Source organism: Anomalospiza imberbis, chromosome 3 (assembly GCF_031753505.1).
Source record: "Anomalospiza imberbis isolate Cuckoo-Finch-1a 21T00152 chromosome 3, ASM3175350v1, whole genome shotgun sequence".
Taxonomy (NCBI): Eukaryota; Metazoa; Chordata; class Aves; order Passeriformes; family Viduidae; genus Anomalospiza; species Anomalospiza imberbis.
Genome location: NC_089683.1, coordinates 4002450 through 4577243, shown reverse-complemented (window position 1 = coordinate 4577243; position 574794 = coordinate 4002450). Strand labels below are relative to the sequence as shown.

The window sequence follows — 574794 nt, the reverse complement described above, 5'->3', positions numbered from 1 at the left end:
CCATTACGGGATGTCACAACAGCTAAAATATTCCTTGGATGTGCAAACCTCACAAATCATTATTTAAATACATCTCCCTGTATTCCTGAGCTATGCAACTCGAGGAGCCATCAAAATTAGAGATGGCAAAAGCCTCTGAGGTCAGTGCTCTCTCCACTCCTGACAACTCAGGATTGCTCTCCCTATGCACCGATGGGAATGTCCTCCAGTCCTCTGTCCACTCACATTTAACTGCATGTAGGATGCCACTGGATTTTCAATTACTCCTGCAGATCTCACTCTTGGAAAATCTCCATCATTATTCAATCCCCATTTTCTATTTTATCCTGCAACAGGTCTTGGTGAATTCTTGGACCGGTGGAAGCTGAACAAATTAGAGGAGGAGGAAGAGGTATGAGATCCAGGAATTGGCCTTTTCACTTTTTCCTAGATAGAGTAATTTTATTAAAGCAAAAATGTGTCTCTTGGTACATCCCACACTGTGATTAGCACGTAGTTACTGATTACTGCCCATTTATGTGGTTATATCCTGTTTATTTTACCAGAAATAAATATACATTTTGGCTTCTAGCTGTCAAAACACAACCCTCAGCATGATCATAGAGGTCTCAATAAACGTGGGTGGTTGGACATTTCTTATACAAATTATGATCTTAGTTTGTGGGGTGGAAGAGCTCCTGCATTTTGTGCCCAATGTACTGTCAAGTATCTCCAGAAAACTGAATCCCTAGAAACAATGGTGGAACTTTATTCTCACCATATTAGGAAAATGGCTCTGTACAAATGGGTCACATGATATCATGAGGACAATACAACTGTGATATCACAAATTTAATGTATAGCATGAAGGCAACCATAGAATATGTGAGTATTCAAGATTTCAGAGGGATTCAACATCATTCTCCCCCTTATGTCTTCAGAATTTTATAGACAATTTGACTGTACAGGCAAAGTACATTATTATATTTGAAAGGGGATATTACTTCTTATCTACCATAAACATCCAAGGTGAAAACACGGTATGAAGCCGCACTCACCATTACTTTGCCCTGAATTTTGAACAGGCTGTCCAGAGAAATGGTGGAGTCACTGTTCCTGGAAGTGCTCAAAAATGTGTAGATGTGGAGCTGAGGGACATGGTTTTGTGGTGGACCTGGAAATGCTGGCTTAATGGTTGGACTTAACCTTAAAAAGGCCTTACAGGTCTTTTCCAACCTTAATGATTTTGTGATTCTATGATTTTAGTTGCATTATTTTCTGTCTGTACTCTCAGGTGAGATAAGTGACACAAAAAAAGAAACGCATCCAGGTCTGCTTTCTTTGTACACCTAGCATTAATATTTAACTGCTCAACTTAAATGAAATAACAGTGTTTAAATACCACAAATAAATTTGAGCTGTGAGATGGGTTTTCCTGCAGAAAAGCAGAATTTTTTCTTTTGTTTTCTTCCAGGACAAATTCAGGTGGTCTAAAATTGGGCAAGAGAGGTGTTGGGATTAAAAAGGAGATGGAAACAGGTCAAAGATTTAGAGCTGCAGCTAAACAGTGAGAAAGATGGGGATTGTCTCCAGAAGATGTTTAAAGACTGTGGTGTTTCTGAGGTAGAGGTTGTGCTTAACAGCCCAGTAGCCTATTTAAAGTGGGAAATACTTGATTTGATTAAAAAGGAGAATATCAAGATAATAGGCTATATGAGGCAGAGAAAACTGGTTTTGTACTGAGGACAGTTTCTGCATAATTTGAGGTGAACTTTCATGTCCAGTGCTGTAAATAACTCTTTCATTAGGGTTGAGCAAATCACCAGAAATATGGTCACAGCACACAGAGTAGAACATCCAGAGGAATACTGAGAAGATACTAGAGTAGCCTGTTCCTAGTATCAGTGGCTGTGTGGACTTGGTACTTAAAAAAAGAGGATTTAGGTGTTGTATGCATTGAATTTTTTTTTTTCAGTCTATCATGGAGCTACACACTGGTGTGTGACTGCTGCATTTCTAGAGCCAAAGTTAAGAAACCTGCACAACTCACTGCTTCAGAGCAATGTGAATCTCTCCTCATTCCATATATACCTGTATCACAGCACCCTGATCCAGCCAAGCACACCTAAAAATAAAGTGATTTAGATGCTGTATGCATCAGACTTTTTTTTTTTTTTTTTTCATCTATCATGGGCATGTATTTTTTCCTGCCCTGGCACAGGTCGCCCATGGATCACAGTCCCCACAGAGCTGCACATCCTTTTTCACAGGGCACCTTCCTCCAGATGTGTTTCCAGTCATGTCATCTTCCACGTCTCCTTCCTTTCTCCCCATACTTCTCCAAAAACCTTTCCTCATCTATCTCTATCCATCTTCCCCACACCTCCTTTGAGGCTATGAGCAACCAGATCTAGTTGAAGATATCCCTGCATATTGCAGGGGGGTAGGCCAGATGACTTTTAATGGCCCCTTCCACAAAAAAGCATTCTATGATTCCATGATCTTATGATTATATGTAATAACTTTGTTCCTTCTTTCTGTTCATTTCTGGATTGTGATTTTTTTGGGGCAAAGGTTTTCTCTTACATCTCCAATGTAGAGATAACCAAGAGAGATGGTGTGAAGTCTGAACACTCCTTGGCCCTGCCTGCCTATTAACAGTTAAACCTTGTCATTGCATCCTCTTGTCCCAGTTGCAAAGATTTCAGGCTCAAATCCCTGCTTTCTACAAATTTATGTGTTTGGAATTCTTCTTCCAGTGGCTTCTTGTGAATTGATCTCTTGTGAACACTCTTCAGTCTCCCATAGCATCCTCATCACAAAGATTAGCAATGTAAACCTGAATGAAAAGATCTTTCCAATTTTATTCTACAATATAAAAGACAAAACTTAGGGGAAAAAAATCAGGGAAAATCAAATGTTGGTGATAAGGTAATATTAAAAGCTTGAGCTGAATTTAATGTCTGTTAGCTCTGCATGATGAAAATGTAGCTTCTCTGTACATCTCAACATTTTTGGCAGACTGTGAAGCCACATTTCATAGGGAAATCCCAGTATTGAAGTGCTATAAAACTACAAACACACAGAGCAGCGAAACACCTCAAGAAGTGATGCACAATGAGGGGGAAATAACATTTTCCTTTCACTGGGAATGTTAGCTTCCAGAAAATAAATAATTCTTTGGGCTTTTACTCAGTGATTTTTCAATTTCAGTGTATAATTTCTTTATTTACCATTACACTGATTATCCATACTTAGACTAATGATCAAATAGCTCTCAAGTCCAAGATATTTGGCTAGGGCAGCCTGCAGGATTTTTCTTTTCCTTTTTAGTTCTTTTTTTCCCCCTTTTATTCCAAATTTTTAGGGTGATTATAGGGTGTGTAAGATCATTAAAGGATTGGCAGCAAGCACAAAACTCAAATCTTTTATCCAGAGGCTAGAGGAAATGTGAGTTGCCAACATGCAATTCCTTCATTGTCCCACCAGTGTCCTGAATCAATGGAGGAACCATGCTCTCAATCCACTGAGGGAAGAATTCAGGATTCTCTGCTTCTTAGAGACTCACTTTAGGATGAGAACAATTCATCATATATTTAACTAAAAATATTTGATTAATATTTACCAACCTTAATGCTAGAAAAGCAAAAAAAGCTGCAGTAAGAAGCAGCTCTGGTAGGTTTTTTTAAATTATTCCTTATATCCAGGATTAACTTGAAAGAAAGTTACTACATAATTATCTGAGAAGCTGCTGAATTTTAAATCAAAAGACAAATCAGGATCCTACTTTCTGATACAGGGTATGTTGGGACAGAACCACCCAGATATTTAGGTTTTCTTATTCCTTTCCCCCTGAGACCATGTTCAAATTCAGAGTTCATGATAAAAAGGAGACAGAATGAGAGATATTAAATTTACTAACAGAGTTTAAATAACTACAGCTTGAGCAGCTGAAAAACAAGTTTCCTGGAGCAACCATGGGAGTGGATCCCACCTTCCCTGTCTGGAGACCAGGGAGTTATTTAGTCTCTGTATCTGCTGGCCATTAGCTGATAAATCCAGATTATTAATAGGTTTTATTTTTAACGTGGTCTTCACCTTTACAAGGTTACAGGTCATTTTTGTTTGTATTTTTTTTTACTTTCTTTAAATAAAATAAATAAGGAAAAAGCCAAAATTTAACTGAATGAGGACCACACACACAGCTTTGGTGTAACAGCAGAATTATTGCTCTCTCCTCACAACATTTTGAGGTCTTCCTTCTCTCATTAATACAACCAGAAATTACCCTGAACATTTGAAAAAAAAAAGCCACCTAAACTGGGGAAATCCTGGATTTGAGTTTTCATTCTTCTGTGGATTTTACCTGCTGTTTATAATGTTATTCCCAGTGCTTGGAAGATGATTGCCACCAGTTAAGCACTCCAGCCACCTGGACTTGTCCTTAACTGCTCTCCTGAAGCACTTGAAGTCATATTCCCAAAAAGAGAAGCCTGGATGTGTCTGTAAGCAGACACATTGTTTCTTACAACATGTAGAGTTTTGTATTTATGATTGAAGAATCTGAAATTTAAAACTTTAAAAACTGGGGAATGAAAGCTAGTCAGTATCTTTAAGGCAGGGGGAAAAAATCTTTGTTCTGTTGCCCAAAGGATAAACCAGGCAGTCTCATCTGAAATAATCTACATTTGAGAGCTGATTGTGGCCCAGTTCTGCACTTTTCCCTGGCAAAGATCCATGCAGGTGTCACAGGAAATCCCACCTGCAAAGAAAGCACAGGACATACCTGATATCCAGCCAGAGAAACCAGGCACAAGTTACCAAAGGCACTTTTGTCCACTTATCTTTTTTTAAAAAGTGGAACTTCCTTCTCTTTTATCTTTGAGTTTTTCTGGTTTGATCAATTAAGAATCTTTCAACTCACTAACTCACTCTTTTTTGCTCTTCACTGTACACTTGTTTTCCAGGATCATGAAGGCAGGGTCACACTGGTTGAGTGAGTGCTGAAAGAGAAGTTTGGACAAAAAAAAAGTGAAAAATTATGTTTTTGTTTTTGTTTTTTTTTTTGGTGAAGAGGTAAAGACGGACATTGAACTTCTCTAAAGAAATCTAAAGACTATATTAAACTCAGTGTTAAGAATTACCAGCAACAGTCAGTTCTGTAATATGTCCCCATAAAGAAATTTAAACTGATGGACTAAATTTTAAGTCTCTGTTTTTTGAGGATTTCAGGCCACACATCCTTTATGAAGTTCTTTTGAATTTTCACTAACTGCAGTACAAGGCACCAAATGGAGAAATTTTTTAATTGGAGAACCACAGGATAATTCATGTTAGAAAAGATTTCTGAGAACACCAATTCTAACCATCAACCCAGTACCACCATATTCACACTAAACAATTTTCCCAAGTGTTTTTTGAGCACTTCCATGGAGGGTGACTCCACCACTTCCCTGGCCAACATTTTTTTCTGCTGAAGCTCCCTCTGGAGAGGAAAGGGGTTTTGCAATGAAATGGGGAAAAAAAGAAAAAAGGTGGGGTTTTTGTTTGTTTTTAAAGCAAACAAAATATTCCAGGGTCTTCCCTACACTCCAGGCCCTCCTGCATCACCTGTCTCAGCAGAGCTGCTGGTCTTTTTTGCCTAAATGACTTAGGATGGCTCATGTGCTCCTTACTGTGTGTTGCCTGCAAACAACCCTTCCTTCAACCCAGCCCTGAGCAATTTGTCTCAGATGTCTATTCAAACACAGAAAAATCAGCTCCTCAGATCTCAGCTGATGCCTTGAACTGTCTAGGAATTGATGTCTCCTGCTCTGTCTCACACCAGCGTTGTTTTCCTTTTCAGTTATTAGATACATGTGGGGTTTTCAAAGCTTCCTGTGTTCTTTCTGGGACACTGTTCCAAAGCCAGCGGTTTTCCTGGCAGCCCCCAAGCCCTGTGCCTTCCTCCCCTAAACCATTTGGCCCCACTGGCCTTGTGTACCATGGTGTCAACTGGTGCATGGATGTGGAGAGAGGCAGGTGGTGCCAGCACTGACACAGGGGAGCACCTTCCTGGAGGGCTCCTGCTGCTTAAAATCCCAGCACTGTCTGAAACCCACCCCCTCCAGCAAGGGTCTGATTCCACTTGTGAGCAGGAACCATGCCATTCTAACAGATGGGCTCCAGTGCAAACAGCCAAGAAAACATGTATATTCATAAAAAAAAAAAAACTGAAAAAATTAGGAAAAAAAAAAAAAAGGGTACTGAGGGCATGAATGCCAGCCAAAAACATCAACATCTCTCCATGTCTTCTCTTGAGCGTACAAATCCATGGTTAAGGGGATGTGTGGGCGCTGAGCTGAATTCATTAAAAAAAATTAAAACAAAATGCCTGGCCACGTAGAAAGAGATTTCAGAGCATTAGGAAATGGGCACGGTGCCCTGAGAGAGAGGAAAACGGAAAGAGAAAAGCAATATTCAGGAATAAGCTGAGCCAGAAAAACACATGAGGTCTGTCTGGTAGTTCCCAGAGCCTGTGACTTGTCTGGGTGCTCAGTTCATGACTTTGGTTTGGGGACAGAGAGGAGGGGGAAGTACATCCCTGTCTCTTGGGCTTTATTTTTTTCCCATTTAATCTATTTCTCCTTTAATAGGCCAAAATTAAAGCAAGAAAACAAATAAAACACTCAAACACCAAGACTTTTAGGCTGATCAAATATTTAGGGCTCACAGAGTTCTGTCCTTCAGGTCATGGTGGATTTTGGTCAGGGAACTGTGAGGTCACAAGTGAGAAGATCAAGGAGAACAGATGAGATTGAATGGAGAACATTTAAAATGGGATTCTGAACACAGGTGAAGAACCCACCTTACCTGGAAGACCAGCTGGGAAGCTTTTCCTAACACCAAATAACCACAACAGGCCAGCATAAGCCAGGTCTAAGTATGAGAAAGCCAGGCAGGTGCTGAGCCTACCATCATGGAAAATATTTTACTTAAGGTGCACATGTTGAAAACCAGGTTCATTGAGGCTGCTGAGATGGAAAGAGGGTCTGGCCAAGCGGAAACATGAATTTCTCTTGCACATCCCATCCTTGCTGGCAGCAGAAGCAGCAAACCAACCTACTCTTCTCCTTTCCTTACCAGCAACACTCAGAATCTCAAAGTTTGGAAAAGACCTCTAACACCACAAAGAGGAGACTTTAAACTCATTTTTACTCAGCCCTTTATCCCCACAACAGGGTAAAACCTCTCAGAAGAGTGGTACACCCCTCATAACCAGCAGAGAGAGATTTAATGTCTGTTTTGGAGCTTGGAACTGCAACCCAGATTTTCTACTTCCTTGAAGATTTTGCTGTTCCTGAAACAATAGGATGGTGTGGGATAGGCCTGTGCTTTTGAAACTGTTCCAGCTCACATAAAACAGTTAAAGAAAGGCCTGCAAGCCAGCTCTCTCACTGGACTGTGCTAATGTAAGAGCTATGGCTTTATATTCCTTAAGTTAATTCATATTTCATTGCCTTATGAAAAGCTGAATTAATTCAGCTTTACTGTGAAATGTGAGGTAAGTCTTCATTAAAAGGCACCATGGGCCTATTCAGAAAGTAGTAGAACCTAAACCTTTTCCTACATCACTGTGTGGTTTTCAAAGGAAACAAGGAGTCAACAAGGAAGTTAGAGGAACATGAGGTGTTCTGGGCTCAGGAGAGTACTAAAGACAGAAATATTTGCTAAGATCTCAAATTCCTATAAACTTAAATAAAAGAGCATTAGAACCTATGTTCTCCTGAAAATGCTCCTGAAACACACCAAGATCTCTAAAAATCTCAGTCTGAACAACTTGCATGGTCCAGGAAAGAGTTGGAATGAGATGTTCTTTAAGATCCTTACAACCCAAAGTATTCCTTGATTCTGTGATGTTGTTCTAAAGCAATCCAGGAATTTTGGCACATGCCCTGCTGTTAGGTAAATTCCAAAACTTGGTGTCAGACAGTAAGGACCTGTGCACCTACAGCTGATCAGCCAGGAGATTCTTTGATGCAGGGAACAGTAGCAGATGAGGCAGATGGTGGAAAAAAGGCAGAAACTGGACTAGAAAATGTAGGGAAAAAAATGTAGATGTAGAAAAGTGAGAAGCAAAGGCTGCAGGGAGACCATCCATGACCTAGAGGGAGCTTTGGAGAGAGATGGAGAGGGACTTTCCACAAGGGTATGGAGTGATAGGACAAGGGGGAATGGCCTTAACCTGAAGAAGGCTACATTTAGATTAAATCTTAAGAAGAAATTGTTCCCTGTTAGGGTGCTGAGGCCCTGGCACAGGTTGCCCAGAGAAGCTGTGGCTGCCCCTGGATCCCTGGAAGTGTCCAAGGCCAGGCTGGATAGGGCTTGGAGGAACCTGGGATAGTGGAAGGTGTCCCTGCCTGTGGCAGGGAGTTGGATGTAGATGATTTTTAAGGTTCCTTCCAACACAAAATATTCTGTGGTTCTGTGACTCTTGGTAGTGGGATTTTCTCAGTGCTCTGCATAGGTTCTGAGCTTCCAAAGCTCCTCTCTGTTCATCAAAAATCTGTTGACTTCTCCAAATCTTTGATCTTTAACCTGTGCGCAGATACATCAGTGCAAATCTTTGTTCTTTTCGTTCAATGAGCTCAAAATCCACTATTGTTCATGGTGCCAGAAGTTAATGCTGCCTCCCTGCCGTGTAGCAGTTATTATTATCATTATTATAATCATTATTCCCACTGTTACCTCGCTTCTCCTAACAAATAGCAATAATTACAAAAATAATGATAATAAGAAAAAAAAAATCAAAATTTGGATTCTGCCCTTTCTAATTACAAATCACCACCTGTGGTAAAATTATTGAAAAACAGATGAGCATTTCATTGCAGCAATAGCCTTAAAACAAGCAGCAGTTCCAACTGCCAGTGTGATGCATAGACACGGCGCAGGGCAGATGAGGGATTAATTAGGTCTGTCCCTGCACATTGCCAGGGGAGCACTTCTGTAGAGGTGATTGAAAACTAGAAAGAGTGGCATTAGTCTTCATTGTTGGTTAAAGGCAACAAAAATAAAGATGCAATTGAGTTGACAAAGCTTCCAGGTATGTGGCTGAGTCATTTGGAGGTGTCAAAATGATCAAACCATAATTAATTAGCTAAAGTGCTATATTTAATTCCTCAAATTTAATGAAGATTTCTGCAACCAAAAACAAACAGCAGCACCATTTGTTTGTGAAGAGAAGGAAGGGAGTGCACAAAGTGGATGATGCCAAAATTTAACGGTGCCTTTATAATCAAGCCCATGTTCTTAATCTTATTGTCATTTTCTGTACAGACATAGAGACACAGTGCTGTTGTATGAATTCATATTAGAACTGCAATTAGGAGACCAGAAGTGACAGGGAAACCAAATATTTATTATTTCCAAGCAATAAAACAGAATACAGCCAAAAAATATCTTTTTCTTTTTTTTTATATTTGCCTCCAGGGTTGACACTGTAAAGACACACAGGACCTCAATGGCAGGTAGTCTAAGTCTGTATCTCAGGAATTTAATGCAGCTTGTTCCAAAGGAAAGAAACTTGAGATTTATGAGTAAAGAGAACTGCAAGAGAAAAATGTGAGTTTTACTCCCAGTTCTGCCACAACTGTGGACAGCCAAAACCTTGGATTTATGCTGAGGGAAGGTCTGCCTGAAACACTCAGGCAGCTCTCTCTGAGTATATACCTGTTCTGGACTGGGAAAGGTTTCTTTCTCTTTAGCTTTGTCACTTGCCACTGCAACCTCTAATTCACCCTGGTCCTATCAGGTACTTAGACCTGCAGAGACATCCCGAAATGTTCTATGTCATTCCTCCCATGCCACCACATGCAAGCAGACACCAAGAGCTCTGGAACGGACATTCTCCCATCCCATGCTCATTCAAACACACACAGGCTGACACATCTATGTGCTGTTCAAACTGAAAGCCCCTTTTCCAGGGTACTTGTTGCAGGATTTACGCAGGAATGGCTGTTCTCTGGTGACAAGAGGGCCAGAACACCTAGTCTATAGAGACAGGTTAAGAGTCTTCAGTCTGAAGCAGTGATGCCCCAGAGAGATCTTAGAGCCCCTTCCAGAACCTAAAGGGGTTCCAAGAGAGCTGGAGAGGGTCTTGGGATAAGAGTCTGGAGTGACAGAACTCCTCTGTGGCTGGGATAAACTGTGTGGCACAATCTGCACAATACTGTGGTGTTCAACAGCTTGTTCCCGCCGCTGGCATCCCCAGCCTGGTAGAAACCAGAAGGGTGGGAAGATTCCTTCTCCCACAAAGGAATTGCAGGATTAGCTGACAGTCAAGGCCTTAGCGTGAAGGTCGGTTAATGTATTGTTTCATCTACAACATAAAATGTAAGCAATGTTTCCCTCTTACCCAGCAGCTGTTACCTCTACCATAAGCTGTTAAAAATCTCTCATTATTCCATGCAGCCAGGCCAGGCCCATTTCCTGTGCAGTTGTCATCTCCTTAATATATTATGACATTACAGACTTTATTAGTATATTTGCAGTGCCTTTTTATTTTTTATTAGCTAATGGGCTGTTTGCTTACACCATATTTGCTTAGTCTTTCAGAGCTCAGCCAATAAAATGGCCAAACGTGATCCCATCTGGAAGCCATTAAAGATCAATAGAGATGGAATCTGAAGAAGAAAGAATGGTGTAGGGAAAAAAAATCTACTATCAAAACAATTGTGAATAAAAACCTGTCAGCTTCTGTTCTCAAATCCGGATGTGCTAAAGCTCATCACAATTCCAACGTGACAAAAAGCACCATGGTCTCATTAATAACAGGAACAACTAATCCAGTTTAAAGGAATCATAAATATGATTAAAGCTCATGGTTTCCTTGATTCTTTGGGAAAATGGAAACCTTTCTAGCACACGTTGCATTCTTCTGAAGTGCTGGGCTTTTTGTGGGGAAACAGCTCAGAGGACAAACTGCTTCTATGACAGAAATACGAGTTATGGTGACACATCTCTCTGCTACTTTCATGGTGATATCAAAACACCTGCAGGTGTTAACGTGACAAAGAGTGTGCCCAAAATGAGGAAATTTCATCGTGAAATGCACATCATGGCAGCCAGATATGTAAACTGGTGTCTGACTCCAAAGAATATTAACTCTGTATCTTTGGTATTTAAATATTTTGGTAAATACACAGGTCTAGAAAGGTTTTGAAGAGCTCCTGAAGTAGATGAGGTGCTTGGCTCCAATGAGTCAGTCACCCCATAGAAAGGAAGAGAGGATTTGAGGTTTTGCAGGAGCAAAGGAAACTGTGAACACCATTCTTCCATGGGCTCATCACTGACCCAGAGCAAAAATCAGCCCTGAGCATGGCACCCAGTGAGGGAGACGTGCTCAGGGCTGGCATTTGCCTATGGCATGGGCATTGAGTGTTTCAGCCATTCAAGAGGGATGTGCTTGTTCTGGCCATGTCTCACTCTCTGGTGCCTGGGGACTTGGAACAGCAAAATCGGCGGCGCCCACCCTCACCTGGGCTGCCTCCAGACGCCTACAGCAGATTCGTGTCTGCTTTAATCACTTTGCAGTCACAGAGAGGAGCAGACATTTCCAGGGCTTGACCCATCTGACCTGCTTTAGAGACGTGCCTGGGGATGAGACAAACTGCATCCCAGAAGGACCTTTTCCCCTCCTGCCTCTCTGGAGGTGGTTGGGATGATTCAGTCAGATGCAAATCTCTGCTCTGGTGACAGGCGTCACCCAGCCAGCACCCGTGTGGACAATGGCTACAGCTATACCAGAAAGTAAATACTGCCAGATCCTGAGCTAATGGTCACCACCCACCTCTCATCACATGATTTATAACCTCTAAACAAGTGTGGCTACTTCCAGAATATCTGCTAAGGTGTTCTTCAGCCAGAGAGCAGATGCCTCAATCTGTCCCTAGCTTGGAGATCTGTGAGCCTGTGTGGGAGAAATTTGCCCAGAGTTTAGGACTCACCCTGCTGCAGAAATGTTTGTTCCAGGGAGTTTTCTCTCACTGAGGACTGCAGAGAGGCTTGGAGTGATTCATTTCAGCCTTGAGAAGAGGAAGGTCTGGGAGAACTTTTTCTGGGAGAACTTTTTCTGTGTGTACAGCTGCATAATATGGGAGACTAAATTATAAAAATCATGGAATTGCAGAATGGTTTGGGTTGGAAGGCATCTCAAAGAAGAAACCTAAAATTTTATACCTAAAATTTGGTATTTAAAGGAAAAGGAAAAGATTTTCTGTTGGCTATTGCCTGTAAAAAAAAAAAAAAAAAAAAAAAAAAAAAAGGAAAGAGAGGTATAAATAACCACTCTGGGCAAGTCTGCAAGATTTTAGCCAGTAAAAGAAAACCCTCCTTTGCACTCGATACAGAAGCTGTCTCAACGTTAAGACATTTTGAAGTGAATTGGAGACAGAAAGTGTAGTGTGCATTGAAAATCATTGTATTCATAAAATTCAAAGGTTGGAGTTGATGATCTTCTTTGACTTCTCCCACCCTAATAGTTCTATGATTCTATTCTATGATCTGCCCAGGAAGACACAGGACTTAAAGGGTCATGACAGGGTAGGATTGCATTTATAAATAGGAAAAAAGTGCGGGAGATTAATGTGTCAGTGCTTAGGTACCTAAGCAATGGCCACTTTAGGCAGGAAAAGCAGAAAACCACTAGATTTCACAGGAAATTCTTTGGTAGCTGAGGCCACCAAATTCTCCAGATAAAAGGAAGCAGCTGGGATCATTTGGGATTTGGCAGTACCAGGAAAAGCAACATGCAGTTTAAAAATACTGCCCCTCAATGGGAGAAAACGTATTTCTATTAAGGGACCAGAATTGCTCTACGCCTGTTGGAATTTTTGCTTGTGCACAGGAATTTAGCTCCAGGTTCATGTCTGTCACTAAAATTGACAACTGCCTATGGCTCTCTACAATTGAAACGTAGATCTTAAATTTCACATCATTATCCAAATAAAATATATCTGCCAAGGGGGACTGGTATTACACAGTTAGAGAACTGTGATACCAGTTGTCTGATTAACATATTGAGAGGAATATAAGAATTTCTCACCTATTTTCCAGAGGGAGACTAACTGGGGAGCTTGTGGTAAAGAGACTAATTGAACATCCTCCCTCTGCTTACTATGGAGATGCCCAGAAATATGTGTGCTTTGTGTAAGCAGGTTTTCCCTCTGCATATTACATTTGCTTTTTGGACAGTAAGGAAAAAAATATTAATTTTTTTTAAATCTCTTTTACTAAAAAAAGTTAGCCAAATTTTCATGTTGAAAAGAGTATGACTTTCCACAGTAATGTTTCTCATGGCTGCATAAAAGAGCAAAGAGATTAAACAGAGAAGTTGCTTTCATAATGAAAAAGTTCTTTTTCAGGAGATATCAACAAAGCAGAGATCAGAGAAAACCTGTCCAAACTTCATTCAGATAATGATTTATTAATAGCTGAGACAGATGAGAATTTACACATTACAGGCAGAGTCCAGTTCAGACCTGGTTCCACATTTCGTGTGTGACTGAGGTCAGGATTTTGGATCAGTTCATCAAAGCAGCTGACCAGGAAGGGTGCCTCAAACCAAACCCGCCTCTGAAGTCCTTCCAGGGTTTGTGTCTGAGATGTTCGTGACATATCAGAGAGAGCCGCTTTCATCTCTTCTTTTTGCCAGGACTTAAGGAATAGAAAACTGGGTCTGAGGACTCAGAGGAGAGTGTTGCTGTGAGTCAGCTGAGCCACAGTAGGAGATTTTGTGCACATTCTTAGCCCATGACATATTTGAACTAATGAGAATCATGTTACCTTCTAGAGAAATAAGTTAAAGCTGGCACAAATTACCTGCAGAATTGCCACAGATGAAAAATATGCCCACAGACCATTGACACCCATAGGCTGATGTATCATCCCTTGTGTCTCACCTTGGAGCCAAATGGATCCATTCCAGGTTTATTCCACCTTGGACAGCAAATAGAATTTGATCCATACCAGGCCTGTGCAGGTATAGCTCTTCTACTTTCAGCCTTCTGAAAAATACAGGCTGCCACAAAAAGACTGCAGCCAGTAAGTCAAAAGAAGAGATTATTTCCCACTCTACCCCACTCTTTGGCTCTCATGAATAGTCTGAATATTCTGCATCCAGTCATCTGAATAGTCTGCCCAATTCTGTGCTTCTTTGTGGAAGAGAGAGATTGAAAACTGGAGAAAGTCCAAGAACTACTGCTAATACAGCTACAGAGCTGGAACATGCAGAGATGTATGAAAAGATGCGGAGGGAAATGTATTTATCTTGAGAACAGAAAGCTAAATGGGATTCTGCTTGTTGCTTTTGACTACCCAAGGTAGAGTTTTTTAGAAATTATTGTTGTTTTTTTTTTTTCCTTGGATGTGTTAGGATTCTCCCCCTTGCTGTTTTTGAAGATAGGAGTGACATTTGCTTTCTAATAGTACTCAGGAACCTTCCAGAACTGCTGCCACCTTTCAAAGAAAACGCAAAGTGTCCTTGCAATGACCTTGTCCAGATACCTCAGCACTCATGGTTCAGTCTGTTTAGATGTTCCCAAACCTGATTCTCCTCCACTGAAGGTGAGTCTTCCTTGCTTTGGAATTTGCCCTGCTCTTGGGGCCCCAAGATTCATGAAAGGCAGTCTGATTGGTAAATACAGATGGAGAAGGCATAGAGTACTTCATCTTTTTTAGTGTTCTTTGTCACCAGGTCCCCAGTCCCATTCAAAAGCAAACCAAAATTCCCTCTGGGCTTTCTTCTGATCTGTATGTGCTTGCAAAAGCTTTTCCTGCTGCACTTCACCTGTGAAATTCTGCTCCAGGTGGATTTTTGCTCTACTACCCTTGTCCCTGCACTTGGCCAGTGTCATTTGTCCTAGATCACCCCACCCTGCTTCCAGCTCTTGCATGCTTCCTTCTGGGGTTTTCTGAGCCTTCATTTTGAGTTTTTTGGGAGCTCCTTGTTCATCCATGCAGGCCTTCTGCCACCTTAGAGGTGAGATATTTTCGGTTGGAAGAAGCCTGTAATGATCATCTAGTTCACCTGGGGGTCAGGGATGATCAAAAGTTCAAACAGGTTGTTAAGGGCATTGTCCAAATACCGCTTCAACCCTGACTGACTGGAATATCAACAACTTCTGGGAACCTCTTCCATGTTTGATCATCCTTTAGGTAAAGAATTGCTTCCTAGTTCCCAGTCTAAAACTACCCTGGTGCAACTTTGAACCATTCCCAGGTGTCCCATCTCTGGATAGCCAGGAGAAGAGCTCACACAAAAGAAAAAGTAGCTGGATGAGAATATCTAAAACTGTGCTGAGACAGGTAGACTCAGTAATCCTTGGGCAAGAAACACAGGAATAAAGTGGACAATCAGCGAACAAGTCTTGCTTTTGTGTATGGCATTGCTCAGACTGATCTCAGTCCACCAGAGCTCATTTACAGTCTGTCTCTTAGAAGGATGCCCTAAATTGGATGTGGCTCAGAGAAAAGTCTAACAGTGGGATAATTAAGAGCCTCATTTTGTCTAACGGTCTGCAAAGAAGATTGCAGGAAGGTTTTAATTTAAAATCTGTGTCTTTTAAATAAAATATAAGGTTTTAAGTAAACCTTTATTGTAACAGAGAAATATACTAGAGAAGTCTGGTGGGAAAATGCTGAAGGTAGACAAGGAAAAAATAAGAAGAGAGTTCCAATGCTTATCATGGCCAAGACATGACATAAACATCAAAAGGGTGCCATGAATGCCTCCATTTTTGGTATTTTCATATAAAGAAAGACTGGCTCACCAAGGGATATGATTTAGCCAGAAATGGATAATTAGCTCAAAACAGATGTTAATAGGTAAAACTTTATCACCTGTTTTACACAGAAAATTAGATTCAACAATCAAATGTGGGTGCTTTTTTTTCACTGGCTATAAAAATATGTGATTGCTTCCAGAGTCAGAACATTGCTCATTTAAGGGGATTTCATGTAGTTTGCAGAGGAAAAACATTGGAGAATGAGTAGACATGGGAAAACCTGCCATTAGAGAAGCTCCAATAATGAGCTACTCATGTCCTGCAGGAGGCTGTAATTTTTCTGGGAAAAGGAATATCTCAATATGTATAAAACAGAACCTATCACCACGTTTTCTGAGACCTTGCAAATGAATACTGTTCCTGGTTTCTAGTGGTGCCATAAGCCCTAGAAAAGCCTTTGTGTTCTTCTGACTTGGTTGCCTTGCACAGAAAGGAACATCATCCACACTCACAAGAGGATGTGAACATTGTGCAGTTTTGTGAGAAAAGAAAAAGAGTTTAATAGTGTGGTCCATTCTGCACAGTAATGCTAGAAAATGCTGCTTTGTGGTTTCAGTTGGTCATTTGGGTCGTATTTTTAAGTCCTTATTAGAATAAGAAAAGAAGTACTGGAAAAGAAAAAGGCAAAGAGAGAAAATGTTCTGTTATGCTGAGCCCCTTTTTATGATAATTTAGTCTCAAAAAGAGTAATTTCCAGTCAGAGAGGCACAGCAAATCCTGAGTCACTATGAGAGCTTGATTCACTGCCATTTATCTTCTGCACCAGGAGTACACAACTGTGGTTTAACACTCACAGTGTCAAAATGCTTAAAAATTATTCTGATGTTTTCAATCTCTTCAACAGCTTCTTCGTCTTTCAACACTTCGTTCTGTAGGGAAGAATCAGGAATTTTTCCCATCTGTTGTGAAAGTGAAATTATTTCAACCTGCAAATTATTTCAGACTTGGTGGAAGAACAGAGACAGTGATTTGCTGTTAATGTGCCAGTATTTGATGTTCTATCCTTGTCCCAGGATAATTTATAGGGGATAACCATTATTATTATTATTATTTAAACTATGGAATGGAATCTTGAATATGCTTACAAATAGAAATAAAATTATATAGGTTTATGCATCAAAAAATTAATAGTGTTTAGCATGTAACAAACGTTTTTAGCAGTTGGGGTTGGAACTGGATGATCTTAAAGGTCCCTTCCAACCCAAACCATTCTGTGATTCTATGATACAGATGTCTATATCTTATAAAGAAAGAATAGACATCCTCAAAAATGTGAATTCTGTGCCACAAAATGCCAAGGGCAACAGCAGGCCAAAACCAAAATGTAAAGTTTGAGCTAAGTCTTATCTATTTTAAGGTATCTCTAATGAAGGTCTGAATCTTACACATATGAGTGAAACACCAGTGATTCTCACTGTACATAAAGGATTAGAACGGACTGCAACTCTACCTCATGGGAAAATAAAAAACTAAAATTTATTTGTTTGGGATTTAATTTCCAAAATCTTGGAACTTTGTGTGATAGAATCTTCTAGAGCATGTGCAGGAATGCAGTAGAATGCTAATAATAAATTAAATAACATATCTAAAATATGTATCTCCTGACAAATGAAAGAACATTACAGTATTCTGATCTGGGGCTAAAATGAAAACTCAAAATGACCAGACTCAGTCAGGATTTGTCAGTACAGGAAAAGGAAGCCCCTGGATGCTGCTATTATGGCTCATTCCAGGAAAATAGGCAGCACCTCACTGTCCTTTCCATTTTACTTGCAGATTTGATGTCATTAGGGCATGTACAGGTGGAAATTATCCATATTTTAAAGTCCCACCATTTTTAGCCTCAGTGATTATTTCTCTGAGAGGTTTTCAATCTGGTCTTGGAAAGATCAGTTAGGGTGGACAAAAACTCCTCAGGAATTACATGAGCAGTTGCATCCCAGAAATGATTCACAGGAAGAAATCTACTTGGCAAACATTGAATGTTTTATCTTTACACTCTGGGGTTTTTTCTGTTGTTTTTTTTTTGGATTTTTTTTTTTTTTTTTGGTGGGGGGGGGTTTGAGAAATCAGGAGCAGTGTGAATGACACTTTGCCCTATTTCCCTTCTGTAATCCAGTATTCTGGAAGTTGGCTCCCATTTAAATGCCAGGGGAAAAGCATCCTACAACTCAGGACACTGCACTATATTGCCTTGTACTTTAAAAAATAAAATTAATTGGTTGTTAGGAGCCAAACTGCTTATGCCAGCTAGAGGAAACTTTCTCTTAAAGTTTTTCCTCTAAGGCAGGTCCTCAGCTGGTATAAATCTGAGAAGTCTGTTCAAATTAATATAGTTACACAGATTTACATGATCCAACTGCTTGATTTCAGCTAAACTGCTCTTGTCAGAATGCAATTTTTGGTCTAAGGTTATAAATCCTTGACCCACACTGAGGCAAGTAAAGAATCAAAACCTATCATTCTTCTGTTTCTTTTTTTTTCACTTCAAGTTCAAGGAAGGAAAAGAAAAAAGAATCAAATGAGATCTACAATTAAATGTATATAGTCCACGAGGAGGTTTACAAAAAGAAATGAGTGAGATGGATAGAAAGAGAAACAGAGCACATATTGAAACTGTGTGCCCTATTTGCTGAATGTAGCCTTTGTGAAGCCTGATGGATCAGAAAAGAACTGGAAGCTGCAGTGCTCTGTTTATCCAAAAATAAAATATTGCATAGGTCAAGCAAGCACAATGCAATCCCTCCTCCCTTTCACTGGATCTCAGCCTTGACCTGAAAAGCCAACTCTCTAATGTGCTGAAAGCCTTTCAGGTTTCCACTGCAGGAAGGGACTGACAGCTTTCCTGAGCTATGCCAGGAATAAGATAGATGTAAAAAAATTAATCAAGATCCAATTTAGCAAGAGCTTGAGCACACATGTAACTCCCTTTACCCTCCAAACTAGGCACTCACTAATACAAATTACTAAATTAGTGTGAATTAGAAAAAAAAATCCCAAACTGAGAGAAATCTTGTGGGAAAAGATTCACAGTTACATTATGCAGAAATATACCTAAAATTAATTTGGATCAGTTTTATCCTCTCCTGTCCTTTTTAAACATCTATAAAAATTGGTAAAAATACTCCTTCAGCAGTGGAGGGGGGGAAATTAAAATGAAGTTTAAAGCCTCTGATAATCATCAGGGTCCTCACTTTTATCAAAAATGATGTATGTGTATATGTATATTTAGTGAAAGTTCAGCCAATACTGGAGCCAAAACAGGACATTTTTAACTCATAACAAATTTCCAAGTAATTTATAATCTTCTGATGGCAAAAAAAAAAAGGTCACAATTCTGAGGAAAACTTGCTGAGACCATCTCACTCTCTTCTCTTAGATATGTTTACAGTTATCTTGCCAGAACACATGGTTATTCATTCGTTCTTGTCTGATCAAGCACAGCTTCAATCTGACCTTCAGAATAACAGGCTGATACATCCCTTTCAAAGGGGACTGTGAAATCCCTGATCTCTCAGAAAACTGGCAAGCAGAGAGAATGCTACCAACAGGTGAATATCAAAAGTTTCATAATTTCCTTCAGGTAAATCTCCAAAAATCCCGGTTCATCTAAAAATTAGGTACAAACACTACCTGCAATGAGTTCAGTAGTGCCAACATATCTATCACTGTATGGACTAACTGTGGGAAGAGGGACACAGCTGACCCCATCCCAAATATCCAGGTGGTTCTCTTGGATTTGAGAATTGATCCACTGTGATACCTGTGAGCTGGAATCACCATCCCTGTAGGGATTTAAAGGATGTGGCAACTGGGGACCTGGTTTAGAGGTGGCCTTGGCTGAGCTGGCTAAACACTTGGACAAAATGTAAAACATTTTTTCTAACCTAAACAATTCTGTGAGTCTATAATTCCATAAAAAGCCCTGAGGTCCTTCCTAGTTTGTTGCACTTGTGTATCTGTTGATCTAATTTCAACAAGAAATGAACCTGAAATACATAAAGTAAGTAAAATTAACAAAGTCTTATTTGTTGCATTTTTTTGAAATGTATTTTATTTAGGAATATAGGAAAAAGAAAAGGTACTGTTGAAGTACTTTCTGTAATTCATTTGTTTTTCTTTAAAAAGGCCATACATTTGTTTCAGTTCTTTTTCCACTAGTCAAATCTTGGATATCCTCACACAGACTGCGAAAAAAAAAAAAAAAACAAAACCCTACAACTAAAATTTTAACTCAAGACAAAAAAAGGCTAAGAATGTATTGATATTTTAAATTTATTTTTCATGTGATTGTCCTTTTCTCTTTGGCAATATGGGTACAGTATCCAACACATTCTACAGCTCTGGGATGCATTTGCACCTTCTTAATCTGTTGCTGTTTTACAGCAGAACATTGCAGTGTAGAATCAGAGAGTCGTGGAATGGTTTGTGTTGGATGGGACATTCTGCCATGTGCAGGGATATCTTACACTAGAGCAGTGCCTGAATTCCTCACATTGATGTTCTGGGGAAGGATTTAGGAGTGGTGGACCCATCCGTAGTGGTCGGCCGCCCTTACCTGGCATTTACTCTTTAACAGGATGTGGGGACAGCAGCACTGGTGAGTAAAGAGGAGCAGCAGTTACAAAATCCAATGCTAGGTGTTTTTTATGTTTGCTTGGTTGTTTTTTTGTTTTGGTTTTTTTTTTTTTTTTCTGGGAAAATGTTCACACTATTCTGATTTTTCCTGTGATTCTACTAAAGTCAAGGTAATCTGTTTACAATAGAGAGAAAAGGCAACAAAAATAAAGAAATAGTGTTAAGAGCAAATCCTTGCCAGGCATAACTCCTCGCACAGTTACTGAAATCATACCTGTGTCCATCTTGTTAAATGCTGATCCCTAAATCCAGAGGCAGTCACTGAGACACAGAGCTCCTCCACTGGAAAGCAGACAGGGACAGACAATTAATGCAGGATGATGGTATCAGAGGGGCCACGTGTTTCCCAAGCCTTTTTCCATAAAATGCACCATGTTTGGGGCTGCAGTTAGAAACTTGCTCAGTGACTGGAAAGAGTGAAAGGCTTTGAGGGTGCTGGTGTTGGGCATGGGGACAGCTGGGCTCAGGATGCACAAACAACATTTCCAAAGCCTGTGTTGAGCAGTGAAGCCCCAAACACACACCAGGGATCAAACATCTTCCTGAGGTATGGATGGACCTTATGATCTTTAGAGATCTTTTCCAATAACAGTGATTCCGTGATTCCAAAGGACACATTTCTGTAATAAATACAAAAACAAAGACAAAATTAGAGAAACTTTCAAACTAAAGAACATAAACTCAGTTTATTTTCTTTCCAGAACTTCCCAGCTACAAATTTTCTATTTCTTTGGTCAGGATCGGTCTCATGCCCCTCATGTTGTTGTCTTTTAAAAACCATTAACAAATCCAGTGGCCAAACCACATATTTAAATGCTCACATTAATTACCCTAAAATATCAGATTAACATCTCTATGAGTGCCTGATCTTTAACAGATAAGATGTTTTCCTCCTTGAGCTCCTGAATATGAAACTTGCACCCTGCAGCCATGAAGAACAGCCTAGAGACAGCTCTGTAGTGGAGAAAATGCACCATCCTTTGTTCCACAAATACTTAAAATGGGAATAATGCACCTTTTAATTTTTTTCATTTTTGCAGTGTACATAGACAGAAATTGTAAAGCAAAAAGGTAAAGCAAACAAAACTCTGAACAGGAATAAAAAGGATGTTTAAGGGGGGGGAAAAGGGGTTAAAACTTCACAGGCACGAAATGATGAATTCTAAGATTTCTCTAACACCTTCAATCACCCCAGAAATCAAAACGCAGGGATGTGCATCCGTGCACAAAGGCTGGAAACTCTTTGGATCCGCTCCTGCTCCTGATCACAGGAGTTTCTCTCCTCTGACCGCTCATGATGGGGCCCTTTCATTATCTTTCAACCAGCCGATAATTAGCAAGTTTCGTAACAATCCTGTCAGATGAGCAGCCTGGGGAAGGGAAAGGAATCTATTATGTGGCCAGAGCCTTCTGTCTGCCCGATCTCTTAAGCAGATTGGAGCGGGGCGGCCGTGGCGCTCCAGCGCCCCAGGTGAAGGCGGCGCGGGGCTCCCGGGGGTTATCGAACCTGCCAGGGCTTGGGGCAGAGCAAAGCCTTCCGCCGGGAAAGGTCCTCCCAAGTGCTGCCACCGCATCTCCAGGATTATCCCCCCCTGCATCAACACATCATCTGGCTTTAAACTTCAACCCCTCTGGCGAAGCGCAGGCTCCGAGCGCCGCTCGCCCCCTCCCCGCTCCTCCCCGTCCCTCCTTATCCTTTAGTCCCGGCTTTTCCCCGCTCCCGAGCAGCCACGGGCTGCGGCCGGCACCGCTGCCAAGCACCGGGCTGGATTAGCTGGGAGCCAATAGCTGGGGGTCAGGATTAAGAGGCCAGCATGCACTTTAATACAAGCTGCCTATAATTAATGGCATTATTAATAGCTTGACTGAAAAATTCATTAAAAAATCCATTAAAAATAAATACCCTTTTACAAAAGGCATCGCCTTGGGTAAGAAAAACAGAAAAAAAGATAAAGGAAAATTGATTGGTGGTTTTCAGTTTGCAGAAAGACAGACCATAGTTCAAGCTGATTAAAATTGAACATTTTAGATTAAGCACCCTTGCCAAAATATTCTCTGTAGTTACCCAATATGAAAATATTATGAGATGTCACATTTTACATTTTTTATATGTGAAGGTTTTAACATGAGGCACATCTACCACGTGCATACGCACTCAGATGTGCCCATGCACATGTCTCTATGCTCATACTTAGAGGCAACTTCTTTCCTGAGATATTTTTTCTCCCTCAGGAGCATCAGAACTCCTCCTGCAACAGAGGGTAAACTGTAAGAGATAAACTCTGAGACTCTACTGCAGAAAGAGTTTTCAAATGCTGCAGAGCTTCCTGCCAGCACGTATCTTCACCTCTCCCTTCCCAGACCTAATTGTTGCAACTAAGAAAAAGAAAAAAGAAAAGGAAAAAATCAAATCTAAAATGTACATCCTTTTGTTGCAGGTGTGTGTTTGTCTTCAGATTTCACTTCTCAGTGCTCATCCTTTTGAGTATGCAGAACAAAGAGCTAAAAAAGCAGCTAAAACTGATTGTCATATATGCTAAGGCCTCCTAATGCCTCTCTAGTAGTGCAAAAGGCAAATAAGAGTGAGCAAAAGGATATTTTATGCAATTTTTTACTCCTTTTTACATTGTGTGAGGGGTGTAGAGCAGACTCACACTCAAGACTTTGAACTTTTGTGTCTAAATCTTTGTTCTCCAGAATGAATCTCACAAAGTTATGGGTGAGAATATAAAATAACAGGAATCCTGCACTATTTTTCTTAACTCCAGCACTAAAACTGGAAATTCTGTCAAGGCCGACACTGATTTATAACCCATAGGTGAAGATCATGCTTGGACATCAGCATGGCCCATTTCTAAAGCCCCAGTTTCTATCTTCTTATAACCTCCAGATATGTCACAGAATCACAGAATGCTTTGGGTTGGAAGGGGCCTTAAAGCTCATCCCTGCCATGGGCAGGGACACCTTCCACTATCCCAGGCTGCTCCAAGCCCCTTCCAACCTGGCCTTGAACACTTCAGAGGGATGGGACATTTACTGTGTTTTAAGAAGAAGGAAAATATTTGATGGATCATACCAGATTTAGTGTCTAAACAGTGATTGACAGCCACTAAAAGCAGATGCAGGAGTGAAAAGGGATCTCTGACAGAACAATCTCCTAATCCCCAAGAATCACAGCTTTGTTTAAAGCAGACAAATCATCATGATAAAGCAGGATCCCCTTTCCCTCCCCCTAAACAGGAGCTGGTTAAGGATGTAAAACCCAATCATTGCTTCATCTGCCAACTTGGTTGCTGCTTCCAGCATCCAAGCTCTGCAGTCGGCACAACCTCTGCCAGCCCATAACACAAAAAGTTCACTTTCCATCACTGTTACGCCACAGACAGGGAGGGTGACTCATGTGAGAGTGTCTCACTTGCTGTTACCATCCATTGGAAATCCAGCATGGAGTATCAGTGAACTCTCTCACACTTCATCCCAGGAAAGCAGAAATATCTCTCCTTGGCTCCGCGTTCCCTCTTGGCTCCTCCTGCTGCCAGCTGTTACGTTTAATGGCCATCAAACTGTTTGTGCCTCCAAATTAAAAGTCTCCTGGAGGCTATGGCAGATCCTGCCTTTCCTCCTGAGGAATGCAGTGATTCCCTGCTCCGATGGATGGCCCTTGTGCTGTCTAATGAATATGGTAAAGCTGGTTTTGAGGCTGCAGCAGTGGGGTTTTCCTGCCCTTAACAACGTGTAACAAGCAGTAAAAATTTCACTCCACGACTAGACTTTCCCAGAAGATATTCTAAGAGATAAACGCTGTAAGATCCCATAACTGGGCTGGCGTTTGTGGGTGAGTCACTCTGGTTCTTTGATCAATGCTGTAATTTTACAATGTTACAGAAGAGCATGCAGTTGGGACTGCCAAAAAATGTGCCTCCCCTCAATTATATTTTTAACATCAGGTGTTGAAACATTTGGTGAAACCTTTCAGAACTGGGTGTTCAGGAACTATGGGCACAGAACTCACCCCAAGAAAAATGTCACAAATCGGACTACATCCCATGTTTTTGTATCTGCATAATTTACAAGACTATTTCCAATATTATTTATTTAAAAAATGGTGATGAAATCGACTGAAATCTAAAAGTTTCACAGGAAGAAACCTATTTGACCTTTTTTTTCAAGCTAAAAAATATCCATAATTTTAAAAATGATCAACATTTAAGTTTTAATTTTCAATTTTCACTTCACACCTTCCAGTGAAATTAAATAGATCTTCTGTTAGTTTTTTTATCTAAATATTTGAAAATTATCTATAATTTAGAATTTTCATCCTTGTTTTAAGCACAAAAATCTTCAAACACCTATTCATCATCATATTCTATCCTATTTGGTTTCCTTTAACATGATGGCCATGGGTCATTTAGAATGTGAATTTAACCTGAGGACAAAATTTTCCTTTGCAATTAGTCAGCACAAATCCTGTTCATTCCCAGTAAAAGGTGATCAAGTTGATTTTGTTTTGATATCACAATTCAAGCAAATTATTTCTGCTTTCAGCGAGGTGCAACCACCTCTAGTGGCAGAAATTAGCCACCTGCTAAAAGGCTGTGGCAAAGCCACACAGTTTAAGGGGAAAAAAAAAAGAAATTATGGAAAAAAGGATATTAGGAAGGAAATTTTCCCTATGAGGGTGGAGAGGCCCTGGCACAGGTTGCCCAGAGAAATGTCCAAGGCCAGGCTGGATAGGGCTTGGACAGCCTGGGATAATGGAAGGGAGTTGTGGTTGGAACGAGATAATCTTTAAGGTTCCTTCCAACACAAATAATTTTGTGACTCTAAAAGAGTGATAATTTAAATCTAGTGCTCTATACTGATATCAGTTAAAATTTGGTAGTTTTTCTTCTATCATAAAAAGAGGTACTGGGCATTTTCAAAACTGAAAGGTTGCAGAGGTGAACGTCTGCTTCAAAACTACCCTTCAAAAATCATGAGCTTCTGGTCCATTACCAACATATGGAAAAGAGTGTTTCCACTGAGACTTGACTATACTGATCTGAGCTCCTCTGTCATCCCAGCACCTCCGTGCTTCCAGGATCCAGTCACATTTAGACAGGTATTTAGCTCAGGTATCTCTGCATGATGTTTCAGATCTTGGTTTTCCCTGTAATTCTTTCATTCATCCTGGTTATTTATTTTATCAAACATTAGGAGTGAGATTCATTTGACTGAAGGTAGATCATTACAGTTCAAATTTTTGTGCCAAGATCAGCCACAGCAAATCCTCTCCCCAGTCAAAATTGGAAAAAAAATACTCCAGGATTGTGTATTTTCTCATCCTGAAGTAGATATCTAAAACTTGAAGATAAATTACCTTTTGAAAGTAGTTGTTGCTATCCATTAAATATAGTAAGATTTCCTATGGATTAGCTCTGATCAGCTATAGGAAATATCACATCTCAAAGTGAAATGAAACTAATTGAACTTCATCTAAAAGAAATTTAAAAATCTGTATTATAAAAATTAAATTTCAGTGTGATTTATGGCAGACTGAATGGAGAAAAATATATTACATATGCTACTTTGATAGAAATTTTATAAACTGTAACAAATAACTGAAAGAAATTAAATGTCATTTAGATTTACCTTGTGTTTGCTTTGAATTTCAGGCTGTGTGATTTGATATTAGGAGGGTAACACAGGTGCCTAAATCTAGGCCAGTAATTCTGGTAGTGGTCCAGTAGAGTATCTGCAACATCCACACAGGAAGAGAAGATTTGATGAGAGAGACTTGAGCCTAAAAACCAGGTGCAACACCTTGGCACAAAGGTGTTGGTGCATCTAAATATCCTATTTCAGTTAGAAGTTGAATTTAAAAAAATTACTTTACCTCTCAGAAAGAAGTGAGATTCAGATGATGAGAATGAGTGGGCAGAACTCCAGGTGTGGGTAACAGTGGTATCCAGCCTATCCCAGGCTGTGGGTGTCTTAAAAGTGATCATCTCACAGAAGGTACTGCTAAAATTAACCTTTTTGGCAATGAGAGACATCACCTACACAACCTGAGGTGAAGCATTTGCTTGGTTGCTGTTAGAGCCCGAGGGCACAGTGAAATAAGGAGTGTGTACCCATGAAAAGCGTTAGGTACCGGAAGAGATTAGCACTGATAATATGGAAAAGAAATAAAATGCAAGTTTTAAGAAGGGATTTGAAGAGTTTTCAGGAGGCTTCACCTGTCATGGTTAATATCTACTGCAGCACTCTGATCATGAAGGCCAGGAAACTCTTCTCAGGTCTGTGTCCATAATCAGGTCTTGTAATAATGGCTCGAAATAAAATGGAGAAATGTAATCACTTTTGTTTATCACAAAGAAATTATTTGATAAGGATCTGTGAGATCATACCTAGGAAAATGGGCCACATTTCATCTGCACAAGGAAGAAAAGCAAAATAAAAATTATACCCGTGGAGATTCTTACCTACAAAGACTGCATGAAGTGGGGTTTAGCAAAGTGAAGCCAATGGGTGGAGCACCTGTTGGGCAGAATTTTGTTTCACATCTTTACATTTTTTTATCAGTTTACTCCTGGTCAGACCCTCTCCAAAATAGTTTCCTCCAAAAAAAGTGGTACTCATTTCTTTCTCTGATGCTCCAGAGGGGAAGCACAAGTGGCAGAAGGAATGGAGAAAAGGGACCTGGATGTCAGGGCAAGGTGTCAAGTTGTGGGGCTCATCTGCTCTTTCCAGCCCTAGAGCCACCCTTGACTCTTTCACAAAATATCTTCATCCCATGATGCTACAGACAGCACAGCCCAGAAAAAGTGGATGTTCCTTGGTCTTTATGCACCAGAAATCACTGAAAGAAATTCTCCAACCTGTATATAGGACAGGCTGGTGAAGGACCTGCCATGTGCCTTGTCTCTTCTAACATTTCATGAAATCCATTATTCCATCTCTTGTTCTCTCTGGTCAACATCTACTGCACATGAACTAAAATGAGGAGTTCTAGATTGAGTATTAGGAAAAATTTCTTCCCTGGAATGCTGGTCAGGCATTGCAACAGGCTGCCCAGAAAAGTGGTGATGTCACCATCTGTGGAAGTGTTCAAAAATGTATAGATGTGTTTAGGGACATGGGTTAGTAGTGGACCTGGCAGTACTGTGTTGATGGTTGGACACAAAGATCTTAGAAGTCTTTTCCAGCTGCCATGATTCTGTGATCCTAAAAATCACCACAAAAAAAAGCACCAGAATAGACTCTAGCCTGGCTGCACTTTGGGTGACTTTTCTCAAGACAAGGTATTATCCCCCAGATAAATTATTTCATTTTTTAAAGAAGAAACTAATCTTGTCCCTGACAAGAACATTTCATTCCAAGAATTTCTTCTTGTTAGCTAATGTTTGAAAACTAAAAATATTTTCTTTTCTTTTCTTTTCTTTTCTTTTCTTTTCTTTTCTTTTCTTTTCTTTTCTTTTCTTTTCTTTTCTTTTCTTTTCTTTTCTTTTCTTTTCTTTTCTTTTCTTTTCTTTTCTTTTCTTCTTTTTCCAAGTCTACATGAACTCCTTCTTCTGGAGGACTCCAAACCTGGAGATTTAATCAGTAGGGTGGGGACTCTTATGACGTTACCCACTGGCTAAATAAGCCACTTTCAGTTTGTGCACACAGATTTGATACTTTTCCAGCATCAGATTGCATCTCAAAAAGATTTCTTTTATCTTTATCCTTGTTCAAACAAGATGTCTGGGTGGTAATATTTCCGTTCTCTCTCAGCCTACAGAGTCCTAACAATAACACACTTCATATGGGTTAATCAAACTGAGATAATAGTGTCATAACTGAGCCAAAATTCTGGAAATCTCATATAGCAGCAAGAGAAACAACAATTCATCGAAATTTTCCTGTGCCAATGCAATGAATAAAACCGGAATTGTACTGTTGTGAGTATCTACACAACACTGTAGAGACTACAGGCAGGTTTTTCTTTCAGGGAAGTGGTTCTCAATTATTTTTAAGATAATCAGCTTTGTTTTCTCCAAATGACCTGCTATTCCCATTTACTAACAACATGGATAACTTGATTAACCTGAACTTTTAAATTCTGGAAGTTTAAAATTCCCTTGAATTAGGAATTATTGCCCATTATAGTTCCCCATTTAAATGCTATTTCACCCCTTCAGCTTCACTTGTTATCCCAATGCATCCCAAGAAAGTTTCCTTCAGCTCCTAAATAATCACTCTTCAAGCCTTGACAATTACACTCAGAATATTTGCATACTGTTATTAGGCTTCTGTTAACCATCTATGAGCAAAGCTTTATTTATTCTACCCTTGTACTTGTTCCTAATAATACCACCATTCCCAGCTTTGATCTCCTTGTTCTTGGAATAATTCTTGCATGTTGTCAGCACCTTTTTATTTTGATGATGTTGACAACAAAATCTTTTTCCAGGTGAATTTGCCGGGACTTACCTAGAGATCTTCCCTTCCTGAACTGGGATATAACATGCTCCTGTATGCAAACTCTTAGGTTACTTAGTTTCCCAGCCCCGTACCTCTCAGGATTGCCAAACAGAGATCATCTGTACTGGGTAATTTAAGTGAGACAAGGTGGCTCAGGGCTAGGACTAAATCCCTGATTCCTGAACCTCTCATCACTCAGCTGGTTTTCATACCTGTGTAGGTAGAGACTGTGAATTCTGAAAAAGTGAAGTTTTTTTCCTTTCAATTTTAGAGGGAGCTCAGAAAAAATATGAAGAAGGACTTCTGACAAGAGCATGGTGTGATAGGACAAGATGTAGTGGCATTAAACTAAAAAAAAAAAAAAATAAGGGAGATTTATATGAGATATTAGGAATTTTTTTTTCCTTGGGAGTGTGGTTAGGTCCTGGCACAAGTTGCCCAGAGAAACTGTGGCTGCCCCATCCCTGGAAGTGTCCAAGGCCAAGATGAATGGAGTTTGGAGCAACCTGGTATAGTGGAAGGTTGGCAGAAGGTTGGAACTGAAAGAGCTTTCAAGTCCCTTCCAACCCAAACTGGTCCATGGTTTAATGATTACACAAAAAGGAATGCAAAGATAAAGAAGGGAAAGGCTGCTTAGGAAGGAAACAATTAATTTATGCTGCTGGTGGCTGGAAATGCCCTTTGTGTTAAGATTTTAACTAAAATTAAGATAGGAAAGTCATATCAATGCCTTATTCTTCTACTCTATAACATTGGTCACCTTTTCACTTTACAGTCAGGTTTGGATAATTGAGGAAACCCATATGGCTACAGTACTTTCATGGCACACCTAATTAGAACAATAGAAATTGAACTAAAAGCAAATTATTTGCACAAGTAGCAGCATTTTTATTTTTAGATGCATATTCCTCTCAGCTGTCTGCCCAAGCACTTTGTAGTCTGCTCTGTTCAGGCCTCCATCAACAGCTGAAAGACATTAGTGTAGCTGCATGTGTGCTACTCTGTATGCAAAAGATATCAATGAGTATTAACTAAATTTGCAAGAGGAATTAGGATCAGTAATAAATGCTTTAGCAAAGAGGCTTTTGGGAATAAAAAATATATCTTCAGGCAAAATTCTCATAAACTAGACATCATCTTTGATTTGCAGTTTATAGTATTTTCTTCCCTGTGTCCAATATTCCCAGCTTCAGCGCTCCTGTTCTGTTTGGTGTGATTGACTGTGTAGGGTATGAGGGCAGTTCTGGAGGATAAAAAGTTAAGTTCTGGAGGATAAAAGTCAATGCAGTCATGAACCCAGGGAAATAAAGAACATAAATTTCAGTTTGTACTAACCAAGCCAGGCTGAAACCTGTTAGATTCACTCACTGGTCCTAATACACAAATACTGTGCCAATGGTAACCAATATAGTGGCAGAACACAGCCTTTTGGGTGAAAGAGCAAAATATGGCCATGCGTGCAGGGAGGAGGCAAAGATGAATGTTTCTGGGATGCTCCCTTCCCATTCCACATAACACCAGCTGTCAGACTCAGACCCACTGGGAGTTTCACCTCAGTAACAGTTTTGAGAGCTGGCCTTAAGTTGTTGTCCACCTCTGCTTCGGTAGATTCAGAGTGCATGAGGCCAGAAGGGGCCATTAGAATTCTCTTGCCTGATCTCCTGTGTAATAAGTGGATTATTATGATCTCCTCTGTCCTTTAAGTCTTTAGATCTTAGTCTTTAGACATTGTTGCATACCTTAGCTTTTGAAGAATTATCCCCAAAAGGATTTTTTCCTTTTTTTTCCCCTTTCAGTTTTAAATGACCCTATTAATGGAGCTTCTACCAGTGACAAGTTGTTTAAAAGTCACTTTAGGACTATTTTTCCCCCTTCTGGTAGTCGGCTTCTACATTCCTTTAATTAAATTAATTCCATTGCTCATGGCAATGTCCACACCCTAAATAATTCTTCACCTTTTTTGGCATTTAAACCTTTCAAATGACTGTAGGCAATTTTTCTAGTTCTTTTTAGTCATTTCCTAGCCAAGCTACATGGATATTAGTTTTTTCAGATTTGTCCTCATAAGACAGCCCTCCCCAGCCTCTTCAGTTATGTCTCAGCCTTGTTCTTCACTACCACACAGACAGAGCTCTGAGTTCTCTTCCTGCATTAACCCATCCAGCCCAAACAGGGTGTGGGAAAAATTCCCAACTTGAGGAGTCCATCAAAGCTGCCATTGACTTCATTCAGTGTTGGAGCAGGACTTAAAATTTGTGTGGTTCCTTTTGGTGAATGATACAAGGAAATTAGTTAGAAGCTCTGTAATGTTATCTCTGAAAAACATTTTCCTTTCTATGTCCTGACACAACCTCATGGCTATTTTTCAGATCACTTTTATTTCAAGTAATTTTGCCCTTTTTTTTTTTTCCTGGGTCTCACTTGTCACTCAATCTTTTTGCATGAATTTGTGAGGTTTTTTTCATTCAGGGTGTTTTACCTTGAGTTTTTCAGGCTGAATTTTATTTCACATCTCTTGCCAGTGTATTCCCTTTGTGCCCCTCTGTATTATTCCTCTTTCCCCTAAGGTGACTTCTCCATCCCTGGTATGCTCTCACTAAGATGAGGTTTTATTGTGCCCCTCAGTTTCTAACTGAGTGTCCTCATTTCAAAGAGGTATCAACTGATTATATTTTGCAAATGCAATTATAACCTGCTATTTACAATAACCTTCCTTCAAAGCAATAATGAGAACTTCCAACTTTTATTTTGCTGTGTGGTATAAGCAAGAGGATCTCACTAGGACAGCTGTACAATTCTCCACATTATTCAAAGGAATTCTAGTTTTCATTAATTTCTTGCTGAGGGTTTTCATTACATTTTCAGCCCATACAATAAACTTATTAGTCAAGCCAGTGCAAATTAATGTGCTGAATTAGATTTTGAGTCTAATACTTGGCAACTACCTATTATACAGTAATACATAAAATACTGTTAGGGTCATAACAGTATCTGTCTGTACCTTACCATCCATTCATAATATATACACTAATATATATTATATATATTAATATATTCAAATCAAATATATTATTTACATCTTAGGAAATATAAATATATGTGTGTGTAATGTGTTTTGGTACATACACACCTAGTAAGACACTATGCATGCCTTTAAAACACTCAGTAGCCAAGAGAAAGTGTCTGAAAAACTTCAATTTTGTCACTCAATGTGAAAAGAAGAGCAAAAACCAAGTTGGCAACATCAAAACCAGTGAGAAGGTGCATGATTAGATCATGGAATTTATCTCTAAGAGAACTTTGCAACATAAAGCCTCAACTAATTTAGAAAAGTGCAGGTAGTTACAGAATAGGATGCTGAGTATTAAAATGTAAAGTGTTGATTGTGAATAGAGTAGAAAATTACATCATTTGGAGCTTAAATACTATTTCTGTGAAAGTGAGGATACAGGAGGGACCCATGATTGCCATGACCATCTCATCATGGAGGATCCAATTTGACTGCCTACAAGTGTATAGACACTGTCATCCTCAATTCCCCGGAGCATCCAAGGCATTCTTATGGGACTGACAGATACAAGATCAATAGAAACCTTATATTCCTTCAGAGTAGCACAGCCCTGACACTGTAAGATTATATTTGATGTACAAGAATATGCACCCAGATGTAGCCTCAGTTTCTGCACCATCACAAAGGGCACTGGATGGCCCCAGATGGCTGCTCAGGCAATCTGTGGCTGCCCTGGAAGTGTTCAAGGCCAGGCTGGACAGGGTTTAGAGCAAGTTGGGATAGTGGAGGCATCCCTGTCCATGGCAGGGATTTGGAATGGGATCATCTTTAAGGTCCCTTCCACCCCAAGCCCTTCTGTGATTCTGTGATTCTAAGATATCCCCGCTTTGTTCCTTTAAATCAGTTTCATTAGACAGATTTCCTTAGGAAAAAAACTCCTCTACCAATGTGTGTTATAATTCAAACTTTATGTGGGTGCCTACCTGTCAGTCTGTGCATTTCCTAACCTGTAAGGAAATCCATAAAATCCATCTTGACAGTGGCTGCTCACTGCTTGTTTTTTGGTGATATGGAGGAGCTCTTGTACAGGATTAGCCAATTTGTCCAAAATCAGGGACGAAGCCTGTGCTAGAGCTTGGAACAGCTTATAGGTCAAAACTGATTTTCTCCCCCTGTGTGGACAGAGTGACATTAAGTTAGAGGGAAAAAAAACCCAAAAAAACTATTGCAAGGCAGTAATATTAAGCCAAAATCAAACTTTAACCCTTGATGTTTTTGAGTACAGATCACTGCCAAGGACCATTTGCCATGTCTGCATTTCTCTGTGTTTTAATGAACTTAGGCTGAGAGTTGAGAGTATTGCAGGATGCAAAGCAGTCCAACAGCCCAATACATTTATGAAAGCAAATAAAGCTTCCAAAATAATTTTGGTGCTGCCTATACTTTGGCACTCTGCAGACACTTGTCCAGTGCTGAGACCAGCTGTCATGGGAAATCCTGCACCAAACTCTTTAATCCTCTGAACCTCTGAAACCATGGATGACCATAACAAGAATTCTCATGGGAAGGATCCATGACCAGTTCCACCTCCTGATTCAGGCCCAGACATTCTGGGGGACAGTTCTAGATGGCCAGAGACACTCTAAAGACTAAACAGCAGACAAAACTGAGTTCTAGTGCCTGGCAATGTTATGAAGTGTTAAATTCACCTATGTAGCTACTGGGTCAGCTCAGCTATTTGCTTGGTTGTTCTCTCCTGAAGAACAATCTTATTGCTAACATGAATTTTGATTACATATTTTCTAAACTGAATAATAAGGGTTACAAATTCTCATTTTGCAATAAATAAAAAATAAATAACTAGAAAGAGAGAAAAAGAGAAAAAAAGAGAGAAAATAATGTTGAAATTGAAGTGTTAAAACACGCTATTTTAACATTATTGGATTAAAATATTTATTTCCCTGTATACAATTTTTCATGTTAAAGTGGTCTTTATTTTATGTAAAATGCAAATTTTGGATTTAAAAACTCCATCACACGCACACACACAAACACATGGCAAAACCAAACGCAAAAAATAGAACCCCATAACAAAACCAGATACCCATATATTACTTAAAGTGGTTGGGAAATCAAGTAGAAAGATGTGAAAGTAGGATTTTCAGAAGCACCTACATGATTTGGGAGCAGAAGTCTCATGTAAAGACGTGGTTTTATCTACCAAAGTGTCTTGCCCAAAGTTATCCCACAGACCAATGACATACCAGGAGGACCTTTGAAATGAGTGCATATTTAATTTCGTAATTTATTTATCATTTGTCTGACCTACTGTGTCCTAATGTTCCTCTCCACCAGCTTGGTCCTTATTCAGGGAAATTCCAGTTTATTTCATGTTTCTGCATAACCTGGTTGCTATCCACTGCAAACACATCACAGGCCACAGACTCAATACACCTGACCTGGCATTTAGTGCAGCCCACAGATTCTTAGTGCAATCCATAAAGGACATTTGGCATTGCTCTGCCTTGCCAAATCCACCTCAGGGTTAAGCTTCATATGTTCTCTTTTGCATCAGTTCCTTTAAAGATGGTGCTTTCTTTAATGAGCTGTCAGAGCTGAGCATTTCTCTGCAGTTAAATGGCACCACGCTTCCCCTGGATTTATTCATGCTCATAATTAGGGAGCACAGCACTGTCCCCATCTGCAAGCTGGGAGTCAGTGGCAGGTGAGGTGCAGGGGGAGCTGGGAGTGTCAGAGTCATCCTGACTGTGGCCATTTAATGCAGACACAGAAAAGTGAGGATTTGTCACACCAGGCTGAACTGATGACCCCTCAAGCACCTCTGGCAACATTCAGTTCCTGATTTTTAGGTAAAAGGAAAGGAAAAATACAAAGGTGTCCCACATGTTGAGTTCTCATATTAAGGTAATGTTTCTTTCATCTTGTCCCAGGATGGGGGGGAAAGAGAATTTTTCTTTTATTCTTCAATTTTTATTTTTATTGCCTCACTAAGGGTGAGACAGAATTTTCATAGAATCATCATAGAATCACAGAATGGTTTGGGTTGGAAGGGACCTTAAAGCTCATCCAGTTCCACCCCCTGCCATGGGCAGGGACACCTTACACCATCCCAGGCTGCTCCAAGCCCTGGCCAACCTGGCCTTGGATACTTCCAGGGATGAGGCATCCATAAAACAAGCTTTTAATTGTCCATTGGAATTTTTCTTTTCCAAAAAAAAAAAAGTACATAAAAAAAAAGAAACCCTGACAGTTGTTTTTCAATATGCAATAAAATTTTATAAAATATTCTGATAATACCTTCTGTGAGGATTTAAATAGGATTGCTCTGACAAGTCAGCATTTTAAGGAGAAGGTGGCTTTTGAGATCAAGGTTTGTTTATATTTCAGGAAAAAGAGAACCAGCTCTAATCACACTTTATCTGCTTCTCCTTTTTAAGCTGCTGTCTTTTGGGTAGAGAGATCATTTTTACAAAGAGTTTTTACAGCAGACCCACTAGGCATTATTAGAATCAAACTGATGATATTCCTCCTTAGGGCTAAAGAAATGGAGATAAGAGAAGTAAATACAATATTCAAGGTAATTTTTAATAAAACTCAAAAAGAAAAAAAGTCTGTGCTTTCTTCAAATTTAGATGATTCTCTTGATCCTGAGAATAAATGCAACAATTTGCCAACCAAACTAATTTTCCAAAGCAGTCAGGGTAGAACCAGTAATTTTATAATAGGATGAGTTTGCAGGTTTAACCACAAAGAAATAGCCATTTCCTTTTCCTGCAGAAGTTGATATGAAAAGAGGGTAGATAGCATTAATAATTATGATGGCTTGAAGAATATGTTTTGAAACTGCTTCAGAGTGAAGATTAGCTTTTTTGAGTAGATGGACATTTTCACTGTAAGTGTTCAGGGAAGGGGCTTGAATGACGCAAAGCATTTTTATTTTATTTTGTAATAGATTTTTTTTTCTTTTTGCCCAAAAGAGTGCTACATATATACAAAAGTATGCCCATGTACCTATCAAACTCAAAACCAGTAATAATTCAGTCTGCTCATTTGCTTTAATCTAAGGATATGATGAATGCCCTGATCTGTTAACAAAGATGCAGGCCAAATCTTCAGAGGGTTAAATAAAACCATAAGTCTTTGACCCCTCTGAAATTTACTAGGAGAAAATAGAAATTCTAATGTTTCCAAGAATAGGCATGGATTAGTGTGCTGAACTGTTTCATTTTAACAGATCTAAATTATTTTTTTCTTTTCAGTCTTTCCTTTTAATATAAATAGCTTTAAAAGTCAAAACTGAAAAATGTCTGTTGACCAAAAAAACCTCTTTTTAAAAATGTAGTAATGTCCAAGTGGGCTGGGTTGGTTTTGTACTTCTTGCCATCCTTACTGCCCTCTCATTCTTAGTATTAAACTAGCTAAATTTTTTCTTTCCTGAGAAAACCTGTGTATTCAACAAACAGCCAACCCCTTCCAAAGATTTTGTTGAAAATTTTCAACCCCTTTCTGTTTATTCACTGCCCTGCTATACTAATGCCTTGCTGCCCTGTAATCCTGAGACAGGGACAGTTTTTCCCAGGATAGACACAAAGCCCATGGGAATGTGCGCATGTTCGAGCTCCTGCAGCCTTTTAATCTGCAAGTGGCACCATTAACCCCGATAAAAGCGTTCACAGGCATGTGCCACAGTGCCCACTGCTCCTGCCCTTTGTTCCCTGTGCTCATCCTGCTAACAGAAAACTTGGCTAATAACCTGACTTAAATGGGAGCCAGCATCAAATGTGACCCGTTTCTCCCTCAAGTTTGGGATGTACACATCAGGTGAGGGGCCTGAGATCCCAGCTTCAATTCTAAAGCAGCTGTGACAGGGAGAGCTGCCTCCTGAGGGCACTGAACCTGCTCCCTTCTGTCCCTGTGTTCTCCATGGCTGTAGAGAACAACGTGGATCATGGAACCAAGGAATGGTTTGGGTTTGAAGAGACCCTACAGATCGTCTAGTTCTAACCCCCTGCCATGGGTGTGGGCACCTTCCACCATCCCAGGTTGTTCCCATCCAGTCTGGCCTTGGACACTTCCAGGAATGGGACAGCCACAGCTTCTCTGGGCAACCTGTGCCAGTGCCTCACCACCCTCACAGGGAACAATTTCTTCTTAATATCTAGAAATATTTGATATATTTAACTTTTGCCTAGCTAATGCTGGATTAATCCCACATTATTTCTTTATTCTGATTTGAATCTGAACTCAGGCTTGGAGTTCTTCCAGTGACACCCACAGGCTTTGCCTTGCATCTATCCACCACAGCCACAATTAAAACAAAAGATCAACACTTAAACTCTTTCTTTATTTCCCACTGTCACTTTAGATGCAGCTTTCCCCTCATAAGAAGAGGAAATGCCAAAAGTGTCACAGTAAATGCAATTACCAGCGTCTGCTTAATGTTTGGGGCTTGAGCCTTTTTGTTTGTTTGTGTTCTTCTTTCAGCTCTCACATTTACTTCTCCAGAGAAAGCTTGACGTATTTAAAAAGCCATGAGTGAGACAATCCCACAGAAAGAGCTGCTGCGACAATAAAGCAGAAGTTAAGTGACACCAAAGTCCCCTTGTCTGGCAGGCACATGCACACCCGGAGTCCCATCTGCTGGCTCCCGATAACTCATTTGCAGGGGGCACGACGAATGGCTCGGCTCGGAGCCGGCGGAATCAGCTGCAGCACACGTGCCTCTTGCTCTCTAATTCTTTATTGTTATTCCCTGAACTCCGGTGGCCCCAAGCAGCAGGAGACAGGGACACATGTAACAGCTCTCACCCTCTGGCCCAGATACCAACCCCTTTTTTTTTTTTTTTTTTTTTGGTGTGTGTGTTAGGCTACAAACACTTCCCAGGACTCTCATTCACCATGGCAGAGCCGTTCCGAGAATTCGGCTGACACTCACATGAAGCTCGTTTTCTGTTCCTTTCAGCAATGCCACTGCTCAGGACAGGGAAACACTCACAGCCCATCCAAGCTTTCAGTGAATAAACCTTTAGCAAAACTCCACCGGAAAAAAAAAAAAAAAAAAAAAAAAAAAAAAAAAAAAAAAAAAAAAAAGAAGAAGGGAAAAGTCCAGCAAATCCATTATTGTATCAGAGCAGCAGCAATCAGGAGCCAAGCAGAAATTTTTTCCCAAGTAACAAGGAGGTACTGCCCACACTTGGCTTATCTGGGCAGTGATTTACATATATAACTCTCCGTGAAGAAGAGGTATCCGCTCTCTTTGACCTCAGTAAATCAAAAGCAGACAGGTCACAACTTTAACTTATTTCTTTGGATACCAATCCTCCGACACACAGAACTGTATGAAGCACATGCATAATACATAACCCAGCTCTGGTGCCGACCATCTGACTTCTTTTAACCCCCCTGGTTTTTGTATTTTAATGGTGCTGAATTTAGACCTGTCATTTCAGGTTCTTTTCGTGTCTGTTGAATATATTTGGCCAGAGTTTGTTCTCTGCCTTTCCAATGAGGTCAGTAAGTAACTCAGTGTTTACACAGATGTTTCACAGAGTAGAATCCATTGTTAATATGTAAATTGCATACTTGTGTCTGCCACTGAGTGTGTATATTTATAGCTGGATAGTTGCAGGTATATAGAGATATATGGATCTGCATATATATAGATAGATAGATACAGATATAGATATATAATATGCATGTAAAGACACAGAAATGCACAGAATTATGCATAAGATTTGAAGTACTATATAGGTACTACATGTAAGATATTAGGAATTACACAGGTATATACCTACCCTATAGGTATACAGAGATATATATACATATATATCCAACATATCTACATATATTGGAAGACATCCTTATCACATGTGGTTGCTATTATTTACTGTCTATCATCACATGGTGATAAGATATTGCTTCTGTTCAAATAGGTGTAAATATCCTTCAGCAGCTCCAGGCTTCTGATTTAACAGGGAAGAGAGATGGTTCTGGTGTCAGCATAAGGAGTCTGCTTTCTTGTCTGCCTGAAGTCAAGTGCAGCCCTGCACCAAGCAAATTTTGTTGCTTCTTCAAATTATTTTTGAATAATAAGAAGCATTGTGGCTATTATTATTATATTTTTTTTTTCAGAATTGTTATTATCTTTTCTGCAACAGGAGTGCCTTGAAAATGAGGGAAGAGTGATGAGACTGACTACATCATGTCTTGCCTTTGCAGTTTGATGGTTTTTAAAAGCCTAAAAGAAAAAAAAATTCTTTAACACAAATCATTCAGGCTTTGCCCTTTTAAAGAATCATGAACTGGAAGAAACCCACATGGATGATTGAGTTCCACTCCTGGCCCTGCACAGGACAACCCCAACAATATTGTGTGGCTGAAAGCGTTGTGCAAATACTCCTGGAATCCTTGCAGCCTTGAGGCTGTGACAATTCCCTGGGGAGCCTGTTCAGTTTTGGGATGACCCTTGAATCTCCAGTCCCAAATTGCAGATATTTCAGAGAAGTTGTGTTCAAAGTATGAGAGAGGTAGAGTCACCACACATCCCTGTGAAATGTAATTACCCCTGAACTTAGTGGAGTAAGAGGTTAAAATTAAATAATTTATCCTCATTTTTTTTTTTTCACAGAAATGTTAATCATAGAATCAAAGAACAGTTGGAAGGGATGCTAAAGATCATCTGGGTTCCACCCCTGCTATGGGCAGGGGTGCTTTTGAACGGAGATACATCAGGGCTGTGTCTGTGCTTATAGGTAAGTGAGGATCTCATTTTACCTTTCATGTCCTCCTACAAGCTGCTTTTACTGCTTTCCCCTTCACTCTGCCTCACTCCTCTCCCCCAGAAGACCCCACATCTTGTCTATATAGCCCCCTCACCCTTTCAATCCCACAGTGATCTGTATCAAGAAAGTCCTTGAAGGTGCATCCCACCTCATACTCCCAAGAGAAGTTCACTGCTAACAAACCAGGCACAGTCGCCAATTAAATCTTCAGCCAATATCTCAGCTGGGTTTTTATAAAGATGTAATAAAGTGTTTCCTCCTTCAAACATCACAGAAAAGCTCTGTTCTTCTTTTTACCCTGCTAACTCAAAAGTGCAGAGGGAAGGAAAGTTTTGATACTGGGGATGACATTTTCAGCACAGAGGCCTTTGCTCCAGCCCTTGCTCCCAGCATTGTTTCTCTGTTATATGAAATAACCATTTAATGTAAAATAAAGAATCCTTTGAACAGGGGCAGGAGCCCACACCCACCTCATGTGATAAACTCATGAGTCACATTGCTTCTTGCTCTTGCCATCCCAGGGAACAGTTCACCCTTCCCTGCATGGAAGCAGTTTGAAATTCCCAGCCTCCATCACTACCACAAAGCTGTAACAAGCCCAGTGTGGGTGGATGATGCTGAATTGATTGCAGAGCTAAAACTGCTGCTTGCCTAGGTGCAGTGCACGTGGCCTCCTGACCTAATTCTGCCTGTGATTTGCAGGCAGGATGTGCTTCTCGCTCCTCACCCATACCCTGCCTGCCTGGAGGAAGACTGATTTCCCTAAGCTGAATCTAACCAGGAAAAAAAATCTGCGTGGGAGAGACAAATGTAACCTCTCCCAGAAAAGGATGGATCTTCTGACATCTCTGAATGTTGTTTATTATACAGGCCACGGAATTAAGCATCCTCAAAGCCACGAAATAAAGCTTGTTCAGGTGAAAATAGTAAATGAGGGTTTAAAGGCAAGGGGGGAGTATCTTTAATATTTAAAGACCAGACACGAGGTAGAGTAAATGAGAAAACCGTTTGCAAGGAGGGGGAACAAGCAGATGGGAAATAGCCCGTATCAATACACCACCAATGGGACTAAGGGCAATCATGATTATTCAAGCTTTTCAAGGGCAAAATAAATAACCCTTTTATTGATTTTTTATTAATGAAAAATTGGTAAAATGTGACTGCTACTTACATGTTTATATGAGACTTTCTAATGGGTTTTAAAGACAAAACTGTTTAATTAACCAAAGAAGGCATTTTAAATGGAATTAATCCATGGCATTTGGTATCACTTTCCACTTCTGTAGCAAAATACCTCTGCATATGTCGGGCTAACTTATGGATGACCTATCCCTGGATGTGTCCAAGACCAGGTTGGATGGGGCTTGGAGCAACCTGGTCTAGTGAAAGCTGTCCCTGCCCATGGAGTGAGATGAGCTTCAAGGTCCCTTCCAACCCAACGCATTCTGTAATTCTGTGTTTCAATGATAAACTTCATTCCCATAAACACTGCTTATGGTAAACTGCACTTGAAGCAATTCCACCAGTTCATAATCAGTTTCATCCACCATTCATTAGATTATTTGCATGAGTTCTTATTGTTTTCCTGGATTTCACAATTCATTTTTTATCTTTTTTTCTTTTTTCCCCCCTATGTACCCACAGTATTAAAACTGCACACATCTTTTTTGGCTTCAGCTTGCATGTTTTATTTTAAAAATGTCACTTATTTGTTGTTCAGGATGAAATAATGTTGTATGATGGTGTTCAAACCAGACTTTCTGTGGCATCTCCTCATTAAATGCCTTTACAAACAGGTTAGAAGATGAGCTCTGAGAAACAACACAGGTAGAGCTGATCCTACCCTGGGGCTGGGCCATGGAAGTGGTGACCACTTGAGGTCCCTTCCAGCCTTAGGAGTCTATGTTTCATTATTCTGATACAGCAAATTGCTGTGCCCCATTAAAATGACATAACACACATTGCTGGAGGTCCCGAGAGAGCTCATTAGAGTGAGGTGAGATTTTGGTTTAACCCTCTTTTTTTTTTTTCAGTCTAGAAACCAACCAAAAAAAAGCACGCAACCAACAATCCAGAAACACAGAGATAAACTAATATCCCATACCTGTTGTAGGAGATTCATCTTAAAATCATCCACTTTGCAATCTCATTCTGAAACATCTTACACTGACTCCAGTTAGAATCTGGTCACTGGAGAAGAAGATGATGATGATGATGATGCTAGAATGTCTCTAGCAAAGTATTTGGAGAGGTGATCTTTGAGAGTCCACAGAGAAGTGGGGAGAGATGGAGTTGCTATGGGGGTAGAAGATTAAGTAGAGGGAGTTTTGGAGTCCACCAGAAATGGTGCAGACTGGGGGAGCTGCCATTAGTGAAGTTCTACTATAATTGCACCCTTAGAAGGCAAAAATAGAACTGTTTTATTATATTCACTGAGTGATTTTAGTACTGGTCAGAGGTAGAAATGAGCCTTCATTGTAAGAGCTGACCGAGTTTAGTTTGGAGTTTAGAGATTATCATATTTTATTAACTTTATTTTTTTTTCCTAGACACTGATAAAAATTATGGAGAGCAGATCTCCAGCACTCCTCTGTACAGCTAGTAATAAGATAAAGGCACACAGATTAAAGAATTCACAAAAATAGAGAAAACAATCCAGACTGCCTAGACATGCACTGAGGCTCATTGCTGCAGGCACTCACTGCTAAGAGGTTATAGGGGACAAAATCTGAATTGATCATTCCTGAATTTGTCAGTTTGCAGCCAAATTCAAAGGGAAAGAGCAGTGACTCTGTGACTGGGAAAGTAAAAATGTTCATTAATACTTTGGGTGGGTTATGAAAAATTCAGGCACTGGAACAGGCTGCCCAAGGTAGAGTCACCATCTCTGAAAGTGTTCAAAAATGTGTGGATGTGGCATCTGGGGACATGGGTTAGAGGTCACTTCAGCAGTGCTGGGTGAGTGGTTGAACTCGATAATTTTAGAGACCCTTTCCAATTTTCCCTTAAAAATTCTGTGATTCTAAATATTCAAAAGCTTCTGCTTAATTTAAACCACCATACATATGTATACACACATGTAATATTTGTTTTATTTCTCAAATCAAGCTCAGCTTAACTTACTGTTACCAGGCATAGATGATGCTAAATTGAATCATTTTCCTGCAGCTAATGGGACTATTCATGATCCTAAACTTCTTACCAGCAGCCTCAGGCATGGCAAACCAGTAAAGAGATAGCTATTTCCCTCCCCCTTCTTTTATACATTTAAACCAATAAAAGTTTAAATTACAGAATCCAGAGTGGCTTTCCCCTTACCTCCAGACTTCAATCTTCCTTCCCCCCCCACCCTTTTTTTTTTTCTTTTCCATTGCTCTTTAATTTAAATGTGATATTATTGCTGGATTTGCATCTCTTCTGTTGGTGGTATCCTGCACCTTTGGGAATCAAGGACTCCTCACGGAAGAACTGTGGAGGTAAATCAGAGGATTTCACTTCCTTCTAGTAAGTTTACTTTCACTGAGCAAGGACTGCAAGTCCACTAGAGAAATTCCAGAAGCCCTCGAGAAGGTGCCAAACATTCCTAGAACTCTTCTGCCCATAACCTTTTCACATCATGGGATCCTTCTTGGATATGAAGCCTCAGCACACCCTGGCTTTCCGCCCCTTCCTGGGATTTTGGTTCTCTGCTCTGCAAAATCAGTCTCTTCTTTGTTCAGCAACAGATGGGACCCTGTACCCAGTTTCAATCCCTGTAGCAGATTAGATGACACGTAGAGATAAAAAGTGAAAAATTATTCAGGCTAAAGTGGCTAAAACTTGACATTTCCAGCTAAACTCCCAAATGACTCAGAAGAACCATGATCTCTTAGGCAAGATGGAGATCCCAGACCCAAGAACCAAAATTATTTATTTTTCTGGGACAGAGGAAAGACTCAGCTCATTTTCATTGTGCCTTCATTGCTGGTCCCACTGCTTGAGATATGGCTACAAACCCAAATCACAGCTGCCAGAGCCTCTGAGCAGCTTTGACTTCACCCTTTGATTAAAATATTAAAAAATATAAAATGTTGCTTCCCTTGTGAACAATGTACCTGGTACTTAATGGGAAGGAAAGGATGATATGTTGGGGAAAACTTGGATACAAGGTATTTGATAGATTATGAATTTCTCCATCACAAATATCTCTTATTATCTTCTACCAATTTTAATACACTGAAGAGGATAACTATAACTGAGAAACAATCACAAGTGATCCCAGAAGACCTGAAATCCTCAGATACATTAATAATCCTGCATGAAGCTCATTTCTTTCAGCAGTGACTGCAAGAACAGGCCCCAAATTAATGAAATTGTAAAGAGAAAAGGAGAAATGGAGGAGTTGAAGAACATAAGCCAGAACAGAAGGATATTACATTTAGGAGATATGCGAAATGAAATAAGACGGTATTTGAGAAGAAAAAGAAAGGTTCTATCACAAACAGAGAAAGTAAGGGAAGGAAAAAGTCAAAGTGAGGATAGGGAAAAACTAGACAGGGAAGAAACAGAAAGCTTTTCTTTGTTTCTATATCCACTTTATTTTATTTGGCAGAAGGACTTCTGTTTTCCATTGGTTTAAAGGTATGCAATGAAACCTGGGAGATTCATTCCACCTCATTACAAGCACAATTAGGCATCTCTCTCCTATTACTTCATATTTTATATAGTCATGGGCCATTCTTGGCAGAGTTTATGCCATTCAGACCATACAATTAGAAATATGTCATTTGAATAATGGAGAGTCAAACTTACCTTCTAAGCATCTCCCATCATTCTGGAATACGAATTTATGAGAATTCCAATTTCTCTTTGTAATATTATCCAGAACCTATTTTTGTTTTCTTATCAAAGCTATTTAAAATCATGAACTTCACTGTATGATAATTTACTTCATAACACTTCTATTTCTCCTTTAAGGTTTTTATTATTAATGAGAATGCATTTTTTATAGCACAGAATGCTGGTATCTTTACTTATAAAGACAGTAGGAAAGTGTCATTTGATCATCTAATGACCTCTGGTGGATGAATCTAATTGACTCACAAACACATAATGTTTCACACTGGCTTTAACTTGTATTGATTGCATTACTGCAGGGCTGTGTAGCTTCTCCAGGCTGCAGAAATATCCAGCCTTTAAAAATAATCCCATCCCAACCCAGGAAGAAATGTCACAAGTCTCAAGTGTCTCATGAGCTAAAACCATAAAAACCTCTACTATTACTCACTGAGTCTAACTTTGTCCAATTTTCTTCTTGTGATCATGTGAGGAATGGCCTTAAACTGAAAAATCAGGTTTAGATTAGATATGAGGAAGAAATTATTCCCTGTGAGGGTGATGAGGCCCTGGCCCAGGTTGCCCAGAGATGCTGTGGCTGCCCCATTCCTGGAAGTGTCCAAGGCCAGGCTGGATAGGGCTTGGAGCAACCTGGATGGTGGAAAGTGTCCCTGCCTATGGCAGGGGCTTGGAACTGGATGGGCTTAAACTCCCTTCAAACCCAAACCATTCCATGATTTTGGGATCCTAAAGGTTCCTCCATTTCTGCCTTTCACAGCAGACAAGGCAGATGCTCCTCTTTTCCTCCCAGCCTGTCTGGCAGTATTTTTACACCACCGCTGTGTATCTGATCACAAATACATCTATTGATGTGTACTAGTTGCACTATGGGATAATAAGGAAACCCAGGGAAGATATCCTTGCAAAATACACTATGGAATGCAATGTACCTATCACTACTGAGCAGGAGACAAAGCAATGAAAAAAAACCATAATGGAAGTAGAAATTTTTTCCAGTTACACTTTGTTTGCTAAACATTTGAGGAGGCTGTAGAAGCTTTTTGATCTCAGGTATTGCTAAGTATTCCTTAAAAGCAGAGATATATTAAAAAAAAAAAAAAAGAAAAAAACAAAAAACATCCAAGAAAAAACTGTGGACCTATTTTGCATTTATAGCAAGATTTCCTTATTTCATTCAGTCTGCCTGAGACTTCCTTTAAAAGGCTATAAAAATATATCACCTACTTTAATGTGGGTTTATTTTTAGCTGCTAAAACATATAGAGTGAGAGTATACCCAGCTCCTCCACTAGTTATGTTTTGTTAATCTTCGCTCACTTCTATGTTTCCATCAAGTAGGTGTTGTTACCTGAACATGAGTTGTGCTCACAGAGGGTGTTGTGAGGGTGCAGATCCTGGGTATGTTTGCTGCTGGTGGTGTGTCCTAGAGGGGTGACAGCACAGATGGGTATGAGCAGCTTCTATTACCTTCTAGAGAGGTTCATCACATACTGCAGAGACCTTTTTGTCAAGAATTCCATATCCAAACCCCCTGCAGATTAACCTGAAGGATGCCCATTCTCCCAGCTCTGCCATTAAAGGTCAGGGATGTGATTTCCACCTCTCTTGAATCCCCTGAGTAAAGCCTGAGTTGCCAGAATGAACAGTAAATTCACTCTCCCTGTGCTGCACTCTCCCCTTGTAGCCTGTGTCTGCTGTAGCCATTCTACAAAATGAGATTCACCCCAGCTCTATCTGTCTCCAAACAGATGGACATCCTGCATGGAGCAAATCCTGCACGGAGCAAATCCTTCCCTCATCTCAATTACTTCTCTCCCCCTTGCCTCTGTTCCTTGTTTTTATTCCCGCACGCAACCCTGGCACCAGCAAAAGACTCTCTTGGACAGAAAACAAAATCCTTTAGCAATTCCACCAAAGCAGAAGCCTCGCTGGGGAGGAAATGGGAAACCTCTTCCCCTTCACTCTTGCTACCAGCAGCAGAATCAATGGAGGTCATTATATTCCTTGCTCAAGATGTCAAGGGGTCAGGAAAGAGCAGCTTTGTTGAGGAGTTGCTCCAGCCCGATATTATGGATTTGAACAATGAAAACAGAGCTGGATTGTGAGAACCCATGTGAGATTATTTAAGGCAAGATAAAGTCATTTTGATCATTGCTATTGCAAGTAGGCTTTGGATCAAGAAGGGCACCCCTCTAGTTAGAGCTCTGGAGAGGATTAGGGCTGAGCAGGGCAGGAGGAGGGAGCAAGACACACACTAAGAGAAAGCTGCCACAGCTCTGGGAGATGAAAACTCACCTCCAGGCCTGGACATGGATCACCAGGTGATCCCGTTTGGATTCCTCAAACAGTGTTCTCATACAAAAGTTTGAGATTAATGGGACTGAGGGACTTAAAAGGAAGTTTTTACAAACCCCAGGAAACTTCTGACTTGTCCTGGGAAACCGTGATCCCTTAGGCCAGGGCAGTCACTGTCAGGGCATTAGGAGAGGAAGCTGTGGTTCCTCTTGTTCCTTTAACTCCCTGCCTTGGACTCCCAGGTTGAGGCATCAGCTAGTCCTGCAGCACAGGACCAGCTGCTCACAGAGGTTCACCTCTGTCCTGACACCACTCCTGGACAAATAAACAAATCACTTGGATTGAATTGTCCAGGATTGAGTTGTCAACACTGATTCAATTTTTCTCTCCTTCCTTCCTTCCTTCCTTCCTTCCTTCCTTCCTTCCTTCCTTCCTTCCTTCCTTCCTTCCTTCCTTCCTTCCTTCCTTCCTTCCTTCCTTCCTTCCTTCCTTCCTTCCTTCCTTCCTTCCTTCCTTCCTTCCTTCCTTCCTTCCTTCCTTCCTTCCTTCCTTCCTTCCTTCCTTCCTTCCTTCCTTCCTTCCTTCCTTCCTTCCTTCCTTCCTTCCTTCCTTCCTTCCTTCCTTCCTTCCTTCCTTCCTTCCTTCCCCTCCCCTGTCCCCTGCCTCCATCCCTTGTTTCTCATCTTCTTTTAATTCTATCTTTGGTTAAAGTTCAAACCAACTGAAATTCCAAGCCAGAAAAATGATTTCTTATAAAACAGAGATATTTTTCCACCCTCTTTCTTTTTAGAAGACTCAGAGCTGGACATTTAGTGCATATTTTGGGTCTTAAAAATGGCAGCTAGAAAGGTAAGTGTGTTGGAAACAATCTTCCCAAGACTCGCTCCAGTTTGAGTCATCAGCATTTTACAATAATAATAAAAATGAAAAACATTTCCTCAATAATTCCAAGATTCCCCTCATTTGCATTACTTTAACTTGCCTCCAAAGTTGGTGGGAAGTTACATGCTCTTCTGAAAATATATTTGGGCTTACCAGTGCTTGAGTTTTTGTCTTCATCTGGAAAACAGGTGAATTTGCTCTCATAACTCTGTTCTGTGGAGGATGCAGAGGAAGGCATGCCTGGATTCATTCTCTATTTTTTTTTCAGTACCAAACAGCAGCAAAACTTGTTGGTACCTCTTATCTCTTCATTTACCATCATCTGAGTTTTTAGGTTTCCCTGTTATGTGTCCCACTAAGATGCCCAAAACCTGGGGTTGATAACAACCAAACCCAGGACAGCAGGACGGCTGCACCGTCCTCCTTGGACATGGAGCAGCAGTTTGTCCCAAGCAGAATTTGGGAGTGTGATCACAACCCATGGCAGATGCCTGGCAAAGCATGGAGTGGTACTCTTGCTTTCAGTTCCTGCCATCTAGCTGAAAAATGCGAATTTATTTCACCATGGCATACCTGATCCTGTGTCAAACCCCTGTCTCAACATCAGCCTGAATAGTTTTAGGAGAACTGAGATGTTTTCTACATTGCTTAGAGAAAGTTGCTCTGATTTTATTAAAGTGGGGGAAAGCACTCATGGGGAAAGTAACAAATTATGATGATCTTTGCTTGATGGTTGATGGTATCTTTCCATTATTCAGTTTTCTAAAAGAGGGCTTGAACAGTGGTTACATGTACTTAAAATTCTTTGGGAGTGCTGGACAGGTTTATTCTTTTCCTCCAAGATATTCAAGCACCCAAACCCAAAAGTTAGGCACTGAGGTACTTCTGAAAATCCCATTAGAACTCTGGTGTTGTCCCTGGTGCCAATGAGAATTGGAGCTTTTGCATATCAGGCTCTGGTGCACAAAATGTGCAAAAGTTAAAGGGATTTTTACTGAAGGGATAAAACCCATAAAAGTCAAAAGATATCAGCTGTCAATTTAATCTCAAATCACAAAAAAAAAAAAAACCTAAACACAGTCACTGGTCTTCTGTTTCATTTTTTCACTTTCCAAAATTCCTATAGTTATATGCAAGTACCTCTTAGGGTAGAAATTGGTTCTCCTAGACAAAGAATTTGATTTTTTTTTCTCTTAACTGTACAAAATATGCAATTGAAAAAAAAAGTGAGCAGTTGGAGTGTGGAGAAAAATGAGGCTACATCTGTAGGATTTTGTTCTGCTTTTAGTATCAAATCACCAAACCCATTACATTATTTATCCTACAGGCTTGTGCTGCAAACACTGAATACAATTCATACCCTAGGAAAAGAAATGTGTGCTTTTTAAATGTCCCTGATTTGAACAACCATTAATTTCATTAGTCCCTCATTTTATTTTATTTTTTTATCTAAATATGGGAAATCAAACCAGTTTATTTTAAAGCACAGCTATGAACCACTTATTTTTTAAAATCCTAAAAACTGTGAATTGCACTATACATATGCCTATGCATATGCATATGCCTACCCACACATAAACCAAAACTGTATAATTTATATTAAAAAACGTGCATGTGCACACACAAACAGGAAAATATTTTCTTTCCTCTCACTGTAGAATCCAAACCTCAAAAAATAGGAGTTTGTATAAATCAAGGGCTTTCAAAAAATAAATCCTGGTGAAGTCATTCTTCTGTGTTTAAAATATCATGGGTTTGTCATAGGCTATATTTCAAACTACTGATTCATAAAATTTATCTTTTTCTTACAGTGATTTTTATTTGTTTTGGTCCTTTATTTCACCTACTGAGAAACTGAGTACACTGTAGGTGAAAGTATAATTTTCAGTGTACGCTTGTGGGATGTAGAGGGGAGACTTTTAAGCAGACCACACATTTAATTCACATTAACTCAAAGTTTACCACAAGCGAAAAAACCCCCCTTAGTATAATGGTATTATACCTTGTGGCATTTTCCAAATGCTTAAATCCGTATTTAGGAACAAACAGTCAAGCTAGGAATTAAATTATTTAATTTTTGGATAGGTCTGTGTGTTTTACTGGTGTGTAAATCTGCTCGGCTGCACTGTGGTTACATCTCCTTCGTGTAACCTACAAGTTAACTTTATTCTGCATATATTTTGGAAAAGGTACATGTATTCCCAGGCAGGGACACTGAAATCAACATCACTGGTGGTGACTGGGATTGATGACAACGAAATTATTTCATGGGTCTCAGCCACTTCAAGGTTTGATCCTGCACCAAGCACCTGGGTCCTTGCTGTCAGCAGTGTTTAATTTAAATGTTGAACCAAAATCTGATTATTTCAGCTTTTCCCTTGGTGTTGGACCACTCCAGAATTTCCCTTCTTAGCTGAAGATTCTCCTCCTTTGAGATCATCTGTAGCCAAAATATTAAATACCAGCAGTGCCTGTCAGAGCCAAACAATTCCTGCTGGGTTTGCAGCAAGTCAGAAAAAAAACCAGGTGGAGTATTTTGGATCCTTTAGCCTGATTTCATCTCACTCAGATAATCCGACCCTCTCAGGATGTTTAATTTATCTTCTCACAACAGTGCATTTGTCCAGGATTCTAGGTGACAAGGAAACTCTTCGAAGGGTAAAAATAGGTGGTGCAGAGATGTCAGCTTTGTCCTTTGTCCTTCCAAAGGGTTAAATCTGAGAAAAAAAAAATAGGGAAAAAAAAAAAAGAGGGAGAGGAAGAGAAAAAAATAAAAGGTTAGTGTTTTCTGTCCATTAAAGAGAGTATTCTGCTCTGAAACCGAATTGGTCATGCATTCTTCCCGCGTTTCCTGGCAGGGAGGAGAGTGACTGCAGCACCTGCCTCTGCTCCGCGCTCCATCCCTCGCCGCCCGCTGGATCTGTCACTTATTACCCCACTCGCCTGCAGGACCAAAGCAGCTTTGAGATGCCGATTTCTCTTAGTTAGCTCCATATGAAATTCCTCCTGGAGCATAGCTGGAAGTTGTTGGTCTTTTTTTCTTTTTTTTCTTTTTTTTTTTTTTCTTTTTTCCAGGACAAAACTGCTCGTGCTGAGCAGAGGGTCTGGATGCCAGACAACTTGGATGGGGGTGAACAGACAATGTTCTGTTTCATTTTCCCCCCTCACATCTTCCCTCCAGCAAATGCCATCAACATTTGTAAAAAGAAAATTTTGCTTTTGCTGAAGAGCTACTTTCACACTTAAAAAAAATCCATTAAAAGTTCTCCTCACTAATTTCTGTTTAATGTTTTGGATTAATCTGTTTTTCATGTTTCTTCCTCTTATTTACCTCCAGTCTCTATGCCCTACCTCAGTCTTTGCATCTGAGCTGAGAAATGCTGATAAAATGATCCAATTTCTCATGCTGGAAAAGAAAATTCCACTAAAACTGATATAGCTCTGATTTGGTCTCAAATTTAGTGTAGAAAATCAGATGGTTAATGCCAAAAAATTTCTGAAAAAAATTCCACTTTTCTCCAGCTAAATGACAAAAATATCTTTTAAAAAGCAAATTATCTTCTACAAAACAGATGTTCGAAGTTCTTCCTCCTCTAAATGAAAGTGCTTCTTTTCCTGTGCATTTCCTTACTGAAGTTTTGCGACCTAAGAAAGATTTTTTGAGAGGGCAGGTCCTAAAGGAATTTTTAAAAAGGGATCTTTTATTTGTAGTCCCTGAAGGTTGTTTTGCTTCCTTTCAGTGTGATATGGAATAACTTTCTTGGGACCAAAGAATATCCCCAGTGAATGGTCCAGGGCCTGGACTCTCCCAAGAGCAGAAAGATGATAGGATTTGGTTGGCAGTAGGGTCCCATTTTTCCCATGTCACGACTCATGCTAGGAGAGTTTTTGGGGAAGCAGGTGGTGAGATCTGCAGGTGACATGGATTAGGTGATGTGGCTGCAGTCTACCACAAGACTAGACTGGCCTGAATATTTCTCACTTCCTATTCCTGCTTAAGTCACTCTCATCCTTCCTCCACCCCAGACTATGCTCGTGGCAATAGGAGGAGATAAATCTATCTCCTGGCAGAGACAGGTGAGGTTATGAATTTTAAGGACCACTTGTGGAAAAGAAAAATACATGTCATTCCCTCTGAAGGATGACAACTCCATCAACCCACAGTCATATAAAACTAAAAGGAAGTAACACTCTTTATGTTAGTATTGATGACCCATTTTTATTTTGCTTTTTCTTAAAAAAAAAAAAAAAAAAAAAAAAAAAAAAAGAGAAATAAAGGACATTTTTTAAGTGTAGAAAAGACAACTAATTCCCTTAAGTATTTCAGAAATTAAGCTTGCTTTTTCTTCATGGCTGAAAGAAGTAGTTGTGGAAAGTGCTGTAAAATAAGACAAACTCAAGGGTAATAAATTTGTATTATAGAAAAAAGATATATGAAAAGACATATTTATCCCATTCTTATGATGTGTGTGACTCATCAGGGCAAAAAAAATTCTTTGGACACTATTGGCTGAAAAAGGCTGGGGGAATATTGTGTGATGTCTCACTAGAAGAGTACTGAAGGTTTTCAACTGGTTGTTTTCCAGAAGAAATGGGGGAGCAGAAAGCTGGCTGCAGGTGGGTCCTGTTAACCCTGTGATATCACATGTCAACAAGCAGTAATTCTGGGAATTTTAAAATATCTATCCGGTCTCAGCTGCATTTCTCCATCCTGCCTTGAATTTGTGTTCTGTGCTTTTATCTCCTGGACAGTGTAAGAAACTAAGGAGAGAGATTATCTCTATATCCAGGTGCCACATCCTCTTCCACCACAATATTCCCAAGACTTTTTCAGGTTCATATGGAGTGAACCAAAATTAAAAGGTTAAAACATTAATTTAAATTTTCCTCTTAACAGATAAGTCAAAAAGAACACATGATTGCATTGTCCTCTGGAATATCCATCTACAGGGATCACCTGTGGCCTTTTATCTGTATTTTCTTGGCTGTTTTTTTTTTCCCAATGACTGAGTGCACACACCCCACCAACCCCACCAATGCTATTGAATTTTTCTGTGCTTGAGGGGCACTTTCTCTGATGAGATCCAGTTGTGTCCATTTTGGTGCTGCCAAGCCCTTGGCAATCTGTTTAGATTAATGAAAGGTGCTCCTTGTAACCGAATCCCCTTTCCTGGGGGTAACCCATTCTCCACCTCCAGAGCCATCCCCAGGAACACACCAGGCTGAAAGATAGACAGTTCTTAAATAACTTCATCCTTGCTGCTCAGATTGATATCTATGAACAGATGTTAATTATAAGGAAAGCAATAGTTGAAATGCAGATGGTATAGAAAATGTCTGTGCATGTTCAATCTGTGTTGCTTTTTATAATACCAAACACTGTTGCCGTTTAAATGCTGGGACTGTAGGAAAACATTGCAAGGTTTTAAACAGAACACCCCTACCCCCTTGTGGCATAATGGCATTTCTGGAATGGAAATAAACCTGTATGAAAATTGCTTCCCTTGGTCCTCTAAAGCACCTTAATCAGGTGAAGGAGCAACTCTGGAGAGCTGTTCCCTTCCCTGCTTACACTGAGTTCTGCAGATCATTCAGTGTTCTACAGTGGGATCTTAAACTTTTGCTAAAGAAATCAAAATAGACCAAAGCTAAAGGCTGGTATTTTTTTTGGCTTACATCCCCTCATTTATTTTCCTTTCCATTGAGCTTTAAATGCCAGTCCCTGCTGCTGAACCAGCTCATCTTTTGCCCACTCTTTTGCAGGGTGTTATGGTGCATGTTTCCAAGGCATGGCATTTGGTGGAAGGTTGGTTCAGGATGAATTCAGATGGCTGATATTTTCCCACACAGCAAGGTCATAGTGAGCAGTAAAAGTCAACCCAAACAGATTTCAGCACAGATGCCCAAACTGGCCAGATTAGGCCACTCCTTCCTTATGCAGTGGCAGAGTTATTCTTTCTGCTTGGAAGGGAACCATCCCTATTATTCCATAATGGTTACATTAATAGGATAAACATTGTGGCATAGACATTCTATTTAACATGAAAATGAAGCTCAAAATCTGATGAGAAATTTTCTTTGTCTAGGCTATAGATATTGAATGCAGAAACTCATGGAGGGAATGCTTTTTTAGTTTAAAACCATTTAGACCCATTTTTATTTTGTCCACAACAAAGAGCTGAGCATGTCCATTGTCAAGGCAGAACTTTCAACAGTGACAACTAATTTAGGACACTTTCATGCCTTTTTTCTGAATTTAAAGAAGTCAATTTTGACTTTCTAAGCAGTGTAAAACCATATTTCTTCAGTTACAAGGGAACCCATGGATATGTCCTTTGAACTTTTGGACAAGATCACCCAAAACTTTCTAACTGTGAACATTCAAACACTTTTCTACATTTCCTTAACAAAGAATTTGTGGCATTTGTCTATAATGATTTTTCTTTTCTTCTTTTTAAAATTTTATTTAATCATCACCTGATATGCATGTGGTACTACTGAGGATCTAGGAGTAATCTCAGATGACAATTAGACATTGGTCTTAACAGATTTTGAGTTTGGTGTCTTCCAAAAGCTTCCTGTCCAAAGTACCAAGAGAGCTCAGACATATTTTATACAAGAACCAATTATTTGGCTTTTCTGCTTGCAAATAACAGATTTAGGGCATTATTTTTATGTGGGTTACACTAAAGGCTCAGAATCCAGAAGGCAACTAAAATGGACCTGGAACCTACTCTGCTATTAAGGATTGTGAAATCTGTTCTTCATTTAAGGATTTAAAATGACCTCATGCTTCTTGAGGCCTGACTCCTCAGAATGCATGAACTTCCAGATATTGCACTTTACTTGCCCTCCTGAAGGCCTTCTTTCAAGAAAGATGAGCTTTGATTTTGTATTAGTCATCTGGTGATTAGGCATATTTGTGATTTACTTCAGAAGGGAATTACTGAAAAACAAGAAAACTGTGTTTTTAACTTATGGTCACATCTCCAAGCTGTTTTCCCCACATTGTCTTACCAGCTCTGTGCTGGTTTATAGCACAACTCATTGCCCTCAAAAGGTGGAATCACCCTCACTTCTGTTGTGCCCGTGGAAAGATTTACTGAGTGGCTGCAGGTACACAAGTCCCTACCAAAAAATCCCTGTAAAGAGTACACATTAACCCACAAGTCCTGTTTGTTAAGATGCCTGGCCTTGCCCATCTGATTCCTGAGATTTTTCAGCTTATCACTCTTCTCAAAACATGTGTCACCCCATTCAGGTGACTTCCTCTGTCTGGTGTCCACTGCTCAGCACCTGAGCAGCCAAAAGAGGTGCGACAGCCATGTGCTTGGGGCTGAGATGGACAACCTCATTTCCTAAAAAAATAAGTGAATCGTTAAAGGGGACAACCTAGAGTCATGCTTTGCTATTATTTAAATCCTTATGAAGCAGCAGCATGACAGACAAAGCCAACCTTTTAATTAATTCTCAGAAAGAGAAAAGGGTTAATTTCATGCAGTAATTTATTTGGATCTGGTTAACATGTCCCTGTTTCAAGCATTGCTCTGCAGTATTACACAGCTGCTTCAGAGGTGACTGAATTGCACTGATGGATGACTTGATATTTTAACATATTGGGTTAAATAGCTTCCCATTTCCTTTTGCATGAAATATGAGAAGGCAAAGTGGCAGATTTTTCTCTGCTGCTTTATTCAGTAAACTGGTTCGGCAGCAAGGATGTAGGTAAATCAAATATTTCTAACATTGTTTAAGAACATGTCTCCCATTGATTTCAAAAACATCTCTAGGGACAGTTTCTTAAATTAAACTTAACAATAGCACGCATCAGTTAAGATCTATTAGATCCAGGAGATGATAACACTTATTAAAATGATGAGTTTCATGCTTGCACTGTTTATAAAGTTCAAACATAATTTTTCCAATTAACCTGCCCTCCTTCTTAGCAGCACTGAAGCATTTAATAATGAAGATAATGAATGAGAAGTTCCTTTGAAGTAGTCACAGGAATGTTCCTATTAGTTATTCTGACATGTAAATAGCAACTCTTGTTCTTCTTCACTCTCTGTGTGACCTGTAGCTGTGTCTGCTGTAGTGGTGAAAAAACCATGAGAAGAGATACAAAAAGATTTCAGACAGTGCTTCTGCCTCTTTGTTTGCTGGGAAGGCTCTAGCAAACAACAGGACAAGAGGAAATTGCCTCAAGCTGCACCAGAGGAGGTTTAAATTGGATATTAGGAATATTTTTGTTATTCACCAAATGGATGGTCAGATGTTGGAAAAGACTGCCTACGGCAGTGGCGGAGTCACTGTCCGTGTAGGGATTTAAAAGCCATGTGGACAGGATTTCATGGGGGCCATGGCAGGTTTGAGAGAACAGTTGGGCTGGATGATCTTAGGGGCTTTTCCAACCTAAATAACTCTATGATGACAGGGTGTGGAGGCAGGGACAGAGAGGTGGGACATGGTGAAGGCCTGATGCAGGTGTGGAGAAACCAGCAAGATCTATGGAAGAGGAATAGTTCATGAAAGACAAGGAAGAAGGAAGAAGAAACAATAGAGATAGCAGCAATGAAGTTGCCTTTGGGAAAGATGGCATTCTTCATGCTGGCTGACCACAGTTTCTTCTCTTTCCTTCTCTAAAAAGCCCTGTTTAGGCCACAGCTGGATAACAGGTACAGAGAAAGCAGACTTTATTATGGTTCAGTGTATCACAATTACCTCTTTGCAGAATCAGAGCTGTATCTTCAAGCAAGCAGTATCCAAAAAGTTACTGATCTAATTCAGACATGGTGCTAAGGGTGGCAATGAACAAAGATGAATCTCAAGGTGAACCAAGACAGCAGGACCTAAAATCAAGTCATTCTTCAGCTGGACTAGATGATCACTTCTCTTTTCTTCTTTCTCTTCTCTCGTCTCGTCTCGTCTCGTCTCCTCTCCTCTCCTCTCCTCTTCTCTCCTCTTCTCTTCTTACATTATTAATACTATTGTGTGTTTTTCTTTACAAATAAATACATGGGTACTTTCCTTTTTAAAATATATATCAGTAAAGGAAAAAAAATAGGCAGGATGGATGTGTCCAGAGAAGGCAAAGAAGGAGGGGCTGAGCAAAGCAGAGGAAAGAGAAGGAGCAGCAATAGAACCGCGTTGACAATAGGAAGAAAATTGAGGGTTTAGGAAGGTTGGGTTGTCCAGCAAGACATTTAACATGTTTTAAGAAGGACAAGGCTTTATTATTTGCCTGGACTCAGAAATGTGCCTCACACAGGTCATTCATATACACTCAAGTTAAAAGATTTCAGATTGGAAGAGATGGGAAAAAAGGACACTGTAGCTAACAAGGAGAAGGAAACTAACACATGGAAAGAGGCAAGAAGAGCAGGGCAGCATTAGTTTTGCAGAAAAGGTTTTGAAGGAGTAACATCACAGAAGAGAGAAGAGAATAAGATGGCAAAATGGGAGAAATGCTGTTTAAACAAATAGACAAAGCTGGCAAAGAAACAACTGCTTACAAACAAGCAAACAATCATTTTAGGCTGAAAATTAAGTTCCAAACCACCAAGAAAATTAAACTCTGGAACTACATTTCAGTAAGACCACTAGGACACAGCTAAAATCTGGCTGAAGATGGAACCTGATAAAGATATGAAGGCACCATATGATCTGCTTGCCTTTGTTACAGAGTGAGCAAGATTCTGATCCCAGCAACCCATTCCAGCTCTATGTTCCTTTTATTTATACTTCTTCTGTCCTGACAGACCAAACAGCAGCTTGTGAATACATATAATTTTATCAAAAGGAACCGAATGCATCAGTCAAAGGACCTAAATGCATGAGTCAAAACTGCCCTGAGGTGGTTTTAACTTGAGCAACTAAGTTTTGAAGGGCCCAGCTCTTCTCTTGTGGTTGTGGAATTCTTGCTGACATCCTTAGGAGGCCCATGTGTGGACAGAGTGCTGAATATGAAGTGGAAATTGGCAGAATGGATCAGAGAGGAGAATATAGCCCTCAGCGAATTGCTTTGCATCTTGCTGACCTTGGCAAATGTACAGCTATTTTTCCCAAGTAAGATAAGATGTTTTTTAACCATCTTCTCCAGCAAATAAGGCACAAAGATGGGAAGATGTCTTCAGAGACTTCCTAACTGCTCGTTGCTTGCACATATTTGTGGAACATTTTTATTTAAGACAAAACAGAAAGCAAAATAAAAATAGACTATATTCTTGACTCTGGGTGGCTTTGGGTATGATATTCAGTGATTAAAATTCTAGAAAGGAAAAGCAGGGCCAGTTCTCTGCTAGCCCTGCTGGTCATCAGCTGGGAAGAGCTGGTGGTAAACATGCCAGACATAAAAGTTGGGACAGCAGTGATTCAGTAAGGCTGCAGGATCTGGAAGAAGGCTGGGGAAGGTGCTCCCAGAGTCAGAACAGTGGGTTTCTGGTGAACAAACTATGTCAGTAAAAAGTGCTGTACAGACTCCTGCAAGCAGCCAGAGAAGAGGGAGCTGCTGTGGGGAGTTGCCATGCTTCTAAAAAAAATTCACCAAAGAACTCTGGAATAAATGTTCTGTGTGTGCAGGAAGAGCAAGAAATTCATCAGGACTGCCTGGCTAATCAAGGAACTTCTTGATGAGCTAAAGTGCTAGAAGGGAGCACAGAGAAAGCAAAAATAAGGAAGAGAAACAACGGAGGAGCATCAAAGCTTTGTTTGTGCTCTTAGGGATGAAAGGAAAAGACAAAGCCCAGCTGGCACTAAGACAGAGAAGAACAACAACAGAGAGGAGGGAATCCACAGGTGTGCTGGTGGCAGAAGGAAGTTCTGGAGAAATGAAAGTCGACTGCTGGATGCAGGGGAACTCCTGATTTATTATCAGCAGAGTGGAAAAAGCTGAAGTGCAAAAGGCCTTCTCAGGATCAGTTTTCAGAAGTCCAGATGGCTCCAGACCACTGGGTGTGTTGACGCAGCGTGGCAGGGAGAGGGGCAACCAGGAGTGAGGATGGAACAGACAAGGCACTACTCGGGGGAATTCAGTTAAATACATGGGATCAGGTAGAATGCACTTGAAGATACTAAAAGTGTCAGCTGATGTGTTGCTGACTGGAAAAGACTAATTCTTTTCCAATCCTCAAGAAAGATACTAAGGAGAAGCCAGAGAGCTATGAGCCAGTCAGTGCATTCTGGAGGTGAATATGAGCTCTTCTCCCTGGTATCCAGTGATGGGAGGTCTGGGAATGATTCATTGCTGCACCAGGGGAGGTTTAGACTGGACACTGGAAAACACATCTTTTCCAAGAGAGAGATCAAACACTGGAACAGGCTTCCTGAAGAGGTGGTTGATAACCGAAGCCTGTCAGCATTTGGACAAGGGCGTTAACAACGTTCTTTAATTTTGGTCAGCCCTGATATGGTCAGGATGGATTAGCTGGATGATTATTGCAAATTCTTTCCAACTTAAATATTCTACTCTATTCTATTCTATTCTATTCTCTTTCATTCATCTGCTGAAGTAACTTCTGGGACATCATGTCCTGTTTGGGGTTCCTGTTCCAGTTGTACACAGAGAAATTAAATTATAAAGGCTTTAGAGAAAATTACCAACAAGGAGACTTTGCAGAGGCAGCTCTTATTTAGAATGGTAAAAAGGAGTCTGAGAGCAATCTAATACAAACCCATGTTGACTTGACAAGTAGCTACAAACAAAAAAGACTAAAACACTTCTCCATTGTGTATAGATACAACAGTTGAGACCATGGATTGTAGCTTGGAAGGTTCAGACTGGATGTCAGGAAAAGGTTTTCATTATGAGGTTTTTCAGCACTGGAACTGGGGCCAGTAGACCTCATAGAAATTCTGTCCTCAGAAGATTTTAAGACTTGTAGGACAAAACTTCGGCTGGACGTGGTCTAGTGGTTGTGATAATTTGTTCAGGTGGACCTCCAGACAACCCTTCAAACTTCTTCTCTGTGATTCTGGAAACCCTCTGTCCCACAGTTTCCATGTCCCTAAAATGGTAATAAAGACTTTGACCTCATTTAGAAAACAGTTAAATAGATACTGAAAAAACAAGTGGAAGACCTTAATATTAAACTAAACAGCTACGTGTATCAATATAGCTAAATTCAATGCTACCTGTCAATTCAATGCATACCTTCTTAAGTTTTTTAAAATATAAACCATATTTTCAACGAGAATGTTTCAGGATGACTCAGACTTTGAGGATGCAGAATGTGGTATTTTTGCAATTTCAGCAATTTCAACCCCAGGAAATTTTAAATAGGAAATTTTTCCCAAATTTCAAAATGAGAGCAGTGTAAAGAGGTCAATCCTAGATTTCCTTTCCAGTCAGTAAGGAAAGAGATTCTACCAGAGTGTGATTCATCTGACCTATTTTAGGCACCTACTCTAAGCTGAGATGAATCACTTCTAGTGCCAATTGCTTTGCAATGACTATAAAAGGAGTCAAGGGTGACCAGCTCCTGTGGAGAAGCCTGCAGTTAAATGCACATATCTTGCCCAAATAGAAGCATTCTAAGTCAACAATAACATGTATTTTTTTTTTTTTTCAGTTAGGTTCATGCATTCAGCAAAGTAGTGCTGAGTTTTATTGGATATGATTCCTGATATTTGCATTGGAATCTCCTGAATTCTGGACATTGTGATGTTCAAAAAGTGTTAAAGCAGGAGACCACCAAGATTTGGAAATGTCTAAGGTAATCACCACTCGCACTGAATGCTACCGACTGAAGGAAAACAGGAATTTAGGACAGCCATTTTCACCTTACTTTAGCAAAGAATTGGTTTCCAAAGATCCTTTCCAATGTAGAGTATCCATTATTTTGTGATTATGTGATTAACCTTTCTGAATTTGGTCTGCTTGGTTTGGTTTTGCTTTTACTAGTCATTTAAGCCTCCACAATATCTCAATGCAATGACTCCTTCTATGTGATAAGGCTTTATGCAAAGCAAACAAAAACCTGAAAAGCAATTTTAAAAAAGAAGTAAAACATTCTCTTTCTTTAAAATCTTCTCTCTGATTAATTAATTGGACATTTTCTCTCTCTGCTCACTATCGCACTGTGTCAAAAATGAGGAGGGTTATACAGAATATATCAATATTGCTGGCACTGACTCTTACCAGGAAGGTTAATTGGAAATAGTTTTTTAACCAAAAAATATAATATGATTTTTTAAACTTTTATTGCATTGTATTCACCAAAAAATGGACAAAATCTCAAGAAACACAGGAAAAATAATAACAATAAAGTAAGAAAAAATAATTCCCCAAAACTGATTTGAATCAACCAGAAGTAGTTTATTTCAATGTCACAATTTTTACAGGATACACCATAGTTTTAATGGATATTTCCAAATGAAACATGGAACTTTGCTTTAAAGGCTTTTGAAATAGGAGGAGCTGGCAATAAGAAACAGAATCAACATTTTTTGGAAATGGAAACTTTGTCAAAAGAAAAATATTCTTATAGAAAGGAATTTGCACTGTATAATGAAGGAAAAAAGTGTCCAAAAATTGACAGTCAGCAGTAGCTGTTAAGTATAGAAAAACTAGCACGTCATTAATAACTTGCTCCCTACCAAAGCCTTTTTTCCATTTTAGATTAGTTCTGTTATGCAGAAAATATATTTTATAAAATATATTAAAAAAAAAAATTCTTTTGCAATCAGAAAAGGAGGAAACAAATCCCTAATGAATCTCTGATTACACCAAGCAGAGTCTCCAGGAGAAGCAGAGAGTGGCTGAGCAGGGAGCTGTGCCGCAGCCAGCTACCGAGAAACCAAATTAACGCTAATTATATCGGGGCTTGCTGTGGAGCGAGCAGTGTGACTTCACCCGGGGAAGGAGGCAGCGATTTCACTAGGTGGCACAGTTCTGACACATTTACACATCATTACCCAGCGCTAATGTCACCTCGCAGGGCGCGGGGCCGCGGGAGCGAGGGGGTCTCCGAGCATCACTCAGCGATGTGTGATCTGTGAGTGGAAACTGCTTCCCGGCTCCCGACGGGCACCAGATCCAAGCTGAGCTCTGTCAGTCGGCCTCGAAATTAACAGCAAGGAGTTGAGTGTTCTGCAGAAATGGGGCTTAAATCTCGGCGCAGCTGGGAGATACAGGGGGGAAAAGGGTGGAGGATTTGTAAAGCGCTTGCTGACTTTGTGCGTCCTTGATTGTCATCATAAAATCACGGGATTGTTTGTGTTGGAAGGGAGCTTAAAGATCATCTTGTTCCAACCCTCTCCCATAGGCAGGAACATCTACTACTAGAGCAGGCTGCTCCAAGCTTCATCCAGCCTGGCCTTGGACACTTCTAATGGTCAGCGTGGGTGAAGTGACTGTTAGAATCAAAGAATAATTAAGGTTGGAAAAGATCTTTAAGGTCAGTGAGGGCAGCCATCCCCCCACACTGCCAAACCCATCACCAGCTCATGTCCCCATGTGCCATATCTACACAGCTTTTAAATCCCTCCAGGAATATTGACTCCACCACTGAAGCCTCGTTCAATGCTTGACAATACTTCTAGTGGAGGAATTATTCCTAATGTTCAATCTTTCTTGGCACAACTTGAGACCATTTTTTCCTGTTCTGATGCTTGTCTTTTGGGAGAAGATTGCTGTGATACCCATGCTTGACAGGAGAAACATCAGTGGGTAAACCAGGAACATAAAGAACAGTTTGAGCCAAGTCAGGAAGTAAAACACAGTTCAGAATAGAACCATGGGAATATCATAGAATCATATCACAGAATCATAGAATCCCTGCATCTGTTGGACCATGAAAACTTAGAAACATCAGTTTCTTTAGGTAGAAATAACCAGCCAAAGGATGCACTTGTTCCATCCACCTCTGATTCTCAAACTCATTTGTCAAAGTCAACTTTTACACCTCAATCATCTCATTACAACTAGTGAGGTGTGAGCTCCTGCTACCAGCTCCATTTGACCTGATCTGTCAATCTGCTGGTCAGTCTTTATGTAGAGGGATGGTATTTTAACATTTTATCAAAGGCTGGTGAATGATTAATAGCAGGAATAAGTGTGCTTTGGATGTAGGGCTTCTGAATTATAAATGGTCATAAGTGCAGTAATAGAGGATATTAGAGAGGGTGGTGTGCCCAATATTTACCCACTGGGCATAGCAAAAATGGGCTAATCTTTATTAAAGACGACCTATTAATTAGCAATGACCCTTAACAAAAGATTTGTACCTTCAACATGAAGGTATTTCTATGTAAATTTGTAGAATTAGGTTCTTCTAGAAAGCTGTTACAAAACAAAGTTCTGACAGTTGTGGACAGCAATTTTTATTCCCAGCAGCGAGAAAACCATTGTAGAACTTTGGCTTTCAGTCAAGACTGCCAGCAACAACAGAAATGTTTTATTTTTTTTCCACGCTGTATTTTGTTAAATAACTTTTCATGAGATCACTGGTAGGTTTTAAGGGGCTGGTGCCTCCAAGCTGCCAACTTACATTTCCTCACTACCTAATGCTTTGCCCAGGGCTGTTATCCAATTAAAAGGAATTTATAGGGAAGGTTTGGTATGCAATGACTCTGCTCAAGGCCATTACGTGGTATCCTACGACCTCTAGACCGAAGGGTATGAATGGATAAAACTTTAGGTTTTGATTCCAAATGTATATCACCACGAGTGGCCAGGTCAGGGTTTTGTATTCCCCACACATGCAGTAGAGATGGTCAGATGCCTCCAAAAGGCAGTGCAGAAGGAACGTGTGCTGGTACCAGAGAAGTTAACAGCAGGTTAAGTCGTGTTCTTCTCTAAATGCCAGCTCAGGAATGTGTGTTAGAAATCACCAACCTTTGTATTCAATGTAGAGACAATAATGAGCAAAGCTTGGGTTGGGATTTTGGTAAGGAGAACCCTCTGGTCAGCTTCAGATTAACAATACTGCAGTCCCATCTCCTGTGAACGTGCTGCAATCTGCAAACCCTGGAATAATTTCTCTAGAGAATAAAATTCACTTACCCTATTGAAACTGGGCCAAAGTATGGCCAAAACACAGTGCATCATGGATGAAGTTCATCTGCCTACAGCTGAGGTTGTCACAGACAGAACTCTGCATAACATCTGTGGAGAGGCATAATATTTCTGGGGTGTGGTCATCTGCAGAAACAGGGGTCACCTGCAGAAGAAGGAGTCATCTGAAGATGAAAGACCTGAGAAGTAGCCATTTGTTTATAAACATAGCCTGGACAGTGAGCTCAAAAGCAGAAGTTTTCTCTAAAGGTAGATGGAATTATATTTATAGAGAAACAGAGAGATGTGATAATGCTTATTCATGTTCTCTTAGATAGTCCCAAGAAAGCAAATAATTGGTGGGGCAGAACTAAAAGATAGTCCCCACCAGCTGAATGCTTGAACTATGGCCTCATGTGTGGGTTGGGGCTGCCAGCCAAAATTCACTCAGGTTCCCCAATAACCTCCACAGGTTCTTATCTCCAGTGCTGCTAATTCAGAGCTGGACCCTGAACAGGGAATATCTGGGTGTTTTTTAGCTCTGGAAGATGCACTATCACTTGATCAAATCACAGCTCAGGAACTGAGCTTGGAAAGAGAAATCTCTAAATTAATCCTCATCCTAAATCTCAGAAAGATTTTTTAATGAGAATTCATTATTAAGATTTAAATGTGTGCTTTGTGTACATGACACTTGCCATTAACTACATGTGTATGTGTTTGCTCACATGTGTGCAGGTATGCATCTATGTATATTAAATGCTTAAAACAAGTTTATATATTTTTATATATATTTATATATATTTGAGGTCAGAACATCTTTTTGAGCAATGCTGATGCAGCTCCAAACACAACAGGGTTCCAGGTCATTAGTGCCTACATGTGATCACAGCAAAAACATTAAATACCAGCAGTGTCTGAGTTTTCAGAGAGCTGAACAGTGCTCAGATCAGAAGCTGCTTTTATTTAAACATTCAAAGTAATTTTTATTTTTATCTTTTATACCCACACAAGGATTTGTTTTAATTCAGCTCTCTCTTGTAGCTGCCTGCCTCTTCACATTTTTCCCTACCTGTTTTCAAGTTGTTGTGTTTTGGTTTTTTTTCTCCTCTCTTAATCAAAATTAGAAAGAGATTGTGTGTGCCTGTTAAAAAAAGAGGGGCTTGGCTAAAAATAGTTCCCCAAGACAGGATATATTACAGCAAACTGCTTTTGCCTCTGGATGTTAGTGGAGTTTCCTTTGTTGTCTTCTTTGATTGTTTCATTTATATGGCAGGTTAGACAACAGCAGACTCCTATTATTGCCTTTTCTCAGCGGTGAATTTTCTTTTATTTATTTATTTTTAAGGCTTGGAGCCCCTGAGGACAGTCACTCCCTAACCACAGCTGGTGACAGGAGGAGGGTTTTTCGTGTGTTCGATACTTAGAGCTGAGAGCTGACTGGTGAGCAGATTAACAGCAAGGCTATTAAGTGGGATACAGTCTCCATTTTTAAATTGCCTAGGCCTTTAATAAAAGAAGGAGAGAGAGGGAAAGGGAGACAGAGAGAAGTCTTAATAGTATAACATCTTCTGTATGCTCACAATCCATTTCGCCAGATGCTAAATTACTTTCTTTCCCTTCCCCCCTCCGCGCATCCACCCCACTTTCCCCGCGTCTGGTGTCTGATGCTGTGTCTCATTGCTGGGAAAGGAGTCCTGGAATCCAATTGCAGAGGTGTCTGGTAAAAGGGAAGATTACTGACCCAGGATTCTGCAGGAGGGTGTATACGTGACTCCAAATTTCTCAGTCCCTGGGCTGTTTATGATTTTTTTTTTTTTTTTTTCCAGGAAGCTTTGCACCATTACCTGCTTTCTGGCCTCCCAATACTCTTTTGGCTGATGCTGTCAGAGCAGGAAGTGAGGATGAGCAGGTCTCTAAGACAGAGGGATGAATTTGAGACCAAACCTTTTCAGGGCAGTCAAATGGATTACACAGGAATATATACAGAGGAAGCTGGGTCTCAGTACTGAAGTTAGAATAATTGTCAATTAACATTTATTTCCAATTAATCACAGAATACCAGAATTCTGGGAACATTTTTTCTTTCTTACCCCTCATCTTTTCTATGTGAATCCTTGTAAAAACAGAGCCTCCAGCTCCTTTGTAATGCCTATTAAATATAGGGACATGGTGAAGCCATCTTTCCTCAAGGCTGAACAAATCCAGCTCTCTCAGCCTTTCTTCATATGGAAGAATTCCCAGTTCTTTCTTTGTGTCACTTCCATGGACCCTCTCCAGCCTGAGCACATTGTTCTCCACAGTGGGAACCAGAACTAAACACAGTATTTTAGGTTTGGCCTGAAAAGCACTGAGAAGAGTGGGATAATGACTTCTTTATCTCTATTGGTGATGTCCTTGTTGATGCAGGCCAGCATCCTCTTGGCTTTCTGTGCTTCAGTAACACATTGCTCACCCCTTGGAGCTTGCTGTCCAGCAAGACTCCCAGGTCTCTTTCCATCAAAACTGCTCCTCAGATGAGTGGATCCCAGCCTGTGCTGTACTCCTGGATTATGTTTTCCCAGGTGCAAGAACTTACACTTGTTGAACTTCATAAGGCTCTTGTGAGCCTACACTCCCAGCCTATCCAGGTCTTCCTGCAGGGCAGCTCTTCCTTCCAAACTGCCCATTTCCCCAGTCAGTTTGGTACTATCAGGAAACCTCTGGGTAGCCTCAAGCTCATCATCCAGATTGTTTGTGGAGACATCAAACAGTGCAGGGAGCAATACTCTACCCTGGAGGACTCCACCTGTGACAGGCTGCCAGCTGAATGGGTTTAAGGTGCCTTCTCACCCAAGCCATTCTGGGATTCTATGATCTCCACAACTTCTCAAAGCTTATGGAAAGTGGCCTCCCAAGGATGTCAGCCAGCTCTCCAAACACCCTCAGGTGAATATTGTCAGGGCCCATTGATTTGTAAGGGTTTAGCTCCTCTAATAAGGGTTGACATAGTCACTGGTACCAATCCTGAGCATTTATTTAACCATCTACAGAGCAGAGACATCAAAAGAAATTTAGAAAACACTCCAAAATTGCAACTTGGCATATGCCTTCCCACAAAGTAAGGTCCCCTGCTCTGTCTCAAATTTCTTCCTTATCTTTTCTTACATGTTGTGTAAGATTTTCAGTGATGGATATTCCACAGCCTTCCCAGACACTCCTTTCCAATGTTTCATAGTCGTTACATTCAGAAAGGCTTTCAGTCTATTTTTGAGGGAAAAAAGAGGGGTCAGCTCTTAACCCAGCTCTTGCAAAAATTTAGAGCACAATTTCTTTCCAATGGGAAATGAATAAATCAAATTATTTTTTTAAATTACTGAGCTGTTAATTGTTTTACATAAAATCTCTGTTTTTGAAAGAAGCACATGGATTTTTCTCAGTGTTACTCCATTTCGGAATGTTTCCACACTGAAACTTTGAATGAAAGTTACATTTATTTTGCTTTCCTCATCTCTGTTGTTTCAATGAGTGTTGGGAAAGGGAAAAAGAGACTCCTATACTTATTTATGTACCAACATTTGCCCACAGAAAGATATCCTGATTGTACAGCCAGGATTTCTGAAGTGGAAATTTCAAAGGGGCGTGTTCCAACAGAAACCATTCCTCCTTTTCTGCTGGCTTTACTACAAACCAATGTGCAGTCACACCCTGACCCTGCAAGTACTGACACATACGCCTGGTTTCAGAAAGGATGGAGATCTTGTGTCTTGAAAGAGGTGACTCTCAGGCACACAATAAAGCACATTCAAAAGTCTGAACAGGATCAAAAACTCGAGCAAGTATATCCTGGCGTCCCTTAGGACCAAATTTGATCATCTTCACTTCCATTTAGTAAGTGCTTTTCTCAGCAAGAAATATTACAGGTATTCTAGTCAAGTCTAGTCTCATCACAGTGTATTTGAAAGCCTTCCAGTATTCTTTAGTGCATATGAATAACATCAATCAATTTTTGTTCTCTCGAAACTCCTCTGCTGGAAGAAGTGTGAGTTTAGGGTGTGTTTTGTTTTGTAATTCTTCAAAAATACTTGCACGTGCACATGCAGACACCTGCAGGTTTGTACTGCAGAACATAAAGCAGAACCCCACACTGCTGATTTCAGTGGAAAAAAAAGTGAGGTTTAGGGTGACCTTGGGTATCTTTGGGAGTTCAATCCAGATTTTGAGGACTGCACCTCTAAAACTCAGCTTCTACTGGATTAAATATACTTAGTAAAGGAAAAACAAGAAAACCTTTATGTAATAGCCACAGCTGTGATAACAGAAAAAAAAAATCTGTCTTTGGATTCACGACTGTATTGTGCCATTTTTATGCTGCTGGACCACCATCAATTTGCTCAAAGGAGAAAAAAATAAGGAGCCTCATGGAAGATTTTGTAAATCACCACCACAATATCCAAAATTTTCCTTTGACGTATTATCACAAATGGGCTGATTTAGGGGTACTTTTGTGATCTTAATTTCAATATTTCCTAGCTTGGGTGTCTCATTTTCCAGCCCATGTGATTTCTTGTGTCTCTTTGCTTTTTTTTTTTTTTTTTGTGTGAAGATGGGCTGGCATTCAGTGCTGATGCGACTGTGTCTATGAAAGAGAAGGGAAGAGAGCAAAACAGTATTTAATTTTTAAAAAGAAGCCTGTTGTCTCCTACATCTATTCCAACATTTTAAGCAGGAAGAATCAAAATGTCTCTATTCAGCTGCTCCTACTGGCAATAGTGACCAACATGAAGCATTCCTTCCCAATATCCCATCTATCCCTGCCCTCTGGCAGTGGGAAGCCATTCCCCCATTTCTTGTCCCTCCATCCCTTGTTCCAAGTCCCTCTCCTGCTCTCCTGGAGCCCCTTTAGGCACTGGAAGGGGCTCTGAGGTCTCCCTGGATTCTTCTTCAGGTGAGCACCCCAGTTCTCCCAGCCTGGTTCCAGAGCAGAGGGGCTCCAGCCTTTGGAGCATTTTCCAATAGCCTGGGACCTGTGGTCAATCTGCAACTGAGAAGAGGAAAAATCCCTGTGTGTCACAAGCTGCAGCAGAAAACAGCATGGCCACAGCAGCCCACTCCAACCTGGGACAGCCCTGGGAGAATGACTTAATGAAACAATGTGAAATATGAGAGGGGCAGGAGAAGCTTTTCTCCTTGTAGGTGCAAATTATATCTGACAGAGAAAGAAAGACTGACTCAGGCTTCTGAGGAAATTTCTAGGGTATGGTGGGATTTTTTCCAGTAGATGCTGGAATATCACTCCTCAGTATCACCCTTCATTCCTCAGTACCACCCTTTATTCCATGACTAAAGTTACAATCTGGACTAGAACAGCACTACAAGTTTACATCTTTAAAGCTCTGTGTACTGCTAGTGAAAATTCAATCTATACCACAGATCTGAAAAACAAAGAGAGGAAAAGGAGTGTCCTGACAAAGTCACTTCTCTGAGAGCTCAGTAGAAGCTGATGGAGCCCAGCCTGCTTTAAATGACAAAAGTTGGGGGAGCTATCAGCCAGAAACACACTCCTCGTACTGCCAGCCAGGTTCAAGACTCTTCCCCCTTCCTCATCACAGAGCCTTTGTCCTCTTGCCAGAAGCCTGCCCGCAGGCAACATTCAGCTTTCTAATAAAGCAGCTCCTTTGTCAATGACAGCAATGATTATCTCCTACAGCTGCCCGTGGTGTTGCATTTTGTAACACAATTTGGCCGCCTTTGGCCCGGGTTAGTTCTATTTAACGTACTGCAGGGGGTTCACTGTTTGATCTCTAATTGATATAATTGACTGGGAATAATCAGGGCAGCTTTATAGATTTTTATTGATAGCTAATTTTCCTTCATCCATTGTTTAATTTGATAAGACTATAACCTAATTTATTGCCACTCTGATAGGGATCCATTACCCTTTTGACAAATGCTTCTGGGGCCCACTTGTCAGCAACTGATTTGAAAGAGCTGTTAAGCCTACAGAGCCCATCATTAGTTAATGGCAGTTTAGAAAGCTAATGACATTATAAATTAAGATCAATAAGTACATGGAAATTACAGTTGTTCAGCAAGACACCACTGTATTATTAAACAAACATAATCCTGTACCTTTGGTTAACACACACACAGGGAGCTTCCAAGTGAGTTTCAGAGCCAAATAAAGCCAGGTGATTAGCAAAGGAAGAGCCCTTCTCTGGTGCTGGAATTGCCAGATTAATTCCTAAAGGATCTTTGCAAGAAAAGAAAGAAGCCAGCATCGCTTTATTTTGCTGTATAAGCAACCCGAGGCTTCAAAACACCCTTGCACAAAACAATACCCCTCTCACTTCCTTGGGTTTTGATCTGCTCCAACAACACTTTCAAATGCATAATACAAAATCAGCAAAGGAGAAGCTCCTGGATTTATCCCAGGGATAAAGAAAAGCAAACACAGCATCTCTTGATACTTTTACATAGCTTCCTCTTAATACCTCAGCAGGCTTGATTGGCATTGAGTGGTGTTTCATCACTTTGGGCCAAAGCAGGATGAGGATGTTGAGATATTTCCCAGCTAGGCACCATGATCTAATTAATACAGCAAAGAATGGGATGTCAAAAAAGCCTGGAGTCAGTTTTGGCTCCACCATTTGGTATGTACAGGATGTTGAACAAGTGACTTAATCTCCTATCCCATTTTGCAAGCTCACTCTCTCCCAGATGCCCAGATTGAGTATTTGGAATTGAGGAGCAAGATTGCTCTTTCTGGGTGCCCAAACTGAGTGTTTGGGATTTAGGACCAAGGCTTCTCCTTCTGGGCTCAGTACAGATAAACTTCAGCCTCAGCCATGTTTTTAGGCCTTGACATCACTTAATGCTCTCATGGACTCTGGCTACAGACAAGAAATGGAAAACTGAGGTTGTTACATGCTTAAACATCGCTCCTGCCATCTGAGAGAGCCTAATGTTTTCAGCACAGGGATACCTGATCCTGTCTTGGTGCAGATCCTCCCTGGAATCCCGTCCTAGGTGACTCTAATTATTATCACAGTGCACTCAGCTTACTTGGCACAAGCTTTGCTTTGCTTAATGTGAACAATGCAAGCTGTAGAAGGGCCTAAGAGAATCCAATGTCCATTCCTTAGGAATGGGAATTCTCTGTTAAATGGATGGGACAAAAAGCTGAGGGTGGCTTGCAGCTTCTGCCATCCACTTTTAATCTTCAGCTAAAGGTTTGGCAGGGCTCTCAGATACCTGAGGTTAGGTGGGATGAGTGTGATCACATCTGTGGCATGTCCATCAACTCAGCTAAAACATCTCCACATGGAGAATTGGGGATGGACCAGCAGCTATCCCAGCATTTGAGTCAGTGGGAGTCAAAGTTCTCCCAACAGATGAGGAAAGCATGTCAGTGCTACTCAGACCAGTCCAGGATTTACCTGGATTCCACTTTCAACCCAAGGCTAGTTTGGAGCCTGCTCTGCTGATTAGATGGCTGGTTAGATGTCCCTGACGCCAGCCAGTCTTTGATTCACCAACAGCAGATTGGTCTGGTGAACTCCTGTTTGAATTCATGTCCCACTTTGGTGCTAATTGGATGCTTGGGGTCTTCTATAAGCCTGAAATCTCTTTTAATGCTACTTCAATTCTTATGAACATCTGAAGGCCTGGCTGAAACAAGCCTCTAATTTGCTTCAGAGTAGGTGAGGACAGAATAATGTCCCTTACTACACCACAACTTTTGCCCTGATCACTGCCCCCACTTTTGTCATCCCAACCCCATTCAGCCTTGACAGGTAGGTAAATCTCAGTGATCTGGGTGAAAACTCCCAATATATTGAGGTCCTTCTGACTGTATGATTTCATTTTTTAAGGAGATTGAGATAAGACAAACTCCTAAACTTGTCAACAGCTCGTCCATATTGACAGCAAATTTGGCTGATTTAAAGATAGTCAGCTTATTGGGTAGAAAGACTATTGGGAATTTTTGTTGTTTCCTTAATGAAATAATGGCCTTTCAGCCAGAAGTTATTTACAATGGCTGCACTCCTCACAATAGGAATGAAATATGATGATTTTGTTTGTCCTGAGATTACTTTGCAAAAGTCAATATTCTGTTATGTCAAAGTGTTGACACAGAATTAAAATTTATTTCCTAAAGTGAGATTCAGCTGACATTACTCAGGAATCTCAAAATTCAGAGACAGCTTTAGACAACTTTTTGAGTCAGAAGGAAAACATGGGCAATGTCCCTGTTAGTTTATAGTCTGGGCACAAATGATTGGATTTGTAGATTGAATCAATTCAGGCTGCAGTCCTAACACTGAATGCTGTAGCCATTTCAAGGGTATTTCACTTTGGTCTGGTTTATTCCCATTCCTGTGTATAAGTAGAAAATATCAGGAACACTCCTAGAGATTAGCTTCTGGTTTGAAAATAACCTGTTTGTGCATGCAGAGGCTAAATGAACCAATGAATTATTGTGAACTGAAGAACATTAAGTGGAGATAACACAGTCACAACAAAAGGGCACTCCACCTTCCCGTGTATATATATATTCTGATACATATTATTATTTTATGCACTCCCAGATAGTAATCTGCTTCAAAACTTCTCTCTTAAAAATTTTTATTTCTTCCACTGGCTACAGGAAAAACTCAATTAACTATATCAGGCTTAAGCAATTATTTGACACCTGTATTACAGCAGATAAATATCTGTATTTATCTGGTAGAAATGGTGAAAACAAATCCTCTTCAGGGTTTTCTTTTCAGCCAAAGAACATTAAAACACATATAGTGAAATATAGATGTGCCCCTGATGCTATGCATGCAATGCAGAGATGGAATGGGTAAGAAAAGGAGAAAATTAAATAACTCCATCACTCAAAGTGAATGAAAACATAACAAATGTGGGACTTCAGAACTGGTAGCTGCTTTTGAAACACTCTCTTCTACCTTCAATGCTATAAATTGGTACATATATTATAAATAAATATAGAAAATATATAAATATAGAAAAATAAATAAACAAATTGTAATTTGTTACAGGTACGGGGAATCTAAAAAGTTTAAACGTGGTGATCTAGTCACTGGTTTTGTAAGTTGTTCAGTGTAAAACTGGAGTTTTGATAGGTGGATTTGCTCCAGGTGGATCTCATGAGCACCACCAGGTGAGTTTTCACTGCTGACTTTTAGAAATACAGAATTATTAATGCTGGAAAAGACCTCTAGAATTATCAAGTCCAACCATTAACCCAGCACTGCCAGGTCCACCACTAAACAATGACCCAAGTGCCACATCTACACGTGCAGCTAATGCAGAGCCATGACCTTACTGTGACCTTCCAGGAACTAACAGGGCTTTATAAGAAAGAGGAGGAGAAACTTTTAGCAGGGTATGTTGTACAAGGACAAGGAGTGATGGTTTTAAGCTAAAACAGAGTTGATTTAGTCTAGATATGAAGAAAAATACAATGAGGGTGCTGAAACATTGGCACAAGTTGCCCAGAGAGGTGGTGGATGCCCCATCCCTGGAAACATTAGTCAGGTTGGAAGGAGCTCTAGGTAACCTGGCCTAGTGGAAGGTGTCCCTGCTGATGCCAGGGTGTTGGACTAGATGACCCTTAAATGTCCCTTCCAACCCAAACCATTTAATGATTCTACAGTACTTGTTTCTCCCGATCAGTGTCACAGCAGTAAAATGCAATGCCAGGAAACCTCCATCCTCTGATGCTTCTCCTGGACCCAAGGCAATAAACTGGCCCCAAGACAGTAAAAATATGATTGTCAATTTATCCCCTAATGAAACAGTGCCAAGGCAAGAGCCACAGGGTGAAGTAGGGGATGGTGGTGGAGGGAGGAACTAAACTGTCTGCTCACTTGAAATAAAGGAGGCGAGATTATGAGACTCATGTACAATTCTCCATGGTCCCTAAAGTCTCTTGCAAAAAGGTAGAAATGAACTAATTTATTAGTAAAATCACATCAGGGGCAGTAATTTCATGTTAGTGAATTTACATGTAATAACATTAGATTTCCAGCCCTCCATATCAGCACACTGTGGCCCTCTTGGATGATGAATGAGCTGCCTAAAGAAAGATGATAGTTTGATTGTTTTCACAGTGAACGGATCAGCATTTTAATTTCTTGCCTCTGTGTTTATTGCTTATTTGGCCCCTTGCTCAGCTTGTAAAAACTTGGCTAAATGGAAATGAATAAATGTAATTACTGTGGGTGACAGTGGTAATCTGTGTGGGTTTTTCATATTGCCTTTGCCAACCTTAATCTAATCACTAGACAATATGTGTCACTGCACAAATACACTGACAGAAAGCAGAGTCCTCTATCAGTGCCAAGGGTATGGAGGCTAGAAGGAGTCCCTGCTGGTGGGGGTCTTGCTGGGACAAGGCTTTAATACTCTGACCTATAGATGATGCATATCATCACTTGTATATACCCTACATCCTGCTCAGGAGGAACAGCAGCAGTAGAAACCAGTTCTGAAACTGAAAGCAAGTTTTTCCCAAGTATTTTTGCTGTTTGGATCTCTCCAAGAGGCCTGACAATGTCTCTCTGTGTTATGGTTACATCCCAGATGATATTTGCCTCCTTCTGCTCTGCCTAGTAGCTCTGATGTGTATAAGTCTGTCTTATCCTAGGTGTGGATAGCATAGCCATGACTTAAGGATTGGGAGAGTATTTTTTTTCGCAATAAGAAGTAAAAAATGTGCATGAGAATAACAGTCATGTTGCTTAAGGCTTTGTTGGGCAGTAGCCTGAGGAAAAACATCTGTACCTGACAGAGTGCAAGGATGTGAATTTATGGGGATATCATCTTCATATTATTATTAGGCAACAAGAATTAATGGGGATTAATTTATTTTCCAGATATCGCACAAGAAGTGAGATTCAGCTATAGGTCCAAACATCTACTTTTAAATACATATACACCTGCAAAGCTGTATAGATTTGATCTGTGTGTTGAAGTTCCCATTCTAGTCAAAGGAAGTCACAATGGAATTCCATAAGTGGATTTCAATGGCCTTTGTAGTTACTTATATAACTGAAGAGCAGTGTTGACCCTGTTGAAGGTGCTGCTCAGCAGTAACTGAACCATCCCTGTAGTATCAGCACTGCTCAAGTCACAAATTCAAAACACAGCCCCATTCCAGATACTATGTGGATCATTTATGACTGGTCTTAGCACTGTGTGTGTCCAGCACAGTGGATTGAAGGATGTCAGCTTGCATGGGAAGCAGGAAAGCTCAAACCTGTTCATGGGTCTTTGCAGGATACCAACTAAAAGATTTATGGGGGTTGAACAGAAAATAAATAGTGTTAGTCGTGTGACTGCAACCTCAAAACATCAGGCAACATCAAGAAGTTTCATGCTATGTATAATTCATCTCTGTCCCATCATCATAAACACTGATGATGTCCTCAGAGTTGTCCAAAATTGTATGAAAACCAGGCTTTCACCCAGGGAAATTATAATCAGAATAGTCAAGAAAAGAAACAGAGAATGCTGGCACTTACAGCAATTGTAATTCCAAACCCAAGGGTGATTTGGTGAAGCAGTTCTGCAGCTTAATGATACATGATCTTAATAACTTTATCCCTTGCTTAACTCAAGTGAGATGGATAACATAATATAACATGACCCCCTGTAAAAATTTGTTCATAGGAACAAGATCTTTACTCAGTGTGAAAGAACAGAGAGCCAAAATTAGTGTAACAGTTCTTGGACATTCTAAATATCTACAACTGGCTCTTCCATGCCCTATTCCCCAAACTGCCACATGTACACAAAACACATGCAAGATAAGGCTCCACTTTAAATTTACAAGTCACAAAGCCACATCTGTACTAGTAAATAAAACTTTTCCAGGGCACTCTCTGCTCTGGAGCCATTTGGCATTGTCTGGATGGGACTCTGTGATTAAACACTCTTAGACCTCCAGAATAATGTGATCACACCCAGACTCCCCACTGGCAATCATTGTATCTCAGAATGGCTTGGGTTACTTAAAGACCATCTGGTCCCAGCCCATCTGCCATGGATAGGGAAATGGTCTATAGCTGATGCTAGCTCCTAAAATATATCCAGAAATTGACTAAGAAGGGCCCAGTTCCCTTGTCTAAGCTATGCCAGCAGTAGTTCCAGCCCCACCATGGTGGTGACCACTGCGGATGCACTAAGATGGTGTCTTTGCAAGCCCTCAGCCAGGTAATAACTAGCATTGACTCCATGCTTCTCAGAAGACTGATCAATCACTTTATTATACTATACTTATTAAGAAACCCATCACCCTTACAGACAGTCACGATACAGGTGGACACAATTGGTCCTTGAATCCAAACACCATCACCATTGGCCAATTAAGAAACCACCCTTTGGTAAACAAATCCCCATAACACATTCCACATGTGCACAACAACAGGTGCAGCAAGTGAAGATAAGGATTGTTTATCATTCCCTTCTCTGATCTTCTCACAGCCTTCCCCGGGACAATGTCTGGGAAAGTTGTGCATTGTTCTCTGTGGCCAGAGAGCTGCTGCCACAAGATAGGTGCATGAGATGATTTCTCTACTGCCTGATAAGAAGAATCAGCAGCAATTCTGGGATCTGAGCTTTGCCTGTCTAGGAATAATTTTAACCATGAGAGTACCACCTTGTGCCAAAGTTCAGTCAGGAATGACTCTTGCCTTTACCTCTTCTCTGTCACCTCCGGCATCTGCAACTGTGCATTGCTTAACCACCCTCCTTGAATACAGCCACTTAGTGGCTTTAAGCTGAAAGAAGGTAGAATTTCATTGGATATTCGGAGGAAATCCTTCCCCGTGAGGGTGGTGAGGCCCTGGCACAGGTTGTCCAGAGAAGCGGTTGACATCCAATCCTTGGAAATGTTCAAGGCCAGGTTGGATGTGGCTTGGAGCAACCTGGGATAATGGAAGGTGTCCCTGTCCATGGCAGGGGGTTGGAATAAGATGATCCTTAAGGTCCTTTTCAACCCAAACCATCCTGTGGTTCTATGATTTATGCACTTCTGTTGCTATCTTTTTTTTTTTTTTTTTTTTTTTTTTCTGTTGGTCAGCACTGCCTGGGTGAAGTTCCAGGTACATCAGAATCTTCAGTGCCACTTTGGATGTTTCTGGCATGTTCCTCAGGTTTCCCAGTTCATTTCTGCACCTCCCAGTGCTTTAAGGCTGACAGCCATTGCTGGCAGAGACAGACGTTCACATTTTTGTCAGATTTACAGCTCTGCTCAGAATCCCTCTATGCAACAACTAAAGGTTATGCTGCCTTATTTAATCTCTTTCTCAACTATTTCACTACACCTCTTATTCTCACTTGGGTTTGTTTGACTTACTTAGATCCTTTTGCACTTTCTTCTGGCTGTTCTATCCACAGTTTATGCATCAATTTAACTAAATCAGTTTAGAAACCAATTTAGTTAACTCAGTGCAAACCCCTTGGGTAGAACCAGATGGAGAATACCTTTAATTGATTTAATGTGAGTCAGGATTTTTTTAGTTGATTTGCCCTATTTTCTTGTTGACGTTTATCAGCAATACCTCACCATCAACATGAACGTGGTCTCTTACATGTATAAAGTGGGGAATTTGTCCATGAGAAAACAGATCTGTTTATATTCCCAAGGTATTTGAATATGAGAATAAGTTTTCTCTTTTGTGGCCTTCTCTGATTGAAATAGTCCATATTTTTAAAATATAATGATTCACATGAGGAGGTGAGAGGAGCAGGAGGCTCTGGAGAATTGTAATGGCATACAAAGCCAACACTGCAAATGCAGTGTATGCCACAAGTGACTTGGAAGCTGTAACTATTCTTCTAATGAAAAAAAGTTTGAAAATTTATTCCATTTCGCATTGTCACCACTCCCAAACCATTCCATTAACCTGTGAGTCTGTGAGGAGAGCTTAGGACTAAATACACAACGGGGCTGCAAGGTCCTTCCTTCAAGTTTCTCCTGAGCAGGGGCTGAGAGAAGCTGGAGTGGGAAAGGAATCTACCTCTCTGCCCATGTCCCATCTGTGGGCAGAGATCCTTGTATCCCATGTTCTATCCGTCGTGGACACTAAATAATTCTATATGAAGAGACAGTCAATAATTCCAAAATAATTGAATGTGGGAATTTAAATTGTGATCATCTGCAATCAATCTAAAGGAGCCTGAACTTTGTTGTTTCACCCAATGTTAAACTGAATGAAACAAAACTGAATTAAAGCCACTTTAATTCTGAATGAGAGTCCACACGGTGTTTTAATTTAGTTGAACTAATCCACTTCTAAAATTAATTCAGATTAATTTTCCTCAGTATCCCCGAGCAGATCTGCAAAGCTGCCTGAGGGAGTTGGGAGCAATTTCCCTGTACATGGAAATTGAACGGAATAGGCTTCAGTCCAATGGCAACTCCACAATAGTGCTTTGTTTCAGCACTGTTGTTCCAGAATTAAATAAAGAATCATTCCAGATTATCTGTTGTGCTCTACGCCCTCATCCTGCCTTCCCTCACAATAATTTCCCTAATCCCAACAACATGCAAATTGAACCATGAGGTATCTAAATCCCCCAAAATGGTATGAAGTATTCTTCTCCACAAAATTAAATGACAACATGGCAGAGCAGTTTAGGTTCTAGTCATTTTTATGGGAAAAATTCCTTCCAAAATACAAATAAACATGCCTTCACCCTAATCAGAAGGTCTTTGAATTTCAGTGGATCTGGGGCTAATTGGAACCCTGAAAACAGCCAAAGTGAAACTCCTCAGTGTAGCTTACACTGAGCTAAATGTAGTGAGACAAGTATGTGTTAAAAACAAAGAAACAAAAAGGAAATGAAACTGACTTTTAAGAGTTGTAGTAGTCTGGTTTTTATTAGTACAAGAGAGAGTTTGGATATATTCACCAAAGTAGTACATTGACAGGAACATTTTCTTTGTATATAAAATTGCAATTAAGTCCATGTTTTTATTTCAATTTAATTTCTTCCTGATTTCTTATGATTTCTTAAATATTTCTTCTTCTTTTTTTATGTTTTAGAAAAAACTAATAGGAAAATTGCATTTTGCATCTCATTTTTATAGCAAAATATTTCTTAGCTTTATTTTTCTCTGGAAAGTCTCTTTTTGAGGGAACAAAGCCATTTAAACTTTTGGGGATCAACTCAGATTACAGCCCATAAGAATCCTAAAGCATGTGAAAAACAATGTTCAGGACTTTGTACTAACACGGTGCTGCAACTTGTGAACTCTTGATAGAATTCTCAATTTGAGGCAGCCAGTTTTGGAAAAAAAATAATCAGGCAACAGGAGGACTTGCAGGCAAAAACAGAGTTTTTTTCAACACTGGGAAATAGATTTTACTGCTGAACTTCACTAAATGCAGTGACTTTAAGTCATAGTCATCAATTATTCAGGTGAAAGTATTTATCATGTTTTCTTCACTTCTCCTTTCTCTTAACATTGCTATTTTTCCTTGTTCATTGTATAAAATGGACATATTTAAAATAGGAAGGTTTCAGATGCCTCTTGCAATCTGGATGAGAAAAAGCTGCATGTTCCACTTGGATCGTCTGGAAGGACAGTTGTGAGAGAGACAGTACAGAAGGGAGCTTGTTACAGCAAATAAACTGATATTAGAATGTAAATTATTCTAATCTATTCATTATCTCTTTCTGAGATGGAGCTGTTAGAGCAGTGAGCGGAAAAATGTCTATTTTTGTTAAATGTCCTGTTGGTGGCAGCAGTTGCAGTGCATTTAATCCAGCAGCAAAAATAAGAACCTGTTCTGGCCAGGTAACATGAGAGTTTGCAGGCAGAAAGGTGATCTCAGGTGACAATCTCAAAAAACTGATGACTTTGTTCTGGCTTTAGCAGTTCAGTTTACACTAAAAAACCGGGAAAGGAGGGGCTGTCCCAGGAACACTGCAAGGCAAAATTTTGGGTGAGTAAGAGATGGCAAAGCTGGGCGAATAAAAGATAATTTGAGAGCTTGGTCTGGGGAAAGTGATGAACAGTGAAGATTCAGAGGGAGAAAGTGCAGGAGGCAGAAGTGGAAACATGCATCACTGAGTTTAGTGATTAAGGAGTAAATCCCATCCTTTTACCTACCTTTTAAGCAGAGAAAAAAAAAAAAAAAAGAACTACCAGATAATAAGTAAAAACCTTTCCTCTTTCCCATTTGTCTTGAGAGATCAGACTTTAGAAGCAGAGCTTTTCATACTTTGCTGCTGATTTCAGATGTTTCTGGGTTTGGACCCCCAATGGGCGTCACTTTCAAGAGTGGCTGCCTTTTTCAGGATTTCTTGTGGATACCCACGTTGGAATTGGAGCATCTTTAAATCAGATGGGCATGCAGTTATTGAAGCTTAATTATATCCTGAAAATGATGTAGAGATAGAGAGAAATAATTTGCAGTGTCTGTAGTGATAGGACAATGGACAGCAGTTTAAAACTGAAAACCAGTGGGTTTAGATTGGAGATAAAAAATAAATTGTATGATGAGGGTGAAGAGTCACTGGCACAGATTTCCTACAGCAGTTGTGGCAGCTCCATCCCTGGAAGTTCAAGGCCAGGTAGGATAAGACTTGGAGCAACTTGGGATGGTGGAAAGTGTCCCTGCCCATGGATCTACATGATCTTTAAAGTCCCTTCCAAACCAACCCATTCTGTTATTTTTATGGTCTATGATATCAGTCACTGCATGTCCTTCCTACTAATTTTGTGTCAGACTCCTCACCATTGATGGTGGTTTTGATTTACTGGCTTCATTCATTTAAAAAGGGGATAAGTAGTCCAATTACAATTTTTTCTTTTATCAGCATCTCCTTTCAGAGGCCTGGGATTTTCCTGTCCAAAGGGAAGACTTCATGGGTGTAAGGATAAAGAAGGAGTTTGGAGGAACAAAAAGATAATCTTGTATTAGAAGCACAATTATGAGGTAGTCTACACCACTTTATGGATTAGGAGCAGATCCTGGTGATTTATTGGACTGCTGACACAACTTCCTGTGGATTAGATTTCTAATGCCGGTTTCTGCCTTGTAGGGGAAGAGTTTGTGCATTGGGGACAGTACTGGGGCTCTGGAAGGGAGACTGGGAAGGTATTTTGTACCTTCAAGGTGCAAATCCTTTTGCACAGCCAACACTCAGCTATGTAATCTGACTTTTCTTATGCAAACATTCAGGAGTGCAAAGAGTTTTCAACATTTTCAGGGAGCCCCCAAGCTCCCCTTTTCCCAGCAAAGCTAGATTACCTCCCTTGCAGGCAGCAGCAAAGTTCCTTGGAAGAAAATGAGAGGAAAACAAAACAGACAAACCTCTAAGTCCCCAAGGGTATGAACAGAAATAAACACAGCCAATGTGGAAATCAGTGTTGATTCCTGCCATCAGATTCTCACTCTGTTTGACCTCAGGAGCAGCCCTGACATGTACCAGAGGGCAGGGAGTAGGAAAAAAATAGGTGGGACACGTGACGTCTGTAATGGGGCCATCTAATGTGTTTTAAAAAGCCCTGTGAAATTGTGGATGTAAACCACCTCCTAATAGTTATACTAAACTATTATTTAGATAAGCAATAGGAGTGGAATATCTTCCAGTGTGTAAGGCCTTTAGTAAACCAGGAGCTTAAGGGAGCATCCCTGTTTTTTCATTCAATGATTTAACTACCCACTATTAAATTTCCAGACATCTATGGCCCCAGATTACAGATCATTTTCCAGATTTGATAGAACTAACAATTTAAGGCTCAGATTAATATCACGTTTTATCTGCCTCAAACTCAGCCATCTGATCTCAGCTAATTCCCAAAGAGGACAGAGGTGTTTCCAATAGGCAAATTGTGTCATCTGTGACTCACATCTGTCCCGGGAGAGAAAAACTTGAGACCAGAAGGAACTGTAGTTGCCTTTATCTGGTGGCTACCTGGTTGCAGGGACTTATTCTTCCTCCTTCTCCTCAGCTAATTCAGTTTGTAAAGTCTCATTAATACTTTATATCATTCCTTACATAGTCCAGGTTACTCTCTCCTCCTTCTCTAACTCCATGCTGCATCTCCCAGATTTGCTGCAATGGAACTGTCATTTGCACTTTTTGCTTTTCCAGGAGAGGAGCTTGCAGTACATTCAGAGATGCAGATATCCCCTGTAACCACTGTTGAAAGAGAGGAAAGCCCATCTTAATTTTGAATGGTGTCATGTCTGTATTTGCAAAGCAAAATACTTCAGACTTGAAGTTTAGATTAAAAAAATTGGTGTTTCCAATGGTCAGAAAAAAATATCTGTCCATCTTGACCAAGATACATATGAAAGTTTCAAATGTCAAAGTGTGGGTCAAGGCACAGAGACATTCTTGTGTCTTAAACAAGCAGCTAAATGGATGAACTGAGAAGAGGAGCATCATCTGTCCCATTAGCCATCAGCTGCTGATCGCCCCAGGCCAAGGCAACATATTGGGGGACTTTGTTATATTTTCTTTTTCACTTGGCTAGTTCTGTTTGAGTCAGTGGTTCAGACTAATTACTAGAAAATAAATAATAAAATATGTAAGAGCCTCAGCAGGAGTGAATATCTCTGCATACAGAAAGAACCAGTTCAGGCCTCAACAAACTCACCACAGAGCCAGGAAATTTAGCAATAAAGTGAACAAGAACAATGAAAATGTACTTAACTTTGTTCTGTGTTTTATTCACTTGATCAATGTCTGGACAGAGTTACCACCTTCACTCATAAGAAAACAAGTGGTGTTTTTGTTGCCTTGGGCTCCATTCCTTGTTTTTCCACAAGTGGCAGAAGAGTTCAGTGATGGTAGAAGAACTAAAGATATTCAGACATAAATGAGTGATGGCATTAAACGTGGCTTACTTTAGTTTGTGCTAAAAATTAGGATGTCAGGCTAACTTTCTTCTCTGGCGCCTCTTTATCAATGGTCAATGGAAAGAAATAGACACTTTCTCAAAGCAATTTTTCTAACCCATTTTTGATACATATTTTAAAAAGGGATCAGTTGTCCTGTCAAAAAACTTTTACTTCTCATTATTGATTTAAGAAGATCTCTAGAAATGTGTATAGAACAAACTCAGAAAAATGCTGATGACTGAAGTTTCTAGGAAAGTTAGCAATTATGTAGAAAGTGTCAGAATTTGGGGAATTTTCACTGGGACATATTCATCTCTTGATATGTGGAAAATGAACCTATATATATATTTATAGGAGACAATGGAACTAATCTGGGCCAAAATAGAAATAAAAAGTTTGGTAAACAATGGATAAACTCATGCTACTTTCCTTTCACTTTATGATGATGGGTTACATTCACATCCTGTTAGAATTTTTGATTACCTTTTTTGATGGACATTCAATATTGCTTAAATAATGCAAATAACTCTTTGTTTGTGTCTGTGCTACAGCTCTCTTATCAGATTCTCCTGCCTTGCCCCACTTAAACTGATTTCTAAACATGGAATAGGCAACTTATATTGCCAGAGACTTCAGTTCTAGAGATTAAATTATAAATTGAGTAGTTGTGATGGCTGATGGCTCATTACTTGTCAGATACAAGACATAAATCCAATAAAGGCAAACCTATTTCCAAAGCTGTGGATCTCTCACAAACATAGGTGGAACCAGGGGTTTGTGTCTGCCATCATCAGCAGGACTAAGAATAGTTAAGAAGGTGTTGATTTGGGTATCTTGGCCAAGTGCCACCTGATTATGAGCCTCTGTTTCACACCAAGCTGCACACCAGCAAGCAGCTGATATCATTTTCATCAGGGAAAATTGAATGAAGGAAGGTTAGCAGACGTCTGAGGGAATTAATCAAATCACTGGAAATTTGGCATTAAATGGCATTGTATCATAACAATGAAAGTTTCCTTTCCAGAACGTGTTTGTGAGGACGTCAACATTTTTTAGTTTAATCACAGAATTGCAGAATCATTTAAGTTGGAAATGACCTCCAAGATCATTGAGTCCAGCCTGTGACCAATCCCCACCTTGTCACTGAGCCCAGAGCACTGAGTGCCACCTCCAGTCATTCCTTGGACAGGTCCAGGGATAATAACTCCACCACATCCATGGGCAGCCTTTTCCAACCCCTAACAACTCTTTCCATGAAAAAATTCTTCCTGATGTCCAACCTGAACGTCCCCTGGTGCAGACTGAGGCTGTTGCCTCTTCTCCTGTCTATTGTTCTCTGGAAGAAAAGTCCAACACTCACCTTGTTGCAACTTCCTTTCATGACTCTGTTTAGCATCCAGAAATTCCTGTGAATGAGGAAAATACTTCTATTTACTTCATTCATATTCAGAACAACATTTAGGAGACCAGTAGGCTAATTTATTTCTTTTCTCCATGGTGCTCATCCAATAAAAAGTATATTTTTTTAATTTTCTTTTTCCGGAACGACAGTTTAAGTGGAAAGTTTTTAAACACTCCTGCAGATCTCAACTAAGCTCAGCACATGGGGGCTAAAAAAAAAGCAAAGTGAGTTTCTAGTCTTGGCAAAAATATGCACATGACCTTATACAGTGTATATTTGTGGTCAAGAGAGCTGAAAAGACAGGCAAATGAGTCTCTCTAGGATGGACACCTTATTAATCACCCAAAACTACGAATGTTTAGTCAGTCTTATTTGAATAAGAATTGGATTCTTACTCAATAGTAATTGATAGAAAGAGTGACATTAACAGCTTCTAAAAATATCTATAGAAGTTTGATAATACTTCAACAAATGTATATTTTTCAGTTATCTTTTAAAGTAATTTTCATCTTGTTTTTTAGCCTTATTTGATTGTTCCCAAATAAAATTAGATCATATTTGGAGGACTAGAGACTAGCAAGTCTTGCTCTTAATGGAAGCTACCTGGTAACAGAGAGCAGAAGTTCATTATGTGATATTGTTATTAAAATAAATCTTTCTGTGAAAACTTAAAGTCTTCTTTAATCTGTGTACTTATTTTCTATTGGAATAAGGAAAGAGCACATGTAAAAATGGCCACTGTGGGTGAGAGATAGGTAGGCAGAGGCACAGAGAGATGAACTTCAACATTTAGATAATTTTTCAAAATGGGTGATGTCGTTTTTAACATCTTTTTAATCATCTCACTTGGGGTCTAGTTTTCAGCCAAATCCTTCAAATCTGGATTTATATACATGAGAATTCAATGCAATGAAGATAAATGTGATTGTAAAAGTTACAGGCCTTTGTAGTTGACCAGGATTTGATTAGCTAAAACCACAACTCATTAAAGACCTTTAAGATGATGGAGGGTAGATTTAAGTTAGATGTTTTTTTCCTGTGAGGGTGGTGAGGCCCTGGCACAGGTTGCCCAGAGAAGCTGTGGCTGCCCCAGGATCCCTGGAAGTGTCCAAGACCAGACTGGATGGGGCTTGGAGCAACCTGGGATGGTAAAAGTTGTCCCTGCCATGACAAAGGCTGGAATGAGATGATCTTTAAGGTCCCTTCCAACCCAAACAATTCTATGATTCCGTGAAAAAAAAAATGAACCAAAAGAAAACCAAAAATTATCAGATTTGCAAAGCTTTTGATTCATATTTTCATCCATATTTGATACCAGAGACTATCAAGTGGAGACAAAGAAGGAGCAAGACACAATGAGAGTTTTGACTGCGAAGGCTGTATTTCTACCAAAAAACAAAACTTGACTGGTATCCTACATTGTCACCCTCAATCCCAGTTACAGTCACTGTAAAGGGCTGTCAGGCAGCAATTTAGCCCAGGTCAGTGGTGCACCACTCTCTGGAGAAGCCTATCCCTTCCCATGGGTTATGGAGGGAGCCCACGATTACTCTGCAGCTAAACAGGAGCTGCAGTCAAACTCCATGAATGAGGACCATGATGTGCCAGCAAGCTGCAGCCTTTGAGGGCTTAGTCCTACCACTGTCATCAGAATCAATTATATTACTGAATAAATCAATTAAATGCTGTTTAACCCCGACAGAAAGAGAGAAAAAGGTCCTTTGTGAGATGGAGAGACTGGAATTAAGGTTTTTTCCATAGGAAAATCATGGCTGGACTCCAAGCTGTTTTATAAGTCTGATTTGTTTTTCCTCACATGTTCTTCTGGTACATTCATCTGCTTATTTGTTTAACGAATGTGGTGCTGGTGAGAGATGCTAGAATGATGCCTTGGGGAGAACAAAGTCCTTTATTTGTCCCCAGGCATGCTAGAGCAGTGCTCCACACCCACATGGCTTCCCTCTGACCTGAAAGGACCACCTTTAAGGGGCAAAAAGTAGTTTAGTTTTCTGGGCCTTTTGAAACTTGCCCTTTCCTCTGGATCTACCAGCAAGGGACGTCGGGTCATTGGCGCTTATTTTTACAGACAAGGGCACACTGTCAAGGGTTTCAGTTCACATCCAAAGCTTGCTTGTAAATTTTGTTGGCCTTGAAACCTCACAATAGCAGGATTTTAATTTTTTAAAGGGCAACTGCTGGCTATGCTGGCAGTACTTTTTTCTCAGGGTCTTCTCCGACCCTATTTCAATTCAGGAAATTATGAAGGTCATGAAAATAGTAATAGTAATAGTAATAGTAATAGTAATAGTAATAATAGTAATAGTAATAATAATAAAGAAATTATATCAAAAATGTAAAAACTCACTCCACAGTTGTCTAGATCCCATTTCCTCATACAAGTGACTACAAACCTCAAAAAAAAAAAAAAATTTTATGCCATGCTTTGCTCTTAGCCAGGCTCCTTCCCCCTCATCTTTAGGCACTCTTTATTGTCTTGAAGGTAGTTTGTGAAAGTTAGCACACACCTCTGGCTGTTTTCGTTCACTTGTGACATTGGAAACCTCATGTAATATTCCTGACCATCAACAAATCATTTTTCAGGCAAATACTTATATTTGACAACACCCCAATGCTCCCTACCAAGGTCTTGAAAAAGCTTCTGCAGGAGAGAGGGAGGAGAATGGAGAAAGAGAACAAAAGAAAGAGAGAAAGGAAGATAAACTTCCAAAACCGTCATTGACAAATTTTGGGAAAATATTATTTTTCAAAATTTTCTTTATCATTGGCTAGAGATTGTTGAAACATGGAAATCTGTCAGTCTGAAGTACCTATAGGTGAAATCTTTTCTGAACATGGGTTCCTGCTGTGTAATTTGGCTTAATAAAGGGGTTTTCTCCTGACATTTGGAGAGACTCCCCATTTCATCTGAAGGACAAACTCCCAACAGTGGGAAGCAGGAACAGGGTCCTAAACATTTTCTTTCTTGAGTGAAAACCACCTAAGTTCCACCAATGTAGATTACCCTCTTCTGGCATCTCTTCTTCAAAGGAGGGGAGGTTGCTTTGAAAGCAATATTCCGAATTTCCTGCTGGTTATGAGATAAACACACTCACTATGGGTCTGTCTCAGTACTTTGGGTTGCTGAGGAACTCCTGATTATAAGCATGTGCTGGTTCCTACTCTCTCTGTTTGAACAGGTCTGAGGGCTTGGAAATCCAGAGCTCCATGGATAAATCTGCTCCAAGTGGTATCTGCACAATCTCATTATAAAAGCTGCAAAATCAGAGCTGCTGTGCCTTCCCCTCTTAATGCACTTCTTTACTGAGTGTGTCAGGAAGCGTCTTCCATTTTAATATTTGATAAATAAAAAGAGATAGGAGTGCTGCAAAATACTTGATACCACTCGTTAACAAATCTAGGGCATCCTCCTCAAATTATCACTCTGTGCCCTCCCTTCATCTTTTCTCTTTCCACTTCACCCCCCCCAAAAAAAGCAGGAAATTTTCCACAGGAAATTGCTGTTATTTCTCTTATCATTATTGTTGTTTCTTCCCCTCCCTCCTTCCAATCAGGAGTGAAAAGCCAAAGGACAGCAAAGACTAATTTCCCTGGAAATCAAACATTTTGGGTGTTCTGCCATTGATGCTGCATTCTTAATACCTACCCATCCAAAAGTGTTATCATTAAAACTTCATGGCTACCGTTTTATTTATTTATTTATTAGCAGCACCACCACCCCTCTGCTCAGCAGAGCTTCCTGCCTTTCCGATTTCAGCAGCCTGACCCCATTTCAGTCAATTTTCCATATCCTGCCTGTCTCGTATCCGCCGAGGGAACACACTGATGCTGTGTTTATGTTAATTTTATGCTCTCTGAGTTGTGTCTGTTATTCAAAGCAGTTGAAGCAGTTATTGCCAGTAATCTTATTTCTGCGCGATCCCTGGGGGCAGAGCAAGCCTCGGAGCCGGTCCTGCAGACCGTGTCAGAGCCATCACAGCCTGCTGGTAAATGGCAGCTCTTTCCTGCAGAATCTGATATCAGTTACTTGGCAAACACAGTAATAAAATGAAACAAATCAGATTTTCAAGTAAATAAACCAGACTTCAATTGCAGCAACAATGGTCAGGACAACAGGATTTTAATAAGTGATGCTATACGGGGAAAAATATTGGAGTGCTGCAGCCCTTCTTCTTCCTGCAATCCCTCTGATCCAACCCAAAATTATCTGCCTGAACCTTTGCAGAATGAAAGCAAACAAAAAACAATACTACCAGTGTGGATTCTGCTTTTCCCATTGGTAAAAAGGGAACTCACTGATGGCATGTATGGAAATTCCTCTGCCAAGGTGCTCTGAGCTGTTGTTGGGCAACAGAAGCAGAACATGAATTTTTATTCCTGATTTTCTGCTCCACAATATCCATCTGTCATTGCATGAGACCAAGGGAAAGGTGCTGACCTTTTGTTTGGAAAAGCCAAGAGTAATTAATGGCTTTGCCACCATTTTATTGGGCATGAGTAGTTTAAGGATGGGTTTTGCAGGGTCCATCACATTTTCAATAAGGCTTTACAGCAAACAAACTCATCCCCTTCCTTGGTGCCTTCCTGTAGGACAGATAACTAGCAGATAGAAAGGGTGTTTTATTCTAAAACAGCAGTTAGACAAAAATTTGAAATTATGCATTTTCAGATATCCTTGCCTTGGAAAGTATTTAAAATTTTGTCAGAAAGCCAATACCTAGGGAAAAAAAATTGAATTCTGGCCAATATTCAGTTGCCAAAAATGGAAGCCATTTTTCTCAGAAGAACATTTTCTGTAGAAAACTCCAATTTAAGAAACATTTTTCAACAAAAAGACATTTCAAATGGAACATTCTTATGTTTTTCTACTGCCATCAACAGCACTCAGCTTTTATTGTGCAGCTTAAGGCCATGTTTGCAGCATACTGTGCTCTTTAGAAACTTGCCCAGTTGCATGGATTCCTCTATAGCAGCAAGAGCTCTCATATTATAAATTTATATATCTATATATACATAAATGAAACACAAAATTTGGGATTTAATGTCTCCATACTGTAATTTCTCATCTGTCAAAACTGATTAATAATGCTTATATTTCATTACTCAAATAATTTTTCAACTTTTCTGAAATTGTCTGTCTTCTCTATGTTACCTGAATAGCAGAAGTTTTAATCTGATATCACTTTCTCCTCATATTTTGTAGATCTGATGCAAGCATTTGAAACTTTACTTTTTTCTTTGAAATCACACAAAACAGAAGGAAACATTCAGATCACTCCCACCTTCATCCTGGAGTAATCTTGCTGATATGTCTGATGGCAAATTAAATATTCCCTGACTGATCACTGTCCCTAAAGTGAATTCATGATGTTTAGCCACATCCATTATAACAGTTCTTAGTTCCCTCGTTGTGGACCCTCACAAAATGCATGTTTGAAAATTTTCCTGGTCCAGGAACTGTGAGCTTTAAAAGTCAGGGAAATTTCCTCTAACTATGTAATTGTATAGCTCACACATATACTATGTTTTTTGGTCTTCCCCAGTCCATAATTTTTGAGGATAATCTTTCTGTTTTCAGCTATGTTTGGATCAATTTCTTATGGAGGTAATAGGTTTGCACGTCCAAAGAAGAACAATGGAGCTGGAGAAGGGGCTGGAGCAGCAGGTGGGGCTGAGGGAGCTGGGGAAGGGGCTCAGCCTGGAGAAAAGGAGGCTCAGGAGGGACCTTCTGGCTCTGCACAACTCCCTGACAGGAGGGGACAGCCAGGGGGGCTGGGCTCTGCTCCCAGGGAACCGGGACAGGACAAGAGGAAATGGCCTCAAGTTGTCTCAGGAGAGGTTTAGATTGGATTGGGGGAAAAAAAACAACACAGATACATGTGTGGTTTATATGTATGTATATATAAATCTGGAAAAAAATAATATCATAGTCTTCATCAATGATATATCTTCTAAAGTAAATAAAACTTATCATGACATTGATAAGAGTAGAATCGGGCCATTTAAACATTTTACATAAATCTTTGACATCATTCTCAACAAGCAAAACAAGCAAATACATCTATGGTCCTGCATCCCATATTACTTTTATATTTTGGCAATGCATATAATTCATAATGAAATTTAGAAAAAAATGCCTTCTGAATCTTCTTGCAGTTTTTTCATTAATAACATTTACATGTATAAACAAATACAAATACAGCTTGGGCATGTAAAGCTTTGTCAACATTTTCAAGTATCCATTGGCAGGAAGTTACTTTTTAATATTAATGGCAAATTGCTATATTTGTCACTAGAGGACACAAGGAAAAATGATGCACTACAGTTATGGTTATGATGAAGAGACTAATTTATTTTTTCTGATTTCAATTATTTATAGTTCTCAAAAGGTGCCAGTTGGATTGGAGGGTGAACGTGCCACCTCTCCAACAACACTGCACTAACTACTAGTACATCAAATTTTTCTGCCTCTATGAAAGAATGCAAAACAATAGGTTGTTTACAGAAAGTTGCGTGAGAAATTTCTCTACAAGAATGTAAACTCAGAAGGCTTTGGAAAATCCTAAGAAATCAGGGTGACAATATTTATGATCTCCAAAAAATCCTGAGCTTTCTCTTTCTTTACATATTTGTTTTGATTCTTTGGAAGCATTTTAGGCTAGGAAAATGTTCATTTATTGTGTGTCCTTCTTCTCACAATTCAAGTTAAGGGGTGCTGTTGTGCAGTATTGAGGATGGTGGTCTCTGCCCTCCTGACAGGCAGTGGGAGTTTGGACACTTGGCACCTAAACTAAGGGACAGGTCTTCAAAATTCAAAGAATCCTGGGTTGGTTCGTGTTGGAAGGGACCTTAAAGGTCATCGAGTTCCAACCGCCATGCCATGGGTAGAGTAATTTTCCATTAAATCGTTATAGAATGGAAAGTTGCTCCAAGAAGTGTGATAGAGGATCTCAATGAACTTAAGTGAGCTGAAGCCAACAGCTGTCAGGCGAGTCTTAAACAGCCAGGCTATTCAGGATTTACCTTTTCTTGTTGAGACAATGTTTAGCTTTTTAGACTAATAAAGCTGCACCAGAACAGAACCTTTTCAGGAGTAGAAAAGGAAGGGCAAATTTGTATATACAAGTTTGACATCCCTAAATTCCTTCTGTAGCTAAGGGAGAGAAACCAAGGTGCCACTTGATCTCTGTTGTAAAATATGTGTCGAAGCTTGGTGGAATAAGAAAACCCTTGGAGATGTCCTCTACAGCATCCTCATGCTTCAATCCCAACTTGGGATGTGAAAGAATGCAGTCACTCATGTGCCTGACACTGATACTAATCCAGATCTCCTTTTTCCTTCCAAGATAAATAGGCTAATTTTCCTACTACTTCTCAGTGACTTGTTGCATCAAAGATATCACCTTGTTTTAAACAGATGGTTTAAATTGAATATATTTTCCTTTTTTTTTTTTTTTTTCCCAGTTAACTCCTTTTACTGTATTATATATTTCCATGGCACAAAGGAAGTTTTTGAATAATAGAATCACAGAATATCCTGAGTTGGAAGGGACCCACAAGGGTTATTGAGTCCAACTCCTGGCCCTGCACAGACACCCCAACAATCCCACCCTGTCCCTGAGAGTGTTGTCCAAATGCTCCTGGAGCTCTGGCAGCCCTGGGGCCATGCCCATTCCCTGGGGATCTGCTCCAGTGGCCAACACCGTCTGGTTATCAGTTGTTTCACATTAGAGAGAATAATATGCTACACGACACTGTGACAGGCCAGCCAGCTTCACTATTTTCAAAAATTAGCCTCTTTAGAGCATTGTTTCCTTGTCCCAAAGATATTTAGGGCAGTTGTCTTCAAAGAACTTTCTCTTCCATCTGTTGTGGATGTTTCATTATAACTTAAGTTTTCACAATTGGAATAAATAGGTGAATTGTACCACCAATGTTAATATTGGTGCCACTAATGTTAACAATGTTAATTGTACCACCAATGGTAACAACCATTGTTACAGTCAAACAAAGGGGAAAAAAATCCCAAGCCTGAAATTTCAACTCATCCTTTCATAAGGAATCTGGATTAACATTCCTGGATTACTCCAAAGAGCCTTAGTTATTTCAATTGCATGGACATCAGCAAGTGTATTGTTTATTTCCTTATGAATGAAATCAGACCAGGGCTTGGAAGAACCTGGTCTGGTGGAAGATGTCCCTGCCCATGGCAGGGACCTGGAACTAGAAGATCTGTAAAGTCCCTTCCAACCCAAACCATTCTATGTTTGCATGATTCTAACATGGGAGCCTTAAAAATCAGCTGTTCACATTTAGATCCAAATAGCTGCATGTCCTTCTTAGCAACAAGAAAATGGAAAATGAAAAAGAAAAACCACCCTGCTTGTGGTAAGCACACTGCTAATGTTAAAAAATGATAATAACTTAAAAAGAGACAGAGATTTTATCTTTTATTGAATCCTATGAAAATACATAATTTTTCTCACTCTCTTCCTCTCCAAAGGGTTTGTTATACGACATGGACTGAACATTACTAGTCGGAGGATTATTAAATATTGTTTCCTTCATGTTTCCTCTTAATTTGGCCAGAGGTGCAATGATCCAAGTGAATTGGAGCATTAAATTCCTAAAAAGAAAGCACATCCCTTATTTCCTTCTGACGAGGGAGAGTACACACACGTGCACACACATATACACACATGCACATGTGCACACAGACACACTATTTTAAGTCCCAAATATTGTGCTGAAACCTTTCTCCCTCACATATAGGCTTGAGAAGAATTTAGTGCTAAATAAATGCTGCCTCAAACCAGGCAAGATAAAACATAAATCATTGCATTAAAAACCTCTAACAAGTCTATCTGCTTTTTGAAATGACTGGGAGATGAAAGAGAGGAGTCTCATTTAAGAAGGCCCAGCGGAACAGTTCTGCATTTATATAGCTGTTATCAAAAGCAATTCATTTGGAGATCAAATAGACTGACAGATAGGACAAGCAGGGGATCACTACTGCCTTCAGGCAGCCAAAAGCAAGGATGGTTTCCCAGTACCATCACTAATATTGGGTCTAGTCAATGCTCATGTCTATTATGGCTCGCAGTAACAGCCAGCTGAATGTTAATATTCACTCCTTACACTCCAGTTCGATCCCAGTTTGTAGCTGAGGGAGTAAATAGCCTACACCCCTTTCTCTGAGGTTTTTTTCCTTCCCTTTCTCTGGTAGGAGTAGCTCCTTTTGTAATCATTGTGTGTATGCTGCAGACTTAGTTCTTCCAAAGGCAAGGCTACTGAAGAAATAAAAACAAGATGATGGACCTTGCAGTGTCCCACTAACAGTGTGCTGTGCATGGACAGCAGCTCTCTTCCTTGTGTGCTGGAATCTTTCTGCTGCTTATTGGCAGAAAAATCCCAAGGCTGTTGTCTCCTTCCAAAATGAGAAGAAAAGCACTGCACCAGCCCAAGGATGGCTGCAGCTTCTCCAGTGCAGCAATTCAGCACATCATAAGGAAAATTTATTTTTTCCTCCCCAAAACACCATCCTTACTAGTGGGGTAAGCATGAAGACTTATGTTGATTTTAGCCTTCTAAAATATGTGCTAAATAAGTGAAGGTGAAGGAGTTTTAATTTTTTAAACCTGGTTTTTACCTTGTTTTACCTGATTTTTACCTTTTAAGTTCTTTACCTAGTTTTAAGCTCAGGTATCTCAGAAATGGCTTGTAATTACACAGCTTAGTATATATATATATATATATATATATATATATATATTTTTTTTTATTTTTTTTTTGTCTAGTGCAAGCTGTCTCCATCCATGGCAAGGGATGGAATCAGATGAGCTTTAAGGTCCCTTCCAACCCAAATCATCCTATGATTCTATGAAATCTCCTTGAAATGAAGCTGTCTCATCCACAGTGCATCACTGTTACAGCTTCTGAGGATCCCAAGAGATGCCTCCATGGCCCTAGAACATGAATATTATTTTCTGTTGGGTTTGTTGGTTTTTTTAAAGGGTGGTCTGCCTTATGGCCACAGTGATGTTTTTATCGCCTCACGCTGAGAATATGTGCTGCATGCCTTGGGGTGTAGTGGGAAGGGAATTTAGGATTCTGCAGAGTATAAATGGCTGAGGATACTGATAACAGATTCTTCCCAACAAAACATGGCCAATCATTATACCCCAGTCTTTTATGACAGAGCTGAACAAGGGATTTGGGAACTACACAGAGAGTAGGATGCAATTGCCTTGGAAAATGAGATTTCAACTTTCTGACTGAGCAAAATAACAAGCCAAAATCAGCACAAATGCAAAAAACCAAATGGAACGTGGCATGACAGTGAATAGAGCATGTGGGGATAATGCTTTCCAATTTCTTTGCTATACCTTATGAGTAATCTTTTATTATTATTCTCTCCTTTTCATTTATTTCACATTGTCAGATGCAGCCATCACGTATGGGAAGCACCAGAGACCCATCCAAGTTGTAATTCAATGTGTTCTACAGGAGGAAAGAAACAAACAGGCAAGCTGGATAATTTGTCCAGAACAAAAGAGAGCTGTGAGTTGTGGAAGGAGAAGGAGACTAATGAAACAAGAGCAAGAGAAAAAGGTGGGGAGGAAAATACACTAAATGGAGTGCAATAGGCAAGGTAGAAGATAATACACTAATTCAGGTTTTAGGGCTTAATATTAAACAATAAATACACATTCCTTACAGGCACTGAACCATTTTTAAAAATTGGCTTTTAAGTCCTCCATAATGTCCTGCTTCCAGGCCATAGTTCCCTACAATTTGAATAGACCAATGTATCCTGGAAAGGGATATACAGAGGGTGAAGAGGGAACACAGTAGAAGACCATTCACTCTCTTACAGTAAAAGGACTATGAAATAAAATAAATAGCTCAAGAGACAGCTTTGAAACATTCAAAAGGATTGTTTTATCAAAGGACACTTCAGCAAACTAATGCATTCTTTGCTGTATGATATCAAGAAGACACTAAAAACTTACATGGGTTATAAAAAACAGCAGGACAAATAAATGGCAAGAAATCCTCAAGGAATGTTAAATAGAAATGAGCTTTCTCTGAGCTGCAAGTCATAGGAGAGTAGGGAAATACACTGGGGACACACACCAGCCTTTGCTGCCCTGCTTGTTTTGTTATTCCCTTGGCACTCAGGACACTTTTAGTCACTAGGCTAAGTGGATTTTTGATGTGGACCAGCCAAGTTATGCTGTCCTCATCACAAGACATCTCTTTCCTATTCTCTGCTGGGTCTTGCTCTTTGTTCCACAGCCCAACTGCCCTGCAGAGAGTTTTCCTGCAGAGTTCTTGATCTGCTGACCTGAGAACTTATTCATGGGTTAGAAAAAAAAACAAAACCAACACCATCAACAAAACAAAGTCATGGTCCCTCTAGTGCAGCCAGCTCCATCGTAAGGAAATCCAGCACAGCACTTGGATGCCAAACAAGATGGGATGCAATACTAATTATGGTAAGACTTTACAAAAAAGGCTATCTGCCCCCGTGAGAGTCCAAGCCTCCAAGCTAGTCTCTCGTGGAACAAAAGTAAGTTGTCAGATTTGAATAATTTCCCTGCATGTAGATAAATCCTCATATTTCTACATCCCCCCCTTACCCCCCCCCCCCCGCCCCGCCTTCCTCTGCCCCCCTCTCTTCAGTTTTGCAAACAAGGAAAGAAACACTAGGAGCTATTTCACTGGATAACCATGCAAATGAAACAGGAGATTTAAATGTCTTAGCAAGGAGATCAGAGACACAGCTGGAAACAGCTGTGAGGGGCATTGGAATGATTATGAGGGAATAGGATGGGTGCATTGTTTGGCTTGGTGACTTCATTAGTGATATTTGGCATCAGATGCTTGGTTGGTGTGAATCTGAAGAGCTCCTCTGTGCCTGCTTAACCCCTCTGAGGATTCACTTATTTGTCCTGAATATGAATTTCTACTTTTTTTCTATTTTATATTTCTCCACTGCATTGGTCTCCAGGCAGCATTTTGAGAACAGGAATTCAAGCCATGAGAAGATATTTTGTGAAATGGAGCAAAACTCAGGGTTTATCTTGAAGAGATAAGTCTTTGAAGATTCTAAGGACTTATTAGAGACAAAACCTTGGGGTTTGTTTCAACTTGCCCATTAGTAAATGAAATGTGGGGATACAGCATCTTTACACAGACTAACCCCCTAAATCCCTGGTCTTTTCTCATTCAAATTTATAGCTAATAATGTATCAGGTGTGTATTTTTGACCTCACAACAACACCTGTGCAATATTCAATGGGAATTGTCACTTATAAATTTCATGGTCTCTTTTAAATATTTCCTGTAATAACATAAAGATACAGTAGGAGTTTTTCTTTGTTTTTACCTGTTTTTCCAAAGATATGGAAGTACTGCTCTGCTCCAGAAGCTCAAGACTTGTCTGTACATTTATTATTTTTCAGTTGGAAGAATCTACAGCAAAAAGTAGAAATATGATTCATTCTGAAAGAACACTCAGTGTTTTGTTTTTTTTTTTTTCCCTTTTGTAGAAGATTGGGAGAAATAAGCAATCATTTTGGACAGCTTGACAATATATCTCCAAAAATGCAACCATTTCTGCCCATGGAAATGTTAAAAAAACATTTATATGTGGTTGCTATTAACATGGTTTAATTTTGGGCTTGGCAGTGCTGGATTAACAGTTGGACTTGATTTCAGAGGGCATTCCCAGCCTGAGTGATTCTATGACCTACATGGAATGGGAAAGGAAGACAGACAAAACACTTCTTTTCATGCACCCAGTGGACATACAAAATTCAGATGAATAAATGAGAGCAATTACACCTGCACTCAGCAGGCACAATATGAGTGGAAATAATTCTGTCAGTAACAGCAAACTTCTCTTTCATAAAAGGATATTTCCACCTTTCCCAGTCAAACCAAGAGTGCCTGTCCCAGGCAGTGCATAGTCCCTGACTTCTACTGCCCTTGCATTCGAGTGGAAAGTTATCTAGAGCAAGGAAGAATTTTTGTCTGGAAAACAGACAATTTTGGTCAATGGTCTTTAAAAATTTGTCAGTATTCTGAGGATCATTAAAAGTTTAAGGCACTGCATTTTCCATAGAAAATTTTAAAACAAATGTGTTTGAGGAAGAAAACTTAAAATTTAGTTAAATATTTAATTTTCAATTAAAAAAAAAAAAAGAGGTCTAAATTTTTGTCATTCTTTAGGGATCATTTTATCATCATTTAGAGATCTAACATGGAATGTCAGTAACTTCTATAATAATTCTGGTTGTCAGGGAAAAGTCAGAAAGGAAAAATCTTACTTACGTCTCCAAGTGCCACATTTTCACAAATTTTAAATCCCTTCAGGGATGGGGACTCCACCAATGCCCTGGGCAGCTGTGCCTAGGCTGAACAAGTGTTTTGGTGAAGAAATTTTTCCTACATCCAATGCAAATCTCTCCTGGTGAAACTTGAGGCTGTTTCCTCTTGTTATGTCACTCAAAGTGATTGAACCCCACCTGCCTCCAACCTCTTTTCACAGTCTCCAGACCCTTCACCAGCTGTAGAGACAGATCTATCACACTCAAAGCCTGTTTCCTACAGAGAAATTTAAATAATTTGTGTGCTAAGCAGAAGTCTGAAATGCTGGTTAATGCTGTCACCCCACAACTGTGGGATTTTTGTGCCCTTTTTGTTTGTGCCTATGAGTAAATATATGCATTTTAGCTCTACTTGCATTGCTTACACCAAACCATGGGTGATTTCATTTATATCTGTAAGATAACGTGGATGTTCTGGTTTGGAAAGCACACTGAAGTTGCATTTTCAGTGCTGAAAGACTGGACAGGCCAGCATTAAAGGTATTTTGACCAGCAGAGCTTAGTCCAAGCAGGCAAGGTGTGAATGAGGCAAGTCCTGAAGCTTTCAAAGGTGCCAGGTCATGGAGATGCAAGCTCAGGACGCAGCACTGAGAGATCAGTATAATTATACACGAAATTGCATGGTCCCCAAATCAGCAGGAATAGGCAGAGTGTGTATAAAACATTCAGTGCTCATGGCCGTGGGTCTGCTGGAAGGTTCTTCTAGTGGCTGTGAGTCCAAAATAAACCCACCTTAACCATTGCAAGGTGCAGCAGAATTTTTCACAAGTTGTCAAGGAGCAGAATTTTATCTCTGTGAGTACCTTGATCAGTGACCTCACAAGAAGCAGCAGTGAGTCCTTGCAATGCACCACAGCCCATTGTGTGTAAAGAAAGAGTGCACATTTTCAGCCCTCAGTACTTTTGTTTCACAAAGCCCTGCTCACAAGACAACTGCAGGCTGGAGCCATGAATCCATTTTCCCTTATTTGCATGAATTTTCCAGAGTCCTTCAGAAGGTATCATACTCAGCACTTCCCAGAGGAAATCATGTGTATAAAATTCATGAGAAATCCCTCTTTCTCTAGAGTATTAGTAGACATCTCTCTATTATGCAACCCAGGAATATTATAAACCAATAAATAAATCTTGAGATGAAGGATATTTGCCTCACCAAAGCAAACATCCTGAGAGGTGGGAGGAGAGTATGTGCAGTGGTTTTAAAGGATAGTCTTGTTGTTTTGAGGGTGTTTTTTTTTATTTCTGAAATATCTATGGTGATTAAGATCAGAGCAGTACTGGCTTAGCCTCAGCAGCAATCTTAGCACAGGAATATGATTCTAATCTGTAATCATCCTTGTAACATGCCTATTTGATTAAGCAATATTAATGAGCTTATATGTGTCATCTCGTGGTAGAGCAGAAGAGAAATATGGTGGCTTAATGCAAATGATCCTTTCCAATTTTTGTCCATTTGCACATAGTAGAGCTGGAGATCATCTAAAAAGCAAGTTTACACCTGAACTCAAGGTTTTCAATCTGCCCATTAAAATAATCCATACAGAACGCACTGTCCTCACAAACTTTGCAAAAGTTAAAAGTTGCTTGAAGCAGAATTTTTGGAGTTACTAAACTGAACTCTATGATCTAATGATTCCATGGCTTTGAAAGAGGGTTTGTATGAATAGAAGTAGTAAATTAACCACATTTACCTTTTAGACTCTATGCGCCTACACAGGCATAGACCCCTACATGTCTGGAAAATGGACCTCATACACTTGGATGGACTTTGGGTGCTGCTGCACCCATTATTTTTTCACTGACAACTTGTCTCACATTGAGGGGAATGCTTTGAGGAGCAGATCCCGAGATTCATAAGAAAAACATGGCTTAGGTTCCTGACGATGGAGTCAGAGCTTTCAAAGATTATTTCTCCAAGGCTTTGCACCATGACACAATTAGGAAGGAAGGACTGAATTGTATGGGAATTTTCTTAATATTAGAGGGCTGAAACACCTCTGAATGAATAAAGAGGACTGGAGGTGTCAGAGGTGTTCCTCACTGCCCTGCTTCCTTTCCTGGTCTCCTGTCTTCCCCTTGCTGTCACAGGATGCGGCATCGCCACCCATAACAACTTTCCCAGGATGAGGAGTGAACTTATACACATCCTCTCTTTCTTCTTTCTAAGTCCCCCACCATTCATGTTTCGATTTTCAGCTGGTTTAAAATTCCTTCGTTTCCTGCCAAGCAAAGTGTTTTCCTCATCTGTGTTTCCTTTGTGAACCCTATACAAAATTCTAAACTACTTCTGCCACTGCAGTCTCCTAAACCAAAAACTGTGTTATTCCTAGAATAAAAGCAACCTCTTCTTATTTAAAATCTTTCTGTCTATGAAGCAAAATAACATTAGCTCCTTTTTAAGATCCTTATCCTGACAAAAAAAATAATTGTTAGTGATTATCTATAATGATGAGAAGCTGTTCTCAGTCACCAGCTGTCAGAACAGAAACTCTTCCTAGTAAATATCCTTAAGTATAATTTTTCTGTCCTAACAAAATGTACCTCATTTCATTGAATACTGGAATGGTTTGGGTTGGAAGGGACTTAAAAGATCTCATTCCAGCTCCCTGCCATGTGCAGGGACACCTTCCACCAGACCAGGTCGTTCCAAGCCCTGTCCAACCTGGTCTTGAACAATTCCAGGGATGGGGCATCCACACGTGGCTGATCCTCTGGTCACACAACATAAGGTATCTGTCCTCTTACATTACTTATCATCCTCGGAAAGATGGAGAATCAATCACCAATTGTAAGAATGGCAACTTTTAGTTAACCTTTTTTATTTATAGGTAACCTGATCCCTCTGTGACCAGACTACAAACAGACATGTTCAGCACTGGCTTCTATAAACACATTTGATGCTCTGAGCCTACTTTTAATCCACTTAATGGGCATCATGTTAATTCTGTGCATTTTTCCCCAGTTCTGTAATCAAGAGGTCATAGTATAGCAAGTCAAATTCCTCACAGATGCCTATTGCTTGAATACTGCTGTCTTTATCAATTGAACTTGTAATCTCATCAGAAAAAGAGCTCTCAATTTAGTTTGGCAGGACCTATTTTCCATAAGCCTGTGTTGACTGGCATTCCCTATATGTCCTTTCTTTATTTCTGAGGATAGGGGACTCCAGGGTATGAGGGAAGAGGCTTTACCACAGCACACGCATCTGCAGCTTCAAATTCAAGCACCAATTGTCAGCTTGTCTCCTGGAGACTCTGGCAGCCTGAAATGGCCCTGGAGTTCTTTTATGCTTTGCTCTCTCCAAATCAAGACTGTCCTGTCTGGAAATCCAGGGAGGCCTTTCTCAGTCTCTATATAAATAATTCTTTCATAGAGCCAACATTATTAGTCATACTGTGCAATGGGTTCTGTGTTAGAATAGTGAGGAAGCCCAGTGGCGGTGTGAAATGACTGATCTCCGGTGTGGATGGAGCTGCAGCCGAGGCCCAAAGCCGCCTCCCTGGAGGCAGGGAGAATTTAACTTGGTGAGGCGGAGGAGGGATTGGTGATATTAGGGAAGCTGGCAATTTGTGTGACGTGACAGCTCCTCTGCACGGACTGCATTTTTTCTTCCCTTTTTTCTTCCCTTTAACCCTCAACACCTTACAAATGAATCCAGTTTAGGTGGCCTTATTATTTCTATTTCTATGTCTACTTTTATTTCTATTATCACTTTTGCTTCTAAATCTATTTCTATTGCTATATCTATCCCTATTACTATCACTATTACCATCTTTCTCTGACACTATCACTACTATTATTTCTATTTCCATTATTATTTGTATTTCTTTCTATTTCTATTTCTATTTCTACTTCTATTTCTACTTTTTACTTCTATTTCTTTTTCTAAATCTATCTCTACATCTATCCCTATTACTACCACTATTGCTATAGTTTTCTCCAACATATCTCTATGATTATTTCTATTATTTCTATTTCTATTTCTATTTCTATTTCTCCTATTTCTACTTTTACTATTTGTATATCTAATTCTGTTCCTACCTCTCTTATTATCACTATTACTTCTATCACTCTTACCTTTTTGTTTCAAGGATGGTTTCAATGGCAACTGGGAAGCCAGGATGGAGCTGCACTTTTGGAAAATAATTAATTAGAAAGAGCCTCAGTGCAGCCTGAAGCCTGAGTGGGCAGAGTGGCTGAGGGAGGGAGCAAAGCTGCATTAGCATTCTCATTTTGCATGTGAGGAGCTGAGGGGCAGAGACATTAAATTAGTGGCCTAAGGTCATAGAGGGGAATTGGTGGCAGGATGCAGACTTGAACTGAGGACAGCTGATATCCAGCCTAATTCATAAGCTGCAAGTCTTGCCCTGCATTACTTTTTCAGTGTTGCTTGTCTTCATTTTCCTCTCTGAAACAGACTTAGATAACCAAAATGCTGTAGTGAATCTTTCTCAGGACAGATAGCCAAAGGAAATGGGTGTTTTTTTTCTGATTTCTTTTCTACTTCTAGTGCAAACTTTAGTGAGTTGCTTAACTCTTCCCTGCTTCACATCATTATCCCTGATTCATGGACAACAGAATAGCTTTCCCTCCTAAAAATGCTGGGAAAAGCATGAGTCTACTATCTCTCTTGGAGGGGAAAATTTGAATTTAAAATAGAATACCACAGATATCAAAATTTTAAAATAAAAATATTTAAAATAATAGTTTTTAAGTAATTCAGATTTATTTAGAATTTTTTCCTGGATTTTTGGTGACTATATATACCCTCAACCTCCTTGAAATGAGGTGCTGCAGGCATTTCTTGGAGGATCTGCAAGATGGGAACTCTGACTGACCTGTTTGGCTCCTGGGTCTATGAGAAGGCTGAAGCCCTGAATTCCTGTAAACTCTTAGGACTGCTTTAGGTGGGGAAACCAGGCAATTCCAGGACCCCCCACCTCCAAGATAAGCTGGTACCGGATGAGGTCCTGCTAAAAAGGGCAAGGGAAGAGCAGGCAACAAATTTCTGTGGGCAAAATTACCACTGGACCTCTACTTGTGCAGCACTTCTGCACTTTTTCCATCAGAAAATGACTCATGTTGAGTTCCAGACTGATCAGTGAAAGACTCCACTGGAACTAAAAGCTGAGCTGGGTTAAGATGAAAATGAGGGCTGGACAAAGTTGGAAGTCAACTATGTCATTTAAGTTATTCAGGTAACACCTGAAGAGAAACAGGCTCTTGCACAGGGTGATTCAGCCTATCCTGCAATAGCTGTGCATGAAAAATGAAAAGCAGCACCCTCCTGGATCCATATCTGATATTACCTACAATAAAGGGAGAGTCAAGTCAGTCTAGGCACATAACTTTTAATATTTAGGGGTAATGAGTGTAGATGAAATGTAGGTGGGTTGGTTAATCAGTAGCCTAAATAAAAATATTCATAGAATCATGGAATCATGGAATAGATTGGGTTGGAAGAAACCTTAAAGCTCATCTCATTCCATTCCCCTGTCATGGGCAGGAACATCTTCCACTAGACCAGGTTGTTCAGAACCCCGTGCAACTTGGCCTTGAACACTTCCAGGGATGGGGAGTCCACAATCTTTCTGGACATAGTCTCCAGTACCACCTCTTGGGAGTAAAGAAAAATTTGTGTTGTGTTCAGGGTTTACCTCCTGTATGTCAAACTCTACACATAAATAGCCATAAATATATTCCCCATTACCAAAGGAAACCAATTATTTTATGCTCTGCCTGTGAATACCAAGACCCAAATCAGCCATGATTTTGCTCAGCTGAAATTTCCTTTGGTAACAATTTTGCCTCTCACAGTGGAGCAAAAGCCTCATTTTCAAAGAAATAGAGGTACTGAGACCCACAGCAATGAACTTGTGATGCTGTTCACTTGGGAATAGCGTTTCAGTCATCAGGACATCATATAATCTACCATGCAATTGTACATTAAACAAGTGGATACTGAATCATCTCTGGACTAGTAAGCTTCTAAGCCTAGTGGTGGACATGAAGATAAAAAAGTCCCAATGGGCAAGTCTTAAAAAGGACTTGTAATTTTTGTTTCAGCTAATCACCATTTGCGTGTCTGAAAACACAAGAAAGCACAAGGCAGAACAGAACAAACGCAGCATCCCTCTCCCTGCAATGCACATCTTTTCTCTGGGATTAAAATAGGGTTTGCATTTTAAATTTTCATTTACTAAACAGAAAAATATTTTACCAGGATGGAATGGTATTAAGGAGAAATGATTCTTTGTGTGCCCTCAGGCCTGGTGAAGACAGGATTTGATTTGCTGTGTTAGGCTGGAATCTGGATTGATACACAGAGATGAGAAGGTGTTTAATAAAATTTACATTTCATTTTCTCACTTGACACCAGTCTCCTGTCACTCACCAAATGAAGGGAATACGACAAATAACTTTTGTCAGCACCTAGACACGGAGAGACAGTCTGGGAAGGGAGAGCAAGGGTGGGATATTTTTAACATCACTCCCTTTGACGGCTGCAAGACTTGGCACCAGCTTCATCTTTAATGTACTTTGGAACAGAGAGGTGCATCAGGAGAAAAAGCACAAATTAATTCAACCCACAGGTATGGAAAATGATCCATTAGGAAATGACCCTCACCCAAAGCAGCAGGGAATTTAGGCTGTGCCCTGTGCTCAGCTTGAGTGCAGCTCCTGTATCTGACAAATGCAAGCTGACCTGGCTTGAGTCCATCCTTCACAGAGCTGCTCCAGAGACTCTTTCTCACTTCACTGTCTTGGCTGTGTCACTGCTTTCTGTTCTTCTTCCTTCCCAAAATTAAAGTTCATGGGTTTATTATTAAGCCCTTTCATCCCTGTTTGCTTTTTTTCCACCTGACTCTGGGTTTCTAGTTGAGGACCAAAGGTCAAGATGCCAGTCAGCACCTACATGCCACAGGTTTAACTGCACAAATAAAGAGGTTTTTTTGCAGGAGGATTCAGTATTCTCCTTCTCTTCCTGTATTACCCTTTATCTGTTCAGCTGAATCTTAAATCAGGTGCCTGAATCCCACAGGACTCCCACAGGACTTGGAAAGTGATGAAGAATGTGTGGTACATCTGGAAAGCAAGGTGAATATGTATTACTCCCTATATGCTATGCAAAAAAAAAAAAAAAAAAAAAAAAAAACCCAAACAAAACAAAAAACAAACAACCAAACCAAAACAAAAAACAAAACAAAAAAAAAAAACCAAAAACAAAACAAAAAAAAAAAACCAAAAAAAAAACAAACAACTTCAAAATACCAGGCAGGACACTTAAAGTAAAAGCATAATTTGCTTTTTTAAATTTTCTTTCTTTTTTCTTCTTTTTTTTTCTGTTTTTTCCCCCTCCACATGGATATAGATAATTCAGTTTAACATTATATTAGTGCTACAATTCTAAAAAAAGTTCAAGGATAATAAGTCATTAGGAGCAACCAACAATCCCAGAAGTCTCTTCTTGCTAAAAATAAAATCCAGGAAGGGCTAATTTCATATTTTCCTTTTTCTTACATTCGTCCCCAAGTATCCAACACTGGTAGCCCTCAGGTCTAACACAATATGGAAACTGTTCAGAGGCTGACCTTGCTTATGTGGAGCCTTCTGTCATGGCCTTACTTCCAAACTACTTTTATTTTCCTCTTTGCTAGTTCTTCCCCATTGTTTTTCTCCTTTTTGTGAAAGAAAAGAGGAAAGAAAAGAAAAAGAAAGCAAAAGGAGAGCATAAATACCGCTCCTAATGACCCTCCTCCAACAGACATTTCAACTTCCATTAAAAAATAAAAATTTTTCTGTGTCTTTTTATTTTCCTTTTTGGAAAACTCACTAATAACAGAGTCATTGTAGTTCACTTTTTGTTCTATAAAAACTGAAAATTTTGAAATGCTTTGGTGAGAGAAGAGAAGGTTGTTGGCAGCTCCTTGGCAGTTCCAGCCCTGCACACAGAGGTTTGAGCCAGGGAAAAGAAGCTCTGGTACTTCTGAAATATTCTTCCAAGGTTGGCCTCAGACTTCCTGGAGCTTTAGTGTCCCTCACTGCAGCCCATCACGTCACCCAATATGGGAAGTTTTGTACCTCAGGTAGCACCTACCTCCTGTCCCCACTCCCCCAAAAACACAGTCCTTATTTACACCAGAGAAATCCCGCTTTGCTAGTGTGTTCCAGAATCTTGGAATCATCCTTTGGGATATCTGGCTTTTGCTCTTGCAAAATAATGCTGCCCGACAAATTATCACCCAGCATTTCCCACATTTCAGTGGGTAGAAAGCTGGAATTATTTCACATTCTGGCAAACGCATAATGACTGCAAAAAATTGTATCTAAAAACCTGTGAATCTGGATAAGCAGTAAGTGTCCATAATCACCCTTGGAGTGTTGAATCATGCAGCTTCCTTGATCCACTGAAGGTTTCCTCTCACAGTTCCTAGTCCAGAGAAGATATTTTTTGAGTGCAATTCACTGTTAATAAAGTTATTCTTTGCAGAGTCAAGAGCTCAGAGAAAAACCTTCTTACTGGACACTTGCCTCCTTTATTTGCCATTTATACCTCTCATGCTAGAGAAATAAATGTCATAATAAATAACATAATAAATAGGGACTGGAAGTTATACCATATAGAGATGATCAAAAGGTTTATAATCTCATTGATGTTATTTGGTTTTTCTTTCTTTTTTTTTTTTTTAATTTTGTCTTAGGCACACAATTCCTTCAACCCAGACTGTAATTAATTTTACTACATCACCAGTTATCTCTGCTCCCTAACCAGGCTTGTCATTTTAATTTTTCACAGGCTTTCTTTTTTCTATCCATGTGCCTGTTCCTGTATCTTCATGAAGTCTCATCAGCTCTGGCCCAAAGCCTTAGGCAAATTTGTCTGTAATGCACTCTTCTACTTCAGACATAAGAGGAAAAAATAACACCCCCACAAAAAAAAAGGAAAAAAAAAAAAAAGGAGGAAGAATAATTTTGACCATACATTGTCTAGCAATTCAGAAATCCTGGAGAGCTCGGTTAAAAGTAAGGCATCCTTTCAGTTATATTCTTATTTATATCAATAAAGGAACTCAGAGGTATTGTAGATGGGACTACAGAAAAAGGTTACCACGTGGAAATCCCAAATCCAGCAAACTTAATGAAATTTTTGCCATTGGCTTCAGTAGAGCCAAACTTGTCAAATTTCACTGACATTTAACATGACTGTCCAGAAAGAGTTTGGGCCTCAGAGGATGGAACTCCACAGGCAGATCCATAGATTTTTTATTAATTTTTCCTGTACTTTGAAGGCTTCCTTCATGTCCAGTGTGGGGAAGCTACACTTTGTTAATCCCAAATAGATTTGCTGGAAATATTTTGTGTCCCTCACAGAGCTGGTCTGAGTGTGGGCTGTGCTGGAGCTTGAACCTCTGCCACAAAATCCCCACGGACTCCTTCCAAAATCCAAGCTGAAATCCTGCTTGTTGTCTCTTTATGTCCTCACAGAAGATGGACTTTGACAGCAGCTGAATGCCCTGAGCTGAGCCAGAGGGCTTGGATAAATCCAAGTCTATAAAGGCACCACATCCCATGGCTAACCCACCCACACACCACACTGTAGATTCTTCCTCTGCCTTCTTCCACTGCATCCCTACCCTGGCCCCACCCTGGGTTTTGGAATACAGAATGTATTTTATCCATAAAATTAATCCATAAAACACCCATGCAAAGATGGAAACAACTGTTGTCCTAATTGTAGTGTAAGGATTAAGAACTCGAAGCAAAAGTTGAGCAGGATCACTAAAAATACTGACCACAACAGAGCAATGACAACAAGAGCCCCTCAGGACAAGCTGGCATTCAAAGTACTGGAAAATTAGGTTTTTGTCTGTGGATATGAGACATTTCTTCTCTTCTTTGCCTTGCCCAGGACATTCTGTAGCAGTTTGGGTGGGGCTGTTCACAGAACCACAGAATGGGTTGGGTTTGAAGGGACCTCAAAGATCACCCTGTTCCACCTCCTGCCATGGGTGGGGACACCTTCCTCTATCCCAGGGTGCTCCAAGCCCCATCCAGCCTGGGCTTGGACACATCCAGGGATGGAGCAGCCAAAACTTCCCATCTAATCACACAGTTCCTTTAAGAGTGAGCATTTTAACTCAGTCTCATGGAAAACATATATGGAAAACATTTCAAAATAAATCTGGATCTCCCTGTGCCACAAAGCAGAAGGAACCCATTTCATTAAATTGCTGTGGCAGTAAGTCTAAACCAAATTATTTTAGGAAAAAGATGTCATTTTATGTTTAGACATGAAATGGCTTCAACCTCTTCAACCACTGAGTCTCATTCACATCTTTCTTTCTGATCACTACAGCATTGTGGTTTTCTTTTCTTTTTTTTCTTTTTCTGATACAAAAGATCCCCTAAATGTGTTATTTATTCAGGATTTGTTGCATATTTGCACCCATTTTTCACCATGTTGTTTTCACTTTCTCCCCACTTCTTTCCCATGTGCCACTGCTCACTCAGTTGAAAATGCTGCAATTAAAGAATTTTAGCCCTGTTCATTCTATTAGAGGTCCAGCTATACAAGACATTACTTATTCTGCAAACAAAGTATGGATAAATTCAAGGATTATGCGCTAAAGGATTAATTTAAACCCTTAACTATTTCCAGTATATCTGACTTTTTCCCCAAAAATAATTCTTTTTTTTGTATAGTATTTTCATATAACTAATTTAATGATATTTTCTGGCATTCTGACACGTATAATTATATATTATTTTCTTTTATACTGGTTGGATGTGATGGAGTGACTTGCTGGAAGTAGAAACATTGAAGGGAAATAGAATTCATGGAATGGAGGAATTGTATTTCTGCAGAGGGAAGCCTCTACTGCCATGTGAAAGCATCTGAAACTGGGTATCAGCTGTGGAGAAAAGGAAGGGTTTCCCAATAATTTCACCAGAAATGGATGTCTTTAAAAGCTATAACTTTTTATTCAGACCCTGAATCGTGATCCTTAGGGATCTACCCAATAATAATATTTTGGTCTCTGCAGAAAATAATGTAATAAATGGCTTTCCCAAAACATGGAAGAGGTCAGAAATGCTGATCCATTGCACTTAATAAGATCTTCATCCACAGGCGTCTTAAACCAAAAAAACTCCTATTCACTCAACAAGAAGCCTAGCTCAGTGTGCAGTCAGTCTAATTTCACCCCCAAATTATGATTATAAAGACAGCAGAGTGCAGAAGCCAAAGATTGTGAATCTATTTTTGTGCCCAGGAAACTGAGCAGCTTGAACAGAATCTGCACCTTAACTCCTTCAGCTTGAAGAGAATTGGTTTGTGGTTTGAGTTTTCTCCAAATCAAGGTTTCTCACCTTCTCTTTCACTGCTGATCCAGACAGAAACCTCATCTTCCTGATCAAGTAGTTTTTTTCTGCAAAGGAGTATAAATTTATCTGGTGCCACCAGGACACCTTGCAACCAAGAATTTTATGGTACAGAGAAGGTATAATAAAGTTCCTCATCTTCCAGCTCAGTAAAGCAAATCACAGAGGAATTCCCTGAGCAACTGAAGAATATCAGCATTATTATTATTATTATCATCCATAAAGAGTAATGTTCATAACAAGACAGTGATTTAAAGGTGTCAAAAAACAATGCCATGGTGAAGATTTAGTCAGTAAAACACTTTAATCTAAAAAAAAAAAAAATTAAAAAAACCCCAAACCAAACCAAAACCAAAAAAACAAACAAAATCCCCAAAACAAAACAGGTTCAAGTAGAGAACTATGTAAGCACTTACTCAAGCCACAATGAAAGTTGAATAAATGTAAAAAAAAGGAAAATATTTGTGTACATACTAAGGTTCTTTGAATGAAACGAAAAGCATGGCTGGAAGAAATGGGAAATTTATATATATTTACATATATTGATAATCACCAGCAATGCTCGAGACACTAAGACTACATCCATGCTAGAACATTGCAGTGTCAGAAACCCTGTGGAGTTAGGCTGATCCCTTACTGCTTTTGATCCCATAAGCACTCCCCAAAACAACTCCTGAAGAGAGTTTTGGAGTAGTGAGGAGAACTGTTCTCAAAGAGCAGTTTGGATGCAGCCACCCCATTTTGGAAGCCAAGAAAGGTCAGCATCAAAGAGCCTCGAAGTTGGCTGCAGGACCATTTGCCCACGTGGCCATGTGGTCACCCATCCCATTGGGCACAAACCACAACAAACCCACAAACCTGTAGGGTTTTCTCTGAGCACAGAGGCAAAAGGCTCAGCCCCACAGTGACTGCAGTTGTTCACCCCCTCCCATCACTGCCTCACCCCTCTGCTGCCACCATGGCCACGCACTCTCTGACATCGTTCTGGGGTTGGGGCATCCTGTCGGGCTTCTCTCTTTCCTGGCTGTACCCAGCTGAAGGTTGGGGCATTTCCTCCTGGCTGGAGCATCCGGGGACTGCTGGCTGCTGAAGCTCCTCAGAGTCACCAGGAGATCTTTCTCCACGGGGCTGTTGGTGACTGTCACTTTTCCTGGCTGAGGGAAAGGTGTGTCTGTCACTTGTCTTGGGCTGGACAGTGCTTGGCTTTCTTGCTGAATTGGCTTCACAGGGCTGCAGGTTCAGCTCCTCTGCATGTCCTGTGGCAGCTCTCATTGCTCCACTTCCTTCCATATCTACGAAAACAAGACTTGTTTGTTTCTCACAATAATTATGAGACCCTCACCTTCATGGATACTATCCTTTTATACCTTTATTGTGTGTTAAAGACATCAATACATTTTTAATATTTTTTTCCCCGTTTTACATGGGCGGACAATGATAGGACAAGGGGAAAGAGTTTTAAACTGAACAGGAGAGATTTAGGTTAGAGATTAGGAAAAAAATTCTTCCCTGTGGGGGTGGTGAGGCCCTGGCACAGGTTGCCCAGGGAAGCTGTGGCTGCCCCAAGCCCAGCTGGTTTGTGCTTATTGACACACTAACAGCTGCTAGAGCATCTCCAGCATTAAGAAAATGTTTTAATAAATGTGTAATGATCAATTGTATAGAATATAGTTTCTTAGTAAGCTATGTATTGCTAAGACTAATAGTATTTTAACAATACACACCCATAAAATGCATCATCCGTTTCTGAAACAGGCTGTAACTTAGGGTAGAACTTTGTATTTCTGACATTTGAGTCCTACTCAAGGCAGAGCCTGTAACCTGCAATGCTGTTTTTTTAAAATGACAAAGGAAAGATGCAGGAAAAGGTAAATATACAGGATAATACATTTTTCATTTGGGAATGTTTGCATCCTTATCTATCAAATGGTTGTCAATAACAGAGGCAGGGTCTCTTGTAGTGACATAGCAGATAATTTTGGAGCTGACAGAGTGCCATGATTGGCAGCCTAATTTGTAGCTTCATGTGGATGCTAAAACATTTATAGTTTTCTTGTAATCCTCTTCCTTCCCCCATGAAAAAAAATGCCATCAGCCTACACCCAAACCTTTAATACTCATTTCAAATCCAGAACTAGTTCTGGTCAATGTGTCATGTGTTAGTGGACAAAATCTGATTTTTTTAGTCCATTTATCAGCACACATTATAGGTCTTTAGCACAAATAATGCCAGAAAATGTATCATTACCACTTCTGATGATTTAAGTTTGTCCTTTCAGTTTAACCCTTAACAGCCTGTGACATTCAGCCTCATAGCTGCTTGGATCTTTTGCTCAGATTCATTCTCTTCTGCATTTCCTGTAATTCATTAATTGGAACTATATTTGCTAAATCATGGAATATCTCAAATTGGAAGGGACCCATAAAGGGTCATTGATTACCCCCCCTGCTTCTCACAAAAACACCTAAAATTAAATCATGTTTCAGAAAGGTTGTGCAGACACTCCTTGACCAACGTGAACTCTGACATCTCTGGCAATGACTTCATGCTTGTGCTCATTTTTTCTGTTAAAGGCTGTTTTTTTCTACTCATAAATTTAAATTTCAGGGTTGTACCTTTTGGAAATCCACCAGAAAGTTGTTTCCAAAATTTCAGCAGTCAGACATTCTATTATGTTTAGCACTTTTCCTTCTTAAGCTGGCTTTAACTTTAGGTAGTTGGCTGATTTAAGGTACAAATTACATACATCATCAGGTTCAATTTTCATCTTTAGAAACATAAACAAGATAATAAGGCTATGATCTCCTATACCAAAGCTTCATGTTAGTTCTGGAGATTTATTGACTCTCTCATCTTCAAAGGTGCCATTATCAACGGTGGAAAAAAGGTTTTTCAAGCAAGTTTGAATCAATTGAAAAGGCTACAAGTTTTCTGGATAGAAGCAGTTTCAAGGATGAAGTACTGCCTTGAGAGTCCTGATTTTTAAACATTAAATACAAACTATTCAATATCATGAAAGCATATGATTAACTGGATTACATACCAGATAAAAGAGCTCAGGCAGAAATTATATATGGGAAATAATTCTCGGGGATGTGTGGCAGTACCAGACTCTACCACTGAAATGGAAGATATTCAGTGTTTCTACTGGTTATTTGGAATTTAAACTGAAATTGATTCTGATGAAATTTTCTAAAACAAAGCGATAATGGCAAACTGGTAGAAAGGAAGGAAGAGGAGTTGATCTGAGCAATCTAGGAGCCAGAAGGGGAGACCCAGTTCACAGACTGGGATAACATTTTCAGGAACACACAGCGATTTCTAGCTGAAGATGTCCAAGGAGTTCAGAATAAGAATCAGTCAGGTACCATTCTGAAAAGGTTCTGAGAAAGGACAGAAAATTGAAGCTGGAAATGTAAGGTGTAGGAGGATACAAGCTCTCTGTTGAACCACCAGACTAAACTGCAAAAAGAAAAAGGAACAATATGTTTCTGCACCTCCAGGTGTGTTCTGTTAACAGTGCCTTAGTCCATCAAAAGTTCTTCAATGCAAGAGAGAGATAATTTCAAGAAGCGAAGGAGATTTTTCTTGTTAGACCAAGGTTAGGCAAGGCAATGTCTTGATCCCTTCTCCCTGCTGTACTGCATAACTGTGCATATTGTTTTCTCCCACATCTTCATCCTCAGGTGCCCCTTTTGGTACAATATCCAGGGCCCTTGATCCACTGGACTTTGCACTCTAGAAGCACCCATCAATGAGAAAATCTCTGTTTTGCAAGTCTTACTGTGGTGAATGATAAATAAAGGCCCTGAACACTTAATTTTGTTAGAAAAGCGATATTTCTTATGAGTGGAAGAGCTACAAAGCAGAAGCTAAACAAAAAGAGTGATGCTTTGATTTCTTCTCTCTCTCTCTCTCCAAAACCAACAGCACTTTAAATAGAAGTGAATCAAACATTAGATGTTTCCAAGTCATATATATTAAATTCACTTAAGATATTGTTATCCTTGTTTAGATTTGAACATATTGGGGAATCTTTTTGTCTTGCAACTATTCCTAAAAGACTCTAAGTGGCTGGATTGCCTTTTCCTGACAAAAAAAATTCTTCCCATGAATTATTTACACGACGGCTCCAATCAACGCTGTACCTGTCAGCCTCCCAAGCCAAAATGAAAGTTCACTATGTAAAGGTGCCAAGGGAGAGTGGCAGCCTCCCACTGCGAGTTTATAGACAGAACTAAGTCAGCACGCATTATGTGTCAGAGCCGACATCAGACAGAATCAGATCCTTTGATCTCAGACCTCCACAGGAAGCTTAGATCTCAGACAAATTAGATAAAAAATGAATTTATAGCAGATATGTGTCCTAAGGCACACAGCTGAATGCTGTGTTTTGGAAGAGTATGGCAAATATCAAAACACATAAACTGCAGAATTTCCTCTCTCCTTCTCTCTATCCTTCTGCTTTTGTGATAGACACTAATTAAAAGGAGATAAAACTCCAGCTCGCCTTTTCCTGCCTCTTATGTAATCCACAGGCTTCAGTGAGGAGGAGGAAAAAGAAATTCCCAAAACAGAGTAAATGGGGGGTTCATCAGGGTTACCCGAATGCCCTTAGATCTGTGCTGTTGGCAGGTGAGATAAAAAAAAAGCCCTCAACTACTGTAAGAACATTTCACACTTGCAGAGAAGGAAGCCGGTGCTTTGTGCTGCCAGCCACATGCCCCCGGGGCTGTCTGCTTTTCCGTGACCTCAGAAGAAGTCGGGTTTGATCAGAAGATGATGAAAGGACAAGTCTGGAGAAAGTGTGCGGGGAAAGGGTTGTTTGTGGCTGGACCCTGGGGAGTAAAGTGGGACACAGGGTGGCGTGGGTGGGAGTGGAGCTGCTTTGGGCTGCTGGTTTGGACTCACAGGACCGTGCAAATGAGCCCTGGGTGGGTTTCTTACCTCCAGTGTAACTCACAGTCCTTCACAGCCTGCAAACCTGCCCAGAGCTTTTGAACCCCCTCCACCACCTGGAGATGTGGGCAGGGAGGAGCCCTGCTCCTCCAGGCATGTGGGGATGCCAGGAGTATTGGTCCCTGCCCTACTCCAAAAACACTGGGAGAAATCATGGGCTCATTGAATCATAGAATGTCCTGGATTGTGGGGAAGGAACCCAAATGGATCACTGAAATCCAGTCCCTGTCCCTGCACAGGACACCCCAGAATCACAGCATGAGCTGCCTTCACTGTAGCTGGGAATTCACCCCATCTGTATTAAAGGAGATGAAATGACAAAGGAAAAAGTCAGGGAGGAGAAGGAGAAGGCAATAAAGATATAGACATTTTGAGACTGTGCCACTGATCCTATACAAACCTATAGAATCACAGAATCACTGAAGTTGGAAAAACCTTTTAGACCATTGCATCCAACCACCAAGGCAGCACCACTGTATTCACCATTAAACCTCTCTCCAGCTGCCACACATTTTTTGAACACTTACAGTGATGGCGACTCCATCACTTCCCAGGGAACATCTGAACATGTTAAAAGACATTAACTGACTCTTTTGGTATCCAATAATTTATGAATTGCAGTCTCACCTCCTGCTACAGTCACTCCACTTTTATTTGGTCCTTGATTGTAGTGAGGCTTGGTGGGAGCTGCAGGAGGCTGTGCTTGCTCACTGGGTCTCTTGGTGCTGTTCTGTGGTAGATGAGGCCGTTCAGCCCTTGTTTCTGCAATGAAACACACTGTCACATCACCCTCAGCACATCCTCTGCTCAGCAGAAATTATTAATTCAAGCAAAAATTGAACATATTGTTGAATATATAGTAGCAAATTGCTTGAATATATATATGCCACCAAATGCTATGTCCACTCACCTTTAAACACTTCCAGGGATGGTGACTCCACCACTACCCTGGGGAGCCTGTTCCAGTGCTTAACAATCCTTTCCTAGAAGAAACTTTTTGTAATATCTGTCTGGACTCACACACCTTTTATAGGAATAACCTTGAACTATCATAGAATTATAGAATATTCTGAGTTGGAAAGTACCCACACTGACTATTGAAGCCCAACTGTTGTCTCTTCATAAACTACAAACTATATCCTAATTACTGAACATCCCAGAGCTTTTTCTGGGTTCTATTGTCTGAAACCCATTGTAGCCTCTCTGGGGATTTGTTAAACAAAATAAGGAGTCTGCAAGTATAAATTTTTGTGGATATTTCCAACTTACTGTGGCTTTTGCTCTTCCTGAACCAGCAGAATGAAAGAACAATGATGAATGCAGATGCTGCTGAACCCAGTATGACAACGAGAATCATGCTGGCCCTGGCTCTCATGAGCACAGGGAAGGTGGAAAATGGCTGGGAGAGCACAGTGAACTTTACCCCTGAGAATTTAAAGCAGACAGTTTATTACAAAAGCAAGGACAGCAATTTCACAGTTGAAACACCACCCTATAGCTTTTTAACAGGGATGCCACTGTTAAGGATGCATTCAGGGACAAACCACAAATCCATCTATCTCCAGACAGATCCAACATTAATGGACAATATTTATTTAGGACTGAGTACCAGGATAGCCCAAACGTGTAACAATATTTCTACGAGCTAAGTTTAAAGCTTTCAGTGCTACCTGGAGCATAAACAGCTTCTTTGCATTCAACAGTACTTAATATTTCTTCTATGAATTTGTCTAACTGACACAAACCCCAGAAAATACGTTCACAATACATCTGCTTCTGAGGCCAGACAGATCAGGCCCCTACAGAAAAAAATGCATATTTTCTGCAACAGAAACCAGTTCTAATAAGACAGAATAAGACAGTTCTTAATACTGATTTTTTTTACAGGCTATACCTGAATCATAATCAATAACAGTTAGGAGGAACCCAGAAATATTCACCAGCATGAAGATTAAATCCATGATCAGAAAACTCCCAGTTAACTTGTTAATATTTTCCACGTTGATAATGAACATTATAAATAAAAAATGTCAGTGTCTTTGCTGTTGCACTGTAAATATTTTGACTCTTGAAAGACAGAAGCTCTGGGTAATGCTCTGCACCCAGAGGATCTAAAATTTTCTCTAAATGGCAGAATCAAGCCAGGCACTGCTCATAGTCTCTGTGTTCAAGAGTTCATTGGGTCTCAGACCTGAGTTGCAAGGACTGGAAGAGGATTAGTACTGCCCTTTTGAAATAGAGAGAGGTTTTGATTCCCTAAATTATTTCCAAAACAAGTTCTGAATGCAGATGTGCTGGGCAGGCCAAGAGTTTAGGAAAACTGGCCCTGGTACTCTCTGTAGACCTCCTTGAAGGATGTGGATTAGCACATCAACTCATTATATGTCTTACTACCTGACTCATTATTGGTCCTAACCCCACAGTTCTAAACATTTTGATGGATGCATATTTCTTTTATTTGAGTTCCGCTTTTAATAAAAATCTAAAAGCCTTTTTTTTTCATCAATTCATTAAAAAAAATCAGAAATGCTGTCAGATGGAGGCTTGGAGACCAGGGTAAGTAGCTGTAAGTATTTTAAGCAGAAACTAATTAGATTTGTGTCAGTGTTGTCCACCTGAATGAAGCTGAGCTGCATCAGAACAAGGTGGGAAGCATTGCTCCAATTGGGAGAAATCTGCCTGCAGGTACAAACACATATGAACTTCAGCTGAGAGAAGAAATCTCTCAGGTATCAAGGACTCTACACAGACAGGTGTTTAAAGGTGTTTTGCTCTTCTCTAATAGTCCATGAGTAGGATGCTGTTGGTTTAAAGGGAAAGTGGATGTATCAAACCCATTGGGATCCATATCAGTGAAGGGAATATTACTGTAAAACAAGGAGCAGGATGATGCAGTAGTGCTATGAATAGTCTGCTCTCCCCAGGAACTACAGCTAAAACATTTGGGATTATTGCATTTGACATCAGCTGCACCTCCTGAGCTGTCTCCAAACAGTGAATTATGCCAGGCTAAGTGCATAGAGCAACTGGTTGATGAAGATGTATCACAAACATCTACTATTTGATTGTTTAATTTCTTAAAGTGAGTCTCTTTTGTAAGAATCTGGGAGTGTAAAAACCTTTATGCTGTCTCCAGCATGGTACCCAATTACAAGGAGCAAAAGGGATTGTGCCTTTGGTGTGTACTTTTGCAATGCACCTTTAAAGTGTGGAATAATCCGATTTACACAGGTGATACCTGCACAGGTGCTTCAGCTGCCGGTATACATTGGTACCTCTAAACATCCTCCATGTGGGGGAATGGTTTTAAGCTGAAAGAGGGCAGATTTAAATTAGATATTAAGCCCTGGCACAGGGTGCCCAGAGAAGCTGTGGCTGACTCATCCCTGGAAGTGTTGAAGGTCAGCCTGGATGGAGCTCTGAGCATCCTGGCCAACGGAAATGTGTCCCTTCCCAACAAAGGGGAGTTGAAACTCACGGATCTTGAAGATCTCTTCCAATCCAAACCATTCTGTGATTCTCTTATTAATCCTTAGTAACTCTCTCACTGGCTAAGTATTTCAGAAAAGGGATCTCTGTTTGACCTTTGTTCAGAAAAAAAGATTTTGGGATTTCCCTGAAACAGGTTTCTAAACACACTTCATTAAGCTGTGCTTCCAGCCTAAAGAATCAGATCTTGTGAGGTGCTGACTTTCCATCTGCTCTCACTGATGAGAAGGTAGTGGGAGCTGCATGTATGTGGCAGCTCAAAATACACAGAACTCCCTCCCTTGAAAGGCCCATTTCCAAGTGCTCCCCGCACCTCAATTCTCCCTTTGCCAAGCCATGGGAAGCACTGGATTTGGATGAGCTACTTGTGGTGGTAGTCTAAATTCTTGCAAACTTTTTTTTTTCCTTAGATTTTTTCATTACCCCCTTCCACTTGGCCACTTCACCAGTCAGATGTATTCGTTCCCTCTGTTTTTGTCTGGATGAGGCAAGACATGAGAGATAGATAGATAGATAGATAGATAGATAGATAATATATCTATATAATCTACAATGGTATTTGCCTGGAGAGACAGCCATGCATATATATCGATATATAAAGGAAGATGGATGGATGGATGGATGGATGGATGGATGGATGGATGGATACATGGATGAATACATGGATGGATGCAATACCATAAAAGAGACTTTACACATGGTCTTACATCTATATCTTAATATGTCCTTGGACTGCATGCCACACCTGTTCCTGCTTCTCTACAGACTTGCCTCATCAGTCATCCTGAGACAAGAAACCTACACTTTGACCTCTCTATGCCTTCAGAAACAGATTTAGAGATAATTTCAGGCCCCCAAACACTTGCAGACGTGCTTCTCTTGTGCAGACATCTTGAGGATTTTCCAAGGCAGACTTCACAGGGGGCCTTGTCCCCAGTGTCCCCCTCAGCTGGCATTTCAAGACGGCATAAGCACACCTGCCTCCTCTTTACTGAGCTGCTCAGGGGCCTCTGAAGGTGCAAACATCATCTCCACAAGCTCTCAGGAGAGCCCTGGCAGAGCCCAGTTCTGGAGTCACGTTCTGAATGTGCACAACCACCCATAAAGGTGACCAGGTGCAAGTCAGGAAAAGGCACTATGAAAATAGCCAGGAGCACAGATGGAAAATGTCTGAGTATAAACAGGGATTAAAAGAGGGAATGAGAGGTTGCAGTTTATAGGAAGAAGTTTTCTCTGGCAACTTAACTGATTTTAAGTATCTGATTGCTTGGGATACATACTAGGGAATCCAGGGAGAAAGAGGCACCTTTTTCTGACAATACTTCTCTGTACTTATTCATTAGATTTGAGAGATCTTGCATGAATAGCAGAGGAATCACCCAGCTCTCCTGCTGCCTGGGGAATGCCAACTTGGATGTGGAACAGAACTCAGACTAGTTAGAGGTTTGGCATCGCTACACCCATTCAAACAAAGTTTAACTCCTTTTTTATAAATTCAGGCCACCTGTAGGGCTTTGATTTTACCAAATCAAAGAATACACAGAACACAGGGTTTACCTGGAGGTGATGTGACTGTGAACACAAGTCTCCAGTTTGTTCCTGAGCTGGAGACAGCCAGATTGGAAAAGGTTGCACATCCCTCTAGGACCTGCACTTGGGTGAGCCCTGGACAGTCAGAAAAAATCATATTGCAATTAAAAGCAACCAAGTAAGTGCCACTTAAGGACCTCGGGGGGTCCTCATAACTTAAAGGGACTTCAGAAAGCCTAAATTCATTATCCATCTTAATCATAAACATTGTGTCTAACTCCAGAAAAATTTCACACAGAGATGCTCAGAAAACAAATTCCTGAGGGATTGGAGGGCTTCAGATTCTAAATATTTATTCTTTGAGCTCATTGTGAAATGGCATTTTCTGTGTGTTATGGAGGTGTAATGTGAGTAGAGCTGTTAAAGGGATCAAACAAGGGTAACAGGAGTTATAGAGATGCACCAGGAAGTTCCAAATGCCCATTTTTAAATTTAATTCATGACTAAGGTGACTAAGGTGACTAAGTCACCTTGGTGACTTCACCAAGGTTAGGAGAGTGATAATGTCCCAAGATGATGGTCTCAAGGAGTCAACCACTATAACTAAGGGACAAGCTGAATCTTCAATTCTTTTCTGATTTTTTTTACCTTATCTTTCAGGCAAATTCCCTCCTGTTGTATTGTTAAATCCCTTGGAATTTTTCTCCAGCTCTGTCAGATGCTTTGAAAGATATTTGGCCATGGAAAATGTCTGTGGTGACTACCCTGAGACAGTACAGGAGACACTGTCAGCTGGAAATCTGGCAGGGAAAAACTCCTTGGGGAGCATTAGAATGAAACCCAAAAACAGAATTCCTCCATCACGTTACCTCTTGTTGTGATCTATCAGGGAATCCATTCTGACTCAACATTTGCCCTTGCCATGATTGTTATTTCTGTAGGCTCTTTTAAAAAGTTATAATTTACATTGCAACTGGATACCCACTTTATTGTGTGTATCTTTGAGCACCAGCCAAGGCCTGGCCTTTGAGTGATCCTGGCCAGGTCTGGTCTGCATTCAGACTCTTGGGGTGGAAGGGGTGAAATCCTAAAGGCTGACAAATTTCCAAATGTTGGTTCAGGTGGGAGTGAGATGCCAGAACTTCCTCAGGATGCTGGACTGGCTCCAGTGATCACAAACATAGACTTTTGCCTGCTGAAAGACAACTTGTCATAACTATTTGCCTTATGAAGCAGGTGGCTTGGCATTTTATTGCAGTCAAGCAGCACAGATGAAGGTACATAAAGTTGAATGTGGGCAGGACATTTCTACTCTGCCATTCTCATGTTCAGGATATTGAACAATGTGGTGATTTAGCAAACGCTGAACTATGGCCAGAAATTGCCCAAGACAAGGTCTTAGGCAAAACCATGACACAAATTAATTATTTAGCAACATAATTGATAAACATTCTCCTCTCTAGGACTCTGGCATTATTTAATTTGTTAATATCCCAGTTAGTTTTGACTACATACATGGGTTTTTTTCTATTTCTGTACAGTATCTAGCACACCAAACCACCAATTTCATTACAAGTCTCCAGGATCAGCTGTGATAGATAAATAATCAGTGATTTATACTGTGAATAGATTTGATTGAGATGTGGGAATGTACATTTCTTTTATTGCTCCAGCCTAATCCTGGTTCATCCATCAACCACTCATATGATCCTCCTTATGACAGTGTCTGCACAGACTACCAAGATTTTCTTGGCTCTCATACTCACTGTAATACAGATTTTAACAGAGGGCCTTGTCAGCTGTGTTCAAATACTTTATAATTGCCATTTCTAGTGTGTGATGAAGCCTGGAGTACTGTACTGTTCATCTCAACAGAGACTAGCTCAGCTTTCAGGCACATATGCTTCAAAGCTCAGAATACTACAGATATATATGGGAGTCTTCCCACAGATCTCTCAGGCAAGCTGGTATTTAACGTAGAAGCACAGCTAATTTGGAGCTAAACTGCCTTCCACGAGGCACTTTGGCTGCTGTCAGATGAAGCAGCCTCAGTGTGCTAGACGGGACCCATTTCCATTAAATGCTGCTTTCATGTGCTTCAAAAGACGAGTGCAATAAGGATGTTTGTCAAAGGAAAAACTGCAGCAAACTATTACATGCAGAACATCTGTACTGTGCTGCTCTTCCTTTGCTGGAGTTTATTGACTATTAATTTGATGCATGTACCTTTTAGAGAATGTGAAGTGTCTTTCTCTTCAGTGACTTTCTTTTGCTTGCTTTCTTTTCTTTTCTTTTCTTTTCTTTTCTTTTCTTTTCTTTTCTTTTCTTTTCTTTCTTTCTCTTTCTTTCTTTCTTGCTTTCTTTCTTTTTCTTTCTTTCTTTCTCTCTTTCTTTTTCTTTTTCCTTCCTTCCTTCCTTCCTTCCTTCCTTCCTTCCTTCCTTCCTTCCTTCCTTCCTTCCTTCCTTCCTTCCTTCCTTCCTTCCTTCCTTCCTTCCTTCCTTCCTTCCTTCCTTCCTTCCTTCCTTCCTTCCTTCCTTCCTTCCTTCCTTCCTTCCTTCCTTCCTTCCTTCCTTCCTTCCTTCCTTCCTTCCTTCCTTCCTTCCTTCCTTCCTTCCTTCCTTCCTTCCTTCCTCCCTCCCTCCCTCCCTCCCTCCCTCCCTCCCTTCCTCCCTCCCTCCCTTCCTCCATCCCTCCCTCCCTCCCTCCCTCCCTCCCTTCCTTCCTCCCTCCATCCCTCCCGCCATCCCGCCATCCCTTCCTCCCTCCCACTCTCAGTCTGTACCTGATCCAATAATCTGTGGCTAGTCTAAACCTAAAGAGTTTTGGAACATGCCCTGAAAGGCATGAAAAGCAGCAGAAAACACCAAAGGATTTTTCTAACTTGCAATCCCAGAACTTTCTTGTGGTAGGAAGAATTTCTAATTAACAGAAACGGGGACTGAAAGGGTGAGCTGCTGTGATCTACAGTATTAATGCTACTTATCTTCTCTAAATGTGAATTTTTCAACTCAAAAATAACACAAAAATGGCTTTACTGTAAACAAAATACTTTCTCTGCAATAGGGAACATAACTTTTCATTCTGTGTGCTTCTTACTTATTTTAGCAATTAAACTAAGTTCATAATCATTATAATTTCCAACTTCTAATTTAGCAGCATATGACCATCCATAGGTGTTTGGTTCAGCGCTCTACTTAAAGAAGGTTCTATATCTAAGCATATTCACACAACCTTGAGGGAAATCCTCACATGTTTAGAATTTTTCATGAGTTTTCATGAGTCTTCCATGAGTTCATGTGTTTTGATAAATGAGGGCCAGAGGGGAAACATTTAGATCCCCTATGACAAAAAAAAAACCAAAAAACTTTCACATTATAATATGATAATGATATTCTATAGGCAGTTATTTCTGTCTGTACTTGGCCAAATCCTTTGCTAGGGTAAAAAGGTTGTTATGGACCCTAAAGAAATTACCCCAGTTAACATAAATTGAAAATCAAGTGTTAGGATTTCTAATTCTTCATTTTTTCCTTTTTTGTCCCCAGAAAACTATAGGATATGCTTCCTTTAAGCTAGCAGAGCACAAAAATACTTTTAAAAAGCTGTTTTTTTTTTTCCTTTAGCATATGACTGGGCAGTTCACCAAACACCTACTGCAACCTTCTGGTTTCAGCCCAAAGATTGGTTTTCAACTGCAGTATTTCTCATGGATAACTCCTAAAGTTATCACCATCATTTTGCATAGTTGCTTTGCCATAACCCTTGCTATAGGAAAACTCATCCAGACCTTTCAGCACAGCCTCAGAGGAGTCCTTGAGATGAGCTGATACAACCCAGGGTTCTGCAGGAGGCCCCAGTTTGTCAATTCTTTCACCCTGGCAGAAAGAAGAGAAGAGAAGAATTAAGATCTTGTCTCCTCAGCAAGAGCAAAGAAAGCTTTGATGATTTTAACAACTGTAATATTTTTCTATATATATGCCCTCTGTCTAAGGACAGTTTGCCTCTAGGTGTCACATGTTACAAATGTCACAGAGTTCACCATATCTTTTCAAGATGAGGCCACATCACAGAATGGGTCAGGTTGGAAGGGACCACAGTGGCTCATCTGATCCAACCTCCCTGCTCAAGCAGGGTCATCCCAGAGCACAGGGCACAGGATTGTGTCTGGACAGTTCTGGAATATTTCCAGTGAGGAAGGCTCCACTCCTCCTCTGGTCTCTGTTCAGTGCTTGGTCACTGCACAGGAAAGAAGTTTTGCCTCATGTCCAGGTGGAACTTGCTGGGATCAATCCAAGCCCGTTCCTCTGGTGCCATTGCTGGGCCCCATGGGGAAGAACCTGGCTCCATAACAAAAATCTCAAATGTCAAAACTCTCAAAATGTCAAAATAATACTGAATTAATAAAAATCTTCCTCCACAGGGAGGTAAATTCTACCTTTCTGTCCAGGAAAATGATTTTTGGCTGTACAGGAAGCTGCTTCTCGATTTGTCCATCCGAGGGCTGCACCTGAACAGACATGCTGTAGGGTCTCCTGTATAAGCATGTTTCTGAATGTCTGCTTCCATTTCTTTCACATGAAAAGGGATGGAAAATGAAAAAAAAAAAAAAAAAAGGAAAATCAGAAATAAAGTTCTAGATGTTATTTTCTGTTCCTATTTTCTACCTACTAATTTTCCATATCATAACACTTTGATTCCCTGGGTGAGAGCAGAATGCATGGAAATAGGAGAGAGTTCTCACTTCCAAGCAGAAAGGAGTACCAAAGTATGAAAAAATCCTTTTTTTTCAGCCCCCAGTTTACAGATAGTAAAGAAGAGACATTAAGAAGTGAGACATTAACAAAGTCATTTATGTTCCTGGTATCATGTTGGAAGTATGTGGCAGAGACGGGAAGTTTATGGATTCATTAACACAATGCCTTAGCCCCAAAGTCATCATTGAAATTCACTGAGAGCAGTGGAGCCTACAAATGCTCCCTGTCCAGCAGAAAGATTTTCACTGAAAGCCTTTGGGCTCCTCTAAGAACAAAGTCTTGGTTCTTCTACACAAGCACAGCACTTACAGGGCTTTACTGCATTTCCTTTTCCTGCCATCACCTTCCCAATCTGCAAAGTCTGCAGACTGAAATAAAGCAGTTACAGACACCCCCTTGAAAGACATTGGATTTTCCAAGCCTGAAATTTAAATTAGAACATCCCAGGAGAGCGTTTTTGCATTTGAATAAAGAATCAGCACTTCATTCTGAGCCTGGATCATTTCATTCCCCCTCCCAGTGCTTTGTGCCATTTATTATCTCATATATATATATATATATATATAATTTTTATTTATATAAAATGCTCTAATCTGCAATTGCAATGAAGTGGCTGGGGGTTTGGTATTGTCTTGAAATGAAAGAAGAAAAGCTGTTCATTGTTGTCTGTTGTTTGCTTAAAGGTGTTTACAAATACAAGATATATAGAGCTTAAGTTTCCTTTGCCTTTAACTCTTTTTTTCTAGTTTTGATGGTTGTGGGTGTTTTTTCAGAGTATTGCTCTGTATTACAAACGAGAAACTGTTCATACTGAGCTGATGGAAAATACTGGTCTGAACTACAGCTGCTGGAAAGATCAGCTAAGGTTTTAAGGATATGTGCAGACTCAAAAGGTAGCTCAAGGATTGAAGTTTTAGTTCCTATCTTGGTTCTTTATCTTGTATTTTTGTTGGTGGGTAACTCTCAAAGGTGGTGTTAGGTTTGAAATTCATGTCAGGGGGCATCAATAAGGTGCTGTTATCCACCTTCTTCCAAAAATGTGCATTCAACTTAGTGAGCAAACACCAAGTCATATACAATACACCAAGTCATTCCTGTTTTCAAGCTAAAGATCTGTAGTTTTCTGTGAGCTCCCTGGCTCCAGCTGATCACGGAGAGGTTTAGGTGAGTCTTGGCATGGTTTCTGTAAAGCCCAATTTTTTTTTTTTTTTCTCTTCCTCAGCTTCTTTAACAAATAAGAAAAATGCCCTGAATTCACACCTCAGTCTCTACATGCTAAAACTGTGCTTATCTAGTACGTAGAGGAAGACAGCTGCAAAATGTGGATCTAGGAAGTACTTCTTACTCCCTAGGGTGAGTAGAATCATAAAATCATAGAATCATAGAGTCATAGAGTCATAGAATCGTATAAAATTTGGATTAGAAGAGACCTTAAACATAATCCAGTTCCAACCCCTGCCATGGGCAGGGACACTTTCCACTATCCCAGGTTATTCCAAGCCCTGTCCAGTCTGACCTGAGACACTTCCAGGGATGTGGCAACCCCAGCTTCTCTGGGCAACCTGTTCAACTGTTACGGTAAAAAATTTCTTCTTAACATCTAATCTAAATCTCTCCTCTTTTAATTTAGAAGCATTCCCCCTTGTTCTTTCTCTCTCTGGTAAAATAACAGTGAAGAAAACAGAACGAAGCAAAACTAGACATTGATACTTAAAATGGAAGTGTAAAAATGAATGTCTGTTTGTGGGTAATTTGAACTTGGGTTAACACAGCATGGAATGTGGTGTTTATATCCCACACATTCCAACCTGACTCATGCTGTGAGGGAGCCCCTGCCTTAGGGCACAACCCAGCACACAGAAAGTTATATACCTTAAAATTATGTCAGTGTGGAGGAGGAGAAGGGAGCATCCTGCTGCTTCCCTGCTGATTCATTCTGGAAGGAAATAGGCCTTTCCTGGCACAGCTTTGCCCTAGGGAATTGGAGGTAGATGAGTGCTCATAGCCCAGCAAGGACCAGAGCAAGACCTGCCTTTGCCTTGATCCTGTAGCCATGAAGGATGTGCTGTTTGCCACTACCCTGGAGTCTCCTGCTGGGCAGGAGCAGGCTGGTTGGCAATTCCCTGCTGACAGGGAGCAACTCTGATGCTCAGTGCCCTGCAGCTCTTCTAGATGTGGACTCAGCAGGCTGGGGATGCCTCAGTCAGCCGGGACACCAGGCATCCCTGATCCTGTCACCATCAGAGCCTACACGTGTCTGCTGAATAGGATGAGGCTCCACAGGAGAGCAAGTGCCTGTCCTTTAGCAGCAGGGAAGTTTGAGGGCATAGAAACTGGAGGGTCTGCTGCAGGTATTACGGATTAATTGAGAAACTTGGTGGAGAGACTTAGGGCAGAGGAAATGAAGTATCCCTGAAATCAAGGAGAACTTGTCATTTTATTTACAATTGTAATAATAACTGTAATAATAAAATATAAAATCATAGAATGATTTGGGTTGAAAGGGACCTAGAGGATCATATTCTTCGAACCCCCTACCATGGTCAGGGGCACCTTCCATTATCCCAAGTTACTCCAAGCCCTGTCCAAAATGACCTTGAACACTTCCAGGGATGGGGCAGCCACAGCTTCTCTGGCCAATTTGTGCCAGGGCCTCACCACCCTCACAGGGAGGAATTTCTTCCTAATATTTAATCTAATATAATGTAGTAATATCATTACTAATACAGTTATATCATGTCATCATAATAATGTCTACAACAACAATAGTAGTGGGAAGAAGAAGAAGAAGAAGAAGAAGAAGAAGAAGAAGAAGAAGAAGAAGAAGAAGAAGAAGAAGAAGAAGAAGAAGAAGAAGAAGAAGAAGAAGAAGAAGAAGAAGAAGAAGAAGAAGAAGAAGAAGAAGAAGAAGAAGAAGAAGAAGTAGTACTATTATCAATTGACTTCAAGGGGAGGGAGCTCAGGATGAGAGCTTGGGTCAAGATTCCATTAAAGTCAACAAGTCTACTGGAAAACTAAATTATGCCAAAAACAAGCCTTGGCACTGACACCTGATCACCTCTAAAATTAAACTGTCAGTCTCTCTTAAGCTGTGGTTCAGGACCAATGGCAAAGTCCAGAACAACTCCCAAATGGTCTGGAAGATAATACAGTAAGAAAATATTTGCACTTGGAAGTTTGGGTGAGGCCATGCTGAAATATGTCAGCTGGCCTTGGTGCCAAAGTACAGCCCCTGGCATATTTAATTTCCTAATAGACATTGAAATTAATTGAACAGTTGCCTGGTATGTCTGCAATGTGCTGTAAAATCAATATATCCTTGGAAGGGGAAGGAAATTGGGAAGAATTTAGGGAATAATATGACTAAATGAATCATGATCCAGCTGAAGAGACATTTTTCTTTGTTGTTGAAAAGGTGGGGATTGCTGGTAACTGCAAGGGATTCAAGAAAGGGAGGTTCAGCAAGGACAGGGCATAGGCAGGCTAAGGACTTGTGGCAGGCAAAGTTGGTACAGATTCACTGGAAAGATTGTGAGGAACTCAAGAGTTTTTGGGTGCGAATGGGTTCTGATGTCATGGGATGATGAAATAAGCCAGACCTCTGCCCTCTCAGGGGCACTGCTGGAGCTTTATCACCCCCTGCAGATCTTGCCACTAATTAATACAGACGGGGAAGAGCGACATGAGCATCAGAAGACAATGAGGACTCTGAGGTCATTCCTATTTTAAGCAAAAAAAGGTATTTGAAGGATGACTTTTATTTCCCCCAATTCCCATATTTTCTCAGATTATAGAAAGAAACAAAAGAGATTTATGGAGCCCCACTCCTGGCTCAGCACAGGACAGACCCAACAATCCCATCCCGTGCCTGAGAGCATTGTCCAAGCACTTCTTGAACTCTGCCAGCTTTGATGCTGTGACAACTGTCCTGAGGAGCCTGTTCAGTGCCCAGACACCCTCTGGGTAAAGAAACTTTTCCTCACATCGAACCTAGACACCCCATGGCACATTTTCATGTCATCCCCTCAGGTCCTGTCACTGGTCACCATGGAGCAGAGATCAGTGCAGGCCCTCTTCTTCCCCTCATGAAGAAGTTGCAACTGCAGTGAGGTCTCCCCTCATCTCCTCTTCTCCAGGCTCAGCAAACTAAGTGACCTCAGCCTCTCCTCCTATGACTTCCCCTCTAGGCCCTTCTTTCATTAGAACAATGAATCGGATGAAGGGTTTAGATGTGGGATCACCAGAAGCCTTTAGAAGGAGAGGGACAGAGCACATGCATCAGATAGGAGAGAAACATCCTCCAGATTCATTAGTGACTTCCATTAATAGCTGTAGATCAGTGGAAATGCCCCTGCTTACAAAGCCAGTGGCGAGGAGCTAAGCCAGGCCTCCTCCATAACACAGTCCCCAAGTTTACTGTCAGAGAAATGTCTTTTATTAAATGTAAACAGCATCCCGCCGGAGGTCAGAGCTTTGCCGTGCTGTGTATCCCAAGGTAATACCACTTTAAGCTCCACATAAACTCTTAAACAGTTTCTATCCTAAAACCAGACCGTAGGTGGTACAGTTTTTTACGATATGTTATAATAGTGCAATAAATCTGTTAGCTTAAAATCGAATCTCCGTGGCCTTTTAGAGAAATCATCATTAAATGCAAGGCCCTGTTAATGATGCCATCCCAGTGAAATTGTTTAATCTGCTAGGGGGGTGGAAGGTCACCAAATGAATTTTTTATAATACATCAACTTGACACGCAATAGGGAAAACTGTAATAGATAAAAGCAAAGGAAAAGGGCACTGTCTTCTTCTGATAGGTCAATAGCAGCCAAGAGAGTCACTCATCCACTTTTCCTTCACTACCGTGCTCCTTTTCCATTTAATATGGACACCCAATTAATACCTCAGCACCATAGACAACCTCATTTTAGGTGAATTATAGCAATTTCTTCCCCCTTCTCCGAAATGAAAGTGATCACAATACATCATAGCATTGTGCGAATTAACGTTAATTGATTCGAGTTACCAAGCATTGATGGGCCACTTCTATAATCTGGTCCTTATTGGGAGCTGGAAGGGATGGAGGGAAGATTAGATTGCATACCCCGTTGCTTTGACGACGGCGGTCACCTGATGGCTTGTTAGACAGTTGTACGCTTCTATTGCCGGCCCCAGTGGGGTCGTCAGTAAACTGGAGTGATGTCCAAACATCATTACACGCTGCTCCGATATTAAAGCAAAGGGATTAGCACCTTATTGCAGGCAACCTGGATTTGTCATTGTGCTGTCGTTATCCAATTTCCAGATGATAATGTGACTGTGGCCTGCGGGCACGAGGTCCTACAGCCAAACCAAGGTGCCTGTGCATGTATACATATATATATATTTTTTTTTAATACATATATACACACACACACACTCATATACATATATACACATGCACACTACCTCACAAACACCCAGCACCCCAAGCCATTTAACCCTTTGCTCACCAGATTCCTGCTAACAAAGCATGTGGAAGAATTTTTCCCCCTTTCCCATCAGACTTGCAGCGGAGGCCAAGAGCGCGATGCAACAGCAGAGTGGGCTGGCCTGGGAGCCGACACGGCTGTCACTCACTCGAATGTCACAGCAGACAAGCTCTGCTGGTAGAGGTGACACCACTGACATGTTAAATAAGGTGGAGTGGGGACAGGATTGATCCCTTGGAGACGTGGCCAGCAGCTCCTCTCTGCTGGTGCCTGTGTTGTGTAAATCATCGCTTATGTCATGGGTCCCATTAGTTGTTAGGAGGGAAAATAAATTCATGTGTGACACAAGCACTGCAGGTTTTGTTTGACAGCACTGGGGTACCAGTGCTGGGATCTCTTTACAGTACTTGAGAAGCATGGCAGGGACAATGCTGGATCTCCTGCACTTATCCGAACAACATTAACTCCTGAGGGAACACTGGAATAGGAAATAACTTCCCTTGAGCGGATCCTCTTCATTTTTAACTGAGATGTATTAACACAAACCCTTCAGTCTCAAAGACCAAGACTGGTGTGGGGGATATGTGGCAATTTATTCCTCCTTGTTCCCGTAGATGCAAAGTCCTGTGCTCCTTTTCCCAAATCTCTCCTACCCTCTCCACCTTCCTCTTCCCTCTGCTTTCTCCTCCTCTTCTTTCACCTTTCCTGCAGAGGAGCCAGCTGAGTTTTGGAAGCCCACTGTCAGAGCAAGCAACCAGAGCTACATGGCAGGTAGGACTTCTAATTGCCTGAATCTTGTAATTCACAGCTGTCACCTTTGAGTGGGAATGACAAATATTTGGATACATTTACCATGTACACTAGATACTAACAGAAATTTCATTTAAAATTTAAGGCTTAGAGGTGAAATGTATCTTGGTGATAGACCCTCTAATCCCTACACTGTCAGAGAGGTTCCTGCCCAGGAAAGCAATGGTGAAAAAACATTATTATATTTATCTACTATTATTGGAGAGGCAATGTGAAGATCCATGGAAGGTAGTTTGGAGATTTGCTTGGAAACTTGCAAGGGAAATGCTGGCTTCACACAAGGCTCATATACGAAGGGCTGCTTTTGGTATTTTCCCCTCCAAAACCAATCTTATGGACAGATGTCATATTTTGTACTTGTTTGGAACAGTCTGGATGAAAAACATTTCTGCTTAAGCTACAATTTAATTACTCTATTGACCATGGACTCAGGTCAAAAGATGCTTTCCTTCCTTGATTTAAATATGAAGGAAAGAAAAGATAAAAAGCAGTAGATCTGGGACCTAATCTCTACATAATTAAAGGCTTTTTGTAGCATCATCATCCCTGGTATGATTGGGCCTTCCTTACATTGACAATTCAGTTTTGATGCCCAAATTCAATTCTACCAGAAGCAAAAAATTAATAACAGATTAAAATTTTTCTATTGATAAGACAGATAAATATTCTATTGACGCAGAATCCCTTCACATAAACTCTTTTTACATCCATTGTCACCACCTTCACTGTGAGAAGATGTGTCTGAGTCTCTAAGTTCCCAGTGACCACCCACCTCTTCTGGCCCATCCCACAGCTACTAAGCTTCCCACTAGGAAAAGAATTAGGAGTTGACAATAAAAATTTCATCCTGATTCCAAAACTACAACTTTTGATCAGGCAGTTTGATATGACATAACAATTTTTGTTCAAGTTTTAACCCCCACTTCATACCCATGATATTTCTTATCCCATCACTCCCATAAAGAACCCATTAAAGAACCAGAATTTCCTCTGATGGAAAACAGTCTAGGTGTTTCATGTGGACTTTCTCACCTTTTTACTAGACTGTAAAAGAGATGTTGGCCACCTCAACTATCCCCAAACTATTAAGTAAATAAATAAATAAAATTCATCATATCATTTTGGCCATGTGGGGGAAAAAATCAAGAAAATATTATTGAATGGAAATGTAAAATGTTCTCTTTCCAGTATTGCAAAGCTCTTCCAGTTTATTATCTGAGGAGGAACCCACTTCTGTTTTTAAATGCAAATTTACCTCTTGATGCCTTACATGCTTTTGTTCCTGTGCTGTCATTATCCATTACTATCGAGAGATTCCTCACTGGTATTTACTCTTGCAACATATTTTCACAGATAGAATGATATCTTCCAGATTTGCTTTGCCAAGTTAAACAAACTCTTTACTAAACAGTTTTATGATTCTCTTCCGTACTTCTTAAAATAAACTCAGTTTCCATGATCATCTTAAATGTCCTTCCTTTTAATTACTTGGACTGAATTTGTCCTTTTTTGTACATCAGCTGTGAGTGAGTGGCACATTCTACATAAGAATATGCCCTCTACACTGAATATCTAACCTGAATCTAACCCTGTGAATATCTAACCAAAAATTAAATAAGTTAAAATTAAAATTAAAATAAAATAAGTTTAAGCTTAGTTTAAGCTCCTGAGTATCATCACTTCCACACCTTCACTTGAGGACTGTAGCAGATAAAATTTTGAAATAACCTGAAGTGCTACAATATCAGCAGCTCTTGACATGGAGATTTTTAGCATCCTGCTTTTGCCTGCTCACTGGAGGAAAAACTTGTGTACTTATGCAGGAAAAAAGTTGTCATGTCTTTTTTTTTATAAAACCCTGTGCAATTCCACACAGCAGCCTGCCTGAAAACTGCACAAAAGTTACGAAATCCAAAAACTTTGGGGTTAGGAGGAGTCAGAATTCATCTAGTTTGAACTCCAGCCCTGCTGCCTGCATATGTGCTGTGTGACACAGAGAATTAGTAGTAATATCTCATTTAGTGCTCTGCGTGGGAATTGCTGTTGGAATGAGCCATTCTTTGATAATTTGCTTCCCTTTTATTCCTTGCTGTGAGCCTCAGATTTCCTGCACAAGCACAATTTTTCACATGCTACCTCAAACATAACTCTCAACAAAAAAATATTGGTACAAAAAGTTTGTATCCAGTTAAAGGTCGATCAAGAAGGAGCAAAGCATCCTGCAGTAGAGTGGGGATAGGGACTAAAGGATTCTGGACAACTGCCCAGAATTATATTCCTGATTTGGTATAAAGGCACCTGCACAAAGACACACGACGCATTCATCATTGTGCTTCTTGTTCTTTCATATTTATATTGATTCTAGGAAGATTTTGCAAAACAGGGATTTCTATCTGTAAATACATCACAGTATCTATTATACGCAGGCATTTTACTGGAAGATAAACTATGTGATAGACATCTCTGACTCTCCAGCTGTGCAAGACTATAGCAGTTACAGTAATCACCTCTGTCTTCTCTTTGCAAATTAATGAGCTGTGCTTGAAGTGACCCTAACAAAGGAGTTAAATTAAAATCATGTATAAAAGCACTTCAGATCATAACAGACAAGCCATATTTTTTAAAGGCTCGGTAGTGTGATATACAGACCTTCTGACTAATACCTTACCACAGCAGGATTCCCAAGGCTCCCCTTCCGCCTCACTGTCCTGGGCTGCAAATGAACATCCAGCCTGTCCCGATTAAAGATCTTTTTGCAGTTGTTGTTGTTGTGTTATAAAACCATAAAATCATTAAGGTTAGGAAATACCTTTAAGATTATTTAATCCAGCCATTAACCCAGCACTACTGTGCTCACCTCCAAACCATGTCCTCAAATGTCCCATTCATTCACCTCTTCAACACTTCCAGGAGTGGTGACTCCACCCCTGCCTGGGGCAGCCTGTCCCAATGCCTGACCACTGTTTCAGTGAAAGATTTTTTTTTTCCAAATATCCAACATAAACCTCCCCGGGTGCAACTTGAGGCTGTTTTCTCTTATCCTGTTGCTTGTTACCTGGGAGAAGAGACCTCCCCTGGCTCCAGCCTCGTTTCAGAGAGTCATTGAGAATGATAGTGATGAAGGACATTTCACTGGTCTGAAAGCCCAAGGAGATAGGCCTGGCAGGAGTGCAAGTTCTGTGTGTTTCTGGTGGTCCAACTGGGTTTTGCATGACTCAGGTGTGAAAATATTCCTCTTTTCCTTCCACAGAAAAATATACCGGAATATTTTGTCTGTACTTGTAATCCCAGCCCCATTATCTGTGACTGTGCCAGCATGTGCTGCTTAAATGGAGACGGATAGACAGTGGGGACAGTACATGTCCCAACAGGAAAACCCTGATTTCATTTCACAGGTTATCTGTGGCTTTATTGCATCGTGAATGTCAGCCATGAGTAATTCCAGAAAAGCTATGACTGATGGGGAGCAATAAATAACAGTGCAGAGGAGCCCGAGCAGCTGAGGGTGGGTGAGTTCTGAGCCAGTCCTATGATCTGGTGATGTGTGCTTTCTTCAATAAAGATCCCAGGTCTTCCATAATTGGGACAGTGAATCCAAGGTTTTAGGCTAGCACTGCTCTTGTGTCTGTTGTAAAACAGCCTCCATCCTAGAAAAAACTCCTGATCCTTGCTCCTTGGAATCTTTTCACAGAGTGTGCACAGACAGGAAGACAAAACGCAGCTGGGAGAGCAGTCCCAGTGTGGAGATGTCATTTCTGCCTGAAAAAGGCAGCCTCGATGTTTCCTTGCTGGCACACAGAAGATGGCGCTTCCCTCCTTTAAATGGTCTCTTGGGATCATGCCTCAGGATCATGTAAATCATGGAATGCTTTGAGCTGGAAGGGATCTTAAAGATCATCCAGTTCCACCTCCTGCCATAGGCAGGGACACCTTGCACTATCCTAGGTTGCTCAAAGCCCCATCCAGCCTGGCCTAGGACACTTCCAGGGATCCAGGGCAGCCACAGCTTCTCTGGGCAACCTGTGCCAGGGCGTCACCACCCACTGTAAAATTTCCCACATCATTTTTCTGCTGTCCTATTTGTCAGTGTCCTTCAGTGTAATACAAACAGCCCTGCTCACAACAGTGATGTGCTGATCCAAAATACAGTAATATCTTCAGAACTGGCCCTGATTTAAGATCTGATCTTGCACTTAAGAATTCCTCATTGGGCTTAATGCAACACCACAAAAGAAACCAACAAATCCCAAAACCAAAAGCACAAGAGCAAAGCAAAACAAGACAAAACAAAATAAAAAAAGCCCACCCAACCCAAAAGAAAACAACATTAAAATCCTCCCCCACACAAAAAAAAAAAAAAAAAAAAAAAAAAAAAACCAAACAAACAAACAAACATACGAAACACCTACAGCTGAAACCAACAAGCCAAAAAAAGAAAACAACAAAACAAAGATTCCTACAGTCACAGACCATTGTCCTCCTTCTGGATTCTTTTCCACCATGAACCACACAGTGTTTACTAGAAAAGTTAAGTGTGTGAACAGAATTTGTTTCACTGGCAGACATCAGGATGGTCCATGGGTCAGTAGTAAATGGGAGAGGATGTGGTATTAATTTCAGAGGGTAAGTCTTAGACAAATCCCATTTCTTTCATGCATAGATGGAATATATGGATTATACTTATACTTGGATAAGCCTCAGTAGTGCACAACATCAAAAAATAGCATTATGCAATATCAAGAGAGCACACAATAAGATTGCCAAACATCAAATCCTATGTCCCCTATTAAAAACAGATGGGATATTGCCTTTTTCATATTACCCATATGCTTTTAATACAGTTTCAGGATCTGATGCTGAAACACACTGCTGTCTGCTCCCATCCCAGCCCTGCTCTTCACAGCCTCCTCTGCAGATAAGGGCTGACATCTGGGATATGAAAATAGTGGCTGTAAGAGGCTGAAAAGAGAAAGACAGGGACAGAGGAAGGAGGGAGGGAAAGGGTTGTTTGTTGCTGTGGATGAGAGGGAAAAAAAAGACCTTCAAAAAGTGAGTCTTGGTATTGAATATCAATAAAATTTAGTATGTACAAAACAGACCAAGAACTCTGTAACTGGCAGCGCTCAGAAGGGAGCTCCAGTGGGAAATTATTGTAAAGCAAAGGAGTGCCCTGTGTTGTTCTGTCAAAATGAGATGCAGGTCTGCTGCTGTATCTGCATGGAGATACAAATATAAAGCCACTACTGATAAAATGCATGGAAGTTTTTGTGGGTTGATAAATTACCAACAGAAAAGTCAAAAATAGGGGCCTAGGTCATGTGGGATGTAGGATCTGGGCAAACAGAGGGAACTGGGTTCTGGAATGTCAGAACTGAAAAGGAATTAAGGAATATAGTGAGCAAACAGAAGACCATGAGATCTTCTGTTTCTGTGGGAGAATGGGCTAATGGAATAATTGAATTGTGCCAGTAGAAAATGGGATTTAATACCACTTTTTGCATTTGGCACCAATTCCATACAACCATAGAACACCAGGTTGGGAGGGACCTCAATGATTCTGTGGTCCAACCTTTCGTGAAAAAATCATGGTCTAATCAAAGTGGCCCAGCACCCTGTCCAGCTGAATCTTAAAAATGTCCAAAGATGGGGAATCCACCAAGAAGGAAACCTTGACTTTCAGTCATGCCCTCTTCCCAACAGATTCAGAAAACAGAGACAGAGAAAAAGAAAGAAAGAAAGAAAGAAAAGAAAGAAAGAAAGAAAGAAAGAAAGAAAGAAAGAAAGAAAGAAAGAAAGAAAGAAAGAAAGAAAGAAAGAAAGAAAGAAAGAAAGAAAGAAAGAAAGAAAGAAAGAAAGAAAGAAAGAAAGAAAGAAAGAAAGAAAGAAAGAAAGAAAGAAATTCTCACCAGAACTCAAACCTTTGGATTTTTTTTTCCGAAGCAGACAGGTGATTTGATTACTTTGAAGGTATCTGGAGGAGGAGGACAAAGAGTCAATGCCCAGAAAGCTACTGATGTAAAAGTGGAGGAAAGAAACCATTTGCTTTCATGGGAATCTGTAGATAGAGGGTGACAAGAGGAAATGGGCAAGTATTTGTGACAGAAAGAAAAGGAATTGGATCCAACATCTAGGCATGTGTTCAGGCAGTATTGGATGGGTCCAGCTCCTGTATCACCAAGACCACATGGATTTCTAGAATTTTAGGTAAAAAGAAAAGTCGACACTAAGGCATCAAGGTGAAGAGTAGTGGCTTGTATCCTGTAGGATATTGAAGTAAAAGATTAAACAGATTTTTGTGGCCTTAAATTTTACAAGTATATTAATAAATGCTTAGATCTTCAAGATAGTTAAGGTAACAACACATCTTCAATAACTCAACCCTGCTGCCACACCAATTTATAAACATTCATTGATTTAACTGTTTAGAATTTAAGAGCTACGATAGCCTGAATTAACTCAATTCTTTATCGTTTCAAGGCAGACTTCCAAGAACTCTGTTCCTCATTTAAGGCACCGCTGACATCTCTGCATTCCAGAGACTCGTGAACACCAACAGAAAAGCATGGTAATTGATACTTGGGAATCCAGCTAGTACTTGGGCATAGCTCTGACATCACAGAATGATGGAATGGTCTGGGTTGGAAGGGACCTTAGAGGTGATTGCATTCCACCCCCTGCCATGGGCAGGGATACCTTCCAAAAGACCAGGTTGCTCCAAGCCTTGTCCAACTTGGTCTTGGACACTTCCAGGGATGGGGCAGCCATAGCTTCTCTGGGCAAATCATGGAAATTTTATAACCTATTTCAGCATGGTTAGTCATATTTCAGTCAATAGAGAACTTAATAAGTACATCAAGTGGATAAAGTGCCTCACTACACTTAAATAAGTATCTGGTGATGATACATGTGCTACTTACCTACTGTTACCTTCTCCTGGGGACAGCAAAGCAGACTGAGTCACCATTAAGGTGTCAACTGGCAAGCCAAGGCCACTCTGAAGGTCTCCAGTCTGATGAGTGTTGATAATTGTTCTGGCCAAACTCTTTAGGCTGTCACTTGTCAGCTCATTTCTTGGATGACCTGGCAGATCACCAAGCTCAATGATCAGCACTCTTGATGGACCAGCCCCATCGGGTGGATGCAGAGCCCGGGTGCTCCCCGGTTGTGTCCCCTCTTCCTGTGGGCTGTATCTGCTCTGAAAGGCTGTGCAAAATGCCATGTTAGGGCAGTGATATCTCTTTTTGCTGGCATTGGCTGAGATTACCTGCAAAATGCTTTCACTTCCTAGCACATTATAGACCACTCTGACTTGGTCATGACCAATCTTCAAGAAATCAGCCAGTCGACGTATTACGGTTGCCTCACCTGCTTCCCCAGCAGCCTCAGTTACAGTGAAAGCCACAAGAAGGGAAAGGCCAGCAACTATTTCCACAGGTTCATTCTCATGGAGGAGAACATAGAGAAGGTTGTCCTCAAAGCTGAAGTAATTGGCTCCTGCCCCTGCATTCAGTGAAAAAGAAGATGGGGTTGGAGAGACATAATCCCCTTGGATGAACACACGAAGGCTGAGTGGTTCAGTAAAGAATATGGCGAGGGGCAGCCTGGTTGTGTTTTGGCCACTGAGAAGGTAGAGTCTGAAAGCCAGAGGTGCCAGGTCTGGGAAGCAAACCGTGGTGAGTTTGGTGGAGGTCAGAACAGAGAAGAAAGTAGAACAATGCTCTGCAGGGTAACACAAAGAATGTGAGGTCTCATCAGTGAATGTGTCCATAAAGCTGCCAGTCATTGTAACCACTGGGAACAGTCTCTGGCTGTCCACACTGGAATCCAAGTTTTCTAAGATGACAAGAGCGTGGTCTGTCTGTTTGCAGAAGTAGCCTTGTATGGAGGGCTTGAAGAGGCACTTACTGTCATCTCTGTAAATTCCTGGAATAGAATAAAGGGAGATGGGGAAAAAAATTAATTGTTTCAGACACCACCTCAATTTTTTTTAATAGCTTCTTGTTTTCCCATTCCAAATTTAAAGTCACTTTGCCAGTGTTAAAATTTTACATAGTTTTAAGAGAAGCCTGGACACAGAGGGATATTAAGAGGTAGAAACTGCATCTACCTCTAGATGTCCTGGGGTTGAAGATTGTTGAGGACTGAAAACAAATGACAGAGAAGCATCACATACACCTACCTTATTCTTTCTACATATCAAACTACAGTATCCATTGAAAGAGCATACATGAAAGACAGATCTGTCTGACCCAGAACTTTGTCTTTGTGCCTTCTACATTTTCCCTGGTCCCAAGCCTGTAGCATGGTGATTAATCAGGGCATGACTGCAAGTCTTTGCAAAGATAATTTAACCCTACAAAATGCTGTCTCATTCCACTCACAGAGACTGCACTTCAAACAGAAAACATTAGAAAGGACCAGAACATCCTTAATCTACTCCAGTGATGAACCACCTCATCAAGTGAGAAGCTGGAAGAAACCATCAGATTTAGATACCTACAAATATAGGAGACTCACACGTGTTCCAAATGTCCAAACTCCCACTGCAGTCAGCTGAGATCTGGAATTTCAACCATTTGCTCACAGACGGTGTCTAATTTGTTTGGGATGTCTTGAGGTACCTGAGACATGTGACACAGGGTCTATAGAAGACATATGCCCTGCAAGGACACCCCACAGCACCAGAAATTACACTAAACACACATTTGTGTAACTAAAACGCACCCAATTCCCCAGCCATCCATACAAAGCAGTTTAAAACCAATGAAATTCACCCTAAAGTACTTCTGTTTAGTCATCTGGATTACATTTTACAATCCTATAATTTTGTTTACCGGAGGTGGGATCCTGTGACTTAAACACAAATGCAGAGTGTCACCTGGACTTCTTTTGGTAGCTGCAACATCTGTAGGTGTAACACACAATGAATGGGAGTGCAAAAGCCACTTTAGATAACACTTTGTTCTTTCACTGAATGTAACAGAGGTGAAGATCCTTACACATATCTCAGGATTTCCCACTAAATCCCCTCCCTAATGCCTCTGCATACAAGTCAAGAGGATCCTTTTATGGAAGTCGCTAGAGAGAAGAGATGTAATCTACACAGTCTTCTGAGTTAGAATCATAGACCCACAGAATGGTTTGGGTTGTAAGGTTGGACCTTAATTATCATCTAGTTCCAACCCTCCTGCAAAGGACCACCTTCCACTAGACCAGGTTGCTCAGGCCCCCATCCTACCTGTCCCTGAACACTTCCAGGGATGGGGAATCCACAGCTTCTCTGGGCAACCAATGCCTCAACATCCTCACAATAAAGAATTTCTTTGCAATATCAAATTTACCCTACCCCTGTTAGTTTGATGCCATTCCCCCTTGTGCTGCCACTCCATACCTTTGTCAAAGTCCTGAAAGGTGCTATAAGTTTGCAGTGTGCTCCATCTGACTAAATACAGGTTTCTGCTTTAAGATGAGAGATATTGTGCCTCAGGCTCTAACAATGAGATCACCACTGATTATAAAGAGAGAATAAAAGTAAATGAGTTCAGATACAGACACCAAAAACATAAACATTTCTGCCTGGAGCATCTTAGAAAAAGGTGTATGTTTCTGTTTTTCCTTCCTCTCTTCAAAATAAAATCAAAGGAGGAATTTGCTGCTGTAGTCAGAATTCTCCTTCCCTCACCTAGCCTGTTCCTTCCTTAGTCAGCTGTGCTCACAAACGTGTTGGGCAAAGTATGGCCAATGTCCAAACTAACTCTGTGCCTCTCATTCAGCACTTGGGGACATGTATTCGGTTCACATAAAAAATAAGGAACAGCAACATCCTTGAGAGTCACAAACTTCTGGATGAATAAGAAGTCATTAGGGCAAAAGGACATCCCTTATCAAGGACACATTATGTGAAAATTTCTGCTAGATAAAAGTAGCAGACTCCTAAAACAGAAATGAACTATGAGAAGTGTTGGATGGGGCTCTGGGCAACGTGGTGCAGTGGAAGGTGTCCCTGACCATGGAAGGAGTGTTGGAACTGGATCATCTTTAAGGTTGCTTCCAACCCAAGCCATTCTATGATTCCATTAAATAATTCTGGGCTCTGCCTTTAGTTACATTCCAAAGTCTGGATCCTGCGGGTTCTTACCTACTATGCATTTCCAGGGGAATCATCAAGTGCAGCTGGTGGTCTGTGAACATTCCCCAGTATGAGCTGTCCCTCTGCACATCCCTCAGGGAAGCAATGGAATTACATAAATGTTGAGCTCTGCTCAGGGAGGATGTCCAAGTGAGATGGGATCTGTACAAAGCCCTCTATTTTTAGACACCAGCTGACAAATTTGCTTCCCTTCTCTTGCTTTTCCCTGGCTTTTTTGTTGCTTTTCAGTGTAAGTATTTTGCTGTAGTATTTTTCTGTCAATTTGTGCTGGAGGCAAAAAGAGAGTGAGGGACAACTCTGTTCAGAACAGAAGTGGAAATGCTGTGCTCAGAGACATTGGAATTGTCCCGGAGCTCTGGGAGGACGCGCTGTGCCGCCAGCAGCCTGCCACAAAGGCTGACACATCTCATCCACGGCTCTCCTGGAAACACCCCATCTCCCCCTGGTGACATTTCTCATGTCTACAAATGGGATTTGATGATATTTCATGATTTCTCAGAACTTTCCTTAGCCCTGCCTGCCTTGCAAAGGGGGCTGGCTTGGTTTCCTGCACACACTCAAACCCATGCACACACTCAAACCCATGCACACACACGCATCATTGCTTGTCTTCTTCCAAATGGCCTTATCTGCCAGTCACAATTTCTGCAGCCTGCAATTTCGATCACTTTTAAATGAAACCCATGCTGGCCTTAGTAATCATAATGTCATTTACAATTTACCGCAAAACACGTTTATTCGGTTAGTAGCACACTGGAGAAAGAGAACTCCATATGAACTCACCACTGAAGCCCTAATCTGATTATTTCCTCATGAAAATCCAAGCAGGGGTGCTTGTAAGAGGGGTCTGAGAGGAGAAGAAAAAAGTGAGTCCTGGCCACAGCTGACTCTGATAATCAATGAGAACAGATAAGTGACGCCGCGTGTCATGGCCAGCACCTAATGTGCCCCAGGGCTTTCCTCTAAAAAAGGCCAGAGTGGACAGGACTTAATAAATACTGAGTGACCACTGAACATTGAGCTGACATGTGCTATTTACATTGGTGATGAACAATAGCAGTGATAAATTCCAGAAGCATCCCCCTGCCATGGGTGAAATTGGATTACACAGGTTCTATTTGTATGTGTTTGCACACGCACATGTGCAAGAGAGGGAGAAAAAAACAGGGAAAAAAGAGTCAACCATAGTCCTTAGAAATGTGGGAAAGATGGAGAAGATAGTCATGTATTACTGAACTTCATGCTGGGATCTTGTGTACCCAGGCAGAGGAAGGGGACACGTGTGCTTTGGGCTCAAGAATTCACCTGTTTGTCCTGCTCCACGCAAGAAAAGAGAGAAATGATATGTGGGATGTGTGTGTGTTCACTCTCTGCAGATAATTCCTCCACCTCAGTGAGCAGACTTTGCTTTCTTCAGGTTCCACCCATGATCAAGGCAAATTTATTATTTATTTATGTACATAAACACACCAGCACATACATCTAGATGAGATTTTAGCACTCAGGTTGCTTCTAGGGCTCCTGACAAATATTAACTTTGTGTCAATATTTGTCCTTCCTGTCGTGAAATGAGGATTTTCCACCTCATTTCACATTTGAAAAGAATAATGTGCCGAGGGGGCCCTCTTTGCTTAGGAAAAAAACCTCCACCACTACCACCATCACCACATCATATCCTTTATTTAGAAAAATGGAGAGAGGTGGAAGGAGAGAAGAGCATTTTTTAAAATAGATGTTCTGACTTAAAGGCACATAAAGTCCTTTACAAGTCTCCTGCCTTTTCCCTTGTTCCCCAATGCCAAATAAATAAAATAAAATAAATTCTACATTTAAAATTGAATGAAATACATCAACATTAATGATTTTCCCCTTCAGGTTAACACTACCATTTGCTTCAATAATTTTTACCCATTTCGTGATAGATTCCACAATTCATGGTACAAAGAAAAATAGAGTCTCTTTCTGACAAAAACAAAAGGCAATGTCAGTTTTTTATCAAAATAAAATAAATCTCCCACAATTTTCTTTCCATCTGACTGCATTTGCCCGTCAGTTACTTCTAATTTAACTACAATTATAGCTACAAAAATATAAAAAAAGCAAGGAGGAGAGGAAGGGGGGAGGGGAGAGATAAATGGGACAATGTTTAGAAATTGCGATTCATTGGCCTTGGGCTGGCCAGCACATATCTTTGCTGAGAGGGAAATATTCATCAGCATTAACTGTTCCTTTTGACCTGCTGACATTCAAATGGGAAATAAAGGGTGGAAAAAAAAAAAGAGCCCAGGAATAGCACTTTGGAAATACAGAAAAGGTAAATTATTCTGAGTTCACTTGCAGAGGAAGGCACAGTGGTACTAATGTCACCCAGGTGTTTGTGTACAAATGTGCTGGTTTTGGTTCAGGCAGAGTTAATTTTCTTTGCAGTAGCTGTTTTGGGCTGTGTTTTAGATTTGTGCTGAAACTGGTGTTAACAGTACAGAGATGTTTTCATTATTGCTGAGGGGCTTGCACAGAGTCAAGGCCTTTTCTGCTCCTCACCCCACCGGTGGGTGGGCTGGGGGTGCACAAGGATTTGGGAGGGGACACAGTCAGGACAGCTGACCCCAGGTGACCCACAGGATATTCATGCTTAGCATATAAAGCTGGGGTAAGAAGAAGGAAGGGGAGGAAGACATTTGGAGTGAGGGCATTTGTCTTCCCAAGTCACTGTTACCTGTGATGGAGTCCCACTGGAGTGGCTGAACACTCCCTGCCCATGGGAAGTGGTGAATGAATTATTTGTTTTGCTTTGCTTGCTTACACAACTTTTACTTCCCCTGTTTAAAGGCCTTTATCTCAACCCCCAAGTTTTCTCCCTTTTACCCTTCCAGTTGTCTCTCCCATCCCACCAGGGCTGAGTGACCGAGGGGCTGTGTGAGGCTGAGCTGCCAGCTGGGGTTAAACCATGGGAACACACACACACACACACATAAATATGTACTCATAGCAGGGACCATGTAAATAAAAATAGAGTGACTGCTTTAGGCAGTTAATTCTTTCTTTTAAAGAAAATTATTTTGGAAGGAAATGAGTCTCATAACATCACTCTGTGTGGGGGTTTATACTCTCCTGTTTATCGTTCTTCTATAAAAAACTTTGACACCCCCCCCCAGCCAATTTTAGCAACATTTGTGGACTCAAAAATACTATGCTTCTTCCATGTTTGTAAAAGCAGGTGCTCAAGTAGAGAAAAGACAGTTATTGCTGCTTCCTTTGAACAAAGCTCAGCAGTAAAACTCTTACACATCCTGAGATCTGCATTCACCCTTCCCTTTCACATGCTAATCCAAAGAAAAACAGGTGTAGTACCTGAAATGTTTGCTCTTGGACTCATTGTGTGCATGCTTTGATATGGCCACACACATTCAAACTGCTTATTCTCTGTAAAATCAAGTGTTATTTGCCTCTTTCGTACAGTTATACATTTTTATGTTTGCATCAACCCTCCAGAGCTCCCCATGCCTGAGAGGGAAGGCACACATTACAGAATACAATATATCTGTCCCAGTCACGAACAAAAAATTACAGCTTTCAAGTTCCCAGAAACTATAATAATAACTCATTCTTGACCTCAAAGCATCAGTGCACAAGTAAAGTTTTAAAAAGAGAGACCAGCAACTCTCTGAGGTCAGAACGCTCTCCAACAGGGATCAAAAAGAGTATGGGAACAAAGCATTTGTATAGCAATGTTCATTCAAAATGCTCCTCAAGCTTTCATTGGTTTATAGGTCAGGAACCTCTTGAGTCAGAGAGATCATTGTTAGTCTTTGTAGTTGAGAGAAAACACCAAACCTGTCTCACAAACCCACGGAAAACTGGGGAGGAGAATAATAACCCAGCCAGGAGAAAATATCTTGAACCTTCTCAAAGGAGGTGGGTGAGTAAAATTGGAAGGGCCCTTTAGTGAGGTTGCCCAGACCAGGTTGGATAAAGGGATTTTCCTTATAATTCCATGAATCTTCTGGATTACAAGGTACCACACTTGGAAATACTTGTGTCCAGAAGAATCAGCAAGGGAAATACTTGTGTCCAGAAGAATCAGCAAGAACTGAGCTGCTAGAGTGTTTTATCCATCAAAACTTATGAAATAACCAGTGCAAAGTCAGTTCTAGTCCTTGAGGCCAGCTGACATAGCACTTCCATAATATTAAAGCCATGGACCCTCCAGAAGACAGTGATCACCTCCAAACTGCATTTTTGAACTGGCTCCTGACTCGTGATATTTTTTGGAAAGCACACAGGAGTTATTTTGGGCACTTCTGTGTTGGCTGGGACAAAAGTGGGTTTGGGGCTGTACTCTTCATGCAGTAGGAAGCTCCAGTGTCCATACTCCAGTGCTGCTGGACTGGGTAAAGACCCATTCCTGCTACTGTCAGCCCTGGCCCAGAGCAGCTTATAATAATGCTTATTTCAGGAACAAATCCAATGCAATGACAAAATTGTTACCAGGTATTTTATTGTGCATGGAGACAAAAATAGTTAAACAGCCCAGCTAGAGCTTTTAGATGATTTCATGAAGCAGGTAAGGCAAACAAGCTATTCTCACAAACCTCTTGAAGTCACTAACCACCATCCAAAAAGCCAGCTCTGAGTAAGATAGGTCCTGTCTCCCAGGACCCAAATAAAAATGCAAAGAAAAACATCTTTTTGTCCCTATTATTGCACCTTTGAAAAACACACCGTTCCACAAGTATCAGTTCTTTCCTTGTGTCGCTACCAAAGCTTTTCCCATTTTCTTCCCCTTGAAGATAATCCTGATTTCCTTTAGGTGTTTTTAAGAGGATTCTCTTCTCCTGACCAGCAACCTCACTGACTGAAGCTTTAGTCACACCAACATAAAGGTGAGGGGCAGCAAAGACCAGAGCTTTTGCTGACACAATTCCAGTCAGCATCTCTCTGGTCTAGGCATGATAAAAGTACCACCACCACCACCAACACCTGAAATCAGAACAGCAATTTTGTCAGATGTCAGACCTAAAAATGAATGTGGCTGTGCCACGCACTGCTCTGAACTGTGGATATAATGAGTTTTGAATGGGAAGTTCCGGACACAATAAATCTGTGCCATATGTGACCATTTCCTGTGTCAGTTCCTTTCTCATAACTAGTGGAGGCTTCACCCTCCCCCTCACTTTCCCTTTCATGACCCCACACCAGGGCTCTGAAATCTTTCAGGGTTGCTTTTGGGCCCCAGGCCTTTCCACAGCAGTTGCATAAATAAATGAGTTTGACAGCAAACATCATAATGGTTACGGTAATTTGTGCTCCACACAAGTGCTTGTGCTACTCGCAGGAGAAACGGGGGAGGAAAGAGCTTGTTTTGTTACCACAAACAAAAGTATGTTCTCTGACAAGTGGTGAAAGAATTAGTCAAATAAACTTGAACTCTATTCAGACCATCACTGTTATGGATGGGGAGGTTCTCAGATCCGCTTTCCCTCCTTGGCCTGCAGTCACTGCAAAGACAAATCATCCTTTTCTTCTGCAAAAATAAAGTTAGGGCATAAAATGAACTGCTTCAAAATAAAATTTTCAGGGAACTCCACTTTACTGCTATTATTATTATCATTACTTCCCAATGAGAACAGTTCTTTGGTCCTGGGAACAGACTCACAGAGACTGAGTGATTTTCCATTAGAAGCAGGCTAGAAGGAAAATGCCAAATACCTGCAGTTTCTGGAAATATTTGGGTTAGAAATAAGATTTAAAATGACAATAATTTCTGTAAGAAATAGGTTGAGAGGGCAGAACAGAAGCTTTCATTTGTGCTATTTTCTCCCTTTTTTCATTGACAAATAACACGTTTTGACTAAATACCAAACTTTTACTAAGTTTTTAACTTTCCTTGAGAAATTAAAAAATTTTTGGTCTGTGTACATTTTTTTTCCTGTAAACCCTATTACTAAAACCCAATTTTCCCCAGCAACGCCATTTAAAAAAACATATTTCATATATCCCAATTTCAGCCCAGAAAGACTGCAGACATTTCAGTTAGTATAGTGAAAGGCATAATTATTTTATAGAAGTTTTCTAACAATTGTTAGGAAGGAAGGTTGGTTTCCCATGTCCAATACAGAGAGAACAAAATAAAAGCATTAGTATTTTAACCAGGGAGGCTTAGGTTGGAAATTAGAAGATCATCTTTCCAGTAAAAAAATAAAATGTAAGCAGCAAGAGCTTGAAACCAATTCATTAGGAATCTGGGAGAACTAATACAAGTGAGGGATTTTTTTAACAGGTCACATTAATTTCTTTTGGGAACATTGTAATTACAGATATCACTTTGGAGTGCTTTTCCTTTCTTTTCTTTTCTTTTCTTTTCTTTTCTTTTCTTTTCTTTTCTTTTCTTTTCTTTTCTTTTCGTTCTTTTCTTTTCTTTTTTCTTTTTTCTTTTCTTTCTTTTCGTTCTTTCTTTCCCCTTCTAAATTATAAAAAACATGTTAAAATCTTAGTTGAACCTGCCTTGGCTGGAGGTTCAGTCCAAGACCCTGTGCTCATAACAGAAAGGTTCACAAGCACAAGAGTCCTTGTGACATTATTAGGGTGATTTTCAGCAATATTAGTCCTGTATGGGCTGTGGACTTGAATCTTAAAGCAGAAGGATTTCATTATGGGTACAGACAGCTATATTATGCCATGACATATTTATGACAATGAACAGTAATGGGAGGCAAGTATTTTAAGCCTTGGGAGTTGAAATTAATCTGAGAGCACGGTGCAGAATCTGAACACCTATGAAAACATATTGCAGAGCTAAAATTTGAGACACAAAGGCGACAGTCATTATCTGAGCACATAGAAGGGATTCATCACATTAATTCTAGCTGCCTAAATGTTAAGCATCTAGTCTAAGCTAATTGTCTGGTCTAAGCTGTTCATCTAGACAATAATCATTAGAAAGGCGGAGAGGAGAGACTTTTAGAGGGTCATTCATTCCTGCTTTTCTTTGGATGGATTGTATCACTTCTGGAGGTATCTGTCTCTGCTGACTATGTGTGGAATCTAGACACATATCTTGGACGGGAGACCTGTCTTTAGAATCAGAGAGTCACCAAATCATTAAATTTGGAAAAGATCTCCAAGATCATCAAGTACAACCTTTGGCCAATCACCACCTTGCCATTAAACCATAGCACTAAGTGCCAGTGCCATTGTGTAAAATGAGCCCAAGCACTAATGATGTTACTAATGAGGCTTGTGGAACAGCCGGGCCAATCCGTGTTCATGTTTTGAAATAAGAGGGAAATGACAGCTCTGTACACATTTTTAAGCAGCTATCTTCTTCGATTTTGAATGAGAGGAAAGAGAGAAAGGAGGGAGATGAAGTCACTACCATCAACCTAAAAATTAGAAAGAACCTCCCCTATCCCTAACAGATATAAACAAGCTACAAATACATTTTTGAGGAAGACCCTGAAAAAGACCAAACTCTGAATTTGGCTTTTGTAGCTCTGATGACCAAGCCATGGCATCCAGGTACTCCCACATGTGCAAGGTGCAGTCACCTTGAAAACCAAGGCTCTGTCTGCTCCTGAACAGTGCAGCTCACACAGGAAACAGAGGGGGCCCTCAGCAAAATACCTTGGAATGCCCAAAATTAGAGAACTTATCCAAAAAGAGTTGAGTAAATAGAACAAGACCCTAAAAAAGGTATTTCTAACCTCTGTAACCAACATGGATGCATGAACAGAAGCACACAGGTTTCAAACACCACTTCTGAAAAACTGAATGTATCTGTCAGCATAATCCTAAAATAACATGCCTACAATGTGTCTTGGGAGAAAAAAAAATAGGTCAGAAGAGATATCCAAATGTCATCTATTTCAAACTTCTACTCAGAGCAAGGCTAACTACAAAGTTACATCAGACTTCTGAGGGCTTTTTCACAAATCATAGCATATCTACATTTTCAGCTTTTAGATTTCATAGAACAAAACTCCCGGGTTAGAGTATTTCCAGAGGAGCTGCCAGGGTTGAAAATTACTTGGAGAAGATCTGTGACCCAATGACATGTTCATTCAAAACTTCAGATGCTTTCAAGATGGTTTGAAGATGCTTTGAGGGTTGATTTTGCAAATAAGTTTTTATACTCATGTGTGGTTATTTTAGGTAGTCCAGGTTCTGTTCCTTGTCCAATCCAAGCCTTCTGGACAGCTCCAACAGGAAAGGAGTGCATTTGGAGGTGGAACATCTCCTGTACTTTACCAGACAGTGCTCTTCATGTTCATATAAAGGTAAATGGACAGAGTCACACTGACCCTGGTTGTGTGGTGTGATGCCCATGTAGAAAAATAATAAATGTATTGGTGGAGCACTGAAATCACCCAGCAGTCCTGATTTCCCTGCTCTAAGTAGTAAGGATCACTTCCTTTATATTTTATTCCAGACTTACTAGCAAGCTGTTTGAAATTTCAGACAGCCCTTGGAGTTATTTTGGCCAGGGAGTATATTTAAAACTCATTGTGCTTAATGTTGTCTTTCTACAATTGAGAAGTAATCAGGGAAGACGTGAAAATAAATAGACAAGTGAGAGGCAAAATGAAATATGAAGTGGCTAGAAAGGAGTCTGCTCTCTAATGTATTTTTTCAGCTTATTATTGTAAAAGCCCAGAGCAAAAGAGTAGCTTTGAAGAGTCTTTTGTTAATAGTAGAAAGGTTGTCTTTATATTTTTCTTAACTTTTTATTTATTAACCATGCTGCACAGGGTACTTCCATAAGGGATGGCCAAGTTTCAGGTTTCAGGGACTTGTTTAGTCTGAAAACATCCCCGGCTGCAATGGGAAGCAGAAAAGAGAAGTAACAGCCCATTTCATGGTGTTATAAGGAAGTAAAACCGAAGCCCATTTGTTCTCTGCTTTTGCCTGTAATTTCTGGTGGTTGATCTTGCAGAGGTTTGGATGTCCCTGTTTGGATGGTTAAAATGCATTCCCAGCAGGGTACTTCCTCAGGTGGTCTAGCTGATGACAGCATGAGGCCAATGTAAAACAGCTGATGTCTTGACCCTATCTGACAATAAAATTACAGAGCCGCATTCCTACATGGGGCAATCCTCCAGATCATTGTGGAAAATAGAAAATAAATGTTATTGAGGGCATTTACCCTATGCTCAAGCCCTAAACGATGACAGTTGATAACATTTTTGAGACTCTTGATGTTGGGGCACTATGTGTTTATTTATCATTGCTGTCATTATGGGGCTAAGTATAAAAATATTCAATTTCTTCAAAACCTCATCAAAACTGTCAGGTGAGAAAATATTATATGTGCACAGGAGACCAGAGATATGCATTAGGCAGATTTGCTTCTTTGAGAGTTTTTAGTGGTTTAGCACCAGGAAAAAAAGAAAAAGAAGAAAAAAAAAAAAAAAAGAAAAAAGCACTGATAATGTGTTAGATAGACAGAACAGTTCAGGATTCTCCAAGGCTTCTTAGCTCAGGCATCCTGCTGGATTTAAAGGATGCCCTTCATGTATAATAGTTTACATTATCTAACTTTTACGAAGAGAATTGTCAGCATGGATAATTTTGGTCTGTTTTTTTTTTTTTTTTTTTTTTTTTGTTTTTTGGGGTTTTTTTGGGGTTTTTTTTTGTTTTTTTGTTTTTTTTTTTTGGTAAAACACCTGCATTGCCAGGCACACCCATCAGACAAGCCCAAGCATGATTTTTATGTGTTTATTCCATGGCATCGAAAATATCAGAACACATTTAATTTTCTGGACACACCAGTAGAAAAGCTCAGTTGAAAAGCTGTCAGCAGGAACCTCCACAAGAATTTCTGCTGGTTTGGGCCACCAGGGAGTGTCTTTCAGTGCCATGAAGAGTCAAGATGCTTTGGAGAGCCTTCAATGAGCCCATCTGGCAGGGTTTGTTCAGTTTTCACAAGTCTCATGTGGCAGTCACAGGGACAGCAGGCTGAAGATTTGTAGATTGTGTTTGCATCCCACTAGGATGGAAAGGCCCATTCCAGAGTCAGAGTACACAAAGTGCTCAGTGCTAAGCACCAAGGCTAATCCAGCAGGTAGAAAACTGGTGCAAGCCATTTCCAAACTTGTATTGCCTTATCAAGACAATCTGGTCTACAACCACTCTCCGTGAAAGCCACAGAAATTCTGTTTACATGTAGTTCGCCTTTCCAACCCAAATCCTTCCCAAAAACGTGGTACTTTATGTCAAGCACATGTTGTCAGTTATCAAAAATGGATTTACATTTTCTTGCATGTTGTGTTTCCCTGGGGTCCCAAAATGGTAAATAATGCTGGCAACACTACAGACAGTAACCTGAACATCCAGCCAGAAGGATGTGCTGTGGAAAGCATCCCTATGCTGCCAAGGACATTGAGGAGAGGAGGAATATAAGGGAATCTTGACTTTTTTTTTTCCTTTTGCTCTCCATGTCTCACAGGGAGCAGGAGCTCAGACAGAGAGGCCTCAGAAGTAGAGGTCTGAATTTAATAAAGCTGTCTGGGGGGAGGGAGCAGAGAAGAGAAGATCACAGAGATAAGAGAGGGAGAGAAAGGAAGACAGGAAAAGAAAGGACATTACAGCTGGCTGGTGATGGCTGTGCCCTTTCAGACTCAAGTGGGGTGAAGTGAAATATTTGTTTAAGAGGCAGGACACCAGGTCATTATGGAAAGAATGGGAAATTTTAAAAAAAAGAAAAAGAATATTTTGTGGTTTGGGCATTTATTTCCATGCCACTGTAATGAGGATAGGCCAAAGGCAAGGGAAGACAAGGATAATGGCAAGATGCTGCAAGGTAATTAATAGGGTTGCTGGATCTCATCACAGTTTTGGGGATTATTGAAATGACCCTTTAAATTCAGTGCAGCTACACTTACAGTATGCAAGAAGTTAGACCCCTCTTTAGGAAAATAACTTCTTTCAAATTAACAATTCCACAGATTAACAAAACCACAGGGTCTCTTTGCTTCCCCACTTCTACAACATTTTTCCTGTTTCACCTTGTAGAATAAAAATTAATTGAGGGGAGCAGGGAGGAGGAGGAAGCTCATGTCATCCCCACTGACACAGCCCTCTCCATCAAGATACCAAGCTGACTTCCTTATAGAAGAAATAACAAATGCACTACCAAAGCTCCCATCTAGGGATGTTTTTTTTTTTCTTTTCCACAAGGTTCTGTTTGTTAGAAAAACCAAAAAAGACACCAGAGGGAAAATAAATGCAGATACATTTTTAATGCATGCATTTAATTTTCAGAACATGGTGGGCACTTCATTGCTGGGTGCTGGAATTGCAAGGGAGAATTTATCTAATCAGTCCTCCGTGTCCCTGCTTCATTGACATAATGTGGTCCCGCCGATTAAAGCACTTGAATCTCTGCCTTTTCCTTCTCTTTCATACTAAAATTATTGATGTGCTTTGTACAATGTGTAATTGCCATTATTGTATATGTGCCTGGAGCATGTGCAGAGCCGAAATTGAAATAAATAAGCAAACAAAAATCATACGATAGTGAGTCTCTGATGGTATGGTGGGGGTTGGTGCCGTGGTATCACAAGCTGAAAATAGGATTTCATACTGCTGTGACTGGTTTTGATAAAGTGAGATTTGATAAAACTGGAAGAAAGGCTGCTGTGATCCTCCAGCCTGACCTCTTCTTTTCTTACAGCACAGACTCCCAGTAAACACCCAAATCAAAGAGCCATCCCAGGTCTGAGCCTCCCCATCCAGTGATTTCACCAGAGCCCCCCTGATTTGCATCACCTGAGGATCTTGCCCAGTATCACACATTCACTTTTGCTCCATCTCTTTCTCTCCCTCTCATGGAAATGCAGTAATTTGTTCTTTACATTTAATTTATGCAAGGAAGGCGCAGAATACATTTCAGTAATGCCAATTAGATATGCACTAATTTCTTCTCTGTGAAATAGCAGTAAGTAATTAATCAGAATTTTGATCACAACTCAGTTGGCAATTCTAATTGCACTTGTCATTTCCACAGCAAATACAGAATTATTATTTTTTTCACCAAGTCCTCTCTTCCTAATCATCCAGGGGTGCTAGAAGCAAAACATTTCCAAGAATTAGATATTGTCTCTATCAACCAGCAGCCCTAATACCTTTGGACTGAGGGTTAGTGGGTTCAGTCCACGGCTGTGTTTTATTTCAAGCTTCATCATAATTTTAAAGGGAATAGCTGGTGGCAGGCTGGCTGCTTGCCTGGGGGAGGGGGGATTCTGCCTCATGAAATTATGAGGAAGGATAAAAGCTAGCATCTCACTCCATTAAAAACCTTCTGGGAGAGCACTAAAGGCACCTGACCTTTGCAGGAGCATCCAGCAGGCATCCGAGGGACATGTGGATGTTGATCAGGTCTGTGCCATCACAGCCCACGCGACATCTCAGAAGCACCACATCCACATCTCACCTCCAGGCGCTTCCAGCCACGCCGGGAGCAAACAGGATGATCAGGGGAGATCAATACCCCGTGTTTCATGAAAGCAGGGCTTCCATGACTGTTTAGAGATTATCTTGATGGTTTGTGCAAACTGACAGTGCCAGTCTGGAGCAAGAACAGGTTAACATTATCTGCCTGGATGGTGCTGTGGCTGGGGGTCTGTGGAGGTAGGACTCCACGTTGCTATGCTCCAAAAAGCTGTCAGTGAGATCCTCCTCAGATATCTTAGAGAAAGGAAGAGAGCAGGAAGAGAAAGGGAGATTTATCTTTTAGAAGCTGAGCCCTACGGAGATCTACACCAGATCCAAACTCCAATTCCATCATGGCAATTCACCTCCTCCTCCTGCTGGAAATAAGGGTTTCCAAGGACCTGACAACTACAGTCCAGTTTAATAATCAGATTCTTCATATAATTCATGCCCAGGTAGTTAATTTTTCCTCAAGTAATAACAAATTTTATACAGTAACTTTGGGAACAACCACTAAACTGAGATCTCATTTCTGTCAATAACAAGTGAAAAAACATTTAAGAGAAGTATAAAGGCACTTTATGCAAGAAGTCTCTGCATGGAATATATTTTGAACCAGGATAGTTCTGGCTCTACCTTTAGAGCAAGAAGCACCAATGAAAATTGACAATTTTAAGGCTTCCCAAGCATCTCCTGTACTCTCCACATTTTTCTCCTCCCTGCTCTAAGCAGCAGAAATCACTGAAAGAACCAGAAGGCATCATCGTCCTTTGCTTCCTCAGGGTTTATTTTGCCAACGCTCTTGCTTTTATTCCATATCCGAGAGATCAATAAGAAGGATTTGAGGGGAACAGTAACCTGTCAGTTCTTCTACTCACAGAGACCAAACTTCTCTCCTATAAGGGGGAATAACTCTCGACATTAGTGACGCCACTGTGGACTAAAGAGAGTCAGAACACCTCAGAACTTAGCTATGAATATGGAAGCCAGGAACAATGTCTGAGATCTTGGTGGGCTGAATTTCTTTCATAACAGACAGAAAAAAACCCAGCATAAACATCTGAACTGCCACAGAGACTTTTCTTTGTCTAGGATTGGGGCAGGGATGGCATGTTAAACATGCCGTCCATGATGAAAAGTGTCAAAAGCTTGACTCATACATTTTCCACCTTCTGGGACACAGTGGGCCCCAGACATTTTTCATTAGTCTTTAAAAGAGGTACACTGAGGATATGTCCACACTTATGAAGGTTTATGCCTTAGACCTAGTACTCAATCACAAATATTTTACATTCTTAGAGGAATGTTTGGCATGTTTTTTTGTCTAGGTCATCTAGCACTGACCAAAACTGTGTCTAGGAACTGTCTGAGGCTTAATGTGATTTGTGACCATCCCAGTTTGAAGGCAACCAATTTGGTCTGGAGCAAAAGGGATTTTAATGATTAATAAATGGCTAAATTAAAAGCTGGCCATGGGCAGGAATACCTTCCACTAGACCAGGCTGTTCAAAACCCCATCCAGCCTGACCTTGAACACTTCCAGGTATGAGGATATGTTCAATTTCAAGCCACTCAGGGGCATGGGAGGCACTGATAGAGCTAAAAATTAGGTTGCAACCATCAGATTTTTCTTTACCAGCTCTCCATACTGAGTCAGCAGTGACTTTCCTGACTATCAAAATAGAGATGAGATACCCTAAAAAGGCAAAAAAGAACAAAAACTGTTCAAAAAACCTAACACATAAACTGCACAAGGATGACTTTTAATTCACTATAGTCAAAATTGCTTAATCACCTCAGAGTTAGAAAATGAAAAAGAAACAGCAGCTCTTGGAATCTGAGCATCTTTGAAGACTGAGTAAATCCACACAGCATGGATTTATGAAGACAGCAGATCACGTCCCAGATGAGTTATAGCAGCCAAAAGGGAAAAATAAGATCTTTAAAACCAGAGGCAGTGGGATACAGTCAGACTAGTGCAAAAAAAAAAATCAGCTTCAACACAGATATTTAAGTAATGGATGGTCCTGAAGAAACATTCTGGCTACATCTTCACCAGTAAATTAAATGTGCCCAGGAGCATTCCCAGACATTGAGGCCAACTAATATGATCTGGTTGCATTCATCTTCTAAACCAGCTCAACTTCAAAAACAGGATGGATTCACCCACGAGACCAGCTGGAAATGTTCCTTGGCACACACAAACTCCCAAACTGCACCCAAGAACACAAGAATTATTTGGGAGAGTATTACTTGACTAGGACTACAGCATGCGAGGGGCTGTGGTAAACATATTTGTAGGGCAGTGGATTGCACCTCTATGTCATTTTATTTATCTTAACATGGACATAACCTTGGTCCACCTGAACTTCTGCCCCTGGAGAGTGCTCCGGTGTCCACAATTTTACCTGCAAAATTCAACAGAGGGCAAAGACCACACCAGTCAGGTGTATCCCAGGTCAGGTATCCCAAGCCTAAGGAAATGGACAGAGAAACCTGCAGCCCAGATTATTTCTGGGACTGTTTGAGAGAAGAGTTCACACCCAGAGGAAAAGAACAAGCAGATGTTGTGTGAAATATCTGGCCTTCTTTTGGTGTTCTTAAAGGTTGCTGAACATCATCATGCTTTGAAAGTTCAGAGTCACACAATGGTTTGGGTTGAAGAGACCTTTAAATATTGTCTAGTTCCAGCCCCCTGCTATGGGCAGAGACACATTTCACTAGAACACTGACAGTTTCTTGTACTAGAAAAATATTCAAAAGGAAAAATCCCCAAACATTTATAGTTATTATTAAAATCACTATTAATGGGGCAGAAAACCAAGTTGTTGTTGTGTGCCTTCTGTTTATTGCAAGAGCAGGCTTTGAACTTGAGTGGAAGAGAAGGAAGGGACAACTTAGTCACCTCCTGGCTGTTATTTCCCTGCTGGAAATAGGCAATAGATTGACAACAGCTGAGGAGAAACCTACCTACCCACTGCAACCTTAATTAATACAAGGAGGATGGGCTTGGGAAGACTGGAGTCACCCCAGGAGCAAATGGGAATGATTTCCTATCTCTACTCAGCTTGTGTCTCTGTAGGTTGATGCAGCTGGACTGAATTCTGGTCTTCAATAGCCAGTCCTAGTCTATGAGTTCAGTGAGGTTTTGGCCACATTTAAGTGTGGGAAATAGTCTGATGTTTGGAGGTGCTGCCAAATCAGCTCACCACACATAGGTATCTCTCTAATCCAGATGCTCTGGCAAACAGTGGATGAAAAATGTGTCCCTAAAAAATGTGTCACAATCACAAAAAAGCTGTGTAAATCCTGTTACAGACACACTGAGCAAATGCAAGAGAAAGAGTGGGAATAGGTGAGGAGTGGCTACACCACCAGGACTCTACCACCAGTGTTTTTTGGAGCCAACTCTGTTGTGTGCCCTTGTCTTGGATGAGAACTGTGAATCTCAGTAAAACCTCTTGCTGTACATTTAACCATATGACACAGTGTGCAACGAAACTTTTGCTCTGAGCACAGGTTCAGAGACACACAGGGCTGACCCACAGCAGACTCCATCAGTGCCAGGAGGAGTCAGAAGCACAGGCAGGGGCTGTGTGTAAACGTACCCACACAGAGTAGGATAACAGGAATGTGAGGTCAGGCTCCTCAGGAGGAACCCAAGTAGGTCCAGTGTCATGGACACCACCTCAGCCAATAACACCTGTGCACAGCACACAGGGAAAAGGACACAAGCACATCACAGTGTTGTAGAATCATAGAATCATAGAACTGTTCAGGTTGGAAAAGACCTCCAAGATCATCAAGTCCAACCTTCAACCAAACACCACCATGGCCAGTAAACCATATCATGAACCACCTCCCAGTCAAGGTGGAGGCAAAGATGAGGAAAGAGGCAGACACTGCTGCTCAGTCAGAGACCTGCCCTCAGCAAGGACCAGCAATGTATTTTGCCTCTTTGTTTCAATCTCCCTTCCTATTTGGAGGTGATTCTTTTTCTTTTGTGATCAGGAATCCTTTGCACATTCACAACAGAGAAGGCTGAAATTATTGTGGCTTCTCATTTGAGACTTTCTTTGCATCTCCCGTCCACAGTGCTCATGCCAGTGTTTGGATTTTCAGTGGCAAGTCACCTAGATCAGGCTCATCATTACCCTTTGTCAGGTGACTTGGGAGCAATACACACACCTGAAAAGTGAGTGGAGTGTTGAGATGATGCCTTCTGGCCTGAAGATGTGGGGACATGCAGGGGCACAGCCAGCGCCAGGCTGGGTGACTCCAGAGCATGGTGCCATTACAAATAGTGCTTTGCCTGGAGGCCCATCCAGTTGAATTAGAAAAAAAAAGAACCATTAATTAACTTGACTTAAGAGAAGGCTGATGCAGGGCAATGTGACCTTTTCTCTATGTCACATGCCACACGGATTTTAGCTTCCCTCTGATGCTTTGTCATAGCAAGTCCTTGTTTTTTAGATCACTGGATTGCAGGCGGGTGACGGTGACCAAAAGGATTGTGGCAGCAGGAAGAAAGAAAGAGACAGCGCCACTATTCCATGATCTGTACACCAAAGGGAGCAGAATCCTGTTATGCATCTACTATCTATTATTATCTTGCAATCTAATGTATATATATATTTATGCACATTTTATTTCAGGTATTACAATCGCATAACATGCCATGTGTACATTCACTTAAAATGCACATTTAAGGTGTGTATTTAAGGTTAAGGTTAAAATATTTTTAATAGAAAAACTAAGAGTGGTATTGGTTTTACAAAAATGCAGAATATAATTGTTTAATATTGCTCAATTTTTCCATAAATGTGTTTGCAACAGAAGGAGCTTTATGCAGTTTCCACTAACCAGCTAAATGCATTGCTAAAATAGCCCAATCTACCTAAAATTTGGTACTGAATTAGCCCAGCGGTTGGGGGAGAAGTGATAACAGTAAAACCATGGAGTCACAGCCCAGTTTGGGTAGGGAGGGACCTTAAAGAAGATTTCGTTCCAGCCCCCTGCCATGGGCAGAGACACCTTCCACTATCCCATGTTGCTCCAAGCCCTGTTCAGCCTGGCCTTGAACACTTCCAGGGATCCAGGGGCAGCCACAGCTTCTCTAGGCAGCCTGTGCCATGCTGTCCCACCCTCTCAGAGAAGACTTTTGTCCTAATATCTAATCTAAACCTCCCCCCTTTCAGTCAAAAAGTAGTGAGTGTCTCTCTTCCAGATCTCACCAGAAAATCCAACCCTAATGCCTTGTGCCATGGTTTTGCAGTACTACATTTTCACCAACAAGATTATGATGGATTCTTACAAAACCAGTTCAGAGAACATCCCCATCTCCATGGGATACAGTCCCCATGCAATACTTTCTCCTAGGTCTGGCTTTTTATCTAGTTTATACATTTGTCTGTTTTAACATGAGTGTCTGAGCCTGAGCATGGCTCCTTCAGCTGGGAAAAATCAACACCTTGCACAGGAAATTTATGCATTTAAGACAACAATTTTAGGGAAGAGAGAGATTATTTAGTGTAGGCAAGATGAATCTTTTGAGTTTACCCTGAATGTCTCTTTGGAAAAGCAAGCTCTTGCAACCCCATGCATCATATTCAGAATACATCTACACCTTCTCCTTGGCACAGTGCAAGACCTGACCTACAGCCCACAGCAGTAATAAAACAGGAATTACAGGTCCTAGAAATAAGGCAAAACCAGTTTTCAGAGCACGTGATTCTCTGAGCCTCAGTTTTCTTGAAATCTTTGCGGACCATGAAGTACCCTGGACCTGTTGTCAGTGGGTGACCTCAGGTATTTCTACTCTGCCATCATCTACCTGTGTGTTCTCTGTGGAGTGAAAGAATAGACCTGGGAGATCACTGCATCCTGAGTTTCTCCACAGGACCTTCTTTGAGAGTTGTGTCAACACAGACATTAAGATCAGAGATGCAGGGTTTCGTCCCCTGATTTTGAGATTTTTTTGACTGCATTGAAAAAGAAAATACAAGGGAAAAAGACTTCTCAAATTCTGTTGGATAACACTGGCAAGGAAAGGCATGTCAGTGTTATACCCACATATAGTTCATGTAGAGCACAAAATCTCAGAATGGTTAAAAAAATGCTTTTCCATGTCCCATTAAATCACTGTGGCTTAAAGTATTGAAGGTTGGTTTTGAAACTCCTCTCGAAGAAATCTAAGCTTTTATGTCAGTGAAAACACTTCCATCTTACTAAACAAACATGATATGATCAGCAATGGACCTCAGAAAATCCTCTCACATCTCATTATCCCACAGTTTAGATTAGAGCTTTTATAGCTTGGCTTCCTAAGTCAACCACAGGATCAGCTCTGCTCCCCTCTGCCACAGTGCTGATATATTATTTCTGTAACATGAAGAGCAGGGCAAAGGAACAGAACATGTTCTCATGGCAACAAGTTAATTTTGGTTTAACCTCCAGTGCTTGCCATTGCAGCCATTAACATTCTGGTTGGTTAAATAGCAACACCAAGTAAACAAGAAATAAACATTTACTCAAGCCATAAGCTTCCTGAAGGTGCTGGCTGCATCATTTGCTGCAACACAAAGGGTTCTCTTGTCATTCTTGTTGGCAAGGTGCCACTTCCATGCAAAGATGGACTCTGTTGAACCTATTTACCAAGAAATACCTGTGAAAAGTTATCTGAAACTGAATTATGAGGACTTTCACCCTGAGAGCACAGGAAGATGGAGAGCAAAGCTCTGTGTTGGCTTGGAATTTTTCTCTTTTTATTCCTTTCCTCTCCAAACTCGAGCCTCAGCCTCTCAAAGAAAGACACCTGAAAAAGACACTTTGCTTTTGAAAAACCTTCAGCACATCTGAATCCCACTGCAGCAATATAATTTCCTTAAGCAGCTCCCAAACTGTGAACATAAAAGGATACAAATTCAACACCCTCAAAATAAGAAGAATAAGATAATAACCCTGGACAATGAGAAAATTGCACAAGTTCACTTTCCATGTCAGTATGCATTTCCCTTTAAGAATTTCCATTTCCCTTTAAGCAATTCTATTATTCACACATAGCATTTCTAATCATTCTTTCAAGTGTTTCTATGTAACTTATCAGGGTTTAATGAATGCCAGAATAAGCACTAGAGGGAAAATCCACATAACTGGACACTAACCCAAAGGTTTTAACAAGACCTCTACATTTTTCTCTTTTTAATATAATCTTTATTCAAGCACTTGCTGCTTTGATCAGAAATATGGCTTTTTTATTGGTATTATTATTGACTTTTTCCCACCCACCCTCTTGCCTAAATCACCATCCCATAACTTGTGAGCCTTCCAGGGTTGCAGTGAAGAGTTATTGGTTACAAAGGGCTTCTTTGAAAACAACATCTACATAAAATCAGTAAATGTTAACAAACAAACTTCTATACTAATTTCTACTGAACGGGGACCCACACTCACTTTACAGAGAACAGTAAAAAAAACCCAGAAAATATCCAAAACTGTAAAATGTTAAAGAACAAAAGTTACTTGTTCAGCCTGCAGTAATCCATGGAGGTACTTGCTATCAATCAGAATTCCTAAGGATCACCTCGTGTCCAGAAGTTGTCAGTCACACAAATTCTGGGACACTTTGCCACTGGAGGTTTGAATGGCTAAAAGATTGGGTGAGACAGGATACATAAACCAATAGTACAGGAATTTCTTTTACCTTCAGGTCAAACTATCCTGAATTAATGGCTGCTTTGGAAAACAGGGGGTATAAGAAAAGAAGTCAGTCTATAAATGCTGATTATTCTCCCCAAAGCAACCACTGCCTCCAACATTACACTAAAAACACAATAAAATTTGATTCTGATTTTTTAAGCCATTCCTGGAGTTCTGTAGGATTCCTGTCTGCAGGCAGGGATCTTCCTGCTGTTGTAGGCAGTCCTGTACTTGTATTTAATCTCTGACTGGTTTGGGGTTCTTTTCTTTGGAGTGCTCTTCAGGCATACATGGAGTCAGAGCTTTTTCCAGAGAGACTTAGCCTTTCCAAGAGCAAGGGATGGTTTTTGTTATGTGTAGTCACTGACTTCCATTGGGTTTCCTTCTTCCTTCAGACACAAATTTGAATGGCTGAGGAAGTTTGAACCCCTGGGGAGAAAACAGATTTCCCTCCATGCACAAGGATCCAAAGCAACCACTTGAAGTTGGTTGCACAGGCAGCTAGGCAGAATAGTTTCTCTAAAGCTGATTTGGATGTCTTACTCAGTGGTTTCAAAGAGTAAGGGGGACATCATATCATTCTCCTGCAATGAAAAAAATATTTCAACTTATTCTACTGACAGCTCTAATAACTTATAATAACATTCAGGGAAACCTAATAACAGCCTTCCAGTATCAAAAAGGGGATTAGGAGAAGTACTTTTTGCAAGGGCATAGAGAGATCAGACCTGGGGAAATGGCTCTAAGATGAAAAAGAGTAGATTTAGATTAGATATTAGGAAGAAATTATTTAGAGGCTGGTGAGACCCTGGCAAAGGCTGGCCAGAGAAGCTGTGGCTGCCCCATCCCTGGAAGTGTCCAAGGCCAGGTTGGACAGGGCTTGGAGCAACATGCAGTAGTGGAAGGTGTCCCTGCCCATGGCAGGGGGTGGAACTGGGCAATCTTTAAGGTCCCTTCTAATCTAGATCATTATTCCAAGAGCTGGGAAAGTCCTCAACAAGTGGCACAGCCTATTCCTCCACCCCACAGCAAGGACTGGTCAGCCTGGCTTCATTCCTAACACATCCTGCTGTGACTTTATCTCACAGCTCCCTCTCCAGAAAAGAAAGCAGTCGTGTCCATCTCCTAAGGCACAGAGACCAAGGACAGCCTAGCCCTGCTCCAATATGAGCTGTGCTTTAAATTGTGGTCAATCCTCAGAATGAGACATGGACAGAAAATTTAATTTATCACGAGTTGGATCAGGAGGTCCAAGAAGAACCAAGGACTCTCACAGCTATGGGAAATTTTTGCCAAGTATTCTCTCCAACTATTTATCCAATAGAGCTGTATCTCCTATTTCTTTCATATTTTTTTTTTTTGTGCAATCTTGAACCTACTTGGTGCTTTTGATCAGCTAATTATATAATCTGCCTGAGGAACAATTTCTTCACTGAAAAGGTGGCCAGGCATTGGAACAGGCCAGCCAGGGAGTGGTGGAATCACCATCCTTGAAAGTGTTCAGTGTTTGGGACATGGTTTAGTGGTGGACTTGTCAGTGCTGGTTGGACTTGGTGACCTCAGAGGACTTCTCCAACCTAAAGGATTCTGTGATTCTGTAAATACCACAGAGGAGAATAAAATATTGTTCTTGCAATATGGACCCTATAGGGATGTGACTTCATTTTCAGTCCAGTAACTGTTGCATCCTGGTGAGCATGGGAAGCAGACAATAAGAAAGGCTTACCCTGGTTTTGCAATGTGCTTATTAATTTCAGAAAAACCACCGCAGGAACAAAATTTATTAGTGAGTAGGAGGATGTTTCAGGAACAGAGCCCGACTGAAAAAAATCAGCTCCCTTTAATTAATTACATACAGTTTTATTGCATAACTGATGGTTTTAAAGCTTGGCCAATTAACTTGTCAAACACAGAAGTTAAATTCTATATTGGTCTCTTAAGAAAGATCTCTGCCAAAGTTTTAATTCAAGTTGCCTTATCCAAGAATGAGAAAACAGGGCCTTTTGAAACTAGAGTTATTGGGTAGTTACCCAGATTTGAAAAAAAAATAAGAATAGGAAAGACAAAGGCAAAATAAAAACAAGGACACAGAAGTCCAATATATTGCACAGGTCTATGATTTCCATTGTGGGACAAATTGAAGTGGCAAGGTTACCTTGTCTTGACATCTTATTTTCTAAGACAAGATGAGGTGCTGTTGTCAATTTAGTATGCCTAAAAGAAAGGGAAAAAAAGAAAAAAAAAACCCCACCTTTTCATTGAAAAGTTCTTCAAAAGCACCTTATGATGCTGTGGTAGCTCTCACTAGTTGTGTGTGTCTTATCCCAGCAACTGGAGAATGTGGAATGATTTTATATTCACATATATTCATAAATATATTTATATTTGTCATATTTATATATTCATATATTGAAATTAATATAAAATTTTACATGTTAAGTTAATAAACATGTTCTTGGCATGATCTAAAACTGAGTATTCAAAATATCTACTTCAGATGAAAATATTTGTTTTCCAGTTTCTTACACACAATGTCAGTTAATAACTTTTCTTTTTTCCAAAGCACTGAGCTGTTTCTCCAAAAATTCTAGGAAATGAATATGTTCTTGTTCTTTTCAACTAATTATTTTAATTAAGCATTATATTATACTCATGCTACATATCCTGAGAACCCCATGATGCATAGCGTCAACCACATGTGCTTTGAACTTTGGTAAAGTGATGACATCTATATCAAAGCTATGCTTTATAAATGAAGATTTTGCATGTTTTGTCTCAGTAATTATTTTGTGAAATGCAGCTTTTGCGTGTAACAACCTCTTGGCCTGAGCTTTCAACACTTTAAATTCATTAAGCTAAAATGTTCTATTAAGTCATTGTCCTGAGAGCACTATGGTTGAAACTGTGATGGTTGGTTGTGCACTTCCTGCTGATTTTTGATGTGCATGTCATAGAATCCTAGAACCCTGGAATGCTTGGGATTAGAAAGGACATTGAACATCATCTCATTCCACCCCCTGCCATGGGCAGGGATACCTTCCACTATCCCAGGTTGCTTCAATTCCCATCCAGCCTGGCCTTGGACAATTCCAGGGATACAGGGGCAGCCACAACTTGTCTGGGCAACCTGTGCCAGGGCCTCACCACCCCCATGGCTAAAGAACATTACCCAGATACCACCTACACCAGAGCCGTGTCCAACCTGGCCTTGAATGTTTCCAGGATTGAAGAAGCCACCACCTCTCTGGACAAACTGTTGCCAGTGTTTCACTACCCTCATTGTAAAAACTTCTCCCTTATATCTAATCTAAGTTGACCACCTTCTAATTTAAAACCATCAACCCATGTCCTTTTGCAGCAGCACCTGCTAAAATTATCTGCTCCTACTTTTCTTAAAAGCTCAATTTAAGTACCAAAAGGCCAAAATAAGGTCTCCCCACTGCCTTCTCTTTTATACAAACATGTGGTAGCGCACAGCCCTGAGCCATCTCCAGAGCAATTACATTTCGGGCCAAATGAGTCAAAATTGCTTGCTTCTTAGTGTGATCACGAAAGCCGTCAAACCAGACAAAGACAGTCAAAATTTAAAAGCACGAAGAGGAGAGCAAGGCAAGCTAAGGTCACAGAGGCAACATCTAAGTGCTTGCCTGATTTAGTAATGCCACACGAACACTAATAATTCACAGTTTGTAATTTTTCCCAGTGGTTCATAAGGGACTCAAACTAGTTTGGAATCACACCATAACAGATGCCACATAGACATTTCTGTAGTTCCTGATAGTGAAATGTCAAGAGTTATTACAAAGTAATGAGTGGAAGGAAAAATAAGAATTATCCTCATTTCACAGGATAAACAAGCGACTTCCTTACTGTGAGGGTGATGAGGCCCTGGGACAGGTTTCCCAGAGAAGCTGTGACTGCCCCATCCCTGGAAGTGTCCAAGGCCAGGTTGGACAGGGCTTGGAAAAGCCTGGGCTAGTGGAAGGTGTCCCTGCCCATGGCGGGGGGTGGAAAGAGCTGATCTTAAAAGTCCCTTCCAACCCAAACCATTCTATGGTTCCATTCACTATCTGAAACCTCTCCTCAAAATTCAGTTGCTCAGACACCTTCAGCAGTGCTGCTCTTTTGTGTGACAGTGACACAGCTCCTGGTTCAGAGATGCCTCCGGTCCTGCCAGCCTGGAACACGGATGGACAAGTGAGAGACTGCTTGGAAGAGGCCATGTCAACATTGCCAAGGTGTGATGGTCCCCACAAGAGCCTGTCTTTCAGTTATACTTTTACATCCCTGACATCAAAGAACAGGGTAATAATTCCGCCTGCTTTTCTCTCAGCTCTTTTATAGCACTGATCCGGCATGGAAAAGAAAAAGATGCTTTATCTGAAACATCCACGAAAGAAATCCTGTGTTTCTGATGAACCTGACTTCCTCAATTTCCTGTTTGCTGCACAGCTGTCTGCATTGGATGTCTCTCAGGGACATTTTTTTGGACATATTTGTGTACCTCAGTTGGAAGCCAGGTTCCTTGAACATAAGGGTCTATAATCTTTTTTAAAAAAATTAAAAATCGCAGTGAAAACAGAAAGAATGAAAAGAAAACAAACCAATAAAGAATCTATCCTGTCATAACATTTGAGGTTCTGGTATTTGCTGGCCTTGGAGTAGGTTCAAGATAAATGAAGGAAATGTGTATTTCATTAAATGCTAATATTTGGAAGATAAGAGGAAAAAATGATGAAATGCTCCCAAGAACAGTTGTGAGGGCAGTGCCTGTGTGTGTATAACACAAATGTTTGCATACACACAAACAGACCATCATGTTTTGCTCTGAATCAGAGCAGGGCTATGTAAGAAGAATTACAGTGAAAGGTAAAAAAAATACCTATTTTCCCAGGTCACTGCTCTTCATATTCATGACAAGGGATTTTGTACTTCGCATTCTCCATCTCTTTCAGAACTGCAATTAAAACCTTCCACAAAGTGTTTTTTGGGTTTTGTTTTGTTTGTTTGTTTGGTTTTGGTTTTGTTTTTGTTTTCTCCAAGTGAAACTTGATCTTATAAATAGTTATTGAGTCACACATAGGCACAAACAAAAAAAATCTCAATCCTGCACAAGCTAAACTGTGCTAGGTGCTTTAATAATACAGCTGGTGAACCAACACCCAGCCAGCTTTTTCCCAGTGGATGCCTTGTTGCTGGTTAAACTTTGAGGTCTCTTCTCCATTCCACCCAGAGGACTCTGTGTAATCCCTTGGCTCCTGCCCAACCCAGTCTGTAAAGTCAGGACACAACACGTGTTTGCCTCCTGGGGACACAGCCTTGGGCAGCAACAAGGGTCACCAAGTGCCCAGAATTCTTTTGTTAATTAGCAGATGCAATGCAAGGGAACTACAATGTGGGATTTGAGGCTCGAAATACTCAGAAGAGCATTTGATATCTGCGGTTCAAACAGTTTAGCTGAGCAGGAATTGAAATTTTCACAAAAGATAGACAAGGCTTAGATCTTTCAAAGAACATGAGAAAATAATGAGTCTAAGCAATTTTTTTTTCATAAATAGTTCTGGACACAGTTTTTCACTAGGACTGTGGATACAAAGTAATTCACTGACCACAGAGTTGTTTCCCTGATAACCCTCAACCTCTACTGCAAGGCCATAGGTTCTAAAGTTTAGAGATTTGTTTTTAACACAAACCAAAAGAAAGCTTCATTTTGTTCATTGCAGCTGAACCATTTCTGAACAAACTTTCAGACAAAATCTTTCCCCAGGCATAAATCTATCAGGGAAGAAGAAAGGCATCTAGTGTAGCAAGTAACATTAAAGTACAGAGTATAAAATGAAATATAAAAGTAGAAGCAAGTCAAAAAAAGATCAAGTAATATGAAGGAATGTTACAGTATCGGCTGTCAAACTGCGACTGCATGAAATCAGTGGTACTCTTGGATCAAAGCCATTGATCCATGGCAACCTCCTTGCAGGTGGACAACACCTGCCAAAGAACTGATTAAATGCCTTGGTCTAGGTTTCAGGTAAGGCCAAACAGCAGCAAGACAATTTGGTTACTGTTTGGGAAGTCTGTGGAGGTTTGGCTTTGGAAAAGACCTCTGAGATCAAGTGCAACTGTAAATGTAAATCCCTCTAAACCGTATCCCTCAGTGCCACATCAACACGTCTTTCAATGCCACAGCAGAGGAGAATCAGGAGGTAAAGAACAACTCCATGCCAGGTGAAGCCAGTGCTACACTACACAGCTGTGGCTGGATTCCCAGCCCTGAACCAGCATACAAAAGCTTTTTTCTTTAGCTGAAGTACAAAACTGGAGTTTCTCTCCAGAGAACATTTCTTGGTAGCCAAAGGACTCCAAACGGATAACCCCCTTTGGGGGACAGAGACGCTCACTCATAGAGTTTTTCTTCCAAGACCCAAACTTTTTTAAACCTGTAGGAATCTATTACCTTGAGGACTTATCACCCTATTACTTTTGTTTAAAGTTGAAAATGTGTTTAAAAGGACTGGGAGGGAAATAACATACATATATATCTGCATATACACTGCATGATTACATAAATCTCATGCTTGAAGAAACCCAACTTAAAAAAAAGAGATAGAAACATGGTATATAAATACCAATAAATTGACTGTTAGCCAGATTTCCTGATATGTTCTGCAAAACTCAGGAATGTGATCCACTGGGTGCCAATCCAGTAGATCTCTGCGGTGTTCATTCAAAAATGTGACCCCCACAGGCTGCCCAACACCCTCTAAAATGGGTGAGAAAGCTGCTTTTCCATCCACAGGCCTTGATCAGTCCCACAAAGAGGAAAAGAGGAAAAGAGAGAGCTATCCCTTGGTGTTTGTGCCTGCTTCTCTTTCAAATGGAATTAATGGTGGTTTAATGGGGTATGAAAGGATGTTTTACTGGAAACAATGAGGAACAATTGTCTAGCTCACGTTTCATTTCACAGGTCATTATTGCATTAAGAAGTAAATCGACCAAGTCCGGTAAATAACAGTCTGTGTTTTGCCCAAAGCTTCAAACCAACAATCTTAGCAGTCACCAACTAATATCTTTGTCATTTTTAACCCTTGCAGGGATCTGCTGGGGGCTAAACAATTATAGTCTTCAACCACCCCTAGCAGGTAAGCATTATTCATTTTATTTCTCATCCCTTCTTCCTGCAAACCCCACGAGGCTGGGGTTTTTTTTTGGTTTTTTTGGGTTTTTTTTTTTTTTGTTTTGTTTTGTTTTTTGTTTTTTTTTTTTTTGCATGGTTGTTTTGTTTATTAGCCAACCTAGCCAACTGTGTGTCTGGTGGCCTTGAAAAACAACACATATTTTAGTGACTGCCACAGGCATCTTTAAACAGGCTGCTTCCTCTGCAAAATTAATTGTTGCAAAATGCGGTGCTTCCCCTGTAAACCTCTGCAAACTCCCACTCAGCAGTTTGGTCGGATTATAGATATGTCTCTAAGATCTAAAGGAAATAATACAGTTATGCTTGCAGAATGAAATACACATTTCTTTTTTCTTTTTTTTTTTTTTTTTTTTTTTTTTTTTTAATTGCATAAGCACAACCATCTTGCCTCCTTAAAGGTAACAGCCAGCAAGTCTGGAGAGGGTGTTCCATGTAGATGCTGTCCTTGGTTCCATCGCCGCCTCACTGGAGCAGCTCACTTCTCCACTTCCTCTGTTTCTCCTGACACATTCTGGCTTGACTTTTACTATCAGCAGCTTCTGCAGCAGCTGCACCAAAGGCAGCATGGGCAGCAGATCAAGGGCAATGACTCTGCCCCTTTGGCCCGCTGAGGTGAGACCTCACCTGCAGAGTTGCTTCCAGCCCTGGATTTCCATTTTCTATGGGACTCATCTCTACACTTAAATATTGCACACCATTTCAGGCTCACTGGCATTCCACAAGAACAGGCAGATTAAATGACCAGGACCAAGCACATGGGTTGAGAGAGAATCCCTTTCCTCCCCAGTGGTCACTCTTTGTCTTCATCAGAAGCATTTAGAAAGTCCTAATTACCAAACCTTCCTCCAACAACATTCTGGCCTTTGGACCCATATATCGCTGTCAGACCTCGAAGATTCCTGCAGGCCATGAATATCCTTTCAGATTTTTTAAAAATATGTGTTGAAAGGGCCATTTGAAGTTATATGACCCATCCTCCACCTGCTCAGGACAAGATCGGCTCTATCTGATTATATAAGGATGTTACCACTGATGGGGACTCTGCAACACACTCAGGCAAGCTATGCCCATGTTTCTCTGTCTTTATTCCAACATTTCCTCCCAACACATAAAATTATCCTGATGATACTTCAGACTATTATTTCTGATTCCACAGAATCTGAGAGCAATTTATTTCTCTCCAATCCCCAGCAGTCTCATGTTTTTGAAGGCTGTTCCTAAACTTCTCTTCCTCTTTTTCTCAAGACCAAGCCACTCAGCTTTTCCAGCCATTTCTGATATCTCCTGTTTTCCACATGCCTAATAATTCTTTTGACTTTATCTGTCAGGTTCTTAAATAAATCCATGAGTGTTGGGTCCATCAATTATTCAGGTTTCATGAACCACCAATGTTTTATGAATCACAGTTTAAGAAACATTACACTGAAAGACAAGCCTCATCATGTCAATGATAAAGAAACTTTTGCTTGTGTTGCAGACAACATTTATATACAGAAAAGGAGAAAGATGGGCTTGAAATCCGTAACTAGAATCCTAAATGAAGGTGACATGGTGTTTTGGGGGTACTGAGCCCCCAGGAAGGTAAACAGGCTCTCTGAGATCTCACAAACTCTAAAAACAGTGACATTTTCTATAATAGCTCCTTAAATACAGGAGTTGAGTTTGGAAAACTAGAAACCTGCTTTTTTATCCTCAGGGATTAAGGCTAAAAGGAGAAGCCAAGAATTTCTGATAGCAAGAGAAGGCACAAACTATTTGTTGGCACATCTTCAAAAAGGATTGCTATCCTAAGGGGCAAGGTTATCTCCCATTGTCAGGGACCTGACTTCATAATCAGTTTTTCCAAAATTCATTTGGATAATCATTTCCAATAGATATGTACACATATTTTACATTTTATGCAGCTGAACACCAGTGCATGATTGTTTGAAAGAACCTGATGAATTTAGAAAAGAAGCAGAAAGGGTAGCACAAAAAGCTAAACTCCATTTACAGCAAAATGGTTGGGTTTCCCCAAGGTTTTTTTGGCTTCATCAGGAGAAAAGAATTTGATACCCTTGTTTAATGAGAACAAGGAAGTAGGGTTTGATAGGCTTATGCAATTTTACATATGCAGATATATAATCTGTGTGTGTATATACATCGGTCTATGCTGATCAAATGGAAAATGAACAATGCCATTCATCTCACATATCCTGGATTCAGAATTAAGGAAAAAGCAACCCTGAAAAAGGAAAATAGCTGTTTATTAGAGTCTGAAATGCAGGTGACTGTGAGGGAAAACAATTTGTAATATTTCAAAATGGACATGTGTCATGGCCACCTCAGCCCCAATGGTGACCTTGTTGCTACATCCCCAACTCTGCCCAGTTCCTCTCTGATTTACCAAAAGAAATCATGTAGAGGAGTGGTTTTCATTGGCAGAGCTGTCCCCTAACGAAGTCTCATGGTGGCACCCAGATCATAGAATCACAGACTGGCTTGTGCTAGAAGACACCAAGAAGTTCATCTTGTTCCCCCCACCTGCCATGGGTGGGGACACCTTCCACTACCCCAGGTTGCTCCAAGCCCTGCCCAAATTTGCCTTGGACAATTCCAGGGATGGGGAAGCCACAACCTCTCTGGGTAACTTGTGCCAGGGCCTCACTGCCTTCACAGAGATTTTCTTCCACACCTATAATCTAAACCTAACCTCTGTCAGTTTAAAGCCATTCTTTGCTCTATCTTCTTTCCCAACTAGTGGATTCCCCACCCACAGAATTGTCCCTCACTCTGCTGTACTGAAGTTGGCAGACCTGATTCTTTAATTCAGTCTGTTCCACCATCTCACATCTCACCCTGATGAGCCACCACATCAACATCAAAGATATAAAAATTACTTAATTTCCCTTTGGATTATTCTAAATTTTGTTCTCCCATGAGCATTACAAAAATCCTCCCAACTTTATTCTCTGCTTTGGTCTCAACTTAATTAAAGTCTGCTGAAATCTTTACCAGAGATGTGTTTTCAGGAAAATAAAGAATTACAAGCATTTTCTGATCATATTAGATTTGGTTTTTTATGAATGAATAGCTTGGTAAGAGCTCTTTTAATGTCCTCCATTGCTACTTCTAACCCATTTTGCATGGGCCATTTATTGCAGAAAAAGCAAATTTCTATATGTGAACGGCAACAACAGAAAAGCTCCAGAGGAAAACAATGCTGATATTGCATTGTTTCATTCCTTGCAGATCTACCAAACCTGCATTTTCTTCTCAGACCTCTTTAATTACTGACTACAACTATGCATAGCTAGTGTGGCTAATCATATTCCTGGGAATATTAAATATTTATGGTTCAACATTTTCACCCAGCTTTAGCCCTAACTTATACTGCCAGCCTGTGTCTCAAAATTCTACGCTTTCCCAACTATTACTTGAGATTTTTATTCAATAATTAAAATTACCAGAAGAAAGAAAATTGTACAAAAATCTTCGACCCATAGCCCGAGTTACTGAGGACTGTTTTTATCTACATCTGATATTTTATCATATTTCTGATGAACTTAGCAAACTTCTGCATATTCATTTATGACTTTTAACTTCAATGTTACAATTCAAAGAGTTTTTGACAATAGCTTTTTATAAAACTGAGTGTCGAATGTCTGCATAACTTGCTTCAGAACAGCATTTACATATTAAACTTTTTCTTCTTTATGATTTAGAAAATGTACTGATTACCTCTAGAGAGCAAGCAAGACTACCAAGCAATTTTACAGCTTTAGATTTGCCTAGATTGAAAATTACATAGGAAAATATAATCTCAATGATTTGCTGGTCAGATAAAAAGTTTAGTTGTTCACAACACACTGATCCTCTCACCAACAGATTAACACTAAAGTTCAGTCAATAAAAAGTGGGGGGTTTTTTTAAGAATAATTGAAAAAAAAAAACAAATAAAACCTCACAACTATAATTTTTGTTGGTTTGTTTCTAATTGTAGCCAGAATTTAAATGTTCAGTAATGTCCAAAATATAGTACAGGAATTTTTTTTAGTTAAAAGTTCTATGTAAAATGTACTTTGGGCTTATTCTAGTCAATGCAACCATAAAGTTCCACCTGCCCTAACAGGGTGGGGTGTTTTTAAATTCAGAGTCTGGTTGTCAAGGTTCTGGAAGAATAATTTTTAATTCATTGACTGACCTTGGGCCAGTCACAAATTCTCTCCTCTTCCTGGAAAACTAGTGTCAAAATAAATGTGCATCCCACAAAAGTATTACAGACCTAAATTTCACTGATTCTTCTACTGTATCGAAAGAACTTACAAGGAGTTGTCAGGTTATAAAATAGAAAAAAAATTCAATTATTCACACAAAATGCAAGGAGCACATGTTTATAACAGAAAGGAAAAGTGCATGAATATACATCAGATAGCCCAGGGCTTCATCATCCCCCAGTAAATCAGAATCAGAGAGGACTGAAGGAAGGACACAAAGTTGGTGAAAAGGATGGAGAACCTCTCCTATGGGAAAAGGCTGAAGGATTAGGCATGTTCTCACTGGAGGAGACAAGGTTCAGGAGAGAATCCTGTCACAATATTCCAGTACTTACAGGGAAGCTACAAGGAGGATGAGGTTCTTCCTTCTCAAGGAAACACATGGGGGAGACAGTGGGCTACAGGTACTGCTTGCACCAGGAAAGGTCTCATCTCAGTATAAGAAATAAGTTTGTTTCACAGTGATAGCAGTCACTGGGTGTTGTAGTGGTCCCATCCCTTCAAGTGTGCAAGGTCAGATCAGACAGGGCTTGCAGCAAGATGGGATGGTGGAAGGTGTCCATGCCCATGGCAGGGGGATGGAACAAGGTGATCTTGAAGGTCCCTTCCAAGACAAACCATTCTGTGATTCTATGATTTATTGGAACAGCCTCCCCAGGGACATGGTGGAGTCTTCATCACATCCTCATTCTGAGGTTTTCAAATGCAATTGGACAGGGTGTCAGATAATGTTCCTTTCCCACAGAAGGGTGGACCAGATGAGCTTTTGAGTCCACTTCCAACCTGAGCTGCTTTATGATTTTATGATTATTCAGTTCAAATCGCCTTAAATTATATCTAGAATGTATCTGTCAGCAGGAAGTAAACATAAGTCTGCAGGCTCAACAATAGTACTTGAAAGACTTGGTTTCATCTCTCCATTTCTGTGTATTACCCATGTAATGAGTTGAGCTCTCTTTTTCTCAGTGGAGGGGACATTAGTAAACTCTAGTGGAAGTTGTCCCTGCCCATGACACGAGATGGAATCAGATGACCTTTGAGGTCTTTTCCAACCCAAACCATTCCAAAATTTTGTGACGTTGCTGGAGACAACAGAAGTGGGGACAGCTGGATCTTCCACCAGTTTCAGGTCCTCAGCTACATTTCCACCAAGGGAAGACAGTGAACTTCAATGGCTCTGGGAGTCATACCAGATTACAGATGTGAAGAACTGTGATAACGGTCCTATGAACACTGCAAAAAGCCAGCAACTGGCTGATCCTTCTCAAGGATGGTTGTATCAGCTGTCCTTCGTGGAGTTGGGGTTTTAACCTGGACAGAGGAATCAGCTGAATACATAAACTACTCACTTATCATTAATTCCCCAGCAAGACACTCCTGTTTATAGCTAATTCTGCTGTACAGCTTATGATTCTGATATTTCCTGTATCATGGAACCATTTAGTGCTCCAGGCCTGGCCCCAAGCTCTTTTGCAAGAGGCTTGCTCTACACATGAGTTTTAGGAGAAAAACATTTTGTCATCCAAAAATGGCAGCTCAAAGAGATTTAAATAATTACAAATTCATGTTAAACTCATTAAATTGTTTTGGATAATTCAAAAAATGGTACTTTGAAAGTTCCTCATAAATTATTTAGGGAGGAGGGTGTTGGAAAACATTTAATTTTAAGCTTTTGCAACATTATATTTAAAAGACAAAAAAAAAAGACTGAAAAGGACTCTCATATTAAAAAGTAATTATGCATTGTTGGACTCAAATCCACTTTTGTTGTTACTCCTTTTTTCTTGCAGTATAAATAATACTAGCAACAAAAATCTTGGATCTGTTCCCTCCTGTTTTGTTTTTTTTTTTTCTGAATTTATGTGGTTTATCCAGAAAACTAAAACTTCATTTTGAAGTGAACAATTCTGCTTCTTCAGAGAGTCACAATAAAAAGCTTGGTCTATGAGCAAAGAGAAAACTCAGTGGGTAAAAGCTCAGGAAAACAAATTGGGGGAAAAGGGGGTATAGAAATAATAAATTTCATAAATTCTATATCAATTACATCTGTAATAAAAGTCATTATGTGAATCCAGGAACATCAGTATAATTCTGAATGATCCCTTGTGCCCCAGTTATGGCTCTCACAACCTCTTCCCAGTGATATTCCTTATTCTGATAAAACATCTCCATGGCCTCTTTGTCCCTGAAGTCTACTGAGTGTTTTGGTTTGCTCCCCACAGAGTAATCAGAGTATCTGAAAATGGCTGAGGGACAGTAATTTCAATCTGATTGGCCAAACTGGAAGCTTGAAGTGAACATAAATATTTATGTTTATCACAGGATCATACAGTCACAGACTGGTTTGGGTTGGAAGGAATCTTAAAGATCATCCCGTTCCAATGCCCCTTCCAAGCCATTCTATGATTTTATAATTCTGTGACAGCATCACCATCTTCACAGGCCTTGAAGCATTGTCACACCAAAGGGGAATCTGTCCCTACAGAATCATTAAGGCTGGAAAAGACCTCCAAGGTCATCAAGCCCATGATGAATGAATGAATGCCACCATGCCCACTAAACCATATTACAAAGGGCCACATCTTGGTTTTCTTAATGATTCCAGGGATGGTGGCCTCACCCCTGTCCTGGGAAGTCTGTTTTAATGGCTGACCACCCTTTCTGGAAAGACATTTTTCATAATAGCCAACCTGAATTTTCCCTGGTGCAACTTGAAGGTATTTCCCTCTGATCTATCACTAATTTCCTGGGAGAAGAGGCCAATCCTTCTTTTCAGGGAGTTGTAGAGAGTCCCCCTGAGCCTTCTTTTCTCCAGATGAAGGAACCTCAGCTCTCACAGCTGCTCCTCATGGGACTTATATTCCAGACCCTTCCCCAGCTCCTTTCCCTTCTCTGGACACACTCCAGCCCCTCAACATCTTTCTTGCAGTGAAGAGCTCAAAACTGAACATGGGACTTGAGGTTTGGCTTCATCAGTGCCCAGCACAGGGGGGATGATAATTTCTCAGGTCCTGCTGGCAGGAGATCAGGGGGAGTAGGAAAGTTGAGCTTTTTTTCCAATTTGTCTATCCTGGGAGCCTGCATTGCACTGTGAAAAATACTCAGTGCTACAACTTTCCAGAAAGAGAAGGAGAGAAGGGAAGAAGACAACCACAAATTCACCTTATCATCAAGTTGTGCCTTTCCTAATGTTAACCTCAAGACAAAAGGAACCATAGGTCAGAATGAGAAATGCAGAGGAATTTAACACACATTTGTGAAAGGAAGGGGGAAAAATCCCCATTCAGATTTGGGCAGCAAAAAGAAAACACAGCAATTTTGTCATAGCTTCAGAGGCAGGCAAGTTTATCATATGCTGTTACCTTCATTTCACAAGAAGATAAACCTGGAGTAAAGGTTGTACACTCAGTGAACTTTAGATGGTGGGGATTCCTCTTATACCTATGACTGTGTGTGCTAGGATGTGCTAAAAATGGTGGGAATCTGAATAAAATCCAGGTTTTGTATGCAAATATATTCATTAATATGCAGGTGCTAAGTGGTAATAGTACCAGAGCATTAGTGCTTGGATGTGATTCATAATTAGGGTGGAAAAGGTACAATAAAAATCAGTGTTTGCATCTAGACAACACATAAATCAACCCTGTAAGCAGCCAGCTAGAGCAGGATCCTTAGAGGAAAACCCTTACACATTTTGTTTAAAGATTAAAGTTCTTCCTGTGTTTAATCAGTTTTAGAGTGTGAAGGAAAACAGGATTAATTACAGTCCCTCCCATCAGTCTCCCATACCAGCAGAGTTACAAACGATGCATCTCTACAGCAAAATGGCCACCATCAGCAGCAGGCACAGGGAATGCTAATTTTAATTAAAGAGTTTATTTGGAATCAGAGAGCTGAGTTTTAATCAGGATGAGAATGGAGCCTTGCTGTGGGAGCCTTCAGAAAGTGGTTACTGAGCAGAATGGGCCTTTTTTTAAACAGAGAGGGTTCATCAAATTTCTGGAGTGGGTTTTCAGCTTGATTATCTCCACAGTGGGATGTGGATGAAAATCCTTGCGGGGCCAGTTATTGGTATTATTTTGCAGTTTTATGGTGCTTTTATGGCATGTGCCCCTCAATTCTCTCAGAGAACTTTGCAAGGGGCAGGTAGAACCACCAATCATGGAAGGTTTGGGTTGGAAGGGACTTTAAAGATCATCTTGTCCCACCCCCTGCCATGGTCAGGGACACTTTTCACTATCCCAGGTTGCTCCAAGCCCTGTCCAACCTGACCTTAGACACTTCCAGCAATGGGGCAGCCACAGCTTCTCTGTGAAATCTGTTCCAGGGCCTCAGCACCCTCACAGGGAAGAATTTCTTTCTACCATCTGATAATAGCGAGTCAGATCCTAAAGGGGCTAAGGATTAAATGATACTGTAATGTGGGTTCTCTGCTTGTTTTTTCTACCTCTGTCGAGGTCAGGATTGAAGGCATTTGAGATGGTATTTCATGCTCAGGTGTTTATTATTTCTTATCAATGTTACAGCCTCACAGCCATGAGTTCTGCAGTCTTTCATTAGCAAGGCACAAAATGGCCAACTATCTCTTGTTACAAGGTCTTTTAAGACTAAACTATCCAATTAAGAAATGACACCTGGATTATTTTCCCTTTTAACCCAATAACTTATCTCTCAAAGCCCACAATCTGGACTTTTCTGTCCAATTACAAAACATCATCCAAACCCATGAAGAAGAAGGAAGAAGAAGATGAAGAAGTATAACCTGCCTCTGCCCTAAAACCTCCATCTTGCTTCATATTTATTTCTATATTCTAAAACCCCACACTCTAAGTTTTCTACCCTGTGATATTACACACTTCTAACCAACTACACACCTGTAATCCCAGTGCTATTAATCAATTTTGGAAATCTTCTCCACAGCCTCAGGTCAAATGCAGTGCTGTCTTGCGAGTCTGTGCCTTTCAGCACAGAAAGTTTAAAATTCTCAGCATCCAGGATTCCAACACTGCAAGAAGGCAGAGTGGCACTGGTGGGCACAGAGCTGCACACTGAGTCACCCCAGACTCATTCTACAGCACAATTCACTACGTCCTGCCTGAAAAGGAATCACACAGATTTGGACTACCATGACTTCAACCTCAGTTGCAGATCTCAGTGAAAGTCACATCTCATGGCCCAAATTTCTGCATGACTCTGCAAACATTACCATCATCACAGGCACTTACCAGCTTCTGAGTAGAATTGTGTCCATTCAAATTCTGACTTGGGGAAAACAGAGACAGGTGGCTCCAGATGCAGGACACCTCCATCCAAATCCTTGAAAAGGGCTTTCCTTGAGCCTTTGCATCTCTTTTCAGGGAGCATGGTGTCTTTAGAGGTTTGTACACTGGTAAGTAGGAAAGGTAACATTATTAGTGGCTTGGAACAGCCAGAAAAGCCTATAAATTTCTGTGTAAGCCATTAACTACTGGCTGCCACAGAGGAAGGTACCTGTAACAGGACAGGTGTGTGGAGAGGAACTCATCTCACTGAGACAAATATAAGAGTTGAGATTAATAATTTCCTAAACAAGGGTCTATATTGACTATAAAAGGAGGTCAGTGTGTTTAAATAACATGCCTAATTTTTGGAACATCAACATGCAGTGAGCTGAATTGCTTTAAATTGCAGATTGACTAAAGGTTCAACACAGCTTAAAGGAACTGGTGAACTGAGCATCTCACACCCATGGCAGAATTCAATACGATAAAAAGACTCGAACTCCAGAAAAGTCCGTGGGGACATTTTCAGATTGCTACATGGATTCACATTAAAGCTGGAAGAAAATGCAGAATTTTTTGGTCTCAGGCTGAGAAAACCTGATTGTTGGTACCTTGAATGGGGCGAACTGGTATAGGCAGAGATTTGCAGTAAGGGCAGAGGAACAAAAAGGCCAATTCCCCAGTCAACCAAGCTCAAAAGAGGCAGAGAACAAAAACTCCTCTGATCCTGACAGTTCAGTTCTTGACCATCTCTCAGCAGATCCAGCATTTCTTCTGGTTAGGTCTACCAGCAGGACAAGCAAAGTTCTTAATGGATTTGCTATATTCTCTGATGTTTCTATTTCCTTTCTTGCTCCAAGGCAATGCTCATCTTCTCCTTGACAGGACATATCCATCAAGATATCCCTTCAGGATGGTGAAGCAGAACAATGCAGCCACATCCTGGATCATGCTCAGCAGCTGCAAAGGTGGATTAAATAAATGCATGCAGATACTGCATGAGGAGCACTGGGAGATGTAACCACCCTCAGAGGCTCAGCAGCCTCCCAAGGAAGCATTCAGTAATCCATGTGCATTCCTCACATTTGAAAACCACCAGCTCTTGCAGTGGACCGGGTATTCAGCAGCTCACTACCCGCAGAATATTGTGGGATGGATACAAGAGTGAAACATAATGGGAGCTGACAAGCTGGACAGGGCTCAGAAATCTACACGCAAACTAATGCCCAGAGCAAAAAGCAAAAATATAGAATAAAATAAGAAATTCTGGCAGAAGGCTGGAGGGGCTCTAAACATAGCAGTGCGGGACACCTCCAATTATTTTTGACTGGCAAGTGGAGTCCATGCTGGAATTTTTTTTTTTTGCTACTTCAAGGCTTTCCTGACATAGCTTCTGCATCATGTTCAGTGACTGCAATAAATAAATAGGCATGTGGTTTCCACTGGATGTGGTATGTCTAAACCACTGCAACCAGCAGTGACTTAAGGTTACAGATGAAGTTCTCCCCTCCCTCCTCAACACTCACAGATGATATTCTCCCTGGGCAGGAACAGTTCTGGCAATCATTTGACATCTCACAGCCTGCCTGGTACTGATCAACATTTCTGATGTGATCTCGCAGGCACAAATCAAGCCACGCTTCCCCAACCAAAAGGACATTCCCTGTCTCAGGGTTTTTTCCCTGGAGGTCCTGACATTTTCTGAAGCCTGAGGCTGAGAAGTCAGAGATGCTCAGGATAGGGTTTAAGAAATGGGATATGTGAGGCTTGTTTTACTACACAAATGTCAGGAAAAGAAGAAATCCAAGAGGATTCATCCGGAGATGCACCTTGATGGAAGTCAAAACTCAAATTATAAAAGATTACCCTAAACTAAATTTGGTGGTGTTTCTCCATTTCTTTTTTTTTTTTTCTCCTGTATTTGAGTTTTTCTGTGCATGTTTGTTTGATGTCAGAGCTTGTTCATTTTTGTCAGACAGGAGCAGTACAAAAGCAGGTATGAGGGGAGGATAGTTCCAAAGCTGTAGGTGTTTGAGGGTTTGTTTTTTTTTTTTTTGGAAAAAAGTTCAGAATGAAGCATTTTACCTCGTTGGATGAAAGTAGAACTTGTCCTTCTCACTGACATGTAACATTCTTGATGTCTCTGCTGTGATGAGAGGCATGATGCCTAAATGATCAGCATTTGACATGATACAGACATCCCTGTCTTCACTGTAGCAGCTCTGTGTAAAACCAGTAAAGGTGACTTCTGCCAAGGATTTAGAGAAGATCAAGCAAGGAAAAGTGGTTAAAAGAGTGCCATAACTAGAGACAAGAAAGTTGTTTTTTCATGTGATGGCTCCCATGTTAACATTCCCCCATATATATATATATATATCTGTGCAAATTATTTTTAAATCAGACTAATAGCATTGTTCATAGATCTTCATGTGGCTTTAGAATACTCTGTAGCTAAGTTACACCCTCAGTTGATACAAACCAATTCATGCCATAGGAAATGAAATCAAAGAAATAGTAACTGAGAAAGAAAACAAAAAGCAAGAGTATTTAATACATTTTCATTTGAATAAGTAAGAACCAGTTAAATAACAACCTGCCTTGGATGGTTTTTCTACTTGCCAGAGATTAATATAAGACAAGCAGGGTGTGATGACACATACTTGGCTCTGGCACTCAACTCTTGTGCAGCTCCAAAATCCATACTGTGCCATGAATTTTTTGTGAGATTCTGCGCAAGTCTATGTGTCTTTCTCTATCTCTCTTACTCCTCAGTAAAAAGGTGATAATGAATTTTCTTGCAAAAGTAAGTAGCAGTGAGGAATAAAGACATAAAAAGCAGTGAGGTATTTAGATCCCACCATTGCAACCAGCTATCAGGGTTCTGCTATATTCAAATACTGCTCTGAGGACGGAAAAATTCATTTGAAACAAAGATCCAGGATACATAACAAACTTCTATTCCTCTTGTGCAATCTCTTATACCAATAAAGGTCATAACTGCTTCTGTGAGTTGTAGTTCTTATGTTCTGTGACAGTTCTATCCAAAGTGTGATATTCACTTCTCAGACTTGGTATCTTTATTTAGGTGGAGGTAACTGTGGGATATCAATAGGAAAAGGAACACAGAAGGAAGGTATGTGTGAGGTAGAATCTGTACATTATGACGGGACATAATTATTATAGAATCATAGAATCCAAGAATGGTTTGGGTTGGAAGGGACCTTAAATATCATCTCATTCCAACCCTCTGCTATGGGCAGGGGCATCTTCCACTATCCCAGGTTGGTTCAAGCCCCGTCCAATTCGACCCTGAATACCTCCAGTGATGGGGCAGCCACTGCTTCTAGGGGCAACAATTATCCTGCAGTAGATTCAGGAAGTGAAATATATCAAATAATATTTTTTCTTAATTAAACTGTATGAAGTTGTAGAAGAATTCTGTTATCAATTTCACTGAGGCTCTGATTTCTCCAACAGTCCATTTGTGGGAGGCTAAAACTTCAATTGGAAAAAATGAAATGAGTGAAGAAAAGCCGTGACAGAACAGTCTGGTCAGTGGAGGCCGAAGACCAACCTTTCAGCTTCATGATTCCCAGGGATTTTGAACAATGCCCGAAAGTTTTGTGCCAGGGATGCTCTGGCCATTGGCTGGGAACGGTGCTAAACGTGGGCCATAAAATCCCAACACGGCCTCTTAGAGGGTAGTGTGGGGGTCGGTCCTGGGCTGTTGCATCAGCTGAGTGAGGCTTGATCCTGTCTCTAAGGCAGTCAAAAGTCGAGCTTGTTGCGACAATGATGGAGTTTTTAAGTTCTATGAATTTTTTCCCCGTGTAGCATTGCTCAGTGTAGGCACAGTGCACCGCTGCAAGGAGTCCCACGGTGTTGTCCACCAGCGCCATATTTTCCACAATAATGCTGCCTCCAAGGTGGAGCATGACACCATAGTCATAATTCTTATAGGACAGAAAACCTGTGATTCTAGTGCAGGTCTGAAATCCATCTTCCTGGTACAGGTGAACACCATGGAGGCTTGAGTGGGCCACATTTCCACTGCAATATTCTCCAGCCAGTGAACACTCCTGGCCCCTGATATGGAAGCCAATCCTCTCAGATCCTGCCACAGCATTGCCGTGAAGGGAGACACCAGTGGCCAGGTTCACCTTGATGCCAGCAACCCAGTTTAATGAACCTGCTGGCTGCCTGCTCAGAATAACAAGGCTCCTGATGAGGGTGTGATTTTTCCCTTCCAAATCAATGCCAGGTCCAGTGATGTTGAACACCACGTTATCGTGCAACAAGATCCCACTGCTATCGACTGCTTTAATGCCAGATCCGCAGCTGCCACTAATGCTGGATGACACCACTGAGGACCCCTGGGATACATTCCTGAATTCAATGGCAGAAAGCTGAGGAGGCCCAAAATTCAAAAATTGAACATTTAAGAGTTGAAGAACACCTGCAATGAGATAAATGGAGTGAAATAAAAGCTAATTACATAAGAACCAGTAAGGACAACCATGTTAACAATAGTCAGACATATAACAGTAGGTACTTTGTCAGTGTATTGTAGTGATGGGTATTTGTTAACAAATATATACAAAGTCTTAGTAAAACCTTACAAAACACAGAGCAGCCCTTCCTCAAATATCTTCCGTATTTATGAATTTTTAGTGGTGCTCATGTTTCATATTTGCTGACAGTAAGTTTGTTCTGATTTCATAGCACATGTGAATGGATACACATGTTGCTGCACCTCTTTCTTGGGCAAAACCGGTGTGCTTGATGAGGACAGGTGAATCTCAGCTACCTTCAAACTCCATCCCACTGGAGTCTGTGAAGTGTCCCACCAGCATCCTCCCAGCACAAGCCACATCCGACTGGATCTGCACGTTCCGTGTGAGCAGCCCGATCTCCGCGGCCAAAGGGATGCTTCTGCCGTCTTCTGTGTCATGGGGATGCCCTGGGGAGTTTCAAGAAAGCAAATGTGATAAGTGTCTATCATACCTATTAGCCTACTTTGAGGGACATAAATCCTGACAGCTCCTCTGCAGAATCTGCACTGACATTCAGGTGTGTTTCACCCCCAGCACAATCTGCATGCATCAACACAAAACCAGAAAGGCCACCTGCCCATCAAATATTCACTGTGCGCTTATATTTTACCAGGATATCTTGTTTTTAGAACAAGAAGGTGCTAAACCTTTCCCCTGCGGTGTGCAGGTGCCAAGGCAATGAACAGGTTCACACTTCATTTTTTCCAAGCTCTGCATGCTGGAGTTAATCTTCAGCACACTGCAGAGTTGATCTCCATGAATTTTACTCAGGATCAGACTAATGTCAATGCCAAAACCCTCTTTGCTACACAGTCTTGCTTGCGTGTGTTTTCGAAAAGGATTTTAAAACACTTTTTTCAATGCTTTTCTGAAGGAGATTTTTTTGCTCAAGTTTATGCAGCTGTCTAGCTTGGATTAATCTCAGGTGACTTTAGACACATGCAGATGTGATTTAGTTAGACTGGTTTTTATGCATGATGGAGAGCAACAGGCAAATCTCAAGTGCAATTTATTGTGTATTTTATATACCTGCTTTAGGGGCAGAAAAATACGAGTGAGAAGTATGTATTGTATGTATTTTTCTGCTTTAATTATCAAGGGAGCTGAGAGTGACTGGCTCATGTGTGAACATTTACTGCAAGTATCTACATTTGCCAAGGTGAAACTCAGTATTTGCCCCTTAATTGTTCCATCAGTGCTTTTTTTTCCAGCTGTATCTAACAACTGCTGCATTACTCAGGGGGTAAGCGGTAATTTCCCTTCATGATAAATTTATTATATTTACATCAGCTAAAAAAGAAATGCCTAAAATGCATAAACTACTGGAAATAAAGTCTAGATGTTCTATGCCTTGAACTGCACATTTTGTTTGAAAAATGCAATTGTCGTAAAAACGGTGCCATGGAGGCACCTATTGATTAACACTGTGGATAATTGAAGAACAGAGCTCGGTTCCAAGTGAAGCTGTGATTTCTGGCTCAGACATTTAAACATTTGCCATTTAAAATTATATCTCTGGATCTTTTTATCCATTACACTCATATCTGTGCCTACTGGCTGGAATGAAAACCAAATTTAAGAAAATATTGACGCGCATAAGAAAAATCCTTAGTTTGAAGGTTCAGAATTTGACCTGTTAATAAAATGCAATCTACACAGAAAATAGATATCTGTAGATTTTATGTTTCTTTTGATATTAGTTTATAAATACATTATTTTCATGCCATGGAATTGATAAAATTTTGTATTTTAAACTTTATGAATATAATTATTTTGAAATTTGAAGAAATTGTGAGGTTTAATTCTTTTCCAGGTTTCTGACATACCATAGAAATTGTGCAAAGGGCCTAAAATCCTACATTTCTTTTTCCTCTAAAAAAGCAAATATTACTTTCTCTCTCTGTGAACCAGCTCACCTTGAAACACCAGAAAGTTTTCCCAAACAATTCAGCACTGAATTGATTCTATTCACAGAAATTCATGTTAGAATTACCCAGATAAAAAAGTATATGGAGAAAGAAATGAAGACACCACAGGGAAGTAGAATTGATTCTGTTGAGAGATGAAATGGAAAGTCAATACTTCAGAAGAAAACTCTCAAAAAAAAGGAAAGAAAAATTCCTTACCAATGTGCCTGTGCAGAAGATGTTCATGAATTCTTATATTATGACCATGGACTTCTTTAAGTGTAACTACTTCAGCTTGGTGGGCTTCATAGGAGGAAGAGCTGATCACAATATCCCCACCTTGATCCCAATCTACTTCATCCTCCACAAAAATCCTGTAACACCATGATATAAACTAAATGTCATTACACTTACGAGACTTAGGCTCACAAATTTCATTAAAAATGAACAGTTTTGCTCAGGGAAATCTGGAAAAAAAAAAATCCACAGGCTATGCTGTAGGAAAAGCACCTTTAGGGCTTTCTGCAAAAACAGATGTCTGAAATATGTGGGAGGAAATTAATCCTGAAGCATCTACTTCACACCACTGATTAACAACATATATAGTTCCAGTACAGCATTTCAGAGCTCAAGTTGACTCCAAAAGACATATCAGACCATTTCTGGTGCCAGGAATATTCTACAGAGCTGAAAATCAGCTTTGGATTTAGATAACAACTATGTGCAGGGTCGTGTGACTGTCTGCACTTGACATCTAAGCTTCCACTTGAGCTTGTTGGTGCAGTCCGTAGTGGGTGAAAGGCGATTCAGTTCTCTGAATGGGGCACTTTGAGCAGGATTTGATTCCCTAAACAAGAGCACCTCTTGTTATCTGAGGTATCCCAGGGTATCTAAAACATCAGCTGGCAGATGTGAATGGAGTGGTTCCTGAGGCACTCCTGGAGATAAATGTGCAAGCCATGGAGGGACCCCAAAAGCATCCACATACACCTCAAATGGGCCAAGCCACCTGTTTAGGAACCTGAATCCTTCCCTTGGTAGCTGAACACCCTCTGGGCACCAGCACTTAAAACTCTGCTGGCTACTGAACATTGCACAAAGTCCTGCATTTATTTGTTTCAATCTTGAACTGAAGATCCCCTTTTACAGTCAAAGTTGCATTAGCAGTTCAGGGGATTTTTAGCTTCACATAAGGAAAATAAAAGTGTTTAGTGACAGCAAAATACATAATGATCAGTGTTCATCTCTATTTGATAAACACCTTGTCCTGTTACAAGGTGACTGCTGCTGACCAGGTAATGATCTAAACTCCTCAGGGAATTATTGAGGAAAAGGCACTAAGTGAGTTCAGACAATACCTCACATTCAGTCTAGAGTGAGAGAAGTAAAGAGAGAAAGGAGATTCCTAAAGGGATGTTGTAAGTTTTTCCAGAGTCTCTTTCCCCAGTATTTTTCAAAGATGAGTCCAGATGAGCACTTACAGTATACAATACCTGTATATATTCAGTGGAGAAATCTACCAACAGTGTTTTGGGTTTTTTTTTAACTTTTTTTTTTGGAGGAATCACTGCATATCTTCTGAAATGGCAGGAAAGTCTTTCCTGAACTGATAAGCTGATTCATACTGGAAAAGGATATAGAGCAGCTCCTCTCCTTCAATAAAATCCACTTCCTTCATCTTTCATTTTTCTTCAGCTTTCATATTCCAGCACTGCTTTACCTATTTCCTGTATTCAACCACATTAACTCTTAGCTGGCTATTGGTAGATTTTTAATGAAAAATAAGGCATTATGTTGGTTTTTTTTCCTTTGTTTTAACAACTGAAACACTCTTTGTGCTGTATTTAATGTGCATGTATTAACTCCAAACACTTGTATCTTAGCACCTCATGATATTTCACATAAAATATCTGGGCAGCAACCCAGATCTAGCCTAGATCCATTTCATCCAAGTGTTTAACTGGCCTGCTTCAGTCAGAATCTGCTTACTCTGATCTCCCAACTCGGTCAGGAAAGGAGAATTTCCAGAGGGTGATTCTAAAGTTGCAGGGTTTGGATCAGGATCAGCTACACAGCAATTCCTAAACAATTAATCTACACTGAACACACAACTCTGAGAGAGTTGTGCTCACCAGCAGATGAGCTCTGCTGGTGAGGTCTTCGTTCTTCCACTGCTCATCCTTACAATCATCTCCCTAAATGCTGACACCTCTACCCTGATGGGAACTCTTCCAATGAGGCTTTGTTAGGTCTGGCTAAAAGGGAGAAAAAGGAGGGAAGGGAAGGGGAAGAGGAAGAGGAAGGGGAAGGGGAAGGGGAAGGGGAAGGGGAAGGGGGAGGGGAAGGGGAAGGGGAAGGGGAAGGGGAAGGGGAAGGGGAAGGGGAAGGGGAAGGGGAAGGGGAAGGGGAAAGGGAAGGGGAAGGGAAGGGAAGGGAAGGGAAGGGAAGGGAAGGGAAGGGAAGGGAAGGGAAGGGAAGGGAAGGGAAGGGAAGGGAAGGGAAGGGAAGGGAAGGGAAGGGAAGGGAAGGGAAGGGAAGGGAAGGGAAGGGAAGGGAAGGGAAGGGAAGGGAAGGGAAGGGAAGGGAAGGGAAGGGAAGGGAAGGGAAGGGAAGGGAAGGGAAGGGAAGGGAAGGGAAGGGAAGGGAAGGGAAGGGAAGGGAAGGGAAGGGAAGGGAAGGGAAGGGAAGGGAAGGGAAGGGAAGGGAAGGGAAGGGAGTCTCAGCTTGATTCATCCTTAGAATTTAGATTTCTTTACAATTAAAGTTAATCTGATTTGGAAGGGACATTAAATATCATCAGCTTCCCAATCATGGTGCAATTTTCTGTTACCTAGGTTGTTTTTTTTCTATCTAGACAGAATTCAAACAGAGTCCATCATAAAGGGAAAGAATAATGCAACTCACAGGAATATTAAATACAAGTCATAGCAACAGGAGCCAAAATTTAATATTTGAAAGCATATTTGGCCAAAATACCACCTTTCATTGCCAGGAGCAACATTAGTTCCCAGATGTGTCCAAGGCATCTTAGGATAAGCACTATAAATTTGCACCTGTCCATAAACTCCTGGGTAAAAAAAAGAAAGAAGGAGGATTTCAAAGGTTAAAGAAAAAGAGGCTTGAGAAGAACTGAAGCAATAACTAAATATATGGAAAGATTTATATTTATTAAAGTATGCTTCTATATTTTATGAGAAGTGTAAGAACAGCACAAAACCTTCACTCAAAATAAAAAGTGAAGGCGCAATAAGTCCTCAATAAAGTAAAATTACCATCGCATGTACAGGCAAGAGAGGGGATTTTACCACAGAAGTCTCATTGACACAAATTAGAATTGAAGGAATTGCAGACAATGATATCTACCATAAAAAAAAAAATCTAAGTAAACAAATTAGGCAAAAACTCCAGGAATGAAAGGTACGAAAAATTATGCGGCTATTATTAATCTTTCTGGACAATGAACTTTTCCTCCCCCATCCTCTGGAAAAGGGACCTAAAACCAGAGAACAAATCCAGAATACAGAAGCTTTTCACAGAGATGATATGTCCCAGAAGATTAAAAGTTAGCTCTTAAATATGTGCACCTTTGTTTGAGGCTTATTTGTACAATGTAGTAATGGTCTCAAGAGTGGTAGATTTCGACATTACCAAAAATTAGTTTCCTGTGAAAACTGGAATTCATGTTTCATACCAATACTCCCTGGGTGGACATTTATATCCTCCAGACGATCACAGTAAACCCCTTCAGAAGCCCGAAGAAGGAACAGCAGCTTTAAATCCCTTTCTAGGGGATGTTGCAAAGAACCTGCAATAAAGACAAGACAGCATCAAACCCACCACAAAAGTTTCCATGGCTTCTGTGACATTGAAAATGGGAGGGAAAGTAGGGGAAGAATATGTGTGAATCTGATTTTAAAGAAATACCTAAATGGCTGAATTAATATTTCCATTCTCAACCAGGTTTTGCCTTTTTGCTTCTTCACCAATTGCAGGAGAATCGTGCAGCTAGGGCGGGAAAAATTGAAAGATTGAGGGGAAAAAAAATAGAGAAAAAGAAAGTGCCCAAGAAGTTTTGTTGTGTATAATGGTGATAAGTCTGCACAGCAAACTGTATTCCAACTTTGCCTGCATTTCTTTCACCAAGGGTAGTTTACAGTTTCAGAGGAAAATGGCCCAGCACTAAACAGATATTAAGGAGGAAAAAGTAGGACAGTTTTTGCCCTGGAGAAATGTATGCGGAGTCCAGTAAAGGAGTTCAGCGTTCCTTTAAAATTAGAGATTAAATCAATTATGCAACAGAAAACTGCAGCAGATGTAGAACTAAAATATATATACATATCTGTACAAAATTAGCTGGCCTGTCATGTTCTTTTAATATTTAAAAATTACTAGTTTGGAAAATAGATCTGATTTTGTATCCTAAAGAAACACTTTGCTTTGAGAGCCTTTTTTTATTTAAGTGAAATCAATAAAACAATTAATTGTTCCCCACCAGCGCCTGACTGATAACTGAGGATATTTAAATTCTCTGTACACCTTTTTAATGGGTAAAAGGCAAACAGTACAAGACTTGCATATTCCTCATCTAATATATCTCCCACCAGTGAGCACATAGTTTCTCTGGGGACATGGAGGGAATTATTTTTCAGTGTCCATTTTCCACCCAAACCAGGTTGGATTTCCTAGTTTAAACTCCCATAACTGTGTTTTGATCAGAGGAAAAGCAGGAATTAGGTTGTTTACAAATATGCTTTCACAATTTCTCATGTTTTTTACTCCTGGTTACAAAGCATTTACTATTATAGTTAAGTCAGTGAAAACCATCTCATATATCCAATTCTCAGCTCAGTTTTAAAACAATTTTTAAGTAGGTTTCCAGACTTAACAATCATGTATAAAGGATTGGAAATGGGGATTCTATAGGATGAACTGGAAGTTCTCCCTCCCTTAAAAGATTTACATCTACATTTAGATAAAAATCATAAATTTTAGTCCAAAAAAGCACAACATGTTAAGAAATGTTCCCATTGTTAAAAAAAAAAAAAAGCCAAAACCACACAAATAAAAAACACAGAGTAAGAAACAAAGTTCATAATAAAACTATTTATAATGGAAAATAAAATAAAATTTAAAAGGGAAGATAATATTCACAGAAATTCTCCAGTGGCTGGAAACTGTAAGTGGTAAATAACACAAAAGAACATAGTAGTCATCAATCAGTAGAAAAATTTGGCTTCTTTTAAGAATATTCAGAAGAAAAACAGGCTTAATACTTGCTTATTGCCATCAACAGTTCCATGGGTTTAAATCAATGGATTTCAGAAACTTGAATGCAAGTGCTAGCAGAGAGTTTTACAGGAAACCCATTGGACTATTAAGGTGGACACTTCAATAATTTTGGGATCACTCATGGGTGTCTGAGAGTCCTTGAAGAAAGCTAATATTGTGCCAATATATCAAACATAGATAAAAGTAGGAGCCCCAGGTAATTACAGGCCTGTCAACTTTACACTGATTCTGGGGGAAAAATAAATAAAAATGGAATGTCCAACTCTGAACACAATTAATAAATCATTAAAGGTGGATGATATAATTAATGCCAATCAACCTGCTTTTATAGAAAAAAAGGTCCTGTGAAACTTCCCTGTTACCATCTCCTAATGAGATTACAGGTCTAGTTGATAAAGATAATAGCTTTGATATAGTATAATTGGCTTCTCCAAGGCACTTGGCTTAGTAGCACGAAACTTTGGGATTAACAAACCACACGAGTACAGCAGGAACATGGTGCACACTAATTTACAGCCTGTGTGACTGGAATGGGGACATGGACTCAACCAGGTCTGGTCCTGCAAACCCTGTGGCATTCAATGTTTCATTAGGGACCCAAACTTGTGTGAAGATACTGAAAGTAAGCAGATAAACTGACACAACTGGAGAGAACAATTACAAGGATGCTCTAGGAAAGTCAGCAGGAATTTAGAAGTGTAGAATTAGGAAAAAAGTGAAGAATGCTCTAGGGTACCCTGCTTGAGCAGGGTGGTTGGATTAGATGACCTTCAGTGATCCATTCCAACTTTTATCAATTCTGTGATTCTCTAATCTTGAACATAATAAGGCAAGAGGTCTTGAAAAGGTAAGTATCTCTCTGGGAATGAATAGAGAAGAATGAAAAACAAAGGGAAAAGCTGAGTAAGGTCTCAGATACACACTTTGGCTAAGTATAAATTGATTCCAGCAGAATGGCCCATCAAAATGAAGATATGGAAGCAGTAGCTACTTCAGCTTACTCATAAGGGGACTTAAAAATAGTTGATTCACACAAGTCACAGGAGCTGGGTAAATTTCAGAACCTTATGAAGTAACTAGCAATGAAATCACAACTCTTGTGTAATTTTGTTGGATACAGCAACTTGCCACAAACAACAGGAATCGTAATTTCTGCAACACATAAGTGAAGGATCTGGGCTTTAAGTGTCCATCTTTGGACTTTGGTTGTGAAAACTTCAGATTTTTTGTCCCACTTTTCTGTGGTGAGCAAATCCTACATAAGACCACACCAAACTGCCCAATTCCCCATCCTGCATGAGATGAGTGGAAATGGATTCCCTTTCATGCTCCTACTCCAGCTGGAAGCCCTGGCACTTTGATGAGCAACCTGACTGATCATAAAGTGAAATATTAAAGTGCTGTTGGCACAGAACCAGGAAAAAAGGATACTTGCAACCTGGAAATTACCAAAAGGTGGAAAGGTCTGGTGAGATGTGCAGAAAAGGTCAGGAGGCACTAAAGACAGAGGCAGGACTCCCTCACACGTGTTCTTCCAATTGCACTACACAGTGCAAAAAAAACCCCAATAATTTATGATAATCCTCTGTTAAACAACCTGATGTGTTAATACATTCACCAATGATACACAGTGTGCTGAATAAGTGTGAGATGCAAATGTTGAGATTGTAATACAGATCTGTTAACACAATGGTTTCTGCTGGTTCATAATCCTTCATCAGGCCTAATCCCTGGAGAGGAGAAAACCTACTGCGAGAAATAAAGGAGAGAATAAGCAGGAGAACAGAAATAGAGATGTGTTTTTTCTACCCAGATTTTCATTTATTCTGGACTGTGATCTGGATCTAGTTTGTTGAGTTTTAAAAGCATTTTCCATTGTTTTCATATTTCAGTTCTGTTTCAGATGTTCCTCCTGACAGATTTTTGCTGTATTGTTTATGGGTTTGTTCCATAGCAAAACCCATTCAATTCTTTCCAAGGATGGTGGGTGTTTCCTCCCTTCTAGCCTTCTCTTTTTTTTCACAACATAACACTCTGCAACAGCTGTTGCATATAAGAGCAACAAAGTATCTGAGATAAGATCTCCTCCCTTCACCTGGCAAACAGACTTTGCTGAGTATCTTCCTGGGACCATCTCCTCTTCCTCTGTTTCCTGAATCCAAAACTTCTTGGACTCTAAGTACCCAGCTATTTTGAAAACTGTGCCATAGTATCACCAGAAAGTCTGAGGAGCTTTTATTCATTGTCAATACAGAGCTGGACAGCACCTACTGTTGGCTCTCTTATGGAGCTTCCTTCAGGTGTCCAGGCAGCACTCTGGAAAGCAGCCAAACAAAGAGACCTCATTTGGTTGCCTCTTTCTGCCAAATGTACAGAAGATTTCAGAAGTCCTCAGCTCCACATCTCCACAGCTGTGGAATAGGAACCAACAGCCAGAAGTGAATGAGGAATAAGTGGTGAGACACATAGGATGGGATCTGAGAGTCCCAGTGCCCTCCAAATCCTCTCTTGGATGGCAGATACAAGACAGGGATAAATGACTGAAGAGTGGGACTTTTAAGCAGAAGTTGCAGGCAGGGGGAGACACCTGAGGGTGCCCAGAACAATAGAAAATCCTTATAATTAGGCAACTGAACCATATTTCTGGGGAGAATCATATACCTGCATTCAGTTTTTTTAATGTAGATTTTTTAATGGTTTTTTACAATGTTTTTTGTAATGTAAATTTTCTCTAGATACCTTTATCAACCAGTCTCACTGCAGGGCTCCACTGGTTATATTGGATAGACCTCTACTGGAACAGCAGCTCATGTGCTGATGTCCACATTACACCTAAATTTTGGTGTCTTGAACATGTGAACCAAATCTCTTCCCTACATGGTGCAATCAGTTAAAAGAAACTGAATGGCTTTGAGGGGTAAAAGCCAAACAGAGAGTGGCTGAGGGGTTCATTGAAGGGAATACAAATAGTCCAATGATCTTTTCAAACCACTTTTTTCTGTTATCTGGAATGAAAATACATCCTGTTGCACCAACACAATCCCTTCTTCATACAAGTTGGTCAGCTGTGCAGGGATGATGTGTGCAGGGTGGGACTCAGCCCACAGCCAAAGATGGGACCCACACAACACAGGTGCTGGAGAAGTTGGAAAAGACAGTACATTGATGAAACTCACTGGTGCTCTAATTACTGTTCTCTATTTATTGCTAACACATGGCCAATTAATGAAATGCACTGGTTTACCCTTTGACAAATCAGTATGGGGGTTCTTCCTGGAAAAGAGGGAGAATAAATGCATGAGAGCTCTTACCACAAGCAAGATAAGGGGCATTAGAATTGTCTGGGGTTCCCTCTCCAGACAATCAAGCCATGAGCTAATGATGACCTTAGGCTTCTTGCCTCCAATGAGTGACATGACTGACAAGCAGCCATCAGGAGATATGCGAAGGAAAGAATGTGACAAGTTGAAACTAAAAAGAGAAATCCTATCTAGATAATTACTTGGCAGGCTCTACTATAAAAAGCAAAAGCAGCCTGCCAGCAAAGAGCAGCTGAGTGCAGTTTAGTTCAGGAGGAGTCCAATGGATCAATGTGTGCCAAGTGAACTTCAGCATTTTCTTCAGGTTTATTGGGAGCTGAGGGCTTTGCTCAGCAGTGGAACAGGGCACATTCTGCACATATCATCTGAGTTTTAATGTTTGTAGGTTAAAATGGACAGAATCATTTTAGCTGAGAATGGAAGAACAACTGTGAGATGTTGAACTCATAATTTCTTATCTTGTTTTGACACAGATGTGCTAATGATATATAGCACTTTGCTTTCTCTCTGAACCTCAAACTTTCCTTTTATAAGATGGAAAAATAGCCAATTTTTACAGTATCAAATTTTTATAGTGCAGAGAAATAGCGATAAATGGTGTAACTAAAATTCTACTGCAAACATCATCATAAAATAAAACACTTTGAAGGATAAAGTGAAAGAGAGAAGCTCCTTATCTTAGAGGTAGGACTATGAAAGTAGAAATAATCAGAAAGCTTCCCTGGATCCAACAACAGTCAAGGTCTAGGAGCACCCAGAGAAATTCCTGTGGGGGTAGATCCACACATTTTCCTTTGAGTTTTCCAAGGGTTCTGACAGAGCTCTTTATGGCTCTTAAATCATCTCACATCTTACAGGGATCATAATTCACAGGGATTGTGATCATACATTAAAGAGAAAAGTGATGTTTGACACTGCACGGTGAATGGTGTTCCAAAAATTCTGATTTCCCAACCATCACTATATTCTCATCCCAGTTTACCTGTAAATTATTGTTTCAATAAAATTAATTAGGTTCTTGTTATGGTTGATAAACTCCAATTTTACACTGATTTTTTTTTTCCTCTGTTACATATTTCCCATCATCATTTAGTTCCTATGCATTTATGGTCATGATTTAACCTTCTGACTTTGTTTTGTCTCTGCAGAGAAGAAGTCAAGTGATCTGGACAACACCAAAACCAGATAAGATGAATTTCTAAACTGATCTTTGTTCTCTAGGAGTTCAAGGGAACAAAACACTCCAGCTTTACCAGAAAGTCTTTGTCCCAGGCCACGGAATTAGAAGGAACAGCATGTGGCTATAGATTGCTACACTGAAAACAGGGCATGGAGAAATTACACAAACCAGCAGGACCTGGGGATTTGGCTCACGTGATGCCAGCCTGAGATCCTGCTCAGGCAGTGCTGAACGCTGATGTCCACATCTATTAAATCTGTTTACTAAACTGCCTCATTATCTATTTTGTGTCAGGATTTCTTTAGGGTGTGGTGGAGCCGGACAGATGGGCTTCAAAACCCTTCCTTCAGGCATGGAACAGGAAGGATTGGACAGATGGGCTCCAAGACGTTACCGTAAGGCCTCGAACACATGGGAAGGGAAAGGGGAAGGGAGGAAAAAACAGGCACTCCCAGCTCTACATGCAGGCAGAGAAGCCAGTATGAGATGTGGGAAACTTGCAGAGTCTCTACCCAGCCATCATCTCACAGCTGAAACAAGGACAGCTCTCCAGGAGAGGCTGGACTGTGACTCAACAGCTGCAAATACCTGTTTGGCTTTTAATATCATTACTACTCACAGATGTGCTGGAGGGGAGTTTGTGCAGCAAAGTGCCTCAATGTTTTTTTAATAAGTGTTTAGCAATGAACACATGCTTTTTCTTAAAACCAATATGAAACCGTATTTAAAGTGCAAAGGAGTCTAAATAAGAAATGACTGACACTCTTTTAAGTATATATTTTTTAACCTTCCAGATTAAGCTTTCCAACCTCTTTTTCCAAAGAAAAACACAAGACAGCAAAATAACTTTTTTGGCCAGTACTATATTAACTAAACACTCCCTTGAGATTAACAACAAACAAATATTGAAGCAGAATTCCTCAGGAGGTGATTACACAAATAAATGCTCTTTTTAAAGTTCATGAAACCAATCTTGAGAAAGGTCAAGCAATGATCAACAATGTGATCCCAGCGTCCCAAGGATTCCTGTAAGTAAATATAATGCCTGGCTTTATAAACCTTTATATTTAAAGGGAATTATGTGAGTAATTACTTCAGAGTGGAAAAACATCGATCCTGACTGTTGTAAATAATGTGGAACAGCCCTGGTGACTTTGGGGACTGTGAAACAGCTGGAAGCAGGGGCAAGGTGGTACCTTCCTGTGGTCCTGGTGCTCATCTGTACAGAGGGATGAGAAGAACAAGTGTGCTGAATCCAGCTGTTTCACACCACAGCAGGATTTCCAGGCATTCAGGGAATTCTTCATTACTCTGTTTATGTTGCCTTTAAATCTTTCTCTGTCACAAAAAGTGTCCTATTAATGCCCATAGGCACCAGGCATTGCCTGAACACTAGGGCAGATCCTGCCCTGAGGAATTACTGTCTCATAAAGCAGCCCCAAAGGAAATACGGAGGGCTTTTACCATATCAGATAAGATCTCTGCCCCAGTGAAACCAGGATTGAGGTGCAGATTGCAGTATTTGTAACACATTACCATTAAAGGAACAGGTAATTAGCTTAGTGGATAATCATCGTGCTTCACATGGATCCTAGGTGTCCAAACTGCAGATATCCAGATAGCCACGGGGCATAAGGTTGGGCAGCATGTTTATGGTGACGCTCTAAGTCGTTCTCCACAGTTTGGTTTTTTTTTCCCATCAAGAGCAGAAATAAAATCCCCAGGCATCCCAAAGATCAGCTGTTCACTCACCCACTCTCAGCACACCCCCCAGCACCACAACACAGGCTGCGCTCAGGAAGTTGCTGGAGTTGCTGGGGAACTCGAGGGTCCCCAGGACGTAGAGTCCTCTCAGAGGGGGAAGAACCATATCCACCAGGATGGTCCTGTCTGGGAAACAAAGGAGAGGGTTGTTTAGGTCAATGGCAGCCTGACAACACCACTTGCCAAAAGGTGTGGCGAGCTGGTGAAGAATGTCAGTTTGGCTTGAGTTTTATGTAATTCAGATTAGTTTTGATAGAATCATGGAATGGCCTGGGTTGGAAGGGACCTTAAATATCTTCTTGTTCCAACCTCCTGCCATAGGAAGGGACCCCTTCCACTATCCCACGTTTCTATAAGCCCTGTCCAACCTGGCCTTGGACATTTCCAGGAGCAATCACAGCTTCTCTGCGCAACCTGTGCCAGGGCCTCAACAACCCCTCAGGGAAAAATTTCTTCCTAATATCTAATGTAAACATACTCTTTTTCAGTTTGAAGCCATTAGCCCTTGTTCTGTCACTCAAGGCCCTTGTAAATAGTCTCTCCCCATCTTTCCCATTTTTGCTTCGTGGAACTGAAGAGGACAAGAGAGTTCTTTTGAAGAGAACAAGAATGACAAAATGCCTCATTCCTGGAAGCAGTCAAGGCCAGGCTGGACAAGGCTTGGAGCAGCCTGGTCTAGTGGAAGGTGTCCCTGCCCATGGCAGAAGGTTGGAACAAGATGAGCTTTAAGGTCCCTTCAAATACAAACCCTTCTGGAATTCTAAGATTGATGGAAACAGAAAAATATCCATCAGTATCACCAAGGTGCACCATGGTACAAAGGGCCTGCAAGTCCCCACCTTGTCCACAATAGTGATCAGGGTGACAAACTGCAGCCACACACCATGAACTACCTCCACTGACTTTCTGTTACCACTTTTCCCTCTCTTCATCTTGGCTTTGCTCTCAGTTAGGTTTAGTGTATAAAAAATCACCTCTTCCTCACCATCCAAGAGGAAAGCTTTGCTTACACAAACACAACCTGCAGGAAGCCAGAGCTCATGGAACCACAGAATTGTTAAGGTTGGAAAAGAGCTCTGAGATCATCGCCAGGTCCACCATGAGTTCCATTCTGCATTTATATTCCCCTCTAAAAATCAGTTAGCAATGACCAGGGCAAAGCACCATTCCCTCAGATTCATAAGGAGAAAGCAAGGGAGATATTTTTATATTCCAGAACAGAGTGGAAACTTTTGTGGCTTGAGCACAATGACAACATCACTGCTGCTTTCTAAAGCTGCAAGTCTGCAGCCTGGGAACCTTTAAAATGCCTCTTAAGTGTTCCCAGTAGGACATGAGCAAGGATGTAAATGGTGGATCATTTAGAGGCAGCCCACTGCACAGAGGTGAATTCCACCCCCAGGGCCCATCTAATGCTCTTGGATGTCACTAAGAGCTTCTCAGTTGATTGCACTGGAAAACAGCTGAAACAGCCCTGAAACTGTGGTTTCCATCCCCTTTCATTATTGACAAGAGTAACAGTATGGTGCATCTCTCAGTCAGTGGGTGTTCCTGGAAGAAGGAAAAGCAAGGTGTTTCCCTAACAAGGGGCTCAATAATATGATCTAATAATGGCTTTCATAGAAACAGATTGCAGGAAAAAAAAATCTTCAACATGATGACAGCCCTACCCTACACAGAGATCTGTGACTCTCATTGTTTTCATAAACATTTATTGCAAGGCATAGGTATAAAAAACAGGAGAGATTAAGGAACACATATTTTTATGGTGTATTTTGACAGACGGGTGAGAATGGGACACTTGAAACCGGTTTTTTGTGGAATATAAGAACAATGAAGTGTCTTGGGAAGTGGTTCAGCTACTGTTGCGGTGTGTCTCCTCCCTCCCAAAGGCAACCCTCTCCCCCCGCCCCAACCCCCATGAGCCCTGGCTGTGAGACAGGGGGTCCAGGGGGTCGAGTGATTGGCAGATTTGAAAGATACCCCCTGCCCCCTGTGGCTATTGGTAGACCTAAGTGCCCCTTCTCCCCTGGCACCCCTCCCCCTCACCTGGTTGGTGGCTACCTGTCCCTGCCCCTCCCCTCACCCCCGGGTTAAAAGGACAATCCAGCCACGTGGCCGGGCCTTCTGTTGGAGCTGCCGCCAGGTCCACAACTCTGTAGCTGAAATAAAGACTCTGGATCAAGCTCCAGCAGAAGTGCCTCCTTTCTTCACCATCGCCTGAAGCCTCTCCACTGAGGAATATCGCTCGCAGCCTCTGAGTAACCCAAGGGTGTCACTGGGGAGGAAACATCCCAGCTGCCGCCATTGGACTCAGCAGCAAGGCAAGCCCGGGCAGGTCTCTGTCGGAATATTGGGAACCCCAATAAGCTACTTAACGGTTCCACTTCTGTCTGTGGACATTGGCAACTGCTGTGGATGAGAACACAAATGACCACAAAATGGGTAGCACAGAGAAAGTCCTTGACAAAAATCATGTAATCAGGGACTGGCTCAAACTATTTTGCACATAGGTTTAACAAAAATTCCAAGCCCTGTTTACAGGAAACATAATCAATATGACTCTGTGAAAACCTTCATGAAATACACTCAGAAGTGGACTGAAGGAAAATATTAGTAGGCTGTCTATAACAGTAGCATTTTCCAGTTTTTTACTCCTTGGTTTTGCAACCCTGTAGTTTCACAACCTCCAGGGAAAGGAAAATTTTATTTCGGGTTCTCTTTTCAAGCTTGGAGTTCTGGCTCTGCTTACAGACTTGTTTGTCTCCTACCTACATATTCCTTGTGAATCAATTATCCCACCTCTTCCTTTTCCCCACTGTATTTTCATCCTTTCTCTCTGGCCATGAGCACCCTGAAAGCCCAGGATGTTTGTTCTCAAGGACTATACCAAGTACAGCAGCAAGCCATGGTTAATCTGTACCCCTCATCCCAAAACAAATTCCCTGCATTCCTGGGCTGAAACATCTTTCAAGCATGCAAAATTTTCACAGCATTCAGATGAAGTAAGTCTCTAGGGAGCAAGTGCTTTTTTCTTCCCCCCTAAATCTTAGAGTGTTAGTACTTAATATATTTTTACAGGCATGAAGAGACTCCTGTCTATAATCTCTTTACAGGACAGGTACAGTTCCGTGCCCTGCAGAGCTGTGGAAGGAAGGCTCAGGATGTGAGGATATGAAACAGAGAGGAGAATAAGGGGGAGATATTGTTAAAATGATATCTTTCAGAAAGAAGGGGAATCTAGTTTGTGAAATCACAGCTCAAGAATGTGGCAAAAAGCTGAAGTTGACAAAGGCCATAAGTATATTCATCAAACACAGGCTGAAACATTTTTACAAGGAAAAGAAGCAGTGCTCCCAGGCATGCCATTTATATGTCACATTTCAGTCTAGAACAGAGAGTTTTTGCTGAGCTGCACATCTTTCTAAAAATGGTTTTATAAAGGAAATGCTGACTGCTCTGTAACTGTGGCATCATGTGTGTGAGCCTTGAAACAGAGGAGTGAGAAATTCCCCCACTCAGAGATATCTCTGCAAACCTGCAGTTTCCTCCATTTAAAAGGACAACACTCTGGAGTGTGATGCTTGGGGTCTGAAGTCCTCAGAGGGTGAAATGTTTCTCTGCAGAAACAACAGAACACTCCTTTGAGGGGGGAAAAAGTATTTCTACACTTGAGGAGGAAAGCAAACAGATTCAAAGGCAACTTCCTTACAGAATACACTCATTTACCTTGTAGAGGGAGTTATCACTTAGCAGTTAAAATCATAGACTTTAGGTCACTGAGCTCAAAGGATTTACCTTCAGAGAAAGACAAACTGGAGCTGTTTTCCCACCATGAAAATATTCATATAATGGTAAGAAACCACTTTCAGCACACTACAGTTTGAGCTTGAGAACAGGGCAATATTTCATTGTACATACACTTTCTTCAGACAAAAAGCTCAGGTATGCCAGAGTCTTAATGTTCATATGTACAATACTGAGAAGGCATTAATGACTCCAGCAATGACACAAAATGCCTTTGATCAGCCACATTGCTGTATAAAACACCATAACATGCAATTGAATAGAAATCAGGCACAACAGAGGAGCTATTATATGGGATACAGTACTCCAGCATTCATCTCTTCAAACAGAAAAACTTCAAAGAAAATCAAAATCAGAAAATGAAGAACAGAGTGAATTTCACCACTGGAGAGGAAAAAAAAAAAAGGAAGATAGAAATTGCCAGAGGCTACATGATATCATATCAATACCCTTCAAAACAGCATTCCTTTGCTAGGAATTATAACACATTTTCCTTCCACCCAGAGCAGACTGCATCAGTAGTGTGCCACACTAAAAACCATAAACCAAAGCCCTGAAAATCCCAGGGTTTTGGGAAGCTAATGCCACTGCTGGCTGCTGGAATGGCATGACTAAACTCCTCTGGCTTGTTTTCCAAGGTGGTGTGGTTGCTGAAGCCTGATGCATGTGAGAGGTCCTTGTGGGATGGCTTTGGCTCTGGAGGATGAACCTCCAGGGATAAAAGCACAATCTGTGGCAGCCTGAGCTGAGGATTTCCAGATCAGGCTGGAAGATACTCATATCCACTGGGGAGACAGATAGTGATGGGAATTGTAGCAGCACACCAACACTAAAAGTCACTTTTACATGAGGAACCCACCTTTGTTGCAAGTGAAATTCATCCTTGTACTAAGTCTGTGAAGTCAATCAGGGCAAAAAAAGAAAGAACTTAGTACAGAACCCCAATTTCCAAGCTTGCTCAAATCTCCAGATGTCAAGCAGACACCACGCAAGAACACAAAAGCCTGGTTTCTAATATGTATATTTTGCTAATAGAGGCATTTTCTACCTTTTCAAACCTTCCTGAGACCAGTCCATTAGGCAGCCCTAATGTTGCAATTCTGCTTATTTTGTTAAATAAGCAAATTGAAGCCTTCAATAGCTAAATTTAGAGAGTGCCCCAGTTCTCCAGTGAACTCTAGGAACCCACATTCAGTCAAAGATTTCAACAGTGTCTGACCAAAGTCTTTCCCTTACTTCTTCACACTAGAAATGAGCACTAAGCATCTACTATTTGCTTTTATGACCCTAAAACGGATCTATTATTTGCTTTTATGACTCTAAAACTATTCTTTGGGGGCCGAAAGGACTAAGCTAGTAATGCACAGCATACGAGAAGCAAGCTCATGTCTTGGCTTTCAACCAGAAAATCATTGTAGATGGCTCCCAGAAGAGAATTTTAAGTAACCAGAAGACAGCAAAGAGTAAGACACGGCTGCATCTTGCCAGGAGTGAATCATAAAAACTTCTTTTGGTGTGCCTAGCAGCACAAAGTTTGGATGGTTTGTAGAATATTTGTTCTCATGAGAACAAACTCTCACTTTTTTGAAGCCTTCTGGAGTCATTCTGAGTTAAGCAGAGTCTGCAAAAGCCAGTGGAAAAGGCAAGAGAAACATCCATAAAATGCTACAATTAAACATACATTTTAAAATTGTTGATTTCATTTCAGATTTTGGATCCAAGCAAGGGGCTGGCTTTCTTTGAAATGAAGACTCAAACACTTTTGGCAGCAAAGCAAAGCATGCAAAATGGACAGAAAATTCATTTTGCCTAACTTAATTTTTAATGCATTTATTTGAGCAACAAATCCAGTTCCCTTATCACCTTGGTGAGGACCATGACTCTAATTTAAGACCCTGTACTCTGTTGACTCCAATGCCAGTGAATGTCTCCAAACCAGCAGGACTGAAGAGGGAGAGCAGAAATAAAATAGAGAGAGGATGACCAGAAAAGGCAGAGATGCAACAAAATAGATGGTGTGATAGACAGCTTGTGTTTGTGTTCAAGTTTGTATTCTCAGGATAAAATCAAAGGAGGATTTCAGAAAGGCACTGGAGAGGAGAATAGTTTCTGCATATCAACCAACAAACACATTTACTCTGGCAATGGGAGTGAAGAGATTTTTTGCAGAATCATAGAATCATGGAATAACCTGCATTGGAAGGGACTCATGGGAATCCCTGAGTTCAGCTCCCGGCCCTGCACAGAACAGCCCCAAGAACCCCACTGAGTGTCTCAGAGTGTGATCCAGACCCTTCCCCAGCATCATTACTCTTCTCTGGACATGCTTCAATGCCTCATCTTTGCAGGAAACACAGAAGAGTTTTATTCATCATGCACCACAAACTCATCCTTCATCTTCTACTCTCCTGATCTGATCTAAACAACAGAACTTTAAACCCTCAGCCAAATCTTTTTATTTATTAATTTGTTATTCATTGTGTAAATTTACCTCTGTGCTTATTCATATCTACACCTGACACATGATGGTGACAACTGGAATGTTCTGGTCTTACGGCAGTAATGGGCTGATATTGGTGAACTGGTCATCACAGAATCACCGAATCATTAAGGCTGGAAAAGACCTCCAAGACCATTGAGTCTAACCTGTGACTGATCCCCACCTTGTCACCCTGCCCAGAGCATTGAATGCCACCTCCAGACCTTCCTTGGACACCTCCAAGGATGGGGACTCCACCACCTCCCTGGGCAGCCCCTGCCAATGCCTGACCACCCTTTCCATTAAGAAATTCTCCCTGAACTCCAACATTATCTACTCTTTACCTCAATGTAAGTTCCCCCGAAAGTGAAGAAAATTAATATTTTTAAAAGTACAGGCTTTAGGGTTTTTTTATATTTATTAGAAAATTGAAGATTAAACTAAATATATATAGAAGGTGGATCATAATTCTTAATTTAACCTTCAATTTTATATATATGTGTGTGTGTGTGTGTGTGTGTGTATAGATGTATATATGTGGGAGAAGTTTGTGTTGGGATTTGGGCATGGAATTTCAGTCATGGTTAGGGTTTATCTTCATATAAATATATGTGTGTATATATAAATATATGAAATCTTTAATGACACAGGTCAGAGAAGCCCTAACCATGACTGAAGCCCCATGCCCAAATACCAACACAAACATTTCCTTCCACAAAAGCCATAAACCAAAACCAGGTGGGAGAGGAATAGACATGAAGCAGTGTTATCCACATTCCACATTTCCAGAAGTGGAGCTGTGGTAGGTAGAGAGACTTAACTGGTTTCAAACAAATAAGGAGACAACATCAGGTTCTAGAATATTTCAGTTATGTATCAAAAAATATTCATTGGATCATTCAATAATTACATCTGGAAAGGAACTCAGGACCTCATGTAGTCCAACTACAAAAGGAGGGTCAGCTCTTATGTAAAATGGTTATCACAAGCTTTTCTCCAGATTTTATTGCAAATTCCCTAATACATTTACTAAAATCCAGTTTTCATGCAGTAATGTTGTAAGATGAGCGGGGATTTAGATGTAACTCAAGTTGAAATACAGGCCTAAGCTAAAATATCTCAGAAGCATCCATGGCAAATGGTTTGTGAAATTGCCATTGATAAGTGGGAATTGCATCAGAAAATAAAATGGAAGGTTATGCAGAAATGTAAAATACGATCCTTGCACAAAACACAAAGAGAGATGGGTCAAGAGATGAGCTTTTTGTGAGCTGTGGTTCTTACAAGTTCTCTTCTGAATTAAGGTCCCTGTACATACTCCAGCTTGAAAGTCAGTATAAGTGCTTGTGTTCATATGTATGTGAAAATGGAAAAGAATTATCATTCTCTTCCAAAAACTACATTTTTGTACTGCAGTTTGTTTGACAAGGAACAAATATGGGGTCCTGCACACACTGGAATGGCCACCAGGGCTAAGGAACCCATATTGGAACACAAACATCAATCCCAATAGGCAGAGCCCAGCACCTCTACAGAAATTAAACACCTTTCCTTCCTCACGTACTTGGCAAGATGATGACATCTTCCCCAGGGCCTGGGATGCTGCCATTGGATCCACCCCAGCCTTTTCCCACACCATTCCATGTCTCTGGGAGTGACCATTTCAAGACAGCACAAGAAGGAACTACAAAATAGAACACATAAAGACAGGATTATCATTTTTCTGTAGCTGGAAGAATTACGGTTTCTTTGATTGTCAAGCACCTGTGACATTAACATCCTCCTTTTGTCATTGCTAACTGTTCTTTGTTATTTTCCATGTTTAAAGAAAACTGATTGATTAAATACCCAGGACATGGGAATTTCCATACTTTCCCAAAGTACAAAAAATTTAAAATAATTTGTGATCAGCACTTACAAGCTTGCTAACACCCAGAAAAGCAATTTTCCTATTCCAAGGGGTGACCAAGACCTGCCTTGGAAAAGCAGCTTGACCAAGACACATGGAAACTCTTGCTCCTTCTCCAAAATTTTATTTTTCAGGTCAATCCAAAAGAAAAATCATGAGCCTTAGGAAAATATTGGAAGAAACTGAATTCACAAAATGCACCTGATTGACTTGCACTTGTATTTTAGAGAGCTAACTACTCAGGATCCATAAATGAATTGCCCCTAGGTTTGCTGTCCCTAAGGAGAGGAAAGGAAGCTTTCAAGGGAAAATCCTGCACACTAAGTTTAGTCAATCCTAGAGTAATGCAGGCAGGGCCTCCCTCTGGAGGCCTCTGCAAGCACCTACTTCTGTCCTTCCACTGTAAAGTGAATTCTGGCATTTTTTTCCTGAGGAAAGCTTCTTTGGGGATTGAAAATATGGGCGCAAGCACATGCCAAGGTTTTAGAGGTTATACCCAGCTCAGAAATGTTGTGGTGTACAAAAAACCTCTGTTATTAGCACAGGGAAACACAGAAATTAAACCCATGTCGAATTCCTTAAGTTTGGGTCTGTCTCTCCAATCACTTGTTTGTTCTGGGAGAAACACCCTGCCAAAATGTCTCTAAACCCTTTTTCCACATAAGTGATTACTGTTAATCACAACATAGCAAGGCAGCTAATATGATGCCTTAAGTTTTAGCTTTCACATTTTTCAGATTCTGTTTTGCCTTAGTGTGAGACTCTGAACTTCATATAAAGTGTTAGCAAGTTCTCCTCACAGTTCAGTTACACAAAACAATCCTTTTGCAGCCCAAGAACCAAGGACAGCGTTGGAGCTTCAGGCCCAAAAAGTGTAAACAAAAGCAAACTGAGGAAAGCAATATGGGAGGATGGGACTTCATAACCTGAAGATGTAATTGGACAATTAACCCCAATATGTAAACGGACCACAATTTATAAAAGCATGAAAACTCATGACCTGTCATCTCTGTTGGATCCATCTTGGGTGGAGCCACAGCCAGGCTCTTATTCTGTCCAAGGTGTATCCTTTGAAGGCCTTTCAATAAATACCTACTTTATTCCTTTAACACTGTCTAGCCCCTGTTCCAGGTAGCCTCTCTAGGCAGCAATACCCAAAAATATCAAAATGTGGTGGTGTCCCTTGCTTCTTATTTTTCTGTCTGATTCAACATGAAACTGAGCAGTAATACCAGTCCATGGAGCACTAAAATACACTATAGACTTACATTCTCCATGACCTTTCTGATCTTCTGTGGTATTTCCCAGGGAAAGTTTATAGTTTTTTATACTGTGGAATCACACATTTATCTTGAGCAATGGTAGATAGGCCTCAATGAAACACCTAAATGAATACCAAGAGCCTCTATTGGCTTGATAGATGTACAAAATATGGAAGTGAAAAATAGTAATTTACTCCTGAAAAAGCCATAAAAAGAAATGGTGTGACTCCAAGACCAATGTTTTCTGACACAGACTATCACATACCTGGGATAGGTAAATCCACTCTTTCCTTCTCTTTCAGTGTGACCTGAATTAAGTCAGCTCCTGTGACTGAACACAGAGAATTTTAGGGAGTTACAGCAAGGTCTTTCAAATTAACGCCAAAAAAAATTAGTAAATCAATTTCCACACATGAATTCCGGACAACATTATACATTTCTTAGCAAAAACATTTTCTTTAAGAGCATCTATACATGTTTTCTAAGCACTTTTTGTCCTTTTTTTTTTTTTTAATGCATTGAGAAAGGATTAAACAAACACATTTTAATTTACATACGGATATGGAAGGTCTCAAGACAACTCATTAGAAACAGCTAAAAAGAAAATATTCAACAATCAGAAATTCTAGGCTGGAACTTGAATCTCATTTATCCCACTATAAATCCACAGCAGTTCCACTCACACAAGCGATATCACACCATTGAATACATAATGTATTAACTGGCTCAAACAGCGATATACAGCTTTTGTTTTGTAGTTCGGTTTTGATTTTTTTTTTTTTTTGCCCGCAAAATCTGGTATCTGAAAGAGATGCTTTAATTAGTCAGACTTTATAGACTGGAGACAGGGACCCTGTGTTTTCTGCTGTGAAAAGGGGTCAGCAGCAATTATCACAGTGGTAACCTTTGTGCCCGTGTATTGTCAGCAGGAGAAGGGCCAGAATAATGAAAATCAAAGAGGAGCAGGAGAAAGCTGCTTCAGACCCAGCTAAAATCCCACCTCCTCTTCATCTCCAGTGGCATATAAAGGCACTTCCTTTCAGTCACCAGACTGGAACAACTGTAGGCTAAAATAGAAACACTCTGACAAACAAATAAATCTCCTGTCCTCTGCCCAGCCCCTTATGGTGACCCTAAAGTGTTGTTGGAAGATTTTTTTGGGGGTAGAAGAATTGTATCAATGAAGCCATTGTCAGAACTTTCCTCAGTTCCAGAACATGCCTGGAACTTTCCTCAGTGTGCATCAACCCACCGATGGGATTTCATGCAATACTGTAATTTACTTATTTTATCTTTAAACAAGTCTCTATACTTTTAAATTGTGAAACCCATCCTTCCCTACCTCTCTCCTTTTCTCCCAGTGCAACTGAGCAAATTTAAAATAACTGAAGTTCATTAATTTTAAGTGTTCAATAAATTAGTATGAATAATCAAAAAACTTGATTCTTTCTGATAATTACTATTTGATGTCAGTTGAAAGCACTCGATTGAGTTAGCAGCATATGCTCCTATGCCAAATGAGGCTTCCATAATTAAATAGAAACTGATTCCATGAGGTTTTTCTCATGTCTGATTAATTAGTAATCAGGTGCCTCAGCCCTGTTCTTCAGTGACACCTTCTCTCCCAAAGGTAGCTGGGATCTGATCCATGTATCAGTCAAATCAATCTGCCCCAAACCATCACACAGAACTCACACTGAACAGCAGCATGCATTGAATAGCCACAAGGTGAACATTTGAGGAGAAAAAGATGACATGAAACTGCTAATTTAAAGACTCTGACACAACACTTGTGGCTTTCAGACAATACATCTGTGTGCACTTTTATGGTTATGGTGTTTTTCCTTCTCACACAGGGCAAAACAGTTGCCAAAGCTGATAAAACAGGCTTAGGAAAAACAAGAGGACCAAGCCCTGACACTAAATATACTTTTACACCTAAATATATTTTACACCTTTATATTTATACCTTTTACACCTAAATATATTTTGTGAGCTTTGTTGGGTTTCTTTGTTTTTGGGTTTTTTTTTTGCTTACTTTTGCAGACACCAGAGTGAAATAATCTAATTAAGGATGTTTGTATTTTTCAGAGAAAACTGTTCTAATTAAATCCTGAGGGGACATAAAACCTGATCAGTATGGTGCATAGACCTCATAACTGGGTTCAATCCCCTTATATGGTGAAGAAAGGAACCATTAAGATTTAATTCATTACAGAGTTTTATCATTGCCATGTCCAGAGTCAGAGCAATAATAAAAGCTTCTCATATTTGTAGTGTCATCCCACCAGAAAGCATGACAATTCAAACCATTATAAGTTATCTATACCCTTGACATGAGCATAAGAGTCAGGGACAGAATTTTCCCCAGAACCCTCCACATCCTTGTAACTTGTACAATTATTTACATCAATGGGGTGTAAAGTGCATCGGTTGTGAATCAGCAGTGTTTTGTTGCCTTTTCCCACAAATACTCCTAAAAACTGATCATGAAAGATAAAGGCCTTGGGATTAATCAAGGCTACAGTGACATAGTCCTTTTGGTAGCTTTGTTTTACTGCTGAGTACGTTATCACTGGGTTTTGCAGGACAGGAAGAGATACAGGAACTACAGACAAAGGACATCATTAGTAAACATTGAATTAAGGTGACTCTTGGCAAAATGTAGTTATAAGGCTCCAGGGTTTAGTTGTATAAAACCTTTATAAGGCTCATCAATTTTCTGCCTTATTACAGCTCCTCCTGGATGTTTGGGCTGTGGATCATAAATATAGGCCTTCTGAATGATACTGCTGGTAACTTTTCCTGGTTCAGGGCTCCTTGAGTGAACATGAAGGAGGAGAAACTCAGTCTTTTATCAGCTTTGCACTGACTCGGAATTTTGCCTGTGGATATTAGGAAGGGCTGAAACTAGGATAAATGGCTCCAATAGCCTGACTTACAAATAACAAGCAGCTCCATGCTATTTAACATCAATTGGGCTAACATCCATCACCAGAAAATCAAAACTTTTTAGAAAGCACAATCAGCAACACAGTAAGACACACCTCTAGAAACTGGAGAACCTAGGAGAGGGTGTTTGGTCATCCCCTGTGAGGATCTTCTGCAGGAGATACCAAGAAGTGTGATAGAATGAGAGCAATGAATTAGGGAGAAGAGGTGTAAAATCCATTTTATATAAATATAAATAGATAGATATAATTTTTAATTTAATTTATATATATATATATATATATATATACATACATACATACACACATATGTATGTATATAAGTCTTTGGGTTGATGGACAGAGATTCTTGCTTATAGCAGATTGGCAATTGCATGAAATTCCTCCTGCAGACATGGCATAATCAAAAAATCAAGCCTGACAGGATTATAAGGGCATATCATCATCTTATTTCTGTAACTGCTGCACTCTCTGGTTTCTCTGCTTCCAGACAGAAGGACAGGAGTTCACCCATCAGGAGAAAGTTGTTTTGTCTCTTTGTGTCTATTACAGAAATTGAGTAACTGAGGGAATGGGGCGGGGGGGTGGGTCTTAGCCTGGAGAAAAAGAGTCCCAGGGAAGATTCTATTGCTCTCTGCAACTCTATGGAGTGAGGTCGTAGCCAGGTGGGTGTTGGTCTCTCCTAGGTAATTAGCAAGAGGACAAGATGAAATGGCCTCAAACTGCACTAGGGGAGGTTCAGGTTGGGCATCAGGAAGAATTTCTTTTTGGAAAGGGAGGTTAAGCATTGCTACAGACTGCTCGGGAAGTTGGTAGAGTCACCACACCTGGAACTGTTAAAAACATTACTGGATGTGGCACTCAGTGCTCTGGTCTGGGTGACAAGGTGGGGATGGGCCACAGGCTGGACCTGGTGACCTTGAAGATCTTTTCCAATGTAAATCATTTTATGATTCTATGATTACAAGGGGCACCTCTTTGCAAAGAACTGACTTTGATTTCATGGAAGTCACTGAGCAGCCCACATCTGGTCAACTGGCCATCTGAAACAATTGATATGGGTGAGTTTTATCGGGCTGGAAGAAAAGATTAATCCCTGTACAATCAGTCCTCTGTAAAGAATTAACTCCATTCTTTATGTCTTTCACCTAGGATTCTCCTTTACCCCCAAGCAATAGGGCTGCAGAGAATATCTGTGTTTATTTATTTTCTGTATTTTAATATTAGAAACAAACATTTTTTACAGTGTTTTTCCTCCTATACAAAGCAATTATAGAAGCCCACAGAGCTTAATGGAAGTGAGATCATTCTTTAGGAATCTAGAAAAGACAATAAGTATAATCAAATTATTTTTTTTAGGAACTATGGAAATTGTAAACCTGCTTCTGACACAGCAGTAATGTGAGGTTGAGCCTCAGGCTCTCTTAACAACTCACACATGAGCAGCCTGAGCAAAGTCAGCAGAATGACCCATCTGCATAGAAGTTGTGTCTACTGAAAAATGTATTTGGGATAAATAAAAAGTTTGATAATCCTTTCAGTGATGTTTTCAATAATGTTTCTGTCCAGCACTTCAAATTTTAAAAGAAAAAAAAAGCCAAGAGAAATATGGAGGTGAAGGAAGCCAACACTTTGTTCCATTCTGGGCTGTGGATGCTGTCTATTTGGACTTCAGCAAGGCCTTTGACACTGTCTCCCACAGCATACTCCTGGAAAAGCTGGCAGCACGTGGCTTGGACAGGAGCACTCTCTGCTGGGTTAGGAACTGGCTGGATGGCCGGGCCCAGAGCGTGGTGGTGAACGGTGCTGCATCCAGCTGGCAGCCAGTCACCAGTGGTGTCCCTCAGGGGTCTGTGCTGGGACCAATTCTGTTCAATATTTTTATTGATGACATGGATGAGGGAATTGAGTCTTTCATTAGTAAATTTGCAGATGACACTAAGCTGGGAGCTTGTGTCGATTTACCGGAAGGAAGAAGGACTCTGCAGAGAGACCTGGATCAGTTGGATGGATGGGCAGAGTCCAATGGGATGAAGTTTAATAAGTCCAAGTGCCGGGTACTGCATTTTGGCCACAATAATCCCCTGCAACGTTATAGGCTGGGGATGGTGTGGCTGGACAGTGCCCAGGCGGAAAGGGACCTGGGGGGTACTGGTAGATAGTCGGCTGAATATGAGCCACCAGTGTGCCCAGGTGGCCAAGAAGGCCAACGACATCCTGGCCTGCATCAAGAATAGTGTGGCCAGCAGGAGCAGGGAGGTCATTCTTCCGCTGTACTCTGCACTGGTGAGGCCGCACCTTGAGTACTGTGTCCAGCTCTGGGCCCCTCAGTTTAAGAAGGACGTTGAGGGGCTTGAGCGCATTCAGAGGAGGGCAACGAGGCTGGTGAAGGGCTTGGAACACAAGCCACATGAGGAACGACTGAGGGAGCTGGGGCTGTTTAGCCTGGAGAAAAGGAGACTCAGAGGTGATCTTATTGCTCTCTACAACTTCCTGAAGGGTGGTTGTAGTCAGATGCGGTTGACCTCTTTCACCAGGCAGCAACTGACAGAACAAGAGGACACAGTCTCAAGCTGTGTCACGGGAAATATAGGTTGGATATTAGGAAAAAGTTTTTTACAGAAAGGGTGATAAAGTACTGGAATGGACTGCCTGGGGAGGTGGTGGCATCACCGTCCCTGGATGTGTTTAAAAAAAGACTGGATATGGCACTCAATGCCATGATCTAGTTGAGGTGCTAGGGCATGGGTTGGACTCGATGATCTTGAAGGTCTCTTCCAACCCAGACATTCTGTGAATTCTGTGAATTTTGTGAAATAAAACAGTTTAAACATTTCAAAAGTGAACTAAAAGGAAACAACATCTCTCTGGTTTTTAGCCCAGTTTTCAGTTCCAGTATTGCCCAGAGACCTTAACCAAGGAGCAGTACCACGGTGTGGCACCATATGCTGAAATTTGTAACAGGCTTAAAAAGCTCATCATGTTATTATTGCAATTTACAAAGGATATTTCTCCTAAAAAATTTCCCTCATATCCCAGTGGGACATTTCTTTCCACCACCTTTGCTACAATAAGTGTTGTGTTTGGGGTTGGTTTTTTTTGTTTTGTTTTGTTTTATTCAGCATGGTCATATCATATTTCACTCCCCTGAAATGTGGTTGAGCCACAGCCTATGAGTGTTTCAGAGTCACACCACAATTGCAGGCCCACAGTGACCTTTGAGGATCACTTCTCTTAACACATAGGGTGCCCCAGAGAAAATCAGAGTGATGCTATGAACCATGTCAAAGCAGGTCTGGTGATGTAGAAATTACTGGCACGGGATGCTTCAAGCACCCTAAGCCTCCCCTTCACCCAGAACCCAAAAAGGACATGGGGTAACCTGCCCTTCGACTCAAATTCCTTTAAAATGTTCTGAAAAGGTGATTTTTAAAGTGGCTTAGAGGCCGGTTAACAGAGTTTCATGTATGTAGGTAGCAGTGACTATCTTTGTTAATAGGATCATTGCCCATACAACAGATACATTCTCCATTACAATTATTTCTCCCCATTCAGCACCCCCTGCATTCTCCTCCAAGCCTAATTTACAGGAATTAAGCTCCCAAGCTTAATTTACAAGACTTCCAACCATCAGTGCAACTTAACTCCTTTAATCCCCTCCATACGGTCTATTTTCTTGCCTTTTGTGCTAGACAGACCTTTTTTTTTTTTTTTTTTTTTTTTTTCCCAAAGATAAACAAACACTTGCATGACGCCAGGCAGTTTCAGATGGAAGAGGGCATGCAGAAAGCCCGAGCCCAAAGCAAAACTTCTGGCCAAGGTGGCTTCATTCGGCTGCCTGCTTCGTTTGCATAACAATATCTTCTCAGTCACGGCGTTTTCCTTCCCCTTCTCCCCATTTTCTCCCCCATGCAGGCCTGAGTAAAAGGCTGTGTGAATTGAGGAGCCTGCTCATTAATGAGCTGGCATCTGATCCGTATTTACCGACGTTAATTTTTGGATGTAATGCACCCCTGTCACTTCCCCATAGTTTGCCCTAAAAGGCTTTCTGAGGGGCACAAAAGCAGAGGGTCAAAAGTGAGTTGACCCCGGCCAGAATGTACAATTATTGCAGAGAGGTGGTACACTGGCAGCTGTCGAAACCCCACCGAAGCGCTTCCAAAAGTTGGAGGATGACTAATATGCTGGAGCTCTCCCCTCCGCCCCGCCAGAGCCGCCGACTTTGGGCAGGAAGAATTATGGCCCTCCCGAGCAGCTGCAATAATTGTCTTGCCATTGTCCCCCGGCCCTCCCTCCGCCACCCCCTACAAGTGCCCATTGTGGCCGCGGAGTCAAGTGATTTTATGCTCGGGCTGATGCTGTTTGCGCCCAGCTGCCCGAGCGCTGACACACGAGCCTGGAGAGGGGGGACCCGCGTCTGCTAGACGGGGCTGCGACATACCAGACCTTTTACATAAGTCAAACAGGAACAAATGACTCTTTATCAGCCCCTTCTCCCTTTGAAGTGGCGGCTGCTTATAGGCCCTTACAGCTTTTCCTCCTTAGCCCGAGCAAACATCCTCCTTTTGATATGCTACATGCTCATTATCTCTGCCCCATTTAATGATTTTTGATTGAAGGGTGGCAGCGCAGTTGCCAAGAGGGTAGTTAAAGAGGCTCCACGCAGTCAGGACAACAAGAAAGGCTTTCCTTGTGCAGCAGCCTAAATTTGGAGTTTCTTAACAGTGTGTTCTTGTTCTTAGCAGCAGATAAGGGCTGAGCGTGAAATTCTTAATTAAGCAGTAAATAGAGAGTGGGGTGTCAGCAGATGCAGCCTGTAGCCATGGAGACCAAGTCTGTCTGATGAAGGAGGGAGCTAAGACTCAACGCCGGCCCCGGGCTCGGGCATGACTGACAGCTGAAGAATCTGACAAAGCTTGTAAAAGGGATTAATTAGTTGGCTAATTATTTCATATAGTTAAATGTAAATAAAATATTATATTAAAAAAAAAAGATTCTAAAAGAGGCAACTTGAAGAGTTGGGCAGGAAGATGTTCTGATGGCCAGATCTTCTAGCCTTGTCCTCTCTAGGTGGGTGGGTGGACTGGTGGGGTTTTAAGGCCAGAAGGGACTATTGTGGTAGCTTTCACTGACCTCCTACAGAGCATGAATCTCGCCTCATGAGGTTTCTAATAGCTTCTCGCAGAGTTGGAGCATATTTCCCTGAAAAGACAGCCAAGCATCTTGTAAGGACCCTGAGTGATGGAAAGTCCACCACATGCCATGAATCTGCTCTGCTGGCTAATTATCCTCACCCTCTCAGTCTGCACAGCAGAGGGAAGGAGAGAAATCCCACACCAAGGCCAGGAATCTGCTTTGTTTCAAACTTTTACCCTACACCGACAGCATAGATATTAGGTACCTGACACTGAATTATTGATCTCACTCCTATAAAAGTCCTCGCAGAAAATGTTCACAGCATGAATTATACATGTTAGGTGTTTTCATAAATTTCCCCTCATGTAAGTTGTATCATTGTTTCTCTCTCTATTAAAATGAGGAACCATGACAAGCTGTTCTTGTAATAAAAATCAAGATGAAAGTAAGGCAAGAGAAGGACAAGAAAGTCTCTGTGATGCAAGAGTGACATATGCCAGCCAGACCACTTTTGTCCCGGTCTTCCCAAGACTCTCGTCTCCTCTATTTTCCACAGCAGAGGCCAAGCTACAGATGCCATCCTCTGAGCTTTCCCATGCTGCTCAGACAGTGAAAATCAGGACATGCAAACTGAAATGCAGTCATCTTTTATATTTGAAGGAACAAATTTATGCTGTTAGCAAATGGAAATAATAAAACATTTTTCTTCTTTCAGTAAATACTTGACTTGATCTCTGGTAAGGCTTAGACACAACATCTACATTTATAGTAGCCAATCTACACTTGAACTGTATTTAAATAGGGCCAGGACACAGACCGAAGACCAGGACCCTAATAACCTGCATGGTTATAATGCTGGCCAAACTCCTGGCACAGCTTTGGCCTAGAGCAGGCAGACTCCCAGATGGTGACCAGTACACCAGTACAGTTTGGGATTTAGCAAGCACAGGGATCTTTTAGAATTTGAAGCCTGGGTACATCCAGCTCATTTTTAGAGCTAAAATGTTAAACACAATCTATGCTGTGGCAGCTGCTGAAGGACCAGAGGTGGACACAGGGAGTGTGATCCGCAGACTGAGGTTAAGTTTTGGGCTTCCCCAGTTCTCCACAAATGTGATTTTCCACACTGGTTGATTTTCACTGCTGCCAGACCAAGCTCAGTGGATCGCCTGCCCTCATTCCAGGCATGTCTTCCTCTCCACTGTCACAATGATTGTTCTAAAGGTATCCTACATGAGAAAGCCATTTGCATGCCATCTCAGCAGTGCAAAATCAAGGGAAATTCATTAAATTTAATGGAACAGAAGAGAAAAATAATGTGTTAAAATGAAAATCATCATCTTTACTTTCCTGGTATACAGCATGAAGGAGAAGCTAATCTTCTCAAAGGCACCAAAATATATTTGTGATTTCTAGTTCTGCTGCTATAAATAAAGGCAACAATCATTACCTTGCCTTTGACATATAGAGCTTGGATATTTATAAAATTATTTATTTGAGAATGGGAATTATTGAAAATGTCCATTTCTTAAAAAAAAAAATTATTTCCACCACACTCCATGATGTCATGTACAAAGTCACATAGGCGAAGGTTTAAGATGTCTTTGGAAGTTTTCAGCCCTAGAAGAAATTCTTTCCCAGTAATCTTCCTGCCTTCAGTGGCCTCAGCCTAGCAAGATGACCACATTTTATTGACACCTGTGATGTAGGACCAGCTGACAGCAGAGGTCATTAGTGGAATTTAACACCTTTACCACTCAAAAAAAAGCTGATTCAAGTACAACTGATGCTACATCACCCACTATTTATGGCACATTCCTTTTGTTGCTAGGTCAGGCATCAGATAGATCAGTTAGGGTTGGACTTGATGTGCACTGACCCATTTGATCAGCATTTTGAAGGACTTCTCACTTATTGAAAGGGCATTGAAAGCTGGCCTTGCATAGATTTGGGGTTTAAATTATTGGGGATTAAATTAACAAGACCCCTGCTCTGTCACCATTCTTGATCACAAATGTGGATTGCAACCCCCACACTGGACTTACCCAGATAGGTGAACGTCCCCAGCTTGCTGTCAAGATGCCAATCACAGCTCCTGTGGTGTCCATATGAAGGTACCAACTGCTGTGACTGTCCTCTCCTTGTCCCACAGGACACCACAGCCTCAAGATGGGCAGGAAGATCCTTGTGTTCCACCAGCAGGTAATTCCCCGTCTTGAAATTGCTAAATGTCACTGAATACTAGAGAAGAGGGGACCAAAATAAACATGTCTGAGTCTGTGATTAGAACTCCATGGAGTGCAGCATAAAGGAGTAAGGAGGGTGGTGCTCCTGACAGGCAATATGTGTTGAAAACAGGAAAAGAGATGCAAAACTAAGCAGGAGGTGATGGTAAATGAAGAAAAAAATCAACTCCCCTCATCACCTTTGAAAGGTGAGGAGGATCAATGTCTTCTGAAAACTGTGCTTCAACATGTCTTAAGGCAGTAAAAATCCTGTTGGTTCCTAAGCACCACACTGAACTTTCCCCTAAGAGATCCAAAATCATCAAGTGTCCATGGCCAGGTGGGACAGGGCTTGGAGAAACCTGATCTAGTGGAAAGTGTCCCTGCCTATGGCAGGGGTTAGAACTGGATGAGCTTTAAGGTCCTTTCCAACCCAAACCTTTCCATGATTCCATGACCTTCCTGCTCCAGGTGACTACTGAGAACTTATCTAAGAGATAAGAGAGAGCTTATCAGTCATCTTATCTAAGCCTATAAATACAGAGAGACTTTCTCAGTGCAAGTAACTCTATTTTTTTTTTCTCTCTGTTCATCCAAAGAGATGAAAGCATGATTATCTCTTCCAGATATAAATTTGAAATTATAAAACCTTTCCATGTTACCTGGAGCTGTTTGCTGACCAAAGGGTTGTCAAATGTCAATGTGTAAGTCTCTTTATCCAAGAGAAGAACCATCCAGCCATACAGGTTTGATAAAGTATCAGGGACATAATTGACTGTGTTTGACTTATTCCTACTGTCAGTCACAGTTAAATTATAGGGAATGTCTGGAGCCTCTTTTCTGCAGGAAAAGAAAAAAAAGTAATTACATTTTTACATTGAACTCTGTCATTCTGCAACCTGCACGGTTCTATTTTTATTTGAATTACAGCAGCTGTGTTGGATCTCCCCTAGAATGTGTCTCTCTTCTTATAAAGAATTTTTGTAATTCTTTATAAATGCCATAAGAAACAATATTTTGCCCCAAGTGCTGTAAAAAAAGAAAAAGAGAGATGCAGCACATAGGAGTAAAAGAAGAGGAAAAGAGTAGAGCAGGGGCAACAGCCAGGGTACCAACTTCTACATTGCCAGAGTATTTTCCCTCCACCAGACTCATGGGCTTCAGGTCCAACTGTTAGGATCTTCATGAAATTTGGTGGAGTCTTCTTATTAGCCTCAGCCCAGGCTGGGTGGGGCTTGGAGTAACCTGGTCTGGTGGAAAGTGTCCCTGCCCATGGCAGGGGATTGGAATGAGGTGATATTTAGGGTGCCTTCCAACCCAAACCATTCTGTGATTCTGTGATTATTCACTCCCATCTGAGTGGTCAAAAGTTTCAAAAAAATTCCTGTGTAATTCAAAGAGCTGGTCTCTGCCTGCAGTCAAAGCTGGGGCTGCTGAGGGCTGATTAAATTCTTCACAAAATGGGTGAACTTTTAGTACAGCAGTCCTTCTGAGCATCCAAATGAGAACTCAACCCCCTTTTTCACTAGAACTTGGCACTCCTAAATTCTGACCAGTCTAGTGAGGAGAAAAAACCCTTACTGAACAGATCAATATTAGCTCTGATATCATGAGGAGTCATAAACCCTTTAGATTTAAGGTTGTAGTAGATTCCTCTCAGTTTTGGTATTTGAGCTGACAATAAGCTTTAAAAATCCCCTCTTTTAAGCATCCCTTGAATATTTTTTCTCAATATTTGAAGCATTATCTTACAACTACACATCTCAGCATATTATCTAACCTCTCAGACTGGATATGGCTTACTAACCCAAGACAGTGCTAAAACTCGTGTCATCATGCAATTTGCCTCTATTTGCAATTTTTGGTTGGTTTGTTGCTTTTTTTTTTTATCCAAGTGCTTTGGAGATTATGCAAAATCACCACAGCAGTCATGCCAGATATATTTTTCTTTTCTCTTTTAAAATCAGTTCAGGGATTTTTAATTTTTTGGTTGTTGCTGTTGTTATTCTAGTGTCTGTCACTTTGTCAAAGCGCTTTCTGGTTACCCAGAAACATTCAGCTGAGAAACAGCAGTGGCAAAGCAAAGTGTGAATCAGCAAAGAATCACTCAACCAGAAGATATTGGCAGACCAATGAAACTGGAAGGAGTTTATAAGGCTTAAACAGCTTTTGTACCACTAATAAACCTCCTGTTATGGGCATTAACTGGACCAGGATATTAGGCTGCTAATTAAGCAAATAAATGACAACAAGCACATTATTGCCACAGCTATCAGCACCTGCACAGGTATTCTAGAAGCAGAAGAACACCACACATAATGCAAAATTCTCTTGCACATCAGAAGGAGCCTTATTGAGTTGCAAAGATGCCCAATGTCACAGCAAGTGAGACACTCAGACCCATCCTCTCTGCAGCATAAATTCACATGGTTTTACTCTTTATTTATTTTAATTTTCATCACCAGAGGATTCTGAAGATAACAGCTTGAATCACTTTTACTGGGGGACTCTCCCCAGTACTTCCAGGAGAAGTAAAGACAGGGAAGAGAGCTTGGAAAGAAGAATCCTTCTGGGATACAAGCCTAACCTGTTAGAAAGTTATGTGGCAATTCCACACCAGCCATGTAGATCCAACAGCTAGTGAATGGAAATGTGAATTCACTGACTAGTGAATTAGCTGTGAATCCATTTATGTTGGAGACCAATATTTAGAAGACACCAAAAATATCTTAAACTGCATAGGGAACTTCCAGATGGCTACAGTGAAGTGAAATATATATTTTACTGTGTGTCTACTTATAACAGACAAGTTATAGAATCATAGAATCATTTAAGTTTGAAAAGACCTCTGAGATCATCGAGTCCAACCATTAGCCCAACACTGCCAAGGCCACCTCTAAACCATGTCCCAAAATGCCACATTTACATATGTTTTTAATCCTTCTAGGCATGGAGACTAAACTCTATTTTTAGAGAGTTATGAGCACCACTGCCCATTTCAATGCCTGACCTCCTTTTCCATGAGGAAATTCTTTCTAATATTCAATCTAAACCTCTCCTGGTGCATCTTAGGGCCATGCACTCTTGCCCTGTGCATTGTTCCCTATGAGCAAAGCTTGAGCACACCTCCACACTCCGTTCCCAACTGTCCCCTCCTGTCAGGGAGTTGTGCAGAGCCAGAAAATCCCCCCTGAGCCTCCTTTTCTCCAGGCTGAGCCCCTTTCCCAGCTCCCTCAGCTGCTCCTGGGGCTCCAGCCCCTTCCCAAATTCTGTTCCCTTCCTCGGACATGCTCCAGGCCCTCAATGTCCCTCTTGTCATGAGGGTCCCAGAGCTGCCCCCAAGGCTGGAGGTGTACCAGCAGTGCCAGCACAGGGGACAGGCATTGTCCTGTTCCTGCTGCACCAGTGTTAGGACAGCCCAAGTGCCATTGGCCTCTTGCTCATCTGGGCACACCTGACTCATGTCCAGCTGAAAGTCTGTTCATGACCCAGGGAGGAAAAGGAGCAGGAGATACCTTATGGCCTGGAATCTCTAGGGTTTTCTTGACCTGGAATGTTGTGTCCTTGTGTTTTACATGTGTTGCTTGAGGTGTTGCCACCCATAAATTAATTTCCAACTCCTGACAGGCTGCCCACAACCAAACCAAAAATTTGGAGAACCTAGAAAGCTTCTCAGCTCAGTGTACAAGTTAACTGGTGCAAGGACACAATAAGCCTGAGATACATCCCCTTGAAAGGATGTCAGTGTGTTGTTTCTTCACCTCCATGCCAAAAAGGCACCAAAATGGAAGCACCCTACTAAATGGAATTACCAGCCACAATTAGCACCATTTCCATTTGCCCTAAATAGCCAGTGATTTCACTGTGCCCTAAATAGCCACCAATCTACCTCTCTTTAATGCTAATGAAGTAGAAGAGCACTGGCACACAGGAGTGCTTCTAATTCAGAGGATCTGAGGGAGCCTGCACGCATCATTAACGTGGAGAGCTTCATTATCAGAGGAGAGCAGTTCCCCTGAACTTCTCCTGGCTTTATTTGAAAGAAACTAGGAGTCAATGGTCTTAATGCAAAATTAACCCTCCCTTTAAACTGCTGGAAGCCTTTACAAACTGTAAGGGGGAAAAAAAGGATGACTCATTGTAAAGGCTGTATTTTTATATCGAAGCAGGTTTCAATTAAGGAGCAATTTGCTTTAGAAATATGGCAGGATTACAGGATAGGGCTTTACAGTCTGAGCCACAATTCACCAATTGTGACTGTATAAACTGTTATATAATTTAGCTCAAATGCATTGTGCAGAACTGCTCGACAGATATGGGCCACAAAGGATTTGTTAAACCAATCAACAACATGGAGTAGAACAAATATTAACTCTCTTGTTTATGTTTACCATTAACTTATTTATCCTAAGGGTCCATATCTGTGTGTATGAAGGCAGGCACTCTGTTTAGCTCTAAATGCTTTCTGTTTGTGTAATAATCCATTATGATTATCCCTCTTCAAAAACAGGAAACAATTTAGCATTGAACTTCAAATGGGACACCAAATGTTTATATCAAGAGTCCATGTTTATTGTTGGCCAAAGGGAGGCTAATTCTAAATTATAACCATATCAAACACTTTACAGGTTTAATCTTGGGCCCCAGACCAGTTCACTTTATTTTAACTGCCAAGAACTAAGAATTTTCATCTGTTTTCAGTAAATGTGTGTATCTTTGTTGAGATACCAAGCTCATTATTCAAATCTGTCTTTTATTATGAATCCTTAGTAGCAGAATTTTTTTTTCATGCATGAGTCTTTTAGGAAATAACCACATCTTTGACCCTGATCCTAAGTCACCACCACAGGCTGAATTTTAAGTAAAAGAAGAATTTAGATGGTTTCCCAGGAATAGAAAGGGTGGTGACTGACAAGCCAAGATGGATTCATTCAGAGTAGAATTTCAGTTTGCTACACCTGACTTCCAAAATGCCCTGTGTTCTTAAAACATTTCCCCAGATGCTACAGTTTGCAAGGTGATGCTTTCGGGAAAACTAAAATCAGACCAAAATCCTGAGCTGGAAAGTGGTTGGTAAACAAATGGTTCAAATGTCTGCAGTGTGAGCATAGCAAAGACCAGAGGAGGACTTCTTGGTTGCTCTGCTTTTCCTACATCAGGTGGAGCTCTGAAGAGTCCCTGGAAATGTCCAGTGCCAGGTTGGATGGGGCTTGGAACAACCTGCAGTAGTGGAAGTTATCCCTGCCCATAGCAAGGGGTGGAATGAAATGATCTTGAAGGTCCCTTCTAACCCAAACCGTGCTGTGATTTTAGGATCAATATGTTGGTTATTACAGGGAGTCCCAGCTGATGCACCTGGCTCATAAGAGCCATCCAATGGACTTGCCAGATTTCTCCTTGCCAGAAAAGAAAGCTTAGGGCCAGCAAACGTTGCCTCAATGTTAAATTTATCTCCTTGCACTTAGAAATACCTCAGATGATGATCAAGCTAAGGGATAAGGCTTAAAGAAATATCTTGTCTTGCATACTTATAACACCATGCAATATCTGGCTTTGCTGCCCATAACCCTGACTGCAGGGTGAATGGAAAGGTGTCCTCCACTGGGAAACAAATTTTGCTTGGTAGGATGTCTGAAATGCCAGAAATGCAGCAGAGTAAAAGCTAAATCTCTAAAGCTGAGCTGATGAGTTGGTAATTGAACAGTCAATAATTTAATATTTGCCTTCCATGCTACATCACAGAGGATGGGTTAGGGGGACAAGTGACTGTGTAAGCTGCTCCCTGTGTGGGTAAAATCATGTACATGGGGAGGACACATGGCCAGAGAGTGACTGAGGACATTGAGAGAAGAATCATGGTTGTCAGGGTGTTTCACAGCAGGGAGACATTCAGCTGAGTACCGAACGTCAACTGAGTACAAACCACAGAGAGTAAATATCAAAGGAAAAGCAAAACTAGAGTAACCATCTGAATTCTCTTCACAATTCAAACACACAGAGGCAGGGGGATACCAACCCATCAGCAGTGGCTGGGTTTGCAGCAGAAATGCATCACACAGAGGGGGTGTTAGAGCTGATTTAGGAATGAAACCTAAAATGTTAATCTTTTGCTCTGCATCACAAGAGGAAGACAATAAAAGGCTTGAACTACAAGACTGGTGCTGAGCAAGTCCAAGGCTTCCCCAGTGAGAAAAGGAAAGAAAATTAGAGGAACTAAGAGGGAAACTCCCTTTTGGCAGGCGCAGCCACCAAGTGTTTGGAGTCCCTTTCGCCGCAAGGTGCTGCCAGGCTGCAGATTATTCTAATGCTCTCCTCTTGTAAAAATTATGCATAATGTGAAGAAACTTTGAAAGTCACTTAATCATGTTATGACAATTTTTTAATGAAAATTTGTTTTAATATTAATAGAGATTCATAGTTTCATGATAATATGGGTAGCGGTGGCATTTGGAGCAGCCGTTCCTAGCCTGCAGCCATGCTGTGCTGTGCCATAGCATAAGCTGTGCTTCAGACTACTCAATAACTTTCTCACATATAAATTTATAAAGACTTTTATAAGCTCCAATTACATTTTTAAAAGACATAAAGCCCCTCTTTAAAGTGTGCTTACGTGACACATTAGTTTAACTTTCAACTGGACTTTGTGAAGAAGGGTTTTGTTACAGCACTGCTAGCTTGGAAATGGATCCCCATTTCCCTGGAAGTTGTTAAGTGAAGTAGTTCAGGACAGAGAGTCACAAAATGTTAAAGATAGTAATTCTCCTTTTCAGAAAAGAGCTTCCATACTTTTTCTCTAACAAAACACTCTTTTTCTCCCAAACACATAGTTTATTTTGGGGAAAAGTGTCAATACAACACACGCATCCTGGTAAATTAAACAGCACAAAGATAGAGTGTCAGTTGCCCACATTGTATCATTAATAATTAAAATTGTTCCAGATATTCTTTTAGCTGGCACCAAACAGCCCTATCCCTGACAGCTCCCAGTCAGGGGATCTTTCCTAAAGGTTAGTGCTGTTGCAACATCCCTGATGTTTTGGAGACTGAGATGGTTAAAAATATGGCCATGTCCAATCCTTGCCAGTTGCTCCTGAGGTTGCTGAGACAGAAGTTGCCATACTAGGTCTCCCCTCTTAAAATCCATTATTTGCCTCAACCTTCAAGATTTTTGGAGCTGGAATCCCATCCCTGAAATTCAGGATAAGCGAAAAAACGCATCTCAAGGGTCTCATGCTTTTCTTTGAGGTGCACAGAAAATTCATGTTGCAGACCTGACAGACCTGGCCATGGCCTGGTAGAGCACAATAGAAATATTTCTTCCAAAGAGATTTTTAACCCTTTTCTTGACAGAAACTAAAGACAGCTAAGAGCAGTGGTTTTGTCTTTTTACTGAAGTGAGATGGATCCAAGAGGAACTTGCTAGGAAATTTTTGCCTGCCCCTCACCTATCTTTAGTCTCTTTACTCAACCTCTGCCAATTGCTCCAAGTCATGTTTTGCTGTATTAATCCCAAACTATTCCCTTTTTATTGCAAACACTCTCCAAATACATCTGGACAAAATTCACCCATTCTTCTTCTCCCGCCCCCTCATCCTCTGGTCATGCTGTAGATATTTTAATGACTTTTACTCTTCATCCCCTCCAGCTCCTTTTATTCCCCATCCTGGTCCTCTTCCAGGTTCCTTTTGGAGCTCTATCTATCTGAACAAAGCCTCCTTGACTCACCACACTCATTTGGCTGGATCTGACAGTCTTTCAACTTAACATGACGGTGATTTGGTTGCTGGGAGCTGCTGAGGAGAGAGGATCTGGAAGCAGCACAGAGAGGATGCTCACAGTCCCTGGGGTTACTCTGCTGACTACACAGTCCTCAGGAGGACAGGCTAACAGCTGGCTTCTTCTTCTCAGACTGCCAAGAATCTTTGATGCAAATTGACTCCCAGCTCATGCAGAGGAATAATAAAGAATCTAAATAGAGGGTACTTGCATGAAATAAAACCTTCATTGAGAAGTCATTGATATGACTAATCATCGAATCCTGGAATGATTTAGATTGGAAGGGACCTTAAAGCTCATTTAGTTCCAACCCCCTGCCATGGGGAGAGATACCTTCTACTAGACCAGGTTGCTCCAATCCCTGTCTAATCTAGTCTTGAGCACTTCCAGAGAAATTCTCATGCAGTTTACTGGGGAGTCAAAATTTAGGTCTGGTTAAATCTTCCAGAGTTAACACCAATGGTGCAGATGAACTCCTGCTTATGCTTGTTCCTTACCCACCCTTTGATGCCAGGAGAAACAAGGTGTATTAAATATCTTAACTGTCATGAATTATTAACCATTACATCATGGCAGTACCAAAATCACTCTACAGGACCCAAATCACTCTACAGGCAACATTTAGAGAAGCTCCAGCCACCCACACAGCATCAGCCCAAATATCTTGCAGTCCATTTCATCAAAGTAAACACAGACTAGAAAGGGAATTAATTTCCCCAAGACCTCATGGTTAACTACTTAGGAAAGACACCAAGCACAGTTTTATTTTGCCTTCTACCCAGTATTCTTTTAGTTACATCAGAATGACTCCGAGCTCTTAAATTTTTGCAGACTTTTGGTTTCATTACAAGACACAGTAATCACATGCAAAGCCTCCAGGTAACTCAAAGTCTTATAGTTTTCTCCTTCAATGGAAAAGCTGATTAGGTTTTTTTCCTGTTTGGGAAGGGGTTGGGATTCTCCCCCTCCTACTTCTAAAACATTAATTATGAGGCAGACATGAATAATTAACAGCCCTCTGACACAGCACTTCAGGATTTCTGCCTGTGTACTACAAACCTGAGACAGCAAAAAATGGATAATTGTTCAGATTTTTACTTTAAAAGGAGAGTGAAATACTGAGCAGGGGACTGGGAAAGGAAGATGAGCATGGCAAGAAAAGCAGGAGTGATGTTTAGATCTCTAAAAGTCTTTTTCACCCTTTTTCTTATGTCAGAAATTTGCAAGTGTCCTCCCTTTGTGATAGAAGTGGTGGCAGTTCTTGGCTGAACAGCATTCCTCCACTGGATCCCCTTAGCTGCCAGCTGGTGAAAGGCAGGGGAAATTCTATCTTGGGGAGACAAGTGAACTGGGAGCTGTCCAGCCACCAAAGCTGATAGGAATGACCTGGCTGTACCCCAGGACTGGATTATTATTAGAGTTCTTTCTATTTTCCCAAGCTATCAAATACTTCAGTGTGAATGTCAGATTTGACACAGCATCTCCAGGAGATCCTTGTCCTTCTGCCATGGAGTGACAGGCCATGGGAGATAGCACAGCAGATTAAGAGATGCCACTGACATCTCTTTAGACCTAGTTTAGGACCAAGCAGAGAGGCAGCAGTCCTGGGACTGAACTCAGACCAGCAGCAATCTCAGAATAACACATAGAAGCAAAAGCCACGCTGTATTTTGGGAGATGGAACAATTACTTACAAATGAAGAGCCATACGGTGGAAAACAAGGTCACTGTCACAGACACTGCCCCCAGAAGCCTGGCTGAAGTTGGCACTGGCTGTGCAAGATGCTGCCAGGATATCTGTGGAAGGCAGGATGTGACTTCCCTTCTGTCCCGTGGTGGAGCCGTCAAGGTCCTCAAGGATGGCAGAGTGAGGAAAGGGGAAGGACACTTGGAAAGGGGAATTGGTGAAGGTCAGATGTTCAGCTGTCACTGTAAACCCACCTGTGGGTGACAAGCAGCATTTCAGAAAAACAAAATGGTCACCTCACATAATGGGCCTGAAGACAACTCTCTGGAGGAAAAGAGACCAACTTCATTCCACCTTGCCTCTGGAAAAATGTCTGATGGATCAACAAAAATTGGGAGATGCAGGAAAATAAATGGAGATGGTTGTAGGAATAGGTATTGCTGCGCCAGACCAAACCTGCCCAGAATCCTGCTGTCATTGTGGTTCAGACTCGCCTGATCCAGGTGCTGCTCCTGGCCCTACCAGCATCTCAGTGACTCCAAACACTTCTTCACAGGCCCCACAGCCAAAATTACAGTGACTCTTATAGATCCTGTCGGCCTTTTTTTTAGAGGCAAGTACATGGTGTAAATGTACTTCACTCTTGTGTGTATTTGCAGCACCTGGAAGAATAAAGCCTAGGCTGAAAAGTGAGTCTGGGGGATTTCTTCACTGCTGAAACACAGATAGCTATAAAAAAGATGAATATTCATGCAGGCTAAACTTTATGAGCACATTAATGCTTACAGAAATGTCAGAAAATGATTGCCCCATGGACTGTAACAAGTCAGTTTTGGCAGGAGTGCCCTACAACACATGGGTTACTATTTGACTGTCCTATTCCCAGTTTTAGCCTGACTTTACTACTAAGCCAGATTTTACTACTCCTCCTGTCCTTTGATCTCATCTCCTGAAATCTTTTTCTCTTCTATGTTATTGTAGGGCAGTCTTCATTTATATATAAATACATTTTATTACAATGCAAAAAGCAATTGCAGTCAGAACCTTCTTCAAAGAGCCTTTGAGTACCTCTTCAAAGCTCAGAAGGCTGCTTAGTTTACGCATTATCTTAGGCAAATTCACCTCAGGTTTAGGCTGGCCTGAGGTAGCAGTTTGGTGAAATTCTGCGAGGTTGTGTCACAGCTTTTAAAGAAATCATCACTCTTGAAATTTTACCTCTCAAAATGAAGATGCAGAAACAAGGCAGTGTATAAAACCTGTTTTCCATTGAGAAAACTGTATCAGTGCAAAAATCAGGCTACCTTTGTCTTAAAATAAATGCAATATATGTGATGAAGTCAACTGAGTGATGAAGCCACATCCAGAAAGCCTGAGGAGAACCTGAAATCTCAGCCTGTGCAGAGGAGTCATCAATGGTCATATGTGTAAACTATGAACTTGTAATTTGAGGGAAAGCTAGGGATTTGGGAATCCTGAGAAATAAATATAAATCAGACTCACCCTGCCCTTGGTAACAGCCAGAACAAGTCCTGATCGCTGTGCAAGTGTTCATATCAAAGTTCCTGAAAGCTGTATTGGAGATGAAGAGCTGGTATCTTTTGGGAGTCTTTAGTCCTGCAGACATACAGGTCCTATCCTAAAATGAAGAAATGAAGGAAACATCACCATGTGAATCATAGAGTCCTAGAATGGTTTGGGTTGGAAAGGACCTTAAAAATCACCTCATTCCAACCCCCTGCCATGGCAGGGACATCTTCCAAAAAGACCAGGTTCCTTCAAGTCCTGTCTAATCTGGCCATGAACATTTCCAGAAATGGAGCATCTAGAATGCAGCAGCTAGGAATGCAAGAGTGTGATTGCCCATAATTGTGGAGTTTAAAGGACAGATGTAAGCTATTGTTTGGCAAATTCTGACAACACCTATCTAATTCCCCACTTGAAGCAGGTGATGATCGCTTTTAAGGGTAGCTTGTTACCCTTTGTTTGAGTTTTTGCATAGTAGTTATGATTGGACATTCCCTGGGGAGAAAGGATCCACCTAAAAGCCACAGTGTGTGGATTTTTACATCCCCATTTTACTTTATATTTTTTGTCCAGCAAGTGCAAATTTTTCCTACTCTGCAAAGATGGCCATTCTTATTTCTATTCTAAGAAAAATATGAGCAACTGAAATTCAAAGGGATTTTGTGTGATTTGGCATGGGGACACACTCAAGCCAGGCTCTCTGAAAAGCTCTAGAGGACTTCAGGGTCTATTAGAACTTAAAGAACCAGAAAGGAAGAACAAAAGCCATGGGAGATGAAAAACAAAATTGACAAACTGGATTTTGGGGTGATTGTAGTCCACGGCACAGTGGAAGTGTACAACCCTCTGCCAAACTGTCTTGGAAATGGGCTGGAAATAAAGATATATTTAGTGAGCAGCCTGGAGGAAGAAGGACTGGCAGGAGTCTGTGATACTGTTTCTGAGGCCAATGAATACTTGTAGACTATATCTCAAAAGCCATAGTAAAGAATCAATCAAGAAATCCACCCTATGTTGAAACACCTGCAATAGAAAAGAAAGAATGTAATGGACTCTTGTAAGTAGATTATTACTTCAAAAATAAGATGCTATCTTCAATCTTTGTAAGACACAGTGGTTCCATCAACTATTTTATTCTGAGGCCAAAACATCAGGAGTGATAGTCCTGGTCCTTGGACCATCCTATTCCAAGTCACTGCTAAGCAGAAATCCCTCATTTCTGGTAACAAATTGATCAGAAATTCTCTATTGGCTTTTTTCTTACACTTCTCATTCCTCCAGCCCACACGATTTTCTGGTTTTGAATTAATTAATTTTATTTAAACAAATAGCAAATAGGCCAGTGTGAGACAATAGTTCCTCCCTTGTGTGTCTCAGAACTCTTGCTTTTTCCAGGAAGAAATGCTTCTCCTTAAATGGTTCCACAAACAATGAGTTGCTTAATGAGAACATGGAGGAGGCTTTCTGGATGTCTAGGAAGTTAACAAAAATCTTTCACTCCACTTTTACAGGTCCTGGATTTAGCCCTGTCACTAATGTTTCAATGGGTCAAAGCCCCAACTTTTCAACCCCCTGATATTTCCAGAAAACAATCTTGTTTTAAAAACAATTTTTTCCAACAAGTGGAAGGGCTAACAGAGAGGAATATCCAAGGTTCCCATTAAATTAATGTCATAAAGTTTTAATTGATATTAAAGAGACATAATTATTAAAGGGAGAATTACATACATTAAGATGTAAATTATGACAAGGAGGCTCTTATCATGAGATAATCAAAGATAATCACCCCCCTGAGGTACTGCAAGAAACAAGGCACAGCATGAGTGACTCTAAATCTCTTAGCAAGTACAATACTGGAGTCCTTCCATGGATCCTGCAAGCAAAAACAAAGACACCCACTCCTTGGTGTCAGAGAAATTCACTTGGACATCACTGGGACACTGCAAGGTGGGACAGGTGAAGCCAGAATTTTATCTGAACCATCTACTTAGAATAGACCTGCTAAGGAGCTTCCTTTCTGTGAGCTTCTAAAGAAAACTCATTTAAAATATTTTTTTTCTGACAGTCAGAGAGAAAATTAATTTAATGAACAACAATAGAAAACTGAACAGGGAAAAAAAAAAAGGGGGGAAAAATCATGAACAAGCAGCTGCGGCCAGTTGTAACTAAAAGTCCATTGTTATCCATGTTATTAATCTGTTAACAACCTGGTAGCACCCAAAGGACTTCGTTCAGCTGCCTAAAGAAATAGTGCAAGAACATATTTACTGCATAAATAAAATTACATTTTGTCAGTATTTTTCATTCTCAAGTAAAAAAAAAAGTAACATTCTCTGTTCCAGGTGGACCAAGATTACTGAGAGAGAGCAGAGGAAACCAAAATGTTAACAAGGATAGAAACCACCGCTGGTGTTCCCCCTCAGTATTCTCAAATCACTAAACTAAACCCACTTGTGCATAGTTAAATGGGTGTATAGGAACTTGTGTTTAAAAAGCTTGATTAAAGAAAAATTATGATTTTGCTCAAAAAGTAAGGTTTGGTGAAATATCAATATTTTTCTGAGACCATATCAATCCTGGGAAAAAAAAATATGAGTAGGAAAAAAATCTGCACTTGTCTTGCTAAGATCCTTCAGCTTTTTGTGTTTGTGCTTTCGCTTTCACTTTTGAACGTTGTTTTAGAAAGAATATTCAAGATTATGCCTTATAGTGTGAAATTTTGTAGTAGATTCTAATGAAAATAGAAAAACCAGAGTCCTTGTTTCAAATTTGCTTTAAAAAAATCTTTAAAACTTCCATGCTGAAATGAAAATATGTTGGAAAAAAACCCCAAAAACCTGTAGAAATGTTTTGGTTGGAAAAGCCCTCTAAGACCATGGAGCCCAGCCATCAACGCAACACTGCCAAGGCCAACACGAAACAATGTCCCGAAGTGCCAACATTTATATGGTTTTTAAAACCCTCCAAGTGATTCCACTACTGCCCTAAGCAGTCTGTCCCAACACTTGAAAACATTTCAGTGAAGATATTTTCCCCAAAATCCAGTCTAAGCCTTTACTGGTGCAACTCGAGGGCATTCCCTTATAACCTCTTTAAAATCCAAGCTTTTCCCAAGCTGCCATGGAGCAGGGGCTGTTCTCCAGGTTGCTTTCTTATTTCTCCAAATTCCTATTGAAACGCTGCTGTGAGACTTAAGAGACATTGAAATTCCTTGCAGTTCTTACCTTTTGCCCAAGGTGTCCAATTAAAACACTATCAGACACAGAGGTGTTTCCCAGGCTTTCCACAATGTCAATGCCAAAATCTTTGCAAGCAGAAATCCAGAAATGCTGGAGTTCAAGGTTCCTGCTACTGAAAATCTACATGAAAGGAAAATAAAATAATAATAATAATAGATATCATCATCAAATAGTAGAACGGTTTCGGTTAGAAGGAGCCTTAAAGACTATTTCATTCCAACCCCTGCCATGGGCACTGACACCTTCCATTTTCCCAGGTTGCTCCAAGTCCCATCCAGCCCAGCCTTGAACACTTCTGAAATGGGGCACCTAAAAGAAAGAAGATTGTTTCTAAAGGGAGCCTATGGAAAGAAGCAGAAAAAAAACTTAGTTATTTGTGTATTCTAGGTCAGTCACATACAAAGAAATTACAAGTTATGCAGAGAAAACAAACCAACAACAACAAACCTGCAAATCACCTTTTTACTTCTTTTCATACAAATAGCCTTTCTAGAAAGGAAACACATCATCCTGAAAAATTGGACACCTTCAGAGGAAGAGTCATAGGGATGGGTGAGGCTATAAAACCTTACAGAGAAACAAATACAAACTGCTCAGGTCATCAGACAGGAATTAACAGGATCGCAGTCTCCAAACTGTGACTATGGGAAAAAACATGACATAATAAAGGGTGGTGTGGCTTTTAAAAAACAGATTAATTAATAGTGAGTCATATTAGCTGGAGAACAAAGCTAGACGAATTCGAATAAATAAAAAAGTGCAAAATTTTAAGAAGAATAAAAAAAATCCCATGGAAACCATCAGTTCTATAAAGCTAATATACCTACCTATTGCAATCTTCATTAACAGCTCAGACATACTTCGAGAATTTTTTATTTGGCAACGTGACCTAATGGAAGGTGTCCCTGCCCATGGCATGGAAGTTGGAATGAGATGGATTTTAAGGTCCCTTCCAGCCCAAACCATTCTAAAATTCCATGATTGCAGTGGCAGACAGATGCTAGATGATTACAGAGAACACCGACTGGGGAAAGTAGCACTGATTCTGCAGCAAAAAGAATTCACACAAATCAAGTTTCTGGCTCTTTCATTAAAACAGGAACCTCCAGGTGAGGATATGGACAGAGAAGCACAAGAGCTTTTAGTCAATCAAGCTTTTAGACAATCAAGTGTAGAGGTGAGATACTTGGAAAGATCCTAAGCATCACAGAAGGCAGCGAAGACAAACATACCTGTGCTCCCCCATGGCAGCTCCAGGCTGTGAAGTTGTTGAACTGAACACAACTGTCTGGCAAATACTCTGGGTATACCAGCAACCCGTGCCTGTTTAGGAGAGAAAGCCATGGAGACTGTTCCTTTACAGTGCATGCCCTGGTGAGCAGATTTTTCTATTCAACATTTTGATATCCAAAACCTTAAATCTGTAACAGTTGTCTGCATGAGACTATTTCTTAGAAGCAAAGTCAAAAGTTTTCAGTGTTATACCTATCAGAGCTAAAAAGGAGTGTGTAGTGCCACTGAGAGGTTCTCACTACAACACACCCCGCCATGCTCATGAGTTTTCAGCCAGTGTCACCTTCAGGTAAGGCTGACATGGATCTGGACAGATAAGGATCTTCTTTATCTTGGATTCAGCTAACTTGGATTACAGCCCAAATGTATGCATTCCTGAATGCAGCATTTGGTTTGACCTTCTCAGAGATTTAAAATCCAGGTTAATATCCAGATTAACTCAAAATTCAGGTCACCTTAACCAATGATTTTCAGTATGATGTCATTTTTAACTCTCTTTCTGTTTTAGGGAAGTACTGGTTAAAACTTTTGTCACAGAACCATGGAATCAGGGAGTGTTGGAAGGGACCTTAGAGATAATCTCTTTCCATCTCATTCCACCACCCTGCCCTGAGGCAGGGACACTTCCCACACCGATTCTGCCCTGCTCCAGACAACTCTGCTTGCAAGAGACAAGGACCTGAAACTGTGCAAAAGTGGGGGGAAAGTCCTGAAAACAGGGGCAAGGCCTTTTCTGCTCACCACTGCAATTATAGATGGCACAACCATTCACTGAAGGAAAATTTCTTTAACCAAATTCCCCAAGTACCTTGTGCAGGAGTGAGCTGTGTTCTCACTGAAGGACAGGAGAGGCACTTTGGATGGTCCCTCAGAGGAGAGATGAAAGAAATAGCCATACCCAGCACCACACACTGTGTTACCCTGTAGAGAGAGATATGTGACTATGAAAATAATATTACCACAGATTTCTGGAAATTAAAATCAATTTAAGAAACACACAAATTAAAATCCCAGCTATAGTCAATTCAAATTATGGTAAATTGGCTAGTGGATACTGGTACCTCATTTCTGCATCCCCAGTCTTATCTTGTTTTCACTTTGACCTTGGGCCAGTTGTAAAAATACTTATTTTTAAATCAGACAAGGAGGATTAGCCAAGCAATAGAGACAAATGTCAGAAAAATGGTGTTGTCACAAATCTTCAAGAAGTAGGTAAGAAAAAAATGTATTGAAAACTTAAATCTATAAACTCCTTTCTATATAAGAAAATGTCAGGAAATAAAAGTAAATCACAATCTAATCACAAAGGTAAATCACAAACTAATCAAGTTTATCGGTTTCCTTCTTAGTCTCGATATTTCTCTTATCTCACAAAGCAAACACAGGACAAGGAAATAAAGGGAATGTTTGCATTGAAAAGGTGAGACTCCTAAAAGTCAAGAGAAAGCAAAGAACAACATCTTCAGGATATGTCATTGACTGAACAATTAAACTTCCTTACACCTGTGGTAAATTATGTGGTTTGGATAATTTTTTATAGAGTAAGTGAACACTTACAGGAAGATGTGCTGTAAGTTATTGTCATTTAATATCTTTTAAAAAAATGTATTTTAAATTCTGCACTTGAGTTCCATTATTTGTGTTGCAAATAAAATAATAAAAATAAGTGCACATAAAGTCTGACTGGCCTTAAAATTAGGAGTTTGGTACTGACAGAATCTGCATTAATTAGGTTTTATAAGTTGCATTTGGTGTGTTCTGAACTTTTCTACTCTAGGATAAAAAACCTGCTCTTGCTAGTTTAATTTGGAGAGCAGCCAAGCCTAGTTGGATTTGGGTTGTGTCCATATAGCAATGTCTTCATGTGTGCACCTGTGCATGATCTCTCTCACCTGCCTCAGGTGTGTGAAAATTTGAAATCCAGGCTGGTAGATTTTAGCTCCCTTTCTAGGGAAAAAAAAAATTAATAAGACATCGGCATGTGCAGAAGGCAATGCTTTTGGTCTGTCCTTAGACAAAATTAATTGCTCTCTAGAGCTACTTGGCTTTCTGAGGGGGGTCTAAGATGGCCTTTCTTGCAGCTCTAAGGAGGGCTTGTTCTCTAAGATCAGGTCTGACACCACCACTCCCATTCATAGGTCATCGGACAGTGTTAAAATACTAATGATTTTTTGGTCCCTGATGGTCCAACTCAAAGCTGAGCCTGGTGACCTCGAGGTGAAACCCTCCATATACCAATTACTTTCTTCTGACCCATCCAAGTGTGCTCCCTGCAGTCCTGATCTCTGACATCTGTCAAGGAATAAAGTGCTGAGACCCAGAGCTCTGCTTTCTCTATCCCCTGGTAAAACTGCTGCTTTTTCTGAAAGTGCAGCCACAGAACCTTTTTCTTTAACAAAACACTTCTGCAGTCCAGTCACATCCTTTCCAGGATATTTTACTTGCGACTCCAATCGTGCGTTCTACAGATGATTCATAAGGAAAAAAAAAAAAAAACCTGCATATTTATTCAGCCAGCTTGTGGCTGGAGGCAGGGGTTTTAGGCAAGCAGGGAATTTTGTGTGGAAATCAATTCTTTGTGGAAGTCAGTATATTATGAGTGTCCATGCAACCAAAATTCCAGAGAGAAATTACCTCCCTGAGCATGCCAAAAACCTGGAGGTATCCACTGCAAGTCAGTAAAATCAAGTGGCTGACAGTTTAAGTGTCTCTTAACCGTACAACTCTGCTGGTGTAAATATTTAATTAATTTTTTTAGATAGCTGGGACTCAAAATGTTGACTTTAAAGATGACAATAAAGTTCTGGACAGTGTTCCCAGCACCGCTCCCACAGTTTCAGAGCTGGGCAGGTTGTGAGTAGTACTCACAATGTGCCTGCTCTGGTGTGGGTCCACTTGGCAGGAAAGGGTTTGGAAAAGATCTCAGCAGGGATGAAACAGTGGGAAAACGGTGCCAAACAGATGCAGTTTCACCTCTTTGGTGCTCTGGAAAATGGCTGGATGGGGTGACACTAGGGAACAAATGCATTTACCAACAGTGTGACCATCAGTCACTCCTCTGACACAGAGACACCAGCTGAGCTCCACCCCATTCATTCATCTGAGCTGTTTCCCAGTCCTCAACACCAAGGCAAGAAAGGAAAGGGAGGTTCTTGCTGGATTTCTTAAACCCAGTCCATATGTTGTTATGCATGAGCACCGCATGCTGGCTCTGGCATTTCAGGGCATGGAATGTTTATGGATTGGAACAACAAAAAGGCCAAAACTCACCAGGCCCAAGGGAGACAACATAAAAAGATAAAAACCTACTTTTTAAATTATTTTTCTTGCACATGAAAAGAAAACCAAGGACATAGGGTGGATGTTTCAGTGAGAAAAAAGCCAGTATCACAGAGGAGCATCTTCAGTTCCTTATGCTGATAGCATTTAAAAAGTAAAAACCAGCCTGCTAATGAGATTGTCCATGACATTAAAAAGTGATAACCTGGGCTTATACACCGTGTTTAAAAAAAATTATACTAACCTTGTAATAATCAGTTTGCATTCATACTGTCCGAGTATAAAATTTCATCTAACAACCTGATTCACCAGTGCATTTAAGAGCTAAATGGAAACCAGTGGGACTTGGGTCTCCACATGTCTTTGTAGGTTCAGGTTTGAGTGACTGCTCTATCCCAATTTCCATACCGTTTAGGCCACCACTGAATTTCAAGAAAATTTAATCTCTTCAGCCACCGATGCAAATTTAAGCTGCCAAGTAAATTGACTAGTTATGAAAACATTACTGCAGGTCTCAGTGTGGAAAGGCTTAACCCATCATGAACAGAAGATGTTACACAGTTTGGACCTAGAGCCCTCTGCAGTCCCTGCCATAAAGATTGCAGCCAATAAGTTAAAACCAGTAACCAAAAGATGGAAATCTGAAAATAAACAAAAAACAAACACAAAACCAATAACCAAAAAGACTGACAAACACCAAAAATTAAATTCTAAATTGGGAAAACTCCTATCTCGTGTTCTGGCCTGAGAACCAGGCAGGTGGAAGATAGGTCTTTCCCATTACATTCTTCAAATGGAAGTTTGAAGATTAATAAACTAGGATTATAAATACCTAAAAAGCTCGAATCATTTGATCTGAAAATCTTCATGAGATAAAAGGTGCTAAGACTACAGCATCATAATGCTGGTGCTGCACCAGCACGCCTGGAATTTAGTGATTGTTATTGCACTCAGGAAAAGTCACCAGTTCTTTTGCCAGGGAGAAATGTGTCCTTTTTCTCTTAATATCCCGTGCTTTGCTGCCTTCCTGAGCACTGCTTGCTCCTGTTGTACAGTAAGGGCAGTTAATAACAATTTTAAGCTGGGCAACTTCTTTGCGTTTTCCTTTTGCAGCTGTGACTCCTCAGATATTCCATTCCTCTAGATGACGAAGGTCATCAGAAACCATTTGAGGGCCATCTGCTACCCTGCCTGGAGCAGCACCTCTCTGGAGAGCAGAAAGGACCTCCTGATATTGGGGTTCACAGCCACAGCTGTAGCTTTATATCTGCAAACTCACATAAGCAGAGAGGGATAAATAAATGTTCTGAAAACCCAGCACAGCCAGTTTCCAGGAACCCGTGGAGGTAATTGCAGCAAACCTTTTCAAAAGCTGAGCCACTGGCAATGGAGTGAACAGCTCCAGGGTAAGTCAGTGCATGACAGTACAAAACTCTGTGCTTAGTGGAGCTGAAATTCTCATGATTCTGCCTAGTTGTTGTATTTTAAAACCATATTTGATGGCCTTAAAAATGATAAATATGGCCTTGAGGGAATTGCAGAAAAGTTCTCCTTCCTCAGTGCTCCTGTCTTCATAAAAACATAGGAAATGTGTTGGTCTCTTTTTTCACCTTCAAATTTAGGTGTAAATCTTTCCTCATGGAGCAGAAGCCCCGGGGGTGATTAGGTCTTCACAAACAGTAATCAGTTTGGTTACTGGGGGTTAACAATAGAACAGGGTCGGATTATTTTTTTTAATGAAAATATGCATTTTTCACTACTGAAAGTGTGGAAAGAAAGGTCAGTTTCAATGTAATTTCTTAAAATATTTGGGAAGGAAAAGTAGTTAAAGTTGATGATAATTATATTTTTCCACTAAACACATAAAAGTGACTCTTTATTCTGAAATGTAAGACCAAAAAAGAGTATGAACTAAGAGAGAGCATCAGAGAATTAGTCAATAAAAGTATTTTTTCTGAGCTCAGCTTTTTGATGTGTGGCAGGTGTCTTTAAAAAGCTGGTGGTTTATTACCATTTAGAATAGAGAAGCTTCGTTTCTTTGTCTTTAAAAACCTGGTGGTTTATTGCCATTTAGAATAGAGAAGCTTCGTTTCTTTCAAAATCAGTGTCATTTTCATAGGACAGGGAACACATTCTCTTTCTCACCCCAGAATGCAAATCTTCACCTGTATGGTCAATGTGATTTTAAATCCAGACAGAGGTGTAATTGATGCTACTGAATTTTAGTGGTTTTATAGTCAGTCCATTAAAATCGAGGGTTTTTTTTAATAATGGCAGAAATCCTAGAGAAGCTGAGACTAAACTTTTTCCAAGTTTTCTGAATCTGTGAGCATTATAAAATAAAAAAAAAAAAATTTAAAGTACCTCAGGATGAATTCTCTCACTGTAATATTCCATTCCACTCAAACACAGCAAAATTCTCAGTAATAAATTTACCCAGGAACATCATTTATTTTGTAATATGCACTTGTTTCAATATCCCATCACAAGCACAAGTTCTGACAGCTCAGCCAAGAAACAAATATTATGTATGTGATCTCCCAAATAAATGAACCACTGTGTCTTTCTGATACCTTTGATTAGAAAGGAAATGTTATGTCTTATACCAGAACTTCTTACCCTGATGTGGCTGGCAGGAGCCTTGATGTAGATCCCTGCTGGTGACAGTGTCTCAGTATTGGATAAACCATCAGTTACAGAAAGACCAATCACTATGTTGTTACTAATTTTGTTCTCCTCTTCCAGTCCCTCACCTTTAAAAGAAAAAAATATGAAGAAAATGAAAAAAAAATTAAAATGAAAAAATAAGAGAAAGAAAAAAGAAAAATAAACATAAATGCACATATTATTCATTATTCATATTTTCATTATTCAATATATCTATTATCATGATTCTCATTTCAATATACACAAGTCCAGATGTTATATTCACATATATTTCCCTGTACAAGGTATTATATGTGACTATACCACAAATCATATATTCTGGACTGCAATTTTATGGTAAAAATAAATAAAATATGTGTTATAAATCAGATTTACAGTTGAGAAAAGAGATTCAGAGTGTTTTAGAGTGGGAAAGAGGCTCACCTATGCACACACAGGCATGCTCCTGGCAGTACTAGAATTCAAAGTCTTCTTTACCTCCTGTGTCCATTCACTGCCCTACTTACATGTAAGAAAATTTCTAAACAGGCTGAAAAACACCTGGTGCATCTCTGCACAAAAGTGGGGGGTTGCTGCCCTAAGCAATGGAGTAGGAGAAGAGAAAGGGAAAAATCAATCAACCAATTGATCAGACAACACAGACCTCTTGGGGTGCCCCAGATCTAGTTACAATATAGAAACTGGAAGAAGAAAACAAATATTTTTTTTAAACTACATTGTAAAGAAACGGGCTGCCCAATGGCAAGGAGTGGACAGTCCCATACAAGCCACGTCCAAATAAGGACACATGGATAGGATAAGGGGAAATGGCCTTAAGTTGCTCTGAGGGAGGTTTAGGTTGGATATTAGGAAAGATTTCTTCACCTAAAGGGTGGTCAGGCATTGGAACAGGCTGCCCAAGGAAGTGGCGGAGTCACCATCCCTGAGAGTGTTTGCAGCCATAGAGATATGGCACTTGGGGACGTGGTTTAGTGGCGGGCTTGGCAGGATCAGTTTAGTGGTTGAGCTTCCAGAACCAGGAACACCTTGGAGGTCTTTTCCAACCTTAATGACTCCATGATTCTATGATCAGCACTGCTGCTCTTCTGGAAGCAGAATACAAAGTGGAATCCTGTGTGGAAAGCATAGGCCATTCTCTCTGGCCTACATTAGGAGCAAATCACATCCATCTAGTTTTGTTTATCCAACAGAAGTCATTATCTTCAAATACACCTGCTCAAGTTCTATTCCTAATACAGATCCCTTCCCAAATCATTACTACCCGAAATATAAGCCACTTGACAAGAAAACCTGTGCCTCTGGTTTTCAGGATAGCAACAAATACTTTAAGCCTTCCCTCAGTCTTTTGACGGAATCAGCTCAGTTTTTTCCAGTCTGTGTGTACTATAAACAATGCTACTACCAGAGCATGAACAAGATCCTAAAGAAGTCCTTTTGACAGCCATACAGGATTTTGAGGTTTTGGCTTTCAGGCTCAGACCTTGTGTGTCAATAATTTTAAGCCCAGAGTGACATTTTTTGATGGTCTTGCAAACCCTCTGAAAATAAGGACTTTAGGTGAAATCACTGAGAGAATCCAATTCCAGAGCTGCAAAGAGCCAGCTGTTATAAATATTCCTTCATGGGCAATAAAATTATATATAAATTAACCCATCAGATCCTCTGGAGCTGCTGACAGTGAAGCCATTAAAAGCACTTTGATGATAAGGTTTATTCAGGCTGAAAGTTCAGCTCAGCTCTGAGTCCTTTAGCTCAGACACAGATCCCAACATGAATGAGCCAAGGGATGCCAGAAGCTTGGAGGTCCTGCTCTGCTTCCCCATGGCTGCAAGGGCTCTGTACATCAGCTTGGGCAAGTTCTTGCATCTCTCTGAGTCAACTTTCTTCATCTGCAAGGTGTGTATAACCACATTGGGTTTATAATCTTCCCTTTTGAAATCATTATATATCACTCCTCGTTATGTGTATACACAGCACCCAGCACAGGAACTTGCTGTGTGTGGGGAACTGCAGGATCCGAACTGAAGGCTTTCTTTTTTTCCCCTCTGTTTATCTCATAATTGGTTATTTTTATCCCATCTCTTATGGAAAACAAAAATCAAGCTATATCTTTAGGTATTCATGCAACATGACAGCCCAGCAGAAGATGCTTGAAGTCAGTCTCCTGATGGTTAGTTAGGAGAAATATTTTGGTGTTTAACATTTTTGTTGCTCCAAGCTCCGATTTATTTAAGTGCTAAATTCTCTGGTTAACTTTTAACTATGTTTTCATTCCATTATCTTCAACATCAAATGACTGAAGTTAAAGGTAATATTCTTTTAAATGCTTCATTGAATCGTAGTCTTAAATATGGCATAATGACACTTTTCCAAAGACAGATTAATCAATCGCCTAAAAAAAATCTACTATTTTTCCACTGAAAAATAATTGATCCCGATCAAGTGAAGACTGACCTGAAGAAAGAGAGCTTGTCAAATGGAAATAGCTTCTAGGAGTTGTCTGTGGAATTGTGGGAGCCTTATTCCAAATTCACTGACACCAGAAATTGCAGAAGATGTGATTAAAGTTCTCAGAGTACAGTTAAGGATCTGCCATTCTTTCCTCCAAAGCATTTTCATGCAAATGGGAACCAGCACAAGCTGCTGTTATATGTAGTGTGGATATTTGCCTGCTTCACTTACCCAGGAGAAGCCCATGGCCTGAAATGTTGTAGAAAACATTGCTGTCCACACTGAGGTTGGAGATCCCGCTCAGACGGAGGCCTTGGCCAAAGGAGTCCAGAACACAACAACCACGGATGTAAGAGTCTGGAAGGAAGGGAGTGTTGTGAGCACAAATCACTCTGCAGATTGAGGGCAGATATTTTACATCCCTTCTCTAGCCAGGCACGGTGACCTTGCCATCATCCAGATCCTGGCCAGTGCTGCCTTCTGCCACCAAGAAGCCCTGACCCTCACACAGTGATGAAGATGGCACAGGTCCCTTCCAAACCAAGCCACTTCATGATTCTGTTAGAGGTGCAAATGTACCTTAGGAAGGGAAAATCCATTCAGCGCCCTTAAAACATTCTTTGAGCCCACCTAACTTGCCCTTACCACTACCAGTCTTCAGAGCCCTCACTGCCACTTCCACAGAGATGAATTTGGCACTTAACAGTGACAAAGTCAAAAGAAATGAATATGTTCCTTATCCTCTGGGCAATAAAATTAAATGTTGGCCCCTGCAACTAGCCAGCCCTGAGCCATTTTTGGGCTCACTCATAGTGTCTTAGCGCATTCAGTTCCAGAGCTACTCTCTTCTACATCAAAAGAGCAGTGCAGCATAAAAAAAAATATTTTAGGAAGAAGAAGAGATACAAAGGAAGTGAAGCAGGTGAAACCACTCTGTGACTTGGGCTTAGACTAGAGATGAGGGTTTTTTTCACATTTAACAATCCAATTTGCCAACTGACTCAAGAGCCAAGCAGGTTTTGGGCAGGAGAAGGTGGATATCTCCAGTGCAGGCAACTCACCTGCCATCCAGGTGTTGCCAGTAACAGTCAGGGCGCTGCAGTGGTGCCGGAACGCTTGGCCCACGTGGCGGAACTGGACCCCCTCCAGCTGGAGCCGGCTCGCCTGTCCCTGGAAGGCCTCCACAACCACGATGGCTCCCAGGTCCCGAGAGCCCAGCTGCCTCTCACTTTTCTTGTACAAACACCCAGAGTGACCTAGGACACAACCCAGGGAAAGCTGTGAGTGGCAGCCTCCCTGTGGGGTGGGATGTGCAGGGGGAGATCCTCCCCACTGACCCAGTGAGACTCCAACTCCAGCAGGGATCTGAAACACGGGCCCAAAGACAACACAGGCAAGCATTTCTGATGTCCCTCAAAATAGGCGTGGTTCTTTCCCTATAAGTCTGGACATTTTGGAGGGAAATGTATCAAAACAAGCAGGAAGCTGTAGTTTTATGTCTTGGACAGCTCCTTGGAGTTAATTTTAGATAATTGTATGCATGAGGAAGAGGGATTTGACATTGATTTCCCTTAGGTGAGGCTCTTGAAAAGGAGGTTGGGCATGAATATATAGAACTAAACTGAAACGAGGCAGTCTCTTGGTTTCTTTTAAACACTGTTCTCCTGACTCTCCCTGCAGATGGATGGGGAACTGTTACTACCCACAGTTTCATGACAAGAATAGAGATTAGGGAGAAATTCTTCCTTGTGAAGGTGGTGCTGATCTGGCATAGGTTGTCCAGAGAAGCTGTGGCTACCCCTGGATCCCTGGAAGTGTCCCAGGCCAAGGCTTGGAACAATCTGGGGTAGTGGAAGGCGTCCCTGCCCATGGAAGGAGGGTGGAATGAGATGATCTTTAACTTCTCTTCCAACCCAACCATTCTTGGATTCCATGATATGACAAAAAATTAAATCATAGAGCTGGGTAAAATTCCTGAAAGACCCTTGCATGGGTATGAGATATTTTGGTATGAGATTCAGACTATGAATGTGTTACTTGGGCTTGTTCAGTGGAAGAGCAGGGGGGATCTCAAATTCTAGCACTGCTTGCTGATGCACAGTAATGCTCATTTTTCTTTAAAAAAGGTAAATTAACCACAAAAAACACTGCTCACTCCTCCTCTGGTGACTCCTCTGAGAAATCCTCCTATCCTTTAACTCGAATAAAAACCTCAAACGGTTAGTGCGTTTCAGAGCCTATATTTATGAGTTCCACACAAAATGGACCATAAATCCATGAGTAATATAAGCAGCTGGCTGCTGGATATCAAATGAAGTCTTGTGTCACAGTCTGAAAGCCTAAGGCACTTTTTTTTTTAAAGGAAACCTTACACCTGGGTTGCCAGATAACCTAACTCTCCTCACATTATAATCACTGTGTCTGATTCTGCCTCTTGAATAGATGGTGTAAATCAGGAATCCACCTGTCAAACTCCATGGCATTTCATACAGGTAAAACTAAAGGAGAACTGAGATATGTAACATTTTTTCACCAGTGATACTTTATGCATCACCTGTTATTTTTTCCTTGGCAACCCTAAACACTAAACAACATCTCAATATTTTACACTAAAGAGTACAAACAGCATTGGGCTGTTTTGTTTTTCCTTCGTCTTTAAGTGACTAAACAGTAAACACAATTAAAAATTTAATATATTATGTACACTGAAATGTGTTTTCAGAAGATACTTTCTTTTTCTACACCCTTAGGCTCAGGCAAAACTAAAGGGTCTTTCCCAAGATGGCTTGAAACAACAATGTGAAAATAATACATCTGAGATATTACAATGAAGTGCAGTTCAACTCCCAAGACTTCACACTTCAATGTCAAACAATGTTTGGAAAGACAAACTCTCTTTCCTGGCATTGGAATTATCTCAAAGTTATCCTAGGAAGAGGGAGTTCTAATACACAGTGATGCTGCCACAATGGGATTTTAATGGAGCAGTTTTCCTCCCCAGTACATTTCTGTGAGAAAAGACCTCCTCACCTGCATTTGCACACTGCCTGAGGTGGGACATCCTCTCCAGCGTGACATTTCCTTGAACAACCACCCTTCTGCTGATCAGTGCCACCACAGCACTCAAAGGCAGAGCTTGGCCATTGCCCCATTCTTCTCCAACACTGTGGGGGTACCTAATGAAAGACAAAAAAATATCATCTGCACCAGCCAGATGGAGGGAATTATGTTTATGATTTCTTGTTATTTATGTTTATGACCATAACCTCCCAAATTCTGAGCTCATTTCAGTCCTTTTCTCAGTAGGGACAGTGGCACAGCCGGTGCTAGATTGGCTTTTTCTTGTCTGATGTTTGCTTTTATCTTTGAGCTTCACAAGCTCTCAAACCTTCCTGAGATTATGTACATAATATTATATTGTGTTGTGTTATTAGGAAAAGGCTTTTCATCCAGAGGGTGGTTGGGCACTGGAACAGGCCCCTTAGGGAAGGGGTTACAGCCCCAAGGCTGCCAGAGCTCAAAAACACTTTTGGATGACACTTCCAGGCACATGGTGGAGATTTTGGAATTTCCCTATGCTGGGCCAAGAACTGGATTCAATGCTTCATGTGGGTCCCTTCCAATTTAGGATGTTCTAAGACTCTATGAGATTTACAACAATGTATTTCAGACTTTGAATACTCTTCCCAAAGCAGGTTTGGGTGAAAACCACTAGGACTTTTTCCCTCAAGCCCAAATTATTTCTGAAAATAATACCCTTAATCTTCCTGGGCATTGGAGTTAGGTTGCCTCTAGATAGATTATGTAAGAAGTGCAGTTTTCAGTCTGTCCAAGATCTCCAGGCAAAGTAGATGAAGAAAGTGGAAGGCAGTGAAATTAACACTCACTGGAAATATCAAAGCAGATTTCCACAGTGAAAAAATTCACTTTGAGTGTATTACTTAAGAAAATCAGTCAAGAAGAGAGGATATTTTTTTACACAAGTCATACATTTCTTGTGAAAAATATGCAATTTCTCAAGGAATTGAATATGTAGGATATTTCTTTGTCATTCCTATACTGACACCACTGGACTTTACTGGCCATCAGTGTTTTCTGCTTCAAAGGTTTTCTGAGTGCAAAGACACGATACAGAATTTAAACATAGAATTTAAACATTCAGGATTGAATATCCACTACCTTTAGGGGAGTGAAGAACTGAAATATCACTGGCCACCTTTGTTAAAGGGATTTATATAGTTATTATGTCCCACAGGGAACGGCAAACCCTGACTTTGATCAAATTTTCTCCTTGTTTAGCTCTCTGCTATAAAAATCTCCTGAAAGGATACCTGAGTGGTGATCTAAGGTGCAACTCCATGTTGTTCACAGACTGGACAACAGCCACTTCCTCCTGCTGCTGTGCATCTCCATGGCCTGAGCTTCCCACCAGGATTTCATCACCAGGTTGCCAATCAACAGGTTCCTGGAGCACTAATCGTGTGTCACTAGCATTAGCTGATGATTTCAAGTGTGTGAAAACTACTTTGGGCATCCAGCCTGAAAAGAACAAGGGGAAAAAAAAAAGGTTAAAAAGCAAGTCAATCCACTTTAAAAATAAAAAAAGAAGAGTAGCATTCTCCTGCTTCAAGGTTGGGTTGGACAGGGCTCAGAGCAGCCTAGTCTAAAGGGAGGTGTCTCTGTCGATCACAGGGCAGTGGAATGAGATGGCCTTTAAGGTTCCTTCCAACCAAAACCATTCAATAATTCAATGATTCTATGAAATCCGGATGTAACAAGCCCCAGCAATGAAAAATCTTGCCCTATAACCCTCCTTTCTTCACTTAATTAATTTTGCTTTAACTTTTGACATTTCCCTCTCAGGCTTTGGAATAGATTGGTCCAGTGAGGTCCAGCACAATGAACACCATCAGGGGAGAGCGTGTGCTTCACACACCCACCTTTAAAATACTTTTCCTTCCCTCCCTTGCAATAGATCATCATTTACCTTTAGCCCACAGCAAGTTACTGTCCTCCTTGGTCATACTGAAGGAAAGTAATAATAGCAGAAATCACTGAGTGCAGAGGTTGCATTCAATAAATCATTTTCAAATTATTTTAAGCAAGCTGCTCTGTCCATATCCTGTTTCACTTTCTTGTTCCTTATACTCCAGTGTCTTCATTAGTTATATTCTAGTGTCCCAACTATTTCCTTAATGAAGATGGAAATAAGAAGTAGCACCTCCAAGACAATAAATTCACAACAGAATCACTGAAGAATCAAATCTTTATACTCTTTTATTTTGAAGTATACATGAACACCTGTTCTGTGTGTCAATGATGGACATCTAAACCTGAGACACTTCTGCATTATTACATTTTTTTAAATCAAACTTGAAATTTCTCAACTTCCAGCTAAGAAAATCTCCCAGACATTCTTCACTTAAGGTATTTCAGTTCATATTACAAAATGTTTTGGAAGGCATCAAACATCTCTGGCTCAGCCCTGTGAGGTGCATCTGGCTTTCTGTGTCCTATTCTGGGCTCCTCAAGACAAAAGAGACATGGAGCTCTTGGAGTGGGTCCAGTGGATGGTAATGAAGATGATGGAGGGCCTGGAGCATCTCCCTTAGCAGGAAAGGCAGAGGGAGCTGGGGCTGTTCAGCCTCCAGAGGAACCCCAGCCGAGAGGGGCCCTCAGCCCTGGGTGTCCCTGTGTGCAGGGAGGGTCAGAGCAGGGCCCAGGCTCTGCTCCAGGGGCCAGCAATGGCACCAGAGGAACAGGCAGGGACTGATCCCAATGAGTTCCACCTGGACATGAGGAAGAACTTTCCTGTGCAGTGACCGAGCACTGAGTGACTCCCTCTCTGGAGTTATTCCAGAACTGTCTGGACACAATCCTATGCCCTGTGCTCTGGGATGACCCTGCTCGAGCAGGGAGGTGGGACCAGGTGACCCACTGGGGTCCCTTCCAACCTGACCCATCCTGGGATTCTGTGAAACCAATGCAGAAGCTGAAATGCAGTAGGACACATAGGACACTGTAGGTGCCAATGGAACCAGACTGGAATGACTCTGTAGTAGCCCCCAGAACACGTGGACCCTGCATCCTCAGCATGTACATCATTCACCCTACAGTTCTGCTTCTACAGGACCACGCTGTTTTCTAATGCAGGCGTAGACAAAACCCACCTTCCACCAGACATTAAATATCTCATCCTCAATACAGCTCATAAAACCCCTCTTAATTTCATCCTATGTGCATTCTTTTACCAGCAGCACTCTTAATTTTTATTAATTTATCTTCTTCCATTGAGCAATTCTCATGAATTTTTAGGTCTGGCGTAAAAGCCCACAACTGGCAGCAGTCATCTGCATGTGGAGCACTGCACGATTTGTCTCCAGCTCTGGACATTTTGTTTCTGGTGTTGATTTGTGTGCCTGTGTTAATGTGTGTTCTCATGCATCTGTGTCCAGACACACAACTGACCCCTGTGGAGTTCATCTGTCACACACACACTCCACAGCAGCACTGCTGGGCAACAACTCCTGTCACTGAGGACTGGGAAATATCATTCTGCATTCAAAACATGCTCCAATGGAAAAGGCTTTTTTCAGGTTTTTTTCCACTTCTGAGCTCTGACTCAAAAAATTTTATGGAAAATGTTCTCAATTGTTTGGGATTTTTTCTTCTAAAAGAATATTCAGGGCATCCAAACATTCTCCCATTTCCTTTATTTCCTTTTTCTTATTTTCACCTCTTACTGTGTTCAGCTACCTGTCTCCCATTCCACAGTTTGTTGTACCTTTTTTCCTGATGATCTAGGTGGGGTGGGATATTTCTCTGCATGGTCAAAATCTACTTCCATTTTCCAATAAGTTCAGTATATTTTTGTTAGGGGAAAACAAACCAAACAAACAAGTCTAGTAGATTCCACTTTCATAGAATCATAAAATCACTAAGATTAAAAAAGACCTGTGAGGCCATCAAGTCCAGCCATAAACTTAGCCCTTTCATGTCTACCACCAAATCATGTCCCTAAGCACCACATTTATCCATTTCCTTGCTTCCCACTTATATTCCCACATACAACATCTCCAGGTCAGAATCTCCTCTACTTGCAGCAGCACAAGTGACACACAAGATACGGTCAGTGACACCTTTCTGGTGTCAATGAGGGACCATAACTGAGGTTTTTTGGCCCTAATTCTAATATATTCCCCTTGAAAAGAAACTCTATTTTGATTAAACATGCAAAGTTCATAAAATAACCTTTGGTGCCAGGGTTTGGGCTATGCAACAGGTAAATAAATTACCTGTTTGAGGGGAAAATGTTTAAAAGACCAACAACTGTGATGTATTTAAATTATTTCTTCACCCAAAATATACTGCAAGCAGAAACACTCCAAATGCTGAAAAATAGATGAAGCTGTATAACTCCTTAATTATTGAACTCATTTTTAATAATTAACTAAGCACGAGTTGGAAAAAAAAACCCATCTTGAGATCTAAAGCAGAAGTGACTTCATGTTAAAGGTACAGGACAGGGCCTTCAGACACAAAAAGCTGTTGCAGGCAATACAAGAATCGAGCAATTTACTAAATGACTTAACAGAACACCCTTCAATATGAAGCAGAGCAGAATGGTGCAGCCTAGAAATGCAAGGGACTTGAAAATTAATTCCAAATTAATTAATCACAAATCTTAAGACCAGGAATATCTTCGCATCAGGACTCTGGTTAGGCTTCCTGTTAGAAGCATAATGTGAAGCTGCAGTCTTGCATAGACCTGGTTTAAAATTATTTAAAATTATTAAGAATGATACAATTCTGATGTGTAGAAAGCCACTCTTGAGGAAAAAACAGCATAAATTTAATTTCCTATGGCCTCTAACACAAAAAAATTCATCAATCAGTGTGGGATGATATGTCACTTACCTAGCTGGTTTCACCCAGTCCTAAGTAGTGATCGGATACCAATAGGTACTGATAAAACAAGGAGAAAAAGCTTTAAACTATGAGAGGAATCACTTACATCGGATATTAGGAAGAAATTCCCAAGTCAGAGGGTGGTCAGGATCTGTCACAGGTTGCCCAGAGAAGCTGTTGCTGCCCCTGAATCCCTGGAATTGTCCAAGGCCAACTTGGATAAGGCTTGGAGCAACCTGGGGTAGTGGAAGGTGTCCCTGCCCATGGCAGAGGGTTTGAATTAAATTAGTTTTGAGGTTCTTTCCAACTCAAACCATTCCATGATTCTAAGTAGCTCAACAGGAGATGTGAATTTGACATTTACAGAAATATCTCCAAGTCACATCAAAACTGAGCAAACCAGCAAGGTGTGTCTCGGCACACATCTCCAGGGTCACAGGAAAATCTGTCCACAGAATGCAAAACATGCATTGTACTGAGTGTTGTAGGTTTAAAAAAATTAGTCCATTATTTACAATCTTTTGATTACAAAAGACATGAGCATAATTTCCTCTTCCAGGTGTACAGTGGGTGACTCAAAGTGCACAGAAAACTTTAACTGGGTGTTTGATATTCATCTCTAGTCACTCAGCTTTGGAGGCTGAAGCTGCTGCAGTTGGAAACACTGAAATAAAGGGGTTTGAAAGGAATTACTACAGAGTAAGGAGAGGCTGCTGCAAATTGATTAGGAGACAAGTCCTGTAATCAGTGGGGAAAACGAGCTCCTGGGGATCCTACACAATCTGAATCACCTAGAGGAGTCTCTCTGCCTCACTGCAGGCACAGGAGAGCTGTCCCCTCATTCAGACCAGGGGATTGACCCAAAGTGACTCAGAAAACACCTGAGCAGCCAAGGAGCCTTGGAAACTCCATCTGCCCTAACTTGTGGCTGTCCCTGGTACAGGGACAGGTGTCCTTGGACCTGATGGGATGCACAGACCTGGGCTCCCTTCATCACTGATTCCCTCCCTAAGCACAACTCCAGCTTCTCTGCCAACTTTCAGCACTCCAGAACAGAAAGGGAGGGAGGGAGAGGCCAAAAAGTAGTGCTATTGATCTCAGCTGAGAAAGGCACTTCCACATCCCACTCCTCACCACAGTGGGAAATTTTGCTTCAGACAAAATATCTTTAGAGTCTCTATTTATCAGACCATCTATGAAGCACTCAAGTAATAATTTTACCCATTCTTTGCACATTTAGAAAATATCACCTCTTGCCCACTGCCTTAAAATATGTTCCAGCTTCCACTAGAAGAGAAACTTGGATTGACACTGATCATCAAAGGAGGTGCCTAATTTTTAATTTATTTTTTTGTATTAAACCAGGGCCCACCACGCTGGAGGGGGTGGAAGTTGATCTTTATGGTCTTTTCCAATCCAAACCTTTCTATGTTTTTGGGTTAGGCACTTTTTTCATGGAAAACAGATGTCCCTGACCTGAAAACAAGACTTTTTGCAGTACATGTTGTTACCTAACTTTAGACACCCTGGGAACCTCCTAACCAAACCTGACAGCAAGCAGTTGAGCCACATCCAGAGTCAGGCAGAGCTGGAGAACAGGGTTTACCCATGGAAGTGTTGGTACAAACTGGAATCTTTTAATGGGTTTTAAGAGAACTGGTTCCAGTTCTGAGCCTGCCATGGTTCTGTTGGTCTTTCTCCCAAAAGTTGTTTAAATGTTTTTGAAAAACTTCCCCTTTTTGTCATAGGGCAGCAGAGTTTGAACCCTTCTCCTCTGACAAACAGGACTCTGCTGCATCTCATTTTTGCTTCTATTTACCACAAATTAATCAACCCAGTTGTGAACATGCAGTTGTTTTGGGTGTTGACAAACTATAAAGCTCTTTTACACCTTCTGACTGTTTATTGGCACTTTAAAATTGAGGTAATGAGATCCCTTTATTCCACAAAAGGAATTTACAAGAACTGGAGGGCTCAGACACAAAATCTACTTACTGGGAATGTACAAATTACACTGCAGATAATTTGTCAATCTGTTGTAGCTACACTGTAAATCTTTAGAGTAAATGGGAATAGGAGCTTTCAGTTTCCAGGAACAAAGTGAAAAGAAAACTGTTTTCCTACCCTCACAAAAAAAAAAAAAAATAGAACTTTCCAAGATGAGTTAATAATATAATTCAATGGACTATAACTAGTTTTCTTATTTTTTTTTAAAGAATATAAAAAAGCTTTCACCTATGGCAGGGAGTGGAAACAAGAAGACCTTTAAGGTCTCTTCCAGCCCAAACCATTCTGTGACTCTATGATTGTCTTAGGTAATAAAATACAACACACTTTCCTGCAGCATTTCTGGTGTCAGACTATCTTAGGAATATAGCTTCCTCTCCATTGTCATAATCCCTTATTATTATTATTCCCTTTTCCTGACCCAAAATATACTTCCTAATCAAACTTAGCTTGGCCATTCCTAAAATTTTCAAATGTCAAAGTGATAACTGGCAGTACTGCCATTGGAAACTGGTGCTTCAGGAAAAAGATGAGTTTTTAAAAATATATTTTTATATCCACGACTAAGACATTTTGCTGCTGTTGCTTCGGTTAATAAAACAAACCATAAAAATAATAATGGATTGAATTCTTCAAGTTAAAAGGAATAGAAAACCTTTTCCAAAAAGCCTCTTTAGTCAGGATAGCACACAGATGTGCTGCTACAGCTGTCTATGGCCAAATAGATCTTCGAGTGACAGATCCTTAATTAAGGACTAGGAAAAAACATTTTATTAACCTGGATTTTATAATTTTTTTTAAAGTGTCACAGCTACTTCAGCTCTTGCAGTGACCAGTCCAGTCACTGGGCATAAAGAGTTTCAAAAAAGGAATCAAAAAAGAATGAAAGCTGCTTTACTATCTTTTCAAAGGTGTTAAAAAAACATTTGCTTGAACTGTGAGCTGTCAACCCTCTGGACTTGAATGTTTCTAGCTATTTTTGCTTTCTCTGTTGATTCCAGTCCTAGATATATTCCATAAGAATTTGTATGTTTTTAGTTTATTTTGCAATGAGAGGAGTTTGTTAGGTTTTTTTGGGTTTTATTTTGTTGGGTTTTTTTGGGGTTTTTTTGTTTGTTTGTTTGGTTGGTTGGTTTTTTACTTGCTGCACATCTTAGAAAGACAGAGACATCTCTGCCTGGAACCGGGAGCTGCCTTCCCATCCCTGTGCAGTCCTGCAGGACTCACTGCTGTGTGTGGGCAGCTCCTGGGGAGATGCAGAGCAGCTTTCCTGCCACATCCACTGCTGAGCTTTTCATTCCCATCCCAAGGTGATGGGATTCTGATTTATAACTGCTCATTAACCCCTAGGACACCCAAGAGTTTATCAGCTCTTTGACAAGAAGCTGCAGCAGGACAACACTGGGTATTTTACGTGGGCTGAAATCATAGTTTGGAATCAGAGTCAGAGAATGGTTTGGGTTGGAGGGGACCTTTAAAGGTCATCTAGTCCAGCTCCCCTCCTCCTGTTGAAGGACCAGGAACACCAGCTGGATCAGGTTGCTCAGAACCCCATCCAACTTGATCTTGAATCTTCTCTCAATGAGCAAAAATAAAAAATCTGACATCATCCGGACAAGAGGACAAACTGAATAACTTTTATGTTGTCCTCTGGGAGATATCCTTGAAAGTGACCTAGTCCTGCTGAAAGTTTCCTGTTCATGAAACTGAAGTTTTCACTTAAAGCATTTCCACCTGAATACCTTTCAACAGCACCCTGGAGAAAGCAAAGATTATCATGTTCTTTTCTTGGAAGTTCAAGGATGGTAAGGTTGGATGGAGCTTGGTCTAGTGGAAAATGTCCCTGCCATGGCCAGGGTTTGGAATGAAGTGGGTTTAAAGACCCTTCCAACACATTCCATCATTCTAGGATCTTACTGAGGATGGGAAGGGCTTAAACAGATTTAGAGAAACTCTCGACATTGTCCTTTTCTGACAATTTACATTGCAAAAAATGTACTTTCCCTGCATGCCGTCCCATAAATGCACAAATTTCCAAACATTCCCTTTAATCAGAGATCCCCCAGTCACTTTGCTAAGTCACATCCGTCCTGAAAACAAGGGGAAAGATATTCCTGTAATGCCATTGCATCAACCAAAATCCATGCTCCACACCTAGAACGAGCTCACAACCAAAGATGCCACAGAGGAAAAGGTCTTTAGACCAGGAACAAAGAGCTCCAGCCGTGGCAGCCAAGGACAGTGGATCCTGCAGGGAGCTGCAGACAGCTGGTGACACTTTTTGTGATTGCCAGTCCATCTCCCATGCTGCTGTGGAGTGAGACAGGGCATATCTCCCTGCAGGAGGGGGAATGTGGGGCAGAACAACCATTGTCAGGCTAAGATCAGCTTCCCATGTCCCCAGAATGTGATAGAGAAGAATTCAGCACCAGGAAAAGTGAGGGTGAGCCCAAAGGGAGGGTCCCTGCCTGGCTCAGCCTGCAGCTCTGGGGAAAGCCAGGGCTGGGTCCAGGCCCCTCAATTTGCCAAAATCCACAGAATCACAGAATCATTCAGGCTGGAAAAGACCTCAGAGGTTGAGTCCAACCTGTGACCAATCCCTGCCTTGTCAACTAAACAGGAGCACTGAGTGCCACATCCAGTTTTTTCTTGAACACCTCCACCACCTACCCAGGAAGCCCAAACTTCAGCCTTTCTCCTGTCTAGGGTGGAAATTAACTCTGAATTTGCTGCTGGGTGTTCTTTTCCTCCAGCCAATAACCTGGGTTTTGTTAGCACCAGAAGTGGAAGCAGTATTTTGATGTTATATTTGAAAGTTTGAAGGAGAAAATTATTTAATATATAATATGCCTCCACATTTGTAACAACCCACAGACCTGCACCCTGTCAGGAATCACAAGGTAATTATAAATAGGTATATTAGCTATGGTCTATTTATACATTCTATTATATCCTATTTTATTCTATTCTCTTCCAGTATATAGTATGTATTGTGTTATATTGCATTAATATCTTTATTACCTATATTATACTTATCTTTATAATATAATATAGATTAGTTTCCATCTCTCTGTCCCCTTTGCATCATGTTTTTCTCAGTAAGATCAGCACCAAAACACAAATCAACCAATTTAAGCTTAAATCAAAGATAATAGATGCATTTCCTTTAGAAAGAAGGGCAAACTGTGAAAAACACAGCAGCTTGCCCTGAACCCAACTCTTTTTTTTCCCCCCATCTGCTAGGTCTTTAAAATCTAATGGTCATCTTATATTTGTGAATAAGAAAGTGAAGGCACAAGTCATTGTACATTAGTTACTCCATGGGAAGTGCCTAAGTGCAGTTTCTTACCCCTGGTGAACACGAGGGGATTCAAGGCAGCTCAGCCTTCTGTTCCAGAGCCATCTGCTTTAATGCATCATGTTAAAGTCAAGGTCTTGGAAAGGAAAAACACTGTCACAGGAGGAGAAAAGACTCCTGCAGCCCCCACACAGAATAGCGGGCACCTAAGGAAAACCAGCCTATGGAAGCAAGCTCAGGAAATCAGGAAGTTCGGGTAGTGAAAAATAACATTTACTGAATAGATGCATTTCAGTGGAGTAAAAAAAAAAATCTTTTCTCTAACAGATCTCTGCACCTTATCTTGAATCCCCCTGCTACAGATTTTTTTTCCCTTATTTTTTTCCCCTGGGAAGCTTTTCTTTTTAATACATGAGTAAAGCAGAACAAATTCTCTCATGTTGTCTATGATCTCTTAATCTCAAACTCAGCACAGATATATAACACTGCCTAATGGAGGCAAAGTAAGAGGCATTTGATTAAATGTTTGATCTCTGGAGGAATGCGCAGGCTTTGTAGAGCACAGTGAACAGCTCACAAATATTTTGTGTTTTATTATTGATTAAAAGCAATTACAATTAATAATTGGTTTAACTGATAAAAAATACTTTTTTTTTTCCTGAGCTAACCCTGAAAATATATCAGATTGCTTTGGCTACAGAGAAATCTGGGATAGAATCAAAATGTAATTTTCTCCATTGCAAATGCAGGGACATTCTTTGCAGTAGGACTGGCCATGATTTTTGAGCATTGAAGTGACTACTGACACCTCTGTTTAAATTATCCTGATTATAAATAAGTAAGTTATTAAACCAAAACTCTCAGGACATTGTTTTTTCTTTACCACACACCTTTCATAGTTTGGACAAGGTAAATGCAGCATGCTTTTAATCTGAAGTGTTAACATCTTTCATCTGAGGGGATACATATTATTAGTCAAAATTCAGGGAAAAGGCTCACGGAACCACAGAATCACAGTAGGTTTTGTGTTGGAAGAGACCTTCAAGATCATCCAGTTCCACCTCCTGCCATGGGAGGAACAACTTCCACTGGAATAGGTTGCTCACAGCTCATATTCTTTCCCAGCAGAGTGCTGACACAAAGTTTTAGATAAATGCCTGACAAAGGAATGCTGGTCTTTTTTTGGAAAGAGTCACAATCTGCTTCATGGGGACACAATGGAACAACAAGATCACCTACACAGGACTGCTGAAAATAAATAATAAAAAAAAAATTAAAATATTTCAGTGTGTGGCAATATCTCTGCTCTGGAGGCAGGCTGGGAGAGCTGAGGGTGTTCAGCCTTGAGAACAGAAGGCTCCAGAGAGACCTCAGAGCCCCTTCCACTGCCTAAAGGGACTCCAGGAGAGCTGGAGAGGGACTTTAAACAAGGGCCTGGAAGGACAGGACAAGAATAAATGGTCTTAAGCTGAAGAATGGTGGGTTTAGATAAGATATTGGGAAGAAATTCTTCCCTGTAAGGGTGGTGAGGCCCTGACAGAGGTTGCCCAGAGAAGCTGTGGCTGAACCTGGATCCCTTTGGAAGTGTCCAAGGCCAGGATGGACGGGGCTTGGAGCAACCTGGGGTAGTGGAAGATGTCCCCGGCCATGGCAGGGGGTGGGACTGGATGAGCTTTAAGGCCTCTTCCAACCCAATCCATTCTGGGATTCCATGATAAGAGTGTTAAGACCACAAGATCAGGCTGCCACAAGGACAGGGTGGGGGTTCTTTGCTTTGATGCAGCATCTCCATTCTGCACCCAGTTCCTTCCTCACTCAGCATCTACTGGTGTCTCCATTTTCCCTGGGAAGGACAAAGGCACAAGAACAGCCAAGGCCACCCGCTGAACTTCTCTCCCGAAGCTTGTCAGGAGAGTTTCTCAGGGAGTAGAGCGCGAATGGAGCTGGAGACAGTGATAAATTTCCCTTCTGAACAATCAATAAAACTCTCTCAGCCCTGCTCAGGCCCCTACTGCAGATGCAAGGGCCATAATTACATTGTCAAAAAGTCGAGTTGCCCTGGCTGGCTGAAACCCCCTCTCAAAGTGACGGGTGATTGACAGGCAGTTTATGGTGGCACGCTCTGACTGGCAGGGGAGTTGGCTAAAGCCAAAGGCAACAGTGAAATTTCCCAGTCTGCTACAACTACCGGAGCAAAGGACTGCCACTCATGAGGGAATTGTGGGAAACCCTTAGTCATATTAACATATCAAAGTGAGGAGCTGACAGCGCTTACTAAACAATCTGAACTCAACCAGAGCTGCAGAGCATCCGCCAACATTCCCAGCCTGAAAGAGAAAAGGAATTAAAATGTGCTCGGTTCTGTCTTTGCCAAGACAGCTGAGAATTTAGAAACCTGCTTATTTAATGATTTGATCTGAGATAACATATATATTCGTGTATATAAATGTATCTCACAAATGTGTATTGCAGAGCATGTCAGCCTCTTTCATATATATATATATATTAAAAAATATAAATATATATATATATATATGAAAGGGGCTGTCATGCTCCACAATTTGTTCCATACCACAGACCAGACTGATGCTAAATTGAAGACAGAAAAGCAGATTTTTTTTTTCTATGTAAGCAATATGAACCTAGTAAAAAAACCCACTACTTTCTGTCATGTTTTCTAGCAGGCTTCTACTGCTTCGATGTTAAATTGCAGATTACATGGTTTGAATGAACAATAATTGCAGCCATGCACTGGGGCTGTGTGTGTTGCAGAGCTTAAAAAAGACTTCATAGCTACTCTGGATCTGTTGAATAAGAAATTGTTATGACTTCTTGAATATGAATTGGTTTTGAATAATAATAATAATAGAATAAGAGTTGGCATTGTTGAGCCTGAAGAAGAGAAGGATCAGGGAGACCTCAGAGACCCTTCCGGTGCCTAAAAGGGCTCCAGGAGAGCTGGAGAGGGACCTGGGACAAGGGCCTGGAGGGACAGGACCAGGGAAATGGCTTCAAACTGACAGAGGGCAGAGTTAGATGGGATATTGGGAAGAATTTCTTCTCTGTGAGGGTGGTGAGGCCCTGGCACAGGGTGCCCAGAGAAGCTGTGGTTGCCCCTGGATCCCTGGAAGTGTCCAAGGACAGTCTGGATGGGACTCTGAGCAACCTGGGATAGTGGAAGGCATCCCTGCCCAAGGAATGGGGGTGGACTAGAGGGTCTTTAACATCCCTTCACACACAAGCCTTTCAATAATCCAATAATTTATGAAAAATTGAAACCAAGAGTTTTTTCCGCTAAGGGTCAAGCTACTTTTGACTCTGTATATCTCCATCCAGATAATACTTGGATTCCAGACCTCATCCTCTTGTTTTCCTGGGGATTGAAGACACACTGAGAATTATGGCACTGAGTAAAATGGATAAATTATCATTGAGAAAAGACTCAGAGGTACTGATGTGGAAGCCTGGGTTTACCTCCCTCTGTCACATTGTCAAGGTAAGACTGCAAAATGTGCTCTGCCCTGTTTGTCTTTGATTTTTGTCTTCAGTTGGGTGATGGAGTCACCAAGGCAGAGTTGATACAGGCTTGGAATTGAAAGCAGAAGCAGCACAGGAGGCACAGCTGCCAAGAGTTGCTACTGGCTTTTTTGCTAGAAAACAAAAAGCATGGAAAAGTGAAGGCTCATGCTGCAAAGTGCTGACAATCTAAGGACAAAATCCTCTCTTACAGGGGTCAAACCAAGAATAGAAGGACACTTTAAAGTGGCAGAAGACACAGAAAGTGAAGCAGCAAAAGTTGCTATGAGGAAAATTCAAATCTCAATACTTTTCTCTAAAAAGAAAAAGAAAAATGGATGATTAACCAAATTAATCCCCTGGAAAAAGCCTCTAAGGAAAACGCTGGTTTCTGTCTCCCTTGACGTCCTCAAAGACCAAGCCTTTCTGGAAGGCAAGTTTTAATCTAACAGGAATTACTGAGCTCAGGGCTGGGATAACTGTGTGAAACTCAATGGCCGGTATCAGACAGTTGATTCAGCCAAGATGCTCTAATAGCCCTCCTTCACAGAGACCCTCCAGCAAATGGGGTAGAAACACTCTGCAAAGCCACTTCATTGAAGTTATTGAAGCCTTTTACAAGCAGTAAATAATTGAGCCTTGCTGTGTCTCAATGAAGGGGTCAAGAGCACCTGACATGGTGCTGAGGTGCAGCCCCACCTCTCCTGCCCCTGCCAGGAGCTCCTTCCTCAGCCCCTGATCATCTCTCCTGATTCAGAAAAGCATCTGTTCACTGACTCCCCTCCAAACCCAACTTCTCCCAGCCTTGTTCAGCTCCTGTGAGCTGGCAGGATGATGGCACAGAGGCCCAACTCACTCCCTGCCTGTGCTCCGATGGTACCCTTGGTGCCTGACATCATTTTTGTCCAAAAGCCACGTGTTTCTGTGCTCAGACAGCAACATTTCCTCCTGTAGGGCACAGGGTGGAAGTTCAAGACCTGCTGGAGGGTATGAACTCCCACCAACAGGAAGGTTGGCACACACAAACAGGAGGAAGGGAGATGAGACATTCAGATGGTTTTTCTTTTTCTTTTTTTTTTTTTTCTCCTCCTCTATGAGACGTAGAGCTTTTAAAAATAGCCCAGTAGAGAAGAACTTGAGAAATGTGCACCAGTGTTCTGAATTGAGTTTGGACTTGAATTCCATGTCCAAACTCCCGAACCAAGAAATGGCCATTTTATACCCATATTTCATAGACTTCGAGAAAAGCTCCATGTCTAAATTCTCCTATGCCACAATATAACAATGGTGTGGCATTGTTGGAATGGGTCCAGAAGGGGCCATGAAGATGTTCTGAGGGCTGGAGCCACTCTGCTCTGGAGCCAGGCTGGGAGAGCTGGGGGTCCTCTCCTGGAGAAGAGAAGGGTCTAGGGAGATCTCAGAGCCCCTTCCAGGGCCTAAAGGGGCTCCAGGAGAGCTGGAGAGGGACTTGGGACAAGGGATGGAGGAAAAGGACACAGGAAATGGCTTCCACTGCCAGAAGGCAGGGGCAGGTAGGATATTGGAAAGGCATTGTTCCCTGTGAGGGTGGTGAGGCCCTGGCACATGGTGCCCAGAGAAGTTGTGGCTGTCCCATCCCTGGAATTTTCCAAGGCCAGGCTGGATGGGGCTTGGAGCAGCCTGGGATAGCAGTTGTCCCTACCCATGGAATGGCTCTTGGAACTAGATGGTGTTTAAGGTCTCTTCCAACCCAACCCATCCCATGATTCCATGAGAGTCATGACCAAAGTTTTGTCAATTTATTTTTCTTCCAAAAACGTTTTTCTGTGTGCTTTCTTAGTTTTGTTTTCTGTTATTCATTTATCCTTTGCTTTTGACATCAAAAGAAATGTACTCACTATGAATGGAAAGGGTCCCATTCCTCACTGCAAGGAATTTGACTCCATATGGAAATAATGGTGGAGAGTGGAGGCTTCCGTAGAGATAGATGTGTGCTTTGTGATGGAAAGGGGCCTCAGGGGATCCCACCTGGAGCTCTCCTCCATCAGACACCAGGATGTAATGAGCATGCAGTTCTACAGGTCCTGGTCCAGTAAACAGGAGTTTGCCACCTGAAGACAAGGGAAGAACAAAATGCAATCATATATTCAGTCAGTCATTCTCTCACAGTCAAAGGAACTGTAAGAGGTAGGAAAACAAAGGGCTTTGCAGCAAAATTAAAGGCTAAAATGTTATTGCATTCTGTGAAATTTCCACCTTGCTCGTTATTTCTCCCTATGAATTTATCAACCCTTTAAAGACTCTATTAATCCAGTCCATTTTTTGATTCTACAACAATCTGGATTTCTAGACTTGAGCAAGGCCAGTCAGCCTGGGCAGACTCTCTAATGACAGTTAAAGGAAGCTGTGTTTGGAAAAACCCAATTTTAACCAAGTCACTTAATGTTGAAAAGGGATATTCCTGCTTAATTTGTATTATGTTACTTTTTAGATTACAAACTACTTGTGACTGGCAGAGGGGAGAGGAAAACTGCTTTGGAACATAAGAACTGGCAACTTGTTTAGATCAGCGGTTGGTTTAATCCTGCAAACTCTTCCAGATGCTGCTCAAAACCAGATGCTTCCAAACACAGTGTGAGACACATCTCCCTCTTAGCTGGATGTGGGTTGATCTCCTCATCCCATAAAAACCTCATTTAATCCCTAATTAGAGGTTAGCTTCACCTCAAAGCATAAGGGTTCAACTCCTTGCCAACATTTTCCTCCCACTGACTATTAGTATAACTGGATAAGATTTGCCAGTAATAAAGAACTGGTCTTTGGAATCTTTGTGATATTTGGTCTCAACGACTTCTTGAAGCAATGAATTCTGTGGGTTAAATGCATAATGCATGAAAAACCATTTCCATCCCAATTTTTTTGACTCAAGCTCTCCAGTTCTGTCAAATGCCTCCCTTGTTCTTGCCTCTCATGAGCTGAAAATCCCCGTCTGTCACTTTGGAATGGTTCCTTCCATTATCTATTTTATATTTTCTCTCCTGTGAAGGACGCTGTCACTTTCTTTACAATGGATGTGGACAGAGTGGACCCTCATTCATTTTGTCACACTGCACATGGGATGTGCCTTTCTAGGTCAAGCCACCGTTTCCCCGGAGAGAGTAGGGAAATTCCCAAAGTCTGGAAGCTTCACACCTCTTACAAAGGGCCTACCCTGCTCCCTTTGTGTGAAGTAGCTGATAACTGTACCAGCTCATCCCACGGCCAGTTTGCTAAAAGTGGAAGCAGTTTTTAATGATGATCTCTCTGTCTACCACCCAGTTGGCTCTCCTGCCTCACAAATTCTTCCCTGTGAGGGTGGGGAGGCCATGGCTCAGATTGCCCAAAGAAGTTGTGGCTGCCCAACTCTGGAAGTGCTAAAGACCAAGCTGGATGGGGCTTGGAACAACCTGGGATAGTGGAAAGAGTGGAAAGTGTCTGTGCCCATGGCAGGGGATGGAACCAGATGATCAGATGATCTTTAAGGTCTCTTCCAACCCAAACCATTCCATGATTTCATGATAACACTGCCAAATCTTAGCAAGAAGAAGGGAGATCAGACATTTGTGTAATTGCAGTATTTAGACCAAAAAAAAAAAAAAAAAAAAGGACAGAGATTCTAATAAAAAAAACAGATTAAGTACTATCTTGATCATTGCTCACCATTGCTCATATTCTGCTTAACCTGATTTCCTTTTTTATTCTCACATGGAGGGGCTTTCCTTGTTTCAATGATTTCTTGAGCTTATAACAAAGTCTTATGACTTAGTCCTCATTTCTTAGGCTTATAAAAATAGTATTTGAATAGGGACTACCCATTAAATATTTTCTTTTCCAATTTCATTGCTCTCCAATTTTTTAACATAATTTTTTACAGAATATGCTTAATAAAAGGAAGAGATAAATCTCATATTTTCTTACTTATAACCACTGGGAACCACAGGTTTGCTCTCAAAAACACCAACTCTCCTATATGTAAATTGTCTCTTTCCCTAGACATACTTTTCTATGTACAAATGTATTAGTATTGAGCCTTTATATAGAATCTTTGCAAATTACACTGCATGGATTGTGAAGAACCAGAACAAATTTCAGCTTGTTTCGTGTAAAACAACACAAGATATCTGACTCCAGCAGCAGTTTTAAAGATCTTGAATGAGACTGGACCTGTCGATGTAAAGACTATGTATTCTGAAAGAATATTTAATGTTTTCATTCCATTAGCATTATTTGACAATACATGGACTGCTGGTCCATCTTCCTCTAATGATATAATTTAGCATCCTGTTTCTTCCCATACCTAGAACAGAAAAATTTATTAAATACTTTTGCTTTATAGCAGCAGTGTTAATAATTTTATCACCACAATCTATAAATGGAACTGTGAATCACTGTGATTTATTTCACTCCTAACATTAAAAAAGGCATCTTCCCTAAGGTCTTTATTGACTTCCTATGCTCTATTCTCAGTTACAGTAATTTCTGTTTCCACTTCTCTTCATACAATTTTTAATGAATATATTAATTGCTGCCATGCTGTACCACTGGACCAGGAGGGCTGGTAGACTGTTGTCCTATCCTTCAGTTGCAAAATCACAATTCTGTCTCAAACAAGATTTCCCAAGTTTCAGTCACATATTGCCCATTCAAAATTTTCAAGCTGTTGATCAAAGATTTTCCATATCTTTTGTGGATTTCTGAGTGTCTGAGAAGCTTGGATGCTGCTAACTGCTCTGGGTGCAAGTAGGAGCAATAGTCCCACCTCATCCCAGCAGCAGCAGGAATTCCAGCAGGAGCTGTGCACACCTGGCATGCAAGTTTGACCCTTCCAAAGGGAAATCAGAGTCACTGAGGCTGGGAAAGACCTCTAAGATCACAGAGTCCAACCATTAACTCAGCACTGTCAAGTCCACCACTAAACCATGTCTCCAAGCATCAGGTCCATTTTTTGAACACTTCCAGGGACGCTGAGTCAACCACTGCCCTGAGAAGTCTATTACATACCTCGCCCTCCCTTTCAGTAAAGAAATTATTCCTAATATCCAATTTAAACCTCCTCTGGTGCAACTTGAACACCAGAAGCCCTTATTTTAGGAACAAATTCTTCCCTGTGAGAGTGGTGAGGAATTAGAACAGGTTGCCCAGAGAAGTTGTGGCTGCCTTGTCCCTGGAGGTGTTCAAGGCCAGCTTGGATGGGGCTTTAAGCAACCTGGTCTAATTTAAGCTGTCCTGTCCACAGCAGGGATGTTGGAACAAGATGGTTTTTAAGGTTCCTGCCAACCAAACTGTTCCATGATTGTGGGATTTGCTGTATGTGACTCTTTTGCTTTCCCTTAGAAGCAGCAGTCAGAGACAAAATTTAACCATGGAAAAGGGGCAGATCAGCTACACTCACAGTCACTTCACAATGCTGCTGTCCCCTGGATCTTTGCAAAGCTTCTGAAAACCTCCCAGGACAAATCCAAATGGTGCTCGGTCTTTGGGAGAAAATACAGTGTAAAAGTAAAGTTCAGCTGCTGAGGATAAAAGAAGGGCATTAATGCAGAACAGAAAAGAAAGCATTAGGAAGGACTCATTTAACCATTTATCAAGTCTATGTGTAAAACAAACTCTGGGCACACTTACAAATTCTTCTGTCCAAAAATTGCATATTGTCCCTCTACACCTCTGTGGTTTCTGTTGGGTCAGAATAAATATACAGCTGCTGCTTTACAAGGTTGTCTTCTCCTTTTTTAAAAAAGAAAATAAAAGTTATGCTTCCTTCTTTTATTGCACTTGACCCCTTCTCTGAAAGCAGAAAGCAGGAATATTGCTCAACGGAGCCTTTGGCTGTGACCCTCAAATTGTTTGTTATGGCTGCACAGGAAAGCAAAGTCCTACACATGACCTTGAGGGTGATTTTATAAAAATCAATCAACCACTGTTATGATGGCCTCCCCACCAAGCAAAATAAATACAATTAAGCCCATAATCACTTCTGTACAGTAATGTGTAAATTCAATGGGTCTCTTTAGGTGGAGTGAGGGAGAGAGGGGAGAAATATGTTGAGGCTATTTGATACTTTGTGAGAACATCAGAAGCACCATTCTTCTCAATTAACCCAGCAATTAGCCTCCACCTCTGCACAAACAGAAAAGAAATCTTTCTTTATCTGTCTTTACCAAAGGGGGGAAAAAAAGAGGAGGAAAAGAAAGAATAAAAACAACAAGGCAACTCCCTATCTCCCATAGGAGGGGAGAAGCAGCCAGACCAAATAATTAAAAAAAAAAGATATATTAAAGAAAACAAACCTAATAATAAGGTGGGAGGTTTAATCTGATGAAAAAATAATTAATTACAACACTACTCATTTTGTGAAAAGAGATTTACCCCCTGAAGTCCCTGGGAAATGGTGGAGGACATGCTCAAAACAAAGGATTTGGAAAGGGAATGTATTAACAATTCTCTCTGTCAAGTGTCCTGGGCTCACTTATACAATGCCATAGCCCAGGTATCCAAAACATTAACTATGAAAAGAGCCTGCATCGTGTACTTCTGGGGAAAAAAAAAAAAAAAAAAAAAAAGGTAAAAGGAAAAACCAAACAAAAGGAAAAAAAAACAAAAAAAATTAAGTAGAAGATTGGGAAGTGGGTGTGGGGAGTTTCTCTTTGCCTCTGTCAAGAAGAGCCACACTTGCAGACATAGCATTTTATATCCCTCCTCAAAAACCTCATTTTAAATTAAAAAAAAATTAAATTAGATATTCTTATAATAAATAAAAGCTATGTTACTATCTTTCATTTGGGTTGTGATATAGACTGGTTTATAGATTTCCTGAAATTGGAGGGAAGCAAAGTCCCCATTCCAAAGTACACCTTTTGCATGGAGACTTTTTTGAGACCACACTTTGCATTCACTGTCAATTTAAGATATTTTTCCTAATGAACAGCTCATTAGGGAGCTGCGATAAAAGTAACATATTTATATTTAGTTCAACTTCAGCTATTCAGTTCTGCTTCATATTTTATTTAATTCTACTTCTTTATGTAAAGCTGAATACAGTGTTAAAGCCAGCAAACTACATGAAGAGTGCTGGATTGTCTCAAAACATCTTTTTTTTAATAATCAAGTGGTAGAAGAGTATCAACAAAATGCTCTTATATATCACTACTGTGTCATAACCTTCAACTAGCAGGGAACTTCCCCTACATGGAAGGGGATTTGCAGATTGAAATCTTCACCTGGACTACCTCTTCCCATCACAGTGCAGGGGAGAACTGCTCTGGTTGCTCCACGACCAGGAATAACTCAGCCCCATAGCCTTCAGCTTGCCCTTACCAGCTCCTCTCACTTGGTGTTTCACATGACAAAGCCACAGAATTCCCCATGAGACAGGCTCAGGACCAGAAGTTCTATTCCTGGCCAGCATCCCTGAGTGGCAAACAGGAGGATGCCACTGTCAGAGCTGGAATGGCTTTATTGATCCTGTGTAACCACAAGGCTTTAGTGTGCTGGCAGCCCCCTTACTGATCATTCTTCTGCTCCAAGGGTGTCCCTGGTAGGGCCTCCAAGCAAGGAAAAAAATCCCAAAGCAACCAAAATTTTGTTGCACACAGAAAGAAAAATACAAAGTTCATGAGCTTTAGAAAAGACAATTATTTCATGGATCTGTCACCTGCACCCTGTTGACGTGCTCACAGGACATTCCAATGAACCACGAAAGTTGTTTGCAGCTTGGACCATGGCTGAACAAGATGCAAAGGGGAATTTTGTTATATTGGCCCTGCCCAAAAGGCTGCTCAAACCAGGAGTCCAAAATTCATCCTGCACCTCCCTCAAAATGTTCCTCCATATTCATAGCACACAGGTAGGGATCCCAGATTAGTTCTGAATTCAATGCCTGTGTATTTCCATCAGGACATCACTAACACACTCAAAAGTTAAGCTTGTATTCCAGCATTTTGTTGGATGGACGCCTTAATCCATCCCTGGGAGAGGAATCGGCAGCTGCTTCACTACTCTCAGACAGAATTCATTTCCCCAGCCTGACAAGCCTTTGTTTTTTGGCTTGCTGTGCTCACAGCCATCTGTTCAGATGGCACGTGCTCCCTTGGAAACTGATCAGGCTCTTCCCTTAGAGCTCAGGAGACAAGTAAAAGGCAATTCTAATCAGCATCCCAGAAGATGCTGCCATAGATGTACCTTCTTCAAAGAAATCTTTTTGTTCAGATCTTAAGGGGCCTCTGAGATACTTAAAAACACCTGGATGGTTTTGGAAGAGGAGAGATGACTTGGTGGGGAAGAGGTGCAAACACTCCAGGGTGTCTTCTAGCACATCTGACATCATCTGGGATCTAATTGAGGAACTTCCAAGTGAGCCTTGTGAAGGCATCAGGTAAACACCACCCACAGAGGCATGATGAAAACAAAGGTCCTTGGGCTGTCATTTCAAGTCCCCAAGTGACAGACATTCATTCAGTGCACATTTGGAAGTTCTTCCCTGTGAGGGTGGTGAGGCCCTGGCACAGGGTGCCCAGAGAAGCTGCGGCTGCCCCTGGATCCCTGGAAGTGTCCAAGGCCAGGCTGGACAGGGCTTGGAGCAGCCTGGGATAGTGGAAGTTGTCCCTGTCCATGGCAGGGGGTGGGATGGGATGAGATTTAGGGTCCATTCCACCCCAAACCAGTCTGTGATTCTGTGATTCCCTCTTTCCATGACAGTGATTAGAGGAAAGAGATGGTGCTGCCCAGGGTTTCTGCTCAGTCTCTGCCAAAGCTGTGTTCAGTTCCTTGGCCAGGATTAGCTTCCACAGATCTGCTCACTGTGAAACATCCCAGAGGAGTCTCAAGAGCTGCCGAAGTTGCAGCAAATCAATTTAATTGGCAAGTGGGAGTCCTGGGAGGCCAATGTACATCCCATAAACTCATATGAAACATGATGGCAAAGGAAACCTGCAGTCCACACCCAAACATGAACCAGGGTTTGCAGCTGGGGGAGGATCTGAAAAGACCCACACCTTAAACTGCTACAAATTCAGGGCCTGAAAACCCTTCCTCCAGGAATGCCCACATCTGTGAGTTGCACTCTACTGGATTACACTGGATTTTCCCTGCAGAAAAATATACTGAAAAATAAAGAATGGATGCTTTTCACAGTTTTTCATGAGAACAGAGAGGATTCTAAAGCTCTGAGACTAATTATTGGAGGCTCACCGTAACAATGTAGGAAAATATCACACAGTGACAGAGAGAAATAGAGCTGACTTTTCTTCCTTTTAAATCTCAATTAAAAAATACATTGGATGAAATTTCCCATTAGCTGGTACTATTTGTACATCCCATGTTCTTTCTTTAATTAAAAAACATGCTTATTGCAATACTGCCAGAATCACTTTTATGGTATTTTAATTGTAATGTCTCTGCCTGATTAAAAAAAGAAAATATGAACTGGAAACTGCATTAAAAAAAAAAAAAAAAGGGATCACAATGCTTATCCCAAATGGATTGATCAAAAGAGCACAGAAAACATCATGACAGGAACAGGTTCCAACTGTGCCAACTCACAAGGGATTTAAAAATGAGTTTATGGACTGGTTGATGCCATAGAGAAGAAAACAGAGGGAAACACTTTCTCCTTCTTTCAGTGAATTAAAACCCAATCTTTCTCAGCAGTGACTGAAGCACAGTTTATTTGACAACTACTGAAGTCGGTGTATCAGTGAATATTTGATGCTTGTTGCTAATAGCATCAAAGAGGAGGAAAAGAAAAGCAAAATCAATATCTTTGTTTTCCCCTCTCCCAGATTTACTCACAGGATCCATTCTGGCCAAAGTCTGATCAAAGCGTGGATTACAAGAAATTCAAAATATTCACAAAATCAGAGAATCAAAGAAAAACTGCACGTGGCATTCAGTGCTGTGGTCTAGTTGACATGGTGATATTTGGTCAAAGGTTGGACTCCATGATCTTTGAGGTCTTTTCCAACCTAAATGATTTTTTAATGGAAAATTAGTCTTTTCCAGCACAAGGATCAAAGCAATCTTCTCCCTTATGCCTACAAGAGTGGCCACCTCAAAATTGCCTTTGCAAGAGCAACTGCCCGGGTGGGGATCTTCAATTCCACTGGGGTGTAACTGGGAGTGTCACCCCAAAATTCATCTCCAAGGGACTCCTGAAAGACCAGACAGCTTCTCCAGACCTCCCTAGACCACTATAATTTCAGACAAAGGCAACAACACATGTCTGAGGTATCAACCCATCAAATGCAAAGTTCCTCCAGCGTAAGCCCTGTGCAAAGGAAATTTCCATCTGTCCTATGTTATCATAAATATTTCCATGCTTGTGATGCTGGGATTACAAAAATAACTGCAATCTGCTGAACATACAGAACTATCTACAGTCTGTCTATCTTGTATCTCTTCCCCAATCAGTCTTGTCTGAGCTGTTTCACAGCCTGACTATTAAACTTTTACTCTTGATATCCATGCTCTGCTTGTTGAGGAGGAGGGAGAAACTGCTGAGCCCTTGTGGCAGTGAGAAGAACCCAGCTGCCTAATCCTATTTTTCTATTGTTTTGATGTCCAGATCTTCTGCCCACACAGTCTGGTCATTCCCAGAACCTCTATATGTTTGGGGCTATATGTTAATATGGCCAAAGAAGGGTCAGTTTAAGGCTGCAGGTGAAGTTGATGTTCTTGTACTAACACTCTTTAAATAATTCCTGCAATGTTGAAATCATCAAAAGGGGACAACACAGGGCCAGTATTCAAAATCCTCATGGTGTCTTAAAAGAGGGGAATTTCAAGAAATGGGCCTGTAGACATGTGTTGGATTTGCTGGATACAGCACCAGAAAATGGGCAGTGCAGCAGCAGTAAAATGTTAAATCATTTTTCCATCCACAAAACCTTGTATTTTCAGCTTAAGAGTGCACAGCCAGCCTGATGCTGAGTCATGAAAGCCAAAGGGAGCAGAGCTACAATTTAATCCCTTTCTCCAGCTCCAGCTAAGAAAAACTCTCCAGGTAAAATAGGAATGGGATGTTTTAATCGAAGCACATATTGACACCTACCTTAGGGGTTAGGGGTTTACTGCCATGCCCATCTTGCACCTGGGGAAAGTGGTTGATTATTTGATGTGCTCATTGGGTTGGTAGTTGCTGCTCTGAGGGATCACCTGTGGTTCAGTTTGAGATGGGTGTCTATAATTCCTAAGATGAACAGGTCTTTGTTGATGTGTGTTTCTATCAATACAGGAGCCTAAACAACTCCCCTGAGCTGGACAGCTTAAAAAAATAGAAGGTAAGGAAAGATAAATCTCAGCCTCATTTCACAGCAGATCTCATCATGTCTTGATTCCAAATCTAACCAAGGCTACACAGCCAGAGAACCTACGTAGTGGCAGTGGATGCAACAGGCAACTTCACAAAGCTCAGACAAAAAATTCCTGCAGGTTATAATTCTAAAATGTTTTATCCCTCTGTTTGGCATGTAACAATGGAGAAAATAATCGCATCTAGAATATTCGCATGCTGCTTTTCTAACTGAATTGACTTTATAAACCAGGCTTCTTGGAAAACACGATAAAGAAGAGGAATGATTTGAATGTCAGATGAGCCAAAGCCATAAAGATACTACTCCAGACTTCATTAAATTCAATCAGAGCTCCAGTAGCTTCATGAGGGCTGACTCATAGATCAAATGAGCCTTTGAATAGGTCCAAAGCTCAGAGGGTTTCTGCTCCAATATTTTGTCCCAGTTTTTCACAAAGTCAGTGACTGAGCCCCAAAATCTTCATCCAGATTTGGAGCCAAAATAAATCTGGTGTTCTGACCTGTCTTCTCTAAAGTATGGAATAATCACAACGAGGTTAAGAATAATCTTGAATCACAGATTTAGAATTTTCACTGGGGAAAAGGATTGTACCAAAGTGTTTTGCCTTTTTTTAATCTTAAAATCTCCTTTGATTTTTAATTTTGCTTTTAAATGGGAGTGATGTCTGATGTAGCAATTCTTGAAAACATCTAAGCCTAGACTGAGCAAATTCAATCAGTTTTGAAAATGTTCTCATGATAGGGATAAAATTGCAAACTTTTTTCTTTATCAAATTATTATTCAAATTTAAAATAAAATATAATTGTCAAATGCATTGCTTTCACTATCATCTCAACGAAAAACTAGTACCTTTAGTATCATTTTATAATAAAAGAAATTTTACCAGCAATGATCCTGGTCTTTAAATATATAAAAAGCTCCTGCTTTCATTTTTTGAGGTCTATTCCAGCAGAGGCTTAACTTTTAATAAGCAATTTCACCAGCACAACTAATTCCCATAATACCAGGCATGCGTACACCAGTTTCCACAACCAGTATCTAACTTCCAGGGGGAAAGATTTCTGGCATGGAATTACAAGTCCTTTAAATTCTTACTTAGACACCCTCTGAGATATGCCTGTCTCATTCTTATTCTGGGTCTATGTACGGGTACATAAACCCAGCAAATCCAGGGTTTGCCATCATAAATGTGCTCAGTTATTTACTTACCCCAGCTGGCCTCTAGGATTTGGGATTATTTATTGCATTTGATAGTTGTGACCTACAATTCTATAATGTCAATAATTTTGTAAAGGTGTTTGTGACACACCTGCCTCAAAGATGCCAAACAGAACAGAGTAGATTTCTGTTAGCAGCAGTGCCATTATCACTGAACACTGCTCAGGACAGCAGCAATTTTGGTGGACTGGGAAAAGAAAAAAAGGGGAGAAAAGGCCTTTTTGCTTATATTGTCATTATACTCAAGCAGCATAAACAATTCATTCTGCACACAGAATGTTTAAATTCCTGCCCTGTCCCCCATCACTGCCCCCTTGCATCTACCGAGGGCAGGCTCAGCCTCACAATCATCTTCTCTGGTGCTGGAGCTGGGGAATGGAAGGAGAGACCAGGGCCATGAAAAACCCCATCCCTGGAGGAGGACGAGCACCGAACCCCCCTCCTGCAGACCTCTGAGATGCAGCAGGTTGAGGACATTCGTGGTGGTCCCCAAGAGCAGGGTCCGGCCGCCTTCTATCGTGACGTTATCGCCATCTCGCGGCTGGTGGCCAGCAGGCCAGCTGGAGTCCTCGTCCCACCGGCCACAGAACTGGAGGGCGAGCTGGAAAGAGAAAGATCCAGAGGAGTTCAAAGCTCGCCCCTTCCCGTCTTTTAAGAAGCCACTTTGCTCAGAGAACAGTGGAGAAGATGCCAAAGCCGCGTCCAGCGTGGCATTGGCATCTCCTCTGCCGAGTTCTGGGCAAGATGACTTCCAGAGGGACCCTGCGTAAGGCAAAGGAATGGATGGATATTGGTACTGGAGAGGTGCTTGGCCCTTCAGGAATGCCTGTCACAATTTGGGGGTTGCCCCTTTCTCTTTCTGGTCTGGGAAACGAGGGATTTGCTCCAGGACCGACCACAGGTTTCCTGGTGTGTGTCTCTCTGCCTCCCGAGAAGAACTGCACTGTTGTTTCCTGGCAATGTCATAAAACAGCCTGAAGAGCTTAGAATTAAAACATCCTGCTGGATGGGCAGTATTTTGCTTTAGAGGTTGGTGGGGTTTTTTTGTTTGTTTGTTTTTTTAGGTGGTTTTTTGGGGGGGTTTTTTTTGGTTTGTTTTTTTTTTTTTCCTAAAGGCTCTCCTGCCGCCCATCCTCATTTAGACAGACATTCCTCCTCTCAAAATACCTTTTTAGCTTTTTGGCTTTCTCAGCTTATCCGTTGTTGTTATTGCCTCTGCTTTAAGGGTGAGCACAGCAGTTCCAAATAAAGCCCTGAATAGCTTGAAAACTGCTAATAGACTGACTCATGATATGCAACTGTAAAATGATTCCTAAGTTTAAAGGTTCCTTCTCACCTCTAAACTTCAAGCATGTACTTTGCAGTGAAGGTTTTATAGAATCACAGAATTTTTTGGGTTGTAAATACCTGAAAGGTCATTTCCTTCAAGTCCCCTTGCCATGGGCAGTGACACCTGCCACTAGACCAGGTTGTTTCGGGCCCTGATGGTGAATTTCTTGAAGAAGGTGTGAATATTTGTGCCTGGACACGTGTGCACAAGTGTGGACATAGACATTCAAAACATATTATTTGGTCTCATATGTCAACCAGCAAGAACATCCTCAACTCATCTGAGGCAGTGGTGGGGGGAAACCAGACATGGAAATATTTGTGGTCCTCACTGGGCTGTGCTAATCCAAAACAGCAGTGGAAAGAATAACCTCAAGACAAAAGCAAAACAGAGTTACTCCATTTTCAAATGGAGCACATCGAGTGCATGAAAGCTTTTGCTCAGGAGCTGCAGTTGAGGTGAATCAATAATGGGGGTGTTATGATCATTATTCTCTTTTACTGTGCTGTTTTCAGGTTTAGTTTCATGTGCTGATGTTTTATAGAATATTTCCCATAGTGCTGTCCCTGAGCAATCTGGTCCAGTGGAAGGTGTCCATGCCCGTGGACTTTCAGATGAGCTTTAAGGTCTTTCTAACCCAAACCACTCTGTCATTCTAATCATTTACACCAGGGAACGAGTGGTGGTTCCCAGGCTAAAAGATACAACAGGCTGATATCCACCCTGGCTGGATGCTGGGATTTTCTACAATCCATTCTATGATTTCCCTATAAAGGGAATTAACTTGATTCAGTTCAGAGTGAAGCCTGGGACTGCATTAACACACAAGGCAGTAAAAAATTCTTGGGAGTTCAAACTCTGGTGTCAGAGGGAGTGAACCACTTCATCTTTACCAAAGTGAAATTATTGCATAGCTGCTAAGTGTAGCAGGACAAGTTAAATTTTCATTAGTTTTATAGTTCAGAGATTTAGGACAAATTTTCAACTGAAAGGAAATTATCTTTCCAGAGAGTCTGTGAATTACTCTTCATTGACAATGCTATGAAGCAGATTGCATAAAATATATAACAGATACACTGAAAAACAACTAATTAAACTTGCTTTTTTTTATCTCAGAGGAGGAGACAGCATAAAATTGTAGCATAAAATTACAAATTCAATAAATTCCTGTCTAGCACAAATGCTGCCAATGCCACCAGCATGATACTGGAGGGGGCAGCTGGGAAATGGTGGGATCCACAGGAACATTTGGTTGAGAAGGTTTTCTGAATGCCTTTAAGTCACTCTGACATCTCTCTGACCCTCTGAAATCACTCAGAATCTTCCAACTAACTCTCATGGGCAAGGAAGGCTGCAAGGAATGCACCAGACCTTCTTGCTAGCACTTAGTCAGCTGTTGATAGAAGACCTGCAAGAGTTGAGAATAAATTCTTCTTCTGAATTTGACTTTTTTTTTTCTTTTAAGATGGAAACTAGGGATTTCTAACTAGAAAACATTCTAGTTCTTCTTTTAAGTCATCTAAGCTTCTCTCTACCTAACATCAGTGTTTGAGCTTGATGGTTTCTGCTGTCACCTCTTAGAGGACTCAGTATCTGTTCAGTTCTCCCAACACCATCTGGCACAAAAATCTCAGTGTTCATACATGACAGTGGAATCACAGGATCATGGAATGGTTTGAGTTGGAAGGAACTTGAAGAATCACCACGTTCCACCCCCTGCCCTGGGCAGGGACACCTTCCACTATCCCAAATTGCTCCAAGCCCCATCTAACCTGGCCTTGGACACTTCCAGGGATGGGGCAACCACAACTTCTCTGGGCAACCTGTGCCAGAGCCTCCCCACCCTCACAGGGGGAGAAAATAAGTCAATCAAAGTCATATAATTCTCTATTTTTCCACCCAGTCCAAACCTAAAAGTTTACAGTGAGAAAATGCTTGGCTTAGTCCACTGTCATGTGCACCACCTTCCTGTGTGTCTTTCAAGTGATTTCTGGCTTGTAAAATCAATATTTGTAAAATATTGTGAAATCACCTTTTCTTCTTTATAAATAAAATTAAAGAGATTATCATCAGCTAAATAACACAAGACCAAGAGCTGTTTATAATCACTTGTACTATCCTTGCATTATCACAGAGACAATAAATCCAAAGAATCTGTTTAAGGAGGAGAAAAGAGGGTTTGTTCAAGGAACACACTTTAAATTACCAGAGCATAGAGGGGGGTTAGAGGGAAGGCAGCTCTGTAGGGATTGAGGAAAGACATCAAACAATTTTGTTTGGTGACTCTTCTCTTGCAGTCCTGCACCCTTCCCTAAGATGAAAGAGCACCTCCTTAAGATCTTTGAGAGAAGAGGGTGTGGTCTAATGCAGGTTTCATGAAACAGACACCTGCCCTGAACCACCAGTACAGTTTTCCTCAACTTTGTGAATCCCACGTGATTACCCTCCCTGATTTCTGGGAGAAAAGCACAGTGCAATCTCCAGCTGCAACAGAATTCTTAAGATCCTTTACAGAAGGCTGGTGGTGTTTATATCCAATTCCACTTAAGCAGCCCATGGAAAAATAACACCAACTAATACACAAATTAATTGCACATCTCTCATTAAGCAGGGCTGGTGACAGAGTCACAACATCTTTCTCAATATATTTTTTTTTTCAGACAAGCAAAACTCTTTCTTTTTCTATTTTTTCCCCTGCCTGGCACCCTGTATTTGACCTCTGGTGTTTAATTGAAATACTTCTCAGTCAGCCTGAAGAGCAGCAGCAGCTGCAGGTGCCAGGGTTGTGGCTGAGTGCCCACCCCACGTGGGTTTGTTGAATGAACCATAAGGAACCCGCAGAGCCAAGGAAAGCTGTGTGTCAGCCACTGGTGCTGGGCATTTTCCTCCTGTGCTTTTTCCAGCTTCAGGAAAAATGGCAGGGAGCTGGAAAATCAGGATGGGAGAAAGAGGAGCTGGCATAAAACAAACCCTGAGCTGTGAAGCTGAAGCTGGCTGGCAGCAGCCGCTGCAGTGGGGTGGCAGCTCCACGCTCTGGCTTCAGTGTGTACCAGAGTTGGAAAGAGGATTTGGAGGAAACAGAGCTTATGGGACCACAACATCTCTGCAGCCATCTGTGTCACTGTCACAGCTCACATTTGAATGTGGCCAATTTCAACGAGGTTTAACAGGAGAAGCAAGACAACAAAGATTCTGCAGTCCTGCAGGGTTTGTGACAATCAGCAGATAAACTGGGGCATGAGTCTCTTCTGGCTGTATGTTTTATACAATGTAGTGAGGTAAATAAACAATTATAACCTGAACTGAACACGTAAAATCATCCCCCAGACTGTTGCAGGATGTGCCCTCACATCACACATTCATGAGGCCCACTCTGGCAACATTTCACATGTCCAACCCAGCACAGCAGGCGGCATTAACCCAGTAGAGAGCCAAACCTGCAAAATATGGGCAGAAACCTCCTATGGGTGGGAAATCACCACCATTGGGAATCCCTAAGAAATCCCAGTTATTCTTCCTGGGGCACCAAAGAACAGAAGGAGCTGGGAAGGGATCTGACCTGAAAATTCAATGAATAGAATCCTGCAAGTGCTTTCCAGCTCTGACATCCATTTGGAATGTGTCATGCACACAGGAAATTTTATTTGCTAGGGAAAGGTTTTTTTACCCAGAGGGAATCTGGGCAGTGGAACAGGCTCCCCAGATCAGAGCCCCAAGCCAGATGGAGCTCAGAAGCATTCCGACAAAGCTCTCAGGCACATGATGGGATTTTTGGGGTGTCTTGTGAGGGCCAGGAGTTGTACTCAATGATCCTTGAGGGTCCTTTCCAGTTCAGAATATTCTGGGATTCTATGCACAACTCGTATCAAGCCCAAACCTTTTGTACAAGGCCCATCACATGTTATAACATGGGTTAATTTTTCCTTCCCAATCATATCTTAAAAATAATTAATGAATTATGTAAAAGTAAAATAACATTTTTGTAGCATACAATAAAAGACATACAATCTCTTTGTAATTCAGCACCTTAACCCCCTTTCCTGCCTACTACACCTTCTTTTTTCATTCTCCAGGTAGATTTCTTTCCATTTTCTGTTTTTTTAGCTGCTGCTGTCAGCCAGGTTGGTGTTGCCTTTCTGTCAGCCTTTGGGGACACATCTCAGGATCAGTTTGTCAGCTTGTGCCTGTGACTACCAGGGCTCAGAAACAGCAGCAGTGACTGCAACAAGTGAATAAATAACAGTGAAAAACTTGCATTCCCACCCAGGCTGGTAAAAAAAATCACAAACAGGAAGGATACCAAAATGCAAGGTTTGGGCTTTAAAGGGTTGAGAAACTCCTGTTTAGATACAGAATAGATAATTTGACCACACTTTGGGATAACTTTACAATTTCTTGAATTAGATGGGTTTGTTTAGAGTACAGTCCCAAAAAAAAGACTACAGTAACATTTACAGGCACAAAGATAAGAGCTTTCATCCTCTCATCAGAAAATAAATTTTAAAACCAAGAAGCACTGATGTAGTAAAACACAGACCCTGCTTCTTGCTGTGCTCACTATTCTCCCTTCTTCCCTAGATTTTAAGGATAAATTCTTTACCATGAGGCCCTGGCACAGGTTTCCCAGAGAAGCTGTGGCTGCCTCTGGATCCCTTGAAGTGTCCAAGGCCAGGTTGGACAGGGCTTGGAGCAATCTGGGATAGTGGAAGTTGTCCCTGCCCATGGCAGGGGTTTGGAAAGAATATGTTCTCTGATGTCACTCCCAACCCAAACCGTTCCATGATTCCAGGCTGTGGGTTCCACCTGTGACATGGCCAGAGGGAGAAACCTGGAAGCAGGAGGGTTTTCCCACCAACTCCACCCCCAGCAGGCAGTTTCATCCTTTCCCCCAGACCCAGCTGATGGGAAAGGGAGCACAGTGTGGTTCCTGCAATCTTCAGCAGGAGGAAGTTTCCCCTGTCCCAGTGAGCACATCCACAAATGAACAAAGGTTTGGAATGCTCCCCACACAGCAGAGATTGACACCCAGGAGAGCAGCCTTTCCTTGGTGCTGACAGATTGCCATTTAACCAGCAAGTACGGAGAGCAAGTGTTCCTGTCCTCAGTCACCACGGAGAGACAAGGTTAACATTCCAAGTGATGGAGTGCAGCGCAGATTTCCCCACGCCACACACCCAGGACTCCACACCACATTTGAAAACACTTTAATTTCAGTGATGGATGCAGGGAGCTCACTTTCCAGGCTGTGAACTCTTAACAGCTCCTCAGTTTAATACATCAGGAAAAGATTTACACCCCCTCACCCAACTCCCATTCACCTGAAGGAAAGAAAAACGTATATTTGGAGGAGACAAAAGAGAAGGGGAGGTATTTTATTATACTAGATGTCTTTTACAAGGGAAGTATTTTCAGCCATCTGCTCTAATTATTCCTCCTGTATTGGCCACCATCTTCATGCAACAATAGAAATAATTATCTCCTCAAGGGCAGAAAAAAATATTTACAGAAACAAACAAAAGTTGATTATCTTTAGCTCCTAGGGAAAATAAGAAACAAGCTACTTCTTAATGAAGGAGCAATTAGGAAGGTGGGTAGAACATCTATAATTAAACCAGACAAATTGGTGCAGGCCCCTCCCTCCTACACATACTTGAAAGGGATGCAAATGCAAGTTATTTGCTACAGTCAGTAGAATTAACAAGCAAAATGCTGCCCAGTGCCCAAAGAAGCTGAACCTGTCTCTTGGCATCATTCCCTGCCTCTCCTGCTTGTCACACCTTTAACCCTTTGCCAAATTAACTGGAAAGTACTCACCACAACTGTAAAGCTATGGAATTTCAATTGGCACAGGGAGGTCTTCCTCTGTATAACAGCATCCCCAAGACAATTACAGGATGCTCATTCACCCCATTCTTTAAGAACAGACTCCTGCCTGCACTTCACCACTCAGTGTAAAAGAAAGTGCTTTTCCTATATAAACCAAAACCAGATGATTTTTGCAATTGTCTTTTCATTCCCTGTAGTGCATAAGAATTTTGCTCACTGAGAGAATGAAGGTATATATACAGCTTTGTGGGAAGGATGGAATGGGGCCATCCCAAAGTGAACAGAAAATATCTTGTACTGTACAAAAACAAGCATAAAGCTAAAAAAAAGATATATTCTCTCTACTAAGAGCAAAGCACAATGCCTCATTTTGTAGACAAATACATGGATTTTGACGTCCAAAAAGAAATTAGTAGAATTTAAGTGTCTGTGCTAAGAAATCAATGAATGGCCAGACTGAAGCTGGTCAAGGAAGAGGCTGATCAGGGAAGTGGTGGGATCATCATCCCTGGAAGTGTTCAAAAATCACACAGATGTGGCACTTGGGGAGATGGCTTGGTGGTGGACCTGGCAGTGCTGGGGGTATGGTTGGACCTGATGATCTTGGAGATCTTTTCCAACGTAAATTATTCTATGATTTTTAAGGCTGAATTTCCCAAGGCTTCTCCAAAAAGTCTCAGGACAGGAGGTACCACCTAATGCTCATTACAGATGCAAACACCAACCAGGAAAGAGTTGCAAATCAGCACACTGGGGACACTTCATAGGCAAACCCTGCCCTGCTCCAGTCCAAAAAGGCCAATTTTCACTAAAAAAATAAATAAAAATAAGAGACAAGCCAGAGATTAAGAATTATCATTACTTGTAGCGTTTCTCTTGACCATTCAGGAATTCCAGAGAAGCTGCCTTCAAATATTTAAGTAGCCTGTACTGAGTTCTTAGGAAATCAGAATGCCAAAGGAGTCTAGTGGATCCCACAATGTCCTCAGCAACACCATAAAGGACTTTTATCCATGTGCATATCACTACAGTGTTCCAAAATTCGCCATTGATTGAGGCATTTCCAAGCTGGATGTGAGGGAGAAGAAAGTAAGAGAGAAAGGAGAACCCCTGGAAAAGTTTGAAATGGAAAAATCTACTTCCATCCTCTCAGTGAAAGCACCACATTCACCTTTATCACTTCTATTTCATAGAATCATGGAATATGCAGAGTTGGAGGGGTCCCACAAGGATCACTGAGTCCAGCTCCTGGCCCTGCTCAGGACACCCCAAAAATCCCATCCATGGGTAACCTGAGCAGACACTGCTAACCAAACTGGGCAACAAAGGTAGAGAGATAATGGGACCAACTTCTGGTTTCTGAAATAAATGCTTCCAAAACTGGCAGAAATTGTGCTCAAATCACAAATCACTAAGGAAGTAGCCTTAGACACATCCAAAAAACAAAGAAACAAATAAATAACACCCCTCCAGAACACAAACAAACAAAAAAACAAACCAAAACAAAAAACACCACACAAAAAAAAAAAAGGCAGGAGAAGGTAAGATATCTAGAGAATTATACACTATGTAAAAGTAATAATTTATGCCAAAAGACAATCTTATCCCCAAGAAGACTGGAAGGAACTGTAGCTATGAATAAACCAAGGATGGAAACAAGCAGAATGATTCTGAATATACCTGCATGGAGAGACTGGAACAGGTTTCCAGAGAGAGTAGGAGACCAAGCTCAGTTTTCCCTTATGATTTAGCATTCTTGCTGTGACTGCCTGGGACAGGACAAGCCTGGAACATAACCCAGCAAACCATCTCCAAGGCCACAAGGTGATATTTTTATCACTGTCTGCATCATCTGCTGCTGTGTAACTTCTCTTTACCCACTACTCCAGCTTTAAAATGCAGATGGGATTATCCCACCAAGTCCCTCTTTAATTACTCCCAAAAGCATTGATACAGCAAGGATCAGGGCTGGCTTCATGGCTGGACATGTGATGCACTATCCAATATCTTTATTTTTAACTGAGACTTCTTGTACCCTGAGTTAAAAAGGAAGGATTATTTTTCCTTTTTTCTTATTTCTTTTAATTTTAGCTGTCCTGCAGAAATCTTTCTGACTTCTGATGAGTTGCACAGGCACAAGAAGGAAAGAATCTGGCTGGGCATGTTCTTTATAGGACTGATGAATTACTCTAGTCTCTCCCAAACTATTAGAGGATAAATCTGTTTACACACAAAAAATTGACCTGGGCTGGTGAGGTGGGACTAAAACCAGGAAACTGGCACGTCCCAGAGGTAAAAATGCATTTGCAGCCAAGAGCATTAGTAACTCAAGACCATAAACAAGCCACAGCATCATTAATTACTCAGACAGGGGCAGCCGCAGAAGCAGTGAGAAGACCCAAAAGCCAACTGTAAATAGTTCATCGAGCTGATTAGTTCAGGAAAAAAATGAGTGGGCAGTTTTGGAGGTCAGAGGCCATGGCACAAGTCAGTCTCAAGCCAGTTTGCAACTGGACAATGGCATGAGAAACAGCTTAATTCCTGTTTAAAAAAAAATTCCAAACAAAACCAGCAAAGGCACTTAAAAAACAACCACCAAAAAAAAAAAAAGGTTTATTCAGCAGGGGAGTAATCACTGCAATTTTGAAGCACAGAAGGTAAGGCTCCTTGCTCCAGAAGTATTTAATTAAGGACATGGAGGATTAGTTAAATCTAATGGTGCTTTTATAGGGAGGGTACTGAAAAGACATCACTGTGTTCAGAGGGCATATCCCAGGTATAGATGAGCCATTTTTGTACACACAGGCAACAAAACTCACCCAAATTCAATGTAAAATACCAAATAATGGAGGAATTTGAACACTATGATTCCACTCCATAGTTAAACAAACCATGAGATCTCTGGGATGGTCCCTGTCTCTTTACCACACTCACATGAGAACAAAGTGTTGTTCTTGGGTCTCTCAGGGTCATGGTGGGAGGATGAGCCTAAAATCAGAAATCTTAATTTCAAATATTAAAGGAAATGCCCTGGGAAGCAGAGGAACTGTCTTGGAGCACACAAAGAAACTTGTTTGACAGAATGTGTATTTTCTTGTAACTCCTTGTTAATTCACAAGAATTTTCACAATGTTCATTTACAGCATGGCATTCAGTGACTGTTTATTTATTATATTATTAATGTATTTTATATTAATTATGCTTTTTTGTACTGCATTTTTATATTTTATATTTAAGATACAATATTATTATGATGTGATATGATATGATATGACATGATATATTAACTATCCTAGTGCAGAGTTTAAAGCCCAACTTACTGAAAATCCTGAGTGTAAACACACTGAGGAATTCAGTGCAACCTTCCAGTTTAAATACAACAGGACTAGGTTTTCCTTTCCATAGCACTGTTAAAGGGCACACATAATTTACACATTTCTCAAAGTACGAAGGCTTCTGAGGCAAATTAAAAACAGCAATTTAATGGTAATGAGAAAATTACAGCATCAAGTTGTTTACTTAAGCAGGATAACCAAGCCTGGTGACTGTGTCAGCCTTTGCACTGTGTAAATATTGTCTCCCAATTGAATGAGCTTGAGTTACACTTACTAATCTTAGAGCAAATATTGCAAATGCAAAGATTAGCTCAACAATTTGCCGACCAGCTGCAGGAAAAGTAACCAAATTATGTCCTTATGTGTCAGCAAGCAGGATTTCTGAATGGGTGCTACAGTGAATGGGGTGGGAGGAGTGAGACTCATCCACCCCAACAGTGCCAGAGAGAGCTGATGATGTTTTTTTGGATCGTGCAGGAAGAGAAACAGAATAACAGAGATGTTTGGGAAGATGTTTGGGATGCAAGGGACCTCTGGAGATCAATCATCTAGTCCTGCCCCCTGCCAAGGCAGGGTCACCCAGAGCAGGTGACACAGGAACACCTCCAGGTGGGTTTGGGATGTCTCCAGAGAAGGAACTCCAGCCCCTCCCTGAGCAGCTGTTCCAGTGTTCTGATACCCTCAGTGTAAAGAAGTTCTTCCTCCATTTAAGGTGGAACTCCTTCTGTTTTAGAACCCCTTGCAAGAGTCCCAAGTCAGCTGTGAAGGTCAGAGCACCGGTGTGGGATCCAGCCTCGGAGTTTCCCACAGCTCCCATGGAAGAGTAGGGAGTACAGTTGAGTTGATACACAAACCATCTCCATAGCAAACCTGGCTTGCAGGGGGTTCAGAGTGATTTAGCTGGCAAAGACGGAGAAGTGCTTGGAAGAGGGCAAAGTGTGTTTAGGCTACAGCTTGGTCTGTCTTATGCATAAAATACAGCAACCTGACAGCAAAACCACACAATTCAAGGACAAAGGTTGATTCTGCCTTAATTGCATCCACACCTCCTCAGCCCAAGAGTCAGGGCCATTGATTATTACTGGGCATGACCATCTACCCAGGGCAGGATCTGATGCAGAGCAGCAGCATTCATAATTATCACTGCATCACAGGGATGATTGCAGGAGTAATGAGGTGTAAAGGGCTTGGCCAGCAGCAGAGGCACAGTTACTTCTCAAAGGTTCATCACAGAATGGGAAAGTTTTGAGTTGGAAAGGTCCTTAAAGCTCATCCTGTTCCACCCCTTGCCATGGGCAGGGACACCTTCCACCATCCCAGGTTGCTCCAAGCCCTGTCCAACCCAGCCTTGGACACTGCCAGGGACTGAGCAGTGATAGATACTCTGGGCAACCTGTGCCAGGGCCTCGCCACCCTTTAGCAAAGAATTTTTTTCACAAAAGCTATTCTAAAAATACTTTTAGTTTAAGACAATTACCCCTTGTCCTATTACTCCATGCACTAGTGAAAAAAGTTACTCTCCAGCCTTCCTCTAAGCTTCCTTTAAACCTTGAAATAATCATTTCCTCTCACGTTGTGCCACAGAGATGCAGGATTTGGGACTCCCAGCAGCTACCAAGACACTCCTGCTCCTGCAGAAGTGGGTGGCAGTGACCAACAGTGCGGGTGTCTGACTTCTGCAATGGAAACAATCCTGCACCTGCCCCTCAGTAGAGAATCTCACCCTGCACAGCTGTTATTTCAGTAATGTGAGCTTTTGGAACAGCTCCTCCCAAGCTGCGAGCTTTCAGAGCCCGCTCTCAAACTCAGTGTCCTGTTTAGCTTTAGCACATCAACAACATGCTGCCCTCAGCCTATCTGTGTGCATTATCTGCTGCTCTAATGTATCGTGTACTGAGCCACAGCATCATTACAGGTAAGTGCTCAGGTTTAAATGCAAACATAATTGCATAATGTGGTACAGCCAGGAAGAATAATGCAGGAAATAGAGCCAGCTCCATCTGATAGTGCAATCTGACTGGAGCGCCGGCCCTTCGGATCAAACGCGCAGCCCCGATGGGGCAACCAAGAATAAAAGTGCTTTGTGGTATCTTTATTGTCATCATCAAAAACACTTATCTGCCACAAAGGTAAAAAGGTGAAGATGGGACTCATACAGAAAAGGTCACAGAAGCAACAGGGTATCACCAGGTTATGGTGGCAAGGACAATGTCACACCCTAGCAAAGGCCACCTTTGCCCTGTCACTCCAAGCTGAATTTGCCAGTTCCTAATGGGATTCTGAGCACTGAGTGGCATTTAGAACAGCACTGAGTGGCATTTAGAACACTGGGAACATCCATGCCATTTTCCTGCAGCCAGGGGTGTCTCTTTAACTCTGATAAATCCAGATAAAGCCTCCCACCCTACTGAGCAAGGAGCTGCACAAAGAGGGGTGAACATTCCCAACACAAGACACCTTCTAAATGAGGACATGTCTGCAGCATATATGTACATTTTAATATATTTATTTTATGTTGCTAAAATTAGAACTGATTCTCGATGCAACAGTGCTTCCATCTATTTAATTTTAATTTTTTTTCAGTAGTCTGAGCTCACAGTGGCGCACAAAAGACAATTTCAGGGATGCAAACAGCCCCACAACAGAAGCCAGAAGGCAGCTGAAGTTAATTTAGTGCACTTTGAATCACTTGCCCTGAATGAGAACGCCTCCGTTGAAGAGAGCATCACAGACATCATGGGACAGTAACCACTCTACTCATTTCAGGAGATTTTAGCCTAAACTTCATTCAAATCAGAGAAGATGAGAGCCTATCGTGAGACAGAACCTCCCCACCAACACACTGCTCTCTGAACTGATAAGCCTTTGAGTTGAAAGCACAAACTGCTGCTGTTTGAGCTGTAAAGACATCCCTCTGACTGTAACAGCTGTAACAGCTCATCTTTGTTGGGAATACAGATCCCCTGCAATAACACACTCCATGGCCTTCACTCTCTGCCTCCCACACACACTCTTGTCTACTTGTAAATCATTTGGTAGCATACGAAACTCAGGATCCTTCTACCCAAGGGTCCTTGCTGGCACATCCTTACCCCAGTATCTCAACGCACACAAGTGCTAAAGAATGCAGACGCGTGCTGAGTAATATTCCAAGGGTAAGTTTTGTTTTGGAGAGAGTTGGATACCATCCTAGTGCACACATACAAAAGAGGGTGTAGGTAAAAGTGGAAATGCCAGCTATCACCACCTGGAGAAACTCACCCGGAATTGTTACCCATGGAACCTGTATTCAAATCCTTCATGTACCTACCAGAAACTCCCTCCTCCAGACCTGAAATTGAGCACTAGCTTGGAGCCATGCCAGTGACCAGCATCTGCAGTCCTTTCAGCATGGAAAAAAATCAATTTCTGCCACACTGTCTGGGCCATCTCAGCTTTGAAGGCACATTTTTAGCTAAGTGGCTCCATTCCCTGACTCACCCCAACAGGGCTCCCAAAAAGTCACTGCAGAACAGCAGACTGCCCATCTTCTGAGCCAATTCATTTCAGAGAATCATGCAATCACAGACTGGTTTGGGCAAGAAAGTGCCCTAAAGACCATTTAGATCTAACTCTCTGCCAGAGGAAAGGACATCTTTGACTGGACCAGATTGCTCCAAGCTCCGTTCAATTTAGTGTTGAACACTTCCAGGGATGGAGTAGCCAAAGCTCCTCTAAGAACCTATGCCAGGGTCCCCCCACCCTCACAGGGAAGGATTGCTCCCAAATATCTTACCTAAATTTAGCACAGAATGGTCTGTGCTGCCTTCCTGTGCCTGCCCTCCTGGCTTTACTGGTGAGCTCAGGGAAAAGCTCCCCTCAACACTGAAAGGAAAAATTGCATCTTCTATGCACCAAACACAGGTGAAGGAAGGAGGAAAAACTGCAAATAAAGGTGAATTAGAGTATGAGAGAGCAAGAGAGTGTGTGTGAAAGAGGGAGCACTGTGACCCCTAAGTAGGTGAAGCTGAGCCTGACCCTTGATCAGAATCCCAAACCCAGAGAAGATGTGTGAAAGCAGGAAAATAAATCAATAAGCAAAACAGCAATCTCTTTCCTCAATTTTATTTGAGGAAGTTCAAATTTACCCAGCTCCTCACAAACTGTCTTTGGCTAAAATCACCACTAACGAGCTTTGACATTTGAAATTTAACTGAATATGAGCTAACAGCTCCCAGCCCTCCACCACCCAGGGAGCTGACCGGGAATATTTTGTCTAAGTCATAGACAGGGCTAAACTGAGCTTTATTGAGAAGACCCAGCGTCCAGGGGTAAGTGTTTATAGCACCCACTTCACCTGATGCTTCCCTGCCCTGGCAGTCTGCTTTTCTTCACGGGGACCACAGAGCTCTCAGTCCCCTCCTCTCCTCCCCAGCGTAATTATTTGCTGATTTTTTAGGAGGTCCCCTTACGATCCCTTAATGAAGTCCTTTGCTCTGCAGCAATTCACGAGGACAGATTGGACACGAGGGGCTTCCACTTAGGGAGCTGCCAATCAGGGGGTGGTACCCAGCATTTAGCGAGCAGTTGTTAAGCCAGTCTATCACCCGGCTATTACAGGCTCATCACGAAAACAGCTTGCTTTTAACTGGCAACCACATCACATTAACCCTTTCCTTAGAGACAGGGGGATGCCTCGAGTAGATTCATCATGGCAAAGAGCTCTGGTTTTCCCTCCTGCTGCAGCAATTTTTTTTTTAAGTTATTAATAAATGCTCTTGGAACTGAAATCTCCTTACTTTAAATTTGTTTTTTCCTCTAGCTGTACACTTTTTTAGCCTATGCTAAATGTCATGATAGCACCAATAGAAACAAAACCAGGAAAAAAAAACCTAAAACAAAATCCCTGAAAAACAAATACTATTTGTCCTTTCTTTGTTCCTCACTCTAAACTCTGTGCACATAAGAAATCATGATGCAAGATGATTTTTCTCTCCATCTCTACCAGTGGTTTGCTAAAAGACAATTTTTTCAGGCTTTTGTTATCCTCAGATTGCTTTTTTTTTCAAAGAAGTAAATCATAAACTGTGTTCCCCTCCCACACACTTTATCCAAGGCTTCTTCTCACTTCTTGTGGATGGGGTGGGACACCTGATCTGGCCCTCATGGGCAGAGGACAGGCAAGGCACCAGACTCAGAACTTTAGAGCTATATCCATGGCCCAGCCACATCAAGAATCAACAGTCAATGATCCCACTCTGGCCAAGACTATGCCACTGAAATCTCCCAGATTTCAGCAGAGGGTCACCACATGCCCAGTCCTTGCTGAGTGCTGAGCCAGACCCCAGAAAAATTTGGGAAGAGCTTGAAGGTCAGCCAATGCCTCTGGTACACAGAAAACACCGTGTGGAGCATCCAGCCCACAGTGCTGCTCTAGGTGGGACTGGGGAGAGGACATGAGTCAGAGGGTGACATTGTCCTCTGTTAGTGACACAAGGGGCTGAAAGGCCACATCTTTATCCCGCGTCACACCACACGAAGGACAAGACTGTGGAAGAGGTTTTACAGCAACTTCTGTGAGCCAGAGAGAAGTTTGATAAGAGGATCCATGTTTACCCCTGAAAGAATTTTCTACCAAGGTCATTGACATAGAAACCAAAAAGAAAGAAGGATAAATAAGAGAAGCATGCAACTGCCTATTCCAACAAGCACTTTGTTTGTCTCTCGTGACCAATGAGTAAAGTGTAAACTTATGAGCTTTGTAAGAATGTATAAAAAGCATGCGTGCTAAAATAAAAACTGTTTGAAGCTTCCTGAAAATGGAGTGTGTTGCTTTGCGTTGTCTCTGTCTCAACTACGACACAAGACCATCAGATATGTTAAGCCATGCTCCAAAGCAAAACAAGCCTGGGCTAGGTGTGTTTCTAGGTTGCTCAGCCCTTTTCCCATTAAATTCAAGATGGGCAGATGGAGAATGCACAAGGCTTCCTCCAATTTCACCCAGAGCCCAAGGCTGGACACCCCAGCACAGTCCCGGGCATCCAAAATTCCCATTCCCTTCCCCTAAGGAGACAAAGCCAGGTTGAACAGGGCTTTGAGACACCCTATTTAGTGGAAGGAGCTACATCTTTAAGGACCTTTCCAACCCAAACCATTCTGTGAGACCAAGTCCCGCAGACAGAGAACCAAAGCCATGGTTCCAAACACAGACAATCCTTCCCCCTCCAAAATGCTGAGTTGCTGAAGGAGTCAATTTGATTTTAAGTAATAATTAAACAGAAAAGTGGCAGCAACACTTTGTGCAAGCACCTGGGAGCAAGTGGAGAGGACACGAGCCCACAGTCACTCAGAAGCTTCCCCACACCCTCCTGACCGATATTGGAGCCTTCCTTTTGTACAGAAAGGGAAAGATTTGCTTTCTGTTCCCTGGAGCAGCACTTCCAAAATGGGGCTTTTCACTCCAAACCTGTTTCTCTTAAAGGTTGGGAGCAGGGATAAATGGAAGTGGGAAAAGGAAAACAGCACTCATTAAGATATGCAATGTTCAGTTCTGATTTCAAACAGGTTTGTTTAAATGCATATGGAAAAGCTTTGAGGTGCTTTGGATTACGGGGACTGGCATCCCATCCTGAGGATTATGGCATTCCACCCTAGGATATCCTGGGGATAGCTTCCAATGCACCTCTCAGTGCAGCTCTGTGAGTGGTGGGGAGAAGAGTGTTCCCTGGAAAGCCACTTACAATTCAGGAAGTAATCTCCTCAGAGACATTAGAAAGATGGTGGGATTGAAAATAAAAAGAAGAGGCTTTTCACAATGTGGGGGGGAAAAAGAGAAAGTTCAGTCTTCATTTTTCATCTGACAGCAGGAGAGGAAACAGTTAAACCTCAAATCAAGAAGGAAAATAAAGGAAAATAAAACCACACCACAAGCCCAACTCCTAAATTTCCCATTGCAGCCCAAGGCTGAACCCATTAAAAGGAAGGGGGGGGCGGGAAGAAAGAAAAGAATTAAAAAAAAAAAAAAAAACAAAGAAAAAGAACAAAAAAAGGAAAAACAGAGTAGAGAAGCAATTTTGCTTATCCTTTCCTCACACACCTAGCAGCCCCTTTTTCCCTATTATTTATTTATTTACCTTCCCCTAGCAGAGCAAGGCCCTTATTTTCTCATTTAGTCCAACAGAGATTGTCCTCCTGGAATGACCTTTTTTTTTTTCCCTTTCTCTCTCTCTCTCCTCCTTTCCTTCTTCCTCCCCCCTCCTCCCCGCTGCCTCCAGGCCATTGCCCTCGTGCCAGTAACTAGATAACACACTCTATCAGAGATTTTTTAAAAAATCATTGCAAAGGCACTGGGGCTGATAGTGGCATCAATCCTTGCCTGACACGGGCTCGGGTCAACCATTTATCTCTTCACATTGCCTGTGGTTACTGGGGAGCCCATCTTGGTTCTCTACAACTTAACAACCTTGCAGATGGTTCCTCTCTGCTCCAGCAGCCTCCACACCCCAAGACTGGTTTTGTGGCTTTATTTTTATTAGGTTTTTTATGGACTGTTCCACTTCTTTTCTGTGAGGGTCTGATGGGTTTTATTGCACTCCCCACCTCCTTCTGAAAATAACACTTTGACCAAGATATTAAGAAAACAGGGAATTTGGAGATGCAAGGGTGGATTGCTGGGCTGTTAAAAGTACACATTTATGAAAATACACAAAAAATATTGTAGAAGAATTTCAGCTACTCCTACTTCTGATGTCCCATCCTGTGTGACATGGCTATTTTTGGTTGGTTGCACTGCCAAAGGACCTAGGAACTCTATTCACAGCCCAAGACAACATAAAGTCAGGTTCTATCAGGATACTTGGTAATAAATCCAATGAAACTATTCCCAAATCTCAGCAAGTTGTGATCCCCATGGCCAGATAAAAGGTTCTGGTTTTGTACTCTAAATGGATACACAGGAATTAAATATCTATTGCACCGTAATTCTTCTTCAAGTGGAGAAGAGAATAAAAGAGACCAGCTGTTTTATTAGCCCACTCCAAAAAAATTCCATATCAAACTGGAATCTGCTCTGTTCCTTCTCCATTCCTGGCAGTGTTCAAGGCCAGACTGGATGGGGCTTGGAGCAACCTGGTTTAGTGGAAGGTGTCCCTGCCCATGGCAGGGGGATTGGGACTACATGATCTTTTTAAGACCTTTTCCAACCCAAACCTTTCAGTGACTCTATGATCCCTGCCCTGCCTAACTACCTGCAGCCTGCTGTGGTTGTTTTCCTCATGGACTGCCAAGTATGAGCCCTTCACCCTCAAAAATGCACCCATCAAACATCCACACAACAGGAGGACAGCTCTAAAATGAGACTAAAAGAGAAGAGTCACTTCCCATCACTTGTATCCCTCACAGATGGAGAACATGCTCAAGAGCTGTCCCTGCCCATGGCAGAGTGTTGGAATGAGTTGATCTCTAATGTCCCTTCCAACCCAAACCAATCTATGACCTTGCATGAGTAATAAAGTGACAGTCCTTTATGCCCAGAGTGCCCTGAGCTTCCAGGGACCTTTTCACGCTCCCTGAAAGCTGCCTGGGTTTTGCCACCTTTGTAAACCACCGAATATCTCCACCTGTTGAAACCATTTCATTGCCTCCCTCACCTCCAAATACTTTGGCATCAAGAGAGATAGTAAGTAGGGTGAAAAAAGGCTAAAAAAGAAGGAAAGTAATGATTCTAAAATCTGCAAAGGAATCCAAGGGATTTGAAGATCTAGTCCTGATTATATTAAGTGGAAGTTGAACAGAAAGGATTTTTGAAGTGACTGTACATATCTCAGATACAGACTTTGGTGGAGGGGGTATTTTTTTCTTTCGTGACAAGTGAACAAAACAGTTATCTCTGTATCAGTCACCAAGCTAAGAATTCACAGACCCTCAATACTCTAAGCCCCCCTTAAATCTCAACACCTGTTAAAATCAAACCCAAGGCAGCGCAGCACACCCAGGCAGAGCCATAATCCAGGATGGCATTTTTATCTGGGAAGTTATTTTTTTATTAACCTCCTATCCCTCAACAGGGACCCCTTGAGGGTTGGGTTGCAGGGAATTCACTGGGATACCAGTTCAGCTTCCCTAGGGCTGACTTAATACGTGGCCTCTGCCAAATAGTCCACCAGCCATGTGGGCCAGCAGAGGAGGGGGAGTGGGAGCAGGGAAGAGCTGCTCCAGCAGCATGTTTGCATCATGATTAGGTCCGGTCCAGTGATCTGAAATAATAATGGGAAGGCTCACTAAGCATAATGGGTTCAGAGCCATCCCAGCCTGGTCAAACCCTCCCATGAGCGTCCTCTCCTTGTGTTTTTGGGGTGTTTTGCACATCTCATCAGTGTCACCAGAGCTGATGTCTCATTATGCAGCCAAGGTGGAAGTGGACAGGTACTGAGTGAGCATTAGAACTTTTCTTTTCCCTTTTATTATTTATTTCATGTCTTCCCATTATCCAGTGCATTCTTGAAGCTGCGAACTAATTAAGTCCTGTGGGATATACAATCAGTGCTGGGTTTTTTTTTTGCCCTCCCTCTCTTTTCAGTAGGCTAAGTTGCATTATATACTGAAATAAAAATAATTGTGCAACTCTTCTTAGATAATAGCATGGCAAGTTACAAACACTAATGATGCTGAATGCAACAGTGGGGCAGAGGCCTGCTGCTTACTTCTTGTGACCTAATTAAGTCATACAGGGCAAAATACTTCAAACACAAAGTGAGGCAAGAGCTTAAATCAGTTTCTATTGAAAATCATAAAAATTATTCTCCGGGGAGGTGGTGGGACACAGACCAGACATCAGGAAAAATCCAAGTGGAACTGAAATTTCATGAAGTCTGCCATGAATATCACAGATCTCCAGGTAGCATCTTGAAACCCCATGAAATTCTGGGAGTCCTCTAGATTCAGATCTGAGCCCATCCCTGACTGTAACCATGCACCTGATGTTCCTGGAGGTCTTTTCCAACATTTCGGATTCTACGATTCATGCAAGCAACATGAGACCAGAGACCATAGCAGAAAGGAAAAAATTAAGTGATGGATTTTGCAGCACCTACCAGAAAATGCAGTTGTTTAAGTAATACAGCTGATAAAAAAATACCCTAAAAACTGTGTTGTACAATAGTAGGCATATCATAGAATATCCTGAGTTTCAAGAAACCCATCAGGATCATCAAGGCCATCCTGGCTCTGCAGAGAACAACGCTAGAACCCTAATCTGTGCCTAAGAATGTTGTCCAAATGTTGCTTGAACTCTGGCAGGTTTGGTGATGTCACCATTTGTGCCTCTCAGGCTCAAGTTTCCAGAATAAATATTTTACATTTTATTTATTTATCATTTTCTGCTCTCAACCAAGGCTGTTCTGTCTTCTTGCCAGTGCCCATTCATTCCATGTCATAAGTCTCTGTCAGCCTTTCTACCTTTTCACTTCCAATGCTATCCTGGAGCTAATCCTGCTCCACCATCATCACCAAATCACCTCTGAGCCAACCCTCCCACAGCACTCAGCTGGGATGAGTTCTTGGCCTGCCTGGACATCCTTCAGCTGGCAGCAGAGGAAGCAGAAAACAAACCACTGACCAGTGTATCTGTGCTAAGAGCAGGATCAGGCCTCTTTTTTATGGAATGCTTTGAGATCTTTGCATGAGCATGCAAGAGAAGTGCCAGATGTTATTATAAAGAGATGCAGCCCCATTACTTGTACACAGAGTTGTGCTGCCTGCTAATAGCACCATTATCCTAAGGCACGTGGTGCTATTAATGCATTTCACTGCTTAGTGCTGAACCTGGGGACCATTTTTTCCACTGGAAAGGTAAGGCCAGTTCACATGACATGATTTAAACCTCCACAGTGAAGCATGCATGCGCTGCACCAGGTCGTAAATCTTAACGGGATGCTGTCAGCCAGAAAGGGACCAAAATTGAAGCCATTTATCTGAACTCCCCACCCATCCACCTCTGCTCACCCAAGCCAGTTTTGGGAAGAGGGATAAAATGATTCTGAATGCCCACAGGGTTCATTAGGCAACAGCAAATCCCAGATCTAAAGCGCTGCTGTTTTCATCCTGCTCTGAATGAATTTGTTCATTCAGAACACTTAGGACTTCCTTGGTTTTCCCTACTCTGAGCAGAAAAACCAAAGCAGGAACAAACCTCAAGGCTTCTTCCTCTTCTTGCTCCCACCTGAGTCACAAGACAAGCTGTCATCCTGCAGGAGTGGTGACACAGCTGAGCTGCCAGATCACAGACAGCAGAGGGGAATATCCCTCTGAACTGCAGCCCAGGCTCTGGGACTCTAGAGATGCCCTTATCCCATTTGGGAAGGAAAACAGGAATGTAAGGAGGAGTCACCATTTGATCTCATACTTGCCTGGGCACTTCACTCCTGCAATCCCCAACCAGCAATTTTTGTATTTCTTCTTATCTGGGAACGTTTTAGGCACCATAACTAACAAGGCTGATGAGCAAAAGAACCTTAATAGGTAACATTCTACATCTGACATTCCTTCACAGACTGAGGACAGTCTTAACAGAAGCAAGGAATTGTAATTTAGGATACTCCACTGCAATAGTAATATTCATGTAAGGTAGATTTGCAAGTATTCAGAGACTCCTAAATATAGAATAAATCAGATATATAAAACTAAGTACAGAATTCAACACATTTTGATGCAGAAATACATCAAAATTACTCTAACAGGACAGTGCAGCTACTTTTTGGGATGGCGAAGTAAATTTAAAGTCTTTAAACACAAGAAATCTCTTTGCAGATAGAGTTAAAAATTACTGTGGTAGCTTCAACATTGATCCTGAGCAAATGAACTCCATTTTCCTAAACTGCACTAAAAGACTGTGTGAAAATTTTATTTAATAGATTAAAAATAGCATTTGGTTTTTTTCTTTAGTCAGGTGTGTAACTATCCCCACTCACACGTTCCTGTATTCAGGAGGTCTCCTTCACATCTCAGGAGCTGCTTCTTTAGGAAAGGAGAATGAAGAAGGGATAACTGGTGTCCAACAAATATCCAACCCCTCTAAATTTCTTCTTACAGGTGGCGAAACACCCCCTCTGCAAAACTGTCAGAACTCTAACAGGACATTTCAGGTTAGCAATGACATTTTTACCTATCAAGTCTTAAAATTTATGCTGGTTCAGGATTATAGCTTTTTTGTCATGAACTCTTGGCATACGTCTTATTTTCTTGCAATACCACAGATAGCACTGGGAAGACTGTCCCATTTTCCTTCAGCTACTGGAAAGCAGCAAAAATCAAATATAACCAAGGCTGCACTGAATGCTAAGTCTCTGCTAGAGAACTGAAACTGTACCTCATGGCTAAGATTTCTGCTCAACAGAAAATAACACTTTTAGAAGAAAATTGAATTTATATTAAAAAAAAGGGGGAGAGAGTGTTAAAAAATACATAGATTGCTCAGAAAATAAGGTAAAGCTCATTTATGTCTCATAAAAGACATGATTAGCCATAGTTAACCATTAATTCAGCTGTGCTGCATTAGAACTGCTATTCAAAGTTGGAAAGCATTTAATATTATATATTGCTGCTGCTCAGCCTAAATTGTTTTTTTTCTTGCCCCCCTTTAAATGTACACAATATTACAAATTTAATTTTAAGCTGTTTGAATCAGTCTGTAAAAAAGATTTGATTATACCTGAGTGTTCTGGCCCCAGTTTTTCCATATCTCAGTAATCTTGGCAGTAATTGGCTGATTAGCTCTCTCACACTCCATCTCTGCCTCAGTTTCCATGGTAATGTTACAGGAGCTATTATAGATGAGAACTTCATCTCTTTCCACTTTAGGGCTGAAACGAGAAGGGAGGTTAAATGGGGTGTCATCAATCTTAATGAAATGCAATTATTTTTACTCTTATTAATCATTGAAAGCCATTAGCTTGTGGCAACTCCTGGCCACCATTTGTCAAACTTTGCAAATTTCGGTAATTTTGTTTCCATTCTTTTATTGTTTATTTGTTTTTCCCCCCTTTATCTGCACACACTCAGGATGAAAACACATGCAGTAAATATCTCTCAGTGATGCTTTTCTCCTTCCCCAAACCATCACAAACAGGAACTAATGCCATTCTAGGACCAAGGCAGGCAGATAAGTGCAGACAACAGGGAGGGAATCAGCAGTGTTGGGAGCAAAGATGGACTCCTACAAGGAGTAGGGTTTGTTTGTGTCTCCCCCCTCCCCATCTTACTCACACTTAGCAATGGGGAATGAATAACTTGCAACTCCCCTAGGGCAAGGGGAGAAATTGGAAAAACCACACAACTGGCTAACTGGTCCCTAATTCCAACTGTGAAAAAATGAGCTCATTTAGGGGTTCCAATTCCTGCTACCCAGCTGATTGCAATGATGCTTTGTTGCTAACATTGGAACATTAACTTAGTAAATTAATTAAACTTACTTAACAGCCCAGACTAAGCAGATTCGATATATGTGCCAGTTATACCAGCAGACATTTGCTGTAAAGCCTCCCCTTGCACAGGGGGAAGAAGAAATAGAAAACGTGGTGGGAAAGAAACATTTATTTCCTTGGTTTTGCTGCTGACAGTTGCTGATTTTGGTAGTGTTTCATTGTGGGGAGCTATAGGATTCAACAAATGGTTTGGTGGTGAGCAAAGTGTGGTGCAGGGTTAATGGTTGGACTTGATGATCCCAGAGGTCTTTTCCAATCTAATTCTGTGACTCTTGGCCATTGCTACTTCTTCCTCTCCTCCCCACCCCACCATCAGATTCACACAGGCAAGCTGTAGGAAGGTGAGGAGAAAGGAGAGGAGTTACAGCAACACCAACACAACAACCAGCAACACAGCCCAGAAATTACACAGCTTTTCTGAATAGCAAAGAAAGGACAGAGTTCACAGCGTGATTTACTCAACAAAACAGAAGATCAGATAGGCAGGATCAGTATTTTAAGAGGCCTTCAGGTTCCTGAAAATCCCATATGACAGGATTTTGGTAAAGTGTCTCTGGGATTAGAACCCCAGAGTGGTTTGCACTGGAAGGAGTTTAAAGCTCATCCTGTTCCATCCCCCTGCCATGGGCAGGGACACCTTCCACTATCCCAGGTTGCTCCAAGCCCTGTCCAACCCGGCCTTGGACACTTCCAGGGATCCATGGGCAGCCACAGCTTCTCTGGGCAACCTCAGGGCCTCCCCACCCTCACAGGGAACAATTCCTTCCTAATAACTCTCAAAAATCAACCTTCTATCAGTTTGAAGCCATTCCCCTGTTGCTCCAGGCCCTTGTCCATAGTCCCTCTCCAAATCTCATGGCATTGAAAGGTGTCCTAAGTTCTTCCTGCAGCCTCCTCTTCTCCAGGCTGAGAAATCCAAGTTTTCCCAGACTTTCCTCACAGCAGAGCTGCTCCATCCCTCTGATCATCATCCTGCTTCCTCTGGACTCACTCCAACATCTCCAAATCCTTCCTGTGCTGGGGACCCCAAAGCTGGACACTGTTCCAGGTGAGAGTTTCATGAGAGAGGAGTAGGGGGGTGAAGCACCTCCTTAGCCCAAAGCTCTCCCAGAACTGACCCATTTGGAAAGCCAGCACTCAGAGCTTTGTTGGGAGGGTGATAATCAGAGTGGTTTGATGACCCTGATGATTTAAAACTTCCCTGCTGGATGCAGCAGCTCACTCTGCAAACAAAGCCCTGTTCTGACCTGCATTTAGGGGCTGTTTGTTTTGTTGCCCTTTTTCAGGGTTAAAGGGGTAAAGGAATCAGCCACATTAGAAATCACAGCAATATTAAAAAAAAAAAAAAAAACCTTTGCAAGTTGCTGAACCCTTTTAACAGCAAATTTTTATTTTTATATTTAAATAAAATTTTACCTCTGCTGTACTGGGGAACTGTGCTTGCTTTTGATAGCAGCATGTTGAGAATTGATCTTGTCCTATACAATAATTCAGTGGACTGGGCTGTCTTTCAAGACTGCAAAGTACTTTTTAAAGCTCCAAGAAAAAATTGCATCTTTTAAATAAGCAACAGTTTTAAAGGGGTGGTGGTCAGCTGAATGCAGGGCATGGACACAATTTCCCAAACATCCAAGTCAATACAAGGACCTTTGAGTGGTTTTGTTTTTGGTTTTTTTTTTTTTTGCAAAAAGTAAATACACTTTGATTGTTAGAGCCAATTCCTTTCTGATCTCATGCAAGCACATTCTGAAACGCTCTTAACATATTGCAATGTTTAAAGGAAATGCAAGAAAAGGAGTGGATTATTAAATGGAATTCAGGAATGTACCTTGATACAAGTGTTGTTACTGGCAAAACTTAAAACTCTTTCAAGGAATATGCTTTTGCCATTATGAGCTGATAAAGGATGGGTTGTGGTGCAAACTACATAAAGAAAATATTTATTTAAACCACTGAAAAACATTGTTCAGGTGGCTGCCCCAGCCCTGGAAGTGTCCAAGGCCAGGTTGGATGGGACTTGGAGCAATCTGGGATAGTGGAAGGTGTCCCTGCCCATGGCAGGGGGTGGAATGAGATGAGATTTAAGGTCCTTTAAAACCCAAGCTATTCTGTGATTCTATAAAATTAGTAAGAAAACCAGGAAAAATTCAATGTGCACTTAAGCCAGGAATTACTTCAGTAGTTTTGTCCCCATCCTGAGACAAATGTCTTAACCTTAAGCATTTGCACAGAACTAAAATTTTTATATATTTTTTTATTACTAATCTTTACTATTATTAATTAAAGCAATCAATACGTATTATATCAGGAATCCTCAAAATAGTTCTTTTCTAGTGGAAACATTGCCATTTTCTAAGACTTTCCTGCAAATTCCATTAATACTTTAAAATTAAATATTTTTCTGAACTGAAATGTGGAAAACCATTTTCAGAAGTTCTGAAATAAGTTAATTTGTATGATTCAAACCTCTTTTTTTTTTTCCTTCTATTTCTTCTAAGATTTCTCAAATCAGGAAACTTTTTTGCCCCTACTTCCCTTTAGCAAGAAATAAACTTCCCTTTAATTTAGAAATAAACTCACTAGAAAAAATATCAGCCCAAGTTTTAATTTTCAACTAAAAGATAAGCATGAGCAAAATAAAGTGAAAAGTTAAGACAATAAGAAGGACCTTGAAGAAATGGGAAAAATGGAAAAATAGTAGGTAAAAAAAGTTGATTGATTTGATTCAGAAATCTCTCCCTGATAGGATTCCCAGGAGGAATAACAAAACCTGTCTCTGGAGCATTCATAGTTAAATTGGACTAAAAAGCACAGTGAAAATAATAAGCAGTCAGTAAAATGACTTTGGGACTTTCTGCTCAGTGGCAGCCCGAACCAAGAAAAGGAGAAAGAAAAAAAAAGTAATAATAGGATATTTTTATTATTATTATCATCATCATCATCATCATGTCATTGAAGATGCATTTTTTTATTAGTGAAGAGCAGAGCACAGTTTTGATATCCAGGGAAAAAGAAAGAAAAAAGAAACACATATGGGGTTGTCCTGTCCCTCTCAAGTTTGTTGGTTCTCTGGACTGGGGTTACACTGATGTGAGGAAAAGCAAAGCAAAATTCAACCAGACAACGCAAGGCTCCTGGAGTTTCTTGACGTGAAACAAGTCATTCTGGGAGCAGTAAAACTGAATACATTAGTTCAATTTCACTTTTTTTTTTTTCCCCCTTCTAAGTCTCCTTATTTTTGTCTTCTTCAAAAGATCTGTCCTCCCCATCTCCTGGGACATTACAGGATATTACCAATGCACAGTGTGGCTTTGGACACCTGGCCAGTTGTACGGATCAGGGCGGAATTCTGCCCTCTGTCTCCTCAGCAGGAAAATAATTTCTTTCTGCCTAATACTGATTTTCTCAAAACTGGGAAGAATTTTCTTTAAAAGTCCGGGCCTGATAAAACCTAGATCAAATTTTAAAAACTGGTGAGGAAGAAGTGACAGACCCACCGAGGGGTGTCACAACTGCGTAAACTTTTTTTAAAAATTAATTTTAGTTGGAAACTTAAATTGTGGAATTTATGTCTTGCTGTCTTTGTGCAGTAAATGCCAGTTGGGTTGTTGTTTTTTTTTTGTTTTTTTTTTTTTTTTTCCCTCAATTCAGGTTATCCAGAGCTCCCTCTGGTGAATCAACACCAGGTATGATGCAAGGACCAGGACAGGATGAGGATCAAGTCTCTGCAACTTCAACTTCACTGAAATACCTGGACCATGGCAAGATGCAGCACCCAGAAGCTTGTTCACCACGTACAGCAGATCATGGGCAACGCATTACAATGCTGTTCTAATTCTCTATTTACTAAATAACTTCTGGAAAGTTTCGTTCAACTTGTTCCAGTATCTAAAGGGGAGTTACAAGAAGCCTGGAGAGGAACTTTTCACAGAGGCATAGAGTCATAGGACAAGGGGGAGTGGCTCCAAATTGGAGGAGGGGAGATTTAGATGGGATATTAGGAAGAAATTCTAATGTGAGGGTGTTGAGGCCCTGGCACAGGTTGCCCAGAGACGCTGTGGCTGCCCCTGGATCCCTGGAAGTGTCCAAGGCCAGGCTGGATGGGGCTTGGAGGAACCTGGAATAGTGGAAACTGTCTTTGCCCATGAGGTTGGAACAAGATAACCTTTGAGGTCTCTTCCAAACCAAATCCTTTAATCATTCACCTGTTTATTCCTTAACTCAGACATCCCACTTACTCCTAGAAATAAATGCTCAGTGGGAAAAAAATCTTCACTGCTCCATCAAAGACAACATTTCCAAGCTATACTCCTGGACAGCTTGGCCTTGGATTTGCAAAGCATAAGCACCCTTGCACACCCTGCTGAATTTACTCCATGATTTTTTACTCATAAAAGTGCTTAGAGAAAGGCAGAGGGGGGAAAAAAGGAAAAAAGAAAGAAGGAAAAAAAGAAAAAAGAAAGAAGGAAAAAAAGGAAAAAAAATGGCAGTAAAAAAGAAGGATTCTGCTATTCATAATGCCTAATCTTTTTTCCCATTGGCATCCACCAGATGTTGCTTTGGATCAGAAGATAAATATTAAAACCTAAGAAGGAACAAAGCAGGCTGTTTACGAGATGGATTTTCTGATGTCTCTCAAACACTTTAAAAAGGCAGGAGGGAAGAAGGGGGGACTGGAGATGCTTTGATAGGCACAGGGATTGAATTCCACAACCCAGTAGAGCTCTCTAGTGGTCTCAAGGCTAAACAGCTCTATTGGCATCAATGTGAGAATTAAGAATTTTTTCCTTCAGTCCATCATTTGGAACAACTCTGCAAAAGGTGGAAAGCCATGGGGGGGGATGTAATTTGTGGATGGACCCACTGGGCTGATGGAGAGACATGGCACTAACCTGGCAAGGAGTCCAGCAAAGTGTCCCTGGGGCGGGGTGTCCCCACAGACGTAGAAGTAGGACACAGATCCTCTCTGCTGGGAGGTGCCCACCAGGACTTGGATGTCACATTCAATGAAGGTGGCTCTGTCCTCTTGGCAGTTGGCAGAAGAATGTGTCAGACCACAGAGAATGGCCAAAGAGGCTGCAAGACAGGAGAGGGAAAAATTACCCAAAGCAGCCTAAACACCACTGACATTGAGCGTATTTTAACTACTGAGAGGTTTCATTGCAGGAGGTGTCCCTGCCCATGGAACTAAATTAACTTTAAGGTCCTTTCCAACCCAAACCATTCCATCATCCTTGGGCTCCTGATGTGCACCCAGCCTCTCTTTAGGTGCATCCTTTTTAAGGATAATTAGATCTCCATGCAGCTCCTTTAGCCCCATTTGCTTTGTGTGAGCAAAATGTAACCTTCTTTGTGCCCTAAACATCAGGATGGTCTGTGGGATCAAAATGCTCTGTCCAGAAGGAGATCACATAAGGGATTAAATACAAGCATGGACATTTCTTCTGGGAGAGCTAGAACATGGTTTACAGTTCAGGAATATGGCAGAAAACTTTTACCAAGAAGATGTGACAACTTAACATATATCAAAAGTTTGAAGCCCAGAAAGAGTTTTTGAGGAAACTTTGACACAGCTTGGAGGGCTCCTGGGGAACTGGTGGGAACTGGGATCTCCCTCCTTGCTTTATAGCTGAGTATGACTTGAGATGTGGTCCAAGTCTGCCTCCATGGATGAGGTAAAAATTGTAATGGGAGCAGCTGTTTTGAGGTTTATTTAAAGAACAAGTGGTGTGAACATCCGAAAGATTTTTTTTTTCATGGAAAGGGTTGTTCAGCACTGGAATGCAATGCCCTGGGAGGTGATGGAGTCACCAACCCTGGAAGTGTCCAAGGAAGGTTTGGACGTGGCACTCAGTGCTCTGGTCTGGGTGACAAGGTGGGGATCAGTCACGGGTTGGACTTGATGATCTTGGAGGTTTTTTTATCCAACCTAAGTGATTCAGTGTGATTCTGTGAGAAGAAATTAGATTTTCTTATTCTAAATCCAGACCAAAAAATGCTAAAAAAAAGGAATTATGAACTTTCACTGAAGTTCAGATTCAGTTGAAATATTTGGGTTTAACAATTTTAGACAGGAGTCCTTTAAGCATTAAACCATGACAGACATTAAATCTGTTTCTCTCAAAGCTCTGACTTTTGAAGAATATTCATTGATTCTGAACTAACCAAATAGTTGTAATGAACTGCTGAAAAGGTCTGTGGACAAAAATAACAGACTGCACTGTAGCATCCCAAGAGTATCAAGAAAGAGTTTCTTCCTATTTGCTTTTGTAAGTTCCAATTTGCTCAAAAGGTACCTTGTTTGCTGGGGAAGTGTCATAGTCAATGACTTGTCTCCTAAGCAGTCCTAAAACATGGGGCTTGAAATTGTAAAAGTATGAAAGTGTTCTATTTCTCATATTAAAATATTTAGCACATTTTGCTAAAGCTTACTATTTCATATGGGGTATTTCTGAAGAGTTTATAACTCTTTAATGTTTCAGGTATTTTTGAAATATTAAAATCTATCAGTTCATCTGCTCTGAATTTTAGAGGGAGAGTTTACAGTTCTTCTCTATTTTTCTTCTCTGGATTTAGAATGAGAAAATAAAATTACCCACATGCTCGCAAATTTTGTAATGTGCTTAATTCCTTTCCTTCCCAAAATCCAGGGGCAATTTTCTTGCTTGGCACCCAAAGAGAGTCAAACACAAACCCAGCCTTGAAGACCTACATCTAAGATAAGTAATAGGCAGAGAAGCCTAAAAGAATGATAGCTAGATTTCGCTTTTATTGTCCAAAAATTCTATCTAGTTCTACTTCAGCTATTCTATGACAACAACAAAATCCTTATGTCTATCCTGATGTTCCAAGGGCATCTTGAGCAGCACTAAATATCTGTGTTTTGACTAATAAATAGTATCCAAGAGGACTAAATTCTGCAAAGATTTTTCATTTGCAACAACCTGGAGTAGAACCAATTCATTATAGGAAGGTTTTGGTATTTTTGTGGTCTTGAAAAGAACATGGCAGAGTTTTCTTATGTGGAAAACCACTCGAACTCTATTTTGGGATGAATGTTGGACATTACTCACAGAATGTCAGGACTGTTTTCCTCAACATTTTGCTGCTGTCAAAGAGCTTGCCTGGCTCATTTAGGTCACCAGAAGGTGTTTCCTGCACAGCCCCGAGAACTCAGCACAAAAACAGTCTGGCATTTCTTAAAAAATCCCAAAATGTGGAAATTGGGCATATCTGCTGTGCTACTCCAGTGCCCTCATCCCAAAATTATCATTCCTGTAGGAGCAGGCATTATTTCAGCCATTTTATCACTGGCTGAAATAATTTTTAACACAAACCAGGCAAACAAAGGTATTAATTTATAAAACCTAAGTTTTAGAATATGGCTACAAAGGATTACAAAGATATTAGAGGAAGCAAAATCCAAACAAACCCTACTTAATCTGTACACCCCAGAATCAAGCTTAGAATTGCTTTCTCTCTCTCAGGTAGAAGGAGGGAAAAATCTCACTGCCTCACCTCACATCTCCTGTCCATCAGACAGAGATATCACTTTTAGAGGTGATGTTCTTTTCCCATTCCTTCTTTGGGGCTCTCCAAGATCCTCCTGTTTCTTCCCTCACAGAGGTTTTAATGTCTTTATTCATTTAGGAGGAAGTCTTGGCCTTTCCCTTCCCATTCCTCAGACCATGAAACACAAATAGCCCTTGGTATTGTTGGTGCCATTATCTCCTACCACTACAGTCGCAGAAAATATCAACTAAATATTTCAACACACTTTTGGCACATCCTAAAAGGATATGCTGCCCATTCTGGGACACAATTCTTCTCCCTGCCTAATGGATTAATGTTCAAACCCCAGAATGAAGCTGCTTTAGGTTTTATACTCCCTATAAAGATCAAACCTGCAGTCCCATTGCTGGGATGAATGCTCTCAGCTCATTACAGCTTCTCTTTTGAGATCAGACACCACGGCAGCCAAATCTCTGTGTGGTGGTAATGGCTTAGGGACTGACTACCCCCAGCCCTGGCTTTGAGGGATACTCCAGCTTAATCCAGGATCCCGGGATGCTCAGCACAAGGGCTTTGTTCTGGGTCACTGTTTAATAACCACTGCTGGACTTGTGATGAGGCTTAAACCTACAGGAGGCTCCAAGGGCAGCTGGGGATTGATTGAAGAACTGCCCAAGGAGTCCCAGTGCCAAAACTCACATCCCTGGTTATCCACCCCTCACAAAATGGACTGTGGAGCAGCAACATGTGCTTAGCAGGGAAGACAAAGATTAAAAAAAAAAAAAAAAAAAAGTTAATAAAAGGGAGAGGAGAAAGAGACCTGTTAAGGTCATCAAGTCCAACCTTTGCCTGTGAAGAATTGCTCCCTGTGAGACAGTCATTTCACAGAGACAGGTTTCAGAAGTCCCAAGAGGTGGTTTTTAAGCATCTATTCCAATGCCTGATAGATCTCACGGTTAGAACATTCCTGCCATGTAATTAATATGCTTTATTTCCCCCTCTTAACTTCATTTCTGGATTTGAAAGGTAGAAGGGACCATTTGGATCCTTTGGTTTGATCTCCACAATAAACATCAGAGGCCCTGGTTTCTCCTGATGTCCCAATTGCCACAACACCACAACACACCCTCTTCATATCTTCTGCATTTGCTCATACAAATCCCCAAATTTCCCTGGCTCTAGTCCCCATTGTCCTGGCTCAGTGCATCTCCTTGTTAGAACCAAAACTCACTACTCTCTCTACTCTTGCCCCATTCAAAGAGCTCCACCAAACCACATCCTTTGAAACCAGTCTCATTTCTAGCCTCTAATCTAAATCCTCCTCCATAAACATACACTTTTACCAGGGGTGTCTGGAGTCTGGTTAATGGCAGCTCCAGAACCCTCCAACAAAGATTCCAAGAACTTTCAAAACCCTCTCACATCAAAACCCTTAAGTCAGACCTCTTATTCCAGGCATGCTGATTCAACCAGGAAAATCAGGCTCAGTTTTTACCCTGATGCATCCTCTTGTCAGTTAGCCTCCTTTTAAAGGTGCCTTCCTTACCTTCACCTTAATGTAAAACATAAAATCTCAGGGATTGGCTTACTGGCAAAATTATATATGGTATTTACCCTAATATCACCTTAGAGGAATAATCAGATATTTTCTCACCTGTCTCAAGCTTCCTGACAGTTTTCTCATCTTTCACAGGAGCACAACTCAGTCCCAGAAACATTAACCACGTGTTCTGTAAATTTAACCTGAGTTGAACAGAATCTACAACTGCATTTTCACTTATGCAGTGGCACGAACAAAGCAAGAACCAGAGAATGGGAGAGCTTTCAGGATTATAGAATAATTTTGGTTGGAAAAGCTCTCTAAGATTGAGCCAAACCATTCTCCTAGCACTGCCAAACCCACCACTAAATCATGTCCCCAAGTACCACATCTACATGGCTTTTGAGCCCTTCCAGGCATGGTGATCAAGCCAGTTATATCTTTACCTTTAAAGACTCATGAGTTAATTTGGGCATTTTTCTTTTGGTTTTGTTTTTCCTTGAAGGCAGTGAGGTTTTGTTAATTTTATTTAATGTTGTTAATTTTTTTAAGCTTTAAGGCTGAAAATCAAATTTTAGCTCTGTTCTGAATTGATTTTTCTGCATCTTGCAAAAGACAAGAGTTTTCATAAAAGAGTCTGGTCCTGCATTCCCATTCCTTGTGCTCTGGGTTGAGGATATCTCAGTAACATGCCAGCTCTTGCCAGTGATCAAACCAAAACCTTGCTGCGACCCCGCTCAACACCCATTCCTAAGGAAAGCCCCATGAGGAAGGCTTATGGATGGATCCTGCTGGGCCTGGACATTCCTCATCTCTTAGAAAACTTCCTGCTCAAAGGGAAAGAAGGAAAGAAGTCACATTTCCTACCTGCAGAGCCTTGCCCTATGGACTGGATCACATGAGAGCCACATGGTCCTCTTGGGGACTGCCACGTGGACATCTCTAATCTCAAGCAAGCCAGACACAACATGACCCAGCACTGAGAGCCAGGGCAGCCATTGCCACCTGACATCCCACAGTGCCAGAGGAGAGAGGGTTCTGCTTCACAGCCCTCAGTAACAGAAGAAATGCAGCTTAAACTCTTCACATCAGCCAGTTCGGTGAGCAGAGCACAGAAAGGTCAGACAAATATCCAACTTGGACACAACACTGAGGGGCCCTGAGGCACCACAGACCTCCCCTTCCCATTCCTTCACAGTCCTGAATCCCGGGAGTCTCTTTGCCACCTCTCCAATGTGGACAAGGCAGTGCAAGAAAGGTCTGAGCACTGGATGTGCCAGCACCAAGTGGCAAAATTCCCCAGGCAAACAGCACAAAAACCATGAGCTGAGACTGGAGTTACTGCACTTAAACCACCCTAAGCAGGGTTAAAGTCTTAAATACGGGGGGAAAAAAGTCCTTAAATATTAAGCATTAGGTGGAAGAGTATCTGGAAAGCATCTTGCTCTGTATACAGATTCACCCATGCCAGATGTAGATGTACACAAGCTGAATACAGCTGTTTTAGGGAGTACAAAGAGCCTGACAAACACAGATTTGAGCAGCCTGCAAAAGAATTTTTATTTTTTCAAGAAAAGAAAAATATATATATTTGTTTGTAAATATTTAATTAAAAAATATTTTGCAACTCGGCTGGTGAAACTGGCAAGGCTGCAAAACCCGGGGCAGGAGAGAGAGGGTGGGGCAAGGCTTCCTTTGCAATTCCTCTCCAACCACACAACCAACGATCAGCATTCACTTGCTGACATCTAGTGACAGGAACAAGCATCGTGGTCCTGCCTGTAAGATTGTTTTCCCCAGGCTCCCTCTGCCACCAACCACCCAGTGAGTTCTGAACACAGCTTGGATCAATGTGATTAAATTTTAGTATGCTATTCTCCCTGCAATAACCAGAGTGCCCCGTTTTGTGCTTTATTTTTTTTTTTTTCCCAGCACTCCAGCACTGTGGGTTTTTTCCTATTTAAAATAACAAACAGTTTTGTGGACTGTGCCTGGGCCTTGTTTAAACAAAGAAAACTGAACTCTTTATGCCCTCTTGATGTCTCTTTTTGAGTGCTTGTGGTTGAGTCTTAAAGCCATTTTTCTTTCTCCCTTCCGTCTTTTTTAAGATTCCTCATGGCACTGGGGTTGGAACTAGAGAACCTTTAAGGTTCCTTCAGCCAAAATCTTTCTGGGATTCAAAATTAAAGGAGTAAATTTAAAATTTGGAGATGTGAGGCTGAAGAGAGCACCTGGATGTCTCTTGTCCCAGCCCTTGCTCGAAAGAATGTTACATTTCACAGTGGGGTGGTCTCTTGGCAAATAATTTATTCAGCTTCTATTTTGGAGGATGGATATTCCACACACCTTTGAACAAACTCCTGTGAATTTACCCTGATGGACACTCTAACTTGCCACCTTTCTTTCACATCCACAAAGAATAAGAGGTCGTGGATTTCTGGTCACGTGCATACTGGATGTCTGGACAGCCTCAGAACAGCAAGTATTTCTGCAGATCTCCAGATCTTCTCCAACTTCAGAGCTGTGAAGAGGCTGAAATGTTAAGCTTCCGATTCTTGAAATCCCTGAATCACAGCAACATTTAGGTTGGAAAAGATCTCAAAGATTACAGAGTCCAAGCTTTGACTGCTCCTCATCTTGTCACCCAGACCAGAGCACTGAGTGCCACATCCAGTCATTCCTTGGACAACTCCAGGGATGGGGACTCCAGCAAGGAGTCAAGGTGAATACTCCATGTTTAGAATTTGGGGAATGGTACATGGCTCAGAGCTGACAGTTAAAAGCCCTAAATTCTGCCTTTTGCAGATCTGAGAAGCCTAATTCTGAGCCTTCAGTAGGAAAAGGAGGGGGTGTATCTTGTCCCAGGAAATGTTTATTTTGAAGACTTAGCTCCAAAATTCAGGCAGGGTTATTTCTCTCAAAGCGAGATGTGGAGATTATCATGTCTCTCTCCAGTTAAGGAGGATGCTCTGGTCATGATGGATGATCCCATCCTAATCTCAAGGAAGTCAAATCCTCATCTCCAGCTTCCCAAAGGTATGAACTGGTCATGGTCCGTCATTTGTTCACCCTTCCAGTAATTCAGCCTTTTTCTTCTACACTTTTACCCCAGTGAGGCCATCCCACCATGTAACCAAAACACAAAATATGTGTGGCCACAGAATCAAAGAACTGTTAAAGTTGGAAAAGACCTTTAAGATAATCATGTCCAACCATCATCTCACCAACACTATGTTCATCACATGTCCTCAAGTGCCATATCCACACATTTTTTAACACTTTCAGGAATGATGACTCCACCACTTCCTTGGCCACCATTTTCCAAAGCTTGAAAACACTTTATGTGAAAAAAATTTTCTAATGTCTAAACTGAAACTTCCCTGGTGCAACTTGAGACCGTTTCCTCAGAAGAAAAGGCCTGTAAGGAAGCTTAATTCATTAAGATGATCATGATGGCTAAGAGGTGCTTGGGTACCCAACCCTGCAGTCCATATGCATGTTTTACATGGGGAGCTTTCCCAAGGAAAAACTGCTGTGAGGAAACATTGATGTTGTGCAAGTGTGACCACAGGCACATGCTGGATCTAGTCCAACGTCCATGGCCACTGACACAAAAACTCACCCTGACCATCTGTCCTCAGACTGAGTTCAAAAAACAGAAGTCATAGATTCATGGAATCATTATGGTTGGAAAAGACCTCCAAGATCACCAAGTCCAAGCTTTGTCAGTGCTATGTTAATTCCTTTTCTCTCTATAGGGCTGCTCCTTGTTCCCCTGGGATGAGATACACGAGGACGCCCCATTTTGGGTCAAGATTTTAGGGGATATTTTTATCACAATGACAGTGTGTGAGTTTTAACTGACCTCGTAGGCGTGGGGCAAGGCAGCTCAGCTTAGTCACTGTCATGTTGCCAAGGAGTTCACAGCTGGTGCCACAGACTGTGACCGAAGTCTTTCCTGGGGAAAACCCAGTTCCGTGCAGGTAAACTTGTCCTCCATTCAAGCCACCTTAGAAAAGAACAGAAAATGGGATTTAAGACAGAGCCTGACAGCTAGCTCTCAACAAAAGGGGGTTTTTAAATTCATAATTTTTGCTTTCATGACAAAAAGCCCACATCACTGCAGTGCCTCACACAAAACCCTGTGGAGGAACTGCAGCAACCCTCCATGACTTACCCCAGTTGTGATGTGCAGCTGTGACTGTCAGATGAGAAGTGAACATCAGGTTGGAGGAAGCCCATCCCCTGGGAATATCCAGGCCCAGCACAGGGTACTCGCCCACAGGGAGCAGAGGAGCTGTGCACTGCAACACGGAGCGGCTGATGGTGATGTTGCTGCAAGGAAAATCTCCAATAAACACCTGGATAATGTCCATCTCTGTGACCTGCGATACTGTCAAAGTTAAAAGGAGACCAGTGGAAACAAGTGAAAGGAAAGCTGGGGTAAATTCCTCACTGTAACTTATTGTTCCAAGGTAATAGGAGTGTCCATCTACTTTCAGACTCAGAGCCTTCGTGCCTTTCCCTGGAGGCACTGTGCACTGGATGAACACACAGGTGATGTTGAGAACAAAGCAAGGGTGATGGTCTATGAGGATTGAAGTCTTCCTCTTTCCCTTCAGAGCCAGCCCAGCTAAGCTGAGCAGGCCTCCCCCATTGGTGCTGAAATTCCGTGGGTAAAACTGGTACACCCAAGGCAGGATGGTGAGAAGGTTGGCTGTCCCTCTGAAACAAGCACAGCCACTTTTCCTGCTGGATATGGAAATGTTGTGCTCCCCTGGGGCCAGGCAGGCTGTCTGGCACTTGATGATGGTCTCATTCCAAAAAGTCACCTTGCAGGCAGAGCTGTTACCCACATGTACCATGGGGCTGTCACCCTGCCATGCCAGCCTCTGTCCTTTGATTGTCATGAGGGTGGATGTCCCATTGGTGTTCCAGGTCACCAGATGTACCAGGGGGGTCCAGTGCTCCTGAAGGTGGAGTGTACAGCCCCCAAGGCATGCACTGTGGACCCCATTGACAACCACGGTGACACTGAGAGCCCGAGATGCCTCAGCCAGCCACTGAGGGTGCAAAGAATGAGCCCCTGGAAGGACAACACAGTTGATGGAGTCATTATCAGACTTCTGGATCTCACAGGAGTAATTACTCTCCAGGCTGACTTGTATCAAATTCCTCCTGGATTTCAAAGCAATACCAGATATAGTGAGCAACATCCCACCACAGATTGATCCTTGTGATGGGAATATGGAGGTTATCTGTGGAGTTATTGTGAGGGCCTGCTGCCTTGCTGTCACTTGAGCATATCCCAGCTGCTTCTGGATGACCTGGATGGGGAAAGTCCCAGGTTCCAGGCTGTTCAATGGCAGGGAGCACTGATAAGACATTGCAGACTGGTTGCCCCATTGAAACTCAAGCTGACATTCAGTGTGTCCAAGCTTAGCTACAGATCCAGTGATGTTTATTCCCTGAATGGCCAAGAGCAGTCTGCTATCTGTGATTTCTGTTTCAACAGCAGTAACGAGGGGAGTCAAAGCTCTTTGGTAGTTAAAGGTGGTGGTCTTATTTGCAAAGAGATCTTGTTGAAATGACCCACTGCTGATGGCTACATTTACTCTGACAGAGATGTCATGTAAATCTTCATTAGACAAATTAACAGCTGGCGGGGTCAGGCACCAAACTGTCTCTTCTTCCAAGTGAGTAACTGTACAGGTTTGATTGTCCATTGACACAGAAATCAGGGCAGGATTTCGGCTAAAGCCCACCCCAGAGATTGTGAGCAGTGTTCCACCTAGGAGCAAAGCAAAATAAGGAGAAAGGTTTTATATGCAGAAGAGGAACTCATGACTATCTCTGAACCATCTCAAACCGTGATCTTTAAGGTCCCTTCCAACACAAATCTTTTATGATAAAGCTGATAAGCATGACAGGCTGAAGGAAAGAAATAAAATCCTTTTTTTTTTTTTTTTTTTGGACAAGACAGCTAGAGACAATAGCAGCCATATATCAGGATAAACCTACGTGGACAAGAGGCTAAGGTAACAAGTAGTCAGGGATCTTTGTGGCAGTAAATGACTGTAGAAAGCCATCACAGAAATGGAGAAAGCTACTGTGAAAGACCCCTGAGAGTAAACAGAGGCTGAACTCTTCATGGAATGGGACTGTCCCTACAGGAGGGTGGGGAGGTAGTTTGTTCCTGATGCCCACAGGGAAGAAGAATGCAATTGTGAATATTTTCAAACTCAGGCAGTGTCAGATTTCATAGAATCACCAAATGCTTTGGGTTGTAAGGGGCCTTAAAGACCCCCTCCTTCCAACCCCTGCCATGGGCAGGGACACCTCCCACTATCCCAGGTTGCTCCAAACCCCATCCAAGCTGGCCATGAATACTTCCAGGGATGGGGCAGCCACAGCTTCTCTGGGCCCCCTGTGCCAGGGCTGCATCACCCTCACAGGGAAGAGCCCACGCAAAGCTTTGTCTGTGTTCCTTTTGTTTGTAGTACTGGTACTCCCAGCATCTTGCCCTACTTCAACCTCTTTAACCATTAAGCCCATTCTCTTCCTTTTTCCATGATCTAGCTGAAAAAATAAGTTGGTTTACGATGAGGTTTCTTTTTAAGTGAGCCCAAATCCTTAACCCAGATACACACAAATGTTAGAGACAACAAAAGGTCACAGGTAAGGGGGAAGGGTCTGGTGCTTTTTGCAGCAAAGAGGTTTTAATTCAGCTTAAGCCATTCATAAAACCACAACCAAAGAGTTAATAAGTTCTTATTTAATTTTCAATTTACCCTGAAATATAAAAAGAAGGGTAAAACTTTTATTTTTTTTTTTTAGTATGGCTTAATCTTCAAAACTGATAGGATTTGCTCTCCAAGCTCTATCCACTCTCTCATCTTTCAAGGCTTGAGCACTTCACAAACTATTGAACTAATCACGTACCACAAAGCCTCTGAATTTTTGTGTCTTTAAATGTGTTGTGAGCCTGGGAGAGCAATCTGTGGAGGACCTGAGGTTGTAGCACAAGAATTTCTCTGTCTTCTATAAAAGCATTTCTAAGGGCTCATGTAAAATTCACTACAGGGATTCAACTCTCCTCCACCACCAGCCAAATGACAAAATAAATCAACCACCCCAAATCTGCTTTTTAAGGTTTAAAGTAAAACTTTTCTTTATAATTCAGCAATGTTCTGCTCAGAAACACACTTAAATTATTTCCAATGTCTAAAATCTTAGAACGGGATTAATAAATATTTCCCTTTTGATTAAAATTAACATTGAAAAAGGGCTTTTTTATTTTGTCTTTTCAACATAACAAAAATTAACATCCCTTTTGGGATCACTTCAAATTATTGTTTGCTTCAAACCACAATTGTACTCTGCTTTCCACCTAACTTTCACATGGAAAACCTTGAAAGATGGGGGCAAAATGACTGAAAGAAGCAGCACAGATGAGCCAGGTGTGGGTGTGCTTTGTTTTCCCAAAGGGAACATACAAGAATACATGAGCAAACACTTGGGGAAATCAAATTCAAAGCACAGGGAGCCCTGAGCCAGCCAACCAGATGGAGGGATGCTCACTACAATCCCATATTTCCAGACCGCTGCTGTCTGCCAGTTGATGCCTGCATAATAAAGGGTCACAGATTCAAAACCCCCTCATTTAAACGGATGTGAAATGGGATGCACTTTCCATTCCTGCAGGAAAACTGTGCCCTTGATCCCTTTAACCTCGATAAGTGGCTGCAGATGTACCAATGCTGTTTACCCAGAATGGAGCCACAGCACGGCTCAACGCTGAAGATCTCGGAGAGGTACTGGATTAATGGCTCAACCCTGCAAAACACAACCAGCACAGAAAGAATTTGGGGCAGTTAGGGCTATTCTTTTCTTTTTCTTTCCTGTTGCAGTGCTTTTCTTTTAAAAAAAGCAAAGCCAAGCAGAAAGCCAAGCACCCACCTGGCACATCCTCTTTGTTTGATGTCACAGTGACAAGATCACTCAAATTTTCCCATGTGGTTTAGAATCACAGAATGGTTTGGGTTGGAAGGGACCTTAAAGATCATCTCATTCCAAACCCCCCTGTCCCTGGGCAGGAACACATTTGAGCTACATCTATCACAAACACTCTCTTACCAATTGGCAACTCCTGGGCCAAATTTAGTCCAGCTGAATTGCCCATCAAAGGAAGCAAGAATAAGGATTGTTTTAGCAAGCAGACCCCACTGTAGCTATGCCCAATAGAAATGCATTGAAAAGGCATCACAGCTGCCCTCTCTCCTCACACCCTCCCACCAGAGAGTGGAGTAAATTTAACAAGAGGAAACCCAGACATGAGCTCCTGAAGCCCACCCAGATAAAGTTATAGCTCTATTTCTGTCCCATCTACATCTATTTTTCTTCATCGCTCTGCTTTCAAAAACATCCCCTTCCCTAAAAAGACATGTTAGAGAAGGGATCTTCCCAATCCTGCAATCCAGCCCACCAGAGCTCAGAGTCCTCTCCTGGGATGACCCATCTCCTTCCAATCTATCCCTGGAGATGAAGTGATGGTGATGCTAGCAGACTCCAGTACCAGGTGGGATGAATCCCTGTGTGCCATACCACCAACCACGATTTTTCTCCTTCTGAGGTTCATTAACATTACAAGCAGCTTAAGTTAGGTTTTGAGCAATAAAAACACCTAATTTCTCCCCAGTATTGTCATTTCAGGATCCCTCCTGGCAGCTGCCATGGCAGAGGAACAAAACTGTGTTGCTTTTGAATACATTCCTATATCCCAATTTCAGGTCAGCTTTCCCCCACATTTTAATTCATTTATATTACATTTGTCTAGGCATGAACTTGAAGTGTCACCTTAGGAAATGGAAATATCATCATTTAAAAATTCTCCAAACAAAGCATTTTTGTATTGTTCAAACTAGCTTTTGTTTTTCTGATGAAAAGTGTTTCTTTTCTTCTGCTGTTTTCCTACAGCAGGATTTATCTGCATTTGACCTGAATCTGTGAATACCTTTGATTGCCTGAATATGCATTTTTCATCAAATCAACTGTTTTTTCCTAAAATGTTTCTCTCTTGCCTCCTACTGATCCAAGGGAAGTTAATTGACTAGCATTAGCAGTTTGCTGACTCGGGCTCCACAGATAAATAAATGCCTTGATAATTATTCATAATTTCATACCACACTGCAGAATTCACCTTTAGGTACAGAATTTGTGAAAAACTCAAGCCTTCCTTTTCAGATTAACCCTAAAACACCTAATAGGATGGAGAATGAAGCTTCTAAGCAAAATACACACCTGTTTGAAGCGACAGCAATGCCATTGATGAGGACAGAAATATTATACCACCCTGCAGGCAGGGCTGGAAGTGTCACATTAACCCCACGCTCTGTCTGCGCCTGGATCTGTGGCCATGAGTCCCCAATTTGGACCCTGACATCTGTGCCCTGGTAGCTGGCAAACTGGGATATTCCAATGTGAAGCTCCTCACCTCCTGCAGAGAAAAGAAGGGAAATTTTTCTGTGTTTCTGGCAATGGTTATTTCAGCACACGTGACCATTGCCTGAGGAAGAGCGGAGTCCCGTCATGCCAGAATAGTCCAGCCCTGCCCATCAGCCCCAACCCTGCAGTGGTTCTGTGTCCTACTCAATCTCTCCTGCAGAAGGTCACCAGCTATCAGGGCTGTCTTGAGACATCAGCAGAGTGAACATGGTTATGACCACTCTCAGCAACACTCAGGATAGGATTCATGTCCCCCTTACCATAAATGTCTGCTCTATAAATACCTGAACCTGATAAAAACCAAATACAGGTTTTTTTTTAAAGCTCTGGAGCTGAGGGGTTCTGTGATTTTTTTTTAATACCTGATAAACTATATAGAGCCTGTTTTTCAGAATTATGGAGTCATGTTATAGTAATAGGAGCCTTCCACAGTAAAACAAATATTTCCTTGGGTACCTAAAGTCAGAAGTGATTGTCATGGTTTAACCCCAGATGTCATCTCAGCCCCATACATCTGATCACTCCTTCCCCTGCAGTGGGATGGGGGAGAAAACTGGAAGCATAAAAGGGAGAAAATTTGTGGGTGGAGATAAAAAACAGTTTAATAGGTAAAGCAAAAGTTATGTGTGCAAAGCAAAATGAGGACTTCATTCTCTGCTTCCCATGGGAAGGCATGTGTTCAGCAATCCCAGCAGGGCTCCATCACATGGAATGGTGACTTGGGAAGACAAAACACCATCACTGTCTCCCTCTTCCTTCCTTAGCTTTATAAACTGAACATGAGCAGCTTGGTCCAGGATAACCCCTTGGGCCTGTCAGGATCAGCTGTCCTGGCTGTGTCCCCTCCCAAATCCATGTCCACCCCCAGCTCATTCACTGGTGGGTGAGAAACAGAAAAGTCCCTGACTCTGTGTAAAACCTGCTCAGCAATAACAAAATATCCCTGTGTTATGCACACCATTTTCAGCATGAACTCAAAACACAGCCCCACACCACTCGCTACAAAAAAAAAATTCCAGGGAAAACCAGCTCTGCTCCAAAGCACCCTATTTTCAGTAATCATTACTCTCTCTCCTATTTAAGATGCTGTGTGTCAATCTGTGTTCAGATGAAGATACTTTCCTTTATTAGTGCACATTGCACTAACAGGAAAGGACAAAGCCAAGAGACAAGGGATTTTCATAACTTTAATTTTTTCTGAAATAACTTAAAATAAGGTGGTATCCATCAGTCCAAATAAAGCATTTTCACGGATAGCTCTATCAGTGGTCAGTGAAGAGAAAAGAGACTTTATGCCATGATTCATCCTATTGCAAGACACACAAAAGAGCTGTGGCAAATCCCACCACAGAAACACCTATTTATCTTCAGTGACTATGCAAAACATCTAAACATTGAGCACAGGGATGTGTTTAGGAGGTGAAGCTCATCCTCCTGTCTCCCCTGAAAGGATGAAGGAGGGAGGAAGAAGCAGGAGAGCCTATACAAAAGCTTCCCTCACCTACCTGCTCCTCTAAGCAGGTCTTGGAGCTGATATTTTTCAATTCTACATTCACAAAGACTCAAATAAAGTTTGAAAGCCTGAGAAGTTGAATATGTTAATAACATGAACTCTTTGGACTCTTGGTCAATTGTCAGCTTAATCCCAGATGCCTGGAAGGCATCAGTGCAATTTATTTATTCTTTTTATTATATAGAAGGAAAATTATATTAAAAGACGAAGCCGTGGAGGTTCTGAATAGGAGATTGAACTCAGCCCCACCACAGCTCATGAGACACTGTAACATTAAGGAATTCTTTGCACCTGAGCTGCCCGCGGCTACAAAAACCTCCCCTTGGTGCTGTGGTATCTGAATAATATTCAGATGATAAAGGACGTTTTCTCTTATTTATGCATTCTGGAGCAATAGAAAATGACAAGGGCATTTGGGGAAAAATGAACAGAAATGCTGGGAGTGCAAAAGGAATTTTGGCACTGGCAGTCACCTAACCCTGTACATCCCCAACAAGTCCAACCGAATTTGGGAGCTGTGGGTAACTTTAAGGTGTTCACTGGAAAGGTCGCAAAAATAGAGAAAAAAGTTAGATTATTATATTCTTGGAGGAATGGGAATGAGATAGGTAAGAAAACAGGAATATTTCTGTTTTCCTCCCATCTCCTTCCCCACTGTCTCAGATACCACATAACTGGTGTTGGTTTGCCATGCAGAAATGTGCTTTCATAAAAGGCTTGTTTTTAAGTGCACATCATTCATTATTTATGCTTTCTATTCCCTAAACACAGTCAAAGTCTTGTGGGAAAAAAATGAGGGAAATGTGGGGGAAAAAAACCCCAAAAATCCAAACAACCCCAAACAGAAACTTTGAAAAGACAGGAATGGCAAACACTCTGTGAGATCTAATTAGGATTTTGTCCCCATGAATTCTGTGAGGTCTATGTTCATATTCTAAAGTCACCACAAGGTCAAAAAGGAAGGGACAGTTTGGCTTGGAAATGGGAACTAAGAGAAAGAAATGTTGCCTATCCCCAGCTTTCAGTAACTCAAAATGCACATGATGCTTTATGGTCAGCGACTGGGGATCCTGGAGAAGGACACTCTCCAGAGCTCATTTCTCCTGTCATGGATGAATCTGTTACTAAGAAATACAGAATCATGGAATACTCTGAGTTGGAAGGGGCCCACAAGGATCAAAGTTCAACTCCCAACCCTATACAGGACAGTCCCACCCTGTACCTGATAGAGTTGTACAAACATTGTTTGAGCTCTGGCAGCCTTGGGGCTGTGACCATTCCCTGGGAAGATTTAGTGTCCAGTCAGCCTCTGGGTGAAAAACCATTTCCTCATACCCAGACTAAACCTTTCCTGACACAGCTTCATGCCATTCCATTGGTTCCCATCACTGCCTGAATGGATGGGATCATTTCAGAGCACAGTTAGAGAAACCTGACACAAAAGCAGGACTTTACTGAACCTGACATCCTGTGGACATCATCCACAGCATAGGGCAAGCAACTCTTTACCTCATATATGCTAGTGAAAAACCAACAAAAAACCAACCACAAATGACCAGGACTAGCAGGAAATACAGGAACTAAAATTTAAAAGAAAACAAACAAAAAGTGTCAGATCAAACTTTATAGATTTATAAATTCCCTCTGCCCCAACACCATCAGCACTAACAACCCTTCTCCAGAAGATGCCCAATACACATCTGCATTTTCACCTGCTATGCCACTTCTGTTCCTGCTCAGAGATACAAGTGCAGGGTTTAAGGAAGGATCATACTGGAATAAGTTGGTTACTGTTGTTGACTTGTACCCAAAAATCAGTGTCACATGGACAGAAGCATCCTCTGCCCCCTAGGAACAGAGAGAAAGAAAATGTCAGATATAAGAATGAACCAATTTAAAAAAAAAAAAGTTATTTCCTATGTTCCTGCATCTCCCATATAAAAGTCAGGCACATGGCACTGATGAAACTTTCACATACACCAGACTCTACTTAAATATATACAGTTACGTTGACTTTAAAGAGCATCTACGGAGATTTAGAAACCTTAAAACAGCCCCAGACTGTGCAGATTTAGATTTGCTATATCCATACTACATTAGATTTGCTATATCCATACTACATTAAACTAGTAAATAAAATCCCAAACTAACTATACAGTTTTTAATTTGCAACATTCTTATTAAATTAAGGAGTTTGCTTTTTTCACTGGTTTTCATAAATCTCCTATTAATCTATTTTCAACTAAGCTGGTCTAATCTGTAGAGTCCACATTAAACTGCCGCACAGACAAGACTTGGCTGAGGGGCTACTCTTTGCCTTTCCCTAGTGCAGCTCAGGCCAGGAACACATAGGAAGTCACATTGGATTCTGACTGCTCCCCAAAGTGTGGTTTCTTACCCAAGAAGGAACTTTACATTGAATTCTTGTTGAATTTCTGCCCTCCTCCAAAATTGGGCAAGGCTGGGATCCAAACAACACTGCATTTACCCCTTCCAGATTGGTCCCCCTGAGAGTCACACTCAGTCCTCCTAAAACAAACAATTATTCCATGATATTCAATGTGTGGGATATTTTAATAAACAAGAATTCTTTGTTTATAGATGAATACAAAAGTCTCTCAGCTGAGCTGATGATGATCCGTTCCACCTTGCTGTGCCTGGCTCCCTCTCTTGCACCAGAGATCCTTCTTGCCTTATTTGAATCATTTGAATTTGAATTATTTGAGTTCTCCTCCACAATACAGGACGACTGGAGATTTTTTCTCGGTTTATTTTTTAATGACATACTTATTTAAACCAGCAAGCCCTGGCCTGTGATCTCCCCCTTAGACAGATCCCCAGCCCAAGAATGAAATAAGGAAGGAAGGAAGAAGCACTAAGAATGGAAAATGAGCTTAACGCAGCAGGTGCTCTCACAGTTCAAACAGCTGCCAAGCTCCCTGCTGTCAGAAAAGCCTGTAGCATGTGTCTAGGAAACTTGGGATAGAAAGGGGACTTGGCAGGGCTGGAGACTCGGAGTTGTGAGGGAAGTCACGGAGGGATTCATTCCGTGGAGCGCTGAGCAAGCTCAGCTCTCCTCCGTGCCAGACTGAGCCTCTCCAATCCCACGTGGGATCACGCCCGACACAAGTCAAACTTGTGCTTGATCTTTCTTCAGCATCCAATTCTAAAGAAACAAGGTGCCCCTTTGCTTTTCCAAGTGATTAGAAGACTCAGGGATATTTCAAAGAGAAACAGGAAAGAGAACAGGAGTGGGCATTAATAGCAATTCTAAGCTGGAGTTTGTGCTTTGATGCGATTCAAAGAAACTTAAAAACAAAAAAAAAAAAAAGAAGTTTTGCTTGAATCTTAGAGGTTTTTCTCTAGGTCTCAGCACTGCAGAGTTTTAGGACTAGGGCTGAACAGACTGCTCAGACAGGCTAATTAATGCAGTGTTTATTTGTATTTATTAGCATGGCTATATTGTAAACCTACTGAGCTTTTATCACTCTTTTCACACATGATGTAAGCAATCCTCTATGTTAAAGTAATTATATATTAATGAAAAATTTCCTTGCACACTTTCCTGAAATTACCTATTCCTGCTAATTCTTTAAACCACCAGAGAATTATAGAAGTTTAGTCTTGATTTCCTGTGGCTGGCAGCAAATCCAGGCCAACAAGAGCAATCAGATACATTAACAGCAAGCTCCTGCTATTCACTGGAACGTGGGAGTATCTTTAGAAAGGCATTCCATGCTTCTAGAGATAGGTCATGGGGATCTCCCAGCGTGGCACCACTGAGACCAGGGATATTTTGACAATAGGGTGCTGAAGCAGCAAAGTAGAAGGTGCTTTGTTGCCTTCCCGTCCTGTAATATTAAATTTGCAGAGTCAGAGCAAGAAGTGAAAACTGAAGCCACTTGCAAACGCAAGAGTTGCCAGATAAGGAGCTTCAGATTTAGAGTTCAGAATCCATGAGTGTTGTGTAAAGACTGATGCTGTTAAGTTTTGATATCTACATTATATCTATATGCAGTGAAATACTGCCTGTGTGCACTTTACAATGAGATTGAAGAGAAGTATTTGAAATGGGAGAAATTAAAAACACAGATGGAAGCTGTAATTCTTTCCAATTATGAGCATTCCAGGCACATGTAATGTAAGATAGCATTACTCTTGCTTTCTTTTTAATGAGTGACAGATCACTGTAATTGGGAGGAGTGGATTTGCCAGCAAAGGAAAGGAGAAGCAAGGCCCAAGCACTAAAATTTGCCATTGCTGGATTGTTTTTAGAGTCGTTTGGAGGTGTTTGGGTTTTCTATGAATTAAAAGTGATTATTAAACTTAGTATGCCATGACCCTCTCATTAGGGGAAAAAATGGTAGTAAAAGAGTTAGACTAGTTTTATTCCCATGCAACCAAAAAAAAAAAAAAAAAAACCACAAAAAACCCCAAACAATCCAAAAAAATCAACAGCACAAAAAATAATGCAAAAAAAAACCCTCCTTCCCCTGCAAAAAACCCCAAACAAACAAACAAAAAACCCACAAAAACAAACAAAGAAACAAAAAATCCCCAAAACCAAAAGGTGGCCATAACTTCTAGCTTAGGAATCCTGTGTTATTCCAAGTCCATTCCATGCTCATCCATGGAGAGGTTTCCAGGCTAGCATTCCTTTCCTCTGGCTGCTCCAAAGTGGCCAAGCATGGCACAGTCAGATCTCCAAGCCACGTGTCTGAGCTGCACTGAGGGCAGTATTGCTCTCAGTGGTGATTGCTACCATGACCTCAGAAATAAAATGAAGAGATTTACAGAGAAATGAATGGGTAACTTCACTGTCAGAGTAGACCTGGTTCGCGCTGTTTCTGCTGCATTCCTTGCTGCTTGAAAACGAAGGATAATCTGGGACTGACCTTCACTGCACAGCCCAGGTGGATCAAGAGGGTTTGCCACATTTCTCATTGGGTTGAGAAGACTCTTTCCTCTCAAAAAAAGAAAAATTCTTTGAAGCTCTTATCTTCAGGTATGGAATTTATCACTCTTTATTTCCTCTTCTGTTTCAAGGAGAGGAGGTATAATGGGAAGGGAAGGAAATTCAGTTTAGCTTTAGCTTCTCTAAGTTTCTTAGCTTGGTACCTAAACACAGGTGAGTTTTCCATTTTATTCCTCAGAACATGAATTTGCTGCAATGAGGCTGGGGTTAACCAGAGTTCAGCCATTTCATAATCACAGAATCACAAGATCATTTAGTTTTGAAAAACCCTCTAAGATCAATAAGTCCAGCCAGTATCCCAGCACTGCCAAGCCCACCACTAACCCATGTCCCCAGGTGCCAAGTCTACACATCTCTCAAATCCCTCTAGGGATGGTGACTCCACCAATGCCCTGAGCAACCTGTTCCAGGGATTGGCAACCATTCCAGTGAAGAAATTTTCCCTAATACCCACTCTAATTAGGCCAGATTAATTCAAATGTTACAAAGCTACGTGTCAAATGGATATGGGAGGATGAGTATGAAACACTAATGATTTGCTGAAATGAATATATGTGCACTGGAAAATATAATTCCCAAACAAAACTACTCAGGAAACTGGTTGCCTGCCCAAAGAGCTGAAGAGATCCTGTCAGTCTTTAGGTTATTTTTGATTGTGCTTTGGGGCACACACAGTGTGTCCAGCCATAAAATTACGTCTTCGTCAGGTGAAAATCTTGGCAGTGAAAGTACAGAACCAAAACATGCCATGACAAGGAAGAAGCAGGAAGCAGCTCCCTTGGAGGGTTCACACCTACCAATCTCTGAAGTCGAAGGAGGTTCAACAGCTCCCAGTGTTGGCTGGACTGTGAGGAAGATCCCTTGTCCTGTGGTGCCACCAAGAGCAAAGCCATGAGGTGTCACCAGCAGTGTCACCGGGTAGATCCCGACCGGCAGCCTCGGCACCTGGCAAACCACTTGGGTTTGATTCAGAGATGTGACGTGGCAGCTCCTCCTGCCCACCTCCACCTGCAGGGCCAGCTGCTCCTCACCAAAGCCAGCTCCCCTGAGAACTACTGTGGCCTGGGACCCTTCACCTGAAGGAATAGAATCATCAAGGTGACTCACAAATTTTGACCTAGCAATGCCCAGAATTTAAATTCAGCCAACAGTGAAAAGTTTCTAACAGCTTCAACAGGATATCCTAAAAACTACACCACTGGTGATATCTCACTGTTCCACATAACAGCAATTCCTGCCTGTCCCTGTCCAGCTCTTACATTTTTCCATAATTTTGTATTAAAAATAACTTGAGCCAAGAGCTGTTTTTTGCTTTAGGCATCAAACCTGGCATTGTTTCTCTCCCCTTTATGCCTCTACCATAGAGTCACAGAGTAGTTAAGGTTGGAAAAGACCTCTAAGATCACCTCTGTGTTCACCACCCAAACTGTGTCTCTAAATGCCACATCTACAAGCCCTGTGAACCCTTCCAGGGATGGTGACTCCACCCTGCCCTGAGCAGCCTGTTCCAGAGCCTGACAACCCATTAGATGAGGAAATTTTTGCTGATAACTATTCTAAACTTCTCCTGATGCACGTTAAGGCCATTTCCTCTCATCCTATTTCTTCATCCCTGGAAGAAGAGACCAAGCCCGACCTGTCTGCACCCTCCAATCAAGGAGTTGTGGATAGTGAGAGAGTCACCCTGAACCTCCTTTTCTCCAGGCTGAGCCTCCCCAGTTTCTCCTCCTCACAGCTGTGCTCCAGACCCTTCCCAGCTCCACTGCCCTTCTCAGGTCAAAGTTGTGCACTCACCATATCTGGAACTGGGGCTGATCAGAAGTGACCCATAAAAGTGCAACTTCAATAAAATCAAAAATTTACAAAAGTATACAGATATCCATGAAATCACCAGCGCCTGGCAGATCTTTCTCACAGAATTTTTGCCATTGTGCTCAGACACCAGGCCCCATTACCTGATGAATACTCCACATCTCTGACTATGGGTGTCAATTCCCGGCTGAACTGGAAAGAACACGAGCCAGAACAGTTTGCAAGGACATCATTCACCATCACCACCACCTGGAGGCAGACCAGAGAGTTACCTTAAAGTTGGTAAGGAAACAGAGGTGTTTTCTACAGCCATAACTGACTGATAGATGCTGGCACCCACTCTGAGCTAGTGAGAGCACTCAGTGTTAGAACAGAGTACAAACAGAGAGCTCTTCACTCTGCTGCAGTCCCACTGCAAATTTAATTGCAAATTTAAATAGCAGATTGATAGGGCTCATCCAAGGCACAGCTTTGGATGATGCATCTCCAACCCATCTCCCACCATCTTGGGACCCACACCTCCTCAAACTCCTGCTCTTCCAGTCACCCACTGAAGACTCTTCTTGCCTTTCCCCAGTTCTTCCCACTTTGCCTTGGGAATAAATTTATTATGTTTAAAGCGCCCTGGAAGACTAATTAAAACGAAACCCACAATGTGTCTTCTCAACATGCAGCCCTCATTTTTTTTTCCCCTTGTTGCTCAAGCTGAAGGAAAAAAACTGGGCTGTGACCTTGATTATCTAAAAGAGATATCAAGAAATATCTCTCCTGAGATCTTGATCGTTTTGAAGAGTCAACTGGCAAAGGATAGGGCATAAAAGAGCCCCTCTTCATCCCTCTCCAGGTGTCAAGGGTGTGCCTGCAAAAAGCAAAGCATCTGTCCCAAAGAAATGCAAGGAGCACAGAGCTTCAAAGCAGAGACACAATAATTAGGGGGACACTTTTACACTGCCAGAATAAAGCTTCACAAACTACCAGAAAATCTGCTTGTTGCTGCTGGTGTTGTCTCACTTGGGCTGTTTGAGGGTTTGTGCAGCACAGATGGAAAAGATGCTATAGGTGGCTGAGTCACTGGAAGAAGATAAATTCTCATGGCTGGGAAACAGGCTCATGAAAAAGGCAGGGTGACTTGGCCCCAGATGTTGCACAGCTGGGCTTGTAACCCATCCAGCATCACCCTGTTATGGCCACAGTGCCTGTGAGTCTGCTGGAAGCAAAGCCAGAAGTAGCCACTGTTCTGCAACATCTGAGAGCAGAGCTGGAAACACATTTGTCCATCCAGCAGACTGGAATGATCCCTCCTTCAGCCTGAAGCTCCCCTGTCTCTCTCTTCCCTCTTGAGGAATTGAGAACCAGAGAGGTTCAGGATTTGCCAAACTCACAGAGGAGTATCCCAGCCACCAACTCTACTTTTCCCGTCAGTGTCACAGAGTGTTGCAGGTGAATTGTGTAATTCCCAGTTTGGTGTCCAGCACCACAGGACCCACCAAGGGTGGGAGTTCAGAGATTTTTATCCCATGGTCACTGCTTCCAAAAAATTATATATTGTCTTCCATCACCCATGATCATCATTCTCCCTACCTGCAACAGCTTTTGGAGGAAAGTCCTGCTCCGCATATCAGGCAGCAGAATATGAGAAATTTATGGCAAAGAACATCAGATTCCTGAAAGGATTTATTGGCAGAACAAGGTACCCAAATACCTGTGAGATTCCTGGAGCTAGACAACCCTGCTGAATCAGTGACAAGTGTGAGAGCACATAAACTCACCTGTGTTTGGTTATGGAGGGTGGCAAGCATGTCCCCAAATATTGGTCCAATAAACACACCCCCATCATAAACCACACGAGTAGAAACAGTCGGCTTCAGGCCAGTGAGGTTTTCAGCAGAGACCTGGCAAAGATCAAGGAATTCAAGTTTCTCATCCTTTTCTGTCCTGTGATGTTAAATTAAAACAGAATCTTTACAAGCAATAACTCCTGGAAACTTCTCACCCTTCTTCCATGAATCATATCTGCACCTCTAAATCTTCATTACTCAAGGTTTCTCTATACCTCCCTGTTCCCACCTTCACCTTGCAGTCAAAGAGACAACAAAGAAGTTCAGGAGTCAGGTTGGTAAATAAACTTCTAATACCCAATAATAATTTGGATTTAGGCATGGAAAGATCTTCTCAAAGACATTACTTTAGGTGAAACAAGGGCCTGTGCAAGAGCTGAAGATGCAGCTCAAACTTTTTTCACCCTCCAGGCCAACATCTTGAGCACTGGAATTTGTTGAAAATAACATCACACTTTTAGAGGCTGAATATCCAAAGAAATAGTATTTCCTTTTGAGGTAGGAAGCATCTCAGTTTGAGTCCTTACTCAAAAAGACCCTTCTGCTTAAAGCAAAACTAGCAGGACAAATCTTGGGATGGGAGAGTGTAAAGTGGACCTTCACCTGAGACTTATGAGAACCAGATACATAACCAGACAAAGCAGTTCTCAGAAAAATACCTTATTGGCAAATAAATGATGTCATAAATCTGTGATGAGCTCCAGTTACTGTACTAAAACTTTAATGTAGATATAATTAATAAAGACTTCATTTCAGTATACCAGCCCCTTTGCTGTGCAAAAATTACACTCAAATCTCCTGGTTCTGAATCACAGTCTCAATATAATTTCTTCTCCTACAACTGTTTTTGTTGTAGGAGAACAGTTTTGTTTTTGTTTTTTAATAATCTAATCTGGAATTTGCTAAAGGTGCTGCTTCAAATAGGAAGATTGCCTAAACTTCCACAGTGTTTTCATAAAAACAGCCATTGTGAGAGTGAATCAGCCAAGACCAAAGACATCAAATGGGGATCAGAGTGGGGATTAGTAAAAGAAATTACTGTACACTGATAACATTGGGCAAGTCCCCAGCTGTTTTTTTCCAAGTCAGTGTCCAGACACTTTCATAGCACGAGCCGGAGTCTCTGGTCACAGTGAAGTCACTGGTGTTGAAGAAGGGAGCTGTAAAATTGTCCACATTATCCTGCAAAAGTCTGCGGAGCTGGTGGGCAGAGATGTGCACTGAAACATCTGGAAAAGACATCGGGGAGCAGTGGATATCTCCATTTCCAGGAGACCACATCTGCCTGCTTCTAGGAGAGGAAGGGGTTTCATTATTGGTGCAAGGCTGTCATGGTTCAAACCTCTGCAGCTGCCAAAAGAGTGACCCTATTTTATTGAACCCTAAACACCAAAAAATCATAGAATTATGGAATAAAATTATAGAAGGATTTGGGCTGGAAAGGACTTTAAAGGCCATCTAATCCCAGCAATGAACCGTAGACCAGGTTGCTCAAAGCCCCATCCAACCTGACCTCAAATGTTTCCAGGGATGGGTCATCCACCACCTCTCTGGGCAACCTCTGCCACTGTTTTCCCAAACTCATTATAAAAAATTTCTTCCTTGTGTCTAATCTGAAGATCATCCACACTATTTAAGAACAATTAACCTCACCTTGAGCACACCCAGGGATGGGGCAGCCAAAACTTCTCTGGCAATTAATTCTTCCCTTGGTTTCCTGCTCAGGAAATCCGGCTCCTGACCTGCATCTTCCCTTACCTGGTATCACTGTGTTGGCCAAGTGGATTTGGAAGGTTCCTCCGAGAGGTGGGGATGACTTCTGCAGCCTCTGGATGGTGAGGCTGACTCTCACATCCTCCGTGGACACGTACAGGTGTCCATATTCCTTAGAGCCCTCACCAAGCACTGCACCTCTGTGGGACAGAGAGGGGGTCACAGGAAGGCATCAGCAGTGGAGACTCTCACTGCTGACACCCCCAAGTCAACCAACAGCTCAGGGACACCTGTGGGAACAAATCTCCTGAAGGATTTAAGGGGAAGATGCCCAGACCTCAAACAAAACTGGATATTCCCAACTTTCTAACTTGTTATCACTCTCTACGACTCCCTGAAAGGTGGTTGTGGTCAGGTGGGGATGGTCTCTTTCTCCAGGCAGCAACTGAGAGAACCAGAGGATACAGTCTGAAGCTGCACCAAGGGAAATATAGGTTGGATATTAGAAAAAAGATTTTTTAAGGAAAGGGTGATAAAGTACTGCAATCATCTGCCCAGGAAGGTGGTGGAGTCACCATCCTGGATGTGTTTAAAAAAGATTGGATGTGGCACTTGGTGCCATGGTTTAGTTGAGGTGTTGGAGCTGGGCTGGACTCATTAATCTTAAAGGTCTCCTCCAGCCCAGTGATTCTGTGAATTATGCACGCAATGCACACAGCAGAAAATTATGGAAAACGACCTTTTAAAATTTATGATAGAAGAAATAATCTATACACCATCAAGCACCAGGGAGTGCTACCCCAATACAGGTGTTTGTAAAGAACCAGCGCAGTGCAGCCTGGACAGCATCTGCAACAGAAAAGCAAAAAATATTTCCTGCTTCACACTGTAATCTCCTTGAGCCTGTGAAAAGCTCAAGTCCCCTGAATTACAGTGAGATTTCATATTGTACAATCATTTAGGTTGGAAAAGACCCCTAAGATGGAGCCCAATCCTTAACCCAGCATTACCGGGTCCCTCATTAAACCATGCCCCCAGACACCACATCTGTATTGGAGTCATTCAAGTTCACCCAAAGCCCAGTTTCTAAAAGTTAAAACGCTGTTCTCCTTCACCACTAAAATTCTCGTGTTTCAGAGGAAAATGAGGCTCTCTGTGGTACAACGATGCCACCGTGTGTTAAGTGTCTGGATAACAAGCAGCTTCTGCAGAGCAAATTTCCACGAAACAAAACCAAAAGGATCACTGAGACCTTTGTACAGCTGGTACAACATTTTAGCCAATATTCCTGTTCTGACAGGGGTAGGAGTTGTATTGGATGAAATCACAGCCCGTGTTCAGTGAAGAGAAAGGGCCAGGTTTATTTTGAAGATGTCCAAAGACAGCGCTTAGCTCGTCCACTTTTAAAGCTTGTGCTGATTCTTGTTTTGCTCTGATATCTTCCTTGTGAGGTGGAAAAGTCTAAAAGTCTACCTGTGCTTAGCACCTTTTTTTAGCCTGGTGAGAGGTACTGTGATCAAACTACTTCTTAGTTGTTTTTTTTTTTTTTTTTTAATTAGCTAAACAGGTGTAGCTTCTTAAATCATCCTCTTCTAGGCATTTTCCTCAGCTCCATATTGATGCTTATGACATCTTCCCCCATTTTTTTTCTAAATTTATTTGAAAAACACAGCTATCAGTGTTATTTGCAGCATTCCAATGTCAGTCTTCAGGCTCCACACAGGAGTAAAAATTTTCTCACTTCCTATAAGTTACACCTCTGGTTATGCATATCAACCACCACAAACATCCCCCTGTATTTTCATTCCTGCCCTTATCCTTGGTGGTTTATGTTAAGATACTACATTTTACTCAGCTGGATACAAGCCAACTTTTACAGGACTTATTTTCTGCCAGTACAAACCTTTAATGTTACAGTTTATTTTCAAATAAACCAAGAATATTGATATTTTGGCAATTCCTTATTGACTGCTGTCACAAAAAATAAATATAAGTTCAAGGAAAAAAAAAAAGTATTTTTGTGACTGTTGTGAAAATTCCCATTGAAAAGTTTCATCCATCTTTATTGCTATAGATCTGATCTAGTTATAGCCCATGGCTCCAATTCCTGTCATTGTTGGGAGGAACAGAAACCTCATCTCAGCAAACAAGGACACTCAAGGTGGACTTCCAGTGCCTAATGTGGGAACTGGTGTCATTAACAGTGTTTTGGAGACACCTTTGGATGATCTTCATCCACTGTTCCAGAAGGGTTTAGATTTCCTTCCAATCCCACATCACACCTTGATGATCCACAGATATCTGACTGACCTAGATTGCAAGGCAAGATGTATTTTATTTTCCATCTGTTGGAGGTGTGGCAGTTATCTTCTGTTAATTGGGCAGTTTTCTTTATCTCTTCCACAAAGCAATCCTCCCTCCAGGGAGACGTCTGCTGTTAATGGCCTATTGAATGTCACTGCATGACTGATAAAAGTTACAGCATCCCATTGTGAGATGCTCTGCCCAGAGGGAGGAGCCAAGCATTCCTAACTGGATATGATCTGAGTTTTTTGGGACACTAGACTCAGCCTTTCCACTGGGTTCCCAGAGGAACAGATGGGTCTTTCCACTGGACCTTCATAGGAAGACTACACCCTTCTACAGGATCACTGCCCTGACCAAACCATATCTGCCACTCCAGTAGGACTGCAGCCATTCCAATTTAGACTGCTACCAACACCCTGACCAAAAGAGTGTCAGGTTGTATTGTGACTCTGTCCATGGCTTTTCTTTTGAATTGTTGCATGTATTTTTTTTCCTTTTCCTAATAAATTGTATTTCTGACTTAGAGTCTCTCACTGGTTTTGCTTTCAAACCAAAGCATTGACACCCCGAGTTATGTCAAACTTCTTACGAACCTCTTGTTTTCAGCAGCTGAACCCAGCTGACAGCTAGCTCCAGACACACTGGGGGAACTCTAAGAGGTGTTACAGGGTATTGAGATGAGCTGCTCGCTGTCCCTACCTTGGAGAGAGAAGGGGCAGACTGGCACCACAGCCAGACACCTCCCAGGACACATTGTAGGTGGGAGGAGACCCCACCACAGATACTGCTTCAATGATCCTCCCCCCTGGCCAGGGGGGTTTGGGGTCTCTCTGAGAAACTGAAAGAAAAAACATAAACATTCATTAGAGAAAGAAGAGCAGAGGTGACTATGCCCAGGGTATTGTCATTTCATAGCTGGAAACAGCTGCTTGGTTTGTTTTTGTTTGGTTGGTTTTTTTTTTGTTTGTTTGCTTTTTTTTTTTTTTTTTTTTTTTTAGTTATATTTCACAGAACCGTTAAGGTTGGAAAAGGACTCTAAGTTCACTGAGTCTAACTATTCTGCAGCACTGCCCAGTCCACCACTAACCCATGTCCCTAAGTGCCACATCTACACATTTTTGAACTTTTCCAGGGATGGTGATTTCACCACAGCCTGTTCCATTTGTAGTACCACATTTTCAAATAAACCAAGAATATAGATATTTTGGCAATTCCTTCTCGACTGCTGTCACAAAAAAAAATATAAGTTAAAAAAAATTGTGTCTGTTGTGAAATTTCCCTTTGAAAAAGTTTCATCCATCTTTATTGCTATAGATTTAACAGAATATCCTGGGGGGAGAAAAAAAAGAAAAAAAAAAGAGATGCCTTTACCAATCACAGATCTGTCAGCAATGATGAGATCATCGAAATAAAATGATCCACGTGTTTCTTTTTGCAGCACAGGGCTCTGCAAGTCTATCTGATGCACAAATACTGGGGAATTGGCTGGGAGGTCCTGGAGAAGTACAGAGATATTCACACACCTCTTCCAGAGGTTGGTGCAGGTAAATGTCCAGCTGGAAGACACCAAGGTTGGGACAATAAACAAATTTGAGGTGATTGTGAAGATTCCAGGTAATATCAGGCATTGTTTTTGTTACTACTGGTATTTAGCACAAGCCACATGCACAGTGGTTTGTGATTACTCACCATGTCCTTGTTGGGTTCCCCAGAGTGAGAAATGAGGATTTAGGTCTTTGCTTATGTTTTCCCCTCTGAATCACTAGAGTGGGATATGGGAATGATTACACCTGCTTTATTTTTGGCAAAATACCACAACAGCATCAGTGACCTCAACTGGGGTCAATCCAGAATTCAAACCCTCAGCTCACTTCATTTTTTTACACTCCTGATTTTTTTTAAGTCTGCCTACCCTAAGCTTTATGTCTGCTACCAAATGTTTTCTACTCACTGAATTTTAAGTGAATAAAGAAAATCAAAAGCTACACCAGTTTTCAAAGCTTTCAAAGGGTGGACAAAAATAAACAAGCAATTCTCTCTCTTACTGCAGAAAATCGACTGGGAAAGAAACTGGGGAATTTATGTTCTCAAAAACCTTCAAGTACCCCTGTGTGTCACTGAGGTGAGATAGTGCATGTAGCAAGAAACATGGAAATGTACTCATTAAATCCTCCAAAAAGCATGGAAACACATTCCAGCAATGCCTCTGTAGGGATAGAGCTTTTGTCACATTACTTACAAATTGCTCCTATATAAATAAGAACTTCCCTCAGTTTTCCTACTGCACCTTCTTACTATGGAAAATGCGATCTCTGATAACTGTAATTGTCTGGATACCTTTTAGAGTCAGTTTCATTGAAGTCCCACTGGCAGGTGAGGTTTCTCCTCACTGGACATGAAGAGACATTGGTGTAGGACACGGAGAGATGAAGAATGTTGCTCATATGTCCTTTATGTGCAAAACACACCTGCAAAAATGTGGGAAAGATTTTCACAAATCAAAACACAGGTAATTTATATATAATGTATATGGAAGATAAAGGAGGAGATTCTATTTCAGTTCTGGTTTAACACTGGGTTGTTTGGCCTGGAGAAGAAAAGACTCTGGGGAGACCTTAAAGCCCCTTCCAGTGCCTAAAGGGGCTCCAAGAGAGCTGAAGATGGAATAAGAGCTGTAGAAGACTGTTTTGGCACCCAGGTGTGCCACAAGATGGCATCAAACTGACCCTGGGGGCTTCCCTGAAGTTTTGGATTTATTCCTGTCAAAAGTAGGAGAAGATGAGCAGAAAAATGAGCAATGGGCCACCAAACAATAAAGGATTTTTTCCTTTTGTCAAGAAATGTTCGTCCTTGTCCCCTCCACCTTTCTCCAACACCATCCCACATCTTCCTTTCCCACAGCAAGGGTTGTATCCCCAGGATCAGTTAACAGTCAGCTGTGTTAAACAACATTTACATGTCAAAGATCCAAAACCACTCCCAAACCAAATAAAAGATGCTCTGCTCTGTTCTAAGACACAATGCTTGATACATTTAGGGGAATTGTAAGCTGACCAGATGACTTTATGTTGCTTATTAGGCTCTGAACATTCAGTGCCCAGTGCAAGCTGCTCGTTAAGAGCAGCCACTCACATGTGGGTATTTAGTAAGGTCATATATTGGTAGTGTTGATGGGGAAGTTTTCACCAGCTGGCTTGGTCTGTGGACACTGAATCTCCCACAGAAAGGCTCTGTTCCACTGACAATGTGTCCTGTGGTGATGATATTCTTCATATCTGACAGATAAAAAAAAAAAAAGAGGAAATGAGAGGTTTCAAAGTGATTCAGAAAACACCAGTACAGTCAAGATCCCTGAAAATACAAAAGTGGGTATCCAGAAATTGTCAAACAGTCCTACTCTGAGAATTCTCCTGCCACAGTTCAATAGGTGTTTGTACAATACTCTCAGGCACGGGTTCCTGGGGCTGTCCTGTACAGGCCCAGGAGTTGGATTTGGTGATTCTTGTGGGTCCCTTCCAACCCTGGATATTCTATCACTGTGATTATTACATTGATCATGTTGTTTTTAATGCATACACACAACAAATAGATGATAAGCATGATACATATTTATACCCATCAAAAGTGTAAATTTCCTACCAGTAAAAGTTTAAACAATATTTATGTCATAAAAGCAGATCAAGTCTCACAACAAATACTGCTTATTTGCCACAGAATTTCCTACCTTCTTTCTCAAAACCACAGCGAAAAAGGATTTTAGCAGAAGCTGGTTCAGTTTCACATCCTACTGAAAGGAGTTCTTCTATTGCTGCTTGCACCTTTAAAAGAAATTAAGAAAGTGGAAAGCAGTCAGTTACAACCATTTCAGCAGAGACTTCAACACACACATCATCACTTCATTTTTTGTCAGCCAGGGATCAGTGGCACAGCAGCTCTGAACAAGCAAGTAGCCAAATATTAAAATAATAAATATGTTAAATAATAATATAACAAAATTTATTTCAACAGAGTGTAAACTTTTATTTTACATAACATTTTTCAGGGGTTTGAGACATCCTCAGTCTAATGACTGTCATGGAGCTGTCACTCAGGGTGACTTTAATGTTGACAAATTAACAATCAAGACATCAAGAGCCACATCAAGAGCCTATGGGCTGTTGAAGAAGCCAGAGCCATACAAGAGCCAGAGCTCATCTGGCCTTAGAGAAGAAGTCCAAGGATCTGGATCAATGAAAGTCCAAGATATCTGGATGTTGTGATAAGCTTAGAATACACCTGGGGGTCAACGCTCAAGAAAAAAAAAATCCCACTCTAAGACATTCTCAGTAAAAACAAAACCAAGAAACAACAAAACCCAAACCAAACAAAGAAAAAACAAGGGAAAAAAAACCACACAAAACCCCTCCCCAAAAAATCTCCTCTACATCACATAAACTTTATCTCAGCTTCTGGGCCAAATCTTAACTTCTGTCAAGCACCAGAGCTCCACCAATTCCCAACAGAGGACCCTGTGTCTGCGTTTAATGGCACCTACCTGGTGAGCTGTAGCATTTGTGGGGATCATTCTCAGCGTGTTGTTCCAGGAGATACTGAAATAACCTGTACCAGACACAGTCAACATCTGGGGAAAAAAAAGAGAAGTAAATCAAGAAATGAAAAGAGACGCAAACTGCGTGAGACACATACACTTTACACCTGCCATCTTCTGCTAAGGGAGATTTTACAGCCAGCACTTTGCCTTTTATAGCCTCTGTGAACCAGGGAGCCCTTCCAAGAGCCACTTCAGCTACTCTTAAACTGCCCTTGTCCTACAAGGAACAGGATTCTTACATTAGCAAGAGAACAAGGGATACATGACCTGTGCAGCTGCAGATGGTCCTTAAAGCTCCTGACCTGCAGGAGTGTAACCATTAGGAAAAGGCTTCCCTCATTCCTGAGTGTTTACACACAGCCACTAATGTATGTAAAAACCACAGACAACTTCAGCTCACAATGCTATTCTCATCAGCTATCTCAGGAGGTTGTAAACAAAGTGGAAACACCCTTTTTTTCACACCCGGCACCAACAAGACAGTTGCAGGCAGCACTGACCTGCACTTCTGGGAGATGCAAGGCACGAGCCCAAATTTCGTGCCTCTCAGTGTAGTAGTTGTTCACCACATGGGGGTCCAGCCATGTGTTGTGCATCTGGACTCCAACTCTCATCCCCTTGCTGGGTGTCTTTGCGTGATGCAGTGCTTCCAGGTAGTACCTTGAGCCAGCAGTTAGCTCAAATTTCTGGGATTTTGGCTGCCAAAGTTCACTCCAGTTCTTCACCCAATTCTCAGACCACTCTGAATTGCCAGCAGGGAGAGAAGCAATCCTCACCTGCATGCAGAACAACCAAATCACAGAATCGCAGAATGGTTTGGGCTAGAAGGAACATGAGAAACCACCTCGTGCTATGGGCAGGGACAACTTCCACTAGCCCAGTTTGCTCCAAGCCCTGTCCAACCTGGTCCTGGACACTGCCAGGGGTCCAGGGGACAGCCACAGCTTCTCTGGGCACGCTGTGCCAGAGCCTCACTACTCTCTCAGTGAAGAATTTCTTCTTCATATCCAATATAAACCAACTCTCTTTCAATTTGAAGCCATTAAACCAGTTAGTGACTTTTGACTTTTCTCCAGCCCCAAATAACATTAAGTCCAAGAACTTTTCATGGATGGCTTCAGTTCAGACAGACAACTAACAAAAAAAATCTTCTGGAAAAGACAATCAATTACTCTGGTTGCAAGAGTGATTTTTTTTTTTTTTATGAGCTATATAATGAATAGGGGCGATGTAAAATATCAAAAATAATCACACAGTTTTGACTCTACAATAAATTCATAAGAGACAACAAACCAATCCACACTGGGGAATTCCCGCTTTTTATCACCTTAGTTAAAACCCTTTCCATCCTCATTTTTAATTTTCATTTCTCTCATTTTTCTCTACCAATAATAATACCTTCTGTGTTGGATCGTGGGACAAACTTAAGTAGAGAGATGCTTGACCATCTGCCTGAATCCAGAAGGTGTAATTGTTGGTCTGAGGAGCCATAAAAAACCCACGGAGTCTGGAGCTGAGCAAAAATAGAACATCCATAATATATAAAAGAGAGAAAAAAAAAAAAAAAAACAGAACAACAAATTATCCCAACACACCACCTTCACATGTACACTGAGTAACAAGAAAACATCTTTAAACCATTTTAACAAAACAAATCTTATTATTTTAAAGCTGAAGTAACCTCAAAATGACCCAAATTCACACTAAATGTCAATTATGCTTTACAAAAGTTTCAAAAAGGAAAGAAAAAACAACTCCATGGAACTAAGTATGATTTTGTTGGAGGCCACTTCAGTGCATTTCTTCTCAAACAAAGTCTTTACGCCAAACATGCAGGAAAAAAACAAAACCAGAATGCTCAGAATCAAACAACAAAAAACAGAGAAGTGGTAGAAAATTGTAAGAATGCATGCACATTGCACAGTTTTTCAAGGTCACATGTGAAGAGGCAATGAGAACCAACACAATTCAGGAATTTATTTATTTGTATTAACGCCACATTTGCTGCCAACATCAGCTGAGGATCTGCCCCTCCACATGTGGCCAAAGCTCCAGCCCAAATTAGCCTCAAACTGGAGCTCCTTCTACTTCAAGAGCAATTTTTTGGGGTTGTATTTCAGCATATCTAGGCCAGGTAGAGCAGAAATACTGAGGTAAGGCAAAAGGAGAAAAAAAATAAAGCACTTCACTGCATATTTTAAGCTTCAAAAGGACCTCGGAGCAAAGGGTTTGCTTTGATTTATGGGAGCTATGCAGTGAGGCTCTGCTATAAAGAACTGTCAGGTGTTTTTGCTACACCTTACGCTGCTAAAGGTGATTGCCATGGCTTCGTCTCTTTTTAAGATCACTGAGTACCTGAAGGACTTCTTTGCCCCAGACAGAAACCTTACTGGGGAGCTGGCATTAGGTACAAACTGCCATCTGTATCCAGGACCTGCTTCTGTCAGATCAGAGGCATCATCCCAGACTTCAAAGAGAAGCCCTCTGTTTCCTAGAAAGTTAAAACAAAAGCATTCTCAGCAGCAGCCAGCAGAAATCCCAGAGCACATGCTGGAATCAGTGCTGTAGGAGGCAGGCCAGAGAGAAAATTTTAATAATAAATTGGTTCTGTTTGTGGGGTATTTTGCAGTCTAAGGCAGAACACAGATCACGCCATAGGGAATTTGTTTTACCTTTAAACCCTCCAACAGAAATAACAAAACTCTGCAGAGAGAACATCCAACCTGTTCACATGTCTGCTCTTGCAGGAAAAAGCACTGAGACGACCCACAACCAAAGTTAAGCCTCATTTTATGTCTTAAAATCTCCTACTGCAATGCTCCACTCCAGTAGTGTCCCCAGAAGTCTCTGCACTAACTCCAGTTCAGCCATCCTTCCTCTAAATATTTTTCATGCCTTTTTCCCCTCATTTTCCACGGCACACCAGTCTGACCTCCCTCCCACCATCTCCTGTCTGCTCATGGTGGGCTGAGGTCTCCCCCTTGGTTTTCCTGGCTAAAGATTCACAGGATGGTTTGGAAGGAACCATTTTGAGTTTATCCAGTCCAACCTCCTGCCACAAACAGGGACAACTCCAAACAGAGCAGGTTGCTCAGAGCTGCACCCAAACTGGCCTTGAATGTTTCCAGGGATGGAACATCCACCAGCTTTCTGGGCAAATTGTGCCACGGCCTCACCCCCCTCATTGTAAAAAAATACCTTCCTTAGAAACAATTTAAATAGAAACTATTTAAATAGATGGTTTTAATTTAAATCCATCACCCCCTGTCCTATTACTAATAAAAGTCCCCTTTAGGCACTGGAAGGGACTCTCAGGTCTCCCTGGAGCTTTCTTTCTCCAGGCTGGATAACCCCAGCTCTCTCATCAGTCTTTCCTCAAAACAGAGGTGCTCCAGACCTTGGATTATTTGTAGCCCAGTTCCCTACCACATCAAAAGAAACTGATAGTGCAGACAGTGCTTTGGAAAGCCCCGTTTCTTGATTGCATTCAACACCAAAGGGTTTCTGCCCTGCATTTCTGTGTGTGTTTGCTTATTTTGAGCTCCAGGAGCAGCTCACCTGGCTGGGGGGCACCAAGTCTCCTGCCCTCAACAACAGGCTCGGTGGTGCATCTGATTTCCCGGGGAGAGACGTGCTTGACTTTACAGGGAACACCTGCCAGCAGGGAAAGGAGACAAATGTGCTGTGGGAGACTTGGAGACACAGCTGAGCTGCAGCATAAACACATCTCAGAGTCATGGAATGGTTTGGGTAGGAAGGGACCTTACAAATATGTCGTTCCAAGCACCCTTCTATGGACAGAGTCACCTTCCACTAGACCAGGTTGCTCTTTTGGAGCTCCTCTAGGAACTGGAAAGTGCTCCAAGGTCTCCTTGGAGCCTTATTTTCTCCAGTCTGAACAGACCCATCTCTCTCAGCCTTTCCTTATAGTATAGGCGTTCTATCCCTCTGATCACTTTTGTGTTCCCCCTCTAGATTCATTCCAACAGGTCCGTGATTTTCCTGTGCTGAGGAACCTGGATCAGAATAACTGGAGCTTCCTGGAGGTGTGTAGTGGTTTAGGTTTGCTAATTTTAGATTTTTTTGGTTAAAGCATTAACGAGTGTGGTGGGTTTAGTGTTGGCTAATTACTAGTGTATTTACTCATTTCCTGCTGTGAGGTAGGACTAGGAGAAAAGTAAAGTAGGTTTAAAACGTTAAAAGGGTATAAAAAGAAATTTATTAATAGTAACTAAAATAATAAGATTTTAAACAAAACCTTTAGGATATTTCTCCTCCCTCTACGACCTCTTTTTTCTTAATAAAAATGTAAAGAAACAAAACCTAAAATTTTAGTTAGTTTACTACTTCTAGAATAGTTTTTCTTCAGTTTATTTAGGGAGAGAAGTCTCTCTTCTTAATTTTATGGAGATTTCTCTACAAGAAAATAGTTTTTTTGTGTGTCTCTTTATGAATAGCAGCTGACTGGGGAAGTATGCAATCATGAACTTCTTTCATTTTTCTATAAGCTTTTCTCACAGCTGTCTGTATGGGTTGTGTTAACTTATGGGGTATTGTTTTAAAGATTAGTTGTTTAAAGGTAAAGGTTCTTATTATCTATCTATTTGTATCACTTCTGTAAATGCCTCCCATGCAAAACAAGCATGGGGACAAGGTGAGTCCCACAATTCCTACATTGGTATTCCTGAACATCTCTTGGATTTTGCAGTCAGGGCCAAACTGTATTTAAAAAATAGAATTCACATGTCTCTGCTCTTACCTGCAGCAGTGACCTGCACTGGCTCCTCAAAGAAATCCCCGGTGACAGTGAGATCAGTGCCCCCTGCCAGGCTCCCTCCGTCAGGGAACACGGAGAATATCTCTGCAGGGGAAGGAAAAGAGGGATCTGAGCACAAGCCTTGCAGATGTTCATCCCAGCCCTATTTCTGGGAAAGCCTTCAGTGCACTTGCACTGCTTCCAGCCAGAGCAGGCTTCTGTGAATGAAACCAGCTTCTCGCTGATCCCTTTTTTTGGCAGCCTCTGGGATGACACCGAGAATGAGCAGCATGGATAATTTGGCCACATGGCAGGGGGAACACTGCAGTGCTTGGGCTGTTATTTAGCAGTGGCTGCATCTATCATGCTCAGATTGCAAACTGCTCTGTTCTGTGCTATTGAGGATCTCTGGGAAAAAGAAAAGAAAAAGCAGAATTAAAACTAATTTAATCCTCTTGACCTTCTCTGACTCACATCTCAACTTAGTCCTTAGGTTTAAATGTTACCACTCTTTCCAATAATCCCTCAGACTTCAGGGACAAATGGAGGGAGCAGAATATCTGAGTGTCCACATCACGACTATGAGATCCTTTCAGGACTTTATCTGTTACAAATGTGCCATTCCACAGGAAAACTATTTTTCTCTTTCATGACAATTACCCACTTTGCACTCATGTTGGAGTGAAACCACCCAGTTCTACTTGTATAGCTCTGAAAAAAAGAAGTCTAGTAAGAAAAAGATGAGGGATTTTGGTCTATACCTGCATCTTTTTTGTTAATTCATCTGGTATTTAAACACTAATTTTACACTATTGACTACTGACTAGCACAGTACTGTCTGCTGGACAGATCTAGCAGACCTTTCTGCTCATGCTCTGCCCACAGCCAACTTCATGCATGGTTATTTCATTTTACTCTGCTTTAAACTGTAAATAGAGACATAAAATTAGCCTTCTTAACAAAGAGTTGTCTACAGTACAGCTTGAAACATCACATGCAGGTTATTTTTAATGTACCTTAAATATTTTTTTAACTAATGGTGCAGTACCCTGCCATTCACGACTTATCCAGAACTCAATTCTTGGAGTAGCTGAACATCACACCTCCTCCCTGTAGCCAGTGTGGGAGTTCTCATCCTGAGGTCTGCATTTCCAAAATTTCAGCCTCAACAAATACAGAATGATTTAAGGGGGAAAAGTTTCTCTATGAGCAACACCTCAACTCTGTAACTGATCTGACAGGACAAGGAACAACATTAATCTGGTTGTCTCATAATTTTTATCTGCACCTTTTGCTTAGTCAAGCCCATACCAGGGGAGCGGAACACCAAAATGAGGACAAAACAGGATTACATCCCTGGGAAAAGCAACAGTGAGAGGTCTTTTCTTAGATCACACTGAGACTGATGGAGGACAGTGCCAGTGAGGTGGATCAGTGAATACCTGGATGAGTCTGGTACAGGAAAAGCTCCTGTTTGGCACTGATGAGCCAAGCACCTTTGTGCACTGCTGACCTGCAAGAGAGAAAATGCTGAGAGATCCTGTAAGTAAAAGCAAACCTTCATTTGGCAGGGCTGGAAACTCACTTTCCAGAGGAGCAGTGGAACATTTCTGCAAGCTCCAACAACTCCTTTCACCAGCACATAGAGGCATTGATTCATGAGGGCTCATTAAATGGCTGAAACATTTTATTAAAAATACTAGCACATTGTAAAGTATGCTCTGACACAGTCAGAACCTGTTTTCACCTCCTTTAATGGTTAAATTCTTTCCCATTTGGATGAATAGTTAAAAGCAAGGTGAAAAGTTTTAATTCAGCTAGATTTAACAGATCACAGAATGGTTTGGGTGGGAAGAGATGTTAAAGAGCATCCAGTTCCACCCTCTGCCATGGGTTGGGACAACTCCCACTATCCCAGGTTGCTCCAAGCCCTGTCCAGCCTGGCCCTGGACACTTCCAGGGATCCAGGGACAGCCACAGCTTCTCTGGGCACCCTGTGTCAGGACCTCACCACCCTCACAGGGAAGGATTTCTCCCTAATATCCAGTCTGAATACATCCTCCTTCAGCCATTTCCCCTTGTCCAAGATAAAATGTCTCATGTTCTGGTCACTGAAGGTAAAGTATAAGACACCAAAGTGGAAATACTTTGGGGAGAAGCATTCTCCCATGTTATTCCAAATCTGACTACCATCTTCTCAAGGTAACAAACCTTATTCCTAAGCAATGAAACACATGATAAGGTAAAAGCATAATTCACTTATCCTGGACTCAAATACAGCTCTATTCCTATGCAAAACCAGAGAAAAAGAGAGAAAATATTCTTTTACTCACTTTCCTTTGTTAAACACTGAGAAGCTGATGTTATGGGACCCTGGGGGAGAGAAAAGTGACAATGCTTTCAGGCACAAGTATGAAGAAAATCCTACCAAAGGTTGTCCAGGTTCTCTGGGCCCAATTCTCCCTTCCTTATACTTTCCTTACAACAGTCCAGGTTCTCTGGGCCCAATTCTCCCTTCCTTATACTTTCCTTACAACAGTAAGGAAAATCTATTTCACATATTTCACTCACAATATCTTTCCCAAACAGGAAGGCTGGAGCTCAAAGCCTCCACAAGAAATTAGAAGCTTTGTCAGGGTGCTTGGAAGTGAGGAAAAATGAAAGGGATCCCAACTGCTAGGGGAGACTGTGACAAGAAGAGAACACCCAATTTATAAAGCACTAAAGGAAAGGTACATCACAGACAAGAAGGATTAAAGTGGGAAACTCAGCAAGGACCCCAAATCCCACTGTTGGCTGTCAGCAATGCCCACATCACGTCATGGTTTCCCTTCATGTTCTCCCAGGCTGTGCAGAGGACACAAACCATGGCAGGGGCTGTGCTGAAGGCTGGCAAGCCTTGATCTGAAGCTGCTTTTATGGACTCAGCCCTGAGCCCCATTCCAGCTTTGGAGACAGAACAGAAACTCATGACAGACACCCTCCTCTCTCCATCCTCTGGAGCTGCAGGAATGACAGAAACCCATGGTTTTTACCCCTTTTCACCAACCTATGTGATTCCCTTCCACACGGCACTGCAGGGTCCCCAGTCCATCCTTCACCTGAACAGGGTAACTGTGAAGAGACAAAGGACTTCACTGAGTCTTGAGAGCAAAAAATAAGCAAAATATAGTAGAATCAACTAACCAATAGGAGATGTGGGCTTATACACCCAAGATAGTCATGGTTTGCTGTCTTTAGAAACATGGGAGTGAGAAGCAGGTGAGATGGGAGAGAAACAACCCATCTTCTCACTAAAGATCAAGAGTTCAGCAGCTTAGGAGGATGTCTTCCAGCAGCAGTGCCCCAGCTTGGCTCCTTTACACCTATTTCTAGAAGATGATGCTGTTGGTGGCCTTTAGAACCCCCCTTGAAATAAAAACTGAGCAGGGACAAGTGCAGGCACAAGGGGAGGGAGAATAGAAGGACAAAAATGTTTCCCCTCTACTTGTTCCTCTGCAGTTTCCTAAACGTGAGAATGAGCAGGTAGCAATTAAAACAGATACACTGGAACTACATCAACCCTCTGGAGTCATGGAATGACACAATGTCCATCATTAACTCATATTTATGTTTGAGTAGCTGAAGCTGCAGAAAGCCAGCAGCCCTCACCCACCTCATCACAGACCATAACTCCCCAGGGTCTGTCTCCATTTTAAGCCAAAGCAGAAGAGTTTCTCCAAAAGCCACAAATATTTTTGTGCACAAGCTGTGCTGAATCTTTGCACCAACACAAACCCAAAGTAAACCAGAACTGACGTGCTTCCAGCTCTCCTGTCAGCAAAAGAGCAGAGACTGGTCCATCCATCTCCTTCTGATGTAAGAACAGCTGGCCTGGGCAAAAAAATAAACAGGAAAGAGATGTGATGCAGATGGAAACCCGATCCTGTTAAAATCAGCAGCCAGTATTTTCCTAAGGGACAGGAATTTTCTCCCACTTGTAGCTAACATTTATTAACCTTCTAGAAAATGGGACAAGCCCTAATTTCCCATCTCTGCACCTGCAAATTGCATTCCCCAAATAGTGTGGGAGCTGCAGCTCTGTGAGAGTGCAGCAGGGCCCTCCTGAAGACACCTCGTGCCAGCCCTGAATGATCCAATCCCTCCTACCTGAGGGCAAGGCTGAACTCCAGGAGGGCAAGACCCACCCACACCTTCCAAACCAGCAGGCAGCATCAACTACAGCAAGTACAATCAAGATGCAGCTCAGACGTGTCTTGATTCCATTGAGGAAAAACACTACAACTTCCAGCAGAAATCACCCAAGCTCCTAATAAAAAAAATTTAAATATCTGTTCCTTAAAGGATCAGTATGGGACAACTTGCACTGGAGAGGAGGAAGAAGGTGGGAGGAATAAATTCAGAGTAATTAGCAGAGTAAGCAAAGGCTGGCAATGACTCTTTGAGAATTAACAAGCAATTAAAAGAAAGAGGTAATTAAAACCTGTAATGCAAACAATTTGTGATGACCCATCCCTCACCAGGCAGTTTTCTATAGCCCATGTTTCAGAATGCAGTTTTATGAGGTTCTTCTAAAAGAGCTTGCTTTTATTAATACTGGTGGCTGATAGTGAGAACCTTTCCTTTTAAGGAAGACTAGAAAAACATCAGTGCTGCCAAATGTTTGTTCAGCATCACTGGACCAGTGCATCCCATACAAAGCATGGAAAAAGGTGCAGAACACACTTGGAAGCATAAAAACCATTCCCTTTTTTTTTTTGCTCCAAATCCTGAATCAGCGTGACAGACTGCTCTGGTCAAGTCCAAGTCCCCACCTGGTACCTATTTCCTAACACACCAAAAATGGGCAAATTATTCATGTGAAGCTACAAAGGGAACCTGTCTGGTATGCTGGGATTTTGAGGCCATTTCCTTTTGGTGAGGCTGAGCTGTAAATGAGTAATCTGGCAGCAGAGCACTGCAGGCACGTCCAGCCTGCACTCAGAGCAGCCTTTCTTCCTTCTCACCAAAGGTTCCAGGGTTCCACCAGAGGCAGGTAAAACAATAATTGATCCCAAACAAAGGATGCTGATGTGCACAGTGTAGGGATGGCATGGCAGGAATCTGCACTGGACTTTCCCTTCAGGTCAGCAGGGAGTTTAATCACTTAGCAAGGGACATTTCCAATCAGCTTGAGAAGTCGTTAAAAAGTATGTCAGTGTTAAATACCTCAATTAAAATTTCTAACTACTGAGAATGCACACCTTTCCTGGCTCCTGAAATGATCCTTAAACTGCCACCAGAGTAACTATGGATTAATAGTTTATCTTTAAAATACTTACCTGGGCTTAGTTCTTCACTGCCACTGGCACAGAAATCATAAATTAACATCTGGTAAAATATCCATACATATGGAAATACATATGACACACAGGAGGACAGTGTTGACGCTCATTTTGGATTCACTGTGTTTAAAGGGGCTGCTGTCCTAAAATAAGGGTTTTTTTAAACCTCACTGCTTTTCTCTGTTGCATGTAACCACAGAAGCAACATTAAAAAAAAATCAAAACTCTGAGAACAAGAAAATAATTACAGAGTGTTTAAAACAGTGAACAACAAAGCCTTTTGTCTCAAAATACTTCTCTTTAGTCTTCTGGTTCACCAGAGCATCTGCTTCAAACTAATAGTTTTTTTTCCTTTAAAAAATGCAAATGGAAAGGGGGAAATTTATTTAACTTTTCGACTCTGACATTATTTTAATTAGTTAATTTTTAATTTGCTAGCCAAAATAAAATCTACAGCACCCAACTGCAATTACAGTACAGTTCACACTGAGCTGTGATTGACTGTGCTGCCAGTAAACAAACCAACCAGCTTAATGGACCAGTTGCAATTAGATTAACAAAGTTTGCTGGAGCCCAAATCATGAGCTGCAATAAACCACAAAGGAAGTAAATGGCAATTCTGGGCCAACTGGTTGCAATTTATTGCTGTCAAGGAGGCTGATGGAAGAAATGCCAATTTACAGGGACTGCAGCAGATAGCTGAGTGTTCATAATTACCCATCAATATAATCCACATTGAAGTCCAGGGTCTCATATCTGCCAGCAATTGTCTTCCCATGAATCTGTATTAAATTTCCTATTTAGGAGGAAATGGAAATTGAAGAGAGTCTTTTAAAAGTGGAGAACTTATTTGCAGATTTTCTGAGCTGAACAAAAGGAATTAATGGTCTTTATAGATTTTGCAGAGGTTCCTGTACTGAATGTACTCTCATGGCTCAAGATGATTTTTTACCATGGCTCAAGATGATTTTGCACTTAATTCACTTTTCTCAAAGCACATGTCTTTGTTTCCCATCAAAAAAACCCAAATTCATTCCATAGTTTTTTGCAGATCTGTATTTGCACAGAGCTGACAATTTTTCCTCAACTTTTTGTTAACTAAGCCCCACTTTCCAACCCCATTCCTCTGTAGAACCTCATGAAACGACCAAAATTACATCATTTGTACACCAGACAGGGTGAAGGTGTAAAGAAGGATCTTGGCATATCTGTGACCAGATTATTCTCCTGCACTTCACTCACACTGAAAGGTGAAACATCCATCCAGTTAACACATAGAAATCTCCATAATGACACCCGTGCAAGGCACAAGAAGTTAGAGCTGAATTACGCCTGAAAACAATTGGAAATCAGGGACTTTTTTTTAGATTGAGGCTCATCTATGTGATATAATCATCCATGTGACTGTCTGAACTCTTGAGAGACCAAAATCTTTTGATTAATCTTGACTTTGAGAACCAAACTTTCAATTTTCTCTAAAGAAACTGGCAAAAACAGAAATAATAGAAATAGAGAGGAAAAGAATCTCCCATATTCCAGTTAATTTTTCAGACCAAAATCAGTGAATGACTTTTCATGTGACTTTAAAGTCTGATCTAAAACCCCAATAAGCAAAATGTCTGTATGGCATTAGAGATTAAAGAAAGGTCCCATACCTGGGGTGCCAGATGATGGATTAATTTGGTAAACCACAGGTGTCTGCTCAGCTGAGAACTGCAAAGAGAGATTTGCACTGAAATGTCAGCTATTTCTGCAGCAGTCCAACCCCACCTGACAATGCACTGCTCACAACCCAGCCAGCGGCTGCATTTCAGAGACTCACACTCCACATCTGATCTTTGAAGCAGATTCCTGCTCTGGGAAAGGAGTAAGGAGAATTATTCCTTTCTTACTTCCTCTCCATTCAGAATCTGGATTAGTGATATTTTTACGTCTTCTTTTGTGCTGAAATTGCCCACCCTGGCTTGATCCAATGTCAGAAGACACAGTTTCATACCCTATCAAATTTCTAAATCATGCTTTAGCGGAAGCTAAAACCTGCATTTCATTTTTGAATGGTGACACCATTTTTCTTCCCAATAGTATTTCCTTTAGAACAATTCCATCATCATAGATGTGAAATACTTCAGCCACTCTTTAGCAAGTTTGTTGGATACCTTAAAGAAGTGAAGCAAAGACTTTGTCTTGGCCCATCTTACAGCAATACAACAGAGATTTTTGGGGGAAAGGACCACCTTTGCCTCTGAGGAAAAAAACCTTGAAAATCATCAAGTCCAACCATTAATCCAACACTGCTAAATCCAGTAAAACATATCCCCCAATGCCACAGCTGCATGGCTTTCCAATCCCTCCAGGGCTGGTGACTCCACCATTTCCCTGGAGTTTGACAATCTTCTGGGGAAGAAATTTTCCCTAATATCCAATCTAAACCTCCCCTCGTGCAACTTGATGCAATATTCTCATCCTGTATCTTGTAATTTGGGAGAAGAGGCCAACCCCCATCTGGCTGCATCCTCCTGTCAAGGAGTTGTGGAGAGTGAGAAAGTCTTCCCTGAGCCTCCTTTTCTCCAGGCTGAGCCCCCTCCAGCTCCCTGAGCTGCTCCTCATCAGAGCTGTGTTCCAGACCCTTCCCCACCCTTAATGGACATGCTCATCTTCCCCACCTCCTTTATGATCCCCCTCAAGACCTCATTGGCACTTACAGATGCTGCTCACAGCCCAATAAATATAACAAAAATTTAATTTGTTGCATTAATTCAAAGATACCATTGCATATATCAGGTTTTTTCCTAAGCTTTCCTTGAAGCCCATTCCCTCTCAGAGCTCAGCCTTTGCCTTCCCTCCTACTCCTGGTCATGTTAAAAATGAATGAGCGGCTACAAACTTCCACCAGCAATGGCCACTTCTGGAGAGCAAAGGCAACATCAAACCATACCCTAGGCTGGAAAACATGTGGAGAAAGAAGCCAAAAGCAGCAGGAAACTGGGGCCAGTGGCTGACACAAGTCTTGTGAGCTGCTCAGACTTGTTGCTGCCTACAGCAGCTTTTCCAATCTAACGCGGAGGCAAAATTAATTTTGATATGTGTAGCTCCCAGGGCCCAGCCCCAAAACAAAGAGACACATTGTGGTTTATTTAGCTTGGAATGTGCCTCATTAACAGCATCCCCTGGTGATTTTTCATCAGCTCTCTAAACTAGCTGAACCACCCAATGACTCTACAGCCTCAATGTGCAATTTACAGAAAATGCTGGGGTTTTTTGCTCAAAGTTAGCACAGAGGTGGGATGTGACTTTCAAAAACACCAGGCCTCATCCCAAAGCACACAGTCATGGTTAAGGATTCTGCTCTGCAAGAGATCACAGAATCCCAGAACGGTTTGTGTTGGAAGGGACCCTAAAGATCTTCTCATTCCACACCCCTGCCATGGGCAGGGACAACTTCCACTGTCCCAGGTTTCTCCAAGCCCAGTCCAACCTGGCCTGGAACACTTCCAGGGATGGGGCAGCCACAACTTCTTTAGACAACCTTTACCAGTGCCTCACATTAAAGAGTTTTTTTCAAACATCCAATCTAAACCTACTGTCTTTCAGTTTGAAGCCATTCCCTCTGGTTCTGGCTCTAACATGCCTTTTCAAAAAGTCTCTCCTCATCTTTCTTTAGCTTAGGGTTGGAATTGAATGGTCTTGGAGGTCCCTTCCAACCCAAACCATTCCATTATTCCATCCATTTCAACATATTTCCTGTGACACAATGCTGAAGCTTCACTCCCTTCAATACCTTGAATTCTTTATCCTCACTTCTGCGCTTGGTGATTACCTTGAAAGAATAGCTCTCTTTCTCCACCTCAGTCAGGTTGTTAATCACGTGTCCTTTAAAGATCACCTCCACGTAGTACAAACCCTCCTGGGGTGAAGACCTAGGTGGAAGAAAATGTGTAATATTATATTATTTTTAAACAAATTGTGTTTAGGAAACACCAAGTCCTTTACAGAGTCTCCATTCACAGCAAGTCCACTGAGACATCCACAGAGCAAAGGAGTTTTACACTGTCAGCCCAAACTTCACACATATGAAGCCAGACTTTAAAATAACAACTTAAAAGAAATGTGGAAGCGCAGCAAGAAATCACAGTTAAGAGCAGAAGGTGACAGGGCTGCATTGGAATTCCACCTAAATTACTGTTAATGCAAAACACAAACATTCTCATTAGGCATGCACAGAAAATAATTGTTATTCATTAGTTATAAAATGACCCAGGGCTGCCTAGATCTGCAGGGCATCTTGATCCTGGTCCATAAATTAATGCTGCATCCTTCTTTCACACAGTTTCCCAGCACAGCACCTAGCAGAATTAACTCTCAGCCAAATCATGGCAGCAAAATATGGAAGAGTCCCATTAGGTCCCTCTTCAGACACCCCAATCTTCCAGTCCAACAGCCTGTGTTAAAGCTATGACAGGATAGAAAACAGGCAGCTCAAACTGCCCAGCTGGTGCTTGGAACCATATTTATTTCCTGTTCTATTCATAACACCTCTCTATCACCTTGGACAGGTCAAGGACATCAAAAGCTGGTAGAGTCTCCTCCAAGATTTCCTTGAGAGTTTTGCATCTGAGAGCTAGATGTTTACAAACCTTGGAAGGTGTGAGTCTGGACTGCCCAAGAAGCCCCACTGTGACCCTCATGCCTCAAGGAATCCTTGTGCTTCATGAAGTTAAAACAAAAAACAATCAACCCAGGTTAGGAGGTGCTCAGTGAGGCCACAGCCTGAGGATTTGTGAAGGAATTTTGAATGAGTTAGAGACGGGATTTCTGAGTTGTTTTAAATAATGCAATTTATTTTTCTTATCTTCCACATAAGCAAGAAAGGTGAGTTCAACTCACATTTTCACCGCATGGCTCAGAAGGTCACAAGACCTCCAGTAACAAGATTTTTAAAAATTTATTAACCAATAAAACACTATCAACAAGGATATTTATACTTTTAACCCAATCCTTAAATATTTTGTCTTATAGACTCATACTGCAGAGTAAGTTTTCTTAGTCAATCATGTTATAACACACAAACCTACAGTACAATTCTCTAAAACTCTGAACTCTAACTTAACATAACTCTGGATTAGACTATAAATCCGCATTCTCTCTTCTAATAACTAAATTTGGAAGCCTTTTCCAAAGTCTCAGATCAAATCCTGTGCTTAATTCTACACTTTGGCTTACAGGCCCAAAGTTCTGAGAATTCCCTACATTTCAGATTCCAACACCACAGGAAATCTTTCAACTCCCAAACTTCCTGTGCAGACACTGAAGAAAAACGAGGATCCTGTTTGACAAAGGGCAAGGTCTCACCCACAGTGTAACTATGGCTCATACCTTGTTCTGCACCTTATGGTGGGCAAGTCCAAATACAGGGGAGAGACATCACACGGCAGCCTGGGCAGGTCTGGATGCACCAGGGACACCTCCAGCTGGGATGGACTGGCTGGAGAGACAGATTCTACCTGGTGGGATGTTGAGCCTAAGCAATAAAAGTCAATCAGAAGAGCTCTGTGAGGACAGGATCACTCCCAGTCACACAATGAGCATTTTTGGAGGTTCAACCCAGCTTCTTTAGGAATAATGCTTAGAGCCCTTGATCAGGCTTTTTGAAACCATGTTTGTGTAATTTCATGTTGTGGTGGTTTAAACCCAGCTGTCAACTCAGCCCCGCACAGCCACTCTCTCACTTCCCCCTCAGGGTCATGGGGGAGAGGATTGGAAGGGTAAAAACCACACATCTTTTAAATCCCCCTGGTGACTACCTCTGCACTGGGCAGCCTGTGCCAGCTAATGACCATGCACAGCTGATTCAGAAACCAACTCTCTTCACAATGAATAAATATTCACCACTGTAGAAAATCAGACCTAGCTTTGTACATTTGGGTTGGGGCCAAAATGTACATGACATATAACTTTCTGAATTTTTTACTCAGATCTCATGTTTATCGTAAGAGTTTTAAATTGCTCCAGCATCACAGGACATATGAAGAGGACAGATTTTTAGCTTTTCTTCAATAAAAGGGCAGGAGCAGGGAAGAAATTTCTAGCCCTACATCTGAAAAAATAAAGTAAACATTTTTACTTCTGTTGCTTAGAAATAAACCTTCAGCAATAGCTTATAAAGTCATCATTCAAGCTGATTTCATGCCATCAGTGTCATAGCCTATGGCTCTGTGGGGTAGGGTTTGTCACTCCAACCACGAACCTGATTATCTGTTATTTTTACATCCTTGGAAGTGTCCAAGACCAGGCTGGACAGGGCTTGGGGCAACCTGGGATAGCGGAAGGTGTCCCTGCCCATGGCAGGGGGGTGGAACAAGACGATTTTAAGGATCCCTTTCAATCCTTTTTATGATTCTATTTCAACACACACTTCCAAAGAATTTAAAGCTCACCATCCAGAGTGATGGTAATCCATGTTCCTCCAGCAATGCTGCCCTCATGGGGCTTGACAAATGATCCTGAGGCTGTCCCTGCAAAAACAAACCAGCTCCATCAGGCTGAAGGGAAAGGCAAATATCTAAAAAACCTTATTCAGGATGAGACACAGTGACCTGAGAGCTGCCTTCCTGTGATCCCACCCTTCATCCCATTTCTCCTCCTCAAGCATCCAAATTAATCATGTTTCCCCTCTTTTGCCCCCATCACTGTCCCCCATTTACAGCTCCCCTCAGGGAGGTGTTGATGCCTTTAGGGCCTGGTGAACCAAGCTACAGGCTGAGCCTCCTGTCATCCTCAAGAATTAAAGATGATAAACCTTGTTTTTATTCCTTCATCTCTCAAAGAAATGTGTTTGCTGACTTCTGTGCACTCTACCAAAATTTAGGCTGCCTACAAACATCTTTTTCTGGCTCCCAGACAGCCTGTCCAGCTATTTCCTTCTGAAGTCCTTAGGAGAGACATACAGACCTGGAAAAGAGCTCCTGCTTCATGATGTTAATTACCTATAACCTGCTATGCCATGCCTTTCATAAAGGCACCAAATTCCTTAGATAATTTAGGGTTTATTTTGGGTACCCTCATTCTCTGAAGCTGAGAGATTAACCAGTATATGGCTTCTTTTCATGCAGCCACTGACCAGAATTTTCCAGAAGTCATTTCATGGTGAGATCCAATTTCCTGATTAACATTTGAGGAGATTTCCAACTTCTTAGCTATATTTGGATGCAATCTGATCAAACATCAGTATTCATCACCAAAGCCAAATATTGGACACTTTTGCATCATGAACCCTTAATATCAACATGCAAAGAGTGATATATTTATCATCAAGTAAACAAAAAATAATAGATATTATATGAAATCAGATAGAACACAGAGAATTAAAAATTAATCCAGAAATCTCCTCTATGGCTATGGAAATAATGCCATGGAAAACCAATAATAATGGTGGACAATGTCCAATGTGCTACAGTCAATATCCCATCATTTTCAACACCTTTTAGAGGTTTTTCTCCACTACTCACAGGCAGTCTATGTCCAATCCCCACTGATTTAGAAGTTTTGGTTGGAGATAACACCTCTCCATCACCCACCTGCCAAGAATATCAGCCCAGCACTCAGTAGGAATGTTCTCCAAAGGTTCATCTTGAACACTGGATGAGGAATTCACAAAAGTCTGGCTCCAGGAGGTTCCCTGTAACTTTTAAAAAAAAAAATCTGTATTCTTTCTTCTCACTGCAAATCTGTGGGAGCAATAGCTGTGAACTCTTCTAATAATTTAAGATTATAAACATTTGAGTACTTGCAGACCAGCTCTAACTTGCTGTCATAGCCAGAGATATCACACATTTCCTTTATAAAGTCCATATCAGGAACTGTTCTAACATTTAAAGACAGACTGTCAACTTCTCCTGCCTTCACCCTCAGTGTGGAGAAAGCATGGGTGAATTAATTTAGTCACATTTATAAATCACAAAATGATTTAGGTGTGAAGAAATCTTAAAGATGATCCAGTTCCAACCCCCTGCCATGGGCATGGACACCTTCCATCAGACCAGGCTGTTCCAAGCCCCATCCAGCCTGGTTTCTAACTTATGGACCACAAGACCTACTGTAACCACTTTGTCTTTCTTGCTCTTTTTAACACACTGCAAAGTGCACAGGGCAGAGTCCAGCACCCTGGTGCAAGTGAATGCTGCATTTCAATGCAGGTAAAGGAAATATCATTTGGATTTGATTTTGTTATTCTTTTCAGGAGTCTTTCTGGCTTTACTTACCTTATTCAATTTGTTCTTCCTCCATTCCTCTGATGAGTAAAGTGCAGGGGCTCTGATACCAGCACAAGAGCTCCATCCCTTTGGCACCAGCTTTGTCACAGGTTTCAGACTGGGGTTGTGTCAGTCACTCTGCCCAGTGCTGAAACCCACCAGACCAGCTTCCCAAAAGGCTCAAATCCCGTCACAGACAGCTCAGAGCTGTCCACTGAGGGTGCTTAATTATTAACCTAAGCTACTTGCTGCTATTAACTGTTTTGTTCCAAGACTTTAATAACCATAACAAAAACAAACTGGGATTTGTCTTCCACTGGTATATGGTTAGGTCCTCCAATAGGAGGACAATTAATCCATTTTATTCTCTTTTTTTCCCTCCTACAACCGAAAAACTGTTTCTTCATATGCTGATATTCAATCTGGGACTGAAGGTTCCCTTACATATTATTAATTCAATTTTTTCATGGTATTCCAAACAGCATCTGCTGGGAATTCTGCCCAAAGGGTGTTTAGATCCCTTATCACTTCTCAAGTAGCTTTAACCCTGCAGGCCTTTTTGCCTGTGGAAAAGAGGGCAGTGGACTTTCACAGTGTTTTCACTCATGCCCTGGAGAGCCTTGGCTCCTGGGAAGATGCAATCCAGCCTCCCTCAAACACTGAACAGCATCTCTACTCCCACCTCTGCCCTCCTCTCTTTGAAGCCCAGACGGATTTTGATGGAGTCCCTCAATGGGCTGCTGAGCCCCTGCCCTGGTATGGAAACCTTCATGGAAGTTTCCACTGAAATTCTCAGGAAGTTCCCAGACCCCACAGCACAACTGAGGTTTAATGAGTTACCACACACCAAACAGCAGCAGAATGTGCTCGTGCTCTCACCTCAGCCCCAAAGGGAGGTGGAACAGCCTTGCTCAGCCTCAATTCAGAGACTCAGTGGCACAAAGTCACGGGCAATCAACCCTCAGGGGAGCTCTGGAGCTCTGCCCAGCAGTGGAACCAGTCGTGCTTGGTTTATTCTTAGGCCAAGCCCCAGTGTCTCAGCCACAAACAGCCAATGATTACAGGAGCCCCGTGTGAGTTAACCCCCATCAGCGATCTACACTCAGTTTACTTATTAGCAGAATTACACTGGAAATGTGGTCAGAAGGAAGAGTAAACCTGAGGGAATTCTCAAACAAAAAACTATTGCTAAAGAAGAGGCTGTTCAAGGATGACAATTTGAACCCAGCAGACAGAAAGATACTGCTAACAGGGTTCATTCACAGCCCCAAATAAAGGGATGGACCAGGTGGAAGGTCCTTTCAGGAAACCCCCTCAGAAAGAAGAGGAGACAGGGCAGGGTGCTCAGCTACAACACAAGCCCATGATCCAGATAAAAGGAAGGACCAGACTGGGGATTACAGAGCAGTATTTCTACAGCACAGCTCAGGGAGGGGGCACAGGGCCACAGATGAGGTTAAATTGTGCTCTTGAACCATGGCCAGGCTGGGGAAGGTGGTCCCAAGTGAGGCTGATCAGGGCCATTGTGGCTTATTGCTGCTCCAAACACACTCTGTCACTCAAACTCTCTAGGTCGTAGTCAGCAAAAACTATTAGTATTGATATTATTACCCATAGCACTTTGTGATCCAGTCCTAAGGAAATGTTTTATCCAGGAAATCTCAACCAAATGTCTGAGGTTTGCAGATCAGAAGGATTTGGCTGGGGTGAGGAGTTTATTCTTTGCAGAAAGTCACAGATTAAGTAAAACAATGCACAGGGAGCCCTACCCATGAAGGAGCTGAAACGTGAAAAGAAAGAGGGAAAGGGCAAGTCCAGAGGAGACCACCAAGATGACTGAAAGGATGGAGTAACTCTCTTGCAAGAAAAGGCTGAGATAATTGGGAGTATTCAGCTTCGAAAAGAGAAGGTTTTGGGGTGACCTAATTGCACCCACCATGTACCTGCAGGGAGCCTACAAGGAAGATGGACAGAAACAATTTACAAGGGCCTGGAGGGACAGAACAAGGGGTAAGGGTTCCCACTGCCAGAGTGCAGGGTTAGGTGGGATATTAGGAAGAAGATTTCTCTGTGAGGGTGGGGAGGCCCTGGCACGGGTTGCCCAGGGAAGCCTTGGCTGCCCCTGGATCCCTGGAAGTGTTCCAGGTCAGGTTGGATGGGGCTTGGGGCAACTTGTGATAGTGGAAGGCATCCCTGGCCATGTCAGGGGGGTGGAACTGGATGAGGTTTAAGGTCCCTTCCAACCCAAACCTTTCTATTATTCCACAATTCTATGAAAAACATGGTCACTAATAACCAGAAGCCCAGGCCTAGAATTCAGATCAGGAGGGGAATGGCCGACTCACACAGGAGCCTTTGCTACAGGAAATACATTGTCACCACAGGCTGATGCCTGTTTTTAGGGATATTACCCACTAAAGAGGAAATAAGCACATTTTGATGCGCAAGTGCACATTTATATATATGTGCAAGCCACTTCTTTCCTGCCAAAGGACAATTCTGCTCAAAAACTTCGCCCCTGGTTTTGTTTGTTTGGAGTTACTCATTTAGGGGTTTAGATTTTTGAGTAAATAAATGGAAATAACCCTATGGACAGACTCAGCATCCAGAATTTGAGTGATTCCTGCAGTGAACCAGAAAGGAGGCAGAGCCAAGCAGGAGGGGTGAGCAGTGGCTTTTTGTCACTAGATGGAAGCATGGAGCCATCCAAGACCTGTCTGACACTTGAAATACAGCCCACGAGTGGCCAGGCTGCCACTGCTCTGCCTGGCACAGGTCCAGAGTGTTTTATGTTAATTTCCTGTGCTGGAGGAAAAGCCCCGGTTCAAGCAGGCAGCACAGGAAAAGATGTGGGATCTGCTCCCAGCTCTTGCACTCGCCAGCGCGTGATGTGGGCTAAACAGCTTCACTGTCAAGTCACTGGTGTGTAAGACAGGGATGACACTGCCCATGAGGCCTTTTTCAGAGGCAGCAGCATGGAAAGACTCCATTTCCCCAGGACTTGGAGCATTTCTGGGATGGAAGAGCCTTTCAGGAGCCAAATGAGGGGTCCCCTCATGTTCCCCTCTCCGTCTTACAGCGGCCACCTCGCGACAGGAACGTGGCAGTTGTTGGACACCACATGGCACCTCCCAGAGGAACAGCTGAGGGGAGAATAATGTGGGATAAGGAGAGGTTTAACAATTTTGTCTGCAACCGCTGCACTCCCCTCCTCCCTCCCAGCCTGTCACACTATGACACGAAATAACTCACACAAGCAGGTTAGATGCAAAAGGAAAGAAAAAGAACCTAAAAAAGTAAAATTTATTTTCTGACTCCACTATTTATACAATAGCAAAAGTGACAGTGGATTGGAGGGTGAAACTGCCACCTCTCCAACCACACTGGTTAAACTAACAGTCCATCAATTCTCTCCACCCACAAAGAAGAATGCAAAACAATCATTGTTTATTTGAACAGTGTGAGAAAACTCGGTAGAAATATGTAAACATCAGAAGGCATTGAAACCTTTAGAAGAACTTTAAAACCAGCCCTGCTGATGTATCCACCACCCCACATCAAGGGCAGCAGCCTTCCCTGCCTCCTGCTTGCCAAATTCAGGCCTTGCCACAAGGAAATTACATGGGAATGCACAATTCCTGCACCTACCCCTGTAAAGAGAGAAAAATTCATCCCGGGGAAAGCCAGACTAATGGAGTTCATTCCTGGAGCATAAAATGATAGAATCATAAAATCACAGAATGGTTTCGGTTGGAAGGGACCAAAAAGCTCATCGATTCCAGCCCCCTGCTCTGGGCAGGGGTGTCACTTCCTAGATCAGGTTTCTAGGGCACTGATGCCACTTAGTGGCCAGCAGCATTGTGTTTCTCTTGGATTTATCTTCGGATAAGCAGCTTCCCCTCCAATGCAGAGTGTGCCGTGCTGGACTCGCAGTAAAGAATACAGCTTGAAATTGCTTGAACTTAGTGACTGTGTCCAGACACAGGGCTGTGATCCCTGCTTTCCAGACACAGGAAGAGATCTCTGCTTTGCAGCTTGGCATTATCATGGGATCATGGAATGGTCCAGGTTGGAAGGGACCCTACAGCTCATCTCATTCTACCACTTGCCATGGGCAGGGACACCTTCAACTATCCCAGATTTCTGCAAACCCTGTCCAGCCTGGCCTTGGACTCTTCCAGGGATCCAGGGGCAGCCACAACTTCTCTGGGCAACCTGTGCCAGGGCCTCACAATCTTTGAAGGGAAGAATTCCCTCCTCATATCTAATTTAAATCTACCATATTTCAGCATGAAATTATTATCCCTCTCCTGGAAGGCTGGGTTATCAGTAGCCTTGAAGTGTTCCACTGGCCATGCTGCTCCGTGCTGGGTTCTTACAGCTGCTCTTTCTTTCTATTAATACTTCACTTTTCCTGTATTGACACCAACTTCCTAGCAACCAAGGTCACAGAGAAGGTGTTAAGAAGCTGGGCTGATTAATAATAAGTCCTGGGGTTTGATGTCTTTTTTTCTTGAGAGGCTCGTTAGACACCAGCAGGCAGGGTGCTGAGCTGGGATTTCCAAAGGAACCTAGGGGATTTGGAAAACCTTCTCTGATCAAATTTCCCTTTGAATCCCAGTCTTCCTCCTGCTGGCCCTCAGAATCCAGCTGGGTGAGGCTACTGTCCCTGGGGAGGTGAGCTGAGGCAGGGCAGTGGTGCTAAGCAGGGATCTGAGTACTAGAAAGCCAATACAGCTTGTTCATGATCAATCCCAAATCAGAAGAAAGAGCTCCTGGACAAGAATCCTAGAATCATAGAATAATTTGGGTTGAAAGGGATCCTAAAGATAACATAGATCCAGCCCTTTACCATGGGCAGGGACACCTTCCACAATTCCAGGTTGCTCCAAGCCCTATCCAGCCTGACCTTGAAAACTCCCAGGGATGGGGAATTGACAATATCTCCTGGTAGAAACAGCATTCAGGCTTCTTCTCTATTTTTTACTGTTTCTTTACAAAGGAAAAGAAAAGCATTTTCTTCCTTGGAAATCCTAATATTCACGTTATTAGGGTTTGGGGTTTTTTTGATATTTTAAAACCTTTTATTATCACTACTTCTACTTACATTTGCAGCCTGTAAATGAACTGCCTGACTTGCCCAGCCCATTCTTCTACCCAATTTTTAAGGGATTCAACTCTTTCCTTTGAGAGGAAAAAGGCTGGTTCTTCCAGGAGCCTTCCACATCTTTACAGGGTCACTTTTCAGCAGGATAAAACTCTGTTGAGCTTGTTCCCATAGCTACTCTTGCTGCATTTTAAACAGGCACTGAACTTCTTTAATTTCTAAATTTATTGCCGGTGCAGCTGCTTTAATGACAGGTTTGAGGCTTCTTTGGTTTCAAGGTTGGGTGTGTTTGTGCTCACATCTCCCATGGGTCACAGAGGGGATGTGGGGTCCCCCCAGCCCCCTGCCCTGGCAGATGCTGGAGCCTGGGGATGCACAAGGCAACTGGGCCAGGAGAAACCAGCACCTCGCAGGGGATTTGTCTGTTCAGCTTTGCTCTTCTCCCAGCCACGCAGAGGATGCTCCCCTGCTCCCTTGGGGTCTGCAGAGCACATATGATTGCCAGGGAAAGCCAAGCTCAAGGCTGGCTCCAAAACCCATCATAGAATCATTACGATTGGAAAAGACATCCAAGATCATCAAGTTCAACCTTTGATCAAATATTCCAGTGCCCACTCAGCCATGTCACAGAGTGCCACATCTACTCATTTTTTGAACACTTGCAGGGATGGAAACTCCACCAGTTCCCTGGGCAACCACTCTTTCAGTGAAGAAATTTTCCTTGATATCCAACCTGGAACCAGTTAAGATCACTTCTCCTTGTCCTATCACTTGATACCTGGGAGAAAAGACCAAACCCAACCTGGCTACACCCTCCTTTCAGGCAAAGCAAAAAGGTCCACCCTCCTTTCAGAGAGCAAAAAGGTCCCCCTGAGCTACCTTTTCTCCAGACTAAACACCCTGAGCACCTGACAGGTATAGAAATCCTCCTAAGGTGAAATCACAGTCACAAAGGGGAAAAAAAAGCAACTTCAAATAAAGCACTAGCTGCTTCTTCACTGTGAAAAACATCCTGGTGTTGAGGTTCTTCCCAGAGATTTTCCTCTGCTGGGCTGCTCACAGACACATCCACACTTCCCATCGGTGTGATGGACCATCACTCCTCCAGCCTCTGTGTTACAGGGCTTTTTGGCACCCAAAAAAGGCTCCAGCTCTCTTGTGCTGGGCACCCTGGAGCCATGCAGTACCAAGGAGTGTCCAACCCTAAGGCAGCTTTCAGTTTAAATAGGGGCAAAGAGACACAATCCCTAGTGTCTGTGGGAAAGGATGCCTGCTGCAGGTTTTGCAGAGTAGGTGACAACAGCCCCAAAGGAAACTTGCACAGGTTGGACCCTGGAGAGAAGGATAAAACCAAGAGGTGTCATTTGGACAGAAGAAATCTCTGGGGGAAGTCTTGGCAGGCACTGCTGTGGAGTGAACCTCGGCATTTGCTTAAACAAACAGCTGGTGGAGGATTGGGTTTCGGAATCAAACTGCAACCCAGCACCTACTGAGCTTCATCCATCATTAGTCTTTCATTAGGAAACTTGTTCTTGGCCTGCTCCCCAGTGCTCAGAGAAGTGATTCAGGCAAATGCCAGCCCTGCTGTGCCCTGCAGTCTCTCTCCTTCCACCTCTGTAGCAAATGCCCATTTTCTTCTCATTTAAAAAAGGAATTCCTTCCCTTCGAGGAGTTTTCACTGTGAATGCTGCCACTGCCCCATCCCCTCCATCCATCCCTGCTCCCCATGTCTAAGCAGGAGGAACAGGTGGGACAGCTGACCCTGGTGAATGAAAGGAGAGCACAGTTTGGCTCCCCTCACCCCTTTCTCAAAGCCTGTCCCCGCTGTCAGTGATCCCCCAGCCCCCAGGGATGGGGGATTTGTGTGTATTAGTCACATGAAAGGAAAGACCCTGCAGCAGGCTGCTTCTGGGCTTTGCTTCACCTCCAGCAGAAGGGATGGCTTGCCACTGTATTCCTCAGGGCTGGACTCAAATGACAATTTTTTTTTTCTTTTTTTTTTCTTTTTTTTAACCAATTGGCTTCTATGTAAGACATGCCACAGACCTGATTAAAAAAAAAAAAGAAAGAAAGAAAAAATGAAAAAGAACAATTTATAATGATCCCAGCTGTGCAGGGAGATGTGTAAAGCCAGACACTGGATATAAGATCTTTTTCCATTGTCAAATCCCTGGGGTGGGATTTGGTCTCATTGGCTGGGTGTGGAGCTCCAGAGCCTGTCATCATACAGAGGGCTCAAGCAGAGCATGAATGGCCTCTCTCTGCCCAAACTCTGTTGGTCTGGTGTCACACACAGCAGACTCCCAGGTGGACCCTGCTAAGGTGGACTCACTGCTCAGGGAGTCATATCCCAGGGATATTATCCTCTCAGGAGTTAAACCCAGAAATTCACAAAGTCAGGCAGATGAACACCAAACCTGTCACTCCAGGAGAAAGCAATCACAGAATCACAGAATGGTTTGGGTTGGAAGGGACTTTAAAGATCACCTAGCCTCAAACCCCTTGCCACGGGCAGCACCAGTTTGAGATAAATGTGCTGACTTTGTATCACTTTTCTCCTTAGTGAAAGTGTCAATGATGTTTCAGGGTTGTTGGGAGCCCCGGATAGGCTGAGCACTGACCAGCACATCTTCTATTTATTATTAGTGCTGTAAGTCTGAATTTATTTTCTCACTCAAAACAACTTCTTTCACACTTCCCTCTCTTTTTCTGCTTACCTTCATTGCCTGAATCCAGCAAGAAGTCACTTCCCACCCAGTCTTAAAAAACCACTTGAGTTGAACCTCAGCGAGATTTTTTTCACCCCAGCTTTTCAGTACTGCCAGTGATCTGAATAACTGGTTATTCCCACATCTCTAATTGAGATATCCTTGTGCCTGCTGCTGCACAGACCCATCGACCCAGCAATGAAGAGAAAAACAGAAGTAGAGAGAAAAAGAGCCTATGGGTGGGATGAGGAAGGAACCCTTGATCAGAGCCTGCTCAATACATTTTAAGTCTAAATTAATGCTTTAATTCAGAATGGGTTTGCACGCAATAAAATGTGAATAGAATGAATATTCGACACCCAAACCCAAGATGATTCCCTTATTTAAGGGCAGGAGGCCTGTTCAGTCCAGCCAGATGCATTTCACACTCATTTCCAGCACCGTGTGTGCAGGGGGGAGGGCCATTAAAAATAAAAGTGCCAGTGTTCCAAATGCCAGCCCTGTACCCACCTGTTCCTCTTTGAGCCCAAACGTGGCAACCTCTGACCCCGCTGTGGGTCTGAGGCACTTGGGAGGCTGCACCTCCCACCCCCCAAGCCCCATTCCCCACGGCAGCTGTGTAAACCTCAAGGGCAACAGCTGGGCACAAGAGATGATGCCTCCAGCTCCTGGGTGGAGGGACAGCAAAGGGCATCTGCAAGGGCTCCAAATCACTGACCTGGCAGTGGAGACTCAATTTATTTAAGTCACATGAAGTTTGGCACTGCCCCCATTTGAACCACCACCCCCCCCCACCCATAAATCCAGCTCAATTAGCGCTCAAGGGTTCTCACTGAAAGGTGTTAATTTGGTAATTGCCTGTCCTGGGGGACTGCAGGATGGGATTTTGAGTTCAGGGTCTGCTCAGCTCTGCTGTGACCTCAAGGGCATCCTGAGGAACTCTTGCTTTTTTGTAGCTGCAAGGATGGGGAGGGAGGAGAGGAAAATGGTGAAAAAACTCTTCTCATCAGTGCTGGATGAAGCCTTGAAGTTACCTGGAAACTGCAAGAAGGATTTTTCCATCCTGTGGCAGCCAGGGACAATAAGTTTCACATCCTGACTTCAGAAAGACAAATCTGCACCGGGTGATGCATCCAGTGTGTGGATATATGTAGGTTTTCCAAAAGTCTGACATGGAATTGGACCTTGAGGAGATCTTCCTTAAGCTGCTTAATTGTGAAAACACCAGTAGGATGAGATTGAAACTCTACCCTAAGGCATCCCTTTTTTTTTAATCCTGTCTAAATACATGTCAGAACTCAACAGTCCTTCTTCAGGATCTTTTCTTCTGCCTTGAAGGCAGATGGAACTGTCAAAGAATCATAAAATGGTTGAAGCTGGAAGTGACCTTAAAGTTCATCTACTTTTAATCCCCCTGCCATGGAAATACACCCTTGTACGTAGGAGAAAGCAGGAATTCTGTTCCTAATAAATTAGGATAGCCACAAGCTGGAACTCCATAGCTGAGACTGGGTGTCCTCAAAAGATGGAATTGCCTGGAAGAGAGGTTCACTTGCCAGCTCTGTTCCATGCTTAGTGGGCTCAGGGAAATTCACTTCTTATCTATCAGTAATGATAACAGCAGGAGTAACGTGAGATCAATGACATGTTGGACCCTCAGACAATGAATTTGCAAAGGTAATAAATAAATAAATTCAATATATAAATAAACTCAACAATGGCCATTTTAGAGAATGCAAAGATTCAGGAGACATTTTTACAAGATTTGTTGACTATTGGGTGCAAACCAGGCTAATTCTCACTCTTTTTCTTGAGATGGTTTTGTCTTCCCACTCTTGCTTTCCCCCAGTTATGGCTGGATTGAAACTCCAAGGGATTGGATTGATGGTAGCTGTTGGCTTTCTCTGTATCAGTCCAAGGCTGGAGAGGCTGACAACGTGACCTTCCCATCACCTAACCCAGAAAATACACCCACAATCCCGCATGGACTTCAAGGCTGGGTGTCTCCCAAGGGAAGAGCAATGAATTTCCACTTCCAGGACATAAATATTCCAGGTTCAAACAACCTTTTTCCTTTTCATTCCAGAGTCTACACCAACTTTCCACCTCCCTTCCCATTCACCAGCTCTCCCAAGCCATGAGCAGGCACCAAAACCCCCTCCCACCCCCATCCAAACCCCCTCCAGCTCAGTCAGCTGTCACAGGCCCCACATTCCTGCAGGACTCCCAGAACTGGCAGCTCTGGACATCTGCTTTTTTCCGCCCCCGCAAATATGCAAGCAGGTGTGAGGCACCACCACTTGCCTTGTTCCTGGCCACTTTTACCCTGGCACTGGGAATGAAGGCACAGCCAGAGGGGCAGATGATCTGTTCCCCTCCATCCTCTTCATGTCCTCCGGGGAATGTATAGAAAAAATTCAATCTTCTTACTTGAATTGAACTGCCCGGAAAAGGTGAAAGTTAAGTGTCTGAATAGAATTCATCTCTACCTCACTCTAACAAGGATTTTATACCAATGGTGACAAAACCCAACTCATTCCACCCCTGCCATGGGCAGGGACACGTTCCAGTAGCCCAGGTTGCTCCAAACCCCATCCAACCTGGCCTTGGACACTGCCAGGGATCCAGGGGCAGCCACAGCTTCTCTGGGCAATGACATACCCAGAGAATATAGAAACAGAGAGAGTACAGAAATTCCTTCCTATAGTGAGCTTACAGTTATCCAGCATATCCATAATTTTATGGATGACAATCAGCATGGAGCTCTGTACAGGGCTGGGTTTATCTGCATCCCAATGAAATTGAAAGTAATGAATAAACATAAACTAAAAATGAAGCAAATGTAGTTTGTGCAGTTTATGCCTTACAGGTTATTAACTGGGATTAAAAGAAAATATTAATTCAGCACATTCAACTTTTTTGTTGTTGCTATTTTTCAGACAATTAGAAAATTAATATAAAATAAAATTAAATTAAATTAAATTAAATTAAATTAAATTAAATTAAATTGAGGACTATCCATTCTGTACTGAGATTTTCAGCTCACAGGCCAAGGTTGTGTTTTCTGAGGGACAACCTCCTTTCTTTCCTTAAGGAATGGGGTGATACCTTATAGGAAATACAGAGTTCATCTCATGACTGCATGGGATCATGTGAGGTTCCTGGGTCAAACTGCTGTTCTCAATGTCCTTACAAGGTGTATCAGTAGCTCCGAATAGAAAAGGTCAATTTTTTACAGCTTCCACGTGCCCAGTTTGACTCAGCTGCCATCCTCACATCCTTGTGAAGCCTGGCACTTCCTGCAAGCACCAGACATTCCAGTGACACCAAACCCCTCTGTCAGCCTCAGTTTGCCTGGGACACTTCCAGGGATGGAGGAGCCACAGCCTCTCTGGGAAACCTGTGCCAGGGCTTCACCAGCCTCACAGCCAAGAATTAATGGGATAACTGAGTGCCCCAGAGGGTCTCTTAGGTCCTCATCCCACCCTGGGAGAGGGCAATGCTCTCAAAATGTTGTTTATGGTTGGAAAACTGAGGCATGGGATGATGTACCCAAGAGCTTGGAAGAAGTTTATGGCACAGCAAGTAATTTTTTAAAAATCACACTTTCCCCTGCATCTGAAATAGTAAATTCAGTATGACTGGCACAGCTGGCTGTGAAGCCAGATGGCCCACACTGGTATTGTTGAAGCCTTTCAACCTCCAAAAGAGGATTGCTGCATGCAGCTGCCTGTTGGGATGTGTCTTATTCCTGAACTGTGTATAGAAAAGGATGGGAGAGAGAAATCATCTCAGACAAAACCATACTGAGAGCATTCCTGCAGTGAGGATGGTGGAGTTCCTGCACCCAGCAGCATTGCCTGGGCCTGTTTCATTTACTTTTGGTCATTGCTCACTCAAATAATCCTATTACAGCCCATCTTTCATCACAGATCCTGCTCCCTGCCTTCTGTCCCCATCCTAATAATTCTTTTTAGGTGAGCATTCAAACCTCTGGAAGTGATTGCAGGGTTGTGTGGTCACTCTGATTTTAATACAAAAGTAATTCCCTCCCAAAATAATGCTGAGAATGTTTCAAAAGTATTTCTCTCCTATGAAGCAAGATTTGCTTGTTTGCTTGCAATTTGCTTTGACTCTGAGAAAGCTGAAGATGTTTTCATATTCCAACATAAGGGAAAAAAAAAAAAAAGGGCAAGTGTTCAAGGCCAGGTTGGATGGGGTTTGGATCAACCTGTACTAGTGGAAGGTGTCCCTGCTCATGGGTGGAACAAGATGGTCTTTAAGGTCCATTTCAACCCAAACTATTCTAGGACTCCATGATTCTGTGGTTAATATTATTTGCCAGTCAAAAATTCTCTGCAAACTTTTAACCACACCAATGGATTCATTTCCAATCCCCCAGGGGACAATATTTAAAAAAAAAAAATCTGATGGAGAAGAGGTGAAAAGGCACACTTTTAACACCGAGGTTGGGAGGATCCTGGCTGTACTGACTGTGGCTCATGAAACTGGTTGGGCTCAGCCCCTGTTGTCTGACCCCAGCACTTGCCAAAGCCCAGCTCCTCTGACCACTTCTAAGCAAAGAGCCCATCTGGATTTTGGACCAGCTCCAAATCCAGCTCCCTCCTCCTCCTCCTCCTGCAGTTTATTGAGAGATAAAACTGCTATACCTGCAGTAAGTGGCTTTATTCTGGAAATCTTTGGTGGGATTTTTTTTTTTTTCCCGACAGGACTAGGTTACAGCATCGGAAAAAGGGATAAAATGCCGAAATGCGCCCGTGCGGGCACGGGACAGCTGAAGCCGTGCGGCTCAAGACGCCGCTGTCAGCGGGTGATTGAGGCGGACAGGAGGGACACGGGCTCTAAAGGACACGGGCAGGTGCGGGCACGGGCCCGTGGGGTGGGCTGGCCCCGGGGCTGGGCGATACAAAAGGGCCGGTGACAGCCGGGCAGGGCAGGGACCAGGCGGGGATGGCAGCAGCATCCTCGGGGACAGCAGGGCCGAGAGGGACAGCGGCGAGTGAAGAGCCAGCCCCGGGCCAGGGTGGCTGGAGGCTGCTCTGCCCTGAGCAGGATGGGACGGGAATGTTGATGGAAAACCTTGAAAAGGAAGTTGAGAGGATGCTGGAGCAAGGTGGATGTGGGGGGGAATGAGCTCAGGTGGTAGAAAACTGAGGGAAGGGAGGGGAATTTAATATGGTTATTACTAGGGAAAAGGGGGGGAAAAGGAGGCAGTGGTGTAGAGGAGTGTGGGAGAGGGGAAAATGCCCAAATCCCCACACGCACTCACACACACACAGAGGTCAGTAGGATCAGCTGCTTCAAGAGACTTTTGGGCAGCCCCATGCTTAGGCTGCTTGCTGGAGAGCATTTCTGACCACCCCAGCTCCTTCTTCCTTGGGGAAACCTTGAAAAGGATGAACCCCACCCCTTGCTGGAGATGCCAGCCCAGATAACACCCCTGGGGGTGCCACAAAGCCACAAAGGACCCAGGAGAGGAGGATGAAGGGACCAACTGCTCCTTTGCTGAAGGTAATGTCTGTAATTTCCTTTTTTTTTTTTCATGTAATACCTCCTGTGTGTGAGATTTATGGAATGCACAGGCAATAGTCGGTGCCTCACATCCAGGGCTGTGGAAAGCATCCTAAGGAGCTCTGGGCAGGGTAAATAGTGCCATGGATGGAAAAGGGAAAGGAGGTGAGGTGGTGTCCTCTTGGTTCAAACAGGGCCCCAGACTCATTAGCTAATTCCCAGGGATCAGACCACTCTGCCTGGATGTCATCTATGGCTGTGGCACTGGAGCACCCTTTCAGAGTGGGTGTGCTCAGGCCCTTAGCTGTGGACAGACCACCCCCAGGGATCTGTTTGTTTTTCAGCAGCATCGTCAGACCTGGGGTTTTGTTCTCAAGGACAGCAGGGTTGGTGTTTGGAGCTGTTGGCCAGGTCTCTCCTCTCAGAAGTCAGCCCTTCATGGACCCAGGGGGTACAGGGACTGCTGGGGAGGGGCTGTGGGGTGGGGGGGACAGTTTAATCCCTGGGAAGCTCTGCAATCTCAGACTGCTCCCAAGGAGCCTCCTTTGACAACAACGGGTTTCCAGATAATTAACACCTTCCAGGGGAAGTGACCTTCTGATTTTAATTCTCACCTTGAAATAAGTGGTGACCACCCACTAGTGCCTCCCTGTCACCATGCCCAGCTGTTAAATTATGCTGTCCTCACACTATTTTTGGTTTATTTAATGCTCCAGAATAATTACTGGCCAATTAGGTGGTTTCCCCCATTTCGCCAAGGAAAACCAGGAGTACAGACATCCATAGATCCAAATCCATCCCAGTTACCCTCGTACACTTCAGTGAGGAGTTTAAATAATGAGCACAGTCACCCCTGGTTCATTCTGGAGTCACCAGAGAGAGGCAGCCCCCTCTGGACACACTCCTGGGCCCTGTCTCTGGGTCCTTGTTCTCCATGGGTGGCTTTCCCAGTTTTTCCAGCCTATCAGAATTACTGCTTAATTTAACTGGGAACTAATTACTGAAGCTGTCAAAGCCCAGTGTGGGTTTATCCTCCTCTTGTCTCAGCTCATTCCCTCATTTCCCTGTTCTTGGATCACAAGCAGAGGAACAAACAAACAAAAAACAAATAGAGGAAAAGAGCACTGTGCTCTTTCCCAAGGCTGTACAAGAGGCCTCCTGTCCTCCAGGAACTCCAGCCTGGGGAGTGGTTTGTGACATGAGGAGACCCAAAAATCCCCAGATAAACAGTCTTAGGTGCAAAAAAACCAGAAGGATGATTCTCCTCTTTTTTATGCCAGTGGCAAAAATCCTACTGGGCTTCTTGAAGGACAGTTACCGTAAATTGCATTGTTAAATTAATTTACATTCAAGATATGGGGCAAAAGTGAAAACCAAGGAGAAAGGGAGGGCATGCTAAAGATGCATGGGCATTTCTACAGACACTCCAGTTTGTTCCAGGCAAATTATTTCACCTCTGTGCCTGAGTTTCCCCACCCAAAATCTGAGGATGTTGATGGCCTTAGCTCAAGGGCAGTTACTCTTCTCTGGTGCAAAAAATCAGGCTGGTTAAATAAAACACAATGCTTAAATAAACCAACCCAAAAATCTCAGTTTTAAATCACCAGATACAACAGAAAATATAACTTAGAGAACTATAATATGAATTATCTTTTCATAGTGAAACAAAAATGTTAGAAAGTCTAACAAGGAGATGAGCAGGGTGGACAGGCACCTTGTAAGGACTGCCTTGTAAGGACTGCCTTGTACTGACAGAGCCTTTCTAAACAGTCTTAGGCAACTCACTTATTTTCTCCTTTATGCCTCTCTTTTTTAAGGAATTGAATATCAGCACACTGGGACTGGGTGATGTTTCAGAGGTGCTCACTGAGGCCTTACTCCCACTGAGGCAGAGAGCTCATCACCCCAGTTTATGGAGCAAACTCAATAAACTTTGAGACCCTCCCATTAAACCCCACCAGAGTTCAAAAAAAAAAAAAGGCTCTTGAAACTTCTCCAAAACCAAAGGACCTAAATAAAGTCTCTGGTTAAATGTAGGCAATATTTTGCAGACAGAGGCAAACTTGATTTCTTGATGTTTTAAACTTCCTGGAGGCTGTGGTTAAGATAGGGTTAAGATGAAACTCTGCTTCAGAAATCTCCCCTGAGATAACTAATTTGGCTCACAAGGCTAAAATGTTAATCTGACTGACTTGCCCACAGAAAAGTTGCAAAAGAGCCAAGAAAAGGCTCTACACGAGTTTTTGCCTCATGAGAGGTGCCTTTTGGTGCAGACGGGGAAAATGAGATGGCTAATTCCTAACATGCAATGGTTTGGGCTCAGATATTTCCTTTGGAGAAGGTAGGAGCATTAGGAAATGACTTTAAATCAATGGGATCACTCCTATTTATCCTGCCCTTCTTTGCACTGCTGTCACATCCGTGTACCTCTCTGTGCATGTGGGTGTAGACAGGAAAACCAAAGGCTGAGCAGCCTCCCTCCTTCCAGTAACAACTGCTCCCAGGAAAGCATTCATCCTGCAGTCCAGGCTGGAAAAAGAGACTTGACAGAGAGCCCAGACGAGTGACTGTCCAGATGCCAGGGGTATCAGGAAGCCCATTTTGGGAGTATCACCTCCCCTCTCACTCTGGTGACAAACCCTCCCAGCCACAGGGACCCTTGGAGGACAGCTGCCCCATTCTTTCCTCCTCCTTTTCCTCACACCAGCCAGGGACAGATGTGGCTCTGGATCTGCCTCAGATGATTGGGTTACTCCAAGTGGCTCCAAAGGGCATGGACTGTTGGCTCTTAGCTTGCATATGTGCTGTTCACTAGGAATATAATATTCCAGGGTTGGCAAAAAGAGAGATGCTGGTTGTAAATGGATGCATTTATATTGTATTGACTTCCTTCTTTTCCTTCCTGACTTTTATGGCCATTCCTGCCAATCTTTTGTACTCAAGTATCTGTACCAGTCAGCTCTTTAATTTCTAACTATTTAGCTATAATTTCCTCATCCACATTTCTTCATTCTGCCTGGTTTGGGTTTTATAAATCTTGGAACAGTGGGGTCTGGAAATCCAACTTAGTGAATCTTTACTGCAGCAGTCCCAATTGATTCCAGTCAATGTATGTAATACAAATCTTGCTCCAATTAGGTTTTAACATCATCAATAAATTTCCATTTATACCAACATAAGATTTCAAAATCCCGGTCCACAAATCAGACTGGAATAGTGTACATCAATAAGGAATATTTACCTACCTACATGGTTGGGATCAAGGATCTTCCCCGTAATTAAGTCTGTTTCCTCATTAATCACTCTGAATCCATTATCTGATCCCACAATTTCCATGGTACTTTGATATAGGCCTATGAGAAATTTATAAAAATGCTACCAGTGAGCACCACTAATGGTTTTAAACCGAGGGCGCATAAGGCTAAGAAGAAATATTTACTTCATTCATTTTTGTTGAAAGCTGACGTAAACAGATTGATGCACTCAAAAGTCTGGGAACCCACAGCCTGTGTCATGGCTCTGCTGAAATCTCTTGACATTTTACCCTGATGTCAGCAGGGGCTTATCTTCCTCACCTCCTCTGCGTCAAAGGCCTTCATCTAACTGGGAAGTAAATATTGCACTGAGTTCTTAATCTCAAAATGTAGTTGAACACTCCTATAACATTCATCTGACTTACATTTAGAAAAAAAAAAAATTGGAATGCTTTGTTGTGGATATTTTTAACACCTCTGTTGTGCTTGGTGTAAAAATAATGGAAATTCAGACACCATTCCTGAGTCTGGGAACTTTTAAACAATATAATTGCCTGTGTCACTGAATGACTCATCTCTTTCTGTAGAATTGGAATTCATTTGTTTGATCAGGTACTGAAGTTATTGAAATAATGACTGTGTGAAATTCCCTGCCATTAATTTCTCTAGAAATCACAAAGAAAAGTCTTCATCTGGCTTTAAGACAAACAAATGGCTTCCCCCAAAAGCCATTCACCCCTGCATTGCAGTCAGTAGGGATTTTTGTACAACCAAAACTATTTAGAGCAGCACATACAATATCAGAATCATTAAGTTTTTGAGTGAAAATAAATTTGAGCCATTGTTACACTCTTCACTCTGTAAATCCATTGCCCCAGCTGAGTATTAGGACAAGCAATGCCATGGGATGGATTTCCACCCTAAAACCTTTTGCAGACATCATTGCATCAGGTACTGACACAGGTTTGAACAGCCGACAGGGGGAAATTATAGGGGCAGAGAAACCGAGGTGGTTGTGTGTGAGATGTGAAAAATCAGCCATGTCAGACACTGCAAAATCGACATGAAGGGGGACATTGCAAAATTGGTATTTCCTGAAGTAGCATCATGCAGGGGAACACCTCTGCCACAGAGGAGGATGGAGAGCCCTGCAGGCATGCAGAGAGCTCTGACCAAACTTCAGCACAATAAAATGCCTGGGGAGTGACAGCAAGTTGGGGAGTGGGAACCATGCTCCAGGCTGGAGTCTCTGAGGAGTGTGTGCAGTGCTGCTCTGTGCTCTGGAGTATGTGCTGGGCCTGCCTTCAAAGAGGATTTATGTTTCCTTCAAAGCTTGGGGTTATTCCCACGCTGATTTTAGTGCTTCTCATCACTTGAGATCATTCCTTGGTCTTTTGGCTCTTTAGGAAGAGAAAACATGAGAGAAAGGCTCATTTTCTTTTCCTGTCCTATATACTTGTGTGGACTGGTTGTGTATTAGAAACTTGGGTATTCCCTCCCCTTTTCCATCCTCAGAGAAGGTTCCACTTAGAAATAAATCATATTTGTGAATCTGCTCCATGAACAAATTGATTCCAACCAGTTGTTTCCCAAACATGCCCATAACTCCCTTTCAGCATCCCTGAGGATGCCAGCCCTACTGAGGATGAGAGTGCAATAACCCCAAATCAAGGATTAGCATAGGAGGGGACACCAGGAGACTTTGCTTTTCACCTCTGATGACCACTTCTATCATTAAATGCAGAAATCCATCCATATGTCCTGCCCTCCATGCCATGACAGGCTCGTCTCAAAGGAGCACCAGGGCACTGCACAAGTTGGAACACGGGAAATTCCAATTAGATATCACCAAACAGGATTTTCACCACCACCTTGGTCAAACTCCAGGAAACAGACCCCAAAAAAACTGAGAGAACTCCATCCTTGGGGGGATTCAAGCTCGACTAGACATGTTGCTGAGCAACCTGATCTAAGCTGCTCCTGCTTTGAGCCCTCCACATCCTTCTGACCCAAACCACTCTGTGTGTGACCCTTGGATTTACACTTGTTTCTGATCAGCCAGGGCAGGTTCTGGTGAGCTGCTGTCTGGTTCTGAAGGCACTGCCTGCTTGGCTGGGCAGGTCTCCAGGGCAGGGACCACATCCCTGAGTGTATATGAACAACTCCTCTGCTCAGGCAGGTCCTCCAGCTCCTGCCTCAATATAAATAATAATGATAAAGTGAAAGGAAAGAACACAGTGTATCACCTCTCACTCATGTGACTTTTTTTTTTTTTTTTTACAGCAAACTTTAATTTTTGAGGATTTCAGGGCTGTAAAAAAAAGTCCATGACCTTCTCCAACATGCACTTCCATGAGATTCCAGCCTTCAGCACTGTGCAGAGGCACACACAGGAATGTTTGCTGACCCACAGGCACTGGAAAAATCAGAACCACCTGAAGACTTCCCCCAAAACATCCCAAAGTGCTCCAGGGCACCAGGGAAGTTACAAGGGTTGTGCTGTCACTGATTTTCCAAGGAGGAAGCAGACTGTTGGCTCTGAAACACATCTGAGGAGCAGCATTACCCCGTCAGGAGTGGAGGATGGAGAGCTGTCCTGCTGGCCAGAAGGCACAATCCAGGCTTCTCTTATGAGATGACATGCTTCTTTATATCCCCATATGGATTAGGCTGCTATGGAATGTAAGGAAGTGTGTGGTTTCAGGGAGACATTGCCCGTGTCCTCTGCTCCCAGCAGCTGCCAGGAGTCCGTAACTGCATTTTATTTGGATTTAACTTTTTCAAATAGAGCCAGGCATTTTATATTCACTCTACAGTGCCCTCAGCACCCACAGAGGGCACTGGGGATCTGAGCACGCACAGGGATCTGAACATCTAAAAAGGTTGCAAATTCCTGAATCCATGTAGACTTGAGAACTAGGATATACTCTGTACATCTTTCACTGGAAAAAGCATGGAGTAAGCAGACTGTGTGTTTCACTTAATCCAAATAATATTCACACTGTAGTGAAAGTGCTTTTCAAGGGCTTTCTGAAAATCACTGTATCCCAGAGAGCATCAATAATTCAAAGAATCTTAGAATGGTCTGGGGACCTTGAAGCTCATCTACTTCCAACAGCTTCCTCTATCCCAGGTTACTCCAAGCCCTATCCAGCCTGGCCTTGGACACTTCCAGGGATCCAGGGGCAGCCACAGCTTCTCTGGGCAGCCTGTGCCAGGGCCTCACCACCCTCACAGCAAAGAATTTCTTCCCAACATCTAATCTAGATCTACCCGATTTAATGTTGCCATCCATTCTCAGATGGTGGAAAACGCTTTGGATTAAGTGACACAGAGGAAGAATTAAAAAGCACTGGGTAGGATTGACTTGTGAGGAGCAGAACTGAGTATGATCCAGATGTCACAAAATTCTCCTCTTTACTCCCAGTCATTCATAACAAGATCTTCTTTAATGGGATTAAAATGAATGCTACAGGCACGGGAGTTGCTGTAGTGCACTGTTGAAGGTTAATGCATTGCACTGCCTCAGTACAGTAACAGGACAGGCTGCAGGAAGTTACGTCCTAACTAATATGACACTGTGGAGCTAAGCAGGCACACAGCCTTGTCAAAAACAGTGGGATTTTTTCCCCAAATCTGTATTATCATAATTCAGGACAGTCCTGCCATGTCACAAATGTCCCTTCCTCCTCTGAGCACTGTTTGATATTTTGTTCTAATAACATTGTCTAGCCTTCAACCCCTCTAGGACAGCCTGGAGATATCATGGATGTCTCCAAGATATCCTCAAGATCCTGTTACACGGAGCTGAAGATTTCAAACCGTTTCTCATGCATTACTTTCTTCCACTATAGGCCAAATATTCAAAACTCAAGGCAGTTTTCAGTCAGCCTTAATTTATTTTAAGAAAGAATTTAGAAAATCTTTTGAAGCAACTGTTCTTATCATTAAGGCCTAGGTCTGAAAGGTTTTCAGACCTTCACTTCCCATGGGAAATTTTAGGAATTCCACCCCAAAGTACCCTTAACAAACCTGATCTAGTTAGAAGCTTAAAAACCATATGTATGCTTCAGTGATTAATGTTCACAACTTAATCATCTTCAAACTCCTGACTGGCCAAGGAATGGCCCTTGACCAGTTCTAATAGCAAAGCTGATCTTAGGAGCTGTTAGGGTCAGTCCCAGTTGACACAGGTCAAAACTGTGCCAGCAACTGTGCAAAACACAGCAGAAACCACTGAGTTCCTGTGCCTGCACCTCAGCCCTATAAAATGTACCAATATAGACTCTGAAACCAATGACATTTATGTTCCTCAGACACCAAGATGCTTTGCAAAATTTCAGTCTGAATCAAAGCCAGGGCTGCTGCATCTGACCCAGGCCCTGCGGTCTCCTAGATGTAATTCAGGAAAGCACTTGTCAAACCATTATTTCATCCTGTTCTTCTTGTACAGAAACAACTCCTAGGTTGTGATAATTCAGAAAAGAAATTTAGCAGAGAAAAATTATCCTTTTTTTTTTCCTTCTGAGCTGCGCCTAAGGAAGAATGGCGAGCAGGCCAAGGGAGGGAATTCTGCCCCTCTGCCCTGCTCAGGTGAGACCCCACCTGCAGAGCTGCCTCCAGCCCTGGAGTTCAGCATCAGAAGGATGTGGAGATGCTGGAGCAAGTCCAGAGGAGGCCACAAAGCTGCTCCAAGGGCTGAAGCCCCTCTGCTCTGAAGCCAGGCAGGGAGAGCTGGAATTGTTAACCTAAAGAAGGCTCCAGAGAGACCTCAGAGCCCCTTCCAGTGCCTAAAGGGGCTCCAGGAGAGCTGGAGAGGGACCTGGAACAAGGGATAGAGGGAATATGACACAGGGAATGGCTTCCCACTGCCAGAGGGCAGGGATAGATGGGATTTTGGCAAGGAATTCTTGGCTGTGAGGGTGGTGAGGCCTTGGCACAGGCTGCCCAGAAAAGCTGTGGCTGCCCCTGGTTCCCTGGAAGTGTCCAAGGCCAAGTTGGATGGGGCTTGGAGCAACCTGGGATAGTGGAAGGTGTCTCTGTCCATGGCAGTGGGTTGGAATTGAATGGTCCTTAATGTCCCTTCTAACCCAAAACATTCCATGGTTCTAATCTTAAAAACTAGGCAAGACAAAAAAGCTCCCGTGGGAATGAGCAGGCAGGGGTGTGAATCTTGGCAGGGGTGTGAATCCTGACCCATGTTCATTCCCTGGCTTTGCTGATCAACCCATTGTCCATGTGGCAATCCCAACACTTCCCTTTCTGCACCTGGTGGTCTCTTCACCTCTATGGTGAAGAAAACCTGTTGCAGCCTGTGGCGCTGTGGACTTTATTTAGTTGCCAGAAAGTTGTCCCCCAGTGCCCTTGGGGACAGCCTAAGAATGGCTCCCAGTGGCTTTCTTCAGCTCTGTGCTGTGCCACACCTGCACATCACACGTGGCTGTCCCAGACAACCTGTGGCTCCTTGGATGGTGCCAGATGCTCACGTGTTGGCAAAAAAAAAAAAAAGCCAAACTTCTGGCTGGCCAGCTGAGCCTGTCCCCAGCCTTGACTGACTGCATAAATTTGGGGTTTAACCCTGGGGTGGAATCCCATCCCTTATTTACTCTCTGCAGCTGTTCCCGGCCTGTTCTGCCGGAGCCTGGGATCAGCAGTGAGTCTTCCTGCACAGCACGGGCCAGGATTGGGTTACAGGCACACACACACTGGCAAGGACACAGGAGAAGAAATAATCTAGACACGGGGCTAAGGTTTGGGAAAACCTACAGCCTGCCTGGGGGGGTCAAGGCCACCGTTTTCACTCTGTTCTTTCCTCCCTCCTCTACTTGTGTAACCACACCCAGATCATGACAGAAGGTAAAAAACTCTAATTCTTCCCAAATTTTGTCAAGTTTGCAACATTCTAGTGCTGAAGGGGCAAAGTATGAAATGAATTTTGTTACTGGAAGCTTGCAGGACGTGTTTCTTTGGCAGTAAGGTAGATGTTTCCATAGGGAATATCAAATTTAAGTTGCTGATGCTTCCCTTACTAATGAATACCCCAATGAGCAAAGAGAAAGTATGAAGCTAGCACAGGAGTCCAGAGGTTACTCAAATTAATATTCCTCCAAACACTGAGCAGTGAGAGGACAAAAAGGAATTAAAACAAAAAGAAAAAAAAAAAGAAAATAAAAAGAGGGAAAACCCCCTCCTAATCAAAATGTTTTTCAGAGAAAAATGTATCAAGTCACTTGGACTTGATGACCTTAGAGGCCTTTTCCGACCTAAATGATCCAACGACTCTAAGACCCCGGAAAACCACATGCGCATGGAAAGGGGCCTATGCACAGGGTAGGAAAAATGTTGCTTTTGTCCTGTTTGGAAGCCGCCCCGTGCTCTGCTGCTCGTGGTCTCTGGCAGCTGTCTCCTTGCTGAGGCTCCAGGTACAGCTGGGGGGCTCAGGGTGGCTCTGAAAAATGATGCCTGACTGACAACTGGCAGGTGACTTCCCTTCAATGGACAAAGGAGGGGTCTTTCCTCCCTCCCACTTTTCCTTTTTTTCATGATTTAAAAAAATAATTAAAAAAAATTAAAAAGAAGAAAAAGAGAGGGAGAATAGGAAAAGAGAAAGAAGCAGGAAGGAAAGAGCTGTATGAAGGTGCCCCCATGCAGGGGAGTTGGAACAAGATGATCTTTAAGGTCCCTCCCTACACAAACCATTCCATGGTTCTATGGAGAGTGGTGAGGTGTCCTAAGGTGGTGTCCTAAGTGCTGCACCACCCTCCTGTCCCTGTGAGCAGAGGTCAGTCCCCATGTCCCTGGTCTCACGTGTCCTGTTCCCGTTGCAGGTCGGGAGCAGCGGAGCCGAGCGCGTGCTGCAGCCTGGAGCTATGCTCTGCTCTGGCTGGTCAAACGGAACCAAGCCCGTCTTCCTCGGAGGTTTGGTCCCCTTCAACCAGCTATAGCAGTGTGGAAAACACCGAGCCAGGAAGGTTTGCCTGCCTCTGCCTCAGCTCAGCCCCACCAGCCCTTCTTGCCGGATGGATCTGCTGCCGCTCCGAATGTCTTCAGAGGTGCACCTGGAGATGGGGCACCTGGAAAGGTTTGGGATGGGCTTTTGGTTTTCACAAGCATCACTGCAAGCAGGGCTACTCCAGCATTTCCTTCATCCCTGGAAGAGTTCCAGGCCAGGCTGGATGGGGCTTACAGTAACCCGGTCTAGTGGAAGGTGTCCCTGCCCACAGCAGGAGGGTTGGGATGAGATGAGCTTTACGGTCCTTTCCAACCCAAACCGTTCCATGATTACCAGAGGCTCAAAATATCACATACAAAGCTGTTGGCTCTGAAACAGTCAGCAGATTTCTAAATCAGTGTGGATCTGCAGAGTCACAAGCGTCTTAATTTCCTTTCCCTATCAAACTTCCATCCACACTCTGCCATTTGATGAGCACTACCAGTCCACATAATTTGTGATTAAATTACTAAGAAAAATCATAAACAACATGGGCAACATATTCTTGAAAACCCTCTGTGTCCAAGTGTCTTTCTTACTTATTCAATGCAAAAAGGAGCTATAAATAACTGCAATCTGCACAGCAAAGGTTTTTGACATCAGTTATCCCATATCCACTCAGCCACAACACGCACACCAGATCACACATCTCCCTGACAGGTATCTTCTGAATCTTCCCATCCACACCACACTGCAGCTAATGAAGAAAAACAGCCAAACAACTTGAAAATGGCTTTGCTGACCTGTTCTCTGAGCCAGGCAATGAATTCTGATCTAACTTCAGACATTCAGCTCAGCTGGTTGTTCCCCATCTTCACCCCACCAAAAAAAAAAATTCAAAGCTGTTAATAAATAAATGAACAAATGCATATAAAAATAAGTTCTTTATGTGTATCATTCATGACACCATTTTTTTTTTGCTGGATGGATGAGGAGGAAAGAGCATGGATGCAGCAGAATGAGGAGTGGCATCAGTCTGTTCCAAAGCATTTTGGATCTCTGGACAGGAAATGCACATCTTCCCAAATGCAACCGAGCACAACTTCATTTTTTTCATCAATGTCACTTGGAAAACCCAGACACGCAAAAGGCTCCTGAGTCTAGAAAGTTTAGTAAATTCAGGTCAAAAGACAAACTGTTCCAAGGGTGGTGAGGCCCTGGCACAAGCTGTCCAGAGAAGCTGTGGCTGCCCCTGGATCCCTGGAAGTGTCCAAGGCCAGGTTGGACGGGGCTTGGGGAATCTGGGACAGTGAAAGGTGTCCCTGCCCATGGCAGTGGGTTGGAATCAGATGGGCTTTAATGTCCCTTCTAATCCAAACCATTCCATTATTCTATCCCCCGGGTTCCTTCACTCCAGATACACAATTAATTCATCCTGGGCAAGGATTGTGTCATCCCTGACAGCCCATGGATCTTATCCACCAAGATGCCCCATTTCAGTCCTAAACCCCTGGGGGTTTCTGAGCATTTGATGTAAACTGATCTCATTTTTACCTGGGAATGAGTCAAAAGGGGATTTTTAACACCTCATATCTCACTGCATGTCCCCTCCACACAACCTGGGTTTGCTCAGCACCACATCAATGCAAAGGACACCTGCAGAGTACAGCACTGGGCTGTGGATCCCCAGAGCCTCCCAATAATGGGCAGAGCAAGCCCCAAAATAAAAAGAAAACCCTGGAGAACCAGGACAAAGTGGAACTAGAACTACAACTTAAAACATAAAAGAGACTTCACCCAACTGTCTTGCCAAGTACCCCAGAGAAATCTTGTCAAAAGTATGAGTGGGAAAAAAGTACCTGTGTCTATTTGCTCAATAACATGAGGAAAATAAAATGTGCAAAAGAAGACAGAAATTAAAATTTAGCTTCTTGATGTGACATTCCCTCTTGGTAAGCATCCTTTACATTAGGGTAGCTTGGCAAAGGATATCCTCTCCATCTTCTGTTCCTACTGTATTTCAGCAATCATTAAACCCAGATATTCCAGCCAGATATTTCTTACACTCCCATAAATGAGGAACAATAGTAAACACGAACAACTATTAAAAGTAAAAGTCTTCTGAATACTCAAAGCTCATAATTGTGTTTAATGATGACCTGGAATGAACCATCTTGCATTAAGATGGACCAAAAATCCAGTTTCTTTCCCTGTTCAATCACTGTATAAAAAGAACAAAAAATGTTTTGTTTTTTTGGTGAATTTATGAACCATTTTGGTTCACCAAGAATATTTTGGAAAGCAAGAAATAGCACAGAGTGTTGAAATTACCATGGTTCAGCTTTCTCTGCCATGGAATGAGCACAGCAGGTCAGTCTCACTCTGTCCTCTGCCAAGCTCTGTAAGACAAGAGCATCCACAGGATTTAGTCCTGGCACAGCAGGAAAGAAGGGTGGTGTAGACAGCAGCATTTTCATGTCACACTTAGTGATTTTCTATCACCTTCTCTCATTTCCCTTCATCACTGTTAAAGTGGTTTTTTACACTGATTAATTGAAAAAAACCCACACTCTTCCACTGAATTCTACTAGCCAAACAATTATGAGATAGCCACAATCAAAAATTTTCTAAATTCAGGAAAGAATTCTTAGAAATGACCAATGTTCTTCTGTCTTCAGAAAGTACAAAAATTGATCCAATTTCTGTCTACTTGAGACCTAAAGTCCAAACCACTTTGGAAACAGCCTTCAGCAATTCTGCACTGAGCAAAGCCCCTGCTCACAGTAAATAAAAACAGGGGTGCAAATCAAATCCACCTTCAGAACATTCTGCAGAGTATTTCTGGGTGTGAAATAAAGTGCAATTTTATTGGGCATTAACTGCCACAACTATCAGTTTTCAGGCAGCACTGCATTCATCCCAGAAGCCAGTTTTCCCCACGTGAAATAAATACATATGCCTGTATATTTACATTGAAAAGATTCAAAATGGAAGACTTCTGTAAACTTGATATAATCCACTTCATTCTTTCAGTCTTCCAAAAACAGAAACTGACCACACAAAATCCTTTGGGCATCATTATCAAGGAGGGTCTCTGGTGATTACTGAGCACCCTAAGAGGAACACTGTTCTCCCCTCTCTCTTCATAGTGATTTCCTGAGAGGATCAAGACCCTCCTCTTGACCCACTACCATTTATCTGCTCTTCCACCAGCTATATCCATGTTCTCTCAGGGTGTGAGACCATTTAATCCAGTTTAAAACCTCATTTATTCTCCCCTGGAGGAACAAAGGTCTTCTGTAAACACACAGAAAGCTTCTGCCAATCTTCCCTTTGCTGCAAAGAAAGAAAGAAAATAGGACAGACAAGCAATCACCCTGATTAGCATTCTGATTAGCATTCACCCCATCACCTGATTAACTCTGTCTGATACAACTTTATATGGTAAAGCCCCGCTTGAATCCTTTGCAAGCCAACTTCAGGCTGGGATGATGAGACATTTGGGTAGTTTGCTTTCCGTGTTTCTCACATAAGCTGCTTATCAGCCATCAGATGTTGTGCACCACAGGAGCCCTGTGATATCTGGCATCTCCGTCACTGCTGCTGTGCCGAGGGAACCACCTGGGCACCAGGGGAGGCAGCGGAGGTGAGTCTCCGAAGGCATGGCATGAAGGTTTTTTCAGGCTTTGGAAGTTGTAGGTGTAGGAAGCAGCAAGAGTATTTCCTTGTGGTGAAAGGATATAGGCACATTTCATTTTAGCATTTCAGTCTTCAAAGTAAAAAAATAAAATATAGGAAAATGCAAAAAAAGAGAGAGGAAATTCAACTACTATAATGGAAGCGCTTTTAGCAATTCCTTTACTGATTAGAAGGAAAACAGTTTGCTTGTAGTTGCACGTGTCAGTCCTGTATATTTATACAATCTTCCCACTGCTCAGAAAAGAGCAGCTTTCACAGGTAATGTGAAGAGCAATTAGATTATCAACCTCTCATCAGCCATAACTTTTCTATCCTCCAAAAGCTCATTGCTCTGACCCCATTTGTCTTCTTCCCACTAATCACAGAGTCACACACTGGTTTGAGTTGGAAAAGACCTTTAAAGATCATCTGGTTCCACCCACTGCCATGGCCAGGGACACCTCCCACTATCCCAGCTTGCTCCAAGCCCCATCCAACCTGGCTTTGGGCGCTTCTAGGGATCCAGGGGCAGCCACAGCTTCTCTAGGCACCCTGTGCCAGGACCACCACCCTCACAGAAAACATTTTCTTCCTCATATTCCATCTAAACCTGCCCTCTGCCAGTTAAAAATCATTTACCCTTGTCCCATCACTCTCTGCCCATGTAAAAAGTTGCTGTCTCTTTTCTAAAAGCCTCCCTAAGCACTCAAAGGCCACAATAATTCAGAATTGCACATTGGTTGCAACAAAGGACCACAATTCCTTTTCTAGCCCAGCTGGGTTCAGCACAGCCAGTTCAGCCAGAAGGAAAAGTGTCAGGGATGGTCCATTCTGCCTGGCACACACCTATTCACTTTGCCCTTGTATCCATGGCATCAGCACAGAAGGATCAGGTGTGGTTAAGAGGCATCTTTCAGGTTAAAATGGGACCTGGGATTTTTGCCATCCACCCGTGGTCCCCACCCCACCTTCACAAGGCCACGTCTCTGAGGAGGAAACCTTCAGCAGTGCTTATTCTCTGAAATTCCTCCCTGGGATAGTTCTGGAAACTTCATTGCATTGCAGTCAGAATTTGCATATGATTGGAAAAGTGGTGAATTTCCATTATTTAAAAAAAAAAAAAAAAAAAAAAAAAAAAGGTAAGTCAAATTGAACTGCAGCGAGGTGAAAGGGCTCGAAAATTAGGGTCCTGCTGGTGTTTTTACAACTCTCACCAAAACTGGTCTGAGTCACTTATTCTGTAAAACTTTTAGATTCTGACACATTCTTGTACACAAAATGTTGTGGCCAGGAGTGATTTCTCTGCAAGAAAAAAAAAAAAAAAAAAAAACAGAAAAATAGGAACTTCCCTTCTTAAACAGAAATGGTTCTGGAAACGTTCGAGATCAGGTGGGATGGGGCTGTGAACAAGCTGATGCTGCGAAAGATGCTGCTTATTGCAGGGTGTTGGACTAGATGACATTTAAAGGTTCTTTCCCACCCAAACTACTTTGTGATTCTATGATTTTTTTGATTCCACAATGAATGATCAAGATTTTCAGATTTTACCTGGGAGCAGGAAAATGGCTACAGTAGAAATGAGTTTATTTCTGCAGGTTGCCCTGGCAACTCTGAGTTTAAGCTCTGGGATACAGGGATATACTGGTGAGGAAACAAGTTTTCTGAATTTAATTTGGTTTGAAAGTGGTGAGTGGTGGAACACAAAGTAAGGGCTGGATTTTGGGCAAATAGCACGGACCTCTCAATGCTCCACAAATGTCCCTTTCCTAAAATGTCCCTTTCCAGCTCATTTTCTTAAAGTTGACTTCCCAGCTACTAAGTATGTATTAGATATTGGTTATGCAAAGGAGATTTCAACCACTGGCAGCAACCACAGTTGATGTGAGACTGTGATCTCCATTAGATGTGCTTGGAAAATTTAGGCATGAAGTAAGAGATGATAATTTCTACTGTAGTGCAGTGGCTGGAGAGGAAAATACAGGTGTTTAATAGAGGAAAAAAACTACTTTAGTTCTTGTACTGTGTCTCCTGTGTAAGAATCAAGGGTGGGAGATTGGTGCAGTGACTTCATAGAATCATGGAATGGTTTGGGTTAGAAGGGACCTTTAGAGACCATCCAGTTCCACCCCCCTACAAAGGGCAGGGACACCTCCCACTAGCCCAGGTTGCTCCAAGCCCTGTCCAACCTGGCCTTGGACACTTCCAGGGATCCAGGAGCAGCCACAGCTTCTCTGGGCACTCTGTGCCAGGGCTTCCCCACCCTCATAGGGAACAATTACTTCCCTATATCCCACCTAACTCTTCCCTCTGGAAGCATGAAACCATTCCCCCTTGTCCTCTCCTTCCATGCCCTTGTCCCAAGTCCCTGTCCAGCTGTCTTGGAGTCCCTTTAGGCACTGGAAGAGGCTCTAAAGTCTCTCCAGAGCCTTCTCTTTTCCACACTTGTGGTGGAAGGATCTTGATCAACTCTATCACTCCCCCTTCCCAGCTGGACAGGGGAGAGAAAATAAGATGGGAAACAACTCCTGGGTTGAGGTAAGGCAGTTTACAATAATAAAAGTAAAATTTTGTGCACAAGCAAAAACAAGTGAAAAAGAGAAAAAAAGATAATTTTATTCTCTACTTCTCATCAGTGAGTGATGTCTGGCACTTCCCAGGAAGCAGGGCTTCAGCACACAGAGCAGTTGCTCTGGAAGGCAAATATTGTAAATAACAAATGCACCCCCTTCCTTCTTTTCTTAGCTTTTATCTGAGCTGACATCCTGTGGTATGGAATATCCCCCTGGATAACTTGGGGCAGCTGTCCTGGTCATGTCCCCTCCCAGGATCTTTCTCAATCAAATTCTGGGTTTCCCACAGACCACCACTGAACTCAGACTTAGTCTAACCTAGAAATTGCCTCCACAATGCAGAGTGGGTCATGCAATGCTTGCATGTATTGCATTGTATTACTTGTGTGAAGTAAGAGTGCTGCTGTATTTATAGGGATTTATAATATGTACTCAAAAGGAAGAAAAATAATATAATTTGTACTCTCCAGGAAGAAAAAAATAAGTAAATGTGTTCCTACTTGTAAATAAAAAACAATCTTATTTTACAGAAGTATCATAAACTTAACTGATGGCAATTAAAAAAATGTATAAAGTTCTCTTTTAATTTACAGCAAGTTCAGTCAGGACTCCAGAGCTTCAGCACTTGGATGGTTGTTGTGGCTGTCCCTGGATCCCTGGAAGTGCCCAAGGCCAGGCTGAACAGGGCTTGGAGCAGCCTGGGATAGGGGAAGGTGTCCCTGCCCATGGCAAGGGATGAACACCAAAAGAGACTGATTTACCCATGAGCTTTCCCAACTGTTCTTGCCACCCAAAAGCATCATCCCGAGGTCAGATTTATACCTGTGTCCTTCTGTGTCCCCAAAGGATTCACCTGGACAGTTCAGCTGCCCAGGGTTTTAGATGCTGCTGCTCTCAGTGCTGTTTGCTGGGGTGCCCTGTATTTCCCTGGTAAATAGCAGGGTTTGTGAGAGTGGCACAAACAGCTGGCCTGGATGATTTTGGTGTCAAAGTGGCTGTCTTCCAACTCAGGGTATTCTGTGATTCTATGAATGAGGAGCAAAACAGCCAAGGACTGCTGGGAGAAGGGTCAGAGGAGTGATCTGGGATCTTGAAGATGAAAAGAAACAGTGAACCAAAGTTTGGGACTGGTGTGGGTCTCTTTAAGCACTGAGATGACAGAGTTTGTCTGAATGAAAAGCAATGAAAACCTGCATCAAATCTGAATGCAGAATGGAAAAGTCCCATGGCTGTAAAAGCAGAAACTGCCTCTAGAAATGTATTTGTAGGGAGCTCACCACAGATGGGGATGGGTATTGATATAACAGGATTGTAACAGGATGAACCTTAAGGTCCCTTCCAACCCAACCCCTTGGGTGACCCCTCCTTCCCCCTCCCAGAAGGAAGAAGGCATGCACAGAGGGCGAGTAAGGCTCCTACTGGATTAATGAATGAATTAATTAATTTTTCATTTTATGAATCCCATACAACTTCAGTGATGCCCAGGAAGAGATGCCACAGGGTGAGTCCCTGGGTTTGGTGACACCTGGCTCCTGAGGGTGCTGCTGGGTCTGCAGAGCCATTCTGTGATTCTGAGATTCTCTTTGAGGGGAGAAAGTGTCATCAAATGCCAACACAGTCAGGTTTGGGTGCCTGAAAAGTCTCAGCCAGGTAAAGTACTTAAAGAGCAACTTGCTCTCAAGAAAGTTTTCACCAGAGACAAGAAAAGGGGTAGGTTTCATTTCAAAAGGCTTTTGATAACCTTTAATTTTCACTGTTGTTTCAGTAAACCTTTTTTAGTGTCCCAGTTTCCAGATCTATAGCTAAGAGAAAACTATATGTCAGAATAAAACAAATCCTTTTGGTAACTTTAATCTCACGGGGAAATTTTTTTTTTTTTTTCACTTCAGAGCATTAAGAATTACAAAATAATTATTTGGGGCTCGGAAAAATCTTGAAATAGAAATTTCAAGAGGCACATTTTCTCCTCAGACCTTCACATCTTGCCTACAACAACTGCCAACAAACGTGTTCATGCCTCAATATAAACCATGGAAATATTTTTTTTGCCATTGTAGTGTTGTGGTGCATCAGCCATGTTCAAATGCTAAACTATTCACCTTTCAACTGCTTAGGTAACCCAAACCACTGACGCATTTAAGGTAGACAATTTAGGGTCAGGCTGGTTGAACCTGACCTTCCGCTGCTTTGTAGGCTTTCCAAAATGTATTTTGCTTCTAAAATTGGCAATTTAACTGACCCACTTTGAAAGGATATTTCAGTAAATTGCATTAGAGAAAACCCCTTCTGAGGGGACCATTTCCTTTAACCTGCACTCCTCTAACTTGAAGAGGGAAACTGAAATATACATTTAATTTCTGAAACATCAGCTTCTTTTAAACAAGCGGATGTAGGTCACGGGTATCCCAGAACACGCAAACTAAATTCTACCCTTATTTGAATCCTCCTTTGGATGGCACAAGGTGAGTAAAATTTGGACTTAGATATAAATATTAAGCAAATATAAAAATTCTGTACCTTCTCCATATAATTTTTATAAAAAACCCACTAAAATTAGACCTGGGAAATGTTCTGATCAGCAGCTCAAGGCTGTTACACTGAGTGTCACTTCATGGGGCACGTCTGAGCTATTCATAACCCACTGTCAGAGCAAAATGATGGGAGTATTTCCTAAAAAAGGAAATATCAGAGAATACACTTTAAGTTATAGAATCCTAGAAACATAGAATGGTTTGGGTTGGAAGGAACTTTAAATATAATACAGTTCCACTCTCTGCCATGGGCAGGGACACCTTCCACTATCCCAGGTTACTCCCAGCCCTGTCCAACTTGGCCTTGGACACTTCCAGGGATCCAGGGAAAACCACAGCTCCTCTGTGTAACCTGTGTCTTGTGTCATTTTGCATCTCTCAGCCTTCAAAAAGTTTCTCTGGAACCCCTCTGTTCTCTCCCTAACTTATGAAGTTTAACTACATCCAGCAGACTTCCCAAACTCCTTTCCTTAGGAACAAAGCACTGCCTCACAGGACAAGAGAGGGAAAATGAAAGCAAAATGAAAAGGTGGCAAGCTCAAAACAAAGTTCACTCATTTTTTTTCCTATGTGGAGAGTGACTGACTTTTGGGAGCTCACTATCACCAAGCATTCTGATCAACACTGAGATATCACACCTGAGGTTTAACCGTGAATAGAAGTAGCCCAGTTCAGAGGAGAATTGAGCTTGAGCAGGGACATTGCTCCTCAGACATCAAGAAAAATTGCAGCCCATGGGAAGAATATGAGAGCAATTTGATGGTGGCCAGCTGTCCAACATCTGCCCAATCTGGGGTGAAAAGACGTCAGACCGACCAAGGAGTGAACAGCTCCAAACCTGTGCCAGCGACATTTGGGTTTGATACCTACGGCATCCCAATTTAAAATTGAATACTTTGCACCCACAAATTTGCAACGTTTGTGGTTTTGTCACCATTAGAGTGACATGGCTGAAGGAATGACATCATCTACAGATCTAAGATATATCCTGTATTCCACCTGTGTTAATGGAACCTATGTACATACACTTCTTAATTTAGGTTATGGTCAGAAACCACAGTTAAGGTTGGGGGAAAAAACACCTACTCCAAATTATTTTGCACAACCCAGAAACTCTTATAAAAGGTCCAGCAGCAGATGTGCCCAGACACCTTCAGCTCAGCAGAACCCAGCTCAAGCATCAGAAGCAGTAAGAGAAGGAAGGAAGATGTCTCCAACTTTTTGCGCTTCTCTGGTAAGAACTTGAATTCTGAGTTTATTTTCCCCCAGTTTAGAGGAATATAAGACAGAGACTTATTTAAATTCTAATAGATGGAATAGGGATCTGCACCCACCTTTGAAATGCTTGTTTAAATCATTAATTAATAAAAAACTTAAAATGTGGGAATGCTCATGGGGCATCAATGAGACTCTACATCAGTGACATGGGCTCCCACAGCATTTTCTGAGGCAAGAAATACATTGAAAACTCAACCTTAGAGTGTCTTTCTTTTTGTTATACTCTTTCTGCTATCTTCTGTATTATATTATTTTCTATAATTTAACATTACAACCATATTACAACTGGGTGTAAATATAACTGTCAGCACTGTGAGAATCGGTTAATGAGAACAAAAGTGGATGTGACATACAGCACATTTTTCCATAATTACTCCAACCTGCAGTAGGGGCTTTAACCACCAGTTAGGCTGTCTGTGGATGAATTTCACACCTGTCTTGTGTCCTAAATGTACCAATTCTCTCCAGCTCAGACCCCTGCTCCTCGTGCTGCTGGCCGTGCTGTCAGCCAGCAGTCTTGCCCAGGGGAAGGTGATCAAGCCTGGGCTCAAGCCAGAGAATCTCTTCAAGCAAGCATCTGCTGGATGCCTGACTCAAAAAGACTCAAAGTTCCCCCAAACTGTGAGAGTCAACCTCAGCATCAGCAACACGAACCAGGACACCAAAGCCAGCCCGGATGTCAGCAGCCGCTCTCTGTCTCCGTGGGATTACAGGTAGGATCCTTGCCCCTATGGCCTGGAAAAGCACGGGATGCCCTGGGCAAGAAAAATACTTTCTTCTCTATTTTCAGTGCTTTACAGTTAAGAGATTTTGGAAATATGAGGGTATCCATGTCTGTATAATCCTCTTTGAAAGAGAACCAGTACAGAAAGCAGCACAAAAAAAAACCCACATGGCGTAGGCAATATACAGAAGGCAAAGCAAACTACTTTTATAATTTAATAATTAATTTGTATACTGGGGCAAGCTTTATCTTCTAAAGCATTCTTTATGTAAAACATCATTATAAAATACCTCAGAGGGTTAATGATGCACCAAATTCAACAGTGGCTTAAAACCAGCCTTTCAAGTTTTGGGGAGGAACTGAAGGATTTTGGGTCTGTTAGTTGAAGTGACACATCAGAAAGCTAAATCATTTCTGCCAAGTCTTTCAAGTCTTGCCTGCTTGAAGTCAATGCCTGCTTGAAGCAAATCCTCTGCAAAGGCAGTTGCATGCAGCCATACATTTTAAAATATCCAGTATTTAGTTACTTACATTTTATTTCGGAAAAACCTGCAGTCTTGGAGAAGCTGCTGTCCCTCCGTAGGCAATGCACCCCAGGATGCACAGGTTCCCGAGCAGGGAGCCCAGAGTCATCCAGACTATCATGCCTTTGGATTCAAACCTCCCCTTTCCTGCCAACCCCCAGGATCGATGAGGACCACGACCGCTTCCCGCGGCTGATCGCGGACGCCGAGTGCCGCCACACCCGGTGCGTGACTCCGGAGGGGCAGCTGGACCACAGCCTCAACTCCGTCCCCATCATGCAGGAGATCCTGGTCCTGCGCAGGGAGCAGAAGGGCTGCCAGCAGTCCTACAGGCTGGAGAAGAAAAAAATCACCGTGGGCTGCACGTGTGTCACCCCCTTGGTCCAGCACCAGGCCTGAAGGGAGCTGGAGGTGCAGAGCAAGGAACCACAGGGAACTTCTTTGCACGGAAGGGGCCTGATCCAGCCTCCAAAAAGCTGAATCAAGCCATAAAATTTGTCAAGAATACAGCAGAATATATTGAAAATTAGGTGTCTCGGTTAAAAAATAATGTTTTCCCCCAAAATCTTGAACTCCACAAATTCAGAATCCAGACACCTTCATGTGCCAGGCTGAAAAGTAATGGGAACTCTACCCATCCTTAGTTTACACTTTGAAATGTCTATTTATATAAATCTATTTATGCTGGTGGAAAACATGGTATTATCCTAATATATATATATATTTAAAGAATTAAGGTAATGTTTATTTATCTTTGTGTAATAAAAAAAATTAGTGAAAATCTCTTTGGTATTCTCCTTTCTTTCTAAAGAAGTGTTCCTGATAAGGCAAGAATTCACTCTATCATGACCATAAAAGAGATTTACATGATGTTAAATCCTCCAATTCGCTTGATAACATCTATCTCTGCGGCAGTAGAATGTAAAGCCCATGGGAAAAAAAAATAGGAAAAACACCATTTTACCAATAGAGAAGCTAAGATACCTGGATGAAAATTATTCATAAAGTGGTATCAAAGAGATTAAAGACAGATGAGCAAAAAAAGAAATTTCAACTGGGTAATTACCGAGTTATCCACCTAATTATCCGATTGGAAAAGGATTTGTAAAGATGGGTTCAACACAGTACTTTGAATGCTTCTTTGGGGGGAAAGAAACTCCCTCCCCTAAAACAGCGAGTGCATTTCCACTACTGAGTTTTAACTTGACTCCAAAATTACCTGTGAATCTCAGCCCAACCCATCTCAGCCCATTTTCCATGGAGCAGAGGAACCACCTGGGTACACAAGGGGAAGCTCACGAGAGTCAGGCGGGTGACTGAAGCAATTAACCACGTCTGGCTGATTGCAGTTGTGATTTTCTCTGTGTTCGTGTCCTTCCAACACGTTTTCAGCTCTTCAAATGTGGAGCACCCTACCGCAGCACTTCAGCTGCGGTTGGATGGCGCTTGCGGGGGCGGGTGTCTGGCACAGCAGGTGGGTTTATTTAAAGCACACTGGGGTTAAAAGTGACCCAGTGAACATGTTCCATGTTTCAGAGGGCAGGGATGGCTGGTGAAGTTGTGGATGTTTTGTTTGCTGCTGTCTCGGGGAGTTGTGGTCCTGCTGAGGCACTGGCAAATGCAATAGCAAATACAGAGCTTGTGGAGACGCAGAGCTCAGGGCTGAGAGTCTCTAACCAGAGGGAAGGTCCTCTCAAGTGAAAGCATCTTCTCCAGATCCAGCTGTGATCATCCCAACTTTTGCTACTGGGGATTTTTCCCTCCAGCTGTTCCAGTGAGCCCAAACCCTCCCTAACCTGCTCCAGGTGGGTCAGCCTGTAAACTAAACCCACAGCACAGCCACACCATTCCCTGACCTGGCAGATAAACACTGGACCAAGGAAATGTTGATTAATTCAGGCTGACCACAGTACCTGCAATCACAGCAATTAACTCCTGTCTACACCATTAGTTACCTTCAAACACTGATACAACTTTGCCTAAACATAGAAATCTAGGAGTGTATATGATCCTAACTTAGCTTGTTTCTGACCTTATCTCCAGTTATTCTTCCTTAAGGTCTCCTGCAGGTCCTGAAGTTTAACCCAGCTGACCCTCCCACAAGTATTAAGCAAGAATGGACTTTAAAAAAAAATCCTAAACCAAAAAACATCAAGGAACACTTATCCTTCAAGGTTTTCAAAGATTTATATAAATATCAGTCCAGGAAAATTTAAAAAGAACTGACTTCCTTGTTGTTTAGATAAACTTTGAACGTCCTACCACTCCTAGAAGGAGTTTTGTCAAATTATCTGCAATTAGCCCAAGTAACTTCCAACAGTTAAAATCACAGAGAGTCCAACCCTTTCTTCCCTGGAAGTCATGTGCCACTAGCTGGAGCTAGCACATGTGTAGTGGGGACTGGAAAATGCTGAGAGAGCTATACTGAGATGGAAAAATTCAGAACCAGGTCAGAAAGAGATTACATAGCTGGAGCATGGAAAAGCCAACAGCTTTCTGCTGACAGACTTCACAGATCAGTGTCATCATCATGGAATGATTTGGGTTGGAAGGACCTTAAAGGTCATTTTCTTCCAAGCCACCTGCCATGGGAAGGGACACCTTCTGCTACCCCAGGTTGCTCCAAGCCCTGTCCAGCCTGGCCTTAGTGAAGATACAACAGTCTCCCTTGCACCTGCATGATTTTTGTTGAATCATTTACCAACCCAGCTAAATCTGAGCCTTAGGACAGAACCACCTTTTATTTTTTTGGACAACTCTGTGCTCACACCTACAGGCTGCTTGGGTGTTCTACATGCTCCTGCAGAAGCATTTAATAGGTTAATTAATAAACTGGATTTATAGGGCCAGAGGACTGATTTCTTTCCTACTGCAAGTTCTCTCCTAACTCCTAGCACCACGAGCCAAGACATTTTCCTTCACTGATTTCCTTCCTTGCTATGTTCAGTTGGAAAGGTGCAGAATAATCCTAAATCAATGCATCCTGACAAAGTTGACCTCATCAGTGTCCTTATTCTTCTACAGTCAATAATGATCACAATGAGAGACCAAAGAGAGTAGAGCTCCTCTTTCACCTATGCACAGCTCTTATCAGTTTGGGGTTCAAGAGGTAAAGATTGTTCCTCCTTGTTTTCAAGAGTTTTGGTGCAAATGTCTGCTAATTTGATGCTCTTAAACGATAATATTGTCATTGGAGGAAGGGGAGTGGAATTGCTACAAAACCTTCTCCAACATAAAAGTTTCCAGTCCAGCACTGCTCCCCATCTCAGTTTCATGTCAGTTTGCAAAATCTGAGCAGCAGTGACTTGGCAACCTGTGAGTAAAACCCACCAGAAAGGGAAGTTTGAACTTGGATTTTTGCAGATAATCACACTCATCACTCCCACTTATCAAAGCAATCTGGATAGAAACCAGATGCTTCTAAAAGGTGCTGCAGATTCAGCTGTAATGAGGGCCAAGAACAGAAGTTTCAGAAGTCTGAAATAAAAAGCCACCCTGAAAAATTATAGGGTCAAGTTAGAGAGGAGATAAACTATCTCTATTCATTTACCAGAACTAGGAACTTTGATCATGATACAAATATATTGTGCTTACGAAGAATGCAGATAAAACAGAAACATGATGGTTTGTACTGATTTTACTCACTCATAGAAAGCTATGCCCAGGAAAAAAGTATTTTGTCAGTCTATGAGCCCCAAAGTGCATCAAACATATTTTTAATCTTTTTGTTGAACTTATAGAAAAAGTAGAAAAGCTGAGCCACTTTTCTGAAGGAAGAATAAATAAACAGTTACACCAAAAGCAAGAAGGGATTTCTCTGATGAGCTGAGGACCTGAACCTGCTGCCCCTATCTAGCCCTGGAAGTATGGTGAATAAGAACTAGAACTAGAAACTATGAAAACTAGAACTAGAAAATATGAAAAATGTTTTTAATCATAGAATATCCTGAGAGGACCCACAAGGACCACTGAAGTCCAGCTCCTGGAATTCCTCTTTGTGAGCGGCAAAGGCAGAAAGTGTAGTCTGTGTCTGGTGCTGAGCCTGGCTGGCATCCTCTCAGTTCCTGACAGCCAGCACCAGCACATGTCCCATCCCCACCAACAGCTCTGGTTCTGCCAAGTTGTACCAGACAATCACAGACATTTTAGGCAGGTTTGAGGTTTTTTTGGTCACTGCCTTGCAACAGTAGAAAATGCAGAATCAGCCCACTCATTCTTCTGGGACACAAGGTTAAAAATAATATCGAAGGAAAAGGGAGAAGGAGATGGAAACAAAAGGAGATTGTGTCATTATAGAATGGTTTGGGTTGGAAAAGACATTAAAGATCATCTCGTTCCATCCTCCTGCCATGGCCAGGGACACCTTCCACTATCCCAAGCCCTATCCAAACTGGCCTGGACATTTCCAGGGATGGAACAGCCACAGCTTCTCTCTCCCACTGCCTCACCACCCTCACAGGGAAGGTCAAGGAAAGTCTCCTGTTTTGAAGGCTATGGTGACACGGGAGCACCTTTCTGGTCTGGTCTCTCAAGCCACCTCCAGAACCTGCAGCTGATACAGAAACTTATCCTATCCTCTGTACCCATCATGTTGGCACCAATCCACAGATCCCCACAGGACTGCTCAGAAAATCGCTCTTCCAGAGAATTTCTGGACTGTTAAGAAAATTGCTCATCACCTTAAAATTTTGCCTGTAATATCAAAATCCCTATAAACCATGTTGGCTTTCCATCATCAACCCTCTGCCTTACCAAACAGATAATTCTTGGGTTTTTTCGACCTTTTAGCTTGCCACCTTTGCATTCTTTACATAATTAATTTTGTAACACTTTCCAAAGCAGTGATTTCTGTGGAATAAGTTGCTGTGGCCTTTGAACACTCCCAGGAGCACCTGCCTGTGGTCAAGGGTCCAAAAAGGCCTGAGATACTTCCTGGTCAACACGACCACAGATCACAGCACAGGTCTGGGAGGGGGCATCTACCTGTGCTGGGTCACTGCTGTGCCTCCCAGCCCATGGTAGTGCAGGGGGCTCTGCACTCCGCTCGATCCAACATCCCACAGGCGCTGCCACACCAGGATCAGCTGCCAGAACACACAGCCAAGGGGAGCAGTGAGCAGAAAAACAGAGGTAGGAGGTTAGGGAGAGGAAATCAGGAGAAAAGGAATAGGAAAGGCCATGAGGCTCAGATACCAACCTGTGACTGGAGGCTGCTTAGCCCAGCAGGTTACAGGAAGACACTGTGGCACTGCTGCCACACCTCCAACTGTGTCTTCTCCTCCTGGTAAAACAGTCCCAGTCCCTGCAGGCTGCTCCAAGCCCCCTTTCAGAGCCAGAGATGTCCAGCTGGGTACCCAGGGTCTGGAGCCACTGCTGCAAAGGGAACAAACCAAGCAAAGCCTTTAGCAAAGGCTGTGAATGGCACTTGCTCTCGGTGCTGATATGACTGTGCTGTTTATAAGAAGCATAAATTTGTTTGCATTATTCTCTGATTCACGGAATCACAGGGTGGTTTATGTTGGAAGGGACCTTAAAGATCATCTAGTTCCAACCCCCAAATTAATAGATTGCTGGCAAAAAAAACCAGCACCCAAAAAATAACCGGGCTTGTATTTACAAGCTGCTGCACTCTAAGAATGATGCCATTAGGAGGAAACAAATCCCACGTACAAGCAAAGCCTCCTTGAGTGGTGTGTGGTTTGCAGTCAAGAGCTCTGCCTGCAAAACCTCATGACCCTTGGGTGAGCCTTCCTTAATTAGCCACCTGTGTATTTTCCTAATTAGCTACTTCATTATCCATTCAGTCAGGATCACTTTTAGGGTAAGCTGGTGGGTGTTTAGGAGCATCAGCACAGGCTGATGCCATGAACCCCGTGTTAAAATAATGATGACTGAGAGGAGAGGTGTAGAGTATTTTTCTCCCTGAAAAACAAGTGAGGGCAGCCTCACAAGACAGATTTGAGGAGAGAAGTAGGTCAGGAGTAAGAAGCGGGTTGCAATTTCCTGGTCAGCGGTTACTGAAAGAGGAGAGCAGGAGACGCCTCCCTGGGCTGGCTCTGCACCACATGAAGAGCTCGGTGGTCATAACGAAACAGCTGCTGCCACAAACGGGTGCAGATGCTCCTAACTGAATGAGAAGGGCACCCACGGATAGTTGGAGTGGCTTCCAGTGACCCACGGGGCACAGAACACACCCGACTCAACAAAGAGCACCAGAGAACGTAAGAGCCTGAACGAGAGATGCGGGACTTCGGGCGGGACTTCAAAACGCAGTTTATTGTATCCAAGGTATTACAGCAGTCCAGGGTCGTGGGTGACAGAGCCTGTGCCTACAGCTGTCAGCTCCAGCTGCAGACAAGCCTGAAGACCTTTTAATTTTGGTTACAATGCATTATATACTTTTCTTTGCTGAGCATCTTAATAAACCAATCTCTACCTTTACTTTTACCTACAGTCTATCATAACTACTATAGTTACCATATTCATGTTACTATCTCCAATCACAAAAAGTTAGTACGTTACAGTTTAAGCTACAAGTTGTTTTTCAGTTTTCTTGCAGTGGAAAATTCTGAGACCTTTTTTCTACTTGCAACATGGGCAGTCTTGTTTGCCTGTGGAATCTTTTTTGCTTGGTAAAAACATCTTCTGTTTGTGGTGGGTTTATCCTTTACTCTAAGCCATAAAAACCCCTTCTAACTAATATTCCCTTTGCCTTCTTAGTTATCCAGTAAGACTGGCTCAGTAATTCTTTTCTTCTATATCAAAACTTGCTTTCATTTCCATTCCTTCTTCAGAATCTACATTCAAAAAATCTTTCTGCCAAGCATACATATCTGTTAAACTTTCTTGTCAAACTTTCATCCGTCCCAACAAGAGGAGACATCATATAATTGTAAAATCACAGAACTGTGGAATGTTTTGGGTTGGAAGGGAACTCAAACACCATCTCATTCCATCCCCTGCCACTTTCTGCTATCCCAGGTGGCCCAAAGCCCTGTCCAACCTGGCCTTGATTCATCTAGACCCAACAGCTCACCTGGTCCACCCTGAGGAGGAAACCCAGTCTACCTGCACCAGGTGGATCTCATTTAAAGTGGTTTCTGTGCAGTCACAATGAAATACTAGAATGCCTGCGTGGGTTTGTCCTGATTTAAACGTAAAAGGAAATGCAGGCTTAAAACCTCCTGCAGCAGAAACCAAAGCAGAGGTCTGAGAGACTGGCTCAGCTCTGGATGGAAGAGGAGCAATGTCAAAAAAGCGATATTGCAGTAATTTGATCTCTTTTCCCACCATCCCTAGAGATCATCCCAGAGGTCTAAAAAACCTCATTCCATTGCCACCTGCAGAACCTCCCTTCACTGATTTCAGCCTTTTCTTTGAGTCTTTTCATCTATTTAGGCTGCAAGTTCTCTTCTGCTCCTTCTTACTCATCTCACTGCACAGGAAAATACCCGATCTGTGCCGAAATCTCTCAGTGCTACTGCAGCAAAAACCCATTCTCTGTGTCTCTTGTCATTCTGAACTACCATGAAAAAACATTTTTTTTAAATAATATATTATTTTTATTCAGCAGATAAGTTATTGAATAAATACAGAATTAATTTATCAATTGTTTTCTACTCTGAGCACACACAGAGCCATAAATACAGCCATAAATAGAAGACATAAATAGAAATACAGATATCCCTTGGTTCTTTACCATTTTAGCACTCAACAAGTGGAATTAATTACCTCCCAAAACATTTTGCAATAAATAAACTGCAGCAGTGACATAAACACAGGCTGTGGTGACAACCAGGCCTGGTGGCACCAATGCCTAACATCCCAGTGAGCAGGGATGGCCAGAGAAGGGAAATGGAAGAGGGATGAAAAAGGGAGGGAGAAGATGCAGGATGAGGAATTTTTTGTGGCAGTGCTGGTGGGCATGTATTCAATTAGGGCAATTTACTGCCAAGAACAACTTCAGAAACTATAATTAATTTGGTTCACCAACTGATATAAACCACTATGGAAAATAAATTTTTAAAAAGCACTGCTTTCCCCTCTCACCGCTTGGGGCCACAAACAAAACTCTTCCTCCCCTCCACCACCAGCTACCCATGATCCCCATCCTGAAATCCATAAATGAACAGCAAGAATCATGACTTCCACGAGACAATTTGCTCAGATTTGGAAGGGGAATGATGCGTTGAATTCCTGGAGCGCGAGGCGGGCAGCTGTGGGATTTCACCAGAGGGATTTTTATGGGAAATACTTCCTCTTCCCAATGTTGCCTGCCTTGATGGCTGCTGCTAGGACTGGTGCTGGATGACGGGGGTGACGCAGGTGCAGCCCACGGTGATGATCCTCTTCTCCAGGCGGTAGGAGGGGACGCAGCCGCGCTGTTCCCGCCGCAGCACCAGGATCTCCTGCTTGATGGGCACCGAGTTGAGGCTGTGGTCCTCCTGCCCCAGGGGGCTCGCACAGCCCGACAGGCGGCACCGGGCGTCGGCAATCACCCGCGGGAAGCGGTTGGGATCCTCGTCCAGCCTGGGAACGGGGACACAAAACTGATTTAAGCACTTGGACATCGTGGTTTGGTAGGATCTTCTTGTTTATATCTTCATCATCCTATTTAACCTGGGCGCTCTCACTGTGAGACACAAAGGATTTCCTTATCCGCAGTGGTTTCACAATGATTTCCTAGAAATGGAATCAGCACTGGGAGGGTAATATTGCTGTATCATTCTTTAGGAGCTGATGAATGGAGTGGAGCTGGGTTAAATAATGCAGAACTCACAACTGGCTTATTCAATTTTGTTTGGTTTTAATTTCAGCATTTGGAATGTTTCTTTCTGTTAGGAAGATGTGAAATGTCAATGTACTCACATCATTCTTTTCTAGAGGAATAATTAATTTAATTATTATTTCAACCTCATACAGCACTAAAGGCTTGGGCCAGAGGGGTTAGAGAGCTGCTCAGAGGAGCTGGGGAAGGGTCTGGAGCACCAGAAGGGGCTGAGGGAGCTAGGAAAGGGGCTCAGCCTGCAGAAAAGGAGGCTCAGGGGGGACCTTCTGGCTATGCACAACTCCCTGACAGGAGGGGACAGCCAGGGGGGTCAGGCTCTGCTCCCAGGGAACAAAGGACAAGAGGAAACTGCCTCAAGTTGTTCCAGGGAAGGTTTAGATTGGATATTAAGAAAAATTTATTCCCTGAAAGGGTTGTTAAGGCTTGACACAGCTGCCCAGGAAGGTGGTGGAATTATCATCCCTGGAGGGCTTTAAAAGCCATGTGGATGTGGCACTTGGGGACATGGGTCAGTGGTGGCCTTGGCAGCGCTGGGGAAATGGTTGGACTCAAAGACCTCAGAGGGTTTTTCCAGCCTAAATGATTCTGTGATTGATAAAGACTGACAAGATGATTGGAAACCATTCCAGTGATAGCCCCTTGCTCTGCAAACAGTTTCTCCTGAAGAAATCTCAACTAACATCAGAACATCAGGGTGTGTCAAGAAGTGTTTGCAATATTCATGGGACTCTGGGCATATGCTGAGAATGAACCACAGCCACTACAAAAAACCATCTGTGGCACAGCCCTCGCAATTTAGAGAACAACTGAACCGTTACCTGTAATCCCAGGGAGCAAGAGACCGGTTCCTGACATCATGGACTATCCCAAAGGCGTGATCTGAGTTGCTGATCCGAATGTCAACGTTCACTGTCGTGGGGAATTTGAGATCCTTTTGGTTCAGGCAACCTTCCTTCAGCCTTTCAGAGGCACCAGCCTTTCTGTGGGGTGAGCTGCTCACAGTGAGGGCTAAAACCAGCACCAAAACCAGTGGTCTGAACTGGGAGAGAGAAAGGTGTCATTAGTTCTGCCCAGTCAGGAAAGAGAGAGCACCAAGAGCCAAGTCTTGGTTAGACTGGACCATCTTCATACTTATATTTGTGTGAAATAGGCCAAGATGAGCAAATAGCAAAATGATGTTAATAAAACTCATCATAACTGATGCTAAACTCTGATTTAAATTCTGTTCACAGTTGATTCTGTACTAACAAGAGCATCTGTCCAACAAGCTATGGAGATCCTACTCTGTGGTCACACAGCACCATCTCTTCATCTAAAAACTGGGGTGAAGACTCAGCTGACCCCTGTGCCTAAGCTTAAAACCTTGCCCAGCCATGGCTTTCTCAGGACAATAAAAACTGGCCACCCACAGCCATCTGATGGAAATATCCCTTTTCCCAAGAAAATCTGGGATTCTTGGGCAATTTCCAGTAGGCAGAGTTTTAGTAAATATTAGAATCATAGAATATCCTAAACAGAAAGGGAACCACAGGATCATTAAGTCCAGTTCCTAAAAAGAAGCCAAAATAAATGTAGGGCTTTTAAGAAAATCACAGGAGCTGACAGTGTTGCAAATGCTACCCAGGCTGAAATTCAAATGCAGAGGTATCCACAGTGAAATTTCAGCAGTTTTGATAACATGTTGTCTGCAAAAAGGATTCTGCCAATCCCACATCAGCAGTGCGGATGAGGTAGATAAATAATGGGTAGTCCAGCACGCCCTTGTCACTCAATCACCAAGCAGCTGCATCAGACACACCCAGCGTCCCATTCAGCTCCCAGCAAGGCTAAAAGGGTTTTCTGCACAAATCAGGGGATCTGCACTCTGCTTTATCTCTTGCAGGAAATACATCTTATCCTTTATTTTAGATGTAAGTACTTACCCCAGCAGAGCTCGTGAAAGCCATGGTAACCTCCCTGCTGCTTTGGGTGGATGTTAGGGTGACAGGACAAGAGAATTCTCCTTCTCTGAGACCCTTTCAACCCTGCTTGTGTCTCAAAGCCAGTTGTGCTCTCCATTTTATAGCAAAGCTGAGGCGCTGCCATCCTTTCCATTGCAGCACAGCTGGCTTACCTAACCCGAGGTTAGGAGCTGATCTTGCAATTTTTAGCCCACTTCCTCCCATCTAAATCTGAAAAAGGGAAGGGCAAATACTACTACCAGCATCCCAAACCAGCCAATACCATTTATTCAGGCAGATCAAGAGATAAGGGGAAAAAAAAGAAAAATAAGAAAAAAAACCCACACTGTTCAAGCAGGTGTTTTGTTTTTTTTTTCCACTCCTTTCCACTCCCCTCTTTCTAATAATAGTGTTCTTTCACCACAAACTCGTGTGGATGCACTTCCATGTGCCTCAAACAAACCCAACAGCAGAGATCAGCAAGCTGCAAAGTCAGGCACCCAGCAAGGGTTTCAAAATGAGGGCAGGACATGGAACCTCACCATTTAACCTCCCTTCAATTGCACAATCCACAGCCACCCCGTCTTAGGGATCCCTGTGTCCGGCAGGGACTGGGCAGGAAAAGAATAAGTGCCATGAGGAATTCCTTCTGGGGTGTCAGGACACCAGGAGCTGGGATGCCTTCCCTGCTGTGGTGACACATTGTGGAGAATTCTGAACACTCATACACACCCTGTTAGGGCCCTGACCACCTTCACGGGCCTTGACCACCACCACCACCAGGAGCCCCATTCTGGCTCAGCTTTGACTCCCAGTCCCTGACTGAGCTGTGCTGTTGGAATACTGGAGCAGCCTTTCTCCTGGATGGGTTCCTCGGACATACATAGTGGTGAATGGAGCTGGGGAATGGGCTGGAGCACCCAGGAGGGGCCCAGACTTATGGAATAATCTGGAGCTAGTCCACCTTGATATCTTTAGCACTCCCACACACACAGTTTCTTGCTGATCCACCCTTATCCTTTCCTTTGCATACTTTGCTCCTGCTCCTGTACATCCCATAAGTCTTGCACAATCCCAAAACACTCTGATAAGTCCCATGGCCCTGTAGCCAGCAAGGTGGTGTGAGGAAAGCCTCTCCTGACTTGTCTGGTGGGACTCACGTGGGATATGGTGGGACTTGGGTTGACCATTGTCCTTCAAAAGCCCTGAAAGAGCTGGGTCAGAAGCTTCATTTGCATTCCTCCACCTGGTCCTGTTCCTTTGTGTTCATGAAAGATTTAACTCCCCCTCACAATCATACAATCCTCACTTAATAATTAACAGGAGAGGGAGGCATGATAATAGAAGTGGAAACAGGATTCTGCATCCTGTGGCCCAGAAAGAAGCAGCCACGAACTGGAAAGTTTGTGCATGTGTGTTCCCCTGGAGCACCAGCAGGTTTCTTTGGGAGTAAAAGCTATTTTTATGTCAGAAAAAAAAAAAATCCCACATAACAACTGGATGAAGTTTATTTGTGGAGAAAAGCCCTGAGAGAAACCTTTCCCAAAGCTATGTAGCCAAGCTGGAAGCAAAGCACTAAAGTGGAGGACTCTTCACACAAACTCATCTTCAGTCATCCAGGCAATCAACAGATTCATGACATTTTCAGTCCTACAAAAAAAAAAAAAAAAATCAGAAACCTCTTACGAATTCACAGAACTTTCCAAGGAGAAGGGCCTAATGGTGCCTGCTCCATCACCTCCCTTGAATCTCAGCAGCAGAAATCTCCATCGACTGATGTTTTACATCACTGCAGGATGTTGTCATGACTTTTTGTGGTCTGGTTCAACCGACAGCTCAGAGCCCAGCCCCTCTCCTCCTGTACATTTGACACATTTCAGGTTATCAAGTCCACATGAGGCAACACCAGTGCTGTGACACACATTCCTATTCTGACTGTCCTAAATATTCACCAGCACATCTACTGAGATGTGACACAGAGTGTGGAAGAGCAAGAGAGGGTAGAGTTACCAGAAATCCACTTTTTTAGCCCAGAAGCTGACCTCCTTTTTTTCCCCCTGAGCATTCACCATGAAAGGAAAGGGCACTGCCATGAAAATGGGTTGGATTGTGCAGGAACGGGGTTGAGTGGAAATGCTCATGTGTGACGAAGCAATGACGTTGTCACGCCAAATACTGGTTATGAACCCCCACCACCACTTTCCACTCACTTCTTGTGTCTTCAGCAGCTTGTTACTTCAGCAGGGATTCCCTCTTTGACCCAGAATTTCCTGCAACTGAACTTGTCTTGACGAGTTGAAGTTTACTAAAAAAATCAAAAAAAAGAGGCCACCAAACATGAATCATCACAAGGGAGAAAAAATACTTTTATTCCTAGAATCACAGAATGGCTCTGGTGGGAAAGGACATTAAAGACCATCCAGTTCCACTACCCAAACTGCTCCAAACCCTGGCCTTGGACACTTCCAGGGATCCAGGGGCAGCCACAGCTTCTCTGGGCAACCTGTGCCAGGTCCTCCCCACCCTCACAAGGAAGATTTTTTTCCTTCTAGATAGGAATATAAAGTTATCTCAAAAAGCTTTTCCCTCTCACACATCAAGGGCTTGGAGCAGGGATGGTGACTTGGAGATTAAAGAGTATTGTAATTCCACTTACAAGACCTCTTCTGCTCTTGAGTTCCTATAAGGAAACAGCACTGTTTGCACTGCAGGATATGTTACACACTTAGGTTCAGGTTTTTGTGGATGATTGAATCACAGAATAGTATGGGTTGGAAAGAACCTTACAGACCATCCAGTCCCACCCCCTGCCATGGGCAGGGACACCTTCCACAAGACCAGGTGCTCAGAGGACCTTCCACAGCCTGCAGCAGCTAAAGGCTGAAATCACAGCCTCTGAAATCTCCAGATGACAAGGTCAAATAAAAATTTCAGCTGCAGCACAGGACATGGCTTTGTACTTCCAGCAGGTTGCTGCTGCCTCTCCGGCCACCTTTGGCAGTTTTCCCCTTGTCAACAAAGACCCCTCTCCCAATTGCAAAGGATGTACCGAAGTGGCCACCAGTACACGGGGGACAGTAGTCACCCACAGCCTATAGCCCCGGGCTACAGCACAGGGAGATACCCAGATTTCTTTACCCTAGAGCTCCTCCTGGTGTCCTCTCACGGGAAACTCAGTATTAGCGGTTCCCCAGCGGTAAGGGCAGGGAAAACACAAAATCATGGAATTACGGAATGGGCAGGGACACCTTCCACTAGCCCAGGCTGCTCCAAGCCCCATCCAACCTGGCCTTGGACACTCCCAGGGATTCAGGGGCCTCCCCACCCTCACAGGGAACAATTCCTTCCCAATATCCCATCAATCCCTGCCCTCTGGCAGTGAGAAGCCATTCCCCCTTGTCCTCTTCTTCCATGCCCTTGTCCCAAGTCCCTGTCCAGCTCTCTTGGAGGCCCTTTAGGCACTGGAAGGGGCTCTTAAATCTCTCCAGATCCTTCTCCAGGCTGAACAATCCCAGCTCTCCCATCCCATCTCCAGAGAAGAGGATTTGTGTTTAACTTTCACCAGTTTTTGCAGTTTTGAGCCAGATCTTGCTTGAACGTCCAAGGTTGCTCTGTACCAGCACAATACACCCACCCAGAGATCTTGAGGCTGCAAAAACACAAAATCCCCTCCCAATCCTGCTGTCATGGCTTTCTTGGATGAGAGGAGCTCGAAAATCTGGCTTGTAGAGCTCACCAGGCAGCTGAAGTCCATCCACAGCAGCACAAATCTCACCTGTCTAAGTGCAGCTGTATCCCCACAAGTGGGAATCCTACATCCCCCTAAACAGCCAATCATGGGGTGAACATTAGAGACGTTTTTATAACCCAAATAAAGATCTATGGCACCAAGGAAGAAGGGAGCTGTGCAAGTGTCTGGAGATAGGCAGTGACAACAGCAAAACTGTTCAGGGGCTCCTCCTAAGCTCAAACTCACAAAGACAAAGAAACTAAAGAAAAACCCAAACCTTCAGCAGCTCTGGACCACAAGCAGCCAGAACTGGCCTGATTGTGTGTTCAGCTTTTCTTGAAAGTTTGCCATCCCCAGGACATGATCCCAGGCTAAAGGCAGGAGGAGATGGAATCCATCTGTGCCAGGGACACATTCCCTGGGCAGCTCTGAGACCTTCCAAGTTCCTTCCCTGGGGACAAAACCCCCATCAGGAGTGTGAAATCTGGAAATTCAAGCTGACCCATGGGCAGTGGAACAGTTCAGACTACACCTTGCCCTCCATTGCCAGAAATCATCCTCCACAAGATGGGTGGGAAGGACAGAATCAACAGGACAGGCTTTAGGCACCTTTCCCTGTGAGACAAGCAGATCTAGGCTATATAATAGGGAAAAAATGGGGAAAAAAAGGGGAAATAATAACAGTCGAGCTCTCATATTGCTTCTTATCATCACTACTGAATGCTGGGTTCCTAAATCCAGAATAATTATTTTTATTTCAAAGCTGGAACTCTTAACACCAAAGCTAAAAACAATACATTAAAAACACTGACAATTTCCTCCTAGGTTTTTCCTTTCGTCTCCTTGCAGAAACCACTTCCCAAATATTCCACTGTGAAGACAGCAAGTTTCCAGAGCTCCTGGCTCTTTTCTTTAGTGCCAGAAATGCACAGCAAGGAAGTGCACAGACTTGAGCTCCCCAAAATCCAGCTCAGCCACATGAAGCATTCCAACACGAAGAGTCTCCAGGCTGAGAGTCCATGAACAACTTGAGCTCCTCCACCCAGAGGCTCAGATTAGGAAGATAATGTCATCGGACACCATGATCTGGTTGTCATCCTGCATGTGGGCCAGGGCCACCTTCACCTCGGCCGCCGAGAAGGGCTCGGGGTTGTCGCGGTTGATGGATTCCATCATGTTCTTCAGGCCCACGGACTGGGCGTGGGAGGCTTTGAACACCTCCAGGAGAGCAGCCTTGAACGCTTTCAACCTGGTCAGAGGAGAAGGAATCACCCTTGGAGAATACACCAAAATCCTTCCACTTGTTCCCAGCCCAGGATGCCTCAGCCCTTCCCCGTTCCAGCAGCAGCACTCAGTAGGAAAGGCAAAAGCTGGAGCTGGGAGCATCACAGATGCATGTCCAGCATGGGACAACAGCCTGGAGCCACAGGGGGAGGTGGACACACAGGGACAGCCCCCACTCACCTTGGCTCAGCCAACTCCAACTTCTTCCCTTCACCAGCACCTGGGGCTTCGGGCGTTTTCGGAGGGTGTGCCTGAACTGGAGCAGAAGGAAGAGTTACCTTCACCCTGTGCCTGGTGACCAAGTACCCAGAGAGCAAAAGTGCTGGGCTCAGGATAGGGGGGTGATGCCAAACTGCCTCCCAATACTGTTATTTATGCTATGGTTTGGAGGTGGATGGAAAAAAGTTAGTCAGCAATAGAATAACAAAACGGTTTGGGTGGGAAGGGACTTTAAAGATTATCCAGTTCCAACCCCTGTTATAGGCACAGACCCCTTCCACGATCCCAGGTAGCTTCAAGGCCCATCCCACCTGGCCTTGGACATTTCCATGGATTCAGGGGCAGCCACAGCTTCTTTGAGAACCTGTGCCAGGACCTCACCACCCTCACAGATGATAAGAATTCCCTCCTAATATCCCATCTAACCCTGTCCCATGTGGATCTGTGGCTCTGAATGGTACTGTACCACGCCAAGGACCACAGGTAACAGCAGCAGTGCTGCTCCCCAGGCTGTGTAGTCCCAGCAGCAACCTCAGGAGCCAGATGTCACCAAACCCAGGGACTCACCCTGTGGCATCTCCTCCTCAGCATCACTGAAGTCATAGGGGTCGTAGGCGCCCTCTTCGCCTTCCGTGCGCACCTTCTTCCTTCTGGGAGGGGAAAAGAGAGGTCACCCAAGGGTTTGGGTTGGGAAGGGACCATAAGGATCATCCTGTTCTACCCTCTGCTATAGGCAGGGACGCTTTCCTCTATCCCATGTTGCTCCAAGTCCTGTCCAGCCTGGCCTTGGACACTTCCAGGGATCCAGAGGCAGCCACAGCTTCTCTGGGCAACCTGTGCCTGTGCTATCCAGCCAGCTCTTTATCCATTAAATTATGACCTCCCTCTACTACAAACGGGGTGGGACAAATCACCTGGCTGAGTAAAACGTGGAGTATTTCCCCATGGCCTGTGGCAACCTCGGAATTGGCTGGTGCCCTTTGCACCATGTCCCTCCCACTCCCTTGCTGTGGCTCCTACCTCCTTGTCCTGCGCTCCTCCTTGTCCTGCAACTCCTGATCTTCCTCAGTCTCAGAGTCATCCTCCACCGGCTTCCTGCGCTTTTTCTCCTTCTCCAGCACCTGTGTGGCAAAGGCAGGATGGACTCAGACCTCATTTTTCACTCAAGCTGCTTTTAGGGACCAACCCCAAGCACCCAAAATCCTGACAATCTCAGGATCCCCTGGGAACAGAGGGACACCTTCCTCCCACCTTTTTGAAGTAGGCGAACTGCACCAGCTCCAGAGCTGCCTCAGCATCCTGCATATCCACAGTCTTGTTCATCCTGGCCTTGGCGTGGGCTGTGGAGAGGCGGATCAGGGTCTCCAGGGTCCGGGCTGTGATGGGGGAGGTCTGGGGGGACAGAGAGGTGTCTGTGTGACCCTCACTGAGAGGTGTCACATCCAAGGTGGAAAACACCCATAAGCAGAGAGGCCTGTGCCTCAATTTCCCTCCTCCTGGCCCAAGAAGGAGCTGCTCGGGGGCTCACCCTGGCCACGTCCGAGTTCATCTGGCTCTGGCTGCGCAGGCGGGAATACTCCTCGGCGATGTAGCTCGCCGCCTCCTCGGTCAGCACGGGCTTAATCATCTTTGCTACGTGGATGTACTTCCTCATAAACTCCATGCTGACGACCTTCTCCCTGCAGGAATGCACATTAGCTAGAGTGGGGATGGGCTTTCCATCCATTTATACCCTCTCCAGGGGAGTCCAGGTGTGTAGGGAATTCAGTTCCAGATGTTCCCCACCTGCCTGGCACAAGAGATCAAGCAAGGCTCCCTCAGCATCCTACCCATGGATCAGCTAGAGCATTGCTGGCACTGTCTGGATACTCAGGCCAAACTCATGAACCCACAGTGCTGGACACCCTCAGAGAGTTCCAGGGGATGAAGGACTCACTTGCGGCGGTTGGGCCCGTGCAGGAGGTCATCGTGTTTCTCATAGACCTGCAGCTCCTGCTCCTCCTCCTGCATGAAGTCAGGGTCATCCGTAGCCAGCATCTCCACGGCACTGCCCAGGGGCATGGCTGGAAAGGGGAATGTACAGAGAATAGGATTTTACCCTGTGAAGCAACTTCTGATAGTCCCCAAGAGCTGCCACCGAGGGGTGACTTGGCTGAGGAGGGATGGGACTCACCATCCCCATCCTGCTCGTTGGGGTTGCGGTAGCGGTGCATCCGCAGGACATGGTCCGAGATCTCCTTGTCCTGCTCCGGGTCCATCTGGTCCAGCACGATAAAGAGCAGGTCAAAACGGGAGAGCAGGGAGTCCTGCAGGCCGATGTTCTCCATGGGCGTCTTGTACTGGTCATACTGGGGAAGGACAGCGTGAGGGATTACACGAGAGCCTCACTGGCCAGTCCTGGCTGCCAGGGAGGTTGGGAGGATCTCCTTTGGCCAGGCCTAAAAGGATGGATGGATGGATGGATGGATGGATGGATGGATGGATGGATGGATGGATGTCCTGGCAGCTGGACACCACACCAAACCCAGCCTGCTGCAGCAGTACAGCTACTTTTCCCCTCCTGCAGGGCTCTTATTTCCAAGGAAAACAAGAATTTTTTGTGATCCCTGATCAGACACCAAGACTGAGGCTCATCACCAGCATGAGGATCCAGTGGGCTGCCCAAACACCCAGGCAGAACCAAAAGAGGGTGGGAAACCCCAGGAGCTCCTCTCTCCCTACAAGAAAGCCATGACCACAACAGACACCAAACCAACCAGGTCTTTGTTGTGCCACGCATCCAAGTCACTGTTTGGGGGACCTTTTGGAACTCACCAGCTGCCTCTCTCCCTTCTCCACAGAAGGGTAACACCAGCACTCACCCGGCCGTAGACGGGGTTGGCAGCAGCCAGGACGCTGCAGCGGGAGTTGAGGCGGGCCTGGATGCCGGCCTTGGCGATGGTGACCCGTCCCTGCTCCATCACCTCGTGGATGGCCGTGCGGTCGATGTCGGACATCTTGTCGAACTCGTCGATGCACACCACGCCCCGGTCAGCCAACACCATGGCTCCTGCTTCCAGGCGCCGCTCCCCTGGGATGGGACAGGGGAAAACAGGATCAACCACCCCCCAAGTGGGTAGTGGGGGAGATGTGTGTAGGAGATATAGCCCTACACATCTCCTGCCCTGCCATATCCATCCCCCTTGGATGAGGGTGAACCTCAGGGTGCAGCAGAATCCTTCTGGGTTGCTCTATGACCCAACTCTATAGCAGAGAGAATGCTCAGGGTAAGGATGAGGGTTAGGAATGCCTTCCCATGAGGAAGGCTGCTCGATGTGGCACCAAGTGGACGAAAAGTAAAGAAAACCACCACCTAAGAGAGGTGGAAAAAATATCCCAAAACATGGGATCCCATGATCCCAAATGATCATTAACATAAAGCTTCTGGTGGAGCAGGTCCTGCAAATATCACTGCAGAACCAGCACCATAAAATCACTAAGGTTGGAAAAGACCTCCCAGATCATCAAGATGAGCAGCCTTGGATGCCACAGAGTCCCTGCCAGGAGTTAACAGCCATCACCCCAGTGCTCCTCACCTGTCTCCTGGTCCGTGGTGACGGCAGCGGTGAGGCCGACGCCGGAGGAGCCCCTGCCGGTGGTGGGGATGGCCCGGGGTGCTGTGCTCAGCACGTATCTCAGCAGCTGGGATTTGGCCACAGAAGGGTCTCCTGGGATGGAGAATAGCATGTTTACGAATAACTCATCCCCTGGATACCAACTGCATCATCACCCTGTGTCTGGTTTGGGGGTGTTCAGAGCAGGGGCAGGTGGAGAGGAAAGGGGTTTTGTTCAATCTTCATAAAATAGGGTAAGCAGATGATCTTCCCACTATCATCAATAAATCCATGGGAGGAAATAGAGAAGATGGAGATAAGAGACTTGAGGTGATGGGACAAGAGGCAATGGGGACAATTCAGAATATAGGAAACTCCAATGGGACACCAGAAACAAAAAGAAAGTCTCCTTGACCATAGGCAAACACTGGGATAATGGCTCACAGAGGCCATGGAATCCCCTAGAACCATGGAATGGTTTGGGTTGGAAAGGACATTATTACATGTCACCTTGCTCCAACCCCCTGCCATATGCAGAGACGCCTTCCACTATCCCAGGTTGATCCAAGCCCCGTCCAACCTGGCCTTGGACACTTCCAGGGACCCAGAGGCAGCCACAGCTTCTCCAGGCAGCCTGTGCCAGGGCCTCCCCATCCTCACAGGGAAAAATTTCTTCCCAATATCCCATCTAACCCTGTCCACTGGTAGTGGGAAGCCATTCCCGCTTGTCCTGTCCTTCCAGGCCTTGTCCCAAGTCCCTCTCCAGCTCTCTTGGAGCCTCTTTAGGCTCTGGAAGGGGCTCCAAGGTGTCCCTGGAGATTTTTCCAGGCCGAACAACCCCAGCTCTCCCAGCTCAGCTCCAGAGCAGGGGAGGTCCACTCGTTGCATTCCTGTCCAAGGTTTCCTCTGCACACTTTCTAACAGGTCCACACTTTTCTTGTGCTGATGACTCCACATCTGCACACATCTCCATCCTTGGACATGTTCAAAATCAACTGGACAAGTCCCAGAGCAACCTGACCAGTGACACCGGCTCAGCCCTGTGCACATCCCTGGACCAGGAACCTCCAGGTGTCCTTTCTACCTTCAGCTACTCCACAAAACTAAATCCATAACCTTCCCTCACCCCCAACAACACCAACCAAGGGTGCCTCTGCCCAGCCCTCCCGGACCTATCAGCAATATGTTGATGTCTCCTCGGATGCGGCTCCCGTTCTCCAGGATCTTCTCCACCCCTCCCAGCAGCATGCAGAGGATGGCCTTCTTGATGTACTCGTGCCCATGGATGCTGGGAGCCAGGGATCTGGCCAGCTGGTCAAAGATATCCTAAGGCAGAAGAGGAAGAGCACGGCTTGTCACATGGGCTGGAACAAGCAAGAACAAGCAATACTTCAAAAGAGCATTTCAGCCCAAATTTTAGCTCATTCCTATCAGAGCCACATGGATGAAAATTATTTGGAAAGGAAAAGACTGCTGGCCAAAGTTGTCTTTCACAGTGGGATTTATCTTAAATGCAGGATAATCTTGTCACTGTCACCCAAACAAGCACTGGAAGCAGTGAGAGCAAGGAAAGCTACAAAGGAAAGCTCTGAGCATGAGAGGCTGGGGCACAACCCCATTATCTCAGTCTGGGATGAGAAAAGAGGTGTTTCTCCTGCAAATTTCCTGGAAACCTGCTGGTAGGGTCAAGACACAGCAGAGCTGCCAGCAGAAAGGATGCTCTGCAAGCACTACAGAAGCAGCAGGAAAAACAACAGGGCCTGATCACAGTCTAAGCAGAAAATTCAAAGAGAATTAGTTAGATAATCCAACACCTGCTAAGAGGGTTGAAGAGTTACCTGCAACCCAACAAGAACCTTCTTAGCCACATGCCAAGCTGAAACTTCATGCCTGGAGACAAAACTTAGATACCTTGGAGCGGCTCTTGCTGAATCTCTTGATTTTGGCAACGTCTGAAGCAGAGTAGAGAGGCCTGAGGTCTTTGCTCATCTGCTTCATGTGGCAGGCAATGAGGATGGTCCTGGAGAAGGGACACAGCTGTGGTCAGCTCTGCAAACCCCACAGAGACACAGCAGAAGCTTCCACAGGGCCATCACTTGTTCAAGGAAGCCATGGAAGGCGGTGGGAAGCTTTGACAGCTGTAGCACTCTTGATCTGACTGTGCTGGACCATCAGTGGAGCATCTTTTAAAAGCATCCGAACCCTTCTGGGCACAGCTGGAAGTCACAGCTGCACATTGTAACAGGAGACCTCACCACAGTCTACAGATTCCTCACGAGGAGAAGTGGAGAAGTGGCACCAATTGGGTGCTCTGGTGACCAGTGACAGGACCCAAGGGCTGAAGCTGGGTCAGGGGAGGTTTGTTTTGGATATCAGGGAAAGGTTCTTCCACCAGATGGTGGTCAGGCACTGACTAGGCTCCCCAAGGAATGGGCACAGCCCCAAGGCTGCCAGAGCTCCAGGAGAGTTTGGACAACACTCTCAGGGCTGCACAAGGTGGCATTGCTAGGGTGTCCTGTGCAGGGCCAGGAACTGGACTTGATGACCCTTGTGGGTCCTTTCCAACTCAGCATATCTGGTCATAAATAGGATCATAAATAGGATCAAGGTGCAAACCACTTCCAAGTGATTTAAGCCACTGTTTGACCCAACTCTCTGATGACCAGCTGCCAGATTTCACCTTCCAGAGACCCAGTCAAACAGGGTGAGAGGGCTGAAGCCCCAGGAAGACCCACCTGAAAGTGCCTGAAGTGTAGCCCCCTTTCTTCCCTGGCAGGCAGCGGTATGTCCCCACCACCTGGATGCGGTCCCCAGGCTTCACCCTGTCCACCAGGTCATCGTCCAGAACCACATCCACCGAGCGTGGCAGCTGCCCCGCTGGGGCCTTCTCAGGCATCTCCTGGATGGTGATGGTCTGGTGGTCCTTGTAGACCGAGAGGCCAAACTCTGTCTCCAGCGGGTTGTTCTCTTCATCCTAAAGCAGGAACCCAAATTAAAAGATGAGCACCATTTTTCAGCAGAGCAAGGAGGACATGGGGTGCATCACCCACCCTGCACAAGGCTGCTGGGAAGGGTTGTTTAGCAGGACTGGAGGCTGGGGCTCACCAGCTTCATACTGAAGCTGGCACATCCTCCCTAGAGGAACCTGCTGCTACTTCACCTCACCTTTGTAGGGTAGATGGAGCTGGATGGGAAAGCATCCAGGGAGGTCATGTCTGCGTATCGGCGCTCAATTGTTTTCTTGGTAGCGGGGCAATAATGGACACTCCGGATGACTTTCGGACGCACCAGAGAGCCTAGGGTTGGAAAAGAGAGGAGTTAGGGGCTGGGATGTCCCACCCCTCTGTCAGCAGACAGCTCCCAAAAGGGTCTCCAAGATTAAAATTACTTGGGTCACAACTCAGTGTCAAACATGGACAGGACTGGCTGATTTTAAAGACCATCCCAACACTCAAGACCTTCAGCCAAGCTCCCTGGGCCAGGTTACCAGGATACATAATCATAGGATGGTTTGGATTGGAAGGAATATTAAAGATCACCTGGTTTCACTCCCTGCTATGGGCAAGGACATCTTCCACTATCCCAAGTAGCTTCAACCCCAAGTCAGCCTGGCCTTGGACACTTCCAGGGATTCAGGGGCAGCCACAGCTTCTCTGGGCAACCTGTGCCAGGGCCTCTCCACCCTCACAGGGAAGAATTCCTCCCCAGTATCCCATCTAATCCTACCCTCTGTCAGTGTAAAACCATTGCCCCTTGTCCTGCCCCTCCAGATCCTTGTCCCAAGTCCCTCCCTGCACCACAGTTCCTGGAGGGCTCCAGTTCCTCCACAGCAAACCCCCGGCCCCTCCACACCCGCAGCCCCTGGGTGTCCCCCAGTCTCACACTTTGTCACGATGCCCTCCACACAGACGATGCAGCTGAGGAAACAGGCTGTCAGTGTCCGTGGGGACACGTGCTTGGAGCCAAAGCTGCCCTCCAGCCCGATGTAAAAGTCCTCGTACTGCTTGGCGTAGGTGGCATCGACGGAGGCGACGAAATCCTTCAGGGCACGCTGGAAGGCGATCAGCTCCTCGAAGGCATTGCTCAGGAGCCTGCAGCACAGGGAGGTCACAAAGGAGGTAAGTCAACCCCTTCCTCATCAACACTTTTTCCCACGCCCCTGCTTGCTCCACAAGTTTACCAGGAGCAGGAGGTGAAAAAACCTGAAGTCCATCACAAGTCTGTGCAAGGTGCACTGGCACCAACAGCCAGGAGGAGAACAATTCCAAGCATATCTAGAAAGCCTGACATGACCCTGGCCAGATTGGCCAGGCTGGTCCAAAATATCCCTGAGCATCCTCAAAAAGGCTGAGAGAAGTGGGGTTGGTCAGCCTGCAGAAGAGAAGACCTTAGAGCCCCTTCCAGTGCCTAAAGGGACTCCAAGACAGCTGGACAGGGACTTGGGACAAGGGCATGGAAGGAGAGGACAAGGGGGAATGGCTTCATGCTTCCAGAGGGAAGAATTAGGTGGGATATAGGGAAGTAATTGTTCACTATGAGGGTGGGGAAGCCCTGGCTTTCACCAGAGGACAAGATTTGGTGCTTTCTTGTGACAAATGACCTGCAGAACCAGGGCTGGACCTTTGAAACCCCTCTCAAGTGCAGTGCCCCAGGTGCCCCACACCCACCTGCTGGCTCTCTTCTCGTTCTTGCGCCGCAGGTCGTTGATGTTGACGATGAGCCGATACTGGTTGTCACTGATCATGTCCCGGACCTTGCTCTGGTAAATCCCTTGGTCTTCCTGCAAGTGGGAGTGGGGGGAAAGACACCCAAAAAGCAACTCACTTTGCATGTCCGCCTGTGTGAAAAAAAACCCAGGAGCCCATTCCTGCAGAGCTGGATCTCCTTTATCCCACCGGCAAGCAGGAAAGGGCAGCACAGGGACCAGGTGCTCCCTAAACCCTGGTAGGAATGGGGGGACACAGGAACCAGGGGCTCCCAGCCACCGCGGGTACATGGCAGGGAGGATCAGGTAGCTCCCAATTCCCGGGGCCATGGATTAGGGGGGGACGGACGGGAACAGGGACCAGGTGTTCCCGAACTTCGGGAGTAGACATGGGGCGGAGGCGCACAGGAATGAGATGCTCCCCAGTCCCCGGATACAGGGAGAAGGGGACATGGGGACAAGGATCAGGTGTTCCCCAACCCCGGGGGGCATGCAGGGGACGCAGCACCCGCGCCTCCCAGCTCGTCTCACCTCATCGTCCAGGAAATCGAGGTAATCGCGCTGCGCTTCCCGCAGCTCCGCATCCTCCAGCCCGCCCGCCGGCGCCGCCATTCTGCCGGCCGCCCTGGGACGGATCCCTCCGCCGCTGCTGCCGCTGCCGGGGTAGACGGTGAGAGCTGTGGGAAGCCGGGCTGGCCCCGCGATGCGATCAGGCCCCGCGATGCGATCAGGCCCCGCGATGCGATCAGGCCCCGCGATCCACCCCCGCCGCGCTCCCGTTTCGCGCCAAACGCGGCTCCTTTCCCGCCACCGCGCGGGAAGCCCGTCCTCGCCCCGCCCCTTGGCGCTGCTGATTGGTCGGCAGCTCCCAGCGTCAGCCAATGGGACGGCGAAAGAGTGATAGACAGGATATTTAGCTTATCAAAACGAGGGGGCGGGGCAGGGGGCGGGGCCAATGGTAGCGGGGATCGGATTTGATCCCGGCTCCGGCTCTTGGAAGTCACCGAGGGGCTGAAAATGCCGCTTTGGGTTAACAGAAAAAAAACCAAACAACAACAACAACAACAAAAAAAAACAAACCACCAAACACGAAAACAACAAAAACACCCAGATAGAATCCCAAACCAAGAAAAACCCAACAAAAACTAATTAAAAACTAATTTAGGATTTTGTTTTTGTGTTGTATTTTGGTGAGCACTGTTTCCGGGTGTTTTCAACCCGTACACGCTGGGTGGGCGTTGCTTTTTCCTTTAACGTGGCCCCGGTGTGACTCCAGCAGTTTGGGGATGATCACACAGAATTGACAGGCTCTGTGGTATTTGGAATGGAAAAGACGATTTTGGATGTGTCTTAGAATCCCAGAACGGTTTGGGTTGGAAGGGACCTTAAAGCGCAACTCATTCCAAACCCCCGCCGTGGGCAGGGACACCTTCCACTATCCCAGGCTGATCCAAGCTTCGTCGAACCTGGGCTGGGACACTTCCAGGGATCCAGGGGCAGCCACAGCTTCTCTGGACAACCTGTGCCAGGGCCTCCCCACCCTGACAGGGAAGGATTTTCTTCCTCAATATTCCACTTTATCCTGCCCTCTGGCAAGTTAAAAAACAGTCCCCCTTGTCCTATCGCTATCTGCTTGTGTAAAAACTCCCTTTCCCTCTTTTTTGCAAGCCTCCTTTAAGTCTCTTAAGAGGAGGAATTCCTGTTGTAGGCAGGAATCAAAAGGTGCCGCTGCCTACAGGGAAACATGCTGCCCCCCCCCTTAAAAAAAACCATTGAGGTATCCCTGAAAAATCTTTATCTAAACACCTCTATAAAAATAGGAAAAGAATAAAAAGCATGACAAAACTATTTTGATCAGCAAGGCATACCAGGCACACAAACTTGGCGGTGTCCCCTGGATATTGTGGCTCACAGCAGTTTTTCCAGGGTAATCCTGGGAATAAATATTCACCCCGGGGTCTGCTGGGCTGAGGCACAGAATTCCCGCTGCCTGATCTCTCCTCTCCAGAGGGAGCAGCTGTGACTGGTGTTTCAGAAGAGGAGCAGGAAACAGCCTTTGCCCCGTTTCCCATTTTCTGTTTGTGTGCCTGGATCAGATCACTCACTGGAAATGCCTGGCAACTCTGTGGTTTGGGATACGTGCAGTCCAAATCCTGGCTATTTGTCCTGTTCCTGAGAGATTTTTTTCACAAAGGTCAGAGTTCCTTTTTAGTCCTTTTAGCCCTGCTCTGGAATAATTTGATGCGGTATTCAGTTTGGCAGGTTGGCAGAAATAAAGGATCTTATGCTCTGTTGCTCTTTTCTTCCTTCTCCCCTTTTCTTCTTTTCTTTTTTTTTTTTTTTTCTTTTCCTTTTCCTTTTCCTTTTCCTTTTCCTTATTTTCTTTTTCCTTTCCATTTTTCTCCTTTTTTTTTTTTTTAATCTTCCAGGTTGCCCTGCTAGCTCCAGAGATGTTCCCTGCAGCTGGAATATCTTCCCTGCTTCTGCACACTCAGCAGGACCCATTTCCGTCCAGCTCCTCCTTAAATCCACCCCTTCCCTCTGATTTGTTGGACATTTCTTGTTTTCCTGAGTGGTGAAAGCACAAAGAATGAACAGAGAAAACCTTTGGCGTGCCCCTGGCACTTTTATTTCTATTATTTCTATTTCTATTTAATTTTTATTTCCAATTTTTTATTTTTATTTAATGGGCACATCATCCACTGTGGATCTAAACTGGTTGGAGGAATCTGTGTAAGTCCTCAAAGGAAATATGATTTATCCCATATAAATTGCCAGAACCCGCTGCAAGATTTGACCTCTAAGATGCTTTTTCTCCCTCTGCAGCAGGCAGAATATTAAATCCGGCAATGGACAGTCTGCGTGCTCCACTGCAGATAAAATATGGGTGGAAAAAATAAAATACGGGTTCAAAGCACCCTGTGAGTACAGCCCAGAGTGTGTACCAGGGTGGGATTCTGGAACATCTATGCAGACTGCACAAGATTTCACCCACATTTGGGTGGTCGAAACGAGTCCCAGCCCGCGGAGACGTTGTGGATGCCTGCGGTTTTCCTCCTGCCAGGAGCTGGCAGGGCCCCACTGCTCCTGCCCGAAAGGTAACAGGAGTTAGGGATAAAAATAGCTGCTGTTGTTATTCATGACAGCGCCCTAGAGCAACTGCTGCGCGCCTGAATAATTCATCGGAGCAGGGCAGGCCGAGGAGGACGGAGGGATGGAGAGAGGGGGAGAAGGCTGGGAAGAAGCAAGAAGCCTTCCCTAGCTTTTGGGACTCCCCAGGATTGTGCCCAAGGTCTCCCTGGGTTCACATCCCTGCTGCATTCTGGAGGTTACAGGGTGAAAAGGCAGCACAAGCTCACAGGGACCTTTAGCACTTCCTTTCCACTGAAAAAAAAAAAAAAAAGAAAAAAAACAGGAATTAAGCACTTAGCACACAGAGGGCCAGGTCTGAAGGGCTTGCAGAGAAACAGAAAGATCAAGGGTGGATGCAGGAGCATCCACGGGTGAATTGCACACGGAGCACTTTAAGGGATTTTCTCATCCCTTCCTCACACCTCTGTGTGTCAGCATCCACCTGTACTTGATTTCTGAGGTTTAAGGGTACTCTGTGATCCTTCTGAGATTCTGGGACGTTGTGGGGTTTTGTTGTTGTTGCTGTCATTTTTGTTGTTTTTTTTGTTCTTTTTTTTTCCCCGCTTAGTTCAATTAAATGTCACTTTTCAAGCCACAGCTCAATTATCAAGTTGCCATCTATTCGCTTTCCTGGCTGCTGAGTAGCCTTGCCTCACCCATGAAGGGCAGGGGAGAGGCTTGTGGCTCATTCACAGCTCCAAAAATGGGAAGAGAGTATCCCAAATTTGATGGAGTGTCACCTGATCATCAAGCAACACGTTGGAGTGGAGGTTGTAAATCTATTTGTAATAAAATAGAAAGATAATAGCATGGAAAGCAATGTTTGGAATGGAAAAAAGTAACTTTTTAGAACTGAAATTATGTGGAGAAGTGAGACCACCTATGAGATGTTTTTATCAGGGTAAATTTTAAGTTTTCCAAGGGATTAAAGGGATTTATATTTACTGGGCTCTCCTGAAGCTGCAGCTGCAGGAGCTGAACCCTAACCAGGGCATGAATTCACTCTCACAAGTAGAGTGTTGTCCTGACTCTCCTCACAAATAATTTAATGCTGAAGGCGCCCTTCTTAATCTTCTTTCCTGACCTTTTCCCTAACATAGGCTGGAGAATTTCACCCCATTGCATCTTCACCCAGCTCAGGCATTTCTGACATAATTTTCTTGAAGTATTTTCTATTCCCACACACTCTGGTAAATCTTTAAACAGCTCTAGCTCTTGGGTTTTTTTCCTAATTGTGAAGAAGAAAAACATGGAAAACTACTATCAGGGTGTATAAACAGAATTACTGAAAGGCACAGGGAGCTGCTGGTATCTGACCAGGAGAGCACAGGAAAGTGGGTAAGAAGTTAAAGCTGTGACTTTCAGTGTGTTTGGATGGGCTGTAACCACCTTCTTTCTTCCCAGAGTAGAGCCCAGAGCATATGGATTTGTTTTTCCTCCCAGATGCCTCCTAGCATGGCCCTAACACAGTGATGGGAACATAAAATCTTGTTGTGGTCCTGCTCCTGATGCACAGCTACCCCAGATCCCATGGGTATTCATCCTGTTTTCCTGCTGCGCAGGAGGAAAATACAGCAATTAATAGAAAACCAAAACAAACCCACACAGGCCCTGCCTGCGGGCATAAGGAAAACTGAATTCCAAATGAAACCAGAGGAGTGGCTGAACCAACAACAAAGCTCTGGAATGGGGCAACTCAACTACATTTACAGGAAAATCCGAAGGGTCCAGACACAGAGCTGAGGTTTGGTGTTGCTATTTTGGTCTCCTCATCTGCTCTCATGACTTCTGGCTGTTACCAAAGACAGTGACAGCTGGTTCCTTTTTTTTTTTTTTTTCTTTCCTATTCTCTCGTTTTCTCCACCCTCAAGCCTGGAAATCATCCATCTGTATGCAAAACATCTCTGCCTCTTCCTCAGGATCTCTGGGGGCTGCTTTCAACCCTGGGGCAGGATCCACTGGTCACTTCAGCAAGTGATGTCCAGCTTTAGAATCACAGAATCACAGAACTGTGTGGGTTGGAAGGATCCTAAAAGAACATCCAGTTCCACCCTCTGCCATGGGCAGGGACACCTTCCACTATCCCAGGCTGCTCCAAGTCCTGTCCACTGGCCCTGGACACTTCCAGGGAAGTGTACATCACCCTTACCATAAAAAATTACTCCAATTATCTAATCTAACCCTGCCCTTTTTCATCCATTCCCCCTTGTCCTGTCCCTCCAGGCCCTTGTCCCAGGTTTTTTTTCAGCTCTCCTGGAGCCCCTTTAGGCACTGGAAGGAGCTCTGAGGTCTCCCTGGATCCTTCTCTTCTCCAGGTGAACACCCCCACCTCTCCCAGCCTGGCTCCAGAGCAGAGGGGCTCCAGCTCCTGGAGCATCTCCATGGCCTCCTCTGGACTCTCTCCAGCAGCTCCACGTCCTTCTGCTGCTGGCCCCAGGGCTGGAGCAGCTCTGCAGGTGGGGTCTCACCTGAGCAGGGCAGAGGGGCAGAATCCCCCCCTTCCCTGCTGCCCACGCTGGGGGATCACCTCAAGAATTGAGGGTTTCAAGGAAGGGTCATGTCCAGCTCTCACCCACCAGCACCCCCAAATCCTTCTCCCCAGGGCTGCTCCGGATCCATTCACTGCCCTGACGGGAAGTGTGTGTAAGGCACATTAGTAATCCCCATCACACTGTCACAATGGGCTGTCACTGCTGCGGGCAAACCACGCGAAGGCAGGAAACTCCCGACCCCAAATTGCTACACAATCCTTGGGCAACACGTGGGGAACAGCTGATGGTGCCGAAATTAACTGTATCAAGTGCTTCCTTCTGATTGCAGAGGCTGAACTTGGTAACCCAGGGCTTTTATGGACTTTTTTCCTGAATTATTAGTTTAAAAAAGCCTTAGTGTTCTAATGTGTTCTTAATGTTCTAATTCTGCATCTGCAGAAGTTTTATTTAAAACTTGCCAAACAGATGATGAGCATCAATTCTTGCCCAGTGGGAAGGGGCACAGACAGGGCAAAAAAAATTCACTTTTACCCCACTACAAAAACATCAAGTCAATATTCTTTATTACAGGCAAATACAGGGAAAAGGTAACTCCTACTTTCTGGATTACATTTGGTCCTTGGAGTACCTCAGTTATCTTTGGTGCAAAGCTGCTAAGTTGCTCCTCAGCAGCACAGTGTGGGCATGGTGTGTGTGGATGCTTCTTGATGGAGGGAGACCCTGATCCACAAAAGAAGATCCTTTTTTTGAGTAATAACTCTGAGCACCTAAAAATAACAGGACAACCTTTTGCAGGTCCCTTCCAACCTAAACCATTCTATGATGAACATTTGGGTGGGGAATTAAGGCATTCAGGACATGTTTGAGGGCACAAAGTGTATTTGAATCTTATCAGATGACTGTACAACCTCAGCCTGGTACAACCCAGTCTTAACTCTGGGACTAATCTCCTGGCCAAACACAACCACACCTGGGTTTTGACTTGGAGGGAGCTGGGTGATTCATTTCAGGGTTTAAAATGTCAATGGTCTGGAGTAATAGGGACTGCAGCACAGCAGGGTAGGTTTGAGATGAACTACAGAGCATGGCTTGGTACCACTCACCTGAGAGCCAGTGATCAAAGAGATTTCACTGTGCAGCATCCACCAGGCTTGGGGTGCAGAACAGGCTGTCAGCACCCCCCAGGAGAGCAGTTATTCCCCACAGAGCTGCCCTTTGTCCCTCCTATGGCTGCCCTGGGTCATGCCTTGAAGATAAACGAGGTAAAAACCTTTCACAGGGGTAAAATAGATGTAGGTGGCCCGGCAGCATTGCAGTGTCCGTACTGCAGCAGGGATGTCACCTCTCACCATCCCCATCTGCCTGGATTGTATTTTATGTCCCACCTCCTATGCCTTCTATTGCCCACTGCCCCTTGTCCTGTCCCTCCATCCCTTGTCCCAAGTCCCTCTCCAGCTCTCCTGGAGCCCCTTTAGGCACTGGAAGGAGCTCTGAGGTCTCCCTGGATCCTTCTCTTCTCCAGGTGAACACCCCCAGCTCTCCCAGCCTGGCTCTACAGCAGAGGGCCTCCAGCCCTTGGAGCATCTCTGTGGCCTCCTCTGGACTCTCTCCAGCAGCTCCACGTCCTTCTGCTGTTGAATCCCAGATCTGGAAGCAGCTCTGCAGGTGGGGTCTCACCAGAATGAAGCAGAGGGGCAGAATCCCCTCCCAGTTTAAGGAATGGAGGAGGATGGTGCAGTATTATGGGTCTTTCAGGAGATGCTTAGAGGGACAGAAAACAAGTGCAAGATGTCACTGGGGGGGTTGGTAGCTGCCCCTGGTATCTCATCCACATCCCTGAGTGCAATGACAGGGAAAACTGAGGTTCCTTCCCACCTTCTTCACCCTGGATGTTTTCCCTCCTCACTTTGGGGGTACTGGCTCTCCCAAGTGCTGTGAGATTTGTGCTGGGATGTGCTGAACCTTCACCCAGGCTGCAGAGATCTTATCAGAGCCACAAAGTCACATTCCTGGGCTGCCTCTCCATGAATCCTCTCCCTGCAGAACAAGCAGTCCTTCTGTTTTCCTCATAAACCTATCAAAAAGCAGTGGTTCTGACAAGCTGGAGCAGCAGAACCCGCATGAACCAGCTGAGGCAGAGCCTGGAGAGGGCAAACTCTGTAACTCATAAATTAACCTGCTCCTGGGGGTCACAGTGACCCTACAGCTGAACCCACCACTGTGGCTTTGGCACAGCTCCATCCAGGATCCATCAGCCTCTCCCACACATTTCCCAGGCATAGCTCAGGAGCCTAGAGTCTGCTCCTGAAAGGCCATTTGGGTGCAAATGCCTGTTTTCTGGAGCCCAAAGATTTTGGTGCTGGCAGCTGGCTTGAGGCCGTACTGCCTTTAGCCTGGAAATCTTGTGGAAAACCATCTGCTCCTCCACACTTGCATGTCCATAGCACTGAGATCAGGGGGTTCCTCCCACTCCATGGAAGTCATCTGGTCCAGCCCCCTTGCTCATTTAGGGACACACAGAGCAGGTTGCCCAGGTCCAGTTCCAGATGGATTTTAAATATCTCAAAGGATGGAGGTATCTCTTGCTGGGCAACCTGTGCCATTTCTTGGCCTCACAGTAAAAAAGTGTTTCCTGGCGTTCAGAGGAATCTCCTGTGCTTCAGGAGCACAGGAGCACCCATAGCCCCTGGTCCCGTGATTTTTACTTTAAACGTAGAATCTTCACCTTTGAGAGTGATCTCTGGGGCTGAATCAGATGACCTCCAAAGGTCCCTTCCATCCCCAACCACCTTGCAGTGACTTGTAAATCCTATGAGGAGCAGCTGAGAGAGCTGGAGGGCTCTGCCTGGAGAAAAGGAGGCTCAGGCGAGACCCTGTGGCTCTGCACAACTCCGTGACAGGAGGGGACAGCCAGGGGAGGGTCGGGCTCTGCTCCCAGGGAACAGGGACAGGACAAGGGACAGAACCTCAAGCTGTGGTCAGAGAAGGTTCAGGTTGGACATGAGGTCCTTCTTCATGGAAGGGGTGGCCAGGCATTGGAAGGGGCTGCCCATGAGGTGCTAGAGTCCCCATCCCTGGCGGTGTCCAAGGAACAACAGGGGACGTGGCACTCAGTGCTCTGGGCTGGGGACCGGTCACAGGTTGGACTCGATGACCTCGGAGACCTCTCCCAACCCGAACGATTCTGTGAGTCTGCGGCTTTACACTCCTCTCCCGGATGCGTCACTGGGCTCTCCCGCACCCAGCCCTGGGGTGACGGGATCGGGCTGGTGCCGCGGGTTTGAGCCGCGCTTTGTCCGGCCCGGGCTGGGCCGGGCTGGGCCGGGCTGGGCTCGGCCCGCGGGGCCACCCCGGGGCGGGGCGGGGCGCGCATGCGCGGGGCGGCCGCGGGGGCTCCCGGAGGCGGCGGCGGCGCCGGGACTCGGCGGCGGCAGCGGGACAGGGGAGGGGAGAGCGGGCACAGAGGGGACAGCGAGGGGACACTGAGAGCGGGCACCGAGAGCGGTGAGTGCGGGACGGGAGAGCCGAGACTGAGTGCAGGGGATGAGTGCGGCCACTGAGAGTGGGAGGTGAGTGTGGACATGGAGTGCGGGAGATGGAGAGCAGGCACTGAGAGCGGACACTGCGGGCCGTCCCCTCCCTGCGGTCCCCTCCTCTACCCCCGCGACACCCGAGGGTCCCCAGCGAGCTCCCGGAGCGCTCCTGCCTCCCCGCCGCGCCGGGAGCATCGTTCCCTGCGGGGGAAGCGGGATGCCGGGATGGGTGCGGGGGGTGGTCGGTGTGCCGTGCCTGGTGCTTGCAGACACCCCTGGCATGCGGAGGGATGCGGGATCTTTCCCTCTGTGCCACGCACAGTTGCGGTTCATCCAGCCGGGGTTGGTCCAGTGGTCAGGTGGGTGCTGGGGAAGAGCTTAAGGAGGGCAGGGATGAGCAGGGAGACATGGATTTTGCCTTAAATTCCCCCGATACTGGAATCTCAAGGGCTTCCTGAAGGAGAGAGGTGGGCAGTGGTTTTCCTCCGTGTTTGTTTGAAATGGCTGAGGGCGGATTTTCCTTTAATGACTTTGACACCCGGGGAGCTCTGGAGGCCACGGGAAGGAGATGCATAGCTCAGCCGTGAGCTGGGAGAAGAACCAGCTCCCGGTGTTTGCCTTGGAGCTGCCGCCTGCTCCTTGCGCAGACACGAGCTGGGGCGCGTCTCCAAAGGGTCACCGAAGGATTGCTCCCTGCTGATCTTCTCCAGGACGCTTCGGGGTCATGTCCCCCCTATATCCCGTCTGGATTTTTTCCTCGCTGAAAACACCACAAGCATCTCACTTTTTTTTTTTTTTTTTTTTTTTTTTTTTTTTTTTTTTTTCCCAGGGGCGGGGAGGGAAATATTGTGGACAGTCTTAAAGTGTTCTTGTTTTCTTAAACACAAATATATAGATACAGAAGTTCAGGTAAACGTTTAACAGTTGTTTTTTTTGATGCCAAACCAATTCCTCCCTGGCATGAGCAGGGCTGGGTATGGAGCATGCCATTAGCTGTGCCAAGGAGATACACAGGGGCACACAGGATTTTAATGGGATGGAGAGGCGCACTTGTTGTGGGATTACGGCTTCAGAGCTGGGAAATGATTTAAATATCACTAGTTGGAGGATTTTTGGGTGGGATGAGGCTTGGAGCAACCTAGTCTAGTGGAAGGTGCCCTGCCCATGGCAGAAGGGTTGGGATGAGATGAGCTTTAAGGTCTTTTTCAACCCAAAACATTTTGGGATTCTAGGATGGCTTGCTGCAGATTAGGATGAGGAGTGTAATGCTTCCCTGGCAGCAGTCATTGAAAAAGAGCAAAGTTCTGGAAAGGTCATGAAAAAGGATGAATCCAGCGGGTCTGAAGTCTGTTTCTGCCCTCTGCCAGGGCAGGGAGGGGACGGGCAGTCATGAATTCTGAATTCTAGCAGCAGACTGTGCTCCTGCCTTGAGGTGCTATGGTGATATGTGCTGCAAACAATTCCTAGAAACCCACTCAGGGCTCATCAGGCCAAACCACACAGTTGCACATCCCCTCCCACGCAGCTAGGGAAGGTGTGGGTTAACAGCCCTGCACCCTGCAGGATTTTCTGTTTCCTGGACATTAATTGCTTTTATTTGTTTACGCTGCAGCCACAGCCTGTGGCCAAGCGAGAGCTGTGTCCCTGTGGATGCAGGGAGGGATGGCAGGGAGGGATGGCCGTGCCAGTGAGGATGGGGACAAGGGAGGTGCCACCACCAGGTCACGTGCATGAGCTTGCAGCTACTTGCACTTCTTGAGTCAGGCACCAGCTTAATTTTTCATCTGCCAGTTTACAGGGTAACCACTGCTCTGGGGTCAGACTAGTGGCCCTTTAATTGTATAAACAATCAATCATTAGTAAATTTCAGAAGAATAAATACCCAGGGAGGCTGCTGGAGGCTGCAGCTGTACAGATGCCATTCCTTATGAGCTTCATCCTGCACAGCATCAAGGAATGGTTTGGGTTAGAAGGGACATTAAAGGTGGTCCAGTTCCAGCTCCCTGCCATGGACAGGGACACCTTCTACTAGACCAGGTTGCTCCAAGCCCTGTCCAACCTGGCCTTGGACACTTCCAGGTAATGAGGGGAAGCTTGATCCCATCTCCTTCCCACCCTCCAAGCCCCACCAAATCCTTGGGATTGGGAAGGGTTCTAAGCAAGTGAATACAGCAAAGCCTGCAAGCCTTTTGTGGAGGAAATCTGCCCTCTGTCTCTTCCTTGGAGCTTTGTAGCCTCCAGGAAGGGCATCACTTCTGTCACTGCAAACCTAGAACCTGGCTGGGAGAGGCCATGGGGTTAAATGGGACGAGGTCCAGGATGGGGACAAAGACTTTTAGTGCAGGGGAGAGGAGAGCTCATGGCTCCACGGGGTTGGCACAGGGCTGCAGTCTCTCCCTGGCAGTGCCTCCTCTCTGCCCACAGCAGCCGCAGGGCTCTGCATGATTTATATACATTTTTTTCGAGTGACCAAAGCTCTAAAATCCACAGCCTTAAAAAAAATGATGTTTTTGTGCAAGAGGCTTTTGTGGATGACAGCAAAGCTGAGCAGCCTCAGCCCAGAGGTTTTTTGGGGATGATTTGAACCCACAAAGAGCACACGGCCAGTTTGGTTTGGTTGTTCTGCCCTTAGGCAGATGGTTCCAGAGTTGTCCCATCAGCAGATGGATCTGAGCAGGGAGCGATTGGCTGGCTTGTCAAGGTTTCCCTGTGCTAGCAGGAGTTCCCAGTTCTAAATCTGCACTGAAGGAAGATTAGTGCTGAAGGAAATTTAGGAGATGGAAGTGGGATGCCACTGTGACAAAGCCAGGCTCCTTTTTCAGTCAGTGCAGGGAGAAAACCCCAGACACTTTGCTGGCACAATTCCAGTTTCTGGAAATGGTCAGTCCCAGCCCATTAGTGATCCCTGCGTGGCTGAATACAGCAGGCAGGGACTGGTGGGGTGGCAGGACCAAAACCATGCCCAGGGGATGCTGACACTTCAGCAGCCTGATGGTTATAGTTTGGGACTGTGGTTTGATTCCTGGTGTACTCATCCAGGGATTTCACAGCCACCTGAAATCCAGCCCCAAAGCATCAGGTGCTGTGTTGGCTGTGTGTGGAAAAAGAAAGTCGTGAAGGGATCAGGAAAGCACAAACAGCAAAGGATTGGTAAGATCAGGAGGAAAAGCTGCAGAATATTACCTTGCCCTTGAGCAAATTTTGATACAGGGGGAGTGGATTTACGAGAGGAGGGAATTTTCAGCCAGGGTGTGTGAGCAGAATTAGTGAATATTAACTGGTGCTGCAGATGCTTGGTTTTTTTTTTTTTTTCAGGCATTATTGGCTGTGTTATCAGCAGCATCACCAAGCTCTAACTGGGTTAGGCATGAGGAATCTAACTGGGTTAGGCATGCAGCTGTGCTATCACAGCAAACCAGAACTGTGCCATTCCCTAACGTGGTTTGGGAGATAGCACAGTCCAGGAGTTGTTCTTGGCTGACAGTTTGTGTGTGGCCACTCATTTGAGGGGTGCAGCAGCACAGGAATGGCCAAGCCAGCCCAGCTGATCTCTGAGAACCTGATATTGTGAAAATGAACATCACCCTTGGACTCTGACAATAAAGCCACCAGCCTCATCCAACCTTTGTTTTCCTAACTTTGAGGTTCCATTCTCCTGCTTTGCTCCCCCAAACACCACAGGGCCTCAGGGGTGCCCCCCTTGTTGGGATGCTTTGCTGCAGGAAGGTGGCATATGTCAGCAGCTTTGTTTTTGCTCTGTGCCCTCCGAGCAGAGCACTCCCTGTGCTGGCTCCACTGCTCTCATCCCCTGGCCCCATCCCAAAGCTCAGGCAATGCTGAGCCCATGTCAAGAGGCACTTGCTGCCCAGCACAGCTGAGCTGGCTGCTGGCCCAGCTCACTGCCAGGCCAGGGATTGCAGGGGAGCTGACACTGCCGTGGCTTCCGCGGGGGATCCTGCCACCTCCCGCTGGCTTTCATGGCTCATCTCCCAGCATCACGGGACGTTCGTTTCCTGAGGGATACAAGCTTGGATAAACCCTGCTTGGGCTGCACAATGTGTGTGTCTGTGTATAGAGAAGGGGAGAGTTTGAGCCATCTTCTTTAATTTTAAATTTACCACGAGGTTATTTTGACCTTTTTTTCTGAAGAGATCAGGTTGTTTTAAGTCATGCCCTTCATTAAATCACATGGCACCACCTTTCCCTTCCAGAGCATCCCAACCTGTGCAGGTCCCTGTTGGAGGAGTAACGGGACTTGGGCTGATGTAGATCTAACAGGGTACCTAAGTGCCTTGAGGGAAATAAAATCTTCTGTGCAATGCAGTTAAGTAGTCCCAGCATTGCCCAGTGCATTAGGAGCGTGATATCTCGTTTCCATCAGGCAGATGAGGACTGATATCCCTATTTCCTAGATGAGGAAATGTAAGCCCAGTTTAGAGAAGCCCCAAGCACCTACCTGGCCCCTCTCTGGTTGTGGGGATTTCCACTTCTTTGATGCCGGAGTGTAGATAAGTCTTTCATACCCTGCTGACTGCCCTGGCAGGGCTGTTCCCTGGCACAAACCATTAAATTATGGAATCACAGAGTGGTTTGGGTTGGGAGGGACATTAAGGCTTACCAGTTTAACCCCCCTGCCATGGCAGGGACACCTTCCCCTATCCCAGGTTGCTCCAAGCCCTGTCCAACCTGGCCTTAGACACTTCCAGAGATCCAGGGGCAGCCACAGCTTCTCTGGGGAACCTGTAAATCCCATGTAAATCCCAGTAACTCCCCACAGAAGAGATCTGAGCTGCTGCAGTCTGGAGCAATGTTGGCACCTGAATCTGTGGCAGAAGGAAGCAGGTAATACCAAGACTGCACAGGAACTGTTTCTTGAGCCAATCCACGGTCTCTTATTTTCTCAGCTCTGGAGGGGCCTTTCCAAAACACAGGGCAAGAATAGGATGGAGGAGCTGGCATTGTGCTCCCAGGATGGTCTTTCAAAGTTTTCTTCAGCCCTTCAGAATGGTTTAATTACAGAAGGAGATCTTTGTGCTCAGGAAGGACCAGCCTTCAGACAACAGGGTTTGGGATGGGGCTTATCCAGTGCATCTGAGCTGGGTGCAGCCCTGGTGCAGCCTCTTCCAGAGTTGAACTGCTCCCTGCCATCCTGGTGCACTAGCAGCTGTGACACCAAAGTTAACCCCATGTAGGAATGGGTCATAATAAAACCCCAAAAGCTTCAAAATGACCTGGAGTCCCCCCCATGGACTTTCGCTCAACTGCCAGAAGAGAGGAATTCAGGCATTAATCACCTGCAGCTCTCCAAACCAGTCTGTTGGCCACTTGCTGTCATTTTCATGCTGTCCACAACCACTAACTTCTTTCCTTTTTTTCCTATTTTAAATGCCATGCATTAATTAAAGATTTCCCCAAAGCTGAGTACCCCCAGTCCTCCCTGCTTTGTTTACCAGGAATTATTGCCTTTTTGGAAACCTGTGTAAACCTCTGATGCCTGAATAGCACCCTGCAGGCAAATCTATCACACTGGTCCAGCCTCAATTCCAGACAGTGAACTCGGGGGCCAGACTGGTGGGAAAATCGACTGTACTCTGTAGGAAATTTTCTCATTCAAACCCTTCCATCAGACTGTGACCAAAAAGCAAAAGAGCTGGGAAAAAGCTTGGGTTTCCAATTACCCTCTTCAGAAGAGAGAGAAAAATTGGAACAGGATCGTTCTCCTCCTGTGCTGGGAGTTTTTATTGTGGATGTCATGATCCAGCCTGGCCATCATCCACGCCCTCCTTCACGCCTTGCAGCTCCCTCCCTGAACAAACGATACTTGGTTGCTGTTAATTGGGAGCAGCCAAAATAACTGAATCCCCCGGAGATGGGAGTGAGGACGGAATCTCAACGAGACACCCCGCCGATGAATGTGGCTTTCAGCTGCTCCTACGCCCCCGTGAAGAGAAAAGAATAGGGGCTCTGTGAAAGTGAAACAGCCAGTGCTGACCTTGGGTTTCTGGGTTGGTGTTTTTTGTTGTTGGGGTTTTTTTTTTTTTCTCTCTCTCTTTTCTAACGTTAATTGCTCGTCACTTTGTCCCATCACATGATCACTGGAAGCTGCCAACTTGTTCTCACTCACTCCTATCACAAGGTTTGAAATAAGCAGGGTACCAGGTTCCTGATTTAGCACCGTTCAGTCCAGTATCAGATGTGTTTCCTGTGATTTCGGACTACTGTTTTGAAAATCTCTGCCCCTCACAGCCTGTTTAAAACTGGCATTTTCCAGCTCTGAAAGCCTGCCTGGAATAATCTGTGCTGTCAGGGAGATGTGCAGTGCCCAGGCTCTCTGAGGCGATGCTAGCTGCAGGCACTGAGCTCTGGGGATGAGAGATCTTGGCAAAATCCTGGCATGAGTACGAGTGGTGCAAGCCGGAGCCAGGCTGTGCCTGGGACAGAAGCTGCCTCTCTCTCTCACACCCTTGTCAGCATGCAAAGCAGGCAGGCCATGGACTGCATTCCCATGCATTCCCATGCATTCCCATTTCCAGGCTCAATTGCCACCCTCCCATGTGTTGCCTTTGCTCTTTATGTGCAGTTTTCAGCAGGTTTCTCCACAGGAGATCAGCACCAACTCTGCTCTCTGCAGGTCTGTGCCCTTTTGGCCTATGCTTGCAGCTGTGCCCCCTTGGAAGTTTTCAGTTCCTCTTCTGCTGGGGTTCACTCTGGCATTATTCTGTATTCTCCAGGATGTAACGAACTTCAGCATTGTCCTTTCTTCTTCTGCCTTACCATCATGATCATTGAATCATAGAATCTCAGAATGGTCTGGGTTAGAAAGATCATATTGTTCCAACTTCTCTGCCATGGGCAGGAAAAATTCTTCCCCGTGAGGGTGGTAAGGCCATGGCATAGATTACTCAGAGAAGCTGCGGTTGCTCCATCCCTGGAAGTGTCCAAGGTTTGATGGGGCTTGGAGCAACCTGGGATTGTGGAAGGTGTCCCTGCCCATGGCAGGAGGTTGGAATGAGGTGATCTTTAACATCCCTTCCATCCCCAAGCACTCCACAATTCCATGATTTATGAATGAACTCCACTAGCTACAAGAAGCTGTACACTGGAACAGGGCAGAGTGAGTGTTGTCTCCTGTTCACACCTTGCCCTTATAAGACTGCCCCAAAGTCAAATTTTGCCTCACCTCCCTAAATTTTGACATGTAACTCCACAGGGATACACCACCTGCTGCATGAACTGCATGTCCCATCATAGATCAGGACCCTGCAGACCCTTAGGAGAGAAACAGTCTTTATGAGTGTGCACAACATTAACTCCTCAGCAACTGTGCTCTCTTCAGCATTACACATCTGTGAAACTAAAATAGCATTTCCAGGGTCCATTTTGCCTTCTGTGGCTAAGGCAGCTCCATCAAACACAGCAGACAAAATCCCCTGTGGCAAACAGAGGAAAAAAAACTCCAGCTTTGAGAGATGCTAAGGGAGAAAGCCAAGGCAGTGTAGGGCAGAAAGAATTTTCTAGAAAATGAAACCTAATTATGACAGCTCCCTTCTGCTAGAATACAGAAGCAACATGGAAATATTTTGTTTCTTATCAGATGCTTTGGGTTTCTACAGGAAGTGAGACTTGCTGCCTGGTTGAGAGTCTGCTCTGACTTTGCTCTTTGTGCTCTCTCACCCTGGGACTGCCAGGTCCCACCTCCTTGCATTCAGAAACTCTCTCATGGTGTTTAACACTGTCCTGTCCTCTGTGTCACAGCCTAGCAGGGGTCTCCCATCACAGAATCACAGACTGGTTTGGGTTGGAAGGCATCTTAAAGCTCTTTTAGTTCCAGTCCCCTGCCACAGGCAGGGACACCTTCACTAGATCAGGTGCCCACACAAACTGGTGGTGTCTCACCACTGGACACAGCTGGTATCTCATGTAACAGGAGAAAAATGGCTGTTTTCCACACTCAGGAAAAATACATACTTGTGTTTCCTTTTTTTTTTTTTTTTTTTTTTTGGCTACCTCCATCGCCTGCACCTCCAGTTGTGTGCATGTAAGCTGAGGAGACAGATTCTGCTCCTGCAAACCTGTGTGTGTTGGTTTCACAGGAGTAACCACAGCCCTGCAGAGTCTGGTGGGGCCCCATCAGCACCAATTTCAGATTAACATGGGCATTTGTGATGAATTCTCCTCTATTTTGTATGACACAAACACCAGCAGGGAAGAGAGATATCTAGGTTATTGGGAAACAGGGGGTATTGGGAATTAATTTAATGCCAAGAGTTGTTCTCCACACATTAGGATCCTGCTGTGCCCTGAATCTGAATCGTGCCAGCCAGAGCTTAGCAAGTCTGGAGGTTACTAAGGAGCAGAGCAGGCAGAGGAGTGCCCAGCACTGGGTTTGGCTGCTCTGAGCATCCAGGGACTTCTCTGGCAGTCCCTCAGCATTGGCTCCATGGATGCTCCCAAAGCTCTGATGCTGTACCCAAACTGCAGCCAGCTTGGATGTGAAACCTCTAATTTCTTCAGTCCCTCTCAGTCCTGATGCATATTTGCGGAGGGATAAGGGCTGCAGGTTTGGGATGGTGGATTTCTCCACTTCTCCCTCTGCCATACTCACTACAGTAACCCATGGGCAAGTTGTGTGGCAGGGAAGGTTGAGTTTCTTTGCAACCTCCATGATTTGGTTGGGACCCTCTTAACTCATGTGCGGACAAGCTGTTTATCCCTTAGATGAGTAATTTATATCCCACTTTTGTCCCTGAGCATTTTGTTCTGGGGGAAGGGGTGGAAAATCACCTTCATAAATCATCAGATGCTTTCTTGCCAACTAACTGCTTCCTGCAGCCCCTTGTTGGCAGCTTGTGGCTCCTGAACATGCTCCAAGCTGAGTGCCTGAGGAAGTGGGGAGGAAGGGCAGGCTTGTGACATTGCCGTGCCCATCTAAAGCAGGCTGACCTGCAGGGACATAGCTCTGCCATCCCCCTCTGTGCTGAATTTAGGTCAGGGAACAGATACCCCAGGGAATCTGGAACTCTCTCAGTCCCTTCTCTAACTCCTCAGGAGATCTGGTACCCCTAAACTCAACAATATTCATAGAGTCATAGAATGGTTTGGGTTAGAAGGGGCCCGAAAGACCATCTTGACCCAACACCCTGCTATGGGCAGGGACACCTTCCACTATCCCAGGTTGCTCCAAGCCCCATCCAACCTGGCCTTGGACACTTCCAGGGATCCAGGGGCAGCCACAGTTTCTCTGGGCAACTTGTGCCAGGGCCTCACCACCCTCACAGGGAAAAATTCCTTCCCAATATCCCATCTATCCCTGCCCTCTGGCAGTGGGAAGCCATTGCTCCATGTCCTGTCCTTCCAGGCCCTTGCCCCAAGTCCCTCTGCAACTCTCCTGGAGCCCCTTTAGGCACTGGTAGCTGCTCTAAGGCCCAGCATCTCCATGGTGCCATGGTTAATCCCACTGGGAATGGCAGCATGCTCTTCTCCCCGGTGCACCACCATTAACATTTCCTCTTTCTCCCATCCCCACAGGGCAGGAAGACGACATTCCCTGGTGTGGGGCTGAAGGATGACAGCCATTCTGGAGCGGCTCAGCACGCTGTCCCTCAGCGGGCAGCACCTCAGCCGGCTGCCCCGGCTGCTGGAGGACGGCCTTCCCAAGATGCCCTGCACGGTGAAGGAGTGCGAGGTGCCACAGCTCTTCCGCGAGCCCTACATCCACAGCGGGTACCGCCCCACCGGCCAGGACTGGCGCTACTACTTCCTCAGCCTCTTCCAGAAACACAATGAGGTGGTCAACGTGTGGACGCATCTCCTGGCCGCTCTGGCCGTGCTGCTGAGGTTCAAGACGTTTGTGGAGGCCGAGCAGTTGCCTGTGGATGCATGGTCCTTGCCGTTGCTCATCTTTGTCCTCTCCTCTGTCACCTACCTGACCTGCAGCCTCTTGGCACACCTGCTGCAGTCCAAGTCAGAGCTGTACCACTACACCTTCTACTTTGTAGACTATGTTGGAGTCAGCATCTACCAGTATGGCAGTGCCCTGGCTCATTTCTACTACAGCTCTGACCAAGCCTGGTATGACAAGTTCTGGCTTTTCTTCCTGCCAGCAGCAGCTTTCTGCGGCTGGTTGTCCTGTGCCGGCTGCTGCTACGCCAAATACCGGTACCGACGGCCTTACCCCATCATGAGGAAGATGTGCCAGGTGATCCCAGCAGGGCTGGCTTTCATCCTGGATATCAGTCCCGTGGCTCACCGGGTGGTTGTGTGTCACCTGGGGGGCTGTGAGGAGGATGCTGCTTGGTACCACACTTACCAGATACTGTTTTTCCTTATCAGTGCTTATTTCTTTTCCTGCCCTGTACCTGAGAAATACTTCCCTGGCTCCTGTGATATTGTTGGCCATGCCCATCAGATCTTCCACACCTTCCTGGCCATCTGCACCCTGTCACAGCTGGAGGCTATTCTTTTGGATTACAAGAACAGGCAGGAGATTTTCCTGAAGAGACACGGGCCTTTCACTGTTTATCTCTCCTGCATCTCTTTTTTTGGCTTGGTGGCCTGTAGTGCCATCACAGCTTACATCCTGCGATGCAGGATCAAGGCCAGCCTGGCTAAAAAGGACTCCTGAGAGTCACGGACATGACAGGCATGACATCACCAGAGAAAATCAAGAAAAAGGGCATAACATACTAGAGACGTGACTGTCTTACTTGCCTAACACACCGTGACTAACCAGGACCCTGGATTCAGATGGAGGGCTGGACACTTCATGCTGGATGCATTTTCACAGCAGGGATTGCCTGTTGCCATCCGGGGGGGGACATGGAGTGTTTTAAGCTAGAACAAGTCACTGAACCAAGGATGCTGAAATAGGCAGAGGTTCCTTGTTCATTGTGGTAGAGCTGTGGGTGAGACCTTGCTGAAGGTCAGGGAGGGCAGCCTGGAGGCTGTGGGACTGCGGAAGGGTGTGCCGGGGCTCACAACACCATGAGGACCACAGCTGGATGTGATGACCTCTCAGGGTTTTGCCATATCTGTGTGAGAACTGTTCCTATCAAAGGCAGTAGGAAGGTTTTGGGAAGTCTGTGTTTCTAGGGTTCATGTGTGAGGGCACATGTGGCACCGTGGCTGCTAGAATCCTTTTCCTGTTCCAGCCAGGTTCTCTCTGCGCTCCCCTTGTCAAGTGTGTCAATGCCAGATCACTTAGATAGCTCTGGGAAAACATCTTTGGAGATCCTGGCGTGACCTCGGGTCCACTGAGACAAACTGGGTCTGTGTCATCTGTCTAGGGAGTCTGACCAACCTCTAGCAATGTCCATGAAACGTGGAATAACTTGGATGGGATCTGTTTGATACAGGAAAGGCTCTGCTCCTCCAACAGCACTACTGTGGTCACAGCCAAAAGGTGTGAAGGTGAAGGAAGTCTTTATTCCTCTCTTAATGGTGCTTTGTGTCCTTGGTGAGCATTGTGGGAAAGCTGACCTTGAAGCTGCAGAATTGCTGTTCTGTGACCTGTGGGGCTGTGATTCTGGCATGTTTTTATCAGTATTAGATGAAGGTGGAACAGCAAAAGGCAGGAGCAGGGTGACAACATCAGGGTCCTGCACAGCCTCGGGATGGGTTTGTCCTTGGGACTTGGTGATTCCTGTGTGGAGTGGCAAAGATAGCGGTCAGGGTCACTTAATGTCCATGGGTCACTCCTATCCAAGGTAACAAAGGCTGGATTACTGTGTCCCCCACTAGAAGAACGTATTCTGTGCTTGCCTTGGGGGAATATTGAAAACGGAGCCACCAAGGAGGTTTAAATCCTTGCTAAAACCAAGGAATCCATGGGATCTATCCCAGCCACGGATTTGTCTCACTGAGCCCAAGGGCAGGCAAATGAATTGTGATTGCTGGTTCTGAGCAGGCAGAGTGTTGGGTTGGGGATATGGTTGGTGAGGACAAGCACTGATTTCTGCACTTCATCTGTGTTTCAGCTCTTGAGGTGTGCGTGTGTGTTCATGTTCCATGCATGCGCATGGGATTTGTTATCCAGAAAGGCCTTGCCTTAGAATTTATATCTGCAGAGCCTCCTAGCTGGGTTAAGATTAACCTGAAGGAAACAGTGCTGTCCTGCTGCAGGAGCAAGGTGGGCTGGACAACAGATTTGTTAATAGGTGGTGGAAAACAGATCTGTAGATTGGTACTTTGCTAGTCCTGTGTTTAGTAGGTACATTTGGAACTCATGGCCCTATAGAAAATTAAATACAAAAGGACAGGGAAGTAATTATGGAGTATAGGAGAAGAAGTCATAGGAAAGCCTTCAGGAGGTCATCAGGTCCACCCTTTCTCCTCAGTCCTGGCCTCAGCTTAGAAATTAATTACTTAATTTTGTAGGGTTATTTGATGGTACAGCCATGCTGACCTAGTAGAAAATCTGCCTCAGGGGAGATGCCAAGCAGGCGTGGTCCCACTTGCACCTCATTAAACCTCTTCCCATGCACAGAAGTTCATCTCACCACAGAGTGAGCCAGTGCTGGGAGAGGGACCTTTGGGAAACCAATCCTACTGAAAAAATGTCAGTAATTTTTGGCTGGTTTTAATTCTGAGCCATCTCACTCGGACAATGCAGCTGCTGGCAGGGAAGGGCTGGAGTGGAGGCCAGCAGCAGTTCCTCCTTGCATGGCAGCTGGCTGCTCAGCTCACTCAGCCGCACTGAGGACTGCTCCCTCCATGGCCTCTGGCTTTGTTTGTGGGTCTCCTCCCAGTCTGAGAAAAGGCTTCCAGTGCAAGCAGCTTTTTCTCATAGCCTAATTTGCCTTGGTTTTGTGGTAGGTAAGGGAGAGCAAGGCACTGGATGTGGAACTGGCTGGATGGTATCAGTGGGTTCCTGTGCAGAAACAGAGGTAAATCAGGCTGGTCCAGAGCTCATTTCTGGGATAAAATGGAGAAGGATTGGGCATGGCTGGTAATAGCAAGCCTGCTCTGCTGCTACCTGGAGTTATACTGGTACTAAAGGAAGGGATCACCCGGGTGTCCCCTTCTCTGAGGGTTTGAACACAGATGACATGCCCTGCCCTTGTTGAAAGAGGGCGAGTACGGTAATTCCATCTCATTCAGGGACAAGGAGAGGAGCCCATGTTGCTCTTCCAAGGTACTTGTGGTCATATCTTCTCCTCCCTGGCTAAGCAGAAGTGGACCGTGGAGCAGTGGTGTGACAGTGGAGGTGTTTTTGCACACTCCCACATTTCCCCTCAGGTGAAGCTGCGCCCATCTCCGCGTGGGCCTGCACTCCCGCCTGGAGCTGACCTCCTGGTTACGATGATGGGTGGAGTGAGCAGGGATCTACAATACAGGTCTGTGCTGCTGTGAGGATGCGCCCTTGTGTCACAAGGGGCTCACCGACACTGGAGCTTCCTTCTTCCCTGTCTCCATCCTCCTCTTCCTCCAACCAGCTTCTTTCTTTCCTTCATCCCCAGACTCCATCCTTTGTGCCTTATGCACCTGGCTGCCTTCCTGGCAGACTCCACATGCTGCAGTCTCAGCTGGGAAGTGGCTGTGGAAGCTTTGCCAGTGGTCCAGAGGACACCAGAGCTGGATCTGGAAAAAGCCAAAGTGCCGCTGTGATAAATGCTCAGCTTGTCTGAGCCCCCCAGGACCTTCTCCTTGGACTCACTGCTTGGAGCAGGTCTCCTCCATCCTGGCGTTCCTAAGGAGGCATGCCTGGGAAGAATGTACCAGTGGCCAGGCTTGGTGAAGATCTGACCACCAAAGGTTGATCACACCTGAGATCCCTCAGGGATCCCTGAGGTCACAGTCCTCTCCCTCAGGAACCTCTGGTCCTGAGGTAGGGTTCCTTCAGGTCTTGCAAACCAGGACAGCTCCTGAGAATTCATCCCAATGTGCCTTGTGCTATTTCTTTTGGGGATTAATCCTGAAGGAACCTGAGGATCAAGGGCAGCCTCTTTGCTGTCTGCTCCATGGTCCATGGTTGCTCTTAACAGCCAATTCCCACTGACAGGATTTGCTCAGTGTACAAGAGCAGGAGGGGAGGATGGAGACAGGTGCCTTATTTATGCCTAATTTGTGTAACAAGGCAAGGACAGGTTCCTCATGTGCCTTGCAATTTACATCTTTTACTGACAAGATTATTTTTAAGTGCTGTTCTTATTAAACAGAAGTACAAAAGAGTTTGTATTATTTTTTTCCTTTGGGAAAGAGGGAAGGATATAAGTGTAACTTATTAACCACCCCCTTCCCAACTCCCACCTGCTGACTTTGTATTGTTGAAAAAATTGACAATATTTTAAGCTTTGTACTGTACTGATCTTTATTTAAAAACTTTACTGGAAAAAAAAAATCTATGAAAACAAAAAAATTGGTGTGGTGTGAAATTCCCAAATGCACAACTGCACAACTACAGAAGGTTATGAGTCATTAGAAAAAAATAGGGATGATCATTACAGAGAGATAACAATTACAATAATGAATAAATAAGGTGTGGTTTTATCTGTGCGTCTCAAAGCACTCCCAAGGTTTCACGAAACCTATTGGATTTCATTCCCTTTCCACAAGGGAAGTGCAGAACTGTTGCCCTGACACTGATTAGAGAAATTTTAGTTCATCATCCGCAATCACAGAAGGGTTGAGTTTGGAAAAGATTTCTGGGGGTCACTTGGTCCAACCCTCAGCTCAAGCAGGGCCACTCAGAGCTGGTTGCCCAGGTCCATGTCTAGATGAATTCTGAATATCTCCAAGAGGATGGTGATCACTTCTCTGGGCAACCTGTGCCAGTGCTCAGCCACCCTCACAGTAAAAAAAGTGTTTCCTGATGTTCAGAGGAATCTCTTGTGTTCCAGTGTGTGTGCCTGTGCCCTCTGGTCCTGGGATCCAGCACAGAGCCTCGCCCTGTCCACTTTGCACCCTCCCTTCAGGGATTTATATACACCTATAAAATCTTTTAAATATTGCCTGACCTGATCCTCTTCCAGCAAGGTACAGATTCCTTGCTCCAGCCCTTCCCCCTGCTCTCAGGGACCAGGGATTCCTGAAGGCTGATCTTGCTGGTAAAAACTGAGGTGAAGAAGGCTTTTCCATATTCTCTGTAGCCAGCTCCATCTTACTGAGCAATGGGCCCACAACATTTGCCCTACTCTCCTTTTTGTCACCCTATAGAAACCCTTCTGGTTGTCTTTGACATTCCTGAACAGATTCGAGTTGGACTTTGCCTTTCCTTATCCCTGCACACTCAAATAATGTCTGTTGCCTTTCCTTATCCCTGCACACTCAGATAATGTCTGTATTCTTTTCCATCCGTGTCCTTGCTTTCACCTTCTCTCTACTACTGCTGTGTTTTGAGTTTTTCCAGGAGCTCCCTGTTTCATGCAGGCCTGCTGGCATTTTTGCCCAGCTTCCTGCTCATTGGAATGGACTGTTCTTGAGCTTGGAGATGACTCCTCCCAGGCCTCCTTATCCCAGGGCACTCTACCAAGCAGAGAGAGGCCTTTGAAGAGGCCAAAGTGTGAAGTCTAGTGTTTGATCTTTACCCTTCTCCCTTTCTTCAGGATTCTGAACTCCACCAGCCAGCTCTGCTTTTGACCCCCACATTTCCAGCGAAACATGGCTGGTGAGTCTGATGTTCAGCAAAGCACCTCTTCTTGTTGGCTGCTCCCTCACTTGGAGGAAGGAGTTACTAGCACCACACTCTAGAAGCCTCCTGGGCTGCGAATCAGGGAATCATAGAAGGGTTTGGGTTGGAAGAGACCTTAAAGATCAACTCATTCCAACCCCTGCCATGGCAAGGGACACCTTCCACTAAACCAGGTTTCTCGGGGCTCCATCCAACTTGACCTTGAGTGTTTCCATGGACAGGGCATCCACAGCTTCTCTGGACAACCAGTGCCAGGGCCTCACCAACTCCATACTAAATAATTTCTTCCTAATATCCAATCTAAATCTACTCACTGGCTTCACACTGAAGCCATTCCCCTTTGTCCTGTCACAACATGTTTTTGTAAATAGTCCCTCTCCATCTTTCCTGTAGGCTCTCTTCAGGTACTGGAAGACTGCAGTTAGGTTACCCCAAAGCCTTCTCTTCTCCAGGATGAACAATCCCAATTGTCTTGGCATTTCCTCTTAGAGGAGATGCTCCATCCCTTTTAACTTGTCCTCCCAGCAGGTATCAGGGTGGCTGAAGTCTCCTGCGAGGAGCAGGGCCTGCAAAGAGGCCCAGTACAACGTCACCCAAACTGGTTATCCCTTGAACCCTTCCCCTGTAAGCTCTCAGTTGGCTCATCATCCACACAGAATTCCAGGCACTCCAGCTGTTCTCTCACTAAAGGGCAGCTCCCTCTCCTCACCTTTTTGGCTTGTCTGTATCCCTCCATTGCAACACTTGGGTCGTGGGAGCCATCCCACCATACCTTCCTGATCCCAACCAGATCATGGCCCTGCAGATGCACCCAGGTCTTTGCCTCGTCATGCCCAATCCTCAGACTACTGATGTTCTCTACACACACTCCAGAGAGACACCCTAGCACACTGACTCTCCAGATTTAGGGATCACAGTTTTAGGGATTTTTCCATCATGGTGTTTTGTTGATTTTCTGATCCCTTTCTGTCATACAGCTCCAGATCCTCAACTCATCAACCTTATCTGGGAGGCTTGTGTGTGATCACATACATAATTCATCAATTTTATCTGAATTTCAGAACTTAAAACCTATAGAATGCCTTCTGTTTTTCCTTCCAATAACCAGTAATTTTAATTATTATTTCTTAATATACCACGCAGACCAAGAGACATAACCTTCTGCAGGTTATGTCTTCACCCACCAGAGGGCGAGTTGTCTCCATCTGTGTCCTCCACTGCCACGAAAGCAGAGCCCGATAAAGAATTCCTTTTGCCTTTCATGAGTAGATAGCAGGGATGTGGGAAGCTAAAAAGGTTCATCCTGACCTTGGCAAGACAGACTTGTCTGTACAGAAGTTGTCAAGGATGAAGCTTAATCTAGATCTTCACTTTAATTCTTCATTTCTCCTCTCTCCTACTTTACAGTCACTATTACAAAACACCAGCTTCTGCTATGGCTTTTCTTCTACTTCCTTCTGTGGAATCCCAGAATGGTTTGGGTTGGAAGGGACATTAAAGACCATCTCATTCCTAACCCCTGCCACGAACAGGGACACCTTCCACTAAACCAGGTTGCTCAGCCTGGCCTTGGACACTTGCAGGGACGGTGCAGCCACAGCTTCTCTGGGCAACCTGTGCCAGGGCCTCCCTACCCTCAGAGGGATGAATTCCTTCCCAATATCCCATCTAACCCTGCCCTCTGGCAGTTTAAAACCACTGCTCCTTGTCCTGTCACTGCATACCCTTGTAAATAATCCCTTTTTGGCTCTATCAGAGCCCCTTTAGGCACTGGAAAGGACTCCCAAGGACTTCCCAGAGCCTTCTTTTCTCCAGGCTGAACATGCCTAGCCTGTCATCTTTACAAGGTGTGCACCAGGCACTCTGCCACACAGCCTTGACACAAATTTGCAGTTACTGTCCTTGGGGATGATCCTTGGCACACGGAGGCGAGTTTCCTTCTCTGAGACAGGCCCCATTCCCTGTTAAATGCTGCCTGGATATTGCAGCTTGAAAAATCAGAGCGAGGGCTTGATCAGGGTCCTGCTCCTGGGTCTAAGTCAGCCATCACACCAACAGCTTTGCTGTCTTCCAGATTCAACTCTTCTAGCCCTGCTTGGCCTTCAGTTCATTATTTTCCTTTCTAAGCTCATCAGCCTCATTCTTTATCTCCCACCGTCTGGCTTTTTTCTCTCTCCCACACCATGCTCAGACAGACAGTCTGGCTGCAATTCTCCCCATGTAACTTCTGCTTTGAAAACCGTCAGATCTGCCGCCTGCCCTTGAATCACAGCCTGGCTTGCCTCGTGTAGTGGTGATAAAGAGAACAAAGCAAAGATGCACAAAAAACTTCTTTTTCATGGAATCCTAGAAGGTTTGGGTTGGAAGGGACATTCAGGATCATCTCGTTCCAACCCTCTTGCCATGGGCAGGGACACCTTCCACTAGACCAGGTTTCTCTCAAATCCTGTCCAACCTGGCCCCGAACACTTCCAGGGATAAGGAATCCACGTCTTTTGGAGAATCCACAACTTCTATATGCAACAAATAACTTCTGTTTTCCATGGTGACGGATTTAGCTGTTTTCTCTCTTGCATTTGGGAGTGACTTTTGCACAGACACCTTTTCCTTGATGGTATCCTTGGTGCTTCTTTTAGCCCCTTCCTCCGGAGATAAAAGTCATGTTTGAAAGAGAGGAATTATATCAGTGCTACATATGAAAAATACAATATTTCACAACTATATACATTTTTATACATGTATATATACATCATAAAGCACAATCACTTCTCTTAAAATATTTCAATCACTCCACTTACGGATTTGTCCCTTCAGAGCTGGTCGTCACCCCGGGCACTACACAGAGCAGGGAAAACTCCCCAAAAAGAAGCAGTCCAGGTGCCACCACCCGTTTGGGAGGCCAAGATGTTTTAATATGAGGGGATTATGAGGGGCCACGAGGGCAATAGGGGGATATGAAAGTCTGTGACGGGGATACGAGTGGACTATGAGGGGCTGTGAGGGGAAAAATCCCTAATAAAACAGGATTAACAATTCCCACGTCTTTTTCTCCACGCTGCGGGGCCGAACTCCCCTCACAGGGGTGGGGGGGGGCGGTTCGGCCCCTCAGAGCTCTCCCCGTTGCCACGGCGACCGCGCGCCCGTGGCACTCCCTGCGCAGGCGCAGAGAGAAACAGAGCGGCGCGAAGGGCCCCGCGCGTGCGCACTGAGCGCGGGGGCGGTTGCCGTGGAGACGCGTCGGCCAGGCCGGGCCCGGAGCGCCGCCGCCGCCGCCGCCGCCATGAGCTCGGGGCAGGAGCCGGAGCCGGGGCCGGGGCCAGGGCCAGGGATACGGCCTGGGACAGGGACAGGGCCCCCGATTGCGCCCGGGCCGGGGCTGCCCTTCCTCCCCGGCTGCGTCATCAAGGACCCCACGGTGAGCGCGACCGCCCACTGTATCCCCGCTGTACCCCCTTCCCACGGGAGGCCCCCCGGATCAAGGTGGGCTGGCCTGGTGGGTGCCCCCTGAGGGGTGACCTCAGAAACGGGCCTCTGCACCTCTCCGCACCGCTTCAGGTGGTACCTGGTATCCCCTGGAGACACTCTCTGGGAATCTGGTACTCCCTCAGACTTTGCTCTAAATCCACAGGAGTCTTGGGACCCCTAAACTCAACAGTATTCATAGAATCCTGGAATTGTTTGGGTTAGAAGACCGTAAGGACCATCCCATTCTACCCCCTGCCATGGGCAGGGACACCTTCCACTATCTCACGTTGCTCCAAGCCCTGTCCAACCTGGCCTTGGACATTTCCAGGGATCCAGGGACAGCCACAGCTTCTCTGGGCACCCTGTGCCAGGGCCTGCCCACCCTCACAGGGAACAATTCCTTCCCAATATCCCATCTATCCCTGCCCTGCTGGCAGTGGGAAGCCATTGCCCCTTGTCCTGTCCCTCCAGGCCTTGTCCCCAGCCCCTCTTCAGCTCTCCTGGAGTTCCTTTAGGCCCCAAAAAGGGTTCTAAGGTGTCCCTGGAGCCTTCTCTTCTCCAGGTGAACACCCCCAGCTCTCCCAGCCTGGCTCCAGAGCAAGGGGCTCCAGCCCCCTGAGCATCTCCACGGTTTCCTCTGGCTCCAACAGGTCCCTGCATTCTTGTGTTTTGGGCTCCCAGCCTGGATGCAGCACTGCAGGTGGGGTTTCACAACAGCAGAATATAGGGGGAGACATTTTTTTCAGGGAACATGTAACCCCCTGAACCAAGGGAACCTGCTGTTCCCTCAGATCACCCTATAATTCCTCCAAGAGGCCTGGTACATACTGTATTCACCAAATATCCCCCAGATAACTTGGTGTCCTTTGAACCCATGTCCTGGGAACCTCAAACTCACCAGACCCTGGACATGACCCTCAAAGAACCCCTAAAGAACCTGATGCTCTGTAAACTCATTTGATGCTCCCCAGCAGATTTAATATCCACTTAACTCTCTCCCAGGGACTTAGTGCTTCCCAAAGCCACCAAATACCTGCTGGACTCACTTCTGGGGGATCTGAATGCTCTGTACCCACCTGGTATCTCCTGATCCTACCCACAGCAGAGCTGGTACTCCCATAATTCTTCCACTTTTACTGACCATTGCAATCTGTTCCCAAGGGACCAAGTATCCCTGAACTAACCTTCAAGGGGACTTGGTACATTTAATCTTCTCCCCGAGGAATCCATTGCATCATGTACCCATCTTATAACCCTGAATTTGTCCCAATAGCTTTAGAGAGAGAGACACACACCCCTCATTTGTGACCCTCATTTGAAATTCCAAAAGCTTTTTCCATAACTGCAGAACTACTGTCTGCAAAGTCACCCCTTTGGATATTCAGCTCCCTTGAATCCATCCAATAATTCCCCCACAGTTCATAAGATACCTCAGGGGAAATCCCCAGACTCACTTTACAGTCCTGAAATCTGATTCCCTCAGGAAAAGCTGTGGTTTCTCTGAACCATCTGAGTTTTCCCAAAGCAAAGACCTCTGAACTGATACTGTCCTGAACCAAGTTCCTTAAATTCACCTGATACCTTCTCAGATGGATATACCCAGGAGAACCAATATTAATCAAACCTTGAGCATTCCTCCACGTGAATTAATCCCCCAAATCACCCCAATATAATTATTCCCTGGACATAATTTGTCTATTACATAGATAGACCTTGTATCACCAGTCTCATTGGCAATCAACACCTTCCTGATACCCCTTCCTTCAAAGCTCTGATACTTCCAAAACTGCTCTCCTAGTGTTGCCTGAAGAACTGAATCCTTGACAGTGCAGGTCTGGAACCTGATAACCTGATGAGAGAACTGGTATCCCACCACAGAACTGGTGTCATCACCACTTCCAGGATCATCCCCAGGAAATGACACACTCACAACTGTTCCCGGGTTCCCTGGAAGAAGCAGTCTCATCCTCATCCTCTGCACCTGATACCTAAATGAGGAAGCAACCTCTCCTTTTCCCCATCCAATGGTCCAGGCCCTAAGGACCTGATAACCCCAAATCCTCCCAATGTTCTCTTGAGGAAGTGGTGCCACAGAGAGCTGATGCTTTCATTTATTTTTTTGATATGCTAAAAAAATCACCCCCCAAACCCAAAAAGGGGTTATTTCATGCCTGGTTTGGGCTTACCAGGAGTTTACAGCCTTCCTGGAGAGCATCTTTAACAGAAAAAGTTCCTGGCTGCATTCAGCTTTGTATATGAAAATCCATTGTCACAGAATCATGGAATGGTTTGGGTTGGAAGAGACCTTAAAGATCATCTTGTTCCAGCCCTCTGCCATGGGCAGGGACACCTTCCACAAACCAGATTGCTCCAAGCCCATCCAACTTGGCCTAAAATCAGTGACAACTGAGTCCTCCAATAGTAAATAGAGTAAATTATTCATAACAAATAACCATCTGGCAATAAAGGTTGTCTCAAAATTATTATCAGATAACATTTCCTTGAAATAAATTATAACATCTTGGAAATCTGCAGTTTTCCAGTCCATAAAACTGGCATCACAATACTTGGTTTCCTAGTGAATGCTGAGAAGTTCTGAAGGAAACCTCTGTGTTCAAGTAAAGTGGTGTTACTGCTTAGTGCTCACGGGACAGGGAAACAGACACTGGGAGAGGGAATGGTGTTTGTGTGAAGTGTTACAGACTTGGCAAAAAGAAGGACTTAATTCAGTGGAATTTCTTCAGATAAACACTGGCAGCAACTGAGATTAGGAGTTTACATTCTGGGTTTTCCCTTTTAAACTTTCATTAGTCACCTGATCCTAGAAGATGTTATCTGGCATACAGGCTCACTTTGGGAGAGCTTATCCACTCAGGAGCCTTATGAACCAATGAGGTGCTTTCTTTAGGCAAATGTGGGCTCTTAAAAGCCTGCACACTTCTAACAAACACTGATATTGCTCAAATTAAAGACAAACTTCCTGGTTTTCCTTGAATATTTTTCCCACAGCTTTCCCTTGGTATTTATTTAACAGAAGGAAGTGGCAGTTCTGTGGCAGTTTATAAGATGTTCTGCTGAAATGTCTTCAGACAAATCTTGTTTTCACCTGTTTTCCTCACTGCTCTCTCCATTGCAAGATCTATAGTAGGAGTTTAAAGAGAAAACAGGGAATTATGTGGAATTCAAGGGCCTGAAGGTATAAATAAGACTAGAGGCATAACCATGAGGGGTGAGGAAGGGGGTGGAGAAGAAGCAGTTTGCATGCCTGAGGTCAGACTGACTGCAAGCCTGGGGCTGGAAAAGGAGCTGGAGCTTGTTCTTTCAGCACTAGAAATGCTTACAACTCTGTTTTACTTGGCAAAAGTCAAGAGGTTTTATTATCAGGGACTCATAATTTCCCCTGCTTTCTCTGGAGCTTTAAGTGTTGAAAGCCCAGTGGGACCAGGCAGGCTCTCGGAGTGCAGGTGAGGTACCACGTGTGGTGGAGTGTGCGGCAAGTAGAGCAGTTTGGTGTCACTCAGGTCTGACCCTGCTCTTCAGTGGTGAAGAACTAGACTGGCTGACAGAGATCAGGTCCTGTGCACAGCTCTGGTTGAATGCAGCCCTGGGAGAAGGACTTGGAGCTGTTGATGGATGAGAGGCTGGGAGCCAGCAGCCCCCACCATGTGCTGGGCTGATTCCTTTTCTGGGCAGCAGGGGAGGGGGCAATTCTGCCCCTCTGCCCTTCTCAGGTGAGACTCCCCACCTGCAGAGCTGCCTCCAGACCTGGTGTCCTCAGCATAAATAGGACATGGAGCTGCTGGAGGGAGTCCAGAGGAGGCCACAGAGATGTTCCAAGGGCTGGAGCCCCTGTGCTCCCGAGCCAGGCTGGGAGAGCTGGGGGTGTTCACCTGGAGAAGAGAAGGGTCCAGCAAGAGCTCAGAGCTCCTTCCAGTGCCTAAAGGGGCTTCATGAAAGATGGGACAAACTTTTTAGCAGGGCCTATAGCAGTAGGACAAGGAATCATGGTTTTAAGCTCAAAGAAGCTTAATTGAGATTAGATACAAGGAAGAAGTTATTTTACAAAGAGGGTGGTGAGGCCTGGCACAGGTTGCCCAGAGAAACCGTGGCTGCTTGATCCCTGCCAATGTCCAAGGCTGGGTTGGACAGGGCTTGGAGCAACCTGGGATAGTGGAAGGTGTCCCTGCCCGTGGCAGGGGGTGGAACTGGATTATTTTTTATATCCCTTCCAACCCAGGCTGTTCTATGAGTCTATGACTATAGACTCATAGACTATTGTTCATCACCTTTCTACATATGACTGTGTAGAGAGGTGATGAAACAACTAAAGTGCTTTTGTACATTTCATAATTGCAGTTCTGTGAACATGACATGCCTTGATTTAACCCAGCAAAGAAAATCCTGTATCATGCCAGGGGAGGGTTAAGAAAATAAATAACGGTGGAATACACAGAGGGTGCACAACAGTGAAGGGAGCACCATAAGGCAGTAACTGAGTGAGGTCCCATGGTGCTCTGTACTGCTGACAAATAGAGTAGGGAACAAAGAGATGGTGAGATAAATACCAGGGCAGATAAAGTGCTGACACACTGTTCTAGGCACTAACTATGGTGGCAGTCAGGAAATTCAGTGATTTAAGTTCTTCCAGAGCCTGTGGCAGTGCAAGGATCTGAGTTCACTCTTGTGCTTTGTACATCTACCACTCACTGCTTTTTCCATTGTTTTTTTTTCCCTAAGTACAAAATCTGATTTTAAATAACTGCTGCAGTAGTTTATAATAAAATGCTGGGGATGTGTGTGGGGTGAGACATTCTTGATATTGCACTCTCTTACTGGGTTTTTTTTTGTGCTTCCAGTAGCTGTATCTGCTGAATTAATGCAGTATTTTGATAGCTGGATTTCCTTCCAACAGAAAACATCTTTTCATCGGTCCCAGACACTGGACTTCAAAAATGGATATGCCTTTTCCCGGCTGCCAAGAGAAGGGGTTGGTGGGGACACACTCTTTGCAAATCAGCTTTCTCAAGATGAATTAGATGATTTATGCACCAAGGGAGCCACACTGACCTATGGGCAAGTCAAGAGGCCTGCACCTTCCCGCTTCACTCCAGCATTCGTGGCTTATGACAAAAAGGTATAAAGAAGCTGATTCCAGGAATATCACTGGCCAAATTCGGAGACATAAACAGTCAGCTCCAGGGTTCATGGGACTGCATACAGCAGTTTTCAAATGCCAGAGCCCTTAGTCAGAGACAGCTGAATCCCAGACTGAAAGAGGCTTTCTTTGCTCGGGAGAAGGATTATAATATGTAAACGATGTAAGACATTCCCTGCGAGTTACACTTGAGCATTTCCAGCAGATGTTGGAAAAGAGGTTTGATTAGCTCTGGAAAGCTCCAGCTCAAAAGTATTGCTTTGTAAGTCACAGCCTGGGGTTCTGTGTTTCCAAAACTATATTGAGGTTGTAACTGAGCTTTAACTGGAAAAGTCAGTCTGCAGTGGGAGCCCTGGTAGCCTGTTTGACTGTGGTCTATCTATTCCTGATTGTGTTGGTCACCACAGCGTGTCACAACCTGAACTGCTCCATTTAGTGCTTCCCATGTTACATCTTGGTCATCATATCAGACTGGGTGCTGGCTCTGTGTCTGCTCAGAGCAGTCCTGAGCTGACCCTTGGTTTTCAGTGTGCCAGTGGCCCAAGCTGCAACCTGCAGCCATGGATGGAGCAGCTGCTGCAGTGGGAGCTGCAGGGCTCAGGAGCTCAGCACGTGCAGGCTCCACACGCTGCCAGCCCTGCCAGAGCAGTCTGCAGCCAGCCAGCCCTCAGCCCGGCTGTGACACAGGCTGGGGAACAGATGTGCTCTGTTAATTGCTGAGGCTGTTCCTTCAGAGCAATGTAAATGTTGCTGTTTAATCCCTCAGATCCTTCTCTGCCCCTTCCTTCAAGCCACAGGAGCAGCAGGAGCCACAGTGCTGCTGGGGATGTCACAATCCCTTGTGGGGCACTTTGCTGACTGTTAGGAATTTGCTGGCTTTATCATCTCTTAATTATCCAGGCCTCTGGGCTGATGTAGGCTGGGTATGCAAGGCCTGATTGGCCACCTGCACCGTCTTAGGGGCATTGAATGATCTTGGAGGGAATATTCCTCCTACTTTTGCCAAGCAGAGAGCCTGGCTGATTAGTTTCCTTGTTTCCCCAGCACAAATCAATTTTTGCTGTCAGTGCTGAATAGATGAGACTTCAGATCATGGAAAGGGACCTTAAAGATCATCTTGTTCCAGCCTCTCTGCCATGGGTAGGGATACCTTCTGCCATCCCAGGTTGCTCAGAGCCACTCCAGCCACTCCAGACTGGCCTTAAAATTATGACCCCTTTCAGATTTTAAAATCCTCAAATGTGGTTGAACTCTTTACTTAATCTGTGGGTTACTTCTCTAAATCAGGACTGTAAAGCTGAAAAATAAAGAGCTGTGTGTGCCAGTAAAGTAGATTACAGTCAGCAGCCAAACACCTGGCAGTCAGTGAAACAGCAGGTGATCAAGAAGTAGGGAAAAGGCTGTATTTTTACACTTGTCTCAGGCACACCAAATTTGCAAAAGACACATCTTAATAAAAACACTCCTGGTGCCTCTACTGTCACTCACAGATTAGGCCACAGATGTCTTTGAAGATTTTTAGAATCTAATCCAGTAATTTTACACCACTAAAGCAAATTACAAATAAATTATGGGCCTTGATAGACTAATCACAGTGTTCAAACTGTTTCTTTCTCTTTCCCTTTGCTATACTGTGCCTTGGGCAGGTTTTGAAGTTTGATGCCTACTTCATGGAGGAAGTTGCTATCTCTGCAGAGGAGCATTACCGGATCCGCCAGGTGGGCCTCTACTACTACCTGGAAGATGACAGCATGTGCATCATCGAACCCAAGGTGAAGAACTCGGGTCTGCTCCAAGGCAAACTCATGAGACGCCACCGGGTGCCCAAGAATGAGCATGGGGATTATTACCACTGGAAGGATCTGAACCTGGGCATCGACCTCACCATATATGGCCGGACCTACCGCCTGGTCAACTGCGACTCCTTTACCAAGGTGTGTGGTAGGAGAGCGCTGACAGAAAGACTCCTGGGAGCTGCAGGGTTTAATTACCTGTTAGAGTGCAGCAGTTTGCAGCTGTAGCTTTTGTGATATGGGTGCTCACAGTCTTTCATTGTGCTTTTTGTGTAGATTTCTTTTTTCAGGCCAAAGGGGACTTCAGGGTATGACTTCTGCTGAGGGCAAGTAGGGTGCTTGGGGTTTTTGCCCCAGGACTGCTGGGAGTCCATTCTTTGTCCTCAGGACTTCTCTTTACAATACAAATTCTAAATTCCTGTCTTGGCAGTTTAACTGCTTGGAGTCCAGATGAAACATTGTGCATACATGAGAGGGAAATCAGTGATCCTGACTCTTTTCTGATTTAATATTCCTCTGTTAGGAAGAGTTGAAAGGAATACAAGCAGTAACTCTGCACACATCCACAGCCAAGCTATGATCCATGGTACAAACTGACCCTTCTAAGAAAGCTTACTCATTGCCTGCTTTTCTATTTCTGCCTATTTCTGTACCAGTAAATGAGAAAATAATGATCCAATAATAAGAAATAAAAATTACCAGTACACTGGTATCCTGCTAGTTTCTCCCCAGTAAAATCTCAGCCCTGGTCAGCTACTATTCTTCCAGACCAGGAGTTAGACTCCTCCAGGGGCCATTCCCAAAAGGTGAACGTGCAGTCAACCTGTCCTGGAGGCTGGGAGAGTTTAGGTCCAGGCTTTTCCTTGTCAGTTGGCCTCAGTGCCCAGGAATGTTCCCAAGCATGTATAATATATTGGCTGTGGGGCCAGCTCTGCTGGAACTGGGTGACTGTTCAAGTCAGTCCGCATCAAATAAAGAGCTGGTCCTCATGTTAATATTGATGGAAAATACGGAATGAGCTACGTGGGTCTGCATCTCAAGGCCAATAGTGTATTATCATTTACTGACATCTTCTAGACCAGGAAATAGTGAGCCTGAAAGTGTGAACTTGCCTTGTGAGTCTCCAGGGGCATCTCATATTCCTGTGGGAGATGTTTGCATAGGTGCTTCCTGGGCTGAATATTTTCATGGACCACTTCCCAAAGCCAAAAAGGGAACAAGTCCCTTGACTTCAGAGATTGTTTTGGGTGACTGATGCAAGTCCACAAGTAACACCCTGGATTTTGTTCATGGTCCAAGGTAAGCAAAAAATCCCTTTATAAACAAGCAGATTGCACTTTTTCTGTGGTAACAGTACTCCTGAAAGATGGAATGAACCTGTCACTGACACATATCCTCGTGCCTGAAGGGTCTTGATGTGCTTAGTGTGGGTTACACTAGTTTCTTCTAACTATCTGACACAGCCCTAAATTATTGCAAACTCAGGCTGACTACATCTGTGTTTGTACAGCAATTTAATCTTTTCCATTTACATAAAAGAGACCAACTGACAGTTATCTTCCATTTAAAGCCCTAAGGCCAAGGAAAACTGTGCTCAAATGAAATCTGAGTTAGGATGTTCAGGACAGAACCACTCTGATTAATTACAGGGTAAGCAAAGATAAGAAGCAGCTTTAACAAATGTATTTGTCATCTGTTGTATTTTGCTGTTGAATTCTCTGTGAATTGTAGAATTCTGACCTCACTCATCCCAGCCCTCGTGTAACCTCTAGTCACCTCTTACCTTCAGAACTCCTGGCAGCACTAACATCCCAGATGACCTTCCTAGGTGTTCCTGGAGAGCCAGGGAATTGTAGTGAACCCTCCAGAGGAGCTGGTTTCGGATCCTTACACAGAACAGCGTCGGACGCCTGTGCAAAAACGCATCGTGCCCACAGGTCCCGACCCCTTCAGGCAGTTTCTGACCTATGACACAAAGGTGAGAGAGCTGGGGATTACCCCAGTTATTGCATAATTAGCCACATCACACTGGTGAGGCATCTCCTATCCTGGTCCTGGTCTGGGCCCTTCACTTTAGGAAAGATGTTGAGGGACTGGAGTGTGTGCAGGGGAGGGGCTGGAGCACCAGGAATGGCTGAGGGAGCTGGGAAAGCAACTCAGCCTGGAGAAAAGGAGGCTCAGGGGGGACCTTCTGGCTCTGCACAACTCCCTGACAGGAGAGGACAGCTGGGTGGGGATCAGTATCTTCTCCCAGGCACCCAGAGAGAGGACTGGAGATGGCCTCAAGTTGTGCAAGGGGAGGTTTAGGTTGAATTAGGAATAATTTCTTCACAGAAGGGGGGATTAGACATTGAAACAGGCTGTCCAGGGAGGTGGTGGACTCCCCATTCCTGGAGGTGTCCAAGAAGTGACTGGAAATGGCACTCAGTGCTCTGGGTAGGGTGACAGAGTGGGGGTCAGTCAGAGGTTGGGCTCAATGATCTTCCTACCTAAAAGATTCTGTGATTACAGTGAATGTGTGCTATTGAAACCCAGGTCTTGTGAGTGTGTGCAATCTCATTCATTCTAAATTGTCTCAGTCTGCTGAACAGACTCCAGATTTGCTCCTTTCTTGGCTTTAGTGAGAAACAAAACCTTTTATGTTTTTTTTCTGGGCTTTGTGCCTTGCAAACAGCTCCTCTTTGGATTGCAGAGCCTGTGCTCAATAACATCCATTACTCTCTTGCTTTCTGTTGGGATGAGATAAGCCACCTGCCTCTGGAATTTAGCAGCCAGATGCAGTTCTATTAGGAATGGTCTTGCTGCATCCACTCCTCTCCTCCCCCAAAATAGTGATGCTGGGTGCCAGAGCAGACAATTTCAGACAAACACAAATGCCCCTTATTCTGACTAAATTCTCCCTGTGCTTCTCCACTCTCTTCAGGAGCTGAACCTTGGGGAACTCTTGAGCATCTCAGTGTGATGAGTTTGATTTCTGCGGCGCCAAAAGGTGATTCTGATCCATGTTTGTCTGCTTTTTTTTTTTTTTCTCCACCCCAGGTGCTTCGCTTCTATGCCATATGGGATGACACCAACTGTGCCTTTGGTGATCACCATCCCTGCATCATCCATTACTTCTTGGCAGATGACACAGTGGAGGTTCGGGAAGTCCACAAGAGAAATGATGGGAGAGACCCATTCCCAGTACTGATGAGGCGCCAGCGCTTGCCCAAAATCTTTGTGGACAAGAACAGTAAGTTTAGATTGGCACATCCATCTGTGCTAAGGTGTCATTATTTCATGGTCAAAAAAAAGTTCTTCAAATGGTCACTAAATTCTTTGTCTTTTGGGAAACAGTGGCAGGACAGCAGTGCCAGCATCTCCCTGTAGTTATTTTTACACCTTGCTTTTATATCCATTTTCACTAGGAAATGTTAACATCTCCCTGATTAATTTATTTTTCCTTCTGCTCCGTTGTCCTTAGAGAACTTCCCAAGCTGTGTGCTGGAGATCACTGACCATGAGGTACAAGAGTGGTACTCACCCAAAGATTTTGCTGTTGGCAAAACTGTCATCCTCCTTGGACGCACCTTCTTGATCTATGATTGTGACAAGTTCACCCAGGACTTCTATCGTGAAAAATATGGCATCACAGACTTCCAGCCAGTGGATGTAAATAAGAAACCACTTGAAAAAGTTCCACAGGTACTGCAAACAATTTCTCAAAAGAAGGGAGAAAAGGAAACAGTTGTCTATGCTCTTACAGTAGAGGTTCAGCTTAGTAAGAACCTGTAGAAAACAAGTTCAGCTTAAAGAAAAAAAATCAAGTAACCTGAAAATGACAAGGCAAGAATGGTCATAATTGATATAAAAATGAAAGCTTGGTTGCACTCATACTACTGAACTCTCCCTCACTCTTCAAAACAGTGTTGCCACGTCTAAACTGCCTACTGGGGATGGTCACAGCCCTTGTTACCTCCCAGACTGAGCCCAGAAATTGTTTGGAGTTGTGGCTTAGACCACAGGCATGATGGGGATTAGGTTACCAGTGTAACCATTTGATGGCTGAGTTCCTGTGCACGGGAAGGTTTAGTTGGAACTAGATGATTTTAAGGTCCTTTTCAACACAAACCATTCTATGGTTCTTTAATATAGCCATAACCTCTTAAATCAGAGAAATTACATGGCTTTCTGAGTTTCAGATTTGATTAATTCTCTTATATTTTCATTAAATACAGCACATGGCCAGGCTGGTATCAACCATCTCTACTGGGCAGGATGTCACAGCTCTTGCTACCTGGTGGCAAAATATTTCCTTCCAAATCTGATGGGCTTTGCTAAGTCTTGTAAACTTTATCTTGTTCTTAGCTGCAGCTGTTTATGGTTGATATCTCCTCTGGATGCAGGTAATTCCTCCCTATAATGGTTTTGGCATCCCTGAAGACTCTCTCCAGAACTGCCTTAGTCTGTTTCCAAAGCCTCCACGGAAAGATATCATTAAGATGCTGGAGAATAATCTCAAGGTCCTGCGGTACCAGGTGTCCCTGGTAAGTGTTTTCCTTGGTGGAATAGTGCCAGGAGGATGGGAGGAGCAGCCTGCCCAGACAAGGCTCTTGGCAAACTCTCCTTTGTGCCATTGGGACAAGAGAGCTCCCTGAGCCAGCAGGAATGTCCCTGCGGGGGATGCCATGGGGTTATTGTGTGCTTGCTGTGACAATTGGCAGCTTACAAAACTAGAAAAAAATAATAATAATAAGGCCAGAAAGTACAAACCAGACCTGCTACAAACCCACAGCCATTTATGGGAAAACTCCCTCTGCCACTGCTACATGACAGATGGCCCTGGCTGAAGCAGCCTGCACTGGGCACTGTGCCTCTCTGCCTGCCTGCCACCACTGCTGCCAGCCAGTGCTTGATGTCTCTGCTGCTGGCTCCAGCCCCTGTCCTTCTCCTGGCTAGTCCTGGATGCAGCAGCCAGCAAGGAGCTGTCCTAGCAAAGCAGCCAATGCCAGAGTAGAAGCTGGAAAATCCATGAGAATGGTGTTTTCCACGAACAACAGCACCCAGGCCCTGGCCTTTGTGCCAGCTTTACAGCTGGTTTATGCAAGGAGCCTCTGGCACATCCAGCACTGGCATTTCCTGTGCTGCCTTGTGCCTGCCCTCTCCAAACACTCTGGGTGGATAAGGGCTGGTTTCTTTTCCCTATTGTACAGGAGTTCCCTAAAGGTCACAGCTGAGGAGTTAAGATCCACTTAGCTTTAAGCTAAGCAAGTAAATCCACTGGTGTGTCAGGGGAGTGACTTCCTGTGACTAAGGGCTAAAACAGCACCAGCCTCTCTCAGGCACTCAGCATAATGAAAAAATGTAATTTAAAACTGAATTTTACAGCCTCTCTGGGATGAATCATTCCATATAGGATAGAGGAAGGATTTCTCTTGGATTACTCAGGCTGTGGAAACACTGAATATACTTGGTAACTTCAACCCAGATTCTGCTTCAGTGGCTTAAATAAAGCAAGTAACCTTTGAAATTCAGATACTAAGTGCTGTCTAGAGCTTTGTTATCCTCTGTCAGCACATCAAGTGCTTTGTTTAGTCAGCTGTAAAAAAAGTTCAGGGTGTTTATGAGTGGGTAACTAGGTACTCCTAAGCACCCCAGGCAAGGAAAACCTGGTTGAAATGCTCTGTTCCAAACCTGCTACCTTTCTTCTAGGAATCACCAGTGCCTGAGGACAAAAATCGTCATTTCATCCTCTCTTATTTCCTTGCCGATGACACGATCGGCATCTATGAACCCCCAGTCAGAAACTCTGGCATCCTTGGAGGCAAATACTTAAAAAGAACCAAAGTTACCAAGCCAGGGTCTACTCCAGAGAATCCCATATACTATGAGCCCTCTGACTTCACCATTGGTTCTACAATTGAAGGTAAAATCCAGCCTGGATTTATAATACTCTGCTCTGATATGTCATTTATTACATGGACAGTGCATATCTCTTCCTTCACTTGAAAGACCTGCTGCTTCTGGGTCTCCTCACATTTGAGTTTCCAGATCAGCAGCTGGTGTACATTGATACAGCTTTGTTACTGTCAATGTTTGAACCCTCAATCAGTGAAATTATTCTTACTTCAAGAAGTGAAACAAGTAGCAGAGCTGGCTCAAAGCTGAGCCCAGCTAATGGAGAGGAATCCTGCTCCCTCCTGGATGATGAAATTACTTTAACCCATGCTAAACCACAGGTAACACTACTTCTTTAATGTTTCTTCCCTAGTGTTTGGCCACAGGTTTATTATTACTGATGCTGATGAATATGTGCTTAATTACTTGGAGAGAAATGCAGAGAGTTTCCCTGCAGCAACAGTGCAATCCATAAGGGATCATTTCCTCCCACGGAAGGTGGTAGTGGAGACTGCCAGCAGGTAGGCTACAAAGAATGGGGTGGTGGGGCTAAATAAGACTAAGGCTGACAGCTAAGGGCATTTTCAGCAGCCTCCTTCTCTGCTGGTGGTTCTGATGCTCCAAAAGGCTGTGTTTGGGCACATTCAGAAGGTGTGAGGTGTGTACAGTAAAATGTGGCTGCTGCCAGCCCCAAAACCTCCTGGGACAGCTCTGCCTCAGCAGCAGAGACAGAGAAGTGGTCACAGCACCAAGCCTGAGTTCAAGAAGTGTTTGGACTTCCAGCCAAAATCGCAGAACCACAAAATGGCTTGGGTTGGAAGGACCTTAAAGATCAGCTCAGTCCAACCCCTGCCATGGGAACACCTTCCACTATCCCAGGTTGCTCCAAGCAAAACTTAAACACTTTCAAGGATGGTGGACACATCTTTTCCCAAAAGGCATCAGTTCCCTGTAACAGATGCTGCCAAATTGAGCTGCTTGATGGTTGCAGGCTCAACAGGTGGTGGGGGGAGTCTTTTTTAGGGCATTTATTCCTTCTTTGCTTATCAGCCCATCGGAACCTAGACCACATCCTCCTTTTACTTGTCTGGACCCAGTTTGTGTGACCCAGTAACAACTCTGTTATCTCAGAACATGGTTTGGAGGCAGTTACATCATGGCTCTGGTTGAAACTTAAGTTTCCCACAGTTTCTGACACTGTGGAGCACACAGGGAAGTGCTCTTTTTTTACTCAAGTGTCACAGCAAGGCTGCCAAAATGAGTTTTTACATGAAATCCTATTATTGTTTTCTTCTGCAGTGGCTTCCCCAAGAAGGACCTGGATGATTTAATTGTGGAGGTTCAGAAAGAACTGAAACTCCAAGAGCCCTTCAACACCAGGCAGTTTCATGAGGCATTTCATCATTTTGACAAGGAGGGCTCTGGCTTCCTGGATAAAGCAAGATTTTTAACTGTTTGTGACAGCTTGAACGTGCCAACCAGCACCATTCTTCTTAAAAAGGTAAGATGGAAGGGGTGCTGTGCATGTGGAATTCCCCTCCTACGGCTCTTCCAAAAGATCTCTTCTAAAAACCAACCCTAACCAGCTGCTCTAGCCTTCAGAGGGGAACAAATTCAAGAAAAGGGCAAGAGGGTCCCAGTTTAGAAAAACTCCTGAGCTGTTGGACTGAGCCTGTGTCTTAGAGGAGATAATAATTACTGTCTTCTAAGGAAAATGGAAAAAAAATGTTATCCAGGTTGCCTCCCATGTTTGGCTGCACTGTAATGTGTGAAAAGTCCTGCTGGTTCAGGTCTTGGATGAGTAGAAGAGGTCATGTATCATGACAGAGACCAGGAATCAAGACAGAGATCCTGCAGAGCTTGGAGTGTCTGTGATGGCTTAAGCACAGCTGGGATTGAGTAGAGGTGACACTGAGGTGTTCAAGGAATGTGCCTTAGGAAAGCTTAGAGACATCCTGGATTCAACAGCAACTAAACTGAAGGTCTAAGAACTCAGTATTTTAAAAAATTACAATAATTTAATAAGACATAAGAACAATATTATATTTTATTTTAAAATTATTATTATTGTTGTTGTTGTTGTTGTTGTTGTTTTAGAATCATAAGACCCTGGTTAACACTTACTGGGCACTATGAGCGGCAAACAGCACATGGAGATCACAGTCTGCAAAGCAAATAATGTGAGGGAAACTAAGGGAAAAATTCGTTCAGTGAGGATGGAGGAGGAATATGACTGGCAAGGATGTTTCCTCAGCATCATGTGATAGGCAGTAGATTAGTGGCCAATAAAGGGGGGTCAGACTTTAGAGAAATCTAGAAACCAGAGGGAGTTATTTCCCCTGCTAAAATAAAAACTTTTGTAAAGCAGTCAACTGCGAGCATCACAGCCGTGGTTAGAAAGGTGCATGGGCAGGGGACTTGTGTCTCTGAATGTAGGATGAATTAAGGCCCTGACAAGCACCCAGGGCTTTGCTGTACCAGAGTCATCAGAGCTCACCCTGCCCTACCAATCCCTGCTGCACTCTGAGAGTGGGAGAGAAGTAACATTCCTAAAATTATGTGGAGAACTTGTGACAATTGAAGCTAAACTTCCATGTTTGAGCCCCAATCCAGGACCTGTGCACTAAAAACATCCATCTCCTCCCCTGAAATCTTAATCCCAGTGTTCCCAGAGCCCTGGGAAGTGTGGCAGGGCTATAAATTAAACATATGGCAGAGAGTTCACTGCCTGGAGAGGAGCACAGCTGTCAGTCGCAGAAGCAAACCCCAGAGAATCTGTCTCCAGGCGACAAGGGGAAGAAGAATCCTTTCAAGGAATTGTGATATTAGACCTTTTCCATCTCGCTGGGTGTCAGAAGGAGATTAGTTATGCAATTAAAGAAACAAAAGCTTCTTTCTTCCCCTGAAGCACACAAAGGCTGTGGCTCTGTAACACAATGCAGGGTCAGGCACAGACACCAGAACTGGCTCATTAGTGGGGCTATCACCAAGCTGAATTATCTGTGTCTCCCCTTTATGCCATGTGCACACACCAAAGTGACACCAGGGATCAGTGACTGTTCACATACACTGCCCCACTCCACTTTTGGGAGGGATGTGTGCAAGATTTCCTGTGGCCCATCTCAGTCCGTGGCTGTGCTATGTATTTTTGCGGCTCTCTTGCCACTCTGGCAAGGCCCAGAAGGAAATCAGGATTGAACTCAAACACTTTAACTCTTGTCCTTGCATAGATTAGCGTCATCTATAGGCATTCAAGGTTGGACTTGAACCTTTAGATCACCAAGTCCAACCTTTAGATCATCAAGTTCAATCCTTAAATGATTGGACTTGATGATCTAAAGGTTGGATTCAATGATCTTGTAGATCTTTTCAATCCTTAATGGTTCTATGATTCCAAGTTTACCTGTGATTCAGGACTACCAGGATGGGGACATCCACATGGGGGAATAACATCTCCTGCTCTGTCCCACAAGGAGAACTCTGGGCACTTTCCCCTAAAAACAACCCCAATTTTCCAAGAGCTTTTTCCAACTCTTTATGTTGTTTGCTGTGTGTTTTGTCCCCACAGCTGATTGACTACTGTTCCTGTGATGAAGACAAGGTAAACTACCGCGACTTCCTTCGAGCCTTCCCTACTGATCTCTTCCCAGAAGCCGAAGGACAGGGTCAGGAGTTGAATTCTCAGCTGACTTGAATATATTGTACTTCAAAAAGGATATTCTGGTTTTCCCCCTTGCTTCACTCTCTCCCTTCCCCTTTTACAGACCCAGCTGATTCCACCCTCATATTAACTTTTTTTCCTTCCTAACCTCTCCCTTGCCCTTTTAGCTACCCCCAAACTCAACCTCACAACTGCTGGATGTTGAAATGAAACTTATAGGAGAGAAAAAATAATTCTGAGAACCAAAGTCAGGTTCTTCTGTTTTCTCAACCTTTTAGTGCAGTACTTTAGAGAGCTAAACGTCTCTGGAGCCTGGAATGAAAACCACTCCAGGTTTCTCTCAGATGGGCCTTTCACCTTCAAGTAGTGAAGACTGCCAGTTTGTTATTAAAATTGCAATAAAACTGCAGTTGCTATAAACGTGTCAAAATGCCTGTTTTAAATAGAATGGCTGGAATAGCTAAGGATTAAAATAAGGGTGAGGGGGGAAACCCACAAATTTTGATTCTGGGTGTACTCAAAATAGGGTGATGGTGGTGAGTTTAATTATCTGGAGGTAACAGAGGTCTGGACACAAATCTGCTGACAGCAGCTCTGCATTTTTTAGCAAGAAGTTAGGAGAATGGTTTTAGGACTGTGATCCCATCTAAACCCACCTTATCCACCTGTCATCTCACCAGACAGGTCTCCAAGGAAAAGGTAACATGGGCAGTTGGAATGGCAGTAGTTATGACACTCATGCTCCATTACTCATCTCCCCGTGAAGGTAACGTGGCAGGAGCCTTCTCACCCCAAGTGACACCTGCCAGGTGTTGCCATGGAGCACAAAGAAAAGGCAGCTGTCACACACACAGAGAACAAAGCTCTTTGGAACAAAATGCTGCTTTAAATCAGCTTTTGTGCCATGGATTCCTACTTCCCCTCAAGACAGCTGAGAGTCTCCATGTGACAGCTCCCTCCTGTCTCCCTTGTTTGGAAAGGTCACTGCTCTTCCCTTCTGGGCCTGTTCTGTGCTGCTGCTCACCCTGACCAAGGATCACTCCAGGGATCTCTGGTCCACCTCGGATTTCAAGAGGCCAAAAACTTACAGATGAAATTACTTGAGCTGTAGAAAGTAAGAAACTATTTTCTGCACAGGCTACGAAAATGTAACCTAACCCTCAGCCAAGTGATGTCGTGTGTCTGGGGCCAGCTGCACAAAATATACAATATAGCTCACCAAAAATATGTGCCTAAACCACATCAGATAAATCATATCCTACAAATACCCTTATCCTCCACTCCCTCTGATGAAAGCAGCCATGAATAATGAACTCTGGAGCAGCTGCCCATGCTGTGGACATGGGAAATGTGGGAAGATGAATCCCAGCTGCAAGGGCTTGGGGTGACAGGATAAGGGGGAATGGCTTTAAACTGAAAGAGAGATTTAGATTGAATATTGGGGAAAAATTCTTCCTTTTGAGGGTGGGCAGGCCCTGGCACAGCTTGCTCAGAGAAGCTGTGCCTGCCCCTGAATCCCTGGAAGTGTCCAAGGCCAGGTTGAATGGGGCTTGGAGCAACCTGGGATAGTGGAAGGTGTCCATGCCACATGCACAACTCAGCAATAATAAAGCATCAGTGGAAACAGCACTGAAAGAATCTATGCCTTTTATTTATTTATTTCAGAAAAATACTTCTGCTGAGTTTATCACAAAAGTCATTAAACAACAAACAACAACAAACAAAATCCGTACAAAACTGAAGTGACAGAAAGAATGAAACAAACGGGATAAAATACCAGAGACTGTTAATTCCCCCCACCACCCCCCTCCAAAATCAGGAAATTTGCACTAAAGCATAAATATGGAAGAACAAAAATTTTCCTCGAGTTCCTTTGCTGAAGTTTGATCAGTCGAGCTTAACATTTTCGAGGAAAAACTACACACCTCTGCCTGGCTTTTCCAACACCCATTCTTCCCAGAAAAACCCGACACACAGCTCCAAGGAGGAGGAAAATAACTCACTGCTGGGCATAAAACCTACTAAACCAACCTTTCATCCCCCATGAAGTTTCCTGGAAGGCTGTAAAGCAAGCCCCATCATCTCCACCCACTGTTGACACAACCTGGGGTCCATCTACCAAAGGCAAGAGCCCAAGACTGCTGTAAACCCCCATGCACCGCAGCAAAGGCAGGATGGTTCCAAGCTCCCAGAGTCACTTGGAGGCAAGGAAGAGACATCCCAGAGTGACCACGCTTCTCTCCAACCAGGAAGCCTACCAAAAATACCTTTTAAAACACTGAGTTGAAGGTAAGGGGACCTACAGGGGAACTGAAACTTGGCTACTACTAACCCAAACATGAGTAACAAGAAGGAATCCTAAATAACAACAACAACATAAAACGCAACTGTAATGCCCCATAATGTAAGAGTAACTCAAAAACTGTATGTGAAATGCTACATCTGTTTTTTCTCCACCCCTCTCTCTTCCCAAGCCCATTCTCCAGCTACCTAAGATAAGAGAACTAGTGCTGGCATTTCACAGCTCTTCTAGGCTAGGACAGGAAAGCACTACACTTCACCCCAAAACCCACAGGCTACTCAATTCCTGACCTCCTTAGGTTGGATAATGGACACAGACTACTAAAGCAGCCTCAAGCCCATGGGAAGGGTGCAAGGAATCATGTCCCACTGAAGTTTTGAATAATCTCCATCACCTTCTGCACTGTGGTGGACAAGAACTCCTGTTCGGGGCTGGATCTTGGTGTTGGATTAAAGGTTTGACTTTGACGAGTTTGGAAGCATTTTCCAACCTCATCCAACAATTCCATGATGTTTTCTGCAGATGAAACAGATGGGGCATGAGAAGAGCATCCACTAAAGGGAAGTGAGCTCATGGCATTTCATAGGCGGAGAGGCCAAGGACAGACTGACCACTAAGGGCTTGAAATGAAAATGCTCCAAGAAAAAGCTCTTTGGAGTGAAAGGAAGGCTGGATCTGCTGAGAAATGACACAGACATAGGAGCAGTTATGGCAGGCTTGCAGGCCTGGGATTGTGCTTGCACTACAACACAGAGGTAGGAGCAGCCCATGGCAGCCCCTCTGATGGACAGGGGATTGCAAACCTCCAGGAGGACAGTGGATATTGCCTCACAACAAAGGCTCAGCTGAAAAAAAACCAGCCTGCCAGGTTTGGGTCTAACAGAAGAATGGGGATTTCTGAGGACTAAATATAGAGGAGGGCTAAAAAATAAACCCCATCATTTATAGGTTTAAAAAACCAGAATCATAAAAAGAACACATGGAACTGCTTCAAAAACAAATGTCCCTTTTCCTGGTAGCACTATCAAAAAGGAAACAGAAAACACTTAAATGTAGCATATGTTGTACATACGTAGTAACAAAGGAGGGTGTGCAGCTACTGCTATAGTGCACAGAGAGGCTACAACATAAGGCACTTGGGATACAAAGCATCACCAGCTACTGTAGGGATAGGTTTGTGCAAGTGGAAAAGCTGCCTGAAGCCAAGCAGGCAGGAGGAGGAATCATTCAGCAGCCGTGTTTTTGGGGGTCACCTGCTAACAGAGTCAGCAGCTCGGCTGCTGCGAGGCACCGGCACTGCGGAAAGGCCTGGCCGAGGCTCTGGGGAGGTGCCAGCCAGCAGTTGCTCCTGGAGGGCACTGGCAGTGGATAGCAGGGGATGGGAAGAGGCAGGAGAAAGGAAAAACCTCTCACACTAGACCTTTTCCATGTCCTCCTCAACATACAGCTCTTTTCCCCCCGATCACGCTGTACCGCGGGTCCTGTTGCTGCCTCTGAGCCAAAAAGTGTCTTATCCTCCCAGTACAGGCTACAAGGAGCAATGGCAAAGCACCACCAGGGAATCTGCTCCAGCCTCCTTCCCCAGCTTCCCTGAAAATGGGGAAACCTCTCTCCTGACAATATCTCTCACTCGACATTCAAATGTGGTGAGAATTGAGGAACAAGTGGAATTTGACCAACTGTCCTCATGTCCCTGCATGTTTTCTCCCTCCAGTGCCTCCTCAACCAGGAGAGGGGAAGGAAAGGACAAAAACCACCCAGATAAACAGGGAAAAAACCCAACTCAGCACAAAGAGGGGCAGAAAATCAACTGTCAGCCATTCCTCAAAACACGACTGGTGCAAAGATCAACAGCATCAGCCTCAAGCTGGAATTGCACTCAGAGAGCCAGAGTTCAGCTGCCCCCAAGGGCTGAGCCAGGGGCACGCCAAGGATCAGTCCTGGACTGCACATGAGCAGCACCCCAGCTCTGTGTCTCTCTCCTCACCCAGCCAAGGGAACACACCATGAGTCCTCTCTGTTCCTGCCATGGCGAAGTAGAACTAAAGCTACGGCCGACTTCACTGCACAAGAGGCACCAACTGCAAAGCCCAGCTCAGGAACCGCCCCAGAGGACAGTGTGGGGACAGAGGCGCCACTACTCCTCACCTGCCAAACCTAGCCTGGCGTGGCACCCCAAAAAGAAGCCCAGTGAGATGGCACTGACCCGTGAAACTCCAAGCAGATGCTGCTCCCCAGCCGAGTCAGCAAGGGATCAAGCTGGTGGGATCTGGCTTTCCACAACACCGTTTGCCAGCACATGGAGGTGGCAGCGGGCAGGAGCAAGAGGGGAAAGCGGTCTGCAGCAACAGATGGCCTCTGAGGTAGATTTGAGACAACTCCATCTGCTTACAGCTACGTGTCACAAGCCAGGCTTTTCCTAAAATGCAAGCTGCTCCTTGCAGCCCCAGCCTCCTTCACCTTCCTTCCCTGTCATCTCATTCACAGCTCAGAAAGGGATGAAGGGGCTAGGATTTTTGGAAGAAACCCTGGATTTGATAGCACCTTGGGTGGATACAAGCGCAGTATCCTTTGGAAACAAAGAGTGAAGCTGGTGGCTGCCGATGGCATGGCTGGACTGGCACGGTAGGGATGAGGAAGGCTGAGGTGACAGCATGAGGGGCACAGTCCCACTGATGCAAAAACCCTTTGCAGCAACCTGTTTGTCACCTGAATGCGGTCACGAGCAACAAGAACACCAGGTCCACGAGGCACAGACAAACTTGCAAAGGGCTGGGCTGACAAGAACCAGGCCAGCGCTCAGAGCAGGGCAGGCCTCAAGGATTCGTGTGGAACTGAGGATGCTCCTGCCCCATAACAAAACACTGAGAGCTGCAGAGCCCTGGGCCCAGCTCTTGGGGCTAGGAGGCCCAGAACAACCATGGGCCAGCCAAGATAAATCCAGCTGAGGCAAGCAGAGGCTGGGAGGTGGACCTTCCATATGAAGAGGGAAGTTCTCTCCCTCCTCTGCTGCCCAGCTCTCAAAAATTCTCAAAAGCAGGGTTCAGAAAACCCCAGTTAACCAGAGGTCCACCAGGAGACAAGACAGGGTTGAGCTTCCTCCATCAGACCCTGGTCTCTCTTTGCAGCATCACCATCCTACCAAGTGCTGGTCAGTTGTGCCCCATCTCACCTGAGAGCACCCCTGAGCCTTAGATCTCACAGCCCCAGCACATTCCCCCAGGAATCTGATCCCATAACACACATTTGGTGCCTTCAAGCTGTCGTGGCCCTGTCCCAGGGGCTCAGGGAAGCACCATGAAGAGAGGGGAGGAACATGCTGTAGGAGAAAAAAGGATTGTTTGGAACCATCTATGAAACATTTGTAACCATTAACCAAAATAACCAAACACTAAAATAGAAAAGGGAAAAAAAAATTGCACGCTGGTTTACGATCAGAGGAAGGCAAAACCAGAAGGGCTGGAGAAAGTTCCTATGAGGGGTATGGGAGAAGGGGAATGAGGCCTTTTTGGTTTTATTGCAAATGGTTCATGAGAGCAAGAAAGGAAGGGAGGAGAGCGAGAGACACCTTAGGAAGATGATTCCGAGCCTTTCAAGCCGCCGCTCATGAGGAGCAGGAGGAGGGGCTGCTCAGTCCTGGTATCTCGCCCTCCTCCCCAGGAGACAACCCTTGGCTTCTATGGAGACTTGAGCTTCTTGGTGCGAGGTGAGGTTCCGTTCTCTGCTTTCACCACTCCGTTTTCATGGTAACCTGGGGATGGCAACAAAGGGACATGGAGCTGGTGAGGGGTCTAGAGCATAATCTGAGGGAGCTGGGGGCGTTTAACCTGGAGTAAAAGAGGCTTGGGAGAGACCTTCTTGCTTGCTGTAACTCCCTGACCAGGAGGGTGCAGCCAGGTGGGGCTTTGCTCCCAAGGAACAAGGGACAGGACAAGATGAAACAGCTTCAAGCCGCCACAAGGGAGGTTCAAGTTGGACATCAGAAGGAATTTCCTCACAGAAAGGGTGATTAACCACTGGAATGGGCTGCTCAGAGAGGTCTGGAGTCGCCAACCCTGGAGGTGTCCAAGGAACAATTTAACGTGGCACTCAGCACTGTAGTCTGGTTGACACCGTGGTGATTGGTCAAAGGTTGGACTCCATGATCTCAGAGATCTTTTCCAACCTAAACCATTCTGTGATTCTTTGGAGAAAGAAACTTTGTCCCTTGCCCAAGCCAAACCCTTCATTCTCTCAGGAGTGGCCCACAGACATGGGGAAACCCCCATGACATCAGGACACTGGTGGAGATGCCCTGCATGGGCAGCAGCCTGCTGGAGGATGCTGAACCCCAGGACTGACACCTCCACAGTGCCAGCCTTCCAGCACTCACCCGAGTCCCTCTTGAGCAGCTTGGTTTGCTGCTTGGTGCCGGCGGCGGCAGCGGCTCGCTTCCGACTGCTCTGCTCGTTCCAGTACTCCCTCCAGCGCCGCAGCTGGAAGTGGATGAAGCGCCACATCACCGAGGCCTGGAAGAGGCACACCAACAGCAGCACACTCATTCTGCCAGGGGCGGAGAAGAGGCAGGCTGAGAACACAGCAGCGAGGCCACCCCCAGCCCGGCCTTCCCTCCACACTGGGGCTGGTGGCCAAGGTCCCCCCACGTGGCAGACACCGTCCCTCCAGCCACCATCTCTCCTTTCTGCCACCCCTGAGCCCAGAGCAGCCACCTTCCTTTCCCTCCACGTCATAAAGCTCTCAGGTTTTGATTCATTGATTCTTTCAACTTTAGGGCAGGAATGGATGAACAGGATCATCTCAACCAGCACTGCCCAAAATACAATGTGGCAGATTTGTATGTGTCCCCAGAGGATCTAAAAGGTGGAAAGGAGGTAAGAAAGACCCTCAAATCCTCAGGTGTGCCAGCAGTCCTTGGCTTCAAAAAGCTTGGAATGACCATGCCTGGCAAATTCTGAACTGAACCCACAGCTGCTGCAAGGGTGAGAAAGGCTCCCAGACTTGACAGACTGCAAGGCATGAGAAGCCCATTCCACCCTCTGCCTCCCACATCAATGGGCAGCAAAACATGGCCAAGCAGAAGGGAAAATGCCTTTTCCTTGACCACATCCATGTAAATGCACTTACAGGTAAAACAGGGAAAGCCTGCAAGCATTTCTCCAAGAAAGGCTTGCACTTTGTAACTTCATTTGATTAATACTTTATTTCCTGACTTTTCCCCTCCATTTTGGAGGGGAAACACCTTTAAACCCCTCCTTGCTTCCTTCACACCCCCTTCAGCTCACTAACACCTTCCCTAAATGGAATCAGGATCAGCTCATCACTGTCTGGATCCCATTTGGATGGAACTTGGACCAGCCTGGTCCAGTGATAGTATCCATGTCCAAGGCAAGGGCTGGAACGAGATGATCTTTAAGGTCCCTTCCAACCCAAACCATTCTGGGATTCCATGATTTCTAAACTCAGAAAAACCCATGCTGGGATAACACAGCCAAGGAAAACACAGGAGACATTCCTACCTGAAGAGAATATTGTTGAAGAGGAAGCTGAAGAAGTTCCCTCTCTCAGGGTCCAGGGCCTGGCTCTCCACGCGTGGCAGCCCGAAGCCGATGACCAGGATGTACAAGGTGAGGGTGAAGAGCCTGGTGACCACGAACACCACGGCCCAGACGTTAAACCTGCAGGAGGGCGAGCAGAGGTGTGGTAAGGAGCAGCCCCAGTGCTGACCCAGGAGGGGAGAGCAAGATCCAGGCTCTCCTGGGCTCCAAAGGACGATGGGAGCCACAGGCAGCTCCCCTGCTTACAGCTTCTCGTTGTTCTCGTCCGTGAAGTAAACCAGCCGCGCCATGTGGAAGAAGAACTCGGCCAAGTACTGCAACAGCAAGAGGATCAGCCCCAAGCGCGTTAAGCTGGTAGGGAAAAGGAAACAAAAAAAAAACCATCATTGGGCTGGTCAGCCTTCATACTTCATCCTTCAACCTTCATCCTTCAAACCCAGCTGCAGCCTCATCCTTCAAACCTCGGCTGCTGTTCATGAGCTGCAGCGCCAGCCCAAAGCCAGGTCTCTGTGCAGTAGTGGGGGTAGGACAGCAATAGGGGAAATCCCTGTCCATAAACCACCAACACAGTCCAAAACACTGCCAGAGCTGGAATATATCTAACACAAAACCCTATCGCTGGCAAGGCTGCTCTGCTTTTTATCAGAGAATGGTTTGGGTTGGAAGGGACCTTAAAGATCACTCCAATCCCCTGCCCTGGACACCTTCCACTGTCCCAGGTTGTTCCCATGCCCATCCAACCTTGATAGTACAAGGTTTCTAAAATCATGGGAATTCGGGGAGTTGAGCTTGATAGGACCTGGGAAAATGCTACAGGTAGGCCCTGAGAAAATGTTAGGCCTTGTCTTTGTTAGATCACGTGAAACTGAGCCGTACCTGCGTAATTATTATGTGATAAATGATATGATTGTTAGATGTAATGCTTGCTTAGTAATTAGATATAATTATTGTTTGATCGTAACAAGAATCATGAGAACTATGTTTGGGGGGTTTGGGGGGAATCACGAGAAATCCATGCTTGGATGAAATCAATGTATTCAATAGAACAATATAAGTTTAATAATTAATATGTAGTTATATAATGATAGAATATAAAACACGTTCAGCTCGAAACCACATCGTAGTCAGATTTGGGTCTGAAACCCCTGAATTCCAGAGCTCTTCAAATAAAAGCACCTGCATGAAATCACATTCCGTGATTATGTGCTCCTGAACGCTAACAACCTGGCCTTGAACACTTCGAGGGATGGGAAACCCTCCGAACAACCTGTGCCAAATGCCTCACCACCCTCACAGGCAAGAATTTCTTCTCAATATCCAAATCTCTTCTAGTTTAAAACCATCCCTCTTGTCCTATACACCTGCCTATGAAAAAAGTCACTCTCCACTGAAACAACCTGATTTATTCCTTCTAAGCCTCTCACCCCACTGAGGATTCCCAGGTGACCCCCAGGGCAGAAGGAGCTGCCCAGCCCCATCCCTGCTGTGGGAGGGGATGCTGAGGCAGGTGACTCACTTGAGCAGGTAGGCGCCGGCGATGTGCAGCAGGTAGAGTGCGATGCAGCGCAGCTGCCGGGGGATCTCCTCCTGGCAGGGGCAGAAAAGCCAAATCAACCTCTCAGCCCTCTCCACCCGCCCTCTCCCAGAGCTCCCTTTCCCAAAACCTCCACCTGCCTCTCACCTTGCGGACTTTTTGGAAGTAGAGCTCAGGCAGGGCGTGCAGCCAGTATGCCAGCTGGCACAGGTAGAAAAACTTCACCTGGTACCTAAAATGCAGGGAGGAGCCACGTGAGCCAGCCCAGGCCATGGCAGGACCCCAAGAGCCCGAGTGCCAGGGCAGCATTGGGCAATCCCCCCCCACTGTTTTGGAGCCATGGAATTCAGAAGAAATCATTTCAGGGCTGAAATTATTTGCTGAGCCAAGAGAGCCACACATCTGGAGTTTATCCAGATGCTTGTGCTGTGGTCTCTGTGCTCTCTGCAAACCACACTTTTGTAAAAAAACAAGAAGAAAGGGTCATCCCCCACTACATTTGCACTGTGAAAAATGAACAGCAAAGAGACTTTCCCAAGGTGATGCAGGAAACAGTCAGGATGAATAACCAAGTCCACAGGGCCTTCCTCATTAAACCCTTTGGAACACCCCTCCCCAGGCTCACAAATGAGATATCCCCACTCCCCATGGTCTCACTGCAGCATCCTTGCTGCAGGGTCCATGCAGAGGGTGCTGTGCTGTCAGCACCCCACTCCCAGCAGGCAAAACCATAGAGAGGAAGGAAGTGGCCAGCCCCAGAACAAAATGCCCTCACAAGTGCTTACGGCAGATAAACATGTGGGTAGTTTTCCCACAGACTCCGGGGGTTTGAAATGTATCCTTCCTGAAAAAGAGAAGAGAGGCAAGGCTTCAGCAAAACAAAACAGGTTATGAGAGGGTGGGCTGATGGTACAGTGAAACGAGGAACTGGGGATGACACCCGAGCCTCGTCACAGCCTGCAGGAAAAAAACACGTTCCCTGTGAGGGCCAAGGCTGAGCTCTGCATCTGTGGGTCTCTAGCACCCCTCTAAAATTTCACCAGGTCCCTTATTTGGGGGCTGAAGGCTGCTTGCTCAGTTGCACAGAGGGTCCCAAATTCAGGAGACCTTATTTTGGGGTTTGGAATGCTCTGGAGGTGTAGCATGGCTCAGGTAGCCATGTGCATGGTCCCAGAGGCATCTTCCCCACTGGCATTTCCAACCCCAGCAGCACTTAAGCAACAAGGAAGAGAAAGAGGACCAGAAAACACCAACAAAAATAACTGGGTATGAATTGGGACAGCTTCATTTTCCACCTCTTGCCTTACAGGATGGGACTCCCTTCTCACTCCTGCCACACAGATGCTGCCCTAGGCTTTGCAAGGAGATGCTGGCATGGGAAATTTGTCCTGCCCAGTCACCATCATCCATTCCCTGTCTGTCCCAAGACCCATTTGTTCAGTTGGAGAAGGCCAGGGAAGCACAAGAGTGACCTGCTCTGCACATGTTGGGTGTTTGGGGAGCATATCACAGCAATATGGGGTGTTCAGGAGACTCCAGCCCCACAGCTGCTGAGTGATGGGTCTGGCACTGGGCAAGGGGAGCCCAAAACCAGCAGCAGCAACTGTTTTGCCAAAGCTTCCTTCCTCAGAGCCCTATGAGGCAGAGGCAGTGCCAGCAGATCTCTAGAAATGCTGGCCTTGAAGGGAAAAGTAGTTCTCTAAGAAGGGCTGGCAGGACCCTCTAAGCAGTGGGGAGGGAATCTGTCCCCAAGGATCCATCCCCAGAGCCACTGCAGACCACAATAGCTGCAGATAGCAAAGCATCATCATTTCACACTGCCAAAACAGTCAGATCTCTCCCACACCACCTGTTCTTCCCTCCCGCTTCCTTCCCAAAATGACAGTTTTCCCTCTGAAATCTTTGGATTGACACAACCTCAAAAAACAGCAAGGTGTCCCTGTTTTCAAAGATTCCCTCACCATCAGCTTGCCAAGGAAGGAAGCACAAAGAGGGATCCCAAAATTCTGCCCATTAGCGCCATGACCCCGCAAAAGGCACCCAGAAACCTCAAGGCAATGAATATATATAAGGAGGAAAATAAGCTGAGAAAGGAATCAGGTTCTGGAGCAGAGGATGGAGATTATGGGGCCAGGCAGGATTTCTGGGGCCCAGCTCCAAAAATATTTCACAGCCCATTTACCTGTGCCTTGTTCAATACAGGAGAAGGATCTCCCAAAACTGTCCTCAGACAGTGGCTGGAAAGATCCTCAGAAAGTGGCTGAAAACAAAACTGAGTGAAATGTGCCTGTTTTGGCCTAGAAGCTGGCTGGGAACTCTGCTGCCAGTGGGATTTTGTGCTCCAGAACCCACAGTTCCCCCTGGAAACCCAAATGCCAGCCAGCCCCGTGCCTTACCGTCACCACGACGTACAAGCACCAGATGACAGAGGTGAGGTGGAAGGCAACCAGCTGCCCTGACTCATTGAACTTGCTGTGTTTGACCTTGGAGAGATGCAGACGCCTGTTGATTTTCTGGGAAGGAGCAGAGGGAGAGACAAACAACAAGAAAACATGAGCCACCATCAACTCTCTCTCTCCTCCTCCTCCTCCTCAATCCCAAGCAGCTTCCAGAGATGAAGGCTCACTCATCACCACCTCAGCCCCAGACCACCCCCAGAACAGCATTTAACTGCAGAGGCCCCCGTGGGATTTGAGGTATTTTGAGGACACAAGACAGGGAATGGTGCTCACGTCCAGTGCGTATTCCTGCACCACTGCGTGGAGGATGATGGCAATGAAGATGTAGAAGAGGATGGTGACCAGATCCTTCAGCCCATAGTGATACTGGACCAGCTCCCCCTCTGCAAAAACAAAAAAAAAAGCAAGGATCAGACTCCCATGGCCCAAAGGATTTCCAGGTGAGGGCTTAGTGGGGAGCAGTTTGGATGGGGACACCAGAGAGAGGTCATGACTATGCCAGTGGTAGGGAAAAAGGGCTCTCTTCAGGGTTAGCTCATGGCAGACATGGGTAGTTTCCCCTCTTACAGGTACACACCTCAAGGGAGGGAACACTGGGGACACTAAAAGCTTCCCCTTACCACTGGGGACAGCCTGGCTGTGGAGATGGGAATTTATCACCTGCAGGGATGAAGACATGGGAGGCTGAAGCAAGTGACAGGATCAGGGATGCCCCACTAGGAACATCAGGGCTTGGGATAGGATTCCCACCCCCTCAGTTATGATTTAACACTTCCTTAGGATCTCCCACTCCTCCCTGAAAACTGCTGGAGCAGGATTCAGCTGCCTAAATGCAGGGGCCTTCTGCTATTCAGAGATCTGAGACAGCAGCACAGGGCTGGTGGATGACAAATACGACCCACAGGAGGCTGTGCTCTTCTAGAGCAACAGGAGACCCAGCAGCACCCAAAATACCCCAGACATCTGCACTTAGGTGACTATTTTCAGCCCTGAAGCTTATGGGAAGAAGCAGAGTTGGGAAGGCTGAAATAAGTATCATCACACGAAGCTCAGCCCACTCCTGGCTGCTGTTCTCCTTCACCCTGATCCAGTCTGTCCTCTTCTGATACCAATGCTGGGAAGAGACTGCTCTGTCACCAGCCCTGCCTACCCTGAACAAAGCTTCATTCCAGATTTCTAAGATTTGAACGGGACTTATGAACACACCTGGCACAAGGATATGAAAACACCCTGTGCTTAGGAGCCCCCAGTGCTGTGCAGACCCAGAGGTAAAAATGGTGCCTGTATCCCAGAGCAAGGTAAAAGACAGAATTGCAAGGCCAAAGAAAATAGTATCACATACATGTGCTCTGCCTCCTCTCTCCAGGGCACCTCAGAAGCTCTAACAGAAGCTGTGGGGGATGTGGGAAAGCCTTGGAAAAATTTACATTCTTCCCAAGAAGCTGCTGCACCAAGATCTCTCTCCCCACTAGCTCATGCCCTATATTGATACCTCAATACCTGGTCCTGGGGAGGTGTTTCTGTGCCCCCTGGGACTTCTCATGTCAGGAAAGAATAAATCCCTTAAAAACCCAGCAGCAGAAGTTGTCTGGACTGTGCCACGGGGGAGAAGGGACCACAACTGAATCTGGAAGCTGGATGATTCCTTCAGCCATAACCAAAGCCTTTAGGGGCAGAGCTTTTATCTTCCGCATGTCTGCCTCACTGCAGCTGCCCTAATCCCAACACCCTGCTCTTTCTTTGCATGATTACTCAAACACTTCCAATTAACTGCAGTTTTGTGCCACCAGGCCAGTCTTTGTGCCCCAGGCATTTGGCTCATCCCAAGCCCAGGCCTTCACCCAAAGCACCTCCTGCTTTCTCCAGGCCAGTGCCCAGATCCCTGCCAGATCCAGAGGGGCTCTGAGCCAGGAAGGCAGCAACCAGCAGACATAATAGGAATAATAGGGGCTGAGCCTCCTGGTTGGGAGCTGGGACACCTCCTCTGGTCCATTTGGTTCCGAGCTGCACCAGCTCAGAGCCTCCTGGAATTTACTCCCTGTGAATCAGAACCTGCCTGGAGCAGGGATGCTGTACACCACATCCATCCCCACACCCTCTTCTCCAGGTGCCATCCCCAAAAATCAGCAGGACAGGGATGACATGCACAGCCCCTGCTGCTTGGCAAAGAGGTAAATCCCTCCTGCTCCTCGATGGAGGTTGGCTGGCTCGCTGTCACGGGTGGCGGTGATTGCTGTGGCGTGGGTAGCGCAGCAGAGGCACAGGGCACGAAGAAACCGAGACAGAGGAATAAGGGAAGTGTGGTGTTATATTGAGGGACACTTGTCTGAATCTCCAAACGTTTAATGTCAAAGTCGGGGCAGAGCAAGTGAACCAAATCTGAACCTGAAGGGGCTCCTTTTATAGGGATGGGGGGAACACAGGGAGGACACAACCTTTGACCAGTAAGAGGGCATTAGGGGAGGAGTGCAGGGTAAGGGCTCCCCAACAGAAGCCAACATGGGGAGGGAGCAAACCTTACAACCCAATTCTGCTTTAAGGAAGGCATGAGAGACAGGGAACTCTCCAGAACCAAAGGAGTGTGCTATCTTTGACAGACAGGGGTAAGACAAGGGAACAAGGGAGGGTATACAGGTGGATTGACATGTGGATTGACATAAATTTTGGTGGGGAAAACTGTGGCAAGCAACTCAGGACTGAACAATTAGGGAAGCCAAATGGGGTACAGAGACTGAACCATTACAAACTTATAACAAGGAATATTAAAACCTACTACAGAAGAACCAACTGTAAAATAACAGACTACCACACTCAGGGGGACAAGAAGCTGCTCCAGGCAGGCAATCACACAGCTGGATCCTGCCTGACCAGGCTTGGAGCAGCATCCTCATCCTGCAGGGAGCACAGAGTGGCCTGGCCATGGCAGAATGAGAGAGGAAGCCCCCAAAGTCCTTGGAAAGCACTTCTTCCCAACCTGGCAGCATAAGGATTGGCAAACATGACCAAAGTGCTCTGAGCCACTCAAACTTTGCTTCTTCCCAAAGTATCTTATTTTTAACATCTCTGCCAGACTGCATTTGCTGCCAGACAAGACCCTGAGCAGCTGATCAGTAGAGGGTGAGCCCAAGGCAGCTGGAAGTGAGGATATGGGGCAAACCAGACTCAACGTTCCCTTGGGATTTGTGGAGCAGAGGCATCTCTCACCTGCTGTAGGCACACTAACATTATACTGAGGTAAGATGAACAGGAAGGCAGTCTTGGCTGTGACCTGTCAAAGACACAGAGGGGAAAAGAAGCAAATCAGTTGTTAAATCCATTCTTCTGGACCATTTTTTTTCCCATCACAATGGGAAAGGCAGATCACCCAGGGAGATGTGCCGGCAGCAGCTTCACTTGCAGAAACACAGAACCTCACACTTGTCACCCACAAGATCCCAGATGCATGGCCAAAACAGGAAAAAAAAAGCCTGGGATGGGACATCAGGACATCCAAAACCCAGGGCTGTGCTGCTCACTTTTCATTTATTGAATCATAGAGTCGAATCATGGAATATCCTGAGTTGGAAGGGACCAAAAAGATCACTGAAATCCTACTCCTGTCCCTGCACAGGATACCCCAAGAATCCCATCCTGTGCCTGAGAGCATTGTCAAAACCCTTCTTGAACTCTGTCATGCTTGGGGCTGTGACCATTCCCTGAGGAGTCTGTTCAGTACCTGGCCACCCTCTGGGGAAAGAACCTTTTCCTAATATTCAACCTCAAACTTTCCTGACACAGCTCCAGCCATTCCCTCTGATCCTGTCACTGATCACCAGAGAGGTGGACATTGACTAAATTGCTTTTAATTCAAAGGAATGATCCTCCACAGCAGCAAAGCAGGAGACTTTGTGGGGATGGGGCAGAGCATCCACCCCACAGGACACCCCAAAACTGCACCTCTGAGACCAAAGCACCCTCAAAAGCTGGGGCCACAGCAAAATCCAGTGCACAGACATCAAACACCAAACATGCCTTCATCCCATCCAACCCCACACTGGCAGCAGGTCACCAGATTTTCCCTTTCCAGTGGCTCCCAGCCAACCCTCCAACACTTCAGAAGCATCCACCCTCAAACACAACCATTCCCAAAAAATCCTGTGCCCGTCAAACACCGATGGAGATGAGCTGCATTTCACACAGACATAGTTGCCACTGCTTCAGAGCTGCAGGATATTAAAATCCCAGCTGGAAATTGCTCCACAGCTTGTGGGGGAGAGCAGGCGACTTTGCCAAGAGTTCCCATCCTGCCACCACCGGCACTGAGCAACCGGTGCAGGCAGCCCCGGCTTGGGGACAGCAAACTCCATGGTGTGTTTTCATGATGTTTGGGGATTTTATTGTTTTTTCCACTGAAAAAAAAATTAAAAAAGGAAATCCCACATGTTCTGCTGTTTGTAGAGGAATAGATGCAGGAGATGGAGACCATGGGCAGAGTTTGGGGTGGGAATGGAAAAAGTGCATCGCCTGTCCTCAAGCTGGCTGAGGGAGACACTTCTGGCTCCTACAGACCTTGCTGGCTGGGAAAGTCAAGTTGCTTCATCCCAGAGCTGTACAGTACATCCAGGACCTGGAGTTTACACCCAAACCTTGCCACAGGCTGGCACAAGGCATGAAACAAAGGCATGGAGCCAGTGGTGGCTGTGGTGCTGCAGGGATGGGCAGCCATGTCATGGATGTGCTAAAGGCAGTAGGCACTGATGGATTTACAGCTCCCTGAGTACCTGGCTGACATTCCTTGCTGTAAACAGCTGGGAACAAGACATCATCTCCAGGTGAAGCCTCCTAACCTGCTGGAGAGAACACAAGCCAGAGCTGCGAGTCCAGGAAAATGGCCCCAGAGTATCTCCAGGGCGGGAAGCAATGCCCAGACAGAGCTCAGCCCTGGCACAGTTTCCAAGGATTCTCCTTATCTTCTTTCCCAGAGTGCCTGGTAGGAAGGTTCCTCCACCAAGCAATGCTTTGCCCCATCTCCACACCTGCCTTTGCTTCCTGTGGGCTGGAGAACCACCAGCAGCTTTGGAGCCACCCCAGAAACCCCCACCTTTCCTTACAGAGCGGTAGCAGGTTGCTTCCTAAAGCCTCAGTGAAATATTTCAACAACCAAAGACAAATGTAGCCTCCTAGATGCAGGAATCTGCAAGGCAAAAACCAGGTTTCCTTGGCTTGGGAAATAGGCATGAACACCAGGGATGGCAAAACTCTTCAGAGCCTGCCTTGAGCATTTCACAGGCAGCCAGAGAAAGCAGAAGTTTGGAGTGGGAAGAGCAGTGTGAGGATTATTCAGAGGCACAAGACTTGCTGTCTGTTTGCTCTGAAACAAGATGCTGGTACGGGAAATGAAGTGCTGGGCACGGTTCTGCCCTGCAGGGCAGAGAGTAGTGCCACAGCTGCCACTGAACTGCTACTGGCAGTGGCATAATTCATGGAATCACAGAATAATTTAGGTTGGAAAAGTCCTCTAAGATCATGGAATCAAACTGTTCCCCCAGCACTGCCAAGCCCACCACAAAACCATGGCCACAGGTGCCACATCTGCACTATTTCTGAACAATTCCAGGGATGGTGACTCCACAACTTCCAGCCTGTTCCAATCCCTGACTGCCTTTTCAGTAAAGAAATTTTTCTTCATATCCAACCTAATCCTTCCTGGCACAACTTTTTAGAGGGTGGGAGAGGAATTTGTCTCCAGGGGACACACAGAGCAGGGACCATGTAGCAAATGCTGTACATTTATTTCTCATCCACTCCCTGACCTGCATTAAGGGCACCTCTATGCAGAGGGAGATGTTCCTCATCCAGGCCTCATCCTGCCTTACATGAGGGATGTGGCACTTGGAGACATGGCTTAATGATGGCCTTGGCAGTGCTGGGGGAATGGATGGACTCCATGACCTTAGAGGGCTTTCCCTACATAAATGTTTTTATGGTTCTGTATGCCTGAAGCAGGTAAACTTGGGAAGCAGTTGTCCTGAGAGCTCTACACCATGAAGGAACAACATCCTCAGCAGTTTCTGCTGGTAAAAGCCACTAACTCAAGGACCAAAGTGCAGATGGATAGTGAAGAGAGAAAACTCCATGTCCACCAAGACCTGAGATGCCTGGATCAGCCAGGACAGGGATGAGGCTGTTTCTCATGGCCAGAAATCAAATCAGCACACCCACCTTCCAGCCCTGGGTGGCAGAGCAACAGATAAAGCCAAGCAATCCCAGCACTACCACACATTTGCTTTCTACCACCAGGCATTTACTCCCTGATAATGTGGTGATTGGAAAAATCTACACCCCCCTAGCCTGGAGATTGCTGCCTAATACAGAGCAGCAAAGCTCTCCCCATCCTTTTTCAGATCCCAGAATGGTTTGGGTTGATAGGGACATTAATGATCATGTTCCAACCCCCTGCCATGGGAAGGGATCTTTCATAGACCAGGGTGCTCAGAGCCCCACCCAGCAATTTAGAAGATGCTGGTTTTACCCCTGCCATGAAATGCTCCACATCAAAATCCCAACTCCACTTGTTCAGATGCGCAAGTGGCTTTTAAAAAGGTGCCTAAGCACACACATCTAGGCAGTTTAGCACCTCTCCCAGAAGTTACCCACTGTAACCCTCAAACACTAATATTTTCAGGAATGAGGGATAATTTTTGAGCATCCTTCCCCAGCACACTCTATAAACTCCTAGAACACCTTGCCCAGACTGATTGTGGACTCCCCATCCCTGGAAGTGTTCAAGACCAGGTTGGACAGGGCTCTGAGAAATCTGGTCTAGTGAAAGTTGTCCTGCCCAAGACAGAGGGTTGGAAAGAGATGAATTTTAAGGTCCCTTCCAACTCAAACAATTTCAGGATTCTATGAAACACATTTCCCTTCTCCAAAGCCTCATCTCAGTGGGATTTGTCTTCACCACAGCCAGGAACCCCCACGCATGCCACCATCCCTATGGTCCTGCTTGAGTTAAAGCCACTCTGGAGGAAAGAAGCAGCTCCAAATCTCTGGTGGGGGAGGCTGGGGGAGTTTTCTGCAGTCTGAGCTGGGAAAATATTTCCAGGGTTTGAAAAACAACTCAAACTAATTACAGACAAAATGCTGTCCAAAGGCTTTTCTCACAACTTTGGGTTTCTTTTTCCCCTGCTAGCCAGAGTTTATTGAAAGACAAACTTACTGATCCACAGTATGGATTGACACAGGCCCTATATGTAAACTAAAGCCCAAACTTTGGACCAAAGCCTTTCAAAGTAAACATCTGGCTTTGACAAAAAGCCCTTCCCAAGGGCGGTGCAGCCCCGCTGCCCCCGCAGACAAACTCATCCCCCAGCATGACACTATTTCCACTCCCTCCTGTTTATTCCCTTCTTAAAAGTAAACCTAAATACTGCACTTTTTAATAATTTTTCCACTCTTCCCCAGCATTCAACCCTTACACCCCCAACATGCCTCGGTTCCCACATCTGGCAAAGACCAGGGGAGGCAGGAATGCATTTTGTTTTCCCTCATTAACAATGGAAAGACCTTAATTTTTAGAGTACTACAGAGAGGACCGGGAAGGGGAAAGTATATTTAGCAGGAAGCCTGGAAATAGCAGCTAATTCGTCAGCCGCCTTCTCCTGACAGTGTCACAACTCTGAGTTTGGGAGCCTGTGACTCACATCCCACGATCTGCACAGGGGGAAAGCCCAGCAAGGGCATGGAACCACGTCTAAAACAATGGTTTATAGCTTTATTTCATCACCCCAGGCATAAGACTGAGCCTCAGTTTCCCCACATTAGAGATTACAATAGCAGCCCCCATCTAATATAGAAACTTCTCCAAAATCAGCAAAGTCTTCCCCAAACCTGACCAGACACCACTCACAGGAGCCACCCCTGGTGGGACACAGGTTAAACCCAGCCTGGCCGTTGCTTCATTTTTCTGCACAGCAGGGTGGAAAAAGATATGCAAAGTAATTTCTGTATGAGGATGGGAAGCACCTGTTTCATGTTTCTATACACACTCACTAAAAATAGTTTTTCACCAAAAATAAAGAAGGGGAGTTTTTTCTTTCTGGGCTCCAACAGACACATACAAGTGGCAAAATCCCTCTCTGGCACCAGGCAGCTGCACAACCAAGTGTGTTTTCACACCCTGAAGACTTAGGGCTGGCTGAGAAATAAAAACCCTTTGTAGTGCCCAGCTCAGGACAGCTCTTTTTGGGGAAACTCCCTCCAAGCCTGGGGCTTCCCTCCCTGAGCAACGCCATGATCCCCAAAAACACATGCAACACTGGAATAATCAAATCACATGGAACACCAATGAGCAGCCTCATGCCACCAAATCCCATCATGACCAGTACCTGCACCCTGCCACAGAGGAATTACCAGCCTGGTGGATCCATGTGGATGGGAAAGGTTGTGCACCCAAAAAGATGCTCAAGGTGTAGTTTATGCTGTGCTTGAGCAGTAGGAGACATGTGGCAGCCCCCCAGCATCACCCTGAGCAGGGTGCTGGAGCAAGGAAGCGGTCAGCTCCTGAGGGATGCCTGGGAAAAGGTTAAAAATCTTATTTGTGTCTTCCCAAAAGAACCTTCCCTGCAGGAAACGGCCTATTGTGAGCAGGATTTGGCCTTTTCCGCTGGGCCTGAGCTTGGCTGTGGCCACTGGCACTGGGGAAGGTGGAAGCCTGGCTGCAGGGTGGGAAGCAGGGATGAGAGGAGAAGGAGAGGAAGGGACAGTGACAAGTCCTTCTCACCATGGCAAGGGATCAGAGCTGCCAGCAAAACTCACCACAGAGGTGGCACAAACAGGCACTGATGGTTTGGAGGGCGGGGCAAGAGCAGAGGCGGATTTCCCCTCCAGGGGAAAAGAAAGCAGAAGGAATAAATGTAATAATAAAATAAAAGTAAACTGAAATACCCACAAGGACCAAGAGCTGTCCCAAACCCCATGCCAAGGGATGATGCTGCCAGCCACAGGGAGCACTGGCATAGCAAGCACTGTCTCCCTGAGGGCTGCTGGGAGAGTAGCAAACTTCTGCCTTCAGCATCCAAGGGAGATTTAATCAAAATACATTAAAAAAACCCAGATACACCACAAACCCCTCCCTGCTGCCACCTCCAAGGGGGGAGGTTAATCATTTTTCAGAACTACCCTCACAGCACAGTATCAACCAAAAGCACCACAGCAGCAAGCCCAGGTACCACCTCTCCAGGACAGGGCTCCCAATACAGTTGGGAAACAAACTATATACATAGCTGGGAAACAAACTATAGCAACAAACCCATCTGTAGGGAGAAACCCCGAGACAGAGATGCAACTTCAGTGGCATTTTTTCTTTAAAGTAAGAGTGTGGTAAGCTACAACATGAGTATGAAACTTGCAGCCCAACTTCGCAGCATTTGTATGTGGCTTTGGAATACAGCTGGCCCTCCTGGGTCGGTTTTGAAACTCTTAAATAAATATACATACATGCACAAGGACGTTGAAAAGGGTTCGGGTGCCGTAAGAGACTCGTTCATTCAATGAGTTCGCAGTAAAAAAAGAGGGGGATAGAAAAGCAAGGGGTGCCAGCGGGGAGGAATTAAGGAAATGGATTTCCTCCTCCTGCGATTTGCTACAGAAGGAGCCTTTCCTCCCTCGCCAGGCCCCCCGGCCACCCCTTTCCCATCCGGATTTGCTTTGAAACGTGGCACTGCCGAAGGGGAGGGTTCAGCGGGGGAGGCGGGGGGGATCCCGGCCGGCGGTGCCGCTGACCACGGCCCGGTGCTCGGTGTGGGATGCCCGGAGCCAAGCGAAGCCGCACGGCAAGGGGAAAGCAGGCGGACAGGGAAGGAGCCGAGCAGCGGGAGAGACAGAGCGGCGTTCCCGGCATGGCGGTGGCGGGACAGCGGCCTTGCGGGGGTCTGCGGCCACCCCGGCGGGGGGAAGGAATCCCGAGGATGCCTTCCCACGGCCCGCAGCACAGCGGGATGGCCGCGGTCGGGAAAGGCCGGCGAGCCGCTGGCTTCTGCCCCAGGCCCGGGAGCCCCCGGTGCTCGTCCCACGGCGCGGGGTCAGCGGGCTGCGGAGAAAACACCTGGAAAAGGGCTACTGTCAATGAAAAAAAAAAAAGGCGAAAAAAAAAAGGCAAAAAAAAAAAAATCTTCCCGTTTCCAAGAGCTGGGAATATCAGACCAGGCTTGGCTTCTCGCTTGACGTGCCCCTCAGTGCTCGAGACATCCCGGCAGCTGCGGTGGGTTTGGGGCAGGGGTTTTGACACCCCCTGGGCTCCCCCTGCCCAGCCAGGGACCCCCGGCAGAGCCGGAGCGGGGGCAGAAGGATGTGCCACCCCTAAAGGCAGCAGCAGGCTGGGTCCCCGTGGGAATGTGGGGAACCTCTCCGGTGGTGGGTGAGCGATGGGGAATGAATGGGGCGGCACTCTGACCCCCAGACCGAGGGGTCCCGCACCCCACAGCCCCCTCCCCGTACAGGATGGGGGCACCTGGCCCGGATGGGGACCCTCCCGAGCTGGGACAGCCCCAGGAGGGGACACCCCATGCAGAGAAATGGGGGGTCATCTCGTCCACGGGGTGGGGACACACAGACAGCCGGTCCCAGCGGGGAGCGATGGCGGGGGCGTCTCACCTCGAACATGAGGGCGATGAGGACGCTGAGCACCAGGCAGAAGCCGATGTCGGCGTGGTTGTGGATGAGGAACTCCTGGCTGAAGAGCGGGTGGCTCTTGGCCCGCCGGCGGAAGGCCATGGCGGGGCCGAGCCGAGCCCAAACTTCCCCGGGCCCCGCGGAACTTCGCGGAGCGCCGCGATGGCCCCGCGCAGGCGCCGCCGCCTGAGCCCTCCCCGCGCCCGCCCGGCTCCGCTCGGCCCCGGCAGCGACCCCGCCCCGGCCCGCACCGGGACCGGACCCGCCACCGCCCCGGCCCGCTCCGGCAACAGGACCCGGCCCGGCACCGGTCCGACCCGCCCCGGGACCGGGGCCGGCATCGGCACCGACCGGCACCGGGACCCGGTTCCACTGGGAACCGGCACCGCCCCGACCCGCATCGGGACCCGGCCACGGAGCCGGACCCGCACCCAGCCTCGGACCCGCTCCCAAACCGAGACCCAGCACCCGAACCCGCCCCCGAGCCCGACCGGACCTGGGCACGGCCACGGACCTGGACTCAGCCCCGGTACTGGCACCGGACCTCACCCCAGGGCTGGACACGGCACCGGCCCAGGACCTGGACCCAGCACGCGATGGAAGGCTCGGATGTGGACCCAAACCGAGAGCCGAGACCTGGCACCGGGTATGGACACGGACCCTTCCCTGGACCAAGCCCCAGCCCTGGGCCTGGATCCAGCCCTGGTCCAGCTCAGCACAGCCCTGGACCTAGCGCTGAACCGGGACCCAGGACCCAGCCCGGCACCAGACAGAGAACCCAACCCCGGTCACGGCTCCCGCTTGCCCCAAGCACACCCTAGCACTCCACAGCAGATGGAGGCACACACTGGTTTTGGCACCCACCTCACATCTGCGCCCTGGTACTGTGCACATCTGGACAGCCACCCAGGCTTGAACCCACCTCTTGTGTATGTGAGGATGCCCACCTGCATCTGCACCCACCGACTGCTTCTGTGCAGGCAATCTCCCACCTCTGCACCCACATCTGCACCCACCTACCATGCACATCTGGGCTCCCATGCAGCCAGCATCCACCTGTGTCCCAGCACCCACCCCCCTGTGCACACCCTGCAACCCCCTGACACCTTGCTCTGCATCCCAACGTGCAGAACCCCAAATGTCCCTCATTAACCAGGGAAAGGCCCAAGGCATAGGGTGCCTTCCCTATCCCACCCCCTTCCCAAAACCACACCCCAGCTTGATCTGGGGGTGTAGCAGTGGGGACAGAGACAATCTGAACAGGTCTCCAGGGCAAAACAGTGGAACATTTGCTGCTATTTATTGAAGTCAATCCCTAAAATCCCCCTAAAGCTCCTCAGGGAATTCCAAGGACAGGAGGGGAGTGTGCAGGGTCCTTTAGTGGCTTTGCTTAGGAAAATCAAGGTATAAACAGTGTTTTGGTTTGAAAGATCTCCCTTCAAGCAAAACATGGATCCTTTTGCTTCCAGGATCTTGTTCAGCTCCTCCAGCATCTCTGGATCCCCACAGATCCCTCAGAGATCTGTCTTGTGTTTAGTGAGGATGGATTCACAGGAGAGAGAAAACACTGCTCAGCACATTTGAGAGAACTGAGCCATCTCAAACCTGGTGTTGAGAGCACAAAGCATTTTCTTCCAGCCAAATCCAGCCGGGGAAACACAGTCCCTGGGTTCTCATTAAGCACTCAGTCCTATTAGGCAAGTCCTGATTAGCTGGGCTTACCCTCTGCTCCCCCGCTCCGTGGTATTGTTTAGCCTTGGAGCCATGGGCACAGAACTGCAGCCTGGGCCCTGCCTTTTACAGGAGCACTGAAGGCACCAGAAAGGGATTTGCAGCAAACCAAATTTAATTAAAGGGGGAAAAAATATCCAAAGTTTCAGCTTGGAAAAAAACAAATAACAGCCCCAGGGCAAATATTTTTTTTTTTTTTTCTGCAAGGTCCAAGTATTGTGTTTCAATGTTGTTGGAAGTGAAGAGATGGTTTTTCCGGGGAAATCTTTCTTGATGGGGAGGGGTGGGGAGTGGGGCGGTGTTACATCATTTTGGAGCTGGAGGGAATGTTTTTCACCCAGTCCAAAACCTGGCACCCATGGACAGTGCTCAGAAATTGGGCTGCTGGAAGGTGAGATCCCAGCAGGGCTGGGGCAGGGCTGCTGCCCCACACTCGAGCCCTGTTGGTACAACTCCATCCTGCTTTATTTCACCTTGAAAGAGGGACAAGAGTGACAAGCCAAGGGGACAGTGCCAGCGGTCAGGACAGCCATGTTCCCAAGCCCAGGCACTTGCCTGGATATTGTTTAATTTCTTAGGGACGTAGCCTCTGTTCCTGCCTGTTTGCTCCTTTTTCCAGATCACCAGAGTGGCACAGCCAGTTCTCCTGGGGAGCCCTTGGGTCACTCCCTGCATTGTCAAAATTCATGCTTGGTTCCTGCTCCCATGTTGCCCTTGAGAGCTCCTCTCACCTGTGGCATTGAGCTCTCCTGGACTGGGGCATGACCCTCCACCTCTCTGAAGTGATGGAGTGGGTTTCCTTAAGAAACAAAATTGAAAGGAAAATGTTCACAGGAGGCAAATGAGAAGAAATTTTCTATTCCAGAGTAGGCAAAAGCACTGGACAATCTGTCCAAGTGCAGTGGGATGGAGTTATCCCCTTGCTCCAGTCCTTCTGTGGGTGGCTGAAGCCCAAAAGCTGGGCAGATCCGGGTCTAGCTCAGGATCATTCCTCATCTGAAAACAGCTTCATGGGAGATGCTGCAGAAGGAGCAGAAGATCTGCCCGGGTCTCCTTAAGCTTTTGGGATATTTGGAAGATAACATCAGCAGGTTGCCTGGGGCAGTTGGTCCATTGCCCCTCTGCCAGCTGCAGTTTTCCATCCTGGGTTTGGACTGGCCCAGGCCTCCATGTTGCTTCACACAGAGCAGTGACCTGGGATTTGTGGGATTTGTGTACCCCAAGGGTTGATCTGAGAACAGATCAGAGTGTGGAGTGACCAGGTCACTCATTTGGGCACAGCTCCAAGGATACAGCAGCAAAATCAGGACTCAGCACCATGGTGGTGACAGCTGGAGCCACTTCTACCAAACCCCCAGGGTCCCATTGTGCATCCAGTGTGATCTGGGGCTTCTCCCCTCACACACACACACCTTTGGACATGAAGGCACCATGGCAGATTTACAGGTCAATGACTCTTCCAAAGAGGGCAAGACCCTGACAGTGATTTTGAAACATTCCCCATGGCCCAGTGATGCCTGGGAAGTAAAAGGACATGCCCACAACCAGGAGATTCCTCCAGGCACTTGTTGTGCACTCCACCTCCAGTATTCCAGAGCTCCCCATTTCATTCCCACTGGCTCCCAGTGCAATGCCACAGCAGCATCAGTCCCGCACCTCCCTCTCCTCTCCAGTCATCATCTCTGGAGGGATTCAAATGTCGTGTGGATGTGGCACGTGGGGACATGGGTTAGTGGTGGCCTTGGCAGCACTGGGGAATGGTTGGACTAGATGAGCTCAGAGCTTTTCCAACCTTAATGATTCCATAACACAGGCACTGGAGGTGTATCTGGAGCGTGAGCAGCATCTCCCTCTGGTGGCAAAGGGACAAGGCTTTTTGGGGAGAAACTCCTCCCCAGTGTGATTTTCCCGGTCTGGCAGCATTGGGAAAAATCTGGAGGTGCACTGGGTCATTGGGCCACAGAAGACAGGAAGGATGGGGAAGGGTGCCTGAAGCTGTGATTTGCTGCTGGAGTCCTCCTACTTCAAACAGGGCTTTAGAATTCACTAAAGAATAGGTTTAGATGTGATATAGGGAAGAGATCCTTCCCCGCGAGGGTGGGAAGGGTGGAAGGGTACCCAGAGAAACTGTGGTTGTCCCATCCCTGGAAGTGTCCCAGGCCAGGTTGGATGGGGCTTGGAGCAACCTGGAATGGTGGAAGGTGTCCCTGCCCATGGCAGTGGATCAGAATGAGATGATCTTTCAGGTCCCTTCCAACCCAACCCATTCTGGGATTCCCTGATTAAATACAGGTTATTTCTACAGGCAGAGACCCGTGGCTCAGTGCTGGGACTGTACCAGCATGCAGGACTTGGACCCTGGGTGCAACAGGGCTCTCACAGAGGCTGGAAGCCTTTAAGGACAGACAATCCATATTATCCCACCTGATTTTACATTGCTCCCAAGGAGAAGGTGAAGGGGAGAATGGCTCACCAGTTACCACCTCTCATCATCAGGGAGCAAAGCCGAGGGAACACAGCCCTCACAAAAACGCCCTCATCCCTACCCCAGTCCTCGTGCACCCTCTGTCCCCAGATTCCCCCCTTCTCTTTTGCCATTCCTTGATCTATCTGGGATTTCCACAACCACCTCATCCGAGGTCAGAGGTATCAGCTCACGGTGCACTTCTGCACTGTGGATGTGCTCTGAGAAATCAAAGTCCACGTTTACGCCTGACTCCTGTGCACAAAAGTATTCTTTACTTTCTCAAAATTGTCTGTTTCTTTTCTGACAGGCCTGTAGGAGAGTTTCATGAATCAAACTCTTTCTGGATCTTTTTGTAACACCCAGCCTTAACTTTCCCTGACACATTTTCATGCCATTCCCCTAGATCCTGTTGCCCAGGTCCCTTCTTCACCCTCCCACTGGAAATCCCAGCAGACAACTCATCTTGGGGCTGCAAGAACCCAGAGTGGGAAGAGAGACCCCTCCACACTTATTTTCACCCCCAACATGAGACACAGACACAGCAAAGGCTGATTTGGGGTGTTTTCAGGTATAATTATATATTATCAAAAGTAGAAAACCAAGCTAGATAAAAATTCCTGCAATGGCCCAGCAGCACTGCTGCCTTCTTTGTGATCCACACAATGAGAAGGGCACTGGAAAAGCCACTGGAACTGCTCCTGCCTGCAGAGCACAGGCACAGCACAGGGGGCTGGGGTCCAGATGGAGACAGGGAGCCTTAATCCCCTTGGAATGTGGCTTCACTCCATACTCAGCACCAACTGGGTTTTCTGTGCCCCAAGGGAACATCTGGCTGGGTCAGCCCTGAGCAGTGAATGCATCATGGAAGCTCTTTTTAATAATTCATCACATGCCTGTGCCTTCCCTGCTGCCTTTCCTGCCCTGTGGCAGCAGCAGAGTCCTGCCCACAGTGGGACAACAGCTGGAGAGCACAGCCAGATATGCTCCAGCTGGCACTCAGGAGCTTGCTGGTTAATCTACATGATCACACCTCAATTAACAAGTTAAGCCATGTCCTGGGCACAAACCTGTGCCCTGGGCATAAATCCATGCTCAGCCAGTCTGGTAGGAAGCACTGGCTATTTCTGAGACCATGGTATTGATGGTTTTAGTTCCTGACACAAATAAACCCTGCCTGCACTGGTGGCGGTAGAACTGGTTTGAGATTTGGCCTGTGGCTAAGTTTAGGAGGGAGCATCCAGGCAGATATGGATTATAACCTGGTAACCTGGTCTTGTGGAAGGTGTCCCTGCATGTGGCAGGAGTTACAACTGGATGAGCTTTAAGGTCCCTTCCAGCCCAAATAATTCTGGGGTCCTGTGATCTTCACTGGAAGGGGACAAGGAGGAGGCTGGATAGAAAAGACCACTTGAGGAGGCAAGACAGTGGGCAAGCAGAAAGACATGTGGGTTTTGGTTGTAATTCCAGGTTCTGAGGTTCTGGTATGTAGCAGGAAGAGAATCTGCAATCCATGTGACCCCCAAAACTGGAGTTGGTAAAGGCCTCAAGATAAACCTGGTCGGGAAAAACAGTCAAGCAATGCTAAGCCTTACTTGAGGCCTTACTCTGCCCAGAAGGAAGGACATCCGAGAGTAAAACCCATCATTTTTCTGATTTAGGCACTTATTTGTCCTGAGAAAACTGCTTTGGCCAGCACTGCAGCCCCTGGAGACAGCAACCAGATCTCCACACTAGGACAGGCCAGCAGCTTGTGCAGGCACTGATTTAAGGACAGACCTCAAGTCATTGTCACAAATACACCAAAGGCAGAAGGCTCCAGCTGCCTGGCAGGTCTGTGACATAAATAAGCTCAATAAATAACCAGCCCTGGACTTTTAAGGCTTTTTAAGGCCTTTGAAGTTCTTCAAGACTGCCACTAGAAGATGTACTGGGAGGGAAGGTGATGTCCCAGTGATGGAGGGGCACATCTGGCCCATGGCAGGGGCACTGTGGGGACAGTCTTTGTCCCACCACCTCCTGCCACGCCCTGTTGATGAGACAGTTACCCCAAGGCTGACCCAAGGTGACAGTACAGCCATTTACAGGGTCACTCTGGTAACCCAGATAGGTCTATTCCCTCTCCCAGCTCCCCCTGTCCTCGCTGGGAGCATTTAGAGCCAGCCTTGGGGGTGGATGTGAAGCACGGTGACCTCAGCTTGCTCCTCACCACAGTCCTCTGTGGGCCACAAGGGTGGGTGTCCCAAAGGTGATGGCACCCCACAAGGGCACCCTCTGTCCCTGTGGGCTCTGAGCCCTCTTTGGGGAGACCTGCCACCCCACAGCTGCTTGTGTTGCCGAAGGAAGAGCTTCTCTGAAGACACTTGTGGGCACAAGCACCCGGGATTGGGCTGATACTGGCCATCCCAAGGGATAAATCCCCTCCTCTTCCTCCTCCTCCTCCTTCTCCCACGCAGCCTGGGGGAGGCTGAGCTTTGCTGTCCCTTTGCACCAGGGCCATGCTTGTGGCTGTGGCTGTCCCTGTCCCAGGCGAGGCGATGCCTCCTGCACTTGCACTGAAATACACAGAGGAGCTCTCAGTTGAATCCGGGGAGAAGCCACTGGGGTGTGATGTGGATGGGGGAAAATCAGGCTCCTGCCCTGCTCCATTCTCCTGTGCCATTCCCAGAGCACCAGCGCTGGCTTTGATGCCTCCTCCATTCCCCACTGCCAGTCCAGAGGGATGGATGTCCCTCATGGGGAGGGAAAAGTTTGCCCCAGGCTCAACACCAGGGGGTTTCCCCATCATCCATCCTCCAGGAAAAGCCTCTCCCACGCCACCATCTCCGAAAGCTGCGTTGATCACGGACAGATTTCCCGTCTTCAAGGCCAGCTTCACCAGCAGCCAGTGGTGATGGTCTGTCCAGCTGTCCTCCAAACACCCTTTGGACTGCAGCAGTGATGAGCTGGTCTCATTTTTGGGCTCTGTCTTGGTCCCTTCCGCTGGCAAGGACTCTTCATCTCCCAAAGTCCCTGAACTCTGCCCAGCTTGGGAGCTCTCTCCAGACACCTCCTCATCCCCAGCTGCTGCAGCACTGCACATTGTGTCCAAGAATCCCTGCCAGATCTCTGTGGACTTGGGATGGAGTAGGCTGTAGTAAATCACCAGAGCTGTGGCACCTAGAAAGGAGCAGAAAAGTGTCACTGCAGAGTCCCAGCAGCATTTTGGTCAGCTGTGGAGAAAAGGCCAGACCTTGAGGCACCTCCAGATCAACAAGACCTTTGCAAAGATGCTGCTGAGAACCAGGTGTATGAGCAGAACATCTTTACAGCATTTACAGGGATGCAAGAATCCCACTTGAGCAGATTTTGGCAAAGGAAGTGCACACTCAACCCCAATTTTAATCTGGATTAATTTGCAGACCGAAAGTTGCCCAGCAGGGAGGTGTGTGATGAAAGAAACCTTTCATGTCACAGCATCCCCATGCCTTTAAACCATCAAATTTTTAAGACAGATTCCTACTTATACCCTAACCTCATCCAAGACCACAGGAATTGCTCCTTTTCCATCCCATTTCTTTAACACAGTTGATCTGAGGGTCTGAGGAGTTGCACAACTTCCCTCTGCCCCCATCCCTCTGGGAAAATATGACCCTGCTTGGCACCAGGATGCTCCAAGGGCTGGATCCCCTCTGCTCTGGAGCCAGGCTGGGAGAGCTGGGAGTGTTACCCAGAGAGGAGAAGGCTCCAGGGAGACCTCAGAGCCCCTTCCAGAGCCTAAAGGGGCTTCAGGAGAGCTGGACAGGAACCTGGGACAGAAGTCTGGATGTTCATTTCCTGAAACTACTCTCAAAATGTGCAATCCAGGCTCTAAAATCAATGTTCTTACCTATTAAAGACCCTGACATGACAGCTCCAGTCACAGTCAGGCTGTTCCTCAGCTCTACCTGCAGAAACCGGGTGCCCAACAGCAGCAGGAGTGTGTTCTCCATCAGCATTATCTGCAAGGCAGAGGCAAGGGAGTCATCACTTATATCTTTCTGATGGCTTTAGATGTGCCTCATAACAGAAAGCACCCATTTTCTAGATTTGCATAGATTTTTAGAATCACAGAATGGTTTGGGTCAGAAGGGGCCTTAAAGCTCATCTTATTGCACTCCCTGCCATGAGCAGGGACACCTTCCACTACTCAAGGTTGCTCCAAGCCCCATCCAATCTTGCCTTGAGCACTTCTCCTGTTATATTGTGCACCTAATTTATCATTTAAAACAGAAAAGTTGTCAAACTGAACTTTCTGCAAGGTCTTCACTTATTTTTTACCATTGACATTGTAAGGCTGCCTCTAAGGAATCAAAGCCAGTGCAGAAGGCACATCCACCTTGGTGACCACGTGGCTTTGTCAGGACACAGTAAAACACTGCATTTTGAGCAAGTGGTGATGTGAGAGATGAAAATGGAGAGTCTCAAGCTGTTGCTTGTCCCCAGCAGCTGCATCCATGTGGAATACAAAGCATTCCAGGTACTCACTGCATAAAATACAGCCACCCTGGTCTTGGAGGGGCCAGGCCGGACATTGATGTAGCAGAAGATGTACACAGCTCCCAGCAGGCAGTTAAAGAGCCTCCAGCGGCATGGCTGGGCCACGATATCCGTCTGCTGGGCCCCCAGCCAGAAGGACATGAGCAGCCAGTGGACCCCTGCAGGGAGAAGGGACTGGATTTGCAAAGCCATTCCTGGGGCAGGGTGCAAACAGTCCCAGCAGCAGAAGCATCGCAGGGCTGACATTGGGGTGGGATGTGGGGAATAGGATCTCAGGTCTTACCTGCCACAGCGAAAACCCAAAAGGAATAGAGCCTGGCAAAGAGCACCAGGGCCAGGACCCGGGTCCCCAGCATCCCTGTCCTCCAGAGCAGCAGGCACAGGATGACAGCAGCTGGGGGCCTCAGGTGTCCGGGCTTCAGCAGGAAGGTGAAATGGCTGTAGGAGACCAAAGCCCAGGCTAGGGACAGCAGGGACAGCCCCGCGCTGACACCTGTAGGGGGACAGGGGCAGTCGGGGCTCTGATGGAGGCCCAAATGCACGGCAGGGCCAATTCTCTGTGCTAAGGAGGTGTTGGTAGCACGGCACTCCCATACAAGCCAGACACCCCTTGATCCTGCCAAGTGAATCAAGGAATCACAGAAGGGACCTTAAAGGCCATCTAGTCCAGTCCCTTGCAATGAGCAGGGACCCCTTCCACTAGAGCAGGTTTCTCAGAGCCCTGTCCAAAATGACTTGAATGTTACCAGGGATGAAACTGGAGCATTTCAACTAAATCCTGCTAAATCTGGTCTCTGCATGCTCGGCATCTCCCTGTGGATACCCCCTGAGTATCCAGAGTACCCTCTGAGTATCTCCCTGTGGATACCCTCTGAGTGCTGTCTCCATGGACAGAGTTCTGCAGCCCCAGGGCAGCTCCACCCTGGTCACTACTATCAGACCATAGATGGACAATGAGAGATGGACCAGAGATGGACAATGAGAGATGGACCAGAGATGGACAATGAGAGATGGACCAGAGATGGACAATGGGCGAGTGTGACCTTGCACATGCCGTGACTCCACACCACAACCTCCCTCTTTGCACACCTGAAAGTTCACCTCTGGGGCAAAGCAGCCACCTCTGCATTCAGCCACAGCAGATCTTTCAGCCACACTTGTCCCTGCTGCCTCACATCGAGGCTTCCCAGTCCCTCTGCAGGACATTCCTCCATCCAGAGGGCACACACATCCCCCACCCAAACTCATCACCCCTGGACCATCCTCCGGGGAACTCACCAGGGATGAAGCCTGCTGGGTCCACGGCCACCACGACATAGGCCTGGAGCAGAAGGTGAGGCAGGGTCTGCAGCAGGGCCTCCAGGAGCCGCAGCACACAAACATCCCCGAGCTGAGCCAGCAGCTCCCCGGCACCGCCGCCCGTCTTTGCCGTCGCCCGCAGAACATCCCAGTACCTGCAAGAGCCACCGTGACGGGATGCCCATCCTGGCTGGAGGAAGTCTGGGGCTGCACCCGGGTTGTGAGGGTTGGGTGGACGGCAGGGGGTGTCTCTCACCGCTTCCAGAGGCCCAGCTGCAGGAGGTGGAGCAGCAGGAGCCAGCAGCCGGGTGCGTGTCCGTCTGCCCGGAACCAGAGGATGCTGAGGAGCTGGGCGGCGTAGCCGGGCACCAGGCAGGCGATGGTCAGCCCGAACCAGCCCAGCTGCCCACGGACAAGGTAGTGGATGATGGCACAGAGCCCTGGAGAAGGGCAGAGAGGCGGTGCTGAGGGGTGACACAGCTACACCCCCCCCCAGCAACTGAGCGGTGCCATTCATAACCACAGAATCCCAGAATGGTTTGGGTGGAAAGGGACCTTAAAGCTCCTCTCATTCCACCCCCGGCCATGGGCAGGGACACCTTCCACTACCCCAGGTGGTTCCAAGCCCTGTCTAGCCTGGCCTTGGATCCAGGGGCAGGTACAGCTTCTCTGGGCAGCCTGTGCCAGGGTCTCTCCACCCTCATAGAGAAGAATTTCCTCTTAATATCCAATGTAAACCTTCTCTCTGTCAGTTTAAAGCCATTCCCGCCATAACTCCATCTCCCAGCCCGTCCAGGGGGTTCGCAGCCCTTGTCCAGGGCTTATCTCCAGCTGCCGGCTCCCGGTGGCTTTGTCAGCTGAGGCACAGCCACCGCCACCGAGGGGCCCGGCCCCGAGGAAGGCTCTGATAAAAAGCTCGGGCTCCAAAATAAACAAATAAATAAATAAGTGGGGGGAAAATTTCCATTTTTCAAATATGAAAAAAAAAAAAAAAATCCAAGAAGACGGCTGGGTCCGGGGGATGCCGGGAGCAGAACCGCGCATCTCCCCAAGCGCGGGGCGCAGGGATGACCCCCCCCTCCCCGGTACACGGAGGTGATTCGGGACCCCCGGGATGGCCGCAAAGGCGTCACTGCCAGCATCCCATCCGCCTTCGCCCTCCCCTCCGCCGGAGCGCAGCCCCGCACGCCCCCGCGCATCCTGCGCGCTCACTCACGGGCGCCGCTCTCCGCCGCCAGCAGCGTCAAGCTGAGCCTGGGGACGGCCCCGCGCATCCTGCGAGCAGAACGGGGAGGAGGAGGAGGAGGTGGGAAGAAAGGGAGGAGGAGGAGGAGGAGGAGGAGGAGGAGGAGGGGGAGGAAGAAGGAGCCGCCGTGGCCGGTCCCGCTCCGCCCGCCCCTCACCGGGCACCTCCCCCAGTGTCCCCTCCCCGGGCAGTGTGACATCACGGTGCTTGCGTCACCCCCGGGGGCTTGTGGACACAGAGACCGACCGCGGCTTCGCCAGCCCGAGACCCTCGGAGGTGCTGTGCACTGCCGCAAGCCCATCCCGTATCCCCCAGATTGCTGTGCACCGGCACAAGCCCGCCCCGATGTCCCCCGGGCTCTTGTGCAGTGGCACAAGCCCACCCTGATGTCCCCTGGGTTCTTCAGCACTGGCTCAAGCCCATCCCGTTGCTCCCAGTGCTGTTGTGCGCTGGCACAAGCCCACCCTGATGTGCCCCAAATTGTTGTGCACCGCGGCACGCCCACCCCGATGTCCCCCGTGAGATGCCCGCGATGTCGCTGTGTCGCGGGGATGAGCACTAGGTGGCAGCTGGGACATGGTGTGCACAGAGCCATAAATTACTCCCGCTGTTTTCCCGCTTTACCACAGAGATGAAACCGTTGTGAAATGGGATCCCAAGCATCGCAGGTTGCAGGGGCCCTCTTGTGTGCATTTGCTTTTTATCCCAATTTCCAGCCCTGCAGCCTCCAGCGCTCATACCTTCTAGAAAATAAATTCCCAGCAGGTCGCTACAGGAAAAGCCAAGAAGGGGAGTTTAATTAAGGCAAAATATCACCTCTGGTTTTGGTGGTTTTTGCAATATGCTGTAGGAAGCTCCCAAAAGTTTGTACATCAGCTGGGCTGTTGGATGTACCTGTGTTCCGGGACTTTCACACATTTATTGTTGGGGTTTTTTTTAATTTTATTGAAATTTTTTTTGCCGTTCTGGCAATAAAGCCCAGGCTCTGCTGTGTAGCAGTAGCCACCAAACTGCTTAGAAATGTCCTTGCCTGGTTTCCATACTTTGTGGGAGCATCCCCAGGCTCTCTGTGGGTCTCCAGCACTGCTTTTTACCAGGAACTTGGCATCTTTGCAGCCTCAAATCCATCTGATTTGGTTCGGGAGCCCTTTGGGTGTAAAGGACAGCCCACTTTTCCTCCTGTCCCACTGCCCTGCCCGTATTTGTGTTTCATTAATTAATGATGTTGAGCTGCTGGGCCCAGCCCCAGCGAAGCATTTTAATAAAGTCAGGGGTGTAATTAGGGCTCTGGAGCCAAGTGAAGCTCAGCCTTGGCTGCCTTTGTCCTCCACAGCAGCAAATACCACGTGGCCCATTCCTAGAAAACCCAATTTTCAGCGTACAAAGCACAACTCAGCCTCTAATGGGCACCAAAGCCTCTTCCAGACCTGAGAGTGGGATGGGGAATAACCATATTTGCAACTTCAGTAGTGAGGATGCTGCCAGGGTCCATGCAGGCACAACGGGATCCTTCTTGTCACCCACAGAAGACGTGAACCTCATCATCTCATCCCCCTGCCCTCCACCACCATCATTCCCACCCTGAGGAATCTCAGCTGTCTTTCCTCAGTCTCTCCTCCTGTGTTCCAAGCCAGGAATAAATCCTGTGCCATCATCACCCCGGAACTTTGCCAGGCAGAGAAGGAGAAAGCCAGAAGGCATTCCAGAAGATATTCCCAGAGCCAGCCACCCTTCCCAGTTTCTCTGCCAGCTCCCAGTTGCTCTGGCTGCCTCCCAGCCACCGGTTTGGCTGCACTTTTCTCTGCTGGATTTCAGCACCCAGAAGCCTCTTTTGCTAAAAAACTCCTCATGTCTCCAATAAAGTGACATCCTGGAGAAAAGAAGGATCCAGGGAGACCTCAGAGCCTCTTCCAGGGCCTAAAGGGAGAGCTGGAGAAGGATATAGGACAAGGGATAGAGGGACAGGACACAGGGAATGCCTTCCCACTGGCCGAGGGCAGGAATAGATGGGAATTTGGGAAGGAATTTTTCCCTCTGAAGGTGGGGAAGCCCTGGCACAGGGTGCCCAGAGAAGCTGTGGCTGTCTCTGGATCCCTGGAAGTGTCCAAGGCCAGGTTGGACTGGGCTTGGAGCAATCTGATGTGGTGGAAGCTGTCCCTGGCCATGCCTCCAGCCCCTGGAGCATCTCCATGGCCTCCTCTGGACTCTCCAGCAGCTCCAAGTCTTTCTTGTGTTGGGGACCCCAAGATCTGGACTCGGTGCTCCAGGTGAGCTGTCCACAGGTAACGTCACACAGACCCAGCTGTTCCTCACGTGCTGAGCCATTTTTCAGCCCAGATGTTTGGCTGCACATCTGCCTGCAAACAGCTCACAATACCTCAGGGAAGGGTTTCAGCAACAGCCCTGCCCTAAAGGACCAGGGGATCAGGGCAGGTCCTTCCCTTGCCTGAGGTGATGCAGCAGAGCAGATCTGACAGGTGACTGTGGATGATGCCAGGCAATGCAAACATTAGGTTTTTCCTCTGTAAAATGTACATTTTTCTTGCTGTACAATGGTGATTCTTAGAACAGCTGGTCCTGGCATCCACGAGTACATTTGCCTTTCTGGATTAGGTGCAAAAGACCCGATTCCAAAGCTGTTTGTGGGAGCTGCTCTGTAAAAGTGACCGCAGCACAATTATGTGTAACCACGTTGTGGGTACGTTCAACATGCGAGTATTTGATCTCAAAAAAAAGCAAAAGTGAGGAAAGAAAAGCACCTAAAGGAGCAGCTCAGAGAAAAAAAAGAACCTGCGGGCAGCCTGAAAGCTGCTGAAAAGGCTGTGCTGGAAGCCTCAGCGAAATAGTTGCTTTGATTGAGAAAGAAAACAAAGAGATCTAAGAAAAATCCCTGCAGGGCACGAAGGGCGAGCCCAGGGAGGCTCTCGAAGGGATGAGCTCAGCCCTGCTCCAGCAGCTGCCGGAGGAGAACGGCAACTCCCACGGAATGGGGCCGGCCGGATTCAAGTAGGAAAGAGGGATAAAAGAAAAGTGAAGATCCCTTTGCAACAGGCACATGAATTTTCTGTAAAATGCAGAAAGCCATTGGAGGAACCCTTGACGAGAAAGGAGGATGCTGTGCTCAGAGAAGTCTTCTGTCCATGGCAAGAGAGTAAAGATAATAATAAAATTAAAATTGCTGGGCATGGGCTGTAATAATTTCCATAAATAGATATGGCATAAAATATCTTATGTGTCATGCAGGTAACCTAGTAAGGAAAATATTTTGGTGCAAAATTTTGAAAAAAAACCAAACCACTTTTTCCTTTTTTTTTCTTAATTCTTAGATTTCTCTTTTCCACTCTCACTTTTCCCCCTACCATTCCCTACTGCAGATCTTTTCCACATTCTTAATTGACCAGATTTTCCCTTCCAACAGCAGTAATGATGCAGAATTAATGACAGCCCATTAACCCTCTTCCTGAATTTGCAAAGAAGAACTAACCTCCCATTTCACATAGCTTTGGTGGGTTTTATTTTAACATTCCAACTGATGATTATTTTACCTTTATGATGATATATTGTTCATGTTTGTAAGGAAATATAAAACTCTGAAAACAGATGGAAACAGAGACCTTGAGTGAGCTGCTGTGGCCAAAGGGTTGCTCAAAGGGAGGAGGCCCAGGGTGGTTTTTCTCATCTCAACACATTTCCCAAGGCAATGCCGCAATGGTTTGAAAACCAGACCTTGGTTCCTCTTAGGACAGCAGCAAAGAGGATTCATTGGGTGTCCCCAGAGCTCCCCAAAGCCTCATTGGCCACCAGAAGGCTGTGGAGGTCAAACATCCCTCACCACCTTCCAGAAACAGCACAAACTCACACTCTGCTCCTTCATCTTCGTCTGGGTGGCTGACATTGATCCTGGGACTTTTCCCGCCTAGAGCTCCTCCTACCTGGTAACAACCGAAATATTCTCATTATTCAGCCTCTCACAAAAGGTTTTGTCCTTCTTAAATGGGCTGGAAACTTCATATCTTTCATGTTTATCTGCATTTTGTTTTATAGCCTTAACTGTGCAGTGACACCAGTCTGTCATGAGACAGTTCTAGAGGTGTCAAATGTTGATAAGGGAGTGGAGTTTTTGTTGGCTGCAGGAAATGCAAATACTCAAAAATGTATCGTGGAAATAATGTAATTCTTGAGGGGAAGACTAAACAGCAGCCTCCAAGCAAGAATAAGGAGAAGCTGGCTTTTGAATTAATTGGGAAGAAAATTGCTTTTTCTGATTTTTTTTTAAGTAGAAAAGCTTGAGAAAACCCATGGGGTTGTTTTGTATAAATGTAGCAAAAATTGTCTTATTTTTTGAATGAACAGCTTTACCTTCCATAAGGCAAATCAAATTTATAGCAATGCATCACAAGTCATCGAGAAATCCACAATAAATTGCTGGTCCCTTGATGCATTACTTAAAAGGGATATAAAAATAATTTTTTTGCATGGAAATTCTTTCCTATGCTATGATGCTATGTGTGCTCCAGAAAAATCTTAGGACAATAGACATGATCATGACAAAAATGTGTAATAACCTCTTTTAGGTAATTTCCAGCAATTTTACATTGCTTTCTATCACTTCTGGGACTATGAAGGGACAAGGCTCTAACCAATGCCCTGGTCTCCTTTCTCTGCAGTGACCCAAGATCCCAACCCACCCTCTGCCATGAAAATCCTTCCTTTTCTCCTTGTTCTTTTCTTGGTGGCATTTCACGGAGCTGCAGGTAAGGTGAGGGACTCAAGAGAAGATGTTGGTTTCTAGCAGAGGTCTCCTGTCCCCTTTGGGATGTGACCAAGCTGCCTCCTGCAAAGAATCCTCACATAAATCATCAAAACTCATTGGAGATTACAGATGAGAAATGAAATTAGCAGGCAAATACTCCAAGCATCACTTTGAAAGGGGCAGCACCAAAATTACCATTTAGCACCAATGTTTTCCCCATTAAACCCTGCAGGCTTCTACTTAAATCACTTTGCCTCTGAGTCACCCAACAAAGAAATTAAATCATGATCAAGTATTCTTAAACCACACAGAAAAAAAGAAAAAGGAATCTGGCCCCACGTTCTTCAAATATCCTTTGCTTTAGGAGCTGGGACATAAGGTGGAGAAGCACAAAATCATGATGCCTGATTGGGGGGTGCAAAGGAGTCTGGAACCCCAAACCAACTCTATTGTCCAGAAAAGGAGATTGTATTTTAATATCAGCCCTGGAAATGGCACAGCTACATTTGCAGGGTGCTCTGTGCACAAGCAAGGGCTGGTGGAGTTTTGATCTCTGTGGGAGCAGGGTGGAAACTGTGCTCTGGGGAAGTAAGGATGGGAAAAGACTGTGATGAATTGCAGCAGACCATAAATGTGGGAAAAGTGTCATATATATATCCCTGGAGGGATTTAAAAACTATCTGGATGTGGCACCTGGGGACATGGATTAGTGGTGGGCTTGGCAGAGCTGGGTTAACCATTGGACTTGATGATCTTAAAGGTCTTTTCCTTTAAGGAGTCTGTGATTCTATGATTTTATGCGGTTGTCTGGTGTTATTCTCACCTGGGCCTCTGCCTGTGCCAGTTCTCAGAGGCAGTACACTGGGCAAAGAGTTCCTTTGGTCTGTTTTATGTCCTTATCAACACACAGGGGATGTTTGGCCTGTTTTCAGTAGGACCTTCTGGGTATATTAAAGCCAGAAATGTATCTGTATCTGGGAAGAAAAGTGTTCCTGAGAGCTCAGACTGCTCACAGCCATCTCTGCCGTGCCCCACAGACTGCTAGTTTGAGACCAGGAGTGTTTTATTCACCCTTTAAAACACTCCTTTATTCCTCCCTGGTATATTCTGGGTGTGTATATATCACTCTACTCACATGCTGGGAATCCAGCCCACCAGGGATGTGCTGGATGCACTGTCCATATTTAATAACCATTCCCTGTTTGCTGGAACAAGCTCCCCTCTCTCTGAATACGCTGGACTTTGCAATGTTCCATGGATGTGCTGAAAACCGGAATTAATTGGTTCCTGAGCACTCAGGTGCATCCAGAACAGTTCAGCTGCCAGGCTGCTTCTTTATTAATCGACCAAACAGGGCCAGGCAACCTCCTGCCTAATTGCTGGTCTGCTCCCTGGGGTTGTTTTGATCCCTGACAATTAGCATCTTCATGGATAAAACCTGTTATGAGAATAGCACAGGCTGGTGTCTGTTCCCAAAAGGCAGCTTGAATGTGGGTGCCCTATTTTAGCAGGGAAGAAGGAATTAGAGGGTTTGCTTGGTCGTTGTGCCCACAGACCTCCTCCTCTGAGGACTGAACTGTCACATCCTTGTCAACTCACAGGGATTAAGCAAAATGCAAATCCCTGCCAGAAATAAAATGGATTTCCCATCCCTCCCATTTTTGTTTATTTATTGGCTTATTTGCTCTTTTTTAAGGTAGAAGCTTGGCAAGACCCAGGAGACCTTACATGGAGTGTGGGTATCGTGGGACCTTCTGCCACAGGGGGAAATGCCCTCGTGGCAACGATTACCTGGGGTCGTGTCGTTCTGGGTACAATTGCTGTAGGTGGTAAGTTTAGGATTTGTCTGGGGCAAATATGACTTCCCAAATTATCATTTGAATCCCAAGCAGCAGGATTTTCCTCATAATCATAATTCTGAAAATCCTTTCCTTTGTGTAGGTTGTAGTGTGACTAACTGTGGAGAATCTCCAGGACAGCTTTTGACATCGCTGGATTCAAGGAATAGTTGTAGCAGCCACCAAGGATTTGTCATTCTCCTTTCAATAAAAGCAAGATCTGGGGAGGTTGCATGGCTGCCCTGTGTGGTGTTGTCATTAATTTCCAAAAGTAATTCATTTCCCAAGTTTTATTTCATTACGAATTTTAAACAAGAATTCCAAAATGAATCTAAACTTGCCAGGAATGTGTAGTTCACCAAAATATTTATCCCTCTTGGGCTGCTGATTGAGTGAGTGCTGGCAAATTCTCCACACATACCTGCTAGGGAATTCTCTGTCATGACTGAGATCAATCGCCATTTCCACTGGGAGCACAAAAATCTCCAGCGTGATGCTTCACAGCACCTCTGCTCTGAAAACTTTGTGTTCCCATCTGATCCAGAGCTTTCAGACCTGCAAACAGCATATTGTTTTATTATGGGAATTAAAGTCACAGTGAGCAGGACAGATTGGTAATCTGAAGTCTGATTTTACACTTGCCATTTCTGTCTGCTATAAATTTGGAATGAATCTAAAATTTATATCAGCTGCAGTTGCAAATCAGGAGATCAGAGTTAGACCTGTGACATTGCTTGAGGCAATTATAGAAACATGTGCAAGAGGCCAACCCCACTGTGCCTCTGATCACTTCTCTTCTAAGAGATTCAGCCTGTCCTGCCCTGGACCACAACAGAAAACCTAGAAGGTGCAGGCTGCTCATAGAGCTCCTGTCTCTGCAGCTGCTCCTGCACAGTCAGGAGCATCCTTGTGCTGACAAAAAATCCTTGGTGCCCAGAGAAGCTGTGGCTGCCCCATCCCTGGAAGTGTCCAAGGCCAGGTTGGATGGGCTTGGAGCAACCTGAGATAGTGGGAGATGTCTCTGTCCATGGAAGGGAGTTGGAATGAGATGATCTTTAAGGTCCCTTCCAATCCAAACTATTCTGTGATTCTATGGAGGGAGGAGCAGGAACCAACCCAAGTACAAAGGACTGACTCAAAGCCCTGAGCTGCCCATTTATTGCAAAGCATTTGCCCACCCTTGTTGTAGATGTCGGCAAACCCAATGGGAAGAATGATGATGTCTGACTTATTTCAGAAGGTTGAATGATTTCTTTATTATAATTATGCTATGATACATTAATCTACTATATAAAAGAGGATACTAAAAACTACATGCTACTCTCTCTAACTATCATATCTAACTACCCCACAACTCGTGACCCTTTTCTCCAGAGTCCAGACACAGGTGGATCTGATTGGCCATCAGGCCCAAACAATCCACCGTGATCTAACCAGGCATTTGTTCTAGGTAAACAATTCTCTAAACACATTCCACAAGAGAAAAACAAGGAGCAGAAATAGAAATTGTTTTCTCTTTCACTTCTCTCTGTGCACCTTTATAAAAATCCTGAGAGAGAGAGAAATGTGCTTGCCACACACCCTCACAGAACCACAGAACCACAGAATTTTTAGAGTTGGAAGGCACCTCTGGAGATCATCCAGTCCAACACCCCTGCCAAGGAAGGGTCACCTGGAGCATGTGACACAGGAATATGTCCAGGTGGGTTTGGAATGTCTCCAGAGAGGAAACTCCACACCCTCCGTGGGCCGCTGTTGAATGTTCTGCCATCCTCAGCATAAAGAAGTTCCTCCTCAAGTAGAGGTGGAATTTCTTGTGTTTCAGTTTTTGGCCATTGCTCCTCATCCTGTGGCTGGGCACCACTGAAGAGAGTCACTCACCATCCTCTGACACTCTTTGGAGATGTTTATATGGATTGTTGAGATCCCCTCTCAGTGTTCTCCAGACTAAATAGGCCCAGCTCCCTCACTCTCAGGCCCGTTCAAAGCAGAAGTTTCTCCAGATGACTCTGCCACCATTGAAACCACAGACTCTTTCAGGGCAGGAAGCTGGGCCAACAGCCTCCTCCAAGGGATCTCCCTGGATGAAAACCTGAGGAAGTTGCCAAGTGGAGCCAAACCAGCAATTTACAGTTGATGTCCTAAGAGATTTTTGCACAATCCACGCTAGGTGAAAGTTTCACAAACTGGAATGGCACAAGATTTTTGCTCAAGGACTGAGGACTTTTCAGGGAGGGTTCAGCCCCTGTAATTTTAGATTAATCTGCCTGTAGCCAGCATCATGCAGAATCCCATCATGCTTTTAGCTCACCACCACAAAGAGCTGTCCTTGCCTTTATGGCTGGGGAACGGCTTCATGAGCCAGTTTAGAGTGAAACAGGCCGAAACCCCCTAGGATCCATGCTGCACATCTCCTCCCTGCTTCTCATCCCAATCCCACCTCCCCAGCACTCTGAAAGTTCAAATTCATAGAATCAGAGAATCATAAAATGGTTGCAAGGGACCTTAAAATCATATAGATCCAACCCCCCCACCATGATCAAGGACACCTTCCACCATCCCAGATTTCTCCAAGCCCTGTCCAGCCTGGCCTTGGACACTTCCATGGATTAAGCTGATGGATGTGCTAAAGAGCAACAGCACAGAGATGCAGTTAATTGCCCCCTTAATGAAGCCCTGTAAGGAACCTGACTACTGGACATAGCTGCTCCCACTCCTTTGCCTCATAGGCTTTTGATGCCAAGACAACTCAGCAGATATTTAAAAAAAAATGGCTTTTTCCCTTTTTCTGGATGTAGCTGTAGGATCAGGATTCCCTTCAGTGGTGAAGGAAATAAGAAGCTGTCCTGAGTGCTCTGACTACCATGGCAGAGTAGTAGTGATCCCCCTGGGTACAGATCTGCAGTTTGTACAATGTCCCTCACTGGGGAGAGACAAAACAATGAAATATGGTGAGTTGTTTGGATCAAAGGCATATTCATGTATTTCCCAGAGGAGCTGTGGCTGCCCCATCCCTGGAGGCGTTCAAAGACAGGTTGGATGGGGCTTGGAGCACCTACTGGAAGGCGTCCCTGTCCATGGCAGCTGGCTGGAAACTCCTGGTCCCTTCCAAAGCAATTCACTGTGTGGTTCCACGATTCATGCATCATTCTTGAATGATGATGAATCATGATTCATCCTCAGTGAGCACACACCAGGCACGAGTGTGTTTTTAACATCCATCCCCACACATGTAACGCTTGATGAAACTGCAGTAAGGCTGAAAACGTTTATGAAGATGCTCCATCAAACAGCAAAGGGTTACACACAGCAAACTCCACCAAACAAAGCCACAATTAAAGCTTGTCCTTCCTAGGGTTGCCGGTTGGACGGGGATGTCATCCCAAGTGGCGTCTTCCCAGTTATTTTCAAGCGAAGCATAGAGAGCGCGCTTCCCGCGGGGGGAGGAGGACAGAGCTCCTTTGTGTGGTGAAAGCTGAGTGTTTGCCAAGGCCTAACGAACAGGGATGCTGTGTGTGTGTACCCGGAGGTGTCCAGCAAACCACAGCACCGAGCAGCCCTTACGCAAGGCAGGATGGCACAAGACCCTGGGCTGGACGCCTGGGAATCCTTCTCAGGTGTCAGATGAGGAAAGCTCTGCTTGTTGTTCTCTGTCGAGGGAAGGAACAGAAAAAGGAGCTTAGGGGCTGGACATTTTGAGGACTCAGCCATCCCAAGGGATATTGTGCCACGTGGAGAGACCCAACTCCTGCTGCTGGTGCAAGGAAGCTCCGACTCCCGGGCTGCCGAGTGCATCCTCCCACCAGTGACTGGTCACATCCCCTCTCCTCGGTTCTGTCCCCATGCAGGTGCTGCATGACCTGCAGGAAGGGACCCTCCCACTCACCTCGGCCTCCTTTCTCTTCTTCCCAGAGCTGCGACTCTGCCTGCGACTCCGCCTGCGACTCCCAGGCATGCGTATCCTGCCTGTCCTCTGTGCTCTGCTCCTCCTGATGCTCCAGGGAGTGACAGGTAAGAAATGTGGAGGGTTTGTCCTCTGTCGGTGTTTTTTAGGGAGGATTTGTCGCCTGAGCTGGTGAGTCACGTGTGAGTTCTCCTGGTGGCTGTGCCATCCCCGCAGGGGTCCCTCTGACCCCACACCTTTAAGGAAAGACTCCAGCTGCAGGTTCTGCTGTTGGGACCAGAGCTGGGGCATTGTATTAAAGCTCTCATCACTTCAAAACTGGGATTTGACCCCTCTCCATGCCTCCTGACCCTTGCATTTCTGAGTCAGCAGCACTGGGCACAGCAGCCCTGCTGGAGAGGAGGAGGAGGAGAAGCGGGGAGGAAGGGAAATCCTACTTCTACCCTTGGAGTCCTCCCTTGTTCCAGGAAGGAGGCAGCAGGCATGATGGTGATCTCTCCCAGAGCCTGCTTAGGGGTGTATTGACTGTCTCCCAGCCAAGTGCCATAAACTCACCTGGATTTCTGCTGCAGGCACCTGCTCAGCAGTTGTGGCTGGGGACAAGCAGGGCTGGGCTAACGCTGGCCGCGCAGGGAGCAGGGGCTGTGCTCAGCATCTGGGCTGAAAGTCTCCTCTCTCCGTGCCCTGCAGGGCTGTCCCCGGTTCGAGCATCAGCCCAGGACTGCGAGCGCCGCGGGGGATTCTGCTCCCACCGCTCCTGCCCGCCGGGGATCGGCCGCATCGGCCTCTGCTCCGAGCAGGAATTCTGCTGTCGGATGTGAGTTCAGGGCTGCCTGTTGGGGAAAAAACGGGAACTGTGCAGCCCAAGGGTGCAGGGACATTGCTGACCCTCACTGCTGCCCCGGCTGGGACAGGCACTGCCAGATCTTTCCTCCCGCAGGCGCTGGTATCCCTGATGGGCTCCTGGATCCCCGAGCAGGACACCAGCCCGTGCCTTCGCTGCGTGGTCGGGACGGTGCTGCCCGGAGGCACCAAGCACTGCCAGGGGCAGCAGCCACCCCGCACAGCCAGACCTGGATCCCATGGGAATCCCATCCCGCAGTGTCCCCAATACAAGGTGGTGGTCATTCCCGCTGCCGAGATGTGTATCCTGGGTGTGCATCTCTTTCCTCTGCGCGTAGGGAAGGGCAGAGAGGATGGGGTGAATTCCTGACAGACACGGACACACAAACACTGTCCCACCATCCACCCTCTCCATGCTGGCCTCAGCCACACCAGCATCTCCACCGATGGTGGGAGGGGGGACACAGGTGACACTCACAGGGACCCCAATGCCAGCCTTTTGGCTCACAAGGAGATCCCAGCACCTCTTACACAGGTATGGAGGGATGGCTATGGCTACCCTAATTTCAGTGGAGACCTGCTGGTTGTCCACTGGCTCCCAGGGTGGGTCAGGAGTCCTCATGGGGCTGTTCCATGGGACACACACTGCCTTGGTGTCCTTGGGTCCATCCCCAGCTGTGGGGCCTGGGTGTGGGGCACCAGGGGGTGTTGTGGGGTCCAGGGATATCTGGAGGGTAGAATAAGTCATTCTGCTCCAGAGGAAATAGGGACTGATGGCTGTGCCATGGGGCTTCTCAGGAGCTTGGGATTGAGTTGGGGGTCAGTACTGGGGGGGTTTCAAGGCCTGGGGCTGGGGGCTCAGTTGGGAGCCCAGGTGGGTCATTGTGGATGATTGGTGTGGCAGATCCAGGATGTTCAGCTCAGGGGTGCCATGGGGGTGGCCCCTGCACTGCCATGGGTCAGTGACCATGGGGATGCTGGGACAGGGGACACCCACTGCTTCCCTCCATGGAGCAGGGCAGCCTCTCCAGGGGTATTGGGCATTCCTGTGGGTACAGGGAAAGTCAGATCAGGGTTCCAGCTGGGGGTCCGAGTCTGGGTCTGGATCAGCAAGGCCATGCTGCAGCTTTGATGGGGTCAAGCACAAGATTCCCAGGTCAGAGCAGCTTCCCAGGGCAGGGCTGGCCCCAGCCATGGCTTCCCTGAAGTGGGGATTGTAGAAGTCATTTCCATACCATAAGCAGCAATTCCTGGCTGCTCTGGCTCTGGGCTTGTCCTGGGTCTGCTTCCAAACCTACAGGAGCGAGGAAATTCCAAGGACTCAGCAATGGACATCCAATCCTACTTCTACAAACTGATGCTTGAGGGAGGTCCCAATCATGCATTAAGGCCAGCTTGGATGGGTCTTGGAACATCCTGGAATAATGGAAGGTGTCCCTGCCTATGGCAGAGCTTGGAATGAGATGAATTCTAAAGTTCCTTCAGAACCAAACCATTCCATGACTCCATGCATCTCTCTGAGAGATGACACCAGACCCTGTGTCCCTGATGTATCCAGCCTCAATTCCCATTCTTCTCTCCAGGTTCCAGTTCCAAGAGCTTTGGTTTTTCTGAGCAATGGACCAGCACCCTGGAGACACAGCACAGGCAGTTTGTACAAAAAAGGGTTACAAATAAAGTCTACTAGGAAGGTAGGACAGGTAATAACATGATGTAGGGCGTGGCCAGGAAGCAGCCATGGATACATTGCTTCTTTATCTCTCATCATCTTTCCTCCATGAGCCATCTTGATCTTTATCTTTCTGAAACACTACAGGATTACTATAAATCCAAAAACTCTTCTGATCAAGTCCACACCTCTAAGGCCTAGTAAGGCCCTACTCACCTTCCTTCACTAATCTCCCATAGATTGCACATTTTTATACAGCATTTTGCTGCTGTTGAACCATATTTGTGGATTTTGTACCAAGTAGGGCAGTTTCAGAAGCAAGGGATTCAGACAGAATGAGGTGAGGTTTGGTCTTCCCTGACTGCATTTCCTCTTTGCAGAGCTTGAATATTTGAGTAGACATCAGAAAGGCATCCTTAGGCTTATCACCACCTGGCAGGTGGAATGCAAGTCATCTTGGCAAGGATGAAGCTGTTCTTGTGATACTAAAAGAGAAGGAAACCAAAATTTTTTTAATGTTTTTTTGTGTCACACAGCACCAGCTCCCTAAGCAAACTGACAGAACAGGAAGAGACAGATATTTTATGAAGGAATCTCGGAATGGTTTGGGCAAGAAGGGGCTTTTAAGGTCATCCAGTTCCAAACCCACCATGATCAGGGACACCTTCCATTATCCCAGGTTGCTCCAAGCCCCATCCAACCTGACCTTGCACACTTCCAGAGATGAGGCAGCAACCACTGGGCAACTTGTGCCAGGGCCTCACTACCCTCATAGGAGAGATTGGTTGGGACAGGTTCCTACTTCTGCCTGCGCCCACCAGCCTGTTTTGTCAATCCCAGGCAGTTCATGCCAGGCCACCACAGCCGGGGTGCCTCTGTGCCGTGGGTGTCACAAGAGGTGTTGCATGGGGACAACGGTGACATTGATTGCAACAGCCCCAGGAGGTACCTCAGCCTCTGCTGTTGCATCAGAGAGGGATAAGGAGAAGCCCCAGCACCCCCACACGGATGGGTGACTTCTGATTGGCCAAGGGGAGATGTGTCAGCAAAAATCAGTGAATGTCCCCACGGCTTGCAACAATATAAAATCAGAGTGTTTTGGCCAAAAAAGTGCTCCTTGAACGCAAGGACTGCTGGACACAGTGATTCTTGTTGGGTTTGTTGCTGCCTGAACATCCAGACTTTCATCAGGTAGGTGACTGTGGGGTCTCCTGGAGAAGGATCAGATGAGGTAATGGATTTCCCAGAGACTGAAACATCATCAAATGCTCCTGAGGTAGGCAGGGTGGCACAAACCACAGAATTGTTTTTAAAAAGAAAGTAGAGGACACATGATCTCCTGTGGCTGGAAGCAGCCCCTCTGCAGTTTGGTGAACCACAGAGCCCAGGCTCCTGCCCCACCTGGGGTCCTGCCTGTCCCTATTGCCTTGGTGTTCCCTCTGCAGCTCTGTGAAGACCCAGGAGAGGCAGCAGCTATGAAGATCCTGTTCCTGCTCTTCCCCCTGCTCCTTCTGTTGGTCCAGGGTGCTGCAGGTGAGAGGCAAAGTGGGGAGATGGGGAGAGATGTGATCCTCTATTACTGGCATTTTCCATGTCCTGGAAAGTGATCACTTTAGTGGGAGTGATGCAAAGGTAAGGGGGGATTGAAGAGAAAGATGTTTCTCCAGTGATAGTACTATAGGACACAGATTTGGGGTGGAAAAAGACCATGGAAATAGAATCCTGGCTTCTTTGGTGGGTCAGGAAGGGGTTTGGTTTCAGGCTTCCACCCTGCACCCAGATGTTCCTCTTTAGGTGTCTCTGAATGTTCTTTTGCCCTATGTGAGATCTTTGCTGTGGGGAGGTTGGAGCTGAATCCATCCACTGGCCAGAAATGCAAAAACACCATCAGTCTTTTGTAACCACACACTGCTCTCACAGATGATTGCTTTAATTGTTCTGTATGTTTCTTTCCCCATGGAAACCCGAAATGCAGCTGGATGCAGGCAAAGAGGGGGATACTGCACTTATGGGAGATGCAACTTCCCTGCGAGACCCATTGGAAGGTGCACACTGTACAGTGTGTGCTGCAAGAGATAAGGTCTGGAATCCTGCCTGAGGACAGAGTTCCCTCTTTTGTCCAAAATGAAATATGTAGCAAATTTATTTCCAGTGAATGACTGCTACGTAATCTGCTTATCTATTCCTTGTGGGAGAGATGCCCAAAAAGGGAGGGAAAAGCCCTTGTGGGTTTTGGAGCTGCCGTGAGAGTGGGGCTGCAACAGCCCCAGGTCAGCCAGGGCCTCCACACTGTCCTCCAGTCCCAGGGGGCTCATTCAGACTCTGCAGAGGAGTCACCAAAGTCATCAAAGAGGGAAACATTCCCGGTCCTTAAACAGCACCGAGGACATGATCCAGGTCTTGCTGCATCTGCACAGACCTGGAGCCAGGGCTGCCAGCACTGAGATACCCCAGGTCCAGCCTGTCTGCACTAAGGACTGCACCTCACCTCCCCTGAGCCTGACTCTGCTGCACCTCACCCTGGGCACTGCAGGGCAGGGCAGAGAGTGGCAGGAAATGTTACAGCAGGTGATGTGCTTGTCTGTTTTCTTCTTACAGTGTTCGGGGCTGAAACCCTGAACTTCCTGAGAAGGACATGTCCCTCGCTTCTGGCTGCTGGACCCATCTGCTGATGTCCCCTCCCGTCCCTGCCTGTGCCGTGCCCAGCTGGGCTGACAGCAGCAGTGGCAGCTGCTCCTGCTGGGTGCTGCTGGGCTGGAGCCCTGTGGTGCCAGCCCCGGTGTCTTTGGGGCAGGGGCTGCTTTTCCCGGCTTGAATAAAGACAAGCCCTTTGGCATTGCAGGGCTGGGCTGTGTGTGCGTGTCCTGCTGCTGGAGGGCTGCTGTGCCTGCTGCCCCTGGGGCTGGCACTGCCTTGGTGGCAGCAGAAGGCCCTGGGGATGGTGCTGGGGCTGAGCAGCGCGTGTGTCCCTGGGGATGCTCCTGCCTGGCCGTGCTTTGGGCACGCTGAGCCTGGCAGTGCCGGCCGGGCCAGGATGGGTGGGGTGCCTTTGGTGGAGCTGCCCTGCAGATGCTCCCTCTGGGGGAACTGGGATCCCTGTGCTGGTCCTGCCAGTCCCTGATGTCCCTTACCCTCAACAGCCATGGCCTCATGTGCAGAGCTGTGCCGGGGGCTGTGTACCTTGAGTGGCCACGGCCGTGGTGACCCACAGGAGCTGTCCCTGCTGTTCCTCCTTGTCCTGTTCCAGCACCACACCCCTCCCTGCTGTGGCTGTGCTGCTCCACACCCCATCCCAGCAGACAGGAAGGGGAGGAGATCATGTAGCTCCTGCTTTGGGTGAGCAGTGAGATGTCTCCAAATAGAGCATGGCCAGGAAATGTCCAAAATGTTACTCACAGGTAATAAATGTATTGTCTTTTCTTTGCCCGTTTCAGGCAGTCTGAGGTGACAACAATTCTCCTTCAAAAGCAGTGACTTGTCCATATATGCAAAGCAAACCTCAGGCATTAGGATTTCTGTGGCTCAATACCTGTGTGTCCATGTCCACATGCTTATGGAAGCAACTTATGACCTTGCCTGTTGCAGTGAAGACTTTCCCTCCCAAGAGTCATAGACTCGGAGAATTTTTTACTACTAATGTTTTTATAATAATGTTTTTTAATGTAATGTATTTTAATGTAATGTCATGTATTATAATGTTTTTTTATTACTAATGTTTGGAAAGCCCTTTGAGATCATCGGGTCCCATCATTCCCCCAGCACTGCCGAGCTCAGCACTAACACATGTCCCCAAGTGCCACATCTACATGGCTGCTAAATCCTACCAGCAATGATTACTCCCTCAGTGCCCTGGGCAGCCTGATGCAATGTTTGATCTCACTTTTTTCCAATAAATTGTTTCTAATATCCAGTCTAGACCTTCCCTAGTTCTACTTGAGGCCATTTCCTCTGATGGTTTCAGCTGTGACCTTAGAGAAGACGCTAACCCCCAAAAGGCTTCCACTGCCATTGCTTTGCAGCATGGGACATTTTGGTGAGGGATGTTCAGACCATCTCTGCCTGCCATGGCCCTTCCTCCCCCGTGCTCACTTGTCCTGGCACTGACCCTGCAGCTGTCACCACAAGCTCCCCTCACCTCTGCAGCACAGATCTGTTTCCCCATCCCATCCCTCTCCTGCCCAGCCCGTTGCCGCTGTGCCGCGGGTGTCACAAGAGGTGTTGCGTGGGGACAACGGTGACATTGATTGCAACAGCCCCAGGAGGCACCTCAGCCTCTGCCCCTGTAGCAGGGAGGGACCAGGGGCAGCCCCAGCACCCCCACAGTCATGGGGCACTCCTGGGTTGGCCCAGGGCACTTGTGCCAGCAGCAACTGGGGCCTGTCCCACCCACCAGCACTGCTATAAACCCAGCGCGTTTGGGGCACAGCAGCATTCCCTGGCCCCAAGGGCATCTGGACACAGCCATTCCTCTTGGGTTTGTTGCTCCCTGCACATCCCGACCTTCTCCAGGCAGGTGAGTGTGGGGTCTCTCTCTGGATTTCTGCCCACTCAGGGTCTCAGCTCAAAGCCCAGCAGAGCAGTGTCTCCTAATGTACAAACTGCTGGAAATATCCAGGTGTAAAATTTGGCCATCAGAGATGCCTGGGAAAGAGAATAAAAGCCTTAATACAAGTTTATGAGTCCAGAACATGCGGAAAATTAAATTTTGGTTTCCTAAGTGCAGGAGAGACTTGATTGGAGCCTTTGCTGCAAGATGGAGATGAGATGACTGTGGGGAGAATGGGGACTTCCTTAGCAAAATAGGGAAGGCACTTTTTCCAAATCAGTATGGAGATTTCCCATCATTTCAATTACTGCAAAGGTTGATTTCTGTTTCCATTTCTGGGCACTTCCCTGCCCTCTGGCTGCTCCCTGGTCAGTGATGCCCAGGGCAGGGCAGCAAGTGTGGGTCTGGGGAATGTCCTTGCTGGGAATCCTGAGAATGCTCTGGAGTTGGGGATGTGCCCTGCCAACCTGAGCTGGGAGGACTTTTGGATTCCAGGGAAGCAGAGGGAATTGGTCAGGGTGTTTGGGGCATGTGTTTGATACCTGAAACCCAAAGAAGAAAACACCCTGTAGTGCCATAACTTTCAATGGCAATTTTATCTCTGCATTTCTCAAATTTCACAGGCCATTTATTTTGATTTCATCAAAAACAACAACAGCGAGTCCCAGATCTGCAGTCTATGCTCTGGCAAAATGTTTTAGAAGACCTATGAGGAAGGTCATAGAATCAGCATAGATTATTGATGATCCCAGAGACTGAGACATTGGAATACTCCCAAGGTTTGAAGGCAGGCACATGCCTGAGAATTGTTTCTAGAGAAAGGTAAAGGAAACATGATTAGATGTGGCTGGAAGCAGCCCCTCTGCACTTTGCTTATCCACAGAGCCCTGCAACACAGTCTCTTGCCCCACCTGGAGTCTTGCATGTCCCCATTGCCTTGGTGTCCCCTCTGCAGCTCTGTGAAGACCTGGGATAGGCAGCAGCCATGAAGATCCTGTTCCTGCTCTTCCCCCTGCTCCTCCTATTGGTCCAGGGTGCTGCAGGTGAGAGGGGAGGGAGGGAAATTGGGTGTGAGCCCCACTGGGGTAATTCAATGTCCCTGGAAGTGACCATGTTTGTGGGGGTGATGAGAAGGTAACAAGGGATTGAGGTCAAAGGGGTTTTTCAAGTGAGTTTCCAGCTAGACACCAGTTTGGGTTGGAGAGAGCCCATGGAGACAGAATCCTGGCTGGTTCTGTGCGCTGAGAAGGGGGTTGGTTTGAGGCTCCAAGCCTGCAACCAGCTGTTCCTGTTTGGGGCTCTGGATGTTCTCTTGCTCTGCACAGGGATGGCAGAGGGCCCCATGGGTTGCTTGGATGGGGGGGTTTCGTGGGGCACAGAGGTGACTCTTCTTACTCAGACATTCATCCACTGAGTGTCCCAAAACTTCATTGCCCCAGTGGATGATCCCTGCAAGGGTTGGAGAAGGACTTTTCATCAGAGGTCACACAAATGATGGCAGAGCCAGGACAGAGACATGGAATGTGAGGAGTCCCTTCCTGCCAGCTGTGCTGGTCCAGGAATAGGTGGGAAAGCAGCTGGGAGACAGCATGGTTCTTCCTCAACCTCACACGGGTCCTTTTCACTCTCTGTTCCAGCGTGCCTCCAGTTTAGGGGCACAGGGACCTTCCAGGTGAGACACGTTGCAGTTGGAGATGTGACTGTGGGGGGTTGGAGCTGAGCCCTTGGCCTGAAATGCATGCAAAGCATCAGCCTTCTATACCAACACTGCTCTCACTGATTCTTGCTTTAATTGTTGCATGTGTGCCTTTCCTCATGGAAATAGGAAGTGAACTTCAATGCAAACAACGAAGAGGATACTGTAGTTTTGGGAGATGTGTTCCCCCTGCAATACCTATTGGTAGATGTACAGCACGAACTGTCTGCTGCAGAGGGTAAGCTCTGGAATCCTGGATGGGGAAACTTTCCTTCTTATTCCCTAGAAAGATCTGTTACAAATTTCATTCTTGCCAACAGCTGAAAATACTCTCCTGCATTTATGCTTTATGAAAGATACCAAAAAAAAAATAGGGAAAAGTCCCTGAGGGGTGTGGAGTGGCCCTGAGTGAGCCTGAATGGCCCAGGTCAGCGAGGGTCTCTCCACTCACCAAAGCCACCAAAGAGGGAAACATTCCTGGTCCTTAAACAGCACCGGGGACATGATCCAGGTCTTGCTGCATCTGCACAGACCTGGAGCCAGGGCTGCCAGCACTGAGATACCCCAGGTCCAACCTGTCTGCACTAAGGACTGCACCTCACCTCCCCTGAGCCTGACTCTGCTGCACCTCACCCTGGGCACTGCAGAGCAGCGGAGAGAGTGGCAGGGAAATGTTACAGCAGGTGATGTGCTTGTCTGTTTTCTTCTTGCAGTCTCTGGGGATGAGACACTGAAATTCCCAAGCAGGACATGTCCCTCGCTTCTGGCTGCTGGACCCATCTGCTGATGTCCCCTCCCCTCCCTGCCTGTGCCGTGCCCAGCTGGGCTGACAGCAGCAGTGGCAGCTGCTCCTGCTGGGTGCTGCTGGGCTGGAGCCCTGTGGTGCCAGCCCCGGTGTCTTTGGGGCAGGGGCTGCTTTTCCCGGCTTGAATAAAGACGAGCCCTTTGGCATTGCAGGGCTGGGCCGTGTGTGCGTGTCCTGCTGCTGGAGGGCTGCTGTGCCTGATGCCCCTGGGGCTGGCACTGCCTTGGTGGCAGCAGAAGGCCCTGGGGATGGTGCTGGGGCTGAGCAGCGCGTGTGTCCCTGGGGACGCTCCTGCCTGGCTGTGCTTTGGGCACGCTGAGCCTGGCAGTGCCTGGCTGGGCCAGCCTGGGTGGGGTGCCTGTGGTGGAGCTACCCTGCAGATGCTCCCTCTGGGGGAGCAGGATCTTTATCCTGGTGTTTATAGGCCCAGATATCATTCTTTTCTCCTGACCCTACTCCCATGCCAGAAGGACATGGACTGGGAACTGTGGACATAGTGGTAATGCCACCTCCCTAAAATAGCCTCAGCTTTGTTACACTGACCCAGCTCCAGTCCCAGCTGCAAAAGCTGCAGCAGGAGCCATTCCTTAAAGGAATGGCAGTGAAGAACCTCAGGGAGCATGGCACTGCCACCAGGAGAGCTCCCATGTGACTCAGGAGCTTGATAGGGATAAAATGAACACCTGAACCTAAAGGTTTGCTGTGCTTTCTTTTGTAGAAGAATTTCTGAGAGAAAGAGGTCACGATCTGTATGTTCACAATCTGTATGTTTAGAGTGAAGGTTGAGCTACCCCAGCCTAGGCCTCAGATATGGGCCTCAGTGAGGCCTTGAAACCTATGGCACAATTAGGAATAAGGTTGTGGTGCAGTTAGAAATTGTGTTAAGGTGTAACACACATAATGAGCTATCTAGGTGTGAATCAGTATAGGTCTGCAGTGTGAAAATTTGGCCACCTTAAGACAAAGACAAACAATGTTTGCTTGCCAATAAGAGTGTGCTCATGATTGCAAACTATCTTGAAGTGAATATAATCTGCTGTCTTATAAACAATAAACGAAGAACGTATGATTAACCACATTGGTTCAGATCTGCGTTTGTTCCTGTCCAGCTCACTTTCATTTATTAGTCCCTGCTTTATTCTTTCATTTGCATTCTGTCTATATGCAATACTCAGTAACCACAGCACAGCTTCCTGCAGCATCACTTATACACTCCATCTTTCTATACATTCCACTCATTACTACCTTGTCTGCTGCTGCCTGCAGCATAGGGAGGGAGAGAGCACAGAGGCCAGGCTGGAGGCACTGGTAGCCCAAAAGTTCCTTTTCCTGTTTCTCCCCCTGCACCACAGAAAATGAGGCTTTGGTTTCCTCTTCTGACACCTCTGAGAAGGATTCCCAACCCAGGGCCTTGTGTCATCCTGCCTTGTATAAAGACCCTGCAGTGCTGTGGTTTGCCGGACACATCCAGGGACACAGGGACACATCCAGGGACACAAGAACACAGACCCTGCTCCCTGAAAACCATCCCTGACCTGCTGCTCTGGCACAGATTGGAACCTTTTCTGATTCCATTCAAAAAACCTTCCCAGTGAACCCACCATCAGTGGTATGTGCAGGTAGTGCCTCTGTTTCTGCTGAGCATCCAGAATCACTCTCCCACATTTTTTATGATTGACACCTTGTCACTGTGACTTCACATCTCTGAGTTGTGAAGCAGAAAAAATTGAGATGCCAGGTTCCACTGCCAAATCCCCAGCAGCTCAGCTCAGTTTGGAGGGACCAGATGGCTCTGCCAAACACCTGGAGAGGAAGCTGCCAAACTGGGCACATGGCACAGACCCTCCTGACTGGCAAGGACTGTCACTTCTCCCAGTGGCATGGCTGGCATCAAACTCACTGGATTCACAAGTGATGGCTGCATCCAGCTTGTATTTCTTCACCTTGGTTGGCATTAGAAGGAGGTGCAGTTTTGTTGCATCACCTGGTTGACAGAATTTGTCATCTATCCTGGTGTTGCCAGGAGAGCCACTAGAGAGAACCCTGCTCATCCCCCTGACATGGCAGCTGCACAGACCTCTTGTCTAATAAGATGTTCTTGCAGTGTCTAAAACTGTTTTCCATATTCTCTTTTTGCACATCCCACACCAAGGGATTCTTCATTTCATAGGAAAAGGACAGGAGAAGAGGGAATGGTTTCAATCAGACAAGGGACAGGGTGAGATGGGATATTGGGAAGAAATTTTTCCCTGTGAGAATGGAGAGGCCCTGGCACAGGTTGCACAGAGAAGCTGTGGCTGCGGCATCTCTGCAACTGTCCAAGGCCAGGTTGGACGGGACTTGGAGCAACCTGGGATAGCGGAAGGTGTCCCTGTCCATGGCAGGGGGGGAAAGAGATGATCTTTCAGGTCCCTTCAAACGAAAACCATCACAGAATTGATCCTGTGAGCCTATGCAAGAAGGATTCTGCTTCCCTGGTACTGGACTGGTGCCTGTGCCCGCACCCACCAGTTCCTGTGTCCGCACCCATCTGTTTCTGTGCCCATCCCAAAGATTTTCCTGCTGGCCCCACAGCCCATTGCCGCTGTGCTGCGGGTGTCACAAGAGGTGTTGCGTGGGGACAACGGTGACATTGATTGCAACAGCCCCAGGAGGCACCTCAGCCTCTGCCCCTGCAGCAGGGAGGGACCAGGGGCAGCCCCCGCACCCCCACAGCCATGGGGCACTCCCGGGTTGGCCCAGGGCACTTGTGTCAGCCACAATTGACTTTTGTCCCACCCCCTGGAAACAGGGCAAAACCGGCCTGATTGGGGCACAGGGATACTCCCCGATCTGGACTCTTCCCACAGGTGATTCCAGCTTGGTTTGTTACAGATCATTTCTGCCTTGGTGTGCTCTGAACTTACACCTTTCTCAGGTAGGTCACTGGAGAGTCACTTCTGGGCCACCAAGACACTTCCTTACCCCCTTGATTCCTCCTGGGTCACTGCTGCACAGGGATGGGGAGTGGGCTGGCTGAGAATCCTGGGAATAATCTGGAGTTGAGGATGGATACTTGCCTCCTGTGCTGGGAAGACTTTCCTGCCTTCAGGGGATTGTGCAGGGTGTTTGGGCAGCAAGCTTTGGGCTGTCTGGTGGGGTGAAGTGCATTGGAGAAGATTTCATTTAGCTTGGCCTCTCCAGGCACAAAGACTTCCCTAAATCCTTGACCCTGCTTTGGTTCTGGTGTGTTCCCTCTGCAGCCCCGAGAAGACCCAGGACAGGCATCAGCCATGAGGATCCTCTACCTGCTCTTCCCCTTGCTCCTCCTGCTGGTCCACAGTGCTGCAGGTGAGAGGGACAGAGGGGAGATGGCTGAGGTGTGAACCCCCATCAGAGGGGTTTTCCAGGTCCTGGTAAGAGACCACAATTCTCAGGTATTTATGACATTTGCGAGGGATTTGCTGTGAGGAAGGTCTGGGCTGCTGAGGATCCAGCACAGCAACTCCTCTAGCTCCTGCTGGTCTTTCCCTCTGTCTTTCCCCACATGCACACATTGCTGTAGAAAAAATGAACTCTGACTGGAGAGTTTAAGATGTTGGGTTTGGTGCTCAGTTCCCATAAAAGACTGGGACTCAGAGCCAGCAGCAGCTGCCCTGGAACCCAACACATTTTGGACACTTATGTCACACTCACTTTGAACTCATTCACTGCACAGGGTCCTCCTTGGAGCCAACAAACAAGGAACAATGTCAGCGAGAAAATGGGTACTGTGGATTTTTGAAGTGCAAGTTCCCCTTTGTCATCAAAGGAAGATGTTCCAAGTTCTTCTTTTGCTGTAAAAAGTAAGTTTTGGTACTTCAAAAGCTGCTGTCATGGCAGAAGGTGTTTAAAGGCCCCTGAGTTGCTAAAGGCTCAGTGTCCATGAGGATTCAAGGCAGAGTAGAGGGGAGGGAAGCGAAGGTGCTCGGATCTGCCCTGAGTGGGGCTGCAGCAGCCCCAGGTCAGCCAGGGCCTCCTCAGTCTCCTTCAGTCCCAGGGGGCTCATTCAGACTCTGCAGAGGAGTCACCAAAGCCACCAAAGAGGGAAACATTCCTGGTCCTTAAACAGCACCGGGGACATGATCCAGGTCTTGCTGCATCTGCAGAGACCTGGAGCCAGGGCTGCCAGCACTGAGATACCCCAGGTCCAACCTGTCTGCACTAAGGACTGCACCTCACCTCCCCTGAGCCTGACTCTGCTGCACCTCACCCTGGGCACTGCAGGGCAGCAGAGAGAGTGGCAGGGAAATGTTATACCTGGTGATGTGCTTGTCTGTTTTCTTCTTACAGTCTCTGGGGATGAGACCCTGACATTCATAAGCAGGACATGTCCCTCGCTTCTGGCTGCTGGACCCATCTGCTGATGTCCCCATGTGCTGACGTCCCCATCTGCTGATGTCCCCTCCCCTCCCTGCCTGTGCCGTGCCCAGCTGGGCTGACAGCAGCAGTGGCAGCTGCTCCTGCTGGGTGCTGCTGGGCTGGAGCCCTGTGGTGCCAGCCCCGGTGTCTTTGGGGCAGGGGCTGCTTTTCCCGGCTTGAATAAAGACGAGCCCTTTGGCATTGCAGGGCTGGGCTGTGTGTGCGTGTCCTGCTGCTGGAGGGCTGCTGTGCCTGCTGCCCCTGGGGCTGGCACTGCCTTGGTGGCAGCAGAAGGCCCTGGGGATGGTGCTGGGGCTGAGCAGCGCGTGTGTCCCTGGGGATGCTCCTGCCTGGCCGTGCTTTGGGCACGCTGAGCCTGGCAGTGCTGGCTGGGCCAGCCTGGGTGGGGTGCCTGTGGTGGGGCTGCCCTGCAGATGCTCCCTCTGGGGAACTGGGATCCCTGTGCTTGTCCTGCCAGTCCCAGATGTCCCTCGTGCCTGCACCCACCAGTTCCTGTGCCCAGGATTTCCCTGCTGGCCCCACAGACCGTTGCTGCTGTGCCGCGGGTGTCACAAGAGGTGTTGCATGGGGACAACGGTGACATTGATTGCCACAGCCCCAGGAGGCACCTCAGCCTCTGCCCCTGTAGCAGGGAGGGACCAGCAGCAGCCCCAGCACCCCCACAGCCATGGGGCACTTTCGGGTTGGCCCAGGGCACTTGTGCCAGCAGCAATTGGGGCTTGTCCCACCCACCAGCACTGCTATAAACCCAGCGTGTTTGGGGCACAGCAGCATTCCCTGGCCCCAAGGGCATCTGGACACAGCCATTCCTGTTACAGCCTGAGCACTGAGATCCTCATCAGGTAAGTGGCTGTGGGATCTCTTGAGGACAGCAGACCATTATACGTCTCTCTTCAGCTCCTGAGCCTTTGTTATTTACAAATTGTTAGAAGCTTCCATGTGGAATTAAAGACCATTCGAGCTTTTTAAGAAAGCGCACTAATTTTCTCTCAGTTGAGTGATTTTCAGAGCCCACAGTATGCTGGTAGTGAACCTGGTTTTCCTGCCTTCATCTGGGACTGGAAATGTGTCTGGAGGCTGGAGTGAGGTCCCTGAGGCTTCCTCCTCTGGGGTACCTGGAGTCTGTGCTGGATAAAATAGTGTGGTGCTATTCAAGCTGCAGTACAGAGATTTTGCATTCTTACAGCTTCTATTAACATGGAAGGACTTTTTGTCCACAGCCAAACTATGATTCTTTGATGTAGCTGAACCTGCTCATTTTAAAGGGGGTTGTAACTAAAGTAGCTGTAAGAGGTCCCTTCATCCTAAATCATTCTTTGGTTCTACTGACCATAGTGGTAATCAGGAACCTCCTTCACCAAGTGCTGGGCAGCTCCAGGGACATGAATTTCCCTCAACTCCCTACCCAGGTCAGTTCCCAATTCTTGTTTGAATAGTGGCTTTGTGTTGAGTGCTGACACAAGCACCTCTTGACTGGCAAACTCTTCTTTGTCTCTTGGGGAAGGAAAGGCAGAAGTGTGTGAATAAAAGAAGAAGCAACATGTTTCATCTGGTAACTGCATTTGAAAATCTTTCTTGTTCCTCCTGTGGCTCTATCTCAGCAGAAACATGTATTTCTCCTCAAGACAGAAGTGTTAGATGCAAAAGGCCTGAGGGAGCACAGCTTCCAAGGGTTAATATTCTGCTTTTTTTCCACAAGTCTTTGAATTCTTATTTGGCTACTAGTACAAGAATCAGGCATTACTTGTCCCACATGTCCCTTAAGAGAATTCATAGAGAATAAGATGATGGGAATTGCCCCACAGGCCAGCACTTCCCCAGCGGGTCCCAGGAAATCCTAAAGGTACACACCTGAGATCCATAGTTTGGAATGGGCCATTTGTGACAGTCCCTCTGCAATTTAGCACATTACTGTGTGCTGTAGTGTCCAGGATCTTTGGTGTGTCCACTCTGCAACTCTGTGAAGTCCTGGGGGAGCATCAGCCATGAGGATCCTGTTCCTGCTCTTTCCCCTGTTCCTCCTGCTGGTCCACAGTGCTGCAGGTAAGAGGGGAAGAGGGAAAAGTGCAGTCACACACTCCTCTCCCAGACTATTGTTTTAACTCTCCCTGTGCGTGATTTTCCATGGCAGAAGGAAAACATGACAAGTGCATCCGACGAGGAGGATTCTGTGCTGTGGGGGGCTGTCGTTTCCCCTATAAATACGTGGGAGTTTGTTCAGCACTGAGTCACTGCTGCAAACTGTAAGTTCTGGAAATGGTTTGCTCCTGGTCATGGATCAAGTTATTATTGTCTTTCAAGCCAGCTCCTACTTTACACCTTCACACCTTCACACTCAGAGGCAAAAGCCAGGGAAAGAAAGGAAAAGTCCTTTTGGGTTTGGACGTGCCCTGCGTAGGACTGAAGTAGCCCCAGGTGAACAAGTTGCAGGTACACTCCTTTAGCCCTTCAAGGTTTACTCATTGTCAATGCAGAGAGCTCAGCTCTGTGGCCCAAAAGAGAAGGCTGTTCCTGGAATAGTGTGAGGCATGGGATCCCCATCCTGATATCTATAACAGCTGAAGTTGGCCTCTGAAGGCAGAGTGTTATCTCCCTGAGCTTGTTTTCATTGCAGGGGAAAAGGAGAAAGAGGGATAAGAAAAGTTACACAGGCAATAGGTTTGTTTCCTCTCTTTTTACAGTATCTGGGGTTGAAACCCTGAAATTCCCAAGCAGCACATCCCCTCGCTTCTGGTTCCTGGACCCATCTGCTGATTTCCCCATCTGCTGACGTCCCCTCCCCTCCCTGCCTGTGCCGTGCCCAGCTGGGCTGACAGCAGCAGTGGCAGCTGCTCCTGCTGGGTGCTGCTGGGCTGGAGCCCTGTGGTGCCAGCCCCGGTGTCTTTGGGGCAGGGGCTGCTTTTCCCGGCTTGAATAAAGACGAGCCCTTTGGCATTGCAGGTCTGGGCCGTGTGTGCATGTCCTGCTGCTGGAGAGCTGCTGTGCCGGCTGCCCCTGGGGCTGGCACTGCCTTGGTGGCAGCAGAAGACCCTGGGGATGGTGCTGGGGATGAGCAGCGCGTGTGTCCCTGGGGATGCTCCTGCCTGGCCGTGCTTTGGGCATGCTGAGCCTGGCAGTGCCTGGCTGGGCCAGCCTGGGTTGGGTGCCTGTGGTGGAGCTGCTCTGCAGATGCTCCCTCTGGGGAACTGGGATCCCTGTGCTGGTCCTGCCAGCCCCAGATGCTCCTTGTCCCCAACAGCCATGGCCTCATGTGCAGAGCTGTGCTGGAGGCTGTGCCCCTTGAGTGGCCACGGCCGTGGTGACCACAGGAGCTGTCCCTGCTGCTCCTCCTTGTCCTGCTCCAGCACCACAGCCCTCCCTGCTGTGGCTGTGCTGCTCCACACCCCATCCCAGCAGACAGGAGGAGGAGGAAAGCATGCAAGTCCTCGTTGGGGTGACATGCGGAAAAGGTCCCATTTTGCTGTACAATGATCCAACTTTGTTTACCCGCATGGAATCAGCAGAATGGCCCGGTGTCTCTGCCCATCTCAGGTGGTCTGGAGTGACAATGCTTTGCTCCGTCAAAGGCAGAGGTCTCTCCCTGTGTGCAAAGCAAACCTCAGGCATTTGATTCCCTGCCTGGTTCAATACCTGTTGAGGTTGTCCATCTCCACGGTTGTTTGGGAGCAGCTGGGGACCCTGCCTGGTTCACTGGAGACTTTCCTCCCAAGAATCATACCCATAAAATTATTGATGTTGGGAAAGACCTCTAAGAATATCGAGTCCAACCATTCCCCCTGGACTGCCAACCCCAACACTAAACCATGAGCACAAGTGTCACATCCACACAGCTTTTAAATTCCCTGCAGGATTGGTGACTCCACCACTGCCCTGGGCAGCATGTCCCAAAGAACCATTACCCTTTCTGCAAAGAAATGATTCCTAATACCCAGTCTAATCCTTCTCTGGGCTATTTGAGACCATTTCCTCTGCTCCTGTCAATTGTTACCTATGAGAAGAGACTGACCCCAAAAATGTCTGCACTGCCATTGCTTCCCAAAATTGCATGATTTGGTGAGGGATGTTCAGACCATCCCTAGCTACCTTGGCATTTCCTTCATCTGCGGTCACCTGTCCTGGCACTGACTCTGGGGCTGTTACCTAAAGCCCCCTTTACCTCTGCAGTGAAGTGCTGTTCCCCCAACCCAGGGGCTCCCTGGCCCACAACATCTGGAGCCAGACTGATGGAGGTGTGGAAAATGAGCTCAGGAGTTACCAAGGGCACACGGGGGGAAGTAAAGGGCAAGAGGGAGTGCAGGAAATTTTCTTTCCTCCATCTCATTTCCAAACTCCCCAACAGAGCTGTGGAAGTGAAATGAGTGACAAACCTTTCCTCTCACTGTGCAAAGCTGGGCACGATTGCAATGTTCAGTCAGATCATGACTTGACATCCCACATTGAGTATAGAACAGATAAAATGAGAGATCACAAGGAGGGAAAACATTTCCTCGTTTCTACTCTTCCCAACACCAACCGGCCTCTCTTGTCCGTCCCAGCCCTCTGCTGCCCAGCCCGTTGCCGCTGTGCCGCGGGTGTCACAAGATGTGTTGCGTGGGGACAACGGTGACATTGATTGCAACAGCCCCAGGAGGCACCTCAGCCTCTGCCCCTGTAGCAGGGAGGGACCAGGGGCAGCCCCAGCACGCCCACAGCTTTGGGGCACTCCCGGGTTGGCCCAGGGCACTTGTGCCAGCAGCAACTGGGGCCTGTCCCACCCACCAGCACTGCTATAAACCCAGCGCGTTTGGGGCACAGCAGCATTCCCTGGCCCCAAGGGCATCTGGACACAGCCATTCCTCTTGGGTTTGCTGCTGCCTGAACACCAAAGCCTTTGTCAGGGAGGTGAGTGTGGGGTCTCTCTCTGGAATCCTGCCCACTCAGGGTCCTGCCTGTCCCCATTGCCTTGGTGTTCCCTCTGCAGCTCTGTGAATACCTGGGAGAGGCAGCAGCCATGAAGATCCTGTTCCTGCTCCTCCCCCTGATCCTCCTGCTGGTCCCAGGTGCTGCAGGTGAGAAGGGAAGAGGGGAGATGGGGTAAAGTGTGAGCCTGCACCTGTGGGAATTCAGTGTCCCTGGAAGTGACTGTGTTTGTGGGAATGATGAGACAGTAAGAGGGGATGGAGGTGAAAGGGTTTTCTTGAGTGATTTTCCAGTGGGACCCAGATTTGGGGTGGAGGGAACTCATGGAAACAGAATCCTGGCTTCTTCTGTGGGTCAGGGATGTGGAATGTGACGAATCCCTGCCTGCCAGCTGTGCTGGTCCAGGCAGACATAGGAATGAAGCCGGGAGGCTTTTTCTCAACTTCATGCTGGTCCTTTCTAATCTCTGCTCTGGTGTGCCTCCAGTTCAGGGGAACAGGGATTTTCCAGGTGAGCCATGTTTAATTGGAGATGTGGCTGTGGGGGGATTGGATCTGATCACTTCCCTTGGCCTGAAACACACGAGCAGCAGGGACCATCAGCCAGTCTATAACCACAATCTGACCTCTCATATTATTACTTGAATTGTCCCGTGTGTGTCTTTCCCCATGGGAACAGGTAGTGCAGTTACATGCTGGCGACAACGGGGATTCTGCTCGAGGCTGTCTTGCCCTCGCGGTACACTTGTTGCGGGAAGATGTGCACCAGGCATGTTGTGCTGCAGAAGGTAAGGCCCAGATGCTTGGCTGAAGAAAGATTTTCCTCCTTTTTCCTCAGAAAAAACCACTACCAACTTCTTTCTTGACAACACATGATAAATACTGTCCTGCATTTATGCTTTGAGAGAGAGGCTCAAGAAGAGAGAGAATAGTCCTTGAGGGTTTGATCTCCCCTCACTGGGGCTGCAGCCACCCCAGGTCAGCCAGGACCTCCCCAGTCTCGTCCGGTCCCAGGGGGCTCATTCAGGCTCTGCAGAGGACTCACCAAAGCCACCAAAGAGGGAAACATTCCCTGTCCTTGGGCAGCACCGGGGACATGATCCAGGTCTTGCTTCATCTGCACAGACCTGGAGCCAGGGCTGCCAGCACTGAGATATCCCAGGTCCAACCTGTCTGCACTAAGGACTGCACCTCACCTCCCCTGAGCCTGACTCTGCTGCACCTCACCCTGGGCATTGCAGGGCAGCAGAGAGAGTGGTAGGGAAATGTTACAGCTGGTGATGTGCTTGTCTGTTTTCTTCTTACAGTGTTTGGGGTTGAAACCCTGACATTCATAAGCAGGACATGTCCCTCGCTTCTGCCTGATGGGCCAATCTGCTGATGTCCCCATCTGCTGATGTCCCCTCCCTTCCCTGCCTGTGCCGTGCCCAGCTGGGCTGACAGCAGCAGTGGCAGCTGCTCCTGCTGGGTGCTGCTGGGCTGGAGCCCTGTGGTGCCAGCCCCGGTGTCTTTGGGGCAGGGGCTGCTTTTCCCGGCTTGAATAAAGACGAGCCCTTTGGCATTGCAGGGCTGGGCTGTGTGTGCGTGTCCTGCTGCTGGAGGGCTGCTGTGCCTGCTGCCCCTGGGGCTGGCACTGCCTTGGTGGCAGCAGAAGGCCCTGGGGATGGTGCTGGGGCTGAGCAGCGTGTGGATCCCTGGAGTGCTCCTGCCTGGCCGTGCTTTGGGCATGCTGAGCCTGGCAGTGCTGGCTGGGCCAGCCTGGGTGGGTTGTCTCTGGTGGAGCTGCCCTGCAGATGCTCCCTCTGGGGAGCAGCTTCCTTATCCTGGTCCTGCTGGTTATTGGTGTCCCTTGTCCCCAGCAGCCACAGTTTTGTGTGCATGGCTGTGCTGGGGGCTCCATGCTGGGCCCAGCCTTTCTTCTCACCCATCCCATCCCAGATGTCATGGAGTTCTCACCACACTGTGGACTTTGATCTACATCTTCCTCATCTGCCCTTGAGCTGAGGCCTGTAGTTCCATTCCTGTTCCGGCCCACAGCACTACTCTACCAGCCCACAGCCTTTGTCCTTTCCACATCCCTTCTGGAGGAGCCTGATCCTGCAGACCCAGGAAACCTCAGCATGCCTTCCACGGAAAAAGGTCTCCCAGGCTGGCTGTACACCTCCTCCCAGAGGTGTTCTCTCCAAGTGGTCCCTTGGGCTACAACCTGAACATGTCCATAGATATCTCCCAACAGGGCAAAAGCTGGGTGTCTTCTCTCTGGCAGCTAAGACAAATTTGTGTTACTACGTTCTTCTCTTCCAAAGGCCAGTAGTCTCAGCATTCCTGAGAGTGCAGACCCAGCCCTGCAGAGTCAATTCATAGGTTTTGGGGCTGCCCCTGATCCCTCCCTGCTGCAAGGGCAGAGGCTAAGGTGCCTCCTGGGGCTGTTGCAATCAATGTCACCGTTGTCCCCACGCAACACCTCTTGTGACACCCGTGGCACAGCAGCAACGGGCTGTGGGGCCAGCAGGGAAATCTTTGGGATGGGCACGGGAACTGGTGGATGCAAGCACCAGCAGCAGCCCAGTTCTGATGAGAGTCCTTGCTGGGCAGGAAGGGTCTGTGCCATGTGCCCAAGTTAGCATCTCCCTCTGCAGGTGGTTGGCAGAGAAATCTGATTGTCCCCAAATTGCAGAGTCTGAGTTTCTGAGGATTTGGCAGTGGAACCTGGTGCCTCATCATTTTTCCCTGCACAACCCTGAGATATGAAGTCACAGTGACAAGGTGTCAATTAAGAAAAACACAGGAAATGGATTCTGCATGCTCAGCAGAAACAGAGGGCCCAGCTGTAAGATTATTGATGGTTTACTGGGAAGGTTTTCTGAAGACAAGTGGAAAAGGTTCCGCTGTCTGCCAGAACAGAAAGTTGGTGCTGGTTTCCAGTGAACGGTGTCTGTGTCTGTGTCCCTGGTTGTGTCCAGCAAGCCACAGCTCCATAAGGAGATTTTTCACAAGGCAGGATGACACAAGACCTTGGGTTGGGAATCCTTCTCAGAGGTGTCAGAAGAGGAAACCAAAACCTCGTTTTCTCTGTGCAGAGGGGAAACAGAGAAAGGAACTTTTGGGCTGGACATCTTGAGTACTCAAGTGGCTCCAGCCTGTCCTATGTGCTCTCCTCTTCCATATGTTCCAGGGAGCAGCAGGTACCACAGTAATTAATTAAATGGATGAAAAAATAGAGGATTTAAGTGATGCTACAGTGAAACTGTACTGTGGATGTTGAATTTTCCTATAAAGAGAATGAAGACGAAAAAAGAAAGAAGCCAAGCCTTTTGGTACAGGTATTTTTTTTTTTGCCTCTACTGAGATCATGAATCACATGTGAGTTCTCCTGCTGTGCTACTGAGAGGTTCCTCACTGCCCCATACCTTTAGGGAATGACTTCTGCTGCAGGTTTCATACCTGGGAATGGAGCTGGGACCTTGTAACAAAGCTGTGGCTCTTTTAGAGATGAGGTTTTGCCCCTATCACCATGGTTTCTATCCCATATCTTTCCAGGTCCACAGCACTGTGCACAGCAGTCCCAGTGGAGAGGAGGAGGAAAAGGGAGGAAGGGAAATCCTGCTTCACCCTCAGAGTCCTGCCTTGTGCAGGGATGGAGGCGTCAGATATGTTGGACAATCTCTGCTGAAGGCTGCTGAGGGGAGGTCCTGAGTGTGTCCCAATCAAGTGTCATAAACATCACCCAGCTTCCACTGGGAAACTTCCCTTGGATGTTGGAGATGGGACAATTGGCAGCCCAGGGACATGGGGACAACCCTGGGCTGGATCTACTGCCCTGCCCAGCCCAGAGTCACTGCTGGGGCTGCAGGGACACTCCAGCAGCTCCCAGAGCTCTGCAGAGCCCAGGTGGACTCGGAACTGAGGGCAAGGCCCTGCCTGGGCTCTGGCCAGTCTCAGGTGTGTCCAGACAACAGAGGGGATTCCCAGGGTGTGCACAATGAATACACAAACACAGATGTGGAGCTTGAGAATCCCAGTCACAGCCACGTCCTGTTCCATGTGGGCATATGGAACATGCCTGCAGAAAACCCAGTGAGCTCTTTTCCAGCCAGCAGCTGGATGGTGCCTCCCTTGAGCTCATCCTCACTTGTGCTGAGCAGCTCCCCCAAGAAAGGACCATGGCCCACCTCAAAGTGAGTGACACGGAAGTAGGGAACTGAGAAAATAAAGACTGCTGAGACTATAAAAAGCAGGATATGGTTTATGCTTCACAGGAGGGAGCATCTGCAGAGCAGCTCCACCACAGGCACCGCACCCAGCCTGGCCCAGACGGCACTGCCAGGCTCAGCATGCCCAAAGCACGGCCAGGCAGGAGCATCCCCAGGGACACACGCGCTGCTCAGCCCCAGCACCATCCCCAGGGCCTTCTGCTGCCACCAAGGCAGTGCCAGCCCCAGGGGCAGCAGGAACAGCAGCCCTCCAGCAGCAGGACACGCACACACAGCCCAGCCCTGCAATGCCAAAGTGCTCATCTTTATTCAAGCCGGGAAAAGCAGCCCCTGCCCCAAAGACACCGGGGCTGGCACCACAGGGCTCCAGCCCAGCAGCACCCAGCAGGAGCAGCTGCCACTGCTGCTGTCAGCCCAGCTGGGCACGGCACAGGCAGGGATGGGAGGGGACATCAGGAGGTGATTTTAAGGAGCCAGATGTGAATGGAATGTCCTTCTCAGGAATTTCAGGGTTTCAACCCCAAACACTGTAAGAAGAAAACAGACAAGCACATCACCAGGTATAACATTTCCCTGCCACTCTCTGCCTTGCCCTGCAGTGCCCAGGGTGAGGTGCAGCAGTCAGGCTCAGGGGAGGTGAGGTGCAGTCCTTAGTGCAGACAGGTTGGACCTGGGGTATCTCAGTGCTGGCAGCCCTGGCTCCAGGTCTGTGCAGATGCAGCAAGACCTGGATCATGTCCCCGATGCTGCCCAAGGACAGGGAATTTTTCCCTCTTTGGTGGCTTTGGTGAGTCCTCTGCAGAGTCTGAATGAGCCCCCTGGGACCAGACGAGACTGGTGAGGTCTCAGCTGACCTGGGGTGGCTGCAGCCCCAGTGAGGGGAGATCAAACCCTCAAAGACTATTCTCTCCCTTCTTGAGCCTCTCTCTCAAAGCATAAATGCAGGACAGTATTTATCATGTGTTGTCAAGAAAGAAGTTGGTAGTGTTTTTTTCTGAGGAAAAAGGAGGAAAATCTTTCTTCAGCCAAGCATCTGGGCCTTACCTTCTGCAGCACACAATGCCTGGTGCACATCTTCCGATGGCAAATGTACCATGAAAACAAGAATGCCTCATGCAGAATCCCCGTTGTCGCCTGCATTGATCTGCATTGCCTGTTCCCATGGGGAAAGACACACACGGGACAATTCAAGTAATAATATGAGAGGTCAGATTGTGGTTATAGACTGGCTGATGGTCCCTGCTGCTCGTGTGTTTCAGGCCAAGGGAAGTGATCAGATCCAATCCCCCCACAGCCACATCTCCAATTAAAGCATAGCTCACCTGGAAAGTCCCTGTTCCCCTAAACTGAAGTCACACCAGAGCAGAGAGTAGAAAGGACCAGCATGAAGTTGAGAAAAAGCCTCCCGGCCTCATTCCTATGTCTGCCTGGACCAGCACAGCTGACAGGCAGGGATTCGTCACTTTCCACATCCCTGACCCACAGAAGAAGCCAGGATTCTGTTTCCATGAGTTCCCTCCACCCCAAATCTGGGTCCCACTGGAAAATCACTCAAGAAAACCCTTTCACCTCCATCCCCTCTTACTGTCTCATCATTCCCACAAACACAGTCACTTCCAGGGACACTGAATTCCCACAGGTGCAGGCTCACACTTTACCCCATCTCCCCTCTTCCCTTCTCACCTGCAGCACCTGGGACCAGCAGGAGGATCAGGGGGAGGAGCAGGAACAGGATCTTCATGGCTGCTGCCTCTCCCAGGTATTCACAGAGCTGCAGAGGGAACACCAAGGCAATGGGGACAGGCAGGACCCTGAGTGGGCAGGATTCCAGAGAGAGACCCCACACTCACCTCCCTGACAAAGGCTTTGGTGTTCAGGCAGCAGCAAACCCAAGAGGAATGGCTGTGTCCAGATGCCCTTGGGGCCAGGGAATGCTGCTGTGCCCCAAACGCGCTGGGTTTATAGCAGTGCTGGTGGGTGGGACAGGCCCCAGTTGCTGCTGGCACAAGTGCCCTGGGCCAACCCGGGAGTGCCCCAAAGCTGTGGGCGTGCTGGGGCTGCCCCTGGTCCCTCCCTGCTGCAGGGGCAGAGGCTGAGGTGCCTCCTGGGGCTGTTGCAATCAATGTCACCGTTGTCCCCACGCAACACCTCTTGTGACACCCGCGGCACAGCGGCAACGGGCTGGGCAGCAGAGGGATGGGACGGACAAGAGAGACCAGTTGGTGTTGGGAAGAGTAGAAACGAGGAAATGTTTTCCCTCCTTGTGATCTCTCATTTTATCTGTTCTATACTCAATGTGGGATGTCAAGTCATGATCTGACTGAACATTGCAATTGTGCCCAGCTTTGCACAGTGAGAGGAAAGGTTTGTCACTCATTTCACTTCCACAGCTCTGTTGGGGAGTTTGGAAATGAGATGGAGGAAAGAAAATTTCCTGCATTCCCTCTTGCCCTTTACTTCCCCCCGTGTGCCCTTGGTAACTCCTGAGCTCGTTTTCCACACCTCCATCAGTCTGGCTCCAGATGTTGTGGGCCAGGGAGCCCCTGGGTTGGGGGAACAGCACTTCACTGCAGAGGTAAAGGGGGCTTGAGGTAACAGCCCCAGAGTCAGTGCCAGGACAGGTGACCGCAGATGAAGGAAATGCCAAGGTAGCTAGGGATGGTCTGAACATCCCTCACCAAATCATGCAATTTTGGGAAGCAATGGCAGTGCAGACATTTTTGGGGTCAGTCTCTTCTCATAGGTAACAATCGACAGGAGCAGAGGAAATGGTCTCAAATAGCCCAGAGAAGGATTAGACTGGGTATTAGGAATCATTTCTTTGCAGAAAGGGTAATGGTTCTTTGGGACATGCTGCCCAGGGCAGTGGTGGAGTCACCAATCCTGCAGGGAATTTAAAAGCTGTGTGGATGTGACACTTGTGCTCATGGTTTAGTGTTGGGGTTGGCAGTCCAGGGGGAATGGTTGGACTCGATATTCTTAGAGGTCTTTCCCAACATCAATAATTTTATGGGTATGATTCTTGGGAGGAAAGTCTCCAGTGAACCAGGCAGGGTCCCCAGCTGCTCCCAAACAACCGTGGAGATGGACAGCCTCAACAGGTATTGAACCAGGCAGGGAATCAAATGCCTGAGGTTTGCTTTGCACACAGGGAGAGACCTCTGCCTTTGACGGAGCAAAGCATTGTCACTCCAGACCACCTGAGATGGGCAGAGACACCGGGCCATTCTGCTGATTCCATGCGGGTAAACAAAGTTGGATCATTGTACAGCAAAATGGGACCTTTTCCGCATGTCACCCCAACGAGGACTTGCATGCTTTCCTCCTCCTCCTGTCTGCTGGGATGGGGTGTGGAGCAGCACAGCCACAGCAGGGAGGGCTGTGGTGCTGGAGCAGGACAAGGAGGAGCAGCAGGGACAGCTCCTGTGGTCACCACGGCCGTGGCCACTCAAGGGGCACAGCCTCCAGCACAGCTCTGCACATGAGGCCATGGCTGTTGGGGACAAGGGACATCTGGGGCTGGCAGGACCAGCACAGGGATCCCAGTTCCCCAGAGGGAGCATCTGCAGGGCAGCCCCACCACATGCACCCCACCCAGGCTGGCCCAGCCAGGCACTGCCAAGCTCAGCATGCCCAAAGCACGGCCAGGCAGGAGCATCCCCAGGGACACACGCGCTGCTCAGCCCCAGCACCATCCCCAGGGCCTTCTGCTGCCACCAAGGCAGTGCCAGCCCCAGGGGCAGCCGGCACAGCAGCCCTCCAGCAGCAGGACATGCACACACAGCCCAGCCCTGCAATGCCAAAGTGCTCATCTTTATTCAAGCCGGGAAAAGCAGCCCCTGCCCCAAAGACACCGGGGCTGGCACCACAGGGCTCCAGCCCAGCAGCACCCAGCAGGAGCAGCTGCCACTGCTGCTGTCAGCCCAGCTGGGCACGGCACAGGCAGGGAGGGGAGGGGACATCAGCAGATGGGTCCAGCAGCCAGAAGCGAGGGACATGTCCTGCTTATGAATGTCACGGTCTCATCCCCAGAGACTGTAAGAAGAAAACAGACAAGCACATCACTAGGTATAACATTTCCCTGCCACTCTCTGCCCTGCCCTGCAGTGCCCAGGGTGAGGTGCAGCAGAGTCAGGCTCAGGGGAGGTGAGGTGCAGTCCTTAGTGCAGACAGGTTGGACCTGGGGTATCTCAGTGCTGGCAGCCCTGGCTCCAGGTCTGTGCAGATGCAGCAAGACCTGGATCATGTCCCCGGTGCTGTTCAAGGACCAGGAATGTTTCCCTCTTTGGTGGCTTTGGTGACTCCTCTGCAGAGTCTGAATGAGCCCCCTGGGACTGAAGGAGACTGAGGAGGCCCTGGCTGACCTGGGGCTGCTGCAGCCCCACTCAGGGCAGATCCGAGCACCTTCGCTTCCCTCCCCTCTACTCTGCCTTGAATCCTCATGGACACTGAGCCTTTAGCAACTCAGGGGCCTTTAAACACCTTCTGCCATGACAGCAGCTTTTGAAGTTCCAAAACTTACTTTTTACAGCAAAAGAAGAACTTGGAACATCTTCCTTTGATGACAAAGGGGAACTTGCACTTCAAAAATCCACAGTACCCATTTTCTCGCTGACATTGTTCCTTGTTTGTTGGCTCCAAGGAGGACCCTGTGCAGTGAATGAGTTCAAAGTGAGTGTGACATAAGTGTCCAAAATGTGTTGGGTTCCAGGGCAGCTGCTGCTGGCTCTGAGTCCCAGTCTTTTATGGGAACTGAGCACCAAACCCAACATCTTAGACTCTCCAGTCAGAGTTCATTTTTTCTACAGCAATGTGTGCATGTGGGGAAAGACAGAGGGAAAGACCAGCAGGAGCTAGAGGAGTTGCTGTGCTGGATCCTCAGCAGCCCAGACCTTCCTCACAGCAAATCCCTCGCAAATGTCATAAATACCTGAGAATTGTGGTCTCTTACCAGGACCTGGAAAACCCCTCTGATGGGGGTTCACACCTCAGCCATCTCCCCTCTGTCCCTCTCACCTGCAGCACTGTGGACCAGCAGGAGGAGCAAGGGGAAGAGCAGGTAGAGGATCCTCATGGCTGATGCCTGTCCTGGGTCTTCTCGGGGCTGCAGAGGGAACACACCAGAACCAAAGCAGGGTCAAGGATTTAGGGGAATCTTTGTGCCTGGAGAGGCCAAGCTAAATGAAATCTTCTCCAATGCACTTCACCCCACCAGACAGCCCAAAGCTTGCTGCCCAAACACCCTGCACAATCCCCTGAAGGCAGGAAAGTCTTCCCAGCACAGGAGGCAAGTATCCATCCTCAACTCCAGATTATTCCCAGGATTCCCAGCCAGCCCACTCCCCATCCCTGTGCAGCAGTGACCCAGGAGGAATCAAGGGGGCAAGGAAGTGTCTTGGTGGCCCAGAAGTGACTCTCCAGTGACCTACCTGAGAAAGGTGTAAGTTCAGAGCACAGCAAGGCAGAAATGATCTGTAACAAACCAAGCTGGAATCACCTGTGGGAAGAGTCCAGATCGGGGAGTATCCCTGTGCCCCAATCAGGCCAGTTTTGCCCTGTTTCCAGGGGGCGGGACAAAAGGCAATTGTGGCTGATGGCACAAGTGCCCTGGGCCAACCCGGGAGTGCCCCATGGCTGTGGGGGTGCTGGGGCTGCCCCTGGTCCCTCCCTGCTGCAGGGGCAGAGGCTGAGGTGCCTCCTGGGGCTGTTGCAATCAATGTCACCGTTGTCCCCATGCAACACCTCTTGTGACACCCGTGGCACAGCGGCAACGGGCTGTGGGGCCAGCAGGAAAATCTTTGGGATGGGCACAGGAATTGGTGGGTGCGGGCACAGGCACCAGTCCAGTACCAGGGAAGCAGAATCCTTCTTGCATAGGCTCACAAGATCAACTCTGTGATGGTTTTCGTTTGAAGGGACCTGAAAGATCATCTCTTTTCACCCTCTGCCATGGACAGGGACACCTTCTGCTATCCCAGGTTGCTCCAAGTCCCGTCCAACCTGGCCTTGGACAGTTGCAGGGATGCCGCAGCCACAGCTTCTATGTGCAACCTGTGCCAAGGCCTCTCCACTCTCACAGGGAAGAATTTCTTCCCAATATCCCATCTCATCCTGCCCCTTGTCTGATTGAAACCATTCCCTCTTCTCCTATCCTTTTCCTATGAAATGAAGAATCCCTTGGTGTGGGATGTGCAAAAAGAGAATATGGAAAACAACTTTAGACACTGCAAGAACATCTTATTAGACAAGAGGTCTGTGCAGCTGCCATGTCAGGGGCATAATCAGGGTACCCTCTAGTGGGTTTCTGACAAAATGAGAGCAACACCAGGATAGATGACAAATTCTGTCAACCAGGTGATGCAACAAAACTGCGCCTCCTTCTAATGCCAACCAAGGTGAAGAAATACAAGCTGGATGCAGCCATCACTTGTGAATCCAGTGAGTTTGATGCCAGCCATGCCACTGGGAGAAGTGACAGTCCTTGCCAGGCAGGAGGGTCTGTGCCATGTGCCCAGTTTGGCAGCTTCCTCTCCGGGTGTTTGGCAGAGCCATCTGGTCCCCCCTAACTACAAGGGGCGAAGTGCTGGGGTTTTGGCAAATGGAACATCTTGGCCTCTTCTGCTTCACAACTCAGAGATGTGAAGTCACAGTGACACGGTGTCAATCAAAAAAATTTGGGAGAAAGATTCTGGATGCTCAGCAGAGGCACCACATGCACACACCACTGATGGTGGGTTCACTGGGAGGGTTTTTTGAATGGAATCAGAAAAGGTTCCAATCTGTGCCAGAGCAGCAGGTCAGGGATGGTTTCCAGGGAGCAGGGTCTGTGTTCTTGTGTCCCTGGATGTGTCCCAGTGTCCCTGGATGTGTCCAACAAGCCACAGCACTGCAGGGTCGCTATACAAGGCAGGATGACACAAGGCCCTGGGTTGGGAATCCTTCTCAGAGGTGTCAGAAGAGGAAACCAAAGCCTCATTTTCTGTGGTGCAGGGGGAGAAACAGGAAAAGGAACTTCTGGGCTACCAGTGCCTCCAGCCTGGCCTCCCTATGCTGCAGGCAGCAGCAGACAAGGTAGTAATGAGTGGAATGTATAGAAAGATGGAGTGTATAAGTGATGCTGCAGGAAGCTGTGCTGTGGTTACTGAGTATTGCATATAGACAGAATGCAAATGAAAGAAAGCACAGCAAACCTTTAGGTTCAGGTGTTCATTTTATCCCTATCAAGCTCCTGAGTCACATGGGAGCTCTCCTGGTGGCAGTGCCATGCTCCCTGAGGTTCTTCACTGCCATTCCTTTAAGGAATGGCTCCTGCTGCAGCTTTTGCAGCTGGGACTGGAGCTGGGTCAGTGTAACAAAGCTGAGGCTATTTTAGGGAGGAGGCTTTGCCACTATGTCCACAGTTCCCAGTCCATGTTCTTCTGGCATGGGAGTAGGGTCAGGAGAAAAGAATGGTATCTGGGCCTATAAACACCAGGATAAAATCTTAATTCCCTCAGAGGGAGCATCTGCAGGGCAGCTCCACCATAGATACCCCACCAAGGCTTAGCCTGGCTGGCACTGCCAGGCTCAGCGTCCCCAAAGCACGGCCAGGCAGGAACATCCCCAGGGACACACGTGCTGCTCAGCCCCAGCACCATCCCCAGGGCCTTCTGCTGCCACCAAGGCAGTGCCAGCCCCAGGGGCATCAGGCACAGCAGCCCTCCAGCAGCAGGACACGCACACACGGCCCAGCCCTGCAATGCCAAAGGGCTCGTCTTTATTCAAGCCGGGAAAAGCAGCCCCTGCCCCAAAGACACCGGGGCTGGCACCACAGGGCTCCAGCCCAGCAGCACCCAGCAGGAGCAGCTGCCACTGCTGCTGTCAACCCAGCTGGGCACGGCACAGGCAGGGAGGGGAGGGGACATCAGCAGATGGGTCCAGCAGCCAGAAGCGAGGGACATGTCCTTCTCAGGAAGTTCAGGGTTTCAGCCCCTGACACTGTAAGAAGAAAAAAGACACATTTTATTGGCTGTAACATTTCCCTGCCACTCTCTCTGCTGCCCTGCAGTGCCCAGGGTGAGGTGCAGCAGAGTCAGGCTCAGGGGAGGTGAGGTGCAGTCCTTAGTGCAGACAGGTTGGACCTGGGGTATCTCAGTGCTGGCAGCCCTGGCTCCAGGTCTGTGCAGATGCAGCAAGACCTGGATCATGTCCCCGTTGCTGTTTAAGGACAGGGAATGTTTCCCTCTTTGGTGGCTTTGGTGACTCCTCTGCAGAGCCTCCTGGGAAGGGGGAGAGTGGGGAGGCCCTGATTCACCTGGAGTTCCTGCAGCCCCAGTGAGGGGAGATCAAACCCTCAAGGACTATTCTCTCCCTTCTTGAGCCTCTCTCTCAAAGCATAAATGCAGGACAGTATTTATCATGTGTTGTCAAGAAAGAAGTTGGTAGTGTTTTTTTCTGAGGAAAAAGGAGGAAAATCTTTCTTCAGCCAAGCATCTGGGCCTTACCTTCTGCAGCACACAAATTCTCGCGCACATCTTCCCACAAAACGTGTACCGCGGGGGCAAAAATGCCTCGAGCAGAATCCCCGTAGTCTGCTGCAGACAACTGCACTGCCTGTGTCCATGGAGAAAGACGCACACAGGATAATAAAATTATTAATCTGAGAGGTCAGATTGTGGTTATAGACTGGGTTATGGTCCCCTGTGCTGGTGCATTTCAGGCCAAGAGAAATGATCAGATCCAATCCCCCCACAGCCACATCTCCAATTAAACATGGCTCACCTGGAAAATCCCTGTTCCCCTGAACTGGAGGCACACCAGAGCAGAGATTAGAAAGGACCAGCATGAAGTTGAGAAAAAGCCTCCCGGCTTCATTCCTATGTCTGCCTGGACCAGCACAGCTGACAGGCAGGGATTCGTCACTTTCCACATCCCTGACCCACAGAAGAAGCCAGGATTCTGTTTCCATGAGTTCCCTCCACCCCAAATCTGGGTCCCACTGGAAAATCACTCAAGAAAACCCTTTCACCTCCATCCCCTCTTACTGTCTCATCATTCCCACAAACACGGTCACTTCCAGGGACACTGAATTCCCACAGGTGCAGGCTCACACTTTACCCCATCTCCCCTCTTCCCTTCTCACCTGCAGCACCTGGGACCAGCAGGAGGATCAGGGGGAGGAGCAGGAACAGGATCTTCATGGCTGCTGCCTCTCCCAGGTATTCACAGAGCTGCAGAGGGAACACCAAGGCAATGGGGACAGGCAGGACCCTGAGTGGGCAGGATTCCAGAGAGAGACCCCACACTCACCTCCCTGACAAAGGCTTTGGTGTTCAGGCAGCAGCAAACCCAAGAGGAATGGCTGTGTCCAGATGCCCTTGGGGCCAGGGAATGCTGCTGTGCCCCAAATGCGCTGGGTTTATAGCAGTGCTGGTGGGTGGGACAGGCCCCAGTTGCTGCTGGCACAAGTGCCCTGGGCCAACCCGGGAGTGCCCCATGGCTGTGGGGGTGCTGGGGCTGCCCCTGGTCCCTCCCTGCTGCAGGGGCAGAGGCTGAGGTGCCTCCTGGGGCTGTTGCAATCAATGTCACCGTTGTCCCCACGCAACACCTCTTGTGACACCCGCGGCACAGCGGCAATGGGCTGGGCAGCAGAGGGCTGGGACGGACAAGAGAGGCCAGTTGGTGTTGGGAAGAGTAGAAATGAGGAAATGCTTTCCCTCCTTGTGATCTCTCATTTTATCTGTTCTATACTCAATGTGGGATGTCAAGTCATGATCTGACTGAACATTGCAATCGTGCCCAGCTTTGCACAGTGAGAGGAAAGGTTTGTCACTCATTTCACTTCCACAGCTCTGTTGGGGAGTTTGGAAATGAGCTGGAGGAAAGAAAATTTCCTGCATTCCCTCTTGCCCTTTACTTCCCCCCGTGTGCCCTTGGTAACTCCTGAGCTCGTTTTCCACACCTCCATCAGTCTGGCTCCAGATGTTGTGGGCCAGGGAGCCCCTGGGTTGGGGGAACAGCACTTCACTGCAGAGGTAAAGGGGGCTTGAGGTAACAGCCCCAGAGTCAGTGCCAGGACAGGTGACCGCAGATGAAGGAAATGCCAAGGTAGCTAGGGATGGTCTGAACATCCCTCACCAAATCGTGCAATTTTGGGAAGCAATGGCAGTGCAGACATTTTTGGGGTCAGTCTCTTCTCATAGGTAACAATCGACAGGAGCAGAGGAAATGGTCTCAAATAGCCCAGGGAAGGATTAGACTGGGTATTAGGAATCATTTCTTTGCAGAAAGGGTAATGGTTCTTTGGGACATGCTGCCCAGGGCAGTGGTGGAGTCACCAATCCTGCAGGGAATTTAAAAGCTGTGTGGATGTGACACTTGTGCTCATGGTTTAGTGTTGGGGTTGGCAGTCCAGGGGGAATGGTTGGACTCGATATTCTTAGAAGTCTTTTCCAACATCAATAATTTTATGGGTATGATTCTTGGGAGGAAAGTCTCCAGTGAACCAGGCAGGGTCCCCAGATGCTCCCAAACAACTGTGGAGATGGACAACCTCAACAGGTATTGAACCAGGCAGGGAATCAAATGCCTGAGGTTTGCTTTGCACACAGGGAGAGACCCCTGCCTTTGACGGAGCAAAGTATTGTCACTCCAGACCACCTGAGATGGGCAGAGACACCGGGCCATTCTGCTGATTCCATGCGGGTAAACAAAGTTGGATCATTGTACAGCAAAATGGGACCTTTTCCGCATTTCACCCCGACGAGGACTTGCATGCTTTCCTCCTCCTCCTGTCTGCTGGGATGGGGTGTGGAGCAGCACAGCCACAGCAGGGAGGGCTGTGGTGCTGGAGCAGGACAAGGAGGAGCAGCAGGGACAGCTCCTGTGGTCACCACGGCCGTGGCCACTCAAGGGGCACAGCCCCCAGCACAGCTCTGCACATGAGGCCATGGCTGTTGGGGACAAGGGACATCAGGGACTGGCAGGACCAGCACAGGGAACCCAGTTCCCCAGAGGGAGCATCTGCAGGGTAGCTCCACCACAGGCACCCCACCCAGGCTGGCCCAGCCAGGCACTGCCAGGCTCAGTGTCCCCAAAGCACGGCCAGGCAGGAGCATCCCCAGGGACACACGTGCTGCTCAGCCCCAGCACCATCCCCAGGGCCTTCTGCTGCCACCAAGGCAGTGCCAGCCCCAGGGGCATCAGGCACAGCAGCCCTCCAGCAGCAGGACACGCACACACGGCCCAGCCCTGCAATGCCAAAGTGCTCGTCTTTATTCAAGCCGGGAAAAGCAGCCCCTGCCCCAAAGACACCGGGGCTGGCACCACAGGGCTCCAGCCCAGCAGCACCCAGCAGGAGCAGCTGCCACTGCTGCTGTCAGCCCAGCTGGGCACGGCACAGGCAGGGATGGGAGGGGACATCAGCAGATGGGTCCAGCAGCCAGAAGCGAGGGACATGTCCTTCTTAGGAATTTCAGGGTTTCAAACCCAGCGACTGTAAAAATAAAGCAGAGAAGCACATTACCTGCTCTAACTTTCCCTGCCACTCTCTCTGCTGCCCTGCAGTGCCCAGGGTGAGGTGCAGCAGAGTCAGGCTCAGGGGAGGTGAGGTGCAGTCCTTAGTGCAGACAGGCTGGACCTGGGGTATCTCAGTGCTGGCAGCCCTGGCTCCAGGTCTGTGCAGATGAAGCAAGACCTGGATCATGTCCCCGGTGCTGTTTAAGGACAGGGAATGTTTCCCTTTTTGGTGGCTTTGGTCTGTAGGGAGGTCCTGGCTGGCCTGGGGCTGCAGCAGCTCCACTCAGGGCAGCTCTAAACCTGTCAAGAGCTTGTACCTTCACTTTTAGTTAACTTTCACCAATTCTATGTTAGAATGAAATTTTTAAGAGATCCCTCTGGAAAAAAAAAAGGAAGGAGGTATTTCTTCCGACAAGGATCTGGTCTTTACCTTTTGCAGCACATGCTGACTGCTGAACATCTTCCAATAAGTTTTGAGTGGGAGCTGCAGCCGTCAAAGCTGCAGAATCCTCCTCGGCGTCTTCATCGATCTGAACTTCCTGTTTCCATGGACAAAAGCATACACAGCTATTACAACAATAATCTAGGAGAGCAGGATGTGCTTGCAGTCCTGCTGGCAAGCAGGGACTCCTCACATCCCACATCCTTGTCTATTTCCTTGGGATCTCTCCATCCCAAAATGGTGTCCAGTTGGAAACTCACTTGAGAAACCCTGCTGACCCCTGATACCTTCTCAAAATTCCCATAGACATGGTCACTTCCAGGGACACTGAATTCCCACTGGTGCAGGCTCACACTTGCCACCATCTCCCCTCATCCCTTCTCACCTGCAGCACCCTGGACCAGCAGGAGGATCAGTGGGAAGAGCAGGAACAGGATCTTCATGGCTGCTGCTCCTCCTGGGTCTTCACAGAGCTGCAGAGGGAACACCACAGCAATGGGTACAAGCAGGACCCGGAGTGGGGCAGGAGCCTGGGCCCTGTGGTTCACCAAACTTCAGAGGGGCTGCTTTCTAACCACAGCTTATGATGTTTCTTCTACTTTCTTCTTAAAAAGAACTCTATGGTTTGTGCCATCCTGCCAACCCTGGGAGCATTTTAGAGTGCCTCACTCCTTTGGAAAGCAATTACACAAGTAGATGCTTTTAAATTATTTTCTCTGGTCTATTATGTCTTCCATAGACCTTCCCCTCAAAACAGACTGCAGACCAAGGGGCAAGTGTTGCCAATTAAACCAAAACAACAGGGAGTGAAATTTGGGAAAATCAGAGAAAAAGATTGTCATTGAAAGTTACTCAACTAAAGCTCTTTTACACTCTTTGGCTTCAAAATTAAATACATGCCCCAAACACCCTGACCAATCCCCTCTGCTGCCATGGGATCAGGAAAATACCCTCCAGTTCAGCTTGGCAGTACCCATCCTCACCCTCCAGAGCACTCCCAGGATGACCAACAATGACATTCCCCAGCACTGACCCAGAGAGCAGCAAGAGGGCAGGCAAATGTCTTGGTGCCCAGAAATGGGAACAGAAATCAATGTGTGAAATTACTGAGAGCCTGAAATGATGGGAAATCTCTGTACTGCTGAGGGAAAAGAATCTTCTTACTTTATTATTGGAAGTGCCCATTGACCCAGCAAAGAAGATCCTGGGTTACCTGCAGCATCGAGGCACTTTTCCAGACTATCCTGTCCTTGGGAAACCTCACTTTCACCTGCCACATGTTCTTAGTCTCACATGAAGGCTTTTGTTGCCTTTCCCAAAAAAGTCTCTGATGGCCAAATTTTACTATCCCTAGGTGCTTCCAGCAGTTTGTGCTTTAGGAGATGCTGCTCTGCTGGGCTTTGAGCTGGGACCCTGAGTGGGCAGAAATCCAGAGAGAGACCCCCTCACTCACCTCCCTGACAAAGGCTTTGGTGTTCAGGCAGCAGCAAACCCAAGAGGAATGGCTGTGTCCAGATACCCTTGGGGCCAGGGAATGCTGCTGTGCCCCAAACGCGCTGGGTTTATAGCAGTGCTGGTGGGTGGGACAGGCCCCAATTGCTGCTGGCACAAGTGCCCTGGGCCAACCCGGGAGTGCCCCAAAGCTGTGGGGGTGCTGGGGCTGCCGCTGGTCCCTCCCTGCTGCAGGGGCAGAGGCTGAGGTGCCTCCTGGAGCTGTCGCAATCAATGTCACCGTTGTCCCCACGCAACACCTCTTGTGACACCCGCGGCACAGCAGCAACAGGCTGGGCAGGAGAGGGATGGGATGGACAAGGCAGAGTCACTCATGCTGGGAATGTAGCGAGATCGGGTCTCCAGGACGGTTTGGATGGATGAGAGATCTCTGAAGTCAGGTCTTAGAAAATGTGGTTTATTAAAAGGGGGAAAGGCCCTGCTTGGAGTTGCCAGGCGCAACTCGTGGCAGGCCCAGGGGGAGAGGGAGAGGGAGAGAGAGGGAGCGAGGGTTCCAGGTGAGGATCCCAAGGGAAGGTCCAAGAGCGCGTCCGGTCCCTCGGGCACACCTTATCAGGGGGCTTCAAGGTGGGCTGGAACAGGACTTGGGCCAATGGGGTCACAGATACCTGATACTTCAGGGGAGGGTCACAGGTGTGGGATGAACCATACATTGTGGGGGGAGACAGAGCATTCCATTTTACCCTTGGACCTATCTGCAGGTAAAGGGCATTGTTTAATCAGAAAGGGGGATTGCTTTCAGCCTGGCTATACTATTGTTTTCTAGTTATTCAGTAGTCAAGGTTTGCTATTTCAAATCTAGTTCTCATCTCAATGTCTGTATTTTCCAAATCTTTTGCCAGGCAATCATATTTATAAGGTTTTCCTATATCATCTTCCCCAACAGGGAAGAGGAGAAATGAGGAAAATATTTCCTTCTTTGTGTCCTCTGCTTTTATCAGTTCTATAAATACTCAGGTTGGAATGTGGAAGATCAGACTGAATATTTCGATCGTGCTTAGCTTTGTATGGTGAGAGGAAACCTTGATTGCCTCTCATTTAATCTCAAAAGCGTTCTCTGGGGAGTTTGTACAGAAGATGGATAAAATAAGATTCAGGGTTAACAGAGGGGAAGGAGAGTCCACGGAAGGCAGGAATGATCTGAACATTGCCCACCAAGTTGTCCATATCTGGAAAGCAATGGCAGGGGAAGCTTTCTGGAGTTTGTCTCTTCTCCCTGGTAACAATTGACAGGACCAGAGGAAATAGTCTTGATTGTACCCAGGAAGGGTGAGATTGGAAATTGGAATCGACTTCTTCACTGAAAAGGCACTCAGGCACTGGCACAGGCTGCCTAGGACAGTGATGGAGTCACCATCCCTGGAGGGATTTAAAAGCCACGTAGATGTGGCACTCGGGGACATGGATTAGTGTTGGCCTTGGCAGTGCTGGGGGAATGACTGGTCTTGATAGTCTTAGAGGACTTTCCCAACATTAAGGACTGTGTGATTCTTTGGTATTTGAAGAGAAAACCTTCAGTGAAACAGGCAGGCCCCCCTGTTGCTACCATACACAGGAGCACCAGGACACACACAGGTATTGAACCACTCAGGGAATCAAATGCCTGATGTTTGCTGTGCACATAGGGAGAGGCCCCTGCGTTTGATGGAGCAGAGCATTGTCACTCCAGACTGCCTTGGATGAGCAGAGAGCAGCAGAGAACCTGTTTCTTCTCTGTGGGGGAACAAATTCAGATATTTGCAGGCCATGATCCATTGGAGTAATTTCACGTCTCCCAGACTGGGAGCTGCACAGTGTCCTCCTCCTGCTCATGGCTGCTGGGATGGGGTGTGGAGCAGCACAGCCACAGCAGGGAGGGCTGTGGTGCTGGAACAGGACAAGGAGGAGCAGCAGGGACAGCTCCTGTGGGTCACCCCGGCCATGTGCACTCAAGGGACACAGCCCCTGGCACAGCTCTGCACATGAGGCCATGGCTGTTGAGGGTAAGGGACATCAGGGACTGGCAGGACCAGCACAGGGATCCCAGTTCCCCCAGAGGGAGCATCTGCAGGGCAGCCCCACCAAAGGCACCCCACCCAGGCTGGCCCAGCCAGCACTGCCAGGCTCAGCATGCCCAAAGCACGGCCAGGCAGGAGCATCCCCAGGGACACACGCGCTGCTCAGCCCCAGCACCATCCCCAGGGCCTTCTTGGTGGCACCATCCCCACTGCCACCAAGGCAGTGCCAGCCCCAGGGGCAGCAGGCACAGCAGCCCTCCAGCAGCAGGACACGCACACACGGCCCAGCCCTGCAATGCCAAGGGGCTCATCTTTATTCAAGCCGGGAAAAGCAGCCCCTGCCCCAAAGACACCGGGGCTGGCACCACAGGACTCCAGCCCAGCAGCACCCAGCAGGAGCAGCTGCCACTGCTGCTGTCAGCCCAGCTGGGCACAGCACAGGCAGGGACGGGAGGCAACATCAGCAGATGGGTCCAGCAGCCAGATGTGAGTGGCATGTCTGAAGAGAGACTTATAAAAAGAGGGTGCTGGACAGGAACGAACGCATATCCGAAGCAATGTGGTTAATCATAGGTTCTCTGTTTATTGTTTATACGATGGCAGTTCATATACACTTCAAGATAGTTTACAACCGTGAGCACACTCTCATTGGCAAGCAAACATTGTTTGTCTTTGTCTTAAGGAGGTTAAAGTTTCACAATGCAGACCTATACTAATTCACACCCCGATAGCTCATTATACTGTGTTACACCTTAACATAATTTCGAATTGCACCACAGGCTTATTTCTAACTGCGCCATAGGCTTCAAGGCCTGACCGAGGCCCATATCTGGGGCTTAGGCTGGGGTAGCTCAACCTTCACTCTAAACATACAAATCTTGTCCTCTTTCCCTCAGAAATTCTTCTACACATGTCCTTCTCAGGAATTTCCAGGTCTTAACCTCAGATTCTACAGAAAGAAAGTATAAAAGCACATCAACAGGTGTAACATTTCCCTGCCACTCTCTCCGCTGCTCTGCAGTGCCCAGGGTGAGGTGCAGCAGAGGCAGGCTGAGGGGAGGTGAGGTGCAGTCCTTAGTGCAGACAGGTTGGACCTGGGGTATCTCAGTGCTGGCAGCCCTGGCTCCAGGTCTGTGCAGATGCAGCAAGACCTGGATCATGTCCCGTTGCTGTTTAAGGACAGGGAATGTTTCCTTCTTTGGTGGCTTTGGTGAGTGGAGAGACCCTGGCTGACCTGGGTCTCCTGCTGCCCCACTCAGGGAAGCCCCAAACCCACAAGGGCTATTCCCTTCTCTTTTTGGTCTCTTAGACTGATTATAAAAGCAGGAGAGATTTTATCATATGTTGGCGAGATTGAAATTTGTAACACATCCCTCAGTGGAAAAAGGAGGGAACTCTTCCTTCAGGCAGAGATATAGTCCTTACCTAAGGCAGCACACATGGTATGATGAACATCTTCCAACAGGTCTTGCGGGTTGGCGGCAGAGCCCAACAGTGCAGTATCCCCCTCTGCGCTTGCATGTACTTAGATTTCCTGTTCCCAAGGACAAAAGCACACACAAACCAATTACAGCAATAATAGTAGTCATAATAGTAATCATAATCCACTCAGCTGATGGATAAGAAGTGTCACCTTTATGCCCCAGGAAATGCTTCCATCCAAACCATCCTCCATCCCCCTGGGGCTCTCTGCCATCCCTGTGCAGATCAAGAGACTCCCAAACAGGAATAGCTGGGTGCAGGCTTGGAGCCTGAAACATTCCTGACCTACAGAACAAGGCAGGATTCTGTCTCCATGGGATTTCTCCCCTCTAAATCGTTGTTGAGTTGGAAGTGCATTGGAGAAACACCTTTGACCTCAGTCCTCTGTTACGTTCTCATCATTCCCACAAACACGGTCACTTCCAGGGACACTGAATTCCCACTGGTGCAGGCTCTCACTTTCCCCCATCTCCCCTCTTCCCTTCTCACCTGCAGCACCCTGGACCAGCAGGAGGATCAGTGGGAAGAGCAGGAACAGGATCTTCATGGCTGCTGCCTCTCCCAGGTATTCACAGAGCTGCAGAGGGAACACCAAGGCAATGGGTACAAGCAGGACCTCAGCCTGGGCTCTGTGGTTCACCAAACTGCAGAGGGGCTGCTTCCCAACCACAGCAGATGATATTTCTTCTGCCTTTCTCTTTAAAAACAATTTTATGCCAGGGAAGTTTTATGCCACTCTCCAATCTTTGGGAGTGTTTCGTGCCTCTGTCTTGTGGAAATAGATTACCTCAATTGATTTTTTGAATTAATTTCCTTTAAGGTCTTCCCCAGAAAATGGGCATCAGACCTGGGACCAATTTTTCCCAATCCATTGAAAATGCATGGCCAGTGAAATCTGGGGGATAAGAGAGGTAAAATTGCTACTGAATGTTATGGGACAAGAGCTCTTTCACTCCTTCGGGTTTCATGTGTCAAACACATGCCCCAAACACCCTGCCCACCCAAATCTGCTTCCCTGGCATCAAGAATGTTCTCCCAGATCAGCTTGGCAGGGCACATCCCCAATTCCAGAGCATTCACAGCATTCCTGGCAAGGACATTCCCCAGCCCCACACTTGCTGCCTCTGCCCTGGGCAGCACCAACCCAGGGAACTGCCAGAGGGCAGGGGACTGTCTTGGTGCCCAGAAATGGGAACAGAAATCAACCTTTGCAGCTACTGAAAGCCTGAAATGATGGGAAATCTCTGTACTGCTGTAGGAAAAGACTCTCTTTACTTTCCAAGGGAGAACCCTCATCCCCCCAGCAAAGAAGATCCTGGGTTCCTCCTGCAGCATCAAGGCACTTTTCCAGACTATCCTGTCCTTGGGAAAACTCAGTTTCACCTGCCACATGTTCTGGCCTTTCCCATGAAGAATTTTGTTGTCTTTCCCAAAAAAAAAAAAAAAAAAAAAAAAAACAACAAACAACTCTGATGGCCAAATTTTACTATCCCTAGGTGCTTCCAGCAGTTTGTGCTTTAGGAGATGCTGCTCTGCTGGGCTTTGAGCTGGGACCCTGAGTGGGCAGAAATCCAGAGAGAGACCCCCTCACTCACCTCCCTGACAAAGGCTTTGGTGTTCAGGCAGCAGCAAACCCAAGAGGAATGGCTGTGTCCAGATACCCTTGGGGCCAGGGAATGCTGCTGTGCCCCAAACGCGCTGGGTTTATAGCAGTGCTCTGGTGGGTGGGACAGGCCCCAGTTGCTGCTGGCACAAGTGCCCTGGGCCAACCCGGGAGTGCCCCATGGCTGTAGGGGTGCTGGGGCTGCCCCTGGTCCCTCCCTGCTGCAGGGGCAGAGGCTGAGGTGCCTCCTGGGGCTGTTGCAATCAATGTCACCGTTGTCCCCACGCAACACCTCTTGTGACACCCGCGGCACAGTGGCAACGGGCTGTGGGGCCAGCAGGGAAATCTTTGGGATGGGCACAGGAACTGGTGGGTGCGGGCACAGGCACCATTGAAGTCTGGTGGGAACAGAATTCTTCTTTCACAGAATCACCTCTGGAGTGGTTTGTGTTGGAAGGGACCTGAAAGGTCATCTCTTTCCCCCCCTGCCATGGACAGGGACACCTTCCACTATCCCAGGTTGCTCCAAGTCCTGTCCAACCTGGCCTTGGACAGTTGCAGGGATGCCGCAGCCACAGCTTCTCTGTGCAACCTGTGCCAGGGCCTCTCCACTCTCACAGGGAAAAATTTCTTCCCAATATCCCATCTCACCCTGCCCCTTGTCTGATTGAAACCATTCCCTCTTCTCCTGTCCTTTTCCTATGTCTCTTCTCCTCTGATTGACAAATCAATTGGTGTGGGATGTGCATAAACTCACAGAATATGGAAAACAGTTTTAGACACTGCAAGAACATCTTATTAGACAAGAGGTCTGTGCAGCTGCCATGTCAGGGGGATGATCAGGGTTCTCTCTAGTGGGTTTCTGATAAAATGAGAGCAACACCAGGATAGATGACAAATTCTGTCAACCAGGTGATGCAACAAAACTGCACCTCCTTCTAATGCCAACCAAGGTGAAGAAATACAAGCTGGATGCAGCCATCACTTGTGAATCCAGTGAGTTTGATGCCAGCCCTGCCACTGGGAGAAGTGACAGTCCTTGCCAGGCAGGAGGGTCTGTGCCATGTGCCCAGTTTGGCAGCTTCCTCTCCAGGTGTTTGGCAGAGCCACCTGGTCCCTCCAAACTGTGCTGAGCTGCTGGGGATTTGGCAGTGGAACCTGGCACCTCAATTTTTTCTGCTTCACAACTCAGAGATGTGAAGTCACAGTGACAAGGTGACAATCATAAAAAATGTGGGAGAGTGATTCTGGATGCTCAGCAGAAACAGAGGCACCACCTGCACACACCACTGATGGTGGGTTCACTGGGAGGGTTTTTTGAATGGAATCAGAAAAGGTTCCAATCTGTGCCAGAGCAGCAGGTCAGGGATGGTTTCCAGGGAGCAGGGTCTGTGTCCTTGTGTCCCTGGATGTGTCCCTGTGTCCCTGGATGTGTCTGGCAAACCACAGCACTGCAGGGTCTTTATACAAGGCAGGATGACACAAGGCCCTGGGTTGGGAATCCTTCTCAGAGGTGTCAGAAGAGGAAACCAAAGCCTCATTTTCTGTGGTGCAGGGGGAGAAACAGGAAAAGGAACTTTTGGGCTACCCGTGCCTCCAGCCTGGCCTCCCTATGCTGCAGGCAGCAGCAGACAAGGTAGTAATGAGTGGAATGTATAGAAAGATGGAGTGCATAAGTGATGCTGCAGGAAGCTGTGCTGTGGATACTGAGTATTGCATATAGACAGAATGCAAATGAAAGAAAGCACAGCAAACCTTTTTGTTCAGGCAATTATTTTATCCCTATGAATCTCAGAATCACCTGTAAGCTCTCTGTATGTCTAGGCTGTCCTCCATGACATCCCCCACACCACATCCCTTTAAGGAATGGCTCCTGCTGCAGCTTTTGCAGCTGGGACTGGAGCTGGGTCAGTGTAACAAAGCTGAGGCTATTTTAGGGAGGAGGCTTTGCCACTATGTCCACAGTTCCCAGTCCTAATCCTTCTGGCATGGGAGTAGGGTCAGGAGAAAAGAATGGTATCTGGGCCTATAAACACCAGGATAAGGAACCTGCTTCCCCAGAGGGAGCATCTGCAGGACAGCTCCACCACAGGCACCCCACCCAGGCTGGCCCAGCCGGCACTGCCAGGCTCAGCATCCCCAAGGCATGACCAGGCAGGAACATCCCCAGGGACACACGTGCTGCTCAGCCCCAGCACCATCCCCAGGGCCTTCTGCTGCCACCAAGGCAGTGCCAGCCCCAGGGGCAGCCGGCACAGCAGCCCTCCAGCAGCAGGACACGCACACATGGCCCAGCCCTGCAATGCCAAAGGGCTCGTCTTTATTCAAGCTAGGAAAAGCAGCCCCTGCCCCAAAGACACTGGGGCTGGCACCACAGGGCTCCAGCCCAGCAGCACCCAGCAGGAGCAGCTGCCACTGCTGCTGTCAGCCCAGCTGGGCACGGCACAGGCAGGGACGGGAGGCAACATCAGCAGATGGGTCCAGCAGCCAGAAGCGAGGGACATGTCCTGCTTGGGAATTTCAGGGTTTTAACCCCACATACTGCAAGAAGAAAACAGACAAGCACATCACCAGCTGTAACATTTCCCTGCCACTCTCTCCGCTGCCCTGCAGTGCCCAGGGTGAGGTGCAGCAGAGTCAGGCTCAGGGGAGGTGAGGTGCAGTCCTTAGTGCAGACAGGTTGGACCTGGGGTATCTCAGTGCTGGCAGCCCTGGCTTCAGGTCTGTGCAGATGCAGCAAGACCTGGATCATGTCCCCGGTGCTGTTTAAGGACAGGGAATGTTTCCTTCTTTGGTGGCTTTGGTGCGTGGGGGGCCCTGGCTGACCTGGGTCTCCTGCTGCCCCTCTCGGGCATGCCCCAAAACCCACAAAGGCTTTTCCCTTCTCTTTTTGGTCTCTTAGACTGATTATAAAAGCAGGAGAGATTTTATCATATGTTGGCGAGATTGAAATTTGTAATAGATCCCTCAGCGGAAAATGGAGGAAACTCTTCCTTCAGGCAGAGATATGGTCCTTACCTCTTGCAGCACACTTGGAATGATGAGCATCTTCCGACAGGTCTTGCAGGGTAGCGGCAAGACCCAAAGGTGCAGTGTCCCCCTCTGCGCCTGCATGCAAGTACATTTCCTGTTCCCACAGACAAAAGCACACACAAACCAATTACAGCAATAATAGTAGTCATAATAGGAATCATAATCATAATCCACTCAGCTGATGGATAAGAAGTGTCACCTTTGTGCCCCAGGAAATGCTTCCATCCAAACCATCCTCCATCCCTCTGGGGCTCTCTGCCATCCCTGTGCAGATCAAGAGACTCCCAAACAGGAATAGCTGGGTGCAGGCTTGGAGCCTGAAACATTCCTGACCTACAGAACAAGGCAGGATTCTGTCTCCATGGGATTTCTCCCCTCTAAATCGTTGTTGAGTTGGAAGTGCATTGGAGAAACACCTTTGACCTCAGTCCTCTGTTACGTTCTCATCATTCCCACAAACACGGTCACTTCCAGGGACACTGAATTCCCACTGGTGCAGGCTCTCACTTTCCCCCATCTCCCCTCTTCCCTTCTCACCTGCAGCACCCTGGACCAGCAGGAGGATCAGTGGGAAGAGCAGGAACAGGATCTTCATGGCTGCTGCCTCTCCCAGGTATTCACAGAGCTGCAGAGGGAACACCAAGGCAATGGGTACAAGCAGGACCTCAGCCTGGGCTCTGTGGTTCACCAAACTGCAGAGGGGCTGCTTCCCAACCACAGCAGATGATATTTCTTCTGCCTTTCTCTTTAAAAACAATTTTATGCCAGGGAAGTTTTATGCCACTCTCCAATCTTTGGGAGTGTTTCGTGCCTCTGTCTTGTGGAAATAGATTACCTCAATTGATTTTTTGAATTAATTTCCTTTAAGGTCTTCCCCAGAAAATGGGCATCAGACCTGGGACCAATTTTTCCCAATCCATTGAAAATGCATGGCCAGTGAAATCTGGGGGATAAGAGAGGTAAAATTGCTACTGAATGTTATGGGACAAGAGCTCTTTCACTCCTTCGGGTTTCATGTGTCAAACACATGCCCCAAACACCCTGCCCACCCAAATCTGCTTCCCTGGCATCAAGAATGTTCTCCCAGATCAGCTTGGCAGGGCACATCCCCAATTCCAGAGCATTCACAGCATTCCTGGCAAGGACATTCCCCAGCCCCACACTTGCTGCCTCTGCCCTGGGCAGCACCAACCCAGGGAACTGCCAGAGGGCAGGGGACTGTCTTGGTGCCCAGAAATGGGAACAGAAATCAACCTTTGCAGCTACTGAAAGCCTGAAATGATGGGAAATCTCTGTACTGCTGTAGGAAAAGACTCTCTTTACTTTCCAAGGGAGAACCCTCATCCCCCCAGCAAAGAAGATCCTGGGTTCCTCCTGCAGCATCAAGGCACTTTTCCAGACTATCCTGTCCTTGGGAAAACTCAGTTTCACCTGCCACATGTTCTGGCCTTTCCCAGGAAGAATTTTGTTGTCTTTCCCAAAAAAAAAAAAAAAAAAAAAAAACCAACAAACAACTCTGATGGCCAAATTTTACTATCCCTAGGTGCTTCCAGCAGTTTGTGCTTTAGGAGATGCTGCTCTGCTGGGCTTTGAGCTGGGACCCTGAGTGGGCAGAAATCCAGAGAGAGACCCCCTCACTCACCTCCCTGACAAAGGCTTTGGTGTTCAGGCAGCAGCAAACCCAAGAGGAATGGCTGTGTCCAGATACCCTTGGGGCCAGGGAATGCTGCTGTGCCCCAAACGCGCTGGGTTTATAGCAGTGCTCTGGTGGGTGGGACAGGCCCCAGTTGCTGCTGGCACAAGTGCCCTGGGCCAACCCGGGAGTGCCCCATGGCTGTGGGGGTGCTGGGGCTGCCCCTGGTCCCTCCCTGCTGCAGGGGCAGAGGCTGAGGTGCCTCCTGGGGCTGTTGCAATCAATGCCACCGTTGTCCCCACGCAACACCTCTTGTGACACCCGCGGCACAGTGGCAACGGGCTGTGGGGCCAGCAGGGAAATCTTTGGGATGGGCACAGGAACTGGTGGATGTGGGCACAGTTACTCGTGCAGTCCAGTGGGAACAGAATTCTTCTTTCACAGAATCACCTCTGGAGTGGTTTGTGTTGGAAGGGACCTGAAAGGTCATCTCTTTCCCCCCCTGCCATGGACAGGGACACCTTCCACTATCCCAGGTTGCTCCAAGTCCCGTCCAACCTGGCCTTGGACAGTTGCAGGGATGCTGCAGCCACAGCTTCTCTGTGCAACCTGTGCCAGGGCCTCTCCACTCTCACAGGGAAGAATTTCTTCCCAATATCCCATCTCACCCTGCCCCTTGTCTGATTGAAACCATTCCCTCTTCTCCTGTCCTTTTCCTATGTCTCTTCTCCTCTGATTGACAAATCAATTGGTGTGGGATGTGCATAAACTCACAGAATATGGAAAACAGTTTTAGACACTGCAAGAACATCTTATTAGACAAGAGGTCTGTGCAGCTGCCATGTCAGGGGGATGATCAGGGTTCTCTCTAGTGGCTCCCCTGGCAACACCAGGATAGATGACAAATTCTGTCAACCAGGTGATGCAACAAAACTGCACCTCCTTCTAATGCCAACCAAGGTGAAGAAATACAAGCTGGATGCAGCCATCACTTGTGAATCCAGTGAGTTTGATGCCAGCCCTGCCACTGGGAGAAGTGACAGTCCTTGCCAGGCAGGAGGGTCTGTGCCATGTGCCCAGTTTGGCAGCTTCCTCTCCAGGTGTTTGGCAGAGCCATCTGGTCCCTCCAAACTGTGCTGAGCTGCTGGGGATTTGGCAGTGGAACCTGGCACCTCAATTTTTTTCTGCTTCACAACTCAGAGATGTGAAGTCACAGTGACAAGGTGACAATCATAAAAAATGTGGGAGAATGATTCTGGATGCTCAGCAGAAATAGAGGCACCACCTGCACACACCACTGATGGTGGGTTCACTGGGAGGGTTTTTTGGATGGAATCAGAAAAGGTTCCAATCTGTGCCAGAGCAGCAGGTCAGGGATGGTTTTCAGGGAGCAGGGTCTGTGTCCTTTTGTCCCTGGATGTATCCCTGTGTCCCTGGATGTGTCTGGCAAACCACAGCACTGCAGGGTCTTTATACAAGGCAGGATGACACAAGGCCCTGGGTTGGGAATCCTTCTCAGAGGTGTCAGAAGAGGAAACCAAAGCCTCATTTTCTGTGGTGCAGGGGGAGAAACAGGAAAAGGAACTTTTGGGCTACCCGTGCCTCCAGCCTGGCCTCTGTGCTCTCTCCCTCCCTGTGCTGCAGGCAGCAGCAGACAAGGTAGTAATGAGTGGAATGTATAGAAAGATGGAGTGTATAAGTGATGCTGCAGGAAGCTGTGCTGTGGATACTGAGTATTGCATATAGACAGAATGCAAATGAAAGAAAGCACAGCAAACCTTTTGGTTCAGGCAATTATTTTATCCCTATGAATCTCAAGAATCACCTGTAAGCTCTCTGTATGTCTAGGCTGTCCTCCATGACATCCCCCACACCACATCCCTTTAAGGAATGGCTCCTGCTGCAGCTTTTGCAGCTGGGACTGGAGCTGGGTCAGTGTAACAAAGCTGAGGCTATTTTAGGGAGGAGGCTTTGCCACTATGTCCACAGTTCCCAGTCCTAATCCTTCTGGCATGGGAGTAGGGTTAGGAGAAAAGAATGGTATCTGGGCCTATAAACACCAGGATAAGGAACCTGCTCCTCCAGAGGGAGCATCTGCAGGACAGCTCCACCACAGACACCCCACCCAGGCTGGCCCAGCAGGCACTGCCAGGCTCAGCATGCCCAAGGCATGGCCAGGCAGGAGCATCCCCAGGGACACACGCGCTGCTCAGCCCCAGCACCATCCCCAGGGCCTTCTGCTGCTACCAAGGCAGTGCCAGCCCCAGGGGCAGCAGGCACAGCAGCCCTCCAGCAGCAGGACACGCACACATGGCCCAGCCCTGCAATGCCAAATGGCTCATCTTTATTCAAGCCGGGAAAAGCATCCCTGCCCCAAAGACACCGGGGCTGGCACCACAGGGCTCCAGCCCAGCAGCACCCAGCAGGAGCAGCTGCCACTGCTGCTGTCAGCCCAGCAGGGCACGGCACAGGCAGGGAGGGGAGGGGACATCAGCAGATGGGTCCAGCAGCCAGAAGCGAGGGTCATGTCCTTCTTGGGAATTTCAGTGTCTCATCCCCAGATTCTGCAGAAAAAAAATATCCTAGTACATCACCTGCTGTAACATTTCCCTGCCACTCTCTCTGCTGCCCTGCAATGCCCAAGGTGATTTGCAGCAGTCAGGCTGAGGGGAGGTGAGGTGCAGTCCTTAGTGCAGACAGGCTGGACCTGGGGTATCTCAGTGCTGGCAGCCCTGGCTCCAGGTCTGTGCAGATGCAGCAAGACCTGGATCATGTCCCCGGTGCTGTTTAAGGACCAGGAATGTTTCCCTCTTTGGTGGCTTTGGTGACTCCTCTGCAGAGTCTGAATGAGCCCCCTGGGACTGAAGGAGACTGAGGAGGCCCTGGCTGACCTGGGGCTGCTGCAGCCCCACTCAGGGCAGATCCGAGCACCTTCGCTTCCCTCCCCTCTACTCTGCCTTGAATCCTCATGGACACTGAGCCTTTAGCAACTCAGGGGCCTTTAAACACCTTCTAGCATGACAGCAGCTTTTGAGGGGCCTTTAAACACCTTCTGCCATGACAGCAGCTTTTGAAGTTCCAAAACTTACTTTTTGCAGCAAAAGTAAAACCTGGAACATTTTCCCGCAATGATGTAGGGGAATGAGCAATTAAAAAGTGAGCAGTATCCTTTTTCTCGCTGACATTGTTTCCTGTTTGTTGGACCCAAGGAGGATCCTGCACAAAAAGAAGGAGTGCAAAGTGAGTGTGGCATAAGTGTCCAAAATGTGTTGGGTTCCAGAGCAGCTGCTGCTGGCTCTGAGTCCCAGTCTTTTATGGGAACTGGGCACCAAACCCAACATCTTAAACTCTCCAGTCAGAGTTCATTTTTTCTACAGCAATGTGTGCATGTGGGGAAAGACAGAGGGAAAGACCAGCAGGAGCTAGAGGAGTTGCTGTGCTGGATCCTCAGCAGCCCAGACCTTCCTCACAGCAAATCCCTCACAAATGTCATAAATACCTGAGAATTGTGGTCTCTTACCAGGACCTGGAAAACCCCTCTGATGGGGGTTCACACCTCAGCCATCTCCCCTCTGTCCCTCTCACCTGCAGCACTGTGGACCAGCAGGAGGAGCAAGGGGAAGAGCAGGTAGAGGATCCTCATGGCTGATGCCTGTCCTGGGTCTTCTCGGGGCTGTAGAGGGAACACACCAGAACCAAAGCAGGGTCAAGGATTTAGGGAAGTCTTTGTGCCTGGAGAGGCCAAGCTAAATGAAATCTTCTCCAATGCACTTCACCCCACCAGACAGCCCAAAGCTTGCTGCCCAAACACCCCGCACAATCCCCTGAAGGCAGGAAAGTCTTCCCAGCACAGGAGGCAAGTATCCATCCTCAACTCCAGATTATTCCCAGGATTCCCAGCCAGCCCACTCCCCATCCCTGTGCAGCAGTGACCCAGGAGGAATCAATGGGGCAAGGAAGTGTCTTGGTGGCCCAGAAGTGACTCTCCAGTGACCTACCTGAGAAAGATGTAGGCTCAGAGCACAGCAAGGCAGAAATGATCTGTAACAAACCAAGCTGGAATCACCTGTGGGAAGAGTCCAGATCGGGGAGTATCCCTGTGCCCCAATCAGGCCGGTTTTGCCCTGTTTCCAGGGGGTGGGACAAAAGTCAATTGTGGCTGATGGCACAAGTGCCCTGGGCCAACCCGGGAGTGCCCCATGGCTGTGGGGGTGCTGGGGCTGCCCCTGGTCCCTCCCTGCTGCAGGGGCAGAGGCTGAGGTGCCTCCTGGGGCTGTTGCAATCAATGTCACCGTTGTCCCCACGCAACACCTCTTGTGACACCCGCGGCACAGCGGCAACGGTCTGTGGGGCCAGCAGGGAAATCTTTGGGATGGGCACAGGAACTGGTGGGTGAATGCACCAGCACCAGTTCAGTCCTGGGGGAGCAGATTTCTTCTTTCGCAGATTCACCTCTGGAGTGGTTTATGTTGGAAGAGACCTGAAAGATCATCTCTTTCCACCCTCTGCCATGGACAGGGACACCTTCCACTATCCCAGGGTGCTCCAAGCCCTGTGTTACCTGGCCTTGAACACTACCAGTGATGGAGTAACCACAGCTTCTGTGGGCAACCTGTGCCAGGGCCTCACAACCCTTAGAACCAAGAATTTCTTCCCAGTATCCCATGTAACCCTGTCCTCTTTGGCCTTTGAAGCCATTCTCCCTTGTTCTTTCTCTCCAGGCCCTGGCCCAAAGTCCTTCTCCAGCTCTTTTGCATCTTATTGAGGCACTGGATAGGGCTACAAGGTCTCCCCAACCCATTCTCTTCTCCAGGTTGGACACTCTAAGATAACTCAATCTCTATGGTTTATGTTTTGGTATGTATGGGCCTACTTTTTGAGTAAGGTTGAAAGTGAAAAACTCTTTTGAGCCTTCTGCTCCATAACTCCATCCCTGGGCCACGTTCTGCTGCCAAGCCATCGTCCTGAGACAAATCTGCAATATTTCATTAAGGATGTCATGTGTTTTGGGGAAAAACAGTTGTAGGATAGAGGCATCTTCGTAGGAAGTGAGAGGATGAAGTTATCTAATGAAACAGGATGGAAGCAAATGACAATAAGCAACAGCCTGGCATCTCTGCCAAGTGCTTCATACCCAGCTGGAAATTTGGAATTGGCCAGGGCGGCATCCTTGGATAGAGAAATCTTTTTCAGCAGAACCAGAGACACTCGTTATGAACACACATGTTCGTGGATCATGATCATGGATGCTTTTTTCACAGAGGGTGAGGACAGCCTTAGCAGAGGAAAGACATTCTAACTTCAAGTTGTGTTCAGGTGGATGGAGAGGAGAAGACCCCCAGATCCCACCCTGCAGGGCTGGTTACCCATCTGATCCAGAGGACCCCTTTGTGATGTCACCTGGACAGCTCCCTTGGGAAATCTATTTCCCTCTAAGGTCCATAAAGGTCTCCTTGAGGTGTCCCCACGGGATCATCCCAAGTGCTCATGAGGGCAAGGCAGTCCCTCGCTGCCATGTGGTAGGATGGGATATGGAGCAGCAAATCTCCCAGCAGGATCTCAGGCAAGGAGGGTTACACTGGGCCCAAGGCCTACAGGTGGGGAATGTGGGGTTTTAACTATTACTGTTTTCCCAAGAAAAGATTTCTGCATAGTAAGAAATAAGGGACTTTGGCATCTGAACACATTCCGACAATGGGAAGCTGAGTTCTTTAACCAGCCTTTCTCTTGGCACTGTAGGTTAAGGGCTGTGTAGACCTTGAGAGCTGTATAGCTCAGAAAAACTCAAGGAGCAGTTTGCACCAGAAATTGTTCTCCTCTGGGGTTTGTGTGTCAAAGCCCAGGCAGGATCATGACCACAGTTTCAGTGCATGTTTCAGTGACCAATGCTAAGCAACAACAATTTATTTAGAAGGAGGGAAAGCAATGCAGAACACATTTGGATTTACTGTACATCATAAAGCCTTTTGCTTTGGCAATGGAAGGAGTGTGAGGCTTTGCAGCAGGATCCAGCGGGTTTAGGAGTAAGGAGATTCCAAGCAAATTTGTAGGCTTAGAAGAAATTTTCATTACTCTTCAATGAATGGCTCATCAACATCTCTTACGTTCCATGGCCTGCACAAAGGAAAAAAAATCAGATTTTCTTTCTGCTTATGTTCCCTTCTTACTCACTCTCAGCCCATGCTTTTTTTCCTCCTGGACACAAATTCTTCCCAAAATAGTTCATGTCATTTGTAGTCATGTTGAGACAGCTCAATGCAATCACACCTGTGACTAAGGAGACTGTTGCCCTATTGTTTAGGAAAGGCAGGGAATTAAATTGATATCCCTAGATTCTGGGGTGAGTGCATTCATTCCTGAGTGAAAATAGAAGACTTTTTTCATACGATAATTTAATACAACAAAAACCTCACCCTGTGCCTAAGAGCATTTTCCAAATACTTCTTGGGCAACATGTAACACTTGACTCAACACGGAACACTTGACTATCCTCATGGCATAAGAGTTTTTTTCCTTATACCTAATTTAAATATTCAGGAATACCTTGGGGTTTTAGGAGGGAGGCAAAATATTTACTATTTCTCTGCTCATCCTGCAGATGAGCCTTGATGAATGCTGAACTCACGGTTTGCAGCAGGAGCGGAACCCAAAGCAACTTCCAACTTTAACCAGGTGGAAGGGACATCCTCCAAAGTGACAGCTCCCTCCTCTACAGAAAAGCATTTCCCTCCGGGGTGAAGACAAACCTGCAACAAGAACAAAATAATTCCTTTCCCCTTGCTCTGCAGGGCAGGGAATTGCAGTGGAAGGGTTTCTCATTCCTTCAGCTGTCTTTGTCACAGCCTTGGCTGTTTTGAAAGGCCGTGTGGGCAGTGAGGTTACAAAGCAGGTCTAGCAAAAGCACTGGGCTGATTGATTAATTCCTGACTGGCTTCTAGCAATTTGAAAGAGAAGTGGTTAAAATGAGCTGGGAATTTTTCTTCAGGTGCACAAAAATCTCTTTCTTGCATCTCTTTCCCATCTTACCTGGAGAAACCTGGAGTGCCAAGAAGAGGAGAGAAAAGAGCAGGTAAAGGATCTTCATGGCTGAGGATGTGCTGTGGCACTGTTGGGAAAAGGACCAAGATGTAAGAGACAGTCCCTGGGATATGCAGTCTCCTGAGCTAGACACTGTGTAAATAACAATTACATTTACATAAATTTTATCTTCAATCTTTCAAAAATAATCAGTAAAACCCTGACTATGGTGTGGTGCAAAATGTTTTCAGGACATGTGATCATTAAGTTATTTAATAGTTTGGTAGCTCAGATTTCTTTTCCATTTCGCAAATAGTCCTTAGCCAGAACAGAATCATGGAATCCCAAAATGGTTTGGATTGGAAGGAACCTTGAAACTCATCTTGTTCCAACCCCCAGGGCTGAAACACCTTCCACTAGACCAGGTTGTTCAAAGTCCCATCCAACCTGGTCTTAAGTACCTCCATAACTTTATTTTTAGCTAAATGACTTTATCTAGTAAATAAACAGCATAAAGCAAAATTAGGTGATAATACTGTAAAAATTACCAACTTCAGGGGAAAGAAAAAATTTCATTTGTAATGTTTAAATTTATCAAGAGATCAATTTGCTCAACATGTCCAGTCTTGGTCTACAGGCAGCAATTCTAGAATGGTACAATCAAATCAATTCCCATTTAAAAAGAAAATTTAAAAAGCAAACATATGATACCTTCATTGGAAGATTTTCAACTAATATTAGGATTAACTTTATAGGATAAGATAGTCTAGCAGAGTGCTTATGGATAAAAAAGTGGGAGTTAATGTTTGATATCCTGGCATTAGGGATGTTCTGATCTGCCACAAATTATGGTCTCTCAAGCAAGGAATGGAAATGAGATTGTGCTGAAATGTTCTATTGCTGAGAACAGAACTGATAGAGGGTGACCCAAAACTGTTTCAAAATTAGTATTAGAACTTTACACAAGTTTTTATATATTTGAAAACATCAGGAGAAATAAGGAGATGAAGTGAACAATTCTGAAAAGGAAATAAGGGTTTTAATGTAGAGACATAAATATAAAATACTAGATATAAAATATGTATTATATACTATATTAAAATATATAAATATATAAACATCATTATATGCTTATTATGCACTACAAAAATATTGTATAACTATTTATAATATGTTTATATTCAAAGGCTGTATATTTAATGGAAATATATAGATATAGACATGCAGATTTCCACTGAGAGGTCACCAATTTCTCTGGGCCAAAGACCTCTCTAAAGTAACCTGAACCAATCAAACATTTATTTTTCCTAGGACTTAGGGAGCAGAAAAAATTATTAAAGCATTCTAGGTATTAGCATATATTTGAACTACTTATTCAACATGTTCAATTTTCCAAAATCTTAGGTTTATCATTTTAGTTACATACAAATTAAAGTTAATAACACAGAGGTTTGGGAGTTGGATTTTTGTGGAAAAAACAAAAGCTGACTTTGAAAGAAAAGAACTGAGACATTACCAGGTATCAGGTGAGCTGTGAAGCCAAACAAGACTTGCTCTTGGTCCCTTCCCTCCTGAAGGCTTTGGCTCTGGGACTGGGATGCTCTTTTATAAGGCGAGACTGACAAAAAAGACTGACAAGTACTTTCTCTTCTCAGCCATTCATTGAACCAATCCAAAAATTGCTCTTTTTTTTCTGGTGGTATCTAATCCAACCAGAAACCAGATGCTTTTCATTTCCCAATGATAAAACAGATGTTTCTCTCCAAACCTGTTTAAGCTTTTTTCCTGGAAAATGCCATGTTTTTTCGTGAAATACCTCTTGTGACACTCCATTTTGTGTAAGATACGTTAACCCACCATGGTATGTGTCAAACATCTTGGGACATAGGTTGAAATGCCTAGGAGCAACTTGAAACCTTGCAAGACAAAGCATCTGCGTGTTCCCTGCAATCCCAGTTAATTTTCTGTTCCATAAATACAGAATGTAAGAACACAGATTGGATATATGGAACTAAAACAAATGTCCATTGGCTTTCTGGCCAGTGGCCACTGAAGATGCCAGAGTGAAGCAAGATGTACCCAGATAAAGTGAATACATCACGGTTATGTCCCTGGACCCCTTCCAGCTGATGTACATACATTTAGGCAAATCCAGTGCCAAAGGATGTCTTTGGGACCTCAGGCCCCAAAGCTCCTGCTTGAGCTTTTTTCCCAGGACTCTGGCTGATTTTTTGATACATTCTGTCTTCCACAGGGCCTTCAGTTGATCATTCCAAAACCAGATTATGCCTTAGGTAAGCGTTCAGTTTTTGGTTATCTGCTCTCTGTCTGCCAGCTGTTGACCTCTGCTTCTGCCATGGGAAGTAGCACCCAGCTTCTGCATGGATGGAGCACCTCTCCTGTAAAGAGATGGAGAGAGCTGGGGGTTTTCAGCCTGGGAAAGAGAAGGCTCCAGAGTGACCTTAGACTCCATCTTAGCATCTAAAGGGATGTTATGAAAAAGGGGGAGATGGACTTTTTATATGGGCAGATGGTGCCAAGACAAGGGGAAATGGTTTTAAACTGACAAAGGGCAGGTTTGCATTAGATGTTAAGAAGAAATTCTTCCCTGTGAGGGTGGTGAGGGTCTGGCACAGGTTTCCCAGAGAAGCTGTGGCTTCCCCATCCCTGGAAGTGTTCAAAACCAGGTTGGATGGAGCTTGGAGCAACCTGAGATGGTGGAAGGTGTCTCTGTCTACATTGGGGAGGTTGGAATGAAATGGTCTTTCAGGTGCCTTAGAATCCAAAACATGCTATGCTTCTATTATTCTAAGATATGAAATGCTTTCTTAGATCATATTTTACTTTAAACTTCCCTTCAGTGATCAAAAAAATATGGTTCATGCAGTATTTTAACATGATATATGAATTACATCATAATAGGTAATGATACATTTGCTGATTTGAATGATTGGTGTTTCTAATTAACCAAGACCTCTGCAAATGACACCATGTCTTACAGACACTACTGTACTGTAGTGTCTAAAGGTAACATCAAAATTAAACTATTTCCATTGCTGACTGGCAGTTTACCTCCTAGTCATGTAATTTTTTCATTACTTTGATATGAAGTTCTTAAGTAGAACCATAGAATAGTCTGAATTGGAAGGGACTTTTGAATAAGTCCAAGTCCTCTGTGATGAGCAGGGGCACCTTCAACTAGATCAGGTCAGCCCAGACCTAGCTCAGAGCCCTGTCCAATTAAACAGGTGCACAGGAGTGTACAGAAATTACCTATATGCATGTGAAAACATGACTACAAAGCATTTCCCTTACAAGCATACCCTGACACATCTTTTTATTCTCTAGATAATTTTGTATGTGAATTGTTTCTGCAATAGGAGAAAATGGTAATTGGATTTCTGGTGTGTCTACCAATGTGTGGCCATAAAACTGAAAAATAGGGGGAATAAAATTGCAAAAGTTGCAGTTGCTTCACCTCTTGCCAAGTGTTGGCTAATTTGCCAACTGTTACTCTTACCCAACACCATTCCTCAAGGAAACATTGCTAATTTTTATTGTCTGTAAGATCTTATGTGCAAGTATTGTCAAGGGCTAAGCTTTACCACTGGGCATCCTTGGCCCTGTTTAATGTAAATTTCACATGTCACAGTCCCATCCAGGCCATCAGAAAACCTCTGCCTGGACAAGGGGAAGGGAGAAGCAGAGGAGGGGTAGAGCACCTTTGGCAGAACTCAGCAAGATTTTTTGGGTTGTGGCTCTTAGGGTGGACAATCTTTCCATCCCCATCTGCAGCTCCTGTTCTTCTGAGCAAAAGACAACCAAACACTTTCAATTATTATAGTGGGGTCAGCATTTTGTGCAATAATACAGTGCTGAGGAGCTGCTGTGACTGATGCAGGTGGGGTATACTCCAAAGGGAAATGTCCTCAAAGGAGCCTGCAAAGTGTCTGGAGCAGAAAAGTCTTTCACCCTTTTAAAATCACGATGTTTGAGTAATTTTACCAAGGTGACCTTCCAGAGAAGAAGGAGGATCTTATCTGCACCTTAGGAGTTTGTATCTAGCACAGAAGATGAGGCAATTAGGAGCAAAAATGAGAACCGCAAACTCTGCTCCTCGTAGTTTTCTCTTGAAAATAAAAAAGGAAATATTTGGGAAGCCTTTCACTAGTGTTACCACTAATTAAAGTGCTTCAAAATGTATACAAAATGTATTTAATCAAGCTCAATACTTTATTGGTTATGCAGTTATCTTGAGTAGATGATGATATTAACATCTGCATGAACAATTCTGGCTCCATCTTTTGACCTGATAGCTAATTAAAGGTACTGGGGTACAAGGGCAGAGTCCCCTCTCTTTTTTGAGAACCACAATGTGACTGGCAGTGATGTGTGAGTGATCAAAGATCCTTGAAACAGGCCAGGTACCCAAAGTTTCTAAAATTCAAAGAACCTTTGTAAACCTAATCAAATTTTCTAGAGAAAACTGGCAGGAGTAATCTCACCAAATTTCAGATATCCTAAAAGGAAATACCGAAGTACAAACTATTTTCACTGCTCTTCCTCTATGGATAATGGAGAGAGACTGTTCTACAGACTTTTAATAGACATTTGCAATAAGATTGTTAGAAAGAAAACATAGAAGTAACAGTAGGGATAGAAGAAATCCAGAAACGTTGCAGGAGGAGGTGTTTTGCAATAAGAGCCACAGGCACTAATTCTGCAGAACAACATAAGTGGCAGCTGTGTCTCTCACAGAGCCAGAATTTGCTCTTCAGATGGTTTTTTAACATATGTTGTCAGCTGTCCAAACCCACCCAGAAAGTCATTAGGAGTCCAAACCATCTGAGTTTGGTAGCTTATTTCATTGAGCACTGTTGTGGCTGTTCAGCAACTGCTTTTAAAGAGATAACAACCAAATCACTACGTTGAACACCTATGATTCTTGGGAATATATTTTTTTTACTCTTCCCCTTTTTTTTACTTTTTTTCCCCCTGTTTTGTGTTGCTGATATGATTCCAAATGTTCCCAATTTTCCTTTGCATAAGGTCTACTCAGAAATTTTCTCCGATGCTTCCAGGCCCTCTGAAGGAAACATCTGGAGGAATCTTGGCTTTATCTACACTGCTAGGCCATGAGGGCAAGGAAAGAGATAGAAGCACACATTCCAGCCCATATTTTGTTTCTTGCAATGAGAAAGGAAGGTTCTCTTTGAAACTGCAATGACTGCTCCTTTTGGTACTGGGGGCTCCTTATTTGTTGAATTGCAGGATGATTTGGGTTGGAAGTGACCTTAAAAATCATCTCAACCCAAGAGCAAGGACATCTTCCACTATCCCAGGTTGCTCCAAGCCCTGTCTAGCCTGGCCTTGGACACTCTCAGGGATGGGGCAGCCACAGCTTCTCTGGGGAACCTGTGCCAGGACCTCACTACCCTCACAAGGAAAATGTTTCCCTCTTTTCCTACAAAGAATCAGCAGAGGTTCAACCACATGAATGCCACCATAACTGATTTTATTAAAGGAGAGGAAAGAAATAGTTTCCACAGTGCTGTCTGGTTCATGTTTGTGGTGTTTGCTTCACTACAAGGGAAGACTGTGACAGCTTTTCATTGCAGCATGAACTGGTGCCACCAGGAGCGATGGGATCAGGGTGATTCCCAGGAGCCATTCAGTAGAAGCAGGAAGGATTTCCAAGGTGAATCCAGGGACTTTTCAGCTATGCCACCCCCTGCATGAAGAAGAGAGAGTCTCAGGCTACCTACCTGTAGGTTTTCTGCAGAGATGTTCTCCTTATCTCATGACATCAGAGCAGAGGCTGCCATGGGATGTGAATTCCCCCTCTATGCCAGCAGGTTTGGCACCAGAGAAGTGAGGCAGGTGGCAGGAGCTGTGCCTCTAAGATGTTGCTCTGGAGAAAAGATCATGAGAATATGAGCCATTCCCATAGAGAGCCCTGTATTTCTGCTCACCTTCTGCAGCAAGAATATCCATTGCTACAAGTTCCAATCCAGTAATACGGGCGACGACAAATCCCTGGGAAGCAGAATCCGTTTTGGTTCAAACAAGAATTGTCTAGCCTAGGAAACACTTGTCCTGCACAGCACAAAGAGAAGAGTCATTTACCGTGAAAGTGATCAAAAGAAAATACAGTCTTCTTCTTTACTCCCCTCACTCCTTACCTGCAGCTCCTTGGAGCATCAGGAAGAGGACAACCAGGAGCATGTGAAGGATCTTCATGGCCACAGCTGGGATGTGGATTCTTTACCTGCACTGAGCAGAGGGCACAAGGTTGAACAACACTGGATAGAGGATTCCCTCCTGACCAGGAGATGATGATTTAAAAATATGCCCAGAGACACCAAAGCCAAAATGTCTGTCCAGTGGTTTTGGATAAAGAACAGAATGAAAACCTCATCCTTGGAGGTATTAGCAATCTCAAGGAATGCATCTCTAATCTGACCTAATTAGTACCACTTTAATCACAGATTCAGACTAGAAACTCCTGGATTAGCTCAAAACCTAAGTTATTCCAGGATTCTATGCTGTTTTGGTGCTAGTTTTCCTTTTTTTTTTTTTTTTTCCTTTTTTTTTTTTTCTTTTTTTTTTTTAATTTTGGTTTTACTGCAGTGAAAAAAAAAGATATCCCAGATCTCTTCAGCCCCAGGCAGGTTACTCTGGTACCAGCATAGGCCCACAAATTATCTCCCATCCTCATACTGAAGTACGCAAAGAGTTCAGAGAATGAACCAGTCTTAATCCTTAGGAAAGTCTAAAAAAAGATACCTCTATCTTTTCCATATTAATTAAGGTAGCAACTCATTCAAAACGTTACTGCATTCAGGCAAGACATGTGGCTCAAAACGCAAAGCTCAGCTGCTGTGCAGGCTGGGTGTCTGTTTCTGGAGTAAAACAGACATTTCTGTCTCTGATGTCTCAAGGGAAGGTTCCCAGATCTCTGCTCCTCTTGGAGATCATCAAACCCAGCGCCCTCCTGGAAACCCTGCAAGCAGCCAATCCACAGCTCTACAGAACACGTATACACAGGAGGCACTTGCTGGAGTAAAGAGAGGGAAGGGGTTAATCAAAGCAGAAACTTGAGACTGATGAAAGGAAAGGAAGTTTGTAAAGATGGAGAGGTGAGGGTGGCTCTCCAGAACCAGGCAGAGTTACCCAAAGAGAAGGTGGAGGATCGCTGCCACTTCTGTTCTCCTGTGGATGCACCAGTCCCAAACACGCCTAAAAAGGGTTGGGGATGAGCCAATGCAGTCATTGGCCAATGAAAAAAAAACTTTTTCCAACCTGTATTTTGTTCCTTCCAATGAAAAAGGAAGGTCCACTTTGAAACTGCTTTCACCACAGAGCCCCTGATCTTTGTGCAACCCATCCAAGTTTGTGCAAGGCATGTTAGACCACAGGGTGATGTAAAATACCTAGGACATGCCGTGAGTGCTCCTGGTCCTGAGGGCTCCTTAGTTGTGGAATCCCAGGATGGTTTGGGCTGGAAGGGACCTTAAATCTCATCCACTTCCACCTCCTGCCATGGGCAGGGGACATCTTCCACTATCACAGGTTACTCAGAGCCCTTTCCATCCCAGCCTTGAACACCTTCAGGGATGGGGCAGCCACAACTTCTCTGGACAACCTGTGCCAGGACCTCACCACCCTCACAGGGAAAAATTTCCTCTCCTTCTCTGGAGAATAATCACTGGTAATGTCACAACCTTCCCCTGGTGACTGCTGTGGTGCTTTACAGATCTTCAGGACCAAGGAGCCAGGACAACCAGAAACCTTGATGCCTAAAAGGGATCTGAAAATTGTGTAAGGAAGAGGACAAGAGTGGGCTGTGGAAAAGTATGTGGATTTTAAGAAATCTCAGTGCTGGGAATATCTTCCTCAAGGTATAACTGTTTTACAGCTGCTCGAGTGTCCTGAATGAAAAGGCAGCTCAGATGTTCACCTTCAGGTTAGCAAAATCTAGGTAGGCCAACTCCACACGGGATAAATCACGGCTTTACAATGCAGTCGGGAAAGCACAGATAAATATTACTGATGCTCTAGAGATGTAAAGCTCAATTTCTGCTCTCTGGATCTCCAAGCAGCACTTTTATCCTCATATTTCCAGGGTTTTGGAAGCAACTGGCCAACCCTGTTTACTTGTGCCTTCCCTGAGCTGGGGGGTCTTTGTTGTGGGAGAGGTTCAATTCCCAAAGGGAGCAGGGGCAGCTCACTCCACATCACTGCTCAAAATACCCAACAGCAGATGGGATTTCCAGGCAGGGTTTGGCCGAGTCAGGTCTGGGCAGTTTTCCACAGGGCAGCCCAAGGTCAATGGATGGACAGCAGGGATTTCATGGCATTTTTTGCCAGGTGCAGAGGTGCTGTGAGGACAAACATTGGGCAATCGTATCAAAGGTCTGTCATCCTTCCTGTCATTTGCACAGAGGACACTGGAGGAAGAGGATGGCAGAGAGAAGGTGAAGGATCCTCATTGCTTCAAATGTCTGGGGACATCCCATTGTCACAGGTAAGCTGAGGTGACATATGGACACACAGGGTTTAACTCAGTGGCCTTCATGCCAGCTCCTAGAGTGATTTTGGGTGCTCTGGGCTGGCTGAGATCTCCTCCTGGGATTCATGGAAAAGGGTCAGGAGAGAGGAGAGCAAGCCAGGAAGGAGGGATGGGACACAGGGACATCTCAGGCAGCACTGGTCTAAGGGTGGGCAAAGGAACTGAGACCTGGATGTTTACTGGGAACGAAGTCTGTGGTGTGCTGAGTGATAAAAAAATCAGCTGGGATTTAGAAGAGTCCTTCCATATATTCCTTTTAGCAATATTTTATATATAAATATATCTACCTTAGTGTGGATTTGCTATGAGGGCTGTAGAGAAACAGGAGAGTAAGAAATATCATTATATAATTTGTCTATGTTTAAATAAACAATTACTGAAATTAATATCCTGACTATTCCTGAGTAAATCACAGGTTGGAATATCTGGATTATTCTTTTGTATTTGCATGTTCTTCAGCAAAGATAAAATATAAAGCAGTTTAGTAAATTTGGCCTTTATTTCTCTTGGAATATTCATAGATTATATGCACAGGCATACAAATCTATGTTTATGCTTGGAGAACGTAATTTTGGGGGATCTACATACTGTCCTTTGGAGTACTGCAGGAAAAGGGAACTAAGACATTTAGCAGTCAAAATGCTTCCAGGATGCAATATTAATTGATTTGCAATATTCATTATTTAATTGCATGTGTTTAACTGCCAAGAAACAGGTGAAATGTATCACTTTTGTAATCACAAGTGGCCAAAATAATGCTTAGAGGCAATAACAGCATGTTGGAATTAAAATAAGAGTTAAATGACAGCATTTAAGATATTTAAAGGAAATTTTCCATCAATCATAAGAACAAATAAAATTAATTAGTTAAAGATCTTATCCAAACCCTGATATTTGAGCTTGGATCTGTTTTCTTCCACTTTGGGCAGGTGGCACATGCATAAAGTGGAAAAGCAGGAAGAAAGAATAATTTAATCTTATTTTAACTTCTTTTTCCAGAGGTTACCCCTAATTCTCAGTTCAGAGCTCTGTTTTATACATTTAATTTTCATAGTGTCTAATTCCACTTCTTTACATTTCACCACTTGAGTTATTTAAGTTTTTGTGGATTTTTTTTTAAAGAACAAAATCAAAATCCAAATAAGAGAAACAAATGTTCTTCCATATTGTAAAGCAAATATACACATTCTTCCAATTAAATTATACAGGAATGGGATTTTAAATAGCTGTATTTTTCTGGGGGGCCTGTTCGGTGCCCAGCCACCCTCTGGGTGAAGAACTTTTCCTGATATCCAGCCTAAACCTCCCCCAGCTCAGCTTCATTCAATTTCCTTGAGTCCTGTCAATTTGATTTTGAGAGCACTGACTGGTCTCTTGTCCATCTCAGAAGCCCACAGCAGACTGCAGATCAGGGAGGGCTTTGAGTCTGGCTTGTCAGAAAACATCATTCACTCACATATCAGCACTAGGAATCAAAAGACATCAGTATAATTAAGGGAAAAAATCCATAAACCCTGCTGTCAGAATAATTTCTGTACTCTTCACTGAAGAAGGTTGCTGGAGGGGAATTTCAGCATTAGCTCTTCATTGCCATCTTCTGGGAGAGACCCGAGTAAGTGAATGCTCTTTGAAGCACAGGAATGCTGGGTTTTTTCCTGGTCTCTTGCTGGTATGACAATGAAAACACAACATCTGGGCTCACAGGTACCTTCAGGGTTCAGGTTAAACCAGTGCTGCCCCAGTTTCTCTAGTCCAGATCCTCTGAGGGCACATATTTTTGTGAAAGTTGTTTGTTTCCTTTGGCCACCTGGAATCAGAAAGGCTGTGTGGAGATGGGTGCTTCCCTGGAATTAATTATCCAAACATAAATATTTTCTGTGGGACAAGCAGAACACAGATGTGGCAAATACATGAGAATGATAGAGTGACCAGCAGGTCAAGGGAGGGCAATCTGCTCTTGTGACATCCTACCTGGGGTCCCCAACATGAGGATGTAGAGCTGCTGGAAAGAGTCCAGAGGAGGTCAAGGAGATACTCCCAGGGCTGGAGCCCCTATGCTCTGGAGCCAGGCTGGGAGAGCTGGGGAGTGTTCACCTGGAGAGGAGAAGGATCCAGAGACACTTCAGTGCCCCTTCCAGGGCCTAAAGGGGCTCCAGGAGAGCTGGAGAGGGACTTGGGACAAGGCATGGAGGGACAGGACAGAGGGCATGGCTTCCCAAAGCCAGAGGGCAGGGTCAGCTGAGATTTTGTAATCCTTCCCCATGAGAGTGCTGATACCCTGGCACAGGGTGCTCACAGAAGCTGTGGCTGCCCCTGGATCCCTGGAAGTGTCCAAGGCCAGGCTGGACAGGGCTCTGAGCAACCTGGGATAGTGGAAGGTGTCCCTGCCTGTAGCAGGGGGTGGAATGGGATGAGTTTTAAGGTCCCTCCCAACCCAAATCATTTTAGGATTGTATGAACACAGAGGGGGTCTCACCTGTATTTCACACAGGAGAGTCATTGCAAAATCTGAGCTTCCTTCATTCAGCTGTTATGGGTCTGTGGATGCATCTGCAGGCTCCAGAGACAGCTCTGAAGAGTTAGGTCCCCCCTGGATCCCAACCTGTGTGTCCCAGGTCATCGTTTTCTGTGGGCAATGGATTTGTAGAGAGTTCCCAGGGCCTGACAGAAGGCCCACACAGTACACATCTATATGCAAACTTTGACATAAGAAATGCTGACTTAGAAATGCCATGGAATAGGACAGATATTGCTGAGAGAGAAATGGAACTAGAAAAAAGTTTCAAAATATGGCCTTGCAAATAAGACTAGATACTTTGAGACTTTTAGATACATCTTTTATAAAAGATGCATTGTAGTAGGACCCACAAGGGGTGGTTTTAGATAATTTGCTTTAAGGCATCTACAGCATGGTGTGGTAAAAAGCTGATAGGCCAGGAAACGCTTCTAGTGTATTGTAATTAGGAAATAGTCAGCTTCTTATTGTGATGGCCTGAATTACAACATCTGTATTGTCTCACCCTTCTCATGAGACTGAAAATGGAATAAAAGTTTTTAAAAAGCCTCTCAGTTGCCCTGTCTCTGGGTCAGAAAAGGATATTGTCTGACAGTTTTCCACCACCCACGAGGGATCGATGTGTTGGGCACACACGGGGCGGTGTGAGGCATTTTTGGGAAGGGCCGACTCGTGTTCCAGGGAAAGGGGAGGGAGTTCACAAGAGGTCACCATCCCCCATCAGCTGCTGGGAAGTGACATTTCAGCTGCTGGGAATTGCTGTGGCAAGTGCATGTCCTTGGCCAGCTGGTCTGTGGCAGCTCTGTCATCCACAGAATATATAAAAACAGTTGTTCTGGGGTGAGACATTACTCTGTGAAGATCCCCTGGAGTGGAACCAGGTAGGACCCACTGGCCCCTCTCTCCTCAGGTCCTCTTGGGTGAGCTAAAGGTGCAGTTTTCACACCCATTTCAACCAAAGAGGAGAAAAACACCTAATTTTTGATAAAGTTTGTTTTCTCTAAAAATAACTTAATCATCTAAGATGTAGAATATTGAAGCTTAATTAAGTCCCCATGAATATCTGAAATGGTCAGTGCTTGGTGTTTCAGTAATGCATTTGGCTGATTGTTATACTCACTGATGGTGATTCTTAATTATTAAATTAGTTGGTATTATTTTCCAAGGGTAGCGGGAATCTTCAGTGAGAAATGATGGTGGAGAGACAATCCAGGGCCTCTAGGATGGATAGATGGCTCCTTAGATTTTGTGTAAAGATATTTCAAGGAGTAATTACTGGCTTGTAAGCTAAAAAATTACTATTATTTGAGTAATTAAAGCTTTTGAGTGTTTATAATCAAAGAAATTGGAAAGGCTTCATTTATTAATTAAATAAAATGGATATTTTAGTCATTAGGTAACTTGCTTTGAACATGGAGCACTGCACTGTATGGGCTGCCATGGTTAAAGTTACCTCCATCCCAGCCAGACTCAGCAGAGTTGCTCAAATAAAATTTAAAAAAAAATTATAGTCATAAACACATTTTATCAGTCATATACAGTATGTTTCAAATTTATCTTTCCTTAAAAATTGTTATTTCTATAGATCATTCTAGAACATTTACTCTATTACATAAATGCCAATTTTATTTTAAAATGGCAGCTAATTCATCATTAATAGTGTTTGTGCTGGGTGATGACAAATGCTGGTTAAATGCATGACTTCTTTCTGTTTTTTTCTCAGCATCTGTTCTATTTGGTGGCACTGAATTTGGACATGAAGATCTTTTCCTTTTTCTTTGCTCTTCTCCTCTTAATGCTCCAGGGCACTTCAGGTAAGAGTTGAAAAAACTGTAAGGAAATGCACAGGGAAAATTGTGAGTGTGGATAAAAACAGAAATTGGAATAGAAATAAAAACATAAATAAGAGGAGTAGGAATAGGAAATAGAAGAAATAGAAATAAGAAATAGAAATAAGAAATAGAAATAAGAAATAATAGAAATAGAAATAGAAATAGAAATAGAAATAGAAATAGAAATAGAAAGAAATAGAAATAGAAATAGAAATAGAAATAGAAATAGAAATAGAAATAGAAATAGAAATAGAAATAGAAATAGAAATAGAAATAGAAATAGAAATAGAAATTAAATAAAAAGGGGTTTAGTCCCTTTTGCCAATGGCCAAAGTGCTGCCAGTGTGTTGGGCACATTTTTAGCTGTGACCATACACCAAATGGGTCCATTGGATGCACTGAACTTTCCCAGTTGGGAAAATAAGGGGATTTAACTGTGTGGAAGTGGCCAGCCTGCAGGTGAACTTCAAGACTGCTGCCATACTATAACCTGGATTGTTCTTGGTCTTCTTTGGGAAGGCAAGTCACAACTCTGCATTGTTTTTTATTTTCACTCTGCCCAGGTTTCCTGCGTGCCCCCAACACCGAGGTGCAGTGCAGACAGGCTGGGGGGGTCTGTTCCAGCGACCGCTGTCCCCCACCCCACATGAGACCCTTTGGACGCTGCCAGCCGGGAATTCCCTGCTGTAGGACTTTGGTGAGTCCAGGATGTGATGGATCACACACCCAAAAAAGGGCTTGGGTTGGACGGGACCTTTCAAGGTCACCTGTTCCACCCCCATTATCATGGACTGTCCGGACTCACTCCTTGATTGGGGTGGCCCGGAAAGGTGGAAAAGTCTCTCCTCCAACCTGAGCTTCCAAAGAAAGACTCAGTAGTAGTCTTCAGTTGTCCGGTCTCAAGGTAGTTTATTGTATGTTATCTAAAACATTTTCTTCCTGAACTGCTGCGGTCCATTCAGCAGTCAGGCAAAGGCACACTCCGACACCCAGGGGGCTGGTGCCCTCTTTTATATCATACATTACGTGTTAGATATTTATAGTTTTTCCCCAATGCCTATCACCTGTATTGAATAGTGACTTTCTACTCTAAACCAATATGTGAGTGCCAACATCACCAAGAACATGGAGGTTAGGAAGAAGAAAGAAAGAGGACAGGGCACACCCAAGTCCCTCCATCTTAGAGCCTCTGACCCCCATGTACAAAACCCAGACCCCTCTGTACAAGGCCTAAAACCCCCCTGTACAGCACTCAAAAGTTCTTCCTTTCACTTTGTGACTATTTCTACTATAATATCTAAACTTTTGTGATTTCTTGTTCTTCCTGCAAGGTTGGTAAATTGTTCCATGGATCAGATTCAAAGCCACAGGGGTCTGCGGCTGCATTCCAGGGTCTCAAATGCTTCTGACCTGGGCCCGGAACATCCAAGAGTGTCCAAGGGACATTCTGGGTTCCGACAATGGACACCTTCAACAAGATCCGGTTGCTCCAAGCCCCGTCCAACCTGGCCTTGAACATTTCCAGGGATTTCTTGGGGTTTATTCCTCATTTATTACTCATTCTTGTACATGCAGTCTGCCCTTTAGATGGAAAATTCGTCCAGCACAAGCTGGAAAAGAGCAGAGACTCTGTGCACACGGTTAGAGGATTTCCTGAGGATTTCCTCACTGCTTCCCTCTGTAGCATTAATGGTGCAGCTCAAGTGCCTCGTGGGAAGGATCACAGTGAAACCTCTTCGGCAAAGAGAATTATTTAGCCAGAAATGAACTCTTTTTGCTGCTGCTCCCATTAGCTGGTTCAAGCTACTCATGATAAGTAGTACTGGCTTCAAAGGACACATCTCTTGATGTGCACACTGACCTGGGACCTGGGATTTTTGGGTCAGATTCATAGGAAACCTGTGTCTTCCACCTTGCAAAGGCTGCCTGGTCCCATAGTCAGAAGAACAGCCTGAAAGTCATGTTGTTCTCCCTTTTTTTTTTTTTTTCTATGGTTCCATAAACTTCCTTTTCTAGACAAAATCAAAATATCTGGTCTAGTGAAAGGTGTTCCTGCCCATGGAAGGGAGTTGGAACCAGATGGACTTTTAGGTCCTTTCAAATCAAAATCATTATTTAATTCTGTGATTAATTTATTCTTTTTCCCCTCAAATTCCTTACTGGAATCCTAAAGTTCACCCCATATCTTTATTCCAGTGTGAAACTGCAGCAACAAATATCCCTGAATATTTACACTCTGCCTCCACTGATTCTAACATTTCATTTTCTGTTTCTTTTTTTTCCCTGTAAAATGCTGCAGACTCTTTTACTTTTGGAGACTCTTACTTAAAAACTCTTCAATATTAGTATCAAGAGATGTTAAAAACAAAACATAAGCAGCAGAAACTCTTTTCCATACCAAAAATTCCAAGAAGAGAAGGAAGCCTCAGGCACAGAATGTGGTCAATTCATTATTGATTAAAATAGGAAAGCAATTTATGATTAAAATTCAGCAGCAGGTCTGTGAATATCCTGAAGAGTTGGATTCAGGAATATCAACCCTTGGTACTCACTCAATCCCTTCTGTGCATTTTATTTAAGTTCTTTCCTGGTGGTAAGTACAAAATCTGAAAGTTTCTTCCCTTTTATTTTGCAGTATGATTAGTGACCACTGACATCTCAGATGGGCTAACCAGAGCTTCTGGCAATTTAAGGGATGTATCATCTCACTGGAAAATCTGGAATTCTGAGCAGAAAATACGCATTTGACACATACAGGCACACGCCATGATGCGAACAACAGAAAGAGAACAAACCCCTCCACAAACAGCCTTAATGACCCGAAGAAACTCCAAAGCAATTATTGAAAAAAACAATATTTTTATTTTTAAAGATGTTTTGCTGCTAAAATTTTATTGTGTCAACCAACATCTGTCCCAGAGAGGTCACCAGCATGCAGGAGTCTGTGCCTGTGAGAGGATGCAAAGTTCTTCCTTTGGCCCTCAAAACAGCTATTTTATTATTGTTATTATTTTATTTTCCTTTTGGAATCAGCAATAATGTGAGTAATGCCAGAATGCTCAGCTAAGGTGTTTACATTTCATAGTCTACACATCTCAATAAATTTTAATAAATTTGCTCCGGAAGATCTGTGTTTGATCCTTATCCCCGTGAAGAACAATCTCCTTATTCCTGTGAGGAATTCTCTTGCTGTGTGTTTTTGTTGGAGGGTCTTACCTAGAATCAGTGTGAGATGTGCCTTGTGGTAAACTTCTCCAAGAAAAGGTGAGGAAAACAAACCCATGTGACAGGAATATGTCCTTGTCCTAGTCATTATTAATTTGACAAAGAATAACTTCAAGGCCAAGGTGGACGGGACTTGGAACAACGTGGGACAGTGGAAGGTGTCCCTGCCTGTAGCTGGGGTGGAACTGGATATCTTTAAGGTCCTTTCCCACCCAAACCATTCCATGATTCTGTGGCTCTCCAAACCCACTGTTATGAGGCCAGTGCAGAGCTGGCACAAACTGATCAGGTTGAGCACCCATGGAAGTCCTGAAACCATCCAGGAGCTCATGGCATGGAGAGCAAGGACACTTGGAGTCACCCTTTGTCCCAAATCCTTGTGGCATTTGCATTGTGGGTGTTAGGGATGGGGAAGGGAAGGAGGGGATGAGTCTTGGTGGCCAGAATCTAGGCTGATGGACACACAGCCCACTGCCTCCAGACAGAGCAGTGCAGGGAAAACCAGTTTGACCAGTTTAGGATGCAGAGAATTAAATTCCATGGATGTGATGCTAGTCTACACTAAATAGAGACAGCAGAGCAGAATCTTGTGAATGTGGTCACACAGTTTCAAGCCCTTCTGCCACCCTGGGGTTTCTCTGTATTCCAAATATTTCAGGTTGGGCTGGCAGATGCAGCCCTGGAGAGGAGCAGAGGACTAAGCCTGTCTCCTGAATACCAGCTCTGGGATGGAATGGCAGCTGGAATGGGCTCTAATGCTTTTCCAATTATTAATATAAATGCTGCCACACAAATCATTGCAACACAGGGCAATTTAAGTACATGGACTTACTGTAGTTAAATAAAATTAATTTTCAGACTGATTTTTATAGACAATAAAAACAACTGAATCCACCCTGACATACATGAGCAAGTAACAGCAACATGGTTTCACAAGAACTTGCTTTTATTAGAATTGAAACTGCAAATATCTTTATTGGACAAGAACTCCTCCTCAGATGTTCTTGTGCTCCTGAAGGCCTCCACCCCCATGGGAAAGGTTCCCCAGGGCACTGAGGACAGGATCCATCGATGTCAAAAGATGGGGAATGTCTCAGATGTCCTGAGCTCTTGTCTGAGTGGTCAGTAAGGTGTCAGATTTAGGAGCTGGGGGTCCTGCAGAGAAAAGAAAGGTGCTTAGCTCATCCACCAAACAAATAAATTATACTTTGACATCTCAAACTGCTGGAGACATGAGGGAACACATGAGGGTAAAGACAGCTGGGGACTCTTGTGGGCTAGGCCTGTGTTTCTGGCCATAAGACAACCCAGAGAAAATATAGGATGGGGCTGTCACCTCTCAGCACACACCACAGCTACTCACTTGTGGCTGCTGATACCCCAGAGTACCAGGGACACCTTCCTCCATCCCAGGTTGCTTCAAGCCCCATCCAACCTGCTCTTGAACAGGGGTGGGGCAGTCACAGCTTCCCTGGGCAACCTGTGCCAGGGCCTCTCCACCCTCACAGGGACAAATTTCTTCCTAACATCCAACACAGATCTACTCTCTGTCAGATTGAAGCCATTGCCCCTTGTCCTGTCACTCTTGCAAACAGTCTCTCTTTTTCTCTGGAATATTCCAACACCACAAAGGCTCCGCCTTGTTTTCACCACACACCAACCCCAGCAATTAGCTGGTACTTTTTGGAGGTTGTAGGGGGCTGGAGAAGGGGCTCTGATGCTGAAAAGGGGAAAAGCCCAGTGATTCTATTTGCTTTTGGTGCAGCAGCACTTCCCTGGAGGAATTTCTCTTACCATTTGCAGCATCTTAGCTTCCCACCACGGCAGGTCCCGATGTCAACCAGAGGAGCAGAGCAGGGCACGAAGGAGCAGGAGCCCCGGCTCTGCCGGCATGCGAGGGTGTCAGCGGTTTCCTGGCTGTAAGCTGCAAAAAACAGGGAAAATTCATGCTTGTTTGTCCTGGCAGAGGACTGGAGACTTGAGGCATGAGATTTACCTGGCACTGTGTTAAGTTTTTGTCGTCAAATTGGATTCCATCCCTAATTTGAAAGGCATCACAGCTTTATTCTAAATCAGGTCTATAACATTTCAACCACTTTGTCCCAGTGGTTCTCGAGCCCTTTATCTTAATCATATATTGTTCAGGGATTGCATGTTTTTGATGTCACTCAGCTGATTTTAAAGCTACCATTAGACCTTGTTTTCCCTCATCTCTTAAATTAAAAAGGCGTGTAGTGTTTTATACATATAATCTTTATGAAGAGATAGAAAATAACTCGTGGCCTTTTCCCCAGAGATTCTACTGGGATTGTACCAGTCCTGCAGCCATCTCAGTGGTCACAGGGTGTTTTGATACAAATAATACATTTTGTGGTACATGAAGTAGGAAAAGCCCAAGAAAGCAATGCCAGAACATATAGTACAGATTTTGTCTCAATGGTTCTATATTTTTTCTTTGAGTAGACAGACATTAGATGGTCTAAGAAAGCTGGTATAAATTTGAGTTGTCAGGAGAGTCCCAGAGCTGTCCCCAGCATTGGAGGTGCCCCAGCAGTGCCAGCACTGGAGATGGGCACTGCCCTGGCCCTGCTGCCACCCCAGAGCTGGGACAGCACTGGCACCACTGGTCTCTTGCCAACCTGGGCACACCTGGCTCATGTCCAGCTGCTGTCAGCAGCACCCCCAGGGTTTTTACAAGTTTTTGAGCTGCTCTGCCCCAGCCTGGAACTGCAGGGGTTGATGTGAACAGCACTTGACTTTCTTGAAACTCACACAATTTGCCTCATCTAATGGATCCAGCCATCCAGATCCCTCTCTGCAGAGCCTTCCTGCCCTCCAGCAGACCAATACTCCCACCTAACTTGGTGTAATCTGCAAATTTGCTGAGGTTACCCTCACTCCCCTCATCTGGATCATTCATTAAGATATCAAACAGGACCAGCCCTGCTGTGGTGCATTTTTAAGTTTTCTTAGCTTGCCCCCTATTGTCAATCCTCCCTATCCCTACCCCTTTCTCCAGAACCTTTCTTGTCAATCTCTTTGTACTCAATACCCCATCTGTTGCTTTGTATTATTCCCCTCCCCTGTTTTCCCTGATAGGTTTGTAGAATGTTAGTCCTGCCTCAGACTCTTCCCCAGCTGTGCTATCAGTCGGCTCCCGAACTGGCTATGGAGAACAACTTCAGGGCCGGCGCATCCTGATGTGAAGGCAAATGGCCAGAAACACGCCTCCACCCACGCTCTGAGGGTAAGTGAGCCAAAGCGGGGTGTAGCCCCGGTGGGAGGGATTGGTCTCCAAGAGCTTGTGTCCAAGCTCACGGAGACCACTGGGTGTCCTCTACTTCTTTTTTCCTCCACCTCTTTTCCATTCGGAGATTTCCACTTCTTTTCTATTTGGAGGCCCCAAGGTATCCTCCACTTATCAGGAAAGTGTCTTTTCTATTCTCTCTCTTTCCCAAATCTGGGCTGTCCCCCAAAAGGTTGGGGCATCCCCTGAGGGCTGAGGGAGTAGAAAAGACAGGAATGGGGCAGAAATTTTCCACCAAACGGCGGCACGTTCGTAAGTATAGGGGAGATTCTAATATTATAAAAGAGGCCTTTGACGTCCATGCACATCATTGAAATCCAGTTGTGTTGGGCTGCTCCCCTGTAGGTTCCCCTGTGGCTTCTGTGAAGCCCCCCATACCCTCTGTCCATCAGGCTTTCCAAAACCCTTCCTTATCCTCCCTTGGAGATGGCGCTGGCCACGCCATCCCAAGTGCCCCGCCAGACACTGTTCAGGCCTTACTAGGGAACTGCAGCGTACCAGGCTCCCCTTTCCAAAGTGGCGGAGCCTACTTTCCCGTCATGGCCCTTCTTTTCCGGTCCCAAATTTACCGTCAGCCGTCCCTTCCGCAGAGGTCACTACCCGCATTACAGGTAGTAGCCCAGTCCCCTTTGATGGAAGACAGAGCTGAACCACTCCCTAATCCTTCTTCCGACTCCTCCTCTGCAGAGAGGATCACTTATAGGACCTCCCATCAGAGGATCTCCCTTTTTGGGAGGTGACTCCATCTTCTGGCGGGACCTCCTTCGGAGGAAGGTGAAGCCAGAAACCCAGACCAGGAAGCCACCATTTTGTTCTCCCCTAAGATGGCGGCGCCCAGGTCAATCCTTTTACCGATACCCTCAATCATGTGTAGCAGTCACCAATGTTACCATAATTGTCCCTGCGAGTTAAACCGGGTTCGGACTCAATTGACATTTAATTTCTGGAAAGATCTTCTGAAAGGCCTTGATCCTTCGAGGCCTCTGCGAAAACCTTTCCAAATCATAGATTTGCAGGCTTCAGTATTTGTGATAAATGATCAGTAAAAAGGAAGCAAAAAGAGCAATCCAGAACACATTTTAAATGTGGTGAAAAGGGACATTGGGCAAATGTTTGCCCATCCCCAAAATCAAAAGTTAGTTATGCCTGCAAAAGGAAAGGACACAAAGTAGGAAATTGTCCATGGTCAAAAACTCATGGTTGTCAGAATAAAAATGAAAGGAAACAGTCAAAATAAAATGAAATAAGTTTAAATTTATATGGTGTTTATCGTCTTTTTAGTAATTTTTTACATACTTCTTAACAATCCAGGTGTTTTGACTTCTCGACTGTACAGAAGTGACTGCTCAAGTTCCCTATTCATTTCCCTATCCATACCCCACCAGGTGTTCCTTTTGATTTCTATATTACTATGAATTTGCAGAACCATCATGAATGTCAACTCTGTTTGTTAAAACCTGACCTCCTTACCCTAATTTTAGTTGTTCTGCTGAGTGGATTGGAGGGAGCAGCCTGCAGAAACTTGAAAGCACAGGATTGCTACCATCTCCCTGGCTCCCCCTAATCTTTTCGGTACCCTAGAATCTTCCTGCTGCTTTTCTCCTTGTTTAAGTTAAAAGTAATTGACATTCACATATGCTTTCGAGGGATTGAGTAGTCTTCACGAAACTGTATAATAATTTATTATCATTTTGTACTATAAGTAGAAATCAGATATTGATTTTAATTAATATTGAGTTATTAAAGACCCTTATAGTATTGTCTCCTCTTGCTAAGGTGCCTGCAAGGAAGACAAAACTTAGGATTCGAATAAAGAATAATTTTGTATTTTTTGCATTTTTAATTGTCAATTAATCAACTCTCCGTATTCCAAACCCATTTTTTGTGCTACTTCGGGATATAACTGTCTTTTATGTTCTAGAAAATTTTGAAGTAATTTATCTGTCAAGTTACTTTTTGTAGAAGAAAGAGCTGCACAATCAAGTCAATGTCTGCCGTTTAGTGCTCAGCCATCACCACTTATGGAACTGAAAACAATCCTCTGGCCTGGGTTCTCAGATGAATGAAGGTGATTAGCTGGCATGTTCTGATTGAAATGAAAAGAGCCTCTCATAAGTTTCACCAGAGAAGAAGGTTTGACAGCCAAGTGGCATGACCGGCATTTTGTTATTTTACACCCTGCTGTAAAATACATTGCGGTTGTTCTAATAAACCGAAATTTTAGTTTGTTAAAGACCACGGTAACCAGGAGGCAATTTATTCTCAGTCAATTTAATGCCAGAACTTTAATCTCAGAGTCATAAGTTTAAGCCCCAACTATAAGAAGTTCAGCAACTGTTTAACCCAAAGTAGATTTGATTGTCTTAAATATGGTTCCTGGTTACTGCAGATTTTGAGTTCCTTTAAGCTTGCCTCTCCTAGAGTTTCCTCATTTATTATTAATAACTTTATTCTACTTCACATTACTTTCTTAAAGCTTATTTCTGTAAGTTAATTATTTTAAGTTGAGGTATTGTCCAGTCAGAAAGTAGCCAAATGGGTAAAGGCACAAAAGAGAGAAAACAACAGGCCAAAAGTCAAATTAGTAAAACCACTTCGCCATTCAGTGACCGTGCCTTATAGCATCATCGACCTCCTGAAGTACTTCATGTTACACAGAATTTACAATTGTTTCTCTTTGGTCGTTCATCAGACACCAGAAATCCTGCTGCATCTTATAATGAGTTTATTAAATGAAGAAGATTTTTTCCCTAATGTATTATGGCAATGATTGGTTAATCTTTTCCTAATAGTTTCTAAATTTCTTCAGTCATTTTAGTAACTTCTTATATGTTATTAAAGTATTGTCTGTAAATCTGATTGTCCTTACTTGTTACATGAGTTATGTATTGTTATACCTATACCCTTCATCAATATGTTTGAACTCCAGAACCCTCCCCTCTCTTTTTTAAAAGGAAAGGGGGAGATGTTGTGGTGTGTTTTTCTTTAAGTTTTCTTAGCTTGCCCCCTATTCTCCTCCCTAATCCCCTCCCCTCCCATGTTGTCAATCCTCCCTATCCCTACCCCTTTCTCCAGAACCTTCCTTGTCAATCCCTTAGTACTCAATACCCCGTTTGTTGCTTTGTATTATTCCCCTCCCCTGTTTTCCCTGATAGGTTTGTAGAATGTTTGTCCCACCTTGGACTCCTCCCCAGCTGTGCCCTCATTGATTAGTTGTCCTATGCTACTTCTTCTAAGTTGTAGTATAAACTCCTCTGTATACCCCCTAGTCTTGTCTTGGGTTCTTCTGTCATCCACCTAATAAACCATCCCAGTTCTACCCCAAGATCCATGCCACTGTTCTCTGTTCCTGTGCTGGGCCAGCGATAACTGGGATCTGCAGAGCTCGCAGGGGGAATGTTGCACCCCTTCCATCACTAACATCCAGCACACACCGCCGGACACCGCGACACAGCCACAGTACTGAGCCCTGGGGAGCACCACTGGTGACAGCCTCAGTTGGACTTAACTCCATTCCCCACACCTCTCTGGTCCTGGCCATCCTGATAGTTTTTAACCCAGTGAACAGTGCACCCATCCAAGCCATGAGCAGCCAGTTTCTCCAGAAAAACTCTCGGAAATGGTGTCAAGGATTTACCAAAATCCAGCTAGATACATAATCGACTAAATGGGACACTTTGTCATAGAGATCAAATTGGTCAAGGAGGATCAGCTTTCATGAACCAATGCTGGCTGCGCCTAATCCCCTGGGTGTTCTGTACATGCCACATGAAGGCACTCAAGATGAGCTGCTTCAAAACCTTTTCTGGTCAAGGTCAGGACCTTCCTTTTTTTTCCTCATCTTGTCATCATATGCTAGAAAGAAACCATCAGTATGACTATCAAGAACCTTGAATTGATAGCTTGAAAATTAGGACAATGACCAGGGAAGGGGAATTCTAATAGGAAAGTCATGGATTCCAGGAGCAGAGAGGTAATCGTCAGCACTGGGATCTAGTGAACTTCTCTGCATCTTCACCCTTTGAGCCTCTGTCTCATCTCTTTTCAGCCTTACCTGGAGCAGCCTGGAAGAGGAAGAAGAGAACAGCGACGAGGAAGAAAAGGATTCTCATGACTGGCAGCTGGCAGCAAGGCAGCTTTGGCAGAGATGGAGCCAACACCAGCGTGAACAGAAGCTGTCTGAGACCGAGCACAGGTGGTGCTTCTGCATATAAAGGCTCTGGGACGGAACAAAGTGGGTGGAGGAGTGGCTGCCTGGAGAACAGAGTTCATTGCCCTGTTTCCATGGAGATTGGTGAGGTAGGGAGATGTTGCAACCTCTCACGTTAGAAGATGCCTGACCTGAGCCATGACCACGTGTTGCTGGCTGACCCGAGCAGCCAAACCATCCCATGCCAGCTGGTGGGCTGCACTCAGGGAGGGCACAGGATTGGAGCAGGAGGGAGGTGGGTTCCTGGGATCCGCAGGGCTGTAAACCATGCGGAACTGATGATGCCCTGTGGCTCTTGGCCATGGTCTTGTGCCAGCTTGTCCTCCCCCTCAGCCACCAGGCAGGGTGAGCAAAGGAGAAAACTCCTCCTTGGAGACAAGAACATGGAGTGACAGGGCATGGAGCATGGCTTCAAGCTGAAAGAGCAGGTTTAGATGAAATACTCAGAAAAACTCCTTCACTGTGAGGGTGCTGAGAAAATTGAACAGGTTGTCCAGAAAAGCTGTGGCTGCCCCATCCTCCAGTGTTGAAGAAGAGGTTAGACAGGGCTTGGAGCAACCTGGGATAGTGGAAAATATTCCTACCCAGGCAGGGGCTTGGAATGGGATGATCTTTAAGGTCCTTTCCAGTCCAAACCATTATGTGATGATGAAGACAAATGCAGAAAAAGATCACAGATTTAATCCTTTCTTGGGTTGGAGTTGTAGGGCTGCAACAGAAGGAGACAGAGTAGGGCTGAAAGGGTCATGGCTATCCCCCCTCCTGGCTATGAAACAGGCAGACATGGCAATTGCTCCAGTCTGCCAGGAGTTTTTCCAGCATAGTTCACAGCTCAGTCACTCTGTATACCTTTTATTTGTGACTTTAGCCATGGATTTGCACCAAATGTCACAGAATTAATTAAACAGAAAGGACTGGAAGGGACACTGCTTTGTGTTGTGCCACGCTATCACAGGAGACTGATGTTAATTCCCTCCAGCAACCCCTAAGATCTGTCCTGAAAACAATGATATCATAGTCTGAACCTTCTTCCTATATCTAGTCTGCATGCAGTGTCTAAAATTACTCATTCTTGCTCAAATGATCTTGGTTTAATGACGTTTTCCCTTGCCGTCAATCACCTTGCTGAATGTGTTTATGAAGAGACTCACATCTCTCTGATTTCACAGATTCAACATATTAAAGCCAATTCTGTGTGGTGTGTCCACCTCTCTTATCATCTTGTAACTTATTTCTGTATCTGAAAATAAAATTAATTTTTTTTTCCACGCATGTGAAGGTCCAGCCATACCTAAAATCGACCAGAGGAAGTGTCACCAGAACTCTGTAAAGGTCTCTTAAACCATTGTACTTGTTGCCAAGAAATGCCACTCCTGTGACGTATGGAAACTTCAAGTGAATGTTTTTTTTTTTCAGGCAAACAGGACAAACCAAAAATCATCAGTGAAACAAAGTCACGAGGGTGATTAATTATTTACTGCTTCAGTCAGAGCAGCAAACTGAAACGATGGAGAGCAAGAGCAGGGGTCAGCTCTGATTGCTCACAGAGGGCAGAGAGGTCTGTGCCTGATGAACCAGCTGCTGCAAGTTGGGTGGAGGGCATGAAAGGGCTTCAGTTAAAAAAAAAAAAAAAAAAAAAAAAAAAATTTAGTATATCAGGGCTAGAAACAAGCAAAAATCTTCTTGTGGATGGGTGAGGAGGTTAAGAAGGGGAAACAGGACACAGATGGCAAAGAAAATGAATTCCCACCCATACTTCATTGAGCCCACATCCTTGAGGAACATGGTGAGGGAATTAACCTTCAGACCTCTGCTAGGAGCTGTGAGAGCTGGGGTGGGCAGTGATGTTTTAGGGAAAGGCACACATTTTATTGAGCCACATTTTTGAGCCAGAGGCACAGGCTCTAAAATGGGCTGTTGCTGTCATCTCTCCTCATTTATATTAAATCATTTTGTGTCCATGTGTGCCTGGAATTTTATTGAAGGGAGTCATAGGGAACACTGACCATCTCCCTGATTCCTGATTTGTGATCCAGGACATGGACACAACCCCACAGTCCAAACCACTCTGAGCACCTGCCCAAGGTTTCAGACAGGCAGCTAATCCACCTGCACCCTCAGCTTCACTTCTGGAAAGACAAAAATAAGAGAAAAAAAAGTGGAGTCCATGATCTTAAAACACAGCTAGCTGTAAGGAAACCATCAAGGGTGAAGCTTACTTGTAGAAATAACAGGATTTAATGGAAAAGGGGAAAATTATTTTCTGCTCCTTGCATAATCCCCCCTCCTGCCTGTCCCAGCCAACAAAAGGGGCAGGGATATTTAATTTGGGGAGTGAGGCTGCTGAGCAAAACCTGCTGGGCCATGATGTCACAGATGGTTCAGTGCTCTTTGGAACCAAACAACATCAGGGAGAGGGAAGGAAAAGGGGAATGGCTCCAGCCTCCTCAACTCCCTC

The 574794-nt window shown here is 44.3% G+C and overlaps 14 protein-coding genes and 6 long non-coding RNA genes across 30 annotated transcripts; 8 read left to right on the top strand and 12 right to left on the bottom strand.

Annotated features, from left to right (window-relative positions):
- Positions 1–102108: 102108 nt before the first annotated feature.
- On the bottom strand, positions 102109–106936 carry LOC137470164 (uncharacterized). The gene is made up of 3 exons (XR_010996921.1): positions 106563–106936; positions 104364–104455; positions 102109–102342 (listed from the first exon to the last, which is right to left on the bottom strand). It is a non-coding gene; the product is annotated as an uncharacterized lncRNA (long non-coding RNA).
- Positions 106937–109613: 2677 nt separating this feature from the next.
- On the bottom strand, positions 109614–347642 carry PKHD1 (PKHD1 ciliary IPT domain containing fibrocystin/polyductin). 4 transcript variants are annotated; one of them, XM_068183210.1, is made up of 67 exons: positions 347313–347640; positions 346629–346735; positions 345489–345566; positions 344428–344572; positions 342872–342971; positions 340710–340767; positions 339772–339850; positions 337529–337603; positions 336780–336844; positions 336064–336103; positions 335173–335243; positions 333734–333835; positions 332533–332628; positions 331330–331465; positions 330373–330487; positions 329475–329750; positions 328918–329004; positions 328108–328201; positions 327516–327658; positions 326721–326851; positions 325755–325939; positions 325083–325221; positions 322122–322276; positions 321408–321592; positions 320295–320417; positions 318669–318774; positions 317511–317789; positions 314137–314267; positions 313451–313586; positions 310022–310217; positions 308490–308557; positions 304899–306512; positions 304587–304730; positions 296562–296745; positions 290898–291048; positions 268172–268322; positions 257057–257269; positions 242782–242989; positions 241481–241626; positions 239512–239706; positions 238682–238807; positions 235952–236085; positions 230862–230974; positions 229993–230083; positions 228746–228880; positions 225498–225633; positions 224005–224251; positions 215197–215374; positions 214355–214550; positions 204488–204553; positions 202616–202735; positions 194754–194891; positions 186904–187017; positions 186192–186279; positions 183432–183586; positions 181560–181712; positions 180327–181208; positions 178838–179000; positions 176717–176877; positions 137669–137686; positions 136681–137263; positions 123167–123299; positions 122519–122606; positions 118758–118865; positions 114981–115136; positions 114339–114473; positions 109614–110043 (listed from the first exon to the last, which is right to left on the bottom strand). In XM_068183210.1, the coding sequence occupies exons 2-67, from the start codon at positions 346678–346680 to the stop codon at positions 109691–109693; spliced, it is 11622 nt and encodes a 3873-aa protein (XP_068039311.1). In that variant the 5' UTR covers positions 346681–346735; positions 347313–347640; the 3' UTR covers positions 109614–109690. The 4 variants fall into 4 exon arrangements, with proteins under 4 accessions (XP_068039311.1, XP_068039310.1, XP_068039313.1 ...); XM_068183209.1 differs by having other exon boundaries at positions 136681–137686; XM_068183212.1 differs by lacking the exons at positions 109614–110043; positions 114339–114473; positions 114981–115136; ... (3 more) ...; positions 136681–137263; positions 137669–137686 and adding an exon at positions 158952–159241 and having other exon boundaries at positions 347313–347642.
- Positions 136317–137723, top strand: LOC137470163 (uncharacterized). The gene is made up of 2 exons (XR_010996920.1): positions 136317–136575; positions 136707–137723. It is a non-coding gene; the product is annotated as an uncharacterized lncRNA (long non-coding RNA).
- A 33179-nt stretch (positions 347643–380821) lies between the features above and the next one.
- IL17A (interleukin 17A) lies at positions 380822–382539 on the top strand. The gene is made up of 3 exons (XM_068186684.1): positions 380822–380848; positions 381361–381605; positions 382302–382539. Exons 1-3 carry the CDS (start codon positions 380822–380824, stop codon positions 382537–382539), a joined length of 510 nt encoding a protein of 169 aa, XP_068042785.1.
- Positions 382540–390431: 7892 nt separating this feature from the next.
- Positions 390432–391985, bottom strand: LOC137471963 (interleukin-17F-like; the record flags this gene model as incomplete). The annotated part of the gene is made up of 2 exons (XM_068186671.1): positions 390432–390669; positions 391747–391985. Coding segments are annotated over 2 exons (477 nt in total), but the record flags the coding sequence as incomplete, so codon positions are not given.
- A 5341-nt stretch (positions 391986–397326) lies between these two features.
- MCM3 (minichromosome maintenance complex component 3) lies at positions 397327–407075 on the bottom strand. The gene is made up of 17 exons (XM_068183208.1): positions 406931–407075; positions 406362–406474; positions 405577–405785; positions 404860–404990; positions 404430–404668; positions 403606–403714; positions 402867–403020; positions 401677–401808; positions 400963–401171; positions 400275–400449; positions 400038–400164; positions 399630–399780; positions 399353–399493; positions 399122–399222; positions 398669–398751; positions 398063–398138; positions 397327–397847 (listed from the first exon to the last, which is right to left on the bottom strand). The coding sequence occupies exons 1-17, from the start codon at positions 407009–407011 to the stop codon at positions 397649–397651; spliced, it is 2430 nt and encodes an 809-aa protein (XP_068039309.1). The 5' UTR covers positions 407012–407075; the 3' UTR covers positions 397327–397648.
- A 246-nt stretch (positions 407076–407321) lies between these two features.
- Positions 407322–414875, bottom strand: LOC137470160 (uncharacterized). 2 transcript variants are annotated; one of them, XR_010996919.1, is made up of 5 exons: positions 413127–414875; positions 412652–412790; positions 410891–411085; positions 408268–408958; positions 407322–407422 (listed from the first exon to the last, which is right to left on the bottom strand). It is a non-coding gene; the product is annotated as an uncharacterized lncRNA (long non-coding RNA). The 2 variants fall into 2 exon arrangements; XR_010996918.1 differs by lacking the exons at positions 407322–407422; positions 408268–408958 and having other exon boundaries at positions 409069–411085; positions 413127–414857.
- Positions 414876–415403: 528 nt separating this feature from the next.
- Positions 415404–429844, top strand: PAQR8 (progestin and adipoQ receptor family member 8). Of its 2 annotated transcripts, XR_010996917.1 has the most exons (3): positions 415404–415527; positions 425085–429344; positions 429382–429844. XR_010996917.1 is itself a non-coding variant. In XM_068183206.1 (2 exons), exon 2 carries the CDS (start codon positions 425122–425124, stop codon positions 426178–426180), a length of 1059 nt encoding a protein of 352 aa, XP_068039307.1. In that variant the 5' UTR covers positions 415404–415527; positions 425085–425121; the 3' UTR covers positions 426181–429844. The 2 variants fall into 2 exon arrangements, 1 of the variants encoding a protein (XP_068039307.1); XM_068183206.1 differs by having other exon boundaries at positions 425085–429844.
- A 4620-nt stretch (positions 429845–434464) lies between these two features.
- Positions 434465–454370, top strand: EFHC1 (EF-hand domain containing 1). Of its 3 annotated transcripts, none has more exons than XR_010996916.1 (12): positions 434465–434599; positions 439562–439783; positions 441451–441738; positions 443426–443575; positions 444637–444829; positions 445061–445281; positions 445983–446123; positions 447289–447502; positions 447848–447995; positions 448774–448975; positions 451043–451901; positions 452801–454370. XR_010996916.1 is itself a non-coding variant. In XM_068183204.1 (11 exons), exons 1-11 carry the CDS (start codon positions 434465–434467, stop codon positions 451166–451168), a joined length of 2040 nt encoding a protein of 679 aa, XP_068039305.1. In that variant the 3' UTR covers positions 451169–454370. The 3 variants fall into 3 exon arrangements, 1 of the variants encoding a protein (XP_068039305.1); XR_010996915.1 differs by having other exon boundaries at positions 452063–454370; XM_068183204.1 differs by having other exon boundaries at positions 451043–454370.
- TRAM2 (translocation associated membrane protein 2) lies at positions 452764–473843 on the bottom strand. Its single transcript, XM_068183205.1, has 11 exons — positions 473618–473843; positions 466190–466253; positions 463259–463368; positions 462923–463039; positions 461312–461370; positions 460674–460758; positions 460509–460579; positions 459239–459343; positions 458954–459112; positions 457810–457979; positions 452764–457188 (listed from the first exon to the last, which is right to left on the bottom strand). The coding sequence occupies exons 1-11, from the start codon at positions 473735–473737 to the stop codon at positions 457115–457117; spliced, it is 1134 nt and encodes a 377-aa protein (XP_068039306.1). The 5' UTR covers positions 473738–473843; the 3' UTR covers positions 452764–457114.
- A 4245-nt stretch (positions 473844–478088) lies between these two features.
- XKR5 (XK related 5) lies at positions 478089–484921 on the bottom strand. 2 transcript variants are annotated; one of them, XM_068183203.1, is made up of 7 exons: positions 484864–484921; positions 483904–484087; positions 483627–483802; positions 482632–482841; positions 482337–482506; positions 481699–481810; positions 478089–480989 (listed from the first exon to the last, which is right to left on the bottom strand). In XM_068183203.1, the coding sequence occupies exons 1-7, from the start codon at positions 484919–484921 to the stop codon at positions 479920–479922; spliced, it is 1980 nt and encodes a 659-aa protein (XP_068039304.1). In that variant the 3' UTR covers positions 478089–479919. The 2 variants fall into 2 exon arrangements, with proteins under 2 accessions (XP_068039304.1, XP_068039303.1); XM_068183202.1 differs by lacking the exon at positions 484864–484921 and having other exon boundaries at positions 483627–484262.
- Positions 484922–488211: 3290 nt separating this feature from the next.
- On the top strand, positions 488212–491577 carry LOC137470154 (gallinacin-4-like). Its single transcript, XM_068183200.1, has 2 exons — positions 488212–489647; positions 491343–491577. The coding sequence occupies exons 1-2, from the start codon at positions 489536–489538 to the stop codon at positions 491477–491479; spliced, it is 249 nt and encodes an 82-aa protein (XP_068039301.1). The 5' UTR covers positions 488212–489535; the 3' UTR covers positions 491480–491577.
- A 3150-nt stretch (positions 491578–494727) lies between these two features.
- On the bottom strand, positions 494728–496126 carry LOC137470155 (uncharacterized). The gene is made up of 2 exons (XR_010996914.1): positions 495406–496126; positions 494728–495293 (listed from the first exon to the last, which is right to left on the bottom strand). It is a non-coding gene; the product is annotated as an uncharacterized lncRNA (long non-coding RNA).
- Positions 495013–496536, top strand: LOC137470153 (gallinacin-5-like). Of its 2 annotated transcripts, XM_068183199.1 has the most exons (4): positions 495013–495101; positions 495397–495495; positions 496079–496205; positions 496329–496536. In XM_068183199.1, exons 1-4 carry the CDS (start codon positions 495059–495061, stop codon positions 496342–496344), a joined length of 285 nt encoding a protein of 94 aa, XP_068039300.1. In that variant the 5' UTR covers positions 495013–495058; the 3' UTR covers positions 496345–496536. The 2 variants fall into 2 exon arrangements, with proteins under 2 accessions (XP_068039300.1, XP_068039299.1); XM_068183198.1 differs by lacking the exon at positions 495013–495101 and having other exon boundaries at positions 495286–495495.
- Positions 496537–499229: 2693 nt separating this feature from the next.
- LOC137470151 (antimicrobial peptide THP1-like) lies at positions 499230–500045 on the top strand. The gene is made up of 2 exons (XM_068183197.1): positions 499230–499434; positions 499865–500045. Exons 1-2 carry the CDS (start codon positions 499232–499234, stop codon positions 499977–499979), a joined length of 318 nt encoding a protein of 105 aa, XP_068039298.1. The 5' UTR covers positions 499230–499231; the 3' UTR covers positions 499980–500045.
- On the bottom strand, positions 499808–500994 carry LOC137470152 (uncharacterized). Its single transcript, XR_010996913.1, has 2 exons — positions 500238–500994; positions 499808–500194 (listed from the first exon to the last, which is right to left on the bottom strand). It is a non-coding gene; the product is annotated as an uncharacterized lncRNA (long non-coding RNA).
- Positions 500995–522978: 21984 nt separating this feature from the next.
- On the bottom strand, positions 522979–532227 carry LOC137470150 (ostricacin-2-like). The gene is made up of 3 exons (XM_068183196.1): positions 531852–532227; positions 530784–530871; positions 522979–523109 (listed from the first exon to the last, which is right to left on the bottom strand). Exons 2-3 carry the CDS (start codon positions 530839–530841, stop codon positions 522979–522981), a joined length of 189 nt encoding a protein of 62 aa, XP_068039297.1. The 5' UTR covers positions 530842–530871; positions 531852–532227.
- Positions 532228–547541: 15314 nt separating this feature from the next.
- On the bottom strand, positions 547542–548795 carry LOC137471976 (gallinacin-2). Its single transcript, XM_068186683.1, has 3 exons — positions 548685–548795; positions 548284–548404; positions 547542–547772 (listed from the first exon to the last, which is right to left on the bottom strand). Exons 1-3 carry the CDS (start codon positions 548740–548742, stop codon positions 547727–547729), a joined length of 225 nt encoding a protein of 74 aa, XP_068042784.1. The 5' UTR covers positions 548743–548795; the 3' UTR covers positions 547542–547726.
- An 8268-nt stretch (positions 548796–557063) lies between these two features.
- On the top strand, positions 557064–562206 carry LOC137470149 (uncharacterized). The gene is made up of 3 exons (XR_010996912.1): positions 557064–557202; positions 561486–561576; positions 562158–562206. It is a non-coding gene; the product is annotated as an uncharacterized lncRNA (long non-coding RNA).
- A 3538-nt stretch (positions 562207–565744) lies between these two features.
- LOC137470142 (gallinacin-9) lies at positions 565745–572341 on the bottom strand. Of its 2 annotated transcripts, XM_068183189.1 has the most exons (3): positions 572181–572341; positions 566614–566743; positions 565745–565974 (listed from the first exon to the last, which is right to left on the bottom strand). In XM_068183189.1, exons 1-3 carry the CDS (start codon positions 572236–572238, stop codon positions 565959–565961), a joined length of 204 nt encoding a protein of 67 aa, XP_068039290.1. In that variant the 5' UTR covers positions 572239–572341; the 3' UTR covers positions 565745–565958. The 2 variants fall into 2 exon arrangements, with proteins under 2 accessions (XP_068039290.1, XP_068039292.1); XM_068183191.1 differs by lacking the exon at positions 565745–565974 and having other exon boundaries at positions 566610–566743.
- Between the last annotated feature and the right edge of the window lie 2453 nt (positions 572342–574794).

What these genes read in the sequence shown, in the direction of transcription:
- LOC137471976 (XM_068186683.1), bottom strand. Translation starts at nt 548,742, where the DNA reads ATGAAGATCCTTTACCTGCTCTTTTCTCTCCTCTTCTTGGCACTCCAG. An exon ending in GGCACTCCAGGTTTCTCCAG is followed by an intron (nt 548,405 to 548,684) that starts GTAAGATGGGAA and finishes TTCTTGTTGCAG; the next exon opens with GTTTGTCTTCACCCCGGAGG. An exon ending in TTCCGCTCCTGCTGCAAACC is followed by an intron (nt 547,773 to 548,283) that starts GTGAGTTCAGCA and finishes TCCTTTGTGCAG; the next exon opens with GCCATGGAACGTAAGAGATG.
- PKHD1 (XM_068183209.1), bottom strand. Translation starts at nt 346,680, where the DNA reads ATGAACCTTTGGAGAACATTCCTACTGAGTGCTGGGCTGATATTCTTG. An exon ending in AATGTGGATTATATTGATGG is followed by an intron (nt 337,604 to 339,771) that starts GTAATTATGAAC and finishes TTTTTTGCCCAG; the next exon opens with GCCAGCTGTTCTTACATCAG. An exon ending in TGTCCACCCAGGGAGTATTG is followed by an intron (nt 186,280 to 186,903) that starts GTATGAAACATG and finishes TTTTTTACCCAG; the next exon opens with GAGTTTATGGACAGGTGCAA.
- MCM3 (XM_068183208.1), bottom strand. Translation starts at nt 407,011, where the DNA reads ATGGCGGCGCCGGCGGGCGGGCTGGAGGATGCGGAGCTGCGGGAAGCG. An exon ending in GCTCCATCTACCCTACAAAG is followed by an intron (nt 404,669 to 404,859) that starts GTGAGGTGAAGT and finishes TTCCTGCTTTAG; the next exon opens with GATGAAGAGAACAACCCGCT. An exon ending in CACCACGGACCAGGAGACAG is followed by an intron (nt 401,172 to 401,676) that starts GTGAGGAGCACT and finishes GTCCCATCCCAG; the next exon opens with GGGAGCGGCGCCTGGAAGCA.
- LOC137470151 (XM_068183197.1), top strand. Translation starts at nt 499,232, where the DNA reads ATGATCTCCTGTGGCTGGAAGCAGCCCCTCTGCAGTTTGGTGAACCAC. An exon ending in TTGGTCCAGGGTGCTGCAGG is followed by an intron (nt 499,435 to 499,864) that starts TGAGAGGCAAAG and finishes CCCCATGGAAAC; the next exon opens with CCGAAATGCAGCTGGATGCA.
- XKR5 (XM_068183202.1), bottom strand. Translation starts at nt 484,164, where the DNA reads ATGAATGGCACCGCTCAGTTGCTGGGGGGGGGTGTAGCTGTGTCACCC. An exon ending in TTGGGTTTTCGCTGTGGCAG is followed by an intron (nt 482,507 to 482,631) that starts GTAAGACCTGAG and finishes TTCTCCCTGCAG; the next exon opens with GGGTCCACTGGCTGCTCATG. An exon ending in GGGTGGCTGTATTTTATGCA is followed by an intron (nt 481,811 to 482,336) that starts GTGAGTACCTGG and finishes TCTGCCTTGCAG; the next exon opens with ATAATGCTGATGGAGAACAC.
- LOC137470153 (XM_068183198.1), top strand. Translation starts at nt 495,327, where the DNA reads ATGCAGGTGCTGCATGACCTGCAGGAAGGGACCCTCCCACTCACCTCG. An exon ending in GATGCTCCAGGGAGTGACAG is followed by an intron (nt 495,496 to 496,078) that starts GTAAGAAATGTG and finishes CGTGCCCTGCAG; the next exon opens with GGCTGTCCCCGGTTCGAGCA.
- LOC137470154 (XM_068183200.1), top strand. Translation starts at nt 489,536, where the DNA reads ATGCCCTGGTCTCCTTTCTCTGCAGTGACCCAAGATCCCAACCCACCC. An exon ending in GGCATTTCACGGAGCTGCAG is followed by an intron (nt 489,648 to 491,342) that starts GTAAGGTGAGGG and finishes CTCTTTTTTAAG; the next exon opens with GTAGAAGCTTGGCAAGACCC.
- LOC137470150 (XM_068183196.1), bottom strand. Translation starts at nt 530,841, where the DNA reads ATGAAGATCCTGTTCCTGCTCTTCCCACTGATCCTCCTGCTGGTCCAG. An exon ending in GCTGGTCCAGGGTGCTGCAG is followed by an intron (nt 523,110 to 530,783) that starts GTGAGAAGGGAT and finishes TTCACTGCACAG; the next exon opens with GGTCCTCCTTGGAGCCAACA.
- LOC137470142 (XM_068183189.1), bottom strand. Translation starts at nt 572,238, where the DNA reads ATGAGAATCCTTTTCTTCCTCGTCGCTGTTCTCTTCTTCCTCTTCCAG. An exon ending in CCTCTTCCAGGCTGCTCCAG is followed by an intron (nt 566,744 to 572,180) that starts GTAAGGCTGAAA and finishes TGTTTTTTGCAG; the next exon opens with CTTACAGCCAGGAAACCGCT.
- TRAM2 (XM_068183205.1), bottom strand. Translation starts at nt 473,737, where the DNA reads ATGGCCTTCCGCCGGCGGGCCAAGAGCCACCCGCTCTTCAGCCAGGAG. An exon ending in TGTTAGTGTGCCTACAGCAG is followed by an intron (nt 463,369 to 466,189) that starts GTGAGAGATGCC and finishes TTGTTTTTGCAG; the next exon opens with AGGGGGAGCTGGTCCAGTAT. An exon ending in TGCAGGAATACGCACTGGAC is followed by an intron (nt 463,040 to 463,258) that starts GTGAGCACCATT and finishes GCTCCTTCCCAG; the next exon opens with AAAATCAACAGGCGTCTGCA.
- EFHC1 (XM_068183204.1), top strand. Translation starts at nt 434,465, where the DNA reads ATGAGCTCGGGGCAGGAGCCGGAGCCGGGGCCGGGGCCAGGGCCAGGG. An exon ending in ACTGCGACTCCTTTACCAAG is followed by an intron (nt 441,739 to 443,425) that starts GTGTGTGGTAGG and finishes TGACCTTCCTAG; the next exon opens with GTGTTCCTGGAGAGCCAGGG. An exon ending in CATTGGTTCTACAATTGAAG is followed by an intron (nt 447,503 to 447,847) that starts GTAAAATCCAGC and finishes TTTCTTCCCTAG; the next exon opens with TGTTTGGCCACAGGTTTATT.
- IL17A (XM_068186684.1), top strand. Translation starts at nt 380,822, where the DNA reads ATGTCTCCAACTTTTTGCGCTTCTCTG. An exon ending in CAACTTTTTGCGCTTCTCTG is followed by an intron (nt 380,849 to 381,360) that starts GTAAGAACTTGA and finishes AATTCTCTCCAG; the next exon opens with CTCAGACCCCTGCTCCTCGT. An exon ending in CTGTCTCCGTGGGATTACAG is followed by an intron (nt 381,606 to 382,301) that starts GTAGGATCCTTG and finishes GCCAACCCCCAG; the next exon opens with GATCGATGAGGACCACGACC.
- PAQR8 (XM_068183206.1), top strand. Translation starts at nt 425,122, where the DNA reads ATGACAGCCATTCTGGAGCGGCTCAGCACGCTGTCCCTCAGCGGGCAG.